This window comes from Mustela nivalis (genome assembly GCF_964662115.1).
Source record: "Mustela nivalis genome assembly, chromosome: 14".
NCBI lineage: Eukaryota > Metazoa > Chordata > Mammalia > Carnivora > Mustelidae > Mustela > Mustela nivalis.
In genome coordinates, this window is record NC_139033.1 from 15565754 (window position 1) to 16142469 (window position 576716).

The 576716-nt window shown below is 46.9% G+C and overlaps 1 long non-coding RNA gene and 1 pseudogene across 3 annotated transcripts; both read left to right on the top strand.

Moving 5' to 3' along the window:
- Window positions 1-202937: 202937 nt before the first annotated feature.
- LOC309848145 lies at window positions 202938-208931 on the top strand. 2 transcript variants are annotated; one of them, XR_014302855.1, is made up of 3 exons: window positions 202938-202991; window positions 203413-203545; window positions 208665-208931. It is a non-coding gene; the product is annotated as an uncharacterized lncRNA (long non-coding RNA). The 2 variants fall into 2 exon arrangements; XR_014302856.1 differs by lacking the exon at window positions 208665-208931 and adding an exon at window positions 203803-204006.
- Window positions 208932-335526: 126595 nt separating this feature from the next.
- LOC309847627 (transmembrane protein 132B-like) lies at window positions 335527-340244 on the top strand (annotated as a pseudogene). The gene is made up of 4 exons: window positions 335527-335536; window positions 335693-335934; window positions 337990-338201; window positions 339096-340244. The product of its transcript is annotated as a transmembrane protein 132B-like (transcript).
- The last annotated feature ends 236472 nt before the right edge of the window (window positions 340245-576716 follow it).

Here is a 576716-nt window from a genome sequence, read left to right on the forward strand (position 1 = left end):
GTCCTAGCAGGAAACATACGTATTTCTAGCAGGTGCTCCGAGGTCAAGCCCCGAGGCCGCGCGTCATGGAGCTACCGAACCACGCTCAGTCAGAATAGATCGGGGCTCGCTGGAGAATTCCAGTCCATCGCTAGCCAGGCCTCCTGGTTTCCCTCGTGGGGGACCTCACGGGGTGCTAAACTGCAGAACCATTCGACAGGGAACCTGGGGACCGGCAGGTGCTAAACTTCTCTTTGGGGCTTTATTTTTTTTTCGCCTGTTGGCCATCTCGTGACGTCTGCTCTATTGACCTTCATTTACTTTATTTCCTCCAGACTTTACTTCCTCGTGGTAGTTTTAGGGTCACGGCAACCTTGGAGGAAGGACCAGAGATTTCCGCTCTGGTCCCTGTCCCCACACAGGCACGGGGTCCCCTGTGGTCAGCGACCCCACCCACCCCCTGAGATGGATCGTTTGTTACAGCTGTTGAACCCACGGTGACTCGCCATCAGCCTGGACTCTGTAAGTTGACATTAGGGTTCACTCCTGGTGTTACCCCTTCGGTGGGTTTGGGCGAATGTATCATGACATGAATCCATCATTGTAGAGTGAGTCAGAGTGGTTTTACTTCCCTAAAAATCCCGTTTTTTTTTCTATTTGTTCCCTCTTTCCTAACCCCTGGCAACCACCCATCCTTCATGGTGTCCACAGCTCTGCCTTTTCTGGAATGTCATAGACCTAGAACTCTACAGTATTTAACCTCCTCAGATTGGCTTCTTGCACTTAGTAACATACATTTAAGGTTCCCCTGTGTCTTTTTGTGAACAAATAGCTACTATCCTTTTAGTGCTGAATAATATTCTATTGTCTGGTGAGACCCTATTCACCTACGAAAGGAAATCTGGTTTGTTTCCAAATTTTGACAGTTACAAATAGTTACTGTACACATCCCTACGTCCAAGTTCTTGCGTCGATATACGTTGTCAGTGCCTCTGCATAAATATTGAGAGACACAATGGATGGATTGTTCTATAAGAGTATATTCAGTTTTGGAAGAAACCACCAAACTGTCTTGCAAAGTGGCCCTGCCCTTCCGCATTCCCACCAGCAACAATGAGAGCTCCTGTCTCCATTCTGACTGGCACTGGGTGTGGTCGGTGTTCTGGATTTTGGCGACTCCGATAGGTGTGTGTGTAGAGGTGGTTTTAATTTGCATCTCCCTGATGACGTACGATGGAGCACATTCTCGTATGCTAATTTCCCATGAGTATCTCTTCTTTGGGGAGGTGTCCATTGAGATCTTTGAGCCTTTTTTTCTTTTTTTAAATCAGGCTCTTTTTTTTATTGTTGAATTTGAGTTCTTTGTATAGCTCAATAACGGAGCTTTACCAGGTATGGCTTCTGCAAATATTTTCTCCCAATTTGTAGCTTGTCCTCTCATTTTCTTGATGCTGTCTTTTGATGGAGTCAAAATTACCAGTTATTTCTTTCACGGGTCGTGACTTTGGGATTGTATCTAAATCATCTAGATTTTTCTCTGATCCTTATTTTCTGGATGTTTTACAGTTTTGTGTCTTGCAGGCAGGTCTATGATGCATTTGAGCTCATCATCGTGAAGGATGTATGGTCTGTGTCTAGATTTCTTGTTTTGTATGTGGATGCCCAGTTGTTCCAGCAATATTTGAAGAGGCTATCTTTATTCCTGTGCCTTGCCTCTGCTTTTCTTCTCGAAGAACACTTGATTGGATTCACATGGGTCTCTTTCTGGGCTCTCTGTCCTGTTTCACTCATCTGTTTATCTCTGCTTTTGCTAATACCTCATACTCTCAATTGCAGTAGCTTTGTATTAAGTCCTGAATTCCTCTAGCATCAGTCTTCCAAATTCGTGCTTCTCCTCCAATATTGCTTTGGCTCTTCTGGGTCTTTTCCCTCTCTATATGAACTTTAGAATTAGTATGTGAACATGCACAGAAATAACTTGCTGGAATTTTGATCAGGATTGCACCGAACCCATAGATCAGGTTGGCAACACTTGACATCTTGACAATATGAAGTCTTTCCATCCATGAACCAGAAATATCTCTATGTGTATTTAGTGTCTCCTTTATTTCATTTGTCAGAGTTGTATAATTTTCTGCATGTAGATCTTTTTTATATATTATTATGGTTATACCTGAGTATTTCACTTTTGGGTCTGCTAATGTAAATTGTGTTTTGTTTTTAATTTCAGATTCTTCTTGTTCATTGCCAATAGGTGAGAAAGTGATTGACTTTTTTGTATTAACCTTGTGTCCTGCAACTTTGCTGTGATTCATTTATTTTTCATGGTAATCCTCAAACTGGAATTTGTTCTTAGGGTGATAAAGCAATTACCTATTTGGAATTAATCTTTGTGTTTCAGTAAATGAACTCATGTGGGCCAGAAAAAAAAATAAAAATAAACAGTGCTGGTTGAAAGAAAGTGTGAAAAGCTTTTGTTTGTTTGTTTGTTTTACCCCAGCTATCCAGGTGGATGTAATGTCTAATTGATTCTCTTCCACTGTAGCAGAAGCCCCAGGTCCTTGCATGCAGCTGAGGGCTGGGCTGTCACTGAACCAGTGTGCCCCACTTCCATCCGGCTTGATGGTTAATTCTATGTAGAGATTTGACTCATAACAGGATATTCAGCCCAGACATTTGGTTGAACTTCATACACTAGACATTTGGTATATCTGAGGCAGTGCTTCTGAGTGAGATTAACATATGAATCATAACTAAAGCAGATTGCTCTCCCAGGGGTGGTGAGCCTTGCCCAATCAGCTGAAGGCCTAAGTAGAACCAAAAGGTTGACCCTTCCCTAAATAAGACAGAGTCCTCCCTGCTTTATAACTGGGACCTAAGCTTTTATTCTTTCCTTAATATTCTAACTGCAACATTGGCTAATTCTTTATCCTATTGATTTCATTACTCCAGAAACCCTGACTAATACTACAGGACTCCTTTTCACTCACAGAGCCTGGGTTCCATCTAGGCTTGGGACCACAGGACCATAGATTCTCATGTGGTATTCACCAGCAACCAAAGAAGTGTAAAGGAAAGGAGAACATCTCAGGCCAACATTGGTGAGATAGAACGAAATAGGGGCTCTTATCAACCATGCCTGGGAGGAGGGGGTGAGTACTCCTCCCTAGGACAAATGTTTAATATAGCTCAAAACTCTTTTTTTTAAAAGACTTTATTTAGTTATTTGAGAGACACACAGAGAGCATGAGTAGAGGAGAGGGGAGAGAGGCAGAGGGAGAGGAAGAAGCAGACTCCCAGCTGAGCAGGGAACCTGACCCGGGGCTCAGTCCCAGGACCCCAAGGTCATGTCCTGAGCCGAAGTCAGATACTTAGGCAACAAAGCCATCCAAGTGCCCTGAGCTTGAAACTCTTAAAGTGCTTGCAAAAACTAGTTTTTTAAAATTCTAGTCTAAGCAATCATTTACAAAAATAATTGGGTAAATATTCAAAGATGCCAGTGGATGTTTATTTCAGTGATGGATGCATTGGCATCTATCTATATGGAAGAATATAATTGAAAGCATTAAAGTGATGTTGTAGGAAAACTACCTAATTAGATGAGATATTTCGGATCTCCTGGAGATTTCTAGAGGCCACGGATAGTTTCCCTTAGAAGTATATATTTTTATAAATACTGCAGAGACATACATAAAAATATAATGTGATGGAGAAGGGACTGGTAGGATTTTACATGTTTCATTTTATCCTATTGTATATCAGTTTTTACAATGGATATGATGCTGTTGTATTCAGAAAAAAAATACATGACTTTTTTTTTCGAAGAAAATATTGGAAAACTGTAAGTATGATGTCTAAATTATCTAGATCAGCATCATTACTCAAGCCTCTTTGCAATTTGAGAAGCTAACATTTCTCCAATTTCTGTAACAAAGCCTCCTTCCCAAGCTAATTTACTTGAGATTAATCATCATAATTCATTGATTATATTCTTACTTTATTGTTGCTATGGGTAAAAATAATTTCACTGTAGCCAATATTTGACTAAAAATATAAGTACCGTTAGATTGGTTTATCATCGTAGCTATGTCAAAACAGAAATGCTTTGAGCATAAAAGTTTCTGACTACCAGGAGAAAAATAGAAATTTGGTGATGGATTGAAGCACTCTCTAAAATATTTTATGTTGGTCTGTCACTGAAATCAGGTATGAAAACTGGGTGCCTTGTGACTTTACCAGCCCATTTTATCCCGATGAGTCACAAGGAACGTTTGCCAACAGAGCAAACAAAAAATCAACATTTGAACGTCAGTCTTCACCAATGGAAAGTATATATTAGACTGTCTGTTATGTTGTACTCTCCAGTGGAAGATATTTAAAACTAATTACTTTAGGGCACCTGGGTGGCTCAGTGGGTTAAGCCACTGCCTTTGGCTCAGGTCATGATCTCAGGGTCCTGGGATCGAGTCCCGCATCGGGCTCTCTGCTCAGCAGGGAGCCTGCTTCCTCCTCTCTCTCTGCCTGCCTCTCTGCCTACTTGTGATCTCTGTCTGTCAAATAAATAAATAAAATCTTTAAAAAAAAACAACTAATTACTTTCGTGACAGAGTAAGACTAGTTAGTGCAATGGATTTATCAACATCCCTCTTCAGAAACCTTGTGCTGTTTGCTGTCAGGACTGCTTGCCCAGTAAGGAAACCAAGCATCATCTACTGTGTTGGGAAGATGCCTTCGCACCTGTGTGCTCTCAGAAGCAGGATGGTCTACAGCAGGAGAGAGGAGGAGGGAGAGAGGAGACGGGTCTCAATGACCCCGATGGGACATCGACACCTTTAGTCCCAGGCAGAAGTGGGTTGAAACTCATTCAACCCTACTTAAAATGGGTCCATTTTACTGTATGTAAATGACACTCCCTAGAGTTGATTAGAAAACAGGAAAAAAGAAAAAGACATCAAGATACTTTTCTTGGCAAGCAGTGACATTAAATGAGCTCCAGGTTACACAAAACTACGCAGGGCCATGCTGTTTGCTGGAAATTCCCAAGTTTCCCCAGAAACCTAGAGCTGTGGGGGAGCTTGGGTGGCTCATTTGGCTGAGCATATGACTCCTGATTTCAGCTCAGGTCATGACCGCAGGGTCAAGGCACTGAGCCCGGCAGCAGGGTCTGTGCTCTGCTGGGTGTCTGCTTGAGATTCTCTCCCTCCCTCTGCCTCTCCTCACTCAAAATAAATAAATAAAATTTGAAAAACAAAAACCTAGAACTGTAGAGTCTGTTGCCCACATGTATTTAATACATTTAGGACTCAATGACCACATTCCCTTTTCCTTGGAGACGCACATTCCTTCCTTCATCTCAAGCGTGGCGGGGTCAAAGAAAAACAAGACCATCTCTTCTTACGTCTCTTGCAGCAAAGAGAAGGAGGAAGGAAAATCAATACGTGCGATCATCATTCTTTTCGACCCCGCGTAAATGGGCAGGGGTGGGTCATTATTCATCTCAGCTGTGAAAATTGGATTATAAGTATTGGAGGAGAAGAAAGCGAATTTTGAGAACAAAATACGTCCCTGACTTCATGGCTGGATGGCCCATTGAGGGATTTTTTAACTGTGTCATACAGTTTCAAGATGAGGCTGCGCCTGTGGTTTCTAAGTTTTTAACCTTATTTTTCTTAAATCAATTATTAAAATTACAGGATGGGGCACCTGGCTGGCTCAGTTGGAAAAGCATGGACTCTTGGTCTCAGGGTTGTGAGTTCAAGACCCACGTTGGGTGAAAACTTAGTAAAATAAATAAATAAATAAATAAACTGAGTTAAAAAAATTAGAAAAACGACAACACAGCATTTTTCACTCACATAAGTGTCTTCAGGAGGAATATTGAAGAAAAAGTTGGAATTTTTTGGAAAGACCTATTTCCTATTGTAGCTTTACCACCAGTTAAAAAATGAAAAGAGGTTATAAGCATGTGTTGTTTCTATTCTGTACTGTGGTTGTGTTTTGTTTGTTTGTTTTAGATCAAGGGTCAGCAGACTTCTTTTGTAAATGGACAATAGTTAACGTCTTGGGCTTTCTGGCAGAATCAGAATATTATATAAGATTTTATACATCTATTTAAAATAGAAAGAACAGGGGAGCCTGGGTGACTCAGTGAGTTAAAGCCTCTGGCTTTGGCTCAGGTCTTGATCCCAGGGTCCTGAGATCGAGCCCCACATCAGGATCTTTGCTCAGCAGGGAGCCTGCTTCCTCCTCTCTCTCTGCCTGCCTCTCTGCCTACTTGTGATCTCTCTCTGTCAGATAAATAAATAAATAAAATCTTTTAAAAAAATACTATTTAATAAAATAGAAAGAACAAGAGCACCTGGGTGGCTCAGTTGGCTGAGGCTCTGACTCCTGCTTTTGGCTCAGGTCATGATCTCAGGGTCATGAGATCGAGTCCCAGGTCAGGCTCCGTGCTCCGTATGGAGTCTGCTTGGGATTCTCTCTCTCTCTCTCCTTCTCTGTCTGCCCCCCCCCCCCACCTCCCCAGGCACATGCTCTCTCTCTCTTTCTCTCTCTCACTCAAATCAACGGATGCATTTTTCAAAAACAAAATAAAACAGAAAGCACATTTTTGGCACGTGGGCTTCACCAAAGCAGAGGCAGCCCCAGGTCAGCCTCTGGCCTGCAGGAGCCCTGAGCCTGGGAACCTGCATAACTTGTTCAAAGCCGCTCACAGGTAATTGGAGGAAAATGGACCAATCCATCTCCCTGCGACTTTCCCAGCTTGTCTACGGTATTAGTCTTCCTGCGCTGTTGTAACAAACTTCCACCTATAGGAGCTTCTGGTGGCCAGAATCAACGCGTTTGCAAGCCCGTTTTCTTCCCTGAGGCTCCCCAGGGAAAATCTGCCATTTTGCCTTTTCCAGCTTGTCCAGGCTGCTCACATTCCTTCCTCCGTCTCCAAACCCCAAACAAGAGCGTCTTCACCTCTTTCTGCGACACTGACCCCTCTTCTGTTCCCTCTTTCAATTATAAGATCTTTATGGTTAGTACATGGAGCCCACCCTGATCATCCAGAATAATCTTCCACCATCAACCAGTTATCCACCTTAAATTCCTTGTCATGTGGTCTAACACAGCCACAGTTTCCAGGGATTAGGACAGGGAAGTATTAGGTGGGCAGGGACCCTTAGTCGGCCTCCGATACCTTGCTGTAATTGGTTTTTCTGATGAAAACCAAATGTTCTAGCAGGTATGTTTCGACCCCCATGGATATATAACCAACCTACCAATAAGCTACTTTTATAGATGTAGATTGAGTTACTGGAGTGTTCTGTTTTATTTTTATTATTATTATTTCATTTTTTAAGTAGACTCCACACCCAGCATGGGGCCCAACTCGGGGCTTGAACTCACGACTCTGAGATCAAGACCTCAGCTGAGATCAACAGTCAGACGCTCAACCGACCGAGCCACTCCTGTGCCCCTGACAGTTCTGTGGATAAAGATGATACCCATAACCACATTCTTCTTCTAACCCATCCACTCCCCCAAACATACACATGTGCACGTGCCCCTTTTTATCTCGCGTGATTTAAATCATACATAATACATAATGAAATGCATAACTAAGGAATCTTTTTTTCAAACATGCTGCATGTTTAAATCATAGTGATACACAGGCAGGAGGCATTTTCTGTTTCCCTCTCCCCTGGACTACAGAACTGACTCTTAAATGCAGTGTTAGAAGAAGCTACAATGTTGCATCTCATCCACTCAGAGCCAAGAGCAAAGACAAGTTGCTGCTAAAAAGAAAACATGAACTCATAAAAATAAAATCCCGAAAGGTTTAAATCAGGATCAGGGTGGAGTTTTCGCACGCTCCCCTACTGCTGGAATAGAACCCATCCCATGCTTGGTCAGGATGATCGGCACAAGTATTACTATTTTGTGTAAAAATGTCTGGGCTGCAGAAACAGCCAGAGAGACACAGCTGCCAGTTATCTCCTGACCATTCCCAGTGGAAATCCAGCCCAGAACTGCCCTCTGGGATGGTGCCGCTATTTTTATGTTCTTATAGCATGAAATCCACTGCCTTTTCATTTTGGAATAAGTCATAGCTCTTCACGAGAGGTGGAATCTCTGGTTTCGGGGAGTCTGACCATGGGGTTGTTCACGACCATGGCAACTGAGAGCTGCCCTCATACTCTGTGCAAGACGAGACTGCCTTCTGGGCAGAGAGGGGCGTCCGCCCTGGAGAAGGGGCATGACAGGTCTTAACAACCAAGGCCAGCCAGGAAAGCAAGACCACAGGGCTGGCATCTGTGCACCTGCCAGCTTCACATCCAGTGTCCTCAAAGTCGTGGTCCTATGAGGTATGACACGAACACCAGTGATTGATGCCCGAGATTCCCCCTTTCCAGGGGAAAGAAGAAATGAGAGGCTTCTGGAGTTCTATCGGTGCAGGATGTTTGCACATTAATCAGAGTAATACTAGTCAGGAACCTGGAGGATCAGCCCACAGCACACAATGGGATGAATGGAGGCTTCCTGGCCACCTGCTCCCCCTGGAAGGGTATGCCAGTGGCCTCTCAGATTTTTCCCTCCAGTTAGCAGGTCTAGTCCTCTAACCAAAATGTTTCAAAAGGCTCCATAAAGCTGTTGACCTCCAAGCCTCTCGTAAAAATCTCCAACAGTGTTGGTGACCATGTTACTATCTGAGACCTTGGTGATCCCAAAGGTATTGGGTTGAATTAGACTGAGAACCATCTCCAAAGGAAAATGACCCTTTTGTAGTTAGGCACCCTTTCTAACCGTAGCTCATTTTTGCCCACTCTTATTTGCTCTGGTCCTGAGTGGGAAGCAGTGCTCAATGGCAGCCAAGTCGCCTGTAGGAAGTCAGCGTGCACGGATTTGGAGGAGGGTCGGGGAAATGTTCATGTGTGGAATGCAGGTATTCCGGGTGACATAGGAGACTTAGGGAAACCTAGGAAGCTGACTCTGTGTCTTCATCATTTCCCCAGAACTTAGATCTCAAGCTACCTTGCCAGCCACCAACAACCATTTCAACTCTCTCCCTGGCTTATTCTTAAAGTTGCTGCTCTGTTTTAAGTGCCCTTATTTGGGAATCAAAAAACAAATGTTTCCCTATTTTTAACTCCCACTCCTGGAAAAATCCACTAAGGGAATCCCAACAGAACTGCCCTGTGCTGAGGCTTGTGCCACGGAAGTGTTCGGCATAAGGTGAACCGGGCTTGGACCCCATCTGCAGATCCTTCATTCCTCCAACATGGAACCTATTATGAGCTTTATTCCGTGATTGTCCCTAGAGCCATGGGGACACTTGTGGCAGTTGTAAGGACCTTGCACATTTTGATGCAGAAATTCAGAGAATGAAACAGGGAAACCAATAACCCAGTAGTTCTCTGGCTATGATAACTATGGTAGAGATCATTATGATGCCAGCAGACAGGGACGGTCTCAGAAACAGAAGACAGCTTGGGTGGATACAGCACAGTGATTATTTACTGCCTTGCTAAATATCACAGAGGATGACCAGCAAAACAATCTGGGAGACAGTTGAATTCCCCAGCAGCCAAAGCATGCCTTCCGACTATGAAGATGCACGAGGTTTGCTCTCCGTTCTTCTCCAGCAAACTTCATCTGGATTACCGCGGGAATACGTGAACGTTCTCCTAAACTCCCTGGGTGGCATAAAAATCTATCGCCTCGGCAGCTTAGCCTCCTCCGCCTCCAGTCGTTTTTCTGCCGAGAATGACCTGAATGCGGACCATTCACTCTCTGACAGTCACAACAGAGCTGGGGTCAGTTTAGGAGCGGTATGAGCCACAGACGATTTGATACGAAATTGTTCGTCTGTTAGCATCCAAGGTAATCCGATGAAAATGAAGCCTGGCGTGACCCAGGACGGTCTATAAATTAAGAACTGATTACCAACTGTGTTCCTTCCCTGGTGGTTGTCTTGCTCACCTTTGTTATTGTTCAGGATTATTTTCATTCTTGCAAATGCTGCTTTCGGGTCTTCCATGGAAATGCCTTCTTTTTTTTTTTTTTTTTTTAACTAAGCTGCTAACGTATTCAGCTTTTAAGCCTTGCTAAGCCTGGTCTGTCTGGACAATTGAGCTACATAGCTTGTGTTTTACAACAAAACAAACCCTGTCAGAGAAGGGAGCCGTGGAAACTAAGTTGCAGATACACCCAGTAATAGGATTTATTTTACAGTGGAGACAAAGTGGAACGAAAGGCTGGCATGCTTCTCTACAACAGAAATTAAATGCAGCCATGATACAGCCGTGGTTGGAAAACAACCTTTGATAATTGGAAGGATTTGAAGGTTTCCTGGAGAGCTGATGATAATAAAGAATTGTTCATTACCTTAAGGTGTCAAAATAATATTTTGATTATTTAAAAATAGTTCTTTGGGAGGTAGACATTGCATTTTCGTGGATGCTACTGACAACAACAGATAAATCAGCATGGGTTTTCAAGGCCTGCAAAAACCCGGCCATATTTTCCCTTCAGGGTTTTTCCTTCTTCGGGTTAGAATGAGGCCTAGTTATTCTGATGTTGGAGCTCAGATGCTAGGTCAGTGTTACGAGTATAGAGCTACTTTGATGGGTTTTAAAGTTTTGACCATTCCTTCCTTGGGAGCAAGCCAATATTCAGTTCAGAACTTTGTGTTTGCAGGGACTATGGACATCACCTCACAGTTTGGTTGAAATCTCTGGAATGGGCTTCTTTGGCCCCAGTAGAACTTCCTTAAAGAAGCATTTTCTGCAGGGACTAATAGAAGAGACAAAATGGCAAGGTACTGGGTCATGAGACACATTAACCCCCCTGACAGACTGATGGACATGCATTTATGGTGGAGTTACTCATTATGGTCTGCTTCTAACCCCCAATCCTGAGCTCAGCTCTTCTGTTTCTCTGATAGAAGTTTCTCTGAGAGATCAACAGCCCTAAAAAGAGAGAGATGCTTGGGAGTGTGGATCAGCGGTGAGAGTGGGGCTTTGCCGAAAGTCCTGAGGGCACAGTGGATGTGTGCGGGGCTGTGGTACGGGGGGCATTGTGACATGGCATCCAGGAGGCAGGAAGTGTAGACCGTAGCGGTAAACCCCGCTTTGGATTCTGTGGCTGAGAGGGCAGAGCTTTTCAGAATCAGTGAAGCGAAATCGTCCCCAGTGGGCATAGCGACAAGAGCGCAAGAAGGAGACCTCAACCATGGTAGCCTCCATGCAAATGGCACGAAGAAGGCTCTGCCCGTGAATTGGTTTTCGATTCACTGTATTCAGAATCGTGGGATTTCATACTCTTCTCTACCAAGTTAAAATGTTAGATCCTTCGTGTTGCTTCTTTTTCTTTTTTTTTTTTTTCTTTTTTTTTTTTTTAACGTCTTTATTTAGGTAAGTACTCTTTCCACCCAACATGGGGCTTGGACTCATGACCCAGAGATGGAGGGTCCCTCGCTCTTCCAACTAAACCAGCCACGTGTCCCTGGTTATCTTTCTTCAAATTGTCTCTGACTCCTCTTTTGCTCTGAGTGGCATCTCCCAAAGAGCAGGGAAGACTTGTCTCCCCCACTGCCCTGGAGTGCAGGGATGAAGCCCGCTCTCCACGCCACACACACACACACACACGCACGCACACACGCACGTATGCACACACCCTGCGCCTGTGGGAGGGCAAAGAATGTGTTCCACAGGGAAGATGTCAGGATGCTGATCTCCGTTGCCTCTTTTCCTCGAGGGACCCATGTTAATACGGGAAATGTCTGTGGCATCTCGGTTTGCAGGATCCTCGGCTCTGTGACTTGACTGGGCTACTGGTGACCTCCATGACCTTGAACTCAAAGAGCTGCACTTTCTGGGTCAAGCATTCAGAAACCCCTTTATCCCTTATACAACCGCATTTATCTACCCAACATTAACAGCCATGAAGATGATGTCTTTGATACGAATCTGACTTAAAAAAAAAAAAGTTCGATTAGTTTCAAGCTTCAATAATTCACCAAGGACTAACGGTCTTAGAATAAAAGTTGGATGGCTCAGCTGGTTAAGAAGCTTGTGCTTCGTGTAGACCTCGGGAGTCCAGGCCTCTGTCGGCTGCTCAGTTGTGGGCGTGTGGCCTCTCTGGCCACGGTCACCTCACAGTGGCACTGTCAGCTCCAGGAGTCACCTCTGAGGTGTAGCATAGGAAGGGACAGGAAAGGAAGTGAGGTAATGTCCTGGGCCAGCTTCGTCCGAGGAGCGCCCCATGACGCGTTCCCTACATGGCATGTCTGTATCCAGGTCCCCAGGCTGGAGGAGGCCAGGTGATAAACCCTTTGTGTTGACGTCGTGCATCTATAGTTGCCGAGTTAGGATCAGAAGTTCTGGGGGACAGCCAATGTTGGAGATAGCCCAGTGTCCCAGAGGAGCCTCGGTTCCCTGGGAGAGAGAAAGACCTGTCCCCAGGTCCAGGCCAGTGTCTCACATGTCCCTGCCACACCCAGCCCAGTGCCGGTGCATGATGGGAAACTCCCCCATCCCAGAGACGCAGGGCACCATGGGCCCGGGGAGAGGAAAGGGTGCATGACTAGGAGCAGACATTGTGGGGGCTTGAGCCTGATGCCCTGCCCTGAGCCTGATCCTTTGTCTCTGGAAATGGTGAGTCTGTATACACGGAAGGGATTTTTCCTGTTTGCCCAAATGCAAGGGCTGTTGGGAGGTCCCACAAAATAACACACAGAAAGTACGTAACATGCTTTCGAATTCAGAAGAGTATGCTTTCTTATTTCTTGCCATAACAGTAGACCCGTCTTCATGGACCTGCTGTGGGGATTTCATAAAGGGACAGGCATGAAGTGAGACCCTCAGGCACAGAGTCCGTGTTTGAGATAAAATTAGACCATTTCACTCCTTCGTTAAATGCCCTCTTAGGAAAATGCTGGGAGGCAGAAAAAATGTCTTCTTCAAAGAATCAATCGGATAGGTCATGGGATCCAGGGCTACATAGAGGGATAACTCTAAGGTCATTTTGTCGGTCTTCCCATCCCCCACGCCTCTGCCTCCCCCCGCACACCTGCCAGCTCACTGGGCTGTCCCAATTCCCCCTTGTCTGCCAGCCTGGCTGATGCCCCAACAAGTTCATTGCATGCACCTTGTGCCCCACGGTCTGGGGCGGGAACCACCCGAGACGAGCATCTTTGTTTACAATTCACCCCTCACGAGCCCTTCTTTAAGTCACGGTAAGTGCTGGAATTTTTATGGCCGGGGTCATTCGCTTTCCTCCCTCCGTCTTGTCCAAGACTTGCCTTGTTCGCGAACATTCATTTCTCTGAAGGCTCATTTTTTAAAAAAAATGGGACCCCATTCTCTCCATCACAAAACCTGTTCGGGTGACAAAGAACCACGGTGGTCTTTGCAGAAAAAGGAAATAAGGAACCATTATAACAACAACAACAACAACAACAACAACAGGGAAAGAGCCAAGTGTGTTTTCTGTGCTAAATCGAGCACATTTGATGCCGGGGTTCTTCTCTGGGCAAAGTTCAAGGAATAATGTATAGAGAAAAATTGTGTCTTAGCTTTTTTTTTTTTTTCCTGTACTCTGGGTGGCCTTTTCTCTCTTGGGTTTAAATATATCATAATAGCCCCTGCTTCCACGTGTTGTATTGAGAGGAATAATGAAATACCATTAAAGTGGCACTGAGCCCAGTGCCCGACACCCAGTAATTGTCAGATAATGCCCTTGGTGGCTTCAGGAAATGCCACAGTGTCATGATGTTTCCCGAATGCTGGTCTGTGAATGGGGGTCAGCTTGGATCAAAGTTCACATGGCCCCAATGCATCTTTTCTAGATATATTCCTCACTGCCCTGTGTTGCACTGTGTGGGACGCTCCCAGAAGGGTCAGGGTCTACCTGGACAGCTGGCTGGAGCAGCTTGAACACCGTAGTGAGAGGCAGCAGAGACCTCTGAAACCAGCCACCCCGTTTCCTCGGTCAGGTGGCAGAAACAGAGGCATGAAACAGGCCAGGTGAGGGCTTTGGCCTGGGGGAGCCCCGCCTCCCCAGCTAAGGTGTGCGGTCACACTCTGTGCAGAAATGCTTGTGCCAAAGGCAACATAGAACCAGTATTTCCAAAATGTCCACGGTTTTCATAACCTTCAGAAAGGCAGATGCTGGGGAACCTGAGTGGCTCAGTAGGTTAAAAGTCTCTGCCTTTGGCTCAGGTCATGATCTCAGGGTCCTGGGATCGAGTCCTGCATCCGGCTTTCTGCTCAGCAGGGAGCCTGCTTCCCTCCCCCCTCTGTGATCTCTGTCTGTCAAATAAATAAATAAAATCTTAAAAGAAAAAAAAAAAAGAAATGCGATGCTTCTGTCCCATTTCCAAAACTACGCATTAGAAACAAGTAAAGGAATTTGTTGGAACATTATTTGTATAAATAGCACATATTTGCAGCCTGCACTTAGCCCGGGCTTGTAGGCGGGGGGCGCTCTGGTTTGCGACGTTGTCTAACAGAATGAAGCGTACTTTATCCAGCTTTTCCCTTCCAATCGGATTAGAATATTTGACGTTGAGAGAAATAATATGGAGAGTTGAAGCTTCCCTTGTTGTTCACAGAGCTGTAGGTGAACTTGTGTCCACAATTAAAAACGCACTTCACAACAAGTCTCAGCATAGGTATTGTAGGGCTAAGTGTGAAGGTTTGTAGCAGGAAGAGCCTCTCCCACTGAAAATTCCAGATGTCATTTTCTAAAACTCAGGTTTTTGCTTGTTTGTTTGATTCTGTGTTTCCATGCGTACGCCATTCTTGAAATGACAACAGTAGGGGCGCCTGGGTGGCTCAGTGGGTTAAGCCGCTGCCTTCGGCTCAGGTCATGATCTCAGGGTCCTGGGATCGAGTCCCGCATCGGGCTCTCTGCTCAGCAGGGAGCCTGCTTCCCTTCCTCTCTCTCTCTGCCTGCCTCTCTCCTTACTTGTGATCTCTCTCTGTCAAATGAATAAATAAAATCTAAAAAAAAAAAAAAAAAGAAAGAAATGACTACAGTAGAGGGATGGGGAACAGATTAGTGGTTGCTGGGGACGGTGGGCGCAGAAGTAAGCCACGCGAGGGCTCTTTGAGGTGATAGGGCTCTAGCCATGGCTACGGTTTAACCACGATCTCACCCATACGACTGTATCTCCGTCTGCTCGTCCTGCCGGGTTTCTCGTCATTCTATCTGATACATGATCTGCTTTTAAAGTATTTTTCACCCTCGTTTGATTGATGTGCACCCAGCTGGAACCTCTTCCCTTCTCATCAAGGCTCACCGAGGTCTTGGCAACGGTCTCCTTCGCTTCGGGAGAATTGTGGGGTCGGAACCCAGTCTGGTTCAAAGTGGTTAAAAACGGTTGTGTCTACAACGGGCTCACAGAATCCATGGAAATCAGCTCTTGCAAGTGGGACGCATCTGCTTTTAGTGTTTTACCTTTACCTGCTGCCTTTATGTTGAGGTATGGGGAAGGCTTGGGTAGAAAAATAGCTATGAAATCTTTGGATTACCTCCATTAATTTGTAAAGGGGTTTGCATAATCCCCTTCTATCATGTGTGTATCATCGCTGCTTCTGCCTGGATCAGCATTGTCTCGGTAAAAGAAAGTTAGACACTGCCTACTAGTTATTCATTCATAAGCACGGATTAGTTGAGGCACAGAAAAGGCTCTTCTAATGGTTCTTTGAAAGTATCAGTGGGTGATCGGAGGACTCTGAAAATGACTTTGAACAGAGTTCTCGGAGTGAGTGGTGATTAATGAAAAGCAAATTGTGTAATAAATTCCAGCACTGACGCTGTGATTGGAAAAATCACTAGCCTGAGAAGTTCTCATTTCAGATTTTGGAAACAGAAAACTGCTTTTTTTCTGAAGCCAGATTTTCTCAGATCAAATCCCAGATACGCTATTTACTTGCTGTGCGACATGAGGCACAATTGCTATTAATGTGCCTTAGTTTTCTATATAATGGGTATGATACCAACAGTTCCCAAGCACTTTCAGCAGCATGGCATAAAGTATGCAATTGGTAAGTGCCGGCAGTAATTATCATTATCCTTCAAAGGTATTGGTCCAGGAGCCTCCAAGGCACTTTCCATCACACTCAAATGGGTCATCCATAAAATCGTGATGTACGTGATCTCCCTAGCCAGGTGCAGACAGGATGAAGGGTGAGGTCGTACGGTGGTCTAGCTCTTTTCTGCGTGCTGGGAACACAGTAGGGAGCAAGATAAAACCTCACCGTCCACTGAGCTATTGAGTTCAGAACATAGACAACAGACACAGAGACCCCTTCCCCCCACACCACCACATGGGGTGGGTGCCAAGGGGTGGAGAAGTAGCTGCAAATTTCTTCAGAGCGTTTCAAGGGTCTTCCCCCCAAAAGTGATAGGTCTGTAGGGAACAAAGGAAAGCAAGACAGATGGGCATTTTGAGGGGAAAATTGTTTCAGATCAGGTCAGACCCTCGTCAATACCCAGTCCTTTCAAGTACTACCTGCATAACTTTGGCTAAGTGGCAGTCTCTCTGAAACTCAATTTTCATATCAGTCAGTCAGGGATTAAAAATATACGTCTCTTCTAAAACGACTGCCAAGACTAAATAACACCTTACGTGTAAAATCTCTCAATAATGTTAGTACAATGCATCCACTCAATGAGCTCTGTGCATCTTACCAAGGCTCAGAGACTAAACATCTTTGTCTTTTGCACATAATGGAATTACAATATAAATTCAGAGCACCAGCCTGGCTCAGTTGGAAGATCATAATATTCTTGATCTCATGGTCACAAATTCAAGCCCCGTGGTGGACATAGAGATCACTTAAATAAATAAACAAAAAATTTTTAAAAAAGAATCACAGTCAATTCTATGATTATTCCCCCAAAGTGCCATGTCGTAGGAGATCGTATGTTGTGACATTTTCATTGCAATTGTATTTTATGTGTTTCCAGAATTCCACATTTGGATGAAATCTGAATAAAACGGACTATTATAAATGTCCTGCTAGCACATTCTGGAAGTTCATACAAAAAAAAAAAAAAGTGAAAACATATTTATATCTACTTACTTGTATCATCTGAAAACCCCCTTCTTTCTAAAAATTTACTCAAATCTGTGAAATGAATAAAAGGCATTGGTAATCATGGTTCTTCTGATATTCTCCTACCTTTTTTTGGTGAGGTTTATAAGAACGAATACTCCTTCCACAAGCCCTCATGTTGTTTTATGTCTTTCTTTGTTGATACAAATGCAAGTCGTTTCAACCTGTGTGAAAATGGCTTTGTTGTACGTATGGGTCGCCTTGCTTAAAATCGAATACCGATTGTTCTCTTTTGAAGGATTTCAGAATGTGTTAATGGCAAAGAACTTAAAGCAATTACAGTCTTCCTTCGATGTATCATTTAGTTCCATGTAACAACAGAAAATGATCTCAGCATGAATGATTCCTGTATATGCTTCTCGGTATGGCAAAATGCTATAGCCTGACCACATAAGTACATATTTGCATAACATGGGCAATCAAATAAGATACATAGGAGAATCTTCTGACCAATATAAGTAGTCTGTGATTCATTGTTTCTTTATTTAAAAAAAACAAACACCTGTTGATTATTGGGATTGACTTCATTGGTGTAAAGTTATTTGATGCTGTATGAATTGATTAACCTTCTGAATAAATAAAAATGCCAATAATCATTTTGTCTATGAAAGTGGATATGTTTCTTACACACACACACACACACACGGCTTCACCAATGAAGGCATCTGGACCATGATTTGACTCTGAAAGTAGTAATTCTCCTTTTTTTCTCTAAGGACATTGAAGATGTTCCTAATAATGAGCTATGGGAAACTAAGGACCAGGGGACATTGATGATAAAAGGGTATTTGGGAAAATAATGAGTGAACACCGAACAGTCAACCGTTCAACTCTTTGTAGTGACTTTCGTCCAGAATGACTAAACATCTCTCCCCTAATGTGGTATATTTTACTCCACTGTAAAAGGGCTAAGGAGTCTCACCAAACGAACATGCCCAAATCCTCCCCCTACTATGATACTGTGACTTCTCCACTATAACAGCTGATTGGTATGGAACATTATTTTCTCTCTTCATCAAGTATTTATTGAATACCTGAGATGGGTCAGGAATTATAAAAATAAAGCCCCAATAATTCTTTCCTCAAAAACATAAATTGAACATTGGAAAACTGAGTCTAAGCTAGAGTAAGGCATGGGTTAAAAAGTCAGGGATGGCGGATTGCACATACAGAGGCTAAAGGCAGCTAAGACACATGTCTGGCTCTGGTCAAACTTATCTCAAATCCCAAACTAGTCACCTTTGAGGAGAGGGACTTCAGTTACTTTCAGAGAAAGGGGTGTTCAACTCTTCGTCAAGTGTTTTAATGCTCAAATTTTCTTCTAGTTCTGCTAAATTTTGCTCTATGTATTTTAAGGCTATGTTATTAGGTTCATACAATTTTGGAATGGGTATAACTTTCTGGAGGATTCATTTTTCCCTCTTTCTTATTCAGTTCCATTAATTTTTGCTATCTTAAAATCTATACTACTAGCTCATGCAAATGTAGAATAGTTCTACTTTCCTGGGGATTAACTTTTTCTGATTGTGAATGGTCATTTTCTAACTCTATTATTTCTCAGCTTAAATTCTACCAGATCAGATATTAATATAGCTATAGATTTAATTGTGCATTATATCTTTTTCCATCTGTTGACATTAAATTGTTCTGTGTACTAATTTTACATGTGTATCTCCTGTAAGTAATTAATAGGTTTTAAAACCCATCTGACATCTTTGGCTTAATCCTTTACATTTAATGTACTTGAACCCTTGTGCGTTCAGCACTTTGGGGCACACATCTTATATAGCAATATAAAGTTTACTATTTTTTTAAATTTTATTTATTTATTTGACAGAGAGAGGTCACAAGTAGGCAGAGAGGCAGGCAGAGAGAGAGAGAGAAGGAAGCAGGCTCCCCGCTGAGCAGAGAGCCCGATGCGGGACTCGATCCCAGGACCCTGAGACCATGACCCGAGCCGAAGGCAGCAGCTTAACCCACTGAGCTACCCAGGCGCCCCTAAAGTTTACTTTTAATAAAGAATTTTCATGTACCTATTTTTCATAGTTGTTAAGAAGATCAAATGACAAAAAATATGTAGAATTTCTAACATAGACTATGTAATTAGAATTTTTTAATTCTGTCCCTGAACGTTAAGAGGTAGAAAACTGAAAAATTTTGATGAACCCAGTTGAAAAAGAAGGGCATGAAAAACGTGGGTAAGTCTTGCACTTTGCGTGTACGTTTAATTTGCTATCCTTTTGGCTATGAACCACACAGTTCATTAGTTCTTATGGTATTTACATTATATTCTTTAAAAATATGCTACAAAAAATCATTGTCAACGCATTAAGAAGTGTCCAAATGAAGGTGTCAGTGGGACGATCAGACTTGTCAACTTTAGATCATCTGAATCAGTATCAGAATTTTATAACGTATGTCAGCATTTACTGCCCCGGATAGTCCATCTCAGTCATTTAAAATTAGGATTGGGGGGCACGTGAGTGGCTCAGTGGGTTATTTGATTTCGGCTCAGGGAATGATCTCAAGGCTGTGAGATCAAGCCCCATGTTAGCCTCTGCACTGAGTGTGGAGCCTGCTGGAGATTCTCTCTCTCTTCCCCCCTTCCCTTCACCCCTCCTTCCTCCCCTCCCCCCTCACCATGCTCTCTCTCTTTCTCACACACAATAAATCATAAAGAAATAAGTAATGAAATCAAATAAAATTAGGATTTAAAAATCCCTAATTTTAAAAAAATAGGGATAAAGCACCCATCTCCCAGGATCATTTTCAAGATTTAATAAAATAATTCATGTGACTATTTTGGCACAAAATAAACCTTCAACACGTTTTAACCACTCATGCTGCTACATTTCCATTATGCTTAAAATTAAGGGAAGTAGGACACCAGCTCCTGCTTAACTACTGCTATGCAGATTGGAAACCTTTGAAACACTTTTAAAAGCACATCGGTTTTAATTTTTTTAGACACTGAAAGCAATCGACCATAGAGTTTCACCTTGGGCAGATTTATAATATTTTAAAATCTTTAAACTGTGTTTATAGCAACATATTTATGAGAAGATTGTGTGTGTGTGTATGTGTGTGTGCATGTTTAATTTTACTGTGTCACCATAGAAATTCTTCTGAAAAATTAAGCAATAGATGAGGCTTCCATTTTGCCCCCAGGTTGTTAGGGGAGACCACGGACATGGGGAGGTGACTGACAGAGAATGTTCTTTAATATGCCTGCAGCCACTGCCATGCACAGCCAGCTAATGAAAGAAAAGAACAGTGGAAGCATGCTCAAAGCCTTCCGCCCTGCTTTTCTGCCTCTCCAAACTTTTACTGCACATGTGCATTTGTATGTGTGAGTATACACATACACATGTACACGCACATACGTGTGTACATCTACTTGCACACACAGATTTGTCACTTGTAGTGCAGAAAACACTCACGTTCCACAGAAACATCAATGAGATGCGTAGCGATGGAAGGATAATTTTTACCGCATGTTCCAAGGCAGAACGCACACGGAGGATGCGATCGTGGGTTTAAGTGGAGAGAGAACACTTCAGCTCTGGGGACTTTGCAAGAAGCACGTAGGTATCATAGAGCTCAAAGTACATTTGAATGTGGCATCAAAGGGAATGCTGGGCAGGAGCAGAAGGGCTGTTGGGCACTTAGGTTGGTGGAAGAAGAGCTCTTGAACCTGCCATGTTCAAATCTGGGATGATTAATTTTCCAACCAGCGTGTCGAAGTCCAGTGTGTCGAGGCAAAATGGCGGCCTCTACAGATCCCAGGACACACGCAAGTGACATCTGCGTGGGCATTTTAGCAAAAAAAATAGAGACAACTGCAATATTTGCCTGCTTTGTGTCTTTTCGGGCAAGTCTTGATAGAAATGGACTATTTCCTCCCTTCCTCCCTCTGTTTCTTTCTTTCTTTCTTTTTCTTTCTTTCTTTCTTTTCCTCCCTCTCTTTCTCTTCCACCCTTCTGTCTGTCCATCCATCCTTCCTTCCTTCCTTTCTCCCTATCCTCCCACTGTGAAAACATGAACTCTGGCTATCAGGGAAGAGCCTAGAGATTCAGTCCCTAAAATACGATATTTTCACTCTTAGCTAGAACAACTTAAGTCTCTTCTTTTTGCCTCATTACCCTCTTCCTCAGACTCCATGAAAATGCTCATGCATTATATGGTTCCTGTGTTCCAGGAAGACCCTCGGTTAAAAAAGAGTGGAAATCTGAGCCTATTGAAATTCAGCACGAGGAAGTGGAGCAGAATGTGACAATGTTAATAATGCAATTTGCTTCTGAAGCTCCTTGTGAAATTTCTCTTCTCCCCTCCTGGGCACGGCTCAGGTGCTATATGGGAAGCAGTCATTGTCAGAGACCCTGAATTTCAAATACATTTTAAGTGGAGTGCCAAATGCTGCCAAGTAGGGAGTGCTAAATTAACTTGCCCCCGAATGTCTCCACTTCTGCTCAGGATAGGTCAGGAGTCTCTGGAGGGACCAGACATCACATCTGACAGCAAGCTAGGGGCAGGCAGAGGGATTTTCTAACTGGGTGGGTTCACCTTGCTGCACAGCAGTTTCTTTTTACATAAACTGAGAGGTACCAATGGTCCCATTCAGTGCCAAAACAGCAGTATTATGTTTTAAAGTCTGAAAGGTAAATTTTCTTATGTAACTGAAAAATCCAGGTATAAAACAGGCTTTAGGCAAAGTTGGATCAAGGGGGTGGTGGGTGGAGGGCTGCACTAAAAACCTTATCATTGGATCTGCCTTCTTCTCTCTGGTGGCTTCAAATTTAGGAGCTTCCTTCAAACTGGTAGCAGAGATGTCTGCGGGGAATTCTAAACTTCATCTTTATAGCTTAGGATCCAAAAGGAGAAAAGTGCACTAAAAACCTTATCATCTTAAACTCAGAAAGTCCCGCCTAGTTGGTTACATACCGTCATTACTGACATCTTCATAGCTTACGATCCCAAAGGAAAATGACAATTTATTGCTTAGAGGAACTATAAACATGGTAAGAGAGTAATATCTCATGCTTGGGGATCAGAATACTCGATACTGTTGAGACAACAATTTCCTCCAAATTGATCTGTAGAGTCAATGACATTCCGCCACCATCCGACCAAGCTGAATGTGGGGGCAGATTTTAAGGCACCCCTCCAGGGTTCTGTGCCTCTGTGCAGTCTTCTCCCCTTGAGTGGAGACTGAGTCTGTGACTTGATTCTAACGTAGAGAACACGACACAATGATGGAGTATCACTCCTGGAATTACATGAAAGATAAAATTGCCGTGCTAGTGGGTTTGCTCTAAAGTCTTTCTCTGCCTCTGCCTGTTCTACGTCTCTCTCATTTGCTGGCTTGAAATAGGCAGTTTCTGTGAATCCCTACAGCCGCAAGGGAGTGAATTCTGCAAGCAAAACCAAGTGGTTTTGGAAATGAATTCTTTCCTGGTCAGGCCTTCAGATGAGGACCCAGCCCTGGCAGCAGCTGCCTGCCATGACTGTGGTCGTAGCACGGGAAAGCTGGCTGCAGATTCCTGACCCCTAGAATCAGTCAAACAGTAAAGGTGTTGTTTTAAGCAGAATGTTTCTGCTAACAGACCATTATAACCATGAATAAATAATACATTGGGTCTAAAATTCGTAGAGAAATGCAAAGGCCTTAGAATGACCATGTAGGGCCAGGAAAATTTCTTTGGTTTGTCTAATAATTAAATTAAGATAATAGATTAACAGAAGAAAACCCAATTTCCTCCATATAGGAATCCCTTAAAAATACGAGACTCACCGGCATCAGGAAATCGAGGTTTGTAAGCCATCCTGAGCTAAGGAAAAGGGACCAGGTGCCCGGGGCTTCAAAGGGAAGGAAGATCATTCACAGGAAGATGGGAAGAGCCGGTGTTTTGTAAACCAATGTTTGCCATGCCACGCAGAGACCACCAAGTCTTTCTGGTGTAAAAAATTAACCTGGCTGGCTCAGTCAATAGACCATGAGATTCTTGATCTCGGGGTTGTGAGTTCGAACCCCATGTTGGGTGTAGGAGATTAGTTTAAAAAAAAAAAAAAAAAAAGAAGTTCCCTCTGTTAATAGCTCTTTTCTTGTTCCTACCTAAATTCTTTTAAGCACTTTAGGAAGAGGTTAAAAGCTTTTCCAGAATCTGCACAGCCCAGATGATCTTCCGTTTGCAGTAATCCTCCTTCCAAACTGGCACATTTTGGGGTGATGTATTCTACTCCCCGTCAATCAAAACAATTTCATAAAGTGGAACACTGTTGGAAAGCCTCCATTATTTCTTTTCACAACCTGATATAGAGCTGCTACCTCCACGACAGTCCGGCATCGGCACATGGATTGACATGCAGATCGTTGGAACAGATCGGAGTCTCAAAACAGGGTCACGCATACATACTCTATTGATCGCTGACAGTGTTGCTCTGGTAATTCAATGGCCACTTTTCAACAGGGTGTTAAAAACAATTAGGTGGCCTTATGCGTTAAAAAAAAAAAAAAAAGAAGAAGAAGAAAAGAACCCGGATCCTTAGCGCACTGCATTTCCTAAAATTAATTCACACCAAACCATAAATTAAATTAGAGAGTTGGGATGGTGTCTCTTCTAGAGGAAAATGGAGGAGAGAATGTAAATGATCTTCCACTGGGCTAAGGTTTTTCGAATAGGACAAAAAGAGCCTTCACTATCCAAAATGTTCATTGTGACAAATTCAAAATTAAAAACTGCTTCTCTTCCAAAGATATTTTAAGAAACTATGGATGCATTGGATGGATTAGGAGAAAATATTTCAATTATACCTATTTAATAAAAGACTTTTACCCAGGGGTGCCTGGGTGGCTCAGTGGGTTAAGCCTCTGTCTTTGGCTCAGGCCATGATCTCAGGGTCCTGGGATCGAGCCCCACATTGGGCTTTCTGCTTAGCGGGGAGCCTGTTTCCCCCTCTCTCTCTGCCTGCCTCTCTGTCTGTTTGTGATCTCTGTCTGTCAAATAAACAAATAAAATCTTTTTTTTTTCAAAAGAGTTTTACGCAGAAGGCAGAAAGGTCACTTACAAGTCAAGCTAAGCATACTGACATCCCAGTGGAAAGAAACAATTGCAAATGATGTTAGTAGACACTTGGAGAAAGATATATAAATGGTAACTAAGCTCAAGAAAAGATACTCAACAGCATTAACACTTTGGTAGATACAAATTCGATTCACAGTAAGACATTACTCCACGTTCACCAAAATCCCTAAAACCAAAGACTGAAATCACCAAAAGCTGGGGAGTCAGTCTATTTCTGGCGGGGATGCAGTGTTACAGCCACTTTGGAGACGTGTGACGGTTCCTTAGAAGAGTTACGCAAACACTTACCATATGTCCCAGCGATTCCACTCCTGGTGTTTACGCAACGAGCAATGAAAACTTGAGTTTGCACTGAGATTCTAATGTACAAAATGGCTTTGTTTAAAATAGCCCCAGACTGAAAAGAACCCAAACACCCATCTGCGGTAGAAGGATAAAGAAACTGTGATGTATCCAGACAATGGGACGCCACTCAGTAATTGAGAAGATGGAATCACCCTTACCCAGAAACGTCTATGTGGATCTCCAAGCCGTGCGCCAAGGGAATGAGTGCAAATCCCAAAGGCAACACAATGGATGTCCCATGTACATGGGACTCTGTAGAAGCTCACATGTAGGGATAGAAAATCAGTGGTTGTGGGGCACCTGGGTGGCTCAGTGGGTTAAGCCTCTGCCTTTGGCTCAGGTCATGATCTCAGGGTCTTGGGATCGAGCCCTGTATCGGGCTTTCTGCTCAGCAGGGAGCCTGCTTTCTCCCCTCTCTCTCTGCCTACCTCTCTGCCTACTTGTGATCCCTCTTTCTGTCCAGTAAATAAATAAAATCTTAAAAAAAAAAAGAAAAGAAAAGAAAATCAGCGGTTGTGCTGGGGGTTGGACAGTCACCTCAGAGGCATGGGGGTGGGGGACATTCCGGTTGTTGACAACATTCTGTGTGGCGGCTCGTATCTGGCTGATTACATGGGTCAAAACTTACAGAATTACGCACTTGTAACTTGAATTGTACCGAATGTAAAACGTACCTCAAGAAAGGTGATCGGACCTATGTTAACAATATAAAATGCAAGAAGACACCATGAGAATATAAAGGTGAGTAAAACATGATCCGCGTCACCAAGAACTTGCAGCCTGAAAGAAGAGACAGACGTGTGTCACGAGGACTAACCCACAGCAAACTGTGATGAATCATATGACCGCCTATGAATCGAGTTTGCATTTTTCTTGGTAATAGGGATTCACCACAGTGATTCGATCAGAAGAGGTTCCATGTAGAAAAATCTAGTCGATGATGTTAATTCAGGAGCTCAATTAAGTCAAGGCAGATGTCTTTGCAATATTTCTGGCTTATTCCTCATGGTTGCAAAAATCCTGCTGCCTCTCCAGCCATCACGACTTTATTCCAGGCCAAAAAGGATAGCATGAAAGGAAACTATCTTCCAGGTTTCCCACGTATCAGTGTAGCAAAAACTTCCCAAGAACCTCCCCCTCCACTAGAGACAATGCTAAGCTCTTATTAGTCAGAATTGGGTCAAACTATCACCCACAGCCGTGTGTAAAGTGGAGAAAAAAAAAAGACTCCTGCTTTGAACAAAAGAGGAGTTGCTGAGGTTAACAGGGGAAAGCAGAATGCCACAGAATAGGAGGCTAAAAAGAGAATATCGTGTAGCAATCAAAGTTAGTGCCGTAAAGGCATTGTAAGAGAGGAAGAAATGAATCTGATCTGAGCAAAAGCACGGAACCAGAATTTCATACTCTGAATTGCAAAGTCTCTTTTACTGTATCTGGGATTTCAGTGTTTTACTCTGGCTTGTGGGGGCTGCAGTGTTGGAGCCGTGTGAGAGGGGGGAGGGTGCCGGGATCCTCCATCACCCAGAGCCACTGATGCCGAATACAATTGTGCTTCTGGACACAACAGAAATGGCTCCTGAGTTTCCACACAGCCGAAACCCGAGACACCGGAGGTCATCCTGAGTCCCTGCCTCCCAGCAGTAAGGAGAACTTTCTCCGTCTCTCAAAACACCAGCATTTCAAAGGAGCCTCACTGGAACTAAACCCGGTTTTTGAAAATCAAAGTTACCTTGAGTGTCAAGGTAGGTCATCGGCTTGACACGGGATCTGTCACAGAACGGTGTCTAAGGTGAGTTCAAGCAGTGAGGGAGCTGTAGCCTTCATCAGTTACTCCTTACTCATTAGTCATTCGGATGTTACAGGTTGCTGCTGGCGTGCCAGTCAGTGAGTGTGCTAGACCGTGGGGACAGACTTTCCCTCCCGGGGCAGGGACCCGGGTCCTGAAGAATCACACGGCCGGACGTCAGTTTGTCCGAGAGGTCGGGGAGTTCTCCCACGGGCACCCGCCTGTTGGTTTCCTCCTCGGCAGATGAATGAGGAGGAGAGGAGAAGACACGGGGGAGCAAGATCCAGGAGTCCTGGGAGGAGGGGTCAGCCGGCAGCCAAGCCCGCCCCGGGGCAGGAGGGACCCGGACAGATACGGGGAGCTCAGTGAAGGTCTCCAGTGGCTGGTGCTAGAAAACGAGATAGATGTGAGCCAGGAGGGGGGTGAGGAGGAAGAGAAGGAGGAAGAAGTGGGAGCCCGAGGACGCTGTTAGTTGGAGGAGGACAGGGACGTTCTTGAACAGGGAGGCAGCACCGCCGGGTGGGTGGTGAAACACGACCTTGGCTGCAGTTGGGAGACCAGGTTTGGGGGAGACAGGGATAGGGGGTGTCCTGCCGTGCACGCAGCTGCTGAATGAACAGCACGAGGACGTCTCGGGATGCCAAGCCCCGTGCTAAGTGCGTGGGCTGCTGTCCCTCATTGACTTGTCAGCACAATTAGAGGGCGGGAGGAATAGGAACATCTCCCTGGTGCACAGGACGAAACAGAGGCTCAGAGGAACGCAGGGGTTTGGGGCATTAGGGCTGGGAGGCGAATCCAGGTGTCTGACTTCTCGGGCGGGGGGAGCTCCTCACCACAGAGAGCAGTTGCTGGAACAGGTACGAGTGGCCGCAGGTGATGTTTTGCAGGAGGTGGTGTGCACAACGTCGCGGACGGTGCAGTGGGCTCCAATAAGACACCAAGGTACACCTCTGGGAGGCACACTCAGAATGAAGGATTGCGAACATACACGCTTGTGGGGACCCGACGGGTAAATAAATGCATGTTGCCCACACCAAAAAACAGGGGGCGGTAGGGTTTCGGGAACGGTGGACTCCCCAGCAAGCGGGGGCAGACGTTGTCCCTTTCTGCCTCGGGCTTGCCGCTCTGCAGGCGTGGACGCTCAGAGGTGCCCGAGAGGACGGCTTCTCCGGGAGCTGTCAGAGCCGGAACGGAACGGGTAAAGTCTCCCAAGCGCCACATTCAGGTAATCAACTCTATTTTTGTCTTGAGCATCGTGCCGGTTAACCCCAAGCTGGCAAAGCAGATGAGAAACTGGCCCTCAGAGAAATCATCGCCTGCAGAGATCTGTTTAAAACCTCAAGATTCGATTTCTGGTTTGGGATTTGAGCGGCACTGAATTGTTTCAGACGACTGGTCCGGACGCCGTGAGCACAGCCTCGTGGGCCCAGTGGCTGCTGCTTCTGAGTGATTCCAGCCGTCCTCGTGACTCGAGGCTGTGGGGACCAGCTCCCGCTACTTAAGACACCGGCTTCATGTCTGAGCCCAGAGGCACGGAAGAATGAACTTGCGTAATCGATCACAGGGCACGGTGCCCAAGGCCTCCTGGCATCTGGAGGGCGTTATCACTCCAAATTACTGGATGTTTTCCACCGTGCATGGGTCTCTGCCCTGCAAGGAATTTAAACCACTGCTTTGAATCACAAATTTAATAAGAAAACCAATAATGGAGGAAAAGTAAGTTGAAGTAAGCGTACAACTTTCTCCTGAGTCAGAGGCCGCCCTCTCTTGCTGATGGCTGGGCACGGTTCCCATTAACTAATTAGATTTGCATATGCAAATGAGGCCGGGGAGTCTAATGCTTCACCTTCCAATAGAAGCACGAACACACGCTTAGCATCACAATGAAAATAAAACCAAGTTTGAATGGGAAAATCCATTGCTTTTTTTTTTCGTAGGGGCACACACAAAAAATAATAACTTAGTGCTTTTTGAGCTCAAGCAACTATTAGTCTTTGCCAGTTCTGATTAAATGTCTGAGGAAGCAGTGATTCTGTATGTTAGTGAAAGATTGAGCCAAATTGAAGGTCGAGGTCTTTTTAGTACATAAAACCCATCAATAACATGAGGGGGAAAAAGTGCGTCTTTTTTTTTTTTTTTTAAATTCGAAGTAAACTCCGTGTTTTTTCTTTGATGTAGAAACTTTGTGTAGTTATTGTTGTTATATTTAGGTTTTGTTTTGCCTTTTGTTGTTTTGTTTTGTTTTTAAGGTAGGTTCCCTTGGGTGTAGAGCCCAGCGTGAGGTCAAAGGACCTTGAGATCATGACCTGAGCCAGGATCAAGAGCTGAACGCTTATCTACTGAGCCACCTGGGTGCCCCTCTATTTTACTTTTTAAACAAATCAAACCACTAGGCTTTCCATCCCACAAGGGGAGGTACCAAAACCCTTGGGGACCCCCACATCCGATGTGAGTTGCTTCAGAAGAGGCTAGGAACTCCAGAGGGTCTCCAGACACACGTGCTATCGCCGCTGGCGGACACCTCATTTGTATTGTAGGGAGCAAGAGCCAGAGACACCCCAATTGTCTCGGCATTCTTCACAGATGGTGGTCTATGTGGGTGGCTTGTGGATCTGGAGAGACCAGAAATCTAGAAAATAGAGAAATGAGGGATATGTTCTCTTCCTCTGCCCAAGTCTTGGCTGAATCTCCCCCAGCTTTGTTTCCTTCCCTTTTGTTGGATCAGATCGGTGTGTCTCAGCACCGAGGTGGGTGTCAGTTTCCAAAGGGAAAGCACGTAGAGCCTGTCTGTGGTTACTGCGGTCCACCTCCTAACCCTCTGATTGTTAAGAATACTGATAAATACGGATAAACTCCACCCCCTTTCTTCCCAATTCAGCGAGGAAACACTCTGACAACTTTCTTCTGATAATCCGTTTTTGAAGCCAAAGGGTTCCCTGCCTTAATAAAAAAGATAAACATGGCTTTTTGTTCCTAAACTGTAGAATCACTCTAAAATGACTACCCTCCCAATCAGAAATCAATCTATCACTGAGCATCTAAACCAGCGGCCCTCGACTAGGGCCAGATGAGTCCTCCCGGGGGAAACTTGACAGCGTGAAGACATTTTGGGTGTGATTCTGCAGGTGCTGGAGACCGGGTGTTGCTATGGCAACCGGCTCGCAGAGGGATGCTGATCAGCGTGTCTCGCTTCACAGGACAGCCCACCCCAGAGAATGCCGGGCTCTATGTCAACACCGCTCAGGTTGGAAAACCCTGGTTGAAACCAAATGGTCTACAATTTAGAAAGATTTCTCACTTGAGGGAGAAGGGATTATGTCAGAGGCGAGAAGCAATTCTGTTCTAATGAGGGGCAAACTCTTTTTACAACATGCTCGCGTCTGTGGTCATCACTGCTTCGAGACCCGCACGGACTCGATTCCTTGCAGACATAGATCAGATCCTGTTTATCGGCAGAGAGAACGCTGGGGTGCTCCTCTGCAGAGGGTTCCAATTCCCGGCACCTTCCTGGTGGTAGGGAGTGGAGGGGAGTGGCCGGACCTGCGCTGAGTTGGAAAATGAAGTTCCATATTACAGTGCAGTAGGGGTGCAGAATGGATTTTAAAGATTAGTCTGGGTCATAGTAAAGTTTCAACAATTGATGGCTTTCACTAATAGCTCTAAATTGCAAATCAATGTTCTTTGTTCTCTGCTTCCATAAATTAATGTATTAAGGAGGGGGGAAAAGTCCATATGTGACCTTTGAAAAATTTGGCAAAAATCTAATTTGGCTCTTAAGAAACAAAACCATGGGGGCACCTGGGTGGCTCAGTTGTTAAGCATCTGTCAGTAGCTCGGGTCACGATGCTGGGGTCCTGGGATCAAGCCCAGCATTGGGCTCCTTGCTCAGCGGGGAGCTTGCTTCTCCCTCTGCCACTCTCCCTCACTGTGACTCTCTCTGTCAAATAAATAAATAAGATCTTTTTAAAAAAAGGAAATAAAACCATGGTGCCATTAATATCCGATATTTTCAGGAAATGAGGAACTACACATCATTAGCTATTATAAGGAAATCTGTATGCTCCTGCCCAAATGTTAGTATTTGTTTTCAACCATGAGGTAAATTTTGTGGAAAAATGTCAGTGCACAGAAGTGATAAACAGCTCTTCAGCATATGGGTACATATATATATATATATTTCCTGTGAATTTTCTAATTAGATTTAAAACATGAAAGAAAAACTCTGACTCTTCTCTGTCATAATTTAATTTGACATTTGCAAATCCTTTGGCAATGTTTTCATTTTTTTTAAAAGCTTTTATTTATTTGAGAGAGAGAGTGCACTGAGCAGTGGTGGGGGTGGTGTAGAGGCCGAGGGAGAAGCAGGGTCCCCGCTGAGCAGAGAGCCCATTGTGGGGCTCAATCCCAGGACCCTGAGGTCATGACCTGAGCCGAAGGCAGACGTTTAACTGGCTGAGCCACCCAGGCACCCTTGGCTATCTTTTCGAATAGGTGTCCTATAGGGGAACAGCCCCACCACGGTGAGTACCCATGGACGAATCCAGAGAGGCCACTGAAGCAAAAGCTGAATGACATGTCATGGGAGCTCAGAAGGATCCCTGGTAATTCTCCTAGAGCACAACAGGGTGGAGGCCTGCGGAAGCTGAGACCCTCTCCCTGGAAGGCTATCATAAAGACTGGCCTCCTGGGCTCTGAGGAAGTAGGAGGCTTTTTCCTCCAGTCCCTTGCATGGTTCATAGAGAGTAAAAGCGCGTAGCTGCAGTCTGGGACTGACTCAGACGCACGGTGGCAGTCGCTTTGTGGTGTCTTTTGGCCCCTTTCAGTGTCATCCCTTCTGGTGTGGGACAAGGACGATCATGAGCTAACCCTGTTCTCCGTCCACATAAGCAATGAACTGCATCTAAAAGGGGTTTACTGTGTCTCCTTTGGTGGAATCAGTCTGGTCTTCACCTTAAACTTGTCTGGGCATCTCATGTCTATGATGAGGAAGAGCCCATACGGAACATGGATCAGGGTGTGGGAGCCAAGTAGAGAAAGCAGATAGGATGCTGACTTGAGATAACTCATACTTTTGGGAACTCAAATGCCTCTAGGTTCCAGGGAAGACAACACAACAGAGGGAAATGGAATTATTGTACATAAATACGGAACAATGGAAAGTAGGGAGAACCCAAGAATCAGGCTCCTTCTACGAGGGGGCTGGGCCAAGCTCCAGGCAACGGTTGCCATGGAGAAATGTGAGCTTGGATCGACTGTTCCTTCCTGATAATTCCATCAGTGCATAACTTCCCTTTGAGTCCATTACAGTTGCCATTTATACAAGAGACCCCCTCTGATTTCACTGGCACAACAACATTCTCGTCCTAGTTCTGCTACTTCCAGACTTGGTTGTATTAAGCAATTGATTTTTTTTTTCTATTAAGGAGAAAATAATATCAACTTCCATTAGTTTGGGAGATTTCAAATACACACAAAAAAATTGCGATAACAGAAACCTGACTCCAGACTACCCTAGAAGACAGGGAACTTGCTCATTGTGTACACTAGACAACGGTGTGCATAGCTAGTTGGTTCGGAGACTCCGTGGTGTTATAAGAACATATTCTTTCTGTCGGAGGTAAAGGAAATCTCCCCAACACTCTTCTTCACACTCTGCACCCAAAGAAGCAATGACTGAGATTCACGGGGACACGGAGCCTGAGAGCAAGGGCAGGAGCATCATCTCCTAAGAAAAACATCCTTCTAGATTGGAACAGGAAGGAACCCTCCCAGCTCGTCCTGTGAGGCTCAAGACTGTACAGATACCACACCCTGCAACACCTCACCTGGGAAGAAAACTATAGATTAATCTCTCTTATCAGTATAGACACAAAAATCCTCGAGAGAAGAGTAGTAACTAATAAAGCAACATGAAGAAACTACGACCACATGGGATTTATCTCAGCTGTCTTAAGGACACCTGACTGGCTCAGTAGGTAGAAAGTGTGGCTCTTGATCTCAAGATCATGAGTTCTAGCCCACTTTGGGTGTAGAGATTACTTAAAAATAAAATCTTTACGGGCACCTGGGTGGCTCAGTGGGTTAAAGCCTCTGCCTTCGGCTCAGGTCATGATCCCAGGGTCCGGAGATCAAGCCCCTCATTTGACTCTCTGCTCAGCAGGGAGCCTGCTCCTTCCTCTCTCTCTCTGCCTACCTATCTGCCTACTTGTGATCTCTGTCAAAAAAATAAATAAAATCTTTTAAAAAAAAACCAAAATCTAAAAAAAAAAAAGTTGTTTTAGATCTGGAAATCAATTTATGCTGGACACCGTATCAATGAACGAAAATACAATGACCACATGATCATCTCGATAGAGTCAGAAAATGGTTTGTAAAATTCAAAATCCTATCATACTGAAAAGCTTAAAAAAAGTAAGAACATAGGAGAATTTCTTTGCCTTAAAAAAATATCACTCACAAACATCCCACACGTCATGACAAATGTAATGGCAAAACACTGTTTCTTTCCAAAGTCATGGAAGACACAGATGTCAACTTTTGCAACTTCCTTTCAACATTGTACTGGAGATTTCTGCCAAGGCAATTAGGCAAGAAAATGAAATGTAATGCATCCAGGTTGAAAAGGAAAGAGTGAAGCTGTGCTGTTTACAAATGTCATGATCTCGTATTCAGAAAATGCTTAGAAATTCATTTACAAATGTTTTAAACTAATAAAACAATTCAGTAATGCAGCAAGCTTGTAGGAGATAAAATGAATGACAAAAAAAACCCCACAATTGTATCTTCTATATGCTAGGAATGAGTAACACAAAAATTAAATTAAGCAAACAATTCAATTTGTAACAGCACCAAAAAGACTAAAATACTGAAGAAAAATGTAACCAAAGAAATAAAAAACTGGTATTTTAAAAACTATAGGACAGTGTTGAAAGAAATTAATATTTCTTAAATTTAATTTTATTTTATTTACCTTCAATCAATTAATGTATAGTATATTATTAGCTTCAGAGGTAAAACTTAATTTTCTGGCAAAGACAATTTGTCAAGAAAATGAGATAAAAGATGTCAGGATTGGAAAGGAAAAAATAAAATATGTGCATGCAGATGTTATAGTCTTTTATATAGAACAACCTTTGGAATCTTCATAAAAACTACCAGGAGTAGCAAATGAATTCACTGAGATTTCAGAATCAAAGATTAATACACAAAAATCAGTTGCATTTCTTAGGGTACCTGGCTGGCTCAGTCGGGAGAACACGTGACCCTGATCTCAGTTCAAGTCTCCAGTTGGGTGTAGAGCTTACAAAAAAAGAAATAAACTGAAAAAATTATATTTCTAGGCAGTGTTGATGAGCAAACCATGAATGAAATTAAGAAACTACATTTATAACAGCAGTAGAAAATTTAAGAATGTATTTTAAAAAGAAGTGCCAATTGTATATACACTGAAATCCAAAAACATTGTTGAAAGAAACTTTAATAAAGAGACCTAAGTAAATGGAAAGAGATTCCATGTACTCCAGGGCTGAAAGACTTAATGATGTTAAGACAATGCTTTCTAATGCATCTGAAGGTTACATGCGATCCTGGTCCGAAGCCTCGCTGACTTGCGGGCTGACTGGGAGAGCCACATGGGAATGAAAGGATACAGAGCACCCGAGCCATCTTGGAAAAGGGAAGACAGCGTTGGGGGGCTCACATGTCTCAGTCCCGGTGCTGAGTACAAAGCAACAGGACCAAAGCAGGTGTGATGTCAGTGTGGGGAAAAGTGAGAGACCAATGGACTGCACCAATGAGGCCTTTGGTGAGGAGACGGTGAAGTTCGACACTCCTTCCCCACGGGTAGGAATGTCACCTTTGGGAGGGAGCTTGGCAGTTCTTCCAAACAGGAAGAATAGAGTCACAAGGTGACCTAGCAATTCCCCTTTAAGGCACACGCCCAGGACAATTGAAAACATACATCAACACAAAGACTTGTCCAGTTGGGAATGCTTATAACAGCACTACTGATGATAACCCCAAACACAAACAATTCAAGTGTCCTTCTGTGATGCCTGGGTAATGAAAACACGCATTATCCATACAACAGAATAACACAATTAGCCATTTAAAGGAAGCCAAATGTGGGGCACCTGGGTGGCTCAGTGGGTTAAGCCTCTGACTTTGGCTCAGGTCATGATCCCAGGGTCCTGGGATAGAGCCCCACATCGGGCTCTCTGCCTCTCTGCCTACTTGTGATCTCTGTCAAATAAATAAATAAAAACTTTAAAAAAAAAGAAGCAGATGTGACACCATGCATTAAGTTTAAAATACTATGCTGGATAAAAGAAGCTATTCATGAAAGCTGGCATACTGTATGATCCCAGTCCCGTGAAATGTCCACACTGGGTGAACCTATAGAGCCTAGAGCTGGTGGGGCTCAGTGGTCACGGGGACTGGCCACTAGGGGATGTGGGTGTAGAGATTACAAAAAAAGAAACTGAAAAAAAAATTATATTTCTAGACCATGTCGATGAGCAAGCCATGAATGAAATTAAGAAACTACATTTATAACAACAGTAAAAAATTTAAGAAAGTATTTTAAAAAGAAGTGATGATGATGATGATGATGATGATGATGATTTTATTTTTGGCTTAACGAAAATATTTGCAAATTGATTGCAATGATGGTTGTGAATATCCTGAAAATTACTGATTTTTTAGACCTTGAAGGGATGATTTGGTGGACAACATCTCGCCTGAAAAGTAAGTTAATACAAAGTGTCATTGCACCTGGCCACACTATTACAATGTTTAAAAATTATCGAATAATGATTCAGAAGGCATTTTATTAAACTCCAACTACATATCCAATGTATGTCGATGCTTTCCTTGTGTTTGGGGAACAAATTAGAATGTCTAAAAAATAGTGCAGGGTCTCCTTCTGGGCTTTCTGTCCTGGAGTGCCCTCTGTGTTCACCACCACCCAGAGCTGCCTGACTATCAGCGAGGAAACACTGATGTTTTCCAGAAAGAAAAAAAAAAAAATGATACGCCAAGGGACTTTTTCAAATAGGTAATGAGAAGGTGGTATATTTATTCTGTCTTCACAGATTCAATTCATTGGGTGAAACCTGGAGCAAAACTCATTTTAATGAAATGCTTTGCAAACTGAAACTGAGGGGGAAAAAAAAAAAAAGAGGAGCATCACTGTTCAGCAGTGTTGAACTGACTAAACCGTGATTACTTTTCTGAAAATAAAAATCGTTACATGAATACAAAAAGTCATGGTAATTAGGACTGAGAAGACCAGGAAGGACTGAATTAAAAATGCTCATCTTTTATTGATCACATATATTTTTCATAAGGAGCCTATTTTTTTACTAGCTCAGGCTAATAAAAACAAAAAACCATTATTGCACAAAATTGTGGAAATGATTGGCCCATGACAGTGTGAAGCTGTTTTCCAAAACTCTCATTTACAGGGGCTTAGAGAAGTCAAGTTCAGGTGGGTGCCTTCTCAGTTTCTGAATCCGGGACTGTCTGCAAGGTGGTTGCCACCAGCCTGCAGGTCACATACAGCAATGGCGGGGTGGGGAGGGTGTTCACCAGCTGCCATCTCATCATCCCCAATTTCCACCAGGATGCCCCGAGAAGGAAAGGAACACAGGACCGCAGCACTGGGCTCTGACCACCGGGCTTCCCTGGAGAATGTGTCCCCAGACGGGTAAGCTCCAACCTTCGGAGCTAACTCCCACGAAGCCAAGCTTCCCTCACATGGACCCTTGAAACTCAGCAGGGCGAGACCAATACTCAGTGGTCTGAGCTACTTTACTGATCCTCGATAGACCCCGCTAAACGTGTCAGGGCCACGATTCCCCCTCTGCTCACCAGACTCTGAAACTCATTTTCTTTCCAGTACGCACCGCTGCCTCTGTGTGTACAGAGAGGAAATGGAATTTTCTTGTGGCTGTGGGGAAGGATCAGAAGAAAGGTGTGGGGTTAAGCAACCCTTTATGGAGACGACGGAGAGAATTAAACCAAAGGCTTTCAAAGGCGGAGAGGAGATGGGTCCTGGAAGCTTTTGTCTTCATCTCCATCTCCAAGTAACATAAATTCCCCACAGGGTATAAATCTATAAAGGGGTTATGTTTTCCCATGACAAGATCTGGATTTGGGCCATATGTGGATGATGTGAGGACTCGTGTCACCACTGAGAGCTTGGTCCCATCTCTCTTCTGTCTCCTGCATTCAGCAGGTAACGCCCATCACCAGGTCAAAAAATGACGCTCCCCCTCTGTGCTTATGTCTGTGTTCCAAGGAGGAATACAGACCCTTCAAAGAGGGGAGTGCCGATAGACTTCTTCTCATAAGTCTTTGCTTTTTATTTGGATAGGTTTGCCTTCTCTAAAAAATGTCACCGATGTGACATTGGCTCCAACTGGGTCCCATGATGCTTAATTGCAAGGAAATCCAGAAAGTATTTTTGCTTTCCAGTCCCTGGAGTAAAAGAAGACGGGGACAAGGGTTGATTTGGGGGGTGGGGGTGTGGCTAACTCGAAGTATTTACCACAGGGAACTAAATTCTTCAACAAAATGAGACGTGTTTCCAGGACACCAAAAGAGTGAACAAACACTGCGAGTTGGCACGTCCAGTGAATTTGACTTCATCTCCTCTTCGAAATGATCATGAACTCTGATTAAACACGATTTTCGCGGTTTCCTTTACAAATGTTCCATCAACAAAAAGCAACATCCTTGTTTGGGGAGACACACATCCACTATGATGGGGGAGGGGACGGTCGGTGGACGGAGCTGAAGGACCAAGGTTCGATGCGACTTTGATGCCCAAGGAGAAATAAAAAACCAGAACGGTTCGCATTAATTATCAGGTCATACCTCAACTACACTCAAAAATCAGTGAAGAACCTGTGGGTGGTGAATACAGCTAAGCAGGGGCCCCCTCATTGCCATCTGATGGAAACCTGAGGAGCATCATGGCTTGGGAGAGGCTGCCACGCCCACGATGTGCTTGGATGTCTCTTTACTATGATCTCCACTCATTTTGCAGGTGGGCGTCCTTAGATGACTCTGTTTGGCCTCTGAAGGGCATCAGTCTGTTTTCATTTTGTGGGTGTATTTTTGTGCTCCACAGAATGGCTAAAAAGGTGGATAATGAAGATGGGGTCAAATGCATGGGGAGATTCTGGAATAGCATGTGTGACACAGTCGCTCTTCCAAAAGAAGACGTTTTACTCAGATTGGCAGCAAACCAGGGTCCCGGGGCAGGAGCGCAAAGCAGCAGGTTTTCCACGCCCATGGATCAAGCCCTCTTGAAGGTCCTTTGACTTCTCTCTCCGTTGCCTTAATCTTTCTTGGTCAAGAAGGGAAGGAGGTTTTCCCTGGAAGGAAAATGCAAGCGTGGGGCATGTTAAGATTAGAGGAGTGGATGGGAAACAGAAAGCCAAGGGAGCGCTCTCTTTCTCCTTCTTAGAATGTTCCACTTGGTCTTCAGAGATGGTCTCCTTCTTCCTTTCAGATCTCTGTCTGTGTGTCACCTCCTCATGGAGGCCTTCCTCTCTAGCACAGCGCCATTGCGGTGTGACCAGATCCCACAACGTATGTCTTCATAACGGTTATCATAGTGTTCCTAGTTTATCCGTGTGCCTGTTCATCTGTTCGGTGATTGCGGCTCTCCTTAGCTTTCCAATTACTTGGCAGCAGAGACAATGTTCATTTATCTATTTGAAACTATGCATTCAGAGCATCTGAGCAGCTCAGTCGGTTAGGCTTCTGCCTTCAGCTGAGGTCATGATCTCAGGGTCCTGGGATCGAATCCCACATCGGGCTCCCTGCTTGGCGGGGAGCCTGCTTCTCCCTCTGCCTGCCACTCCTCCTGCTTGTGCTCTCTCTCAAATAACTAAACACAATCTTCAAAAAAATAAAATAAAGCTATGCCTTGATCTTGGGCCTCCCCCCCCAGGTTCTGCTCCCTGATGAAGCAGAGTTCCACTGTGTCCTCTTCACCAGGCTCTGTTCAACCCCATGGAGAACCATTGAGCCTAGTCATGGCTTCCCACTATCTGCAAGGGAAGCAGAAGGACCACTTTTTTGGCTTCTCCCTTGGGGACCAGAAGGGCTCAAGAAGCGGGAAATTACCCAGGTGTCAGCACAGGGTTCAGCTCTGTTGGGGGGCCCTGGTATAAGAATGTGTGCTGTACACAGTTGGCTGGGTTGGAGGGCCCCTGGGGCGGGGGACGCATCCGTTATAACCTAAATTTGTAATCCATTGTTCTGTATTAGTACTCTGGGCAATCATCAGTCCTGAGGGGCTTTGATGATGTTTTGAGAACCTGCTGCTGTGTGCACACCCCCATGCTTGGTGGTTTTCAGGTTCCCCTTCCTCTGTCGTTCCTGGGGACATCAGTCCGAGCTCAGTTCCCCACCTCACTGCATGATGGCGGACATTCCCAGGACGAGAACTCCCACACTCTGTGGCCATGTCTTTCCTTGCGACTGGGCAGCAAGCTTGCTTCTGGTTTTATTAGTGCCCAAGATAAGGAGAATTGATAATATACTTTCACATTCTTTAAACATGCTATGCTGTAAATTAATCATAGACACCAATTTACAGGCAAGCTCTGGACAGGGTTTGCTTCTAAATGAGCTTCAATCTTAGACTCCTGCTGTCAGTTTAAGCTCTTACTGGGATAGTGAGAGCTCATACCCGGGTGAGTAGCCAGGGCTGGGAGACCCTGGGGACAGCGGCGGGACCCGATGTCCTGTGGGGAGGGCAGATTGTTACCAAGTTGGAACTCAGGCTGAGAGCAAGCAAACCTAGTAAGAGGAGGAGGCAGAAATACTGACACTTCTCTGTAATCTTGCTATTTAAAAAATAAAGATGAAATGTAAATACAGCACCTTTAAGGGGAAAGCACTATAAGGCTCTTTGTTTGGAAATCATCCATTTTCTATCTTGAAGCTGATATAATGATTCCAACAACCTTTGCACTCAACTTTTAAACATGTTGGTATGGCTAGAAATAACAGGTATAGGGCGATGTGCCACTGACACCAGAAACCACACTTGGTGTCTAGAATACTCAGGCAGCCCGCTGGGAGAAATCGGAGCTCCAGTAGGTACTGTGTAAAAGAATGATGCACGGTTTCAAATCTGTTCTGCTCCTCAGCTGATAAAAATTGTAAGATGCTATTTTGCCATCATGGTTATAATCAGGTCGGGTGTGAAGGGCTTTCTGGAAAGCTGCCTCTAAAATTACTGATTCTGCATATTTAATTCCAATATTACAAACAGTGAGATGTTTTTTAAGAGTTTTCATCTAAATGAAGCTGACTTAAAGCAGAAGAATTGGAACATGGTCATGCTTCCCCCAGATAGGAGTTACCCGTCAGCATCTGATGAGTCTAATTCCACAACAGGCATCCCCATTGATTGTGAGCACAGAGGCTTTTTTATTACAGTGTCTGCAATTAAGGATGGCTGAATAATCTTTACCAGCACAAATAGGCTTGCAAGTCACGGCTTTAGGATTTTCGTGCATTCTTGTTTTCAGTGGAAAATCTTACCCTCCTGGTATCGTTCCTTATTTTCTAGACGTTGAATCATGAGTAGAAGTAACAGGTAAGGACATATTTCAGAAAGTGATTCTTTCTGCCATAAAATATTGCAAAACAAGGTGCCTGGATGTTAAGTTCTGAGCTCATTACTTTCTATTTAAACCTCAATTTCTGGGACCGCTGGGTGGCTCCGTGGGTTAAAGCCTCTGCCTGCGGTTCAGGTCATGGTCTCAGGGTCCTGGGATCGAGCCCCACATTGGGCTCTCTGCTGGGCAGGGAGCCTGCTTCCCTCTCTCTCTCTGCCTGCCTCTCTGCCTCCTTGTGATCTCTGTCTGTCAAATAAATAAATAAAATCTTTAAAAAATAATAAATAAAAAATTAAATAAAAAAAATAAATAAACCTCAATTTCCCCTGGTGGAATAAAAAGTTTTCATGAACAGGGATTGCCATTTCCAGCTCCATTTTGGGTTGACTGAGAAAACACCACTGAGATTTTGAATGAGCATGGGGGGCCCTTCAGGGCTACGAAGCGCCTCAGCAGCCCGGGTCAGAGACTCCCAAAGAACGTGGAGCTCACAGTGGATCCTGCACCGAGGAGAGCTGCCACTCTCAGCATCCACATAAGGGGGGAGCAAGCTTGCTTCTGAGTCTGGGGTGTGGGAAGGGCAGAGAGGAGCCGTGGCGGTCCCGGAGCTACCCCAGTGAGGAAGCAGGGAAGTTGGGAATGTTTGCACATTGATGATCATTCCACTTGTTACTCCTTCCTAGCAAACTGTAGAATTTTTGAGGCAGCTTCTGGGAACATTCAGTACATTCTCAACATGCGCTTATTTTGTGAGTGAGTGGGTGGTCCAGACAGGTACCAATAACATGCATGGACGCTGGAGTGAGACACAGCCCCAGCCCAGGACACTGACATCTGCTCGCCACTCCGGTCGGGACTAAGCGCATGGTCCTCGGGTTCTGACATCCTTGTCTGGGTCAGACGGGACGACTCCCACACGGAGATGCTGGGATTTGGGCCCCAGCCTCAGTGCGAGTTGTGACGCATGAACGTGGGCACGCTGAGATAGAGGACCCCTCTCTCCTCCCCGCTCAGGGGCACCCCTGTCTGGGCACAGGTCAAGTACCCCAAATGTGCTTTCTTTCACAAGCCAATTAAAGACTCCAGGGACGGCTCAGGCCACTGCGGGCAGCTGTCTGTGCGGGGAGAGAGCGCTGTCCTCATTAGTGGGTCTCCAGAAACGCGCCAAGTGAACATCCAGTCATCAATTTTAGTACAATCTGAAAAAGCAAAGCACCCAGAAGATACATCCAGGCTTGGAAAATGCAGTCCAGTAGACACTCTTCTTCTCTTTTCTCTCTCTTTGCATACAATATTGATCGTTTATTTGGGAGAGAAGAACAGATCAAGGCCCTTCCCCGATGCTCATCCGGGATGTCCTCCTCTCCCTCCATACGAGAAGGTTCTACCGGTTTGGGGAGCTTCTGCGGAGGAGCCGGCAAAAGCATCCTCAGAACATCTTCTCTGGATTATCACAACACTCAGCCAGTAAACAGCATTACCAGTGCCCCTGCACCACAGTGTTACGCACAAGGACTATGTTGGACAGCAGATGCCTAGAATGTATTCATCTTAGAGAAATATAACTTCATAAAACCAGAACTATATAGAATATACCTGTAACTTTATGCAGCTTGGAACAAACACCCTTTCCCCTCCCCCACAGCCCCTTCCCCTAGTTTAACTCTTGCATATACCTGCTGACCGTTTGTATATCTCTTTTGAAGGAATGTCCTTCAGTTCAGGTCTTTCACCCACTTTCAAATGAAGTTATTTTTTTTTTAAGATTTTTATTTGTTTATTTGACAGAGAGAGAGATCACAAGTAGGCAGAGAGGCAGGCAGAGAGGAAGGGAAGCAGGCTCCCCGCTGAGCAGAGAGCCCGATGCGGGGCTCGATCCCAGGACCCCGGGATCACGACCTGAGCCGAAGGCAGAGGCTTTAACCCACTGAGCCACCCAGGCACGCCATGAAGTTATGTTTTACTGTGTAGTTTTTCTATTATGGAGTTGTAGGGGGTTTTTAGAAGAAGCAGCTTTATCAGGTAACATGTAAATAGGTTGTATTTGTAAATGTTGGCACGCCATATGCTGTATAGACACACAGATGTGGCAGATAACCCTGCCTGGGTGCAGGTGCCTACAGGGAGATGGTCAGGAAGGTCACCTGTGGGAGAAGCCGTCTGCGTTGGTCTTGGAGAATGACCAACCATCATCCCAGTCAAAAGGACCTGGGGCACACATGGGAGACTCAATCGCTTTTTTGTTATCCGTTGACTTCAAAATAATTAAAGGAAATAAAAGCCCCCTAGAGGGTTATTTGCAGAAGGGATGGAGAGGCATAGAAACACAAAATGTTTATCTGAAAAAGACAATCAAACGCATGCATTTCAAGAGTGAAAAGATATCTAGCCTTTTCTGATGTTTCCCTTTCTCCTCCTGATGAAGGTGAATTATTTAACGCCGTCAATACATTTCCAGTTTTCAATTTAATGAGCCCCACATTTGGCATATTATATTCCATTAGGCTTTCAACTAAACCCCAGAGATAAAAGGTATTGTACTTCAAAGAAATGGGACTTTTTTTTTAAATCGAGTATATTCAACTGGCATCAATTCAGACACACCATATCAGACCTCAGTGAAATCCACATAAGAAGTTTCCCTGTTTGTTTTCAAAGTTCTTCTAAATTGCTCTCTTCCCGGCTATAATTGGCCTTTGTGGATAAAAAAGGGAGTGATGTTTGGGTGTGCAGATAAACACATCTGCAGAAATCTACACATTTAGGGCCTGTGCTATGAAAGCAGATCTAGAAAATATAAGAGAACAGCTCAGAGAATTAACTAAATATTAGAGAATATAATTGAATTTTTTAAAATGGGAAGTCATGTTTGTCCAGATTTGGAACCTTTGGACTTTTGCTTTGCAGATTCCATTTCCAGCCCATGGCAGGCAGTAGGACCCAGTCCGGGGCACTGACCCGCTGGCCTCCCCAATCCTTCTGGAGCTGCGTAGATCTGAGTTGTCTGGGCTGGAAGACGTGGTGAAGTTTCTCTTCCCTGAATTTGCTGACATCCCATGTGCCTGTTGGACCCTCCACCTGCTCTCGATCAAAGCCTGGAAGTCAGACAACAGAGCTTCCCGCCGTCCTGCTCCCCGGATCACATGGATGGAGTCTGATTATAAACACCATCTTTGGTCTGGAGCGGTCAGGATCCACATGTGACCTTGGCGAGCACAGTTTAGCATCTTTGATGAAGGCGTTTTCCTATTCCAGCCCCCAAGTTTCTTGTTGACAAACACAGCTGCAAGAGTTGCTTCTTCCCAGTCCCGCTGTGAGGAAGGACTGGGGTCCAGTGTGCCCAGAGGTCAGCTCGAGGCCAGACACGTACCAAGGGCGCACGTGGTTGTTTCGTGGAATGACAAGAACCAGCCCTGGTAATGAAGGTCGGCTTTGGGAGGACTGTTGGCAAGCACTGGGTCCTTTCATCTCTGTGCCCCCTGGAACACGTTTGCAGACAAGCGCCGCTGAGTTCAGAAATAAATGACCTTCTCAAACCCCAAGGCCAGCAGTCAAGGCAGGACACCTTGCATCTATCCTTCCATCGCCAAGTCCATGATCTTCCCTTCCTGTCATGTTTTCTCTTCAGTAGATGCAGATCCTGGGCATCCTGCCCAAGCAGCTCACACTTGAACAATTACAGAACGAGGTGGACGAAGCGGATGGTCTTATTCGAGGGGCTTAGAGAGGACATCTTCCTTATGCTCAGGGATGAGTCTGGGGTCCTCTTGCTCCTCCAGCCATCGGCCCCCGAAGAAGGACCTCCTCCAGGGGCCATGAAATGGTGGGTGCTGCCCACACTGAGATGGTAGCGTATTTTGTTTGATCCCCAAAATATTAAAAACAAAACATACTTTGTACTATGTAATTTGCAACCATAAGCCAAAGTAGAGGGAGGAATGTGACATTCCGCAAATACGCATCATCCATTTTCAATAATTTATCGCCTGGCAGAGGGGCGTTGGGTCCCCTGCCACAGAGCGAGGACCTGTGAGTTTGGGATCTTTTTAAAGTGCTGATTCAGATAAAAAAGATGCAAGAAGTGGTTTCTGACCTCAACAACCATCCAAATGAGATGCAAATGAATAGAAGTCCGTCTGCAACCGAGTACTAACCTACGGGGTACACCACAACTCCTTCCCACGTGCTGGCTGGGCCCGGTGGTTTCCTGGAGGAGGTGATACCCTCTGGGCCTTGGAGGAAGTTCAGCTTTGAGGAGACAGAATAGGGGTGGGGGTGGGGAGTGGCGGATTTTCAGAGCCACAGAGTGAAAGCTCTGCTCTGACCACTATAGTTAGGTCCGAACTCACCACTCATTTCCAATCCCACAGGGATCCCCGAGATGAGGATCTCTGGATGCCCTTCTGGGACCAGCATCGAGGCCCTCTTCTTTTCTTCCCACCGGACACAGTCACCCCAAATTCTAAGCCTCCGATCATGGAGGCTGGCAAGAGTGTCAGCAGGACGGACCTTTCCGGGGAGGCTCTTGGGACGTGGACCAGGAGGTTCGGGGGGAGGAACGGGTGGAGGAGGGGGTTTCCTATAGCTGGGGAGCAAACAAGCTTTTAGAAGCAGAGAGCAGTGGTTGCCTGAGGCTCCAACCCTCTCTGCAGCCTATGGTGGAATCTTTGTAAATTATAATAGTAAGAATTGTAGCAATTACAGTAACAATAATGGTAACAGTTACTGATGCCACATTGCACGGGCGGCCCTGAGCTAGCTTTTCACTTGCAGTATCAAATTGAGCCAAAGCTGCCTGCAAACGAGATAGTTTGTATCGATATTCCCATTTTATAGAAGAGAACACCCAGGCAGGTGCAAGCCGACCCAGTCCAGCAAGGTGGTTGGGTTCCTAACTGGCCGGCTGGCGACTGGGGTCAGTCCCCTAACACTGATCAGACACATCCCCGCCTTCTGCTGGGTGGCAGGGACCAGAGGATTTGAAAATCTGTTAAAACCACAGCACAATTTCTTTTGGCCCTTGATAAACTGCGGGGAAACTTCTCAACCTGGAGGCCCAGCAGAGACCAGAAATCAGACCTCGCCTCCTCAATCCCAGCTGCACTCGCTTCTCTCCCCAGACTGCAGCCGGTCTTCCCAAACCCTGCAGTCGAAGCACAAACAGGTGAAATATTGCTGCAGAGTGTTCTCTCTGGCAAAGGCTGAGCTGCAAATTATTCCTGCAGAGAGGGAAACAGAGCCGTCAGAAGTGGCCGGGAAGGAAGCGAATGTTACTGTGAATTTGTCAAACCTTTGCTAACGGGAAGAACCAAGGACCTGCGGAGAATCGAGTCCAAAATTAATTTCATTTTTGGTTTTTTTCAGTAGGTGATTTGGACAGGGATTTTTTAAATGGCTTTAGCTGGGTCAAAGTGAGGTCTTTGACATTTCACAGTTCAATTTAGCTGGATAAGGTAAAATATTAAAAGTCAAAGATACCTACGGTGACTTCTCTTAATAGGTATATGTTATTTTAGAGACATCTGGGTAATTGGTGGTGTAAAAAAAAAATCATCAAGGATTTGGTTTGAAATCCTACAGGATGCTGTTCTCAGTTTACTGGGAGAAATGTGTACATACTATGTATTCTCTTCCACGATAGAACAGCTTAAGTATGTCTGGGGACCCTCTCACCATCATTCTGGGAGCTCCTTTTGTCTTCTCCTGTGCTAGGTCTCCTTCTCAGACCCCAGGGGTTTTCTTACTTGGTTGGTTTATTCCCTTATTTTGGGAAAGCACGGTATCCTGTAGCATCCTGAAATTATAGTAGATCATTTTTTGAGGTCTTACATATCTGGAAGATGTCTTTATTCTACCCTATTCTTGGTCCCTGCGTCTCACCTTTGAATATACAAATCAATTTCTTTCAAAGTTTGGAAGGTGCTGTCTCACCGGCAGATAATGGAAGAAAGCAGGATTCGATCCTTTAGGGACATGAAATACATAACTGATTCTTCTACACAAAGAGGAGTTAGACACCGGGCAGAGAGTTTGGGATGAAATTAATGATTGTGATCAAGTATACAGAAAACCACACACTTACCCACACAGAGACAGTTCTTAATTCAAGAGAGAAACATTAAATATTGGAAAGCAAAATATTCAGAGGATACCACAAGTCTCAGTTTGAAAATCTTTATCATACTTTTGAACAAAACGAGGCTCAGTATACAAACAGACGACAGCCAGACCATAAGTGACCTTAGAACCTGGACCCAAATCCCAGCCTCTGCAACCCGTCCAGAAGCCGGATCGGAACGGCCGAAGCAACTGGCCCAGAGAGGTCAGCACTGGGTCAGCGACTTCCAGTTTCCCTCTTTCGGATCCTCATCTCCAAGTCAAGACCAACCAGTTCCCTGAACTCTCCTGTAGGACAACCCCCTGCTAGTTAGCCAGCTTTCAGCTCCTCCTTGTGCCCACCGCATCTCGTCCGAGCACCGCAGCCCAGCCCTGCCTGTCTCTGTCTCTGCAGAACACGAGTGAATGTCACGGACGCCCTCGCTAGGGCGAACTCCGAGTGATGGCCCCGTGGATGCCCACGGTGGTGGGATTCATCGGTTTCCACCATAAACTATGGATCTGGGGAGGGTCGTGCTCTGACTCTGCTGGGAGAATAAAGACAGGGAAGGACGCGTGTGTGACGGGATGGAGAAGGGAGAGGGGTTCAGGCATGTCCTCCAGGGGGTAGGGATCATGAACACCCGCAGACGAGCCCAAGAGTAAGATGCCAACCTAAGTAGGTTAGAGTTTGGGAGGTAATCCCAAAGGAATCAGCTATAACTGCTTGACTTTAGTGAAGACAACTGGGCAAGGATCGCTGTGGTAGTGACAAGCCTTTCAGAATTCTCTGACTCCGTGGGAAAAAATGACCTCAGTAAAATGAAAACAAAACAAAACGTCCATTTTGAGAAGAACTGCATTTATTTCAATGAAACACACACACACACACCGCAGAAAGAGCACTGCATGCTTTGGAAGGCTACAACCCCCGAAGGAGATTTGTCACCACATGTGGGTGGGCAGGGTAGGAGGTGGAAGTAGGACTCTGGCTGAATAAAAAAAATGAAATAAAGCAGGAGGGGCACCTTGCACAGACCAAGGTCAAGGACCAAGCACACCGTGAGGAGCGTGAGAAAGCCCATGCGCTCTGAGCAGGAGGTCAGGACGAGAAATGAGATGGAGAGACATGGAGGTGAGGAGGGCAGGTTTGATGAACTGAAAAGAAATAAAGACATTGAAACGTCCTTGCAGAGAACTCTGATGCTCTAGACAGTGACCGGGGTTCTCCCCGCAGTTCTGGGATTCACACGGGAACTTACAAACTGGTAGCGAGTTACCAGGGTCCAAATCTTGCCCCACCACCTGCTTTCCAGGTGACCTTGAGCTTCCATTCCCTTACCTGTGATGGGGAATAATAATACCTACCACTTAGCATTGGTGACAATTAAATGAGATGATATATGGAAATCTCCCACCACAGGGCTTGACAGATAATTAGGTGTTAGTGAATGTTTGGAACGATCATTATGCGACGTTCCATGTTTATTTGGATTTTTAATGGAATTTCCAAAATTACGTCTTATGAGAAAAACAGATGTGTTTTAATCGCCTTTCTGCCTCTCCCCAATCTGCAGCTCTCAAAAAAAACACATTTGCATGTTTAATTGTAAATGAGTGAGAAGAACACATTTTGGTGAGAAAGAGGAAGACAACCAAAGCCAGGGCAAGGAGACCTCTGAACCCCAGCTCGGGGCTGGAGCCATGGGGTTGCAGGTGGAAAGAACGCCTGACCCAAGCGGGTATTAGCAAGTTCTTAGATCAAAACGATGCAGGCAGGTAGGTCTGAGGGCCCCGGGGGGTCCCCGCAGGACCAGCCTAGCCGGTCCCTGGCTTTGCAAAGGAAGGGAATCAAACGTGAGCCAGCAGGAGATGGGAGCAGAGTTTATTGAAAGCAGAGAAAGAGCAGATATAGACTGAGTAAGTGTCTGGGAGACTCAGGAAGGAAAGGAGGGAGCCCCATCTTTGTTGGGGTCTAAGGTTTTTATTGAGGACCTCGGTCCTGAGGACCTCGTGTCCCCTGAGGCATCCAGGAGCCCATTGCAACAAAGACGAGGGCCCAGGTGTAATTCCTTGGAGCCTGGAGACCTGGGCGTCAAGATGACCAGCCCTGGTGGTCGAGAATACACGTGATGGAGTCATCCCGACGGCCTCACCAAGCCCTTCCTTAGATGCTGTCATTTGTAGGGAAGTCATTAACCCCGTGTCCCCGGCAAGAAGGACACACACTATCTGCACAACAAGATGTGTGTCGAGCGGGGGGTAGGTCCCAGCAGAAATAGAAGCCAGAAAAGAAGCAAAGAGAAACAAAAAAACAAAACAAAACAGCTTTTTCTCTTATGGGTGGGCTGTTCCCTTCAGGTTCCTTGTCTCATAATTTTGAGAAATCAAATGGCACAGGAGTGGCTTTTCGCCCCTCTCAGGCACCCTTTCTCATCCCACTTTAGTAAAGACATGGGTCAGAGACATGTTTTTCTTTTGACTCTGAGGGAAATGACAGCCCAAGGAGGAGGAGAAACAGCATCGGACGTCGGCTCCAGTGCGATGGAGGAACAGAGCGTGGCAGGGATTCTGGGAATGAGACGATTCGGATGGAAAGAGGCGGCAGATCTCAGCAGATGCTGAGTGGGAAGCAGGCCCAGCGCGGGCAGGTCCGGGATCCATCCTCCCGTGAAACAAGAGAAAGGCAGATTGTGAACTCGCCTAACGGTAAAAGGTTGCCGTGAACTATTACAAAAATCCTCGTCAAACCTAACAAAATGTTATGTGTCCCCAGACCAGATGCGGTCCATAATTGGACAAGTTTCGAGAATTTTCTTAAATTCACAGGAGATGATCCTGTGTCCTTTTGTCACAGATTGGAACACTGGAGCCTGAAGCGGGGTCAGGCATGTGAAGTCATTTGTGAACGCGGGGACGGGCTGAACCAGGAGCTCACGTCCTCCACGGTCCTGTCCGGGACTCGGGAACGGAGAGAGGACAGCACCCGAGCTGGTCCTCGCCACGGAGGGAACCAGGCCCTCAGCTCCAGGTCAGGATGCGGGGGTGTGGGGGGCGGTTGGGGGAGGCTCTGTGGGCTTGTTAAATATGCAGCTTGAGTTTAGGTCATTAAGAGCAGGCATAGGTCGCATTTTACTGACTTTATCAGGAAGCATGAATTATTAAGATGCAAACACCTAAATCATCATTTGGGTCTTGTGTTCTGATATGCCTGCATTTCTTGACATCCCAGAGACCTCAAAAGTGAAGGTGGTGCGGTCTGGCTGGACCTAACCGGTTTCCCTTTCCCGATCTGGAAAACGTGGGTGAACCGCAGCTTTCCGAGGGTGCCCCTAACGAGAGAACGTGTTGCCTGCTCTCAACAGTCCCATCTTCTGCTTTTCCTAAACCAGAATGACCATTTACACATTAAAAAACCAACAATGTGTACTTCTGCAAAAAGAGATGAATTTTCCTCTGGTAGCAGGAGCTAAGGAATAATATATTGCTTCCAAATTGTTTTAAATTAGTTGAGGCATCTTATCCATAAAAGACACACTCATAACTACGTGCTTTTGTCTTTAATATAAGCAAGTGCAACTGTGGGTCATTGGTAGAAACACAGGTGATCCTGTTTCAGACAAGTTTCAGAAAATGTGTTTCCTGGGGGGGGTCTGGGTGGCTCAGTTAAGCGTCTGCCTTCAGCTCAGGTCATGATCCTGGGATCCTGGGATCGAGTCCCGCATCTGGTTCCCCGCTCAGTGGGGAGCCTGCTTCTCCCTCTCCGTCTCCCCTCCACTTGTGCACACACTCTCTCAAATAAATAAATAGAATCTTTAAATTTAAAAAAAAAAAAGAAAATGTCCTTCCTGTATCTTCAGATGACTTAAACGAATCTTCTACAGCTTGTCCTACTTTTGTATTCTTAGCCACAGACAAAAGTGTGCCTCTCGGTCATAAGGCGACACACTTCGAGGACTCAGGGTTCGGTCACGTTGTCTTTCTCTGGGCTTATTTCTGGCTGAACTCCTCTTCCATTCATAATCTCAATGAAAAAAAAAAGAGGTATGAGGAACATTGCTTTAGCGATGGAATATATATTCCTCCTGGAATATTAAATTCTGCAAGGGAAGTCATTATGGATAGAAGTGTGTTCTTCCCAGAGGGGAGCCGTCAGAGTTTTCTGAGCTGACCTCAGTGGCTAAAGACCCTGCATGTCAGACGGATGGAAAGCGAGCCTCTGGTCCCATCCAGGACCAGTGGTATCACCTGCGTCCCACCACTGGCCCCCAGTGCTTTGGGAACACAAAATATTACATGACGATGGTCCTCCAGTGATTCTAGACTCGTTCTGGTTTTAAGCACACCTGCACGCCCTGGGGACTTCACAGATGAGCACGAACAATGTGGGTAGATCTCAAAATCTGTGTGCAAGAAAGCATTTTAGAAGCAGGACAGAAGTCAGAACATTGTTATTTCCATGAAAAACACCAAAAAATGGCCGCATATTTTCTATGTGGTTTTTAGGACCATTTCTAACATCTTGGTGCTTCTGGACAGAGCAGGAATGGAAGCAGAGATATGGAGGAAAAGGGAAAAAAATAGCCTAAGATTAAAAAAAAAAAACCCAGGATCTTCATGTGAGCCAATAGGAATAATATGGTACTCATGTCCGTACTTGGGGCCGTGGCGGACAAGCCGTCTGAACACGGTAGCCAAGTTTCAAGCACATTTCTCGGTCTCGGGGGCCCCTGTGGGCGAGGATCTCAGTCCACCAGTAACCAGCGTTGTGGTTCTCCCGCCTGCTAACTGCCTTCAGCAATGGTCGTCCGGAGACCTTGGGGGGAAAACAAGGTTCATCACGTGTGAGTCCAGGGAGTGCCAGGGCACGCGGGGGCCACCCAGCAAGGTGCCCGGTGGAGGGAAGGGAGGGCAGGGACCTGAGGTTCTCCTTTTATCGGGGTGCGAGATGCGGGCTCTAGGGTTTCATGGGCTCGCTATTCGTTGGTGAAGTTACAACATAAAAGTGGCCATTTAAATGTCTTCCTCGCTTCTCTTCCTCTCCACCTTCTCCCTCCTCCCTCCTCCTCCTAATTCCTCCTCCTCCCTTGTCCTCATTCTGCTCGTCCTCCTCCTCCGTCACCTCCAGTGGCTCCTTCTCCTCCAGCATTTCTTCCTCCGCGGCCCCCTCTTCCTCTCAATTACGTCTCCTGTATTGTGGCGACGAGCAGATCCCCAGCTGGAAGGAGGAACAAGGCCAGGAAGGGGCACCTGAGGTGATTTTTGGCTTTCTCTGGGACTCACTTTGACAGATCTGGCTGGGGCTGCCTGGTATTGATCTCTCACGGGACTGACCGTGAGGTCCTGAACCCGAGGAGGCTTTGTTTTCTCTCTCTGATCAAGAAACATCCTCGGGCAATGCTTCTACTTATTCGTTGCCATGGATGATGTTTAACCCAATTTCAAAGCTCAAAGTCCCCTAGGGCAAAGGTAAAGTTTAAAAATAAAACTCCTACATAAGACCCTACCTGGGCCCCTCTAGGTTTATCATTTTATACTTTTGTGTACACACGTTTAGCCTGTCCTTTAGAAAGAATTCAGACTCCTATACTCAGAGGGAAACCGCCCTCTAATGCACACAAGATTGGCTTATATTTTTCCAAATGCCAGAAATCAAGCATTCATCTTACATGCAATTTAGGTGACCAATTGTCACTCAGATCAAAGAGAAAACAATCAGAAAACCATAAATCTAGAGGTGCCTGGGTGGCTCAGTCAGTTAAGCTTCTGACTCTTGAGCTCAGCTCAGGTTTTGATCTCAGGGTTGTGAGTTCGAGCCCCACGTTGGGTTCCATGCTGAGCATGGAGCCTCCTTAAAAAGTAAATAAATTAATTGATTTAAAAAAGAGAAAACCAAAAATCTATATTAACTTTAATTTGAAGTCAGATTTCCCACCAGTAGGCAGATACCTAATTCTCATTTGTTTGATATGTGTCATCTCTGAAAATGAAAACATGTTGAAATTTAAGAAAAAAACATGGAAATCATGACCAATGACAGGCTGGTTCTAGATAGTTCGCAGAGAGGGCCACGTGTCATTCACCTTAATGTTTTTGGCATAAGAGCATAGACATCAGACTTAATGTTCATTGAATGACATAATTAATCAGATCAAGTGATAAATAAGCAGGATGCGAATGAGAAGCAGATTTTACTGGAAAAGCATGGGGGAGATGGACTATCTCAGGACCTGTCACTTATTTGTGGGCCTTGGATAACATGAATTGATATATCTGGGCTGTGGTTTAATCCTCTCTGCAGCAGGGGACTGACCTGTGTGTCCCATGGGTCCTGGCTGTCATCTTTAGTACTCTTCAGGTCAGAGACAGGCATGGGGATTGGTGTGTAAGGTCATGGCTGCTGGCTCTAAGTGGACCAAAGGGACAGGTCAAGGCTCACCTCCAAATGATTCACAAGAGCTTGCATCTCTTTGATTTGGAACAGCAAATGGAACAGATGGGTTTTCCAAGCGGGGCGGGGAGGGGCTCCAACTCACAAAGACACATTAGCCACATGCTTATCATGCATTTTTCAAGAAGTAGAGTCACCTGGAAACACTTCCCCCACCCCATTCTCTCAGCCCTGGATATGTTTCTGCTTCCATTTTCAGGTTTTTTCTTAGTTTTTAGCATGTGGAAATTTCCACGTCTTCCTCCTAACATTTACTAGGCATTCATGCCAAAATAATCTTCCATCTATCCCTCTAGATGGTGACGAATGGGAGGGCGTTGGGTTGTTCTACGTTCCCACGCTGCCCTTGGCAAACCGTATTTTCCAGAATGGCCACCGTGCTCTCTCCCATCCCATGTGCTCTTCTTCAAAGCAGTGTTGATTGATACTGCTCCCGGTGAGCTGTGTGGTCTACGTACCCACCCCTTGAATCTGGGCGTGCCTGTCATTACGGCCGAAGTCACGCTACGTGATGTCCAGGGCTAGGTCATAAAAAGCTTCCTCCCAATTCTTTAGGAACACCTGCTCTTGGAACTTGGCCATCATGCTCTGAGGAAGCCCGAGCAGTGAGACAAGGCTGAGAGGCCCAGAGAGGGCCCCATCTCACAGTCCTAGCTGAGCTTCTCATTGACAGCCACCTGAGGAAGCCCTGTTCAAAGTGGGTCCTTAGGCCCCCATTGAGTTACCCTGCTGATGCCCTGGGCGGAGCAGGGATGAGCTACTTCAGTCAGGCGTCAGCCAGTTTGCAGATTTGTAAACAAAATAAATCACGATTTTTCAGCCTGTATGTTTAAGGGTGACCTTGATATGCTGCCACAGATAACCCGAGCTTTTCTTTTCTTTTCTGCCCCAAGGAAAACACTTATCAGTGTTCAATAAGACAAAGTAAAAAGATGAAGAATAGATACATTTTTTTCCCCTCAGCTGACTTCTAATCGACTTGATGTTTCCTTCCAGATTTAGAAGTTAGAGGGCCCACCATTTCTGTGGGGGTGTTGGATATTTTTATTTGTTTCTTTTCTTTCACTTTTTTCATAAACATTCTAGAACTTCAACATTACTGCCAGTGGTAGAAGAAATTGACCCAATTTTTTGACAATATCTGGTTAATTTGAAGACACATATTCCACATGATATAACAAATCCACTTCTAATCATTGATCCTGGAAAAATATATATGTATGTGCCTCAGTTCATATACTAAAATATTCATAGCTGCTCTCGGCAGAGAGTAAAAAGAAAATTTGAAAAATTAGAAGGAATTAGGAGACATTTACCGCAGGGGCAGCAAGCAGACACCTCGAGAAACCAGAAATCTCTAATGAGCTGCTGATGAAAAGCAGATTGAGCTAACGGCTGTGACACAGACACTAGTCACACTAATCCCAGGTTTGCTGTATTCAAATTCTGGCTAGGATGCATCCTAGCGGTATAACCTCGAACGGATACCGTAACCTCTTTCCCTTATCTGCAAAATGAGGTTACCAGCGGCACCTACTTCACAGAAGTCTGATGATCAAGGATGTCAACGCAGGCATGGCCTACGGAGAGGGACTAGTGTTTGCAAAGATGGATGGCAGGTGCAAAGCCTAACATCACAAAGACAGTGAGCTGGAGACCATTGACATGGGTGCTAGCTCCCTTCTTGCATTGCTGCATGCTGGGAGATAAATTATCTCAAATATTATATGGGAAAAACAAACAAAAAAGACATTTGAAAAAGCTGGAGAAGAACCAAGGTAGAAAGGAATGCAGAGAGCTGGAGGACATGGTCAAGGGTCAAAACTGTCACGCACAAAGAGGCACCCATGACATAATGGTTATTTATATCCTCATGGGTAAATAAAGGCCAAGAAGGCAGAATTGAAGACCAATACTATTTCATTCATACAGGACGCCGTGCAACAAGGAAGGACGGCCCAGATTGCCAGGACAGAAAACCTGGCATTCTTTTCTCCTTCAGTCTGCCCCCAATTTCTCCCATTCCACTAATCACTCCAGACATTCTCTGTGACCTTCCTGGGAGGGACGGCTTTTCTTCCTCAGGAAGACTGACTTTGAAATACAACTTTAATATGCATTTGAAAATCCGTCAACCCATTTTTTTTTTTTAAAGAGATCAAATACACCTTTGAAAACGAGGGGTCCTCGTATTTGTTCAGAAGAACAAGAAGACATGTCACTTTGAAGATCCATAAAGGACTCGTGATGGTCGTTTGAAGGACAGAAATGTCAAGAATATTTTTATTAATTGGGTCTTTAAGCAAATGAATGTCAGGAAGTTCTTTTGGTGTGTTGGATGCTGGGGTAGGTATCAGCATCCCCAGGGGCTGGTCCTTGATAAGTTCCCACTGTAGGTTGGTTAAATAAATAACAACTGAGATCATCAAAGCCCAGGGCATTTGTACGCACACCATCTATGACCCGTGATGCTGCTCTTACTACCAGTTCCTGGATGAGCGTTAAGAAGCTAAGTAACTTGCCCAAAGGCACCTGCTGGGAAAGAGTAGATCCAGGATTTGAACCCAGGAAGCCTGACCTGAATCAGAACCCTCAACCTTTCAGAGAACTCTCTAGGAGGGTAGAGAGGAAGGAGGAATATAAAGCAGGAGCAGAAAAAGTTGAAAATGGAAACTGATGGGAGCATCCAGTTTGGAAACCATCAATGATCAGAGGACCTTGTCCAGGGACCCACCAGGCTGGGAGGAGAAGGCTGAGTTTGCCTCGCCATCTTGCAGAAAGCAAGATCTACGTTTCCTTCTCCAGGAGCCTCAGAAGGATGACTAAATGTGTCGGGATGTGCCTGTTTAGTCAAGAAAAAGAAAAAAAAGATCGTTGCAAGATTATTTTGGAATTGTTCAAGTTTCGAATTATGTCATTTCTTCAGGAATGACTCATGTGAAGTATATTCTCCCTCCATGTGCATATATTTTTGAATATTTAATTTTATATCGATGAGATCACAGGAACTGCTGTATATTTTACTGCTCTGAGCCTGGGTTAAATTGTCTGCAAAATAAGGATCAAAATAGTGTCCACATCACGAAGATAACGTGACGATGAACGGAGATCCTGTTTTTTAAAAAGACTCCTGTATAATGTCCCCCTCTCTTTGATTCAGATCCCAAGTCCCGATGTCAGGGTGAATGATCTGAAAATCACCAGTATTTTTATTTTCCTGGCTAAATGAGTGTCATAATGGAGCAATATCGTTAACTAAGTTTACAATCTATTCCACCAACCAGCTGTGAAATAATGCGGTGCTTGATTGTTTATTGCTGATTTGGATGGTATCTATTATTTCCAATTATTCAAATACAGTAATATTGAAATATCCTTTCATATCACACGACAGTTCAGCTGACATGCCTCGAGTTGGAATAAAATGGAACTTCACTATGGATTCTCAGAACTGCAATTTTATTTTGTTTACTCAGGCCTTTTCTGGGCAATCATCTTGGTAAGTCCCCTTGGGCTGCAGGCTCTCCGTGGGCCTCACTAGCTCCAAGTTTTCAGGAAGGGAGAAATGGGCTCGGTGGTAGGGGCGGTCCTGGGCATGGGACCATGTTCTAGCAGGACCCCAGGTCTCCACCCACTAGATGCCAATGGCCTTCCCTTCCCAGTCACGGTAACCAAAAATGTCTCCAGACCTCGCCAAATGTATCTAGGGCAGGTGGGAACCAGCGAGCCAAGCCTTTGAGATTCTTGCTGGGATTGGACACTATAGAAACTGAAGAAGGGGCTCAGGCTGGTCTCTGGATTAAAGGAAAAGGAAAACGTGGAGAGAAATGTACAGAGGTGCCCTGGAGGAAGAGGGGCGCCCCGGTATTTGCAGACACGGTGTGTGTGTGTGTGTGTGTGTGTGTGTGTGTGTTGGGGGTGAGGGGGTAGTCCCAGGTCCCGGCAGAAGGCTGCCCTGTTCATACGTGGGTGGAATGCATACAACTCTGGGGTCATAGTTCATATTCACAGTCATCTTAGATTTTTATAATCCTCAAGACAATATTCTGGTGGGCAGCACCAAATTTTATTGAAAAAGATGCCTTTTATTTGGTTGATGGATTATTTTTTTTCCCTCCCTAATTCACCTTTTGAAAGTACCATTCTGGTGAGCTACAGAGCTGAACGGGGAAAAGCCAATTGTATTTATGTAAATATTTAAGGGAAGGGAGGTTTTAGAGCAAATGTTTGGGTGGGGGGGTATTCATGTGAGGGAGATTTGGGGAAAAATGTGTGAGAAATTGTTAACAGTGCTTCCACCTGGACTACGGGCCCAGCGACCGATGAGCTTAGAGTGACTTTCTCCTTACACATTCATGAATAAATGGTGTATGACTTTTGTAATTAAAAAAAAGCAAAGTAAGTTAAAAATGCAATAGATTTGTAATATTCCTTTATAATTAAAATTGCACGAAGTATCTATGTGTTTCCAAGAAAGGACAGCTCGCGGAGACCTTGTGTGGTAAAAATAAATTCCTAGCATCAGGATATTCCTTCAGGGGTTTCTGCTGTAGGACAATCTGGGACCTTCCCAGAGCCTGTTACGGGCTCGCCATGACTCGTGTCTGCAAAGCCTAATGGAAACTTCTCTATATAATAATTCACTCACGACTTTCTTCTGGTTCATGTGCACCAAGGAGATGTTGCCCTTTCTTGCCTCGTCTTGATTTCCAAGTGATGAATGTGTGAGGTTGAATCCCATTAGTTTGCAATTTTATTTAGGGATATGCAGTAGATTACGTGGAAGGGTATTGGAGAATGATGACACATTTTTCACATCTACGGACTCTCTGGATATGGCTTTTATTAGATGCCAGAAGTGAGACCATAGTATATCAAGTTCATGCTCAGATTTCCCATTAGCCTCTAACAAGTTAAGATCCAACTAAATGATACAGGGTGCAGGAACGTGGTTGCCAAATATTGCAATTTTCTCCCCAGACCCATAAAAAACCTTCCCTAAGACAAAAAGAATGGAAATTAATTGTCATACCTTCAACTCAATAATGCAGTGAGGGCTGGCCTGCCTTCCTCATGCCTCAGTGGATACAGCTCAGAAACACATTGTTCAGGGGTTGAAAATTGTTTACCAGGTTTGCAAATGCCTTTTCGAAGGAACTGCTTATTTAAATTCTTTACCTTTTAAAGCAGACTCCAAAGTTAAAGAGGGAGCACAGCAGGATAGGAAGAACGTTCCTGATTCCAGGGACTAAGTAGGCTTTGAAAAATGGCTTGTTCTATTTTTATTCCTCTTTGATGCATAAACTTTGAGCTTCTGTCTTGCACAACTCACCGGTAAACAGAAGCCACTATAGAAATCTTTTCTTAAAAAAAAAAAAAAAAAAGGTATATGTTTTAGGAAAACTCTACCAAACAGGAGGAAAGGGTTATTGGCAACATTGTTTCCTTTTCAAAAGATACTTCTGTAAAAGAACCAACTTTGTTCAATGTTTCCACTGGCTTCCAAGATAGCTGTTGAACTCTGTTGACTAAATCCAACCCAGTCAGCTGAGAGTGAGGCCAACATTATCAAAACGGGACCATAATGCAGAAGTTTCATTTAATTTTGCGTCCAGGAAGGGGGAGAATGGAATGTGCTATCCTGATAATAAATGCACAGAACAAATCCATTGCACACATGAGCTCTGGGGAAGGAGGTAGGGTACGTGGGAAGCAAGACAAGTAGGACTTGGGAGAAGGCAAAGCTCAAGGCATTGCCTGGAAAAACAATCCATCTGAGTATGCCTAGAGATGGGTCTTGTAATATAGGCAGGAGGGAGACCCACTGACCATCAATTCTTTTTTTGTTGTTGTTTTTGTTTTTGTTTTTAAAGTAAGGTCTATGTCCAATAAGGGGCTTGAACTCACGACCTGGATCAAGAACCCAATACTCCACCAACTCAGTCACCCACCCAACCATTCTAATTTTTTTTTTTTTTTTAGATTTTGTTTATTTATTTGGCAGAAAGAGAGAGTGGGAGAGAGGGAACAAAAGCAGAGGCAGAGAGAGAGGGAGAAGCAGGCTTCCCTTCGATCAGGGAGCCCGATGCAGGGCTCGATCCCAGGACTCTGGGACCTGAGTCATGAGTCCCAGGACTCATGACCTGAGTCGAAGACAGATGCCTAACGACTGAGCCAATCAGGCGTCCACCATCCATTCTTAAAACATAATTATATTTTTGCTCAGAGGTCACTTGAAACAAACCCATTCATTCATTCTCTAAGTATCTTTTGGGTGTCTAATATCATCCCTTGGTTTAGATTTTCTCATTTACAAGCTACTGAGGGAAAAGATGAATGTGGTCGTGGTGCTATTAGACAAAGAGCACTCCATTAGAACCTTGAACCTGGTGTCTTGGGGGTCCGTCGGAATGTAACATGGCAAATCCTCAGGAAATTTCCAAAAGAATCCTTGGATGTCTATCTGCACTTTACTTACTTTTTTAAAATTTCTAAATAACTTTTAAAAGATTTTCTTTATTTATTTGAGAGAGAAAAAGTGTGCACAAGTGGGAAGGGGCAGAGCGAAAGGGGGAAGCAGGCTCCCGGCTGAGCAGGGAGCTCAAGGCAGGGCTTGAACCCAGGACCCTGAGATCATAACCCAACCTGAAGGCAGATGCCCTACTGACGGAGCCACTCAGGAGCCCTGGCACTTTGCCTCTTTATTTCATCCCTCCAGAGGAATACAGGAAGGTAATAGATCATGAGAGATACGCTACACTCGTTCCTATAAAATATCTATGTTGCCACACTTGAGGAGCATCGGTGAAGTTCATTTACTCAGTCTGTTTGATGTGTTCAAGTTCTTATGATGGAAAGGCGGGCCCGAATAAATCAGAAAGGGACATGTCCCTTTGTGCCTGAAATGATGCACAGGAAACTTGGATTTTATGGATACAGGAAATAATCAGATCAGGCTTGGAAGGAGGATGTTAACCCATCTGTAGGGTCCACAGCTTTCTGCCCTGGAGAAATTACGAGGGTAAGAAATTCCCTTCCTCCTCACCAGGGCAGAGACCCCTCATCATATCTGGGAGCAGGTGGCAGTGACTTCTCTGTCTCCCACCCCACCTGTGAGCAGGAAGAGATCGTTCAGCTACTTAGGACGATCTGATAACTGGAATCTCCTGCTTTCGTGGAGAGGTGGGCAGTCGGGGTCCTGTGTTTGATGGTAAGTGTGTGGCGGCCCAGCCTGTGCAAGCAAATCCTGTCTCCAGATTGTCCTGAATCCTCTCTCTTATTGGAGTGAAGCAAATCACATTATTCAGCTTGGAGGAGAGACACGTTCTTAACGCTGGCATTTCCTTAAACATGGGAAGCATTTAGGAAGCCTGAGGGGAGCATTGCTGAGGAAGGGTGCCTCTGGGACGAATACAGGACCATTCCAGGAGAGCAGCGGATCGGGATGTGTGCGGACAGGGGCAGGTACTCCCAGTGGATGGAGAGGGAAATGCTAATTCCTCAAAGATGGAGGTCGCTGAGCTCAGGGTCTGCAGAGATTTCCAGGTGGCCAGAGGCAGGGGTCCAAAAGAAATGTTGTGAATCATGAGCCAGGATGGCAAAGAATGGCCAGACCATCAGAGACCTAGAAACAGGACTTGGGACTCGGTCTGGCAGTCCCAAGGAGACTGAAGAGATGGTGAGAACACAGATTGCCATGGTCAGAGCTCAACTCGGAACCATCGCTCTGGACTCTGCGCAAAGAGTGAATGAGCTGAACCCATGTAAGGGGCTGGGAGTGGAGTGGGCGGCGAGTCAGGAGAGAGGCCGTGGTCATCCCGAGCAGTGTGGTGGGGGGAATAGAGAAACTGGAGAGACCCCAGGGGTCTTAAAGATAAAGGTGTTGTGTTTATTGGGGCCTGAACAGGATTTCTATCGCTTGCAACAGAAAGGATCTTGAGCTCCGTGGTACTGTGATTGTTTCTGTGTGTGTTCCTCTCTTTAGAGCTGTGAGCTCCTCAAGACCATGCGTCCTCTCGTGGACCGTCCCATGTCTGTGTTGGCCAAGTTTGTGCGCGGCAGTAGTGCTCAGCTGATGACAGCCGAAGGAATGACCGACACGTGTTAACTGCCTCTCTCCTTCCTTCCATCCCAATATCGTCCTTCCAGGAGAACAACGGTCTGGTGACGGGGATTGGGCTGATATTTAAGTCTGGTCTACCCTTTTGGGGTAGAATCCTCAGAGACAGTAGGGTACTCTCCTCACTCCCTTTTAACCCAAATAACTATCAAAACTCTTAAATTTCAATCATTGCCGAAGACAGTGGTATTGTCCCCCAGGGGCTCTGGACCCGTGCCATCAGCAAGAGAAGAAGGTGTCTGTACCCGAATGCACATCTCAAACAGGTACAAAACTCGAACAAGCCTGAGCATCTGTCTCAAGTATGGAAAACAAAGCAAAATGCCACTGCACTTTGCGTAGTGAATTGCACCACTAACCCAGTCCCCAGACACCAGCCTCGCCCAGCACATCATGGTCAGCTTTAGACCCAACTCTCGGGGCTTGGCTCCCCCCACCCCACAGTCTCCGTACTCATGTGTGTGAGGGACCCCTCCCCGATTCGGAACAGCATCTGTAAAAATACCCCTCAAACATCCTATTGTGAAGAACACAGTGTGTGTTGCAGAGAAAATACTTATTTTCTACTCCATGTCTATGATACGTGAGAGTCAAGAGTTTCCCATTAAGCGTTCTCAGCTTTTGCCCATGATGCAGAGCATGGTACACCCTGGGGGCAGGCCGAGGGGGACACACACAACACACGGAGACCCCAATGGGCCACCATGTGCTTCACACTGGGGCTTCAGAGGTGCCCCAGCTACCCCAGGTACTCAGAAGCGTTCAATGAGATGTTTTCAGACTCTTCATGCAGTTGAAGTTGGGAGCTGGAACGTATCGGAGGGGCTTGGGCTGACTGGGGAGTGGTATAAGACGGAGACAGATGGAGGATCCTTTCTCCACAAGGTCTCGGCATGAGCACGGACGTCCTGCTTAGAAGGAAGACTAGAAGACCATAAGCCCTTGGAAGCATTCTGACTCCACACGTGAAGCATCTTCAGACCTGAAACATGGGCCTGGCAGAAGGCACAAGGTTTGAGCCTTTTTGCTCTGGGCTAGTTGGTTCCTCAGGAATAGGGTTGCCCTGGATCTAAAGAGACTTTTCATTTCTGGACGCTCGTGTCTTTGTGGGGGGAGGGACTCTAGTTGAGAACCTGCTTGAGAAGACTCATCTTTTGTCTATCAGCCAGGACTCGTCTCCCTTCCCTGGGAGCGCTCACAGAAGTGACTGCAGGCAAGGCTGCAGAAAGTCAATGCACTTGGGCACACGTGGAGAGACACGTCAAGGATAGATATCACACACTATGCATGTTGGTCATTTATACTCTTAGTTTAGATTTCTGCAAAAGCGGATAGCCTCCATCTCAGTTCCCTCAAGATCCTGTACCTTTCATGACATCCTCATCAATGTCACAGATGTTAATTTTTTGTTGTCATCTGACGCAGCCCATTGAGTTAACATCTATTTGAGCAAGAGAGCTTTCTGGAGCTGGCTCCGTCAAAGGGCGAATTATCTTTTGAACCTGAATGAAGAGGTGTTTAACAAAAGAGAAGAACCTGAAGGGAAATCTGATATAATGATTAAATATTTTCTGTTTGTGATCAAATTCCCTTGTCGTTTTTGGACCAACATGATCAGGGCCCAGTAGACTGGAAATGTAACTGGACCCATTAAAAGATGCCATGTAAAAAGGGAACTGGGTCATGGTCTTTATTATTTTTTTTAAAGATTTTATTTTTTAAGTAATCTCTGCACCCAACATGGGGTTCCAACTTACGACCTTGAGATCAAGAGTCACACACTCTACTAAATGAGCCATTTAGGTGCACCTGACCTAAAAAGGATTTTTAATAGATATATTTTCCCCTTTCACTTTAGCTACCAAAGATCTTGGAACTGGAAATACGGCCATCCATAGAGAGTCCTTGAAGCAAGCCTGTTCACAGAGAAAAGCAGCAATATTTTTAATACCAGCTTTATTTTTATTTTAATATATGTATTTTAGTAATCAATATTTTAATTTAATAATTAATGCCTATGAATAAATCAATACTTATTTTACTTTTATTTTTATTACCAGCTTTTCCCTTAATTCAGAGTGGGCTCCCTTACAAGCGATGGTGATTGGGTATAAATTCGCAAAATACACACGCTAATAAATTTCTACTAGACACTCTGGAAAACTTCTTTCCTCGTGCTCAGGAATGAAAGCTGATTGCAACAGCATCTGGAATTACTAGAAGCTATTACCTCGTCAGGCACTTAAAGGAATTATGCAATTGTTGAAATGGAGAGGATTATCCCCACAGCCCTGGTCACAGCCTAGCGGAAAATGCATTCTCTTTAATGCTTTATTCTTCACGCTGATGAGGACGGATCCCCCTGAGCAAGGACATGAAGGGAAGGTGTGTATTAGTAAGTTGAAGGTGACAGGTGGCACGGTTTCAAAACAGAGAGGAAATGTGGCTTTTTTTCATTTTTCAGACTTTCAAGCCATGATTGTCTTTCACGTACGGTGTTGCTTTAGTCCCAGCCTTAATGACATGGGCTGAACAATAAGGCAATGATATCACCCAACACGGGATGAGGAATCCTGTAAACCGCTCATTGAAGGGGTCTATAGAAACTCATTGCATGGGGTTTTCCAAAGCTGAACGGAGTCTGCTCATTTTGGACGGCCGAAGCAAATATCTTCCCTGTTTTCCCGGTAGATGAATGTCACACGTGCATCCCTCGGATAGACATCTGTCCTATTTCCTGGGGACTTCCAAGGACACAGAGAAGCTGGCAGCCACCCCAAGGTCACACTTCGTGAGAACACAGGGCAACGACTAGAAGATGGGACAGGTTCACGGGACAAAGAAAGCCATCAAGAACCTGTGTCTGTCCATAAAAGAGAATCCACAGGGTAACTGAGGGTCAAAATAACACTGGCTATAGTCATCAGCCAGGTCAACCGGCAGAGAGGTCCGGAAAGGGGTGAACTATGGTCCCTGCTATCCTCAGCCTCCTCGAGAAACCGAGAGCACAAAATTACTCTTAGAAAAGTCTTTCGCCAAAAGATGGTGGAGAGAGATTACCCAGAGTCTGGATTCAACAGGTGGGCTAAAATATTTTGAAATAAATAAGAACTGAGAGTCTAGGGGCGCCTGGGTGGCTCAGTGGGTTAAGCCTCTGCCTTCGGCTCAGGTCATGATCTCAGGGTCCTGGGATCGAGCCCCGCATTGGGCTCTCTGCTCAGCGGGGAGTCTGCTTCCTCCTCTCTCTCTGCCTACTTGTGATCTCTGTCGAATAAATCAATAAAATCTTAAGAAAAAAAAGAAAAAAATCTAGAGTCTAGATTCTATTGAATCACAGGATATCTCTGAGTCTGCGTTCTCAAATGACAATTGGCCAGGAGAGGGTCTTAATCCTCTCTCCCATTTGATGGGGCTGCTTCGGACTTGATACGCTAATCACCAATCCATTCCCTGGCTTAGAGGATGGGTCTAGAACCCCCAGCACTTGAGTCTGAGAAGTGCCAAAGCGAAAGCGGATGCATGAAATGTCCTGTTACTGATGTTTGGTCCTTCAGACTGGAGGAGCTCCTGTCACTCAAAGCCCATGTTTTTTTGTTTTTGTTTGTTTTTTTGTTTTTTGTTTTTTTGTTTTCTTTTTTTCCAGACCCAGAACGTGGCAAAGGGCGGAGGGTGGGGGACTTCAGGTGAAGAGATGGCTTCTCTGGAAGGTGACGATCATGACTACCTTCCATGGGCTTCTTGTTGACTATCAGAACGATGCTTTTTGGGGGGGCACCTCTAGAATTTTATCATGTTTCTTAATAATCATCTCCGTTCTGCTCCCTGAGTGAACCTAATACAATTTCCCAACACACCCGTCAGGTTAATCCATTTACTGTCAACTTGTATTGGGAGACAAAACAAATACGTACACTAAATCTCTAAGTTATAGCATGAATTTCTTTAAATCATGGGGGACTAAAAGACAGGCTTTATTTTTATCCCGAGATGCCTTCTGTGAGTACCACTTAATATCACATTTGCTCGGTGGGTTGAATAAATCTCGCTGCCCTGGTTTGCTGCTTGGGTTATTAAATAAACCCAGTCTTTTAATCTTGCTAGTGCTTCCCCAACTTTCGCTGGAAAAAAAATTCTCCACTGTCGAAAAGAAATACATAGGTCACTTCCTAAAGTCCTCTTTGCCCAGGAAAAAATTAATTACAGAATTTTCTTTTATGCTATTAAGCGATTAGGTACCTTTTTCTACTTAAGAGTTCTGCCCCACAATCGCATAAAGGCTGGAGAACAGGAATTATAATTATTGCTATTAAAGCTGTAGGTATCACATCATGAGACATGTCCTCCCCCAGATGTGAGCCACTTCAGGAGCAAGTGGCTTTTTTAAAATAAAGAATTGAATCCAAAGTGCAGAGGGGTCTGGGATCTGTGAATTTCCCGAGGTGGGGGAGGCTGCTTCGAAGCAGGTCCCTATTATCACCTAGGAGAATGGCTGCGCCCTTCTGAAGAACCTAGAGGTCACCCTGGGGGTGCAGTGGGACTCTATGGTCTCCTGAAGGTATTTTGTTGGCAGAGACATAGCAGAGACTATGAGACCTAGGTACAGACAGCTGCGTGTCCACCCCCCCCCCCAGTCTCTGGGACATGGATCAGAGCCCATTAGCTGGTGCATGCAGTATCCAATGCTTCCCCTTTCTGAGAAAGTGTACAACAGTGTATGCTGCATTGCTTGGTCTGTTCCCATAAGGGACAATTTCTGATCTGATGGCGCATCAAACAGCACGGAATCCTTTCTTTTAGTATTACTCGTCTGACAATGGGCGAGGACATCTGCCACACACAGCGGTGGTTCGGTCCCCGGGAGGAGACCCAGCCTTCTCCTCCGACTCTCGCTGGTGTGTGGGCTCCGCTCGGCCACACAGGAGAATATTTGGTCCCTCCTTTTGGTTGGGAAACAAGAGGGGTCTGGGCGTTTCCCCGGCTCCCCTGCTTGGGCCACGAGCACTGCTCAGCAATGCCACAGGGGAACTCCACATGGGACTGGCAAACGGATGTGCTGGTTCGCTCTCTGTTAGGTACAAACGATTAGGGCAATTCGTTGCCCAAGCACCGTCGACCGAGGACACGTCCTCTCCTTGCTTGTTGTGTCCTAGGCTTTCTCTGACCTATCCCCAAGCACAGGACATCTTTATCCAGGAGGACAGGAGAAGCTCATTGTGACCATCACATTTTCATCTCTGCCTGTCATTTAGAGCAAAACCTAAAATCTTGAACTGGAGAGAGCAAGATTCTTAGAAAGCCACCCCCATTCTCCTCTCCCACCCTCTGGAAACTTTTGGCTTCTATCTCGATCTTGAAATCTCTATTACGCATCTCCAAATCCGCCCGCAGAATTGCTTGATTTTTCTTTACCTTTCTTCTGTGAGTGTTGTCGTTGGGGCAGGAAGCCAGAAACACCCTTGGCTTCCTTCCTGAAGGACAGGGAAGGTGGGAAGATGCCTACCCTGTTTGATAGCTCCTATCCCCCGACACAGAAGCTGTGTCCTACAGGAGGATCGCACACGTCAGGAAGGCTCCCAGCTCCAACCACAACGGCTCCTATCCCCTGATGAAAGCTCTGGTCTCTGTAGGGTTGGGCTGACTTATTGATTCTTCCCCAGGGCAGGAGATGCCGTGCTTGCTGGGAGAATCAGCCTGTGTGGGGGGAAACCAGGAGCGCGCCCGGAGAGGCGACAGACGAAATTAAACATGCCTCTTCCTTCCCTGGTGTACGTCGCATTCATTTAAATATTTACTCAGAGCAAATACATTTTAATGAATTTTCTGTTAAAGTTGAATCAACTCATTAAGCCACGTTTAAGAGATCAGACATGTACCATCAACGCTAGGAGCGACTTGCTCCTCTGAGTTTGACTGACTTGAACCCCGGGGAGAAAGGGCACGGGGGAACCTGACGTTCTCTTCCTCGGGACCCGTAGCCCTTGACAGTGTCCACAACCTCTTCACATCTGTAACTGAGTGGTGAGCAAAGCTGGGGTAAGTGTCCCCACGATTTAGGCAGGGACCGGGGGCCGGGGTGGCAAGAAGCTAAAATCGTGGGCTGCCCCTCCCCCACTTGCCTCCCGTGAAGAGTGGGGTCTATTTCCTGGCCCTTCTGTTTGTGGACCTTGACCTTCTAGCTTCCAGCTGGATTTGCTGATGGGAAGTACTACCCTGACCCTGGAGAGCAGGAGGAGAGAAAATTGGGCTGTTTCTTCCCTGCCCCGTCTCTGAGTGGGTACCAGGACTCTGACAATAGTTAACACCTCTCTGGGATCCCAGTTTCTAGAAAACTAGTTGCCCCTCCTGCAGAGTTCCAGCCCTGAGCTCTGGCGACATTGGTCCCTTCCCCCCAACCCTTTGAAAAATAAATGAAACCTGTTGTATGACAGATGCTAATAATAAAATTGATTACAATAAGAAGCTAAAGAAGTGTAAAAAATAACAATGCAGCCTGTGTTCCATGCAACCTAAGAGTATTTATCTAACTGTGATGAGGAAGACAGTATCACCGCCTATACACGGAATTTCAAAGACACGCCCCATGTGTAAGGATAAAAATAATGTATCTTGATTTGCCTGCTCTGAACCCAGCAAGACATAATTCTGCCGGATTGATAAAGTGCCTCGAACTTATTTTAAGAGCTGTAACATAGACTAGGATGTAACCCCCCCCCCCATTAGTGCACCTGTTATAATAATTATTATTATTATTGGCATGGGTATAATTTTTTAGCCAGATCCTAAGGAACAAAGACACATGGGAGTCCAAGCGCCACCCCCGCATTGCTGTCCCCACCCACGAAAGCCGCACACTATGGAGCCCCCCACGAGAGCGATGAAGATGCAGCAGCACGTGTCCCAGTTTCTGCCCAGCGATGCCCTCTAGGGACGCCATGCACAGGCTTCATTATTTAAGTCTCCTCTGCCTGCCAGGGACCCAAATTCCCAACAGCCGTAAGGAAAGTCGGTGTTCAGCAGAAACCATGTCGTCTGCTACAGATAACGTGGGCATAGCAGCCCCTCTCTAGAAATACTGACCCTGAAAGCCACACACACCAGTCCCGGGCCAAGCAGCCGGCGGCTGTCCCATCCCCAGGATGCGGCTCTCAGACCCGCTCTGTGGATTTCCCTCCACACCCCATGGACCGAGAGCCCACGGTGCATGAGCATCTGAGGCATGTCACTACCTTGAATCCATGAACACCTGTAGAACAGGAAGCTTTACTCACGGGGGACCCAAGGCCCATGGGAGTAGAGCACCGTAACCAAAATCACACAACGGTAAGAGGCAGGGGTGGGACTGAGACAGAGGGGGCTTCACTCCCAGAATCTGTGCCCCGCCGGAGAGCCGGTGGAAGAGGCAGTCTCCAGGCTTCCCTTGCTTCTTAGCTGGCTCTCATGGCCAACCCCTCGTCATTACCTTTGACTTCTCCCACAATGGAGATGCAAGGTTTCCTTCCAGCTGCATGACCACAGACCAGCTCCTTGGCCCCCAAGGCTCTCCTCTGCTGGGGGTGGGGCGTCACATGGAGCTGACCGATGTTGGGCTCCCCGATTTGATGGTGGTCTTCTGAGGACCCAACGCCGTACGCCATAAGGGCGTTCTCTTCACGTCTCAGCAGCAGTGGAGTGGAAGGTGGGCACAGGGGCGGGAGGTGGGGGCTTTCCTCTGCATGCAGGGGTGAAGCCCAGTTCCCTCGGAGCACTTGTAACTGAGGACTTAGCACCCAAGCCTCCTCCCCTCCGAGGCCGACTTCCCGGGCAACCACGTTTAATCCCACTCAGATCCGCACAACGTTGCTTAACGATCTTGCTCACCTGCTTTGGTTTTTAATCATAAACGTTCCGATGTTTTTCTCTTACACCATTTATGTTTATTGCACCTATTACAGTGTGTGCTCGATATGCTGATTTTCCTTCGTGAGCGTAAAAAAAGGCAGAAATCAGGCCATTCCCATTTTTTGTGTTTTATTGTTCTCACTCTTCGCTGAAGAACCGAAACTGCGCTGACATTTTGCGTGCAGAACAGGAATAGAGGAGCCGCCGTAGATAAAATTTAGGTTATAGCGGGTGTTTGTGGCCCAGAAGAAGTGCAACCCAGGTAGAAAGCCTCTCCAGGTAATTATAAGGGTGTGAGGCTAATACAACCTGAGGCATTTGAGATTGAGTCCACAGTAATCACCTTAAAGTGGTTGTAAATACATTAATTTATGGCTAAGTACACACAGTCCCCTGTGTTGCTTCCAGCGGACAGAGCCAAATCCAATTCTGGAAATCCTTCGGAGAAGAAAAGCATTGTTGGAGAAGCGAAAAGTTGAGGAATCGGTGCATGTAAAAATACACACGCTGCGATCATTTAAGTCAAAATGGGTTATGGGGAGAGGTGGTGGTGGGGAGCCCCTTCCAACTCCGTAATCCGGAGACGAAAGACTCGTCCAGGCAAGCTTACACGGCACCTGCTGATGGTGAGCCCCTCCTTCCCTGTGTGCTGGAGCACAGTTTGGTCCAAGTCTTTGGGCAAAACTAGGAAAAAGATCCTTGAATAATATTTTTAGGTATTAAAATGTATAAGGCACGTCTTCCCAAATTGATACACGTTTTATATTCCAGTGCGCCTGGCAGAAAAGCGACCTTGACGCCTAGGTATCAATATCACATTCATTTGCTCGGTTCTGATGCCTCCCCGTGATTCATCACCGGGACCGTCAACTCTTTTTCCTACCCTACAACAAAATAAACAAAGGGGCTTGCTGTCTTTTACTCAAGCTGGAAATAACAAGGCAAAACCTACGGCATTTTCCAAGACTAACCTTAGGAACGATGTGTGGGTCACCAGGGATCGGCAGAGATGGAGGAGGAGGAAGAAGAGGAGGAAGAGGAGGAGACGGAGGTAGGGAGGGAGGTGCGTGGCCTTCTTTGGAATACAACAAAAAAAATCGTCATTTGGCTTATCTCCACGCGTCCTTCGAATCAGAAGCTCTCTTTCAGGACAAGTCGGAATGGACAACTCATTCAATTTTTGGGTTGCTTGTTACGCGGGTCGGGGCTACACGGGGGGCGAAAGTCATGAGTTCACTGGAAACACAGTTCATTCATTCTGTCCGTGCTGCTTCTAGTTTTCGGGAGGCCGGTGTGGACACGGGCCCGGACGCCGGGTGAGAGGTGAGGTAGCCAAGCTTCCTCACGCTGTTCACGCTGGTGGTCGTGCTGGCTCCCACGCTATCCCCTCACTGCATTTATGCCTTGTCCAATGACCGTGACTTCCACGGGGGTGGTGAGGGCAAGCTTCCGCGGCATGCATGGACACTCCGGTGAGTCAGAGGTCAAGAACCCGCTTTATTCATGGGCACAGTGATACCCACGCTCCTCTCCGCATAGAACATTTTTGGGGCTAGTGCTAAGTCTCAATGGCTAAAGACAGTTGCTTGTATCTGGTGGCCATGTGCTTGGGCCACGGACAGATGGGCAGGCAAGCTCTTTCTCGAACCTTCTCCTGTCTGCATGAACAGGGAGCCCCGGCCAGCCCCAGGCCCAGGGTCAGACACACGCATGATAACCACAGCTTCGCATGAAACACGGCAGATCTCTGGAGGGCTCCTGTGAGAAGTCAGGATGACGCCAGGCCCGCCGGCCTCGTCTGCCCGGTACATGACATCTGGGAAAGATGTGGGTACTGTGTTTCATGCCTTTTCTCTTGAGAAAGTACCGGGCATTCTCTGGGATTTTTTGCTGGTGGGAGAGAATCTCCGAGAATGTCAAGGACAGGGAATTCAGAGGTGGAAGGCAACAAGGGAGCCACAGTTCTGGGGTGGATACGGTTCTTAGCAGGTTCTGACTTTGCAAACCTTGTCCCAGCACCAGGGCCGGCCAGAAGCCATGCAGGGGAGGACTCTTTGGAAAAAATTAAACATGTCACCGAGAGAGTACGGATCCCCATTGTCGAAGAACTGTCATTTCTGAATTTATAACTGTTTTAAGGGCGCCTGGCTGGCTCCGTCGGGAGAGCATGTGACTCTCGATCTCAGGGTGGGGGGTCCAAGCCCTGTGTTGGGGGGTAGAGATGATTAAAAATAAAATCTTTAAAAATCAGTAGATAGGGGCACCTGGGTGGCTCTGTGGGTTGAGCGTCCGACTCTTGGTTTTGGCTCAGGTTGTGATCTTGGGGTCCTGAGATCGAGCCCGAGCCCTACCTCGGGCTCCTTGCTCAACAGGGAATCCGCCTGAGGATTCTCTCTTTCCCCCTCCCTCTCTGCTCCTCTCCCTTCCCACTCTCTCTCAGATAAATAAATAGATCTTGAAAAAAATAAATAAAATTGTTGTTTCCAATAAAGGAGAAAATATGAGTACCCATAGCCCCACCTCCCACAGATAAGCGGTGCTAACTTCCAGTATTATTTCTGTATGCATATTTATGAGGAGACCATAATCATAACTTGTATTTTTTTCCCCACTTAGTAGAGCACCATAAACATTTGTGTGACCATTAAAATGTCTTTGAAGACAGGATTTTTGTTTCCCAAGTTTTTTTTACAAGCAGGATGTAATCACTGTACAAGAAAAATCCGTAAACTATAGGTAAGCAACTGGGACAGGTCTTCTCTCCTCTCCCACAGGAAGCTCATTTACCCCCACAGTCTTCCCGTGAACACATCTGGGAAAGAGGTGGGCGATATTTTTGCAACAGAAACTCAAGCATCAGAAGCCAGGAGAGATGCGCGTGACCCAGCAAGGTCCAGTTGGAGAATCACTGTGCAAAGACACCGTCCCACGCAGCCCAGGAGCAGAGACGAGCCCATGGGCCATGTGCACGGACGCAGGGAACCAGCGGCCCCAACACCTGGGGCCCCCACCTGCCTAAACCCCAGACACCTGAAAAATTCTCCAGACGGTGGGATAGAGTCTTCTGCTCTCAAAATCAAAAAGGTATTTTTTTTCCTGGAGGAATTTCAATAGCAAAAATGATTTTATTTTATAGATTTTATATATTATTTGGCAGAGAGAGAGAGACAGCGAGAGAGGGAACACAAGCAAGGGAAGAAGGAGAGGGAGAAGCAGGCTTCCCTCGGAGCAGGGAGCCCAATGCGGGGCTCCATCCCAGGACCCTGGGATCATGACCTGAGCCGAAGGCAGACACTTAACCAACTGAGCCACCCAGGCGCCCCAGCAAAAATGATTTTAATATGTGTAAACCCTTACTATTTTTGGATGAAATTAATATTTGATCCCAATTTGGTGAAAGGTATTTTGCAGTAAGAATTAACTTATTTCTTGCCATCCGAGCCCTGATGGAATAATTTTATGAATGTCCATTTATCTAGCCCCCATGATAACAGAGTGTTGTCACTGATCCAAGTGGGCCGTTGAGACAACAGAGGCACAGAGGGGTTAAGTAATCTGTCCGAGTTCACATCGTCTGAGTGCAGAAAGTCTGAACTCAAGCCCAGGGACACCATGGTGCAGGATGCCGGCTGAGGTTTGGTTCCCATTGGCTGGATTTTTTCCCAGAGAGGGCGAGTTGCCATTCTGGGAAGTGGCAGAAATGGGGAGAGGGTGGATATCGGCAGCGGTCCCCTTGTAGGGGATGGATCTCGGAGCTTTCCCCATGCACACCTGGCATGCTGAGATGGTAGAACATCCAATGGGGTAAGCTCCCAACCTTCCTAGGAGACCGAGCATTGGGACCCTCTGTAGACTCTCTGGCCCTTGTGTGGACAGAAGGGCAGGAGCTGGCCATCTTCAAGGGGACCCTGTGGACCTTGGGACCCTCAGGGTAGAAGCCAGGAGGAACTGGGGACCAGAGGCTTCCTTGATTCTTCAAGATTGTGCAAATCTCTGTGTTGCTGAGAACCACAGACAGTGAGGGAAATTTTCCAGCATAATTATGGGGTTGCCTTTCCAGCCACTGCTGATGGTGGATGCTTAATCGGGCTAAATCTCACGTAGAACATGAGAGATGGGCTTTGTTTGACCTCCAGAGCTTTGAGCACTCCAGATTTTAATGTGTGCCTCCATGGATTTGCGTAGATGGGAGTTACAGAGCCCTACCACTAGTTGCAGATAAGGGGAAGGACAGGAGAGGGACAAGCCATCCCCCAAGAGTGTCTGGTTAACAAGGATGCATTCTTTCTCACGATGTTTAAACACAGAGATCAGAAGGTGGCCTGACCTCTGAGAGCTTTCAAAATGGCGGACGGGTGCTGAGCAACGCATCGGGAAGGTCACGTCGGTCATCGGCCTCTTTCATTCTGTGTTGAGATTTTTGAAGGAGACTGGAGCAGAAATCTATGAATTTGGGTCAAAAGTTGTGAAGTCAAGGGAAGGAAAATACATATTTCATAGGGTTTGTCTGGGTTTGGTTAAAATTTGGCAAATCCCAGAGGTGTTCTCATGGGGCTCAACCATCTCCGGGAGGTATTTCTTAGAAAAAGCAATTTCATTTTTAGTTTTTACATTATGAGTTAAAAAAAGAATCAATCTACATATTTAAATAACATGGCAATGCATTCCTAAATGATTTACTGAAAATTAGATGGAAATATTGAAAATCATTATTTTTCAATAGTAATCGGAATCTGAGTTCTTTTCTATCTATATGCAAATGTTGGATTCCTGAGTTTCCTTTTTTTTTCCTTTTACAATATTGTAATATCACCTATTTCATAAAGTTAAAATTAATGGAGTTCTGTTGTGATAGGGAGGTTTTTTGATGGCGGGGTTGGAAGCTTCATACCTGGATGTGAATGTCACTATCTTCCCATTCTGTTTGGAGGCTATGTTTTACATTCTGATTTTTGAGTATAATGAATTATTTTAAGATGTTCCCATCAAAATCATGATTTATGGATTCTGTACAAAAATCGGGCTTACATTGTAGAATAAACGTCGGCTTCTTAGAAATAAAGCCAAGCAGCAGAACGTCCAACTTGGTCACTCTCCAGAAACTGCTCTCTGCCCACAACCTTTTAGCTCTATTTTCTCTTGGCTCTTGGCTATTTCCCTGTTTTTACTGGACGTTAAGTCTTTGTTGGGGAGAGCAGCTTATCATTAAAATTGGTCTTTATCGTGTGTCTTAATTATTTCCCTGCTGTTGAATGAGAAATTAGAAGACGATTTGGTACATGTGGGGAGAGACAAGACCAGAGAGCAGTTGCAGAGGAGGGGGGCTCTCTCTGTGTTCAACCCCAGTGACGCAGAGCAAAGCCCGAGTCAGGACAGCCCACCTGCAGAGCTCAGGGAGATGGAAGGGGGCGGGAGGGCTTGGTGCCCTTGGCCTTTGAATTGGCCGCTCACTGACATTCAGATTCAGAAAAAGGAGAGCCCATTGGAGACTCTGTGGGACCCCAGGCAGCCACAACACTTCAGGATTCTACTGACCCTCCACCTGGGACACCCGGGGGCATTTAGGATCATTGCATACACTCTGCCTTTATTTCTTGTTTATGCCACTTAATTTCCCCCTCCTAGGTCCCATCCCTCATTAACCTGGGTCCTTCCTACACAATGATCAATGAGAGGTGAATCCTATCAGCATGAACACTATCAAGGCTTTGCGTGTTTAATGGCTTGCTTGAAAACTCCTTGCTTGTATCAGCAATGCATTTGTTATAGTCCTCATTTGAATTTAGTCTAATCAACACAAGACAATTACCTTGTTGCAAAAATAAATAAAGAAGCCAATACATAAATGAGAGAGAGAGAAAGAGGTAGTAGGTGAGAGATACATTGTGTCTGTGGTCCTCAAAGTTCAAGAGTCCCCAGTCCCCTCGGGTAGAGTTTGTAGCAACTTTTGTAAAGAAATCACAAGGCAGACTTGCATTCTGTTACACTGTCTTCCAATGTCATTAATTTTAACTCTTTAATACCGTAGCTGTCTGTATCATGACAGAAATTTTGAGTGGATCCCTCTGGCCAAAATGTGAATTTTCCTCCGTCGTTACATCCACCACCATAATTTTCAGGGATTCTCTGGGGCCCAAACCTGTATACATGGTTCAGGGTTTTAGCTGTGGTGAAGCAAGGAAGGTGGTAAGCCTTGGCTGAACGTTTTCGTATTAGTTACTCAAAGAATGTATGACAGCAAACGGAGATGAGAACAGGACACTACAAACCATAGAGGGAAGTATCAGAGTGTGGGCAGAACAGCTCAACCTATAACATGGCTGAAATTATTATTGCGTGGCTGAAAGTGACCTAAATAGGGTTCTGTGCTCCATAGGACCACGTCCTGCAAATCTCACTTGGTATCATTGTGAGCACTCGTCAGGGAGAAAATCTTCTCTCTTGGCAGGGACACCTATCCCCAAGAGGTTCTGTGGTCAAGGCGATGCAGGGACAAGGCCACTTTGTTGTGGATGTTAGGTCCTAACTTTTGATTACCTGTCCAGTTTTTGGAGTCAACTGACCTCTGAATTCTGACCCCTGGTTTTTGTGACCATGTCAACTTGAGCATGGACCTTATATTTTTTAAGTTTGGGTTTTTGGCTTGTTTTCTATATAGGTAGCAATAGCCTCTTCATAGTAGGTGGGAGTATTATGATAACTCAATGAACCACGGTATCTAGGGTACGGGGAGTAATATTAGCATAAAAAATTCTACAAAAATATTTGTGCATATATGTATAATCTTGATAGAGAAAGCTTTTTAAATTGTAATTAAGATCAAAAAGTATTTTTAATAGTGATAATTACTCTATTCTAAGTAGAAATTAGTCTTTGGGGAAGGCTTTTTTTTTTTTTTTTTTTTGTCCAAGAAATCCAATTTCTCCAATTAAAAAAAAAAGAGCATTAAGCCAATAATCACACTACGTGTTATATGAACAAAGGAGCAGGGTTTGCTAAAAAGAATGAGGCTCCACGAGGAGGAGAAATATGGAATAGAATGTAAGCTGTGTAACACCGTTAGCTAGAGATGAAATGAAGAAGAGAAAGAGAATCTGGGCCACACCAAGAAATGCTAAAGTTGCATTGCTGAGTACAGAAGCCCAGAATCTGCGGCGGAGACCTGCACATCATCAGCCAAAAGGAAGTGGGAAAATCAGAACAGTAGGGAACCCACAAAGTAGGTGGAGTGGAGTGTTCCCCGAAGGAGCAGGGAGGTTGGAACCCATGCTTTGGAAATGCACCTCTCTGATGGAGGAAGAGAGCGGGCATGAAGGATGGAGAAGAGATGCCGGCATGGGTGGCGAAGGAAGGGTGGGATCAGATTTGCCAAGTCAGGCGGTGTAGACAGGTGGCTTAAGTAATCGTCTGGAGCAGCCTTGCTTTGAAGGGGAAGTGAGATGAAGGGTAGACAGAAAGGGCAATAGGCGTTGAGAAAACCTTGTTTTGCTTGTTGGTTTGTTTGAGGAGAGAGACCCACGTGCCTTCAGATGGAAGAACACGGTGGAAAGGCGGTGATGAGGGGGGCAAGAGACGGATCCCAGCTTAAGGCTGCAGAGAGGCTGTCTGGGATGGGAGCCAGTCCGGAGGCAAAGGGATCGACTTTAGGAAGAAGGACGGTCCCTTTGTCTTAACAGGAAGGATGAAAGTTGGGGACATTTATAAGGAGAACTCTGCGTTCCGTCAAAGGAAACTGGAGAACATGTTCCCAGGCTTTAATTAGTTATGTGAAATAAAAGACGCACTCCCCTGCTGGGAACAAGATGGTCGGTGAGGACAGAAGACAATGGGCTTTGACACAGTGTTTCCAGCCAACAAGCGAGCCAGCGAGTGAGAGTAAGCAGGAAATGCAACAGGCTTTCTCCGCCTTGCAGAGGACTTGTTAACTCAGTACGACACCATTCTAGATGCACATTTGCAAGGCACAGGCTTAATGGTGTTTAGGGAAGAATCACTTAGCCATCCCTCTTGGTTATTAATGTAGGGGTCTATTCCTAAAACACACTTATGGGGCGCCTGGGTGGCTCAGTGGGTTAAAGCCTCTGCCTTCGGCTCAGGTCATGATCCCAGGCTCCTGGGACCGAGCCCCGCATTGGGCTCCCTGCTCAGTGGGGAGCCTGCTTCCCTTCCTCTCTCTGCCTGCCTCTCTGCCTACTTGTGATCTCTGTCTGTCAAATAAATAAAATAAAAATCCTTAAAATAACCCCACACTTACACCAAAGCCAAAGGTCTGGCTTCTCTCCTCCATTTATTTCTTCAAAAGATCGGGCTTCTGCTGTAGTCAGCCAAGGGGCTAGGGAAGTTTGTACCCACCAGGGGCTCAGCCAACGCTGTCAGCTTCTTGGTACACACGATTAATTCTGGAAAGTACCAGGGCTCAAGGGTCCTACAGAATGCAGGACTTATTGATGGGGTAGGGGTCGATACCCCAATTCCTGGATCCTGAGGGACATCTACCCGAAATAAAATCACCTCTTTTGGAAAGAGCCCATCGAGTCTAGCCACCTGGCTCAGCCAAAGGTCAGGACAAGCCGAGAGGGCTGACTTCCAAACAACATATGGTTGATTCCGGGAGTATTTGTCGAAGTGAGGTAGAGATCTGCAGGAAATGGATCAAAGTGTCCATGAACTACAAAGAACAGACACTCCGCACTCAATTCCATCCAAACAGATGTGGTCAAGTTTGGGTTGCTGATCTGCACGGAACTGCTCCTCAACACTGACACCGTGTGGCCCTGAGGGGCAATGACAATGGGTCCTTTCCTCCTCAATGCAGAGAGGACGGCCGATGGCTCTTGAACCATAGGTGAATTGAACACCTGGGCTCCTGAAGGTTTTACTATGCAGGAGCGGTCCTACTAATTTCTAATTTCATTCAGAAACCAGTGGGACAGCCATTGGCCCCCGGGAGTAGATCTCTACGAAGCCACATAAGTGAATTGTCCCTGCTCGACCACCGTGGAAACTCCGTCCCAGGTACATGTGCTTTGGTCTTGCAATGAATATATTCGCAATTTGCTGAGGCTGCTTGCAAAGATCTCCCGGAAAGAGAGCACGCTGAGGAAAAGGTCCTGCGTGTACTTGCCCTGCCTCGTCCTGCTTCAGACGTTCTCACGCAAGGACATGATGAGTGCCGGCTTTGTCCTCTTCGGAGGAAATATTCCCAAAGGTGCCGCTTTGTTCTTACTGCAAGAAAGCATTCTAGCAAAAGAGAAGATGAAAAAAAGTGCACACTAAAAACAAAACAGGTTCCCTTGCTACAGGTTTGGGGGGCGTCATGAGCTTCTGCTCGCTGAGTCTCATCTCAGATGGAATTAGATGGTTCGTTATGAAACATGTTGTTTAATATTTGCCTCTTGACTGGATAGCAAATCCCACCAGGGGCCGGGACCCAGTCTCTTGCACATCCCCAAACACACAATAGAGGGTCTGACGTGAGAGTGGATTTTCCAAGCTACCGGTCAGGTAAAAGCTGGGTGGCTCAAGAAATAGTATTTCACACTCTCGGGAAACACTGAACCCTGTTACCAAATTCCAGCGCCGGCCCCATTTCAACTCAAGGGCACCTTCCGAGTGCACAGGCTGGGGAGGCTACTTCTTAGAGTTGAAATGATTCCTCCAAACTTCTGATGTATGAGAAACAAATACCCAATCCCGGCTCTAAGCAATCGCTCACACTTGATTGATTGTGTGTCTTCCGAGGTAAGAGGTTCAAATGGGCTCGAAAAGAAAAAGTCACCAAGGAGCAATTGATTTGCTGTGAGTGTCCCGGGGGCATGGCGGGCTCGCGAGGTGGGCAGCACAGGGCCGCTTACCATCTCTTCCAGAGGCTGAAAGCCAGAGTCATAAATTCCAGCGCTAGTATTTTTGACTGAGATTCTGTGACTATTTTGTACTGACACGGACAGCATTTTTTCAATCGTGGATGGCGTATCCTGAGCCACGTTGGATCCCGCCACATATGGCATGTGTCCAGAGACCGTTTGTCGGGGATGAGCAGATCTGGACATGTTGAGACCCTCAGGGTGGGGTGTCTTCAGAGACAGGGGTTGGTTTGACTACATTCCCTAAAAGCAAGCCCTCCTCAGGGCTTCTAGGACCTCTTTGGGGAAGGGAAAGGAAAAGAGCGTGTTTTTAGCATTGCATGGGTTATGAACTTACCTATTTATACTAATCTTCAGAGACACATTTTATTTTCCCTGTTTTCTAAACGACAAAAGAAAGACATTCACCTGGATGGTAAGGGACAGGTGTTTGACCGTAGGACTGCTGTACTGCCAGGTCCAAACCCTTTTCATGAGGAAAGATGACACTTTAGTGCATTTATCAAATCCAGAAGAACGGTCTCACTGCCCAGAGCTGTGCTGATGGTTTTCTGAAGGTGCAGCTAGGCAGAGAAGGGAAGATTCCAGATTGTCCGATAGAGTCCTCTGCGGAGGAGGAGGACGGGGTGACTGTGGCGTATTGGCTATTCCCATCCTAAGCCATAATTAATTTCCAAGTGAGCCAACGCCACTCATGTTTGTTCCATTATTCTAGATTTAAGCTTTAAATGAAACCTTTTTTTTGCCCATTTACTAGTTTTAGGAGAATCTTTTTAATCACTCAGTGACCCAATAAATAAATAAATAAATAAAGTAATTATATTACAGGAAACACCCTCATTCTTTCCTGGAAGGGAAAGCAGACCTCACATTAGGGCATCTGGTTCCTGTTGCCCTGGACCTTGAGGGAGGGGGACTGATCCGACAGGAGGAAGCAACGTCCCTTTTGTGCTATTGTTGGAAAGGAAAACTGTTTTAACAGGGCTTGGACCGAGACAATGTAGCACTCTCAGGGTGAATCTTGAGCCGTGTGAAGCCTGACAAGGGTGTCCGTGAGGAGAAGAGAAGCGCCAGGAGGTGGTGAGCGTGTCCTGGGACCACGGATTGCAGCCCCAGCCCCGCCTGCGCACAATCGTGCCAGACGGTCACACCCACAAGCTCCCGCTTGCACCTACATTCACTATGTTGACTTAGACTTTCCGTGTCACTCCAATGACCACCCTGAAGAACTTGCAGCCACGGAGGGACTCTCATTGTAATCAGGATGTGGACCCCTTTGATCCTGTCTTCTAAGGTTGAATAAGTGTGCATTTAAGCCATTTCACTCCTTTGCTCATTGATTCCCCAAACATGTACCAAGTGTACGTCTGGTGGTTTGTCGTTCTCAAGTCAGACTTATGCTGGCTGACCCCATCTTCCTCTGACCCCCTTCCCTGAACAGGGGCCCCTCCTGGACTTTTCAGTGTCCGGTCAATAAAAATGCCATGCACAGGTATGAAATCCAGCCTGTCAAATGATCCCCTCCTCGGGGACACGTGATGGGAGCTTTGACGCTCACTGCTGTGTCTGTTTGGGATACTCCTTTCCACGACCCTAAGGGACCCTGGCACCCCACTAGCTGCCTTCAGCTTGCAGATAACCCTGGGTCTGTCTCACGGACACTGTATGTCTTCTTGGACATCTGCTCACAGTAACCCTTCCCCATGAACCCTCCTGGTGTCCAGCGCAGGCACTGCTCATTTATTATCAGCCTAAATGAGACACAGGGCTTTACTGGCGCACGCAAGCTCTGTGATGTTCGGTCCCCAGTCATGTGCTTTCCTCCTGGGGATCTGAACGACATGCTGCAGCCCAGCCCACGTTCTTCAACAGCTTCAATCTGAAGCCTGGCTGCGTGCCCCGAACTGATGAAGGTGCTAATCATTCCACCACAGACTTTCCCCAGAGTCAATGGACCACGCCACATGGGCCCTGCTTATTTCTTGTTCTTCTGACTATGAAATTAAGTGGCTTATTTTGGAAGTTTCACCATATCCATTGAGGTCGCTTCAACACAGAAGGAGCTACGAGGCGAATGGTCTGAATGGAGCACATCTATTTCCCCATCTGAATGGTTGGGAATTTATTTTGTTTTATTGCTTTTATCCACCTGGTGCTGAGCCACTCAATCAAATCTTTTTCCTTGTAGCGGATTGGTAGGGTCAACCAACGTCCTGTAGAACAGGTATGCTCAAGGGCACCTGGGGCTCTCAACCATTACCGAGCCTGTCCTCCTCCACCCAAGTGTGTGTGCTCCTCCGACATGTTCCCTCACCCCGTGCAGCACCCGCAACACCCTGTTCCACCATTACTGAGCCTGGACAGCGACACTTCTTCCAGCTCCGCCCCTCCCCCACTGCCATCAGGCTCCATCTTTCCATTGACCTTGAGGACACACTTTGGTGCAGTGAAAACACCTGTGCCTTCCTGTCCAGTGAGCTCACATTCAATATCAACCCCATCACCTTCCAGTTAGGGGATCTTGGAAAACATGTATCATTTATTCAAACCCCCTGAGCTTCATGCAGTGGTAGAGAATGCAGTTGGCAGAGCTAGGCTGCCCGGGGTTCAAGCTCAGCCCTGCCACTCACCAGCAAGGTGACCTTGAGCGGCTTACTTCATTCAACATTCCACAAATATAATGTCTTTCTTTGGACTTTCCACTGTATTATGAGCACTTTCCTGGGTGCTGAAGATACACCAGGGGACAGAGATAGAGGAAAAATTGCCACCCTCAGAGAGCTTACATTTAATAAAGGAAAAAGAACAAAAATTAAGCTTCATCAGCAAACAAGTTGTATTAAATACTGAAAGGTCCCAGGCACAAGGGGGGATACGGTGAGCAGACAAAGGAGATCAGGACTCCCTGTGGTGGGGGCAGGTGTCAATTCCGAAGTCAATTGAGATGACTTTGCCTTAAAGTCAAGGTCACTTGGCTTTTTGCATATTGAGTGACAGAGCTCAGAAGGAAGCTACGAGAAGTCATGGCAAGTCATCGCAATTCCCTTCTTCTTATAGAACATGTTCCCTCTTTGTTATTTTTAAAAAATTGCTTTATTTTAAACAAGCTCTAGGCCCAATGTGGGGCTTGAACTCATGGCCCTGAGATCAAGAGTCACATATCCTAGTGACTGAGCCAGCCCAGGCGCCCCACAGGGTCTCACTTTAAATTGTCACACGTTGAAGGAGTACATTCAGGAACGCGGGCGTGCACTTCAAAAGAAGACGGTGAAGGAATCTATTAGTCTTCATGAATTCCAGCCTTTGCCTTTGCAATTCGTCCCATTTTATTAAAATAAAAGTTCTGATCATATCATTCCTTCTACCCCGAAACCCACAACGCAGGCACTTGACGGTGCGAGCCCACACAGGATCACCTCCCCTGGTACCCTTCCACGTGGCACTGGTGGATTCTGAAACATGGCCACGAATTTCCAGCTCTCACCGTTTCCCTGTGAGTCTCCCGGGCTTACACAGAGGGTTTGCTTACCCCGCTTCGAGAGCCCCGAACATTGCAATCTCTCAAAACATGTATTGTTTTATCCGTCCCGTGGTTTGTTCTTAGGAGACGACCTTGCTCCCCAGCTCCTGACCTTCAACCTGAAGTTAATAAGGTACCTGGTGGGGTCTAGGCTTCAACTCACATCCTGTTCCCTTACACTCTTCCAAAGGAGTTCTGCAGGACGCTGCCTGGGCCTCCTTTGGCTACAGGGAGAAGTTTGGCTGTGTCTTTGGGGCCTCCCCAACCCCAACCCTGCAGGTGGGGCTTCTGGGTATGAGCCACACTTCTGGGGGTCCTGTGGGCGTGGGGCTATCTTTCAGCTGGTGTTCCGAAAGAAGAGGCAGGTAGTTAGGTGCGGGGAACAAGGGCGGTGATGAATTGGTTCATGTAAGAACCCCAAGGGTACAACAACCCATTTTGTGCCTTCAAGACCCTAAGCATCCTGGCCTTGGGACTCCCAGGACCCTGGGGCTGACAGCATGCTCTCTCCCCTTCCACCTCTGCCCTCGGGGAACCCCCAGACTCATTCTATTCCCTCTCACCCCACCTCCATGAGGGAGAGCTGCCTTGAGGGTTCTGGGACAAACCTCCAAGGCTCAGAAACTCCCCCTCCCCCTCCCAAGCTGTGGGAAGAGTCCCCCTAGTGATGGGAGGCAACCTCCTTGCCTTGGCCATGACCCAAGACTCCTGTAGCCTCAGGACGCTTGTCGCCTCTGCCCGCTCACCCAAGGGAAGACATTCTGTTCAATCTCTTTTATCATAGCCGATAGACTAAAGTGAGAGTCAACATAGTTGTTGGGTTTAAATCTACCTCCATTAAAGAACCTGGTTTCCAACTTCCCAGTGAACAAAGTTCCAAGTGTGGCCTCCTATCACAAACATTCAGAGTCTCAACAGTACAGCCAACATTTTGAAACCATTATAATAAACCTTTCAAGATAATGGAGAATCTCCTTTCCCTTTTCAGTAGAGAAAAACTGAAAGTTATAATGCCAAAACACAGAACAATATGCCATAAATTTCATGGGAACGGGAAATGTGCATAACTTACTAACCTCTCCTCCTCCCTAGGTAAACAACAGCTAATTTGTCCCCTCCCCATGAATAGCATTCTATTTTTTCCTCTTTAAAGATTTCATTGATTTCCTTATTTATTTATTTATTTATTCTAGAGAAAGATTTAGAGATTTTATTCTTAAGCAATCTCTACACCTGACACGGGGGCTCAAACTCACGACTCCCAAGATCAAGAGTTGCAGGCTCCCCTGCCTGAGACAGCCAGGTGCCCGGCGTGAATAGCATTCTTGAAAACATTTGGTCAATGAGTTCCCAACATTGCTCTTGAGGTTGCTGCTCACCAAACAGGGAAAGAAAAAAAAAAAAAAAAAAAAAAAGAAAGAAAGAAAAAAAAAAGGAACCTCTGGTATTATTTTTAATGTTTAACCGAGGTTGAATCAAATAAATTTGGGCTAGTTGGTATCAATTTATTGCACTCCACACTTACCCTTTGCTTCTGATCACTTTTTTGAATGGAGTGTAGCCATCGCTCACTTTGTAAAGGGCTACCATATTTGCAGGCAAGCGAAACTCATCTTTACCCCCAAAGCAGCATCTTGACCTCTTGTCCAGGGCACCAAGGTCATCGGAGGAAAGCCCGGCTGTGAAGGAGGAGATTGACAGACCACGGCAACCCCCTTCCCTCCTAGGGGCAAAAAACGGAAATACAAAGGCCGTGGAAAAGACTGGACCTTCTCATCCAGGATGCTTTCTCAGCATCCGTACCAAGGCATTACCAAGCACATAATCACAGGTAGTTGAGTGCCGGTTGTTTCCTTATTAGATTACAATTTCTTACCGCCACAAGCCCCGGCTCAGCGAGGAAGGGAATTTCCAGGAAGTTCTGGGAAGTAGAGTGGAAGCTAGTTTGCATCAGAATTCCGTTTTCCCCTAGGCACGTGTTTGTGCGGGAATGGCCAAGCAAATATTGGCTTTTACTGCGTGCATGAGAATGACCTTGGGGTTTCTTCACCTGCAGGTTTTATTCTATGTTTTGTACTGATTTATATAGAAATACTGGTTTGTAAACATGCACTCTAGCAACCTGTATGGGAATTCAGTCGAATTTATGCTTTCTGGTTGCTTAATTTCTTTGCTTGCAAATAGAGACATTTGTTCTTATTTCATTTAATTTTATATTGTGACTTGCTTTTTCGTCACCAGTATTTCCTGAATCTGTGGAGCTACCATTTGCTTTTATAATACCACAAATAAGGAATAAAAATCCATTTACCAGTACTTTTTGTGACATTTCTTCTCCTGTTGTGTACCAATATTCACTTAAGCCAACATATTTCTTTTATTTATGTGATTTTATACATTTTTTTCAGAGCTAATGGACTATAATTTTATAGTCCAATCAGTTTCCCACTACATTTCAATATAGACTATGATGTATTTACATGAGCAGAATAATATATTTTTTCTACAAACCTTCTTAATATCAATTTCAGAGAATTCGCTATAAAAATATCTCAGATCTTCCTACAAATACTCCACATTAAATAAGAATGTTTTATCCTCTGATATGTCTAAAATGCTGGAAAATTCCTCGTTCATAATAAGGGGCCCTGAGTGAGCAAATGGAACCAGCACTTGCTGAGCACTGATGCCCGTCTGCATGAAATATTTTGTTTACCTTCCCAAACCAACGAGGTTAGGTTGGAGCCCAGAAACTTGGAGTGGGAGTTCTCCAGAGAGGAGACCCAGGCCTCAGAGGAAGGACCGCGGCCAGCTGCTGGTGCCACCTCATGAAGAGGGTCCCCGGGGAGATGAGACCCAGGCTTCTGAGGGTGCAGCCTGCCCAGTGGAGGCTGGTGTCCAAAGTCTGTGACTGGGCGGGTTCTGGGAATGTGAAAAAAGGCTGGAAATTAGAATCAATTACTCTTGATGGAGTGAGGGGCCCTGGGGGACAGCAAGGAGTGTAGGAGCAAGCAAGTCTTCCTTTTCTTTCTGTTGTCAGTAACCCGCTTTGGGCAGAGCCAAAGAGAGAGATTGGCCAAGCAGAGATGCAGTTTGCAGAACCCCTGTCCCAGCATCACAGAGAGGCAGAGATGGGGTTTGCAGAACCCCAGTCCATCAGAGGGTAGCAGAGATGAGGTTTGCAGAGCCCCAGCACCTGCATCAGAAGAAGGGGAGATGGGGTTTGCAGAGCTCCAGTCCCAGCATCACAGAGAGGTAGAGATGCGGTTTGCAGACCCTTAGTCCCTGCATCACAGAGTATGGAGTGATGGTTCTGGAACCGAGGCTTAGTAACTGGCAGGGCTATTTCCTACAAAAATTTCCTCCTGCAGTAGTTTCATCTCAGCCATGTCTTAGAGACCAGTAAGCAAAACACCTTGGACCGTTCTGAAATTGACTGTGAGAACAGACCCAGCATCTCCTGAGCGTCGGTCATTGTTTGCATCATGTCACCCTCACGGGGCTGGGAGACACGTGTGTTGTTATCTTTTTCCTCCCAGTGGAGAAGCTGAGCTGGAGGCAGGGGCATGGCTGGCCAGCCCAGAGCCCCCTGATGGCCAGCCTTGGGCTGCTTCTTCCCAGGTCCTGAGGAACAGCTTGCTCCCTGAACTCAATGCTGCAGAACCCAGAACCAGACCCTTCCAACTGGGTCTTGTTCTACTTTGGCATTTTTGTACCATTTGGGGTCCTGTGGTGGGGGAATGTGCTCAGGTGTCCATGGTATGAAGAAATGCAGGACCCCGAAAGCAGTCCCTTGAACGAGAGCTCGGAAGGCAGCAACCTGGGCTGGAATCCCGGCCCCGCCACCTCTCACCCCTGTGACCCTGAGCAAGTGACTGAACTTACCTAAAAGTTTCTTTCCGTGCCTATGAAAGGGATAGGAGGAGAGTACCGACTTCTAGGGTTTTCGTAAAGCTTGAAATGAGTCAATTCAAGCCTTATGCTTAGAAGAGCATACACCTCAGTGCTCAAAAATACTATTGTCACTGCAAGCTGAATTGCTTTTTATTTTATATTCCTGAATCTCAGTTTCTTCCTGGGTAAAATGGACTAATACAATACCACTTTACAGAATTAATCCACCCAACAAACGGTCAGGAGTCACACGCCATGGCAGGCACGACTCAAGGAGCTGGGAGCCGTCTTGGATCAAGTCATTGGGTGAGGTGGGGCGGGGGTGTGGGCAGGGTGACCTTGGGGGCAGAGAATAAGCAAATAACAAACAGGAACAACATAATGAAGCCTTGAAAGACCCATAAGGAGCGCTCAGTAAATCGTAGTTATCTTACTGGATGGGGCATAGGATAAAATATATCTTTACCCAGAAAGAAAAATAGGCAGACACAGCAGGCGTGAGGATCTGGAGGGAGGGAAGACGGACAGGGCGCCTCTGCAGCTCACCCCTCACGCCTGCTGCTAGGCACACAGGGATGCCTTGTCTTGTGTTCTCGGTGCTGTTCTGGAACCGGACATGCATTTGCTCTGCAGCTCGCAGAGTGGGCTATTGGGGCCTAAGACAAAGAGATGATAGGGGTGTCCAAAGGGCAGATCGTTACAGACCCAGGGAAAAGTAAGCAAGTCCAACTCATCAGCCAGGAATGATAGGTTCCCGGGTGAGCTCAGCATTTGGTGTGTTTCTGTGTGTGTGTGTGTGTGTGAGCTGGAGAAAGGGGCAGAGAGAAGGGGGGGGTGAAGAGGAGGAGGAGGAGAAGGAGGAGGAAGCCCCTGCTGCTTTGGGAGGACCAGAGAGTCCCCCTCTGACCCGCCTCTAGCTGTACTTCCTTCTGAGGTTGTATCTAGGTTAGGTGAATAAAAGGAATCTTGGAAAATGATCAACAATAGCACGTTGTTAAAACAACTCTCTGCTCTCCAGTGCTATCTGAACCCACACTTGGCTGCTATCCCCAGGGGGCTGGGGAGGTGTGCTCTCTCCTGCCTTCTACCAGGGGCAAGTTCAACCTGGGAAACAAGGGAGCTGCCTTCAACCCCAACCTGCTTGGGACTTCTCCAAGCTGCCATCCTGGGCTACCCGCTCTCTTGCCAAGTGGCTTCTTCAGCCCGACCCCAACATCTCTTAGGGCTGTTGCAGGGGACCTCCACGTGCTTGAGACTGGGGACAACCACAGATTTCCAATTGCTCAGAATTTCTCTCTTTTATTTGCAGTCACCAGATTTTACATTTTCTTCTCTTTTGAAAGGCCTTCCCTGCTCAGGAGGGCCTCGGTTGCTCCGGGAACATGGGAGACAGAGGACGCAGGCGGCTTCCCTCTGAGACTGGACTGGCCTCCGCGGGAGGGAGCAGCGCGGTCTGAGCCCAGGCCTAGGAGAGCGGACCCAGAAGGCTCACAAGCTTACTGCGCTGTGGAGAGGGGTGGTAGGGGGCGCCCAGTGCTGGTGGGCAGTTAGGGGGGCGATCGGCGCTCTGGCTCCCGTCCCCCAGAGTCCACGGGAACAGAAGGGACCTGGCCACAGTGCGGCTGAGCAACCTCTGGGCGACGAGGCTGGGCGGGCAAGTCTGGCTGGAGGTGGGGGAGGCGGGAGGTGCCGCTTGCTTCTGCCCCACTGGGGTGCGGCGTGGGGGTGGGGGAGAGGTTCCTGCGCGCAGGATTCTGCGGGACAGGGGCTCAGTTACCACAGCGCGCTGCGTTAGAGGCTCCAAACAAGGGAGCTAGTGAACAATCTCCCTTCCTGCCGTTGCCAGTTTCTGGTGGGGGTTCGCGCCTCTCTTTTGAATCATTTCAGGGTCACAGCTGACCGACAAGTGTGCGTCCCCCTGTCTGAATGTAGATCCCTGTTCACGCCTTGTGCTTCTCGCTTTTTTCCCCCTGCGTCTGTCGCAGACGGTCCTGAGTCAAACCAAAGGGAGTTTGAATGCTTGAAGTGAAGAGACCCCAAGACCGCAGAGAGATTGATAAGTGCAGAGCGCGGACTGACCGCCTGCCTGGAGGAGGCGCCCGAAAGCCGGGGGTGGGGCGGGTCTGAGCGCAGTTTCCACCAGCAGGGGCGGGGTCAGGCGGCGGAGCGACAGCCGCCCGCGGCCCCGCATCTCCGAGTTGGAGGGGTGCTGGGCACTAGCGGCGCGCGGTCCGGGCGGGGACCGTGCGGGTGGCCCGCCTGAGGGGTGCCAACGGTCCCGGTGCTCCCGCGGGAGGGACTCGACGGCGGGACCGAGTCGGGTTGCCGGGTCTCCAGCAGCGGCTGGAAGTGGAGCGGCGCGGCGGCGAGGACAGCGTGGGGGCCCTGGGCTCCTTCTTCGCGGGTCACCTGTTGCTGGCGCGCCCCGGGGAAGGTGAGGCAGGGCGGGGTCTGTTCTTCCGCTCGCCGGGAGGTCCCCCCCCCGCCAGGCTTCCGGGAGCAACGTCCCGGCAGAGTAAGCGTGAAGCTGGGGTCGGGCTGGAGGATCTGATAAGGGCGCTGGTTCCAGCCTCTGCGGGGGCGCCGCATCCCTGGACCAGAGGGCCCGCTGGGCTCCGCGTCTCCGGTGTCCCCTACCTGAGGCCACCCCGAGGCCGAGTGCCGATCCTTGGGCGATGAGAGGACCAGGAGGAGGGGTGGTGCGCACAGTCGGCCCGCCCCCTACTTCTGGGACTCAGCGTGGGGAGTCCGGGTTTTGCTCTCCCTTTTCCCACCCTGTGGGACCCCACCTGTGTGTCCCCGCAGTTCGGTCACACTGGCACTGGGAATCGAAGGGGTGAGCCGGTCTCTACCACGCCTTTCTCCGCCCTGAGAACGCGGGCGCCGACGTTGGCCCGCGGAGGACGCGCGCCCCCGGGGTGGGTCCGACTTGGCTTCGAGGCTGCTCTTGGGGTTGCGGGACGCAGGGGCGCTGGCGGCTGCGGGCAGTGCTTGCGAGGGCCGCGATCAGAAGCGGGGTTCCTATCCTCGCGGCTTTCGTGGTGCTCACCTGCCAGCGGTGACCGACGGACGGTGGCCACTCCCGAGGCGGCGACACCGGCCTGGGGACGGCCGGGCTGGCGAGGGTCTCATCTGCGCCCAACATGGTAGCCGCTCCGGGGTCCTGGGACGCGAGGTGGGGGTGGTGAGGGTGAGGGGAGAAGTTCTCTCTCCAGCTGCTGGTGCCGGGGGCGGGGCGGGGCAGATGAGGGTCTTCAGGTGCCGCCCCCAGCGCGGTGAGACCCGCAGGTTGAACTCCCTCTCCGCGCAGCGCAGGCCACTCGCATCTCAGCCCCAAAGACCGGTTCTCAGGGCACTTTCTTTCTCTCGGTCTCCCGTGGCTTTGGTCTAAAGCCCTTTCTGCTCAGCCGGTAACTTCTTAGGAGGGACACGTGCCAGTTCAGGCTTAACATTGGCTTTCCAACAGTCAGGCACAGGCGGAAATTGTCGCAAGATGCGGATTCCCGCAAGAGTCTTAATTTTTAAGACGGTTTTCTAAAATGATACTGTTTTCTTTCAAAGGTTCCCTGTGGCAAGGGATGGCTGTGGGGTAGGGGACACCTTCTCTCTCTTTCTCTCTCTCTCTCTCTCTCTCTCTCTTAAGATATTGTTTATTTATTTGACACAGAGAGAGCACAAGCAGGGGGAGCAGCAGAGGGAGAAGCAGGCTCTCTGCTGAACAGGGAGCTGCTCGCAGCGCTCCATTCCAGGACCCTGAGATCATGGTAGACGCTTAAAGGACACTTTTGTTTGAAGGACAAGCCAGATGGCCAGAATAAGGGTTCGGGATAAACAAAGGTGGGGCGATGGTAACCCTGACCTGGCTATTGGGGGTGAGGGGGGCAGGGAGGTGCTCTCCCCGAAAGTCATTTTTGGAGCAGACACCTGAGCAAGCCAGGTGGGTATCTGGGCAGGAGCTGGCCAGGCAGAGGGAACAGCGTGTACGATGGCCCCGAGGCTGCATAGGCTTAGCGTGTTGGCAGAACAGCAAGAAGGCAGAGTGGCTGGAGCACGCGAGGATAGGACAGGATGTGGGTGGGGCGGCTCCGGGACGTGGGCTTGGTCATGTGTGTGCAGGGCGGACTTGTCCCCACGCTCCTTCCTCTCCTCTCTTCCTCCAGAACAGAACTCCTGATGGTTAGCTGGGCATTCAGCCAACCAGAAAGACCACCGGGGTATTTTCCAGGCTTCTGCAATAGGTGTGGCCGTGTCACTGGGTCCCGAGTTCTGCTGTGATAAAAAGGGGGTGGTGCCTGCAACTCAGAGGGAGTTACTTTCAATGAAGAAAGGGGCCCTTTCTTGTCTCTCTTCACGGTGGAGACATGCGCCTACCATGGGGGCTCCAGCAGCCTTTTTGGACCCTGAGGTACTCTTGAGAATAGGAGCTCTGGGAGCTTCGCACAGTGGAACACTCCAGCCCCGGGGAACGTCTCTGTCCCCAGTATCTCTGGAGCAAGAGGAGGGAACCTGGGTCTCTCATTAGCCCTAGAGCCCCACCCTAGGCCCGAGCAGAGGGCTTTTGGACTATATGAATCCAGGAGAAATGGACTTGTATTTTTTCCCTGTGACTCACAGTTGAACCCAATCTGCAAAGTCCCTCCCCGTCCCTCTTACCTCCTGCCAATAAGGGCTTTTCTGGTTCTTGCACTGCCTCGCAGAGAGCTTGTAAAATATCAGATGTTTACTTGAGAGAACACTAAATGTGCCTCAGCTTATGTTTTCATGAGAACACTTTGACACTTTTGAGAAAAGGAAGTGGTGAAATGTAAAACTTGTCATGCAGCTTTCTTCACATTCTCATTAAAGTTGGGTCCTCGCCATTTTCGATGTTTACAAATAATCTTAAAACAAGGACTGTCCTTTTAAATGAGAGGATGCTGCCTCCCTCAGAATGTGGCATTTCTGTACATCTGAATTGAAGATAAAGCACCAAGGGAAGGGGCAGCTTCGTTGGGGGCTCAGTCAGTTAAGCATCTGATTCCTGATTTTGGTTCAGGTCATGATCTCAGGGTCATGAGATCAAACCCTGTGCTGGGCTCCATGCTGGGCTTGGAGCCTGCTTAAGGTTCTCTCTCTCTCCCTCTCCCTCTGGCCCTCCCTGCTCCTGCATTATTCTCTCTCTTTCTCTTAAAAAAAAAAAAAAAGTCTGGGAAAAACTTCTTTGTCAGCAAGAACTGTTGTCTGTAAGCTAAATATGTAGAAACAAAAACATTTCAAATTACAAGTGAATGATGGTCTTTTAAATACCTTTCTACATGACCACATTTTATATATATAAATAAATACAAATATATAATAAGTATCATATATATTTATAAATAAATATAAATATATAAATAAATATAAATAAATACTGTACATTTATATGTAAATAAATATAAATATATTAAAATATGAAATTAAATATAAATATTATATAATATGTATTATTATTATTATCATTGTATATTATATATATTATTATATCTCCACTAAATGATTACAGAGAATTAGTCCTGGTCCTTGGAACACTTAGCTGGACTGAGATGCCCCTGCTGAGACTTGGCTTTGCAGAGGGCTGGAGAAATTTATCCTTGGAAGACTCAGGCACGTTGAGAATGTTCTTGCTCAGGTTTATAGGATCAAGCCCAACTTTTCCTCATGGGATAAGGCCTTCCCCAAACTGCTTCTCCAGTTTCCTTATCCTATTGCTCACCTTATTACTTGATCCACTTGGCTCAAAGAATACCTTCCAGAACCAAGAACCAGACCGTCTCCCAGAACATTCATGCAGAGGTGGATTGGATTATCACTCCTAATTCTTTACTCTCTTTCTGCCTTAGAACACATGCTCTTTGTCGTAAGAATTTTCAATTTCTCCCACTGAGTGTTCAAGGTATTGATGTTGACCTGGCCATGTGGCATGTTTCCATCAGTGGAATGTGGACGGAAGGGTCCTGAAAGCATTCTTAGCGTGTTGCTGTCCTGGGAAAGTCGAGACAATACTTCTGGCTATGTAGGTAGACAAAGGAGGAGGACAGCTCCATGAGGAGTGTCATCTGTTCAAGACGGACAGATAATTCTGGCAGATTCCTGACTTATTCTGGATGTTTCATGTTATTCTCTGGCTGACCTTCACCATGGTAGCATGAAGTTCTGGAGACAGAAAGGGTGAGGGCTGCACCCTCATGAGAAGGGTGAGTTATTCCCACGTGCATGTCAGTGTGACTTTCTTAGATGTGATCTCACCTGTGGACAGTCTCTTAGCTCTTAGCCATCCTCTGCCCCTGGCTTTCTCGACTTTCATCCTTGAACGGTTGTAGTCCAGGTGGTCAACGCCCCTGTCCCTTGCCACCTCCCACTACCATACCCCTAAAGCCAGATTCTCATCTTACCAAACTTCCTTTTATCATGGGGTGGCCGTGAGACTCAGTTCTAGCCACTGAGCTCCTAGAGAATCTTTGGGGGAGGTTGCTGAAAAGCCTGTGCTTCCCTGACAAAAGGACATACGTAATGGGAGTGTCCTTCTTCTTTCCCATGGAAGGGTTGTGATGGCCGGAACTGCAGCAACCATTTTGTGAACATGAGTTGCTGAGCACAAAAGTGAGACATCACCAATGAAGAGCACTGGAGATGAATTTTGGAGAGACCCTATTTCCTTGGTTTCATTGCTGAGGCACTGCAATGTCCTCCTCGCAGATTTTCTGTGCTACGACATAGTTGATTTCATTGTGGAAGTCCTTGTTTTAGGATTTTCTTTTCCATGCAGCTAGACATGTCAAAACTGTTATAATCCCTAATATTTGTCAGGTTCTTCACTAGGCCTCTGAGAAGTTCAAGTGAGGGAAATATGGTACCTGGGACTTAAATCGTCAGCCAAGAAGTGAGACACACAGGAGAGAAACAGGACACATAAAGGAGAACCCACCATGATCACATCTCTCCAGCTCAGCCATTTGGCGCTATCCATCATTTATCCCTGAATTTTTGGATGATTGCAAAAAACTGAAATTGGCAACCTTAAGCTTACTTGAAACTTCTAAACTTTCCCCATATTTCAGGTTGGGGAAGTTACTCAAATTCCCTAGTTATCCGTTTCCCAAAGTCCCACAGGAGGTAAGGGTTGGAGCTGGGTTTCTAACCAAAGTTTTCTCAACCACAGGGTGGGGACTTCTGATTGCCACACAGCCCAGTGCCATTGCCCAGTGCTGTCAACTCACCCAACTTGATATTTAAGCATCAAAGATAGTGCATATCTTGGCTTTTTCAAAAAATAAGACTGGAGTATTTTTTCAAGTATATAGTATATCACTGTCAGCCATAGTCACCATGCTATACGTTAGATCTACAGAAATTGTTTATAACTAGAGCTTTGTGCCTTTTGACCAACATCTCCCTGTTTCCCCCACCCCCAGCTCCTGGTAACCACCATTTACTGTCTTCCTCTGAGTTCAGTTGTTGAGAATCCCTATGTACGTGAGATCATACAGTATTTGTCTCTCTTTGTCTGATTTATTTCACTCAGTATGATGCCCTCAGTGTTCCTCCAAATTGTAGCAAAAAATAAATGGTAACTATGGGACAGGATGGAGAGGTTAGCTAATGTTATGGTGAGAAACATTTTGCAATATGTAAATCTATCAAATCAACACAAGGTAGCATGGTAAGAAACAGGACTTATTGGTCTGTGTTACTCATAAGTTCAGAGATGTGCTAGCTTCAAGTGTGTCTGGATTCAGCTGCTTAAACATTTTCATCAGACCTGCTTCTTCTCTGCCTCTCAGCTCTGCTTTCCCCTGTGTTGGCTTCCCTTTCCGGCTGATCCTCCTCAAGTGGCAAACCCTGACAGATCCACACTCCGCTCCTCAAAAAGTAGAAGATTTCTTTTCCTGCTCTTCATAGAAGTTTCAGAGAAAGCCCTGGGCCTGGATTTTTTGGTCAAATTGTCTTATACCCATCCCTGAATTGGTCACTCTGGCCAGCAGGTAGAATGTTCTGATTGACCAACCCTGAGTTGGGCCACCCCTGTGGGGCTGTGGTAAGGACTGGCTCCAGACACACCAGGAGAAACAAGAGAGTAGTAAGTATGATTGGCATGGCAGGATGCCAGGTGGACCAAGTGGTGGGCTTCACTGTATCAAGGTAGATGCCTGCATAGAGATCATGATTTGGCATTCTTCAGGGAGCTATCCACAGCAGAAGCCCCTGTCGTCACACCAGGCACACAGTAGGTGCTTAGAAACTGTCTGCTGAATGCAAACTCTCTAGCAGGGAGGACTGTGCCAGTACTGATGTGGAAAGTCTTTATATGAGTCAGAGAGAATGCCTTGGAAAGCAAACTCGTTAACTATGCTGGTCATTGGAAGATGGTTTTGAACTTTAGAAATGCATTTCCGATGATGAGTTTGCAAACTTTCAACTTGTTTTCCTAGTGTGGTTAGAGAGAAAATTTAATCCCGGGACACATTTTAAAAAGGGCAAGCCAGAACTGCCCTTAATTCAGAACTGTTTCTATGGAGGGGAGACTGATGTGGTATCAAAGATTCTAAAACCACCTATTGCAAGGAGGAGTGGAGGTTTTAGCCAATGAGCAGAGTGAGAGGACTCATGCGTGGACAGCTAGGCAACAAGGGTGGGGGTTAGGGATGGGAATCTTGCTGAACTGCCCTAGAAGAAGATTCTTGCTAAAGCTGGCCAAAACCTTAGTGTCAAAAATAGGAGAGGAGGGATTAGATCAGGCATGGCTATAGACTGAGTATCTGTGTCTCTCCGAAAACTCATATGTTGAAATCCTAACCGGTATGTGCTGGTGTTAGGAGGTGGGTCCTCTGGAGATTATCAGATCATAAGGGCAGAACACTCATGAATAGGATTGGTGTCCTTAGGATAGAGACCCCAGAAAGGCCCCTCATTTCTTTGCACTATGTGAGGACACGGTGAGACAATGGCCTTCCATGAACCAGGAAGGAGGCTCTCCCCAGACACAGAATCTGCTGTGACCTTGACCTTGAACTTTGAGCCTCCCGAACTATGTGAAATAAGTGTCATTTGCATTACTCAGTCCCTTTGTAGTACTTACGTTCTAGTCAGCCTGCACTAAGAAGTCAAGGTGGGGAGATCCTTGATAAACTCGTTCAGTAGGGCTGGGGCACACAAGTCCAAGGCTGTGGCATCATGAAGAAGAGGCATAGAGACTCCTTTGGGTGGAGTCTGACTTACATGTGGTCAAGGAGGGAGCCTTGGCCAGAATTAAAATGGAAAAGTGATAGGGGACTTTAACACTCCCCTCACTGAAATGGACAGATCATTCAAGCAAAAGATCAACAAGGAAATAAAGGCCTTAAATGACACACTGGACCAGATGGACATCACAGATATATTCAGAACATTTCATCCCAAAGCAACATAATACACATTCTTCTCTAGTGCACATGGAACATTTTCCAGAATAGATAACATCCTGGGTCATAGATCAGGTATCAAGATTGGGATCATTCCCTGTGTATTTTCAGAACACAATGCTCTGAAGCTAGAACTCAATCACAACAGGAAATTTGGAAAGAACACAAATACATGGAGACTAAACAGCATCCTTCTAAAGAATGAATGGGTCAACCAGGAATTTAAAGAAGTATTGAAAAAATTCATGGAAACCAATGATAATGAAAACACAACAGTTCAAAATCTGTGGGACACAGCAAAGGCAGTCCTGAAAGAAAATTATATAGCAGTACAAGCCTTTCTCAAGAAACAAGAAAGGTCCCAGATACACAACCTAAACCTACACCTAAAGGAGCTGGATAAAGAACAAGAAAGAAAGCCTAAACCCAGAAGGAGCAGAGAAATAATAAATATCAGAGCAGAAATCAATGAAATAGAAACCAAAAAACAATAGAACAAATCAACGAAACTAGGAGCTGGTTCTTTGAAAGAAAAGATAAGATTGATAAACCCCTGGCCAGACTTATCAAAAAGAAAAGAGAAAGGACCCAAATAAATAAAATCATGAATGAAAGAGGAGAGGTCACAACTAACACCAAAGAAATACAAACAATTATAAGAACATACTATGAGCAACTCTACGCCAACAAATTTGACACTCTAGAAGAAATGGATGCATTCCTAGGGACATATAAACTACCACAACTGAACCAGGAAGAAATAGAAAACATGAACAGACCCATAACCAGTAAGGAGATTGAAACAGTCATCAAAAATCTCCAAACAAACAAAAGCCCAGGGCAGACGGCTTCCCAGGGGAATTCTACCGAACATTTAAAGAAGAACTAATTCCTATTCTCCTGAAACTGTTCCAAAAAATAGAAATGGAAGGAAAACTTCCAAACTCATTTTATGAGATCAGCATCACCTTGATCCCAAAACCAGACAAGGATCCCATCAAAAAAGAGAATTACAGACCAAAATCTTGATGAACACAGATGCAAAAATTCTCACCAAAATACTAGCCAATAGGATTCAACAGTACATTAAAAGGATTATTCACCACAACCAAGTGGGATTTATTCCAGGGCTGTAAGATTGGTTCAACAGCTGCAAATCAATCAGTGTGATACAACACATTAATAAAAGAAAGAACAAAAACCATATGATATTCTCAATAGATACTTAAAAAGCATTTGACAAAGTACAGCATCCCTTCTTGATCAAAACCCTTCAAAGTGTAGGGATAGAGGCTACATACCTCAATATTATCAAAGCCATCTATGAAAAACCCACTGCAAATATCATTCTCAATGGAGAAAAACTGAAACCTTTTCTGCTAAGGTCAGGAACATGGCAGGGATGTCCATTATCACCACTGCTATTCAACATAGTACTAGAAGTCCTAGCCTCAGCAATCAGACAACAAAAAGAAATTAAAGGCATCCAAATCAGCAAAGAAGAAGTCAAACTATCACTCTTTGCAGATATATGATACTATATGTGGAAAACCCAAAAGACTCCACTCCCAAACTGCTAGAACTTATACAGGAATTCAGTAAAGTGTCAGGATATAAAATCAATGCACAGAAATCAGTTGCATTTCTCTCCACCAACAACAAGACAGAAGAAAGAGAAATTAAGGAGTCAATCCCATTTACAATTGCACCCAAGACTATAAGATACCTAGGAATAAACCTAACCAAAGAGGCTAAGAATCTATACTCAGAAAACTATAAAGTACTCATGAAAGAAATTGAGAAAGACCCAAAGAAATGGAAAAATGCTCCATTCTCCTGGGTTGGAAGAAAAAATATTGTGAAAATGTCTATGCTACCTAAAGCAATCTACACATTTAATGCAATCCCTATCAAAATCCCACCCATTTTTTCCCCAAAGGAATAATCCTAAAATTTGTATGGAACCAGAAAAGACCTCGAATAGCCAAAGGGATATTGAAAAAGAAAGCCAAAGTTGGTGGCATCACAATTCCGGACTTCAAGCTCTATTACAAAGCTGTCATCATCAAGACAGCATGGTACTGGCACAAAAACAGACGCATAGATCAATGGAACAGAATAGAGAGCCCAGAAATGGACCCTCAACTCTATGGTCAACTAATCTTCTACAAAACAGGAAAGAATATCCAATGGAAAAAAGATAGTCTCTTCAACAAATGGTGTTGGGAAAATTGGACAGCCACATGCAGAAAAATGAAATTGGACCATTTCCTTACACCACACATGAAAATAAACTAAAATGGATGAAAGACCTCAATGTGAGAAAGGAATCCATCAAAATCCTTGAGGAGAACACAGGCAGCAACCTCTTCAACCTCAGCCTCAATAACGTCTTCCTAGGAACATCGCCAAAGGCAAGGGAATCAAGGGCAAAAATGAACGATTGGGATTTCATCAAGATCAAAAGCTTTTGCACAGCAAAGGAAACAGTGAACAAAACCAAAAGACAACTGACAGAATGGGAGAAGATATTTGCAAATGACATATCAGATAAAGGGCTAGCATCCAAAATCTATAAAGAACTTAGCAAACTCAACATCCAAAGGACAAATAATCCAATCAAGCAATGGGCAGAAAACATGAACAGACATATCTGCAAAGAAGGCATCCAGATGGCCAACAGACACATGAAAAAGTGCTCCATATCACTCGGCATCAGGGAAATACAAATCAAAACCACAATGAGGTATCACCTCACACCAGTCAGAATGGCTAAAATCAACAAGTCAGGAAATGACAGATGTTGGTGAGGATGAGCAGAAAGGGGAACCCTCCTACACTGTTGGTGGGAATGCAAGCTGGTGCAGCTACTCTGGAAAATTGCATGGAGGTTCCTCAAAAAGTTGAAAATAGAACTACCCTATGACCCAGCAATTGCACTACTGGGAATTTACCCCAAAGATACAAACGTAGTGATCCAAAGGGACAAGTGCACCCAAATGTTTACAGCAGCAATGTCCACAATAGCCAAACTATGGAAAGAACCTAGATGTCCATCAACAGATGGATGGATAAAGAAGATGTGGTATACATATACAATGGAATACTATGCAGCCATCAAAAGAAATGAAATCTTGCCATTTACGATGACATGGATGGAATTAGAGGATATTATGCTTAGCGAAATAAGTCAATCGGAGACAGACAACTATCATATGATCTCCCTGATATGAGGAAGTAGAGATGCAACGTAGGGAGTTAAGGCGATAGGAGAAGAATAAATGAAACAAGATGGGATCAGGAGGGAGACAAACCATAAGTGACTCTTAATCTCACAAAACAAACTGAGGGTTGCTGGGGGGAGGGGGGGAGGGAGGACGGGGTGGGATTATGGACATTGGGGAGGGTATGTGCTATGGTGAGTGCTGTGAAGTGTGTAAACCTGGTGATTCACAGACCTGTACCCCTGGGGATAAAAATACATTATATGTTTATAAAAAAATAAAAAATAAATTAAAAAAATTTAAAAAAATGGAAAAGTCAGAATCCAGAATCCTTAGCAGAAATTCCTTCACTTGTTTCCCTAACTTGAGGATTTTGAGTTCCTTTTTTTTTTTAAGATTTTATTCATTTATTTGAGAGAGAGAGAGAGAGATCACAAGTAGGCAGAGAGGCAGGCAGAGAGAGAGGGGGAAGCAGGCTCCCCGCTGAGCAGAGAGCCCTATATGGGGCTTGATCCCAGGACCCTGAGATCACAACCTTAGATGAAGGGCAGAGGCTTAACCCACTGAGCCACCCAGGCACCCCAAGGATTTTAAATTTTTAAAAATGGTGTGTTTGCAGCTAGCACAGAAACAGCAATTTTCTTGCAGCATGGGAAAGTGTCTTGGGCATAAAGCTGGGACAATAATTAGAAAAACACTAACAGATGATTTAATATAAATGAGTATAGTGCAAGTTGTAGGCTTGATGTTCCTCTATTAAGCATTATTAGTCAGAAATTGCACTGCCTATGGTAACAATCCATTTTGAGATATATATAGGCACTAGATATGCTAGTATAATTAAAAGCATCCTTCTACTGAATTTTAAAGCATCCAATTTACTCGGATTGTACTTTGCGACTCCCCATGCTTGCTAATCAGTCCATCAGTCATAATAACAATTTTGGGGCTGGAAATATTTAATCCCATGTGAATGGGCTTATCAGACCATATAGGACTTCCTGGTAAATGGCCACAACTAGGCAATAATTGTGCAATATCTTGTTACTATGATTTTGGAAACCTACCAGGCTGATCTTGTGGAAGAGGAGCTCAGAAGTTACAACCGAGGGTTTTGAACATGGTGACATTAGGGGATGGGGAAGTTTTGGGAAGACACTTGTTCAAGACCTATGGTCCCTTGACCGTAGGGTCTAGGTCTGAAACCTCTGAGTCTATTTGTACTACGAAAGCATTAAGTTTAACATCTGACTTGGGGGACATGGAAACGTTTACCTGCGGTCCCCGAAGTCCTGGGAAGGGTGATGTGGTTAGGTTTTTGGTGCCCTGACGTGTTTGCTAACCCTGGAGACTCACACCTTCTAGCTGTTTGGGGACTGGGTTCCCTATTTCTGCATGAGCAGGGTAGAATTAAGTCACCTTCATCACGACTCACCAAGAGGTCATATATTGTCTTTCTGCCAAAGTCCACGTGACTTGGTTTTCCCCTTCCGACTTATCAAGAAGCCATCTGTTACAAAAATCCTTTTGAACAGCAGGAGAAAGCCCAGAGCACCTGATCTGTTGAAAGCTACGAAATCAAAAGAAATCAAACTTACTTTGTCCTGAGCTTGGGAAATGCGGATCCAAATTACACTGTGACTCAGAACCCTGTTGCAGATAAACTGGGTAAGCTTTTGAGTTAGATTTTAATCGTCTGGTTGTCGGGGCGGGGGAGTCAGCCAGGATGTTATAGGCTCTTTAGGGAGATTGGAATATGAAAGCTAATCTTCAGAATCTGAGTCCCCATGTTTTGTTTGAATCGGGAGAGCCAAAGTGAGCCTAGAACTGGAGAAAACTGGAGAAACGGAGAGACCTGAAATATTATTCTGTCCTCAGGAAGAAAGAGCAATGACTTTGACAGTGGAGACCAAAGATAGAAATTGGTTTCATCCATTTTTGCTGGGTAGAGGTGCCATGTTGGATGGTTCAATCAATGGGGAGATGTTTAGATTACTTAGTGATGGCTGCCTTCTTCCCTTCTTCCTCTTCTCCTTTCTCTCCCTCCTCTCTTTCTTCCCTCTCTTCCTCCTCCCCCCTCCTCCTCCTCCTCCTCCCCCTCCCACTCCTCCTCCCCCCCCTTCTTCTTCTTACTTCTTTTTCCTGCTATCATGCAGTCATGTTAAGCCCTTATCTGGTGGGTATACAAACCTCCCTAATTGGGGGCACTTTGGAGTATTTGGGCTGAGCAGATTCAAAGGCCATTGAGACATTGTGTCTCTCTTTTCCTCCAAGCAAGTTTGTCAGTGATTTTTTTTTTTTTTTGGATTTTTTTTTTTTAGATTTTTTAGGTTAGAATTTGGGCATAGGGGTGTAGCAGGCTTTCAATGCTGGATCCTGGTGGTGCAAGTGAGAGGGGACGTTGGAAAGCTGCTCAGGCTGAGGGTCACAATGCTTGTTTGGGCCCAGGGTAGGTCCTCAACCATGGGCATGGTCACAATGGACATGCAGCTAGCTGTCTGGGCTCTGCAGGGAAGAAAGCTAGGATGGATTAGTGCTGTGGACCTTTGCTGCAGGAGGAGGAAATGGTGCTTTTGGCATCACATATCTGTCGTGCTGTTTCTGCTTCCTGCTCTGGGGTCAGCTCCGTCCCCTGTCCCTTCTCCCTTTTCAGTGAGAACTAACATCCAGAGACTCCAAGGGTACAACCAGCGACCATCCTCAACGAGAAGGGAGTTTTTGTAGCATGACCGGATTCTGGTTATTAAACAAGAAATAGGCTCTTGAAATTTATTTCTGTTTATCCCTCACTCCATAAGGCCATCAAGACACTGTGTCTCTCTTTTCCCCAAAGCAAGTTTGTCAGTGATTTTTTTTTTTTTTTTTTGAGACCATAGACCATGTATCACCTAGTGGTCTGTCTCCTATTTGTCTGTGGGCTTCCTGAATCAGCTTTGGGCAGATGGCATTTTTATGTTCTCTTACAAACCAGAATGAGTGAGGTGTTCTGCAAACAGCTGTTATCTGAGTTATCGAAAAGTGGTTTCACAGTTGAAAGGAGCAATTGTGAAATGTCAAGGAGAAGGTATGCCCAATGGGGACACTGCAAATGACCAGAAATACCCATCTCTGCCTGGCCAGATGAAGCACTGGCCAGGCGGTTCTTTTTATGGGAACATTCTTTTATATCATGGCTGAAGACTGGGTGGCCGCAGTTCAAATTTGGAATTCAACTGCCCATCGCTAAGGAGTGCTACAGGGCACCGACCCGAGTGATTATATTCAGAACGCCAATGTCCCCATAATGGAGTTCAGGTACTTTGTCCTTTCCTAGCGCACAACCAAATAGGAAAACAAGAACAATCACAACCACAACAACAAAGATTTCTCCTGGAGAATGGAATGGATTCCACGAAGCGGAAGAGACGCCAGACAGAAACCACGAAGATGGCAGCCATGGGGTGCTGCCTGCATTTAGACAGAGCTCTGCTGACATATTCCCCAGGTGGAAGAAGGAGACCAAACGGCGGCGAAAAGACCGTTCAGGGAAGAGAGGGGTGTCCGTCTCGGTCAGTAATAGATTCTGCATGTTTCTTTGGCAGAAATGTGACATGACACACTTTTCAAGGGTCTCTCCGTATCGTTAATATTTATGATATATCTAAAAAAAAAAAAAAAAAACAGCCACCGGTGGCATCGCCTTATAAATATTTGTTTTGGGAAATGAAGTCTCTGGGAACCTAGCCCTCGTGCATGTATCTCTGTTTGTCTGTGACCATTTTTCATGACAGCTGCGGTGCTGAGACGGGCTGGGACCAGAGACCACAAGGGCACCCGTCTAAAACACATCCTATCTGGCTCTTCCCAAGGTGTGCTGACCTCTGGTACCCTATGTCCCGCTCCCTGGGTTTAGAACCATCTCTCCATTTGCCAGCTCTGTGGCCTTCAGGAAGCCTTTTGGCTCTGAAGGCTGTACTTTTTGAAAGGGGTAAAATAATTCCTACGAGAATGCCTCAGTGGGGTACCCGGAGGCCTGAATGCAGCCGCACGGACACAGCTCTTAGCGCGATGCTCAGCATGTAGCCAGAACACGGGGCATCTCAGAGATTACTTCTATCCTTAATTCTTCTTGCTTATAAAAGGGGCGAGTTTCCAAACATGGATCGGCAATGATGTCAGAGCAGCCGCCAGTCAGAAGGAGCTCGAGCTCCAAGCCTGTAGGACACGGATGCCCGTGGCTGCTGCAGGCGCCTTGGCCAGCCCAGGGGCAGACGCACGGAAAGGCTGGAAAGCGGCTCCTTCCCGAGCCTCCTGAGTGAGCAAACTTGGCTTCATGGCCTTACAATTTTTAGAACATATTTAGTTGAGAGTGAAAAAGAGTGTGGGGAGAGCAGAGGGAGAGGGAGGAGCAGACTCCCCGCTGAGCACGGTGTCCAACGTGGGGCTCCATCTCAGGACCCGGAGATCATGACCCGAGCCGAAATCAAGACTCAGCTGCTCAACCCTTGAGGCACCCAGGCTCCCCTATGGGGTCTTAATTTTACCAGCTGTCAAGAGGACCGTTCGGGTTGTGGCTGCTTTGTCTTTTGTCACTTGCCGTTGGTCACTAGATACTTCTGCAGAGATCGGGTGTGGCCACGTGTGCAGGTGCTTTCACTTCCGCTCCCTCCTCAGGTTCATGGACGCACCTGGCTGGTGCTTCTCCCCAGCGGCCTGCTGGATGGCGATGCCTTTGCTCTCTTGCTCCCAGGTTGCCCTTCTCTCTCGGTCTCCCACTGTGTGTGCACAAATGAAGCCTCGGTCCCCTTGCTCCCAGTGCAGAGCCCAAAGCAGGGGGGCCCAGGCCTCCATGGGCGGCTGGTCATTTCTAGCCTATGCTGGGTGGAGGCTTATGTATTTTTAATTGGCATCATTAGCACTTTTATTAAAATAATTATCATTACTAAAAAAAAACCACAAAACTTGGAATAACATAGAAAGGGTAGAGGAAAATGTCCCTCGAATTACAGCCCTTAAAAGAACCATTAGCAGTGTTAAAGGACCATCACACAGTCATTCAAATACATATCCCATGAGTACACCGAGGCAAGGTCATAATATATTCTTCTTCTTATTATTATTATAGGTCATAATATATTCTTATTCTTATTCTTATTCTTATTATTTTACTCATTTATTTAGGGAGAGAGAGAGCACATAGGCAGGGAGAACAGCAGGCAGAGGGAGAGAGAGAAGCAGGCTCTCCGTTGAGCAGGGAGCCTGATGCCGGACTTGATCCCAGGACCCTGGGATCATGACCTTGAGCCCATGGCAGACACTTCACCGACGGAGCCCCCTAGCCGTCCGTAATATGTTATTTTTAAAAATGTTATTCGTGTTTTTAATAAAATGTGCTACATTCACTGCTGTGAGTATCAGTCAGAAGACGGAAGATTCCCCAGGGATCATCGTTGGCTGCACATGGATCCTGGGTGATACCCAAGATACTGGTGTTTGAAACATTCTGGAAAGTCCAAGGGGGGGGAAGCTTATGGTAAAATTACTGTTTGGAGTCATCACTCAGGGTATTATCCTTGTGCTTAAGTATTTGAGTTAATTTTAGCTCGTATTAAAGACTGAGTCACACCTTCAGAATAATATTTAATAATTAAATAATTATTATTATTATTATTATTACTGTTGTTGGCATTATTATCATTTTAAGTAGGTTCCACATCTAGCACAGAGACGGATACGGAGCTTGAACTTACGACCCTGAGATCAACACCCGAGCTACGGTTGAGTCAGACGCTCTCCTGATTGAGCCCCCCAGGGGACCCACGATTACTAATTACTGTTAGTCCATAAGGCCGGCACCCTGCGGTGAATTTCCAATCCTCACATTCACTGAATCCTAGTTTGCACGTGACGATGACCCTCTTTGCTCTGTCCTCAGCCGTGGCTTCACCTGCTTTTCATCCTCCAGAGGCATGTTCAGGGTGTTTTTTATCCGCTATGGTGCCTCACCAGGTCCTGAAGATGGTCTCAGGGGCAAAAAGGACGTCAAACCACGTTAGCATGGATAAGGGAATGAGGGGCATTGACAAGGAAAACATGAAAACAAAACAAAACAACCCAAAACAGGCAGAAACGCAAGCTTCGCTGTGGACCTTGGAGCTGATTTGCCAATCTCTCAATTTCCCCTGAAATATTTCTCCCTCTAAAAAAAAAATACCTTTGGCTTATGAGGTGCCCATTTGTAGACAATGAGGTTGCTCGAGCCCTGCTCTCTGTCCAGGGGAGGGGAGTGTGGTGAGGGGGCCGCGGAAACTCAGCACAGACAGCCGCTGGGCTGTGGGATGCCTAATGGACCAGAACACAGTCTAATTCCTAGGAGATCTGTAGCCGCCCTGGGGGTTTACAGCCACATCGGACTTCTGACCACATCTGTGGTCAAAATTTCCAGTTGAGAGGCAATCTTCTAAAATCAGGCTGGCTTCTTTTGGGGAGGGAGCAGGGTCTGGGAAGCCAAGACTGACCCTGTTTTCTGTTTGTTTGCCAGCTGTCTGTGTGGGACGTGGGACAGGATGAGCGAATAGGGGATCAGAACATGGTCCATCCGGCTCCATGTTGCTGATGGGCACCCATCTTTGTTACAAGGTGATGCCTGACTGCTACACAACCTTATGAAGGACCACAGCCAAAATGGCTCATCTCTGAAGAAGAATGACATCGATCTACATGTTTACAGTGTGAAGGAATGGGAAAGCCCAAATGTCATGTTTACTCCAATAAAGCTCCCAGGCTAGGCAGTGGCACTGAGGACCTGTGAGTCAGAGTCTGAAAGGAGCCTTTCTTCAGCCAGCCAGGCTTGCCATGGCCATGAATGTGGCCGGTGGGCAGAAGAGAAGAGAAGTTAGCATCCTGGCAAACCGGAGAACACAACCTTCATTTTCATGTGAGTCAGAGCCAAGCATTGTCTGATCTTCTCAGGGCTCCATCCCTATGGCCTCATCATTCCTAAAGACCCCACCTCCTGATACTACCACACTGCGGGCTATTTCATCAGATGAATTTGGGGGAGCCTAAATAGTCTGTCCACGACCCTGGCCTTTCCCACATGGATGTCATGCTGGGTTTGCCAAGCTCCATAGGAAAGCCAGCTGGAAATGTGACAGGAATCGCCCAGAATCTCTAGATCAATGTGAGAATTCTTGCTATCTCTACAATAACAGTCTACTGATCCATGAACACGTCTATCAGAGGTAGCTGAGGGGCTTTGCTCAGCCTTGCCTCCTTCTGGAAGGCTTGCTCTTTTTGGACCCATTCTTCAGCTAGAACATTGACAATGTTGGAGTGGAACGTCTGACACCTCTCCATGGTCTGGCATGGACATTTAAATGTTCTGGTTGAAACCAAATCACATTATCACTCCTCACACGGTTTGAGTCCTTTGGTCCCCCAAGACCCTGCAGTAGACTCATGTCCTAGAGTCATGGGCATCCTTAGCTGCTGATGCCTCTCCCGGCGGTCATACCCACTCTGTTCTGTCTTAGGAAGTTGTCTCCAAAAAGCCTACTATGTTGATTTCACTGCCCATTAACATTTGCAAACTGTATTGTATAAATTCTTCTCTTCTCTAAGTCAGCTTTGCTTTCAGCGAAAACCTGAATGTTAAGGAGATAATCATCTTCTGCGAGAAGGAAATACTCATGGAACTTTTCAGTGGCAGGAAAGAGCTGTTGCACATGCCCAGCACTGAAGAAAAATGCAGGGAGTGTAGGGTAGAGTCATATGAAGTTGGGTCTGATGAGTAGGCAGGAGGTCTCCAGACCACACCGAGAACGTGGATGTTCTGCTAGGAATATGGGAAGGTACCAGGGACTTTCAGCCAGAGGAGAAGCATGTTCTTGTGTGTGTGCAAGCAACATAACCAGGCGTCTAGTGGGTGTGTGGGGAATGGACTGGAGATTATAACAGCTGCCTGAGAGGTGAGTAGCTTGTCCTACGGGGAAGCGGTGAGGGACCAACCAGAGCAAACGGCCAAGATCACTTTGCAAGGGGAGCCCCTGACCGCTAGCTTAGGTTTTCCTGTGACATGAGACGGAAGTATGACAGCATCACGGGTCAGTTTTATGGTCATGGTCACGGGTATCCCCTTTAAGGTGGCCCCCAGCCCACATGAAATGGGCAGCCTCAAGGAAGTGTCCAAGAAGAGATCATTCTACGTCTCGTACGGAAAGTCACTGCAAAAGAGAGACCCCAGCAGCTGTTGTGATGTATTATTTGTCACTTTTAAACACTTTTAAAAATGCCCGCTGTGATAAGAAGCCGTCTGTTGGAACAGCTGCCAAGAAATGCTGAGGTTAATCTCTTTTATTAATGAGGACAAATGCTTCCGTGGGTGCCTGCCTCGCTGCCTCCGTGGTTCTTGAGTTCAGTCAGGTCAGGGTCTCAGAACCAGCCATACAGGACGCTGGTCTTCTCGTCAGACCCTGATGTATGGGGTGAGGATTCCTTGGTCAAGTTGCTCATTCACAGCGTCTATGTAGGAATGTCAGGGTTTCCTGCTTCTCAGAGAAGAGGAAAACGCATGCGAGCTGTGGGCTCCTTGGAAGGGCAGGCTGCAGCTTCAGAATCTTCCAGAGACACTGGCCACGCACCATCGTCATCCAGAATCCTGCAGGAGAGGCCCGAGTGATGGAGGAGACCTGACCGTGTGCCTCTCCTTGCTGGCCAGGGCTGGGACTGCCCTCCCCTCACAGCGGCCCATTTCCCATGTAAGAAGCCAAGTTTCTACCACGTTTAGCCAGGTTCGCCATTTGATGAAATAAGCCCTCTGGAACAGAGCAGAGAGCAGGCAGAGTAGGGAGAGGAGACCCATCGCTCGAATAGCAGGATGGGGGTGTGTGGGGCGAGTCTTAGAAAGGAGATCTTGGATGTTCCGGGACATTTCAGAAGCACGTACTTACAGGTCCCCAAATGGACAGCGCTGTCCCCAGAGCCACTTCCTGTTTACCCTGCTTGATCTCCACAAATGGCTCAGAAAACAAAGACAAAAACAAAAAACTGCCCAGGCCTTTGGAGAGCACCATTCTAAATGAAGAGAAGAACACCCTTCTTTGAGGTTGTTTCCGTTATCACAAGGACTTAGAAGAAGGAGCACAGCACGTCTTCTAAAAATACTTGTGCATTCAGCATGGCAGCTTCCCGGTTTGAGCAAATGGCAGGTCACGGAGGAGGCTGGTTCCAAATGCAGGTTCCAGACTGTCACCCTCTCCCTCCCCAGACAATGATTTAGGATGTCTGCCCATGTCCCCAGAATCTCTAATTGTATTAAGTACCCCCCCCCCGATAACTCTCTCTTTCTTTCTTTTTTTATTTTTATTTTTTAAAAAGATTTTATTTATTTATCTATCTGACACAGAGAGACACAGCGAGAGAGGGAACACAAGCAGAGGGAGTGGGAGAGGGAGAGGCAGGCTCCCCGCTGAGCAGAGAGCCCCATGCAGGGCTCGATCCCAGGACCCTGGGATCATGACCCGAGCCGAAGGCGGGTGCTTAACCCACTGAGCCACCCAGGTGTCACCACCCTCCCCCTCCAGACAACTCTCCTGTAGGAGTCCCAGACCATATTCTGGAAATAATAATTTTTAGACTGCTAAAAGGTAAACTGAGGCCTCGGAAACATTTCAGTCATTTATCTGGAGGACACCTCAGTCTGGGTCAGGGAACATCCAATCCAGCAGGTAGAAAGGAGCCCTGAGGAGCTGCATGAAGTGACTTTTATAGGCAGAAGGGAGCAGGAGTAAGGATTTATACAAGGTCAAAAAAAAATAATAAAGGTTGGTTATTGGGCTACTTTTCTTTAGTGGATGATGGGGACTAGGAACCAGGTTACCTAACTACTATGGATCAGTGATCCCTGATTGACTGGCTGGTTTAAAGTTACATTTCCTGAGAGAGCCAAAACTGTAATTAAGTCAAGTCTTCATTTGGTGACTTGGGGCTTAGCATAAGGGACTCCATTTTGGGACAGTTGTCTTGCTGTCAAAAAGTGGGTCAACTTGGTGTGTGGATTGGGGAGATGCCTGAAGGTCGTAGGGCTCCATTTATGGCCACTGCAGAATGCGGATATGAGTGAAGCCCTTAAGGTACAGCCTATCCCCAAAATCCGGACTCCTGAGCCTGACCAGGCACGTCTGGGTTCCGGCTCCACATCTGGCATCTGGGCTTCCTGCTCGAGGAACCCCGTGCTCGCTGCTGTTCTTGGCTCTGCTTTCCTGCTGCTCAGTCTGGCTCAGCTCCACAGAGAGGAGAGGTGCCAGGTGGAAGGCTACCCAAGATTTTGGAAGGTAGACATGCATCCTGTATCCAGCCGTCTCCTTGTGGGACAGTTAGGGTGCTTCGGAGTTATTTCTCTTGCACCAGGATGATGCATGCGGCAGCCTTGTTACTGAGCACACTGTGGCTTGTGGTGCTGTTACCACCCTTCTAGGTTTAGACCAGAGCTCGTGCATCAGTGGGCATGGCTTCCAAATTCTACTTGACACCCCCGGGTTCTCGTGCCCACAGAATGCTGCGTTCCCACGTCTCGTCCACTGTCAGCACTGCGTGTTACGGCAACTCCAAGTTTTTATAAACGGGATGATCCAAAATCAAACAACTGAACTCTGAAGCCCTTGGCAGCTCTGGCTCTCATTGGTTCATGGTGAAAAATTGAGACAGTAGAATTCCACATTAGGGTTCACTGTTTCCTGTTACAGAAAGAGCGTAGCCTTTGGAACAAGACGCAGCCCTAGATCCTTAAATAGTAGCAATTAGCAGTTTGTCTGTTGCCTTTGGCCCTTGAAGGACAGAGAGTTTGAAGCATTTTGCTTTTTTATCTGAATGAAAGAAGAAGTGGCAAAGAAACGTGAGAAGCTTAGAGACGCAGAGCAGATCAGCGGCATTTTCATGAAGAGGAGCTTATTAATGGATGCATGAGCAGTAGACCACGTGCCTTGACCATGCTGTGTATCTGAAGGTTTGATACAGGGGTGCTGGGCACATGTTTGCCTTGGTTATTTGCACTCTTGGCAGGACCCTCTCTCGAGGTCCAGCAGGACTGGTTTTCTTCATTGTGATCTTGATTCAAAGCTAGCCTCCCAGAGAGGCCATTCCTGACCATCCACCAAACCTCCCTTGGCCAACGATCATTTCCTACGACTTGCCTCTTCTTTCCCACCAACCCCCACCATATTTACTACTATCTGATGGCTCCAATGGCCTCAAGTCATAGATACTAGTTCCAACTAATGGTCTAATTCTTCCAAAGTACACAGGAAGGAACAAGAGAAATTGAAACACTTACACTTGCCTGAGTTTATAGGTCATTGAATACTATAATTCCTGATATAGATAAGGAAGCATAGATCATGGGAAAATTACTCCCCGCCACTGAGGCAAATGAGCATCCTCCTGAATACCCCATGAATCAGTCATGAACTCAAATCTTAGTTAATAACAATTGATATAATTTTTCTCTGTTGGTTGGGAATATTCCTTTGGGTGGGGGGGAAGCCAGTATTTATAGTGTTCTGTGCCCTAATATCTAGCATGATGCTTCTGCTTACAGCTTATTAGTCTGGATACTTTTGGTTGCACGTGACAGAAAATTCAACTCAAACTGACTTAAACAAACCAGCTCACACAGTTGACATTCCAGGCAGACCGAGCTTCAGATACAGCTTGATCTAGCCTCCTAGACACTGTTTGCAAGACTATGACTCTGTCCACCTCCTGAATATATTCTGAATTCAGGCAGACATTTACCTTGAAAGGCTCCCAGTGTTGCCCAACCTGTTATCTTTATAGGTTAGAAAGCCTAGTGGAAAGAAATTGCTTATTTATTTTTTCTCCAAAACCCTTCCGGCCAAAGTGCTGGGATTTAATCTTACTAATCTAACTTGGATCACATGATCACATCTGAACCCATCAGGTGGTCAGGAGAATAGAACACCCTGATTCTTCAGGCCACATGCACAGTCGGAACGTGGCCGGATACCCTGGGTCGGGTCATACAGGGGCTGCACACATGGGCGGTGGGAGAAGGTAGCCTCTAAGGAAAAGCCACCACGCTGCCATGAAAAGCTAAGGGATAAAGTCTTCACGGGCACAAGCAACTGCTGCTACTAAGTACTGAATTTATAAAAAACTAAACTAAGTTTATAATTACAGGTGGTCGAAATACTATGCAGAGAAAATCTGGGTGCCATGAGAGAGAATAATTTTGGGGGTGATCTGGAAAAAAAAGGGATGACTGGACACTGGTAGCATGTTTAAATGCCCTGATTTGACGATTTGGGGAATGTCTCTGAGTGGGGAAGGGGTGTGGGACCCTGCTGTGGGGAATTCTCCCGCAGAGAGGGGACTCGCAGGACCATACGGGCTGGAGGTGTGGGGAGGGAAATGAAGCAGATCGGAAACTGATGAAGGACCATGCCCCGGGCAGGGGAGGCGGGAACAGATCGAGCGTCGCCCACGTGCCTGACGATCCCAGTGTTGGGTGGAATGTGCTCTGACGGCTCAGACATGTCTGCTTGCCGTGCTTCAGCAAGTCCATCCACACATAGTATTTTAAAAGTATCAAGGTAGAAAAAAAAATAAAAACAAAGTATCAAGGTATCAATGAATGTCAGTAAAGCAGCTGCATTAATAATCCTTCTTAAGATTTTCATGTCTGCTCTCATGCACCTGGTTCTATTCTTTTTCCGACACAGAAGCTTTGAACACTGCTGTTCTCACAAGAAAGGCTGCTTTGGTTCCTCTGAATGTCGTGGCCATCGGAGCACATCCTTCTGACCTCAGTGTCAACCTCTGTCATCCACGACATTGTCTATACTCGTCCTGATGGCTTCCTTTGTCCATGTGGCATTTAAACAGTTCTCCAGTCTGTTCTTACAGCGCAGCCCGTCCCCTGAGGGGCTGCCGACCAGGATGACCATGCTGGGGTGGGAAGCGCTGTTGGCGTCAGGAGGAGACTCTGGCAAGGACCTGGGGGGGGGGCTGCCTCCCGGTCCCTGGAATGGGGGACCCCTTGCCCTTCACCTCCAGTGGAAGTAACTGTCTATGCTCATCACCTACACAAGAATCCTTTCGAAGCTGTGTTTAAACACCCCATGCACAATGCCCACCACTTCCATGTACCCCTCTGCCTTCTTACCCTCTTTTTTTTTTTTTAAGATTTTATTTATTTATTTGACAGAGATCACAAGTAGGCAGAGAGACAGGCAGAGAGAGAGGAGGAAGCAAGCTCCACACTGAGTGAAGAGCCTGATGCGGTTCTCAATCCCAGGACCCTGAGCCCATGACCTAAGCTGAAGGCAGAGGCTTCAACCCACTGAGCTACCCAGGCGCCCCACCCCGTCTTCTTACATTCTTGATAGTTGTCTTTAAGTAAAGGGATTTTAATTTAATAGCCGGCCATAGTCTAATTCCTAGTTGATAAGACCCACGACACATGAGAGCCATGCGCCTTTGTTTTCTTTATATATGTAGAGATAAATGACTATGAAAAGGAAATGTTTATGCCTCTGTCCCCTGACATTATTTGAATGTCGGTGCATTTGGATCCTGCTGGAAAAACAACTCTTCTCTTTCCTCGCTCAAGTTAGCCTGGTTTGGGTCTCTAGATTCAGCTGGGATCTGGTCTGGGGTTCTGTGCCGTTCTCAGCAAGGGTCTGTTTAACCACAGTGTTTTGTGCTCCTGCCAGTTTTTTCAAACACTGTGTTTTTCCCTTTTGTAACAGAGACCTAAGAGGTTAGCTCTGAGAGCACAGACCTGCGCCTTCCCTTCTGCTCATGGAGCTCCTAGGGTTCAGCCTGTTGGTTTGCCTTGGAAATTCATCTCTAGAAAAATATTAACAACGCCGAGTTCTGTTGTCTTGGGTTTCCACGGCTCCTACACAGAGGCTGAATCTAAATTGGTCCCAGTCTTCAGAACTTTGAGGTAGACAGAAGAGCCGTCAAATGTTCTCCTCCATGGTAAAAGATTTGGAGAGAAGGAGAATGTCCTCTAGTGGTCTAAAATCAGGGCTGGACCCTGGGAAAGGAAACTGCCCTTTGGTGCATAGATAGTTTTGGTGTAGGTAGCATGGTGTTTCATGATAAACACTTCATGCTTTCTTTCCCCGTAGGAGTCCCCAGTTGAGCATCATGTGTTTCTTGCTTGTTAAAACAGCTTTTTCATGAGGGGGAAAAAAAAAAAAAGATGAATTATCTTAATAGCTGCCCCAAGTCTCCGTGCAATTTGTGTATCCTGTGAGCTTTAAATAAAGCAAGCCAACAGAAGAAAGGCTTTGGAAGCAAACCAAGATTTGGAAAGATCCGAACCAGATCAAGACGGGCTCATCTGCAGAGGAATACGGCTGCTTCCAAACCAGGACAATTTCTTGTTCTTGGAGGTGATGGACCACTGCTATAATCCTTACCGCTTCTAGAAGGGAGGCAAGGGTCATGAGACCTGGGACTGGCCTCTACCTGGACGAGTCACAAAGCAAACTCACCTTGGGCATTCACCAGCCTCTTTGACCCTCCTGTAGAAAGTCTGGCATGCAGCCTTCCAAGGTGGGGTCCTCACGCTGATACCCTGAGAGAGGCAGCCAGTCCCATGGGGGTCTTTGTCTTGACTGGCTTCTGGAAGGGGGTCCCTTAGTGCATCATGTCAAGGGGCCTGGATGTTTGGCTAACTGCTGTGCTGGGGTCTGTCAGTGAGGGCGATCCCAGGTAAGATTACCCTCCGAGTCTGCAGACTGTGAATCACAGAGGGTCCTCCCCACAGGGCTGGGCTGGGTGGCTAAGGGCTGTAGGGGAAAATCACAGAGCAGGCAGCCATGGGAAGTAGGAGTGTTTGCCCTGTAAGAGGAAAGGACCCAGCTGGGGAAGGTGTGGTGTGTCCCACGGGCATGGGATGATATGATCGTGCGAGATGGGACACATTTGCTGTTTATAACTATTACAACGGAAGCCCGATGGGAAGAACTTTTCATTCCCTGGGACCTGGACTGCTAGTCCTAGAAGCTCAAAACGCCCCGGAGAAACTTTTCTTATTTTCCTTGGCCTTTCAGCTGTGGCCAGATTGCCCAGGGACAATATAGATCACTGCCTACTTTTCAAGGAGTTTGGGAGGACTGGAGTAAATCAGAGCTCTCTCTTTTTTGTTCCCAAACCCATGTGTCTGAGCTGCCATTTTTGTTAGACGTGCACATGACATGATGGATGGTAGAGTTTAGAAAGATGAAATAAGGCAGGTGGCTATACAAGGAGTCGCAGAGGACGGAAGACGTCCGTACCCACTCACATGCAAGCAGGGACGTCTGCTGACACCCAGGTGGGTGGACACCTGCTGACTGTCTCTTCCTGACAGGTCCCCATGTAGTGCCCACGCAGTCCCCCAGGTGTGGGAGCCCCCAGTGGTGGTTCCGGTGTCCCTGCAGCAGTGGACCAATGCTCCAGGCTGCGTGGGAACCGCTGGTGGACAGAGGCCACTTGGTGACAGGCACAGAACCCACTCATACCTTGTGTTCTTCTCCGGGACCAAGCAAACAGCCATCTGCCACTATGCAAGGGCAAGAAAGCCACTCACACCACATCCTCCAACCCCCGGCTACATATGGAACCACAGCCACTCCTACAGCAGACTTGGCTCGCTGCTTGGAAATGCACTAGGGACTCGGTCCTAAAATGCTTTCAGCAATAGCAATTCACTTTTACAATAGTGTTTCCGTACCTATGATTTCCGAGCATCTATTCAAGAGACGCCTGTTATAAGGGAAAATTACGTTAAAGGGGAACAAAGAGAACGTTCTCAAACCCTTTAAAGAAATGGATGATTACTGGTGTGTGTGTGTGGGGGGGGTCTTTAGAAATAGTGACTGACTCAAGAACACTGTGGTGAGGGGCTGGACATGGGACTGGTCTCACCCGTGTCTGCTCCTCTCATCTATAGGACCTGTTACCAGCGACAGAAGCAGGGACTGCGGCCCCGAGATGCCGGTGTCCCAGCTCCCAGAACCTGAACAACGTTACTTTACATGGCAAGGGGGAGCTCAGGTTGCTAATCAGCTGATGTTAAAATAAAGGCACCTGATTGGTTTAGTCATTAAGAGTCTACCTTTGACTCTGATCATGATCCCAGGGTCCTGGGATCGAGCCCCACATTGGGCTGCCTGCTCAGTGCGGAGCCTGCTTCTCCCTCTCCCTCTGCCTGCCATTCCCCCTGCTTGTAGGCTCTCTCTCTCTGTCAAATAAAAAGTAGAATCTTTAAAAAAGATAAAATAAGGAGATTATCCTAGGCTATCCAGGTAAGGCCAGTACAGTCACAGGGGTCCTTAAAGTGGGGGCCAGGCGGAGGGAGAGATGCAGTGTTGGATTCTCCTAGAGGGACATTAACTCTGGCTGGCTTGGCCCATGGAGGGGGGGGTGCATAAGCCAAGGAACGTGAGCACTTCCGGAAGCTGGAACAAGGAAAGAAAGAAATTGTTCCTTGAGCCACCATACATGGACAGAGCCCAGTGGACCCCTTGATTTTAGTCCACAGAGACCCCCGTCGGATTTCCAACTTCCAGAACTCTATGAAGATAGACTTGTGTGGATTTAAGTCACTGGGTTTTTGCAGGTTTGTTATGCAGCAAGGGAAGATGGGAGAGGGGTCCTGGGGTCTTGAACCTCTGCAGGCAGGGAAATCCTTTGTTTGAGAAAGAGACACAGCTTCTGAATTGTCGCCGTCATGTCATAAACCATTTGTTGCACAGAAAATGTGGACTGTAACGTGTGGACACATTTCATCAGGCTGGAAAATGTGACAGGATCCACTGGCTTTCATCGAAAGAGGACAATTTCAGTAACACAACTTATAAAATGGTTGTGGGCACCACTGGCCAAGGTCAGGTTTGGACCCGGAAGATGTGGGAATCGGAGACGATCCAAGACCACGTATCAGGCGCCCTCTCCCAGCCTCTGTGAGACTTTCATGATCCCTGACGTGAGAGGAGTGACACCAGCCAGCTGCACGCTGTGGCTGTGACCTCCTTTTGTAGGAAAACCTAACTTAAAACACAAATGGAAATAATATTCCCCTTCCACGAGGCCTCTCTATTTTCTGTACATTTCTAACAGAGGATAGGGAACCTATGACCTTTCACTGTCTGACCTTGACCTGAACCACAGAATTGAAAACTGGTGGGTAAAATCATTCTGAAAATTTAGGATTCCATTTTTTTGCACAAACTAAAAATTTTTTAACAGAGCCTTGTGTTCTACGTTTCCTTGTATTGCTACCAGAAATGTTTTGTGGCTAATATTGACAATATTTTGGAGGCTGAACAATGGATAGTCCTAATAAAACTCTAAAATGTTACTGTAAAACAATCTACAATTTGTTTGCTAACATCCATTTTAGCCCAAGCTGGTTTCTAGATGTTGCATTCTTCTTCCGAACTCATTTGTAACAGATGTTTAATTGAAAGGACTGATGTCTTCGGGTCATTAAGATTCTCCGTCCCACCGTGGTGCTCCGGAATGTCATCAGGGTCTGCCCATTATCATCCCATAAATATCTAAGCTGAACAAGATAGAAATGAAACAGGAGGGATGGCTAATCACCGTCCTTTAAACAGATTTATTACACTTGTAACTTTCTCTGACACTACATATTCATTTTTAATGTTCTGATTCATGCACTTGGAACATATCACCAAGAGGTGTATTTTTGAAATTGCAAATGACTGTCACAAAATTAGCCCAAGCCTTTTATAAAGAATACATAGATATTAGAGTTCAAATCACAAACCAAAAAACGTAGTAGGGTTGTTCTTTTCAGAAATGCTTTCATTAGCAGGTGAAATCAAACAATCGTGAAGCACTTCGACACACCCTATCAGCCAGCGTCTTCTTTTGGCAGTAATTAGGAAGATATTGTTGCTATAAACATCAGTTACAAAGTTATAAGTGGTTGTGGAAAAGTTGCAACGAGCAGGAAGTGGCTGTCTCTCCCCTGCACCTCCTCCAAAGCCATGGGCATGCTTTTCTGGGGTCGCTTTCATGTTCTTCCTGAAGAGCTGTGATTCCCAGAGATCCTGGGGCCCCTGGTCAGTGGGATAACTTGTCCTTCTCAATTTTCATCCCGCATGACGATCAGCATAGAGCTCTTACTGCTCAGCCTGGTGATTCTCGATGCTTCCTCCTCCCTCGCGCATTTCTCCCCGTCTCCGAGAGCAGCTTTCCATGACATGGATAACGATTCCTCTCCTTCTCTTTTGATACGCCCGTCACAGGTCTGTGTGCAAAATTTACTTTGCAGCAGGCTTTCCTGTTCTGCGGACAGCCCGCTGTGTAGACCATGACAGCAGAATTATATTTCTCCACTTTTCCCAAAGCAGGCACTTTTTCACACTTGGAAATTCCATTTCAGCCACTTTAAGTAGGTACCAAATTGCTGTCTAGTTACTATAATTATTGCCAGCCCTAAAACTCTCCCATGTCTTTATACTTTAGTAAATCATTTTTAAATCCTTTAGCAAATCATTTTAAAAAGGAGCATGGTGACCTTTGAGCCTGATGGGGTTGGAATGCGTCTTTGCCCGCGTGCCCCAAGCGGGCACTGCGTCCCCCTATCTGCACTGGCTTTCTCATTTATTACGGCTTAAATGATTCTGTCTTGACTGGTGGTCTGCTAAGTTGCACTTGAAAATGACTGGGATGCCTTGTTTAATCTTTCAAAATTGTTTAAGAAAGGTCAAAGCAAAATTCAGTTGTACAACATGGAATAAATTAATATGTACCCTAACGCCCTTATTCAAATGTATTATGTGTTCTTCGTATCAGTAGGAGATGTCATTACTCCTGACCGCCCAAAGCATGCTCAGGACTATGTATACCGAGAGAGAACAGGAGCTTATTTTTCTATTTCTGTATATGTGATAACTTTTACAGCAATTAACTTTGATGCATCTATCACGGCCAGTGTGAAGGGCATTGACTGTAGGTTCTTCGGTTTTCTCCTTGGATTTTTTTCAGTGACAGTTCAGTGACACATTTAGACATTTACAAGCCTGAGGATTTTTCAATTACTGTCTCAGGTTGTGAACTCAAAGTCCCCTTGTTTTCCGCAGGATAGCAGGGCTGAGCTGCCTCAGAGCCTAGCATAACTCTTCAGAGGACACCAGGCTTGTGAATTGCTTAGGTCACAAAGTAGGAGACTGAGATGCTCCCATAAGTCCCCCGAACAAAGAATATATAGGACGGTGAGAGTAGAGAACCCATGGTCCATATACGCTGTGTTAGAGACCAGAAAGCAGGCACAGCATGCATTAACCAGGTGAAACAAATGAATTTGAATGGAGGGTCCACTGCCCTCGAGGGAAAACAAAAGGGAAACAGAGGCACCCCTCAAGTTCTCTGCAGGAAAGAACTGTTCCCTGTAGCCCATCCTGGAAAAGACAGAGTTTACTGAGGAAAAGGCAAACGGTGTCATTAACACTTCTAAGGTGCACACAAGGCAGGTTATTCTAAGACTATGGATTTTTCAAATCAAGACAGAATGCTAAGAAAATAGAGAATACCTACACAGGTAGAAAGATTTTTTTTTTTTAAAGTAAGCTCTACACCCAACAGGAGGCTTGAAGTCACGACCTCAAGGTCAAGCAGCGCAGGCTCGACCAGCTGAGCCAGCCAGGAGCCCCGAAAGATGGATTTGGGGTCTTGCTGTTGTATCTTTAGATTTTGCCCATTTTTTGACAAATCTCAGCCCGGGTGATCTGAAAACCCAGGCATTGCAGGATTTTCATCAGAACTCCTATTTGACAGCTTTAAAGGGTTATTTTCCCATTTTTATGTGCAGAACTTGGGGATTGCAGGATGAGCTGTAGCTGTTCTGTTCGGAAAATTGCACAGAGCGTGCGTGTGCGCCCGCACACACACGGCAGTCAGTGAAGCAGCGTTTTCTCCATATTCGCCCCTTTGATAACAGCCTCACGTCCCCCCGCACCCCACCCCCAACCTCTGTGCTGACCCAGGGTAAATGCTTTGTAAACGGAGCAACCAGTTCCTTGAGCAGAAGAGTAAATGGATGGCGGCCAAGTTAGGGCGGCCTGAGGCTTATGGAAACTCTGCGTACACAGTGCATACCACAGGCTGGAACTGCGCCAGGTGGTCCTCTTGGAAGAATTGCATTTTTATAGTAAATCGGACAAAGCTCGAGGTTTCCCTGTTTTGACATCCCACCCTGCGCTTCTTCAACTGACGGGAGAGAGAAGCCTGGTGTGAAGACAACACAGAAGACCCTGAGTTGGGGAGTCCTGTCTGGGAAGGCTGAGACCCTGTGTCACCCTGGCGTCAGGGCGGCCAATGGAAAAGTGACTTCCTTTTCCAGTAGAGGTGTTTATTTTCCCAACCACAGGGGATTCCTCGTTTTTAATGGGAAAATAAGCATTTTTAGTCACTCTTCCATTGAACTCCACCCAGATGTGCTTTCACGCTCAGTTTCAGCCTTTTGCCAGAGCAGCACCACAGGGAGGGGAGGGGCTCCGCTTGCCCCAGCACCCCCTACATGCAAGCTTGGGACGCCATGCTGGGGGACAGGGCTGCACCCAGGACTCCAGATCCGCAAGAGCAGATCCTTTTGCCCTGGGTGCTGGTTCCCACGTGCAACGTTATACATCCCTCCAGATGTTGGTGCAACACGTGGAGGTTCCAGTCCCCTGAATATTCCCCAAGGTCTGGGAATAAGGAGAGGCCTTCCCTCAGCCAGACTCCCAGAGGTCCCTAAGCTGGGCTTTTGGTGATCAATTTCCAGCTGCTTCCAATGAGGAAGGTAAGATAGCTGTGTGATTTGAGTTTAGTCTTATACACATGCGTGTCTTTTCTTCCAGAGGGTTGACTACCCTGGCCACAGAACTTTAAGTATTAAGTGCAATATTTAAAAGAAGAAAATCCTGAAAAGGCAGAAAGAAATTGTGCCTCCAAGAATTACAAGTTTCTTGCCAGCCTGGGTAAGAAATTTTCTGGATGTCCCAAAGCAGTGGTGAGAGGAAGAAGGGAAATATTTCTCATTTCCTCATCCGAGGACCAAACTGCTGAAGACTCAGAGTGCTAGCAGGTCAGCTGGGGCTCCCCTTTTGCTCCCATTTTGAATTAGCAGCTTGATGACATCTACCGTGGGAGGAGGGGCGGCAGGACCTCCTGTGGGGCTGAGAAGGGCAAGCTGCTTGTGGCTTGGGCATGCAGAACTCTGGGCACCTGAGGACAATGGAAGACAACTGGGGTCTGCTCTCAGATCCCTGAAGAACCCTGCGCTGTTCCAACTGGGAGACTGTGCTGCGTTCTCCTCCAAACTCTTCGCGGACTGTCTTGTGACCACGCATCTGCGTCATGCACCTCAGCATCCTCTCCACCCCGTTGCCCAGTGCCAACCTGCGCCTTCAGTACGGAAAGGGAAATCTCTTCCGCAATCCAGAGCTGGAATAGCTTTCTCTGTCTTAGTTACCATTGCTTACCAAGCTGGCTTTTTCGCCAACCACGTCCACTCCCAGACATGCCGTAATGACAATCTTGCCACTTACAGATTCTTTGTGACGTGCATCTTTGAAGCGGCATGCTTCCTCCTTCTAAAAAGCTGGCAGGAAAATGCACTAACAGGTTCTCCCAAGTTTGTAAATGCATTTCCTCTCCCCACCCACCCCGCTACACAGCACTCTATTTTATTTTTTATAGATACTCATTTTTTTTTTTTTACCTTTAATCCAAGTATATTTAGCAGACAATGTGAACTTAGTTGCAGGGGTACAATATCAGGATTCAACAATTCTCTACCTTTCTCAGTGTTCGTCACGATGCAAGTGTCCCACCATAGTTGGATGGATAAAGAAGTGGTATAGAGGGGCGCCTGGGTGGCTCAGTGGGTCAAAGCCTCTGCCTTCGGCTCAGGTCATGATCCCAGGGTCCTGGGATCGAGTCCCGCATCAGGCTCTCTGCTCAGCAGGGAGCCTGCTTCCTCCTCTCTCTCTGCCTGTCTCTCTGCCTCCTTGTGATCTCTGTCTGTCAAATAAATAAATAAAATCTTAAAAAAAAAAAAAAAAGAAGTGGTATAGATACAAAGGAGCATTACTCAGCCGGAAAGGAGAAGAGGATGGAATTTTGCAGCTACACGGATGCACCTAGAAAGGACAGTGCTGAGCACTTTAGGTCACTGTCCCACTAACTACTTTATCCTGTTCTTCTCCTGGGAGGAGGGGGACCCGACCCCAGCACAGTCTCCCCAGATCTCACCATGCGTGAATGCGGTATCATAAATGCAGTTTCAAAACGAGAGGGTGGAAAATGCAATTTTTGAAAAGGACATTCAGGAAAGAATGAACATCTTTTATGTTGAGGGTTTTTTTTTTTGCAAAGCATTTAAAAATCTACATTTTAGATTTTTTTTGTATTCAAATTGGAAGTACCCATCAATGCTCTCCTTATGAATTTATAAAATCTATTTGAGTTTTGCTGGTATATTTACTGTTTGCTTTTTAGATTTTTTTTTCTTCAGGAGAGGAGAAAGTTTGCATTATAATATGTTGTGGGCTTCAGCAGTTTTATGCGGTACTGATTCAAGATGGTCAGGTCACTACTACTTTCCAAAAGGGAGGCAATGATTCAAGGCTTTTACTGTCCACTGGGGAAATTATCCTTCCAGTCCAAGAAAGAAACAGCATTCTCAATTCACAATCCTGGACTTTCTTCATGCTCTTTGAGATGCCTTCAAAAGGTCATTGCTACATTAGGTCAAATGTTCAGATGAAATATACACGTGTATTAGGTATCGTTACATACATATATATCATGCATATCATATATCACTTTACATATCATTAAAGATATATAGAAATATAGATTAATACACTCATTTTATTTCAAAATGTGAGCTGTCCCTTTAGGGTCTATGGAGATGAACAGAAAAGAAAAACTTTTTATAAATTTGCATTGCCGGTAGGAATAAAGCCCTTGGCAAAGAGTGACATGTTTTTGAGCCTTAATTTGTCACCCATGTGGTTTTGATTTTTTTGCTTCATTAGATGGTTTAAATCACTTTTTTACATGATATGTTCCCTTTGTATTTTGGGGTGTTTGTTTGTTTTTTGTTTTTGTTTTTGCACTCAAATGTGAAAGTAGAGGGAGGAGGTAACTTGCGGCTCTGTGGGGCTTTTTATTGTTAATGTTGGAATTGGAATGACTCTCTGCTTCATTTTGAGAGAGATTCCTAAGTCTGAGTGTTAAAATTGCAAGAACAGAGCTCCTAAAAGCAAACGGAAGAGAAAATCATTGCTAACCTTGGGTTTCTTAATCAGGACTCCCAACTGCTAACTGTAAAATAAAATAATTGACTTTTAAAAAATTTAAAACTTCTGTTGAGTAGAGATATAATCATGACCATGAATAGGCAAGGCTCAGTTCGGGAGAAAATCTTGGCAATCCCTCTGCCAGGTTTTATACAGATTATATGAGATGCTCCTACAACTCAATAGTAAATGAAAACTTAATTTAAAAGTGAACAGGCACGTTACATAAACAGCCCAGAAGCACAAGAAAAAATATTTAATATCATTAGTTACCAAGGGGATTCATCTTAAAACCACACTTAAGACATCTCTACAAATCTTCCAGAAGAGCTAAAATTTAGAAGTCTGACAACAACAAATGTTAGTGAAAATGTGAATCAGCTAGAACTCTCTTTGGCTGCTGGTGGAAATTATTTGGCCATTTCTCTCAAAGTCAGTTTTGTACTGTGGGGCTTCAACACCGTCAGCCTTCAGTGCAAAGTCATCTCCAGATCCTTGTACCTGAAACACCCTTGTCCTTTACTGTGCTCCTTGAAATCGAGGATTCTATTTTATTCACAGGTGTAACTCCCATGCCCGAAACAGTGTTTGGAACATAGCGGTTTCTAAACAAAGACTCAAGGGATAGACGAGTGAGCATAATCTCATCCTGGCACCCCCGAGGAGATGCCAAGCTTATTCCCATTCAACCACTGAGACGACAAACGCAGAGCAATGGTTCACTTGTCCGTGATCCCACAGTCAGCACGCGTTAGAGCTGGAGTCTGGGCCAGGTATTTTCATCAGTCGAACCCTCAGAAGTCAGCCTGGACATTTAAGTGACTTCCTTCTAGTTCTTGGAGGGACAGCCCTGACCCTGAGATCAACCTGCTCTCTCTTCTGTCTTCGGCACATTTTTTTTTTTTTGCACGTGTTTCCCCAGGTGGTGCTGCCTCAAAACAGCCTTCTCGCTCCTTCCTCATGGGAGCTAGAGTTTCTTTAGTGGGCGTCCAAGGGTTTCGAGAGTGACCTGCAAAAGGGAACAGAAGTCCCAGGAAGAAAGAAATAAATTCTGAGTCGGGGCCTGTTTGGGAAGCAGGAATAGAAGAGAATCGCTCTCCTACGCCGTGTGTGAGTCGGGTGTACGGGTGGAGATATGTACGTGCTCAGTAGTAAATGCTTCTTGAACACCTGCTCTGTGACAGCCTTTGCTAAGGGGCAGGGGTTATAAAGAAAACAGAGCAGACAAGACGCCTGGTCTCTGGGAACTTGGATTCTTGCAGAGAGAAGAACATAACATAAATTCACAAGTGAAAGTATATGGCAGGGCAGAGACCAGCACATGCTTTTGAGACGATCATCCAAGAAAGCGGCACCTGAAAAGCTGGTGGCCGGGAAGGGAGTATTTTTCCAAAGTTCTAGTTAACAGACCCCCTTTGAGGTGCTGTTGTTTGAGCAAAGTCCCAAAGAAGGGTGAGCCATGTGTCTCTCTGGAGAAAAAAAAATATCCTTTCAGCACCGATAGTAAAAGTTAGAATTGTCCTTGGGCACCTTTAAGGATACTCCAAAGTCCAGAAATGCAAGGCAAGGGAAACTTGGCGTCCACCTGTGGGCCCAGGTTCCCGTGGGCTGTGGGAAGGGCCTGCTGTGTCTCCAGCTGAGCCCCGATCGCAGCGGTCGGCTGACACCCCAGGGCCATGTCATGAGGGTAAATGACAGTCACATGGAGGAGAAGGACACGCTCAGACTGGATTGCTGCCTCCCCCGGGGCTCAGTTGCAGCGTTGGCTCGCGGGGTCGTGGGGGGCCTTGTCGGGACCATCTCTCTGTTCACTCTTTCCTCTCGGTCCCTTCTTTGTCTGTTTTTGTGGTTTCCCTTCTCTCTCTCTCTCTCTCCCTCTCTCTCCCCTGTACACCTGTGAGGGAATTCATGCCTTCCGAGATAGCTGTAGGACTCACAGCTGATGAAGGAAGGCGCAGGTGAATGTTTGTAAAAGGCATGGGACAAGTAGGAGCAGAAGAGCTTCTTCCTTAGCGAGAGCTGCCCAAGCTGGGTGGGCTGCCCGGCGGACACGAGAGGGTGAGCCACCCCCGTTAGGTGCCGGCCAGAGTCCTAGGCTGCCCACGCAGCAGTGACTTAAACCAACAATGAATGTTTTGAAATCCCTCTGGGGCTGCCAGATTCCACAAGAAGACCAGAGACATGGCAGGTCGTGTGTCTTGGGAAAGCAGCAAGTACCTATGGTGGCTCCAGGCCGGGCAGACATTGTCACCAAGGAGGCCTGTGGCAGTGACCTAGCGACGGGTGCTGCCCTCACTGGCCACGCATGCTCCACCATGTATTTATGTCTCTGCATCCAGACGGAAATGTCAGGACTGGGCTTTCAATGCATCAACTCCGGGTCTCCCTCCTATGCCTGACCTGACACAGAGCAGGAAGATAATTTCTGGTCTCTTTGGACTTTAAAAAGAAAAAGTGGAGACCTGCCCTTAGCCAGACTCGTACCTGCAGCTTACCCACCAAAGAAAGTCTGATCAGATGCAAAGTGGTCTTGTCCCCCACTGCCCCAACCTGCCCCCCCCCAAAAAAAACCTGGTCAAATATCCCTGAAGGTAGACACATTATTGAGAGGACTTCTGAATTGGGTGATTTAAAGAACTAAATAAATGTCAAGATGTCTTCTTTTTTCAAGGTTTTACAAGAAAAAAGTGAAGAGTCAACAGGAGGAACGTGTTCAGCTGTGCAGTTTTCAGAGGAAAGCCAATTTTGCAGACCGATGGCAAAATTATCCTGGTTCTGGTTTTATTTTAGTTACCTGGGTTTATCTGGTTCTAGCCACTGCACTAGCCCAGGATGCATGAGGCGTTTCGGTTAGCCTTCTCGAGTGGCGCGTAAAGGGGATACTCTTGAGTGAGCTAGCCTCCGTAGGAGGATGTATTATAAGAAGCAGATGTCCCGGGGTATACAGCGACAAAGTCCAAGGGCAGCCCAGCAGCAGAGGACTGGGGAGCTCACGGGAACCCCAGGATTTACTGGTCTCTGCCCCCCACCTCTTTTGTGCACTCTCCTGATACTGCAGGGACACAGAAGACACCTTCTTTGATTTTCACATTCAAATGTCACAGCCACACCAGGTCTGGGCTCTCTTTGCAGAGTTGCCTTAGTTTCCACTGATTCTGTGTGGATAGTATCGGCCACAGAATGGGCTTTGCGGGGCTCGCAGCAAACACAGCCTTTGCCACCAGGTGGGGGGGCTGGTGCTCAGGTGATTTGTCCAGGACACGGTGCCTCCCAGGACATGCACCTTCACTTTTAAGCCACCATCAAATACGACATCGAATTACAGTCATTACTGGTGACAAACACAATTTTACAATAACTAGTGTATTAAATTACCACTAACAAATCTGGTTAAGTAACATAAATTTCACCCCATTTCACATGACTTTGACTTACCGAGGACACACACACCGTACCACATGGGGGATCCTTCTAAATTCGTTTTCCTCTTTCTAGCAGTAGGTTTTTCTCCTGTGAGGAAGGAAACGGTGTCTTCTCATACATGGGATGCTTTTGTTTGAAAAGAAGAGAACCTCTATCTTTTTCCAGCTTTACAGAGGTGTGATGCACAAAGAAACATTTTTTGTTTTTAAAGTACAACTTGGTCTTTCAAAATATATGCCCGTTGTGAAGGAACCACCATAATCAAGCTAATTAAAATATCCATCAGCTCTCATACTTACTACTTTTCTTTGCGTATGTGTGATGAGACCCCTTAAGATCTAATCTCTTAACCACTTTCAAGGATACGGCGCAGTGTTGCTAATTGTATTCTCCATGCTGTCCTTTAGGGCCCCAGAACTTATCCATCTTATTCATAACTGAAACTTTGTATTCTCAACCAGCATCTCCCCATTTCCTCCAGCCCCACCCCCAGCAACCACCACCCTATTCTGTGCTTCTGTGAGTTTTACTCTCTTTGATTCCACGTATAAGTGAGATCACACAGTCATTGAAATGAACCCTCTTTACTGTCTCCATATTTTACTGGGTCTGTTAGTTCCCTGGACAATAGAAATGTCTAGTTGCCTCTCTAGCCATCTCTCTGTCTATCATCTACTGTCTCTCTCTACCTTAGCTCTACAGGAATGATTTTAGGATTTTAGGGAAATAAAAAAATCTTGGCCTTGGGCAGCCATTACTCTAAAGGAAGATCCTTCATTGCAATGAAATAATCCCTTATCTGTGTTGAATAATCTCTCCAGAGAATAATAACATGAAACTATTTGGAATCAAACATATCAGAAAGGAAGGAAGGAAGGAAGAAAGAGAGAAAGGGAAGGGGGGAGAGGTAGATTCTTGCTCCCTATGGCTTCCTGACCCTACAGGAAGTGGCTTATATACAAAGTTTCTGAACCAGTGACCCAGTGTAAAACAACCGTGGCAATCAAGACAACATAATAGTAACAAATAGTAACAAATACTGATGAGCCTCCTCTCTTCTTACAAGTAGTCTTACACAGATTCCCACACCCGCTTCCGCTAAGGGCTGGAAGAGTATTCATCAGGCCACACGCCAGGCTCAGTGGTGAGCCCCCCACTCCATCAGCGCTTCTCAACCGAGGCTGATTTCGTCCCCAAGAAGATATCTGGCTCCATCTGGAGACAACTGGAGAGGTGTTATGGCATCTGGTGGGTGGAGCCCAGAAATCCTGTTAAATATGCTACAGTAGAGGCACGTGGGTGGCTCATTTGGTTAAGCATCTGCCTTCAGCTCAGGTCGTGATTCCAGGGTCCCGGGATCGAGCCTCACATGGGGCTCCCTGCTTCTCCCTCTCTCTCCCGCTCTGCCTGCCTCTCTGCCTACTTGTGTCCTCACATCCTTTCTCTCTCTCCCTGTCAAATAAATAAATAAAACCTTTATTAAAAAGTATGCTACAATAGCAGCCCTCCTCTTGGCAAAGAATCATCTGCTCCAAATATCAACAGGGCTGTGGTTACAAAACCTTGACCTCCACCCTCCCCTAGATCCTTCTCAACCACCCCGTGGGGCAGCTGATATTATCTGTGGCATGCACTGGCTTCAAGGTTAACACACTATTTCACTTTTCCTCTTGGAGCCTGCCTACAGAATATTTTTGTATCAGTCACAAGACTGATTTCTGGCCACCGGAACATGGACAGAGGTGATGTCATTTTCATTTTGGATTTATAAAACGTCCTGGTCAGCTCATGAAGTTCTTTCTTCCCCCATTTATTGGCTGGCTACAGACGGTTAAGTGGGGGACTCAGAGTAACCTGCAGGAGACGGAGGGGACCCCGACATGGGAGGAGCCCGGGGCCCTAAACGATTGTAGAGAAAAGCCCCTCACCGACTCACATCGGACTGTCAGCAAGAAATAAATCTTTCTGGTATAAATCCATTGAGGTTTTGTGGTTATTTACTGCATTAATCAGCCAATTTTGACTGATGTAATTATAGCCACTTTCCGAATGAGAAAAAGTGAAGGTTGCCAAGGGGATGTTTGATCAGAGGTCTGGTTCCATTGCTCTGGAATTCCCTCCAGTTGAACTAAATGTCCCTAGCTCTGCACAGATCACACCCCTTTCCTCCTTGTTCCTGATTCATTCAAAGCCCCTTGAACCTTGTTGTTACACATGTCCATCCCCCAGCACAGGGAAGAGTCTGTTCTAGCCGACGGACCCTGTTTAGGTAGTTTAGTTTGCTTGCCCGCCCTTGGGCTGGTCTCTATGGCCAGGATGATGCATGGCACGGAGGATATTGGGTTGTCCGCCTTCACCAGTCACAGAGACCAGGTGACCAAGCAATTGTGATGACTCAGGCTCTGAGCATGGCATCAGGGCTGAACTCAACCCCTTCGAAACTCCTGGTGAACGTTATGTCTGCTGTCAGGCTCCCCTCTCCTGGGACACGACGTGGATTGAAATATGCCTTCAGGTTCTCAGTCCAGAAAGAGCTGTTGAAAGGGTCACTTGGTCCCTGCAGCAATACGGACATGATTTCCCCAAAGTCTCCCACAACTCAGCAAGCATGGGGTGTGTAATGGATGCTTATACTCGGAGATGTGATTCCCAGATGGCACATGCCACATACAACAAGAGAGTCTCTATCCATGGCTCTGCCCGTCCTGCCGATGGTCATCCGAAGGCACCCATCCTAATGCAATCTCACAATACCCAACTCAGAAAGCTAACTCATCTCCTTGCTTGGTCAAAGGGCATCAGCTTCCATTGCAGTGAACAGAGAACATTAGGGGAAAAAAAAAAGTCTATAAAACCCAGCAATTCTGAGTGAGGCAGTGGAGACTCAGACTCGCCCCGGTCCCCCCGGAGAAACACACACATGTGTCCCGGATCTGATGGTTATGGCTGCATATATATTCCTGAACTATTCAACAGCTCTCACACATTTCCCAGCAAATAGTTTCATGTAAGTGGGGTTTTCTCATTACTTTAACCTGACTGAAAGTCAACACTGACCTTAACCCACTGGGAAGATGGGGTGGGCGGCCAGCCGGCAACCGGGACTTGATTATTTCATCCAGTTGCTTAGATCCCTGACATGATATCCTGGGACACAGAGAGTGTTGTGTGTGTGTGAATCTATTTAGATAGTAACAAGTGTCTCTCGACCTTGCCACACTAGGGATTGGAAAATTGTCATTTCTGTCTCTCTTTGCCCATCATACAGGGAGAACTCTCTTGCAAGGAATAAATATTTTGAGAAGGATATGAGAAGTTCACTCCTGGGATGCTCATGGGTAAGCTGGCCATGGACTACTGGTCAAATTACTTAAAAAAAAAAAGGTACCCAGGGGAAGGAGCGGGGGGTGGGGTGCCATTTATCTGTCATGCCCAGTGTTAGAGTGAGGACAGTCACAAATTCTCTACCACTCCCCCCATAGAGAAGTGGGGTCCGTGGTGCATCACCTTGAATGTGGGCCAGCCCTGTGGTTAGTTGACAAAGGTCACAGAGTAGGCCCACATAGCAGAGCCCCAAATCACACCCAAGCCACTGGTATCCAGAACTTGGCTATTAATCACTTGTCTGTTCAAGCTGGCAGTCAGCTGAAACCATCCCCAAATACCACCTCTCCTCACCTTCACCATGAATGTAAACAGATCAAGGAATCAATCTTTAGGAATATTTAGAGCTAGTGGTTTTTATACTTAAGAGGTCCCCATTCTAGAAAAGGTCATTATCATGGGCTTAGGTAATATTTAACACTGTTACATCTCCCTGTGACATTTCCTCAAGTGCATGGAAAGGTGGAGAGTGATCGGTAACTAAGGAACAATGGAACAATTAAACCAGAAATGCCAATCACTAGGAAAGGTCAGTTATCAAAATATCCCAAGAGCCTTTTGTGGCCCTGAAGGAGAGAAACATTTTGGAGTTCACACCTACTTCATCTGTAAGACAATCAAACCATTGACAGCTCATATGGATTTGCAGTTAACATGTTAGAGCCAATGGTATCTTAGATATCTGTTTATGATTCTTCTTAGTTTAACACGACAAGTAAATGACCCATAAAGAAACAAAAGAAATATTCGTTTTAAAACAAAAATGTTATAAATATGCAAAGAACATAATATCTAGTAAAGCATGTAAAGAAAAGTGTTCACGACATTTTCTTAATAGAAATTTTACAAAGCCCTTACAAGCAGTTGAGTTACTGAGAATGAGGAGTGTTTTGTTCTCTTGTATTAGGTAATGGGCATTCTGATGATTCTCACTCCCCCAGTGTTAATGTTACTGTAAATCTAACAGGGTTTATGGCAAAGGCTGAGCCCCAACGACTGCATGCAATTCTGCTGATTGAACTTGAGGGGTGATGGAAATGATCTTTCCAGTGATGTCATAATTTATCCTAATTCTTTGGAGGTCGAGGCTTTAATTGTGTATTACTACGTTTCACCATTGTACTCTGGATTAAATGAAACAAGTTAGCAGCAGTAACAGGCAAATTCATACTCCGTCAACTCAAGGAAGTGTGTTTAGACTCAAATTAGCTGCTGGACGATTAGGGGATCTGCTCCACACTGTCACTTGGGCTCAAATTAGCTGCTGGACGATTAGGGGATCTGCTCCACACCGTCACTTGTCCCTCTTCTGGGATCTCAAAGGCATTGGCTGGCTTCCCTGCCCTTGACCAGTGAGTGAAGAAAGAGTAGGATTACATGGGAAGATACTGGAAAACACAGAGGAATTCTGCTCACATTTCATTAACCAGGCTCCGTCTTGCACTCCCCTTACCAAAGAAAAGGCTGGGAGACAGTCTAGCTGTGTGTCCAGGAAGAAAAAAAAAAAAAAAACCAGAAATTGTGGACATAGGGGACATACATTCATTTCACATTGTGATGAATCTCTTCATGGCAAATCCAGCTTCTCAACACAGAATGAAAACACTACAGAAGCTCTATTTCCTTTTTTTTTTTTTTTTAAGATTTTTATTTATTTGTGTGTGAGACAGAGAGCACAAGCAGGGGGACCAATAGGCAGAGAGGGAAGCAGTGAGAGATTTTGATATGGGAGCTACATTAGGATGGACAAGAGTGACAAAGGACATCCACGTTATACAGTGGTAGCAAAGGGGCAGCACGTTTCTTGGGTCGATGATGGTTGGTAGTGGCTTTCCCGGTGTTGTAGACATTATAGTTCCCTCTCCCTCATGGCTCCTCCCACCAGGGGCTCCTCCCACATCATGCCCCGCCCATCACAGCCCCTCCCATCCCATGGTCCTGCCCATGGTCCTGCCCATCCCTCTCTTTCATGGCTCCTCCCACCAGGGGCTCCTCCCACATCATGGCTCCCCCTCCTTATCACAGCCCCTCCCATCCCATGGTCCTGTCCATGGTCCTGCCCATCTCACTGCTCTGCCCATCTTCATTCTTCCTTGGCCACCCTGGCTCTCTGGAGTGTGGCCCAAACCTGTAACGAAACAAGAACTTCCTCTACTCTTGCTTGGAACCTTGAGCTTCTTAGTATTCCTCACTAAATCCTTTCCTGATGAAATGTAGCAAAGTCAATCTTCTTTGCAACTAATGATGCTTAAATATACTTTGTTTGAGGGGGGAAAAAAACAAGGACATATGTTTTAGTACTGAGCTTTCACTCTGTCTTTGACCAGAAGAGCTTTCTTTTTAAGCCATACAATATATTATTGCCATCATTTAAAAATTATATGATTTCATCTCTAAGCCCTGATTTCTGACTTTGCCTTAAAAATAGAAGAACTTGACATATGTGAGAATATGTATAGGAGAAGCTATATTCATTAATTCAGCAAAATGTTTATTTAAGGCCGGCAATTTACCAAACCTCGATAAAGGAAACCAAATTTCAGGGCATTTTTCTGTGGTCACATTGTAGCTGCAGATTTAAGTTATCTCCTGAGATAGCCAGTAATGTCTCAAAGAACCTATTTCCATTTTATTTAAAGGGAATGTGTCTGAGTTAATAGATTCCTGATCCTTCCTGCCCGGACAGGCTTCCAAATGAGAGGCTGTTTTAAAGGTACAGGGACACACATTTCCACAGTGGTGTGGGTCACCGTCCTTCCTGAAGCTGGGTCAGCAGTAGTCAGATCTGTTTCGTTCCTGGTCATTTCTGGACTAAATTATGGCACTCCGTGCAATGGCTTTATGGTGATTGCCTTGTTCTTGTACTTTAGGGGCAAGATCACTGGGGCAGAGAGGGGAAGGGCACTAGTTATAAAAGTTCCCACTGACACAGGACTAGTACTACTCTCTAGAAGATCTATCTCCAGGTGTTAAAAGAAGGGGTTTTTTTTGTTTGTTTGTTTTTATTTAATTATTCTAATTTATTTTATTATAACCTATTTATTATAATCTAAAATAATTTATTTTATTCTAATTTAATTTATTTATTTTCAGCATAACAGTATTCATTATTTTTGCACCACACCCAGTGCTCCATGCAATCCGTGCCCTCTATAATACTCACCACCTGGTACCCTGACCTCCCACCCCCCCCTCAAAACCCTCAGATTGTTTTTCAGAGTCCATAGTCTCTCATGGTTCACCTCCCCTGTTTGACATGAATCACAGAAACATAACTTTTCAGAGGACACAGGCTTGAGTCCTGGTTTTCTGATATAAAACAGGATTTCTTAACCTTGACGTTTTGGGTGGGGTAAGTTTGGGTTGGAAGGGGGTCAGTCCTGTGCATTGTGGGAAGTTTACAATATCCTTGACCTCTACCCATGAGAAGCCAGGAACACGCTCCATCCAGTTGTCCTAAAGGTCTGCAGACATTACCAAATTCTTCTGGCAGAAACATCACCCCCTCGTGGACAATCACAGGTTTCAGGACTAAGATTTTTGTGGGGAGGGTTGTCTATAGAACCTAGATTTGAAATGACAGATCCCTCAATTCTTGGGAGGCATTTTGCCTCTGCAGAAAAATTCTTTATTTTTTGAGTACTTCCACATCTTTGCAAAATCAGTTAGGATAGCCATCCAGTTTCAGTAAAAATTCAGACATAACCCGTAATCTGCTTTGAACTCCACACTTCACTACTTTTAGTATGCATTATCTTGTTGGCTGAAACAGTATCGGTGATGTCCCCTTCCCACATTTGTCCCTTATGCTAATATAACACCCTATTTGATACAAGAAGCATTTTCACATTGACACTACTTTCATTTGATCATGACCTGGTTGAGCAAGTAAGGAAGCTACCGCTGTCTCTGTATTAGAGACAAGGAAACCGAGGCTCAGAAGGGTCATGTGATCCAGATCGTAGTCCCGGGACAAGAGGGGAGAACTGGACCCCAGTGAATTCTGATCAAGCTTACATGCATTCCCAGTGCTCACAGACCAGGGACATCATGGCCGTTGGGTTTTACTCTTTCTCTCTTTACTCTGCTACCTCTTGGCAAATTGTGTGGTGGGCACTGTAGGTGGAGAGGGGCAGGACAGACACAGCAAATTCTAGGAAAGATCCTGACATTTAGGGTCCTGGGCTCAAGTCCTCTCTCCTCCCCATGCAGTTGCAGGATCTCAGGTGAGACCCACGTGAGCCCCACTGTCCTCATCTGTAGAAACAGAGAGGGATGCTCGAGTCTAACTCACGGGGCTGTTTGTGAGGCTTTGAAGGCAATCATGCCAGTACACTCCATTTTTTTTTTAAATTAACTCCACAATTGAAAAACTGAATACCCATTACAAAGTGTACTGCATATACAATTCACAGAAGATGAATTGCCATGGCAAGTAAAATTAATCTTAAAAGTTAAAATTAGGGGCGCCTGGGTGGCTCAGGGGGTTAAGCATCTGCCTTTGGCTCAGGTCATGATCCTGAGGTCCTGGGATCGAGTCTCATGTGAGGCTCCCTGCTCCGCGGGGAGTCTGCTTCCCCCTCTCCCTCTACCCCCCATCCCTCCCTTGTGCGCACTCGCTCTCTCTCTCTCTCACACTGTCTCAAATAAATAACTAAATCTTAAAAAAAATATTTGATTGAAGTATGGTTGACATACAATATTCTATGAGTTTAAAGGTGTTCTTTTCAATGGGCACAATGTAATATTTTGAATTAGTTGCAAAATTTTTAAAAATCTGGAGACTTCATATAGCATATGGATTTCTAGTAATCTGTGGCAACCATGGCATTATTGGGCTCGTATATGACCAGATGTGAATGGCAGGTACCCTGAAATACACTAACTTTCTCACTCACCCCTAGGGGGTCACCCTCACACATTTCTGTTGTCTCTCTTGTCACTCTGCGACACCTGCCACAGACTGACAGTGAGTGATTACCTGATACTTCAGTTCTGCCCATGCCAGCCAGGCGAGAATTGCTCTTAGGGTAGCATAACAATGTCACGTAACCTTTTGAAAGGAGTCTGAATATGTCTCAAGTTTGGTAAATATGAATTTCCTTCAACCACTTTCCACATATGTATTTCTGAACATTGGTTCATTTGGAATCAATTGTTTGATTTTTTTTCTATTTTTAAAAGATTTTATGTATTTATTTGTTTGAGAGAGAGACTGCACAAGCAGGGGGAGGGGCAGAGGGAGAGGAAGAGGCAGAGTCCCTATTGAGCCACGGAGCGCAATATGGGGCTCGATCCCAGGATCTTGGGATCATGACCTGAACTTAACCTACTGAGTCATCCAGGTGCCCCAGCTTGATTTTTTTTTTTTTTTTCTAAAAGAAGTTTAGCTGGAATACAAGGCTAGAAGCTTTCCTTCCTTATCTCTTGTGTGGCGGAAAAAAAAAATCTAGGGCCAATGTCTATCATTTATATTAAGGTTATAAATATCTAGCACCCAGATCTGATATGAATCCACCGTTAAGCGTTCTCCTGAAGCATGCAATCTAATTCACTAGTGTTTTTAGAAACGATTTCTCTAGGGTATCAACCCAGAACAAGCTACAAAGTTTTGTATCATTCATGATCCAATTAATACTCCTTTTCTAATACTTTAAAGGTAGTGTTTCAGTTTCAGCTCTGTCAATGTAACAGACAGTGTATTTTATTTAACGGCTGGTTGTCCTCTGGGGCAGAAGAAAAAGATTTCCACGGAGATGCTCTGGCTGCCCATTTAAGCTTTCCTGGTTCTGGGATTTCAGCTAAAACCTAAATTCCATCTTCACTCTCATCCCTGACAATTTTCCTCTTCCTCATTCTTTTCCTTCTTTCCTTTCTTCTCCATACCTTTCTTCGAGGTCTTCTCCTTTCTAAGAACCATAAATAATATAAGGTCTGGACTATAGAGGATAAATAAATGATGTTTCTTTCTTTTACAAGTGAAAAAATAATGTCTCAGGCCTAGACAAAAGAAGGGAATTTATTGGCTCGCAAAATAAGCATCCAGGAAAGTTTGAGCTGCAGGTGCGGTTGTATCTAGGGGCTCAGAAGAATATGGTTTCTCTCTTATCATCTCTCATTTTTTTCTTCTGTTGTGTCCATTCCAAAAAGACAATTTCTTCTTTTTAGCAAAGGCAATATGGGCTGACTGCAGTCCCAGGATCACATTCCTCCAGTTGTATTTCCAGTAGAAAAGAAAGTTAAGTTTTTTCCCTGAGCTTCCACAGGGAAGAGTTAGCCTTGCAATCCCAAGACTGCTGTCCTTTGAAAGGCCAGTTTGTAAGGTTGGCTCTTAGATGGCATCTTGGAATTGGATTTCAGGAGGGTTCCAAGTATTCCTTGATAAGAATGGCTCACTGTGTCCCAATTATTTATGCAAACAGTACAGTTTATGCTGACATCCTGATTTCCTTCTGTGGGCCTGGGATTTGAGTAGTGCCAAGTAGAAGATGGCCATGTGACCAGCACCGTATAAAGACCTTGATGAATCCCTTGTGAACTTCCCTGGTAGATGACATGTTGACCCATGCTGCTGGAGGGATTAAGTGCTTCTCTTGTGACTGTCCTGGGAGAAGATTCTAGAAGTTGCACCTGGCTTCCTCTCGACTTCACCTCATGCACATTTTCCATTTGTTAATCTTGTTTGCATCTTTGTTGTTGTTGTTGTTGTTGTTGCCACATTCGTGAGTTGACTCTGTGCTGAGTTCCGTGAGTCCTCCTGGCCAGTTACCGCAGCTGGGGTGGGTCTGGGGACCGTGACACTGGGTTCACGCTCACTGTGAACGTGCCAGGTCTAATGGGCTCTATTCAATTTCAGTCTTCGTGTAATGGTGTACGTTGTCAGAGTAGGAATGGTACATACTTGCCAATCAGTTGGGCACTCTTGATGTCAGAATGTGCATTGCCAAGGAAGAAAAATGAGAAAGAAAAATTGGCATGGTTCATTAATTTTTTTGAAAATCAAACTCTTCCATGCATATATCCAGAAGATTTCAAACAGAAATAACCCAAACAGGCTTATTTTAAAAAAGAAAGAAAATGAAAGAAGAAAGAAAGAAAGAAAGAAAAAGAAAGAAAGAAAGAAAGAAAGAAAGAAAGAAAGAAAGAAAGAAAGAAAGAAAGAAGAAAAAGATCTCTAACCTTTTATCCATTTCCCTCAACCCAGAGGCAATCACTTTTTACTACTTTGGTATTTTATGGATTCCTGTCTACAGCTGTCTACTGCATGCCTATATTTCTATATTTTTGTGTCTTGATTCTTTGCTATTTTGGGACCCTGTCTTCCTTCTTAGTCTCCCTTTCTTCCAGGTTGTGTTATTCCAGGTCGGTTTTTGCTGAAGCACCATTCACAAGTGCTGATTTCCTCGTTTGTGATCCTCCATTCCTCAGTGGTGATCCTTGTCCATTCCCGACAGAGGGCTGGTAAGCATCTGTTGGAGTGCAGGCACCGCGTGTCCTCGGTGGACATCTCTACAGGTGATCGGCCGGTGGTTTTGTTAGGAAACCCTGAGATGGGCTCCTCTAGCTGTTTCCTCTTGGGCTGGCCAGATTCTTCAGAGCAGGAACTTCCAGGGCCCTGATTGGAGGGTCTTGGAGCAGCCGCCATCCTCTTCCCGGAGCAGAGCTGGAAGAGGGTCGGGATGGCCGCGCTCAGTGCGCCCTGGACAGTGCGCAGGGAGGGAGTGCGCTGTGCGGGAGCCTCTGATGAGCTCTCCTGGGGGAAGAGCTCCCTCCGGGGAGGGGTGCGGACAGGGGCACTGGGCTGGGGAGGGGTGAAGCGCTGTGCAGGGAAGCCCGTCGCTGTTTGGCTCCCCATCCCTCCGCTCCCTGTAGGGCTAGCCTTCTCACTGTCAGCACCTTCCACGAGTTGCTTCTACTACCCAGATCCTTGTTCCTTTGCCTCCTGGGTGTATGCCTTAAGAATAAAATCAATATTCTTATGGTAGTGGTGTTCGGGATGGGTGGAGGGGGGTATGTTAATTTTCACATTTACTCAAAGCCGATTCACTGAGGATTAAATATCTTTATCTGAATCACTTAATATCGTGTAGCCAACATGATAATGGGATGTAAAATGCCATCTTTTAATTTATTTTCTGCCCCATATGATCACTACGCATTTCTTGTTTTGTTATGATGCATTCTCAGCTTTTAGTGCCTTTTAATTGCCAATAAAACACAGAAGAATGCAACATCGAGGTTCATGTTGACAAAATCAATTTCTTTCCTAGTAGCTATAGTGTGTTTCTAAAACTAGCTTTTAAGGAAGGGGGGGAGCAAGAATACAAATGTAAAAACATATTAATTTATTTTTTTCCATCTACACTTGCCTGATGCATAATTCCTTGTGCCCTTCCATGCCCTGACCACCTCCTAAATCCATTTCAATCAAGGCACCTGCATAATTTGGCTCCCTGAAGTCCTGTGGAACAGAGGCCAAAGGTCTAAATAAATACATAATGTATTCGTAAAGAACATTTTCATTCTAAAGATTTATTTCTTGAATGGATTTTGTGCCAAAAAATGATAACTAGACCTAATCCCTAGGTCTTAACGTGTTAACACTGCACCATGATTAATGAGCTTGTTAAAAATAAGTAATATTTTCGTTTTCTCTATGCCGTCAACCCAGCAGGGAAATAAGAGAGTGCGTTTGATCTTTAGCTCACCCAGTGAGCGAAAGAATTATTGCAGCTTGTAGATTAAAATAATTATTGTATATCTCGACTCTCTGCACATTTTTCTGTTTATTACTATTTCATCCTATTAGCTGTCACTAATGTCAAAGAAAAGGATCCATTCTTGACAAGGCAAATTTTATTATGACTTGCAAGATTCATATTAAATGACCGAAAAATTAAATACTTTTTATTGATGAAATTGGAAGCAATATATTATCGGGAAGTCCTCCCTCCCCCCACCCTTCCTTCTTTCCTTCTTCCCACCTTCCCTTTCCCTGACTCTACACTCCGCAGTTTTTAATGAACAAAGAGGGAGAAGAAAGAAATGATCCAAGAGGTCAAAAAAGTATCCGATTAGCTGTAGTTAATTCAGTCTTGTACATGATACACCAGCCACTTGTGTGAATTTCATATCCAGTATTTGAAAAATCTTAGTCTTCTTTTGTTTTACGCCATGAACCTCATTTCCCCCCCTAAAGCTTTCCTTTCCTTTCCTGTCTTAGGAGTCACCATTTGTAATCTTCTGGGAAGCCAAACCTTTATTTTAATTTTGTAATGATTGCTGTATACCTCCCTAAGGAAAGAGGAGTTCGCAGAAGCTGGAGAGGCACCATGCACGAGAGATTAATTCCACAGCAAACAGTGTCTGGGGTGTGAACACCTGACGTTCGTACATGTCCTCACACAGGGGGTGGCCAGCGTGCTCTTCCTATAAATGTATAAGGGTCTCATGAACACCCTTGTCAGCTCTGCTCCTTTCTCTGGATTTCAGGAGCAGCACAAGTGATACTAGTAACCAGTAGTTCCAGTAACTTCAGCTTCCAAGTGGCATCTCTCTGACTCAGGCTCTTAACCACAATTTCCAATGGACTGGCCACGGAAAGCTCGTTTCTGCCAATGAGTCCTCCAAGGACCAGAATTGTTTTTCATCTGAAACTATGTTCCGTGAAGACCTTAGCTCCTCCCCTGTGCTCTCCCTCTCTCTGTGCTTTCTCTCCTGTTGGGAGAACCTGGGGAAGAGCCAGGCACTCACTGGTTGCTAGAGTCAAGACCTGATGACTGGCTTTGGATCCCACCCAAGAAATTGTGATTTCCTTTCTTAAAACCTATCCTTAAAATGCAGTTGAGTTCATGCATTCATTCTGCAACGAAACCCTGCTCTGGATCTTGCTTCTGCTGGCCAAGGAGCCTGCAAAGGTGTGGTGAGTCTAGCTTGGTACCCCTGACTCACCCATCAAGCCACATGGGGATGGTGGTCGTTCCCATGGAAACATAGTGCCCTTTATGTGGATGGCCCAGGAAGCTGAGGGAGCAAAACAGAGGTCAGACAGAAGCTAGGAAAACCCATGCACCCTTCATGGTTAAAAACCCATGATTCCATTATTCTCCAACAGTTCATAGACTCCTTCAGGAACCAAACGTTATTTCAACCATTTTTATGGACGTTCTTCCAACATGTGCTCTGTGTTCCTATTCTTTATGGAGAATGAGATGAATATATGATAGTGTGGACAGGTAAGTGAGTGACTGTGTTTGTGTGGAAATGTGTGTGTCACTGAGGATTGTCCCTGTAAACCCCAGGGATCAGGTTGGGTCCAAGAGTTGGAAGCACTGATATCTCAGTCTAAATGCCTTGATTCTGCTTGTTCCTTCATGACATGACCTTGGACAAGCAACCTTCTTGAATTTTTCTCTTTGGTTTTTACAGAGTTTTCCCCCTAATCTCACGACTTCGCGCTTTCACTTTTTATCGCTCTCAGGATGTTTTCCGGAAACGGGTCCCACAGGTATAAATTTGCTTCTTGCCAATGACATTTGCCTGGGAAAACCTATTTCCTAGAATATAAATTCCAAAGGGGAAGGACCTCTTCTGCCTTGCTCATCCAGTACCTGGTACATAGCGAGGTTGTACTGAGAGCCCATTAATATTCCCGGAGCAAGTAACCAATTCCATTGCAATTTTGGGTGAAGTACAAATGAATGGGTCTGAGAATCCAAATGGCTTTATTTTGCTTACAGTTCATGAGCTTAAACGCAAACCTAGTGGGTCTCTGTTGGCTTCTAAGGTGGTTTTGAAAAACCTCTTAGTTCTGATACATCATTAGGAAGTGGGTTTTCTTATCACAATTTCTCCTACTATTATATTTTTTAATTAATTAATTGATTGCTTGTTTTTGCCTAAGACATCCTTGCCCACTCCCATTTCTGGGGAAACCCCTTCCTCCTCATCTACGACGTTCTAGAAGAATCTTTCTTCATTTACCTTTCAGAGATTCCTGTTCAGGGATTTCACTTGAATTTTGCTGTGCAGCCACATGGGGGGGGGGGGCCGGGAGAGTTCTCAGGAAATATGATCCTTCACTGCCTTTGGCATATTTTTTCTACTCCACGTGACTTTAATTACCTTACCCTTCTTTAAAGTCTTCCAGTGCCTCCCCGTCTTATTCGTAGATCGTTATGCCCATTTAAATCTCTCCACATCCACAAAGCCACTTATTTCATCCTGGTTATTTACTGGCCCAGATGTTCCCGGCTGCCTGCGGTTTTCTGCAAGGTAATCCAAGGTCTGGCAGTTTCCTTGTTTTCCTCTGTGCATCTCTTCTACAGAAAACATGATAAACTCACCTTATGGGGGGAGAGTGGACAGGTTGTTTGACCAACCCCTCCTGTTTTATTGGCAATTTTCCTTTCATGTTGCTGCACCCTCGAGGAGAATTTACCCCCCAGATGGGGTGATGGACCGTAACGACAATTCCCGTTATTCAGAGGAAGCTTATCTTTCAATTTTTTTTTTTTTTTTTGGTCCGGTCCCATTATAACGATTTATTTTGTTCAGTATAATTTTTCAGTTTCAGGAATGGGCTCTTAGATTCTAGAGACTGTAAATCCCACATGCTCTGTGAAGTTATTTACCTCTTTAAAAACCTTTAGGAAGCCTCTCAATATATTTCACTTGACCCTGAGCTTTACTAACAATTGCTAAGGCTTATAAAATTCCTCCAAATACGTAAGCGTCTGTCTCATCTTATGAGACACTCTCTTCAAAAAAATGGTAAACCCAAGCGTTATCATTTTTTTTTAAGATTTTATTTATTTATTTGACAGAGAGAAATCACAAGTAGGCAGAGAGGCAGACAGAGAGAGAGAGGAGGAAGCAGGCTCCCTTCCGAGCAGAGAGCCCGATGCGGGACTCGATCCCAGGACCCCGAGATCATGACCCGAGCCGAAGGCAGCGGCTTAACCCACTGAGCCACCCAGGCGCCCCCCAAGCGTTATCATTTTTAAATATCATCTCCTAAATGATCATTTTCTAAACGACGTCTCGTTAAAGGAAGTGAATTTGTATTGAGTTAAGAATTATATGTTTGTTTTTCTTTCTTTCTTTTAATTCTTTGAGAAGAAAGGTAACAAAGGTCAGATATGGAAAGAGGTTACTTAACATATCATTCCTGTGTATTTCATTCACTCTTGGCTGATGTTTCTAAGACCCGAGGAAGGCGTAAGCTAAGATGGGAATAATTAGGCAGGACCCGTAAACATATTTTCTAGAAGAAGTGGCAGGTAGAGGCATGTGTGTCATGACGGGGTTGGGGTGGGATGATGGAGAAGTCTGCAGGGGGTGGAAATGCAGGCTTGAAATCTTTTATGACTTGGAACATCAATCAGCTCTGAGAGAGGCTGGGGAAAGGAATGATGGGTCTCTTCGAGTCAGGAGAAAAGAGAATTCTCATCTAACTCAGCTGTTTGCATTTTTTATGTGGCTTCAGTGTCTTCTTAATTGGGTCTTCCTGTTACATTGCTGCCCTGATTCTGAGACCTGACATCGTGTACGCATATTTAACGTCTATCCTGGATGTGCTAAATGTCGGGAAGAGAAAGAGCATGTGGAAGGAACATCAGATCTGAAAATCTGGGGTGTGTCTTGGTGGAGACATTCACATGCACACTTGCACACTGAGTTTGTGTGCAAATGCCAGGACCTCGCTTTTCACACCTAGGAAGGAGTTTATGATCTCCTCCTGGAATATCCACAGGAATGCAGGGATATTGTAGGAATCGAGTGGGCTGTTGGACGTGACCCAAATGTATACAGAAATCATACACACTTGATTTGAGCTGCGTGGGTCCGCTTCTATGTAGATATTTCGTTGATAAATATGGAACAGTAAATGTATTGTGTCTTGCTTATGATTTTCTTAATACCATTTCCTTTTCCCTGGCTTACTTTATCGTAAGACTACGGCATATAATACATGGAGCACACAAAATACGTGTTAATCTACTGTATATGTTAAGAGTGAGGCTACCCATCAATAGGCTGTTTGCAGCGATGTTTCACTAAAATTGAATGTCATACATGGATTTTTCAATAGGTGCAGGGGAGGTAGGTTGGTGCATGCAAGGTCACGGATGACTGTAAATGGAAGGTAGCATTTTTACTTATTCACATCCCCTCAGCTCTACATTCTGGAGCAGGACTTCTCCAAATGGGACCGTGGAAACCCTTGAGGGTCTCAGGAAACCCCAGCACGGAGGCTGTGAGATCAGAAAAAATTTTTATGCTAATACAGTGGTGTTTTCTGGAGTTGTGTGGTGACACCCCTTGGGAAGACTCAGAGGGGTGCGTCCTTGGGTATTCTAAAATGTTTGAAAGCAGACAATGTATAGCAAAATGATACACATCTTCAGAAAATAACTCAGTTGATTTCCACTATTCCCACTAGGCTTTGACCACACCTGCAAAATCTCTGCAACCTTGTTTTTGTTCAGTAAAACAATACCCTGTAAACCCTAAGTTTTCCTAGAGCCCTTGAGGACACACAGCGAGAAGCACCCAATGGTCCAGCTTGGAACTGAGGTCTTAATTCTTTTCAAAAAAAAATTATATTTAAAATTTCCCCCCTGATGTCATGATTTTGCAATCAATATCTTACTCAAAAATGTTAGAATAGTATTTAGAGTATAGTTGTTGTGTATTAAACTTGAATACTTTTGCTCCAAAATGGATATTGAAGTCTGGCCGTTTCCACGTAAAGCTCTCAGCTCTGCCTAAAAATGTTGGGAAAACTTAAAACCAATTTTACAAGAAAGTTCTCTATCTTGTGAAAGAAAAAATCTGTTAAAAAAAAAAAAGTCTAACTTGGCCTTTAAGTTAGAAATAGAAACATGACAAAATACAGTTGACTCTTGAACCAAATGGGAGTTGGAGTGCCTACCTTCCACATAGTCAAAAATCCATGGATGACTTTTGACTCCCCAAAAACTTGACTACTAGGAGCCTCTTGTTGAAGTCTTATGGATAATATAGACGGTTGATAAGGGTGTATTTTTCATCTTCTATGTACAACATACTTGATTCCTACAATAATGTAAGCTAAAAATATAGAAAATGTTATTTTTAAAAGATTTTATTTATTTGACAGAGAGAGAGAGAGCACGAGCAGGGGGAGCAGCAGAGGGAGAGCGAGAAGCAGATGCCCCAGTGAGCAGAAAGCCCCATGCGGGGCTCGATCCCAGGACCCTGAGATCATAACCTGAGCTGATGGCAGACGCTTAACTAACTAAACCACCCAGGTGCCCCTAAAATGCTATCTAAAGGGCACTTGGGTAGCTCAGTGGGTTAAGCCTCTGCCTTCGGCTCAGGTCATGATCTCAGGGTCCTGGGATCGAGCCCCGCATTGGGCTTTCTGCTTAGCAGGGAGCCTGCTTCCTCCTCTCTCTCTGCCTGCCTCTCTGCCTACTTATGATCTCTGTCAAATAAATAGATAAAATGTTTTTTAAAAATTCTATCTGAAAAAGAAAACCCCAAGAAAGAGAAGGTACATTTATAGCCCTAGATTATATTTACTGAAATATAGGTAACTGAATCCGTGAAGTTCAAACCCGTGTTGTTCAAGGGTCAGCTGTCGAATCTCTCCCTTGGCCTCCTAAGTGTTAATTTGTTGCCTTATTCGCTACAACATTTCAAATAATAACATGGTGACAAGTCGATCTTGTGATCAGTGGCTGGGAGTTCAAAGACAGAACTGAAGCTTTTTTCACGTCCATGTCACATGCTTATTAAAAGTCAAGACTTAACTGGTACCGTTTTTCAGAGCGGACAAGAGAAAGACATCAATGTGTCTTAAGGACCAGGCAACGCATTGCATTTTCTGAACAGGTGTGCCCCTCAGGTGAAAGGCTATAAACACTTAGCATCCTTGATATTGCCCGATGCCTGACTGGGAAGCAAGATCGTAAAATAAACGACAGAATTACAGCTTCTGATTCACATGTCAGCTCTTCCTCTAAACTTGGGATTTTCTCCTCCATAGAGCATTTTTCACGAACAATATTCTCAGCAATTTCCTGGCCCAGGGCTCACGTACACTGAAATTAGTATTGTCAAAACCTATAATTACAGGGAACTCGTTTTTTTCGCATCCAAGCAAAACCCGTCATTTGCCAGAATCAGATACCTGTCAGATTTTTAACCAAGGTTAATTGTGAATTACGGATTGTTTGCAAGAGTACAGCCCAAAAGTAACTGCCAGGACTCTTTCCAAAGCTGAAATGAATTTACGACGCCATTAATATTGACCGATTATTTATAAAGTCTATTAAATTTGTCGGGGCTGCTGATGAGAAAAGATTTATTAGAATAACTAATATAAAATGTGATGAAATAAATTAAGTCCCCTTATGAAATATTAAGATCCATTCGATCTGGTTTTTGTAACTCTGTGTTTGTAATCTCCCCTTTGTGGATACAAATGCTGACGGTGCTTCTAGTCCTTAGGACCCTGAGTGCCCCAGCTGCTAAATGGAAAGCTTCTGGGGGTGAAGAGTACCAAATTCTGGATTGTGGTTCTCTCACAGAGAAAGATCACAGCTCGGGGAGAGAGATCAGTAGACTCAAATTCTATGTATTTATGTATCTATATATTTATCCACATTTCTCCTCACCTCCCCCCTCCTATTTCTCTTCTCTCTATCTAGGGAGAGAGGCTAAGTTTCTATTTTATTCTGATTCTTCTACCAAACAATGGGTACTAAGGACCCCATTTTCCACAGGAAGGCAGGCAACCGTTTGTAAAGGCTATTAATAAAAACTAAGAATATATGAAAGTTTGAAGAGTTGAGAGTCAATTGTTTTTGACATTAGGGAGATAATTTTTTAGATGGTTATTTGCATATTTAAATTTTGATCTCCACCTAACCTTGGGTAGTTAGGGGAACTCTGTTCTCATGACTAACCCAGTGATCTGTTAGGTTGCATGCCCTAGAAGCAGACTCTGAAATGAGGGTGCAAGTGAAAAGAGTTTCTTTGGGAGGTATTATTAGGAAATGCTGGCAGGGGAGTGGAGGGGGTGCCCAGGAGAGAGGAAATTTACAAGTTGTAAATTTACAAGTTGTCAAGGTCATCAGCCCTATGGGCCGGCTGGAGCTTAGTCACATTGTAGGAAGGATTCGTTCTGTAAGTATGAGGAACCTAGGGTCTCGAAGGGTGGTGCCATGATTTCTGAGGACCCCCTAGGACCTGCTAGTGGAATAGTGTAGCTAAGATCTATCCCTCCAAATTATGGCTCAGAAGAACTGAGGACATTTATAAATGAGTGGACACATTGTAATTATCCAAAAATTGCTTCTCTTCACCTATGACTGGATGACAGTATGAGTATCACTGTGCCTTATTCTGTAATTTAAAAAATTGTGAAACCTGAGGAATCAGCTGAGTCCTTCTCAAATCCATAATTGGAAATGCTTTGGGAATTTTTTTTTAAAGATTTCATTTATTTATTTGAGAGATAGAGAGCACAAGGAGGGGGGAGAAGGAGAAGCAGGTTCCCCCACTGAGCTGGGAGCCTGATGCGGCGTGGACCCTGGACCCTGGGGTCATGACTAAAGGCAAATGCTTAACCAACTGAGCCACCCAGTTGCCCCATTGGTTTTGGAATTTACATTAAACCTCACGAACAGAAGGACGTGCTTTGGGAGCTCATTTTTAGGAGCCACAATCCCATGTCTATGCTCTTAACCTAAAAGTACTCCTCTCCCCCACATGAAAGCTGTATTATAAACAAAATCTACCTTCTATAGATCAGGGTACTCTTCTGCATGTTGCATAGCTCTTTAAACATTTTTGATTATTAATGTGTAGTCTCATTTGCTTTCTAAGTTATCCATCGTTATTTACCTTATTTGAGCAAAATGTGATTGGAATTCAGAAAAGGTTTTGAAGATAATATAGCATTCTTTAAATGGGAGTGGGATTACTATTTATAAAAGCATCTGTATCTAGGACACTGAATTGCCCATCAGCCAACCTCCTGTTCCTCTATTTTCAGAAATATGAACAAACACACTAAATTTGGTTAACCAAATTCACACGGCCATTGTCAGATATGTAATTCTGTTAGGCTACTCATTGCATAAAAGAAGAAGAAAGTCAGAAGTGTTTGTAGAATCTTCAGAACCCTGTTGGCAAGTTTAATATCCCCTTTTGTTTCCCCTACACAATTTGCACATAAGAATAAGTGGTAGATTATATTTATAGAATGACCTTCAGAATGATCAACTGCCATTATTCACATAAAAAGAACTATATCCTTCACTTCGTACAAATGCAAACCCTACAAAGTTTCAACTCTGGTGTCCAGTGGTTTTCGCCATGTAAGAACCACCCTTGAACACGTAGGGACGTAATACAGGTGTTAAAAGTCCAACTACCAGATCTCTATTTGTCATTCTTTTAAAAAAAAATAATAAATTCCTTTTGAAAATGTTGCACATTGAGTCGTCTTCATGGATGGATAATGCCTAATTCCCAATTGCGCTTCCGTGATGTTTCAGACAGAGGGCTGAAATGCCACAGGAGTCCCCTCACTGTTCGCTCACCTTGCACCGCTACAAGATGTGGACCACGGGTCCCCTGCAGACCTCCACGTGCTATGGGAATCCCTTGCTTCTCTTTACACCTGGTCGTGCTGTGGACGGATGGGATTCTTCCTGGGAACAGCCTCCTTTGTCAAGCCCACGCTAGAGGTCAGTGTGCAAACCGTGCCCTGCTCAAGTGTGCCCCAGCAGGGAAGACCTCACACCTCACAGGGGAGCAGGAGGCATAGTAATAAAACCAATGTGAATCAGCATACGTGACTTCCTTTGGAACATAAGAGCAATACGTCTCTATTAAGGGTAATTTGGGAAAGACACTGATGATACAGAGAAGAAAAGAACAGCCTGACTTAATCACGACACCAAGATTAAACCACTCTTGCCATTTTGATAGACTTTCTGTTAGTCACACACAGACACACAAACATACATTTTTAAAACTTTTAGAAAACATTTTATTTGTTTAATTATTTGAGGGGGGAAGGAGCAGAGGGAGTGGGACAAGTGGATCCTAGGTTGAGTGAGGAGCCCCATACGGGGTTCAGTCCCACGACCCCGAGATCATGACCTGAGCAGAAATAAGAGAGTCAAGCGCTTAACCGACTGAGCCGCCCAGGCGCCCCTAGGCATTTTCACTGGTTTGCAGCACCGTTAGGGTGGAGGCTGTCTTGTTTATTGCTGTGTTGTCTGCATGTCATACAATGCTCAGCAGAGTGTTGGATGGGGGGGGTCAACCAGGGTGAACCAAGTTTTACAAAAAAAAAAGTCCGACTCCCAGGGGTGGAAAATCTTGAGTTTTTATCCATCCAAGCTTTCATTTTCATCTTCCATCTGCTGCAGCAATTCACACGACCTCACCTAAGGACGACCGGGTCCATAGGAGCAACCCCACTATGTTCTCAGGGGAGGGAAGCCGGGATCTGTGAGCAGCAAGGTGCACTTCAGAATTCAACAAATCCTCGCCGGATGAACAAATGGATACTGAGCGGATACAGAGACTGAGTGCTGCTTTCGGATCTGACACACGTATCTAAAAACACTTGTTAATTACCTTCTCGGTGCCAGAGAATACCCTGGGCACCAGGGACTGGGCGTCAGACCACACAGTCAATCATTCAAATGGGGGAAAGAGCTATTAGACTCTCGGCTCAAAGACAGAGTTCCATCACCCACCACCTTGTATTGAACGCTGAAAGCTTCAATTCCAGGAGATGGCCTCACTCTGAAAGTGTGGAATCAATACGCAGAGCAGTAATTTTCAGCAGATGCAAACTTTTCTTTCTTTCTTTTTTAACTGGGCACAATGGTGGGTTTTTCCCGTTGATCGTTGGCAATAAGCATCTATGTGGATAGCACCTTTCAGGGTGGTGGTTTTCTGCACATCACGGTGTGATGAAACACTGTTGACACGGGCGTTGTTTTAAAGTCCCAGGACCCACTAACTCAGAAAACCCACAGGAGGCATTCGAAATGCTCTCCTGTAGAACGCAAGTGTCGTACACGCTTGCCTGAAACTGCATCCTATCTGTGCCTCACATGGAAAAGGTGCAGAATAAATATTTGTGGGGGATTCATATGCACGGCTGGCTAAGAACCTGGGATAAATGATGCATCCTACAAGGACAGAAGCAAATGCCATCGTAAGGAGTCCTGCTGAGCTGTGGGGAAGGACACAGACAAGGCTTTTCTCTGGATTCCTTCCTCCAGCCGTCCCGCGGGTAGAGAAAGGCAGGCGGTTGAGGAGATGAGTCCTTAAGAAAGGGGGGATGTCCCCGTCGTGCAGAGACAGTGTCCCAGCAGCCCACATCCCAGTTGGCAGTGGGTGCGGGAGGAGAGGGGGCTGGCAGAAACTCGACAGACCGTCTCTCTGGCTCCCTGAAATCCCGTCCACATTCCAGGGGCCGAAGTCAGTCCGTGGTGCAGCCCGATGTGGCTCGGCAGAAAGCATTCTTGTCCCCTGTGACTGGGGGAGGGGCAGCGAGGGGCAGGTGCCAGACAGCCTTGCACATGAAGGGTACCGTCTCCATCCTCACGGCCCCCATCACGCCGTGTCATGATTATTTATCACTAGCAATAATAACCGTTGCGTGCGCGGATCCACTTTGGCCTTAGAACATTCCAAGACGGTGCAAACGATACGTGGCTGTGCGTTTACACGATTGTGTGTACCTTTAGAACACGTGTGTTGTCTGTTTATGCATGAGTGTTACGTAGACAGATACGCATATGATCGATTGTACATGAGCACAGCCTGTGAACGTGAACACGTGTGCGTGCACGCATTCACGGCTGCTCAAGGGCTCCCAGCCACCGGGTGAGTGATAGACTCACCGTTGCTTTGGTGTGTCTGGGGGTTTAGCGAGATTTAGCCAGGACCGTGGCGGGGAGTCTGAGGACAAGGAAGTTCATAGGGTTGACAGCACTGATGACGACGGGGGACCAGCTGGACAATGAAATCTCTGCACGACTTCGAGGTGCAGAATGGGGTGCTACACGGTGGAGGGGACGCGTGACCCCCAGTGCTTGCAAATGGGAGCATGAGACCTTTGGCTGTCCTAACCACGTCTACAACCAGCTCTTTGCCTGGGGCATTTCGGCACATCCATAAAACCATGGCAGGAAAACAGAATGAAAAAAAAAAAAAAAAAAGGAAAATTAGTTACGAGGAAAGAGCTCTTCTCATTATTATTTGCCTTTCTCCCGTGTGACCAACTCCTCCGATTCTGTATTAACTTCTTCTGTTAGCTTCTGTGTACCTTGCCTTGGAGCTCCTGAGGGTTCCTAAATTGCATTTTTTTTTTTTTCTCTCAAGAACAGTACCTTTCATCGTAACGATGGCTCTGGATCTGACCAGCAAAAATTTTACAAGGACCAAAATGTAGAACTGTAATTTCCTCACTCAAAATTTTCAGAAGGGCTCTTCTTGGATGTGACTTTCTTTGTTAAAGTGAAAATAAAATGCATGCTCTTTGTTCACCGGGTCTCCAGCCGATGGTGGTTATTTTCCTTATTAGAACTTCTCCAAGTCGTGCAAAAAAAGACGATGGGCAGAGAACCATCGAACCATCTAAGTGCTTATCCACCGGCAGCTTCTTTGAAAAGCCATCATTAAGGAAGAGAAAGTGCAAATGAGAGAAAGGAGATCAGGGTCTAATTGACGGACGTTGCAGCCCCCGGCTGTCTTTTTTCCAAGGGAAAGGATTTCGTGTGTGCAACGAAGCACTTCCTCTGTGGGAGAGAAAAGTCCCTCGGTGGTCTCAAGTGTCTCTTAAAACCCCAGCTCTGGAGTGCCTGGGTGGCTCAGCGGGTTAAGCCTCTGCCTTTGGCTCAGGTCATGATCTCAGGGTCCTGGGATCGAGCCCCGCATCGGGCTCTCTGCTCAGCGGGGAGCCTGCTTCCTCCTCTCTCTCTGCCTCTCTGCCTAGTTATGATCTGTCTCTGCCAAATAAATAAATAAAATCTTAAAAAAAAAAAAAACCCAGCTCTGTTGCTCAGCCCGAGTGACGTCTCAACAGCACACCAGCGTCTGTGGCAGCTTCGACCCTGGGAGGAACAGCAAGACCACATCCAGCGACAGCACATTCCTTAGGCTTAAAGGATCTGGAGAATCCACTGAGTAATCGACTTTCGGGTTTTCGATAGGGAGACGTATTCCAAAGGTCATGGACTGGCTTGTGAGAACCCCAGAGGGGCTTAGAGACAGAGCCCTCTGAGTTACAGGTTTAAATCTGGGCGTGGTTTCTCTCAGGTAAGTGAGAGGAGCACACGCTGTGTAGCCTTCAGCTTAAACATATATGCACCCTGCAAAGTCAAGCCTAGAACTAAATAAGTCAGACAAAGTCCAATTGATTTCGTGTTTCCCTATATTACATTTTGCTTATGTGGTACCTTTTTTGTAAGAGTGACGTCATTTGGGAAATGCTGTTTGGATCCAAATTGGTTGGAAATTGAGGACCACATGAGGGTTCTGAAAACCATAGACGAATATTTACTGTTAGGTTTTCTGCTATGTTGGCAAGATTCTCCAATTACTCATAGATTTTTTTTTTTTTCCTTTAGGGAGGTAGGATTTTTTTCTAGGTATTCTCTGCACCCAACATGAGGCTTGAACCCAGAACCCTGGAGATCAAGAGTCATGTGCTCCACCAACTGAGCCCACCAGGCGCTCCTGGGGAGGTAGGATTTTCATAATTAAATTTTTTTTTCTAATCTTCAATGTCCATGTTTTTCTAAATTTGTTATGTATTAAACATGCTTTTAAGTTTAAAAATATTCAAAAATATATTTTCTCAAGAAGCGAGAAATGTAAATTTGGAATGGAGAAAGCGTCGATCTGTCAGCCAGAGACGAGATACTCACTCGGGGGTCTTCCTTTGTGTTGTATTTCGGCCAGATTGAGAATGATTGTTTTCGTGGCTATAATTAATCCCCAGTAATTCACAATTTACCCTTGCTGGCGCTCAGACCTCACTCATATTCATTCCTTTCAGAAAGCTAAAAAGATCGTGCTTTGCCTAGACTATGGAAAAGCTGGAAAATGCACTGCTCTCGACCTCGTGATTAACAAAAGGCACACGAAGGAACGAACACGGCTTCTGTCTGACCAACCAGTACGCTGACACAGCTGGACCGTTCTACATCCTGAAATCCATCCAGGGCCACACAGCCTCCACGGCACGGATGGCTTCCAGCATGGCGGAGCGCCAAGGAGCTGTCGAATGACAGTCCAGAACGGGGTAAAACACGTTTCCAGAGGCTGCTAACAGCAGGGCGTGGGCAGTAGGAGGTGATGGAAACTCCCGCCGTCCTGGACGTGGGGGGAATTGCGGGCACCAGAAGAGACTTGTCCGAGAACCCCCCACTTCTGCTCAGATTGAAGGCAGGAGGGAAAACGGAGAAAGTCTGTCTTGGTGGCACAGGTGAGTGACAGCAGGGACACCCTCCACCTGTCCAGCCCCGCCACGCACTCCTCTCCTTCTAGGAAGCAAAAGCCTGAGAGGCTCTCCTCTTGGCCCACACGTGATTGAGGTTTTTGTCCCTGGGGAAGACTCGGGGGCCGGGAGCGCGTGTGTGTGGCCGTCGTGGAAGGCCAAGCCAGGAAGCAGGCTGGGTAGCTCCTGAAAGAGAGAGTGGCCCTTCTAGCTCCGTAGCTTCCTGACTCCCTTAGCAGACAGTGAGGACGGGACGGTCGCTAATAGCCACTCTGATCACCGAGCTCGGGTTCGGGGTCTGAGGCTCCCCGCCTGCTCTGAACGCTCACACATCTTTGCCCTTAATAACAGTCATCACTTACTGTTGACAGCCCATGATGGCAAACTTTTTACCTAACCAAGTGTGAAAGAGAAAATCATTATGTGTCTGCTCATTGTTGTCAGACACTATTTTATTTATCAACAACACATTCTCCATGAGTGATTTAATACGAGGAGGCATAAAATATGCATATGTTTGGAAATCCAATTATTCGGCTGAAAAGCTCTCTTTTCTTACGACTTCATTTCCGTGTGGCTGCCCTGTGGTTTCCGTCTGAATGTCCAGAAGGGCCACGTTTGCACCTGACCGACGGGGAAATGCTCTTTCCGAAGGTCACACGTGTCGATGGCCGGGTCGCTCTGTGGAAATATGAGCTATTTGTTCAGGATCTGGTGGGAAATCTAACCCAAGCTTATCATAAAATCAGGCTTAAATTGTGTTTAAAGACATGGTTACAAGCTATTTAGAAGACAGCAGTGATGTGCTGAGTACATATTGTGTTCCAGGCACTGAGGGAATCCGTTGTAAACAAGATGAACAAAATGAAGCCTCCAATCAGCTCAGGTCTGGGTGAGGAATGTGTTCCGAGAACAGACTGCCGAGGGGCAGGGTCATGAACGTGCTGGTGGGAGGTACTCGAAATCCCAGGTCCGTGCAGCAGGGGCACAGATCAGACCTGAGAGCTTAGGAAAGGCTTCTTGAGAAATCCATGGCTGAACTGGAGAATAAGCAAAGGAAGTCTCCAGACAGAGAGATTGGTAGGTCCCGCCACCTGCCGCCTAGCCCAAGAGCATGCCTGTTCACTCCTCCTTCTCTCTAGCTGTTGAAAGCCGCGAGGAGATCACAGGGCAGAGGAAGTCAGGCTCCCTCTAACCCCTAACCAGAAGCCCTCAGTCAGTCAGCATTTTCCAACCCCTGTAACCTTGAGCCTGGAGTGGTCTCGCGACTTGCTGCGTCTACGTGGCCGTGTGACAACATGCCATTTCTGAGCCCAACGTGCTTCTTTCTCCTTCTAGAACATTGTGTCCAGTAGGAGAGTGAGCCTGGACCAGCCTACTTAGGACAGGACGCCACACGGGACTCAGCCAGCGTTCCCAGCTGATTCATCCAACATTTGCTCCCACCGACTGGAGGTAAAAAAATAAATAAATAACCCTCAACCCACACCGTAAACCCACTAAACTAAAACCAGTCAGGGTCAGCATAACTTCCAGGCTTATGCAGAGTCCTCTGAATAATAATAAATGGTTATTGTTTGCAGTTAATGAGTTTGGGGTTCCTTACTACACAGCATCGCCAAGGCGACAGCTAACAGAGACAAAACATGTCATGATGTTAGTCCGGTGTTTGGGAAATGAGCTCATTATACAAGGCACAGACTTTGACCATCTTTCTGCTCTCTGGATTCTCGGTACCCTCTCCCCAGCCCTTCCAACCCCTATCCAATATATTCCCGATTATCCTTTAGCCAATAGGAAAAAAAAAAATGTTTGGCATTTTATATTTGCCAACTGGTTTAAATACTAGAATAACTAACAGTGTACTTGAGATTTAAAAATACCCTGCAATTTGATTCCTGCTGATTTCAATGGTTCGCCACAAGAGTCTTCCGTATCCGTTCAGCAAGAGTCAACCTTTATCTAGGTGAGGAAAAAACCAGTCCTGTTATAAATAGTATAGGGAGTACATTGAACAAATGTAGAAGAAGGCTGCGTGGGTGTCTCAGAAAATGTAATATCCTAGTTCCGAAGACTGTCCTGTATTCGTTAAAACCAAGCATTTGTAGGCATCCTTTATGAGCAGAACGCTGAATGTGTTCACACTTCTGACTTCTTCTCTACAGGTGCTCCATACCCCAGACTTTCTCCATGCCATTGGCTCCAACAAAGCCCCTCAACCTTGAACTTCCCTAACCTTCAAATGTCTCCATCGTTCTGGTCACTCAGGGGACGGCTCAGAGTAGGGAGGGTCATGACCCATGGGACCACCTCTAGCAGCTGGGGTTTGCCGGTAGCTGAGCTCACCCCACATGTGCACCCGTGCAGGAAGGTCTGAGTCTAGACAGTGCGAAACCCCGTTGCTTATTCCACTCCGTGGCACCTTGCAAACTACCAACACCAATTAAATCAAAGTCTCTTCCTGACCTGCTATTTGGGTCTTATTTCCTCCTTCTGGTGTCTTTTCTAGATCAAAGGAGAAAGTCAGCCCCCCCCCTTGATTATAAACGATGGGTTTGCCAATTCATACCAAACATGGGGACCCTTCTGATTGATCACATGTGCCCAGGGGGCCCTGTTCGGTTTTCCATCCGTGTGATTCTGAACTATCTTCCCGACAACATCGCAGCCATACCCAGCCTCTTTCTTCTTCGGGGAAGACATGGCTGCAATGTCGTCGCCTTGGAGAGGTTGGGCGTGAGACTGGGACGTGGCCTCCATGTTCACCGCTGCTCCTCGCTGAGGGATGGAAAGCCCAGCGCCTGGAAGCCATTGGGTTTTATTTTTGATTTCTCTCCTCTTTGATGATCTGCACACATCCCAGGGTCACACAGACAGGCTGCCGGTTCTACGGGAGAGTCAAGGAGAAATAATAAGCCCTCTGCCCCTTTAATGACTCTGGTAGAAAATGAAACTATCAACTTGGATTATAGATTCCTCATCTCAGAATAAGTGTGTTTCATTCCAGGAGCACCTGGGCGGCTGCGTTGGTTAAGCATCTGCCTCCAGCTGAGACTGATATCAGGGTCCTGGGATCGAGCTCCATGTCGAGATCCCCACTTGGTGGGGAATCTGCTTGTCCCGCTCCTTCTGCCCGCCCCCCGCTACTGTGCTTGCTCTGTCTCAAATAAATAAATAAAATCTTTAAAAAATGTATTAAAAATGTTTCATTTTAAATCAGGGGTGCAGATTCCTTTCAAGAAGGTAAATCTGAGTTTGTCATTAACATCTTTTTTTTCTTTATTTGTTAGAGAGGGAGCACAAGCGGGGGTCCAGCAGGGAGAGGGAGAAGCAGGCTCCCTCCTGAGCAGAGAATATGATTAGGGACTCGATCCGAGGACCCTGGAATCATGACCTGAGCTGAAGGCAGCTGCTTACCCGACGAAGCCACCCAGGCTCCTCTCCAATTATTATTATTTTTTCTTTCAACAAACCTTTATTTCTTTCTTGTGCACAAGCCTTCTGTTGGCACTGGGATCGGGGAGGAGGAGGAATCTGGTGCAGCTCTTGCTCTCAGAGATCTATGAAGCTTGCAGTGTGCTCAATTTCTGATGGTAGCTTTCATCAGATTTTCTCAGAAGGCACCAAAAAAATCCATATTTCTTTCAGAAAAAGTGGACGATTCCTATGACACGACACTCTCTATGCACATCTAGTGCTTCTCCTTGCACAGCTGCTGTCTGTGGGAAGGTCCTCAATTCTTGCCTCCTGAACTCAGTGGTGCCTTGCTTTGGCCAGTGCCATGGGAGCCTAAGCGAGAGCCTCCACTTCCATGGAGAAGCTTTAGAAGTCAACGTGCGTCTTGCCACGCTCTCTTTTCCCACTGGCACGATAGCCAGCAACGCTCCTGGGAGGTCATCCTCCCTCAGCGGGCTCCCCACAGGAAGAACATGAGGGGAGAAGCCACAGCCCACTCCCAGCGACGATGCAGAAGAAGTTACACAACTGGATGGTAGCAGGTGCCGCTGTTTCGGCGATATTTGTGACCATGGCATTCCCGAGCTTATTCTTGCATCATAAATGACACATTAAAAGAGGACAAGTTCACCATAACCCTGCCCCCCCCCCGAAGAGATCGCAGGGTTTTACAGACCTCTAACGCTCTCGCTCACCCAGTCTCTTGCATTTCTTCTGACGTTAGGCTGATAACCACGTATTTCTATGATTATATATTTGTAGTCCTTTAATTGTAAATCACAATAAATGGGTGTGGAGGGGATGTAGCTCTACGTGGGTCACAGGTGGGTGGGCAGAGAGGTGAAAAGGTGCTCAGGGATGAGACAGGCTACACTCACTTCTGCCCCTTTGGGTAGCATGTTCACACCTCACCCCTACGACCACCAGTTAATTCTTACCGAATTTTCCTGGGCAGGGAGAGCTGCTTACGGATTCACGAGAGTCTGCTCACTCCAGGGAAAGGAAAACCGTTGTGTTCTTCCTTCCTGGCACCTGACCTGCTGACCCTGGAAACGGGCTTGGGATTTATGAATATTTATGAAAATGGACATTTTAATTAAAAGATAAATGCTCCAAGTTAAATTAATTGGGCTGGAGGAAAAAAAAAAAAAAAAGGACTCTCTTGTGTTCCAGATAGCAATTGAGGGCAGAGGTGGTCTTTTGGTGAGAGCTACAGAAAAATAATGTAAGAGTTACAGACTTTGGGAAGGGATGTACCTCGAAAGCATTTCTCACCAACAAACTTTGGAAATGCATTTGCCGTCTTGACTCGCTCACCTGAATCACCGGGGGATGGGCTGGTGTTCAAGGCCATGTCCGTTGAAGTCAGCCACCATGCTTCCAAATGCCATGGAGACCCGAGACTTGGGCCCACAGGGTGCCACTTCTGCTTTGATTGAAAGCCAGGGATGCCCAGGGGGTCTCCTGCCCAGACCCCGTTTCGCATCATTGAGCAACTCAGTGAGCAACTCAGGCCACCACCTCCTCAGCCCATGGTGGTTCACCACCCCTTCAAACACCCAGTGTTGCCGGGGAGATGGGTGGACAGCATCCAGGAGAACCACTGTTTAAGAAGACTTGGTTTCTTTGAACGTTTGTCCCTATTGTCTTTATTTCAAGTGTGTTTTCACATGCACAGGACAAATCATGTAAGGATGTGAAATGGTGGGAACAGAAGCTAGCGTGTGTCACCAAGACACAAGGACCATGGAGCTGGGGCTGCCTGGTTCATGCTTCACAGGAAAGGAAATCAGTTTCTGGTTATGGCAAACCTGGGTGGGCGACCACCCCTGGGACACGGAGCTGAGCTTCTTAAGAAGGACATTCCCTGTGTGTCGCATATTCAACGTCACCAGGCCTTGGCTTCCTCCCTGCTCTGTTTTCCATGGTTCCCAGATGCCAGCCCCTGAGATTGCACTCAAGAGTGCAGGGGTGATGGGGTAACAAGAGCCCTTCCCACTCCCTGATGGCAAGAAGCTCGGTGTCTGCATGAGGGGTGCCACTTGGTTATAAGTAAGAGGTAAATAGATATAATAAACAATTCTTAAGAAATGACCTTTGGAGCTGCTATAGAAGATACACAGGAATATTGTGGGTCTACTAAACATCTGCTCTAGAAGGCTGCTTCCAAGAGGCCTGAATGGGTTAAGCCCTAAGAGTTTCTCCATATGACATCCTGAAGGGCATCCTGATGGAGCTTTAGTCCTGGTTGCTGTGGACCCTACATCCCCAGTCCCCTGGATCTGGGAGGGGCCAATCAGCTACTCCAGGTTCTTGGAGCCCCCCCATCTATGCCTTTTCATTTCCTGATCCACCAGACGAGGTCACCTGCTTGGGGGAAGCAACAGCACTGAGTCCAGAATTAAACACTCCCGGGTTTCTCCTTGTCAACAAACCAGTCTTAGGAAGATGGGAAATGGTCTGTAAAGAACACCGTAAAAATGAACATTGTGCCTTCTCTTCCATGAAATCGTTCAAAAGCAACAAAGAGAACAAGTGACAAAAGTTCAATTTTAATTTTCTGCGAAAATGTCATATCATGTGAGGGAAGAAATGAGAACCAAAACAATGCAGACTGAGCAGGTAAGATTCAGAAAAAAAAAAAAAAAAAGGAGAAAAAAGAACAATTATGGGTCTGTTGACCTAAGAAAGAGGCAGAGAAATAAAAATGTGGAGTATCAAGTCACAGCTGGCAAACTACTTAAAGCCCTTTTTTGTTAACGACATGGACAGGGTATACTGTGGTGAGAGATATCCTGGAAATGGCTTTTTTCCAAGAAACAGAAGAGACAGCCCCAATGAAAATGTTTTTGAATAAGCCTGACTGGCAAGTGTTGCTGAAGGTCATAGAGAAGGTTGTCGACTATGCCCCCAGAGGACAGAAGGCTCCTTTAGCCATAAAGCCAGCATTATTCGCACATTTTCTTATTTGTAAAAGAAATACCATTTTTTGATGTGATTATCTGTTTTGTGTGGGTTGAGTTTGAGGAGTTCTTTGTAGATCCTGGATATCAACCTTTTGTCTGTCCTGTCATTTGCAAATATCTTCTCCCATTCCGTGGGTTGCCTCTTTGTTTTCTTGACTGTTTCCTTTGCTGTGCAGAAGCTTTTGATTTTGATGAAGTCCCAAAAGTTTATTTTCGCTTTTGTTTCCTTTGCCTTTGGAGACATATCTTGAAAGAAGTTCCTGTGGCTGATATCGAAGAGATTACTGCGTATGTTCTCCTCTAGGATTCTGATGGATTCCTGTCTCACGCTGAGGTCTTTTATCCATTTTGAGTTTATCTTTGTGTACGGTGTAAGAGAATGGTCGAGTTTCATTCTTCTACATATAGCTGTCCAGTTTTCCCAGCACCACTTATTGAAGAGACTGTCTTTATTCCCACCGTATATTTTTTCCTGTTTTGTCGAAGATTATTTGCGCATAGAGTTGAGGGTCCATATCTGGGCTCTCTACTCTGTTCCACTGGTCTCGGTGTCTGTTTTTATGCCAGTACCATGCTGTCTTGGTGATCACAGCTTTGTAGTAAAGCTGGAAATCAGGTAACGTGATGCCCCAGTTTTATTTTTGTTTTTCAACATTTCCTTAGTGATTCGGGGTCTCTTCGGATTCCATACAAATTTTTGGATTATTTGCTCCAGCTCTTTGAATAATACTGGTGGAATTTTGATCGGAATGGCATTAAAAGTATAGATTGCTCTAGGCAGTAGAGACATTTTAACAATGTTTATTCTTCCGATCCAAGAGCATGGAATGGTCTTCCAACTTTTTGTGTCTTCTTCAATTTCTTTCATGAGTGTTCTGTAGTTCCTTGAGTACAGATCCTTTACCTCTTTGGTTAGGTTTATTCCCAGGTATCTTACGGTTCTTGGTGCTATAGTAAATGGAATCGATTCTCTAATTTCCCTTTCTGTATTTTCTTTGTTAGTGTATAAGAAAGCCACTGATTTCTGCACATTGACTTTGTATCCTGCCACGTTGCTGAATTGTTGTATGAGTTCTAGTAGTTTGGAGGTAGAGTCTTTTGGGTTTTCCATATAAAGAATCATGTCATCTGCAAAGAGAGAGAGTTTGACTTCTTCATTGCCAATTTGGATACCTTTTATTTCTCTTTGTTGTCTGATTGCTGTTGCTAGGACTTCTAATACTACGTTGAACAAGAGTGGTGAGAGTGGGCATCCTTATCGTGTTCCTGATCTCAACGGGAAGGCTGCAAGCTTTTCCCCATTGAGGATGATATTTGCTGTGGGTATTTCATAGATAGATTTGATGAAGTTCAGGAATGTTCCCTCTATCCCTATAAAGCGTTTTAATCAGGAACGGATCCTCCCCCTCCTCACTGGGGCTCTGAGGAGGGTGACATGTTTGTAGGAGAATTTCCCTTTGTTTTTTTTTCCAGGGCAGCCAGTCAATTGATACTTGACCAGCTCTCCCGGAAGGGACCCCTCCTGGAGCTCAGTGAACCCTCAGGGACACTCGCTCAACTAAAGCAGAACCAGATACAAGAAGCACTTCTGTTGTTAATGACAGGACTGTCCTCCCTGTCAGAAACCAGCGTGACCCTTGAGTCTTTCCCTGCTCCCTCTAGACTTGAAAACAGAGGTTCTAACCCTGAACCTGCCCTTGAATCACCTGGCTACATTTTAAAAATACTGAAATCCTGTCACCACCCCTAGAGATACCACCATATTTGATCTAGAGTCTGAACATTGGTATTTTCTAACAGCTTTCCAGTGCTGGCAACATATACTTGGGACCGAGAACCATTGCTCCTCAAACTCAACACACACAAAACAGATAATCCTATAAAAAAAATGGGCAGAAGATATGAACAGACACTTCTCCATTGAAGACGTACAAATGGCTATCAGCACATGAAAAAATGTTCATCATCACTAGCCATCAGGGAGATTCAAATTAAAACCACATTGAGATACCACCTTATACCAGTTAGAATGGCCAAAATTAGCAAGACAGGAAACAACATGTGTTGGAGGGGATGTGAAGAAAGGGGAACCCTCTTATACGATTGGTGGGAATGCAAGTTGGTGCAGCCACTTTGGAGAACAGTGTGGAGATTCCTCAAGAAATTACAAATAGAGCTTCCCTATGGTCCTGCAATTGCACTACTGGGTATTTACCCCAAAGATACAGATGTAGTGAAAAGAAGGACCATCTGTACCCCAATGTTCATAGCAGCAATGGCCATGGTTGCCAAACTGTGGAAAGAACCAAGATGCCCTTCAATGGATGAATGGATAAGGAAGATGTGGTCCATATACACTATGGAATATTATGCCTCCATCAGAAAGGATGAATACCCAACTTTTGTAGCAACATGGATGGGACTGGAAGAGATTATGCTGAGTGAAACAAGTCAATTATCATACGGTTTCACTTATTTTTGGAGCATAACAAATAGCATGGAGGACAAGGGGTGTTAGAGAGGAGAAGGGATTTGGGGGAAATTGGAAGGGGAGGTGAACCATGAGAGACTATGGACTCTGAAAAACAATCTGAGGGGTTTGAAGCGGCGGGGGGTGGGAGGTTGGGGGAGCCAGGTGGTGGGTATTAGAGAGGGCACGGATTGCATGGAGCACTGGGTGTGGTGCAAAAACAATGAATACTGTTATGCTGAAAAAAAAAAAAAAAGAAAGAAAAAGAAAAAGAAATACCAAGAGTGGAAGAGCCAATGTGACGCCAGTAGAAAGAAAAAAACAAGAAGCATTTTCTGGTGTTTGAGTTTTGCAATTCAAGGCTCTCCTGGGGACCAGAAGGGGCTCATCTGTGACAACACAGAAGATTTTGGAGCACACAGGACATGACTCTCCCTGTACACACACACACACACACACACACACACACACACACACACACACACAATCCACCCCAAAGACAAAAGACCCTCTGGTCAAGTGGGATGGAAACAAGGCGTGCATTTAAGGGTGTGGACCTCTGAAAAATAAGATTGGTCTCTGTATTGTCCTTCTGTTGTCTGCCAGACAGAAAACACTGGGAACATTACATATGTTTGGGGTATATTAAGGCCCACCATCAGAGCTGTGCTTTCCCCGTTGGAGCCCAAGGAAATAATATAACTACAATTTAGAATATAACTTGTGATCTTGCTGGCAGCCAAGGGAGGGAGAGCTGTGCAGAGCCCTGTCTGCAGCCCTGAGGGAGGTGGGTGGTGTCAAAGGAGCCGGACTTGGAGTCTTGTGTCTGGGAGCAGATAGGGGCTCTGCGGGGACCCTGCCTGTGCCTGTCACCATGCCCTGGATGATAAGAGAAGTAGTAAAGTTAGCACAGTTGAACTGACCCCTTGGGGGGATCCCCACCGTGTCAGTTAAAGAACACTGAAGGGAAACCTTCTGAGTGGAATGAGTGGCCGAGAGAGTGATGGGGAAAACACACATTTGTATTGCCTTTTAGATATGGGTCAGTCTGAGTCCCCAGGAGATTGCCCAGAGACCCGAAGGGAGAAAGCCAAGACGTGGAAAAGACTGTCTGGGGACCCACAAGCGGAGTCAGCTCACGTATATGGTGTGAAAGTCACAGACTAAAAGTCAGCAAAGCCACAGGCTACGAGGTAACGATTGCAGGCTGACGGCAGCAGCCGCCGCCTCTCACGATGTGGTGTCCACCATAAGCGAAAAGGGCATCTGGCCATTTAAGATTCCTCATTAAATGGCAAATGAGTCCTTCTTGCCTCTGCCTCCAGCTATAATTTCGAGCCAAGCTGGAGACCACGGTTGTTCACGCGGTGAGGGAGGTTGAGCGAGGACAGAAAAGAGGTCGCTGGGTTATAAACTTGAGCCCTCCTTAAAATATAAATGGAAATGTCACTATGTTTGGCAAATACACAATCAATACAGTAGAAAGAATGGTCGTTATATGGAATTTCAGCTAGGTACTCATTCCTGAGATACGCATTCCCTTTGTTAAGCAGAGAGTCTAGGAAGTATTACAATATACGTTCAACAAATAAACCATCTGCTTCCTGCACCCAGAGGGACCAAACGGGAGCTTCTTGCCATGTAGTTGGATGTAGTTGAGTGATGGGGTTGGTGCCACCGAGAATCCCCTTGTATCCAAGCAGAAGCACATGCCCACCCCCCCCCCCAGGGGGACCCCAATGAGGTCTTAAAGCTTCATTGATCATCTAGAGGAAGTGGTTTATCTTAGATTTATCTCAGATTTATGGAACACATAACATTAAATCTCCAAACTTACGAGCTTTTGGCTGAGTTTCATCATCTTCAAAAATACCAAGACCTCTAGGAATTCTAGATCTTGGTTTCCAGAACACTCCCGTCACGAGGTGCGGCGTAGTGAGTGCCTGCTAGTTTATAAAGTAGCCATCACAGCTGCCGTTGTAACATTGAAGTCTTTATAGCTGATCTATAAAGCAACAGTAACAACCACACCGAATTCCAATGCAAAGCAAGAGCATGCAGTTCTGTTCAAACTCAGTAGAAATCCATTGGTTGCTAAGAATTGTTCTTGCTGGCATCAAATCCTGGTTGTCATTCCCTGAAAAGATCCTGGCTCTCATCTGGATTCATTCTCTCCGCCATAAAACAGCGTAAGTTCTGTTTTCTGAGTCTGTTTATCATGTCCTTGCTCTGGCCGAGGAAAGCAGTACCTTGAGTTAAAGAAACACTAAATTGTTTCCTTTCAGCTTACAGAAAAATCGATTTGTCTGTAAGTCAAACTCGACTTTCGTTTGCATGTGTCTTTCTCACTGGCTTCTCTTCACCCCGTGACCATGAGGGAGCTTAGGAGCTGGCCGGGAGGAAGGTCGCAGTGACGATTCCTCTAGCACCAGCCTTCGGTTCTTCCCAGAGCTGAGATATTGGTGGAAATCAGAAAGACATCCTCGGTCTTGGATGACCACAGTCCTTGACATTTGGGGATGTTGTGAGCACTGTGGGTGGTTATGCCCTCCCATTCTTCCAGGCCACTAGTGTCAGACATGAAGTCCACTTTGTAAATATCAAGAAAAGGTCTTGCGGTCTCGGATCATGTGGATTTCTGAACATGCTCAGAAGCAAAGCCCCGCTTCCCTCTGTGCTTAAAGAAAACAGGTGATTCACCTAGAACAATTCAGGGGACACCAATTCTGAAACCAAACCCCAAATCTAGAGATTTAAATGAATAGCTACGGGCTGTATTTACCCCCCAAATGTGTTCCTCCATCCCCTTGCTTCTTGTAGTGTGGGTCTGCCCCATGTCCCAGAAAGTGTTGACTTAAGTTCGTTGTCAGTACTTGAAATGGGAGTGGGGCAGGAATTTTGTATCAAATTATGGGTTTCTGCTTTCTCTTGGGAAACAAAAAGAGGATATATGTCTACAGTGGTACTCCACTCTGCCTGAAAACTGTTAAGAAAACAAAAGGAGCATCTCCTACCTTTGGACAGGAGTTGGGCTCCTTACAATCCCACATTCTCCACCACTTCTGAAAATCTGGCCAATTTGATTATCCTACTTAGCCCTGGCAGGATGTACGTTTCTCATAGTTAACCTTAATAAAAATAAAATAAAACGAAATACCCACATATATATTTTCATACATCTTTCTTACGTAAGTCCTTTTACTTATTCAGTTTATTTTATTTACTCTGTAGGAAGTGACCAGTGTCTTTATATTGAAAATTCCTTTAAAATTTTTTTATTTATATTTAGTGTAGTTAACATGTAGTGTATTATTAGTTTCAGGGGTTTTTAGTGATTCATCAGTTGCCTAGAACACTCAGTGCTCACTGTATCACCTGCCCTCCCTAATACTCATCACCCAGTTACCCCGTCCCTGCACCCACTTCCCGTCCGGCAGCTTCAGTTGGTTCCCTAGAGTGGAGAGTCTCTTGTGTTTTGCCTCCCTCTGTTTTCATCTTATTTTATTTTTCCTTCCCTTCCCCTATGTTCATCTCTTTTGTTTCTTAAATCCCATATATGAGTGAGGTCATATGATAATTATCTTTTTCTGACTGACTTATTTTGCTGAGCATTATACGCTCTAGTTCCATCCACATCTTTGCAAATAACAAGATTTCATTCCTTTTGATAGCTGAGTAGGATTCCACTTTCTCCATTCATCTGTTGATGGACACCTGGGCTCTTTCACCATAGTTTGGCTACTGTGGTCATTGCTGCTATAAACATCGGGGCACACTTGCCCCTTCAAATCACTGTGTTTACATCCTTTGGATAAATACCTAGCATGTGCAATTGCTGGGTCATAGGGTAGTTCTATTTTTAACTCTCCAAGGAAACTACATACTGTTTTCCAGTGTGGCTGCACCAGCTTGCGGTCCCACCAACAGTGCAAAAGTGTTCCCCTTTCTCCACATCCTCGCCAACATATGTTGTTTCCTGACTAATTAATTTTAGCCATTCTGACTCTCATCGAGGTTTTGATTTGTACTTCCCTGATGCCAAGTAATGTTGAGTATTCTTTCATGTGTCTGTTGGCCTCTATATGTCTTCTCTGGAGGAACGTCTGTGCATGTCTTTTGCCCAATTTTTAACTGGAGTTTTTTTATTTCTCAGGTGTTGAGTTTGATAAGTTCTTTATAGATTTTGGATACTAGCCCTTTATCTGATATGTCATTTGTGAATATCTTCTCCCTGAATATTCTTTTTTATGTTTTTCCTTTTTTCTGAATTTATATTGAAGGATAGCGGCCATCGCTGAACACTCTGCATGGTTAAATGTGATGCCTGTGGGCTCAGGCTGCCTGAGTTGAAACCCTGACCTTGACCGTCATCAGGTACATTGGGCAAGTTGCCGACATTCTGAGTCTCAAAGTCTTCAACTGTACCATGGAAATAATGATGGGACCTACCTCCTTGAGTCACTGGGAGGTAAATGAGAGACACAGGAGGTAAATGGGAAACACAGCACTGGACCTGGCACAGAGAAACCTCTCCATCATTGTGTGGGCATCTGCTGACGTTGTTACCACCAGAACCACCGCATTATCAGTAATTCTGTTATGAAACAAAGGTTTCAGAATGAAGAGCCCAACCAACCATTGTCCATTAGTAGCCTTCGCTTCTGCCTTCATTAAGCACAGAGACAAAGAAAGTCTGAGCTACCCACTCCCATATTTGCCACCCTGATGATCTCCCCTGTCACCTGGGGTTGTGAACCCGCTCTGCCCACACACCAGGTGAGAATAGGAGGTGAAGAACTCTTCCATAGGGACCCAAGGCAGGCCTGGTGAGAGGAGAGTTTTGACATAGCAGCATAAATGGGGCATTTTCAAGAAGTTTCCCAAGAATAAAAGCAAAGAAAAGGCTAGGAGAGTCTCTAAACATGGCCTCCTTCGATACAGTTTTCTCCTTTTTGCATCTGCTAAGAAGCACGTCTCCCTGTGTCTACTGATTAGTGTAGTAATAGCATGAATGGGATACTTTATTTGCTTGTTCATACATGCACTTTTTTTTTAAAGAACCTGCTTTCTGCCAGCCCAATTTTAAATATTTTATTTATTCTTTTTGGAGGGGAGCACAAGTGGTGGGGGACAAAAGGAGGGCGAGAGGGAGAATCTCAAGCAGACTTCCCAGTGAGTGAGGAGCCTGATGTGGGGCTCGATCTCATGACCCTGAGATCATGACCTGAGCCCAAACCATGAGTCCGACTCTTAACCAATTGAATCATCCAGGTGTCCCAACCCACACAATTTTAGACACTGGGTTCATTGAAATGCATGAGATAAACATAGTGCTAATCCTTAGAAAAATTGGTTCTAGTGGTTTGGAGACTGAAAAAGGCAACTGATACTATTATCTCAGATACTGAAAACTGTTATGACAAATATAAGTAAATGGAAATGTGGGGCCATAGTTGTAGCCACAGTTCCAGCCATGGAAAGACCTGGAAGAGCAGCCCTAAGCAAGTGGAACAAGCACGAGGGCCATGAGATTCAAACTGGGTAGGTTCACCAGTCAGGTCTATACAGAGGGTGATGAGCATGTGCTATCCGACATAATAGTTCCAGCACCTCGGTGATATAAGAGTTACTCATCCCCATTTTATGGATGGAAAAAACTGAGGCATGAATACACAGTCTTCTCAGGCACGCATGGACCATTCACCCAGATTCACCACATTCTGGGCCATCAAACACATATGAACAAGCTTTAAAGAATGGCAATTGTTACAATGTCTTCTCTGAGGCGACAATGCAATTAAGTAGAAACCAATGACAAAGATAAATGGCAAATCTCCAAATTAAAGAGATTAAACAAAATGCTTCCAAATAATACCTAGGTCAGAGAAGAAATCTCAGGAGAAATTAAAAACTATTTTGAACTTAGTGAAGATGAAAAAATTAACATGGATGGGATAGAACAAAAGCAGGAGCAGAGGGAAATTTATAGCATTGACTGTGTATATTAGGAAAGAGAAGAGATCTGAGAAAAGTAATCCAAGTTTCCTCCTTGGGAAACTGGAAAGAGAAGAGCAAATTAAATCCAAAGTGGACAAAAGAAAAAGCAATAATGAGAATTAGCACAGAAATCAATGAGATAGAAACCAGGAAACCAATAGAGAAAATCATTGAAACTGAAAGTTCTTTCTTTGCAAAGATTGATTAAAATCGACCAGCCTTGAGCCAGGCTAAGAAAAAAAAAAAGAAAGAAAAGAAAGAAAAAAAGAGGGAGAAGACACAAATTACTGATATCAGAGAAGGAGGGAACATCACTACAGACCCCATGGAAAGTAAAAGGATGAAAAAGGAATTCTGTGAATAACTAACTGTCTGCTGACGAGTTTGGTAACTGAGATGAAATGAACCAATGCCTGGAAAGACACAACGAGCCAAAACTCAAACAAGATGAAATGAACCATCTGAATAGGCTTATATTTATTAAAGAAATTGAATCAAAATTCATAGCCTTCGAAAACAGAAAGCTGCATGCCCAGAAGCAACATGAATAAACTGTGGTCCATCTAGACCTTGGGGTATTACTCAGCGTGAAAAGAAAATTAGCTATCAAGCCATGAAAAGACATGGAAAAATGGAAATGTGTATTACTAAGTGAAAGAAGTCCATTTGGAAAGGCTGTATAGGTGGGATTCAAACTCTATGGCATCCAGGAAAAGGCAAAACTGTGCAGACAGAAAAAGGTCAGGAGTTGCCAGGGTTTGAGGGAGAGAGGGATGAATGGGAAGAGCACAGAGAATTTTTACAGCAGTAAAAATAACACCATATGATACCATAAGGATGGATGCACGCCATTAAACATTTACCCAGACTCATAGAATGTGTAAACCAAGAATGAACCCTAAAGCAAACCATAGATTTGGAAAATGATGACATGTCAATATAGGCTTATCAATTGTCACAAATGTCCCATAGGGGAGGGGGAATACAGGTACAGGGCTGTATCTGCTTGGGGGGAGAGCATATATAGAAAATTTCTGTACCTTCCCCTCAATTTTGCTATGAGTGTTAAGTCCTAAAAATAATAAAGCTCTAAAAAAATAAAATCTTAATGAAGAAAGAAACTGAGGCATAGGGAGGTAACAGATTCCCCATATGCGAAGGGAGTACGAATTCTGTTTAGTTTCTGAGTCTTATTTCCAGAACCTGGGAACTCAATGACTTTGCTGAGCAGGTGGCCACCCACTGGTTTGCTTCCAGCATGTGTCCCCAGATAACTGACACATGATCTGATCAACCCCTCCCTTGTCCACCTGACTGTCTTACTCAATATTTGGCCACCCCTTGAAACTCACCAGTTATAATCGCCACTAAAATAAACTCAGAGGGCCAAGCAGAATGAAAGATTGATCCATGGTGGACACAGAATTCAAAAGACGTGTCTCATGTTTTACAGAAGAAAATTCCAAGATGGTAAGCAGGGGCTAATTCTGCTTTTCCGTTCAGTCTTTCATTATGTTCCTGCCCAACTTCCATGCGTGAAGACTGCAGAAAGCACTGAACATGAATAATGCACACCATCGATACCTACTCCTTTCTCCCCTAAATTACGGGAAGGCTTAAATGTAAAGAGAACCATTAAATCTTTTATTATTCCCACGACTTTGAAAAGGAGTTTGCACAATCCACTCCGGTGGTGCATAAATCATCCTTGTCGCTGCGTGCTTGTACTGTCTGGAGAAGAGAAAACCGGGCGCTCCCCGCTAATCGCCCATTAACAAGCTCATATTAGTTGTGATACAAAGAACTCTTCTCGTGGATTAATTGAAAGTATTGCTGGCGGATCTCAGCTAATGACTTTGGAAAAGCGCTCCGAACAATTAATGGTGATTAATGAAACTAAACAGTATAATAAAGACTCTGCTGACGTTTTGATAGGAAAAGTCAGGAGCCCCAGCAGCCCCTGTCTTCGCACAAAGGGAGGGCTTGGGGCCAGGCAAGCACGGCATCGTTGTGTACCTCTGCCACCCCCTACTACAAGAATGCAGTCTTTAGGATCCCTGCGGGAAGTGTGGGATGCGCACCCAGGACCCTGGGAAGGTTGGTCTCGAAATTCTAATCCTTGTGCCCAGGCTTGAAAGGCTGAAAACAAGTCATGTTTTCTAGGATTGTCTTCTACAGAAGAAGCCTCACCTGTCTGCTTACCTTCCCTCCTGGAGCCTGGCTGGGGGTTCATTATTAATGCCTTAGTTTACTACTGGCACTCGTGAAAGTTTCTGGTTCTGGTTTGGTCTGTTTTTAACTTAATCCCTTATTTGCTTGGTCTGCCTATTTCTAGCTGTCTTCAGTGAGGGTGTGGGCTTCCCCAGAATTACAACTACAGAGTCCCCGTTGGGTCTGAAAGCATACAGCATTCCTTGATTTCTTAAAAAGTTAGCAATTATCTATACACGTAGTAGCCATTTTATCTCATTTCTGATAAGTATATTTGTGAAAATGCTACCGAGGGGAAATTAATCAGCCCAGAGGTATTTCTAACGATTTCCATGCTTATGACAGAGGCATTGCAAATACAAACTCTTTATTTTGGTCGGGAAGGTGAGAAATAGTCGTGAAAAACACATGGGAGATTGTTTCGGAAATTCTATGAATAAGAGGATCAGCGGGCTTTCTGTCCTAAACCCCTCGCTGCCGGGTCCCCCCAGCTTCTGTCTATTTCCAAGGTAGGCGGGGCCAGCTCTTAGTAGAACAGGTATGCCTCAGCGTTGTTGGGAATTAAAATCCTTAGATCAAACACGGGAATAGAATATTCCTCCACCCTCATGTCCAATATCCCTCAAAGCATTGTCAGAAAATTTGTTTCTTAACAAAGCCACCTTCCCTTTCTTTCCCCTTCCCTTTGTGTCATGAGATACCATGAAGCCATCCCCGTGCTCAGACACCAGCTCTGATGAGACTAGAACCGAATCCTGTGCATCCCATAATAAGAGGAGCTTTGAACACGTTTCTCTTTACTGATCGGACACATGGTTTGTTGGCTTGCTTGATTTTTGTTTTCCACCTGCAGACGGGACACAACAGTATCAACCCCGCGGGGGTGTGGTTGCAAATATCACAGGTACATTTTGTTAAAGAGATTCTGGCTGGTAGTAGGTACTCAAAATGTTACTATAATTCAACTTCTAGAAGACCCCTTTGTCCTGCTTAATATATTTAATAAAAATAGTTCTGTTAGGTGAATTTGTTGTGGCTTGATAATTAGCGGATTAGAGATGTTTCCCAAAATACTATTTTTTCATGACTGCTGACGCTCTGCTCTCCGCACGTGCATACCCCTCTACATGCCGTTCCCTGCCACCAGGACACCGTTCCCTATCTTTAATTTTCAGAGCTCTGTGCATTCTTTCCCAATGTCATGGCGTTCTTACTGAATAGTCTAGCGTAACGTGGAGTCTTTCCATCCTTTGTGATGCAGGATACTTTTGTATGGGCTTATTTTGATAGCAACTCCATTACCATGTGTTATAATTATCAACGTCCTCTCTCCTGGGTAGTGAACTTTTGGAAAGATAGAGGCATGGCTTTGTATCATTGTTCACTAAGGTAAGCTTTAATGATTTACTGGCACATGATTTAAATACAGGAAAAACTGAAAAGAAACAACAGATATGTATTTTGATGTGTATGATTGCATGGAATGTATAAATTTCTAGATCGTTCCTCAGTGACCTTTCTTCTCAGGTGGCTGAACAGGTAGCCCATGGCAAAGCTCCTTACGCTGTCTGCTGAGTTACAGATACGAAATGCCATGAAAATTTCCTACTTAGAATATGCTTCCACTTTAGGAAATTACCGAGTGCGATTCAAGCCGGATATTTGCACCGCAGACCCTACCTGTGAATTCTGCTACCTATGTCCTGAGAGTGGAACTTGTTCTCTCTGGAGCTTCTGTCTATCTCTAAAACGGGCACCCGTCATTATCTTCAAGCAAGATTTAGAAATCACCAGGTACTGTCTGCACAGAGTGCTTGGTTGACTGCATCTTCCTTCTCTAAATTCATTCATTTATGTCGTTTCTTTGCTGATCATGACTCCTAGAATATCCCACAAATAATTTCGCATCTGCACCCATGACTCATGCTGCAAAGCAGAGCGGGGGGCGGGGGCGCAAAGCAGGGCTTTTGAACAGGAGACTCTCTAGCAGATGGGCCTTTCCTGGTGTCTAAGTTCCCACTCCCAGTAATTCCTCCAGGTCAAGCTGGAGGCATAAACAATGGGCAGGACGGGCAGGTGAGACCTATCTTCCTGCCATGCTTTACAGACTGAAGTAATTTCAAGCTCCATTAAATAATGATTCATCTTTGCTCACTGATGGTCCTATTATTCTGGCTAACGACATTTGTTTCCACGAGCTGATATGCCTCAGAAATCGTGTGCACTGGGGCTAGTCAAGACATTCTAGTTATCGGGAGGGTCTTCAAGCTGTTGAAAAATGTGTGGGTGGCCAAGAGTGATGTAAATCCTGATATTTTAACCCGAGGCAGGGTGCTGAGCCATTACCGTATTTAATTATTTAGCTGTTGTAAGGCCCATGTTCCCAGATCTGACAGATGAGTTGACTTGACCTTTAAACATTTATACTGTAGTTTTAGAGAGTGACACCCTACTGGAGGAGACGGGGACGCACAGCATTAAACCTGTCCCCCACTCATCTGAGCCCCTCTATTAGTATACCCAGTACATATATAAAGGGGTTTTCTTTCATTCTCCTGAGACTGAAGAAGCAAGAACCGAGGATCCTAATAGGTAGCTTCCTAAAGCCGTGAGCTCTCTTTGAGTTCACAGGTAAATATCTTTTTTTTTTTTTTTTTTTTTTTTGGTAAACCTAATTACCACTAACTGGGCATTTTCCATGGGTGAGGCACAATAGCAGGCATTTCAAGGTATCGTCCCTCTAACTTCTCAACCACCATTACAGCTAATTACAGTGGGGAGAGGATGTGCTCTGTGCCAGGTACGGCCCTATGAAATAAACATGAGCTCTTTATTTAATTCTTACAACAAGCCACCACGCGGGTAGACTCGTCTGCGTTTCCTATTGCTGCGGAAACAAATTACCACAAACAAGAAGCTTAAGACAACACAAATTTATTATCTCACAGTTCTCTACACAGATGTCACCTGACTGTAATCAAGGTGTTGGCAGGGCTGAGTTCCTTGAAGCTCTGGGGGCAAATCAGCTTTGAATCTCATTGAGGTTTGGCAGAACTAAGTGTCTTGTGGCTGTGAGGTCCCATTTCCTAGACTGTTGTCTTTGGGGGGTCTTTCTGTGCTTCTGGAGGCTGCCCCCAATTGTTGGGTCGGGGGGTGAGGGGGAAGTTCTCCCTTCTCCCTTCTGAGTTCTTGGACTGGTTTAATGATCAAATTGGCATGAGACAAATGGTTAAAAAAATTGGCATAAGACATCAATAGGAGAAAAACGTTTAATTTCATATGTATGGGAGCTCCAAAGATAGGAGGCTTAACCAAGTGATCAAAGCAGGCTGATTTTGTGCCTTTTTTGCAAAAGAAACAGTAAATTTGTAAATGGTGGACAAGACTGAGAAGTTTGAGCTTAGGGTAGTAAATTCGTGACATCACAACATTTGTTTACGCAGACTTCTGGGCCCTAAGTTCCCTGTTTCTGGTGAGGAGAATGCCTTCGACCCTCCTGGTACAGGGCAGGTGCCTGGGAGATTCATTTCGTGCTCTCAGGAGGACAGGACACGGTCAGAGTGTCCTGTTCGCACCCGCTGTTTCTTCAGTAACTTTAATTCAAAATAATTAATATGCCAAAGTTGGCATTTGGGAGGGCATGGCCCGGGCTTCCGCTATCCCCCAAAGAGCTCCAGAACTTCTCAAACTCAAAATCTCTCTCCTTCCCTTTCTGTTGCCTCTCACCTCTGGCTTCTCGCCCCGCCACCATCCCATGGCTTCTACTCAGAGAAGGGTCCCCGTTTTTAAGGGCTCATTGATCCATTGGTCAGACCCAGATCATCCAAGATGGCGCCCCCATCTCAAGACCCATAACCTTTGTTATCCTCTTTGCGATGGAAACTCACATATTCCCAGGTTCTGGGAATGAGGGCGTGGATAGCTTGGGTGGCTACGATTCTGCCCTCTGCGTCACTGGGATCCCGGTTTTCGGATGAAGAGCCCGAGCTCCAAGACATTCATTTGCCTGAGAAAGAAGTGCTCGTTGATGGTAGCACCAGGAGCCGTTCAAGCCTCTCTTCACCTCCACACCTGTACACACGCAACCTGCAGCCATGTGGCTTAATTCATGCCACCCTTCTGCAAATGTATATTCATTCGATCCCAAACATATATGCCATTTCTGAAAAAAAAAAAAAAAAGAAAGGAAAAAAGAAACCATCAGTCCCTCCACACACAGATCTCCAGGCAGCCAGGAGAATGCATTCCAGCATTTTGTAACTCAGCACAGTATTATTTTCTGACCGCTGTTTCTATCACTTTAATCTACCCGTAGACTTTCTTTTCTAATTAGTGTTGGGCACATCTGTCCAACTAAAATGCTTACTCCAGCTCACAAGAGCAGGTGCTAAGTGAGGGGGGTGCAAACATTAACCTCACCAGATGTATTTGCTTAACTCATGTGTGAAAACACGCCTCCGATTTCCGCTGTTTTCATCTTTACCCGGTGGAATCACTTTTCTGATCAAGGAAAACGCTTCCTTCCCCAAAGCCGTGGGGAGGACGGGCTGTACACATCGTGGGGAGCACGAACAGGGACCACAGCGACGCTGCCTGCATTCAAATCCAGATGCCATCGCGTACTGGGTGGGAAGGTTACCTCCTCTCCCTTGATCTGAGTTTATCCGTCCACATCATGGGCTTGGTAAATAAAGTCATTTAGAGAATTGATCTGATTTCCAAAGACAGCCCTTACAGCCATGCTGTAAGGTGAGGCGGATTATTTTTATAATATTACATTTCCCCCCAACTAGAGTTTACATACCCTCTGGATTATTACTTCACCCTCTAATCATGACTCTGTATAATAATGATAAACATTCCTTTGGATGTCATGAAGGAACATGGAGGCAAAGGTACGGTTTACTGAGGTCAGCAGATACCTGTTCTAATCGTTAGAGGCCAAAACTGATGCTTTTTTGCGTTCTCGTTTCTTCTGTGTGTGTTGGTAAATGTTTTCTGTTCTCGTTTCTATGAGCTATCACATCACCTGTATGTCCCTTACTCCTGTTTCTTAATTTTCTGTTTCTTATCTGTGTGGGTTTAGACACCAAATAACCAACTGCAAGTTAGTTCACACAAAGCAATTTCTTGGAGGCTCTGAGGGGCCCTTTCACGGTACAGACGGGAACTCTGCCCAGTTTCGTGGGGGCTTCTACCGCCTGGAGTCCTGTCTTTGCTTGTGTTCTGAACAGGGCAGGTGTTCTCACTCTGAAACTAAAGGGAGAGAGGGAATCTGGGAGAATTTCCTGCTGAATCTGCATATTAGGATCTTCCTACCCTTACAACGGGGTCACCTTCTGAAAATATCCTAAGTTGTCAGTGCATCTAGCACAACTAACCTCCTGGCAACCACAGCTTGGCCCAGCCCGCCTTCCCTGTGCTCAGGGCACTGACCTGAGCCCGGTGCTGGAGACAAAATCACCCCCCCCAAAGCTGGTTTTATAAGGAAGTGTCCGCTCTCTGGTGTCCTTTCCTGACTCCTGAACTGACAGCAACAGAGGGCTCGGCCGGGAGGGTGCAGGGGGCGTCCGGGAGCCTCATGATCACGGGGCTGATGGGAGCGGTGGCCGCTGTCCAGCAACACGGGAGAGGATGGGACCGCAGATCTTGAGCCCGGGACAAGGTCTAGATTCAAACTTCCAACTGCGGTTTCCACTGAACGCGCATGGCTTTCCCACCATTGTCCAGGGAAAAACTTGGAAGTCGAACGGTGGGAAGTCTGGACCATCTGCTGAAAACCGAACCACCACGCGACGCTCTCTGCATAGTAACGCTTCCCCCCACCCCCTCAGCGACCAATCAGGAGGCTGCCTTCCCGCGGCTCTGCGTCCCTCAAGTCCCCTGCCCTGATCCCACCCCCTGCCAAAATTTGGATAGACTTAAGCAGCATTCACCGAGCCACAGCACGTTCTGAGATCTCATTAACTTCATTGATTCCATTAAAGCGTGACGGATTTATTGACATTTGTGTGAATTAGCTAATTAGTCCGTAACCAGAGGCCAGGATCCAAAGGGAAGAGAAACTATTTCCAGATAACAGACAGCATGGACATCTGTCTCGGAGACCCCCCCCCCCCAAAACTGAAGAGCGTCAAAGATCCCGGGGCTTAACAGTCTGGGTTTATCAATCACATCCTTATCTGAACGCTTCGCAAGGGCTCTGAAATCGCAATGTTAAAGAACGTTTAATTCGATTTTTTTCAGGAATTATGTCCTCTGTTCCAAAATTTCCAGTTTATTTTTTCTCTAGGATTCCATTTCTCTGGGACTATTCTAGTCCCATTTATCAAGTACGAAAGTCACAATTCATGGGGTGCCTGTTAAGCATCTATCTGACTCTTGATCTCAGCTCAGGTCTTGCTCTTGGGGTCGTGAGTTCAAGCCCCGTGCTGGAGTCCATGCTGGGCAAGAAGTCTACTCTCTTGATTTTTTTTTTTTTTTTTTCCGCTCTTGGTCTAGTACATCTGAATTCTCAGGAGATTTTTTTTTAAATTTATTTTATTATGTGATGAGCATTTATGCAAAACAAGTTGAAATTCTAGGTAATGTCTGATTTTTTCCACAGTGGTTTATTTGAGCTCTGGCCTAGTTAGATGGGAGGCAGTTAATATTATCTACCCATGAGCTGAGATGATCTGAGGTTGTATTTTGGTCTTTTAAGGCTTTATTTCTGGTTCACTCTTAACCCTAAGTCATAGTTGACGTAGGAAAGACATTAGGGTTTGAAGCCAATGGCCAAGACAGAATTCTTGAAATGTCTTTGGTGCAAAGAGGTGGTTTTATTCAAGCACAGGGACAGGACCCGAGGGCAGAAAGAGGTGCACTGGGGTCATAAGAAGTGGCCCATCGTGTACTTCCAATTTGGGAGGGGGTTAGGAAGAGCGTAGGTCTCTTAAGAATTTTGAAGCAAGGTTTCTAGGCTCCTCAGGAGGCTCGCTGTTCTTGGGAAAAGGTCATTATTACCATCTAATAAAACCTTACTCATGAGACCCGTCAGATGTTTATCAGTGGGCCATATGCTTGGGGGGTGATTGCCAACGTGAATCTTAGGGGAGAGGTGGTTAGAGATAAAGGAAGTTTCCAAAGAGATTTTTCTTTAAATTTTTTATTTTTTATAAACATATAATATATTTTTATCTCCAGGGGTACAGGTGTGTGAATCACCAGGTTTACACACTTCACAGCACTCACCAAAGCACACGCCCTCCCCAATGTTCATAACCCCACCCCCCTCTTCCTAACCCTCTCCCCAGTACAACCCTCAGTTTGTTTTGTGAGATGAAGCATCACTTATGGTTTGTCTCCCTCCCGATCCCATCTTGTTTCATTGATTCTTCTCCTACCCCCTTAACCTCCCATGTTGCATCACCACTTCTCCAAAGGGATTTTTCTATGTTAAAGTAGACTTACAGGATCCTGGAGGGGAGGGGCGGTCAGGCGAAGATTACCTTTTGCCCTTAGCAAAATACTAACGTTGAGGCAGCTGGGCTCCTGGAGGAAAGTCGCTCTCTGCCTGTTTCAGGGACTTGTCAGTGGGCTACGGGTCCTCTATTGTCTTTGTCTCCTACATCAGTAGCCACGTGGAGCTCCCAATGGAAAACCCATGTTTTGTACAATGGCTCCACTTCTTGGTAGGTTCCAATGCTCCCTTTTTACCAGTTTCAGCTACATCAGATCTCAGCCGCTCGCCTCTTAGAGACAGCTTTCCGCCCACCACGGGGCCCCCTCAGCAGTGGAGCTGGGGGCTGTGGGAGGAGCTCTGGACCCCCGCGATCACCAGCGCCACTGTGCCATTTGGGCTGGGTACACCCGTTTTGACATGGCTCAGGGAGGAAACATGCCTCATCGAGAAAAGTGGCATGGAACGTTGAGCTTCCGTCCACGAGTCGTCTTTCTCTGCAAGATCCTGATTGAATCTGGACTATCTTGGTAGCTCTCTGACCCTTTCTAGCAGGTTTTTCAATCCAGCTTTTCTAGTTGTCTGCAAGCTTGTCCACCGCTGTGAAAAATTAGCGTTCTCTCCCCGACTTTGTCTTCCGTTCCATCCCTAGTGCACTGACCCTGAGTTTCATTCTCCTACCCCCACCCTCACATTTCTGTGGTTTGGCTAGACCGATGTTTGAGTCTCCAAGGACCTCAGAAAGGAATCCTGAGAAGGGAACTTTACAATGAGTATATCACACACAAACACACCCGCTAAGGAAAGAGATTCTGTTCTCCTTCATCTGACGGTGGTCATAGCATCTAGGCCCCTCAAGGAGTCGACGTGGAGCTAATGTTCATTGAGCATTTTTCAGGCAGTAAAACCCATCAGATAACTTTCACATCCCTAAAGGAAGGATTTTTATTCACATTTTTAAGAGAGATCTCCATGGTGTGTGAAGTGGTCCTCAAGCCAGGGCACACCCAAGAGCAGGAGAAGGGAAATGCGACCCAGAGTGATGACAGCAAGCGCTTCCCACGTGACAGCGTTCCTGGGATCTGGGGAAATGCCGGTTCCATTTTCAAAGATTTACTGACGATAAATCCTTACATAAAATGGTGCAGGAAGAAAACCCCCATTTACAATCCTGCATATTGTACTAGTCATGTCACACTACAGAATTACCCTCTCTGACCACGACTTCGTTTGTTTTATTAGATCTCTTAAAATCATAGAGGCAGTCTATTTATAAGTGTAGAAAGTATAGAACACAGATGAGAAAAAAGAAATCAGCAAAAATGTCTCATACACCTATTGCCATTGTATCTCAACCCACGAATTGTTATAGGCACGGTACCTCCTATACACGCCGTCGTCAGAGCTGTTGGCTTACTTAGGCTCCCTTCAACACTTTCCATGCCAACAAATACCACTTTCTGCAATGTCCTGCGTGTGGTCGGGGCTCAGAGGGGCAGCCTTGTTATCTGCTGACCAGGGCCAGCTGGGACTCAGTCCCGATCACAGCTCACTCCTCTGTCTGGTGGCTGGTGCGGGCGTTTCGTTGGGACTCATCGGAATGGAGCTGGACCCCTTACGTAAGGCTCCTTGGCCCCCTCTTGCTATGGTCATTGTGTGCCCAGGACCAGCACCCCAAGGGAGAGCCATATGGAAGCTGTGTGTCCTTTCCCAACCCAGCCTCAGGAGCTACATGGCGTCACATCCTCTACTTTCTACTCATTGGCGGAGTGCCACATCCAGCCTAATTTCAAGGGAAGGAGAAGGTGTGACTCCTCTTAATGGAGGAGTCACGGGCATCTGGAGAGAATGACAAACCAGAAATGCCACCACGGTGACTTTTTATAAAATGGACTCTTTCCATACACGATGATAGTTACCTTACTTTGAAAATAGACCTTATCATTTAAATCCGATTTAAAGAGAATTTTCTTTAGAAACTTGAGTTAGGTTTAAATTTCGATTCAAAGAAAAGCGGAGAGGGTGCTACAGAGCTCTGTATACCCACACTCAGCATCTCTATTCTAATTCTAATTTCCCCCTCATCTCAGGACTTCCTGATGCTCCTTTGTTTTAGGTCCACCTTTGTACCCTTTCTTTTTAAAAGGAGAAGACAAAAGATCTGAAAATAATTGTTAATCTGAATCTAAAATAGGTAATGAATGTCAGTTTGAGCTCCTGATACTTGAGGGCCTTGTATGCTATGAATTAACCCAGAAGTCCATTAGTTCAGGCTGAAATCGTCCCTAAAATTGTACCTGTGCATTAGCTCTTCTGTCCTGGCGTAGGTGTCACACTCAGACGCTCCCTGGTCAGGGAGAGGCCGGTTCCGCTTGCCCATCCCAGCACTCTGAAGTCTTATTCACCCTCCCAGAAGATGACCATGCTCCTCTCTGTCACTGGCGGAGAGATCAATGTCCACTTTCAAAAACACCTTATTAAAGTAACGGTAGATTTGAACCGGAGATGATACCCGGAGGGGACAGGAAAATCGACACGGGTTGGTTCAATGGCCAATTTACCACAACGAAACGTGATTCAAAGTTCTCATGGTCAGAACAGCCGAACTCCCCAGAACTGTGTGGATTTTCCAGGAAACACGGTTTCCACCCAGCCAGAGCCACCCGTGCCTGGAGTCGTCCCTTCTTACCAAGACTGTGGTCATCCAGTGTCCGCTCTGGAGCCAGCCCCGTCCTCCCCGGTGTGCTCTTTGCACTTGACCACAAGAGAGAAGATGTGGGTTCTCCCCCTGGATGGATTCTCAGCCTCTGCTTTGCAGGGGATAAGTCCAGATTTCTCATGTTCAAGTGAGGCCTCACCGGGCACTGCTTCCAAAGCCATAGACGAAATACACCAAGGACCCCGTCCCCAAGGGTCCCCACGCCCGTCCATTCACCTGCTGACTCACATCTCTTATGTCACACCTTGGAACTTCCTCACCCCTACTGAACGTGTGTGTGTGAGTCTCCACCGCAACTGCATCAGGAAATCAGGGAGCGGAGCAAGGGATTCGGAATCCAGGGGTTTGTGATGATTTTACACACAGTGTGGAAATGTGGAGAAGGCATAGTGCTTGAGTTGGCAAAAAAAAAAAAGAAAGCCAAAACCCAAACCCATCAAATAAACAAAAACCCCAATAGCTCCCTTTCTGTTAAAAGAAATTGTCCAGAGACTTTGCTTGCTGGTCGCAGGGAAACTAGTCTGGCAAACGTCTGAAAGGAAACATACAAAATGCCAAAATAACTTAAGGAATCTCCAGTGTTTGATCCATACAAGCATGATGTAATTGGGGGAAAAGCCTCAAAGAGTAATTACCTGCACAGGGGGTAGAATCCTGTCCTCCCAAGGTAGCGCTGCTGGCGTTCTGGCCGCCAGCCTTCTAGATGAGCAGCTCAAATGAGGGGCAGGACTCACGGCTCTAGTGGGGTGGGATCAGGCTGAACGCCGTGGAGACGTTTGCGGTCCGGCTTCCCTCTGTGCAGAAAATACTCTCCCGCTGCTTCTTTTCTTTCAGGTCTCTGCTAAAACGTGGCTTCCACTAAAAGACCTTTCCCGACACCCTAAACAGCAACCAGCCTCCCTCTGGGCTCTTCTTGTCCGTACCTTGCCTCACTCTGTGTCCCCGCCGAGCACGGTCGATCCCTCCGGCTGCACCAGGGTCCGGCGACCGCTCAGCAGAGTCCGAGCTGCTTTAGAAGGTGGGTGTGTAAGGAGTGCGTGTGCGGTGGTGCCCGTGACCCGGGGCCCAAATCCTGTTAAGAAAGCAGCGTGGGAACCGTTCTTTACGGAATGAGAACCTCGGGGCGGGAGCAGTGCAAGCCGAAAGGTGGACGTCAGGTTCACGGAGAGAAAAAACCAACAACAAAACCCAACAGAAGTGTCGGGGGTTCTGTGCTATCTCCTAGGATACTGGGATGGGGGGGATGAGTCATTGTAACAATGCAAACGTGTTGCCCGAGTCCCTTAGATTGTTAGTTTCTCTCTGTAAAAATCATATCAAAGAATGTGGGAAATTCATATTCCCAGTCACCTCTCCATGTCTGCCTCTTTGCTTCAGTCTGCTTACCCCTGCCCCATCTCTCTCTCTCCTCTCTCTCCCAAACACACACATACACACACTCACACCATCACATAACTGTGCATTTCCCTCTTGTCTGCTCTGGTGCGGTCATGAGCTTGGAGAGGGGGGTGGTGGGAACCTCACCGGCTTCCACGCCGTCCCCAAGCACCGCCCATCCGCTATCTGGGAGGTTTATAAGCGCCTACAGCTCCTCTCTCTGCCATAGGCAACAGCGCTTCTGAAAGAGCAGGGGAGGCAGATAACAGGATCATGGATCTGACAAAACTGCGTATGTTGGCTCTTCCTAGGAACAGTGAAATGGTCCCTTGGTTAGAAAATCTGGTGACGGATTTTCTGACTAGCAAATCTGGTGAGCTGGTTCAGGGAGAGTCCCTCCTCCCTCTAGAGATTTTCCCAAGACAGATCAGAGGGGGACGTTGGCGGAGAAAATCTAAGAAAATGAACAGGAACTGGAGAACTCTCGAGGTCCAGGCTCAACCAAAATATTCCCACAAATCCTCAATGGTTGGCAAACTGTGGGCTCCTCATCTGTAAACGGGGAGACTTCTGTGCATTCATGAAACGTGGAAGACTTCTGTGCCTTCATGAAATGTGGCTCGGGTTAGAACGAACAGGCGGAGGGAATTTTACCTCGAGTTTGTCTTCAGATACAGTCCCTGCAGGGGGACAGGTGGCCTGGTGCTGGGGACGGGCTCAGCGAGCTGCAGTTCAATCATCTGACGTCCCTTACCCATTCCACGACGACCACCGGGAGTCCTAACTGGCTCGTGTATTTCAGGCATTTTGGAATGAGCTGAGTCACACAGTAACAGATGCAAATTTGCCGGCCACGGGCTTGCAGGAAACTCAGGTTGTGTCCCTTCTTCCAAGTGAAAGCAATGGGCCATCCCTTGGCAGACACAGCCTTCTGTCTGCCCACTGGTGACAAACCCAGGACAGAGGCCATCTCTCCTTTTCCTAGCTATAAGAGGATGCTGATGGGGAGTGGTGGGCATGTCAATCATTTATTTATTATAAGAGCTCTTGCAACAGAAGCAGGTGCAGCATGCGTGAATCACACAGAAGGTCACGCGGTGTCCCCTCTCTGCTTCTGTGTGGCCGGGGTGTGTGCACACAGTCTGAGGCACCCCTCTGCCACAAGCCCTGCCCTCCACACTGCAAATGCCCCCTCCCAGGCATCGCTCTGGGTTGAATCCCTGCCTCTGACACCACAGGGGCTCCCATCAGAGAAACAGATGAGCTGGTTAATGAAGTAGACGGAAGTGGAGCCATAACGAGCTGCTGTATCATGACTGAGGGCAAATCACACGGTCGGTGCTATTTACAATTCCGCGTGGCACTGAGCCCGTCGTTCCATCCATGCAATTACTGTAGCCGGCGGACTGTCCAGTTAGGGTCTCTCACCATCGCCAGACCCATTCAGAAGCTTCTGCTGGGCGTGGAAGTTAGAACCTACCATAAACACGGGGGCGCGCTTGTATGCACAGGCAAAACAGTGGCTCAGAGCTCCAAGGATGAACCGATTTGGGGGGATGGGAAGCTCCCTGTTGAGAGAAGGCACATAAGGTTGTGGTCTGCCCTTGCTGGAGCAGGAGGTGCCTACTTCATTAAATGCCTGGTCTACCTGTTGGGTCAGCCTAAGCCTTCCCAGAGACAACACATCTTGCAGATAACCTTGCAGATAACCTCTGCACAATTTGCAAATCCTCTGATAGATCATGATCATATGGCAAGTTTCCCTTAAGGACACGCCAAAGTGGACTTCTGGAGGGTGTGGTCACTACGGTCCATCATAATTACTGTGTTGCATGTTTGAAAGTCGCTAAGAGAGAGGGTCTAAAATGTTCTCATCACAAGAAAACACGGAACTATTTTGGTGACAGACTCACTGTGGTGGTGGTTTCCCCAGACGGACACATACTGAATCCTGAGGTTATCTACCTGACGCTAATTTAAAGGTGTAGGTCAATGATAGCTTAATAAAAAAGTATACTTTCAAGGACTTGTGACTATCAGTGAAGGACACCTGAAAATGTCGTATTTCTCGGTCTTATCAAGTTGCTAGGGAACATTCAAAACTGCTCGAGAGTTTCATTCGGGAGAAGTGAGGACTGTGGTTTTTTCTGGGGATTTCTCCTCCCCTAAAACGAACATGTCAGGCTTTTTTATTCCAACTTGTTTCTATAAAACTCAACAAACCTTATGATTAGATTATGTTTCTCCTAACTGCTCACGGCTGCTACTCTTGCAGAATCTCATTTTCCATGGGGGTTAAGCTGGACAGCGTCACAGAACAGAGCAGCCCTTGGTTTTGTCTGGAAGCGAAGTTTGGTCACCAGCCTTATGGAAAACCAACGTACTGAGTGAAGGAAGTAAAATCGGCTTTTAGCCTCAGTAAGAGTGACTGTGAGAATTCTAACTGCCATAAGAAATGTAAGGAGAGGAGGCTTTCGCGCAGATTAACCTGCACAGAACGTTCCGGATCCAGAAGTCTTGGGTGGCCCAGGCCCAGCCCTATGGTGAAGGCCAGGTTGTAGACAGCGGCTGCCTGGCCCACCCAGGTCCCCGGCCAGCACAGATGTGAGCCCACCTGTCGGGGACCCTGCCAAGCGCCAGTCCCTGCTGTAGCTCACAAAGAGCAGGGGCTCCAGGCCTCCATCAGGGAGCAGGAGGGCCTCCTTCCTAACACAGCCTGTTAGCCCCACGTGTGTGCCCTGAGAGTTACAGCCTCTTAGAATGTCCTGTCCCCTCTTTCTTGTAGCTGGGTCTTTGTTGTGGACACAGGGGCTGGTGAGTGGGACTCACTGTGGGTCTCACAGGAAGTGTCTTTTTTTTTTTAAGATTTTATTTGTTTATTTGACAGACAGAGATCACAAGTAGGCAGAGAGGCAGGCAGAGAGAGGGGGAGGAAGCAGACTCCCTGCTGAGCAGAGAGCCCGATGCGGGCCTCGATCCCAGGACCCTGAGATCATGACCTGAGCCGAAGGCAGAGGCTTAACACACTGAGCCACCCAGGCGCCCCTGGGAGCTGTCTTTAATCAGAGACCGTGTGCACACAACCGGAAGACAGGGACCCATCCCGAGAGTGATGCCCCACAACGGAACAGAAATCTGCTCAACGGAGACACTGGGAATTAGGGGTTACAGACAGGAAGGGTTTGTGTGTGTGTGTGTGTGTGTGTGTGTGTGTGCACGTGGGCGGTATCTTCGGAGACGGGGAGAAAAGGATAATGGAATTATGAAGAATCATCAAAGGAATCATTAAACATCATCTTTGCAGGGAGAACAGCCCACTAACATCTACGTACGTCTTAAACACTCCATTTGGAAGTTTTCAATTATTTTTAGGTCATAAATTACGGTGTGTCCGACCGTGTTTCAGGCACTGCTCCGGGAACGACTGGCATCCCCATTCGACAGACGAGAACACTGAGGTGCAGAGACGCTGAGACCCTGTCAGGGTCCACGAGAGGGCAGCAGCATCTGGGCAGACTGCCCGGGCGGTCTGCCTGGATTTAGGGTCCTGCCACACTGTGCCTCACCCGCATCACCTGGAGAAGCCCCGTCTTTCCTCTGAACTTCAATTTGTTCTTACTTACAGCGGGATAGTCCTATTTAACCCGTGAGTGTCCTTGAGATAGAAAATGGGCTTACCAGCTGCCGTACCTGGGCTCTGTGGGCTCATCATGCTTTCACGTCCGGCTCAGCAGCTCCGAGGGCCGGCCTCCACCTGGACCACTGGCTGTCCCACCTACAATGTTCCCTCTGGGAATCCAGGACTGGTCCGTGCTGAACGGACACCATTCACGTCATTGTAGCCACGAGCCCCTGTGGCTTCAGCTGATACAATGTAAACTCTACAGTCATGCCCTTGAGACCCGTCTACACTGCCTACAAGCCTGTGTCTTGTCTTCCCAACCAAGCTGCACGCTCTCTAAGGGCACCAGGAGACTTTCCCAGCAGCATGGAGATTTTTCCAGCACAGAGCTAGGGTCTCAACAGGTGGCCAGTACTAGGCACTGAGCTGGGATTGACCTGACCAGACTGTGCATGGATGGCCCAGCCACCTGGACGGCTGTTCAGGATCACTGTATCCCAGCGCCAGTGTAGGTGGAATCAACATTTTCTTCTGTTACGAACTCAGTGTTAGTTTGTAAGTGTTAGTGCCCCAGCCAGAGCGCTGCGGGGAACTAAGCTTCCCGGGAATAGGTAGAGAGCTTTGGGGGCCAAACCAAACACCCACGTGGGTTCTGCATTTGCCGACTGATAACAAGTGTAGGTTTTTCTCTACGCTAAATGCAAGGTTTCCCTTCTCTGTGATTACATGCAGTCCAAAGTGACCCATGGGTGAGAAAGTACTTCCTATTTTTTTAAAGATTTTATGTATTTATCTGACAGAGAAAGATCACAAGTAGGCGGAGAGGCAGGCAGAGAGAGAGGAGGAAGCAGGCTCCCTGCTGAGCAGAGAGGCCGATGTGGGACTCGATCCCAGGACCCTGAGATCATGACTTGAGCCAAAGGCAGAGGCTTTAACCCATGGAGCCACCCAGGTGCCCCAGAGAAAGTACTTTTTAAATAAAAATTTAGGTTATTACAAAAACCACTTACAACTCAGGAATCTCAGAACATAGTATCCCAGCTCAGGATTACACCCTGTCTCTAAACACTGGCCTGTGTCCTTACTAATTCTCACGAGGGCATTCAGCCCTCACAGGGGGAATGCACTCGGCTATTAAAATAATATTAATATTTATATTTATTATTATTATTATTTTGGTTTCGACAAGACTTAGAACCCGGTTTTCACTGGTGGGGAGGGGTCCTGTTCATCCCTGCCTCCTTCCTGGTGGGGGAGAAAAGCCGTCGCTTGTACTGATGTCGCCGACTTCCTGCCTAGTCACAGTTACGAGACACAGAGGGGAAAGACGTTTTCTCACTTCAGATCACGTGGAAAACACGGAACCATGGAAGCACCCATGAAAGTTCCAACCTCCCCAGCAACGCTGAATTCCTACGGGAAATACCACAGAAGGGCGTGCCTGGGGAGCCTTAAAGGTTTTCTCCTAATGAGACGATGTTCATCAGAAGCGCGTTATCCTTTTGATGGGCGTTAACCAGGAGACCATCCACCCGGGAAATGCTATTTCATTGACTATTTTATTTACTACTTCACCAATACAAGTTTCTCTTTTTCATCTTCCCCTTCCTTTTTAAGCAGTTACTGTGAAAAATTGTCCGGCATACGAGAACCCACAAAGAATAAATGGCACAGGGGTATCCATAATTTTGCTCAAAGAGAATAAAAATTTAAAGCACAAATACGGTTAAGGCCCCCTGTACACTCTTTCCAAATTTCATCCTGCTCTTTCCCTCTCCAGAGATAAAATCTATCCCAAATTTGCTATTTCCCTATGCATTTCATTAATGATATAAAGCAAACATCAGTAAAGAATCACTTTGGAAAGACATTTCACGTGCCTGGTACAATCGATTGAGGACTTTTCCCCACGGCCTTAGCTCCCGGAGTCCTGGTCACAGGTTCCGGCTCCTCGGCTTATGAGAAACAAAGAGAAAGTGACAGCCAGTCACTTTGCAAGTGTGTCCGCCCGGAGCGCCCGAGCCGACAGCCGCCGACCAGAAAGCATTTTCCACAACCAGAAAAAGAAACTCATAAACGATGAAATCTTACCATTACCATGTCAACAGAGCAACATCCGGTGTGGTCATTCAAGTTTTAATTTTACTTTCAATTTCTGGAAAAGCACACGTAGTTCCGTCGGTTAACCCGGGGCTGACCAAAAGAGCTCTTCAAGGGTTTTTCTTTTTCTTTTGAGTGTAACAGACTGTGTAACAGACTGTGTCTCAATAACATTAGCAACAACAAAAACGAAATGGATTTACGGGCGAGCCATAAGGGCCCCCACTTACCAGAAAGGAGATGGGAGATTATAGTCCATACTGGGGCGGGTTCGAGTCTGCTTCCGCATCTCTGCATTCTCACACGCCTCCGTTCCAGGCTTGGAGTCCTGGGGCAAGAAAGCCCCATGATGGATCTTGAATAACGTGGTCTTTCCCACCAAAATTGTAGCCAACACGGGAAGAGACTCCTCTCCAAGAGAAAACCAGGTCCCTGTTAACAGAACAGACGTCAGGTCCTCCAGGAGTGTCTATGTCACTAGCTGAGTGGAAGCTGGGAATGAGGAAGCAACAATCCGTATTTTTGAAAGTCTCTTTTATGCCCGGCAGAAAGGTAGTGACATTAATCATCATGGGTGACAGTGGCTGAAAGGTACAAACTTCTGGCTACAAGGTGAGTAAGACCTGGGGTGTAATGCAGGGCGTGGTGACTGGAGGTCTTGAATATTTGGAAGTTGGTAAAGGAGCTCTTGAATGTTCTCCCCACAAAGGAAATGATGTGTATCTGCGGGAGGTCATGGATGGTAGCAAAACACTGGGGAGATCTTCGTGTGACGTATTCATAGAACCAACCGTGATGCTGTTCCCCTAAAATGGATATGGTGTTACAGGTCAACTATGCCTCCATTTAAAAATAATAATAATGAATTGCCAAAATAACATAAAATACTCAGAGAACACGCACATCCACACGAGTAACAATACTTAACAATTGTCAAGAGCTTATGTCGTGTCTTCACAAGCACTTTGTTTATTATTTGTTTATTTCGAGGGGGAGAGCAGGAACAGGAGTGGGGTGGGTGGGCGGAAGGAGAGAGGGAAGGGGCTTCGAGCAGGCTCCAAGCTCAGTGCAGAGCCGAATGTAGGGCTTGATCTCACGACCCTGATATCATGACCAGAGCCGAGATCAAGAGTCAGATGCCTAGGGGCACCTGGGTGGCTCAGTGGGTTAAGCGTCTGCCTTTGGCTCAGGTCATGATCCCGGGGTCCTGGGATGGAGCCCTGTGTCGGGCTCTCTGCTCAGCAGGGAGTCTGCTTCCCCCCTGCTCTTCCTCCTCTTGTGCTCTCTCTCTCTCTCAAATAAATAAAATCTTAAAAAAAAAAAAAAAAGAGTTGGATGCCTAACCAGCTGAGACACCCGGGCGCCTCGTTCTAAGGGCTTCGACACACAGAGACTCATTTCACTCACAACCACAGTATGTGGTAAATATCTACTTTAAACCTCCTCTTAACGGTGAGGAAAGACAGAGAAGGTACACAGCGCGTGAGTGTGGAGCCACAGTGGAGTCCAAGGGGCATCTGGCTTCAAGAGTCCGTGTTTTCCACCATTACCATGGGGGGCATTTTGAGACGTGGAGGGCTGTCAAAGAGCTCCAAAACTCTCTTAAAAAAATAAAATAAAATAGGGCGCCTGGGTGGCTCAGTGGGTTAAGCCGCTGCCTTTGGCACAGGTCATGATCTCAGGGTCCTGGGAACGAGTCCCGCATTGGGCTCTCTGCTCAGCAGGGAGCCTGCTTCCCTCTCTCTCTCTCTGCCTGCCTCTCTGCCTACTTGTGATCTCTCTCTGTCAAATAAATAAATAAATAAAATCTTAAAAAAAAAAAAAAAGATGTCCCCCTCAGGGAATAAAGGCTAAGATCACACACAGGCTGACTCAATCCTGACAATGTGGAGAATTCCTTCCCTGGCTCCTAAGAAAACATCCTTAGCCATGCGTGGGCTTGTGGCACCTAGGGGGAAAAGGAAGCTTGTTCCTTTAACATGACAGCGGCTCCTGGGGTCTACCCCCAGGGAAGCCCCACCACTCAGAATTCGTGTTCGAGGAACCTGCCTGGCCCCACCGATCAGTCCTTCAAATTAATCCCGGAGAGGTTCCCGGGGCCTCGGTGCCATGAATTACCGATCGGCCATCAAGAGTTCCAGGATAAAATATTAACGCTGGGCACGGGGGCTGTGTGATTTATTCAAGCTAACGGTCTTCTTAACCTATCGCTCCTCTGACACTGTTGTGACATTTCCTGAGGAAGGGAATTATATTTTGCTTTCATGTTTTGCTGATTTAGAGCCCTGCACATGGGGAGGGGGAAAACACAAAAATAATGGAGAGCCTGGCCACTCTTGCTTCGTGCCTGTCTTCAGGATGAACGGAGCAGCGGAGCGGGAACTGGCTGAAAATCTTCGTCCTCTGGGGGACTTGAACTTGTCAGGCCCAGAGGGAGTTTGTACCCTGGAAAAATACAGGTGATGGCATTTAGAACAACAATGGAAAAGTAAATAAATAAATACTTGAAGCTTTTGTTTTGTTTTGTTTTGTTTTTTTAAACCGGTTGGAGTAAAATTCATTCCCCCCAGTTCTGCCTTTCCTGTAGCCTCCTGGCTACTGCTTCGGGCTAACCCTTTACGCTCACTGGTGAAAACTGTGAGTGTCTCGAGGACGTGCACTGTCAGGGTCACTTTTCCATGTTCCCACTCTTGCAGGCATGTTGTGTCCTGGGACTTGGACTGTCTTGGCCACCCTGACTCAGGGCTCTCTGAACCCCGGCATCCGAGAACGCTCTGTCCAATGCTTATACTCCATATCCAGCATCTCAGCTCCTGGCCCTTGACCACTAAGCAACAAGCAAATGCTGGGCTCGCCTGACCTCACTTCCTTTCCTTTGTATGGACTCAGCCCCTCTAGGGAGAACAGGTGGCTTTGCCGTGCTTTAAACAGACATCATTTATTTGGGTATTTTATCCACTTAATTTATTTGTTCTTAGAGGGAAGGTTGGTCTGCTCTAAGCTGACCCATCATAGCTGAGAAAGGACATTTTAAAAAATCTCCCCAAATAAAAATGAGCCTCTTCGAAAATATCTCATCTCTCTTTCTCTCTGGTCTTCTTTGTAGCCAGCGTTTGGACTAGAAACAACAAATACATTTAAAGAAAATTAATTTAAACTTATTTGGGCTGAGGCCAGGGAGCTGATCGCTGAGAGGGGGAAAGGCCATATAAATGACAGTAAGAAGTGTTTTTCTCTCTCTCCCTTGCGTGGGAAAGCTTGGCCATAGCATCCTCACTGTCCCACACCTCATTCCAAAACCTATGTCCTGTTGTCCCCCAGTGTAAGGATAAACAATCCGTACCCTGAGATACTATTTAGGAAAAAAGAAACGAGCAATCAAGCCATGAAAAGAAGCGGAGGAAACTAAAAAGCCTATCACTTAGTGAAAGAAGCCTGTCTGGAAAGACCGCATACCATAGGACTCCAGGAATAGGGCATTCTGGAAAAAACAGTCATGGGGACAAGAACAAGATCTGTGGCTGTCCAAGGCTCGGGGAGGAGGACAGAGCATTTCCATGCAGAGACACTATTCTGTACGACTCTGCAATGGGTTCCCGTCATCCACCATTTGTCAAAACCCTTAAAATGGGCACAGCCAAGAGCGGCCCCCGATGGACGCCGTGGGCTTCAGTGGCTGTCCCTCTGTCCCTGTTTGCTCTGCGTTGTGACGCGCACACCCCACCGAGGAGAGATGCTGGTAACAAGGAGACCGTGCACGAGGGAGACTATGCCTGGAAACAAGGAGACCGTGCACGAGGGAGACTATGCCTAAAATGGCTCTAGAAATAGTCTATTAATTAAAAAAAAAAAAAAAACAGAAAACGATGCTGAAAACAGTAAGTACTATATTCACAGGATTGTATTTCAGCATTAGTATTACCCATATAATTAAATCTTCTCAAGCATGGCATTTTCAAAAAGCCTCCGGATTCATGCCCCAAATTCATATCCTGCCGCTCAAAGTGTTTTTCTCGTTTTCTATGACAGAGTCTGCCAAGCCAACAGAATCAAGTGTCTCCTCCTAGTTTAGGTCACGGAGCATATCTGCATGTGACCCATTTCCTGGGACTCGCACCAAATAGCTCTGGAAGGAGTGGAGGAAAGTGTTCTTTTCAGGTATCCTCCACTCCCTCAGGCTTTCCTGGACCCCGGCTCTGATGGCTGGAATTACCCGGTGCTGCTGATGGCTGGTCTTTGACATAAATACCTTACTTTGGCTCATTCTTGCTCTGAAACCGCCGCCATGGTTCACGGGGTGAGAAGCCTACTTGAAGTCATTGTTCTAGGATCTATTTCCAGTAAAGTATAATTTATCCGAAGCAGAGAGCTGACTTGATCTCTAGCAGGAAACCCTTTTGGAGAGTTGCGGGGTCGGAAATAACCAAGTGCATCAATCAGGGAAAGCAGTAAGTAGCTTCTGCTGGGAAAATGCAGTCCTTTCTTGCACAGAACAGTGGCCCTCACTCAGGCTCTGCATCAACATCGTTTTGGAGGCTTTCTTGAACTCTCCATTTCTGCTTTGGTCTGCGGAAATCTGGAAAGAGCGGACATCAACCAAGTTTGGGGCCCACTGGATGCACCACTACAGCTCTCCTTCTGCCTTTATATCTTACTGGTTGATTTGAGGTTCCAACACCAGCCAAAATACTTGCTGTGGGATTCCCTCCACCAAAACCATATTTCCCTCAGGAAACAGGAGGCATCTTACATCAGGTTTCTTGGTCTGAATTCTGAGACGCGTGCTTTTGTGTGACAATAATCAAAAATAACATTTTTTGTGGGTTTTTTCTTTTTTGGTTTCATTTTTTCAAATTATTTTTTATTGTGTTATGTTAGTCACCATAGAGTACATTATTAGTTTTTGATGTAATGTTCCATGAGTCATCATTTGCATATAATACCCAACACTCCATGCAATCCGTGCCCTCTTTAATACCCATCACTGGGCCAACCCTCCCCTCTAAGACCCTCAGTTGGTTTCTCAGAGTCCACAGTCTTTCATGGTTCATATGCCCCTCCAATTTCTTCCAATTCACTTTTTCTTTCCTTCTTCTAGTGTCCTCTGTGTTATTCCTTGTGCTCCACAAGTAAGTGAAACCATATGATAATTGACTCTCTCTGCTTGACTTATTTCACTCAGCATAGTCTCTTCCAGTCCTGTCCATGTTGATATAAAAGTTGGGTATTCAAGTGCCTGGGTGGCTCAGTTGGTTGAGCGACTGCCTTTGGCTCAGGTCATGATCCCAGACTTCCAGGATCGAGTCCCGCATCAGGCTTCCAGCTCTTTGGGGAGTCTGCTTCTCCCTCTGACCTTCTCCTCTCTCATGCTCTCTCTCACTCATTCTCTCAAATAAATAAATAAAATTTTAAAAAAAGTTTGGTATTCATCCCTTCTGATGGAGGTATAATAGTCCATAGTATATATGGACCACATGTTTATCCATTCGTCTGTTGAAGGGCATCTTGGTTCTTTCTACAGTTTGGCGACTATGGCCATTGCTGCTATGAACATTGGGGTGCAGGTGGCCCTTCTTTTCACAACATCTGTATCTTAGGGGTAAATACCCAATAGTGCAATTGCAGCGTCATAGGGAAGCTCTATTTTTAATTTTTTGGGGGAACCTCCACACTGTTTCCCAGAGTGGCTGCACCAACTTGCATTCCCACCAACAGTGGAAGAGGGTTCCCCTTTCTCCACATCCTCTCCAACACACATTTTTTCCTGTTTTGTTTATTTTTGCCATCCTAACTGGTGTAAGGTGGTATCTCAGTGTGGTTTTGATTTGAATTTCCGTGATGGCTAAAGATGATGAACATTTTTTCGTGTGTCTGCTAGCCATTTGTATGTGTTCATTGGAGAAGGGTCTGTTCATGTCTTCTGCCCATTTTTTTGACCTGATCATTTGTTTTTTGGGTGTTGCGTTTGAGAAGTTCTTTCTAGATCTTGGGTACCAGCCCTTTGTCTGTAGTGTCACAAAAATAACATTTGAAGAAAATATGTTCAACTTGAAATGACCTGAGTCCCTGCTGGGTCTGGAGGCTTCCAGGGAGGAGAGCACGTGGGCTGACCAGGAAGAGGAAGATGAGAGGCAGGAGGAGATGGGGGAGGAATGGAGGAGGGACAGAAGGGGAGAGGGAGTGAGGGCGGGAGTAGAAAGGGGGTGGAGGGAGGGAGAGACGCAGAGAGGCGCTGAGATTCTGTGGGTTATGTAGCCATGTCTGGGTCATGATGTCACTTCTTGTTTTTCTTATTTTTATTCATCTTTTTAACAGCCTTTTAGAAAGATCATTGAGAGAAAGGGACATTGCCACTGATGCCTCCCAGGTGATAAAACGTGTGTCCTCGTGTTCTACAAAAGTGTGTGTGCAGCTTGGGATGACTCGTCCAAGGGCAACTCGCCCACCCCCATTTCAAGCAATCTAGCAAAATGTGCCAATGATCGTGATCCGGAAAACCACCCTAGGCAAGGGCTCTGGACCGAGGGACTGTGACGTCACAGATAGCGATGGTGAATTTAAATCAAGCGCTTCTGGAAAGTCAAGAGTGAAAAAGACAATATTCTTCGGTGTCTTGATTTAAAATATGTACGTATGATTCCGCCGCTACTTTAAGATTTTTTTTTTTTTTTAACTTGACAGACGGAGATCACAAGTAGGCAGAGAGGCAGGCAGAGAGAGAGGAGGAAGCAGGCTCCTCACTGAGCAGAAAGTCCCCTGCGGAGCTCAATCCCAGGACCCTGGGATCATGACCTGAGCCAAAGGCAGAGGCTTTATTTAACCCACAGAACCACCCAGTGCCACCCGCGCCCCCCCACCCCGGTCGCTACTTTAAATTTGGACTTTTTCATCCACGTTTTTAAAGCTTATACCATCACAGGTTTTTTCCTTCTTCTCTTATTGTGAAAATGAAGAAGTGCTTTATATTGAGAATCATTTTATTTCGATTGTATCGTATGTAAATAAATTCATGCAGGCTTCTAGGAAGCCACAAGATGATTTTTTTTCTTTTTACTTAGGCTGAAATGTAGAGTGCAAAGACCATTTCAGGGATGCAGAGCCCAGGCAGACAGGGTCTGGTACAAATTTCTGTTTTTTTCCCCCTTCTCTCAGGATGCAGCCCACTATTTCTTGGGAACTGCAGGGCAAGTGCCTTCCCCGTAGCACCCAGCAGATTTTTAAAATTGCCTTTGGCTGTCCTGAGCAGAGTCAATGCATTTTTTTCACTTTTTTTTTCATTTTATCTTATTTTATTTCTTTTCAGTGTTCCAGAATTCATCATTTATGCACCACACCCAGTGCTCCATGCAGTCCATGCCCTCCATAACACCTACCACCGGGCTCACCCATCACTGCACCCCCCTCCCTTCCAAAACCCTCGGTTTGCATTTTTAAGTATAGAATGTTGATATGTCAATTATAGCTCACGAAGGCCATTAAAATAAATGAAAGAGAAAAACCAACTTTTCTTTACGCATCTGAATACAAGAAGGGGCTCCACCAGCAACACGTAGGAAGCTCGTTTTTGCCAGGTACAATGTGATTGTCAAGACTGAACAGTCACCCACGCATTTCTAAGACCTTTCCATGGATTCTGCTCTACTTAGTGATGGGAGCTCTAATCCAGCAGGGTGCTGGGCTTTCTGTGTGCACGGACGTAATATATTTGCTCGCCGTGTGGAATGTTCTTGAGTCATCCCACAGAACTGCGAGAGGGAGAGTTTTGGGATTTGGCTGAGGCAGACCTCTGTCATGCAGACCTTTCGCCTACGGGGAAGATCAAGGGCAGGAACAAGTCCCGTGGCAGTGGTCCAGCCTGACCCCGGTCTCACCCACTGCCTTTCATGGCAGCTTCTCAGGATTCCCATGAAATGACTTTTACCTCGAGGACACTAAAATACACCACCGTGTCTTTGTGTAACATGGCCATCAAGTCACGGCGGAAAGACCGGATGCCATTTAGAAAGATTAGGACCTCAAGTGCCAGGACTTAGGCAGGAAGCAGTCCGTGGAGAGGTCATTTGGGATAGAGCCAAGAGCCCGTGCGCGTGTTGTCACAGCTCCCGGAAACGTGTCCTGTTACGTCAGCACGTGCTTACTGAGCACTTGCTACGTGTCAGGACTTGTGCCCCAAAGTACAGGTTCATGGGAGAATAGACACCCCTTGCCTTCTTGCTGCCCACTCTGCCATACTGGGCAGAAGGGGGTAAAAAACCAGTAAGACAAAGAATAACTTTCAACAGGCTCTGGCGGAAGGAAAAAGGATAAATTAGTCTCGAAGGCCAAGAAGTTCGCTACTGGACTGGTCTGCAAATGCATTTTGGAACGTGAGCAGAAATTCTACAGGTGGCTAAGAGGGAGGGACCAAGAAAGCCTGCTGAGCTAAGAACATAAGCAAAGGTGACAAAAGCCCATCTATGCTGTTCCCCAGAGGACAATCTGGAGTGTCTCAGGACATGTTGCCCGTCAGATACCATGGGAAATTTGGGGTGCATTTCCTACTCCCAATAACCTACTCATGCGTCTTATTCCATCACTAGTAAATCAGGCATGAGAGCTCAGTGGGGTCTGTGTCTCACTCCAACTCAGATTGAATGACAAGATGATGTAAAGCTGGGGTGCCTGTGTGGCTCAGGCGGTTAAGCATCTGCCTTTGGCCCAGATAATGATCCCAGGGACCTGGGATCAAGCCCCGTGTCGGGTTCCCAGCTGAGCGGTGAGTCTGCTTGTCCCTCTGCCTGCCACTCCCCCTGCTTGTGCTCACTCTCTCTCTGACAGAAGAAAAATAAAAAATAAAAAACCCAAAATGATCTAAAGCAATTATGTCAAAATCTCTAATACACCCACTAAGGGGTTCCTCATCATTTGTCCTCCACTTCCCTACTCATGCCCAAGGGGTTAGATTTTATATTACTTTGAGCGAAAGGAACTGGAGAGTAGAACATTAACCTTTAAAATTAACCTTATAAGAGAAATCCCTATTTTGATGCAAAAAACAAAAACATTCCTGTATATATGAAGTCAAAATCATTTTGTACTTTATTTTTGCAAAATTCTCAGAAAAGTCCAAAGGGACGTTTCCAGTTTCTTCTAGACCCTGAGCCAAAGGTGAAGACATGTGACCCAGGAAAGACACATCGGGTTATATCCTCATGCAATCTCAACATTAGAATGAAGATGACCAGGCATAAATTGTGGGGAAAGTTGAGTCACAGTGATAGACGCACGATAGATAAAGGAACCATCAATTCCTGTCTCTGTTGATATTTAATGAAACTGACCACCTATGTTATAACATTCCACATTATTTTCTTTGTCCGTGACACCTACTCCTCACATTTTCCAAATCCTTAAACCCAAGGCTAGTGACTTTGTTTCTTCTGTGCATGCTTGTTCATAAAAGCAGCCCCTTGGCTGACGGCACTGTGTCCTGGGCCAGGTGCTGGATAAACCAGTGGTTTCCTCGCAGATTTTCTCCAGGAAGGAATCTAACAGATAGATGCCCAGATGGTACCTCTTGACCCTGATGAGGCTCCCATGTAGGGACGTGAGTCCCCCAGATCCAAACGCTACGCAGATAGCCTTCAGATCGTCTTCTGTTGAAAACTTTGGTGATGCCAGGGGAGTGGAAAGGTACCAGGTGGGGGCTGCATGTTTTACAGTAAATGTGCATGTTTCTCATTCATTACAACTGACCGATGCTGCATTTGGATGGGGTGGCGGGGGAGTGGGACAGCAGAGCTATACCCAGCTAAGATTGCTTTCTCGTGCCTCTGAGCCTGGCACCGACTGGCACTTGGCATGCTTTCTTTCACCTGACCATCACCTGGCCGGGGCTAGGGGATGCTACCATCCTCCTGGTTGAGGGGTGGTGGAAACAAGGTCAGACAGAGAGGGTGAGTCCCCCCGCACAGCGCTTATGTGTCGGGCTTCCTAGGAGCTCATAAATACGGGAGCTTCCTTGCTAATTAGTTGTCGATTTATAGAAAGCAAACGTGCCTAAGAAATCATTCTTGTCGGGGTCGGGAGCCCAGCGGAAGACAATGCCCCTTTTTAAGAAACCTGGCTCATGTGGAGATTTAACCTATTTTTCTCAAGCAAAAAAGCCACCGTAATTCTAAGTCGGGCGCTCTCCGGAGATTTGCGCCCATCATTCCCTCAAAGACACTTTCCTGAGTCAACAAATGAGCATCCTGGGCCGAGGAAATAGTGACACTTTGCTGATAGCATGTCCAGGATAAAGATTCCACATTTAGCAAGAATAAATAACTCTTCTCCCCTACCCAGGTTGAAAATAGGTCAGGAAACTAGGTAAAAAATTTCCAAATCCCACCCGTGTCTGTGCCTTGAATTTCACCAGCCTGAAATGGGGGTCCGCCTCTCACAACGCAGGAGGCTCTGGGGCAGGAAGCAAATTCCTGCCTCCTTTCTCCAGGTTCACTTTGCTGCGGACAGGGGACTTTTTGTATAAACCTCTCAAAGCAGCACATCCATTTCCTGGTGGAATTTTCCCTAATAGGAAAAAAAAAAAAAAAACCCGACATTGAAGCTTTGGGCAGAAAAATCGAGGTATCGTGTTCAAAGCTCTTTCTTTGCAGTCTGCTAGCAGAAGACAAGAATTGGGGGTCCTGGGGGTGTGACGTGTGATCCACTTTGCTCCATCCTTGTTATCAATGCTGCTGACCCTCGAGCCTCCAGCCTGAGAGAATCCCATTCGGACACCGTTTGCAAGGATCTTAGTTTTCAGGAAAAAAAAAAAAAAAAGTGACTTCCAGTCTCACAAAGAGCAGGAAGAAAAGCCCAAAGCCACAGAAAACATTTGATTTTCCACTGGGCAGACAATGGGCCTCAGTTGAATAACTCGAGCTGGGATGTTATAAAGCCATAAGCAGCTACAAGAAATTTCCCAGGACTCCTGAAAAGCGATATTGATAAATGTGACCCAGCCCCTGTGTTCATTAACCTCATTCCAGCAGTGAAAAAAAGATATTTTGGTTTCAAATAGCTTTCAATAGGAGGAATGCAAGATCGTGAAAAGTATAATTTACATTTTGGCTCACAGATGCAATAAATTACAATGTTCATGTTGGGCCGCGGGACCAGAATTGAGATCCTTTCTTTCTGAATGATCCACAGGGACCCAACTGGTTTCTGGACGAGGAAATGAATCCAGGTCTGAGTTTTCTGAATTTTGGGATACACCTGCATGAATTCTTTCAGAGCTTCTCGTCCAATGCTGCAGCAGTTAAATATTTGCTTTCGCAACCAGAAAATAATAGTGTATCTTATTTTTACTTAGTGACTTACTATGATGGTGGTAGGTCAGACTAACCACTTAGTCAAAGTGTGTCCAATTATTCATACACAGTGACAATAAAATAGGGATATAAGTAATACAACGTCAATATTGTTTCTTCTAAATAGGCCACCCTAATAGGGAAGGACATTTGCATAAAAGAAAATAAAAGCAAAAGCATTTCGAGCTAAAAGTTTTGCTGTGTTCTGTTTTTTTTTTTAATAAATGATGCATACAGTTTAATTGTGGTCTCAGATCAATGATCCCCAAATACTTTCTTACAAAAATAAGAGTCTTCATAGGCTTTTTTTTTTAATGACTACAAAATAAAGCTATATTCATTGTAGAAAATTGAGGGAAAAAATAACTTGGAATAACAATCATATACCCACCAAGAGTAATTATTTTTACTTTATGTTTTCACATTTTTATAAATGTATAAATCTTGTTTTTACAAATGTGTACATTTCTTTATCATGCTGTCTGTGTAAAATTATAGTCTGCCATTTCTCATTAACAAGAAATCATGAATATGTTCGATGTATGCAGTACTTTTCTACAAGTGTCTGTTTTAGTGCCTTCATCAAATTCCATCATAAATGGATTCTATTTTATGCATCTGATTTCCTAGTACAGAAACTTCAGACTGCTTCCTGTCTTCCCTATAGGGTATGTTTCTTTGATGATTACATAGTTCACAGTATCTTTGGATGAGTGTCCAAGTAAACCCCAGGATAATTTCTAGAAGTGGGATGACTGGGTTTTGTGTGCATTATTCCTCCAAATATACTGACAAGAGCATTTCTCCCCTCCACCCATTTTACCCTGGACAGGAGATGTCCACCTGAAAATGTCCCCTTGGTTTATAGATGAGCAGCACCTGGAAAACCACAGGCTTGTTGCAAACTGGAGAAACTTAACGTTTCTGTGCCAAGGAGCTCCCTCTCTTCCAGGATGGGCTCCAGATTGTTCTTTAGTTGACAGGCAGGCAGACTGGGGGCTTCTGCTGGTGGGGGTGGGGAGACACCCTGGGACACTCACTGACTAGGACATTGTTGGGAGGGACAAAGTTCCCCAGTCTCTCCCAAGCCAGCAGGTTCACGTGTGTGCACACACAATGTGGACTTCACAGATAGACCAAGAAGGCCAAAAGCAAATAAGCAAACAAACAGAAACAAAGTTTCAGCATGGAATTGAGGTCAAGTCAATTTAGCTACAGTCCCACTGTCTAGAGTGTGATGGATACTCACAAGGGATCCCAGCTCGAGAAATAGCATTTGGCCAGTGCCCAGAAGCCCACGCTCCCTTCCTGTTTGTACCCACTCAGGGATACCCACACTCCTCACTTCTAAGAGCTGCAGGTGTTTAGATGCTGGTGTTTGTATTTTATATAAATGGAATCATGGGATACACACTGTATTTTTTCTTTGACTTGTTAGCAATGGTGTGACATCTAAAATATTTGCAGCCTATATTTTGTATGTGGGTTTCTGTCTTCTTTGGCGAAACACTGTGGGACACTTAGTTACAGATAAGTTATTCTCGTTGTTAGGGAGCGGTCCTGAGTACGCTTATACCGCAACTGGGTTATCCATTCTGTCCCTAGTGCTGTGGCCAAGGAGCCTTCTAGGTTCTCAGAATGTGACGCTGAACTGGATGGAGGGAGTCCCCATTTTATGGAGGAGACAGTCATAAATCACTGATAATATTCGGGGAGAGATGGGTACTATGTGGACAAGAATACAGAGGGCTTGAAGAATAGCAAGGTAGTGGGTGGGAAAGAGGAAATGGAGGGGCTCCTGTAGATACTTCCGAAGAGGGGGTATTCGGGCTGAGTTCCAAACGGAGACCAGGGGCCCAGGTACAAGAAGGTGGAACGGCACATCCTTCCATAAAAAAAGGACCATGAGCACAGAGGTGCTGAGTTGGGAACAAGCCAGTGTGTCCGAGGTATAGAAAGAAGGTCAGTGTGCCTAGAGACAGCAGGGGAAGGAGAGGAGGGTACAGGAGGGATTTACGGGGTTGGTGGGGCCAGAAGATACAGGCTCCTGAAGGTCACAGCGGAGACCCAGGGTTTCATCCTAAGGTCAGATGGAGGCTGCCGGGTTGTGTTTGAGCAAACACGTGACCTAATCTTGCAGACTACAGAATTCGAACTCATTTTCGGCACTCTGCCCTCCTAACCACTGGGTGAAAAAAAAAAAATGACAGACTAACGAGGAACACGCGAGAATACACCAATTTGATTGGGGAACGGGATTTGCAATTTAAATAACACAAACTCATTTCAAGACTTCTCATGTCTAGCGTAGCAGGGCGACTGGACACAAATTAAATTCACCAGGGAAGTGCTAGAACGATGCACAAAGCCCTGCTTCTCTCTGGAACATTCACTTCCAAAATGGGCTGCTCCCTGTGGCTCACAGAAGGTTCCAGAAGTCTAAGGTCAAACCTGTTGTTATGATGTTCATGCCCTTGCTAAGCCTAAGCTACAAAACGCATTTCCATGAGACCAGAACAGTCTTCTGAATTTCCTTTAGTTTGGCAGGGATGGCGAAGAAGACCACGTGATTTGTTTAAAATAGAAATCATGCCTCTCAAAAGCTTTCTTTAAAGATGGGTTATAGACCCAGATCTGCTGGGGAACCATTACTCACCTGCACGCAGAGCAGATACATGTTTTCTTGTAGCTACGCTCCATGAATGCTCCTCCGGACGTCCCGTCTTGCCTCCCTCTGACCCTTCAATCCTGTCACCGGTGAGTTTCCTCCTGGACCACACCCGCCTTTGTTATTTTTCCCCCAATTTTGCACTTCTTTGTCTTTATGAACATGCCTTCCTATAACCCATTTGTTACTCTTTTTTTTTAAATTGTTGAGATTTATTCAGAACTAACTGATTTTTTTTTTGAGGCATCTGTTTTTTGAATCAATAAAGAGAGAATGCAGGAAAAGGAGGTGTCTCCCCCTCCGGATGAGTTGAAGTCACTGCCTGTGGTTGGTGATATTAAGTGGCAGGCATCTGTATTAATTCACAGTCAACGTCTTCTGGGGATGTTGAAAGCAACTCACTCAATGGAGGCCAAATGGATTGATTCACTTATAATCCATCCAGCAAACACAGTCAAGGCCTTTCACGGTGTAAACACTGACCGGGCCGATAAGGTTATCGTGATAAATGAGAGGGACCCAATTCCGGCCCTAAGGAAACTTAGAAATGAATGAAAACAAGAGAGTGGGCAATTGTTGCAGATCTTACAGGAGCTGCAGGACGGTACAAGACGTGATGTCTTAAATACACGCTTAAGTACTTCACACGACTTATTTTGCAGGGCTTGTCCTTTTAACCCCAGGGATTCAACAGGTGGAAGGAATGTTAAAATTAAAGAATGTTCAAAGGGCAGAGACAACATAATATGCCAAGAACGATTGATGAACATCCCGAGAACATTCTCTCCTGCTCGAAGGAAGGAATGTGTCTGGAGATATGAACCAGGAAACTTAAAGAATAAAGTCTGTGCGTGTGAGTCTGTGCATACGCATGTGTGTGCCCACGTGTGTACATGGGGGTTCGACAGCGAGTGGTTCTTTTCTTTCTTACAAATAACATGTACGGAGGAGTTTCCTCTGGAGGGAACAGTTTGTGTGACAAAATGATTAAAAGAGTCGAATGCAAACAGTTTAAAACACACTAGGTGTAGATGGGGCACCTGGGTGGCTAAGTCACTTAAGCAGCCCGACTCTTGGTTTCAGCTCAGGTCATGATCTCAGGGTCATGAGATCAATGACCCTGAGACGGGCTCTGCACTCAGGAGAACCTCTGCTTGAGGTTCTCTTCCTCTGCTCTGTCCCTGGTTCTCTGGTGCTCTCTACCTAACTAAATAAACAAAATCTTAAAAACACATTGTATAGATGGCATAGCAACAGTGTGTGAGCTGAAACAAACATGCCCCTGGAGAATGACACATTCCACAATGCACAAGGAGAGACTCTGCGAACTTGGTAACAAAGTGTCCCCAGCATCCAAAGCAAACAACGGTGGGAGGGGGAGGGCACCTCCTAACTCGGGCACAAAAGCAAAAACCAGAACAGAGATGATCTGTAGGAAATATAGCCCAGGGAAGGTTTACGTGAAGCTTGCAAAAGAGAGGGGTAGGAGCAAAAATATTTAAATAAATGTTGAACCACGAGCACAGAACCACAGACCCAAGCAGCTGAATTAAATCCACACAGAGGAACGACGGAGCAGACCACACAAACGAATATCATGATCAAGTTGCCCAAAACTAGCGACAAAGAAAAATACCCGAGAAAGAAAGGGGGCCAAAAGAAATGTCACTCAGAAACAAGAACCTTCAGAACTGCAACACAGTCCTTGCGAAAAACAACGCAAATGAGAAGACGGTGGGGTGCCATTTTCAAACGACGGGAAGAAAAGATGTCAGCTTACAATTTTATATCCAGAAATGTGTATTTTTTTTTAATTGAACGGGAGATAAAGACACTCTCAGGTTTACAGAAGCTTGGAAAGATTCATCATGATACCTCTCTGCGGGAAATGAGGAAACATCTGGGAGAAGATCTGATACGGGAAGGGGATAACAGCACTACGTCCAGAAATAAAGAGAACTCAGAGTGGGATCTCCGTTGGCCCATATTTGAGTTTTACTTCATTCCTTACCTCACTTCACAAGAACAGGCACCAGCCTTAATTCACACAACAAATACTTTGTAAGCATCAAGTAGGTCTTGGGCACGTCGAAAGGATCTTGGGAATACGGCAGTGCAGCTGCTGGGAAACACAAATTCAGAAAGCAATGTATACCAGCTATGCTAGATTCTAAAATAAGATGCCGTTCATGGTCTTCGCAATGGCTTGTTTTATTAGAAAGACAAATATAAACAGCCAAAGAACACACACTGAGTCAATAACAAGTACTAATTTATGATGTCTGTGCACTTAACCGCAACAAACTCAATACTCCAGTGACTTCCAAATCCTGGGAGAGATATGAATTAATGCATATTGATGGAATTAGTAAGGGCTTTTGAAACACTTCTTGGTTTAACACAATGCTGTCTCTAGACTGATTTCTCCCTGCATATGCTCAAGATCTCCGATCACTAAAAATTGCGAAGTTATTCTGGGTTACCTGCAAAAATTCTAGTAGGTGTTGATATAACCTCTGTAGTATTCAAGGAGTAGTTTCTGGGTCATTATTCTTTTCCCAAACTGTCTGGAAGATAGGTTACTTGTCTTAAAAATCCCACATCCAGCTTTCAAAGTGAATGTACCTGGATGATCTTGAAGGGAAGGGTGCCCAACAAGAAGGCAGTGTGCTCTGGGGACGAGGCGTAGGCTGTAGGATCAGGGGGAACCGTGTGTTATTTTCTTCTCTGTCACTTATTAGTTTTCTTTCTCTTAAAGATTTTATTTATTCATTTGAGAGAGAGAGAGAGAGAGAGAGCACAAGCAGAGGGAGAGGCTGAGGGAGAGGCAGAGGCAGAGGGAGAAACAGACTCTGTTGAGTATGGGAGCCCGATGAGGGACTCCATCTCACAACCCTGAAATTCTGACCTGAGCCAAAGTCATATGGTTAAATGACTGAATCACCCAGGACCTCCCTGCCACTTATTAGTTTTGTTACTGTATTAGTTCCATAAGCTGTTGTAACAAAGTTTCCAACAGCAGGAGACTTTAGACAACTCTCACCGGTCTGGAAGCTGGAAGTGAACAATCAGAATCACATTCTTTCTGAAGACTCCAAGGGAAGGTCCTGCCTTGCCTCTTGAGTTTTAGGGGGCCCTGAGGATTCTTGGACTTGTGGCCATGTTGTTGTCAGCCCATGGGCCCCACTTTCCCCACCCCCCCATGTGTCTCCATGTTATCTCCCATCTGTGAACCCCAGACGCAGGTCCAAATTCCCTCTTCTTAGAAGGACACCAGTCTACTAGAGGAAGGCCCGCCCTCATCACCTCATCTGGACTCGATTCCACCTACAAAGACTGCTTCCAAAGAAGGTCCTATGCACAGGTACCAAGGGTTAGGACTTGGACAGCTCTTTACAACCCACAGGAATGACCATGAACATGGTCCTGATCTCTCCAGGCCTCGGAATTCACATCAGCGGAATGGAGAATGGTCGGCAACAATCGTTGGGCCATTCTAAGATCTCGATGAGATGGGGAGTAAAGACCGTGGTTCTGTGTGGTGAAGCTCGGTAGTGGTAAGACTCAGGTGATGTTAGAATGTCTTTCTCCTTGCCCTTAGAGGAGGAAGAGAGGGGTGGGCAAAGTGTTGGGGGGCAGGAAAGGATGGGGGTCAGTTAGAAAAACCATTTCACTTTTTCAGGCTCTGCTGAAAATCTGTAGTGAAATAGGAATTTAAAAATTGGGAAATCTTAGCCTTTGGGTCTTGGAAGAAATTAGAAATGTGCTGGATTGGGACAGAAAATGAGAGAGCAGGGTATGAAAACAGCCTATGCAGGGTCAGTGAAAGCTTTCTGCCTACGTGATCCCTGAAAGTCTCAACAAAGAAAATCTTACCTATCTACACAGTCACAACACGAAGCAGTTACAACTAAAATCTATGTTTCTTTACCTAGATGGACATTTCTTTCACCCCTGGACCAGATTCCAGATTCTTAACTTTATTTCAGATGCATCTGCAGGCCCCCAGTGGCTTGGCTTTGGCTCAGAGAGGAAATCATCTGGCTGAGTCGCTCACCATGGGAACATTTGCTTCTCCTCTAGAACCTGCTCTGAGCTCACCTGGTTCAAGATCTCTATGTGGTAAGATCGCCATGTGTCCTCAAGTTAGACATCAGAATGGCCGCTGGTGGCTGATTTTGGCAGGATAGATTAAGAAGACTGCCTTGCTATCAACTAATGTTTTGCTCTAACTATCCATTTCCAAGTGCAAATTTGCCAGCAATCCACAGACGTCTCATGTGCGAGTAAGTTCCAGGGTACGTCGTGAACTCTGATACGCTCAGTCCCAAGATGACCATCTGTGCACCTGTTAGAATTCCATATTTTTCTGCTAGCAGCTTGAAAACGAGCACTTTAACAAGTGCCTGCCACACCGAGAGGAACGTATGCAGGAAACAACGAACGGAGAGAGAGAAATGTGAGATAGAGAGAGAGAGAGAGAGATGCCAGCAACATTCAAGTAGCTTATCCTGATCATGATGTGTACCCCTCACTCCCTGAAAAGCAGAGTCCAAGGGGTTCTCGTCCAAAGGGAAGTAATCTGCCAGGTCTGACATTAGAAAATTGACCCAGAGTGCAGGCCTGGGGCTGGGTGGTCCCCAAATACTGGGCACTGTGGACGTTTCAGGACGTTTGGCGAGAGGCGTGCGATTTTGGGGACTCATTGTGTGGACTGAGGGGCGCAGCTTTCTCTTCCGAGCCTTTCTTCCACACCGAGCTCTCTTGGGGGCTTAGAGTCTGTCCCTGAGCTTTAGTGCTACTGAACCTTGTCAATCCTATTTCCAAAACTTTGTGTGCGACCGATGGTGCAGTAGCTCTGCACAGGGCCACACCAGCAAACGGACTTCAATTTACTGACCGTCCTTTTCAGAGACTGTCCTAGGGCAGCAAGGACACCACTAGGGAACTGGGTGTTCCTCCTACCCACATTAATAGATCTTTTCTCATGAGGTTTTGTTGTGGGCCCAGTCACGGAGTCCAAATTCACGGCTCCAGAAAGTAGCTTCCAGGTCTTTCCTATTTGGAAAGCAAGCTTTGACTGACAGTCACATCTCTATCTTCGAGACGGAGAAGCATCCTGCCCGCCTTCCCACCTAGGGCCCCATCCTCACTCCTGACTCGGCTGATTCGTGTATCTCCTTGGGACTCGAGTGATGAAAGCTCTCCTCCCTCACAACAGGTCCACACTCTCCACTGCCTAAGAAGGGGTGCAGAGGCAGAGATGACAAAGGAGCACCCCCGCCTCCCCGGCTGACTTGACTTTCGGTGGTATCGCTAACCTGTCTTCCGAGGCTCTCAACTTAGTCACCAGCTCGCTGAGCTCCAGCTCACAACCCGCCCTCCACAGAGCAGCGCAGCGATCTAGGTAAAACATGCTGGGTATGCTCTCTCCCTGCGTAGAGCCCTCTACAGGTTTCCCTTTTCTGCTTACAGGAAAATTCAAACACCTCTGCCAATCTAGCAGGCCTTCTGGTGTGAACTCAGCCCTGCTCCCGCCCAGCCTCCCCCATGCCGTCCTATCCTCTCTCTCACCTCCCACCCCTACCACTCCCACCCCCCCCCCCGGCACCTCCATGGGCATCAATCGCACCGATCCACTTCGCACAAGTTACCAGGAGAACACTCTCTATGATGTCAACTCTGCTCTCTGTTACTGTGAAAGCCCTTTTGGGCACAGTAGGCACTTTTTTACTGATCCTTCCTTCCTTCCTTCCTTTGACAGAGAGAAATAGAGAGCACAAGCAGGCAGAGCGGCAGGCAGAGGGAGAGGGAGAAGCAGGCTCTCTGCTGAGCAGGGAACCCGACACAGGGCTCGATCCCAGGACCCCAGGATCATGACCTGAGCCATAACCAACTGAGCCATCCAGGTGCCCCGTGTTTTACTGACTTCTTTTCTTCCACCATGTTTTGTCCACTTACATGATGACGGGTCATTGCTTAAACAGGTATGAGTTCTCTAAGTTCGGAACACAAGTGGAAAGCTCTCTGTAGAAAACGGCTCTTGAGAGCTCTTGAAATGACTCTGAAGTATGTGGGTCACAGTTTTTACTGTGTAGGTAAGTGTTCTCCATCATGATTATGCCCATAAAGGACGAGAGTCCCCAAGACACAAAGAGAAAGAAATAGAACCAAAGACTAGGACTAGTTATGGGGACATGCAAACCACTCTTTTTTAAAGATGGTTGTCAAACCCTTCATTGTAAATGAGACCTGGTGGTGTGTCCCCCAACCTTGCAGCCTGCTTTAAGATCTACCCCCTCTCTGTCTAATGCTCAGCCTCTGTAACCTTAGCACATGTTTATAGATTTCCTTTGGGGAGGGTTATGTGAGATCAGAGGGTAACACCTCACCTTGGATTAAGAATTAATCCCAGCAAGTCGGTGCCCTTGTGATGAGGTCCTCTTGTCTAGAGAAGATGGTGAGCACGTGTCAGACAGGAAGCGTGGACCCAAAGTCACGATTTCCAAAATGAGGTAATTGACCAAAGTGCAGATTTTCAAAGAAATATCCGAAAAGGTGTTGAAGAATTCTTGAAGCCTGGCAACCATTTAAAGGTTCAAAAAGAGGCAGGAGAAGAGAGGAGCTGGGAGTGGGGGTGTCGAAGGACTTCTGGGCTGATCAAGGAGAAATGGTCTCAAGATGGCGGAGACACAGGAGAGTTTTATTTGGAGGACACTATGACAGCTTGCATTCTGGAAACATCACTGTGCACAAGATGGTCCAGAGGTCACTTCCGTCCTTCGGAGCTCTGCCCTGGAGACATGCGTTGCTTCTCCCAGGGATCACCTTGCTCTTCTCCTCTTGTTGGGTGTGTGTGTGTGTTAGGGGACAACAGGAGACTGCTTATCTCCATAGACGTCAACAAGACATCAACACAACTCAACACACATTCCTAATATAAAATGTGGGGAAAATTAAGATGGTGGATCTAGACCTCAGAAGTAAAGCTACTGATTTGTAGAATAAGAGAATCCTAGAAGGATTCCCACAGAGATTATGAAAAAGGTGAAAATGTCCACCATTTCCCTTATATTTAACCATGTTCTTGAGATAGTCTTCGGGGCAGCTAGACTAACAGAAACAAGGACATTAAAAACAGGGAATCCCCCCTTCCAAAAAAAAAAAAAAAAAACTTGTGTCCATTTGTATAGGACCAAATTATATACCCAGTGAGTCACTGATGTATAAACTCAAATTCTAGAAGGATCCAGCAAGAGAGGAGCATAAAATTAATACACAGAAATCAAAAACAGTTATATAAACATGTAATAACTATATAGAAGATAAATGAGTCCATGAACCTTATTTATAGTGGTTACAAGCTAGATACATATTTAAGGATAAACAAAAGGAGAAATGTTCCAAGCCATTATGCAAAAAACTATGAAATACCCCTAGAGGCAAAGCCGACTTGAATAGCTATGTTCTCTCTTATTCTGGCTAAGATATCACGATGCCATCAGTATTTTAATTCTCTTGTCTAATGTGATCTCAATAAAAACTTTTCTTGGAGTGAGAAACGGACATTGGATTTTATATAGAACATCAGCACACAGGATAGCCAGGGAAATCCTGATGAGTACCACTGAAGAGGAGATTAGACAGACCATGTGGTTTCTTTGTTTGTTTGTTTGCTTTTCAAAGGATCTGTGTGGGCTGGTACATGAACTGTCAGACCAACGGATGGAAAAAGAATCTCAGAATACACCTAACGCATAGCATTACCTAGTACACGGCTCCCGTCGTATTTCAAAACACGGGGGCAAAAATTCCTCTTTATACAAAAAAATGTTGTCTTCAGTGAACAGCTATTGAAAGAAAGCCATATAATTAGGTCTATTTCTCACACCACACCCAGGAAAAATTCCCAGATGGATCAGAACTAAATGCTAAATAAGCAGAAAAAGGAAAGAAAATGGAATTAGAAGTGGATGGCTCTATCAGAGTCTAGCAAGAACCTCTCCAAGTATGGCAGATGGCGGAATGCACAGAGAAAGCAGCCCTCCAGGCAAAGACTGGCTCTCGCCCCTGACTCTCCAGATAAACCTGCTTGCACCCATGACCCCAGGGGCTCCCGAGAGAGCTAAAATAGAAGCTGGCTTCCAAGGATGGCCATTATTCTCAAATGCCAGGTGAGGCACAAAACCTTTACAAGCTGACGGCGGTTAACATACCCAATGGCCCCAGTGCAGATGAAGAAGGGTTTCTTCTGCTCCTGAAACTAAGGCAGGACAGGACTAGTGAATTCCTTGCCCTGTGTTCATCCAGAGACCCACAGGGAAAAAGAGCCATTTGCTGCTGGCCTAAACATTTTCTGGATCCAGTTTTCTAATTAAAATTGAGTCTATAACAGACACGTAGCTGGCTCAGTCAGTAGAGCATGGGACTCTGGAGTTCAGGGTCATGAGTTCAAACCCCAGGTTGGGCACAGAGCTTACTTAAAGAATTTAAAAATAAGACCAAAAAAAAAAAATCAATGTATATTCATGATTTTTAAAGAGGCAATACAGGAAGCAGAAAAACCCCCAATGTTTCCCCTGTAACAAATACACTAACTATTCATTTTTAAATGTTTTTTTTTTCTTGTATACATTGTAACAGTGGGATCTTAGTCATGTGTGAATAGAGGTGGTTCAAAGCAGTTTCCCTTTTCTGAGCCCAGAGACTGGCCAGAATGTAAGAGCAAATAAAATATGAAAAATAAATATAGTTTGGGGTTTTTTGGGTTTTTTTTTCTTCCAGGGCAAACCCCAAAGCGGTAGGCGCACTGAGTCTACATTTGCAAAGTCAACCCCTGGGGGTGGGGGGGACAGTCTCAGTGTCAAAAACTGGAGTGGAGTTTCTGCTCCAGTCAGAGGCCAGAGATGGGCAGGTTCCTCTCCTCTTGGTAGGGACGAGGCAAAGTCATTGAACTTTAATCACTCAACATTTTTTTCTTCTTTTTATTTTTTAAAAGATGTTATTTATTTATTTGACAGGGAGAGAGACAGAGAGAGAACACAAGCAGGGGGAGTGGGAGAGGGAGAAGCAGCCTCCCTGCTTGGCGGGAGTTCGAGCCCCACTTCGGGGCTCGATCCCAGGACCCCGGGATCATGACCTGAGCCGAAGGCAGAGGCTTAACAACTGAGCCACCCAGGCACCCTCTTTTCCTTCTTTTTAAAAATTATTATTTGATTTTTATCTTTTTCTTTCCCCCTAGACCTTCTGATCGGACCAAACGCACTCAATGTTTTATAACGAGGAAAATCGGCAGATTTTATTTTTCGTCTCCACAAAAACCTTCGTGCTACTTAACGTGGTGTCTCGGCTAAATGGAAGACAGAGAGAAAAAAGAGAGAGTCTCCTGTCATCAGTTACCTCGCGGACCCATTTTGTCTCCGATTACCTGTATTTTGTATTCAGGTTTCAGTGGATTCCCACTGCCCTTCATGAAATGTTAATTCTACCTTTGAAGACAATCTTATTAAATCACCCTTCCATTAAGATAAAGAAATGGCCCCGGAGTCTTTCTTTCTCTCTCCTCATTTCCTCCGAAAACTGCCTTGAAAAGCCCAGGCTGCCTTTTACAGGCCACGGAGGCTCCGGTGCCAAGCAGCGCATTTCACCAATCTTCACGGGCTGACGGACTCCTCGTCTCGGGGGTTCAGAAATTCCAGACGCTGCTGGTCTTTCTCTGCGATGCCGCGACGCTAGCTTGGCCTGCAGGGGCCTTCCCATCTTGGTAATGTCAGTGAGTCAATAGTTGTTCTAAAAGGAACAAAAATGTTCCTGCCATCAATTGCCAGGAAGTGTAGGATTTAAGTTGAAGTTGAAGATCAAGCTGCGTCGTCCCCAGGTCCCAAAGGGTCGCTCTGCAAGCAAGGGAGTACGTAGGATGGGGAAGAGGGGCGTGTTGTTGAATTCTCATATAATTCCCCCATCTGCTATGGTTTTGCAGATGTTTATTCCTCCATGCTTCCTTTAACCCCAAACTCCCTTCTGGTCGAATGTAATAGTGTCGTGATGTCCGTCCGGAAGGTTCCTCTGTGCCCCTCTGCTGTGCCGAGTGCTCCTACCCTGTGTCCCCACGGGGACGCAGGCAGCCCCCCACCATGGTCCCCACCTACATACCTACCTGAATTAGTTACCGTGGCCCAGGCCCTCACCCTACAAACTCCTGGAGGAATAGGACTTTGTGTCATTTGGACAGGAGGCATAGTCAGTGTTTTGGACAGACCCTGTCACATAGCAGCCACGAACTCTATGTCTGAAAGGAGAGGAGCAGAAAGTAGCCGAAATTCTCTGCTGTTTTATGGTACTTATGGGTAAAAGGCCATTATTTCTCATTTAAGAGGTGTGAAATGTCGAGCTCTGGCTCCCGCTGTATTTACGGTTCAGCGACCATCGGTAGGAGTTTGTCATGATTTATTAAATCTGCCTCTCCCCCTTGTTCATGATTCATCGTCCCTTACCTGGGAGCTCCGTGCCCCTCAGAGCCGGCAGGAAAGCCATCCTGGAAATGGGCCAGCTGTCTCAGAGGCTGGGGTCCCTCCTTCCCTCTCCTGGACATGGGATCGGGAACCCCGTCTTCAGGGCCCACTGGCCACTGATCATCACGTGTCTCCATTGGCCAGAATGAACACCACGGTCTAGACAGTATTTGTGGCTCCTTCTCAAATTCATGTTGAAATCCTAACCCTTAAAAGGATGATTTGGGGAGATGGGCCCTTTGGGAAGCAATCAGATCATGGTAGAGGAGGGACCAAGAACCCCCCGCCAGCCACGTGAAGAGAGAGTGAGAAGACAACCATCAGTGAGGACGGGGCCCCCACCAGACGCCAGATCTGCCGGCACCTTGATCTCGGACTTTCTAACTTCCAGAACCATGAGCAGTACACTTGTCTTGTTTATTAGCTACCTATTTTATGGTATTTTGTTATAGTGGCCCAAATAGACTGCGTCAATGGGCCCATGTAAAGTCGTGGGGAAGAGGCCTTCTTGACTAGAGTGATTAAAGTCACGTGCTGCAACGCAGACATTCCAGAGTCTTCTTGGCCTCAAGTAGTGAGGTTTTAGTTCTCCTGAAAGTCCAGTGTGACCAGGCAGCTCTCTTCCACCCCACGGTCGGGTCACTGGAGCCCTGCAGGGAGAAGAAGAGGAGAAGGCATGGTCCCTGGCCACTGCCCCCTCTTCTAGGCATCCCAGGGAACTCAATGGAGGTCCCACCAACCCGCAGGTTGCGTTGGCCCTGGCTCAGCAGAAGGAGAACTTATCAGGAGTGGGAGGGACATGGAGAAGTCGTTGTTAGTCCCACCTGGTCCCGGTGCGGGGAGGGGGCGGCATCCGAATTCAGGATGCCTAGAAGCTTTGTGAAAAGTGTACACTTTTTTGTGTCTTTATGTGAGTATTCATGAATACTGGTGTCCCATTCTTAAAATGGCTTTTTTCCAACCTGAGGGTTGATGGTGAATATTCTTGGAGAAAGAACAGACGGAAACAAAAGGCGCCACTCACCGTGCTCTTTGCAGCGCTGCTGGGATGGCTAACGCTCTGAAGGTCTGGAGAGGACACTGGACTTTGGGCATGACCTCACTGTCCAGCACATCCTGACTCTGAGGTTGACTTCTGGTGGGAAAGGGGGCACCCTCGACCTGAACGTTCTGGAACTTGAGCCCACCTCCCATCACAGGAAGTTAGGAAGACCATGGCTGTGGGTCATTTGACAGCAGGAAGGCGAACCTACTCTAAATACTGGTGTCCATGGCGTAGGATTCTGCAGCATCTCACAGCACAAGGGGTGAGACATTTGGGTCCTTACAACCATGCACTATCTACAAATGTGTCTCTGGGTGCAGTAAGAGCTGGCATATTTAATTTGGCCATTATTATTAATATAAACGATGACTAATAAATGAGATTTTTGTAACTTAGTAATGATGTGGGGAACTTTTTTTTTTTTTTTTGGTACCGTGGACAATTAACCATAAAGAGAATAATTCTAGACCTCATAAGTAAAAATCAAATTAAATAATTTTATAGGCTTAGGGGAATATAAAATGTTCTACTCATTAGTTTTCATAATTAAGGACAAGAAACAAAAGTGTTCGATAATATAATGGTAAATAATTTAGTCTTTATTTTGAGTCTGCATGATGGTAAATTAGAAAGAAAATAAGGCTAAAGGAGATACTTGGAACATCAAGAATCGTTTGTGGAGGGGCGCCTAGGTGGCTCAGTTGATTAAGAAGGGTTTGCGGAGTACCTGGGTGTCCACAGGAGTCCACAGTCTACAGTAAGAGATCATTGTAGATTATTCCTGCCACAACGTCGTAGTCGAAGACCCTGGTGTCTTTGGTATCATCTAGAGCTATCTATGAGCTGAGGTCAGAAGGAAAGGAGAGAAAGAGAAAGACAGAGAGACAGAGACAGAGGGACAAAGATATAGCAAGAGAGAGACAGAGAGACAGAAACAGAGACAGAGACAGAGAGGCCCCAGTAACTCTCTTCCGATGACAGGTACAAAGAGAAAACATATTCTTTCCAAGCATTCACAGACCATTTCCCAATATAGACCACACTCTGGGGCACAGGAAAAGCTTCAAGTAATTTAAAAGAATTGAAATAATGTGAATTTTGCTCTCTGACCAAAATGGCACTGAATTAGAAATCAATAAAACCTGTGAAAGATCTATGGGAAGTTCCCAGATATTTGGAAGTTAAATAACATGATTGTAAAGAATCACCCAAACCAGAAATGAGAAGGAATTTTAAGCTGAATAGAAATGAAAAGCAGGGTATGGAAATCTGTTTGACATCAGGAAGGTCATTGATTCAGGGCAAGTTTGTTGTGATCATACCTCTATAAGGAGACAGGAAAGTTCTTAAACTAATGAGCTCAGCTTTCACCATAAGAAACAGAGACAAAATATGAGTCAGAAGGATGAAATGAAACTCAAAGCAAACAGAAGAAAGTAAATAATAAAGATTGGAGTAAGAACCCATAAAATTGTGAAGGAAAAGCAAACAGAGGAAAACAAAATCAATGAAACATAAAGCTGGCTCTTTGAGGACATAAACAAAATGGAAAGTCCTCAGAAGATAAACAAAATGGAAAGTCTTTAGTTGGATAAATGAAGACGAAAAGGAGGGAAGACATGTCTCACCAGCTTGAGTAAGTAGAGAGATTATCTTAACAGCAGTTTCCCCAAATAGTAAGAGAATCAGAAGGAAGCATTACAAAGAGCAAATCTATACATTCAACAACAACTTTATCAAGGAATAAAATCCTTGAAAGATAAACTGTCAAAGCATGGCCAGAAAGACAAAGAGACACCAAATATCCCTGTGTCTATTGAAGAAATGGGATATGCACTTAAGTTCATCCCATGATGTGAATTCCAGGCTCAGACAGCTTCACTGCAGAATTCTACCAAATATTTAAAAAAAGGAATTAACAGGGATTCTATTCAACTTCTAGAAGATTGAAGAGACTACTTCCTTTCCAACTCATGAGATGAGGGCAACTTATCCTTATACCAAGACCTGCCACACACAGTCTAAAATCAAAATAATGTATACTAAGAGATCATAAAAACAGATGGAAAGATTTAAACAAATTAGCAAATCTAATGCAACACTATGCATACATGGTAATTTATAATCACCAACTCGGTTTTTTTCCAGGAATGCAAAGTTGTCTTAACTTTTGAAAATTAGTCAATGTAATCAACTTATTAACAGAATAAAAATAAAAATAAATACTGGGGGGGTATGTCTTCCTTGTTGTGTTTGGTGGTGAGGGACAAAAACCTACTTGGTGTGGCTTAATGTATGAAGTTGTTCATCACTGATGTAATGAAACATCCATCAGCAACCAGCACAGGTTGGTTTAGTGGTCACTAAAAGATGTTATCAGGCACGTAGTCTCCTCCCATTCCTTCTTTCTAACATATTCAACTTGCTGTCTTCCTGCCTCATGCTTGCTGCCTCATGGTCCCAAAACGGTTGCCTGAGAGCCAGGCATCACATTCTCACAGACCTCACACAAAGCAGTACCGAATATAAGAGAGGTGAAAAGGATCTTCTTGGGGTACCATTTTTTTTTTTTTACATCATGTAGAGACTTCTTGTCTCTATAAGATCTAATCATGTAGAGCCCCAAGCTCACCACCAGTTCTGACTTTGTATGTCGCATTGTCCAGAAATGAGTCACGTGTGACCCAAGGCCAAACCCGCTGGGAGGGCAGCGACATTACTAACTGGATTAGATTAGTCATGATTCATCCCCTGGGCCGGGAATGTGCAGAGCCTAACTCGCCAGGTTTGGTAAACTGGGAGAAGACCAGAATGGCTGCTGGGACTTGGCCACAGGAGATAACATTTTCGAGTAATTTTAAACAGAGTTAGGCTTCTTACTAGGGGAGGAGATGAGGAAGAAAGTCTGTGTAGGAAAACTGACAATGAGAAGAGATTATTCATGAGCACCCATTAAGGTAAAAAATTACCTGCCGTCACTCTTTGCCCCCAGAGATAAACAGCACAGGTGGAGAAGGGCTGCTTTCTTAACGTAAGCCTGCATTTCACAGAAGCTCCCCTTCTGGTCATATCTCACCTAAAAAATTGAGCTCTTTGTCCACATTAAGCACGGTCACCATAAAGCCGCATTTACCCATTAGCATCTGTCTTCGTTTGTTTGGATCCTGAAACTGAAGGGCATCGACTAGTGCCTTAGAAACAACAGACATTTGGTTCTCACAATTCTGGAGGCCGGAGATCCAAGATTGGGGGGCCCACATGCTCCGTGTTGGTGGAAGCCACTTCCTGGTTCATGCGTGCTCTCCCCTTTTTGGGTCTTCATGAGGCAGGAGAGGTGGGGGGGGCTCTCTGGGCCCCCCTCTTACTGGGGCTCGAACGTGGTATGGGCTTCGCCCATGTGGAATGGAGACCAACGTGAGCTTATTAGGGTCACGGTGACAGCCAGCTGTCTGTCAGAGACACACCAGTCCCACTCATTCAGATGTTTCTGCTGCAATGGTGATCCCTCGGCAACCATTCATGCATCTGCCACCAAGAAGGGGACAGAACAAAACGCAAGGTCTGGTGAGGAACAAGCTGGTGTGAGGGGTGGAGAAGCTGGCAAGAACAAGTCATAGTGATTTCTTTCCCAAAAGAAACCTTCCCAAAGTGGTTTCTTTCCCACCAACCTCTGGTTCCGCAAGCCCCAGAAGCTAGATGCGCGACCACCTCAGTGCATGGAGACAGACTCCAATCTCTCCCTTGCAGACTGGCGACTCCTGTCCTTCCCTCAGAAACCATTTTTACTTATCTTATTTTTAAAACAGCTAATATATCAGGGGCATCTGGGGGGGGGGGGCTCAGTCAGTGAAGTGTCTGCCTTCAGCTCAGGTCATGGTCCCGGGGTCGTGGGATCGAGCCCCTCATCGGGCTCCCTGCTCCATGGGGAGCCTGCTTCTCCCTCTCCCACTGCTGTTCCCCCTGCTTATGCTCTCTCTCTCTCTCTGACAAATAAATAAATAAAATCTTTACAAATAATAAAAATTGAAAAATATCTTAAATATCAACACACATTTAGGTAGAAAAAAAATGAGAAAGTATAGATTAGGGGAGATAAAGAAAATCCCTGGCCTTCTACCAGCCAGCAAAAAGATATTTCGGTATCTGCGGTCTTTCCAATACAGTGCCCACAGATACTAAACTCAGGGTGTTTACAAACGGCATTTTGGGCATAGTATCACAAATCCGGAAAATCCAAATTTGCTTTCTGTGCGCTCCGATCCATGATGTGAGAACTGTGTGTTTTGCAGACAGACTCCCGGCTGGTGGTGGCGGGACACCTGTCGTGGGTAAGCTCCCCCGTACCCCCTGGGAGCCGTCTTCCAGCACAAGATGCCAGGAGCTCTGCCCCTCTCCATTCAGCTGCCCAAGACACGCTGTCATTAGTCACAGAGGCACCTTACCAATACGTCTCCTGGACAGAAATCAATAATCCATTAGCACAGTGGATTCTCCAGGTCCTCTACATTGGGATGATCTGTCGTTGTTTTAGATGGTCTCAGTCAGACACCTTTAGGCCCCGAAGACTGACCACAGCCAGGAGGCCACTTGCTGTGGACACAGTGACGTGGGCTGGGCCAGTTTGGAGGTGAGGAGGTCAGGGGAACCCCAGTTACAGCTCAAACGGCCACGTTTTTTCAAAGAAACGGACTCACAAAATCACCTCCTTTACAAATGGGTTAGCAGGTGGTTGCAGTTTCCCTGAGCCCGACGTTTCCACTTTTTCTCCCTTTCTGGAAGCTTCTTAACAAAACGGCTAATGCACAAATATTTAGGTCCCGCGCTTTCCCGCGCCCATTTTCTCCATTGTCTCCATCAGAGAGAGTTCTAATCAGAAACGTAAGCACTATCTACCAGAAACCCCATAAGCAAAATAACGAATGCGTTTCCTTTTTTTTTTTTTTCTTTTAAGAAAAAAAATGTATATCTAAATAGATCACTTGTGGAAAATTATGAGCCAGGACAGACTATGATTTCACATTGTGGAATGGTGCAATTTTCCCCTTCCAGGCCCCGAGCTATCATTATAATCAGAATTCTTCTTGAAAAACCGAGATGAAATTTCAAAGTTTCTAAGTGGTGCAAGATGGAGGCAGATAAGGAGCTAATGGAACAAGGTAATGGGAATTTGGTGAGTGGATAACCCTGAGTCATTACAAAAGAAGACGAGATCTGCCGTCACCGGGTTACTTCTCCTCTTGCACGGGTAGGGTGGGATCTGAGTCGGTGTTTGCAGAAATTGTTGCAAGGGTTAAATAGCTTGAACTGCTCCGTCAACGTCCCTGTACACGGCAGGAATGAGCCTCCCCAGCCCCACGAGGTAGGACATGCTTGAGCAGCTTAAATTTCCCAGGCAGGAGCATGAGCCAACACTCACGGCCACCACACTCTGCACCCCTGTCTCAGCAGATCCCCACAGTGGCCTGGCTGAGACATCCTGGTTGCACCAAGTCACCTCCCCCAAGCCACCCCAGGGCTGGGGCTGCCCGCTTTCAACTGTGGGGTATGACCCTCCTCCTCAGCCAAGAGACGCCTCCCACTGCCCACCAACAAGACTTCCTGCCTTGGCTCCCAGGTTCCAATACCCCCAAGCAACGGCTTGACCTAGAGTCACCTTCCCGTGGCCCCAGGACGAATGAGCAAGGGCATTCACATAGAATTTTCTCCTGTTCTGAAGACTGGGATGGCATTGACGCCACCCGTAGCATTGACTAGTTATAGCGGATATTCCCAGACATGCATATTTTGAGAAGTTAATGAAGGGTTTCTTCTCTTACGCTCATGGGTAACCCTAACAGCAATAGTCTCAATGTAACTGCCTTTTTGCTCATATATGAGTCTTGTTTCCAGGTAACTAATTGTTACCAGTTGTAACTAACCGTCAATCCAACTGTAAGCTGAAAATTACGTGGGGGCTCTGGGTGGCTCAGATGTTGGGGCGTTGGCTTCTTGTATTCTAGGCTCAAGTGGTGATCTCAGAGTTGTGAGATCGAGCCCCACATCGGGCTCCGAGCTCAGCAGGGGGTCTGCTTGACTTTCTCTCCCTCTGCCCCCCACCCAAAATAAATAAATAAAATCTTTTAAAAAGGAAATTATTTGATTCCTTTTAAGAAACAACTGACCCTGAAAAATTATTAGTCTGATAAGCTACAAAGACAGTTCGAGGAAGCAAAGTAGTTACTTTTTTAAAATTTTAAATACGGTTACATATGTTTATGAGAGAAGTAATTCCCATAAAGCGATTTATTTCCACACTCACAGGATGCTAAATAATCTTTAAAAATATCTTTTCATCTCATAGATATTACAGTTATAGAAATAAGCTTTAATTTGGCACACAAATTGAATTCTGCATTTGTACTCTTAAGGTTAAAAGGGCTATTACTAACTAACACACTGACATTGACAGAAATGGACTTCTTTTTTTTTCTAAGTGGGCTCCATGCCCAGTGTGGAGCCCAATGGGGACCTGAGTCCACAACCCTGAGATCAAGACCCTAACTGAAATCACGAGTCGGCCACTTAGCCGACTGAGCCACCCAGAAACCCCAGAAATGGATTTTTGGGGGGGAGGTCTCTTTTTAAGATGGGAAAATTGGTACAAGAGTCTTACATCTAAATAGAAGTTCAGGAAGCACACATCTGGCCCATTTGTTCTCTTCTGCATCATCTTCCCTGTTTAGTTTTATGCATTCTTGCAATTTCCCAGCTTGAAAAAAGCACTCCGAATCATGAGGTTCAGTAGGACTCAGCTGGCTCCCTAGATACAATTTATTCTGGGATGGCAGAGTGCTGCTGTTGCAAGTGCAGGGGAATCATGGGGAGAGGGGTTGCTCTGAAATTTTGTATCATCTTCCCTCACACTGAAGGTTTTCTGACTGCCATCAGCCGTGATCTGGAAAACCCTTCAATCTCTGCCAGCCACCGGTGAGGTTTGAAAGAAACCCTCCAGCAATCAGTGGTCTTCTTAGTATACAGAAATGGACTTCCTCTGCAGTGAAGTCCCCTTCTGCAGACATCCAACAAATGTCGCCGAGCTTCGCGGGCGGTCTGAAGAGTGCTTCCTGTCGGTTGAAGACCAGAGCGTATCTGCCAGGATCCGGTAATAACGACATTAACAAAATAATGTTCATGATGGTTTATTTCCTTCCGCGTGGATGGACCCAGCGCTCGGCGACGCCCTGGGCTCTGATGCCTCTGCGTGATGGCAGGCCAGTTGCCATCACAGACGTGCATTCATCAGCTTCTCTTTTTCACGAATAAGATCCCCAATTTGGGGCCGGCTGGGCAGAATAAACCCTGCACTTCCTGCCTCCCTTGCAATTATGTGTGGTCTTGGGATTAAATTCTGGGCTGTGGAAATGGAAAACAACGCAGGTGTCTTTGCGGTCAAAGCTTAAAAGGAGCAGACGTATCCCCTTCCCCCCAGGCTGGAATAAGATACAGACACACATCGTCACGAACCCCTGCAATAATGACGGCATCCGAGGGGTGGGTGTGCGGGAAAACAGAAAGTGCCCTCGTATGCCCATTCATTAAGGAACACCCAATGATTCCAGAAACCCAGGCAAGCATGGAATAAGCATCCGTCTACACAGCTGCGGAGCCCGGCCGTTAGACAGACACACTGAGTTAGCTCTGGAAGTCAGCTTCTCCAGCAAGGGCCCCTGACAGGGAGGTGACAGGGAGAGAGAAGAGTTTTAAAAGCTAACAAAAGCAAATGTCCTGTGAGAGCCGGTATTTCATTTTAACTGGCCAAGGATTTAATGCAGGAGGTGGCGAGACGATCCGTCAGCCCCCCAAAAAGCTTTAAATTCCCGCGTAGCGAGGATAGATCTCCCACTCAAACAATATTCCTGGTCATAAAACACCTTCCCTCCTCTTGTTCCCCCTCCAAAGGCCCCTGGTGTGGCAGGCAGAATCACAGCTCACCCCTTGCAAAGAGTGGATTGATACCTGGATGTTGGAAGAATTTGACCAAAGGTCTTATGTGAAACTAGAGAAGCAGGGAGAACCAAAGTTACTTATGTTTGCTTTGTCTGAGGACCAGGGCATGCCTTCAGAGTTCCCTGCCGTGATGTCCTTGCTCGTCCGTGGGTGGGGACCAGGTGAGGATCCATCCACAACTGACTCCCAGCCAGCCAGACGGCAGTACCAGGGTGCTACTCTGACAGAGGGGAATAAAAAATGGGTTTCCTTTCTGCAAGCTTGAAGCTGAGAAAAACCCCCATTGCCACACCTAATTAATACACGCCCGCCAGTATCTTGGCAGCTCAGGCTTTTAATTAGACTGCATGGGTGCTGAGGGTTGAATTAGACCTTCTCTTTCACCTTCTCCTCCTTCTTCTTTAAAGCGAGCAACAGAAAGATTTCTAGAATGGTTAAGATCAGCAGGTGCCCAGGTTGGTTGGTCTCGAGCATAGGCAGGGAGAGCCAAAGGGGAGATAATCCCTGCCCGCAAACAAACTCAAAACGTTCATGGGCAGGTGTTCATGCAGATAAAACGTGGCATCCTACCTTGATGTAGGTGAGATTTCTGGTAAGATCTGATTTGTTCGCCATGAGAGTTTTGTCTCCTGGTACTTTTCAGGTACTTTTCAGTTAAGAAGATGCTTCTGCTGGCCTTTTATAAAATGAAATCGGCGAACATCTAGTCCACGTCTGCCTCTAAGGGCCAAGTAAACGGCTTCACAAAATACAAACAGCAAATACTCAGAACACCACGAATTTTCCTGAAAAGAGACCTGAACTTGACACTTGGCCCCTGACTCCTGACCCTAAAATGCAAGAGTATTTTCCCAAGCAACTATTGCTAATATAATTATGGAATAATGCGTGTAATTTTACATTATGTATTTATGTTGCTAAATGTGTCTGTGTATGTGTGTTTTGACCATATAAATCCAAATTGGTAATTATCCGGTGAGTAATAATATCCTTTTCTCAGTACAATTTCAAAAGAGCTGTACTCAATTCCTACCTTCAGCATTTTGTATGGCATCCGTCCTTCAATCAATAGCTTTGTTAAGACAGAGACCAAGATTCTGGGAATTTAGATATTCTTTAATTAGGATATGAAAGAGCTAAATTAAAAATTTATTCTAAGAGAAAGCACCACTGGGGGATTTAAATAGGCATTTCTCTGAAGAGCATATACAAATAGCCAATAAGGACGTGAAAAGACGCTTAATACCGTTTGTCGTCAGGGAAACGCAAGTCAAATTCACAAGGAGATAGCACCTCCTACCCATCGGGACGGTTATGATACAAAAGATAAGCAATAAAAAGCAGCAGTGAGGATGTGGTACCATTGGTGGTAGGAGTAGAAAGTGGTATAGCCACTTTGGGAAAAGAAAAAAAAAATTGGCAGTTCTCAAAAAGTTAAACATACCTGGGGCGCCTGTGTGGCTCAGTGGGTTAAGCCTCTGCCTTCGGCTCAGGTCATGATCTCAGAGTCCCGCATTGGGCTCTCTGCTCCGTGGAGAGCCTGCTTCCTCCTCTCTCTCTGCCTGCCTCTCTGCCTGCTTGTAATCTCTGTCTGTCAAATAGATCAATAAAATCTTTTTTTTTTTTTTAAAGTTAAACAGACCGTTACCCTGTTATCCAGAAATTTTACTCCTAGGTGTTTACTTTTCCAAGATCATTAGAAATATACGTCCACCAAAAGAACGGATCAAATGTTTATGGCACATTATTCATCACTGCCAAGAGGTAGACACGACCAGTTGTTCATCAACGGATGAGTAGATCAACCAAAGATTGTATATTCCTACAATGGAATCTTAGTCCGTCATAAAAATGAATTAGTGATTTCTAGAACATGGGTGAACCTTGAAAATATCATGTGAAGTGGCGGATCCCAGTCACAGAAAGACACGTGCTGTATGGCTCTGTGTTTACGACATGAGCCGAAGAGGCAAATCCACGGAGACGGAAAGCCCCATTCGCAGTTTCCAGAAGCCTTGGGGAGGAGGGGGAGACGGCTAATGGGCGCGCGGTTTCTGTCCAGGGTCCTGAAAAGCTCTGGAATTACACGGCAATGACGGCTGCACAGCCTCAGGAATATACTAAAGACATTGAATTGTGCGCTATTTAAAAGAGTGAATGTCATAATATGTTGCTTTTTTTCCATTCGATGAAAATTATGAGAGCATCCTTTATTGGCTGTGTTCCCTTCCCAGTCCCATGCTCCTCTCTGCTACAGTTTCCTGGGAACGCTTGCTACAGAAACTACTTCTATTTCACTCATTCTCTCAGGGCTTGATTTGGAAGGAATGCAAATTCAGACAAATCCAGCTTAAGGTAAAAGGGAGGAGCAGGGATCACCATCTCCAAAGAAACCCACACTGGTCTGCAGCCTCTGGGACCCTCCCCTGTTGTGTCCTCAAGAAGGCGTAGCCCCCGCCTTCACAAGAGTGGCCTCACACCTCCCTTTGGACAACTAGGGTTCTTCATCTTCATCACTTTGGTGAAGCTTTGTAGCCTTCCCTGAGGCTTCACTGACCACGTCTCCAATTTGTATGGAAATAGGCCCAACTACGTACAATAAATAATGTAAATACGTAACATAAAATTACAGCTATATTAATTTTACATTCTTACAAATAATAATATTATTTACAAATACAAATTTTTAAAGTTATGCCGCGCCATTCCATCACAACTTTGGGAATACAGCATTATACATACGTTTGGGTTGCTTAGAAATGCCTCGTCTCTCTCCCGTTCGGAGATCTTCGTGGTCGCAAAATCGGTGCCAGTCGCTCTGAGTAGCCCCGTGGTCTGAGAGCTTGAGCATATAATTCACAGTTTGAAATCAAAGTGTCCGTAAAAGAGAAAGCTCAAATTCAGACTTACAGTGACCATCTCATGCGTTTTAATTTTTCATAAAGAAACGATTTATTTCATTATGATTTAATTCATTTGACCTAACAAACATTTCTTCACAGGCTGAGCTGACAAGCTCAGAAAGACTTCATAAATCATTCATCAATAGTCAATCTGTCTTAAATTCACTCCAGCTTTCAAAACAGGCCTAAGAGCTAATTTTGTATTGCTTCTTGCAAATGATCCATAATTCATAATTACTGTTTTCTTCAAATGTGACTGGTATATGACTCTGTAAAATGCAAAGTTTGCTGACCACACACACACACACACACACACACACACACACACATTTCCCTAAGTAAAAAAGACCAGAGACTCTCCGAAGGTGGCCACCTATTTAAAAATACTCTAGGGGAGGGGCACCTGGGTGGCTCAATGGGCTAAGCCTCTGCTTTCGGCTCAGGTCATGATCCCAGGGTCCTGAGATCGAGCCCCACATCGGGCTCTCTGCTCAGCAGGGAGCCTGCTTCCCCCCCTCTCTCTGCCTGCCTCTCTGCCTACTTGTGATCTCTGTCTGTCAAATAAATAAATAAAATCTTTAAAAAAATAAAAATAAAAATAAAATACTCTAGGGGAAATAAAAGCAATTTTTAGGGAAAACATAACAAAACACAGGAACCTGCGAGCAGAATTCCCATTGCTGATTTCAGCAAAAGGATGTTAGTTTAACTTCTATGATTGCTACTGGTGTATGACCTCGAGTAACTTTCTGTGTGTTGGAAACAGAAATTTATTTCCGATGTTCGGATAGGTAAATTGAAAGCCCTGGGAATTTTAGCACCATAAATCTCTGGTGTGGCATTGGAATAAACGGGGTATATTGACTTCATCCTTCCTTTCCGACTCAAAAAGTAATTTATTGAGCACTGGCGTGGTAAGTAGCAATACTGGGACGCGCTCCGTGGTGAGAGACGCCGTATATGTGATCCTGCTTGGAACACTTAACATCTTGCAGGTATGTGAAAAATAGCTACAAAAATATTTTTCTGCCTTGTGAACTCAAAGGAAACAACTTATTTAAGCCCCAGAGACCATAACAAGTTCTTCCTTGTTAAAAATGTGACAGTAAACGCAATACCCCTCTTTAGAGGGAGGGATGTGACCGTTAGGGTGTTTTCTCTTCAGAAACTCCGTTACACAGTAATTGAGAACCGTATAGAAAGGGCTGACAGGGGCTGTTTCCGAATCCGACAATTCCACACGTTCACGATTCTGTTCATATTCAGAGGCTGTAGGATAAACTCCCAATTCATTCTTCAGACCCTGAGAATACTATTCTCCCGAAACAAAACAAAAGCCTCCGAGTGTTACCACCGCTCGAGGATCAATGTCCAGCCTGCTCATCCTCGACCAGGCTAAAAGCTGACACTTAACAAGCCGCTGTGGTCAATTTCCTTTCATCTGAAATGGTCAGCCCTTCCCAGATAAGCACGGCTCCGTTCTAATGAAAGCAGAGCTCACAGCGTGGATTGACTTCTGGTGAGAAGCATTACAGGGATTGATGAGTAAACATGATAGGGGAACAGGATGGGGACCGGTAGCCTCTGACGAGAGCTGCCTGTACCTACGGCTTGTTTAAAAAGAAAAAAAAAAAAAAAGGTGAAATGAATACATTTGAAGATCTAACTGGCTTTATTACGGGATTCACACATCAGGCAGCATCTTGAGAAAGTCGCTCAGAGGGGCTGTACAAAATGGGAAGTTTTCGCAGCAGGTGGCGTGGTGGGAAAGGAATTCTTAGCAAAAGAAAAGAAAAAAATCCTTGTACGCAAGGTCACCTTCCCTCCTGGGGCAGTAGGAGGTTTATTAGGCAGTCTCCCTCCTCGTCCTTTGGGGGATGGAGGGGGCGACAGGTGACCTCATTGGTGCTGATCAGAGAATTCCTGATGACAGGTTAAGACTGCATTTCTGGGGAGGCTGGAACTGCAGTGAGATTAGGCATTAGCCCTGGTTTGGGGACTTGGCCTAAGTGATTCCATTTGGGGCCTGTGATTCCATTTGGGTGATTCCATTTGGGGTTTTCTTTCTCAACAGGAGAGCAGGTGGCCGTGAGCCTAACGGACACAAGGACTGGATGGCTTTCAGGCATCCTAGAATAGGTTGTCCCCGCCTCACTGTGGACCATGAGGACCACAAGGGGAGTCTGCTTCTCCTTCTCCCTCTCCCCCTGCTTATGCTCTCTTCTCTGTGTGTGTGTCAAATAAATAAATAAATTCTATAAAGAAATAGTTTAACTTTTCAAAAAAGAAATGGCAATCTCTGATTTATGAAACTAGAGGGTTTTTTTTTTTGAATCTAGAGTTTTTTGAAGAGTTTATTTATTTATTTGAGATAGAGAGCTCAAGCAGGGGGAGTGGGCTCCCTGCCGAACAGGGAGCCCAACGTGGGACTCGATCCCAAGACCCTAGGATCATGACCTGAGCCAAAGGCAGACGCTTCACCAACTGAACCCCCCAGGTGTCCTCAATGTGTTTTAAATGTACGTATTTCTGAAATTAATTCCGTTCACACATGAAGATATTTCTCTTGTTAAGTACGGTACTCGCAAGATAGCTATGGCTCTGAAAATGTGAATTCGGGGCACACGGTAGATATGTTCGTTTGGTAATGACCTGTGATTTGAGGAGACCGGACTATGCTCACCGGCCTGCACTCCCCTTCTTACTCTGCTCACGCTTGTGTAAGATCAGCCACTTGCAGAGAATGAGTGACTTAAGTCTGCGGCCTTCCCCGGAGGGTGTCCGTGCAAACGGTCCCTTCTGGGACTTGCTCAGACTCACCCCACAAAAGGACTTGTGGGAAAACATCTCCATCAGCAGTTAAAAGAACAGGTCCAAAGAAAAAGGGAAATTTCCCAGAGCTGGATCTTTCATTCTACAACCCAAACCCTGTTGTATGAAATGACGCCCAGTTTTTCCAGCTCAGACTTCCAGCTCACTGCGTCATCATTAACAGCAGCTGGATTTGAACGCTTGTTTTCCAAGCCCGTGACATCCCCCTTGTCTCCGGAGCCTGGTTCTTAGCAGAAAATATTTGAGCTGCTCATGGACATTCTGGAAGAGAGCATGATGAGGTCTTAACTCAGTTTCAAATTTTTCAAGCTGTTGCTAGTAAGAAAGCAAGAGGGTTCAGTCTCTTCGGAGGAATTTGAATCGCTGCGACTGGCCGCAAAGTAAGACAAGATAAATGTGGAAATCGTCATGAGGGGAATGCCTACTGCAGAGAAATTTTGTAAATTAGAAAAAAAAAAAAGGATCAAGCTCTGGTGATTGTATTTCTGTACAGTTTTCTGCCTTGTCCACTTATGAAACAATGCAGGAAAATATTAACTCTGTCTGGGGTTTCCCGGGGTGCTGACATTGAAGACCGGGATAGGGTTGCAGAGACAGAGAGGGGAAGATAACGTCCTAGGAGGAGAATGCAGAAAAGTCATGGTGCCCGCGATGAACACTACTGCAGTCCCAAGAAAAGATCCAAAAATGAGGAGATAATTTTTGAAGCTTCTGAAAAGCTTTAAATGCCCCCTGAGCATATGCCTTCAAGTCTTGAACTTAGAACAGAGAAAATTCCTTTGGATCCTCGGACCTGGGTCCTCTTCCTTTACACACGACTGCAGGACATCTATGAGTCATGGAAACACATTTGCAGGTTAGTTTGAGGCGCTGGGTGAGCGAGACCCAGAAGGACCGTCCTCTCCCCTCGGGAGCTTACGGTCTAGAGACCTGCAGTCTCCTGGGCACAGGTGGCTTACGAGAGACAAATTAGAAGATAGAAGGACACGGGAAAGTACGAGAGCAGGAAGAAGTGACAGCAGATGATGTGCAAGAGGGACCCCAGGAAGGTCTAAAGGGGGTCTTCCACGAGCTTGTTCTCTGGGCCGTCAGAAAAGGGGACATGCAGGCTTACACCATAGATGCAGTGATGGCGGTCACTGCATCCCACTCGGCTCACAGCTGTGAGGCAGGGTGCTTGTCACTCTGTACCCCAAGTGGCCCCCATTCTCCCTACTTTAAGATGGCAAGAGAGCAGAAGGCTTTCAGGTCGGTGGGCTTTCCCTGAAGACATGGTTGTTGGAAGTTTTAATATTTAAAACAGATTCTTTGGCTGTGAAAGAGGCTTTCAGGTTTATCCTTGCTGGATGCATGGGACTTCTTCTTCTTCTTTTTTTTTAAGATTTAATTTATTTATTAATTTGACAGAGAGGTCACAAGTAGGCAGAGAGGCAGGCAGAGAGAGAAGAGGAAGCAGGATCCCTGCTGAGCAGAGAGCCCGATGTGGGGCTCGATCCCAGGACCCTGGGATCATCCTGAGCCGAAGGCAGAGGCTTTAACCCACTGAGCTACCCAGGTGCCCCTCACGTGGGACTTCTCATCACCTTCTGATGCCACTCATGCCCTACTGATCAGCCCAGCATCCCACGGGGATCACGATTTTGCCTGGACCTCTTGGGATTCCCCAGTCCAGCTCGGCCGGTGGCTCTGGTTCACATCCAATCACATCCAGCAGACTCAGCACCCAAGGAAGGCAGGGTTGAGTAGGCAAGGACCGGACCACCAGCCCTGTCCTCGATCCCCACATTCTGAGAGACGGACATTTGCAATCTTGCTTCCGGAGGCCAGAGTGGACCCGACCCCGTGACCGGAGGAGCCTGTGGGAGAAAGTATACCCCCAATCCCCCATCCCTTGGCCAGCGTTGCACATGACAGTGACATACAACGGCATTGCAAAATGGGCTGGCACATGGAAAAGTCTAGAAACAGAGCCCGTATTTCCACGAATAGGTTTATAACTGAAGGCGGATTGAAATGTAAGCAGGTGGTGACAGCCATAATCCAAATTGGAATGAAATTTACTGAAATTATTTCTCTAAGAGCAGACTGCCTCTGAATTACAGCTTTGGGACAAGACGTCCGCCCGGGGTAAACTAAATGTCACTGGTGCTATCCAGGGACGAGTTCTGAAATGATAAGCCACACATAGATATAGGGGGTCGGGGTGGGGGGGACAGAGGGTTCCCATCGCAATACGCAAAGCACCGCTTGATTTTCTGAAACATTTATTGCGTCTGCCCTAAAACCAGAAATGTGAGCAGAGCTCGAATCTATTTCTGTAATATTTTCAACATCCATGTGAAATGCACCATTTTCAGCCCAATGTTCAAACGACAGTTCTACCCATTCCCGGTTCCAGGGGTGAGGGTGTTTAAAAGCCCAGAGGCACCGCGAACGGTATTCTGGAGGGCTGTTCGTCGCGTATTTACGGTCTAGTGGTAACGAGGTATTTTCTCTGCGTGAGGTCTCATGAGCTTCTCCAAGATCTATCGTGGTCCTTAAGCCACGTCCTTTAGGGAAGCCGACCGCAATCGTGGCATCGAAGAGGGGAAGTTCTGATTCTTCAGGCAGGGAGGAAAGGTGACTCGTGGAAAAGAAACGTCAGCTAGGCAGAGGGGGACAAGTGTGTGACCTGCTGAAATGCAGGCAGTGAGGTTGGGATGAAGGAGGCAGCGGGTGTGTGCAGCACAAGAGCCAGGCCTCCAGGGAGTGGTAGCGATCTGGGGTCTGTAGGCCCTGCCTTGTGTGTGGTCCCCAAATCCTGCATGGAAGCGTCAGGCAAGCAGGAAAGAGGAGGGAGGGAGAGAGACCGTCGTGCCTGTTACTATGTTTCGCTTTCAGTCTGTTCAGTGGAAAGTCTGTAATCCTCTGCATCACAATACTTGAGCAAACCGGGAAAGTCACACCATCTTGCAGGGAATCCTTCACCCCCTTATAAGGACCATATCATGTGTTTCGAGGATCGAGTGCACGAATCAGGCAATAGCAGTGGAATAAGGCATTTTACTAAGATGCCAAGAGAAGTAATCGTTGGGATTGTGCACGTAAAATGAGCAGCTGATTTTCCCTGGGCGACGTACGGGTTCAAGTGTGGTCTTATTTCCCTGTTACAAAGAATCTCTACAGACAAGGCAAATATTTGCCATTTCACATGAGGTCATTCATCATTCTGGGCTGTTAGCAAGTTAAGACCTTGGGACTGATTGTTACTTGGCACACAAACGTATCCGGCAAACTTAGTGTGAGGTGGAAAATGCATTGTGTGTCTATGCAAGGATCCCTTTTCTCTGTTCTGGGGAGTCCAAGGAGTGGAGTCACTGAGCATCTTGATGGAGATGAAGGAGTTTGGCAGATCGAAGGGTGCGGGGAGCACACTTGTCCAGCAGATCTAGTCCCAAAGTTAATAACCACGTGTTGCTTTAGTTCCTTGTTTGCTCTGTTCTGCCTTCTCTTCTGTTTCCTCCTTAGCCACACTTGGATTTTCCTTTATTGTTTTCTTTTTATTTATTAAAAAAATTTAGATTTTATTCATTTATTTGAGACACAGAGAGAGAGACAGAGAGCGCCCAAGCAGGGGGAGAGGCAGAGGGAGAAGCAGGCTCCCTGCTGAGCAGGGTTGGATCCCAGGACCCCGGGATCATGACCTGAGCTGAAGGCAGATGCTTCTCTGACTGAGCCACCCAGGCATCCCCCAACATTTTTAAAAACCAATGATAAGGAACTAAAATCTAGAGCATTTCCACATGATAAAAGTGAGAGGCCAGAGCTAGCTGTGACCTGAATTATGATGTTTCCAGGATGTTTCATTGGCCCCTACACCGGTGACATCCTTCAAAGAAAAATGTGAAGAATTTAAGGAACTGGAAGGTGGAGTCCCTGTACACAATGGACTGTTACGCAGCCATCAGAAAGGATCACTATCCAGCATTTGCACCGACGTGGATGGCCATGGAGGGGATCATGCTGAGTGAAACAAGTCAAGCAGAGAAAATCAATTATCACGTGGTTTCACTCGTAGGGGGACATAAGGAATAGCAGGAGGACATTACGGGAAGAGAGAGACAACCGAAGCGGGGAATCGGAGGGGGAGACGAACCATGAGAGACTGTGGACCCCGGGAAATAATCTGAGGGTTTCGGAGGGGAGGAGATTGGGCGGTTGGGGTAGCCCAGGGACGGGTAGGAAGGAGGATTCGTGTTGTCATGGCACTGGGGGTTCCATGCAAACAGTGAATCACGGCCACTATGTCAAAAACTAATGATGTCCCGTGGCTGACTAACATCACATAATAAAAGGATATTGCAAAAAAAGAAAAAAATGATTTTTCACTCTCTCCCAAAAGGAAAAGAAAAAATAAGGGAGAGGACACATTACTTTTATTTCTCTTTTAGATCCAAACAGGGAAGGAAGGACAGAGGGAGCAAAGGGAGAGGAATCTGAGGGATGCACGTTTTGGAAAATGCATCAAATGCCGAAGGTAAGGCAAGCCCAGAAGAAAACCAGCTGATCCCACGGAGCTTCTGTAGGTTTGGGAGTAAAGGAAGATCCCGGGTACCTGGGCCGCTGTGCTGAACCAGTCTCTCCGGGCCTGGCTCGCTAACCGGAGGGTCCAGCCACGGAGAGGTGAGGCAGGGAGGTCAGCCCTTAGTCCGTCCCTGGAGTGGCAGGTGGCTGTGTATCCGCAGGACCAGTTCTGTCCTCTGCTGCTCCTTCTAACCTCAGCCCCTCTTCTCCGTCCTGGGAAGAACGGTGCCCCCTTGGCCAGGATCTCATGAAATGTCCTGTATTCCCACCACTGTGTCAGATCCATTATGGTGCTCAGTGTTCACACAACTTTGTCCCCACCACGGGGCACCTTCTCTCCCCTGGCCCCCCAGATATGGCTTCTGAGCTGCCCGCTGAGGCTGTTATAGCTTCCTTAATGTGCTGGGCACTCGGCCACTGTGCCCGCCTCACCACGGGGGACACATCCAACTCCACGAGTGTCCTGGTGAAGCTGATGTCACTTCCTGCGGGTGGTGGGATGAGACTTACAGTCCAGCTTTGCCCAAATGCGCCCTTCTCTCTCCACTCCTTCACCCACACGGGCTCACTACCACGTCCAACTGACATGAGCTTTGAGAAGCTTCAAGAAGCTCTGTGAGCTTCAAGAAAAGCCACCTTGTGGATACTCCGAAATCACTGGTCATCAGTCACTGAGTTTGGAATTTCCACATGGTGGCCTTTCTTGAAGCTCACGGAGGACTCTGTTATCTTTCCTTTCTTGCTTCCTGAGCCTGAGCTTGCAATGTGCCATTCTGTTGCCGTAATTCTTAGAAAATTCCTGTTTACTACTCCACCTCTCCCAACAGGCTGGGAATTTTTGACATCAGGGACAAAGTTGTGTTCATGGCTGCTTTACCAAGTCCTAGCCCAGGGACTACTACAAGGCAAGTTCTTGGTAACCACTCATGAATTAGATCTCTGATGGACTTAAAACTGAGGGCGTAACAAGAGTGTGATGAGGAAGGGCCTGAAATGGAAGTCTGGGAAAGGCTACCACATATCATTGCACAGGTTGTGCACTGCTCAAATAAGGTCCTATTCACATACACAATCATGGAAAAGATGTTCTCTAGTGTTGATGGGATATAATGTGAAGAGTATCCTGTGGGAGCTTTGTATGGGTCAGGGGACTGCCTCTCTTAATCTCTTGCCCTTCTCAGGCTTATCTTGGCGAATCTTCTCAGGTAGAATCTGCTAATCTCAGCAACTGAAGGTCTGTTGGAACACGGATGATTCAAAGGGGAGAAAGTGAATCATAAAACTGAATCCTGAACCCAATTGGTGTGGCTCTCGTAGCTTGGACTCTATTCAAGAAGATCAATTTCAAAACGATCTCCAGTAATAAAACATCGCTGTTTCATAGCAAGATATACAATTCATGGCACGAAAACTCTAATATTGAGGCTAGATCTTGAAAGAGCTGGTAATACACACATGAAGATTATTAGGAACGAGGCCATTGTTCCTGATTCAGTGTTCTCAGGCAGCACAATCTTAAAAGAAATCTCTTTGCTAGGAATGATGAGGGATACAGGTAGACAAAGGGGAGGAATTACTGTCTTCCTCAGCGCAGGAAGGTGCAGAGAAGTCATTACCAGGAACAGTTCTACCAACAGTTTGTTTTGATGGTTTCCACATCATACATTGGATTGTATGTTTCAGAGGAAGAATCTACACAGCGATGTTTTTTTGTTTTTTTTTTTTAACTTTTGCTTTGTTTTGTTTTGTTTTTCGAAAGGGTCTGTGAAGCCCACAGTCCAGAATCGGTGTTGCGGCTGTGGACATTTCAGGATGATGGTTGTGGTGCTGGGCAGAGCCCTGGGCCGGGCACTACTGGGCCGATCGGGAGCAGAACACGCAAGAATGCATGAGATACTGAGAACATCTCTTGGAAAGCAAGGCTCCAGCACTGAACACAACAGAAACCACACACACACACACACACACACATCTTCAGGGAGCATGAAATGGGTCTGATCAGACGAGTGCTAATTCCTAAATCACACTCACGGGCAGATGAACAATTAGACTTAACAAAGTACCATCACTGTCATTTGAAGATGGAAATAGAATCCCACAAGTGGATGGGAACAAAACGGCAACATCAGATAAGCATGTGACTCCAAAGATGCAGGAATGGAGGGGAATGGAACATAGGAAAAAAGAGAGAGGGGTGCCTGGGGGCTCAGTCGGTGAAGCATCTGCCTTCGGCTTAGTTCATGATCCCGGGATCTTGGGATCGAGCCCCATGTCGGGCTCTCTGCTCTGCGGGAAACCTGCTTGTGCTCTCTCTCTCTCTCACTTTATCTGAAATAAATCAAATAAATTTTAAAGAAAAGTAGAGAGGGGTCCCTTTCTCACAAACCGTCTTCACCTCTCTCTTTCTGGTCCCTCGGAGTGATCAGTGCGGGTCCTTGCCATCCCTGTCCCGTGTGGGAGTCTGATGTTGGCAACATGACTTGATCCCTGGTGATCCTGAGGGACGTGCGTGGGGGCAGGAAACCACCTGCAGGAGTACGGTAATTTAGTATCTGTTTTGGACACCCAGTATCCGTCGCCCACCCCCCTTCAGACCACGCTTCCTGCACAGGCATAGGGGAAGCAGCCCTTGCTGATTCATGCTTCATCTATTCCCACTCGAGAAGAGCCAAGGAGGGTGCAGCTTCTCCCCGAGGCGTCTTAACGGCCGCTGTCCCTGGGTCAGGGATAAACGCGGGTCTGTAGACAGCCCCCAGAGGACGGCGTTGCCGACTTCAGAGAGAGCCCTCTGGAAACCCAAAAGCATTTACAATTTAGTGCCATGAACACAAGTGCACATCTTTCAAGGGGCAGCAGGTTGGAGTTACTGGACGAGTGGTTTCCTGCTCTAACCGCACATTGAATTGGAATAATGACATTCCGAGTGTTCAAGGTGTTGCCCTGTGAGCTCTTAGAAAGTCCTGAGTGGGAGGCTCACCAAGCTTCTCGTTTCCCCCAACCAACCCACCTGGAAATGCTGATGTAATGCCGTGTGGATTTGCAAGCGCTGACCTTGGCCAGCCTTGTGAGAAGGGAGCGCTCAAGCTCAGCTGCCCTTCTGTACCCCTCACTGAATGGCGCCATGTAACGGACACCTAGACACAGATATTACAGCTCCCCAGCAGATTGGCAACCCGTGTCCATCCCCAGTCTGTGGACAGAGGCCACCACCTCACGATCAAAGAAGGACTGACCCCTACTGGAATCAAGGTGTAAGTCATGACCTGGTGGGCGCTGCTGGAAAGGACGAAGGGGAGCTTCTCTGCCACCGGACGTGACCTTGGGGAGGGGTTACCCTGGACCGCAGACAGCCCATCGGAGATACGGCAAGAGAAACTAGGTCTGATCACTCCCTGGGGACAGCGGTGCCTCGATCCAGATGGATATTCCGGGACAATAAATGTTCTCACGTTGTGTAAGCCAGATCCATGTGTGCGTGTGTGTGTGCGCGCGCGCATGTGCTTGTGTGTGTCTTGCACAAGAAATCAGGACCACATATTTATCCTGGGCTTTTTGGCTTTTCAAATGGGAGAAACTATCGACAAGAAATGTCTAAAGAAAAAGGGAAGGGGGTTGGGAGAGAGGAAGAGCAGAAAAGAAGGCAGAAGGGTGGCGAGAGTGCTATTTAGGTTTTAATCGAACAGCCGACCTAAGACGCAGAAAGGATAGTAAATTGGCGGCCTGACTATTAGCATAAATGCCGCAGCCCGTCGCTGCCCAAGGCGGGCTTGACAACACCGTCCCGTGGGTGTTTGGCAAACTACACCCCTCCCCTAAACCCCTCATTTCAGAAAGTAATTGTGTCTGCATTGAAAATCATTTGGATCAGCGGGTTTTGATAAACAGGCTTGTTCTAAGCTGATACACCAGAAAAACCATTTCTAAAAGACAATTAAAAATGAATTGTTTTTCGTGCATCAGCGGAGGTCTGTCGGGGACCCAGGTGAGCTGGGACTCAGGTTTTTATAACCAGAGCTCTGATGTCCCCCTTCCTAAGCCTCCTATCATGACATTTCGATCCTGTGTGGCCACACAGAGCAAAATGAAATGAAGGATTCCGGGTCTGTACCGAAAACAAATCTTTTTTTTTTTCTTCTTCTTCTTTTTTTCAGACAATTAAGAATGTTGAGACATCCCTTGCTTTCAGAGAGGCAACACAGATGCAAAAAAGAGAGACTAAAGTCTGGTTTCATAAACTGGAGATTTATTTTGTACTCCCCGTTTTTAAAAAGATTTTATTTATGTATTTGCCAGAGGGAGAAAGAAACGGGGGGGGGGGGGCGGCAGACAGAGAGAAAAGCAGACTCCCCGCTGAGCAGAGAGCCCGACGTGGGACTCAATCCCAGGACCCCGGGACCATGACCTGAGCCGAAAGCAGATGCATAACCGACTGAGCCACCCAGGTGTCCTTGTGCCCCCTTTTATAAGCCGGGAAAAAGTGGGTTCCGAGATTATTGTTATGACGGCTGGTTTGGGAGCCCTGAATGCACAGTTCCAAGCGTAGAGGGGCTGGGCTGGGCAGGTGGGGGCAGGGAGGAGCCACCGACTCAGAAGAGCTGGCAGGTAGCACAGGTGAGCAGGACGGCCGGGGAAGGTGGCCCCCTGGAGAGCTCACTCACCCTACGTCAGACACTACTCCACTGCACCCGTGTTTTCTGAGAGCACGCGATTTTCTCACAAGTCTATTAATTTTCGACAGCGGGATCCCAAGTTGCCATGAACTTGGTGGGGTAAAGTCCCCGTTTGGTTCCTTCCCACTTCCATGGGTCAGAAACCTAGGGGCTCTGCTGGGTTCTCCACTGTGGGTCTCACATGGCAGAAGCCGAGGTGTTGGCACAGGGACTCTCCTTCCCGGGGCCGGCTTCCCACCTTGTCCAGAATGTTGGTAGAATTGTTCTTCTTCTCCTTTTCTAGTGAGTCCCCAATCTTCACGGCAGCAAACACACACAGTTTTTGTTTCAGATCTCCCTGACCCTCTCTTCCTTGCGTGGCCAGGAGAAAGCTCTGCTTTTAAGGGCTCAGTGATTATTTGGGGACCCCCTTGGAGAACCCAAGATCATCTCCCTACTTAATTTTTTTTTAAAGATTTTATTGATCTATTTGACAGACAGAGAACACAAGTAGGCAGAGAGGCAGGGAGAGAGAGAGGAGGAAGCAGGCTCCCCACTGAGCAGAGAGCCCGATGCGGGGCTTGATCCCAGGACCCCGGGTTCATGACCTCGGGTTCATGACCTGAGCTGAAGGCAGAGACTTTAACCCACTGAGCCACCCAGGTGCCTCTCATCTCCCTACTTTAAAAGCAACTAACTAGTAGCCTGGATCTCATCTGTGAGGTCTCTCTTGGCATATAAGGTAACAGATTCACATGGAGACAACAAGGGTAAAGGACTTAGGGACTGAAATTATGCCTACCATGATGAGATATTAGATGTCTACATTTTATATAAAATTTCTGAATTTTTCATTATTAATGACTATTCAACACTTGTTTTCATATTCTTTTGTTGTTGTTCGCCGAAGACTATACTCTTGGGTCCATCCACATGCTTTTCAAATGCAGTCTTTGTTTCAAAATATCATGGACACCAGTAGAAAACTAAATAAAAATACAAATTTGGCCGCTAAAATCAGATGCCTGTACTCAGTTCTACGGGGCTGTGTTGCCTCCAGGGACATAAGAGAGAACAGCTCTGTTTCTCAGCAGCAGGGATCATGGCTCCACAGAGTCATTCAGGGACCCAGGCACTTTTCCGTTTGGGGATCTGCTGTGTTCTTAGGAATCCTCCTCTTCGATGATCAGTCAGTGGATGAGACAGAGACAGTGTGGAGAAGTCAGACCCGCTCTTACGTGCTTCAGCCCAAAGGCATCAGACATGACCACGGCTCAGGTCCATTGGCGAGAACTAGTTCCCTGGCTTGAGTGAAGGTGGGTGGTCTGGAGAAAGGCGATCATTTCTTACAGTGTAGTCAAGGAGAGGGAAATGCAGACATTCGTGAGCCCTGGAAGAATCAGCCACAAAGATAAACGAGGCAATCTGAAATGTGCTTTCATTGCTATAAAAAATGTATGGCATCAGCATGATTAAAAATCCTCATGGAAATAATGGACTGTGGGGAAGACATCTGCGGATTTCAAAATCCAGCTTGAGAAACACTTTGGATTAAAAGATATTTGGCCAAATATTCTTACTCACAAAAGCTTTGTGCGTGTCTGTAACGTAAACTTGTTTAACACAATGATGGATTGAAACACGTCTCCTCCGAAATCTGGAAGCCCCACAGAAAAAAGTGGCTGCTGTCATAGACGGAACATTCCGGGGAAAGAGCGGAGGAAGCAGGTGCTGCCGTAGCCTGCCGGCTTTCCCCACGATTTCCCTTCTTTTCCACTTCTGCAAATGCAATTAAAGGTATTTGGTGAGACAAAAAACGTGCTCACCTAAGAGACTTCACTCCCTAGCTCTGGTGCAGCCAGGTTTGCACGTGTGGTTGAGAGCTGGCCAACGGACTCTACGTGGACTTAATATAGCGGGGTTTTGAGGAAGGCTCTGAAACTGGGTGACCCAGCCAGAGGACACACTATGGGCAGCCAAACCACAGGGAAAAGAGGGAGATTAAAACAATTTGCTGCCCATGTTGTTGTTTGTGGTGGAGGTATCTATTCTATCCATCTATCCATCTGGTATCTATCTGCTCTTCATCTGTCTATATCTATCTCCAGCCATCAGTCCATCCATCCACACGTCCATCTAGACCCATTTATCTATCATCTGTCTATATCTGTCTTCTATCCAGCCAGCCAGCCATCTACATCCGCTCTGTTTATCCATCTATGGATCTAGGATTTAACTACACATCCATTCTGAGACATTTATATTGCTTTAAAAATTTTACTGTTGTGGTTAGAAAAAAGAACTGCGAATAACCCTCCCCCCCCCCATGCATCTACACTCATGTCTGTTTTCTTAGCCTAATTCCAAAGAAAGAAAATTACTTGGTTGAAAGTTATACTCAGTTGTGAGCACACAGATTGCCCCAATTCTTTCCCGAAAGGTGCATTTCCAGCGGAGACGTCTGAAATGCACTTTTTCATTTTGTGAAGTTATCGACAATCTTATTAGCATGAAAGGATACCTAGTCATTGCTTTAATTTACATTTTATTAATTACTATTGAATTGGAACCTTAAATAATGCAGCCTTCGGGCATTTGCAGCCCATGCTTCACAAATTTCCTATTCACTGTAGCTTGTGATTTATATTTCATTTTTTTAAATTGTGGGACGCGTTTTAAATTGCAGAGTTTACTTCCTGACTGCATTCTGGGTCTGAGCATCACAATCTGCTGCTCCAGGAGAAGAAATTAGACCTCAGGATGGTTAACTGTATCATCCAAGGCTGTATGTGGAGGGTGAAGATGTGAACCTAAAATCCTAAACCCCACCGTCTTCACCAGAAGAAATGATGTTCTCCCACCACTTTTTCCTCTGCAGCGTACATCACAGAAAGGTGTGTGGTCAGCTTGTAAGAGGGAGAATGGAACGAAAAATACAACCATCCTTGGCCATGTCCTTGTGGGGTAGGGTTGGGAATTTGCACGAACACGGCACGGGGTGGGGGAGGAGCTGCTGAGGAGGGGACAGAGAGCAGTTTCCATTTCTGCTAGGCTCTGACATGAGCAAGTCACCTTGTGAGCCCTGCTTCCCGCATCAGAAACAGGGGTGATGAGATTTCTCCTGCCTAATTCACCTCAGTTACGAACAGGTAATGAAATCAGAAAGCCAGTGCAGATAACAAAACATCCAAGATAGCACTGTCTTACAGTAAGGACTCAACCCGAGAAATTAAAGATCCTTAAGGTTCTAGCAAATAAGATAGTGACTATAAACTGGTTTTGAAGGTATGAGCTCTTTATTATAAATATATGGGATTGTGATTGAATTTTTCCTCTCCTAAGGGACTCTTCTTAGTGTCAAGCTGAAAGACCCCAACACATTTGCAAATCTTAAATTTTTTTTACATCTGATTGGTTCATCTTCAGAAGCAAAGTTTCTCCAAAGATTGAGTGTCTGTGTGACCTCAAAACACTTAGGCAGTGAGATGTCTTGTTTGTGGCAGAGTCCTCTCTCACCCCAGGGGAAATCTCTCTTGAAGGCCAGAATGAGGTTCCAGAGTTTCACGGGGACTTCTGCATGACCTGGCATCTCCCACGAGGAAGACATTTGAATCCCAGAGATTTCCCAAAGGCTGGAGCACACCAACTGTCATAGAGTAATTCTACAAGGATCCATAATGTGGTCTTACAAACAAATACCCACCAGATAGAACCTACTTAGCCTACTTGGTCTTCCCCATAGCATGGTGTTCCAAGGTAAGGGGCTCTAAATGAGAAGAAGTGGGAGGAGCCAGACTCCTAAGATCCTGGGAATTAGAGCAGTTTCGTTGTTGGTAAACTCTCTTTGCCTGGCAAGCCCAGAACATGGCAACATTCAGTAGAAGGAGACTTAGACTGTACCTTTCAGGGAAAGAAATCCCAAGGAGTTTATCGTCACCTTTAACTTATCATGCAAAGAGAGGGCTATTTTTTTTTTCTTCATTTACTCCCTTAACTGTGTGCACTTATTCAGTGAACAACCTGAACAGCTGTGCATGGCAGCCTTGACCAGGAGAGTTTCCCAAATATTGCATTCTTTGCAAATTATTTCTCCCAGACCGATTAAGAATAGGAACTTCTTTCAAAACAGAGTTTACTGATTCCCCAGCTGACCCATTTTAGAGGTATTTAGTATTATCAAAATTGTTGCCTGAATGTGCGACTGTACATTTCATACATAGCAGACGCCCAGGGCCATCCAGTGAATTGTTTCAGGTAATGTCATCTGACGGCATAATGAAGTACTAGCCACTCGCCCTACCTAACCTTGCGAGGGATGACAATTCAAACTTTAGGGAAACAGTGATGGAATGTCTTTGATGATATTGTACAACAGGGACTTTTCAGGACTTGGTGAGACAGCTCAGCCATACACAGCCAGCAGCAGGAGTCAGGCACAGAGCAGACAGAAGCCTTCCTCCTGACCAGAAAGGAAAGGCCCTGGGTCCCAGCTCCTTCGTTCCAAACCCCTAGAGAAGGCCGTTCATCAGATCATTCTATACAACTTGATTTTTCCTCTTCACCTAAAATGAGAGCAAATGGCCTTGCTGCAGGTTGTATTGGATGAAATTAGTCTGAACCACTGAGCTGAGAGCATTCTAAAGTTACAGTGAATTAGGACCTTTGTATGGAAGGCCTGGGGTGACAAAGAGGGTAGAATTCATTGACTTGATTTCATGTACACTCTGTTCATCTAATCTCCGGATGTAGGATGAAATCTAGCGACAGGTTATTGCCAAATTGTATAAGAAGTTCTAGAGAGAACTTGATCCAAACTACCTAGGAAGAATGGTCCCTTCAGAGTTCCCTGCGGGCTGAGCCTCCCCAGACCCTCACCCCCTGCCCTGAGGCATCCTCCTCCTCCCTCACAGCTAGCGTCACCCTCCAAGGAAGGATGGGGGGGTGGTAGCATGGTTTAGGAGGGCTGTCCATGAGCTTATCATCAGCTGTGGCTGGTACTGCCCTTGCCCGCAAGATAAGTTAGCGTTCATGGTGCAGAGTGTGGAGTGTGGAGGCTGGGGCTTTGGCAGGATGTTGCCCTGCAGGACGAGGACCTTGAGGTGGGACAGGGCTGGGGAAAGGTCAGGGGAGCATCACGCAGGAATTGAACCTGTCCTGCCCCAGGGCCTTTTTGGTGCAGATTTCTGAACTCACAAGAACTATTAAATTCTTCTCTTAAAACAGACTGAGAAGGGAATCAAGTCTATGCTGGTAAGAGCTGTTGACCCTCGTACGTGGTCGGGGCCTTCCTCACTCACTGATGATCGATAGTCTGTCCCCAGAGAATGCTGAGCTCCAGGTAGGAGAGAAACCCAAAGGAAAGAGACATTAGAACTGGGGAAGAGCTTTGCTGGAAGAAAAGACTATATGCATGCGTTTGGGGTGGGGTTTCGTGGGGCTGGCCCTCGGGGGGAGACTGGTACATGGAAAGATCCCCCCAGGCAGGGGCTGCTGGCAGGACGGACTTTCACAGAAAGGCAAGAGCATCTGGAAGAGATGGGCGACGTGCTTCAAGATGGCATCATGAACATGGGCCACGGCCAACCCAACGGGGCTCTGACACAGGCCACCCAGGAGGACAAGTAGCCTTGCTGGGGTGGTTCTCTCCAGCCAGGTGCCATGTCTAGAGCGGGCAGCTAGTTGGGGGCTGTCATGGAGAAGCATGCAGGGAATAATCTCTTCCATCCTTAAAGAGGTCTGGGTGGTGCCTCTCCACAGCCCTTCAAGAAACGAGGCACCACTCCCCACTCCCACCTCCCCCTATGGCCAGCGTCCCCATGTTCCCCCTGCCAAGTCTGCTGCTTCATTTCTGCCCAGAGATGCCCTTCCCAGGCTCCCCCGCAGTCCAAGTTCTCTTTGCTGGGGGTGTGAGGATGTGTTGAAGCCGGGATGGGGACGACCGCACAGCAGATGGGGAGGGAACAGCTCTCCGCTCCCTCCAGGATCCCGCTGGACACCTCGGGCCGCTCTGTTTGTACATCTTAAAATACAAGGATCTAAAACTTTTCTTATAATTCTTGGATTCACTCATTATCTCAAATACCTTCTGTTTCTTATGTTTAACATTTAAAATGGATTCACCGTCTGCCGTGAAACCATCCTTGCCTTCCGCCAGAAGCGAACCTTGTGCTGTTAGGCACGGGGCAGGAGGCGGATTTTAGGGTGCTTCCCACGTGTCATCGCCATCCAGCACATGACGTTGCAAAGGCAATCGACATGAGCAAACACCAGAGATCGTCCGTGTATCCTTCCTACCAGACTCTCAATCCTAGAACAAGCTCATTCTCATCAGAGGGAAATAGAACCATTCTGTGTGTGTGTGTGTGTGTGTGCGTGCGCACATACGCACACATGTGCACGGGTACACTTTTTGGGATTTTCCCTCTGGAACCCGCTCCATGATTGGAGGAGGGCTCTGTGGTCTTGGAGGGTCAACCCAGGCCTTCCTGGGCTCATTTGGTGCAACTGTAGCCTTTTTTCAGGGTGAGGGGTGTGCAAGGAGTGATGGGGTGAAGGTGAAATTGATGGCGTCTGGAGGGGCCGTGCATGGCGGAGGAGAAGAGTGCATGGTCGCCTTTGCTCCATGATTCCACTCCCCGCCCCTGGAGAGACCCCTCCTCCATCCCCTACTCTGGGGTAAGACCCAGGGAAGGAAGGTGCACTCGGAGAAAGGCAGAACTGGAAATGTGGTGAACCAAAAGGGATAATCAGCTGCTAATAAGGACGCCGGTTCCATCCCTAACCCCAGGCCAGTGCGCCTGGCGGAGAGCAGCACAGACAGACTCGTTCTCTGCAGGATCAAAAACAAGGAAAACGTATACACACGGCGATCATCAGAAGTTCTGCAGGCCCCTGTGTGTGGGAAAGGGCCCAGATGAAGGTCTGGTATGATCCCAGATAATATACTGATGACAGGTTATGCCCGAGTCACACGCTAGATGAGGTTGGGACATATAAACTATAATTACTTACATTAGATTGCAGTGTCATTTTTATATTTTTAGAATTTTTATATTGAAACCCTTCAATCAAAATTGTGATCAATCAAAATTCTCAACTTCCAACTTCTGCACACATGTGTGGGTTACGTATATGACAAAAATTCATTTAAATAGATTTTAAAATGAAAACGATGCTCTTCTCCACCCAGGAACGGTGAACTGATCTTACAGCCTTCACCCGACAGACTGTACGGGCTGCAAATCCCCCATCGCCCAAAACCCCATCCCCCATTATCGTTCATTGTGAAGGACGACAGGATGGAACCTGGTCCCAAGCCCAAATGGTAGAGGGACACGTTTCCTCTGCAACGATTGCTGGTCATGTATCGGCTGTGAGATGCCTGTCATCCACGGACACGTGGTGGGAGATTCCCAGCCTCGCCAACAGACAGAAGATCATCCTTACCCCCAGCACGCCATCCCGGATTCCCAGAGGTCACGGTTCATTGAAGTTCCTCTGGGAAGCTCCGGTTGCCGTCCCTGGGTCAAGGTGCCTGATAAGCCTTCCCTGTCCCCATCACCCATCCCCACGAGGGCCCATCTGCTGTGTCACACACTCTCCGAGATAATGCAGCGTGCACAGTGTCTGGGAGATAGAGATCAGATGTGTGTGTACAATATGTGCATATATACACATTCCTGTATATTTTCTCTACACATGTTCCTAGATGTGTGTCTACATACAGATGTATAGTTCCAGCAACAACAACAACAACAAAAAATGTTTGCTCCTCTGACAGCAAGAAGGACAGCTTTCTTCCCCAATGGTACCAGTGTCTCCATTTTGTGCTCATGAGCATTTTCATTGATAATCAGCAAAAATCACGAGGACAGACCCCTCCCCACGACAGGGCTGCCAGGCTGGGTGTCTGCCTCCTTATGATCCCCAAGGATATCACCCTATAGCTCAGCCCACCAGACACACCCCAGAGTTCATGGTGTTACGGGGAAACCTGCAGAATCCCAGGACCCAGTTCATGGTTAGGTCGGAATCATGGCACTGTGGGTTCAGTGTCCCAGAGTCCTCACTCCGCCACGGTCCCTGGAAGCTCGGGGTATGATGCAGGGCAGTGACATAAACAGGATTTCCCTAATGCACTGTCCAGGGGGACCCTTAACTTCTGTGCGTGGCCACCTGCTCTGCTCTGTGCTGAGTTCTTTCTTCCAGAAATGAGCTGCAAATTTCGCTCACCCTGCGGGCTTGACAGCTGGGGCTTCAGAGGCTGAAAGGGCGAGAGCAGATGGCAGAGGATGAGGAGGGTGGGAAGAAGATTGGGAGAGTGTCAGGACGTGGCGGACAGCCCAGGAGTCAGGGGTCCGGTCCTGAGTCCCAGCTGGGTGGGCAGCCTGCAGGACAGAGCAGAGGCTGGTATCGCCGGACAAGGGAGTCCTAGCCTTGGCCTCGGCACAGGGGAAGGAAATGTCTGTGGCTAATTTTACAGAGCGGACTGTCCCTTCCCCTGGCGTCCTGAGGCTGAACAGAGACACACATGTCATCTGGCAGCACATGGGGCTTGGGACACGGTGTTCGGTGGGTCCGCGCGGATCGACGGTCTCCACAGCCCCTGGGACCCGATCCTCCCTGGATCCCGAATGGATCGTTGCTTCTCCTGATGCTCGTCGGTCTCGGAGCTCAGAGGAAAAGGCACGAGACAAGAAGCCAGCGGCCAAGCAGAGGGCGGGCTAGGTTCCCACGGGGACCGGGGCCACAGCCGGAGCTTGTCCCCGACTCCTGCCGCGCTCCTCTCGGCTTCTCCGTCCACGTTAACACTTAATTTACGGAGACAATTAATAGAGACCGATCAAGCGAGGCTGTGCACACAGTGCCATGTTCGACAGCAGATGTTTCCAAGAGCGATTATGTTAGAATAATAACAACACGGGGAGAAACGTCTGGTCATCAGGACTGGGCTGTGCCGGCGGACGAGACGGCTGGTCTCGCCGGAGCACCGCGGGCGAAGGAGCTCGGTGGCCGGAGTGTGACGGCCCACCAGCGCATCCGGCATGGGGTACGACCTTGACTCTCGTCCGTTCACGTTATTCGTGCTACCATTTCCGCAGAGCACGGCTGCCCTGTGATTCCCGTCCCTCTCTCACTGCGTTTGGACCCTGCGCTGGAGTTCGGCTGGTCTGTGCTTGGCCGGAGAGAAGAGCTTCCTCACCTCTCAGAAAGTCGGGTATCCCCACGGAGGCACAGGTCCGCAGGAAGGAGAACGTACTCCAAGCACGGGATACGGATTCACAAAGCCCCGGGGGTGGCTCTCGATTCAACCCTTCACTCCCCGCTGCGTGACCTTGGGCAAGTCCTTCCTGAATCCCCTGCCTCCAAGGGCCCGGGGTGTCCTGGCATGAGAGTAGGACACTCTGGTAGCTGGAGTCCCTGCCTGAAGCCCTGTGGGAGACGGAGGGGGCCAGAGGCCTCTACCAGCTGGAACTCAAGGTCAGGGCCTTTCCTGCTCACCAGGGGCCGTGCCTTGATGGGAAACGCCCAGCAATGGGGGGCTCTTAGGCGCCCATCAGCAGGAAAGCATTCCTACCCTCGCGGAGCCTCCTGAAACCGAAGACGAAGCTCACGTCTCAGCTTCTCCACTCCCGAGGTCCACGGGGACATGAGGATGTGGCTGGTCCGGAGGGAGGCCAGCACAGCCCGCCCGGCGCGGTCACCGCACCGTTCCGTGTGCAAGGGCGGAACACTCTGTCCTCACTGGGCCTCGTGTTCTGTGTCATCAAGAGAGATAATAGACGCCGCCCCATCCCAGCTGCCTGTGAGTGAATCGAAGCTGTGAACCAGGCACCACAACATCAACGAAGGTCCCTTTCCCTCCTACTGATCACGAAATAAAGATGTCCCCAGGAGGCCCAGGCCCTGCCTGATATCCGAGACTCGTTCACAGGCCCAAGACTCTAGCACCTACCCCCCGACCTTGGACCTGAGCAGGACAGGGTGGAGAAGAGCGCACAGGAGGCACCGGGAGGGGAGGGCTGGAGCACACGGCCGTGCTGACCGAGGAACCAGGCAGGAGACGCGAGGCCCCCTCTGGCTCATTCCAAGATCTCTCTGCATTACGCAGAAACAATTCCAGAAGGGCAGCTCTTAATTGGAGATGCCAGAGACAGAAAAGAACAAAAGAGCGGATTCATATGGAAATCGCAGTGGTGCTGCCGGGAAGAAAGTGCTGGGAAGGCTGCCCTGCCCATCCCCCGGCCAACAGGAAACAGCATGCCCCGTCCCCAATTAGGAAGGAACAATAAAAGTCCTAATCTCGGGCATAGAGGACCACAAAATCGGGCAATAACAGCCAAGCTGCCTGACAACTTCTTCTTAGCTGCCCGGCTCCTGGTGGTGGGCAAAGGGAAGGAAATTCAGGCCCAGAAATAGAAGAGCCGTGTTCTCTGTAGGCATTTTTGCCAGGCATTGCTGAGAGAGAAAGAAATCGCCTTAAGCCTCCTTTGGATTGCTCTCCGTCTCCTTCTACATAAAATTAGGATCCGTCTGAGAGCTTCTTGGAAGCCTGTCATAGCCCAGCCCCGACAAGGACCTTTCGCGAGAAGTCAGTGCAGAGAGCCTCGTGAACGCCTCTTCATCGACACCTGTGGGGTCCTGACCACGCCCCCCCGTCCCACCCCCATCTGCGACGCAGAAGAGTCTTCCCTTTCCTGTCCTGCTTCCCAGGGCGGGAAGGTCAGACCGGCAGCCCCAGGCCAGATGTGCTCTGCAGAGATCTTCCAAATGAAGGACTTGCCACCATGTAAAAGTCAACACTCTTACACAAACATCCGGGTCTCCAGAAACATCTGTCTTTATAACGTCTGTCTACAAAAGGAGCGAAGAAATAGAAGAACGGCTTGTCCACTTTTTGGTGTGATGAACTTGGACAGGCAGTGGACCAATGCTTACTCAAAACACACTGAGCACAATGACTCGGGTTCCTGCACCGTATGACGCGGTGACACTCGCGCCCACCATGTGGGGCCGTGTGGGTGGATCGCTGTGCTGTGTCTGAAACAAGCAGAACGGAGTCTGGCATGGTGTCAGTGGGTGTGTTAGCCTGTGCGGCTGTGACTGCCCACCCGGATAGACCCTGTGGGACATGGACCCTGCCCTCAAGCAGCAGACGTGCCACCGTGCACAAAGATGGGCTATGAGACAAGTCACTAATAGGTGTATCTACCTGGGGACCCACAGAGTGGAGGACCCATGGGGTGGATAAAGGCAGGAATGAGATGATGCATGGAGTAAAGACCTGAGCAAAAACCAGGGGACAGCAGGAGTCCACAGGTACAGGGGACAGGGGAGGGGAGCTGGGCACAGGAAACAGCATGAGCACAGGAAGATGTGCAGAAGCTCCATCCTTCCAGGAACCCACGTGGGGTCCAACGTTCTTGGCCTACTACCGAGACATGGAAATTTCCCTGCAGATCAGCCCTCCCTTTCTCCCCAACTCCTACGCCACGTGTTCCAGGTCTAACTCGTCCCGCCTCCAGCCCCAGCGGTAGGCACACGACCCAGGTGGGACCGACGCTCACATTGCATTCTTTGGTCCCACAACCGCCGGATCCCGAACAGACACTAGACCCGATTCCATTCCAACCCAGGATTCTTCTTGACAATGTTCAGGAAGAGAAGTTTCATTCTCCTGGCTTGAATAGGAAGTGGCGGAAACCTCTGAGCGGTTGGTGAAGCCATGTAGAAGAAAACTACATATTCTTGTATAGAATAAACACAAGACAGAGAGGATCACAACGAGGGGACGGAGAGAACTGCTGAGCTTCTCGTCCAGTGTGGCTTGAAGTCATCTTGGACGCTTGCCGTTGCTTGACCCAATCAATACATTTTCTTCACAGACTTAAGGCGGGAAATCTGGGTTTCCGTGACTTGCAAACAAACAAAGCACCCCAAAAATAACTCATGAGAGATTTCAAGTCATCATATCTGCCAGATCCCACTAGCTGCCCAACACCACCCATCCAAATGATGATACCCTTAGTTCAATGACAGCAGTTTGATCCTACCTCCCTAAAGCATTGATTCCAAGAAATATGCTCCCTTCTTGAATTCCCTGGGAGGTTCAAACTTGAGGAGAATGTAGCCACAGAGCCCTTTTGTAGCTGCCGACCATCAACCCTGGAAACGCAACAGATCTCTCAAAGCCGACGACTTTCTCCAGGGGTGACAACGGGACTCTATATGTTGGTCTCACCCATTGCTCAGAAGACTCTCTGCTTTCAACACTGGCAGACCAGATTGGAAAGCATGATGCTTCTCTTAGAGATGGGAAGTCTTTAGCATGCCCATGCCCTTTCATTAGCCCTTTGGTTTCCTGTTACTGCAAGTTCGGCGGATTCTGGAGGCTGAGAAACTGAATTACTGCAGGGGTGAGTGAGCGCGCACCAGCCCTGGGGTCAGCGTGGTTCTATCTTTATGCCTCTCCAAGGGCACAGCGGTCCTCCCCTGTTGGAGACTCATGTGGGGCTTCTGGGGTTCTGGGCACCTCAATTAATTGACCAACAACACAAGAATTAATCAAGTTAAGACCATGAGTTCACAGCAGGAGCTGACTGGCGAGACAGACGCTGAAAGAAGGGCAGCGTATAGTCAGTCCTATTTTCCAGTCCTGTGAACCCTTTCAGAGACTCTGGACGAAAACTGCAGAAGGTGTCTTCCTGGAGGGGTGATGTTTTAAGAATTTGGAAAGGGGCACAGCTAGCTGGTTTCTCCGATGCATCAAGTGTGGGAATGACCTTTTGCTGCTAATGTGTAAGAATCCCCCCCTCACTGGGGCCCCTGGGTGGCTCAGTCCGTTCAGCATCTGCCTCTTGGTTTTGGTTCAGGTCATGATCTCAGGGTCATGGGATCGAGCCCCAAGTCAGGCTCCATGATGAGCAGGAAGCCTGTTGAAGATTCTCTCCCTCTCCTTGTTCCCCTGTGTTCTCTCAAATAAATACTTTTTTTTTTTTTAAAGGAATCCCCCTAACTACATCCTGGGTTGCTACACAGGATAGAGGTTCAGTAATGCCCAGTGGTTAAACTCAGGGGCTCTAAATCCAGCCGGCCACACGGCAGGTCCTGTCCCTGCACTCACCAGCCAGGTGACCTCAAGTCGATAATTAATTACCCCCCCTGTGCCTCCGTTCTCTTGTCTGGAGAGGGTGACTGGTATTATCTAACTTGAGGGCTGGTGAGGGTCACACGGTCAACTCGGGATACACTTATTGTAAGAGGACGTGTCACAAAATTAACACCCCATACGTGGTATGAATATGCATGAACGCCCACAGGAGCTCCTCCTCAGGGAAGTGACTTCTACCATCTTGACACGTGCCACAGCTCTGCACGTTTGCCTCCCTGCTGTGTGCGCACAGTGGGTGCTTCTAGAATGACAGCCTTCCCCGTGAATGAGGGGAGACTTCCATCAGGGGATCCAAGGACTCGGGTCCAAGACTCCACCCCAGGTCTGTCCCTTTGACCCAGGTCCTTCACCACTCTTTGAGGATTGTCCCAAGAGCAAGTCCATTCTTTGGTCCCACAACCGCCGGATCCAGAATAGACACTAGACCCAATTCCATCCCAACCCAGGACTCTGGCGGGTGCCCTAAACATCTTATTCCATCTCAGAAACACTGAATCACTCACTCACTCATTCATTCATTCACATGTTCAACAAACACTCCTTGAGGACCATACGTGAACTGGGCGCAATGCTGGCTCATAGGACACCTCATGGGTAAGGGACAGAACCTGGACTTCGTGGGTCTGTCTGTCCGCTAGAGGTTCAACCATGTGACTATGAAGATGAGATGTGCGTTCGGTATAGCTAGAAACGTAACACTCACTGACGTAATGGTGGTCAAGCACGCTGTGACCCCTTTGGAGACATTACCTTACATGAACTTCCCCTCCCAGATTCCTCACTGGCCATTCTAAGTGTGTAATGATGATGCAAGTACTCACGCTCAGATTAAGTGCAGATTTCCACCCGACAGGCGATCGTCAGAAGGTACAACATGGGCAAGACTAAAATATAGAGGGGGGGCGGGAATTTAACTTATTTCCAGCTTCTCCCTGATCTTATGGATCTGAGATTCTGCTCAACACCTCCTGTAAATCCAGACCTGGACATATATTGCCACGGGAAATTTGCCCATGGCCCGAATGCAAGAAATTAAGGAGAAAACAAAAATAAAGCAAACAAACCAACTGGGTTCTTCGAGACTTCTAGAAGGTGTTCTTTAAAGGATTTTTCAAGGATTACTGGAATTATTGGTAGTTCTGCCTTCTAGTCTGGCGCTAGAACAAATTTCTGCATCGAACCTTTCCGCTGCACCAGTATCATCCTATTTAACGGATAAGAACCTGAGCTCAGAGAGGGGAAGTGATTTGTCCAAGGTCCAACAGCGAGGGAGGCGGAGTCAGGGTTTGAGTCCGTGTTGACCTTCGGAAATCTAAACCAAAAGGATTCGCTAAACTTATACATTCTCTTTCTTTATAGTGAGCTAGAGCAGCTCCCTTTTAATTTCCACTCTGGGGATTTAAGTAGCTGAATCTACTATCTCCCGCACGATGGCCCCTGGAGGCTTACAGAGAGCTGTCCTGTCTCCCCCTCTTCATCTCGCCCCTGGGACGTTTCTTCTCATCACCAGGCTGCACCTCACACGTCCTGAACCTCACACGTCTCTGTGACCGATGTCAAGGACCTTCTGCCCTCCGGACGCCCGTGAGCAGAAGACACTCCAATTTCCAGGGTTGCTCCCGTGCCTAGAAAGACACAGAATCCTCCATCGGGGTGACTGAGAGCTGTCATTTGTTGCTGATTTTTAACAGAAGCCAAGGTATAAAACATGCCTCTCTTGATTCTGAAATCTACTATCAGAAAACCATCAGCAGCAGTGCAACGAGAAGGGACAGATGCCCCACAAGCCTCCAAGGGGGAGCGAGAGGGAGTGGTGGGGAGTACAGAGCTGGCCTCTGTCCTTGGCTTTGACCCACCAGTCCCAGAGGATTCAGACAGGCAGAAGGATGACCCAGGGTGGCCTAAACCCGTAGTTTTTCCAGAACAGCTAGAAATCCAGGTTATAAGGTGAAACTGATGATTTTTTACTTGGTGGTCGCTGATTCAATTTTTTAAATGCAGAATACACGCACATCCCCCTCTGGGTTAGACCTGGCCTCTGCCTGCATGTGACCTCTGTTCTGGGAGCCCGCACCAACTAACGCCGGCAGAGATCACGTCAACCTCACGGCAGCCTCTCCGACAGCTGACCCCTTGGATCTCACCGCTCTCAAAAACGACAAAGCTTTTTCACATAGATGTGGTTATTCAGCTGCGTCTCCCAAAATCTGTGCTATGGAAGACTTTTTTTTTTTCTTCTTTTAACACAAAAGTAGGACTGTCCTGACCTTGTTGCATTAGGTTCAGTGTCCAGTCTTTGAAAATCCTTGAATTCTTTCAGATTCTGGATTCTTAGTGATTCCCCACAATGACCCTCCGCCCCCAACGTGCTCCCCGTCCCGAGATCAAAAGCCAATTGTGTTTTTCTGGTTTCACAACTTGCCTTTTCCCAAATGAACGCTTTCTCCCTTGGCTACACCTCCACGCACGAAGTTTCCCCCATATGCGCTCTCCCTCGGCAGAACTTCCAGGAGATCCTAGCGATCCTCACCAGACTCTCCCTGGGAACTGGCCAGCCTTCTCTGCACTTGCGTGAGACTAAGAATCCCACGGACCAGGGGCTTCTCTGCCTGGTGCGGATGCGCATCTACTGTTGGACGGTCCCCGGAATCTCCCGCCTTGACCGAAGCCGCTCCCGACTCTGCAGACGGGGCCCGTCCTCTAGGACCCGTGGTGAAGTGTTCCACGGCGAGGACAGGTCTGATAGCAACAAGAACCACACTACAGCTAATTCATTAAACCCTCTGCATCTTCACAGGCCCAGAGGTTTGGAGCAGAACCTGGCACGGCCCAGATCAGTGGTCGAGCCGCTAGGTTTGGTGCCCGGCAGACTCAGCCTATTCCTATGAAGATCTGGACTTTTCTGGAAAGAAAGCCCACCTTCACACAAGGACAGGGATAACCAGGAAGCACGTAGCTACTGTTTTCCAAAGTGGTTTGTCAGGGGCGCCTGGGTGGCTCAGTTGGTTCCGTGTCTGCCTTCGGCTCAGGTCAGGATCCCAGCGTCCTGGGATAGAGCCGCAGGTCAGGCTCCTTGCTCAGCGGGGAGTCTGCTTCTCCCTCTGCCTGCTGCTCCCCCTGCTTGTACTCACTCCCCTTTTTCCTCTAATGAATAAATAAATAATTTTTTTAAAGTGATTTGTCTATCAAGCCGGCACAGAGCTACGTTCAGTCCACGTCTCTGAGTGTAGGACAGGACTGGAATCCAGCCCTTCAAGGGCCTGACCCAGAGTGCAGTCGTCCGGGGCAGGAGAGCGGGGACCCCACCCCTGGGGGCTCTCGGGAGGGAATACAGGTTTGAGAACCTGCACCAGTGGGCCACCGGTTCAGACCCCAGCGGCCTGAGCGCACAGACCCAGCCTCTCTCCAAACACGGCTATTCTTGTCGCCTTTCAGTGACAGTGACACAGGAGACATCAGTCACGTGCGCTGTCCAAGGCGACGAGGAAATGAATCATCAGCCCTTTGCTGTTGTTCTCGACGGTCAGCAATGACGTGGTGCAGATTTCTCTAACTCGGAATATCCAAGACCTCGGGCTGGTTCCCTCCCACACCTGCCCAGAGGACCAGGCCTGCCGCAGCCCCCAGCTTTTAAGCAACATCAACTTCCGTCTCGAGGGAGAATTCACCGTCCGAGACCAGGCATGGGCTGTGCCTGATTTGGGTTTCCTAAGGATTCTTCTTGTTTTTTAAATATGCCTCCTAGAAATCTCGTGGCTTCTTTACCAAACGTATCTCCGGCTCGAGGCTGGAGGCAGGGGAATGTCAGGACAGACAGCGCCCGCTCACTGTTCTGGGTTTTTGTTTTTGTTTTTGTTTTTGTTTTCCCCCTAAAACGAATGAATGGATGGGCCCCCCGGGGACTCCCTTTAACAACCTGAGGGAGAAAGGAAGCTTTAAGTCCGTTCTCCATGGGGCCAACCAGTGCGTCAAGAAAACAGTACATGTTTATGCAACGAACATGAAGTAAGCCGTGGGCCGTGGGCTCATTCCTGGTCAAATGTGCAGCTCATCAGAACAAAGAAACCGGCAGAAATGCCCCAGGCCCAGACTTCCCAAACTGTGAGCTGGATCCCACTGTAAGATCCCCCCACCCCATAGGTGGCCCTTCCATAAACATGTTGTCAACAGTCATTGAAGACAAAGAAGCAGATTTCTTAAAAAATGAAAAAAACCAAAGGACATCAAGTTCATGATTTTCTCCTCACGGAGTTTAAAAAGTTTAAAGGTAAAGTTTAAAAAGCGCATCCTTTAAGGAAAGTATGGTAAGAAATGCTGTGTGACCTGGGGCGCCGGCCAAAGTAGCGAAGATGGTTATTTGGAAAAAGAGACAGAGAACTATTTCTGCTTAAATCGTGAGAAGTCCCCACCCTGGGGAAGGAAACAGGCGTCCTCCAGAGGGGTCAGTCCCCCTCTCCTCAGTGTGGTCACCCTGGCTCCAGCCCCAGGAGACCCTGGGACAGAGGGATGGGCCCCCAGAGGACCGAACCCCTGGCAGGCCCGTGGCAAGGCCCCTTGTACCTTCACGACGTCTTCATCCGCGGACCTGCACTCCACAGCCTCCAGCACATCCACCACGGAGCCGTCCTCCTGAACGCCCACGACCTTGACGGGAACCGAGACAGCCTTCCCGGTGAGGACGGCCGTGTTCAGCACCTCCGTGTCCTGCACAGGAGAGCAGAGGATGCAGGTCACTCACAGGGAAGCCCAGGAGCAGGCAAGGGCCCGCCAGCCAGACGAATTCCACTGTAGCTCACGCCCCGCCACTAAAACTCCGTCCGTGAAGACCAACTCCCCAAGCCCCGAAACACGGAAATTCCGGAGTCAGGAGCATTCCATCCCAGACCGACCCTAGGAAGCCTGACCGCTAGACTTCCTTCTCCACCCCCGGGGCAGGGGCCTTGTCATGTCCCTCTAGGACCCTTCCCACCACCCCGCACCCCACAGCCTACAGCAGGGCTCACACTCCGGCCAGAGTGCTTTCCAACATTCGCCAAATCTCGACGCAAGGCTCACTTGGTAAGTGACTGCCTATGCGCAGAGCTTATTAACACAGTGAACATGACCTCCGTGTCGCTTCAGATGAGAAAGACATAACGGGGCACCTGGGTGGCTCAGTCGGATAAGCTTCCAATTGCGGATTTCCGCTCAGGTCATGATCTCAAGGTCATGGATGGAGCCCTGCGTGGGCTCCACACTCAGCACAGAGTCGGCTTGTCCCCTTGCTCGGCTCCCCACACCCAACCCCCACCCCCGCTCACTTGCTCTCTCAAATAAATAAATAAATAGTTTTTAAAAGAAGAGGACAAACAACAGCACAGGTAACAGAAGAGAACTAGTCCTACAGAGGAATGGGGTTTTGCTGCCCTCCACGGTGTGAATGAGCACCATCTAGTCTGCCCTGCATGGGAAGAACCACTAATGCTCCCTTATGTTTCTCTCATGTTCATGTTTCCATCTCTAATGACTCATTAGACTGTAAACTCCCCAAGGGTCTCAGCCACCTTTGCTCTGACCTGCCTTGCCTCTGCAGAAGCAGGGACGGGCTCTGGTGTGTGAGAAGCAGTGCAGAAGAGAAGTCACAGGCACGGGCTCTGGAACTAGACTGTCTGGTTTTGAAACTGGCTCAGCCTCTGTTTCAGTGACGCCATGAGGTCAGGGCTGCTTTTCTGCCATTCTGTTGGCCAGTTCCTCAAGGGAGCAAGATGGCGCCCATCACACCAGCCATCTGTCCGCTGTCTCAGCAGGGAAAAGTTGGGAGGGGGAGAGAGTGCACCTGCTGCATCTGCCCCTTTTCATCAGGAAGTCCAAAGCTTGTCATATGGCCAGGCACCTGCAGAAAAGCCTGGGAGAGCAGGTGTCTGTAGTGGACCTGGCAGGACATAGGGGTGGGTAAATGTCTTTTTATCGTCCATCACCAGGTCTGCCACAAGTTACTTACTCTCCCTGTCCCTGAGTTCCCTGATCTGGAATATGGGGGTAATAAAACTACGTGCTGTGTGGTGACCTCATGAAGATTTAATGACACTATCTGTGTACAAAGCTTAGAACAGAATTCCCATGTAATGAGCCAGAAGAGCTCAGTAAATATGGGTATTGCCATAGACACTACGAGAGATTGGCTCCATGAGTGAGTTAAAGAACTACTGGGTAGGTTCACAAAGGGAATCTGGTGAAGTTGCTCCTTCTGTTCTTGTCCAAGGAGAAAGTCAGTTGGAGAAGCCGGTGGGAAACTGGGCGATGGGGCTCAGCAGTGAGATCCCCCAAATGTTCAACAGTCGGCTTCACCAGAATCAACCCAACGCATGATTGCTTTGGTGATCCCCTGCCTGCCCGGAGTCTGTTCTCGGCACAGGCACAGAGTGGGTCCCCCGTCGGCTTTCTCCATCTGTCTTCACCACCTCCAGACACAGAAGGGGGAAGAGAACGTCCCACAGCAGGCGCAGACAGAGGGTGGACGCCCACCAGCCAGCCGCTGGCCAAGCACCTTCTGGGCTGCCCTTCTCAGTAAGACTACAGATGACTTTACCATTACTAGACCCACTTTACAAATGATCTATTTTTCGCTGACGATAAACTTACAAACAAAAGCGACCGGTCCACAAAATACAGTCTGGGAGTGAATATTGGGAAGACATTCTTCGTTAAAGCTGGAAAAGATAAATAACGAACGTTTTCAAAACGAAGCGTTCTCTCCTTCAGGTGTGTTCCTGATTGGCTCATGTGTTCATTCACTCATTCATTCCTGCATCGTGACCTTGAGAAAGGACATTTTCAGTCTTCCCTGTGTGGGGGTCCTGCTCATAGGCTCCCAGGAAAGCCGTATGTTAACCCCCACCAAGGCCCAGAGGACTCCTTGAAGCCTCAAAGCCGGGGCTGTATTTCTACCCTGAGCTCATATTGTGAATCTGCTACATTTAAAAAAGAAGAAGAAAAAGAGGAAGAAGAGGAAGAAGCAGCATTCCAAATATAAAGATGAGATACTAGTCCTATAGCCAGGCACATACTCAAAACACAACACAAGATAAGGCCTCTAACTTTCTGCGATGTCCCTGGGCATGATGATTGCTAACTCTATGTAAGAACCACCTGTCACTCTGCCAGATGTTCCTTGACCGCTCTCTTTTGGGGAAGACGGTATATCCCGGGCAGCTGTCCTAACTCGAGCTTGACTAAAACTCCTTTCCTTCTCTTTAAAACTAAAGAAAGAAAAAAAAAAAAAAGGTTTATTCCTTTCGCATCGACCCCCTGAATGGACTTTTGGAGAAAGACTCAGTGGTATATACGACGTAGCCATGTGCCCAAGAATTCTGTTCTTCCCAGGGACAAGAAGGCCACTCTTTCCAGCACGTAGAAAAATCACTGTGGGAATCGACATCTGAACTTACCAAAGGCAGGCTATCCGTGTGGACGTAGGAATATTCCCATCATCTACAGAGAACAAGAGGCCGCCTTGCTTCTATAACAAAGTGTCAAATTCAACTTGTTTGCTGACTCAGGAGCTCCGGGGGGGACATCTGAAGCCGGCTGCTCCCAGAGGGCACAGAGAGACGGAGGAAGGAGGCAGAACCCTCCGGACGGGCCGGCAGCAGGTCTCGCAAACAGGGGAATGCCGTTCCAGGCTGGAATCTCGGGGCTCACAGAGAGGCCTCGGCGGGGTCCATGCACCGTCCACACGGTCTCAGAGGCTGCAGCCAAGTGGGAACAGTGGGCAGAGTCTGATCCCAAGGGCGGGAGGATGGTGGCCCCTCAAGGGCCAGCTTCAGGTCAGCCAAGGTCATGTTCTCTCCGTGACCTCCTCCGCGGCTACCCCAGCATTCAATGGTGAGCACTGCTTGCTTGTTTCCTGTGCGCCCGGGATAATGGTTAGACCCCCCTGCTCAGCGTTATCTCCCTGCAGGACTAGGCACACCCTGCCTCTCTCCTCCTCCTCCTTCTGGTAGCAGCCTGATGGTTTCCATCCGGGGCCGCCCACTCCCACTGCAGCTGTCATGCACCCGGGGTGAGGGGTGTTGATCCTTTCTGCCCATGTGGGCCCGTGACCCAAACCTGGCTTGTTCCTTCCCTGGAGTGACTGATTTAGGTGGAACTGAAGAACGACGGGGCCAGATTCCTGGTTCCAGCCATACCTGAAGCCTGTCATCCCTGGACATTCCAGCTGTTTACTCAGTGTGAATTTGCTCTTGATTTCTGCATGTTTCGTTTTGTTCTGATTTGACGTTTGGAGCGGAAAGCACTGTTACTAATAAAGAATGCGCCCAGGCCCCCTCCGGCACCAGAGGAACAGAGAAGTCTAACCCCGGTCTCCACTCACCAGACAAGACGCTCGCTGCCTTCTGAGATCACCTGCAGTGATTTTCTCAGACACTGTTTCAAAGAGAAGTGATACTTTACAAGCAAAAACAAAAAACCAAAAAAAAACCAAAACCCACAGTGCTTTTCTTACAAATGCCTTTGCAATTGTGTTCACCTCTTTCTACTTTCTCACAGGGGACTCCGATGTTTACACCTATTTTTCCAAATGTGCACAAACAGCCTGACCGGGACCCCACCAGGGAACCCCTGCCTACCTGTGTTCTGGTACTACAGTGCTTCCCTGTGTAAGTAGTTCACTTAAGCCGTCCTATAGTGCCAAAGACTTCCACCCAAAGACAAGTCTTTGACTCTGTTCTTATTTGTGCGAACTCTGAGGTTTATGCCTTGGAAGCAAATGTCCTTCATGGGGATCAGTTTCCATGCAGATCACATGACATTCTGAACAGAAGGACCGTAGACCTCTTGCCACTTCGTACAGTGGAGGCGCGTGTGCGGGAGCGGTGGGAAGGCCTGTCAGTACCTCCGTGTCAGTACCGAGTCTGCCTGTGCAGGCTGTTGTGAGCCCTGTGCCAAGGAGAAGGCACTGCCCGTGGCAGAAACCGCAGGGAGCAGCTCTGGCATAGGACACCTTCAACAACGTCTCTCATCACCTGACATTCTTCCAGAGGGGGAAGGATATCGGCCCCGGGTCCCAAGAAGATTGTAAACTCAGCTCTCAGGGCGAAAACAACCCCTCCTTCTCTCTTTGTGGTGTTCAGATGGTCCCATTCTCCTAAACAACACTATTGTCTCATCCAAGAAGACAACTGAATCCGAGAGGGAGCTCAGAGCTGGGCAGGACTGCCAGAACGTGTTGGCTCGCGACACCTGCTTCAGGAAGGGAAGGGAGTCATGGCTTCTTCTCGTGTGTGTGGAAAACGACACTCCCGTGGGTTCACTGAACGACCCAGAGCCGACACAGAAGTCAAGGAGAGCACAAGCACAAGCACAAGCTGTGTCTCCGAGCCACATACCGGCACCACACACTTGAGAGGGGAAAACAAAATAAAACCCCACGGCTCTGACGTGTTGAGCATCTGGTGTTTACCAGGTCGTTATAGTGACGTTCCATCCCGAATAACCGCCAATAACACATGCTCGGTGTGGCTTCTGTTCCCATCTTCATTTTACACGCAACTCGGGATGGGCTGGAAGCTCGGAATGGTAAAGAAAACGGATGGACTGCCCGGGACCTCAGCTCCGGGGAATTCACCTGGGGAAAAACTGTCGGACCCAAAGCCCGTTAAGGATGTTCTCTGGGGCGCTGGTTCTAACAGGGAAAAGTTAGAATGTCCCTGAGTGAGGGAACTGCCCGGTGACCTGGGGCGTGACGGTGACGGTGGCTGCCGGAGCTGCTGGAGCCACCCCCAGGGGGTGGCCGGTGCAGAGCACAGTCCCAGCTGGTCCGTGTGGGACCGGACTAGAGAGCAAGAATGAGCTTCTGACGCTCCAGCTGGTAAATGCTGGGGATCCCAGGTAACATGTGTACACACGACTCTGACTCTGTAATAGCAGGCTAAAGATAAAAATGAAGGTAAAATCTGGAACAAATTAGTAGAATTAGTAGGGTTTTTTCACAGAAAAGAACAAGCAATTCCCAAACTGTTTTTTGGTTTTTTTTTTTAATGTGTTCCAGAGTCGAAGGAGTCGGTGGACACAGAGCCCCGGATGAGAATGGAGTTTCTCACCGATGGAGAAGCAGGTGCAAGGCGGACCAGACCGGACAGCTGGGAGCCCAGGCCCCCCCAGTGCTGGGGGCGGAGCTGGATGGAGAGAGACAGACAGACATCAAGACGCAGACAGACAGAAGAAAACACACTCTCTCTTTGTTTGCATTGTTCACTTTTATTTTTTTACAGCTTTATTGGGGTATAACTGTTACACGTGTGTTTGGACCAAGTCAGACAGACGGACAAAGACACCCACGGAGGAGGCCAGAAAGACAGAATAGTGGAGCCTGGGGGGCGCGTAGACAAATGGAGGGGAACACAGTCAGGGAGACAAGGGGAAGGATGTCAGAGAGTATGTACGGCGGCAAGTTTGGGGCTGCGACCCCTGCATTCTGGTGTTTTTTGTGCCCCCTCCAAGGTGGCGGGGTCCATGTGTTCCCACCCCCGCTCGGACCGCAGGGATCCCCTCCGATTCCTCTCTCACGCCTCTCATGGTTACACGCCGGCAAAGCTCTGCCTAATTACAACCGCTACTCGTGTGCGTGAAAAAGATCTCCTTGTACATCTTGGGCTACATTAAGATTTAATCAAACTTCAGATGGCCGCAGAACCGGGGAGCCTGTGACAGCTGCTGGGTGAAAACCCAAACCCGATTAGAGGTACCATTGAGGGACGATCTCCCGAGGAAAGGCGTGGGGCTATTGAGACTCTAGTCCAGGGTGACGACTGTATTTAAATATGAATACAGGGACGCCTGGGTGGCTCAGTTGGTTAAGCAGCTGCCTTCGGCTCAGGTCATGATCCCAGCGTCCTGGGATCGAGTCCCACATCGGGCTCCTTGCTCAGCGGGGAGCCTGCTTCTCCCTCTGCCTCTGTCTGCCATTCTGTCTGCCTGTGCTCGCTCTCTCCCCCTCTCTCTCTCTGATAAATAAATAAAATCTTTAAAAAAAATAATAAATAAATATGAATACAGCCTTCTGGGTAGTTTTCTCACGGACTGGCTGGAGCCTCGGTGGGTGTGACTGCCCCGGGCAGGGGGGCCTGGGCTGCGGCTCGGGCTGATCCCAGTACCGGCACCCACGGAGGGACAGAATGTGGAAGACAAGGACAGAAAACCACAGGGAGGGAGAGAGAGAGAGAGACCAGGAGTGCAGGGGAGGGGGCGGAAGAAAGGATGTCTGTGGAGAGAGATAGAAGCCACGCAGGCTTACAGAAGGCGGAAAGGGACAGAGACGGGCAGAGAGGAAGCCTCGGCGGCACACCCAGGGAACACATCCAGGGCATCCGGGTGGACGCACCAAGTGAGAAGCAAGCTGAGCCAGGCCAGCAGCTCACGGGTCCGCGGCCGGAAGCAGGCAGAGCCAGAGCGGCGGACAGAGAGATCTACAGAGGCAGCCAGCAAGACAGAACAAAGGAACCTCCCGAGTCAAGGGCTCTCTGCTCTGAACAGAGTGGACGGCCTTGCCGGTGGCTCCATGGCGAGAATGTGGTGTCGTCAGGGTCACGGACCCCCGGGCTCCTGGGCCGTCCGTCGAGGCTGTGTGAGCTCCGGCCAGTGGCTTCTATGGAAGGCCAAAGCCAGGAGGCCGGGGAGAGCGTCCCCCAGAGGGTCAGGGACCGTCCACGCGGTCTTATCCACCTGGGCTCTGTGGTGGCCACAGGCACCGGCGGGAACAGCTGCTGGAGGCCCCTGGAAGGGCAAGAGCGAGGACTAGAGGGCGCGGCGGGTGCTTGGGACAGGCAGGCTCTGTTCCCACTTGGCGTAGCTTATGGGCTGCCCGCTGCACATTAGTCCCCGACATTACGAACGGAGAGAGGCAGAGAGACAGCCTGCCCGAGGTCACGTCAGGAGATGCTGGACCTGGTTCTCAAACCCAGGAGATCAGGCTCCTAAACTCTACACTGTTTGGCTTATCAATAAAATAGGGGCGCCTGGGTGGCTCAGTGGGTTAAGCCTCTGCCTTCAGCTCAGGTCATGATCTCAGGGTCCTGGGATCGAGCCCCGCATCGGGCTCTCTGCTCAGCAGTCTGCTTCCTCCTCTCTCTCTCTGCCTGCTTCTCTGCCTACTTGTGATCTCTGTCAAATAAATAAATTAAAATAAAATAATTTGCTAGCAATGCCTAAAACCCATTTAATACTTGTTCTGTGGGGCCACTGAGCCAAGCGCTTTCCACGGACCATCTCATGAGTCTGCAGAGAAAGAGCCCTTCCTTGACTCCTTGCTTCTCTCCTTTATCTTTACACGTGACTTGTGCCATATTTTGTACACTCACGGCCATCTCAAAATTATTTATTCAGTTCCTTGTTCACGATCTGTCTCACCCATTAAATGAATCCTCTGCTTTCTGCTTCCCCAGGAAGCTGATCCCAAGAGGGGTTCCCTGCACCCAGATTTTCCCTGTCCCCCGTTGATAGAAAACAGACGAAATATCCGACTTACCTGTACTCACATAGAGCAGCGGGGGTAGGCACAAGACCGAGGTCATGGAGAGAAAGGGACAGCACAAAGGGAGCCCTACAGTCACTGCAGCTGAGCGTCTGAAGGCAGTTGGCGAGCGGCACCCGGGGAAGAAGAAACCGCACAGGACCCAGGAGTCAGGCTGAGCCGAGAGACAGAGAGGAAAGGTGGAAGCAGTTAAGGTAACGGGACTGGAAGAAAGAGGCCTGGGGAGAGTTCCAAACACCTGCAGAGAGGTCCCCTTTCTTCTCTGGCTCCGTGCTGTCTGTGCGTGCATGGGCTGCCGTTCCCAAGACCAAGAAAAGCATCACCAAACGCCGGAAGCTGGACTGCTTCCCTGACTCACAGGAGGCTGGGTACAGTCCCCATGGAGGGACTGTATCACACTGCGTGCACTGGGTAGAGTCGTCCTTCACAATAGGACCAAATCAGCCCTACGACAGAGGCCGCTCTGCGCCTGCCTTCGTGAAACTTAAAAACAAGTTTCCAAAGAAGAAATGATCTGGAAGTCATTCAACATCAATCTGGGAAAAAAGACCAACACCAATAAAAAAAAAAAATTTTTTTTTAAATGCAGTGGGATCTGTGTCTCAACAGTGTAGAATTCACAAGGTCCAGGAGCCCATAAAAAAATCATCAAGCCTGAAAAAAAAAAAAAAGCATAAAAATATGAACCATGGCCAGAAGAGAAAATCAATCAATAGAAACAGATCCAAAGATGAGCGAGATAATCAAATTAGCGAACAAGAACCTTATAATAGTTAAAATAGTTACTGTTAACGTCAACTGTATGTTGCGGAATGTAAAGGAAAATAAAGAAATGCATGGATATGATGAGGTGAGAAATTAAAGGTATAATAAAAGACTCCAACAGAAATTCAAGAGATGGAAAACACAGTATTTGCATTGAAAAATGCACCAGATGGGATTAACAGCAGATTACACACTTCAAGGGAAAATAATTTGACGACACAGCAGTAGAAAAATATTCAGAGTAAATATTCCAATCTGCCGTGGAAGCTCAGAAACAGGTTTTGTGTTAATACACAAACAAACAGGCATGGGTAGGTTCCAATAAAACTTTATTTACAAAACCGAGCCGTGGGCCAGATTTAGCCCAACGTCTCCTTTCACGCTCCTCAAAACCGCTTCTCCGCACAGCTTCCCAGCCTCAATCAGTTGCAACCCCAGCCTTTCTGTTTTCTAAGACAAAAATCTTAGTATCATCCTTCTCTTGTACCCAACATGAAAGTCACAACACATCTTCCAGACTGCGACCACTCTGTACCAACTCCACCAGAAGGGCTAGCCCCTTGGATGAAGCCATCACCAGGTCTTGGCTCTCTGACCACAACCCACCCCTAAGTCTTCCTGGCTTCTGCTCTAATGCAGGCATCGCTCCACAGAGCGGTCACGGCGAGCCCACCGAAATGCCTGTCAGATCTGGCTCTTCTCAAAGCCCATCTCACTTACCCACAATATATGATTCTGGAAGGACTTATCAAAAGGCAAGAGCCTCCAGTATGACTCACGATGTCCGACGTAATCTTTCCCCACTATCTTACTCATTCCCGGCATCTCCCCATTTCTCCTTATCCTCACTGGCCTTCAACGTGTGGTTAGGTCATTGATGTTCTCCGTTTACCCCTTCAACACTTGTCTCCTGGGCACTGACTCAGGGTACCGTCCCATGCTCACTCAGAGAATTCTACAGTGAAAGCTCCTTCCCACACACTCTGTGTCCAAGACCCCGATATGTCTTGCCAGGGGAGGTTAACCTTGCGCCTTGACACCCACTGACCAACCCAAAATGCAGCTGTCACAGGAAAGAAGGGAGGGCACTAAACATAAACAAGAGAGGAAAAGTGGGGGAAGGCAGAGGGGAAAGGAGTGCATGAGGCAGAAGGGACGTTCCTCAGAAGCCTGTATGCCTTTGGAAAGCCAAACGCCGGGACTTGGTTTACCCTGTCCCTCTTTCTGCTCTACTTCTTCAACAACTATTGCCTGATTGTCCGCCAGACGCCGAGCGGGCTCCTGGGCGGTGAGGGTGCATCGGAAGCATCGTGACAAACATGAACTTCTATCCTGGACCTAACACACATTCCTGCGAGGAGGGAGAGCGTTCGCCGACAGATAAGTGTAAGAAGACAGCTGTAAGAAGACGGCTGTCGCGCGTGCAAAGGACAGGCGTGACCAGGCAGATGGGGAGACCCCCGCAGCGAGCGCCACCCCCCCCCCCCGCAAGAGATGACGTGGTTGGCTCAGGTGTTGGCGATGTCGAGGGAAGGCAGTGGTTGGATTCTGGACACATTCTGGAGGTCAGAGGCGCTACGGCTTTCCAGACGGATGTGGTTAGAACGGTAGAAGCAGCGAGAAGGACTCCTGGATTCGTTTTCCGAGCTGAGGCAGGGAAGGGTCTGTCTGCCAACACGAAGAATGGAGCTGGAGGAACCTTCTGAACCCTGGAGTTACCAAAAGCTTAGCTCAGCGGACCCTTGACAAATTAGATTTCCAAAACCCCATGTTGCTGGAAGCGGTGATTAACAGGAATCCCACTGTATTGGAGGCTTGTTCTCAGAGTTACAAATGATGCCCTTTGAACTGGAGCTCGCACTGGAATCACCGCGTAATCACTGCGGACTGGGAATGCAACACTTTGTTAATTGGCCACGGAAGAAAGGGCGTCTGGAGCAGCGCAGACAGCCTCTTTCCAAATGACTGTTGGGTGGATCATTACTCGAGAGGCACTTGCTGGTCTGATGCGACTGAAGGTCTGTGTGGCCCCCTGGGGGGTGGTGACATCCAAGAGCCACATCCCTAAAAGCAGTGGAGGAGACCTAATGGAGGCCATGGCCGTCTTCATAGTGGGGTCAAGTTGTTCCTCATCACAGGAGAGAGCTGGGACTCAGGCGAGCTGGGGATCTGACCAGCGCAGCCCCTACCTGGCCAGGTGTCCTCCATGCATTCTCTCTGAATCTGGAGAGCCAAAACATGACCTGGAAAACGTGTCACCCCCCCCACCTCCATGCCTCAGTTTCCCTCAGGGGTGGAGTTTGACTGGTTGATCTCCCGTGTTGCCGTCCAAATCAAGTATCGTCTGCGAACTCTGTGCTAGCGATATGCACTGCACTGAGACAGGGACACACAGCCCAGCGTCGCCAAGAGGCAAGAGGGTAAGTGAGTGACGCGGGTGGAGGGGCAGGTGCAGATAGAGCGGGAACCAGACAACGGGGGCAGCGGCTGCGGAGTCTGGGGCCAGCTGCCTCTGGGGAGCATCGCCATCCCCATTTGGCAGATGGGGACCATTTCAGGGGTGTCCAGAGTCTTGTCCCCGCTCACATTCCTGGAGCCAACACAGAAGCTGTTGTCGCCCCAGAGGGCTTGGAGGACCCTAGGGCAACACTGAGTCCCTCAAGGTCCTCGGGAAGGCCGTCCGGAGCAGTAGAAATGGCGCCTGGCAGGTCTGAGTCAGGTCATGCTTCTGCCTCCCGAGTCTTAGGAAGACTTAGGAAAGTCTGGTGCGTGGTGTGTTGGTTTGTTTCGCTTTTACGGAATAATTTTCATATGTGTCCTTATGGCTTTTTAAAAAAATGTAAACGCTTCTTTTGAAAATGACATAGAAGAAGGAAAAATGAAAGAAACCATGCTCAAAGAACACCCAAAAATGTCATGATCGTGGGCTTTTCTTAAGCTTCCTAAAGACAGACCACGTGTCCCTTACGATCACATATCGATGGACGCGAGCCCTGACATCGGTATCCGCAGGTTCCTCACTTCCACGTGGAGTGTTACGTTCATGTTGGTACCGTCCGCCCAGCAATGTGGAGGCAGACGAGGCAGCTCTCCTTCCTCAGCCTTCCTTCACGGCACTCAGGGCAGCCCCTTTTGGGATCTAGAGAGCTGGGCTAAGGAGTTAAAAACATGAACTGTTTAATTTAGGGCCGAATGGTTCTCCGATAGCATTGGTTCCGAAAAGCATGTTCTGTCCATGCTTTCCCTGGAGGACGGTGGGCCGGGGGGTAGGAGGAGAAGGAGCCGTAGCAGGCATCGTAGAAACTCTGGCCGGAGGTCACGACCTTCCTCGGGAGATTCCGGCAGAACGTAGCTGGCCTGCCCCGTGCTAAACCGCAGGGACAGGCAAAAGTCGGTCTCCATCCAGGAGGGTGCACTGGAAGGACTCGATGGCCTGCCCAGTGTCCCCTGGCCCCGTGCACTGTCTGCTGCTCTACACGGGCTTAGAGAGCACAGCTGAGCTCCAGCCGTCCATGCCAAGTACTCATCTCCAGGCAGGACGCCATCGAGCTATGTTTCCCAGGTGCAAAGGGGGCCAAGGGAACCAAGCAGGCTGGCCCGCGGGTGCTGGCTGGGGGCGGTGGGGTGGGCGTGTTCTTGCTGTCCCTCTGATCACAAGCCGCCTGGGAACGGGACCCCACACCCTGTTTATAAAACTCCCCTGGTGCCGGCAGTGGCACTGTGGACACCACGGAATGAGGGTCAAATTTCTCCAGCAACCAGCCTTGGACCGGGATCAGCAAAGGATGGGGTAGGAGAGAAGTGGGTGATGGAGGCCTGTGCCCTGGGCTCATTCCCACCTGAAGGGGGCACCACTGGGCTCTGCCTCATGGGAGCATCCCAGCCCAGGATTGCTCAACGTCCCATGGGGTTCACGACACGCCCTACATTTTAAGATAAAATATTCCCCCTGGTTTTCAATTGTCATCTCAAACCTTTAAAAGGAAGCAACAGCAAGGCCAACGGGCACCATCTCCCACCCTGTTTCTGGCTGCCGGCGACTCCTAGTGCTACTTCCCCACCTCCGGGCTCGCCTGCAGGGAGGGTGGGAATGCATGACTGTCACCAGCCAAGGTAACATTTTCCAGGGTCAAAGGTGGTCCTGGGAAAAAGACCGAGGTGGCAGACCCCACCCCACCCCCAGACCCACGGCGCCCCTCCCTGGGTCTTTTCTAAAGGCCCAACTTCTTCTCAGGAAAGAACCAGCAGCTTCTTCAGCTGGGTCTCGATAAAGAAATGAAGGCACGACTACTCCACTCAAGGATGGGAGTGGTTTCGTCTGGTCTCTAATGGTGGGACAGAATACTTCCTCCGCCACCAAAGAAATCTCCCCCCAAAAGGCAGGAGACTCTGTCTCGGGTGGAATGCCCCTGCTGCCCTCACTGATGCCGAGAAATGAGGTTCCCTCATGCGTCCCGGCTCCCACCCCGGAGCCTGGCCCACGGGCCCTCGGTCAGGTGTGTGGAAAGAATGTCGGGCCGCCTGTCCCCGCGATCGGAACAGCCTTCCACAGTTCACCAAGCATTCCGGGACTTCGGTCCAACGCAGCGGCTGACCACTTGGTTTATCTCACTGGTCCCCAGGGGACCTCATTAAAATGACACTAAAGGAATGAAAAAGTAGACTTTCGCAACAGAAAGGGGCCTTTGGTGATCAAAGATCAGACTCGTCCTTTCTGGAACCGCGGTGGGGACGGATGAAGTGAGCGGGTGCGTAACGGAGGGACGGATGAGCATCAAAGTGGGACGTCGGGTTCTGTAACGGAACACAAACGGGGTACAATTCAGAAGTGCGCAAATATATGTAGAACTAATCACTGTCTAAGCGGAGGAAAGTGGGAAGAAGTCCAAGGGTGCCGCTCACGCACCTGTCGAAGAAGAGGGTCGGTGTCAGCACCGTCTTCAGGCATAGAACATCCCGTATCTGCGCTAATGAAGTCACACTGGCCACACACGGCTACTGGGCACCCTAAACGTGGCCAGTGCAACTGGAGAACTGAATTTTAATGGGACTTAACGTTAGATCAGTTTTCGTATAAATGACCACATGCCACCAACAGCCGCCCTATTGGGTGGCTCCGACGCTGTGGTCTCTCGGGCGGCACCTGCACCCGCGTGTTCACGGCAGCGTCACTCACAGGTGAGGAGACAACCTACAGGCAGACGGAGGAGGGGATAAAAGATGGGACACACGGGAACACATGTGCACGGAAGTTGTTCATCCCTAAGGAAAGGAGACCCCAACCCCTGTGTCGGCGTGGAAGGACCTGGAGGGCGTCCGCTCCGCGAAATGAGCCAGACACGGAAGGACAAGCGCCGCGTGCTCTCATGCACATGCGGAACCGAAATCGGTCGAACGCACAGACGCAGAGAGTACACGCGGTCGCTGGGGGCTGGAGGCTGCAGGCAGTGGGAGAGGCTGGTCCAGGGACGAAGCTGCAGGTACGAATAAGACGGATCCGTCCTGGGGCGCTAACGGACAGCGTGGCCAGGACGGTCAGCAACGCTGTGCCGCACCCCGGACAGCGGCTTAGAGAACAGACCTGACGTGTGCCCGCCACACGCACCCGCGTAACGGGACCTCCGCGAGGTGATGTTAACTAGTTTACCCACAGCTCTGCGTGTCCCACAGCCCGATAAATCTGAACACAGTATTTTTGCACAAATCCATGCATAAAGACCTAAAATGAGAAGAAAACCTGCTGCGCGGGAACCAAAAGCTGGCCTCTCCACGCGCGGGAACAAGGCTGGGGGGGCCTGCGGTGAGAGTAAGACAGAAAGAAGAGGCCCCGGCCTGACTTGTTTCCTCGAAACTCCCCCGTCCCCGTGTTTCGTGATCAGCATCTCTTGCGGTGACTGGTTTCCGAAGCCCAGAAATTCCACGTCAGATTCTTTGTCTTCGGTGAAATACAAGTAAAAAGGGGAACGTGGCGCTTCGTAAGCTGGCAGCACGGTTCGACCTCGTTGCTGTAAAGCGGGGCGTCCCCTGCTGTCCACGTCTCCGGGCACGACCCCCGTCGGAGCATGACCGCGGACGTGGCTGTGTCCAGTAACCGACCTATAATCTCACCCACGGCCCTGGGGGGGTCCGCGTTCTGACCTTTCCGTAGGTCGTTCAGAAGTCTAGCATGAGCGCGCGTCCTTTCCCATAAAAACAATGAGGCTTTTTTCCAGAAAAAAAGCCGCCCATGGGAGTCCTTCCAGCAGCAGCGGAGGGAGGCGACCCCTTTCCAGGCTGGGACAGGTGGGGCTAGGGGTCCCACGGCAGGGGCAGCGCGGGGTGGGGTGGGGCTGCCCCCGCAGGGCACCTTCGTTCCTCACACCTGGGGAAACCGGGTCTCCCCGGGGAGCGAAGGGCTTGAGAAGGCAGGTAAGCAGGTGCACAGGCAGGGGCAGGTGCACAGGGACCTTCCAGGGGAGGGGAGCGCGGGGCAGGGGTGGCCGCAAGCTGGTGTGCGCGCGCCATCTAGTGGGCGCCCCGGGGACCGCCGCCCTGGGGCCCTCCGCATCAGAAGTGCGGTTGGTTGGTCAAGTGAAGCCGCTTAGGAAAAGGCCTCCTGGACTCTGCACTAACCTATGCAAAAAAAATGGTGCCTTATCATACGTCCTGCCGCGTCCCCCCGGGGGGCAGAGGGCACAATGCTTTACCAGCTGCATCTAATCCTACTGGTCGGTGACCTCACCCTGGGTTATGAAGTATTTCCGCTCTCACCACGACTCTCAAGCGTGTCCCCTTGGAGCACGCTGGCATGCAGGGGAGGAGGAGCTGTTAACCTTTACCGGGCCCACGTCGTGGGACAAGCACTGGGCAATGTCGTTGTCTCACTGTTGATCCTCCAAGGAGCCCAGGTCATTGTAGGGAAAGCAGCTTTCCCTCTACAGAGAAAGAAACTGAGGCTCCTCTGGTCCAAGAATGCCTCCTAGACCATGGCGCTCCAGGAGCAGGGCAGAAAGGGAGGATCTTAGCCCGTGTCCCCCGGTGCTGGGAAGGGCTCACGAGCACCCGGAAAGCCCGGCGCAGACTTTAAGCAGAAGCCCAGAATTAAAGGAGACGGAGGTGGGATTTCAGAGCAGGTAGGGGTCGGTCTGTGCTCACGAACCCCTGCACGGTCAGGACTCCGCTTTGAGATAAATAATCTAGTCCACCTGGTACAAATAAAGGTGACTTTTCCTTTTCAACAAGAAAATTACGTTCTCGGAGTGCAGCCTCTCTACGATTTTACCACCTTTAAGGGTGTGTGTAAAACAGAAGCAAATAAAAGCCTTCATGTAATGACTCTCCGTTTTGCCATTCAGGGCTCATCAGCCAGCGAAAACAATTCCCGAGCAGCAGTCATTGATGGATGTGTCCGTGAGATAGGTCATAAATATTAATGGTATTGACAGAGCCCTAAAAATGTGTCCCGTCACATTCCGGCGGCAACAGAAACACTCAAAATATTGCACTGTTTTGTTTCCATGACTGACAGTCAACAGTTTCTTTCATTGACTTGCGTAGTGGTGTCTATGCTTTCCTTTCGTCTTCAGAAATGATCCATCGGTAAAGGTTTTCCCGAGTAGACTCGGGTCAACTGAACTGAATGGAACGTCTCCGTGGGTTTTCCTACCCCTTCTCTACCCACTTGCCCTCCGCATTTTCCCTGTGCGGCAGGAAATGGCGTCACCTCAAAACGCCAAGAGAACCTTTACGGTACCGAGTTGGCCCAACGTCTTCGCGGGTGTTCCCGTGCTGGGTTACTGGCTTTGAGTGGCTGGTTGGCCACAAAGATGGTTATCGCTGGTCACTTGCACTGCACGTTGACTGGGTGGCCTGGGGCCGAGGAGGGAACTGAAGGAGCAGGTGTCAGTCAGTATGGCTGCGGAAGACCTACCACGTGTTTGTAGATGAAAGAAACCACACAGTGGTGCTTTGCAAAACTACACGGCCCCGCCTACAGGCTGTCCTCCATGCTTTACTCAGGACTTCTCCTTGAGTGCTGTCTGGGTTTTCTCGATTCTTCGGGGGGAGGGAGCATGTGACACTGCATTTTTGTCCTGTGAAGGGGCACGCTTGCAGAGGGGCGATAGGAATTGTATATGCTTTTAACTGCCCGCCGCTAGAGCCGGCGAGGCTGCTGGTCCAGTGGCGTTGTGTGCTGCAGTGCCTCTCTTGCTCACGGAAAAATGTGCTCGGAAATGACGACCATCAGTGGGAGCCCCGGGATGGAGTGAGAGCAGCGTGGACAGTCTCTCTTTTGAATGCGTTCAGTTTTTAGGTGGCCAGGTGGCAGTCTCTAAACCCTCTCCCCTGCCGAAAGGTGGTCTTTCTGGAACACTCTGCCTCCTGCTCTTAGAGTTCAGTAGCTCTCTACACTTATTTTATTTTTTGCACATATGCTTTTTATTTTGAACTAATTTAGGCTTGTGGGACGTTGCAAAAACAGGACAAAGAATCTCACGTATGCGCCCCCAGTGGTGGCATCTTCTGTGGCTGAAATACATTAAAACCAAGGAATTAATGGCTGTACATGACAACTCCGCTACAGCCCTTACTCGGTCCGTTTTTGACTTTTTTTTTTTTTTTTGCCCCAAATTCATGTGTGTGGGGTTCTATACAGTTTAATCCCATACATAGATTCGTGTAAGCACTAGGAAACCAGATGCAGAAATCCCCCGCAGGTAGGAAAGATCATCCCGGTAGCCACATCCACCAGACACACCCGCTTCTGCCCCTTCCCCTCCCCCCACTGATCTGAGCTCCGTCTCTGTGGTTCTCTCATTGCAAAAATGGAATCTGAATGGAATCTTAGAGGATGCAACCTTTTCAGGTCAGTATGGATTTTTCAGTAAGCACACTGCCCTTCGTGCCCCGCCAGGCAGTTCCCTGCCTCCGACCATTCCTTTGTATCGCTGAATGGTACTCCGCGGCATGGCGGTACCCGCGTCCGCTCACCCATCCACCTGCTGAAGGACGCGTGGAAGGTTTCCAATAGTTTGCCAGTACCCATAAAGCTCCTCTAAGCATTGATATTCCGGCTTTTGTGGGAACACGTCTTTCCCTTTCTCTGGGGTACACGTCAAAGAGTGTGATGATTACCGGGTTGTAGGGTGAAGGAAGGTGGAGTTTCAGAAGAAACTTTGCAAAGTGTTAACGGAGAAGAGTGATACCATTTACTTTCCCTTTAGCAGCGTGAGGGAGATCCAGTTTCTCTCCGTCCTGACCAGCCTTTGGCGATGTCCCCATTTTAAATTTTACGCATTCCAACAGGTGTACAGTTGTATCTCATTGTGGTTTGGGTTGACATTTCCTTGATGGCTAAGGATGCTGGACATCTTTTCACGTGCTTGTCATCCATGTATCCTCCTTGACGAAATATCTGTTCACCCGCGTTTTCTTGTAGGATTGACTGTTGTTGTTGCTGCTGTTTTCTGTTGAGTTTTGTGAGTTCCTTATCTATAAGGTCTCTTGCCCTAGAATGCTCCTCTTGGCTGATTTTTTTTGGGGGGGGGTGTCTTTTTGCCGTAAAGAATGACTTTTAGAGAGGCCTGATCTGCTTACCCTGCCTCAGTTGGTCCCTTCCTTGCTGGTCTCACTCACTTCTTTTGGTATGGTTTTGGTTTGGTTTTGTGTCTAGTTTCTTCCGTCCAACACCACTACAGTACTCACTAGAAATACTGTTGGGTTCATTTGTTCATCTTATGCTTAGACTTGTGATTATTAGTCCTTTCTCAGTGTATTGACATTTTTCCGGCATCCACAAGTGAAGACAATTCGAGAAGATGCAGAATTGTCACTCCTCATCCCACGTGCCACGCCCTCAGCCCCAGCCACTACAGGGAAATAGCGTCCATGTCAGCTGCCTTATTGGTCCTTGTTGTCTTTCATGGCACGAAATCCAGTATTCATTTCATAGTGGAATAATCTCAGGGCAAACCAGAAGAAATAAAACCACATCAATATTACCACGTAAGCAGGGGCTTGTATGAGGATGCTCTGGTCTTCAAGGAAGAGAATATAAAATGTGGCATTCAAACAATAAAGAATGATACTATGTTTCGTGGCAAGAAGACTAGAGATCAGAGGACTCAAATAGGGCATATGTGCATGAAACAAAGACACAGAACAGGAGAAGAACAAAATAGTAATAGTAGTTCTTTGTAGTTTATGCTTTCCAAGTTGTCAACAAGGACCTTGTATTTCTTTTCTAAGTTTTATTTATTTATTTTTTTAGTTTTGCAGTTATCATGGGTTGACCTGCAGGTGTAGGAAATACGGCAGAGCGACCTCAAATACCATTCACCAAGCTCCCGCCAATGGTACCATCTTGTATAAATATTGCACAATATCACAACCAGGATGTGGTCATTATTAATATTATTATTATTTATTATTAATTAATATTAATAATTATTATTACCTGCTGACATTATTCAAATTTGGGTAGTTTCACATACATTCACATGTGTGTCTTTGTGTATTTCGTTCTACATAATTTTTTCACCTGCTCACACGTGTCTCATTGCCACCGCATGGAAGAACAACCCATCCTTCCAACGGTCCCCCTGCCCTCCAGGTCCCTAAATCCTGGCCACCACCAACGTCTTCTCTTTCTCTGTGATTTTGTCCCTTCAAAATGTTATATAAAGGGAATTATATAGAATGAGATATTTTGGGATCCCCTTTGGGATTTGGGATGTGCCACTGATTATTCAACTCTTTCCCACTGAAGACATTTGAGTCATTTCCAGTTTTCGCGTTACAAATAAAGTCACTGTGAATATTCATAGGCAGGTTTTTGTATGCATGCTTGCATTTCCCTGGAAGAAATGACCAAAAAGGTGCCATGTTGGATCCCATGGTGACTTGCATTACTTTTTGAACTGCACAACTAAAGTTAAAAAAAAAAAATTCCTAATGCAAAGCAGACATAGAAGTGGGACTGGGATCTGTGGATCTAGTTGATCCAGATCCCAAGATTTTAGATGCAAATGAGGCTAATAACCGAACTTCATCTGTAAGGGAAATTGTCAGGAGGATTCATACAGAAGGAATGATATTTCCCCCAAACCAGCAAACACCATAAATAGAGGAAAGTTTTCTCAACTCGTGAAAAGACAATTCAGCACATTTCCACAGGGGAAGAACGCTTTTCATGAACCCTTCACTTCCTCATGCAGCTCAATTTCACGGCATTCGGCTGTCGTCTCCGTTGCCTGAAGACTCCCAGGAAAACAAACAGAGTCACCACGGCCGTTATTACCAGGTTATAGATATTGCTCTGGCAGTTTCCGTGGTATATTTAGCCTCAGTGGTATCTGTTCAAAACGAAGACGTGACCACCTTAGCAGTAAATGTGCTTCAACTGCACGTGTTTAATTATAAGTTGTCTCCATTTCCATTTAAAATAACTTCACTTCTGATCTTAAGAAAGAACTGTTACCCAGAAAACAGAGAAAAATATCCCCAGTGATGGTCCTTACTCAGCTCGCTGAAAGGCTCTAAAAGCAGAGGATCCAGGTGGGTCTTCCCAGCAGGGGCCCCACCGCTGCCACTCAGCCATCTTTCAGGGAAGACAAGAGTCACAGCCGAGTCCCATCAGTGTCCCCGCCCCGTCCTCATGAAGCTGTCTGGCTCCGTGGCGTCCGCAGAGGGAGACGACACCTCCAGCCCCTGCCAGCTCCAAATCAAGGACGTTTACAACCACAGCGCCTCGGGAATGTTTCTGTCACAGACTCGGACCTCACAACCAGCCCCTTCTCCCCACCGGTGGGACGGCGGTGGGCTCTTCTCGAAGCTCGGGCTCCAGCCTTCACTGCGCACCCGGGTCTCCTGCTGTGGATGAGGAAATGGAAAACCAGCAGAGGCCCCCCCTCTACCCTGATGAAGGAACATAATGGAAGGAAGTCGGGAGGCTTCAGCCGAGGCAGACACAGCCCCCCCCCCGTTCAGACTCTAGTTCCCTACATGACTTCTCACTCAAGCAAGAAAGGCCCCCTGTGGTGTGAGGTGCTGATCCGTGTGACAGAGACTCACCATCCTAAGTGAAAATCTGCTTGTACCCCAGGACACGGGAAGCCAGAGTGTGACACCCTCCATGTGGCCTTTAGGGTGAGGCAAACTGCAAAATGTAAACTCAACAATCAAGGTTAGGGGGCCCATAACCCTTTACAGGACCACCCTCACTTCTGACACCAACGGAGCATTCAGAGGGTTGTCCCAGTCACCCTCCAACTCAACAGTTTGCTCAAAGGATTTGCAGAATTCACGGATGCTCTTGCACTCACAGGGATAGCTCTATGACAGAGAAAGTGTACAGATCAAAATTAAGCCAAGGAGAGATACTTAGGACAGAGCCTGGGCAGGTTCCAAAAAAACTCCATTGTCCTTTACACGGAAGTCTTGTTGACATGGAATTTTGGAATTCCGTGTAAATTCCATATTGGAATATTGAAATATATCCCAATATTAGAATATTCTTTGTGACAAAGAAATGTGCTTTCACACTTACCTTAAAACTCTTCCCCTTTGCTTTTGATACACATGTGGATGATGAAAATACTTAGCCAATACTTACTGGTCACTTTCTCAGACACTATTGCAAGCGCTTCAGAGGAATAAACCAACTTCAGCCCCACAATGCCCCCACCGGGTGATGTGATGATGGCTAGCAATGGTCCCCAAAGCCATGTCCATAGCTAACTCTAATAAGTCACAAATGTGACCTTCTTTGGAATTAGAGTCCTTGCAAGGGTAATCAGGCTGAAGATCTCGAGATGAGATCACGCTCGACTCTCTGGATGGGTCCTGTAGTGGGCTGAGTGGCGGCTTTTCCAAAAGATAAGTCCATTTGGACCCTATCCATGTGATTTTGGAAAGACTCTTTGCAGGAGTGACGAAGTGAGTGATCTTGAGAGGTACTCATCCTGGATTAGCCAGGAGGGCCCTAAATCCCTCAACAAGTGTCCTTGTCAGAAGAAGTGAAAACATAGAGAAGAGGCCAAGACCATATGGAGACACGGGCAGAGACCGAACAGAGTCTTCTACAGCCAAGGAACGCCAGGAGCCACCTTCTTCAAAGGCGTGTGTCTTCCGTCTTCCCGTGGTCTTCCCTCTTCTTCTAAAATCATCAGTCATATGGGATTAGGGCCAAGCCCCATGCTTCATTTTACCTTAATTACTCCTTTGAAGCCCCTATGTCCAAACACAGACACACTCTCTGGTCCTGGAGGTTAGGACCTCAACATGGGAATTTAAAAGGATGGACGTCATCCCATAACTGTCAGCTTTGCAATTGCTTAAACCCTCTGGGAGACCCTGCGTGCTCTTGAAAACAATGACTTTTCTCTAAGCTTTGTACTTTTTAGTCCTCCTGTGAACTGGGAAATAACAGTGTGCTGTCAGGAGTCACTCAGAGTCAAAGTACACCAAATCCCTCAACACTGTTTTTGTTTTTTTTTTCCCCAAATGATTAAATATTACTTTCTTTCAGTTTATAGCATAATCTAAGTGACAGCCTATCCATCAGCTTATCTGCTGATGTTTAACTACAACATTTTGCATTCATTATTCCCTACTTATATCATTCTTTTAAGAAGAGGAATAACTTAATTCTGCCTCTGACAGCAGGGAAATTAAATGGTGAGCCATAAAGATGAGTGTTTCTCTGGAAAACAAAACACCAACTGCAGATCTAGAAAACCACGCCAGAAGTATGTCACCCCAAAATGAGATAAATAAAGACAAGCTTCTGGAAAATCCTCTCATACCAGAAAGTAAAGAAACTTTCAGACCTCAAACACAACCTGCCAACGGGTACAATCATTTTGGGGAGGAATCTGGTAACTTGGAAAGTAAGATACGTATCCCCAGGAACAGAGGGATTCTACTACTATGTATAGACTTTAAATGTTTGGCATCAGATTTTTGACCACAGCCCACACTATTAATTCGATTTTGCGGGGCAACTCAGAACACACACATGTGTACATATCCGTGCTCACACGCAAATCTTCGCAAGCTTGCAGATGAACGGTGTTGGGGAGGAAGAATTTTCTCTGCCCTTCAAGGTCCTTCCAGATGGGTTAAGAATCACATGGACATGAGACAGACGAACAAGAGAAAATGAAATTTAGTTTTATTCCTGTGGGTAGCCAGAGACTTGAAACTCCAAAGAAGCAACAGGAGTCTAACGTGAGCCAAAGAAGAGGGGGAGGGGTCGGAGGATACAAAGGAAGACAAACTATTTGCAGGAAGACAGAGGAGATATTTGGGAAACAACGTTTGCCTTACCATGCAGATAAGTTTCTTGTAAAGAGGAATCTCTATTAACAGCTCTTTTCCTGGTGCAGGTGGGCATTTGAGGGGGAGATACATGAGCTTTCACTTTGATCTGCTTAGGTTTCATTGCTTTCAACTCAAAATAGGCTTTCTGTCAAAGCGGTCCATCTTGGGGCTGCTTGTTCTTATCCCCTACAACAATATTAACTTACTGTGTGGTCTCAGAACTGGACCAACTCCTCCTCATAGTGGAAGTGTAATTCACTGACATCTGGCCTACCGGGACATAGTGCCTGAGATCACCCTGATGTACTACATCAGTAACACGGTGCTGGTTGGACAGAACAAGTAAAAGATGCCTAGTCAGTGGAGGTCTTGGAAAGACCCATGTGCTCCTGAGGACAGGAAGCTTTGGGCACCTGCACTCTAGTGGGCACAGGTGGACGGGACAGCCTCTGGAAAGTGAAAGGCAGACCATGGAAGGGTTCATTTCCATCTCGGTCACTGTGATGAAGTTCTAGAACATAGGTGAGGTTCGGTGGGGTGAGGTCCGGAACCGATGATCAAGAAAGAATTCTTGAGTCATCTTTGGTGCAAAATGGTGGTTTATGAAAGCACAGGGACAGGACCCCTGGTCAGGAAGAGCTGCTGCCCCGGGAATGTGAGGAGTGGTCTATTAAATACTTGTAAGTTGGGGAGGGGGTTAGGGATGGTGTAGGTCTCTAAGGAATTTTGGAAGCAAGGTTTCTAGGACCTTGAGGGGCTAACTATTGTCTGGAGAAAACGTTATTCATTACCAGTAATAAAACCTTTTCGTGAGACCCTTTAGATGTATATCAGTGGGGCATAGGCTTGGGAATGATTGTTGACACTATCTTGGAGGCTTAGAGATAAAGTTTCCAAAGGAATTATTAAAATAGACTTAGAGGATCCTGCCTGGGGGTAGGGGGTCGGTCAGGGTAGGATTGTCCTTTGCCCTTAGCAAAGCCTTAAGGTGGGGGTAGTTGAGTCCCTAGAGGAGAGTCACTCTGCCTGTTTTAAGGGCTTGTCCTTAGGTAAGGAAATTTAATAATTTTTCCTCTGCCTCTGTTTCCCACATCAACTGGGCATCTGGGCCGAATTTTCTAGGGCTGCGAGGCAGTGTGGGAGGAAAGGAGTTGGCCCCGAGAATCCCACACGGGATCCCTTAGGAGGTGCTGCGCCCTCCCCTCCTGGTCTTCCTCCTGCACCGCCAGCGATGCTGGAAGGGCGCTCCCCCCTGCCAGTTCTCCCCGCTCCCAGAGCTCCCCACCCAACTGGGTGGCTGAGTGCGTCCTGGGCGCCAGGTCCAGGACGTTGGCAAAGGGAAGAGGGCCAATTGGGGAGGGGCGGTTCTGGATAGGAAAGGGCACCTAAGGAGTGGGGTGTTGTCCTGAGATGGGGGCGGGGCGAGGAGCAGCTGGTGGGGTGGGCCTGGGCCGAGGGCGGGGCCGGGCGCCTAACTCAGGTGGGCTGGGTGGGACTGGAGCCGGGCGAGGCCCTGGGGACTGAAGCTGCGGTGTTCATCCTAGAGGGGCGCAAGCCAAGGTTGCTCCTGAGCCACGTCTGTGAGGACCACCAGCGACTGGGCGTGGACACTGGGGACGGAGTGTACTCTCCTAGCGCGTCGCCGGGTCGAGGTGAGCCAGGCGCGGGTGGCTTGCGCTCAGGCTCTTGGGCTCGGGAAATTGTCCCGGATCTCAGGGTGTTTCCAGGAGCAGGGAGCCTACGGGCGAGAGGGCTGGTGGCCCTGGGAGTGCTGGGGCTCTCGGAGCAAGCTTGGCTGGGCGGGAGTCTCCCAGGTGCTGACCCAGAGTTGGGAAGGGGGCGGGACCAAGGGGAAAGTTCCATTGATTGTCCCCCAGCTTTCTACCCCAGCTCCTGCTTAGGTACTGCTGACGGGAGCTCCAGCCCTAAACGTGAGGTCCCTGCCCTGTCCCCAGCTCCGTCCCTCCGTGAGGACAGAGGATGGAGAGAAGCCTCCACAACTGGGGGCTGGCGGTGCAGGACCAGGAAACCCCGGTTTTTGCGCTCTCTTCTCCCCAACCAAGGGGTCCCAAGAGCTGATCTTGGCCCACGGAGCAAGTCACCCCCACAGCACTTGTTTCTTGCCGGAAATCTAGGCTCTCCCCCGCCGGCAGCTTCCGTGGTGCTGGTGGAGATGGTGGGGTTCAGAGGAGATGGCGTCTGGGGGAGGTGGGTGCAAATCTGCTGAGCGGACCTGGGCTTCCCCCTCCACAGCAGAAATGCGCAGACTCTCTGAGTGGAGGGACTTTAATCGGCCCATAACACAGCTCCTAGAACATTCTAGAGGAGATCGGCTGGTATTGCCGGGCTGTTTTCTTCTGCGCACATTTTATGGGGTGGCCACAGGGATTTGGCTAAGGCAGGGCTGGCGGTGGGGAGGATGGAGGGTAGGTCCAGCCTCTGGGTCCTGGGAGCTGTCAGCATAGAGACCCCTTCCTGAGGGACACAGGCCCTGAGGAATGTCAGGGTCGGGTCAAGGGTAAGGGAAAATGCTGCCCACACTGAGCTGAAGGATCTGCAGGTTGCAGGTCTGAGCCCTGGGACCCTGGTGGCTATAATCCGCAGGTGTGCAGTGTCTGCTCCTCCTGCCCTGTCCCTGGGGGCTGCAGGTTTCTCTGTCCCTGGATGGGCTGACTTCTGAAAGCCAAGAGCACATCGTGAAAATCACTTCTTGGGGCATCTGGATGACTCAGTGCGTTAAGCCACGGAGTCTTGATTTCGGCTTCAGGTCAAGATCTCAGGGTTGTGAGATCGAATCCCAGTCCGGCTCCCTGCTCCTTGGCAGTCTGCTTCTCTCCCTCTCCCCCTACCAGTATGTGCTCTCCCTCCCCCTCTCTCTCAAATAAATAAATAGATCTTTAAAAAATATAAGAGTCACTTCTCTCTGCCAGAAACCTTTCTCCCTAAAGCTGGCCTATACACAGTGGAAGGGACATTGCTAAGTGACATTTAAATGTGGGCTTGGCTTACCCGAAGTCACTAAGCGTAGCTGGAAATTCCCTGGGAATCCCCCTTCTTTGAAGCTGAAGGTTCTCAGACAGACCAACTACCCCCTGTTTTCCCTGCAAATACTCCTCTACTGTTTAAAAATAGTTCTCCTCTCTTCCTGGAGCTCCAGGTACTCGGGAGTGGGATGGTGGCGTGGGTGAAGGCATTTTTCTTTTCTGTTGGCTTGAAAAGGAAATAGATCTCCAGGGTCCATGCCGAAGGAAGCTGGATGCATGAATAAGGAAGGGCCTTGGGCTATTATGGGTGGAGTCGTCCTGAAGGTCCTTGAGGACACTGACCTTGGAATAGGGATAGGAATGAGGAAAAAGAATGGGTACTGGAGGACCCTCCCAGCCAGAAATCAAAATTTCTTTGATGTGTTTTTAATGGAAGGTGGTGTGCCTTCCTGTTGTCTGGTGGCTGGGACATGGGTCTAATGGCTGGAGCCCCAGCCTCTATCTTGGACCATGATGTGGCCTCAGGAATGGAGGCTTCACACAGTGGAACACAGAGAGAGCAGTATCTGGGTCTCTGATGCTAGCCCTGGATAATAGCCTCTAGATTTCACTGTTGTGAGGGAGAAATAAATTTCTTTGTGATTAAGGCTCTGCACCATGGGGTCCTTCTGTGATTCACCACTGAACCTAATCTTGTTGGGTAAACCCGGGAAAAAAACTTTCAAATTTTATTCTAACCTAGAGGAAGTGTTTAGAGGGTTTGAAGCCAAGGAATGACCTGACTTATTTCATTCTTTCTAAGGCTCGCTCTGGCTGCTAGCAGGTTCCAAGATGAGAAGTAGGGCAGTTGGTGGAGGGCTCTATGGCTGTCCAACAGAACACAGTGGTTGCATTAATTGATGCAAAAGTGCCATAGGTAATGATGGATGGTCATGCTTGGGATGGATTTATGTGCTGTGTACTTTGGCTTATCAAATGTTTGGATTTTTTAAAATTTGCTTTTTGGAGGAATAATTTAGATGCAGTAAAGCATACCCATATTCAATGTATAGTTTGAGTCATTTAGACAAACATACATACCTATGGAACTAGCATCAGAATCAAGATCTAGAACATTCCAAAAAAAGATCTAGGATAGTCCATCACCCCCAGAAGTTCCCTCTTATTCCTTCATAGTCAGTACATGCAGGAACTCTAGTTTTCTTTTGTCACTACAAACTCCTTTCTTGAACCTCACATCAGCATTTTCATGCAGTGTGATGTGTCCGGCTTCTTTGAGTCTGTAAATGCATATAAGATTCATGCACGTTGCTATGTGACCCTAGTTTACTGCTTTTTATGGCTGAATAGTATTTTATTGCTGGTGATAGATACACCTCCACTTGTTGAACCTCTCACATGTTGATGGACACTGGGATTGCTTGCATGCTTTGACTATTTAAACCAAGCCACTACCAACATTCATGTGCAAATCTCTTTGCTAGGAGCAGAATTGCTGGGTCTTGAATTAGTGTGGCTTAAGCTTTAAAGGAGCTACCAAGCTTTTCCCCAAGGGGTCGTACTGCTTTTTACATTACTGCTAATGAATATTGAGAGGTAAGATTGCCCCTCATCTTTACCCAACCCTTTGTATTGTCTGTCTTTTCAATTTTATTCCTTGCTTATGGACACCTGATTGTTTTCTCCCTGCTGATGTGCCTAGCTGAAAAGCCACATTTGCCAGGAGAGAGGGTGGCCCTGTGGCAAGGTCTGAGATGTGAGGAGGGGTTCTTGGGCAGGACTTCTGGGGAAACCTTTATGCTGGGATGGTCTTCTCACTCCAAGATGGCAGCACAGAAGAGTTTCCCCTGGGAGAGTCATCCTCTCCACTACACACCCTGTGAGCAGCCCCCAGATCTGGGATGGGGTTCCCAACATCCTGTAGTTTGAGACCTTCTGTAGACATCTCAGGTGGGTCCTGAGTTCTTGGTCCTCTCGGCTTTGTGGTTCATTTTCAGAGCACGTTCTCAGTTTTTGAAGCTCTGCATGAGAGTCTGGGAATTAATTCCTCTGGAGAAGGTAGCCAATCTTTTTGAAAGCTACTTTGTAGTTGGGTGCTGGTAGATCGGCATCCACAGCCTAGGGCCGAGAGGCCCATGTCAGGCCTAGATTCAGATTCCTTGGCCTGATTTCTCCAACCATGGGGACAAAGACATGAAAACATAAACGTACCATGTGAGCCCTGAGTCATAGCTGCTCAGAAAACACAAAGTCTGAGTGGGAGAGGAGGAAAGAAAAGTCCGTGTAAATACACCACAAATTATCATCAAGCAAATAACACCTTAAACTCATTTGTGACTTGCCAACTTTCCACAGAGATAATTACATATGGATCTTATACAGTAATTTGTTGGCAGTTCCCAGAAGGAATGTGACATTTCAAACGAAATGAAGTTCAGAATTTAAACATCTCATTTGTAAACTGCTTGTTGACCTAACTCGGTTTCTAAGCCTTCCATGAAAGATTTTGTCTTTGTCTTTTTCTTCCTTTCCTCTTTTTTTTTTCTTTTTTTTTTTTTTTTAAGTAGGCTCTACTCCCAATGTGGGGCTCAAACTCATGGCCCTGAATTCAAGAGTCACATGGTCCACCAACTGAGCCCCTCTTCCTCCTCTGCTTTAATAGAGAACCAAAGGGTCACCATTGATAGAGACTTTCCTCACCACAACCGTATCTTCCTGAGAACCTTCGTGTAAAACATGCAGAAACCTCCTTTTCCTTAGACCAGGTGTCATGAAACTACAGGCATTGTCCAAATCTGGCCCGTCTTCTGTTTTGCAAATGACATTTTATTGAAACACAGTCCCCCCATTTTCATTTCGCATCTTCTATGGCTGCTTTCCTGCTGCGTTGTTGTGACAGCGTTGTCAAGTTCTCTACTTCTTCTTCAAACCTTAAAGGATTAGGATTCTATAGTGGGAAGCACAGAGTAGGTGCTGGAAATTACTTGTTTAATGAGAGAGTTAGCAAGTGTGAGTGCAGGAGACATCGGTGGGGTACGTCCGTGGAATTGTGCCACGAAGGCTCTGCTCTGTTCTTGCCGACACCAGCAAATCTCATTTGGGACTGTCTTCTGTCTGCTTTAGAAGATCTCTTCCCGGAGTAAGTGACTGAGGTCGAGTGGACAAAACTAAGTAGATAGACATTGGTCGAGATATTCAAGAATCTGGGTGACTGCAAACTCAACATTCTCATTCTCAGACCCAACACTCCATCACATGCTCTGAGACAGGCTGCAGCCCAGACCCCTTCTGGTTTGCTGGGGGTGTTGGTCAGGTAAGCTTGGTCTGGCGGCTGCAGTTCGGTCCCGCACCAGTGAAGCCCAGGAAGAAAAAGATCTTGGGCTCCTTGTGCCAACGGAGACACACAGGGAGCTGCTACCAGGGACATCTGGATCCATCTGTCCAGTGGCATCTTTAGTGACCTGTCTGTCCCCTGTCTTTCCTCTGGTTGGTGGCATCTCCTGTAGGATCTTCCTTTCTGGTGGCAGGTCGGCCACCGCAGCTCCTAGTGTCCATCCTGCAGGTGTGGTCTCTTTGAGGTTTAGGGAGGACTGTACCCTTCCCTCTCAGGTCTTGGCCCAGCATGGATCATGGACCCGCCAGAACCAGTCACTCTGGCCAGCCCACCTGAACGACATGGGCTAAGAGGATGAGTGAAGTTCTCGGGGATGGCTGCTAGGGATGGGGCAGACAGAAACGAGAGGGGCCAAGCTGTCACCATAGTCTTTCCTACCCAGATATTGTGCCTGAGAAGTCCGCATGGGATTTTCCACTCTACGCCCTCTGGAAAGACTGTCTGGGTACAAAATTGTAATATCTGTGGATTTTGTACAGGGCATATCTTTTCTTAAACTATTTGATCAGTAGTGATGTTTCCAAACCCAAAGAACAACACAGATGGTGTTTACCACATTTGTGGGAATAAATTTTGCATTCTGTTTTAGAAGAGATTGGAAAGATTGCGTTAGAAAAAGGCATTATGCAACCAAAGTTACATCATGAGGAGAAGTTCTCAGGTGTCCTACTTCCTTCTCCTTTTCTCCCTTCCTACCCTTTTCCTCTTTGTCTTGCTGGCAGTGCTAGAAATGCAGAAATGTTTGCTTTGGGATGACAGTGTATGCCTATCTAATACCCCTGTAAAATCCATTCCACAATATTAATAAATACTGCTTCTTTTATCCCTTTTGTCGAATTATGCTATCAAATGAGATGTTAAATGCAGGCTCATGGGATGTGTTCAATGGCTGACAAAGTGAATATATGAATATATTCCTAAAAAAAACATCCTGCAGAAGCTGTAATCTCTGAATTGTGACAACCTTGGGTAGAATCGTGGAAACACACAAACTGCCTGAAAAACTGTGATAAGAATTTTAGGAGCTGGTAAATGCAAAGACCCAATGCACTAGGTTAGAAAGGCAGAAAAAGTCTTAACTTAAAATATTTTAATGAACACTCACGGTGAGGAAATGTGAGTCAATGAAGATGAAAACTGCATGATTATAAAGGACAGAAGACTTTAGAAAAATAAGCAAATCTGAGAACTGTTCTTTTTTTAAGAGTTTATTTATTGGTGGGAGACAGTGCACAAGAGAAAGAGAGAACCTGAGGAGGGAAGAGGGGCAGAGAGAGAGGGAGAAGCAGACTCCCCACTGAGCAGAGAGCCCCCCAACCCATGGCAGAATTGATTCTACGACCCTTGGGATATGAAAGTGTTCTAACAGCTAATGCCAAGCCAAGAGAAATGGAGGTCAGCCAACAGATTCCTTGCATGGGAGCTACATACATCCAGATAGCTTGGAAATGGAGTTTTTCCTTAAGTGAACATTGTTGAACCTGTTTCCTGTGTGTTTGGGTAGACCTAGGGGTGCATGTCTGGATCTAAATGTGTGTGCGTTTCCAGGTGATCCATGGGTACCTAGACCTACAGGCTCAAGAGCTGCTCTAACAGATGCACAGATCCACAAGTGTTACAAGAGGAACTCCTTATGTATGCCACCTGCTGGGGCAATTTGTTATTCAGCAAGAGCTAACTGACACACCTGCCGAGATCCCTACCTTCTCAGTTGTTTGACCTTATCACTATAAATGCAAGACGTTCTAGAAACTGTTCACATGTTACCTCATTGCATTCTCTAGCTTCATTGGTCTATGATTTAAAGTCCTCATCCCTAATGACTTGGAAGATACAAAGTCTCAAATTTCTAAGAATGAAAGCTATAATGATCTGGATGAAAAATACACCGGATGGCTTTAGTGGCAAATAGATACTAGTAAATTTGAAAACATGGAGATAGCAAGTATCAATATTAAAACAGAAAGGATGTATATGCATAAAATGTTTATATATATATATATATATATATATATATATATATATTTATCTTTTATATACATATTTTATCCACACACACTTTTTCTGTTTTATTTTGAAGATCTGTGTATATATATTTAAATGTCCTATATATAAATGAAATCATACAACTCTGGAGAACTTCCTGAATATGATTACCACCACGACGGTCCTGCTTTCTTTTTTTGCATGAAAGGCATGAATAATGACTTCACCGTCCACAGCTTGTGTCACTCAAACTGGGTGTCCCGTGGTGGTTGTGATGTTTCATGGAGCTGTCTGTGTGTTCTTGTCCAAGACCCAGTGCTTCTTGTTCTTTTTAACTAACTAGTCAAGGTTAGGAGTAGAATTTATGTTTTAGAATTGGGACTTTCCTCTCTAACGCTAATTCCCCTCCCCCCACACCGTGTTGATTGAAATTTTAAACCTGGATCTCAGGAGTGTTGTGCTCCTCCTGCCTTAAAGATAATAGGAATTTAGCCTTTCCGTATTGAGCGTGGCAAAAAGTAACTGGATTAAAGAAAGCGTTCATTTGATTGTTCTTCCAAACCTACGCTGACCCAAAATGTTCAACTCAACATCTCACTTGGGTAACAGGTAGGTTTCCATCAGTGGAAGAATACCTTTGAAATATTCATAATCTGCCAATATTCATGACATTTGTAGTCCGAGTTGTCATGTCCGCTCATCGATATTACCATCGTAAGAAGAGACGGGAGGAAGATGTATTTCTAACATGATGAGCATCTCAGAACTCTGTCTCCCCTCACGTTTTAAAAGGCTAGCACTGGCCTCGCTGTTTGTTTATCCATGGCCCTTTCTTCCATGTGAGTATGTTTCACATTTCTGATAATCAATCTTCTCTTTATGGAGTTGGGATTATCTAGTCTGGGAGGAACCCATAACTGTGCTTTCGTAGGGTCACTAATAGGATAAACAACCCGTTGAGATCTCAATTATTCCTCATTGGAAAGAAAAATTCTAGTCACAGCCTACCTAAAACTTCTGGAGGGATGTAATTAGCAGGGATAGTGAACGCAGAGCTGTTTGTCTCTTTCCCCTTGGGTCACAGATAAACGCTTGTAATACCCGTTCATGGAAATGTCTCAATGTTAATGGTAGCTTATATTAACCAGAAAGACAGTGAACTCCTTCTGCCCCCAGAGATCATCTCTACTGGGACGTGAGACATCAGAAAATCGTGGACAGAAGAGAGACCAGAGCTGGTAGTATCAGCTTTGCTTCTAAAATTTTCTTTGACTGGTCCAGCAGGCCAACTGTCTTCTAGATCCTTGGTCAGGTCACCTGCATCTATTTTTTTAAAATGTATGTATTTATTTTTGAAGATTCTATGTATTTATTTGACAGAGAGAGACACAGCAAGAAAGGGAGCACAAGCAGGAGGAGTGGGAGAGGGAGAAGCAGGCTTACTGCTGAGCAGGGAGTCTGACTTGGGACTCGATCCCAGGACCCTGGGTTCATGACCTGAGCCAGAGGCAGACTCTTAATGACTGAGGCGCCCCGCATCTTTTTTTTTTTTTTAATAAATAAAAAAATGTATATATTTAAGTTGTACAACACAATTATATATATACATATATATATTATGTATATATACATATACACACACACACATTTTATATGTAGTGAAATATTACAGTCAAGCTAACGGACACATGCCCAGATCTGATGATCAGTTCGGGGTGTATGCTGAGACCGTCTGTGATCTACCATCTTAGAAAACATCCTGCATTCAATGCCATATTACCACTTGCATTCATCCTGCTACACGTTAAATCTCCAGGCTTACTCCTCTTTGAGGTACTGGTTGGGTAAGCAGCTAGATTTGACTTCCCTTGTGTGTGCTGTGTGTGCTTTAGATATTGGAGTCCAGGGGCACCTAGGTGGCTCAGTAGGTTAAAGCCTCTGCCTTCAGCTCAGGTCATGATACCAGGGTCCTGGGATCGAGCCCCGCAATGGGCTCTCTGCTAGGCAGGGAGCCTGCTTTCTCCCCTCTCTCTCTGACTGCCTCTCTGCCTACTTGTGATCTCTGTCTGTCAAATAAATAAATACATATATTGGAGTCCAGGGGTGCCTGGGTGGCTCAGTGGGTTGAGCCTCTGCCTTCAGCTCAGGTCATGATCCCAGGGTCCTGGGATTGAGCCCTTCATCAGGCTCTCTGCTCAGCGGGGAGCCTGCTTCCCCCTCTCTCTCTGCCTGCCTCTCTGTCTGCTTGTGATCTTTCTCTGTCAAACAAATGAATAAAATCTTTAAAAAAAATAAATATCGGTGTCCAATGATCTTTGAGGCTCAGATACCATATTTTGTGACACTAATGCATCTTTGAGATGTGGGCTCTTCGTAATACCCTCATGCAGTGAACTCTGGCCTGTTGGATCCATGTCACCTGGACGGCTGATGTTCCTCTCGGGCTGGGATGTCTGTGTTCAGTCGGTCCCTGTGGAGTTAAAAAGCACTGTGCCTTTCCTAATCTGGAAAGCTAGAGAATACGTCAGATGTCAGTTTGCTGTGTGTTGCTGGGGCACTGCCCTGTTCTTGCAGGAGGCAGTCAGTTGCTCTGAGCACGGTCCTGGACATGAGACGATCAAATTCAGTTGCAGGCAAGATCACGAGAGTATTCGCTCACTGCGCCCAATTAGCGAGACGTCTCAAGGGCATAGCGTAATTACTTATTTTCCTAAATAACCCAGACACGCTCGGACTTAATTACAATAGTTTCACTGGGAAATAGAATCATGGTAATTTCCAAGTTCGTATATCTCATTAATGAGATTTGCTAACTCTTATTGGCATTTCTGTGAGATGACTTTATGTTTCAAATCATTTCCTAAATTGGTCATGTCACCTATGGAAGCAAAACATGTCCAGATTTTCTTCTGGAGGGGAAGTCTGTGTGTGGCGGGGACATTTCAGGGCTGAGCCGTCCAAGTGACGTAGCTTGTGTGAGCGAACAAAAGAAACCAGGAAATAAATATGGCCTTTCCCATGAGTGTGTCTAGACAACAACAGCATTCAGCTTGTTAACCACCCTTTAAACATCCGTATAGTAGGACTTTTTTCACCAGGAGTCTGAAAAGCAGAACCAACCAGCAGCCAAGGGTCTTACATTTGAGACCAGGCTCTGCCCCTGGGAATCTCCATGACCTCGCCTTAGAGGAGTTATTTCATTTTGCATTTCTCCATCTTGTTCACTTGTAAAAGTAAGTGGGCCATTCATTTATTGAGTAGCGACCAGGGGCTGAGCACGGTGCTCACTATTAGGAAAACAGTGGCTCATGTGGGTAGATGAGGTTTCTAAGTTCCTTTATATTTGAGCAGAAAAGGCAACACACACATAGATGAATAAATGAACGAGTAACGAATCTCATTTTTTTTTTTGCATAATTTGATGATGCCATACGGTCAGGCAAATGTAATCGAAGTCGACTCTAGGAAGGTGAGGGGGTGGCTTTGGGAGGAAGGTGAGGGAAAGCGTCTCGGAGAAAGGTAGCATTTCAGTAGCAGTTTGAAGAACAAGCAGTCAGCTATAGAAATTTTGGAGTAAGAACATGGCAGGGCGACAGAAGGGCAGAATTCCTTGAGGTGGAAACTTACTGATTTCTTAAAATATCTTCAGCCATAAATTTCAATGTTCTCTGCTCTTTCCACTTCCACACAGTGACCCACATGTGGCCCCGAGCTTCTTTATTGTCACTGGCTGGATTTTATTTAATTGAGCTTTACCTTTCCTTCAAGGTGTCTTGTCCTTCGCTGAATGTGTCTAACTAATTCACCGTGTCTCCGATCCCTCCCCGGATTCTTGGAATTCATTTCCACCATCCTCATCTGGCATATCCCTTCCCTTTCCTCGCTAGCTTCCTGGTGTGACCAGCCAGTTGATGGGAAAGCACAGAGGGACAGACCTCATGGACGCCTGTCCGTAGAGACACTCCAGGTCACCAGCACGTGTCTAGAAAACATCCAGTTGAAATGTGGCCATTCATCTAGTATTTGCAGCAAGCTATGACTGTGAGTTGCCCCTGCATTTCTAGAGAGTGTTGATAAGATCGACCTTGATGGGGGCGCCTGGGTGGCTCAGCGGGTTAAAGCCTCTGCCTTCGGCTCAGGTCATGATCTCAGGGTCCTGGGATCGAGTCCTGCATCGGGCTCTCTGCTCAGCAGGGATCCTGCTTTCTCCTCTCTCTCTCTGTCTGCCTCTCTGCCTACTTGTGATCTGTCTGTCAAATACATACATAAATAAATAAAAATATTTAAAAAAAAAAAAAAAAAAAAAAAAGATCGACCTTGATGAAGATGAGAACAAGGCAGATGATGCCTGTCTCACAGGCTGATCCGGGGAAGCCTTGCCCCCAGTGGAATGCCGGAAGTGATAGTGGGTCTACCTGGGATCTAGAAATACATCCATTGGTGATTATGCCCTTTTCAACTCCATGCACCATCAACGAGAAAGCCGTAGTGTCCGGTTGTCATCGCGCCATACCTGCTGGCAAAAGATGAGTTCCTTCTCTTTGGTCCACGATTCAAAATCCTTCAGTGGCAACACAGCAGCCAGGTACCAGGTACCTTGAAAAAAGTAATTCAACTTTGTATTCCCTTTAACATAGGAGTTAGTAGCAGAATCTGCTCTCAGGGTTGTAAGAGGCGAGGCATGCCAAGTGCTGACCACAGCCCCAACCGAGGACACCCGTGGTCATCACCCTGTCATTGTCTTTGTCTTGTCACCATCATTCCCAGTCGTCCCCTCAACTGGAGCCTTTTCAGTAAAGCATTCTGTGACACCCCCCCCCCATTTAAAGTAACAAACCTTGTCTTTCCTCTTTATGTGACTTCTTCCCATTTGTTACCAATGACATGTTATGTATTTATTTGATCAGCTGTCTGTTTCTTTCTTTAAAAAAAAAAAAAAAAAGATCATAAGCTCCATGGTCTTAGGGACCCCATTTTCCTCTCTGTGGGGTCGTCAGTGTTCCGATAAGCGCTTGGCATATTGTTGGTGCTCAGGAAATGCTTGCTGATTAAGCAAAGCAATATTATCCCAGGGTACTATGCCCTCTTGTGGTGTGCCTATGGTTGAGCTGGGGACTGGCCATGGGTTGGGTCAATAATACAGAGAATTTTTAGCTCTTCTCAGCATGTCCCCCGTTGCAGAATGAGCTGAAAAGGAATTAGGATCGCTATTGTAGGCTGCCATCTCATGGACACGCCAGCTTCAGCTCTCTAAAGACAACGTCTTTCTGATATGCTAAGCACTCTGTAGAGAGATGGGATTATGCTACTATAGGACGAGATGTGGAGGGCTATTCTGTGAGGTCAGGACCCTCCCACCTCCTGGTTCTCTGCTGAGCTCAGATGAAAGAAAACCCCAGTCAACACAGGCAGGAGAGACGCAGCCTTGGGGAGACGATGAACCTCGTCTTCTCCACGAGGAGGGAGATGTTAGGAAACATGCAGGATCTTTTATTCTGCTCAAGGGCTGATAAATCAACATTGAAAGTGGGAAAAAGAACAGGCAAATGATGAATTGAGGCAGCATTCAGGTGTTTTGGAAGTGTGGGTATGTGGATCACTAATCTGTGTCCTAAAGAGGGTGATTAATCAAAATCCAAAACAATTAAAAATAATAATACATTTCTGGATTTAATTTAATAATAATTTGCTGGATTTTGCCTGACCATAGATTCTAATTTGGAAGCCTTTTGTTTTTCTTATTTCAATCTGTGAAATCTCCTGTCTTCTTCAGACTGAGTTTATTTTCTTAATAAATGGATTTATTAAGATGCAACAAAAATTAAATAAACCTAATTAATTTAACTTTTAAAAAAGTAATATTTTTAGGGAACAACTGAAGATAACTGAATTATCTCACACATTCACACTAATTTATTTCTGTTTTGTGCATTGGGAAGTATTAAGTGACTAGGTTAACGTCCCTTCAGTGGATTAATACTTGTGTTCTAATGGAAAACGGAGTTAATCAGAAAACCCCCTCTAGAAGCACGGGATGAGTAGGTCCCAGGAGATTGTCTTTGTAGATTATTAAAGTTTGGGTTTAGATTTTTTTCCCACAAATATCTGATTGGATCATTTTTAGTTTCCAGTAAATAATGAGAGTATTTGGCAAGTGGATTCCCCCTTTTTTTCCCCCCATCCCCTTTGCATGGGGGTCTCAGGGGCTTGTGGTTTTCTTAGGCTACCTGAGGAAGCTAGCAAGAATGATACTAGTAACTATATAGAAGCCTTATGGTGTTCCCTACGTGTCAGGAAATTCACACTGATACATTGCTAATGCTTATGTACTTTGATACATTGTTAATATTTAAAAATCAGACCTCATTCCACTTTTTCCTAATGCCCCAATCATGTGAACGTTTGTGAACATGTCACATCATGGAACATTTATGGTAGATTGGACACTGTGTGATTGTGCCGGCCTTTCAGAACCCATTCAATGGATGAGTAAACTGAGGCACTGAAAGATGGAGTTACGTAGGCTGAGAGCAAGGAAGTGACTGAGCTATGATTCATATTCCAAATGACAAACCATAGTAAACATTTCCTGCTAAGTATGTGGGTAGGGACCCTAGGGCCAGAGAGAGAATGGCTCTTTGATAAAGCCGCAAGCAGCAAAATTCAGACTCCCTGACTGAAAGAAAAGAACACCTTCTTTCTTTCCAAGTGACTGCTCTGGGGTTCCAGGGAGAAGCTGGAGTTCGTGTCTTGTGGTCTTTGGAGCTGCTCGGAGACATGCAAGTGAAGGATGGTATCTCCAGCAGGAGCTCGGCCGCCTCACAGATGTTGGAGGGAAAATAAATGAGTGATTTCTTTACAGCTCTACTCTCTGTGGTGCCATGCATGGGGCGCTTCCCAGTGTGCTAGCAGACGCGGCCATCAGCATGTGACGGTTACCTTCTACAGCACAGTAATCCCAGGAGAAAGAGAAGGTTCAGGGGCGCCTGGGGGGCTCAGCTGGTTAAGCGTCGGCCTTCGGCTCAGGTCTTGATCTCAGGGTCCTGGGATCGAGCTCCGCATCGGGCTCCCTGTTGAGCAGGAAACCTACCTCTCCCTCTCCCTCTGCCGCTCCTCCCCCTGCTCATGCTCTCTCTTGCAGGCTCTCTCTTTCTCTCTCCAATAAATAAATAAAATGTTAAAAAAAAAACAACAACAACAAAGAGAAGGTTCAGATGGTTCCTGTTAACAGCCCATAATGCCATAATGTAGGGTTTGACCCTTCACTGTAAGCACATGATTGGGAGATTTGGGAAAAGTGGAATGAGGTTTGTTTTTTCAATATTAACAATGTATCAAAATGCATTAATGTTAGCAATGTATCAGTGTGAATTTCCTGATTATAATGGTTGTGTGGAGGGTTTGGTAGTATGGTTCTTGCTATAGGAGATACACAAGTAACTCAAAGGGGTCAGCCATTAATTTAAATGGATTGGCTATTTGTTTTTTAATAGTTTTTTTTTTAAGATTTTATTTATTTATTTGACAGGGAGAGATCACAAGTAGACAGAGAGGCAGGCAGGGGGAGAGGAGGAAGCAGGCTCCCTGCTGAGCAGAGAGAGCCCAAGGTGGGGCTCGATCCCAGGACCCTGAGATCATGACCTGAGCCAAAGGCAGAGGCTTAACCCTCTGAGCCACCCAGGTGCCCCTGGCCATTTATTTTCATTTAGTTCAGGGGAAACATAATTCCTTATACTATACTTACAACTGTTGTATAGTTTTGTGATTATTTCAAATGAAAGAAATGTTAAAATTACTCACTTATTTTCCCTCCAACATCCATGAGGAGGTTGAGGTCCTGCCGGAGATGCTGTCCTTCACTTGTGTCCTTCCTGGTCATCCTGATGCCAGCAGGCTGGCCCGGCCATGTTCTTCCTGAGGCAATGGCAAACCTCCCAGAAGGGCAGTAAGAACACCCACAGCCTTTTTTTTTTTTTTTCCAAACGAGGCAATACAGAGTAGAAACCAGCATGGATGTCCTGAAGACTCAGGCTCAGATGTGGTTCGCCAACAGCCTGTCTCTTTGCTTTGGCCAAAGCAAGTCTCCTTGTTGAATCCCAAAACAACGGGGCCTTTTAATGGGATAAATTGGCACCGTCCCATGACGGCAGGTGTAAAAGTTGACACTAATGATGCAATCCATCATCGTGCTATAAATAGAAAAGGATGGGGTGCATGGGAATGCTGGGGACATGACCATCATGTGCGTCCAATATATCCAGAGGAAAAGCTCAGGAAATGAGCAAAGTGTGCAGAATGTCCAGCACAATATTCGAACCATACTTGGCAACTAGTATGTTACCTTTGTGATGATGAGAAGAAATTAATTTGTGTGTGTGTGTGTGCGTCTGTACCAAGCAGATGGTGGGAGTTAAAAGTCTCCAGAGCATTATGGTGTTGTTTGCATCATTAATTAAACTTTACACAATATTGCTTTCATAAATCTTGAGTAGCGAGTACCTGCAAATTGACTTAGGCCTGATTTTGAGATGCGTTTATGTATAAATGGCACGTATCTGCATATCTCCTAATCCTACCACCATGCATTGGGTTTAGATTTGGACAGAATGGGTAATAGAAATGGATAAAGGAATATGAGAGGGGCGCCTGGGTGGCTCAGTTGTTAAGCGTCTGCCTTTGGCTCAGGTGATCCCAGGGTTCTGGTATTGAGCCCCGCATCAGGCTCCCTGCTCCTCGGGAAGCCTGCTTCTCCCTCTCCCTCTGCCCCTGCTTGTGTTCCCTCTCTCGCTGTGTCTCCCTCTGTCAAGACTATTTCTTTTTAAAGAAATGACTAGTATTTGAAAATAGTTACAAAAATGGAGAGCTTAGTAATGGAGGCCAAAATGCCAGTTAACACACCTCCCTTCCCAGATCATCGGCGGTTTACAGCTGTTTCCTCACAGGGTCCCAGCTGGTAGAGAGGAATCTGAGAATTCATTCGGTCTAATTGCATGCATCGTTTTAGGACTCAGAAATGATTTGTACGGAACATAATAAAACTTAATCTTCTTCTTCACCCAAATTTATAGTTGTTGGTGGATGAGAACTTACCACATGTGGAAGGCTCGGTATATTTCAGAACACAAGAACTGCCCACTTACAATCGTGCTCAAGAAGCCGTGACTCTTCACTCCAATTTTCTGCCTGCTACCTTAATCACGTGTCTTCAGCCCCACGGACGTGCTAATTTATGGCCTGAAGCCCTCATCTCCTTATTGCCCATTGAGTTTTGAGTCAACCCTGAATTCATAGCCTGCTTTTAAAAATTATATATATGTATGTGTATATTTACATGTAAATATTAATTGTACATTATTTATATATTTCTTTTATATAACTATGTAATTTATATAAAACATATAACACAAATATTCTGATTTATGGGGTATATAATATATTATTCATAATATATAATAAATATAAATTATTTATTTAAACATATTTAAATAAATAATTTTATTACTAAATAAAACTCATTTATTTAAATATATTTTAAATAAATACATTTTATTTATTAATCAAATAAATCTATAATTTATAAAATTTTCAAATTTAAGAATATAAGTTTTAAACTTAAAAATAAATTTATAGATTTTATAGTCAAATAAAAATTATATATAATAATAATATTTATTATTATATATGACATATATTAATATATACTATATATTTATATTTTCACATAAGTATACATTGATATTATTTGTATATATTTCTTTTACCTAAATATATATAATTTGTATAGTCTTAGGTAGAATATATATATAAGTATATAGATAGATATAAACATTGCTTACAGGTGGCTGATTATTGTAAAACATTTCAAATGTAAAAAAATTATCTCCTAATTTAAACATTTTGTCAGGAGGAAACGGAGCCACCAAGGTAGTGAAATAACACAAATATTCTGATTTACGGGGTATATTGACTCTGCAACACCCAATCCAATCTCTTGCCTTCTGAGAGAGATTTCTGAAAAATTATTTAGCTAAAATAAGTTAACTCCTTGACTTCACCTGATTTATGTTTCCTAATAAAATCCCTGTATTTTCAACTAGGACCTGACTTTATTATTTCTTTTTCTAACATTTCTATTTCTATTTCTCTGAATTTACTATTTCTGTTTCTTTATTATTTATTTATTTTTATTATTTCTTTTTATTTGGGGGTCTTATATTTTCTCGGCATAAATTAATATTGATCAGCTACTGAGCATTGGACAAAAATTCAAGCCTGATCGTCCGAGCATCCTGGATTTTTGATTTGCTTCCGTGCAGCGTGAATGTGACAGTAACTTGCTCAGGGGGATTTATGTCGAATGGGGAGTCAGGACAGCACTTCTACGCTGCTGGAGATGGGGAATCGTCTGGGAAGAGTCACAAACCCTCCATCCTTGCGGGGAGCGGAGGGACAGCTGTTTCTGAGCCCACACTGGGAGGAACCACCTCGTACTGGAAGCGGACCATACGAAGGGGTACAAATGGGAAGAGAAGTCTCTTTCTGGGAAACAGAGTCTGAAGGAAGAGAGAACTCTGTCCAGGTGGCAATCCATCCAAGTCTAAAAAACAAATGAGAGTGGCACGAAGTTGCAAGACAGGGGGCGGAATCACCCTGGGGGCCAGAGGCCACGGTTGCCCACCGGGAGTTTGGTGCTCATGGTGTGGTTTACTGCAGCACCCCTCCCCCTCCCCCGCCGCTGGAGAATGGGCGCCGGGTGCTCTCCTCGGGCACATTTGTCAGAACTGTGATCTGCCAGTTCAGATGGAGAGATGGCGGCTCGGTCTTCTGTCTCCTGACATCCCCTCCAAAGGCTCCTGTTTAAACTCATATGAGCCTGTTCTTTGCTGTGCCCTCCAAGTCTTGCTTCTTGGTTCTTGGGGGCACACGAGACACCTCTGATGTTGGCAGCCTATGTGTGACTTTCTCTTTCCAAACCCACCTCCACCCTTGTGATCTGGTCCAGAGCTGCAGCTGGAGACAGAGGGGACAGGCGTCTACCTGTCTGGCTTTAGATTTGGCTGAAGCTCCCTGAGGTCTGTTCACTATTTCCAAAGGGTGTATGAAGTGCATTCCATTCAGCAGCCCGGGATGAGACCCAAGAGACCAGGGACTTGCTGGGTGCAGGTTAGGACTGGAGGGCACATCATTTGCTCAGCTGTTGTGGGGGCATTTACTGCAACAGGGCACAGAGCCGTTCCTGATGGGAGGAAGGGCCTCCTTGTCCCAGTATGCTGACTTGGTTCCTGAGGTGAGAGAGGATGAACATGACATAGCCTGTGATTATGCTCGTTTGTGTGGAATTCGCAGTCACTATGGACTGAATTGTGTTCCCCTGTCCCCAAATACGTGTGTTGAAATCCTACCCCCAGTGTGACAATATTTGTAGATGGGGTCTATAGAGAGGTGATTGAGATGCAGTCATTGGGGGAGGGCCTTAACCTGATAGAATTGGTGCCCTTATGAGAAGAGACACCAGAGCTGGCTCACTGTTGCTCTCTGTCTGTCTTTCTCTCCTCCATTACAGAACATGGGAAGAAGGCAGCCCTCTATAAGCCCAGGAACGGGTCTCACCAGGACCGAAATCTGTCAGCACCTTGATAGTGGACTTCCACTGCCAACCGTGAGAAATACATTCATGTTGTTTGGGCCGCCCAGTCTGTGCTATTTTGTTATAACACCCAGAACAGACTTGAGACATTCAGAGAAGAAATGTCTGAATGGATAGGAGGAAGCTACCTTGGTGAGAAAAGAGGTAGGCTTTTTGCAAGTCAGATTCCGTTTTCCAGGCCTTTCACACGAAAGCCACATTTCACATGGGAGGATCAGACCATTGGTTTGATCAGACCACGGGTTCATCCATCCGTCCACCCACCCACACATCCCCCCACATAGCCATCCAGCCAGCCATCCATCCATCCATCCATTCATCCATTTATTCTACAGATCACTCTTAGTCCCCAGTACCTGCTGGTCACAGAGTTACGGAGTCTACTGATGATTGCATACTACATATAGGAAAGATTCTGACTCTAATTAGTTTTAATAGATCTTCATGGTGGTCAAGAACAATAATGTGGGTGTAGTGTGGTTAGGTAGTAGGTAGTGGTTAGTTCCTGTCTATTAGAATAAGAAATAGGTTCCTCTATCCTCAAAAGTTATCTTTGATTAGCGCTTACCTGATAAGCTTTTACAGGTCTGAATTCCAAGTTTATTTGAGCCTTTCACTGCAGTATGGCTGGGGCAAATCTACCTTCATGCTTCTGCATAAACTAGAGTGAGCAGCACCCTTTGTAAGCACTGTGGCATAGGGTTCCTGCAGAGTGGGGGCCACACTGGGAGCGTGGGCCGTGCAAGCCACCTGTCCACGTCTGCTCCTTCTGATAACACGGGAACGCCAGCACATAGCTTGTGAACATACCGCAATGGTGGTCTACAACAGGGCTCATATGGGACATCATTTCTCAGCACCATTCAGGAGTAAATAAATACACAGGGATTGATCCCAGGGAGCAGACTGAAGTCAGCTAAATGCACAAGAAGAAGGAGGATAAGTAGAAAGGTTTTCGGTTCAATTGACCTGCATCTTTTCAGGAAAACCTTCACAGATGTGCTGTTTCTTAAGGTGCATGGGGAAAACAGATGCCAATAAACAAGTCAATGAGAAGAACTGCTGCTGGTCTTTAGCCAGGAATACAATTCTGGGTGTTTCTGTGCAAGAATGGGACATGACAAATTTGTAAAGATTCTGCCTCAATCTCTGGTATTTATGATCCGCTTCAAAAACAGCCACTGTGACCACACGCACTGCAGGCTGGGTAGCTGGCCTCGGTCTGCATTGTTGGTGGTGAGTGACAAGGGGACGCAGAGCACGAAGTGCTGAGTTCCTGTCTGGATGCTGTGTTCTCAGACAATGATGTTCTCCTTGAAGAAATAAGCACCTTCAATGACAGGAGGTAGACGGGTTATTCATCAGGACACGGCGTCACGACTATGACGTCCACTAAGCGAGATGTGACTCTTCCCAGAATGTTCCACCTTCCTCTCATCCAAGTCAGAGAAAACGCCCAACCTCCTCGGGCCTCCCTGCTGGTGGACACAGATGACGCACACAGCTCGGTCATCCTCTGGGGAACCACGTCTTTAGAGGCATAATGCTAATATGATACGTTCACACTCCCTGAGTTCAAATCCCAGCTCTCCGTTGATTACCAGGGTGACCTGGAAACACGTCTTTGGATCATATGACCTCAATGTCTTTATCTATAAAAGGGGAAAAAAAGTTCGACCAGAGGCATCTCATCAGAGCACGCCAAAGATGACAAGATACAATTAATAAAATGTTCAGCCTGTAGTGAGCACATGAAAATGAATAAAGCCTGTCATTTTAGGCTTATATGTTTGAAAAACAAACAGAGGGAGAGGTTTAAGAAATAATATTCAGAAGTTTAACAGGAAAAACCCACAAGCACTAAACAATCAGAGCAGACACCAGTTCTAAGCCCGTGGTCTGGCTGTGACCTTATGCCTGTGGCTACCTGGGAGGGGGAGGGGAACTGTTTGGTACACCTGTTCCCACATAGCATGCTCCTGATTTTAGCATTAAAAAAAAAAAAAAGATATACTTATTTATTTGAGAGAGAGAGAAAGCATGAGTGGGGTCAGGGGTAGAGGGGGTGGGGGAGAGAGAATCTCTAGCAGACTCCCCGCTGAGCACAGAGCCTGATGTGGGGCTTGATCTCATGACCCTGAGACCATGACCTGAGCCAGAATCAAGAGGTGGATGACTTGACCAACTGTGCCACCCGGGCATCCCTGATTTTAGCAATTTTAATGGTTTTTATTTTACCTCCTCTCACGATGACACTTTAGATCATTCATTTATTTATTTATTTATTAAAGAGTTTATTTACTTGAGAGAGAGAACAGCAAGAGAGAGATAGCACCAAAGGAGAGGGAGAAGCAAGACCCCCCCACCTCCGCTGCGCAGGGAGCCCAATGTGGGGCTTGATCCCAAGACCCTGAGATCATGACCTGAGCTGAAGGCAGCCACTTCACCAAGACACCCCTCGAGAGGACATTTTAAATTGCATTAATTTTTCCTACTGTAAGTCTCTGGCAGGTAAAGGGGGTCATCTGTATGCATATTTATATATCTACAATGCACACGTAGCTTCATTATGATGTACTCTGCACGCTGTACAATTCACCCGTGCAACATGTGCAAGTCCATTGTTTCTCATATACTCACAGTGATGGACCCATCACCACAGGCAGTTTTACAACACTGTCCTCGTCCCCAGGGAAGCCTCCAGCTAACACCTGCTCCCCGTTTCCCCAGCCTGGCTCCCCACCCAGCCATGGGGGTAGGTACAAAGCCATTTTCTGTCTCTCGTGACTTGTCTGTTCTGGACATTTCATGGGAAGGGAAACAGACACTATGCGGCCTTTTGTGGCTTCTCTCCCTTGGCATGATGTGTTCAGCAGGGTCCGCGTTGTGTGTGGCATGGAGCAGGAGTTCATTCCTGCCATTCCTTTCCACGGATGAGCAGGTCTCCGTTGTGTGGACAGAGCACACTGGTCCATCCAGTTGTTGGTCCTTGGACACTTGATGTCGTCAAGTCTGCTGGTGATTCTTCTCTTCTACCATGTTCCTCCGTGGTTCCCATTCCCCACCCTTCTGGGGTCGCCTACTTTACTCTTTCCCGCTCTTTCCGTGCCTTTTCCGGAGGAGGGACCCGTCCCTTGGCCCACCTCGTGAGTGAGCACCAGGGACAGCTCCTTGGGCTCCAGGACAGCTCCTTCCCCGAGGTCCCCGGAGACTGTGGCAAGGAGGTGTGTGTGGCAGCTTGCCGGCAAAGTGTGTGTCGGCCTCCGTTCGCAGACACCCCTTTGTGTTGTGGTGACGACTTCAGTACTTATTTTAAGAGATGCTAAGGGTAGAAAGGTCAAGCAGCTTAGACACTTGAAAAGAGGAAAATTCACCTCAAACCATAAGATCCTAAATTTTGCCTTTCCCCTCTCAGAAGGCTGTTGTTTCAGCCCTCGCCCTGTGGGGTGGCTATAAATGGATCTCCAGATGAATGGGGGTAATGTGCTCTAAAAATGCACCAGCATTCGGCTTGCCGTTTCTGTACAAATGTGCCACATTTATTCTTACATATTTAACAGGAGACAAAGGCTCCAAAGTAACATGGAAGAACTTCAAACCTCCCCTCCTTTGACAGATCAAAGAGGCCTTTTTTGATGAGGCCCCAAAGGTCACAGAATGTCCCTTCTACCAAGGCCACCTGTCTGCCCAGGATCCAGGGAAGGGGGTGGACACCTCAAGGCATCCATGTTCCAGTGAGATAATGTGGTTAGCATCGTCACAGACATTTTGGTAAATGCGATCTGCCATAGGTTTTACCCCACAATTAGGGAGCATTCTTAAAACACTAGTGGCCTTGAGGGGGGTCACCTATTTAAGATGAATCAAAGGAGGCTGTAGGGTTTTTAACTGAGAGCAGACAGGGAGCAGGAAAACCTGGAAGGACCTCAGCCGACTTGGCTCCTTTCCTGGTCTCCCCAGTACCCTCTCTGCTTCTGGAAGATATTTGCCTCTGGCCAGTGAAGCAACTCGCCCATGGCTAGGGAAGGCAAGGTTCCAATCCCTCTCCGGGAGAGGACAGCTTGCGGATGGAAGCAGTTACTCCACTCAGCAATGAGCTGCCCGGGCCGTAGGAAACCTAATGGGACAGAACACAGTCTAATTTTCTGGGAGAGCCGTGCAGCCTCCCTGCGATTTTATAGCCAATCAGGGCTGCTATCTGGGGATCCCTGCGGGCTGCTCGAAATTCCTGTTTAAGAGGCAGCTCTGAAAAAAGCAGGCTCACCTCAGCAGGGGGCAGGAAGGCCTACTGCACCCCCATAGGTAAGGCTGCCCTTGCAATCTGCTCTGCTCCGAGATCCCCGCTTTGCCCCGACTTTGCTGCCCGGCTGACTTGCCAAGGAGCAAAGGTGCAGGGGGCCCAGAATAGGGTCTCGCAAATCTGTGCACATCTCTGCTACAAGGTGATGCCTGGTTGCTGCAGAGACAGACAGAGACATTAACTACATCCAGGCTCACAGACGGACCTGCCTTGTGAGAGAACAACAATAAAAGCAGCATCTGTGTCACGAACACCCAGCTTAGGGAATGAAGCTTGGCCACTGCGGGTTGGATTTGCCTCTGGACCTGCACACTCTTTCGTTTTCATCGGTTATTGCCTTTATGGTCTGCATATATTGCCTATCAGATGGTTTGAACGTTAAAAGAAATTCCCAAGAAGGGACAATAGTATAACAGGATAAATTCTTCAAAGCAAAAACAGGTCAACAAACTCAATCACAGAACGTTACTTTCCCAAACTGCACCATGGCTAGAATGTGGTTCGAATCCGGAACCAAAGTCAGCTTTGCCTCCACTCCTTCTGTTGCATCAGTGATGAGCCCAAACGCTGGCCAGTGGCCTTCCAAGTGTCCTAGGACAGACAGCCTGCCAGTGAGATGGCCCCAGGGATTGGGCACGGTCGCCGATGGACAGAATCCTCTCTGTGGTTGGACACGGCATGTGTACATCTAGCTCAGTCCACCACCCTGAGTCTGCTCGTGAGAGAGACTGAGACAGGGACCGTGTGAAGTCCTTGCTTCGTGGAGCACTGAGTTTCTCCCCAAGGATGAGCAAACCCAGAGGTGGTCAATGCCCCCTGGGAATCTGCAGCAGGAAGACAGATGAAGATGGAAAACTGCATCCTTACAGCCCCGGGGAACATTTTAAGCCAGACTGCAACATTTAAAGTGAATGAGGTTTCTAAACATAGCACATAGATGTACCCCAACCACAGCAACCCCATCTGTAGGAGAAGCAGCAGCTTCTCCTTAACGATGCTCAAGCAGGAGCATGGCCAGGATGAGCTGCCTCGGGCTCAGACCCATTTCATCACTGGCCATTTCCAAACACTCCAGGCAGAGGGAGGCTGAGGGCAGAAGCAGCTCCTCCAGCCTGGGGGGGGTGTCCACAAACCTGCACCAGGCTGTCCTGTCCTGAACGGAGACATCTGGTCCGCTTTTTGTTTGTTCATTATCCGTCCCTGGGGCGGGGGAGTCGGAGGAGGTGGATTTGTTAGAGAAAGCGCAGGAGGAGAGACGCTGGAACAGAGGGCGTGCAGACCGTGCTCCTGGCATGGGCAGACCCAGGTTCAAATCTCTCCTCTACCACTTCCTGGCCACATCTCGGAACCTCTCTGAGCCTGTGTTTCCCCAGTTGCCAAGTGGAGGTTGGGAAAACGAAGGGAGAGCGGAGAGCAGCCCGGTCTCCGCTACAGCGAGTTAGGGCACGACGGAGAGAGACGGGGACAGTCACTGCGGTCACTCGTGCATTTGCCTCGTTCCTCGGAACGTGTCACGGCAACCTGTAGATTGGACCCATGTGGTATTTTTGCCCCGTGAGATATAAAACCAACCAATCCCAGCAGGTGCGGCACCATGCTGAGTGGGCAGCGCCCTCCAGGGGTCATCGTGATAGTCGTGTCCGCAGGGACAGGTTCTCCTGGAACCCCATCGCCTCCAGGCGGACACCGAGGCACCGAGTTTAAATAACTCGCCAAGGTCAGACAGCAAGTAAGCAGATGCCTGATCCCAGCCACTTCTCTGGGCCACCACACCCCAACCAGGCCCTCCTGCCGCTCCTTGTCGTCCAAACATTTTGCCCCCTGCCTCTCGCAGTTGCAGTTCAGAGGCTGAGAGTTCACAGACTGTCTCTGACTGGGATGGTGACCATCTAACCCGTTTTAACCTCCGGGGGTCCTGGTCATTATCTCGCTCTTTCCAGAGGTCGGAGGGGGTTTGCTGACCGTCACTCGGCCAGCCTGGAGCTAAACGGCCAGATTGACTCCTATCGCCAGAGTCCTGGCTCTTTTCCTGCAGAACATTTACCTACCGGCGGGGAGGACGGTGACCTCTATGTGGAGGACTTCACTGTGTCTAGTGCCACAGGCCATCAGTTGTCATCACGGACATGGCACGTACCCCATAGTCCGGGGCTGAGCTCGTGCTTCTCACACGAGGAATAATTAGGCGTTGTTTGGATGGAAGCCACTTGGATTTTTCTCCAGAAGGCTTATTCTCATTTTACTGCCAATTTATCCAGCTTTCTCTTCACAGGCGAGGGCTGATGGCTCTGTCACTTCCACATGAGTTCCAGATCAAAGGGCGTCGTTTGTAGCTCTGATGACTAATGTCTCACACGGCAAATGCGTGGCTGGCCAGTGGCCGCATGGACATAAACAGATCATCAGACACCTTTAGTCGTGAGAACAATGCGTTTTTAAAACCGCAAGGCGGTACCAATACGCACCATCAGAATGAATAAAGTTTGAGAAACAAAAATGTTATTTCCAGTGCTGGTGAGGATATGGAGAGACAGGAACTTTTCTTCTGGTGGGGAGTGAAGTAGCTACAGGTTTAAGAAAACGTCGAACATGTATCGTTCCTCTCATCCAGCCATTCCTCTTCTAGGCATTTGCTTAAGAGAAATGAACGTGTATGGCGTGCAAAGCCCAGTTCGTGAACGTTGACAGCAGGCTTGTCTGTACTCGTCCACACCGGGGAACCGCACGATCGCCCACCGGCAGGTGAATGGATAGTCAAGCGTCCGTATAAAGAAATACCGCTAGGCAATCAAAGGAAATTTACTGCTGATACACATTACAACATGAAAGGATCTGAAAATAATTGCGCTAGATGAGAGAAACCATACAGAAAAATGGGTGATACCATTTTTATGAAATTACAGTCAGATCCGAACAAACCCACGATGGCAGAAATCAGGGTCGGGTTGTGTGTGGATGGGGGAGGGGCACGGATGACAGAGTGACACAAGTCGACCTTTTTTTTTTTTTTTTTTTTTAAGATTTTACTTATTTATTTGACAGACGGAGATCACAAGACAAGCAGAGAGAGGAGGAAGCAGGCTCCCCGCTGAGCAGAGAGCCCGATGCGGGGCTCGATCCCAGGACCCTGAGATCATGACCTGAGCCAAAAGCAGAAGCTTTAACCCACTGAGCCACCCCGGCGCCCCATGAGTCGACCTTTTTGATCACGATTTTGATTTCGGTCGTGGTTTCCCAGTCCTATACATAGGTCGAAACTTACAAAACCTTACATATTTTAAGCATATGCATTCTATTTTATATCACATATGCTTCAAGAAAATTCTTTAAAATAGTGTTTGACTCGTGGTAGATATCTGGTACCTACACTGGGTGAGGAAGTCGCCCTAGGATTGCTTCTGTTCTGTTTCCGTTCCTCTTTTCTCCTCCTTTTGCTCTCAGAGAACGGAGTACTCCGAGAACGGGACACTTGTCAGTGGGGACCGTAAGGCTGCAGATGTCCTGCTCCGGAGAGGGGAGTAAAGGATCTGGAGCCGTTCGCTCCACTTCTGCTCTGCGGGTTTCCTCCTTCTTGAGATAAAAAGGAAGTGCTTGTGCTGCATGGGCGGCAATCCACAGGTTAAAAGAATCTGCTTTATGGAATTACAGCTCCGAAGATACGTCCTCCAAGACCAGCAGAAGGGGCCTGTATGCAAAGCACTCACGGTTGGGGGGGGGGTCTGTGCCCCCGTGAAGGTCTGGAGAGGGGGAGGGAGCCTGGATGTACGCGGAGAACACTGGGAGAAGTTGCGCAGGAGATGAGGCTGCGTGATGAGGCAGGGAGGGCCTCCCAGGACCATGGCATGAGCTTGGGTCCTTCCCGAACAGCTGGAGGTCACTGAAGGGTCTTAAGCATGAGACTGACATTATCTTACTTATTTATACTTAAAACAATTGAATCTGGAAATCTGGTTACTTCACGGCACTGGGTTGGGGACCGCAAGCTTGCAAAGGGGGAGGGAGGTTCGGAGGCTGCTGTCCTCCTCCAGGAGAGGGAAGACGGTGTGGCTTGGGCCAGCGTGGTGCAGAGGGACAGGCGAAGTTCTTTCTTGAAGAGGCAGGTGCGGGATAGTTCCTCTGTGACCTGAGCTGAGCGCACCAAAGGCTTGGTTGCTGCCAGTGATCCCATTTAAAGTCACTCTTGGCCAACAGGAAAGCTAGTCCCTAGAAAGTTTCCAAGAATAAATCATGTTCTCTAAACTATAAATAGGAAGATGGACTTGGCAGCCCTCTGTGACCCGTTGCTATCGATGTGGAGATAAATAACGCTGGTTATGACAGCACGCAGCCATTGGCCGGCTCCCACGTGGTGTCCAGGTTGACCTCCTTTATTACCAGGCACCTGTCTGACTCGCTCTGTGGCCCTCCACTGGAGGGACCCCAGAGTGTTACACACACACACACACACACACACACACATACCCCGCACCCTCTCTGGTGCTCCTCTCATACCCTGCAGAGCCGGGAATGGGTGTCACTGTGAAGCTTTCGCCCGCCCCATCACCAGCAGAAGGAGAGTGTGTGTGTGTGAGAACACACCAGCCATCCACTCGTGGGAGACGGGCCTCCGCTCTCCCTCCTCTATGGGGTATAACACACAGCCCTGTGGAATCTGAATTTCAGAGACCCTGGGTCTTCCAGCGGTCTTCACCTAAAAGACCCAGAGGATCTTGGGGGATGTGTGCTGTGATGGGAGGTCCTATGCCCCGATGCGGGAGATGCATCTTGTGTCTTGTTCAGTTGCTGACTTGCCGTGTGAAGCTGGTACCCTACTAAGTCTCTCTGTGTGGGGTACGTGTATGGGAAATTCAGATCCAACTGAGCGATGACTTGGTTCTTTCAAGTCAGAGCCCCTGCTCGTTGGCTGTAGACTTACTTATGGTTTTAGAGATTTTTATTTATTTATTTGAGAGAAAGAGAGCAAGCAAGACAGAGAGAGCACGGGCAGGAGCGGAGGGGCAGAGGGAGAAGCAGGCTCCCTGCCAAGCAAGGAGCCCGATGTGGGGCTCGATCCCAGGACCCCAGGCTCATGACCTGATCCGAAGGCAGATGCTCAACTGTCTGAGCCGCCCAGGCACCCCTTGGCTGTAGATTTATAGCATCTGGTGTCTACAGAGGACTATGAGAGTGTGGTCTATCCTGGAGACCAGTGTAGACATATGGAAGGGGCAGGATTCGCAGCCAACTATTTAATCAACTATTTAATCTACTGTTGGAGCATATTGCTAGCTTCTCTGACATCTGACATCATCTCTAACCTTCTAGTCATATTTCCTTGGCCAGAGCTCCTCACTAAATGACTGAAATATAATGTATTTAACCAATTTCTTTCTTACTGGAGGGTAACCTTTTTATATCATAAACAATGTTACAGTAAGTGTTTTCTTATGTCGTCTTTGTCTAGTCTTCCTGTTATTTCTTTAGAGTGTTTCTTAAAATAAAATTAATATGCACAAATATTTTGAAGGCTGTTGCTGTAGGTTGTCAATATGTTTTGTAGAAAAGCTGTACAAGATTGCTTTCTCATGGGTAGTGTAAAAAATGCTTATCCATCCTGATGCTGGATACTGTTTTTTCTTTTTTAATTTTTATTTATATTCTAGTTAGTTAACATACAGTGCAATATGTGTTTTAGGAGTAGAATTCCGTGAATCGTCAATTATATACACCCAGGGCTCATCATAACAGATGCCCTCCTTAACGTCTCCAAAATACTTGCTAATTTGAGAGTTGAAACCTGTTGTTTTTATTTGCTTTTCTTTGATAAATTGTGAGGAAGAACGTTTTGTGATTATGGGTTTCTGCTATTTTTTCTATTGCTAAGTGGCAAAGTGGTAAAATTGGTAAGTATTAAAAATAATCATTTTGTGCATTTTAGAAGTGGTACACATAGCAAGGCCATGTGGTTAGCAATTTTCCTATGTATGTCTCATCAATTCATTCAACAAATAGGTAGGGAGAGCCTGCCATTTATATGGCTTGCATGATTCTAGACACTGGTGACTTCAATGACTAAAACATAAAAATCTCTGCTCTCATGGGACTTAGAATCTTCTGGGGGCAGACAGATATATGTGAGTAATACATGTGGTATGTTAGATCATGAAAAGTGCTCCGAAAAAAGATATACCAGGGGTAGCATCTGTAGGGTTAAAAGAAAAGCTTGCAATTTTAGAGAGAGTTCAGGAAAATTCCCTCCAAAAAATGAAAATTCTTTCTATCTGAGTAAAGATGAAAAGCAATGTGTCAGTGGGTCATAGGGGTACCTCGGGATTCTAGGTAGAAGGATCAGCAAGTGCTAAGGTCCTGAGGCAGGAATATGCCTGGGGTGGAGTGAGGAAGTCATGGTGGATGTTCATGGCCATTAAAGGACTATGGCTTTTTCTTTGCAGAAATTAGGGAGCTATTGGAGAATTTGAGCAGAGAAGGGATATGTTTTGTTACACAATTTTATAGGCTCACACTGATTGCTCTTTTGAGGACATACCAAAGAGGAGCAAAGGCAAGACTGAAAGGGTCAGTTAGGAGGCTGTTGGAGTAATTCGGCCAGTGGATGGTAGGAGTGGCTTGGGGCAGTGGGTTGGCAGTGAGAGTGACGGGCAGGACTCCGGTGTTTGGGATCGGAAGGTAGAGCTCACAGACTGGCTGATGGATTTATACACGTGAAGGTATGCTTGGTTTGCTTTCTCTTTTTGGTCTGAGTTTCTGGAGAGATTAAAGCTCCACCAAGTGAGAGGAGCAGGGCAGAGGGGAGGCGCTCATTGCCCCAAATTATGAGGATTTACGAACTCAGTGATTTTGTTTGATTTTTCTTTAAGAATATTTATTTATTTATTTTAGATGGGGAGGGGCAGAGGGAGCAAGAGAAAGAGAACCTCAAGCAGGCTCCCTGCTCAGCGGGGAGCCCGACGCAGGGCTCGATCCCAGGACCCTGAGATCAGGAACGGAGCCAAAATCAAAGAGTCAGACCCTTAATCGACTGAGCCATCCAGGCGCCCCTGAACTAAGTGATTTTAAATAAAAACCAGGGTCAGTTTACAAAGTCCAAAGCCCACTGGCTGTGTGTGAACATGGAACGCCGAGGGGTCCTGAGCAAGCCTGTGTGAGCCTGGACGTCCCACTGGACGCTCACCCCCGCCCCCCGGCCAGTGGGTTGGTGTGCGTCCAGCCTGTGCACACATGGCCTCGTGCCTGGGCCGTCCTGGCTTGATGCATGGTGTGGGGAGTCTGTATGTATCTCAGGGGGTCAAAATATCCCCCTCTGAGTGTTCCCCCCGTGTCCTGCATTCTTGAAGAACACATAACCTTGCTTCTCTCCTGGTTTCCATCAGTCATGGTCCTTGTGACATTTTGTCACACGCCAACCTCCAAGCCCTTTCAAAACACCATCAGATAGAATGACCTTGGTGATTTTCAACTCAGATAGAGACAAGGAGAATGAATGACACCCGGAGTGGGGAGAACCGTGGGCCTGTGGCAGGCTGAGCCCGGCGGGGGGCAGGACCACGGGCTTCCCCTCCACTTGGGCTCCTGGTAGGGGGACGCGGCCTCTTCCTCTGCTGATTCAGAGTTTCAGCCTTGACCTCAGAACTTCTGGCCTCCGCAAGGCTGGCATTCCGTGCTGCATGATTCCCAGCTGCAAGAAGCTGGTCTGTGCATCGTGGGACATTTAGCAGATTCCCTGGATTCCACCTGCCCAACGCCCCACTACCAGGTCGGTCGTGACCGGCCAGGGGTCTGCAGACCCGGCCAACGTGCCCTGGATCACACAATCACAGCTCTCGTTGAGAGCTCCGATCTGGAATAAACGGTATCCCCGGGTCCCGCAGAATTCTGATCTGTGGCAGCCCAGTTGGGGAGGAAGCAAAGTCAAACTCCCGAGGGCAGTAACCAGCCATCATCTTCTCTTCCCTCCCACACCCCGCCTCCCCGCGGGGCCCCATCCCCCATGGAAAGCGCTTGTCCTGCTTCCTGATCCCTCCCCACAGTCACCATCCCTCCTTCGCAAGGTCTGCCTTGTGCCCACAGTTAAACAAGAACATAGTCTCAGGCTGGGAGTTAACTTGGTAGCTTTGCTGTTGTTTTTCTCTGGTCCTTTTTAAAAAGGCCCAGGATCAGGCATTTATCTGGGTAGTGCCAAGGTCATGGGGGATGGTCTCCACTGCAGAAAGGGTCGGGGAACTGAGGTCAGGCTGGTTGGAGCAACAACTCTTAGGTCGGCAGTGCCTACGCAGGAGGGAAACTTAGGACCGTGGGTTTCAAGCCGTCCGCTGCAAGTACAGCAGGTTCCCTCCCCCTCGATGGCCGCCGGGCCAGGGCATCTGTGGACCTACACCCAGGTGTGCCCGTCTGGGACTGTCCTTCGTGCTCTGCACAGTGCCACACCCACGGGGGTCCCGCTCACCTTAGATGGTGCGGCTCGGGATCAAGCCAGGCAATTCTGATCTGACAAGAGGTCCTGGGTTCTAGTTCTAACTCTTAGTGTTTCAGCTAAATGACACTGGGGGTGCCCGGGTGGCTCTGTCGGGTACGTTTCCAACTCTTGAATTGGGATCAGGACGTGATCTCAGGGTCGTGAGATCGACCCCTGTGTCAGGCTCAGTGCTCGGTGTGGAGTCGGCTTCAGATTCTCTCTCCGTTTCTCTCTCCCTCTGCTCCTCCCCCGGCTCATGCTCTCAGTCTTAAACAAACAAACAAACAAACAAATAAATAAGTAAATAAATAGTCTTCAGCTAAAGGGTGCTGGTTAAGCCCTTTCTCTTCCCTGGGCTGCTTCTCCTGCCTAGAATGCATCCTTTCAGTACGATTCATGGTTATTAAACGCAACAGCATTATGATTGATGGTTTTCAGTGATGTGGGTGTTGCCCGGGGCATGGTGTGCCCACGCGCGCGCACGCGTGTGTGTGCGTGTGTGTGAGCACACCACGTATATGTGTGTTTCTCTAATGAGAGTCCATCCGAAGGAAGCCGCGGGAAGCTGGCCTGTCAGACATACAGTGACGCTCGTGAGCTTGGGTCTGGGCTGGTGTTTAGAACCAGCAGAGACAGGGATGGAGTACAGTGTGGGCGGGTGGGTGACGGCCCCTGGGACGTGCCTCCTTCCGGTCCGAGGCCGAGCTCACCCGTTCCCACTGTTCCCCTGCGGGGTGAGCATGAGCCGGTGGGCAGAGCCTTCCTCGGGGTCTCAGGGCGAACCCCAAATCCTAGGGGTGGGGCCCCTCCAAGGGCAGCGTCTCCGGCTGCGAAAGTCCCCTCCTGTCGCCGCTCCAAACGTGCATCTTTTCTTTGTCCGCAAAGGCATTCATCTTAAACCACCGCACACATCGGATTTTGTGACTTCACAAAAGCAAACAGCCACATTCGGGGGCAAGGGCGACAAAAGCCGTTGGAAGTGTCGCCCAGGTCCGTCACGCCTGCAGGTTCTTCAGCTCCTCACTGTGACAGAGGTGGACGGAGGAAGTACGCCCTTCTGGTAGAAACTGTTTCTTTTGGCTTTGACAGAAAAGGCGGGGAGAGAAGCAATTAGCACCGTCCTTTGGAGAATTAAGCCGTAGAAACGTTAGGGGCTAAGAGAGCGTTGAGCAAGGGATGGGTTTGTGAATGACCGTTCAGGCCCAGAAACCCATCCAGGCTGTGTAGGGAGATAGGTCCCTGGTGGGACAGAAGGGCCATTCTCTTCCCACGCCTGCTCTGTAAAGAGGGGAAGCCACGGGAAGCTGGGTGGGGGAGGCATGAGAGGTGAGGTAGGAGGTCGCGCAGCTCGGAAGAGGAGGAGGAGTCAGAGCAATCCCTAAAACACGAGGAACCTGCTCTGAGGCTTTCTGCTCTCCAACTTGCATTTAGATCTGGGGAAGATAGAGAAGCTTATGGAAATGCAGGAAGGTGCACCATAACTCCCTCCCGATTCCCGATCTTTTCCCCCCGCCTCCCCCTCCCCCACACCCAGAGGGAGAGCTAAGGTCCCCCAGGCTTTTTATTTCTCCTTTGTTTGTTTTTCCTGCCCTGGGATTAGAAATGTTTTTGTCTGTGAGCCACAGGACAGCTGGGTCCTGCTAACTAAAAATAGAACCCAGGGGTTTGCCTGTCTCGAGGGCAGAAAGTTCTGGAAGCTTCTGTTTCGGCTCCGCGGTTCTGTGGCAGAAGGATCGAAGTCTTTGAGATTCTTCACGATGCGGAAATGTCGGGGCCCAGAGCCGATGAGCAAGAAACAATTCCTGAGACGTCTTCGGTGCAAAAAGGTGTGTTTATGAAAGCCCGGGGATAGACCCGTGGGCAGAAGGAGCTGCCCTGGGCTTGTGAGGAGTGACTCATTATATACTCTGGAGCTGGGGAAGGTAACGGCCAAGAGAAGCTTCCAGAGGACGGTCGTATGTTAGAGAAGACCCCGGGATCCCGGAGGCCCAGCTGTTGTCAAGCGAAGGTTGCTTTCCCCTCCAGCAAGGCACGGACGTTGAGATGGCTGTGGACTCCTGGAGAGGGTCCTACTCTGCCCTCCTCAAGCGTTCGTCAGTGGGATGCGGGTTGTAAGGACATTTAACTTTATCGACTTCCTCTTCTGCTTTGTTCTCCTTGTCCTTTGCAGCTTTTCCTCACACCCGTTGCCTCATGGTGCTAAGATGGCTGCGGTACCTCTCCTATGGATGGGGCGTCACCCCCCTCCCACAGAGGGAGCAGGTTTTAGGCTGTGCTCTTGAGGGCCATGTGGCGCTAAGACTGTGTGGACGGTGCAGGGACCCCGCTGAGGCCTCCCTGGGAGCCCCAAGGTGCTGGTGGGCGGGTCTAAAGCCTGTCATCTGTCACCCCAGACAAGCCCCGATGGGAGCTCCCCTGTGGCCCCACCTGCCGCCCTCCCCATCTGGGACCTTCTGCCTGCTTCTCGGCCTCTCCCTGCCCTGGGGGGGGGGTGGTGTTCCTCAGACATCACCCCGGGAGCTCGCGAGGGCTCAGATCCACGGATGACGACAGGTGTCTTCCCGATACGGGACACCACACCTCACATTAGTCTCTTCAGTGGAGGCGTGGGTTTTTTTCTTTTTTTTTTTTTTTCATTCAAACCAAATATGCAAAACCATGAACGACCCCAGGGTCCAAATGGAAGTTAGAGGGGTTAAGGTCTGGGAGCAGCAAAGGGAAGGTCTCGGCAAGGCTGGTTTGGTCTTCCGGCTCCTACCCAGACACAGATATTCCTGTTTCCGTGTCTGCGGGAGGCGGGTGGCCCCGTGCACCGATCCTTGTCACTGCTCCGTCATCTCCTGTGCGTGGCCCGGCAGGGCGACCCAGAGCCCCGTGCCAGGCCCCGCATCCCAGCCGGTGATTGGTTTTGGAGAATAGTGTGCTGTTGGCTACATTGGAGAAGAAAAGGTCAGGTCAGTTCACGGGCTCTGAGACTGAGACGTAGGCAAAGACCGGATGGGGTTGACTTGGCTCCAAGACTGGGAATCAAACCCCGTTGCGGCCGTGGCGGATGAATGGAGGCCTGTAATCAGAAGCCCCCGGGGGAGGGGCCGTCAGAATTGCCCCGGGTCACCGTAATTTAGCAAAGCATCTAATGGAGATATTAGACAGGCTCGGAAGTATACCTCCTTGTTATTTCATCTGAAGAAAAAAATAAGTGGCCCAGGCCCCTGTTTCCGTGGCGCGCAGCCAGGATGCCTCCAGCAGACCCTGTCTGAGGGCGCCTGCTTCCCACAGAGCCGGTCAGCGTGGAGGCAATTGATGGAACAGGAAATAAGGTTTTCAGAGAATTTGGCCTTTTTGCTACCTTCTTGTAACCTTTTCTGAAAGACATCAAGTTCAAAGGCTTTACGGAAAAAGACACAGTTTTCTATCAGATTGTCCGGTGATGACACACACAGACTTGTTTTTCTTTATACCTAGGTATTGACCCCAAAAATGTCTTCGCCAAAGGCTCCTGTGATCTGAGAGTTTTGCTGGTTGGTGGGATGTGCCCTGGGGAAGGGGGGGGGGGGACTAGCGCAGGATTGGGGGGTGGGCATTCAGGACCTCCCCCACCCCATATCTCTAATTCCCCAGCTCCGCTGCATTCTGCCAACCCCTCGCACACCTTGCCCTCCCCTAGTTCTCTGATACTGTTGTATCTACCAGTGTTCTCAAGGGCTCTCTGTTTCAGACCCTTACTTGGTTCTAGGCTGATATAATCGAATTATACCCATCCCTTCCCTTCAGGCTTTGTACCGTAAAGCTGAGGGACAGCTAGAGAAGAGGTGTTCCTGTATGCGAACACTCTTCCAAAAGGGAAATTGCTCATCTGGGAAGGCTTGAAAATAAAGACAGTATTGGAATGGGGTTTTGAAGGATGCGTAGAAGTTTGCCAGGAAGAATGAAGAGCTCTGAGTAATAAAATGAATAGTGGCTCTTAACTGAGCACTAACTGTGCTTTTCATCTTTTTTTTTTTTTTTCTTTTCATCTGTTTTAAATGGCTTATCCTTCTTAGCCATTCCACAATCAGAGTTAGGGAAAACTCTCATGATGCCCATTTTACAGCTGAGACAACTAAGGACATCAACTCTCCCAAGTACAAGGCAGCTCTCGGGGCAGGCAGTCTGTCCCGAGAACCTGGGTTCTCGGCCATCACACCACACCGCTGGGTGTTCAGGAAGAAAGAGAGTCGGGAAAGAAAGAGAAGCTTGCCGAAGCACGGATGGCTGAAGGAGCCTGTGTCTCATCGGCTCAAGGACTGGAAGGTGTCTGCCGGCAGCTGCCTCAGAGACCAGCTGTGTGACTTGGGGACAGATCATCGGGCCCTTCTGGACCTTCAGGATACCGGGTGGGCAAGTGGCCTCACAAGGGTTTGTGAAAATCCCCCTTTTGGGGACGTCCCGTCTCTTAGGCTTTTGTCTCCTGTGTCCTTCCCAGCATGGGTGTGCTGAGCTGTGCTGTAGGTCTGCTACCTGCAGAAGCCCCGGGAAGGTAGCTGAAATGGGGCCCGGGGGCACCTTATTTCCAGGTGTGGATGGACTCACAGAATGCCTTAGTTCCAGGTGTGGGATGAGACTCGGGGAGCTGAGCCGGAGGCGACCGGCCTCTCCTTCCGATCTCTCTCGGATCTTCTCTCTGTGTCTCTGTGCTTCACCATCTCTCGGCACTGCTGTTTTTTTCTCTTTGGGTCCTTGGCTCTCTGCCTCTGTTTTGGACTTGACAGCCTTTTTAAGCAGCCCGGCTTTCTCCTTTCTTCTCTCTCTCTCTCTCTCCTCAGTTTGCATAAATGCTCCTATACTCTGCCTTTTTCCTCCACACCAAGCACCTGCCTCTCCTCCTGCCTCTCTGTCTCTGACTGTACGGAGACGTGGACGGTCCTGTCTTTCTCCACCTTCCCCCTGACGTCTGTTGGCCTTCCTCTCCTTTCCCAGCTCCTGTCGGAGGGACTGAGAGTCTGAGAGTCAGCCAGGCTCCAGCCACGTCCCCCACCTCGCTGGCTGGACCCACCGGGGTCAGGTTGGCAGGAGCCATGCAGCTGGGTCCCTGGTTCTTCGGGAAGCCCCCCGCTGTGGGCTGGGCTTCTCGGCCTCCTCCTGGAACGTTCCTCCGCACGCTGCTGCCTTGTCAGGCTCGGCTGTTAATTCAGTGCCCGATATTTGCATGCTAGTTCTGAGGCAACGTGGTGTCCTATTAAATTTTCACGGGTCCTGCGGTGGGTAAGAGATCCCGTCAGCCCACAGAGATGGCTGTATTAGCAGGTTGAGGGTGTAATCAGGCAGAGCTTGACAGAGCAGCTGATAGACTCAGGCACCAGGAAAGAACCTCAGACAAACCCGGGTTTTTCAGGGCTGGCCCGGGGTGTGCGAACAAGCAGGACCCACCTGCCCCGCAGAGTCCCTGGCACGAAAGTCCCCGGGTGTCACGGGCCTTCTAGCCCCCCAGGCTCTGCCGTGTCCCCCACCTGCCCCTCCTCCCCTGTCCTGTTCCGTCTCTCTGCCTCATGACGGGGTAATGTCCTGTGGCCGCTGTTAACAGGTCCACAGGAGGGATGACTTAGCAGAAATGTGACCTCCCATAGTGCCGGAGGTCGGAAGTCCCAGATCAGTCGGAACACACCAAAACCAGAGTGTCTGCCGGCAGCTGCCCTCTGAAGGCCCTGGGGCCGCCCCTTCTTCCCCCCTGGCCTGGTGCTCCCCAGGTGGCCTCTGGCTTGCAGCTGACACCTCGCTGCCCCCCCCCGTGCATGCCTGCCTTTTCCTCTCTTACCTGCACCCAGCCTTCCTCTCCCCGCTCTTCGGGGACACAGGGAAGGACATTCAGGAGTCACCCGGATACTTGGGGACCATCGTCTCCTCTCGAGACCCTGACTTTCATCTCCTCTGTAAATCCCTTCTCTGCCATTAGGAAGATGCCGGCGCATTCTTGGGACTAGAGTGTGATGCCAGTCCCGAAGCAGAAACGAACTTATTTTTCTAACCCACGAGATGGACAGGACCCTACACCCCGAGCTGCGTCTCCTCCTGGTGACCCTGAAGACAGAGACCAGAGCTTCCGGCTGCCCTGCCCTTCCTCCTCCTCCAGCAGCCCCGACGGAGCCGCCGGTGACCCTCACTTCTTCCCAGCACCAGCAAAGCGATCCAGCCCCACCTGCGCCCTCTGGGACCATAGCAAGCCCTTCTCGCCACAAGGAGCAGCTCCGGGCATCCGTCCAGACCTTGCCCTTGAAGCTCCCGGTCCTGCTGTCGGGAGATGTTCCACCTGCATGCACCTGTCCCAGCTTGGGGGGCGGCCGCTAGTCATCGTTCATCATCGGTGTGCGTGGGGATAGGCAGGTGCATGGGCAGAAGCTCCGTGCCCAGGAAGACAGAGAGTGCACCAAGCCTTGAGCCTGCATCTGTTCCGTCTTTCTCTTTCTCCTCTTGGCTTCGTTTCTGTGACTCGGCGTGTGTAAAGCCCCTGTGGTCTCCATAATCCTCTGTCCGTGCAGCTGACTCGCGCTGTCTTCGTGACTCTGTTTGCCCCTGTGTGTGCTCTCCGGCCTCTCTCCATGTTCTCCGAGTGCAGGAATTCTCTGACGTTTTGTCTCCCTCCTCAGTCTCCTACCTGACCGTCTGCTGTTCCCGTTCCTACCCCTCCCGCTCACGTGGATGATGGCTCGGTTCCCAGGGGCCTCAGCTTTTTCTCCGCGGCCCAGAATGGGGAGAAGGTGCACCTCCTCCCCGCCCGGGGACGCCTGCGGAATACCTCTCTCTCACCCGATACCCTGCAGACGGAGACGGGCTCCAAGTCATAAGAGAGCATCAAGGCTTTGCTTTGCCTGTTCCTCACTATCTGTCCGATGCGGAGAGAGCCTCAGCCATGGACTGAATCCATGCGGTTTCTCGTAGGCTTGATTCTACTCAGCAACCAAACAGTGCAAACAACACGCTTCACCTCCCACCTCGGTCCCGGGACAAAGACAGCCTTTCCCCACGCGATGTCCACAGAGCTCTGAGGCAGGGCTGCGGCACACAGGCTGCGGGTCTGGCCCTTTCCGCCCCGCTCCCGGGCAGCTGCGTGACCTCAGGTCAGTGACTTCTCTCTGAGCCTCCTCTTCTGTAACATGCGTGTCCTCACAGCTCCCCAGCGGAGAGGTGCTCCGTGTCCACCTGGGCCAACCTGTCCTCTCCATCGCCGTGCCGGACTTCGGAGGCGTTTGCCTGGGAGCCCCCCCCCTTCCTTTCAGGGTCTCCGCCAAGTCTTCCTCCACTTGTCAATATCACAACTCTCTCTCCTGACCTCCCTCCTTTACTGGTCATTGTCCAATCGCCGTCCAGCCTGGGGGACTCCGATCGCATGCACGGTGACTCCCAGTTTGATAGACGAGGAAGTGGGCCAAGGCTCTTGCTGGCTGGGATCACCGGGGAAGCCGGCCACACAGCAGAGCCGAACCCACACCTGTGACTCTGAGCCTCTCGTACTGACTCACCTCACCGCCCTCGCAGCAAAGCCAGGGGTGTTCCGCTGGGAGCGTAGCAGCTGGCGTTTATCTCTGAACAGTAAATGAAAATTGTGTGCAAGTGGGAAGGCCTGACATGCTTTAGTGTTAAGTGGAAAATGGAGAGACTTTAGGCCAGTGACCACCACCCACCCCAGGGCACTCAAGGTGAAAAGTGTTGTTTGCTATCGTGACAGCGGACTGCTTCATGGACACCAAGCCCCTCCGGGTCAGGTTCCCCGACGGACCCACCAGCGCTGGCCAGGGTACGTGGGTCACGCTTCCCAGAATGGCTTCTTGGGCCCCCGCCCAGCCGCATGGATATGAGGAAGAGAGAAATCCCTAATGAGTGTTTAGAATAGCTCTGCTTCATGTGTATTTAACAAACATGGGCTGACCCCGCACTCTTCAGATGTCAGGCATGAAAGCTGGTCCTGACCCTCATTGTCGTTCCGGAAGCTTCCATTTTTCCTGCTCCCGATGCCCCCACTCTCCAAGGAAGAACATTGATCTTTATTGTTGATTTCGCAGCTTCAAAGTTACCTGTTTTATTATATTCTGTTGTGCAAGGTGCGTGGATGGACTTCAGCAAGAGAAGTTGGTAAATGATACGAAAAGCCCACTGGCCGGCCAGGCCCCTCGCCATGACCCCTGGGGGGCAGGTGGGTGGTTGGTATTATCTAGTTAGTCTTGGCGACTGATGGACAGTCTCTGCCCGCAGGAACAGTGATAATGGGACTTTGCTCCACGTCTCTCCTCTTCCCATATTAGCTATTGTGCCCTGGACACCGTAAGCATGCTTCAAGCTGCACTGAATTTTTATTGCATTTTTCTCTAAGTACTATCTTATTTGCGATGTCTTTCCTCATTTTCTTCAGGGACCAACAGGTAGCTGGATTTTGAAGGAGTATACCGCCAGGATAGCGTGTTATCAGAGGCCACAAAAATAGTTTAAATGGTGAGCCAAGGCAGACTTCTGAGTTATCTTATGTGGGCTTGGGAATTGAAAATCATGGTTTAAGGTGTTGCAAAAAAAAAAAAAAAACAAAAAAACACCCTATTTTTTCTCTGCCTGAAGTTTACAGCTGCCTTGAAGTTTTATAAATCATAACTCAAGGCGTCTGAAAACAAAAAGCAGCGGGTGTGTGTGTGTGTAATGCAGTGTGTGTAATGCAGTCGGCTTCCGAGGCCAGCGCTGGACCTCGGGGTTGGCTGTGACTCCCGAGGCTTCGTGGACGGGGGGCCCTTGAAGGGTAAAATAAACCACAAACTCAGCATTCACGAGCTCTGGGGTTCTTTGCGTATTTCTCTGCTGATAGAACTTCACAAAATGTAAAACACATTTGGTCAGCTTTCATGGTTTTTTGCTGCTTTGTTTTAAGCAAGATTTTAGGAATCCCACGTTTACGCTCAAAGGTTCCTTTTTCAGTTAGATACGGTGACACTGTACCTGCATTTATCAGAGATGGTGACTAGCAGAAGACACACCATGGTGGCTACGACTGTGGGTGTTGACCTTCAGGAGTCTGTGTTCCTGTCCTGGCTGAGTGCTCTGTTCGCCCAACAAGCCGAGGTTTGGTGGGAAACAGAGCAAGGGCCCCGGCATCTACTCTGGGAAGCACTAAGACAGAACTGGCCTGCATCACGGTGGGGCCTGGCGGGCATAAGGGGAACGCCCAGGGCAGGAATCAGGACTCGAAGCTGGAACCTTGGACAGCAGCTGAGGCTGTTGACAGAGGTGAGATGGGGCTTTCCCCGGGAAAACCTCAGCTGTGCTTCAGAAAACATCTCTCCACATCTGCACTTTTGCCCCAAAGAGAATGACATCTTTGATCCCCAGTTCCTCAGAGGTTTCCTGGTGGGCGTCGTAAATACTTCTTTATGTTTGAGCTTCCTGGCAAGGGTGGATTCTTCTGAGTGGGGAGTATGTACCATGCGATTGTTGGTTTACTTAACATCTTACTGCACAGAATAGAAATATGACAGTATATGTTCAGGTATCACTTGGTGCATGGATGGATGGATGGATGGATGGATGGGTGGATGGATGGATGGATGGATGGTTGGATGGGTGGTTGGATGGATAATTGGGTAGATGGATGGATGGATGATGGATGGATGGATGGACGGACAGATGGTTGGATGGATGGATGGATGGTTGGATGGATGGATAGTTGGATGGATGAATACAATTCTCTCTAGAGGGAAAAAGATCTACACATGTATAACGTATAAGATGCTTCACCCTCTTTAGCTCAATTACCCTGTTTTCAAACTATCGCTCCAAATGATCTGTTTGTTGACCAGTAGCCACTCATTCCAAGTTTATTAGCAATGAAAGACAAATCATCTGTGTGTAAAAGAGAAGGAAAATAGGCCTTACCACATTGGTTGTTGAAAAGGTCAAGTTAGCGGTATGAGTTCATGTGCCACGTCCTTTCACACCTGTTGCTTCTAAACCCTGTATCCTGGTATCTGTCAGGAGTGGACCAGGAAAAGATGGGGTGAGCAGGACCAGAATTTCAAGAAAGCTTGAAGATGGCTGCATCATCCTCGCTGTGTCTTCACATGGGCTTTGCTCTGTGCACACATACACAGGAGAGGTTCCTCTTCTTAGAAGGATCTTATAATGATCTGGTTCTCTCAGATTGAGGTCGTTCTAAATTCAATGGATCTTTTTTTTTTTAAAGATTTTATTTATTTATTTGACAGAGAGAGATTACAAGAAGTCAGAGAGAGAGAGGAGGAAGCAGGCTCCCTGCTGAGCAAAGAGCCCGATGTGGGACTCGATCCCAGGACCCTGAGATCATGACTTGAGCCGAAGGCAGCAGCTTAACCCACTAAGCCACCCAGGCGCCCAAAATTCAATGGATCTTAATGACCTCCCTAAAGGCCCCTCTCTCCAAACACAGTCACAGTGGGGGGTCAGGACCTCCATATATGAATTTGGGGAGACACAATTCAGTCCATAGCTCCATCCAAATCCGCAACGAGCTCCTTTATCCTTAGAACATCCCCAGAGACAGCCCTGCTATGGGAAAACTTAAAAGAGGAGTGGACTGGTGTTAGGAACATCTCTGTTGGAGAGATCTGACATGGGCTTCAGATGTGGCTAGGATCCAGTGTACTTTAGCTTCATGGAAAGATTCTGTTCCGGGCACAGTGATGTGCACAGGAACTTAAGAGTTACTACATGGGTTATGTATGTGTCCTGCCCATGGAGGCTTATAGCCAGCCTAATGGTGAGAGCAGCTGATACTTTTTGGAGCCCTCCGTGTGTGCCAGGCACTACTATACGCATGTTAGACCTGTTGACTCATTGAACCCTGACACGGTTTTGACGTAGGTAATACCAGTTATCATGTGATGCTACAGGTGTGGAGTCAGAGGTCCAGGGACAGGAAATCATTTACTCCAGGTCGCCCGGCTGGCAGATGCCCACAGGTGCTTGAAGGTTCTGGAGCTGCCCCTTACCACACTGTGCATTCCTGTATTTTCACTCTGTAAGCAGAGGTTATTCTCAGAACCTAGTAGCAGAATACTGTTTTTGTTGCTTCTCCATCAGCAGGATCTGTTAGTTGGAATGGGCTATTTTGGGTTTTCAAACCACGTCTGTGTTTAATCACATCTCCTCTAAGCCTTGTTTCGCGTTCTGTTTGTTTTTCTTTTTCCTCAGTTTCTTGGAAGGTCTTTCCAGGAAGGAAGAAAAAGGTGATTTCCAGGGCATGATTCTGTTGTAACCTTTGAAAATATATCTTTCCGACAGAAGGCTGGCCTCCTGTTTTTATGTGATTGGTAACTGTATTGTTTGCCAATGATCCTTGGCGTCCAGAATACTAGAAGCTGGTCACCTATCATCAGTTGGGTTGTGGATTGTTTTCCTCATTCTTGGAGAGAGAGAGCTAAGACCCTCTTGCTGCGCCACAAGGCAGTGCCTGCCGACTTGCTTCACAATTATAAAGTGTCCACGTTCCCAAAATCCACTGGACAGAACACTAATGAGGTGCTGAAAGACTCCCCAAAAGTTGCATTAACATTTTAAAGCCTTTCCCACTGCGGGGAAGCATCAGTGTTGTAACTACACTTACCACTGGGTAAGGTAAGGCTAATGTTTCCTGATGGATGCCCTGTCCGTGGAAATCTGCAGTTTGCTGCTGTGTGCTCAGAAATGTACAGGGAATTGGTCACTAAGTAGAATCTGATACCACCCCTCTGGAAAACATCAGCAGCCCCATTACAACAGCTGCCTTTCCTGGGTTAATGTGAACTAAATCCAAATCCAGATGAGCTGTCCTACCGAGAGCTCCTGAAATGGGTGCCTTTATAGGATGGATGACCTTGAATGTAGACCTATCTATGGGCACGCTGGAGCCTTAGGAACTGAGGTGAGGACCTTAGGGAAGACTCTGCCTGCCGGTGCCCATACCCAGGTGGGAGGCAGTGGGCACTGGTAGGTCTACCTAAGGTCTTAAATTAATTACGGTATTTGGGTTGCCTACTGTTGAAACACAGCCCAGCAGACTCAGGCGTACTCACAACGGAAGTGTCCTGGCTTAGGGAATAGAAAACATCATAATTCCTTCATGCAGAGTTGGGTCAAGGGTCTCTCTGGTTTAACCAGACTTCGTCTAGAATTTTTCATTCCTGAGACAAGACCTCTGTCCATGGAAACACCGGACCATGCTTCAGTCTCACGCCAGCTCCAGACCCTTGCTCTGTGAGGGAGCTTTTTCCTCCTGACCTCTCCCACTCCATGGCTGCCCTGCCCCGGGCTGGGATCAGCCTGTGCGTACCCTTCTCTGGGCTTCTTGGGCCTGTTTTACGAGGATGAATGTGGAAGAGGTTAGCCCTTCCCTGAGATCCCACCATCCCAAAGGCAGGGATCATGTCTTACTTAACTCTGCATTGTCTGGCTCTGTGTGACTACCACTATGACCATTATGGCTATTTTTATTACCACTAGGAGCTCCCACAAGGTCGTGCTAACACTCGACGGTGCAATTTCAATATGCACGCTGGCAAACTCACCCATGCACTAGAGTACACACGTGCCGGGAAATCCCTTTCGTATTAGCAAGCACGGGGCATCAGCGCTGGTTTTAACCTTGGCTGTGACTCTCAGCGCATGAGACCCTCTTGGCCGTACTTGCCTGCACCTCCTGCGAATTTCCTTCCCACGGCCCGTCCCCTGGAGCCGAGCATCTAAACATAAAATGTCAGGCGGTTGGGAGGTTGCTGCCGAGGTTTGTTTTTCTTTAAATCTGTAATGTACCACTCGTCGCTCCTTCCGGGCTGGAATTAACGGCATCTATTTCCTGTTGTCTGGACTGGAGAGAGCGCTTCCTTCTTAACCTTCTGCTCCTGCTGTGTAGATGGTGATTTTGGTATTAATTAGACAGATTTGTGGGTTGTCTTTTATTTTTCATTACTGTTTTGACGACTCCTGATAAGAACTGACATTCCTAATTGAAATCCTTTCATGTGGCTGTAAACTCCCCAGCTTCTCTCTGGGCGCAGGGCTTCTCCCTCTTCCTGGGAGGCAGGGACTGAGGTTCTCTGGGCTGCCTCCAGCCCCTGCACCTGTCTCCTCGGGAGAGCCGTGCTCTCCGACGCCCCCCACCCCCGGCCCTTACTGCCTTGTTCTGTTTATAGATGCATTCACTTTGTGCTCCGTCAGAGCAAAGAAGACATTCCTTTCTCTTTTGGTGCTTTTCTCGGAGTTTAAATGCCTGCCCAGTGCGGTCAATCAGCTCTCCAACCCTTCCTCCTGGTTCCTGCAGAAGGTACTGTATTAACTCAGATGCCTTCAGTTCTCAAGGGACAGAGCAGTGTTCTGGCATTGGACGGTTGGTTCCCCACCTGAAAATCGCCACCTCCCTGCCCAGTTGGCCCTTTGCTCAGTGTGGCTGAGGGACGTAGAGACTCGTAAGCTGTCTGAGCTCCTTGGCAGGTGGCCTGAGAGCCAGGGGGGCCCATTTCCACTCTTGGCGAGTTCCAGGAGCAAATCCATCCCTCCTCTGCTCTCCTTGCCTGCCTGGAGCCCAGGGGACTGTATATTTACTCTCCTGCCTTTGAACCCATCTTTTCCCTCTGAAATCAGATTGTGTAGACATCCTAAGCCTGCCCCCCACTATCTAGCTTCTGCCACGCGCCCTGGCATCTCCATTTCTTCCCTAGTTCTATGCCCCTATTTTAACCTCAACATAGAAATAAAATGCTCTATGCCTTTTCTATTTCATCTTGCCGCTGACGCATTTCAAACAGTCTTTAGAACCGTGATTATATGTGGGTTAGATACCCCGTGTAGACGTCTATACCGCACAGCTCAGAGCCTGGTCCACAAGCCATGGGTTCGAGTCCTAGTGCTGCTGATGGAGTTTTTGAATGTTGGCGAGTGAGGCCCAGAGCCGAGAGCCAAGAAAGAATTCCTGAGACATCTTTGGTGCCAAAAAGGTGGTTTTATTAAAGCACGGGGACAGGACCCGTGGGCAGAAAGAGCTGCTGACCGGTTGTGATTCTATGCCTGGGAGATGGGGGAGGTAGGGGCAAAAGGAGGTGCCCAAGGCACTTTGATAAGCTCAGAAAGACCGTCGGAGGCCGGGAGCCTGGCTGTTGCCAAGCGAAGGTCGTCTCTCTTCTAGTATAAGGCACTCACCTGAGGACAGCTGGGGGCTTTCTGGAGGAACCTCATACTCTTCCTATTTCAAGTCCTTGTCAACAGGCTGCAGGTTATAAGGAAACCTAACTTGCTTACACGCCCTTCTGCTTCTGTTTCCCACATCACTCATGGAGGGGAGGGTCATGTGAGGGCTCCAGGAGATCGAGTCTGGGGGCCTCTGGAAGTCAGGTTATTGGTGAGAATGGTTTTTCCTGCAGGACAGTGAACTCTGTTAGTCCACCATTTGTCTTTCCTTCCCTTAGCATTAGGGCGGCCGGCAGTGCCTGAGGAATGTCACACATGTCCCACCTGGGAGCGGGGGGTGTGGTGGTCGGGGGCTATTGGCCTGTGCTTTGCCCTCAGCTTTGCCTTCTGTGCCCTCGTCCGACTACACGTGACGGTGACCTCAGGCAAATTGTCCCGTCCGTCCAAGCCTCTCCTTCTTCATCTTCCCGATGTCTTCATTCTGTTCAGTTGACACATCTTATTTGCTTTTGAGTTTTTATTTACCGATTAGTTTGAGGAATGACTCTCAGGTGCCTGGTTCTTTGCCTGAGTCCTTGTCATCGGTTACATAAAGGGAGGGCTGCCACAGTCCTTCGGGATCCAAGGGATAGTGTCCTCCTTTCACAGTGACGAAGGCTCCGGGGGTAGACCTGCCCACGTCATCCGGGTACCAGACACCTAAACTGAGGTTGGCCTCCCGATTCGCCCTGCCCCAGAGTCTGAGTTTGGTCAACTGTAAGCCACCACCCAAGCTGACGGGAATCAAGAAACCCTTGGTGAACCTCAAGGACGGTTTCGTCAGGGCGTGTATCTGTGGAGGGCCCTAGGAGTCGGGATGGTACCCCAGCATCACAGGAGGTGCCGGAGGAGCGTGCCGAGACCCATCAGGGTCTTTGAGCCTCTGGGGAAGTGTTTGGAAACCCAGCGGATGCGTCCAGAGTGGGGGCATTCACACGGGGCGGGCTTCTCACTTCAGTGCGTTGCTGAAGAGGTAATGCAGAATGAGACAGAAATGAAGCCAAACCAAACCAAAATCAAATGGGAAGCAGTTAGTGGGACTTTCTCTGGAAAGACGACATCCCGTGAGACTGAATCCATACAGAGCTATCATATTGTGCATTATACACAGTTTCATTAAAAATTCAGTGGCCACACCAATCAATGAAGCTTTGGGGACCCAGGCCTGTCAACACAGAGTTCGCAAATTATGGAGAAGGAGACACCTACTCTCTGGGAAGAAGGAGTTCTTTCAAGCCCAATCAATAGCCCCACACTCACAGCCTGCTAACCCCTAGAATGTTGATAGGGCTGTTTGCAAAAGCCAGGGCTAATAAGCTTTGCGGTTCCTTGGTTTAACTTCAAAGATCGGCCTGTAACATGGACCGAAAGGGAGCAAAACCAGGAAGGAGAGGAAAGTGGTTTTCATATGCATTCCAGGGAAGACAGCGTAGGGATGAAATTGGACTATTTGAACATGGAAGCTCTCCCTTTGTAGGGCAGGTGTTTTGTGGGCTGACTTGCAGAGATAAGCAGGTAGGTCTGCCTCACTGGGTGGAGTGTGGGTGTCAGCATCGGGGCACGGCTTTCGCAAGGACTATCGGGAACCTTGTTGTAAGTGATGAGTTTGAGCTAATTCAAGGTTTCTCCATCCTGACAGGAGGTCTGAGAACTGTTGTGAGTGTCTGTCCCATGCATGGTAGGGTGTAGATCAGCTTCCCAAGCGTCCACTCACTTGGTAACAGTGCCAACCCCTTGCCTGAGTTGTGACAACGCAAAACATCTCCAGACCTTGCCCAAAATTCCTCTTCACACTAGAGGTAAAATTATCCCTGGGTGAGAACCACTAAAATCTACTTCCAAGGTAACAAAGAGGGGACTAGATCAGACCTCGTAAGCCCATATTTAGAAGTTTGGTGCATTAGGGATGATAGGAACCAGAGATAAAACTGTGGCCAGACACTTTCTGTGGGTTTTCTTGTTTCTATGCATTAATTTTACCTCTCCCAACAAGCTGCTGAATAAAATAAAGACCGTGACCAAAGTAGCTTCAGGCTCTTACCAGTGCAACTCTATGATAAGGAAAGAAAAGAATCTTTTCCAACCAAGTTCCGTCCAAAAGCTCCTGTGGAGGGCTCTGGTCTAGCTTGGCTAACACATCTTACGCAAGTGACTTCTGAACTGTCTGTGTTGGAGGGATGTTGGCTCACATCATCTCCTGTTGGGCAGGGCTTTCTTGCCAAGGAGAAAGGAGGAAACTTTCCTCATCCACCCATCCACCCATCCACCCATCCAACCACCCATCCATCCGTCCACCCACCCACCCATCAACCCATCCATCCAACCAACCATCCATCCATCCATCTATCCATCCATCCATCCACCCATCCATCCGTCCAACCATCCATCCGTCCAACCATCCAACCATCCATCCATCAGTCCATCCATCCATCCATCCATCCATCCATTCATCCATCCATCCTTCTATCCTTCCATCTTTCCAGCCAGCCAGTCAGCCAGCCAGCCGTCCATCCAGCCTTCCATCCGTCTATCCCTCCATCCATCCCTTATATACTTTGTGCCATTCCTTGTCCTGGGTGTGGAGGATGTAAAAATGAACAGCTCATTTGGGTCCCGCCTCCAATAGGTTTTCGGTGTGTTTTATTAGATGTTCAGCTAAAATTGGGACAGAGAGCTACATCATCTCGGCAGGTTTGGGAAATGGCTGAGAAGAGTCTGAAAGTAGATATAGGAGTTAGGAAGGAACAGAGGAAATTTGATGAGGAAGGCATTGAGAAATAAGGCATTCTCAGCATTGAAAAAGCATCAGCTAGTTGTCATTTTTGTTGTTTTAATGTCTGATCTGCTTGGGGGAAATTGGGAGATGCCAGTTTTCTTGAAGCACAGGTAGCAGGAGAGGTGCTGGGACGTAATGCAGAAAGACAAATGTGAAGCTGAGCACAGGACTTTGGAGTTTACCACTGGTCAGAGAGGAGTCACTGAGCATTGGTCATCGGAAGAGAGTTTTTGAAAATAAGCTCTGGAAATAATGAAATTCAGGCAGTAATGTAGATATAGATAAGAGAGAGGAAAGGTCTTTCTGAGTTTCTCTTGCAAGGATCAAAATAATCCACTGGAATCCTTAAAAGGAGACCAGTGAGAAACACTGGTGACAATTTTGTTGAAGAGTTAAGGACTCAGACTAGAAAGAGCCTTAATATCCTCAAAACCTCTCTATCCTGTATCCCGTGACCATGACTGCAAGGGCCATGAGATCTGGATCCTGTCCGCATTTCTGATCTCCCTGCCCAGCCACTACACTCCTTTACCTCCCATAGCTTCCTTTGTAGCATTTGCCACCAACAGACATTCCCCTTCAACTAGTGTATCTGCTTGGCTCCGACCATCTCCCACAACAGAACGTGATCCCTGTGAGCTCGCACGTGTCTCTTGTTTGCTCTGTCTCCACGTCTAGCACAGCATCTGGTTCCTACAGAGTGTTCAATAAATATTCACTGAGCTTGTTCATTCATCCATCCATCATGCATTTATTCAATCATGAGTCAGTCATGCATATTCCCAGTCATATGTTCAGTGCACCATTTAATGACTGCCTTCTCCAGTTGGCTCATTAAAAAGAGCATTCTTAGTTGATATGTGGGTATTGGAAAGAAATAGTGTCTAAATTGATGAACAGAACCTGATAGATATTTCAGTCAGTGGTTCTGTGCCACAGTTTAGATTCTGCAAGAGGTCCCTTATGGGTAGTGAATTCCTCCCCGGTGGAGAATTCCTCCTTTTGACAGACAACCCAAAGAAAGAAGATACTGAAATGTTTTCTTCTGGGTGGCTAGAGACGTCTGGATTGGAACCGCTTGAAATTGTGTGGAGGGTTTGTTCTCAGAATCATGGCTGTTGAAGATGTAGGAATTGGGATACCCAGACATTGCTGGTGGGAATGTTAATTGGTGCTGCTCCTTTGGAAAATGGTTTAAAAGATCCTCAAACTACTAAAGGTAGAGTTCTCAAATGACCCAGAAATTTCACTCCTAGGTATATATCCAAGAAAAATGAAAATAGAAGTCTGCACAGAAACCCGTGCATGAATGTTCATGGCAACATTACAGTATCAAAAAAAGTAGAAAGAACCCAAAAGCCCATTTTCTGATAGTTGGATAGGCCCATTTGGTCTATCCACATAAGAGACCACTCAGCGGTAGAAAGGAATGAAGCCCTGATCTATGTTACAACATGAATGAGCCTTGAAAACATTATGCCACATGAAAGAAGCCAGGCACAAAAGGGCATATATCGTATAATTCTGTTTATGTGAAATGTCCAGTATAGAAAAATCTGTCAAAGAAGAGAGTCGATGAGTGGTTTCCAGGGGTTGATGGGGGAGGGAGTGAGGATGGAAGAGTGCAGTCCAGTGAGTACATGGTTTCTTCCGAGGGTGGGGAAGATGTCCTGAAAGTGGATAGTGATTACTGTAAAACTGTGGATCTGCTAAAAACCCACTGACTTGTATACTTTACAAGGTAAGTTTTAGGATATGTGAATATATCTTAATTTTAAAATGTTTTAAAAATGTAATTTTTTTTAATTTAGAAATTTTTAAATATTTAAAAATTCTTAAATTTTTAAAAATTTTAATTTAAATCCTAATTTTAAAAAAAATCACAGCTGAGGGACGCCTGGGTGGCTCAGTTGGTTGGATGACTGCCTTCGGCTCAGATCATGGTCCCGGAGTCTCGGGATCGAGTCCCACATCGGGCTCCCAGCTCCATGGGGAGTCTGCTTCGCTCTCTGACCTTCTCCTCACCCATGCTCTCTCTCACTATCTCTCTCTCAAATAAATAAATAAAATCTTTAAAAAAAAATCACAGCTGAGGGGCACCTGGGTGGCTCAATGGGTTAAAGCCTCTGCCTTCGGCTCAGGTCATGATCCCAAGGTCCTAGAATCGAGTCCCACTTTGGGCTCTCTGCTCAGCAGGGAGCCTGCTTCCCTCTCTCTCACTGCCTGCCTCTCTGCCTACTTGTGATCTGTCTCTTTGTCAAATAAATAAATAAAAAATTTTTTTAAAAATCACAGCTGACTTCTCATGCGCATTAAGTAGTTCCCATGAGAGGACTATGGAGGATCTTAGGACACGGTCCCTTTTTGTCCATAAGGGGAGACAGTGTGCACAGATAACTATGTGGGGCAGGAGTACTAAGGATCATTACCACAAAAGAAAGAGAGTTGATTATAGGGAGAAGTATGGATACTGAATTTTTTGTTTGAAATGCTGATTATGTGATTTTTGGCTCTCATGCAGAAGACATGGAGTCATCAATCGTTGCTGTTAAGAAGCATCCTGGGAACTTTGTCTTATTAGGATTTAAGAAACTTCAGAGCTTTCTAAAGAATTTGGACTTGAATTTGTGACAAAAGTGATAGAGGTAAGACACACATGCTATAGCTCCCTAGCACCCGTCCAAGGAAGGCATCACTAACTGATCCTTGCACACCTCTCCCCCAGAATCCAGATGCCTTCTCAGGACAAGTCCCCTTCCCTTCCCTTCCATCAACACTCACCAACATGATGAAAACTTTCCCATTTCTGTTATAGTCTGCGGGAGTCAGGAAAAGTGTCTAATAGAGACTGGAACATCATATCGGTGAGGGGCACATTTGTTCTAGATGGTTTCATACCTATCTCCATTTTCTTCTCTGGGTATTGTAGTCACACTGTCAAAGAGAGCATATGCTCACGTCTGTAGAACAGCCATTCTTAAGGCAAATACAGTTCCAAGACTTGCTTTGTTTGGCCAGTGTCATGTCTTACTGTTTTCCTATTAGAGAACAGTATTGAAATCTGATAGATTTCACTCTCAACCTGGATGTCCTGCCTCTTTTGGAAAAAAAAAAAAAAAAGAGTATGCCTAAAAAGGCAGAGCCAACATTCCTCCATGGAAACAATTCATTCTAGGTGCATTGGTCACGTCCCTTGGATGAAACATGCTCATTACAGCCAACCTGGTGCTATGCTGTTGCTCTGGACCATGCAGGGCTGCATTGTGTTGTGTTGTGTTGTGTTGTGTTGGGCTGGGTTGGGTTGGGATAAGTTGTGTTGTGTTGTGTTGTGTTGGGCTGGGTTGTGTGGGTTGAGTTGGGCTGGGTTGGGCTGGGTTGGGTCGTGTTGGGTTGGGTTGGGATAGGTTGTGTTGTGTTGGGTTGGGTTGGGATAAGTTGTGTTGGGTTGGGTTGGGTTGGGATGGGTTGGGTTGGGTTGGGTTGCATTGGCTTGTTCTTACTTCACTAGTCAAAACAGTACTTCATGCCACTCTATTATTCATGAGAATTTATGGGTAAATTATCTTCCTATAAATTAAATTATACTATGGTTGTACAGATAATATGATGGTGAGTTGTTTTTTTATCACTAGCATCAATCTAGGTGTTCCATGAAGGAAGAAACCACTATAATTTCACCCTGGCCATATGGGGAGGTGGCAGGGCTCTGGGAACAGTGGCTGTGCCACACCACCTAATCAAGGGTCATGGCAACTGAGGAGCTCAGTGCTTTAGATAGAATTTTCTCAGGCAGCTCAAAAAAATGTGTCTTGTAGGCAAGGATGTCATTAGCCTCTATTCATGGCGGAGAGAACACAAGCTCCATCAGTGGTACAGCATTTTGTAATGCTGAGCTCATTGCTTCTACATCAAGAATTTTTGCAACCCATGGAATGGGAGAAGATATTTGCAAATGACAGTACAGACAAAAGGTTGATATCCAGGATCTATAAAGAACTCCTGAAACTCAACACACATAAAACAGACAATCATATCAAAAAATGGGCAGAAGATATGAATAGACACTTCTCCAATGAAGACATACAAATGGCTATCAGACACATGAAAAAATGTTCATCATCATTAGCCCTCAAGGAGATTCAAATTAAAACCACATTGAGATACCACCTTACACCAGTTAGAATGGCCAAAATTAGCAAGACAGGAAACAACATGTGTTGGAGAGGATGTGGAGAAAGGGGAATCCTCTTACACTGTTGGTGGGAATGCAAGTTGGTGCAGCCACTTTGGAGAACAGTGAGGAGATTCCTCAAGAAATTAAAAATAGAGCTTCCCTATGACCCTGCCATTGCACTACTGGGTATTTACCCTAAAGATACAGATGTAGTGAAAAGAAGGGCCATCTGTACCCCAATGTTTATAGCAGCAATGGCCACGGTCGCCAAACTGTGGAAAGAACCAAGATGCCCTTCAACCGACAAATGGATAAGGAAGATCTGGTCCATATACACTATGGAGTATTGTGCCTCCATCAGAAAGGATGAATACCCAACTTTTGTAGCAACATGGATGGGCCTGGAAGAGATTATGCTGAATGAAATAAGTCAAGCAGAGAGAGTCAATTATCATATGGTTTCACTTATTTGTGGAGCATAACAAATAGCATGGAGGACAAGGGGAGTTAGAGAGGAGAAGGGAGTTGGGGGAAGTTGGAAGGGGAGGTGAACCATGAGAGACTATGGACTCTGGAAAACAATCTGAGGGTTTTGAAGGGGCATGGGGTGGGAGGTTGGGGGAACCAGGTGGTGGGTATTGGAGAGAGCACGGATTGCATGGAGCACTGGGTGTGGTGCAAAAATAATGAATACTGTTACTCTGAAAAAATAAAAAATAATAAAAAAGCTGAAAATGAAAAATTTTTAAAAATTAAAGAAAGTCTAAAAAAAAAAGAATTTTCCCCTGAAACATAAGGATTTGGCTAGATTCTGAATTCCTGGTCCTCTTGAGGAAATAGTCAGTGAGAGTAAGAGTTTGGAGGGCCAGCCTTCCGCAGTGAGGGGCATGTCTTGTGTCTGTCGGGTCCTGTCTGCTGGGGTCTTTCAAAGTTCCTCTCCCGGTTCTCTTTGTGGACTAGGTGGTCATGAGACCACTGTTTGCACTGACTTAGGTCCTGGGACTCACAGGAATAAACTGTTTTTATGAGACCACCGATGCCTTATGCTGTTCTTAAACACTGTGTGACTCTCCGATTTCCCAAGTGCTTTTTTTGTTCTAAAAGAAATTTCCTAAGTAGCTTTAATAGAAATTGCAAAAATCCTGCAGAACTTTCTCTGATTTTCCCCCTTGAAAACCTGTTTATCCTGCCAAAATACCTTATGTGCTTTTGTGTGCATATGTGCCACTAATTTATAAGCAAACATCGAACATCTAAGCTTTGGCTTCAACATCTGTGCCAATGGTGGCTAATTACCGGTGTCTCTCTCCAGCAGGTGCCAGGAGTGCGGTTGGAGCGGGCACAGGAGGCTGGGCAGGGCCATATGCTGGGCTTTCACCAGATCAACAGCTCCTAATCCCTTCTGGGGCACCGTTTGATGAAAACGAAGGGCTTGGATCTTTTCCTAAGCTAACAAGCGTCAGTGGTGTTTTTAAAATCCCCTAAGTCAAGAGATGCGAACATGAAAACATTCTGCAGATAAGCGTAGGCTAAGGCTTTGTACTGAGCTGTAGTCTTGGCCCGGGATGCTCTGAAGTTTCTATAAGGAGTAAGTTTTGGAAGATACTTATCTAGAAATAGCAAAGCATTATCGGAAGTATTCGGGGGCAGAGATTTTTCCCCTAGAGGAAAAAGACTAACGTGTTGGGTTTCTCATGGTGAGAGCCCGTTAAATAGAATGCAGAGATGTTCTATGCCATCTAATGGAGGCAGACTGAGAGAGGTCTCAGGAGTCTTTCATGAAGATGTGTGTGTCCAAAATTAAGGTGAACAGTAGACGCTTCTTGCCAGTCTGAGGTGAAAACAGCCAGTAAATATGTTCATCTTCCAAGCCCCTATGGGAGCTTTAGGGAAATATAATTAAAAACAGTCTCTTCACACCCACTTAGAAAACCTCGCCAAAAAGAGTAGGGGAGAAAGAAAATAATCGTATTATGGAATCAGTATTAAACCAGAATGTGATGTACATCAAAGCAATTTGCTAAGAAATTGCATAGACAGAACAAAATTCTGCCATTTTCTAGAGCCAAGCCGATCTAATCCATTTCATAGGTGTTCTTCCAATAAATCAATTTCTTCTTATTTTGAAATTTTATTTGCCCATACAGAACCCTGATTAGTTCACGAATTATTGCAGACTCTGTACATTAAGTGCTTAGGAGAGAGACTGTCCAACCTGGTGACCTGGGGACACAAGAAGGCAAGGGAGAGAGAGCCTAGTAGGGGCAGGTTCCCTTGATTCAAGTCACTGCACTGAGCTGGCGATCCCGAGGCCGTCCCCTGGGGAGTTTAGCTGCAAGACCACAGAGATGGGTCATGAATTTCTCCCTGGTTGCTCATTCTTCCAGGCCCCAGCTATACAGGCTGCCTGAGAGAGAAGGGTGTATCTTCTGTCCTGTGTATTTGTGCTGAGGAAGTCACCCAAACTCCTTAAGAACCAGGTTTTGCCTCCAGGCGGCATGAGTTCACATCCTGACTCTGTCTCCTGGTAGCTCTGTACCCCTGACGAAATGGCCTCTTGGAGCTTCTCTTGGTGCATTACAAAAGAAGAAGAATACCAACTTACCTTATACAAGCACCATGAGGATTAAACGGATACAGTACGTGTTAAGCTCTGAGAACCTTACCCCGTTCCCCATAGAGTGACGATCCTTAACCCTGCTGCGATTTCAGCGGTCATTTGAATACAAGGCAAAACCAAAAATCCATCTAAGGGCGCCTTAAGCAGCAGAGACTAAACAGCATTTTTGTAAAACTATGTAAAGAATATTAAATATCCTTTAGGTTGGCATGAAAAAGGACCGTTATCTTTTTTTATAGCACTTGCCTATCTTCATATAGGTGTGTGCATTTTTCGTGCACGTGTCAGAAACAGACCATCTGATTCTGTCGCTTTTCTTCCTCGATAGGGAGCTTCACATCTGTCAGGTTGAAAGCAGTGCGTGGCCGGGTCCCTGCGATTGAAACAGACAGATGGATACAGTGGCAAACTCGAGGCGGGGTGGGAGTGGTGCATTCAGATGAAACTCCTGCTTTTCTTCTAAGTAACCTTGCGATGTTGCAAGGTGCAGATGCCAGAGGGGGTATGCAGGGGTGAGTCCCGGCTCTGCCGCTTATGGCTCTGTGACCCTGGGCTCGTAAATCATGCTGCCCAGTCCTGGCTTCTTCTTAGGCACTTGGGAATGATGATAGCCCTTCATATTCCTGTTCTATAACCCAAGGACTCTCTGTAACATAAATATGGATAATGCATGTGCAGTAAAACATTTATGTTCTATACAATAAAATATACATGAAATACACAATAACCCATAAAGCATGCCTAGAATTATACCTATGCTATAGAACATAAATATACATAATGAAGATAACATGCGTGCAATGCATATGAATATAACTTACATGTTATATAAATATAAAACATGCATGAAGTCCACAATAATTCATTAAAACCGACAAAGTATATGTCATACTATACATACATACTATATATAGTACATTACCAAATATCATTATAGGTTACATTTTATATTTATGAATATAATTACTATATATATACTACGTGGACATACTATACATACATACTATATATATAGTATGTTACTATATATAATATTTATCGTTATAGGTTACATTTTATATTTATGAATATAATTACTATATATATACTATGCGGACATACTATACATACATACTATATATGTAGTATGTTACTGTATATAATATTTATCATTATAGGTTACATTTTATATTTATGAATATAATTACTATATATATACTACGCGGACATACTATACATACATACTATATATGTAGTATGTTACTGTATATAATATTTATCATTATAGGTTACATTTTATATTTATGAATATAATTACTATATATATACTACGCGGACATACTATACATACATACTATATATATATAGTATGTTACTGTATATAATATTTATCATTATAGGTTACATTTTATATTTATGAATATAATTATATACATATATGCTACACGGACACAGAGTGCATAACCAGTACAACCCCTCTTCATGTGACAATGTGCGGTGGTAGATATTCACGTGAGACGATGAATGGCACAGACCTAGCAGTTAGGCTACTACTGACCTTACGAGGACAAGTCAGAAGAAGGATCCCTGCTGAAACTGCGGGTAAGGGGGGCAGAGGAACCGCCTGCCGCAGTTCCTAGAATCATCCTTGCCTCCAAGAAGCCAGCTCCTTGTAAGGAAGAATAATACTGGAAACTCAAAAGAGCCTGGAGACGTCAAAGGAAAGCGGTGAATGGGATTAGAAAGATGTGCAGGGAAAGGCAGGGAACCAGGGGGATCACACGCTACATGTATGAACACCCATGGAAACATCTGTCGCTGCAGGGGGCCAGGGAGGGGCAGGTGGAGAAACACGGCTGGGAAGCCATGGAGAGCAGCCCAGGATCCTGGCCCGTGGGGGATGCATCTGCCCTTGCACCTACAGGGCTCCTGGGACTCCGCAGGCCCCTGCACCCGAGGCTGTGGGGGCGGGTGTCTCATGCTGGTGCAGGAGGCTCAGGCTGGGAAGTGAGGGGGTGCCCTTGACCGTGGGAAGAAAATCCGCTTCCTGGAGGCTGAGCGTCTTCTGAGATACCAGCTTCCTGAAGACAAACTGGTCACTCCTGCTGAAACTGGGAGGGGCAGGACTTCAGAGAAACGATGACCCACTACTTGCTATTTTTCAGAATAAGGAAGTTTTTTGTTTGTTTGTTTTCTGTTTGGTTTGCTTCTGCCTTTCAGACTATCACCAGTAGGATACTTGGAAATCAACTTGGAATCCCTTCTCGGACCCTGGACTGAACCCCGGTGGCCCCAGTCTCTCTCCTTACCTGTCCTGCGCCTGCCCTGGCGCTGGGGAGGAGATTGGGACCTGCAGTGAGCCCTCCCTGCCCGCTGCACTGATCTTCGCAGGTGGTCTGAGGGTCTGCCTGAGGAAACCAGAGGCAGATGGGTTCGGGGGGGTTGGTTACAGTCACGTCACATCCTGGAGACAGTCAGGACCTGCCTAGTCTGCCAGAACATCCGGTGGGGGTGACCTTGAAGCCAAAATTCCCCCACACCTTGCTCCTACAACCGAATCTTTCCCTTAAATATGTTTCATCTGGTCTGGAAAAAATATATATATTATATATTACACTGAAAAATTTAGAGCAGTAGATCTCATGCTAAGTGTTCTTACCACCAAAGTTTTTATTATTATTATTATTACTATTTTTTTTTTTAAAGACAGGTTTCTGACGTCTGCTGACAGATTGGGAGCTCTGGCTTCTCTGGGGCTGAAGGGCCAGGGGACTCAGGTTGGGAGTGAGTGAGCCAGATTCCCAGCCCCCTATCCCTGCTGCTCCCCTTACCAGCTGTTGGCCCGTGTTCCCTTTATCCAAACATTTGATCGGGAAACGCGGTGGCCCACGTTCGAGCAGCATGCTTGCCGCTCCTTGGTTGCTAACATTGTCACAAAGCACAAAAACAGCAACATCAATTTGCTTTTATAATAGCTCTTCCGTAACAGGTGTGGTGAAGTCTATAAAGAGACACCCGCTATAAACACCCCTGGAGAGAGAAAGAAGAAGAGGAAACGTCCCCAAATATCATCATCAATAAGTGATTTTTGTGGTTGTTTTTGCCTTGACTTTAGAAACAGCTATCAGCTCAAGGAACCAAGCGTTTCGGAGGCAATGAATTCCCCAGCATGGGGGCTTAATGAGAGAGCCCATAAGTGCCTGGGGCTACAGATCTGATTTTTTTTTTTTGAGGCAGAAGAAAAGCTGAAATGAGGGGATGAAGTGCCTACCCTGTGTGTAAACAGAAAGTGGATTAGAGAGGAAAGCGTTTATGTCCTACGAAGTCTAACAGCCACTTAAGCGGCTGCGATTATTTGACAAGACAGCGTGGGCTGCTAACGGCTGCTCTGTTCCTGTCCCTCACCGCAGCTGGGCGGATTTCAATCGTAGACGAGAAGGGAGTCCTGCTCCGGGACGGAAGGTTGCTGGGCGCTCTGGGGGACCCGTGGCTGGAAACCCGGTAAATGTGCAAAGTGACAGGAGTGATGGTGGCTGCTGATGTTCCCCCAAGAGCCGATGCCACTCTGGACACTGCCTGTGACACAGTGCACTATTAAGAAATATGCATGTGGGTCTTTGTCTGTGGTTCCTGGCTCACGGGCTCCCCAAACCCTCGGGGTTTTCTAAGCGGGAGGAGCGATTTCGAGCATCTTTTGTTGTAATAGTTGTCCTCGGTGGGGAGTCATAAAGGTGGGATGGGTGTCGTGTATTCCTAAGGAGCCCCTTCCAACCACACAGGTGCAGGAACCATCCTGGCTCCCTGCCTCCCGGAGCTGAACTCCGCCAGGATCTCCCCTAGCACCTGTCCTCACCACGTTGATAACACAGTCACTCTCAAATTCTACCCCTCCTGAGCGTCAGGTGCCAACTTCAGGTCAACGGGGGCCGTGCCCTTCCTCGTCCTGCGACAGCCTCAGCAGAGGTGGGCAGCCCCGATTTCCCAGGGGAGGAGAATAAGGATCAGAGCACTCACGTCCCTAGTCTGAGTTGGGGGGGGCGGGGCGTGAGGCTAGTTTGCATGTATTTTTGAGCTCAGACTACTGGTTCCCAAACTGCTGCCCCTTGGAATCACTGGGTGCTTTGAAATATGTGGATTCCTGGCTCCAACCCTTAGACACTCTGACTACATTGCTGTGAACCAAGAGGGGACCACGGGATCACCCCAGGGCGATTCCACCATGCAGCAAACCTCCCTCCTCATCCTCTGGCTGCCTACATCTGCCACTTGAGGGAAAATACATTGAAGGCAAGAGACAACGTCTTTGATTCCTGAATTCTGGGCGGGAAGCCACAGATCTGGCACCGGGGAAACACCCCACACGCCCGATGGCTGCAGGTGTGGTCAGTGCACCTGCGGGTACACGCACTTGACCAGGCGAGGAGCTGGGTCCTGTCATTTCATGACCACAGCCCCATGGTTGCTGGAAAATTGAGGATAAAACACCCTGATGAAAAGAAGGCTCATTCTGGTTTGTGGCCACGGCCCACCAAGGGGTGCACAAGGAGAAGAGGGGCAAGGGGTGCTCCCTGCAGTACCAGCGCGCCATGGTGTGTGTCCTTACCCAGGTTGTAGCCGTGGCACCTGCGGTGAGTCAGCTGAGCTCCATGCTGGGCCCCGACTGGCAGCTGGGCACCAACGACCTCATGGCCGAGTTCATGAAGGTGGAGGAGCCCAGATTCATGCAGCTCCAGGGAGGCAGGATCCCGGATAGGAGCCGAGGATGACCACCAAGGGTGCCGCCGGTCTCATGCACCGCTTGATGCTTTCCCCAAATTCTCAGCCCACTCTTTGCTTGTGTCCAGATACGTTAGTGTGAGTCGGTTCTGTGCAAGCGGGTTGTCTGTACGTGGGAGGGAGTCGTGAGCTCAATACACAGAACTCATCAGCCTAGAGACCGCGCATTCAGAAACGCATGTCTAACCACAGAGAAGCTTCTGCAAATTAGAGATGCTCTTGAGACCGGATTCGCACCCTTTCCCCAGAGGATGCTACATCAAGACACACAACAAAAGCAACCTTACACCCTTGGTATTAGTAGCTCTCAACCCCAGGGCACTCGGCGACATCTGGCCAACACCTGGCCACGTTTTGTTTCTCGTAGCTATTTACATGCACAGAGTTCCCCAATGTCATGCTTTCTCTTTTCTTAGAGGATGATTGAAAATATTTCTTAGTTAATTTTAACAGGAGGGCTGTGAAGAGATTATAGAACAGATTATCTTTACAAAGTGTTTAAATATTCCTTGTCACGTCCCAATTTAGGACTCACCCAAATGTGATTTTTGCACAAGCTGCTCTATTGATACGACATTAGTCCAGGTCTGAATCCCTCTGGTTGCAAATTGATGTTTTATGAGCCGAAATGACTTTTAAAAGCCATTAAGATTCCTTTTTGTGCTGGATTTTCCCCAGCAAACTCAATGATGCTACAAGGATCTACAATTATTACGTTATAAACATCTACTCAAAGAGCAAAAATTAAGCAAGGGAAGAAGGCAAGACACCATTTCTCTAAATATTTTTAGTAAAAAAAAGGTTGTCAAAATATAACTACCAGTTTTGAGGAAACTGTTACATTTTCTATGCTCTAATGGGCCAGCACCAACAGGGAGATAATATTCTTTAATTTGGGGGGAATTACCACTAAATTAAATCAAGCTCTTTGAAGAAAACAAATGACTAATATTGTATAAATCAAAGGAAGCAAAATATATTAGGTGGGTCTATTTATAGTTCCTTTTTTAAAAGATTTTATTTATTTGACACAGAGAGAGAGATCATAAGTAGGCGGAGGCGGGGCAGGCTCCCCGCTGAACAGAGAGCCCCATGTGGGGCTCCATTCCAGGACCCAGAGATCATGACCTGAGCCAAAGGCAGACGCTTTAACCCACTGAGGGACCCAGCTGCCCCTATAGTTCCTTGTTTTTTAATGGAGGGTGTGTGATAAAACATTAAAAAATGCTCTTCTAAACCATCTGTTTTTCAGCCAGTTGTCCTAGTCCTAGATCATCTGTCCTAAGACCATCGGATGCAAATCTATTGTCTGACGAAAGTCAGGTTTGTCGACTTATTGCTCCTAGAGAGACCCCATGCGGAGGAAAAGAGATAGGTCTGATGGGAAGCCAGCAAAGGCTGAGGATAGGTAAGACTAGTGTGAAGCACACTGTGGGCAGCTGAGCTGCCGGCATCGGTCTAGACCGTGCTGTGGACCCAAGGTCCTGCTTGCTCGTGAGACACATAACTGACGCACATGGGGGACGTTGCGTTATCTGAAACCCTGCATCGGAGTTAGAAATCAGATCTGCTTCTCTGTGTCAAAGTGACTTAGGTCCTCAGGGTAAGAGAGGGAAGTTCATGCTGCCTGACGGCGGGATTTCAAAGAGCAAGGTTTCTGATAATCTTGGATTTAAGACAACAGTGTTTCTCGGGGGGTAAAAAGGTAGCAGTCCCCCAAATAAAAGGGTTATTATGACACTTTAGCAATAGCTTGTCCCTGGGAGGAATGTTTTCTGCTAATGTGGCAGCTGACTTCCCCTGTATCTGTCACCACAGCTAGATAAAGGGAAAGGTAGGTTCCTGGGTTTTTTTTGTTTTTTTTTTGTTTTTTTTTGGATCTGAGCTAGTTCCTACTTTCTGAAGCTTTCATTTAGCACTGAGAGCACACTTTGGGGTTTCAAGGAGGTTGGCAAACAAATGACCTGCTTACAGAGCCCCATTCCTTTTGGTAGGCATTTAACCTTTTTCTTTCCTTTTTTTCTCATTACTGATGTGTGCGACTGACCCTGGAGCTTTCTCGCTTCCTTTGAAGGCGCTCTTGCTGCTGTCCGACTCCATCCTGACCGAGAAGACGGTGATCGTGCTGGATGATGGCGTCACCATCACAGACCTGGGCGTGCAGCTGGTGGCCGGCTTGTCCCTTGCCCTGCAGCCTCACAGAGCGGACAAGAGAGCCATCGTCTCGGCGGTGTCGGCCCAGGACATTCTCCAGACTCCGCAGCAGGTGGGATTCCAGAATCCTTGAGTCCGGGTCATTCGAGATCACCTCCCTCCCTCTCACATCTGCGGAGAAGATCAATAGAGCACTCGCAGCTAGGACAGGAGACCCTTGAAACTCTGTTTTCTCTCCAGTCTGTCCGTGTCTGAGAAAAGTGCTCAGAACTATGAGGAGATTGTCCTCTTAGATATTTCACACACTAACCATGCGTCCCAATACCACTCTGCAGTGGGTTATCCGTGAGGGGGGGCTCTTGGTAGACCATGACCAAAGGTTCATGTCTTCTCCTTTCCAAAACAGGTAATAATCGGTACTTGCAAATTCTATTTCTATTACTTAAAGAAGTATGGATAATAGGCACCAGACATCTGTTGTTTTATATTAATTATGGACAACTTTAAACCTCTGCTCCATCTCTAAACTTGTAGCAAATCCATTGAATTATACCAAGGTCATTGTGTCCTTCAAGCATGCCAGTCCCCATAATACATCTTTTCTCAGATACTTCAAATGAGCATGTCTTTCTAATAAAGGATGCCTGGAGTGATATTTATCTTGAACACTAGCATGATTAGCTGCACCTGAAATCGATTCAGAAGCATCCTGTGATCTTTCAAACTCTTTGGAAAATTCAAAGTTGAATTCCGTTATATGACATTCACTAAGTTAATATACACAGGACTACGGTAAACAAATTTGCTCCTCACACCAGTGCAGTTACAACCCATTATTTATGCCAGTTAAATGTATGATAGCAACTAATCCCGATTTTAAAACACATTTATTGTTCTCCGCCTGGGTATTGGAGACATATCTCATAATAAACCACATGTGCGGTTTATAAATTTGTGTATGTGCTTATAAATTAGAAGGAAATAAATTGTAACATAAAGTTTTAATTTCATTTTTCTTAGTTGTTGGATTTTGTTCAGTGATGGTTCGGTGACACCCTTAGACATTTATGACCCCAAGGATTTTTCAGTTACTGTGTCATCATTGGATGAAATGGTGGTGTCTGTCCAGGCAAATCTTCAGTCTAGATGGCTGGAGGTGGTTGCACAGGGTGAAGGGCAAGAGCCCTTGATTAAACTAGAAATGATGATTAGTGAGCCCTGTCAGAAGACCAAGAGGAAGAGCGTTCTTGCCGTGGGTAAAGGAGATGTCAAGGTTAGATTTGAACCAAATATTGATGAGCACCAAGGAGGTACCAACGACATTGAGGGCATCAGTTGGGAATACAAAGACCACCTCAGTAATTCCATAGAGCGTGAAGGGAACCAGGAGGGAACAGATCAGGAGTGGTTCCAACATGGCACCTGTGTTGGCCATGAAGAACATAGCGACAAAAGCACAAACCCATGGTCTCCCCAGGAAGGAAAGGAAAAGAAGTCACTCAAGACTGGCGGCGCAGACGCCTTCCCAAGCTTCCCCACTCAAGGGAAATTACCAGAACCCAATAATCCTAGTAACCTGACAGTGACCTCAGGGGGGTTGACTGACTTGGAGATCGGCATGTACGCTCTGCTCTGTGTCTTCTGCCTGGCCATTTGGTCTTCTTGATCAACTGTGTGACATTTGCTTGGAAATACAGACACAAAAGATTCGCCGTGAGCGAGCAAGGCAACATCCCCCATTCCCATGACTGGGTCTGGCTTGGGAACGAGGTGGAACTTCTGGAGAACCCCGTGGACATCACCCTCCCATCAGAGGAGTGCACGACCATGATAGACAGGGGGCTACAGTTCGAGGAGAGGAACTTCTTTCTCAATGGCAGTTGCCAGAAGACGTTCCACAGCCAACTGCTCAGGCCCTCTGACTATGTCTGTGAGAAGGACCTGAAAAGTGAGCCTCTGAATCCATCGGGCCCAAAGCAGAAGTGAGTCAAGTTTACGTCCTACACCACCATCCTCCCGGAGGACGGCGACCCGTACGCCAACTCCATCCTGTTTGACAATGAGGACAACATCAAGTGGGTGTGTCAGGACACGGGGCTGGGGGGCCCCCCGGGACCTCAGAGACTACATGGAAAGGCTGCAGGACCCCATGTGAGCTCCTTTCTTACATTCGTATTCACCTCTATGCCTTCTGTTTTTGGAAAGGTGGAGCAGCGAGTTTGTTCAGCAATAGGGGGTGATTTAACAAAGCTTCGTTTCTGAGTAGGTGTCAGAGTCCCGGAGAACAATAGCAGCCGGGTTGTAAGCCAGGATGTGATTTGCCTCTAGGTCAATTACAAGGAGATATTGGGAACCTCCTGGGACAACATTTTTACCAGATTTCTTGGACCAGCTCAGTGATATGTAAGGAGCCTAGAACTCATGGATGTTACCCGTTGTTTCAGGACAACGGGCCACTGGGAGTTGGAAAGAATTTGGGAGTTGATATTTCTTGGGTCTTCATAAAGCACAGTGGACATCATTTGTGCACAGCCTGAGAGTACACATATGCAAAAGATAACTGAATGTAACCCTTATTTGCAGTGAGTACTGCTCTTGATGTATGTATGCAAAGGTGCAGCTGGGTGCCAGGGGCGTGCACTGCACAATAGTAACAGGGAATGTCTCATTAAATTCTGTGCTCTCAGCTCCTCATTCCCCTCACCCTACTCCCTGCCCTGCGTGTGTATGGAAACTAATTTCTCTGGCTTCTGGAGTCCTTTTGCAAACATTATCAAGGAAAAAAACAAACAAACAACAACAACAAAAAAACTAGTCCTGTCTTCAAGATCTGTTGATTGTTGTACAAGTTTTATAGCCCAGGCTCTGTCATGTCTTGCCGTTTACTGAGTGTCCATGCTGGATGTCAGTTTTCTCCACCTGTCGTCACTTCACTGTTCAGGGCAGTATGTAAATTCATACTCGTACTTTATCTGTCCTGGTTTTCCTTGTTGAAATGTCTTGTATCTGAATTGGACAAGAGGTTTTACTGAATATAAGAGGGTCAATAAAGGAGTGCTATTTAACAAATAAGTTGTACATGAAGTTTTCTTTTTCACATGAATTCTGGGGAAATGTTGACATCACCGACACATTTATTTTGTTTCCTCTGACCGTGGTAACTTCATGGGGGACTGATGGGGCTCACTTCTTGGGGGTTCCAATCTCTCAAACTACTTTGGGCTGTATTTATGAAAGCGCTGTATGAGCAATAATTTTTTGCACCCAATCTGAACTCTAAAAATAGTATTTATGTATACAGAAAAGGAGTTGCCAAGGAAACAGTTGCAGATGAAGCTTGCCATTTATGTGAGTAAGGGTAAAAAGAGATAAACAGACTGATAGTCCAATCTAACAGTCTGTAGAAGTCCATCCACCCGATGACCAGGAAGATATTCAAAATTGCTTTTGTGGTAGAGGGACATGAATAAGGGGGGGGCACACGTGCATGTGCGTGCACACACACACACACACACACACCACGGGTGCACACACACGCACACACACACACTCACACCACGGGCACACACACACACACACACACCACGGGTGCACACACACGCACACACACACACTCACACACACACACCACGGGCGCACACACACACACACACACACACCACGGGTGCACACACACACACACACACATCACAAAAGCAAACAGCTATTCCAAGATCACGCTATTGTTAGGAAAAACATGGTGGCTCTGGATCAGGAACGAGGAAAGAAATCTCATATTGCACGATTCTTGTATAACTTATAAAATGGTATCGGAGGAACCAGAGGAAATGGTCTGAAGTAAAAGAACTTAAGGGTAGGAAGATTAAGTACAATTTTTATTTATTAAGATGAAATAGCTTCTTATTTGGATTTGGGGCTAGACTAGCCCTTCTTAGTTGGCTAAGCCATTTATCTCCAAGAAACAAACTCCTTGGAAGGTATAATAAAAATTCTAATTTGTCTTACTCTTCATTGATGTAACAGATAACAATCTGTTCAAAAGAATAGCAACAACAACGTTGCTGCTTCCATACAAGAGAAGAGAATGGTAGCAGTGGTCCAAGGGTGGAAGACAGGAATACAGATTTTTAATTTTTTTTTTTACTTTTCAGCTGAATCTGTAGTGTTTTATTTCTTTAAAAGAGGCAGATCGTAAGCGAAAATGACAAAGCTAGCATCTTAAATTCCTGTGGCCCTTCTGGTTTGGCACCTCATTATTATTCTATGGTTTCAAATTATTTTGTCATACAAATTTCAATATGAAAGAAGGAGTTTAGGCCAGCACCCAGCAGAGAATGGCTGCTTCAGAAATGCTGCTATTATTCTGACACTGCCTTTCTGATGCAACCCTCTTATCTTAACCCAGTTCTCTCTCCCGCCTTTGCTCTCTTATCCATGGGGAGGACAGTGTCTTGTCCCATTTGCTTCCCTTGGTGGAGTCTTGCATCCTGGTTGTGCTCATAGCGAGCTCACAGGCCAGCAAGGGTAGACTTGCATATCTAAAGACCAATTCTAAGAAACGGGGTCCACAGGAGCAGGAGTGGAAAGTTGCTGCAGAGTGATCTCAGGTGGCTCTGTGACCCCAAACGGCAATGACTCAGGTGTTCCCAGTAGAGCACAACGTCCTGTCTCTACCTTCTTCCCCGGAGGGGCCGTCTACACCAGCTCCCACTGTGATCTTCCTGCATGCCTTGTCTGTAGCATGCCTGAGTGTTTATAAACGGGGACACATCACTGAGCCTGTCCCCAGGAGCTGGAGTTCTGAGTCTTCTACATGTTATTACTGGGCTTGAGAACTGAGGCTGGCAAAGCTTGGAGAATGAAGCCAGGAGCCAGCCCAGAGTCATTTGATGTAAAATTAAAAGACGCTGCACTGTGGGCACTGTGCCTCTAAGGCATTGTCTCCAGGATTGTCAAGGACATAGGTGTCTGTTGTAAACTATGTAGAAAGCATACGTATGTATAAAGAAAAAAAAATAAAATGGTCAGAAGTAACCAGTCACAAAAACAACAAAGATTATTTTAAAAGATTTACACTTGTTGGAAGAGCTTCTTTGTTAGCCTTGGGGTAATTGTGTGTCTTTTGCTGGGTTTTCTGCAAAGGAGGTGGCCCCATGGTGCGTGTGGAGAGAAGTATATGCTAATCCTAACATCATTATTCTAATGAAGTCTGCGCCTTCTCCAAGTTATCTTATCTCCATTTGGATCCTTGACATTTGGCTCCAGCGTAATGGGAATTCGCTTCCGAAATAGGAGCGTCTACACTGAAGTTACTGGATGAGTCATGCAGAGTCAGCCAGGCATGTCCCCTGGAAAGGGGACTTTGTTGGGTTGGGGAGCAGGGGTTTGCATGGTGGGTGGAGAGCCAGCGGATGTCAGCTCACAGGGGAGGATCCTGCTGCAAGCAGCCTGAACAGCGGGCTTGGCTTGGTGCAGGGCAGACTCGGAATGTGGACACGTGACAGCGCTGGCCATCGGAACTGGGAACGGAGCCACCCCTGAAAAGGACTTTGTGGAGAGAGATGATGTGCCGACGCTCAGTGAGACACAGTCGCTCCTGGGCAGTCACATCTGCTGCTTCTGCTAAAACCCGGTGACCATAAAGCCAAAAATTGGACGGGGGCTGGGATCCCCCTTTCCGAACTGCCCCTCTCTCTCCTATGTCTGTGGGGGCTGTCATATTTGCTAAGAAGCAAAAGCATAAACATTTTGGTTTGAAACCACAGGGACTCTAAATGTCCCTGAACTTTGGCATCAACACTCATCGAGTTAATACAATTTCCCTGGCATTGTATCGGCTCCGAAAGTTTCTTGCTAATTAGAAGCCATGGGTTATCTTCACTCTTGCTTCCCATCCGCATAACAGACATTGCATAACCCAGCGTGGAAAACGGACATGAATGATGACTTCTGGGATGCGCCTCTCTGGGGTCCTATGTTGTTTGCCTAAATTGAGCAGGATCTTAGTGGTAGAGATACTCGAATTGTGGGTCTGAAGAAATAATTGCATCCAAAGCGTGGTATAGATTATATGCCTTCCGGTACTCCAGGATGGTGTGGTTTGGGTTAATTCTGGTTAATTCATCTTGAGAGCAGCCCAGTGTTGGGCATTCTTGAAGGTGTAGAAGGTGCAGAGAGAGGACCACCTAGAACACTGTGCATGCAAGAGGTCTGTCCCCTTGGTCTAGATAGGGACGCTGTTTTGGAGACCAGACTATGGGGAGGGGGCTATGAGGAAGAGACAGTGGAGTTGCAATCCACAGACTAAGTTCGGGAGAGATTAAGAACAGAAGACACTTGACGTTTTCCCTGGGGGTAAACAGCACCCAGCAGCCCCCAGAAACACCATGTGTATGGAGAGAAATTGGCTGCCTCACTTTCATTTTGCAAACGGGCCAGGTCAATCCAGACTGAAACCATCCTTACGTCTCTCCAGAACACCTGGGAACCAGCATCGAGGCGAGCGGAATGATGCGTTATTGGCTTCAATGCCACTTCAGTGGCTGAGTTTTACTGTGACGTTAGGTAACGTAGAAGTCTGCTCTCTGTGTGTTTTGGGAGGAATGCTGGTTTCACTCCCTTTCACCAGCAGGTTGTGGGGGTGAGAGCGCAGGTAAGGCCGTCAGGGGCCGACCCCATCCAACAACGGGGACAGAGGGACACTGCACTGCATCTCAAAATGGTAGTGAAACTGTTTTTTTTCTCCACTCAAAAGCCTCGACCCAATTCTCTGTCCCTGTAAACGTGGCACGAGTGCATTCTGAGCTAAACGGCCACCCCCCAGTCCAAGCACTCCCTGACGAATAGCAGGCATCTGTCCATCGTCTACAAAGAATGCCAGTTGAAAAGGATGGGGAAGGGGAGTGACTCTCCCCTATTGACTTTGGAGTCGTGCTCTGGGATGAAGTCAGGGCTCAGTAGAAGATGTTGCTGGTCAGGCTCAGACCTGCGTGGAGGGAAGTAGCTGGGTTTGCTGCCTCTGCTGAAGTCCAGACCAGGTTCCTGGGAGTCCTCACGTTCCCCGCAGGGCTGTCCGCCTACCCAGGTCCCCCCGCTTCAGGGCTTCGGCAAACAGGACGGACCACATCGGATGGATGCAGGTTGTCTGAGGTCAGTAAACTGGTCCTACACGTCTGGTCATCCAGTAGTTGGCATCGAGGCAAAAATAAACATCCCTAGGATGTGACAGTGTTCCCATCTAAACAATTGGTGATTTTCTTTGTAAATCAGAAATAGTAAGCATGAACTAAAACTCTTAAAAACACTAGGAAATTTCATCTTTAGGAAGTATTTTATTTGGGGCTCTTGGGTGGCTAAGTCCATGAAATGTCTGCCTTTGGCTCAGGTCATGATTCCGGGGTCCTGGGATTGAGCCTCACGTCAGGCTTCCTGCTCCGTGGGAGCCTGCTTCTCCCTCCCTCTCTGCTGCTCCCCTGCTTGGGCCCGGGCTTTCATTCACTCTCAAATAAATAAAATCTTTAAAAAAAAAAAAAAGCACAACATTTTATTCACTCCTGCAGCCACCCAGAGAGGTTTTCGGTAGCTAGATGACCCAGGGTGCTAAGGGCAGGAAGAGGGGCGGCTGCTTTTCACATCTGTCTTGGACCAAACCAAGTTAAACCCCAGATGCAGGGGCCGTTCGGGGTCAGTGAGATGGTTCTCTCTGTTCCCCTTTTGAACTGTATTTGTGATCGTCTCGGATGCATGCGTGTACATGTATGTTCATGTATGTGTACACATGTGTGCATAGTTTGTGTACTGTGTGCTCTGCATGTGCTTGGGGGTGTTTGTGTACATGTTTGCATGTGTGCTTGTAGTTGTTCACGCGTGTGACTATGTGCATGTGGTTGCTCGTGTGTGCTGTGTGTGTGCCTGTGTTTATATGCATCTCTGCCTGTGCATGCACATGCCTCGGCGTGTGTCTGTGTCTGTGACGGGGCAGGGCGTGGGTCCAAGATCCCAGGAAGCTGATGCTGCCAGGCAGACAGAGCACTTAGAGGCATAAGAAGAACGCGAGAGAGCTGGGGATTCTGGTCAGATCTTTGAAGACGGGTCCAGCCATCCAGCTGAAAAGACGGTGGGTGCCCTTGCCAAGGTCTCTCCGCCATATGTGCCCCTTTTGAAACTGACCGTGTCACCCTGGCCACGGTCAGGATGAAAAGAGAGATCTCCCTGGGAACCCAGGGCTTGTGTCACTGGATGGGTCTTAATAAGTCCCCTCAGCCAAGCCTGCTCTTCCTCCGCGCCCCACAGGAGCCCACGTGTAAATGGGCACGGGCAGGGGAGGGTCTCTGAGGAAGAGTCTGTGAAGCCTCGTGCCTGCCCCCCTCAACAGACCTGGCAGAATATGAATCAGAACACTCCCAAACTCCCGACTCCATTCTTCCCCCAGCATTATTTCAGAACCATCAAAAATTATCTTTCACTAATTGCTTCATCCGCTTTCCATTTTTCTAATGGAAAGCAGGAGAACCGAGCTACTGGCCGCGGAGAGTTTCTCCCAGACCTCAGTGTGCAAGGATGGTGGTTAGCATAACTGCATTCCAGAATGGAAGAACATTGGCAATGAGACTCAAAAAGGAACAAGCACTTTGTTTAGAAGTTTCTGTGCAAACTCCAAATACTGCATGTGAGATTTATTTTTTTTCTGGTATTGATGTTCTTAGTACCTACGGAAGATTTCTTGCTGAACCTGTATAATTAACGTGCACTATGGTGGTAGGAGTGTTGTTTGTTTTTAGAAATCTTAAAACACAGAGAAAAGCACAGGGAAGAGTTTAATATAAACCCTTCCTTCGCTGGAGACCAGGGGGTAGGAAATAATCACCCGTGGGCTTTAAACTCCGCTGAGAAAATAAACGTTCTCCATTTAGGGAGGCTGGAATGTTATCAGTGGATAACGCCAGTCAATGTCTGTGTTTTAGGAGAAGCACAGAAATGACTCTGGTTTTAATGGTCAGTCTGGGCCATTTGTTGAGATGAAATCTGTGTATTTTATTTTAGCTGCAGATGTCTCTGTAGAGACAGCAGAGCCTAAGAGTGGAAACCGCCTTTTTGTTCCTTGGGATAAGCTGCGTCTTGTAATGAGGTGGGTGTGACTTTGAAATCCAGGCTCTGTGTGAGGCTCTCGCTGCTCTACCCATTCAAACGTGTTTTATTTGTTCAGGATGGCTTAGGTCACTCCTGACTTGCCACCGCTCCCATTATTTCTTTGGCCCAAAGTCGCATAAAAATGGGGGTCTCTCGCAATCCTGGTATTGTGTGGCAAGACTGGAATGGAACAGCCCATTCCTTTTATGAGGAAGTCTGACCAATGAGTGAATGTACCCAAAGGGCAGGTGTGGGAGCTGCTTACAAAATGACATTACCCATGCCTCTCCTGCCTCCGGACACGGGGCTTTTCTTTCCTGTTTCAGTCCTGTTTTAGAATGTCTTGTGACTCTGGGTTCCAGGGCTTCTTGACACTGGGGTGGGCGTGTCCCATCTGAGAACAGTGTGGGTGGGTCCGGGTGGACCAGAGCTGGTGGCTGTGTCCACACACCCCCCCCCCAACTACCTGGCCTTTTAGTTCTTTCTTCCGTTTTGAAGATCTTTACCTGCACATCTGTGCAATGGAGCTGGTCCTGCCCCCCACAGCAGCCCCCCAGACGCTGGGCTGGGCAAAACCGCAGCTTCCAAACGTGTGCTGAGAAAAGCCAGGGTTTGCTTGTGGAAGGACTCAGGTGCTCCTTCGTGACACAGGACACGGGACCACCACTCTATGGCCTGTGCTGGTTTCTCTCCGGTTCTCCACACCCTTTAAAAGACTCATCCTCCACGGAGAGCCTTGTCTAGGACTCCTGGAGGTATACTGCAGACCACTTCTGGAATTCCAAAAGCAAATTAAAGGTCCGCCACTCCCAGTGGGTAATGTGGCAGTTGGGGGGGGGGCGCGGCTGGAGCGGGGAGCCTTGCCACCTGCGAGGCAAGCGCACCCGCAAGACGCAGCCGGGACCGCGGTGGGAGTGGAGGACCAATTAACGCAGAAACGATCAAACCCAGGGAAAGACACTTAATATTTCATAGATGATCCAAGCTGTTGGCAGAAAAGGGACAAGTGGCACGTTCATGGAGACAGCATTTGCTTCTGTCTGTGATCACTGTTTAAACCCCACACTCTGATGCACATGCCAGCTCCGTGCTCAGCCACAGTCTCAGCGCAGTGGGTTGGTTCTGGGCGCCTAGGGCGCGTGGGGAGGGGTCCTGACGTGCAGCTCCTGCCGACCTCTCGCTGCGGAGTCCGGGACAGCACACGCCTCCCAGCTGCGACGTGGGACGACACACGCGGAGCATCGCCAACAAGGAGGTTCACCTGCGCTTTGCATCAGAGCCTGTGTGGGGGCGTCAATGCACAGGTAGGAACCACCGAACCAGGACTGTGCGCTTGAACTCAACTTCAGCCTGGCCCTCGCTGGAGGCGGGGCTGACGTCACTGGGCTCACATCCCCCAACCTCTCAGCAGCTGGTTGGTCCTTCTGGCCTGGCCCCGCCCCGCCCTTTCATCTGATTTGCATAAACTAGCAGGTGTGATCTAAGGGGCCCAGATGCACTACAAAGACAGGGTCATCCAGAGGAAATGGGAAGGATTTAGGGGGTCCCCCGCGCCCCGCGCCAGGAGCCGAGGTAAAGGACAGACCTCACTGTGGACAAAGTTAATTCTTCAGTACACAGTGGTTTATTATGTCAACCTGAAGGGAAGAGCGAATTCACGGAGGGTCAGGGGGGCGTTGTCTTCTCCGCAGAAATTTGAACGAGCCTGTGGAGATACATACTTGGGTGGCGGTCCCCTGTCACAAGCAGGGTGCATGCTTGTCCGTCACACGTGGCATCAGGGGATGGCTGGGCTCCGAATAGATACCGTGCTGTGGACAGCGTCCCCGTGAGGACATCATTACGGTGTTCTCTTCTCTCATCCATTGTGACCCCAGGGTGTCCGAGTGCCGTGCAAGGTTTGGCCTCTGTCTCCCCGGTCCCGAGGCCACCGAAGCCACAAGGCAGAGGACCTGGTCACAGGCAGACGTTGACTTCAACCTGCAGGTTATCTTGTGAGATGCTTTCCCACGGTCCCTTTGATTCTTCAAAAGCTGTGGAAACAGTTAGGTCAGCGTATCAGTATTTTGTTCTCCGGATGGGAACCCGGGCAGTTAGAAATGGCCCGCCAGCCAAGGGCTCTGGGAGAAGAACCAGAACTGAGATTCCACACTCCCTCGCTTGCCATGGCTCATTCCCCAAACCCCAAGTCATGAACTCATCCCTGCCCCTGGGACTGTGACACAGTCCGTGGGACACACTCCCCTCTGACACAGAGTGCAGGGGACCACTGGCCATCTTTCCCTGCAGCCTTCCAGAGCTCTGGCCGGAGTAAGGCTGTGGTCATCGCCACACGTGGAAAGCAAACTGTAAGTTAGTCCCTTGGGCTCTAGAAACGAGAACACTCATCATGCTTCTCACCCCACAGAGATGGAGGGTCCAGGAGAGGCGCTGGGTTTTCAGGTGAGTTGGGAGCTGGGCTGGGCTCGCAGACCCCAAGACGTGGAATGCAGCAAAGACCCAGCTCTAGTAAATATTCAACCAGCAGCACTTGCAGTGGCTGTCCATTTAGCATGATGTCGTGAGCTGGAAGACTGAACACCCAGGAGCCCGCTTGGAAAAGTTCGGAGCGAGTAATTAAGACTGCATTTGAATAATGTGATGAACATGCTTATTTATTTATTGTCGAGCTGCTTCAAGACACCCGACAATGTTCCCCCTTGCGGAGTGCTTGGCAGCATGGGACAGCTGATCATCATTTGGGGGAGGAATTAGAAATGTTATTTTTAACTCCCCATTATTAGAGGAAACACGCACATCTGGAGCCTTGTGAGGAGTGATTATTAGCCGTTCAGCTGAGAAATAGCCTGGTGTCCACAATGCATCGTTTTCTAATTATTTTGTTATTTTTCAATGCCTTAAATGCTACAGGCATATAAAATTCAGCTCATTTAATCTCTCTAAATTATAGTTTCTCCATCTGCCATGGTCTTACAGTTTAATAAAATCATTACTTTTTATAGGCCCAGTAAAATCATAGAAACTATTTAGGGGAGATAGGATTTTTTTTTAAAGGAAGAATAAACATATCTGAACTGGAAAATAATTTTCATATTTGTCTGTGAAGGGAGTTAGGGGATTTTTACATGGTCACTTATCAAGCTGACAAAAAGAAATGTACTTTTTATATTTTCCTTACAAGAAGTTCGGGAAGTGCTATTGGGTAGTGCTTTCCACTGGAAATAGAAAATAAAGCAGATTCTTTGACCCCATAATTCAGTTCTACATCCCTATGGCTTTGACTGCACTTAGCGATCTCTCTTTATTAAAACTGTCTGCCTCACACAGTCACCTCAGGACTCTGAAATGCTGAATTGAGGCATGGACGGGTCTGTATACTTTGCTGAGTTTACATCATGAAGTAAGTCAAATCTTAACATGTGCATGGACGAAGTGTTTGACATTGGTGCCAGTAAGGAGAGGGCAGTGGTGCTAAGGTCAATTTCATGATAAAGCAATAAGAAATGCACTGTCCTGTTCATGTCATCATCATCGTCTTCTTCTTCTTCTTCTTCTTCTTCTTCTTCTTCTTCTTCTTCTTCTTCTTAATAACTTCTGGAAAAGCTACATGGGAGCTCAGAATATGCTCTTTATCTATGTAAAATAGATTCACCTACATATTTCTAGAATTTCACCATCAGAATCTCAGGTTCATTGGGAATTATCCAATGCAACTTTGATTCTTTGCCCAACAACTAACACTCAAGTAGAAGGATTTACAAAACAGGGTTTTATTATTTCACGGAACAGGATGTCTAAGGCTGGTTCAGAAGCTCTCAGATGTCTTCAGATGCCCAGGACTTCTCCATCCTTCCACTCCAGTTTCTTTAGTCTATTGGCTCCTTTGTCACCTCATGCCCCAAAATGGCTGCCAGAGCTCCTAACATCACATCCTATTACGACCATGTTTAAAAGCAGGACAAACTCAGGTGTCTCTGTCATTAATGAAAAATGTCAGTATAGAAGTTATTTCAGGCTCCCCCCACCAGACTCCTGGTAATTTTGGCAAGGATTCAGTCACATGCCATTGACAAAGGAGGTCAGAAAGACTCTGCAGATAGGGAATTCTGTCACCAAAATTGGGAAGTAGAGTAGCTGGGGACAGGCAGTTGAGAGACTTCTATATGTTTTTAGATTTGATGAAAGCATCCTCTGGTCTAAATCCTTTGACCTACAGACCTCACTAATTCAAATACCCTTAATTTGAAATTCTTAGTAATTTAGACAAGTAAGAGTTACAAATTAAGAAAATATCTGGTAACCAATGAAAAGGTGCCTAAAATAGTATAAAATGACAAAAATACAGAAATATCACAACTTCTTCCAAGGGGTGAATAAACAGGCCCACATTTATTTTCTGATAAGATTGTGTCACCATGGTCTTTTCGAGTCATTAAAAAGGTCTAGAAAAAATAAAATTTGAGTTTAATGCTTTTCAGCCTTCTTTGAAATACCGTGGGTACCCTATTGACAATAATTACATTTCATCTCAAATCTAATAATTCAAATTGAAACTAATGGAATTCATGTTTCTTCAGTTCGAGTGGTGTGAAATTGCACTGTACTTGTGATTTGAATTATTTTTGTATTATTTTTTTAAAGCTTTATTTATTTATTTGACGGAGAGAGAACACCGTGAAAGAGGGAACACAAGCAGGGGGAGTGGGAGAGGGAGAAGCAGGCTTCCTGCCAAGCAGGGAGCCTGATGTGGGACTGGATCCCAGGACCCTGGGATCATGACCTGAGCCGAAGGCAGATGCTTAACAAGTGAGCCATCCAGGCATCCCACGATTTAAATCCTTAACAGAGTTTTCCTCAAAAAGGAGGGACATATAAATCCATAAAATGGGAAATTTGACTTTGTTTTCACTAGTTGGCACTTGGTCCCAGTGTGCCTAACCCAAGACTTGTCAGCTCTTCTGGAACGACAGGTTTACAGTTTTTGGCATACACCCTGAAATCCAGGAAGAGGAAGATAAATGGGAAGGTGGAGAGGGACCGGTCGGGCCAGCCCCTCCCACCTGGAAGGATGCGCACCTATGGGATGTTCTTCCCCAGGGGACAGCCTCACTGCTGCTCTCCGCATCCTGATGACCACTTCAGATACAACGAGGGATGCCGAGGATGAAGACGTTCTTCTCCACATGGGATGGATGGAGCATCTTTCTGGCAAAAACAGGATATAAACGAAGAAAAGTCCCAAGTCTTATCTTACCGACCCTCTTAGGTCTTGGGATCACTCTAATTCTCCAACCTTGCATTAAGTACCTGTAAAATATAATTATATACACGCACAAGCATCAGTCATTCAAGAGTCACATCGAGACCTTTGTCATGCCCCTCCTTCCCACACCCCCTTACACCCCCTTTCCTTTCTACGTTGTAGGGCTTCAGCTCACCCCCAGGGTTTCTGTTTTTTGTGGCTGTTGTAAGTGGGGGTTAAACAGAAAAAGGTAGAACAGATAATCAATGTGGCCCATTCTATCCATTGCCAACCAAAAGTTTTTTTTTTTCCTCTTTCTCTGCCAACCAATCCCAGTTTGGAACCGAGGGCCAGAAGTCCGACCCCCAGTCCTGAGGAAGGAAGCCGTGCACCTGGGCCAGACAGGTACCATCTCCTGCCTTACCTGTGATTGGTCTGCGCATGTGGGACCCTCCAGAGGCCAGAGAGGCACAAAGGGAAGTCAGGGGTGCAACTTCTTGGGAAGCAAATAAACGAAAGTGAAACAAAATAGATAAAACGAAAAAGGGAAGGAAAAAAAAAAAAAACTTTCCGGAAAGAAAACCAGAGCTTTTCAAAAAGAAAAGAATCTTCTTTTTTTCCTTTTCTTTTTTTCTTGACAGGTAAGCATTTCATGTGTGAAGCCCAGAAAGAAAATCAGAGCTTTTCAAAAAGAAAAGACTCTTTTTTTTTTCTTTTTTTCTTTTCTTTTTTTCTTGACAGGTAAGCATTTCATGTGTGAAGCCCAGAAAGAAAACCAGAGCTTTTCAAAAAAGAAAAGAATCTTTTCTTTTTTTCTTTTCTTTTTTTCTTGACATGTAAGCATTTCATGTGTGAAGCCCAGACACCAGGTGTCCAAGGAAGGAAAACCAGAAAGTGGGCGCAGGCTCAGACTTAGGACCCCGGAACCCGTGCTCCCCCAGACCACCTGCCGTGTGAGCTAATTGTCATCTGTTCATCCAGCTGCTCCTTGTGGCTACCCATTCCAACCGGTACACAGAGTGTCCATTTCTACTTAGATTCTGAGGCTCCCCCGGGGTGCTGGGGGTGATACTCAGTCTGCCTGAGCATTGACGAATAGGAAGACCAGAGGTGCCGGAGTCGGCAAGGACATTCCATCCTCGCGATGAGACGTTCTCAATGTAATGACAAAGACTGTTGGAAGAGAACTGAAATGAAAAACCCGATAGGAAAGAGACTTACTGCTTTCGGGCATCACCTAAATTTGCATCGCCCATCCCTTGTGGGGGCAATCCACACTTTGGAAAACACTGATCAAATGGGTATTTACCAGAATCAATACTTTTGCACGTCTAAGCCTACTTTAAAAATAGGGTATGAAGCAGATTTTTGTGGGTGGGAAATATTGAGGTTACTCACCTTGATTTTTTAAAATATTTTTTATTTGTATGCACCTGAGACGAAGAAACACTATTAAAACACTGTGTGTAGGTGAGAGCGCCGAATCCTAACCACTAGACCACCAGGGAGCGTCAAAAAGTGCTCCATATCACTCGGCATGAGGGAAATACAAATCAAAACCACAATGAGATATCACCTCACACCAGTCAGAATGGCTAAAATCAACAAGTTAGGAAATGACAGATGCTGGCGAGGATGCGGAGAAAGGGGAACCCTCCTATACTGTCAGTGGGAATGCAAGCTGGTGCAGCCACTCTGGAAAACAGCATGGAGGTTCCTCAAAATGTTGAAAATAGAACTGCCCTATGACCCAGCAATTGCACTACTGGGTATTTACCCTAAAGATACAAACGTAGTGATCCAAAGGGGCACGTGCACCCGAATGCTTATAGCAGCAATGTCCACAATAGCCAAACTATGGAAGGAACCTAGATGTCCATCAACAGATGAATGGATAAAGAAGTTGTGGTATATATACACAATGGAATACTATGCAGCCATCAAAAGAAATGAAATCTTGCCATTTGCGACAACATGGATGGAACTAGAGCATATTATGCTTAGCGAAATAAGTCAAGCAGAGAAAGACAACTATCATATGATCTCCCTGATATGAGGAAGTGGTGATGCAACATGGGGGCTTAAGTGGGTACGAGAAGAATCAATGAAACAAGATGGGATTGGGAGGGAGACAAACCATAAGTGACTCTTAATCTCACAAAACAAACTGAAGGTTGCTGGGGGGAGGGGGTTTGGGAGAAGGGGGTGGGATTATGGACATTGGGGAGGGTATGTGCTTTGGTGAGTGCTGTGAAGTGTGTAAACCTGGTGATTCACAGACCTGTACCCCTGGGGATAAAAATATATGTTTATAAAAAACAAAACAACAACAACAAAAAAAACACTGTGTGTAGGTAAGCATGGGTGTGTTATGAACACATAGGCATCCGCTCATGAATTCTGCCATTTCAGTTACAAATTTAATAAGAAATCAATAGAGTTAATGATGACTTGGACTTTCTTCGGTCTTCAGAAAGAGCGGTAATTATGGCTGCAGTTAACAAATGAATTTTGAAACAAAACATTGTTTTGATGTTTAAATCTGCAACAATGTGTGTGCTTGGAGATTTATTGTGGAGTGGTGAGGTGTTGTCAGAAGGACAAAAGAGCTGGCACGGAGCTTATATTTTTTGCATATTTTGCTTGTTTTGGAAATTAATCTAGAGGCAGGCTTCAGGTTTTCCTGATGGGTCTAATTGCACTGTAGACCTACTTCTCTCTCGAACTTACATTTTTTTTGCTGATCTTTAAACAATACCTTCCTCTTTTTAATCTGTTAGCATTCCTACAATTTTCCCTATAATTGCAATCATATTTGTACCATTACCTATGTAATATTTACCTTAAAAGCCTTATTTTACTTAAATAAATGTATTTGAAAAGGAATTTTCTTTATGAATGGAAAACCGACCCCTTGTCAAAAATAGCAGGTAACTATGGAAATAAATAAAATAAATATAAAACATGATGACCTAGATGCTGCTACCCGTATAAGGCTTTGAGCCTGAATTCTGCTTCCTTGATGTCTAAAAAGGATATTCTGGAGAATGAGGAAGGATTTTAGATATACACACCCCAAACAGACACCTTTTCCTTGATGTGACTAGAAAGACACAGAACCGTGGAAAGTGAGTCTCTGAGTCACCGTGACACCTACTGTCTCATCCAGAATGATGCCTGAGCCTCTGGAGTAGAGAAAGTTCTCCCCCTTTGCGGTGGGCCAATTTGGGGGCCCACAGCATCATCGCCTGGCCCACCCCAGAGGATGGATGCGTGACCGGCCTTATCCCGGGGAGGTACAGGACGTGTGATCCAATTTGGGCCAACCAGACATTAGGAGCTTAGTCTTCCGACATTATGTCTTTGAAGACATTAGTCTTCTGAGGACATTAGTCTTCTGAGGACTTCTGGGGACTACTTTTGATATTGATTGATATTATTGGTTATTGATAATCATTGTCCTGCAAGAAAGCTCTACTGACCTCTGCCTTCCCATCCTGTGGTAGAGTTCTGGGACAAGGATGGGAAAGGTGGCCGGGGTCCAGGATCTTGATGACAACACCAATTCTGAACTCAGCTCCAGATGTGTAAAGTAAGAAAATACAAATGCTTCTGGTTTAGGGAGCTGGGGGCTAAGTGTTTTGTGCCTTGCGCCTGGACACATTTACAGTCAATATGCTTGTCTCTTGCTCATTCCCTGTGTCTGACTTCCTTCATCCTGTGATCCCACACTCCCCACTAGCACAGTCTTCCTCTCGCTGTCCTATACAAATCTCGGCCTTTTAGCTTCAAAAAAAAAAAGGGTGTAAGGAAAACTGACACGAGTTTAAAATCTCTTGGGATGAAACTCTGATAAAACACAAATATTACAGAAAGAAGGGGGAAGGCCTCCTTGAGGATGTTGTCTCAGTGTGGCTCTTGTAGCTGCATCAGGAAAGCAGCTCCTGCAATTGTTACAAAGTAACAGGGTTTAATCCTGGAAATGGACTGTGGGCGGAGCAGGAGGAGGGAAGGTCCGGAAGCTGCTGTGGGAGGGCGGGAGGACGGGAGATGACGTCACCCATGACGTCATCCCGAGGCGATAGAAAAAGGCCCAGCTGGAGAAGTCTGACCAGATGTTTGTGCTTGTCCGGAGCACTGGGAGGCCCCAGACCTATCTGCTTCCCGGTCATCATGGTTTTGTCTCATTTTTTGTCTTGTTTGATGTGTTGTCATTGGAAGAGATCCGGAAAAGTCGTCCTTAGGATTAGAAGGGGATGGAGGTGGGGTTAAGTTGGCAAAAAATCATGTAGCAGAGATTTGCAGGTACTGAGGGAGGGGGAAAAAAACAAGTCTGGAGCCTTCTTCCTTCCTTCCTTTATTTTACTTTTTTTCCCATAACATATTGGATCATGTCTTATATTTGGGATGGTAGTTGCTATGGGCTGAGTCGTCTTCTGCCCACATTCAACCCCCAGTGCGATGGTATTTGGGAGGTCATTAGTTAGGTGAGGTCATGGGGTTAGTGCCTTTAGATGAAAGGAGCCTAGAGAGTTTGCTCCTGCTCTTTCTCCAGCCATGAAAAGACCCAGCAAGAAGTCAGCTGTCTGCAAGTCAGGAAGAGAGCCTCACCGGAAACTGAATGAACTAGAACCTCCCATTACATTTGGTAAAGACTTGCAGGGATCTTAGGTTTTCCTGGGGCACCAATTACCTAACCATTTTAGATCAGATGATAATTGTCTTTCTCTGATGGACTTATTTCACTTGGAGCTGATCAATTTTAATGAATCCTGAGATCTGAGATCCCTGCCCCACTGTTCAAAAGCCCATTTGGGACCATTCACATGCAAAATGCTATGTGATCCCAGGCTAGGCGGGGGCTTGGAAGGGGTGAGTTGTTTTTTGTTTTTTGTTTTTTTAAAGAAAAAAATAAAAGAAAAGAAACAAAACATTGTACATCCTTGTCTCTCTCTTTTTTTTTCCCCCTTCCTTGCTTTTTTCCCCCTTGAAGTTGATGAAGTCCCAGAACCTTAAGTCAGGTTCAGTGTGGTGAGGAGGTTCGGAGCCGACGACTAAAGAAAGAATTCTTAAGACGTCATTGGTACAAAATGGTGGTTTATTAAAGCACGGGGACAGAACCCGTGGGCAGGAAGAGCTGCTGCCCTGGGTTGTGAAGGTGGGCATGTTATATACCCCACGTTTGGGGGGAGGTGGTAAAGGGATGGGAGGTTTCAACAGAGTTCTCACATGTTAGGGAGGGCCTACAAGGTGCCGGGGGGAGTCCTTGCCCTGATGGCTTGATCAATGTCGTCTTTAGGTCAGGCACTAACATCAAGATAATGGGGGATTCTTGGTGGGACATTATGATCTGGCTATCATTTACATTCCATTCTACCCCAGTCTCCTCCAGTTTATGGTGGGAGGGGGACATTAGGGCTTCAGGAACCAAGAGTTATTTGCCTCTGGAAATTTGTGCTATTGATAAGGTAACCTCCCTGTTTAGGTCTCTGGGACATCTTGTAGGGCAAGGGAGATTCCTGTTCTGCAGGATTGCGATCCCTGCAAGTTAACTATTTATCGTTTTATGGCGATCAGGGGTGCCTGAGGAATGCTACACATATGGAGGGGAGCGGGTGAAGAGGGGGTGCAAGGCGCCAGCTCCTGCTGTGTCCTCAGCCAGCCTCCTGCTCCCTCATCAAAGTTAGATTTTTGTGGCATCGATTTCTATCTAGATTCTGCAAAACCCCACCAAGACATGACAGGTCTGTGGTGGTCAGCAGCAACTTTGATGTCTATGTGTGAGGGAATGTTAAGTGTGAGGGAATTTGGAGCTGTCACCTAATTCTGGATTTTTCTCTATTTTTACAGTGTCTGTTTCCCCTCGCAGTGAGCTAGCTGCACTGAGATAGCCCAGGATAGGCTTAACTGCATTAGCCAAGGGAAAATGCACACTCCTTTCAAGTAGGAGGGTGGTAATCAGACTTAGCTGCTCCTCCCGGTGCTCAGAAGAAGGAAATTGAACACGATTCTCAAGCAGGATTTCTGAGTTTGCTTCAACAATTTTACATTTTCACATGAGAGTCTCTTGCAGCAAATACCTGGCTTTAGGTTCAGAGGAAACAGAGCAGAGACACCATCAGTCCACAAATCCTGTTCTGCTGTGGAGGACACAGCCTGCTGAATCCTGGGTGCTTTGAAGTTTCTGTCTTAGCAGGTTCCTGACACCAAAGAGCTGGAGAATTGCGCATATTGGAGGAGAAACACCTCCTGAATGGGATAGCTGAGAGTAGGAGGCTCCTGTCACTTCCTGGATTCTTTCTGGAACGTTCACAGGAGCCTGTGATATTTGTCTTGCTGTTGTGTTGCGTCTGATGCAAGGAATAGGTATGGCGCAGGAGCGCTCAGCAGACATTTTTCTGATTTCTTCCATCTTTTGATAACTGCTGGTGCAGGGTGGGGGGTTGCGGATTCTGCCAGTCAGAGCTGGAAATGAACGCCACACTCCTTTGAGAAACAAAGAGAAGGACAGGAAACGGAGATCTTTGGGCCTCAGAGCAGTAACTCTGTTGTTGGAGTTCAATGTGTCTGACTTGGGCAGAGACCTCCAGCTGCAGACCTCCACCTGAAATCATCAGGGCTCCCAGCAGCAAAGGGAAGCATGTTTAGCAGCTAGGCTAGTGGAAGAGAGAGAGAGAGAGAGAGAGAGAGACTGGTAAACCAGATGTCCCAAGCTCCAGGGTCTGTGTATTTTTAGTGCCCTGGAACTATTTGTGGGTATTGACAGATTGAAATTCATAGATCTCTCCAGCTCACAGATATTGTGAAATATTTCCAAAGTCCCCAAGTTAATTTATAACCAAAGACAGAATTTCAGTCACTTATTCTATACAGTTGGAAAGGCAGCTAGAGAATCCATCTGGGCTCCTGAGGGGCATTTTGAGGACATTTGGGGAGAATTACAAATACCTCTGATACTGTTTCTCTCCACATCTATAACCATGTTAAGAGGAGGCATCTGGGATTCGGGCATCTCACATCTGTCTAACAACATTCCCTCAATGTCATGGGCCCACGGCCTTCAGACATGGTCGTGTGACTCTGAGTAGAATTTAAGGCAGTATTACACCGGAGAGAGAGATGAAGGAGAAAATGCATACAGGTCATTGACCCAAGTGACTTAGTCTGCATCACCAAGAGTAGAAATTGGAGCTGTACTTTGCAGAAAAACAGAAAACAGCCCCTAGGAACGGCATTCCTGCTGGAGAGAGCCACGTCTTCCTCTTCTTCCCCCTCCCCAGGGCAGCCCACGCCCCGCCCACCCCCGCCATTCCCCCTCCACTGTGCTCAACGGGGCTTGTCATTCGCTGATGTGTCCAGTAGTTGCCGCTAAGAAAAGAACATCGTCCCCATCCATGGAAAAGTGAGATAAGAGTATTTCCCCGGGGACCAGAGTAAATGTCGCCGCGGTCTTTCAGTGATAAATAGAAAGCTGATGTGTTCCGCGCATTCTCTCTCATTTTAGGCTGACGGCTTCTTTCTCTAGTGTCAACCCATTCCATGTGGGGGCTGGAGAGAGTGAAGGTTCTGGTAAACTTAAGAAGCAGCCAACGTATGGACATTCGTGGAAGATAAATGACTTGGAGGAGCTTGTCTTTCCTACTAAGGATACGGTTTTCATTTGATTTTTCCATTATGAAGACTCATACTCCAAATGGGAGAAAGCAGGTACCACGTGTAAGCCGACAGGGTTACGGTCGTGAGGAATGAGGTCAATACTCGTGTTGTCCCAGGGCCTTGGGGTGATGGTGATGGGTTCGGTTCTGTTCTGTCCCGTGAGGTCTTCATCTGTGCCCTGGATCCCAGCCTTGCTTCCCCACCAGAAGGCAGGGGGTCTGTAGTAAGACCACCAGAATTAACAGTCTCCTCTCTGCCCTAACCCGTTCTGTACTGGACCCGACTGCTTCTGACGGACCCCGCAGCTTAGGAAAGAATGGGGCAGGGATCTCAGATCTCAGGATTCATTAAAATCGATCAGCTCCAAGCGAAATAAGTCCATCAGAGAAAGACAATTATCATATGATCTCACTCCTGTGTGGAATTTAAGACACAAAACTGAGGATCGCAGGGGAAGAGAGGGAAAAATAAAAGAAGATGAAATCAGAGAGGGAGACAAATCCTAAGAGACTCTCAACCATAGGAAATAAATGGAGGGTTGCTGGAGGGGAGGGGGATGGGGGCTGGGGTAACTGGGTGACGGGCATTAAGCTCTTCTGTTCTGGGCTGCGTGGCCGGGGCTGATCCTGGCAGACGCTGGGTTCCAGGCTTCTGTGGGTTTAACTCACAGTCTGCCTGGGTTTAACCCGCAGAGTCAATGATGAAGGCGAGAAGCTTAGGGCAGGGAAGCAGCCAACGCATTTCTCTTGGCACCCACTCTCCAATTTGGGGTCTTTGCAGTGTTGGATCTGCCCTCTCATGTCCATTTCCCCCCACCTCTCCGAAGTCCCGACACCAGCTGGGAGATCCGCCACACTGGCTGTGGCTCTGGGTGTGACCTGTCTTTCAGGGTCCCAGACCCCGGCTTGGTCCCACCAGCCCTGACGGTTTTCTGACACTGTTGATCTCCAGTTTGCCTCACTTTCCTGTCAACTGAGCTCTTAGGGCACCTCTGTGATTAGCTCCCATATAAAATGATCTCTGTTGAATGATGTGGACAGGTTCCCTTCTCCTGATGGGACCCCACGAACACATCCCTGGCTGGGACGAGACGTTCTTTGTGAACAGTGGCAGCAATTATATATAAAAAAATATATATATGGAATGGCTCATTTGATTTTTCATCCAATGTTCATGCCTTGGCCATGCACTTGGGGTCAGCCATGGGAGACAGAGGTGAGTGAGACTCTGGTCCAGGCTGGAGACACTCTTAGTCACATGAAAATGCAGTCGGGAACCTAAGCAAGTCATAAAACATGTCGATGGCCAGTGACCAGTGCTAGAAACCAAACCCAGCCTGTCCTCACTGGCCCAGGGTCTGAAGGTGTTTATGAACAAAAGAGAAGTCACGCTAGATACCCGCCTCACTTATTAGTGACCCCCAGGACATCCATTCATGACCATTCATTCCTGAGCAAGGAAGGAGGAGGCCCTGGACACATGGGATTATGCCCCATCTCTCCTGCCCACCCCGGGTGGCAAGGACACGTGGACACAACTCTTCTGACAGTGAACCCTTGAGGTCAGGATGTCATCTAGGCTCCGATGCCTGCCGACCGCCCCAGCCAGCCCTCCTACCCTCGTCCCTCATGGGCAATCTACCAGGGTTTGGACACCTCTGCAAACATCTTCTTGCACTATTGTCTTAAAATGGTGCAATTATATTTTTTTCTTTGAAACTTTTTGTAAGAGGATACAGAAAATCGGCACCCCTTGACTTTGATAAGTCCCGCACACCCTGAAAAAATCCAGAATGTTGCCAGGGCTCCAGAAGACCCCTCAGATCCCCTTCCTGTCACTAATTTCCTCGAAAGTCACCCATCTACCCTCCCTTCTAACACTCCTTGACCTGACAGAAGAGTGAGCCTATGGCTTGTACAGGCGCCTCATTAAGGAAGCTAAGTGGTCAGGAGACCACAAAAGGTTCTTCACTTTCCCCAAGGAACTCTGTGCGATGTCACCACACCTGCCAAGATCGCTAAAGTCCATGGAAGGAAGACACAAAGTATTGGCAAGAGTGTGCAGTAAGGATACTCCCTCCCCTGCTGATGGGATTCAGCTTGTAAGGCCCCTTGACAAATTCTTTGGAAACATCTGTCAAAGCTGCATATGGGCATACCCATGCCTCCAGGGTATATATACACCCTAGAAATACATACACAACCCCCCAAGACTCATACCCTAGGCCCAAATAGGGAAGCATCCAAATGTGCCCAGACTGCAGAACAGGTGGATACATTGTGGTCTATTCCCTAAGTGCAAAACCAGGCAACACTTACAAGGACCCCAAACTGTTGTGTGCAGTCAAGGCAAGTGCGAGGGCCTCTGAACCAAGGAAGCGGGGCCAAAGAAATCGTGATGTAGAATTGCATTTAAATGAATACGTGCTTAAAGGAAATTTTATACCTCTATCAGAAACGGAAGTAGGTATCACTAATCATACACACACACATACACACATCTTCTCCAAATAGGTAATAAATGCAAAACAACGTCACTAGATTCCGGTTTGATTGCCTGACAAAGTCTCTGGCCTGAGACCACTTTTTCCTCATTGAAAAAGTTTGTTGGTATTAGAGAGGTGTTCAGAATGTATTAGCATGGCACTGAGCATTTAATTGAATGTAATGAAAGGGATGGTTCCTTTTTAAGCCCTGCGTGGTGATGGCAGCTGCATGTAAGCCCCACTGCTGTGACGTGCAGCCCTCTGGGAATGCAGCTGGTCACCCCAACTTCCTGGGGACAGTGAGGGTCCCCAGGTCCAAGGCCCTCTGTCTCAGATAAGAATGCGTGTTCCTGACAAAAGACAAATGAGGCTATTGAAATGAGCACAAATGATTTCTAACCACCACGTAACCCTACTGTAAACCATTATTTCTGGAAGCACAAAGTAACAAGGTCTTTTCAAGGCAGTTTTAACAAAGTCCAACTATACCTTGGGTAAAGGAAATGGATGGGCTCACATTTGGTGCTGTGTGAGGCTTCTTCTTGACATTTCATTTCCCCCTAAGCTTTGTCCTAAAATGAGAAGAAGTCTCTACTTGCCGGAAGCCCATGTCCAAGAGCCACCAAGGAGCAGGCTCCAGGCAGGGGCATGGTCAGGATGATACCTGTCACCCTAACTTTTGGCTACTCTGCCTGTTGGATTCCTGCTCAGGTCTCTGCTGCTCCCATAAGATGAAAAGTCAGTAACATCCATCCGACCGTCATGTCTCTCTTCCAGTCTTCAATTTATCTTTTTCTTTTTTGTGTGTTGTTTTCCCCATGTTTGGACCCCCAGAATAAGCTTAGGGAAATCCTAAAAATTCAGTTTGAAAGCATTTCTAAAAACGAGGCATTTTAAAGTTTCCTCGGATAAAATAGCAGCGATTTCCATAACTGCTCCTTACTATTTATATACCAGTCTGGGGTGGGGTTGGGGCGGGGGAAATCTGCTCTTGGGAATGCCCTTTTCTATCTTATATGGAGATATGATAACGGGGTGAGGAATTTAAAGGTGTAATTTGCAGCTTCAGGAGCAGAGCAAAGAGAAGAGTAACCTTCATCTGAATAAAACATGCTATGAATATATGATTTCATAAAGGAAACTATAACCTGCTCAAATATCACACATCAACCCATAGACAAGCAGACCTGGGTCCACTACTTAAAAAGTAGAAATAATTCTTACATGAAAGAAAGAGCAGTGAGGATAGAAAGAATGAAGGTAGGGCACCTGGGTGGCTCAGTCGGTTAAGTGACCAACCCTTGGTTTCGGCTCAGGTCCTGGTGTCAGGGTCGCGGGATCCAGCCCCACACGGAGCTCCGAGCTTAGCTCAGAGTCTGCTGGAGAGATTCTCTCTCTTCCCTTCTCCCTCTGCTCCTCTTCCAGCTCTCACTGTCTCTCAAATAATCAAATAAATCTTCAAAGAAAAAAAAGAAAGAAAGAAAGAATGAAGGTGGTCATAGCAAGCCCCCCCCCCCGACAGGTGTGTCCTTAACTAAGAATCAAAGAAGTAAACTGTGGGGTACCGTCAGTCCCCGGCGCACAGCCAGGGCTCTGGGAGTGTGGTTCCTTATGGTTACCATCCTGATTCTGCCTTCTAGTTGCTACACTGAGTTACTCCAAAGGGGTCACCTTCTCACGGAGGAATTCCTAACTGTGTCCCAAAATTGTGTGCCCACCCTCCAACCACACCCCCCCCACTCCTCACTTTGCTCTTACCCATGACCCTTCTGTTCCTGAGATGTCGTTGCTAATACACCTGTTCGTTGTCTGGAGGCCCCATCCCAGAATATAAGTCCCCTGGCCGAGGGCGGGGGGCATTTTCCTCTGCCTTTTTTCATGTTTTATTCCCAGGCCTGAGGCGGTGCTTGACACACAGCAGAGGCTCTGGGACGAGTGATTGTCTTCTTAATTAATATAGCTAACTGTCAACTCCAGGCCGAACCATCCACAACTCTTGAGAGAGGAGGACAGTTATGATGGGACCTTGTTCCTCCTAAGCAATCCATCCTCCCTCCTGGGAAAAGTTCTCCAGTCAACAACTGGACCTCCTTGTATTGCACCCAGCAAAATGACCTCTTCACCACCCCCATCGATCACCTTGTCTGCATTTGGGGGCTAAACTTTCACCCGCCTTCCCACCCCCAGCTGGATGTCCCTGTGGGAGGTTCTCCAAGATCACCATCCGTGCACCCACGTCTGCCTGGGATGACGCATCGTTAATTTCTGGGCAGCCAATTGGTGATTCGAGTGTCCTGGAGAAGTAAAGTATGACCATTAAAGACTCAGGTAGGGAGGCTTCCCAAACAGGATGAGAAGGAGATCCAAACTGTGCCTGGTGCCCAGCTGGGAAGTGGGTAGCCCATCCGCCAGCCAGCTGATGCGGTCACAAGACGGGGTGGCAGGAGGAAGGGGAAAGGGGTGAGCCTCTTCTTTGTAACAGGCAGTTTCCGTGGGGTTCTCCTATGGGAGACCACATGTACCTTACCCTACACAAGCCTTTCTCTTGCTGGGCTTGGACCCCCTCGGATCCTGTCCCTGGAGCTGAATGCAATCTCGTCCAGCCTCTCCCTCTGCTTCTGCTTCATCTCTCCAGCTCAGTTTCCTCATTTATAAAATAGACACAATAATAGCATCTGTTATTATTAGCACCCGCTATTAAACGTCTTAGTGCCTCGTGATTGGATCTGGCTTTGATTTGTAACTAACTATCTAAGTGTAGGCTTTTTTTCTCTACGATTTATTTCCAGCTTTCCTCTCGCTGGGTCCCTTCCCCCATCTGCCCCGGTTTCTCTCCCTGCCATGGCATTGGGTCTCACATATCATCTCTGACCCCAAGTCCCCTGGATTTTGGACTTCTGCTCCCTACAGCTCGCAGCTGTGGGGGTTCCAAAGGAGAAACAATCTGCTTTTCCAATCCTGGCTTTCACCTGAACACAAAGTGAGAATCATCTTTGTGTTCAGTCATGGGTTTGGGGTAAAATGTACACATGTGAGTTGTAACTATTCCAGAAATCCAGAATTTCAGCCACCTGGGAGATCAGGTGGACGGATTGGCTCTGCATGTCCCTGGAAGGGTAGCGGGCCCCTAGAGGCTGGGTGCAGACCCCTCCGTTGCCCATGGCCATTGCACACCCCAGGGCCTGTGACCCCCATCCCACAGTGCGGAGGCCTCATCAGTGACCCGACTGCTACCAGTCTTGGAAGGGGTGACGCTCTCTCAGGCACAGGGCTGGATGAAAGGTATTGGTTACCCCGCAAATATTTGTTAAGTGAAGGAAGGTGTCAATGAGCGAATAGATGCGTGCACGACACCTACTCCAATGAAACAAGACTTGCTCAGGAATGAAAGTGGGTCAATTACAGGTGCCTCCTTTTGGCGGCCGTGGCGCTGGGCTACCTGGATCTCCATAGGTTGCCACTTAGCTGCAAGGGGTCTGGTGAGCTGACCGTCTCCGCCTGTCGCCCTCCGGATCTGCTGTGGTTTTCCCTCTTCCCAGACAATGAGCTAAGGGCTCAGCAAATCACAGCAGGGGCACAGAACTGGCCAGCTCTGCCCCGTGCCCAGGACTCTGCCAACAGGCACACTCTGGTCCCGGCCGTCCCGCTGTGTGGGCTGAAACTCTCACAGATCCGTTTCCGGAATCCTCTCTGCCCAAATCTGCTTCCTCTCCCTGAGATTTCTGAGGGCTTTGCCCTCCATGAACTGTTCATACTCCTAACTGCCTCTCAACATCCACTTCCCAGAGAACCAAATGGACAAAATGTCCTTTCCCATTGGTACCTCTGAGATTCTAAACCAGCAAGGATGTTTTGAAAAACAGAAATATTGGATAACATGTCAAGTCTGGAAGCCCAGCAGCTACGGCTTCCTGGGAGCCACATGCCCATGTCCTGTGGGCTCTGGTCATCGCGGAAAAGGAGATTGGAGGCCTGCCAGGATTTTGTTTAGTTTCTGCTCTGGAGATCGGGAAAGTTCCCACACCCTGGACACGATGAATGTTGTAGCCACCAAATCCCACCCACGTGATGAATCCAAGCTCCCTGATCTTGACCTTTGTGCATCAACTTCTCTGAGGAGCTGGGAAACTGGATACATTTGCCCAAAGACTCTTATGTATGATTAAAAATATGCCCTTAGTCCTTTGGGGAAAAAATTGGAAGACCACATGTTCAAGTAGACGTGTTCCATCTTCTCTTACATTCCCGTCTGGCAGGAAGTGCTGGGGGTAGTGAGGCAAGGTTGTCTTCTTAAAGGGCACCTTTGGGGTGCCCATGCCCCCTCTCCTCACTGTTTACCCTGTTATCCAGGGCCATGGGAATTATATTCAACACAACGTTCATACTGTGTTATTTCTAGTGGAAGCATTAAGAGGAAAGCCAGACTTATTTTGGGAGCTATGTCTTTACCCAAAGTGGGAAAATGAAAGGTAGATGAAGAGGACCAGTTATTTCTAGAGAAGTGAGAAAGCCCTTTAATGGTTTGGGGAAGAATTATATGCAGATCAGAAGTGCTCCCAGCACGCTTCACTCCTCACCATCCACCTGTATGTCATGACTTCTGGTCATCCAAATTCTCTCCATGAGGTGAACACCGACACTGTCTTCAGGCCAGTGATGAAATAGGGTCATTCTAAATTCCCTGAGCACAGTGGCCAGGCAGAGACATGGTTGGGGACACAGGTCAGGTCAAGGTTAATGCTTCCCCATGCTTGATCTGGTCACTTTTCCAACCCTGAATGGGTCAAATCAAGTCTCATTTAGGGAAATTATTTTATTTGAATGCAGTATTAGAATATTATCCCAAGATGAGCTTAGGATGGCAGCCATCTCTTTGTCTAGAGTCTAGCCAAGATGGTGTGTCCTCTGTCTCAACTTTACAGAGTTCCTCGTGTCTCAAAACTTCCAAAATTGAGTATTTGGCTGAAGGCTTTATTTCATCACATCTATTGATGAGCATTAAGGAAGAAAATTAAAGTTGGGTAAAACTGAAAACCATTCTTTTGCTAATGAGAGACATCTGTTTATTGCTTTTTTTGGTAAATGTACATTTGCTTAATAGGTCCTTTTTTTAAAAAAAAAAAAAAAAAGAAACACCAAGCAAAGGGGTGCCATGACTTTGAAAAATTTATCAGAGTCACAGCCATTTGTTGTCATTAAACATACATTTACTGGGAGGAGGAAGACAGAGGGAGGCAGGAGCAGGTTTGGGAGAGATTCAGGGCTTAGTGAGGTGCGCCTCTGTGAGAGGCAAAACAGCACCCCTGACAGATGACCATGTCCCCAGGACCTTCGGTGCCAAGTGGGACTTCGCAGAGGTGATTAAAGTTGTGGAGATGGGAAAACTATCCTGGTTTGTCCACATGGGACCAAACAGAATCACAGAGCTCCTCATAAGGGGGAGGTGGAGAAGAGGGGAAGTTCACAACAAAGGTCACAAAGAAGACAGAGCAGGAGCCCAGGAATGCAGACAGTCTCTACAACCTGCCAAAGACCCCAAGGCCAATTGTCCCCCAATGTAGCCCTACCAACACCCACATTTTAGAGCTCAGGATCTCCAAAACTATCAGATAATATATTTGTTTCCTAAAACTGCTGAGTCTATGGGGGTTTGTGTTAGCAGGGGTGAGAAGGGAATCCTATGCTTAAACACATGGCCTCCTGGATACAAGGAGAGCCCAGATTAACACAGGGCACTGGAAGAAGGACTGGGGTGCAGCCATTCCCAGCAGGCTTGAGGAACGGGATAATAGCAAGAAAGCTTGCCAATGTGTCATGTCTACCTTTGTCTTCAGTAAAAGCTTGCTCGGGTTCAAGGAACAGAGGGTATCTCCTAGGCTCTGGGGTAGCCTGAGGACACGGGCAAACATGCTACCTTCACTCTTCATCTCTTACAAGTAACTGTGGATTTGCTGGACAACATCCTTTGAGCTTTAAAAGGAAAGTAACATCCTATGAAACAGATCTTTGTTCTTGCATCAAAAGCTGATGAAGAGCCCTTTCCCTCTCTTGCTCCCCTAATTCTGGAGCAAGCGTGAGCTCTTTGGGAAATTTAAGTTTTTCTCACCATGTGTGCTATGGACCATGTGTCCTATACCAGCCCAGTTCCTCACCATCACTGACGCATCTGGGCACTGGTCAGCTGGGAATTGGGGACAGTTTCTGTCTACCTCAGGATTTAGGGACACTGGCCGGCCACCTGCTGTTTTTCCCAGAATTTTATGATATTCTATTTTACTCAGTGCAATGCAAACAATTTCTTAAAAACATTGAAATGGCACCAGGCCTGTGCCTGGCTTTGTGTTCGGTGCTCGGGACGCAACGATTCTCGTGGTTTAAGTCGAGAGAGGGAAGGCCCTCAGACTTTCAAAACCCATTCTGTTCGGTGGGGTCACCGGCTCTTCGCTGGGGGCTGAACTTTTTGGAAGTTGTTCTATATTTCTAGCAATTTATCTTTGGAGTCTCCATTGAGTAAGACTGAACGTCTAGTACATTAGCCAGCCTCAATGTGACAAGACATCCTCAAATTTACAGAAGGCTGTCCACCACCAGATTGTCATCAGCTCTCCCTGGCCATCATCCAATGCTTATAATTAATTACAGATCTTAAAACCAAGGCACCCACTAGAGAGATAATAACTAACAGGAGGCTTTCCGTTGGAGTCTCTGTTTATGTGTGTGAATTCCCTTCTTGTCCACCAGAGAGCTCCTAGACCGGGCCTTGGTATGCAAATTCTGTCATTCTTAGATCTCCTGGGCCTCTTTTCTTCCTGCACCAGGCAAAATTTTTTATTTCTTGATTACTGTGTATTATTCAGACACAAAGAGAGACAATTCGATGATCGATGGCCTTGGCCTGGATAGAACATTAATTATCATTGGGGTCAATGCCAGAATGCCTTCAGACAGCATCCAAGAAACAGTTGTTTTACTGTCAAGTTTAAAGTTTTGCATAAGAGGAAAAAGAAGAAGAAGAGGAAGAAGAAGGAGGAGGAGGAGGAGGAAGGGGAGGGGGAGGGGGAGGTTAGGAAGAGGAGGGGGAGGGGGAAGAGTAGGTCCCACTGTTCAACCCCTGGGCTGGAACAGGGCCAGCTCTAGCAAGTGGCTTTCTGAGACAGGGTGTTCTGCTAACGACTGAGGAAAGATGCTGGTGCGAATGTTCCTGCGATTTGTGCTTTTGATCTAAGGAAGGTGGTTGACTTTGAAAAGTCAGTTCTTGATGCACGAAGAAACTCACTAAGACGACTAAATAAGACACTCTTGATTTATGCGAACACAGTAAAATCTCTAGTTCTTCCTTCCTTTAGGGTGAAGTCCGAGCATGTCCCCCTCCTTCTCTGAACCTCACCAGGCCTCATCAAGACTGCAGAAGACCCAGGTCCCCCAAGGAAGGGGTGTCCCGGCCAAACCAAAGCTCTTGCACAATTATGGTGGAGAGATTTTGCACCTGTACCCCCTCTCGGGGTTTCATGAGGTGTAATAAAATAGCAATGATGCTGAAAAGTTCTGCCAAATCTTCTCTGCTGTGTCCGCTTCTTTCTCAAATACCTGCTAGTCGTGTAAAAAAGTACATGTGAACACATGCCCACAACATGGTTATTGGTCTCCGTTAAACACCTGACTTCTCGTACTGATCTGAACACAACTGTCTTAGCTTTATGATGGCCTCAGTCACCAAGGCTAAGTCTCAAAGGGCAGTCTGGCCAGCAAACGGTGGACACAGATGGAGTTGCATGGTGGGGATAGAGCCCCTAGTGACATTCTCTCGGCAGGAATTATTAAAAGGCTTTGAATTTACCAGAAGCTTAGCCACCTGAAATGAGATAGAATACCACTCTTGTTAGCAGGAGAGTACATGAGACATTTTTTCCCCTCATCACTCTCATTCATTTAAGAGAATGAAAATTTTGAAAAAAAAAAATGTTTATGTCCATAAAAAATTGTGGCCAAACCCGATACATCAGAACTCTTTTAAAAATCGTTTTTCAGGCCAAAGCTTTGGGCAAGGCTTTCAGTAGCTTTTTCCATAGTTAGGATCTGGAGGAAAAAAAAAAAAGTGTCTTCATCCCACTCTGAATTTTTAGTGGCCACATCCTTTTAAGGTGAAATCCTAATTTCAGGTAACTCCTGAATAATGGAGTATTCCGTTTTGTTTTGTTTTGTTTTGTTTTCCTTTTCTTTTTTCTTTAAAGGGGCATTTGGTTGATGTCAACATGGCATTCATTTGAATTGAATTCTCTTTTCCACTTCCTTGTGTCTTCTCTGTCACTTAGGCCTTGAGGACATACTTGTATAATACTCCTAAATCATTCCTGATTTAGGAGTACAAGTATGTACTTGTACTCCTAAATAACTTGTACTCCTAAAGGTATAAGTATATACTAAATACATAGTACATACTATTTACGATGTACTCCTGATTTAGGAGTACTAAGTATGTACTAAATCCTTCCTGATTTAGGAGTTTGGGGGATACAAAGTATTTGGACCTTGGGTTCTGTAATATTTCTTTTCTCTGTGTTATAATACCTAGAAAAGTAATATCAAACCCATCCTTAGAACCCCAGGTTCTATGGGATTCTGATTGAGTGAGCAATGACCCAACACAGCTATCATCTGCTAGGAGAAGCTTCATACCCGGCTATTGATGTTGAATTTATGTTGCTGAACATAAAGTCATAAAAAGTCCCAGTTGCCCTGTTTTATCAAAGAGGTGTTTCTTTATTGGTCTCTCATGAGTGATTAAACTTCAAATTGGCATCAATTCATGGGCTAAGTGGGAAGGGCCGCTCGGCAACTGGGACTTAATTATATCATCTGGTCCATTAAATGGCATTATCCGAAGTGATTTCCCGGATACATCTAAGGCATGTACCAAGTGGGAACTCTACTGTCAAGCATTTGGGAAACTACTTAAACTATTCAAAATGTCTCTAGATCTTGGCAATTGGGAAGTCAGTAAAGTGTGTTTAGCAGTGAAACAGCTGTTCTTCCCGTTCCAGCATTAAGAAATCGCTTGCAGAGGATGAATGTTCAATTAGAACCAGAGAGTCCCTTTTTGTGGATCTCTCCTGGCAGGGCTGCCATGGACAGCAGCTCAGGTTATTCACTGAGCAAGAATATCCGGGTGAAGGGGCAAGGAAGCACTGAGAGTTAGTGTTCATTATATACGATTGAATAAAAGTTGGTTTCAAATTCTTTCCCACTCCTATTGACAGGTGGGGTCTATGTCCCTGAATTTTAAATCTTGGCCCACTCTAGACCTTTGATCACTGGTTACAAGGGAAGTGACTCTGTTTCAGATTTTTCAGCTTCAGCATGAAGGGGAACTTTAACTGTGCCTTGCTTGAAACATCTGCCCTTGCTGCTGAGGGCTGCTCCCAAGGATGTTAATGCCCCAGCACAACCTGCTTGATCTAGAGCACGAGTCAGCATCTATTTCCTCTTAAAGGGTCACAAAGTACATGTTTTAGGCTTTAGTAGCCACTTATAATTTTTGTTGCTGTTGTTGCTTCTTGTCCTCCCAGCCCTCTTTTCCCTTTTCCGCTGTCATTATAGCTGTTCTCTGCTCCTCTCGCCCCCCTTCCTCCCACTTTCATTCTTCCCCTTTAAGCATTTAACAATGTAAAAAAAAAAAAAGGTAGATGTACGAGCAAATAAATTTGTGTGTGCATCTTCACATACATGTGCTCAAAGGCACAGAGATAGCTGATAGCCATTTATTGCCAGAACAATGACAAAAAACAGCCATTTTTAACCACTGGACCCATTACAATATGATTACTTCTGGGCCCCATGCTTTGTGTTTCTGATCGCTGAGACCATCCACCAGTCCCGTGAAGTACTGTGACCATTACCATTTTGCATGTGGGAAAACTCAGGCTGAGAGAGAGGAGGTGAGCTCTCCAAGGTCTTGGAGCATACAAGTGATGGAGCCAGGACGGATACCCATCTCCTTCAGATCCAGAGCTGGTTAAACCCAGACATCAACTGACATAAGTCCAGATGGCCCTGGTCGGCCTCCCACCATCAGACACACAGAACCAGGGAGTAGAAGCTTACGCCAGTCAGATCTAGTGGTTTCCTGGATTGTATTTGAGCCCATTTTGGAAAACATTGTTATCGACTGGATGGGCCAAGTTTTTGCAGCTTTTCGAACTCCTGTGACAATTTCTGCGTGCACGAGAGGTAGTAAGTGATTCGTATGTGGAGAACATTAACGAAAACAATTGAACTAATAGTTTCCATTGGGGAGAAGGGTCAATCATGGAGAGCCAGAGACTGTCGGAGAGAAACATTTTGGTGTTCACACATTCTGTGCTAATGCGACAGATGATTTGCTCTTTATAGCTTAACAGAGAGTAAAGTAAATTACCCATAAAAGCAAAGAAAAGATTTTCTCTAACAAGGAATGTATTAAATATGCAAATATTTGAATACATCATAGAGCAGACCATAAAATGGGTTTGCTGCATTTCCTTGATGAAGAGTTTGTAACACTGTTACAGAAATTTTGGCTGGTCGTTTCGTTTTAAGGTTTTACTCCATCAAATTCTGCAGCCTCTGCTTTTACTGATTCATACCATAATGGATGTCATGATGGATACTTAAACTTTGATGGCCAGAATTTGGGGGTTGCTGGAATTGTCTTTTTAAATAAACTATATCTGGACTTTCCTTCCTTTCTTCCTTCCCTCCCTCTCTTTCTTTTGTCTTTCTCTTTCTCTCTCTCTCTCTCTTTCATTAGAAGCAAGTGCATTAATTTGCACTTGAGACCATCTTGCTCACTTTGGTAACGACTCTCTTTCACAGCTGCCTTCCATTAATGCTATAGCTGCAATAAAGCTAAGTCTTACAACATTAGCCGTTGAAGTGAAACAGGCGTATTTTTAGCCAAGGTACAGCCTGCTTGTCTGCACGGTGGCTTGACGCTCTGCTCCACATAGTCACTCGGGGCCCCAAATTCCTCCCACTTTCTGGCTCCTGCATCGTCTGCGACGTTGGTCCCCTGTGTTGGTCAGCAGGTGGGCAGACAGAGAGAGAGAGAGAGAGAGAGAGAGCGATTGTTTGGGCCAACGCGGGGAGCGGTATACCCAACTTCTTTCCACAGTCCCCTGGGTAGACCCCATGCCCGTGATCCTGCCCAGTCCATGAGGACTGGGGAGTAGAGTCCGTGCTTATATCCATGCAGAAAGGAGTTTTGCTTATTAAGATCCGTGTATGTTTTGTGAACGCCCTACACGGAGAATCCATGTTCTCCATCTAGAATGCAGCAGGAAGCATCACAACAAACCTCTTTACCAGAATCACTGCCATGAGGGGCCCTGGGGACCCAGCGACCATGCACTTGTGTGTAAGACTAGCACAGCTGTCAGCCACCTGAGACAGCAGACAGGTGAGGTGCAAAGACTATTTTGCGTGTGTTCCCCATCAACCCCAGCATAAGATGCAGGCTGTTCCTTGATTTCCGCAAAAGCCTCCTTCACGAGGGGAATTTTGTGAGGCCGGAGACTCTCCTGAAGCCAGGAGGCAGGTGGTGAGGACGAGAAGAAAGGAAGGGTCTCTCTGTGCAAGGCCAACAGCTTCCGACTGAACATGAGGCGAGCGTGTGTGTCCACCGGCCCTTAGCATGTTTTTGTTTCTCCTCAGTTGCAGAGACACCGTCTGGCAGGGGAAAAGGAGAGGTACATTCCGGGCAGGACTTTTGCTGTCTGCTCTTAGGAGGATACACAGTTCATGATCTTATTCATTCTTAATTTTTTCTTCTTTCATAACGTCTTCGCAGTTGCCTTTTTCTTTCCTTTTTAAGATTTTATTTTATTTTTTTTTTAAGATTTTATTTATTTATTTGACAGACAGATCACAAGTAGGCAGAGAGGCAGGCAGAGAGAGAGAGAGAGAGGAGGAAGCAGGCTCCCTGCTGAGCAGAGAGCCCGATGCGGGACTCGATCCCAGGACCCCGAGATCATGACCCGAGCCGAAGGCAGCGGCTTAACCCACTGAGCCACCCAGGCACCCCTTAAGATTTTATTTTTAAGTCATCTCTACGTACACCCAACCTGGGGCTCGAACTCATGACCTTGAGCTCCACAGCCACACGCTGCCCAGAGGGAAACACCCAGGTGTCCCCAGAGTTGCCTTTTTTAACCCCCTCTTCCTTACTGGATTGGAAACTTTACCTGCCATTTATGTTACTCTTGTTGTTGGAATCTCACCTTCCTAACCCTAAGCGTTCGTCATTTTCCTAAATGTGGTTTGACTGATGATCAGTCCCAATGCCAAGGGCTTCCAAATTCCTGGGGGAACAGGAGGGACATCGAGGGGTTCCCCCCTAGATGCCAACAGCCCTGGAGAACGAGCTCTCGGCGGAGGCTCCCCCGGGCGGTCTTCCTCCCATATTTATTTTAGTTTGTTCTTGATAATAGGTCAAGGTCAGTAGGTTCGACCAGGTCACCCAGAGAGTGGGAGGCCCTCACATTCATGCAGCCTGGCTCACCGGGACGGCTCGTTGGGATGGCGCTGGTGAGCCCTACACGCCATGTTTCCCACCCAGGGGGCCTAGGGTAGGGCCTGACGATCGGTCTTTCTGATACATTCTCTGGACATCCCTGTGGCTCAGAGGACCACGCTCCGAGAACCACTGCATCAAAGAAGGCCCTTCAACACTTCGGCTCGAGATCATAAACCTTAAAGATGCTTTCGCAAAAGCCTGCTTGGACACACGTCCTTTATACGAACACTGTTCTTTAGGCTTTGAAATAAACAGAGGAAAACAAAACAGACTGTGTGTCCAGGTGCCTCTTCCCTAGGAAGCAGGCATCTTAAATCATCCTCCCTGAATCCCCCACGTGCCGAGCCCCCTGGGACCACAGACGCAGGAGGGGGCGTGAGCGGGAGTCCTGCACCTGTCAGCGTCTGGCCAGCTGTCCCCACCCCCACTCCCGTTTCTCCCTCTGTCCTTTATTTGGCCTGCCTGCTGATACCTTAAAAATAAAAATAGCTAACCACTTTTTTAGTGGCCCGGGAGGAACAGGCGAAAATCACTGTTCACGTTCAAATCGCCATCCTCCCCAAACACAGATCTCCTGATTTTTTTTTTTTTTTTTAAAGCCTGAATTAATTTAACTTCCATAGGCATCAGGATAATTTAGTGCAAAATTCAACATGTTGCTATCACTCAGTTCACTTTAGAGTGATTTCCAGGCCCCCAGAATTTATCCTCAACCTCTCGATCAGTCCCAAGTGATTTCCCACGCTTTACAGTACCTTCTACTCAATGACACAAAGATATAAAAAGTCAGCACTGTGTATTCACGATGATGAAGTCACTTTTCCTCCTAGGTTGGGCGCCACTAGAAAGAAAGCCAACATTTATGTAAAACACAATGAAAACTTTTTTTTTTTTTTTTAAAGAACAAGCAAGAAAATGATGATCTGTTACTTTCTTGGCCCAGGCTTGCTGTGGGAACGTTTCTCCTCACGTCAATAAACTTCTAAGGCCTGAGTCCCGTTTGTAATGCCGTCTCCTGTGGTCTAAGAGGGCAGGACAAAGGCTGGAGGAGGCACAAACGTGTATGTCCCTTTTGAATTTACAGTATTGGATGGGCTTCTGGGCCACCCTAACGATGATTAATCCCTGGGTCTCAACATGCTGCTTCTTAAAATGTTTGATGGTCCAGACCAGAAGATGGGTCTAATTTACACTTTGTGTACAGAGCCATCTCAGCAGGGAAATAATAGAGAACACTGGTTGTGTGGTTTGGCAAGCAAAAATCTCTTTTTAGGGCGCCTGGGTGGCTCAGTGGGTTAAGCCACTGCCTTCGGCTCAGGTCATGATCTCAGGGTCCTGGGACCGAGTCCCGCATTGGACTCTCTGCTCAGCAGGGAGCCTGCTTCCTCCTCTCTCTCTCTCTGCCTGCCTCTCCAACTACTTGTGATTTCTCTCTGTCAAATAAATAAATAAAATCTTTAAAAAAAAATCTCTTTTTACCTTGACATTTCAAATGATGACTGTATGCTATAATTCCTTTTATCATTTTTTCTCACTATTTTAATTTCCATTTACCACTATATTCCTATTAGCACTCCCCCAGTCTGTGTAAGATGACAGTGTCCTTGTAAGATGGTAGACTCTTGGTATAATTTAAAGGGTTAATGCCAAAGGAATCTCATGGAAGGAATAATGCTTTTTCACTCTCAAGAGATCAAGAACAGCATTTTAGGAAAAATTGCTCTATTGCATTTTGTAAATCTACTCTTGGCTTGTTGGCATGTTTTATAAAAAGAGTAAGAGGGAGAGATTTTTAAAATATACTCTTTGCTTGTTAGAATCTTTTTATAAAAAGATTAAGAGGGAGAGACAAAGAAAATGAACCGAAGCGGGGAATAATTATTATCAGATTGAGATCATTCATCTCTGTGAATTACGTGGTTAGGCATCTTTAATTTTATAGTCAGTGTTTGATTTTCCCAAAGTCACACATTGTTTTATTCTGTCAACTTTACCCTTTCTCTAATGTTCCAACCTTAACTTATTATTATTTTTTTTTTTTTCTAAGAACTCCCTTTTGGGGGGTACCTGGATGGCTCAGTCAGTTGAACATCCAATTCCTGATCTCAGCAGCTCAGGTCTTGATCTTAGGGTTATGGGTTCACACCCCTGTTACGCTCTACACTGTGCAGGCTACCTTAAAAAAAAAAAAAAAAGTTACCTTTCTGTACTTTACTAGAAAGACAAAGCTTTATCTTAACTGTACTATGATCGCTCATTGGAAGTTAAATGAAACGCCGCATGCTAAGAGGAGTTCATAAAATCACACGGAAAGAAGACCCATGGCCCCCAATCTGGATGACATGAGCCAAGTATGAGACGAGCCACTCTCCGCACCCAGGGGCCCGCGCATCGATCGCGTTCGTGATGTCAAACGTCCGGGTGTTTGCAAGCATCCTCACGCTGGGCTGGGTAAATTAGACCCACCATCTGGCTGTTTGGGTGAAATTTACAGTATTCATATGTACACATTTGAAGAGTGTCATGAAGACATCTCCAGCCCTGCTCACTTGTCTGGTTTTTCGAAGCAGCAAGAAAGGATACAGGAAGTGGGATGGTATTTTTAAAATGACCTCTCTCGACGCCATAGCCAGCCTGTGATTTACAATCCCAGAGCTCTTTTCTGGATCTAAGTTCTGGCATTTAACCCACCTGGGCTGCAGGGTTCTCCGCCTAAATTTCTCATGTAGTAAAGCTAGTAAATTAATAGCTTTGCTCTTGTATCTGTAGATAGTGCCTTGAAGTTCTGCATAAGGTTTCTCTGTCTTGGACTTTTACCTGAGCTCTAATTTTTCCCCCCACTGGGAATCTGGTCCTGGAGACAATTCCTTCAGTTTCTGGACAAGGTCTTCCACTTGTAGGCATGCTCCGAAATGCCATCAGATACAGAATCCCTTACTCTGGATTTCCACTAAAGGACATAGGGGAGGCAGGAACACCAAACCGTGGCTGATGGGCCTTGAGAGGAGATGGGGCTAATTGATTCCACAGCCAGAAAGGCTGGCCTTGGTTTTGCAGAATATTCTGTTTGTCTGTCGATCTGAGGTTGGAGCTTCAGGTCTTGAATCTGGCCCTTAGGACTGAAACATTGTATCCTTGTTAGCTATTCTTTTGGCTCCCAGGTTGCACCTGTTTCTATTTTTTTCAGCCAGGCTTTCGGATGCCACGGTGAGTGTATCTCAACGTCTTTGCACACCACGTCTGGGGGCCAAGCTGGATGGGGAAGAGTATCACTTCTGGGTTAAAAGCAAAGCAAAAACCAAAAACCAGCAACCCCCGCCCCAAACCACACACAAAACAAAACAAAAAATGAACAACAACAACAAAACCCCCAAACAACAACAGGCACCAAGCATTGCAGAGTACTGTGGCAACTAAGCAAAGTAAGCAAAGGGTTGCCAGATCGCATTAGAGAAGTATACAACTTCTTCACTGTGGGTCATGGGCGGTTTTAGGCATCCAACATATCTAACATTGTATTAGGTTCTCTTGGAACGTTGCAACTAATTTTAGCCCTCCCAAAATGAGTTCTGCATTTTTGGTATCTGAAACGGAGCTCAAGGGAGACATGCCCGTGTGTGTGTGTGTGTGTGTGTGTGAAATGTCATGACACAGGGAACACTGGTTATTTTATCACTTTTGTATGTGCCCAGGGTTGGTCTATGGAACTACTTTCTACACCTACTCGTTCCCTTTTTACATGAATTCCTACTGACAAGCTTTAAAAACAGTTTTGTAGTTTTTTGGTTCTTTTTTTTTTTTTTTTAAGTCTTTTTCCTGGTCATTCTTCCTGCTCTGTGCTGTCACTTTGTGCCCAGCACGCTCCCTTGGTAGATCCCTGCCTATGGCGCTGGCGTCTTGTGTAGCTCTGGCCTAGAAAACAGCTACGGTCTTATTTCAGGATGGAAGCAGACTCTCTCACTGCTATCATCCATGCCTAGCACACAGCTGTGCCATGGAAAATGCCCACTTGATATTCATTTTTTAAAAAATATTTTTATTTATTTATTTAAGAGAGAGAGAGAGAGAGCACAGCCTGGGGATGGGGGTGGGCAAAGGGAGAAGGAGAAGCAGCTCCCCGCCGAGAGGGAACCCGATACAGGGCTCGATCCCAGGACCCCGAGATCATGACCTCAAGCGAAGGCAGACGTTTCAGCAACTGAGCCACCCAGGAATCCCTTGATAGTCATTTTATATATGGATAACTAAAGTTCCTGTGATTGGTACAAAGTAGGAGGCAATCATTCCTAGAACCCAAAGGACTCCTGTTCTCCTAACGAGCACAAATACAAACGCACGGACGCCGAGGGCTGATTATGCCTTCTAAGGGGCTTTAACCTTCCTGGTGCTTGGCTGCGTCGCTTGTGAACGCAGCACCGCACACCAGAGACATCAGTTTTGTTTGCTCAGGAACTTTTACCTGTTTACTCTGGGGGACCCTCCAGCCCTCTTCTTCTACATGGGTCTTCTAGACAGATCTGTGTTGACCCCCCCACATTGGGCAATCTCCTGTCCGGCACCACCTGGGGTTTTCTGCCCAGAACAATGCCGTGAGAGCGGGCACACACTCGGTCCACACTTGGTTTCCTCCCCTTCCCAGATATTCCCGGAGCCTGCGTCAGCCCAATTTGCAACTGCATGAGTCCACTTGCATCTCCAAAGGACCAGGGGCCACCCCTTATTTTACTGGTCATTGCCCAACACAGGCGTGGACCCTTGGGGGTCAAGGGCTGGCTTCCTTCTGTACCCTGCACGTCATTTCTTGGAGAAACAAAGGACTTCCATTATGAGGAGGACCGTTGACAGGCTGGTTTGCGGATTCCTTCCCATTTGTTGGAGAATGACTCTTTCATATGAATAATTGTATTATGGAGAATAGACCCAGGTAATCCACAGCCAGATAGCCGTGCTAAGATACTTTCGGAGAGCAATTTGCATGGCCAAAAGGCAGACTCTTTTTCAAACATTTTTGCCTAATGAAATCCGGATGATTTATTTTCCTCAGTTTGATTTTTACAACCTTCAGAAATCTCCTTAAAGTTACCAAATGACCCGATGCCCACCCCACAAAGTCTTCGCCTTCGGAAATGTATAATGAGCCTCTTAATATCTTTTATTTGAAAGGGAGTTCTATCTAGTAATAAATGTTTCTGATTGCTTCATTCCTGCCAACTATGCCGACTTTATTTATACCCCATAAGATATTCTCTCGAAACATCTGAAAACATAAAATTCTTCATAGGCATATCAGGTTATTAATATTGCCTCCTTATAAATTCTAGTCTCCCAAACTGGCATTTATTAAATACTTAAAATACGATTTTACACTGGAACTGGGATTATGCATAAGGCTCATGTTTGATTTATTTTTCTTTGAGATTAAAGGTGACAGATGACAGTTATGAGCTGCTGTTATTTAAAATATCTTCTCTCTGTAGTTCATTCACTGTCAAATTGACAAGTCTAAGAACCAAGAAAAACATCAAGTCGGAAGGGGTGCTGTTGCAGATGCCAAGTGTACACACACACACACACACACACACACACACACACACGAGACACTGCTTGGAGGTGGGGGAGGGCAGCAGGAGAACCGAGAAAGGAGGCCTCCCATGTGTCCCCTGAATGACTGGAAAGGGAAATCACTGCTTTATGTAGGGTAAGGGAAAAGAGAGAAAAAAAGTTACTAGTTGTCGCCTATGTTTTTATTCCTAGGTTATTTCTGGAGCCCTGGTTTTTCCGGTTCATTTTCTGTCTGGTTCAAGACCATGCAGTCCCGGTCCTGTCCGGGCAGGCAGTGTCTACTTTGGGCTCCAGCAACAATGCTGCACAGCAGGATCGTGATCTCTGGTGTTCAGACTCTTGACTGTGTGACCGTGGGCAAGGCATAGGGCTCAGCTTGCACGCTTGGGATGAGGTCAAGGACGCCAGCCTTCAAAACCCTACAGGAAAGCCGTGGGAAACCATGAGTCGTTGAAAAACACAGAAATAGTTAATCCTCGTAATAGCTTTTTGTACAGATGGCTTAGATTATTCAAGGGTTCTCTGCATGAAAGCTGTGACCTTTCCCCAGAGCCTAGCAGACAGCCAATAAATATTAATAGATGTTCACACATTTTAGAAATTTGTAAAATTTACCTTTTATTATAATTTTAAATTAAATTAAGCTATTTAAAAATAAAAAATTATTTTTCTGAATTTATAACATTTATAAATATTTACCAAGTAAATATAAATATGTATATGCATGCACAGAGAGAGAGAGATCCACCAAATTCTTTAGTTTTATGAAATACAGAAATGTCCACTATGTGTGTATGTGTGTGTCGTGTGTATGTGTGTGTGTGTGTGTATGTGTGTTAGGAAAGACAACACTCTCTACGCTGACAGACAGACCCAGAACCACATTATGGCTCTAATATGATAAAAAATATTTCTTGCTCCTGTGAAACCCAAAGCAGTCATGCCTGACAATCAGGGGCCTCTCCTTTGGGTGGTGTGGGCTCTGCCATCTCTGATTTGTGGGGTCTCTGCTCGTTCTTGTCTCCCTAAGAGAGGACAAGCAGACCCCATCCCTATGCATGTACAGGTCCGCGGCACATCTCCCTCACTCTCACACTGCACTGCTGAGAGCAAGACACATGGCAACACTGTCCCTACTTGGTGGCTGCTTCCAGCCATGACACTGCTCTGGGGAGGGGAGCACGGTATTTGGCGGACAGCCCGCCATCTTGGCCACCCTGATGTGTGTTTCTTGAACCCTGGGTCAGGTCCAGTTCTCTGATTGAGGGCAGTCCTGTCTGTGTCCATCTGTGTATGTATGTGTGAGTGTGCGTCCAGTGCTGGGATCTCTATTTTTTCCAAAGTTAAAAATATATAGTTCACCTAGCAGTTTCCTTTCAGGATACAAATTACTTCTTTTCCTTCTCCACTGATCTATATCCAGCCTCTGAATATACAGAACATTTACACTGTGTTTCTGATTTGTTCCATTCGGAGTATTAATTTCTTTCAAAAATAAAAGCATATATATATAAACGTTTCGTGTCTCTTAAAAAATAAATAAATAAACATAAAAATAAAAGCATAGAGCCAGATCCCAGGCAACTCACTTGTACTCAAGAGTTAAACTTATTGAATTAAAATAAATACATTTTTCAGTGTGTAACATTGGTTGGGATTGTTGGTTATGTTGGGTGGACATAAGGGCTTTGCAGAGTCGGAAGGAAGTGGGTAGTCTGGATGAAACAGGTGCAGACTACCCGGGAGTCTGAAATGGCTGCCGGGAGGCTGAAAGCCTGCAGAGATGCTATTCTGGAAACTTCTAGAAAAGCAACAGACTGGTACCTGGAATGGACTGGAAGGATGTCCTTCTGCTTTGTCCCTGTCCTAAAGCAGCACCTCCCTGGTCCTGGGCACATGCACCAAACACCAGTGAGTGTTCACCCACCAAGCTCTGCTTATGATTCCATTGCTGGGTGCAGGAGAAGTCAAGGGGCTATTGAAAGAGAATTTGCCTGGAGAAGTCCCAAGGACGACAGAGTGGGACGTTGTCCAAATGTTCACCTTCCTCTGTTCTTCACTCAAAGCTGGACACTCTTCAAATAACACGACTTACCACCCTTCAGAGTCGAACATGCCGAAAGAGTCTGGCCTCTCTTTCCTGTTCTTCTGCTCAACATGGGTCCTGCTCCTCAGGGGGTCAACAAATCCCCACATCACTGTTACTTCAAAGGAGGAAAACAGCTAATCTTGCCGATACTATTGATTTTTGATCTGTTGTTATTCTTTCAGAATTAAAGCAGAAACCTCTCGGATTACAGCAATTATCAGTGAGAACCCACGGTATTGATCCCACTTATGAAAAATACGATAATTTTGAACTTGATAAAAACAAAACAAAACAAACCCCAAACCCGAGTGAAGCTTCTATTGTTCACTCTTTAAGACATTCCCGTTTTAGCCTCAAGATCTTCCACTACAAAGAAGACCCTCCAGACACGGGAGCGTTTCGGGCTGAAGCCCACCCGTGTTGCGTTGCTTCGGCACATTTAGCTGAGGCTAGGAGCTGAAACAATGTATGTTGATTATATTTTACAGGCTCTCGCGAGATAACAAGGGCAAGGGCCTGGGAACTTTTTGCATCTCCCCACGCTGGGTTAGGATCAGTTTCCCTCTGTACCCAGTTTCCTACTCAGATCAGAAGCCAAATTCCCAGTGGCTTCCTTGGGCTCACTAGGCTGTTCTTCATAGACTGGCTGTTTATTCCAAGCTCGTTGTCATTCTCCAGGGTCTGCACCGCACTTTCCGCCCTCCTCCTCCTGCGATCTAGCGGCCCAGTCTCAGGGGCGCTGTCCCTTCCTTTCCATCCACGCCAGGCATCCAGGCATCGCCCCTCCCTGGAGCTCCTCCTGGCCGTGGCCCCTGCCTCTCGTCCTGCGCTTCTGCTTCACCCACGCTCCTTCCGTCCTGCGCTCACTGCCCAGTTGATTTTCCTCCAGGTAGTAGACATATTTGGGGATTCCTACCTGTTGTTTAATTGCATAAAATAATTAGACCGTGTATAAATAAGAAAAATGGAGGTGAAGAAGACGAGATGTGGATTCTTTGAAAGCTGAGTTGAATGCACTGGAAAAACCAGATAAAAGACTCACTGCTAAAAATGTATTGTGTCAAATGAGGCATAAGAGATGAGAATGATTTCCAAAAAATCATAAAAATGTGGAAGGACTTTTCGCTCGATTGCTTCATGAAATTCTAGTACTACTTGCCACATTAGAAAACCAGAAGAGGGAATTAACTGTAGCAGGTGCGAGTGTTGACCCTTGAACAATGCAGGGGCTACAGACCCTGACCGCACCTCCCCCACACACCCCAAAATCCATGGATAACTTGGACTCCCCAGAAATTTAACTACTAATAGCTTACTATTGACAAGAAGCTTTACTGATAACACATATAGTCAATTAACACAGATTTTCTATGTTCTATGCATCACACACTATATTTTTACAAGAAACTGGAGAAAAGAAAATGTCATTAAAGAAAATCATAAGAAAGAGAATATGCATTACAGCACTGTACCATACTTACAAAATAGTTACCTGTAAGTCGATCCTCGCAATTCAAACCTGTGTTATTCCAGGGTCAACTGTATTCCATTCTGCTTTTGTGCAAAATCCATAGGTCACAGGATGTAAGCAAATGGTCACGACTCTGTTTAAATAAAACTTTATTTACAAAAACAGGCTGTGGGTAGAATTTGGCCCCTGGGCCGTAGGTTGCCAACCTGTTTATAGCAGCTCTTACCAAGCTGGGAAGACACACGATTTGGTCTTTGAGGTCAGCCACCACGAGGTGCATTCTATTTAAAGTTCCTCTTGCATCCACACACTCTCGAGAGGGTCCCAAATATTCACGAGTATTCCGATTATCCACAGATCCCGGCATATTCACAAATGAGTCCGTGACCCTCTGCAGAGTAGGAATGGCTGTGTGGATGATAGTCTGTCCTGAGAGAGCTCGTGGGAGAGGGACAGGGGCTGGGCTACACGGGGGGCTTGTTTCCTGCACCAAGACCGCACCAAGATGGCAGACGTAAGCCTGGGTGACTGGGATGGCCCAGAACCAGACCCTAGATGATGAGATACATCAAGGGTGATTCTGTTTGTAGGATCATGTGTGGTCTTCGAGTGTGACACGTGGACTTCCACACCAGGTCAGGGATGTGACATCGGTCTGCAAAGGCACTGGCTGGCCCAGGCAACAAACATTATATTATCCTTTAGAAAATTACATCACAAAAGTACTCTGGATGCTTTAACAAGACCCACATCTGACAGTCTGGCTTTTATAAATCTTTATTTTGCAGAATTGCCTTCAGATAAGAAAGAAAGAAAAACGTGCATATATTATTAACATTTTTTTTTAATTCAAAAGTAGACCCCACCTGATGATCTGTTTTAAATTGCAGGAATAACACGCATCACAGTTTGTATATATTTTCAGTACGGAATCATTACTATTGCTTTGGGCCAATGGACTCTTTGTAAAAATGTGGTATAAAGTGTGTGTGGTTTTTTTTTTTATTCAATAAACACAAATTACGAACATTCTTTAAACTGCGTCTCCATGAACAAGGCTGTGCTAGGACAGCTGCTGAGACACGGGCGCCGATATGTAAGCAATGTCACTTTGTTACAGTGTCCCGAACAGAAGGCTGATTGTATCAGCTGTGTTCTCTCATTGGCTTCCCCCAGCAAGCCAGGGAAGAAGGTAGTCTGACCCATTCACATCTTCAAATAAGGAAAAATGAGTCTCTTAAAAATTAAATTTCATGTGTAAGCCTGATGATTCACAGACCTGTACCCCTGGGGCAAATAATACATTGTATGTTAATAAAAAAAAATGAAATTTCATACCTACTAAGTCAAATTGCTGGGACAGATGTCCCGGCCTGTCTGGCCCACAGATATCCACTGAGCCACCCAGGCACCCCAATAGGACTTATTCTTATATAAATCGCAATGGTGGGATGGAAACCTTGTATCTCAAGGACAGGGCGTGTTAATGAGGCAAGAATGTCTCCACAGCATGGAGTCAATGCTTCCCTTGTATCTGGAAGCCTGGACCAGGGTGCAGGGTGGTGCACAGAGCACAGGCAGCACAGAGAGAGACAGAGAGAGCGTTTGGGACAGGGGCACCCCTTCATCTGTGCTTGGGAGAGGACAGCCTGGACCCTACAGTCCAGATCCAGCCCCCTGGCAGGCAGGAGAACATGAAACTCCTGGGATCACCAGTCGGAAGCACTTGCTAGACCCCTGCCGGTGGGCACAGCTCACCGAGACCCAGGCCCTGGACAGACATCCCCGACCCATATTTTGTACTGTCATTCTCAAGAGCCCCACTTGTACGACAGGCGTCTGTGGCCATTTCCAGATCAGCGACGGCCCACAGCTGCCTGTAGCCCGGTCCACGGAGAGATGCTTGAAAACTTCACTACGCAGCCCTGGTGCGGCTTTTGTGTTCTTAAAAAAGGGTATTATTTCCCAGGGCTGAGCATTCTGGCAAAGCCTCCGATCGTTTTCCGAACAGGAAGAGCATTTTGAAAAGTTTAGTGTTGTTTGAATCAAATATTGCCAAAATAAAACATTTCTCAGCCTCTCAATTACCGAAAAGTGGTGTTTCTGCAAACGACATATCCTAGCAGGCCGCATTCTGTTTTCTAAAGAATATTGGCTTTGGTTTCAAATGTTTTCCAAAGGAAATGCTGCAAACGTTCTCTGAGGATTAAGAGACTATTTCCCCCCCCGCCCTGAGCTGAATCTCCAGCCAAACACCGGAGAGCGAGCGGTGCTGAACTTGGAAGGAGGGCAGCGCCCCCTGGTGGGGTAACTGGGACGGCTTCCGCCGCCGCCGCCCGGGGTCCCTGAACCAACAGCATCTCTCCTGCGGGTGGCCTGAGGGAGCTCTCAGCTCATGACTTCCAAAGATGCCCAGGAAAAACCCAGAATCACCATGTGCTCAGAGTGGATACAAAATCAAGCGTTTGCCACCCAAAATCAAACTAATGATTTTTTTTTTCCCCTGAATTAAGCCATGTACATTCTATTTGCCCTTTCTGCAACCCCAGCGTGCAGGCCAGTGATTGCTCGAACCTCTGCTCATTTCCTTGTAATTTTAATTTTTTGATCTTATTAAAAGTGTTGCTGGCAATGCTCTGCCACTGCAGGACGGTGAATGAAGTTAGGATGATCAAAACCAGTAATTAGAGGCAGATGCATTTTTATGTATTTGGCAAACCTCGCCATGCGATGGAATTAAACACCTTGTCACATCTGAAATCAATGATAATTAGAAATGATGGATTATTTGCAAGAAAGCCACGCAAAAGGAGGTAGAGTAGGCCCGCTTCCAAACTTTGGAAGAAATGCATGAACAATTTAATATCAATCAATTATATATGAAGTTTGCTCAACATTTCAGCACTGCTGGGGGCATGGGATTTATTAGACTAAGTAATGTAAGGTAGGATGGAGTCGAGTAAGTCTTTTTAATGAAATAATGGAACCCATTAGGTTGGATATTATAAGTCTAAATGTGAATTATCCTCTTTATGGACAGTCTTGCTTTGAGTTGTGTGTGCCGTGTTTAAGCTCTTGCGCTGCAAATGCGGCCCTGAGCCCAGGATCAAAACACCCACCCAGAACGACAAATCAGATTTGGAAAAGTGGTCATCCGCTTCTGCAGAGAAAGGGTTTGCGGATGTGGGGAAGGGTACTCAGGTGTCTGCAGCTGCTCGGTAATATCCAATGCTGGGATGTTAATTGCTGTCTTCTGGGAGGAGAGGAGTGTTATCAGTAAGCTTCTTCCCTCTGTGAGAGAGAGTTCGTAAACACATACTAATGAAATGTCAGGGAACAGGATGCCCAGCCACTAATTCATGCGGTGACTGGCTATGTTTGGGTGACAGAGGGCCTCCAGGGTAGCAGACAGAGTGGCCAGGTAAAGTCCTGGCTCAGTCTGTGAAGCATCTGTCTTTGGTCCAGGTTATGATCCTGGGATCGAGTGCTGCATGGGGGGGTGGGGAGTCCTTGCTCTGTGGGAAATTTGCTTCTCCCTCTCCCTCTGTCTCTCTCTCTACCTCAAAATAAATTAATTATATATATAATATAAATAAATTATATATATATATATATATATATATATATATATATATTTCCCCCCCAGAAACATCTAAGTGTTCAGTCAAGACAGGTGTTTGTGTAGAGAAGAGATCAGGACACTGTTGATGAGATGCTGGCATCTGAGCATGGGGTGGGAACATCTGGGGGGATGCCAAGAATCTTCCCTAATCGGTCTCCTGCCTGTCTACCCAATCTTGGTTTCTGCTCTCAGAGTTGGAATCCTGTTCCCCGACAGTCATTTCACAGGCTGCGTTCATGAGAAGTAACGTTTATAAACAACCTGCACAAAACTCATGGGTAACGTTCATCAGATTTTGAGAAATGCACACATCCATGTGAACAAGCTCTTGTCTGGACATGTAAGCTAGTCCTCACGCCCAGGAAGCTCCCTCAGGAACTGGGGAGAAGGAGGCAGGGCATCAGGGTGAGCTGGAGACAGGGAGGTATTTGGTTTACTGGGAGTTCAGGGCACCCTGGCCACATGTGGGACCAGTGGTCTGCAGGGACAGGTGTGTCTCTGAAGAGCCTGAGGTGGCCTGGGCAGGGGAGTGTGTCAGGGCACAGCCTCATAGGAAGGTGAAATTTGGGTTGCATCAAGGAGGCTGGAAGCTGGAGAGATCCCCAGATTCCAGATTGCAAGCCAGGAACTGGCCTCTATCCCAAGCAAGATCCAAGCCAGGTTGTCAGAGAGGACCTCCGCCAGCCAGATCGGGTGCTGAGCTTGAAGGTGGGCAGGCTAATGAGGAAGAGATGGGAAGCAGCCCAGGCCAAGGGATAGGCAGAGGGTGGGAAAGCTGTGGACAGGAAGGGGATTCCGTAGTGCTTAGTGGATTTAATTGGATTTTTCTATGTAATTAGTTTAAGATCTGTGAATACTGACAGTTTTTCTTGTGTTTCCCAGTATTTATATTTTTATATTCTTTGCATGCTTGTTTTGCTTTATTTACTCAAGGCACTGGTTAGGAAAGCTTGCAAAATGTTGACTATTATTAGCAATACAGGAAATTTATATAATGCTTTTCTATGGTGCTGGTGGATATTTACCAGATTTAAGACATTTATATCATTTCTAGATATTTGAGGATATATGACTTCTATTTATGTTTGTTTGTTTGTTTGTTTTATTTTATTTTATTTGTTTGGGGGAAATGTTTTGAATTTAAGCAAATGCACCAGTATACGATTTCTTACCTTTAATCTAGTTCACATCAATAGCTCTCACTACAGTTGAGATGCTCTTGAGTCCCCAAGAGAAGTCACCTTTTGTCAGAGGGAATAACTTTTAATACAGTACATTTTCTGCAAGGATTTAACCCTTGTTACCTGTTTTATAGATAAGAAGGATCACACTCTGACCTTTTGAGAGCATTGATTTTCCACACTTTGTTGAGCACAGTTTGTAATCTCTGTTGACGCAGAAAACCCTTCAGTCTCTCCTTCTCTGAGATATCCCCCTCTCCTCATCTGCCCAGAATTCCCTCAGAGGAATCCTTCTCCCCTGGGGACATGGGTTTCTCTGAAGGCTTTAAGTGCATGGCTGGTTTATCTCTTATACTTTTGTATTCATCAGTTTGTGGATAAGGTGATGACCTGCTTGTTGCTTGGCGGCATTTCTCCTAGAACCTGGCTTTCCCCCTTTCTAAAATGCTCCAACTTTGAAGCTCTGGTCATACCACCTTGCTCCCTTCCTTGCTTCGATCCCTTGTAGACCTCCCAGTCATTCCTCCATATTTCTTGAAATTTTAGTTCTGGGCCAATTTCATGATCTTAATGTAAAGCATTCATCTCTTCAAGAAGTCTTTTGCATTGTAGTTTGTCTGTGGATTGAGGTAGGAATCTACGTACAGGAACATTTATGTATAGAAGGCCAACCTTTTTATAAACTGCTCTTATTTTCCAATTCAGTGCCATGGCCAATGCTATCAAATATCAAATTCACATTTGTGTCTAGGCAGTCAGATTACTGCATTGGTCTTTTGGGCTACCCTTGTTCCCACACCAAGATCCTAATGACAACAAAGAAATAAAGATCTTGATAATGGGCAAAAAGTTGCCATTTTATTTTTGTTTGTTTTAATGTTTGTGATTATCTCAGGTATTCTGGGTTTGACAGATTCCAGCCCCAGGCTCAGGCTTGACTCTAAGATAGCACTGCTTGGAGTTTCTTTCTGTTGAGTGCTAGGACCTATGAAAAGCACACAATGGTCACCTGGTGAGTGCCCCAGGCTGTGGGACACTCTCTGCCTCTGCCCTCACCAGCAGAAAATGCCACATCTGTGGAGTAGAGCATAATAATAGCTTCTACTACATTTGTACCTTTTGAAGAAACGTGCGTGTGAAAGCACTTAGCCCGTTGCAGAGAAGATAAGAGGAAATAGCTCATTTTACTATGATCTATGACATTCTGATGATGTTAGTAATGCCACATTGGCATATGAACCTGGATTAATAAAACTAATCTATGTAAAGACCTAGCACAAAGTAACGCCTGCCAAATATTAATTTTAGGTAATTAATACAAGTGAATTTCCTTCACTTATTTGCTTCCATAGTCACCTAGCTTCTGTTTCTTTCTCTTTGCATGTCCATGTCAAGTGAATAAGCTGGAATTTTGCGGGGGGCGGGGTGGGCAAGTATCAGAAATGAGTCTGTACTGCTTTTGGAACAACAACAATAATGTGGAAAGACTTCTTGATAGTGGGGATCTCCCTAAAACTTTACTTGGTCAAGTTCCTGAGGGTAATGTCTTTGTGAAACCTGTGGACAGGGAAAGATTGTTTTATATGGAAATTTGGGACAAGTCTGTGTGTTGTGTTATTCTAATAGAGAAGAAAACCACACAAAAACCCAGAGCTACTCTTTAGGGAAAAGTAAGTGAAGGTTGCCAATTCTCTCCATTACTATTTTCTCATTTTTCATTTTAGTAAACTTGAAAAGTTTCCTCTCCTTGAAATAGCATCTGCCAGCAAATATAACCGGTTACTCAAATCAACGTGCCTAAATTTTTTTTTAATTAAAATGCCACAAATAAGGACAGATCCATACTTTATATTTCCTCATTTCTCTTTGTAACCGATACTTTGTCTTAAAGCTTCTAAAATCTCAGGAGCGTTGAATAAAACTTTAAGAGGAAAGATAGATCAATGGGAACACCACCCTCGGCTTATTTTATAAAGAAGCTAGAGTAGCTACAAATGGGCAACGTGGCTTTGCATATGAGAACACCTTTGTCAATATCTCTGTCTTTCTAAAAACATAAAGCAGGAAGATGGAATGAGGAATGCTGGAAAGATCAATATTTTAGAGGTGCTACGCAAATGTTTGACATTCATGCACACATTCTGGTAACAGCTGCATACGACGTGCACGTGTATAATCCCGGACAGCAAGGTCACCTTGCTGAAAGAATGGACGCACCTGGTATGAAACTAATTTGGGGGAACTTAAATCTCAAGCTGAGTTCCAGATGCCAGCCCTAATAGAAGGGAATTTATTTCAGGGGCCCATATTAAAAACTGGCTCGATTGCCAGGAAAGTTAATCATGACTAAGTACGATAGTTTGCTACACAAACTGTGTATGTACTTTAAGTATTGAGCTTGGGATATTGCCAGCCATTGATAGCACGTGACCTGGTGGTTTCTAGACTTTGCTGTGACTTTGGATACTTTGTTGTAAGGATTTTTTTTTAATTGATGTAATTTTTATTAATAGTTGACTATCAATATTATTTCCCCCCTACATTTAAAGGGGTTTCTGTTTGGGGCCAAGAGGAAAGGACAAAGTTAGAATTTGCCTTTCTGGATGAGGCAACTTAAACAGGCGGAGAAGATCTGTGAAATCATCCTGCCCTAGAGGATTTCCTGGCTGTAAGGCAAAAAGGGTCCAGCAGAGCCCACCCCCGTCTCAGTTGAAGAGACCCTAGAGACCTAGCTGTCAGGACCCCCAGGCATGGGGAACCGAGAAAGGGGACCTTTAAGAATCAGCGTTTGGGGGCGCCTGGGTGGCTCAGTGGGTTAAGCTGCTGCCTTCGGCTCAGGTCATGATCTCAGGGTCCTGGGATCGAGTCCCGCATCGGGTTCTCTGCTCAGCGGAGAGCCTGCTTCCCTTCCTCTCTCTCTGCCTGCCTCTCTGCCTACTTGTGATCTCTCTCTGTCAAATAAATAAATAAAATATTTAAAAAAAAAAAAAAAGAATCAGCGTTCGTACGCACATCTGCCATCACACAGGGACGTGGACTCAGCATTAGTCACAGACCTCAGCCACTCAGGAAATTCGGGAGAAAATTCTGTAAGCTGACACGGAAGGCAAAGTGTCCTTTACTAGCACAACAAAGGATGAATAAAATCATGCATCTGATTTGAAAAGATGAAGACGTGCTGTTCAAAAGTTGCTGTTAAGACACAAATAGCCATAAATGCTCTGGATTATGCATGGCTCTGACAAAGGACTTGGGTCCACAATCAACCCCCTCTCCCCCATAATAGGAAGTCAGGTAACCTAACAAAAAATGTTTAAAATGGATGTAAAATTCAGTTGGTGAAGATGCTAAGCATCGTTATCCACAAGAAAAATGCAAATGAGACACCACTCCACTCCTATTAATATTAGAATTACCCAAGTTAAAAACAGTAAGCATGTCAAATATTGGCGAACATGCAGGAACAATGAGACCTGCACGCCTTTCTTACGGGGATGTAAACATGCACTTTCTTTGAAATACTTGGAATCAGTTTGGCAGTTTCTTTCTAAAAAGTGATATATGCACCTACTTTAGGACTCAGCTATTAGGACTCACCCCAAGGTATTTACCCAAAATAAATGAAAGCCTATGTGCATTCGACACATTTTATGTGAATGTTTATAGATGGATAAGTGGAAACATCTCAAAGGTCCCCAGACAGGTACATAGATACATTATAGCATGTTCCTTAGGATGGATACCTCTCAGCAGTAAAAAAAAGGATAAACAATTGCGCCCAGCCGCCACCAACTGGAATGGATGTCCAAACAAACGTGCCGAATGCAAGAAGGCAGAGGAAAGAGGCTGCCCGCTGTAGCATTTCATTTGCATAAAATTAAAAAAATGTCAACTATACTCTAGTAACAGAAAGCCATTCAGTGGTTGCCTGGAGCAGAGGGGAAGAATCCGGAAGGGACATGGAGAAACTTCAGAAGCAATGGACACATGATCGTGGTAACACTTTCATGGCATGAACACAGGTCAAGATGGATCTGGCCACACTTGGAAAGGTGGAATTTATTATAGATCATTTATCCATCAATAATGGTATATAAAAAGGGGCAATTCTGAACAAGGTTAAGACATCATTTAGTTGGGAGAAAATAAATTACTTGATGTAGAAGCATCTCTAACTAGGTAAGCAAATTGCTTATCTGACATGCCCAATATGATAAAACGCGTAAGGTTGAGAGCATCGCTGTCCTGGAGCAATTCATTTAGTAACCTATCAGATTCAAATTTGGGATAGTCTGTACATTGCCTCAAGAAAAACAGAGTAAGGTTTAATCAATCATGTAATTTTTAGCTTAGGGTTGAGCTGATGAGTTTAATTCACCAATTTATTTTCTGGAAACACGATTTGCATCTCTGAATACATGTTCAGTGGCATTTTTAATATTGTCTTTAGTGTTCCTTATGCAGAGGTGATGAGAGATATGTCATTCTCTTCTAGCGCGCCCTTCTGTCTCTGGATGGTAGCAGCCCTGGTGTGTGGTGCTGCTGGTGTTGTAATTATCACGCATTAGACTCCGGGCAGTGAGCATTTTATGGTAGAAGCAGAGTCTCATTATTGGCTTTATGTGTATTCTGTTAACGTGGAGGGTTTTTTTTTCTTTCTTCTTTTTTTTTTGAAATGGAAATGATTTAGCTTTCCTCCTACAATGTTGGTAAAGATGCATAATCACTCTTGTCTTAGCATGGTGTGTAATTTTGGGGCGGTAGCATGCATGGTGAGCGTACCATGCCTACCCCTCCTCTATCCACAGCAGACTTCAATAATCAGTCTCTACAATCCAACACGAAGCTCTGCTCTCTGACTTCCTCTCCCCACGTTTTCTGAGAAAAAGCCCACCTCTGGGGGGAGCGTGCATGGAAGCAGAGTCCAATTTCCCAATTCAGCTCTAGAGAATTCTGTAGGCATCAATAGCTCTGTTCATGTGCAGTTATGTGACATGTGCAACATATGTCCAATAATCAGAAGACTTATTTAAAATAATAATAGTGATGCATTTCCATTCATATAAATTCCTTTTTTGTTGTGTACATGAAATACACATTCGTTAGAGAAAGTTTGCAAGACACCAAGAATGACTAAGCAAAGCAATTATTGCACCTAATCCCACCATCCGGGTAAAAACCCTAACACTATCTTGAAGTGAAGTTTTGTAGATGTTTTAGAATTCACATATAGTGGGTGATAGTGTTATCTGAAGGAGAGTCTGCTACCTTTCTTCCAAACTCAGTGGTGACTGGGAAGGCTACTTGCACATGACTCAAGAAATCAAATTTACCTGCTGCTTCGTGGATTCCTGCCTGTGAGGGGAGAGAGGGATCCAGGGAAAAGTGCACGCTGAGCATGCAGGAACCACTGCTCACCTAGCCAGTGGGCCCGTCATCACGTTCAGCAGAGGGCAGGATAAAATGCAACAGGAGAAGTATGGGAAGGTGAGAAGGTTCTATCCTGTTATGAATGAGAGGTAATTATGACAATGCAGTACATTGGGGGAAAAAATACATGTTAAGTAAAGATACATTTGAGTAGAATATTCATCTTCTGTGATGCCAGTGGTCAACACTCACCAGCTACTTCAAGTACACTGGGCTCTTAAACACTTCATAGTCATTCTTAGCAGACACCCAGTCCCTTGAGGTCAGAGACCGCCTTGTCCATCATCATGCATCTGCATCTACAGTGTAGTGTTTGTGTCTAGCAAGATGGGTGAGGTTATGTTGAGAACAACCCTTTCCCCCGCGACAGAAGGGTTTTGCAAACTAGGGTCTGGAGGCCAATTTGAATCCACCCACTGTTTTTATAAATAGAGTTTTGTGGGAATGCAGCCATCCTCACGTTCACTATTCTCCCAGACATCTTGCCCACTGGGAGAGTAGAGGTGATCGGTGGCCACAGAGACCATCTGGCCTAAAAGTCGAGAATATTTATCTGGCGCTATAAAGATAGATCTGTTTATCGGTCTTAAGCTTAATTTGGGTCTTTCTTTCCATATCGCTGCTGACACTCACACGTCCCCTTATCTTCTTGGACATAGGGAGCACATTTATAACAGCTATTTTAGTCCCCTTCGCCTGCTCTATTCTGTAACATCTCCGTGTCTATTTCTATTGACTGGTTTTTTCCTCCTTCTGGATCATATTTTTCTTTGCATAATGAGAGACACGTGGGTATAGCCAGTTGTCAGCGGGCATGAGTGTATGCGTGAAAACAGCCCATGCCATAGGAAGCACGGACAAGCTGTCCCAGATGAACCTGGACCAAACCACCAACCTATAGAATCACGAGTCAGGTAATGATTGTGGCTTTAAGCAGCTTAGGGTCTGGTTGGTTATCAAAAGCTAATTGGAATACTGGGTAGTTATTTACAAAAATAGTGAACGAATAGCTCATGTCTTGGAAAGGAAATTGTTTAAAAGACTTGTTTATTTATTTGAGAGAGGAATTGGGCAGCGGGTCAGCAGAGGGAGGTAGAGAGAGAGCTTCTCCGGCAGGCTCCCCATTGAGCATGGAGTGTCATGCAGGGCATCATCCCACGACCCTGAGATCACGACCTGAGCTGAAATCAAGAGTCCGACCACAGCCCAGGTGCCCCAGAAAGAAAAATTTTGAATGGCACCCTTCTGTATTATTGTGTTGATCTCTACACAGGTGAAGAGGTGTTGATTTTTACTGTATGTCTCCCTGTCTGTGTCCTTCTTACCAAGACTGCCATGTGGCCTTCCTGCATTCTCTAAATATTGCCTTTGCAAATTATGAATACAGATTTGCCTTTGCAAATTATGAATACAAATTATGAATACAGAAACCTAAGGTGTCATCATCTCCAGGAACCATCATTGAGGGTTGGGATATCTGTGAGGGGTCAGAAGAGACAGGGTGACTTGCTGGAAACCACACGGTCACTTGGAGGCAAAGTCAAGGTTCCAACCAAGAGATGGAGAAACGAGGCTATTCCTGTGGATGGACCGTTGGGGGAACCCAAGGATGGAGACAGGAGGGACTGTTGGTTGGGGGGAAGGCTCCAGTGATGGGGCAGGTGGCAGTGATATCTGCATTTGTTCCAGCACTGGTTTTGATAGCAAAAAATAGTGTAAAATGGGGACACCAGGGTGGTTCAGTCAGTTAAGCATCTGCCTTTGGCACAGGTCATCATCTCAGTGTCCCGGGACGGAACCCTGCATTGGACTCCCTGCTCAGTGGGGAGTCTGCTTCTCCCTCTGCCTGCTGCTCCCCCTGCTTGTGCTCTCTCTCTCTCTCAAATAAATAAAATCTCAAAAAAAAAAAAAACACACACACACACACAAAACTATCAGGAGCAAGAGCAGGGGGATATCCCATGAAGTAGACATCTGTGCATTGCTCACGTCCACAGAAAAGCAGGGAAGGGTACCTGTGCCATTCCTTGGATGTCAAAGCAAAATTTCTATATCCCAACTCATTGCCAGGAGCTCTCCATGCATCTCTTCAAGTGAAAAAACAAGAGCAAGAAAAGAAGGAAACTTTGAGTTCCTAGAAAACAGCATCTCTCTTCAGTCTTTGGTAGACTTACTTACTTCTACATACATGTTCTGCTTTGCCTTCACCTCTGATATGACCTCTCCCTCTTTGTTTTACTTTCTTTAGGGTCTTAGATGTCATATTTCCTTTTTTTTTCCCCCTAGGGGAGAGCATTTTTGTTGTTCATAACATAAAGATGCATAGAAGAAAATCACACAGGCTTGTGGGACAAAATCAAATTTCCCCCTCCCCATAATACCCACAAATGCCGTGCATGTGACACATAAGTTCATGTTTTTGCTCATCATGTTTCTTGTAAAAAGGGCAACAGTGGTTTCATTTCTTATTCAATCTTTCCATATTGAAAGGCCGACAGAGAAAACCCAGGCAATATAAAGAATGATACATTCAGTGTTTTTGTTAAAAAGGCATTGATGAGGAAGACAACACAGGGAAGTCACACAGAAGTGCCTGATGAGTGGCAAGTGCCTGCTTCCCTATTTCCAATTCCCCAAGTGAATTAATTCTGGGGGAAACAACTCAAGTCTTAGTGTCCAGGCTTTTACCAAAATCTGCTGCAGCTCAACTGTATACGCACTGTTATGTGAACCACAGGTGGTCATCTAGAACTCACCAGAAGCGAGGGACAACGGACATCTGGCTGAACCATCTGAAATGACTGGGCACTTCTCACACAGAAGAAGGACCAGAGAATTCAAGGGAAAAGTGGGAAATGATTGACTTTAACAGAGGAGAGGTTTGTTATGGTTAAAAGATAACAGCTTGACTGTGAGAGACTCAAAATGGCTGTGGACTTCTGTGTGTAAGACACAGGTACAGCATTGAATTTGGGTCCAATACCGGTAAATAAGAAGTCCCCCAAACCCAGTATGTTCCTTCATTTTATTTTTTTCACATAAGAATTGGTTTGGAATTGTACCTTTTGTATGAGTGACATCATAGCAACAATGTTATTTGAAGCTGAAATTATGTATCAAATTAAAGTAACAGTGTCATAACTCTTCCATCCTATGCCACTCCTTATTGAGAAGTTTACATACGTTCTGGAGAGGTTTATGTGTGCTTGGGAATAGGACTCAAATATTCAAACATTCTGTTTTTGAGTAGCATAGAGACTAAGCAGTTTCACTTAGGCTTCGATTTTTATCTGTTCCACTTGTTTTTCCTAAAACGATCGCCTATGATGTGATTTGTACACAGTACATTATATTGTTCATATAAGATGATGTTACACAATGTTTTCACCATAAATATTTTGGAGAGGAGTGCATGGCTGCTGTGGAGTTGCGTTGCTCAGATCTCCCTTCTGGAAAGCCACTGCAAGGACCCCAGGTTGCTGACCACTGTCACCTACACACCTGCACAGCACAGCCTGTGAGGCTGGGTGGGCCATGTCACCCAAGAGGAGACCTGTCCCCGGGTGGTCTGTGCCCAGGAACCCTGACTGGGCTGGCTGTGCTTGGGTCTGGGGTCAACCCACCTAACCCCATCCTGCTACAGATGTCAGACCTGCCCAGATGGAAGCCTCTCCCTTCCCACTTCAGCTCCCTTTCCCTCCCCAGCAGATCTCTTCGCTGCCCTGCAATCTGTTTCCGGGAGGAATGAAGCTGATGTGTAGAAGGATGGACCACATTCATGTCAAGGCGATCCTCCGAGGCTGGTTGTCTACGTGTGCTGGGCTGTCTTACCTGCCTTCCTCTCTACCGTAACTCAGCCTGATGGAAAAAAAAAAAAACATGGACGTCATTTCAGTGCTTAGCTCACGTCCACTGAGTTCACCTCCCAGCACTCACCACTCACTCGGTCTCACACACTTGTTTCTTCCAAAGTTTGGAGAGCATGAATTACTCTCAAGCGACTCGGGAATTCCAGATGCGTTTGCAGTATAAATGGACGGACGGGGTGGTCACTTCCTCTTGACCCACACCCTGGCACCTGTGTCTTGCACACCCATGACACGCAGGTGTGGTTCTTTTAAACGTAGAGCCACGGTGGGGTGTGGACCACAGCCATGTATCAGTGAGGCCGGACAACCTGATCTGAGCCGCCCCCTGGGGACTTTGTCTTCTCTCCTCTGTGTGGGGTTCTTGTTTTGTTTTTATATTTTTGCTGCTGTTGTTAGGATTACCCATTGATCTGGAACCTAAAACGAGAAATGGCCTTATGCATCAGAGAGCTCCTGGATTTTACACCAAACACCTCTTCCTCCAACTTCCCCCATATCTCACCACCACACGCAGTTACAAATCCTGAAGTTCCAGGGCACGCTAGGGCAAAACCCACTAATCGACAGGAAAACAGAGCGGGTGCCTTAAACCACAGCATGGCCATTTCTTCAAAACAGTGGTGTATTAACACCAACATGATGGCCTCAGTGAAGCCTCCTGTTTGGGTATAATTCACTCACCTTCCTCTTCTCCAGATTGGAATGATGCTGTCTTGGGAACTGGAAAATATCAAATTTTTGTTCTGATTCTTGCGCTGTGGCTTAGCAGTGCTTTGTGGAACGGTCTGGTACTTTTCACTCTGCACCTTGAATCTTTAATGGTCTAGTGTAGTGTTAATTGTCTGTACCTGGGATCATTTTAATGCAGGTTTAGATGTCTCTTACACTACCGATACAGTCTAATTAATTTTATAATAACTTGGTACAGACATCACATTTTCTACTTTTGCTTCACGCTCAGTGATTTGTTATCTATAACAAAATCTCCCAGACAGCTCTGAGAAATTAGAATGCATTTCCAGCACAATATACAATCCTAATGTATTTCCAGAACATCTAAAAAAGCTGATAGGATTTAATGAACAATTGCATTAAATAAGAATTCATTTTTGAACCCTAAGTATTTCATATAAAATAACCATTGACTAGCATCATGACTGTGTGTTGAAATTATGAGAAAAAATATAGAACATAAACTGATGGTCACACTTGGAAAACATTTCAGATGATTTTTAAATTCTCTGTGAAGTCACGGCCTTTCTAGTTGGAGTACATCATTTCTTCATCGCGGAATGTAACAACTATGACGAAAATATGCACACACACATCTAAACATATAGTCACATATGAATATATCTGCATATGTTTGCATAATACATACTTGTTATGTACATTTCTGTTCACCCTTGTGTGTGTATCCATACACACGGTTCATTTATATGCATTTATATCACACATCTACACATATATTTAAATGTGAATTTTTCCTCCTTAAACAAAATTTATTACTACACCATCACTTATCAAACATCCCCCAGAATACAATTGGAAAACTCGGATCTCTAATTTGCTTTTTATATGCATCTCTCAATTATACAAACATCGCTCTGCTAGACAATAAATCCTATGAGAGCAGAATTAAAAAAATTATTTATACAAATAGGAATGAATGAAACAAACTGTCTCATTTAGCAGAGTATATAGTCACTTACGTAGAAAATCCCAAGGAATCTTAAAAAAAAAAAAATGAAATGAGTTCAGCAAGTTTGCAGGATACAAGATCGATGTACAAACATTAATCAGATTTTTACGAATTCGCAATAAATGGCTGGGAGCTGAGATTAGAAACACACTACCATTTGCAATCACTTTACAGAAATGGGATACAGGCTGATACTCGCCAAAATGCATGGAGTATTTGTACACTGAAAATAATACGATGCCAATGAGAGAAATCAAATAAGACCCAAATAATAGATCGAACTACCGCATTCACAGATTGGAAGATACAACATAAGGGAGAGGTCGACGTTCCCAAAATTAATTGTAGATTGAATGCTACCCTTATCAAGTTCACACCAAGGTCTTCTAACAATAGACAAACTTAATCTAAAATTTGTGTGGAATGAGACATGTCCTAAAACAGAAAAAAAAAAGAAGAAGAGGAAAAAGAAAGAGGGAACCACCACTGTCCCCACTATTAAGGCTGTGGAGCTTCAGTATTGGAGAATGTGGAGTCGGCAGAAGGATAAATACACTGGTCAATAGAACTGAACAGGAAGGAACAAAACAAAACCCCTCAAATTTGACTCACAAAAATACACTTAATTGGGTTTTGTCAAGGTGCGAAAGCAATCCGGTTATGGAAGAATACGGTTTTGAGTAAACAGAGTTGTAGCATTTACCAAGAAACAAAAAATCTTGACCCAAACCCTTCACCTGCAAAAAATTGGTTTTAAACAGGTCATAGACTTGAATGTAGAGGGCAAAACTATTAAAAGGTTAGATAAAAATTATAGATGGAAGTATTCAGCCTCTAGGGTTAGAGAAGAAATTCCTGACTTGACATCAAAAGTTGGACAAAGGAAAGGAAAAAAAAAAAACGTTAAATTTGATCTACTCAAAATCACAAACATTTGCTCCATAGTAATTCCTATGAAGGGGATAAATGAAAAGCCACAGACTCGGAGAAAGTATTTGCAAAATATATTTGTGATAGAAGCTCAGTATTCTGAATGTCTCTCAAAACCCTAAAGAAAAATTAAACAAATAATCCAATTTATAGAGATTTTATTTACTTATTGGACAGAGAGAGATTACAAATAGGCAGAGTGGCAGGCAGAGAGAGGGGGAAGCAGGCTCCCCATCAAGCAGAGAGCCCAATGTGGGGCTCAATCCCAGGACCCTGAGATGATGACCCGAGCCGAAGGCAGAGGCTTAGCCCACTGAGCCACCCAGGCGCCCCAATAATCCAATTTAAAAACAGGCCTAATGCATGAGCAGGCATGCCACCGAAGAAGACATGCAGATGGGAATTAAGCCCATAATAAGATGCCCAGCGTCGTTAGCCATTAAGAGAGCAGTGACTAAAACTGTAGTAAGACCTTATGAGACGCCCACCAGAACGGCTAAAACAAAACAGTTCGAGTCTGAACACTGCATGCTGGCAAGGGTACAGATACCGGCCCTCCTACATTGCTGGGGGGCAAGGAAAAATGGTAGTCACTGTGAAAATAGATTCTTCTACAACAAAGCAGACAACAAACGCCCAAGCCAACAACTATCGGCAGATCATTCATCCTGAAAAACGAAAACTATGTTGACATGAACACCCGCACAGGAAGGTTCCTAGCAGCTTTTTTAGGGTAATAGTCCCCCAGCTGGAATCAGCCTAGATGCCCTTGAGTGAGGGAAGGGTTAAACCAAGGGGTGAGGGGGTACATACACCCAGGCCACAGGGAGAATTCTCAGCAGCAAAACTCAACAAATTGCTGATACACTCAATGATTTGCGTTAGGCTGAGTGGAAGTAGCTAATCCCAAAGGGCGACACAGCGTATGATTTCATTTGCAGAGCATGTCACAATGGCAGAATTGGAGCAATGAAGGACAGACCAATGCTTGTCAGGGGTGAGCGACAGATGGCAAGGGGAGAGGGGATGCGAATGGGTAAACAGGTATCGGGAGGAATCCTGATGTGGTGGAAACATCCTCACCATGGTGGTGGGTACATGAAGCTATACACGTGATAAAACCACACATGCACACGCACACACACAGAGACTTGGAAAAAGCAGGAAATCTGAATGAGATTGGTGGACTGTACGGATGTACGGAATTTTGATGTGATCATTGCTTTAGTTTTGCCAAACATTACCACTAAGACAAATTGGATCTGATGCATATGGTATTTTCCATATTATTTCTTACACCTTTATATAAATGATGATTAGACTTAACGGAATTCATGAAGTTTAGCAAGTTTGCAGGATACAAGATCAATGCACAAACATTAATCATATTTTTATATATTAGCAATCCATGAGTGGGAACTGAGATGAAAAACACACTACCATTTACAATTGCTCTAAAGAAATGGGATACAGGTTTATACTGTTTGCTACTTTGTCTAAGTAGCAAACGTATCCATTGATGAGGAAGAACTGAAGAAAGGGCACGAATCCACAAGATTTGAAACACAGTTCTGTAAGTTCCTTCACAGATCCAAAAGGGGGTCGTCCTTTTCCACAAAGATACAATCACCCCGGTCTCTGCAGGTGCCTTCCCTGATGCCCACCGGTCTCCCTGGGTCTCTCCCCCAGGGCTTCTGTTTCCTTAGCTTATGGTTCTTCCGTCTCTGACTGACTCATGGGTGAAGACTGATGAGACCACACAGCCCTTCTCTCCCTTTGCAGCAGGGCTCCCGGGATGGAGCCCAGACCAGATGGCCTGGGGCTCGCGATTCTCCCTGTGGCTATCGGTCTGTCCTCTTCCTGGGCCCTGCTGACCTCACGCCACTCTCATCGTTAATCGACCATAATATAGAACTGAAACAATGTTATTTATCATAACTGAATAGTTTCCTATTTCTTTTTTTTTAAGATTTTATTTATTTATTTGACAGACAGAGATCACAAGTAGACAGAGAGGCAGGCAGAGAGAGAGAGGGGGAAGCAGGCTCCCTGCTGAGCAGAGAGCCCGATGCGGGACTCGATCCCAGGACCCTGGGATCATGACCTGAGCCGAAGGCAGCGGCTTAACTCACTGAGCCACCCAGGCACCCTAGTTTCCTATTTCCTATCCTTAAATATGTTCACAGAAAATTTTGTATGTCTCTAAGTCTATGCTAAATTATTATTGTTTTATTTACGAGACCTATCATTTTCTTTTCTCATAGGGAATAATCCTAGAAAAAGAGGAAAAACATAGATTTTGAATGCCATCACTAAGCATTTCATCCACCAGACACTTCCTTGCAAAAAAAAAAAAAAATCACAATTACCATTATCGCTAACCATGTATATATAACAAGAGGTGCCAAGTTAAACAAGATGGCTCTGGGAAGTACGTACCCAGTTCTGGAGACAGACTTCCTTGGCTCTCCCAAATCAGACACAGAGTGTGTTTTGTCAAATATTTACTTAATTTTAGATCAGCAAATGCAATTTGGCTTCCCTGAATGACTTACTTGAGGAAAATGTCACTGCTCCAAGCTGAACTTTTCCAGTGAAATTTGCAAGCGATTATGTAATGATGCAAATTATCATCAAGCAATTCTGTCAAAAGTGGTAATAGGACTCCAAAAATTAGCTGTGGTGAAAAACAAAACTGCTATTTTTAAAAAATAATTTCAGTAATTTGGAAAAACGAATACAGATTCCTTCTTTGGTTCTAGATATGGGGAAAGTTATACCACAAAATGAGTCTCAAGTACTTAAGCTTCCATTAAAAGCTGTCCTCCCCATGATTACCCTAAACTTCTAGCCCAGCTTTCCTTGACACAGTCTTTAAAACACTAGAGATGTGAACTCGTGGGTCAAGAACGTGCGCATACCGACGGCAGCCTGTCGCCTGTTTGAAACGGGAAGGGGCTGGAGTCCTGCGGTCAGCAGGCTGTCCATGGACAGATGGCTCGGGTGGGGAGTGACACCAGGACGAGTGTCTGGATATCCGTGTGTCTGTGGGCAATCATTTAAGCCCCCAGTCTCCATTTCTGAATCTGTAAAATGGGACTATTTAATAGGTATGTCCTCTGGGGGAATATCATAAAGATTAAGTGACATGACATGAGCTACGTCCGTAACATAATGTCTGGCTCAGAAGAAAGAAATGTTTTGTAATATAAATGCTGTCATTGTTATTTAAGCAGAGGATAGTAAATAAGCCAATGTTCATTCGTAATAAAACTGTAATGTCCATGATAAAAATAAATTAAATAGTATGAAAGCGCATACAGGGTGAAATTAACATTTTTAAATTTTCTCACACCTTATCTTATAGCTTCTGGGGACACTATCTTGTCCCCACAGGTAGTCCTTATTAAATTGTGTGTGCATATGCACCCTTCTAGAATTTTCCAATGCATATCCAAGGATTTATTACCCTTAAAGAATACATACAGAGCACATCTTACCCTTAGTTCTGACCCTCACTTTTTCTTGCTCAACTAATAAATCTTAAAGACTGTCAGTACACGGAGACCTACTTTCACTTGTTTCCCCTACTTTTTCTGAGTCTTGCTCGTCATTTTTTACTTCAGAGAAAGGGAAAGCTACTTTTAAAAATCCTCATAATATCGTTCTGTGTGCACACCACCGGTCTCCTCATTCTACAAGGAGGGGGTCGAAGAAATATGTTTCTTAACTCATCCAAGGTCAACCGGCAGTAAGATTGAAATTCAGTTCCACCTCATTCCAGAATTGTCATGTTTCCTATAAGTTAACAGTGTCTCCAGCGGGGGTGGATGGGGGCAAACTTCTTGGAAGTCGCTCTGTTGAACTGCTCTGAAAGCCCTTGCCCACCCATGGGGCTGGGCTGGGACAAGTACAGAGCTGCATTTTGGGGCAGAAAATTTCAATTTCTAAAAAAGAAGAGCACTGATGGTCTAACGCAAGGGCAAGACCCACTGTAATTTTTAAAGTGAATGAAGTGAAAGTTCACATTTAGAATACGCGTCATTCCCAAGATCACTGGCAACAAATTGGCATAAAAGGAACTAGGGAGAAAAGGACTGTTTCCATTCCGACGGCACTGCCAGAACAAAGAGCTAGATTGGTCCCCAGGACCTAGTTTTATCTCTGCTTTGTGGTTAACACATGCAAACCCCCCAAATTCCAAGGACTTGGTTTGTTCCTTTGTAAATGAATGTTCTTGTTGAACCCACTTCTTGATATTAGAAGGAAAGAAGGTCTGAAGATAAGAGATATGAATGCACTCATTGGTTGAGAAAACAAACATAGCTGGGTAGTAAAATCCACGTCCACGATTTGCTATCCCCTCCTCTGCATTCAGACCACCCCCCTATGCAGAGAAGGGGGATAGAAAGTGGAACAAATTTTGGAGTCCGGCAAGGATTTAAGTCCGAGCTCTGGTGTGGCGCGCACCGGCTTGCCCAGGCGACCTGAGGACCTGGTGTCTTAGCGTCGCGTCTCACTCCAATCCTAGACAGAGTAGAGCAGGGAGGGTGACCTTCGAGGGGCTGAGGGGGAGTTCCTGCCGTCCTCGGTGGGTGGAGCTTCTAAGAGAAACTGAATGAAGATGTAGAACACACAATAAATTCTCCTAAATCCCAAGTTTGTCCATGAGATCTGACCTGCTCTACGGGTGAGGTCTTGAACCAGCATCTGAGATCCTGGTAGGTTTTGAGGATCCTGGTTTTCTTCAGCAGCAGAAGGTCTTCTTCATTGCTCTACTGTTAGCACTGTGAGCTCTAGAACAAACGAGCAAGGTGATTATCTGTTATCGGGCAACAAATCAGGGCTGTTGACAATAGAAAGAATCCTTCCTTTCATGGCTCCTTTCTTTGTGTCTGCTGGGCCATTTGGTTGGAACCCTGCTGGTGGCCTCAGCCCTCCCCCACCCACCCCCGTCCCCAACACCTCTTTGTAGAGCGCCCTCCCAAGTAAGGGTCATAGGCAGCCAATTGTACTGTGGTTTCATTATGACGATGGTTATTGCCTCCACTAAAGCCAGCCAGAGTGCCCTGTTTGTTATAATGATGGCATTGTAATAAAAGAGCATCTTCAGAGAACAAAGCTGTCACCCGTCTCTGCTCAGATGGGATTTTATGTCAGGAATTAGCAATGACCAGCATTTCTTTCTACTCAGGCGCTTGGAAAGCCTAGCATTTAAAGACCAGATCGAGGCATTCATCATTGTGGATTTCTTTGTTCTCTTTCTGAAGACGTATTTATCACTGCCATCCCCCCACCCCCGCCCCACGATAGGCTTCCTCTGGATCCTCACACTGTCATTAACATCGGGCTCTCAAAAGTGATGGCTGGCAAGACCCTAGTGGCCAGACTTGGTGTCTCTAGAGGGATCAGCGTTTTGGGGACATTTCCATTGTTTCTGGACACGTTCCCTTACACCTTCCCACACCAGCATCCTAAGGACGGGAGCTTGGAAAAATGGCTGTGTCTGTGAACTTAAGGAGCCCAGACTAAGGTTATGGTTCCCTAACTCTAAACTACCCATATGTTCATGTTCATTTAGAAACACCTTTCCAGGAATAAACCAACATGTTACCAGGAGAAAGGATAGTAACATTTTATATAGCAGAACTTCAGTATACTTAGTATTCAGTCTTCTTAATCAGTGATGTGTTTACTTCCCATTACTTTCTCTGCCTGAGAATCCTGGGAATGGTCTGATCCCGGCATCTGTGCTGAACCAGACACAGGCGAGTGTGTCCATCACCCCAACGGCCCCTGGAGATGGCATTTTACCTGCATTTTATAGACACTCCTTAAGAGGATAAGAGGTGTTGGCTTTTCCAGAACCAAATATCTAGACAACAGGGGCTCCCAGAGGGCCCCACAGGCTCCACTTTGAGTACAGGCTGATCTTATCCGATGCCTGCTTCCGTGTGTCCGGAGAGAGCCACGTCGGCGACAGAGCCAGCCCGTCCTGCGGTTCTGCTACTCCTTCCTCGATCTGCTGTCCTAGGATGTGATGCACTTCCGTGTTCCATCCACAAACCAGCTTCTTTTCTATCACTCACCATTTACCTAATTATGGAAAATGTATCAGTATTCCTAGAGGCCCTGAGAAAAGTAAACAAGCCATAAATAATGGATTTATTAGTTTAATTAGTTTATGCTCCCTCATGTTTAATGGGGGACTAGGAAGCCAAGTGAAGCGGACGTAAACAGGAGGCTCACAAGTAAAAGGCTTACTTAGACGGTCAGTTAATTAAAAGGCGACGAGGACACGCAGGGCTGAGCATTCCATTTGTCCTGGACGAGGAGGGGGAGGCGGCCCGGGGTACGGCAGCCCCACGTGCAGCAGGACCCAGGCCCCTGCTGGGGAGCTCCGTTCTTGGGCAAACTCTCTTCCTCGTTTCTGTCTGCTCGTGGGAATCGCCGCCCCACTTCTGACCCTGTGGTCACCAAGCGCGTGGGGTTTTTCTCCGCATCAAGCAAATCTGTGACCCCCTGAGCAGCTGGTTCACCGAACTCGGGAAACGAGTTCAGTTACTGGACGACCGGTTTCTGATGACAAGACGCAGCTCAGGAGGGGGATGGAGGTGATGCACGGGGCAGGATGGGGGGCAGGGGGCGTGGAGCCTCCATGCTTCTGGGCACACCCCTCTGCCCGCATCTCCCTCTGCTCACCAACCCAGAAGCTCTCGGAACCCCTCCTTTTGGGGTTTTAGGGAGGCTTCATGATGTATGAGTGATTGATTTAGTCACTGGTTATTGGTGTGGAATTCTCTCTAGCCCTCTCCTCTCCTCAGAGGCAGACGTGGGGCTGAAACTTCCAACTCTCTAATCACAGGGACAGTTCCTCTGACAACCGGCCCCCCACATCTTGGGACATGTAGGATCTTTCCGAAACTGAGGTCATTAACATAAACTCAGGTGTGGTTGAACCGGGTTTGTCATGATGATGGAAGGCTTTCCTTTCGTCTTTTCTGCTCTGATGCTGTCTCAGGAACCAAGGACAAAACCCAAATATTCTAAACAAGATGCCCTGATTGCTCTCATCGAGTAGGGAACTGGATGGTGTTGGGGAGCTCTGTGCCAGCCACGAGGGTATGAAGATCAACTATTTCTTACTAGAAATCACAATATCACTATCCATCATGGGAACTTCTGTGAGTTTCTCCGAGGAACACACCATAAACTGTGAACTGACGAGCGCGGCAGGATCTCAAGTCTCATAAAGTCAGAAAACATCACATTTATTGGGCTTCTGCTATGTGTCAAGTACAAAGAGAAATGACACTGGACGCTTGTTAAAAGTGGTAAGACGGGTTGTGTTCAGACTATCCTGCAGCAGGGGAGCCAGGTTTCAGCGTCAACCGAGCTCAACTCCCCCGAAGCAAAGGCAGGCAACCTTTTAATGCTTGGTGAGCTCCAGTGCGAGGGGACGAGGGGACGGGGCCACCTGTGTTTGCTAAATAGCTCTGGAACGGGGGCTCCTCCCCTCCCACAGGGGCTGGGCCACTGGAACCCTGTCCTTCTAGATGCCTACGTTTCCAAAGGGTCACTCTTAGATCCTTGAGAAAGACGTTAGGTCCAGGCTATAAAACTGGCAGGAGGTGGGAATTCTGCATCTCAGAGGGGCAGAGAAAGCATTCACAACCGCAGACCTTCTAAGGAAAAGCTCTGAGAAAGGGGAGATCCAGCCCTATGCCAGGATGGACAAAACCGTCTGAGCCCTGACCCTCTGTCCTTCCCCGCGGGTCTGACTGAGCTCAGGCAACTGCAAGGCTGGGGTACGGTTCCCCATACTTTGGGATGCTGCCAGTCGAGGACAAAGAAGGAAGCTTACAGGCTGGATGGAAGATGACTGTGCTGAGTCCTCCCTGTGTCCCGCACGTCTTCACGGCTGTTGGTCAGCAACGTAGCAGACCGCTAACGGAACCTGTATTCTCCACTTGGGTGAATTCCATCTGCGTGAAGACGTCCCCCAGACGTGACTGGCCGTGGTGTCCCTGCCTGTTGTCCCCCAGCTGGTGGGAGCTCGGTTCAGCGCCAGGCGCCAGTGTGCAATTTTTCCCACGTCGTCCTGGAGAAACTGTAAAATGCCTTCTTCTTTCTCTGTTTATGTTGAAGAGGCTGGATTAGTCAGAAGGGCTCTCCATTCACACAACCGATTTCTTTTTCCAAAGAGCCATCAGGATTCTGAGCCTTGGGGACCAGAGTGAATCCCAGCCCACGGCGTTCCAACGTCCTCCCTCTGTTAATCAAAGCCCACCATCCAACCAGCGGGCGTCTCCCCTTAGCAGCGCATCGTAAAAAGGCGGAAATAATATAACTTTGTTATAAGATGTTTCAATAATCCAGGTTGACCCTGCTCTGTTGCCCTCAATTCATCTCTTAATCACGAAACCTCTCTGACTCTCAGTGACTAATGGGCCCTTCCTCCTGGTGTTTCTAAGAGGATTGTGCACCGATTCAGAACGGGGGAAGCCAACAGCCCACTTGTGTGTTATTTGTCACCAGCTGGAATAAATCCCATGCCTGGAACTCACCCGTAAACAGGGTTGGGAGTATCCCCGGGAGGAAAGCTTAACCCACCCTGAGCATCCGTGGTTCCGTCAGTGCCCTCCACGGCCCCTCTCAAACTCGTGACATCAGAGAAGACCGGGATTCCCTCCGAACGAATGCTTAGGTCTCTCCGCCCTTTGGTTTCACCCAGATCAAAGGAACGCCAGCCTCCCTGGGTGTTTAGCAACAGGATGGCTAACTCACACGAGATGCTCCGTCCTATCTAATCAGCTGTCCCAAAGTTGTTCTGCTTGGGGTTTTCCGCGGAGCCCCAGAGCCATGTCTTTGAGGACCCAGAAGGAAGAGAAGCGTTACTTCAAAGTAGTGCTTTAGGAAGGCAAGACAGGGCAAACTTGATATCATCCCTTGTTCCATGCTGGGGGTGGGGAAGATCAGTTGACGGAGACTGTCTGATTTCCCTGTGATTCCTTCTCTCTCTGATGCTCTGTTCCGCTCCTTCCCTCCCTCCTTTCCTTTCTTCTCTTCTTCCTTTTTATTTCATTCTTTTTTTCCCCACAGTTGCTTGCATCTATCCCTTGGTGAGCTCTCTGCTGGGTGCTGGGGTCGAGGCCATCGATCAGGCACACCCCTGTGCCCCTAAGGATCTATGGCTTGGGTAATGCGTAGTGCACTCTTTCTGATATGAACTTAAATCACCTTCTCTCTTAATATGTAAACAATCCGTGCATATTTAAGATAAACCAGATAATTTGTATTTCAAAGATTCGTCCATGTCCCGTGTCACGTCTTGCATGGCCCCTCCCTGTGGGACCATCCCACACCCTCACCTTCTCAGACTCAGGGGTCTGTGTGCTCTTGCCAATGACGTGTGTTGCTTAAGTGGAGATGGAGTGTGCTCTGCCGTGTCCTCTTTTCTCTCTGCCACAGGGACAAGCAGTGTCCCAGCTCGGGGATGCTCTGTCATCCTGGGTTCTAGAAAGACAAGAACGGGAGCTGACGTTGTAAGCTGCCTCACAGTGGAAGTGTAGTAATGCGAACCATTAAAATTCAGAGAATGTCTGTGTGCAGCCAAACCGAGCTTATCCTGACTAACGGAATGGGTGGATACCCCGAAGAATGGCTAGTTACAATTCTGCCAGAGCCCCTACTCTCTCTGGTGTACTCCCTGAACTCCTCTATTCCTGTCCCACCTCCACAACCATACACACATATAACATATATATATGCACATAATATATGTATGCACGCACATACAAACATATGTATATGCATTGCATATGTGTGTGTTGGTGTATAAGTCCAAGACATATACATGTTGAAGGAGAGGTCACACTACGGGCATAAAGGTAGGTATTAGCTGGGCTACAAGTAGATGCGTAGATTCATACAGAGGTCTACAGGTCGATCAGGATGCCTCGCTAGTCTCTACTCTCAGATCCATCCACACTCACGCCCATTGGCCCTCAGTGCATTCTTCCTGAACAAACACGGGAGCGCTGGACTCCTGGGTACCGAGAGCTGCTTATGCATTCATGCGCGTGTACTGGCTCCCGGCAAGGAAAATGCCCGCGTCTTCCTTTCCTGGCACCTGGCCTGCTGACCCTGGCAACTTATTTATGTTGGATGAATATTTATGAAAACTGCCACGTTAATTAAAATATTAAAGCCTCAAGCTAAATTAATTGGACTCGGGGAAAAAAAAAAAAAAAAGGAAAGCAAACCACAACCCACTTGCATTCTAGAAGATAACAAATGAGAACCAACGGGCTTTGAAAGCACATTTGGCATCTTGACTCTGGCCTGAATCACCAGTGGATGGAACTGGGTTTAGACGAATGTCCTTGCAGGCGATGCTGCCAAACGCGGAAGGGCCACATCCCATGGGCCACACCCCATGGGCTCAGACGGTATCAGCTCTGCTTTTGTTCCACCCGCTGGAACCCAGAGGATCCACCTGCAGCCTGTGGGGTTGGGAGCCCTGACCCCAAAGAATTAAATCATTTTCATCTCAGTGTCAACTACGATATATACCACCACTTCCCTCTCTATACATTGTTGGGAATCTACGCATTTACACAGGATTTGGGGGGAGTTCTGTTTTTCTCCCACCCCTGTGGTTGTTATGTTGATTTTCCTAAATGCTATGTCCTTGCTGGGGTTTCTGACTTAATCTCCCTCCATAAAGAAGCACAAATTCCCCTATGTTCTAGGTGTTGAGATCGGGGCACCTGCCGCTTGGAGCCTCCTGGACTTTTTCCCTCATGGATCACAGCTCTGAGAAAGCCAATATGACCGTGGAGTCCCCTGTATTCCCAGTCCAAATTTACATGTTGAGAGGGTGGGTTGAGTAGTCTGCACCTTGCTGATCTGGAGGAAGAATTCCAACCCCTTTCCAACCACCCCCTCATGGGCTGTGCTACACCTGTGCCCCCTTCCTGCGGTTCTCAGCCCTTGAGGGTGCTGGGGAGGGAGTGGGAACACGCCCAGGGCACCCACAGCTTTTGTTCTCGGGGACAGCACCACAGCCCTGCTGGAGATGTCTCATCTCTCATTTCAGTGAAGACGAGCCTCATATTTCGTGGCTCAATTATTCATCTTTATTGAATTTGAGGCTTCGTGTACATGGAAAATTCACCCCTTTGTTGCAGCGTTTGAGGATAATTAGAAGGCACTAAACCAAATGAATGAATCATCACAATATTTTTAATTAAATATTACCATGTGGAGACACTTGAGAGGATTTTCATTATTTAGAGACACAAACGGGCAGAGATTTCAATTATGTCTAACAATATCTCCTACTTTCGACATTAAAAAGTGCCATTGAGATAAAAATGCAATTCACCCCATTGATGTGATTTTGAGAACAATTCGTTCGCTTTTCATTCACTTTATTGTAATCCGTGGAAATTCATTGTCGGCAGTCAATTAAAAGTATTAAAAGACTAAAATTTCAGGTAAGAAAAACCTAACCACGGTGGCCAAATACAACCATTCCAATCCTCAGAGGAGAAAAAGTTGCTTTAAATTTGAATGACAAGATCAACGAACATCTACAGCCGCCCGAAAACTGCCCACAGATGTTCACCGCATCCCTTCCAAGAGCCAAAAAGTGAAAACAACTCAAACGTCCATCGAGGGATGACTGGGTAAACAAAATGGCGCATGTCCACGCAGCGGACAGAGCTTGGCACTAAAAAGGAACACGGACGGCTGTGACACCCTACACCCCGGGACCTACAGCCTGGAGGGATCTCAGAAACATCGTGCTCAGTGAAAGACGCCGGTCACAAAAGACCACATGGGCTGCGTGATCTGACTTATATGCACAATGTCCACATGAGGCCAATCCCTGGGAGTCAGAAAGTAGACTAGAGGTGGCTGGGGAAATGGGGTCAGAAGGGATTCAGGAGTGACCACTCGTGGTTGTGAGTGTGAGTCCAGTGGTTTTCTCCCAGGGTGATGGATAGAGTCTAACATCAGATTGTGGTCTCGGTGGCACAACTTGGTAGACTGACAAAAAAAAAGAAAGAAAGAAAGAAAGAAAGAAAGAAAGAAAGGAAGGAAGGAAGGAAGGAAGGAAGGAAGGAAGGAAGGAAGGAAGAAAGAAAGAAAGAAAGAAAGAAAGAAAGAAAGAAAGAAAGAAAGAAAGAAAGAAAGAAAGAAAAGGAGAAAGAAAGAAACCACGGACTTGTGTTTTCATTGGGTGAATTGTATGGTACATGCCGGCCTCAAGAAAGCCATTTAAAATTGTGTAGCAGACAGTGTCATTACGGTTACCCCAAATGCCCCATTTAACTTTAGAAAAACTCATTACCTTACTTATCTTTTTTAGTAAAGAAACAAATCCAACCATACCTCTTTCTTCACATTCAAAATTAAATAAAGCCATCCTGGTGTATTTGGTATCTCTCCTCTCTCGCTCTCTCTCTCTCAGTCTTTTTCTATGTCTCTCTGTCTCTGTCACTCTCTAAATCCATTTCTATATGGATATAGATATTTTTCATTTCTCCTCTTGGCAAGGATTCCCTTGATGAAAACACTATCAGTAGTTACATTTCAGGGGGGTCTTTGTGGCTCAACAGACAGAAGGGTAATACTTCTTGCCTATTGTGTTTCTTCTACGGCTTTGATAGGAGCATCACAACAGGCATGACCTTCATGGACCAAAAATAGGGACTGTGGATCTCTATAGGGGCTAACTCCAGAGTGCTAGGGTTGAAGCCTCCCTGCACTGTTTCTAGGTTCTCCTGAAAATAACCCAGCCATGAGAACTCTCCGAGGGTTAGGAGCAACTTGATTCTGAACTTTACAGCAAAATTACAGTAACTTATTAATAATAGCCTATACTCATAAAATAGTTATAAAGCACAGGCTGTTGAATAAATACTCATTTAATTTCCAAAATAACTCTATTATCTTTATTCTATTATTAAGCCTCTTTAAGTGAAGATAATTTGGTTTAAATTAATTCTTGAAAATTAAAAGTATTCCGTGTGGTTGCCCTATTAACTTGATGGAAAGATTTTTACCAGACAAATCGTTGCTTTTAACACTGCTTCTTGACTCGGCTAAATTTGGGATTATATTAGTGGGCTTCTTTACAGCAAATTTTCTTTTAGGGCACAGCTAAAAAATATAGGTTTTAGAGCATAGATGTTGATTTTCTATCATTTAAAACAAAATAGCTCTTTCTACTTCAATCCAATAAGAATTTGTGTTTGCAATTTTGAGTGGGGATTGTCCATACTACTCTTCTCTCTGAAGACGACTCATCTGCCCTGTATATATATTGCATATTGTGTATCCATATTGCATATTGAGTATACATATTGAGTATTGTGTATACATATTGTATATTGTGTATACATTCTGCACATTGTGTATACATACTGCATATTGTGTATACATATTGCATATTGCATATACATATCATATATTGTGTATACATATTGTGTGTACATATTGCATATTGTGTATACATATTATATATTGTGTATACATACTGCATATGTTTATACATATTGTATATACATATTGTGTATATATATTGCATATTGTGTATACATATTGCACATTGTGTATACATACTGCAAATGTGTATACATATTGCATATTGTGTATGCATATTGCATGTTGTGTATTCATATTGCGTATTGTGTATACATATTGTATATTGCACACATATATTGTATATAGGGGGTCTGACCTCAGAAGTCTTTAAAGTAGCAAACACATATTTGTCCCATGACAGTACGTGCCTTCTGTACCCAAAGATCCTTGAAAAGAATCAGTCACATGTCCCCCTCTAACCCCAAAGACCGGTTGCAATCTTAATTCCTGCCAGAGCGGGTGGGGGGTAGGAAATACTTAGTGGACACAATTGGCAACGATCGCAAAGTAAGACACAGTTGAGGAATGTGCAACCAGGAAACTGTCTTTATACAACCAGCGAGTCAGGTCTAAAGGGCCAGTTGCAGAGTTGCTGTCAGGGAGGAAAAGAAACCATGATTGATGAAGCCACTCCCCCTTGGGGAACTCATGCTGGGGATCTGAGTGTGTCTGGATGACAAGGGCAGGGATCAGCTTCCACCTTCCCATTCTGCTGCCTGGGGCTTTATCTGTAAAATCTCTTTCCCCAAAAGAAAAGTCTTTGCTCCAGGTTGTCCACATGCTCTAATTTCTGGTCCATGGTTCAAAACATTCACAGGTGTGAGGAGTGTTGGGTTCTCAGAGACTCACAGAAGTAAGGATGCTGCGGGAAAGCTCTAGGTCACGGCTCATTTTTGTTGTCAGGAGGAAATGGAAGACCCCAGGCCCATCTGGCCAGTCAGGCTTCATGAGGTCAAATAATAGAATTGCATTTTTTCTCATAAATGCACATTTGCATTCCAACATTAAACTGTGAGTATGAGCAGAAAATGGGTGATGCACAAACATGACCGTCCTCGCCACATTTCCCCGGTGATACACTTCATGGCCACATTTCTTGGAGAGGGCTAAGATATTCCCAGAGAAGGGCAGAGATATTAATAAAATCAGACAAATCTTTTAGATAAATATTGCCAATTTTCAAAATACGTGGTGTATATATGTGTATAGTTTGTGCCCAGGGCGCTGACCTGTTTGAGCTCCTGGGAAGGCTCCGCACTCACCTTCTGGTTTCCCATCAGAGTCTATTTGCGGGAACATCTGCAGGATCCAGGTAAGAGGAGAGGACCCTGGAGCATCTCAGCCCCCATCCTGTGGCTGCAGTACTGCGATGCCTGAGAAATATATGGATGCTCAGCTAGATGACTACAATCTATCTTTCTGTCGTGCTGGGTCTTCGCCCCTGTTCCTGGCTCCCAGCTCCCAGACCCCTTGGACCACAAGAGCAACGGGGTCTTTGCTAGAGGATTCAGTCCCCTGTCTTCAGTTCCTGACATCGTTGCAGAGCTGGGAGGTGAAGCAGGAGTCTTGTTCCTCAAATCCAGCCCCTGCTCCACAGCCGTGTTTGCATTAAGGGGGTGAGCCCTGGACTCCCCTGAAGATGGGTGCAGACTGGTTGCCAGGGGGGCCTACCAGAGCAGAGCGTTGGAACGTCCCATCCCACCCCTGCTTTCCAGGAGGGCAGAGAGGCTGGAGGTTGAGTCGGTCACGAATGACCAGATACTTCATTGACTGTGCCCATGTAATGGAGGCCCCATAAGAACCCCATAGGATGGGGACTGGACAGCTTCCAGGTTGGGGAACCAGAATGCTTCCATGGCCACCGTGGGCTGCCCTAAGCTCCATGGGGACAGAGGCTCTTTCTTCGGGGGACTCACCCCAGGTCTCTTCCCATTTGGCCATTGCTTCCCATCCTTTAACGTCCTTTGTGATGGATCGGTAACCTAGTAAGTAAACACATGGGGTTTCTGAGCTCTGTGAGCTGCTCTGGTGAATTAATCAATCCCAAGGTTTGTAGCAGGTGTCCGGCCATCTGGACCTGGGACAGGCACCTCCAGCAAGGAGTGGTGAAGCATCTTGTGGGATCGAGTACCTCCCTCACTGGTGGGATCGGATGCCACCTGCAGGGGCACAGGATCAGGTAGAGTTGAACTGTAGGCCACCAGCTGGTGTCAAAACGTTGCTTGGATATGTGGGGACCCTCTCCTTTGGAATTTGTGGTCAAATCCCCGTTAAGTCTGTCCACAACCCTCCTGTCCCCTCCTGCACCCAACCCCGCAGCCCCCAGTCCTGCGAGGCTCATGGTTTCTCTAAACTCTGTGGACACCTTATAAATCATCTCCATATTGTATTGTCTTCAGATTTTCCTCATGTATCCATGAGATTTCCTGTTCTTGCTGGAAAAATCATCATCATCTTGGGTCTTCAGTGTTCTGCTCCCCAAACTTGACCGCAGGAGAGATGTAAATGTCCGTAGCTGTTTACCAACCCCATGACATTCCGCTTTCCTGTTCACATGGTCTCGAAAAAGCCGAGCGCAGATTCTGATTTTCAGCCTGTAGTAAGGGTTCGAAGTCCTTCTTTGCGTATCAACCACATCAGCGTTATAGAGACATGAAATGCCATCTGAATCTGTTCAAAAATTCTGCATCCAAACAATTTTATAACCATTTAAGATAACTTTAAAGTTGGAAAAGATGTTCTTTGTAAGAGACGAAATTACGTTCAAACTATAAATGATTTCTCTGTATATTATCAAAACAAAGATTCCTACTGCCACCGAGTGAGATCGAAGTGCGTTCTATCTGCAGAACTGGAGGGTGTTTCTAGGATGGGGTGGCCGGTCCGGCCCGGGGCTCTCTGGAGACCGTATTGCAATCCCAACCTTTTCCAACGGGCCGTCCATCTGTCATTGAGAATCTGGCTTTTCAGTTAGCTCAATCAGGCTGTGATTCAAATACGAATCCTTCCCCTAAGTATTATGTGATCTGCAAATGAGTCATTTGTATTTTTTTTAAGTTTTTGCCCCAAATTCTTTTTTTATAAAACAAGTTTCAGAAATGGGGTTTAGTGATTCATCGCGGGTAGATAACCCCCAGTGTTCACTGCATCAACACCCTCCTTAATGTCCATCGCCCGTGGAAAGGATTGTGGACACTCTCTTGATCTTCTGTCTGCCACAGAAACCTGTCCTTGTCCTGCAGATTGGATTTTGGTCTTCTCCATCTTTTTCTCTGTGCCCTCTGCTGCCCTCACCCTTTCCCTAGTCGGTTTCGTCTTGCTTTGGTGTTATTTTCTTGCACTTTCTGGGAATCTTTCCTGATGTGCATCCTTTTCCTTCTGGAGCAGGAGGATGGAGGGTACCATGGAGACAGTTAGGAAAGCCTGGACCACCGCCCTGTCCCCGGGATCAGTTGCTGATTTGCTGGGAGGCTTAGCTTCTGTGTGCGTGAAATGGGGCACGAGGTACTCTACAGGGTTTTTACGAAGATTAAGTGACTCAGACTCCAGCTGAACATGAAAGGCTTAACATACACATGTATGTTCACTCCCTCACAAGGGAAAGGGAGAAGTTGACAGAGGGCGGACATACCGACACAGAGCTGTCCGAGGAGGGGGGCCAACTAGAGCTGGGCTTTTGGTCTAAGAAGGAAAGCCTGTGCCTTGCAGACAGGGAGGCCTCAGGAGCTGTTCTGCCCCAGTGTTTTGGAAAGTTCCAGAAGGAGAGATGCTGGGTAACTTTGTAGGTGGTGCAGAGACAGAGCTGACCAGGGTGATGGGTTTTAAAATCCAGATAAGGACAGGTGGAACCCCTCTCCCTCTTCTCTGCTTGGGAATCTGCCGTTCATCCCTGACAGTGGTGGGAGGCAGCGTGGGAGGGTGACTTGGACGGATCTGTAGCCAGACGGGCTCAGGGCACTGGGAAGAGACAAGAGTCAGATTGAGCTCAATGCAGAAAAGGGGGTGAATACGTGAAAGTCAACATTTTCACAGGTGGTGTAGCCCATTATTCACTCGGCTCAACACTGGAAACCAGATCGATGCCTTTCAAAGTGACCTTGCAGTGGAGACAAATCACCCAGTGCTGAGACAGAACGTACCTACAGTGACGTGTTGGGTTCCAGTTACCAACACCACCTCGCCCAATCTGCAGTCACCCTGCAGCCACCCGTGTGACCACAGTCCGGCGACAGGCACTTCAGGAAGCCCTGAACTGCGTTACTTTCGAATACGAATGGATCTTCAGAACGTACCAGACACTTCTAACCCTGAAGCACAGACTAGACCAATAAACAGAACAAAATAAATCCAGAGAAGACAAGAGAACACACAGGGAAAAAAAAAAAAGATCCAATAATTCACTTACTATCAGACAGTGATCGATATCAAGAGACAAGTGTGGCTTCACGAAAGAGAAATAGGATGCTATCAAAATAAAAGGAACATTTAGAATACGACAGAGCTCATAGCTGTTCCAATCTGAAGATGGAAAAATGAAGCCAGAAGCCTCATCCTCTTCCTATGGAAATCATCCAAACATGCAGAAAAAGAAAAATACGAGGCAAGGAGCCAAACTTCATTGCCTTTCAGGTTAGAAAACAGGCAAAGCTCCAGACCCTAAGAGGAAGGTGTCCTGAACCCTGACCATGGGGGTGGGGGAGGGGGGAGGGGAGCAGAAACGAGCAGAAGATACCGTGAAGGTAGATTTGGGGCAAAGCCCGGAGGAAAGAGGCTTCTTAGAGGTCATGTCACTCCCTGATGTGCTCTTCCGCAATCCTTTGTTTGGATAATGGGGAACGGGGCACACTTAGGGGTGGCAGCGGGTTCCCCCAAATCCACCCAGCCTCAAGGTGCCCCTGGGACCTTCTCACTAAATAGAAAGCCACAGCCCAGGGTGGGCTTTGGTGCAAACCACACACCCCCTGGGCCACTTTCTGGAGAGAAGCCCGACTGGGTCGCAGCATCCACATGGAACAGTCTGGTTCTCTCTTTACTTTGAACTCCCCGGGCATGTTTTCCTGCCTTAATTAGGATCTATTGAACAGGAAATAGCAGAAGAGCTACACAGAGTTATTCCAGGGAGAGAGGGAGGGAGACAATGAAGAATTCTCCCCAAAAGGATTCAAAGAGCTCACCTTGCATTTAAAGAAGGTGGTCGGCTCAACAGGATCTAATTTGAGGTGATTGCACACAGGCCACCTTGCGACGCCTCCCCGCAGAGCAGCGGACACAATGCAGAGATAAAAAGAAGTGCCTGGACCTAGGAAAGAGATACAAAAGGAAACAATAAATACCAATTTCGCCCAAAGCTTTGCACTCCTCACTGACATGACATAAGCCTTTGTTCTGCTTTCCTTGAAAGCTTCCCAAATGTGGGCCTTCCGGCGCAGGAGCCGCGTTTCTGCCTCTCGAGGGCTGTGTCCTCTCCAGCTGCTCAGGAGGCCATGTCTCCATCCCAGGCTATGAGGGGCTCCCCGTCCTGAGACAGATCTTGGGTCTAAGAGACACAAGGCATGGATTCTCCGGCAGATAGCTCAGACTGATCCATCTGGAGAGCAGGGTCCGGAGAGCTAGGGCAGAGGACAGCTGCCTCTCTGTCACATCCCTGGGGCTCATTTGCCTGCAAAAGAACAGTCCAGAAGGGCCTGGGGGCTCCCGCTGTCATGCACACAGAGATGTACCCTTAGGAGAGCAGGTAGCTAGGGGAGAGTCCTAGCCCCACCACTCACCAATGTTTCAGCCTTGGACAGGTGTCTCAGTTTGCTCCCCTGCAAGGTGGGGGTGATGGGCACAACACCATGTTTAGGGTTTGGGCAAGGTCCTGTGCTCCAGAACTAACGTGAGTGGCTCGAGTTGTGCATGGGGCATACATGGGGTGTGCGTTTCTCTCCTCCCTCGTGTGAGCAGTGTTGGTGCCATGTGCAGTGGCTGATACCCATACACCACTGAACCCTTACACAGAGTTTCTGGACAGTTTGCACAAAAAGAAAGTGAAGCCCAGAGATGACAAGTAGCCAAGGTCACAGGATGGAAAGAGCAGAGCTGAGTCCAGAGCCAGGATGATCTGGTCCCAGAAGTTCTCTGGAGAAGAAGGGATGGGGACGTTCCTCCATCACTGCACAGGGGTGAGGCGTGAGGGTGACAGGGACACCAGAAAACCCTGCCCGGGACCCCTTGCAAGCCTCATCCCTTTTCTGTGACCGCTGTGACAAGTGTCCACGAACATGGTGGCTTAACAATGCAATGTTGTCATGTTTCTGGGGGTCTGTGTCAGGCTGGGGGGAGTCTCTGCTCTGGGTGTCAGATGCCTGAGATCACGTTTTGGGCCACCTGGGTCCTGCTCTCTGCTTTTCAGGTTTGGGGCCCATCCAGATAGACCGGGACACTCTCCCTTTCCATCTCAAGGTCGTAAAACTAATCACACCGGCAGAGTTCCTTTGGCCCTGGGAAGATAACACGTGTGCGGGTGTTGGGATTCGAATGCACAGCTCATCCTTGTTATTCTGCCTGCCGTGCGTAGTATGGGTTCACTACACATGAGGCATGACGGTGGCTACTGCTATTACCCGTAATGCAACAGCTCATGTGATACTCAAGTCTCGTTGAAGACATTACTCTAAAGGGACTGCTTGTTATAACCTGGTCCCTTTCTCCAAGAGGATATTTCCCCAGAGAGCTGATTCACGACCTGCTTTGTCCTGTTATTTGATGGGGTAAGACAAGGCAGGTATTCAGTCTTGTAGGTAGACACAATTGCTTATGTAATGGAAAGTTGAATCTTTTTATATAGGAAAGGTCAAGCTTTGGGGGTCCTCCTGGCCTTTCCCCACCCGCTTGCAACCCGCTGGCTATTTCAGAAACAGCCCATGGCTCACCATGCTCCAGAGGGAAAGAAGGAAGCCCGAGGCATTGTGATCTTTTGGGTTTGATAAGTCATATTCTGGACATCATGGGGGTCTGGCACCTCCCACACTACAGAGGAAGAAAAGAGGGTTTCCTTTTATGGTTTTATTTATTTTTTGGAGGGTGAGGAAGGCTACTTTCCCTAGGGGGTCTAAAGTTAGTTTCTGATCTGGATTCTGCCATTAATTTGGTCGTTGCTGGAAGGTTCGCAGATGGGTAGTGTAGGGGAGGTTCCACCTGTCTTGCCGTACCCACAGGCCAAGGGGGGAGCTGCAGGAGACAAGAGAGGAGCCACTGTCCCTTGGGTTGTGGAGAGTGAGGGAGCGTCCCTGCTCCAGGTCAAGGGACAGGCTGGGGTGCGGGTCTGGATTCTTTGTAGTCACGCAACCACTGGGGAGTCATTTAAAGGGCTCTGAGCCTCGTTTTCTTGTTTGCTGAAGGACGCAATGATGATGCCACGTGCACAGGACTGTGCAGAGGGGGCCTGAGGGTTAGTGCTGCTGAACAGAGCTGGGGACAGAGTAAGGTTGCAGAATGTTGGTGAAAAAAAAATCAGTTTTTCTTTTAAACGTTTTCCAGGGGATACATGCATACACACACACATCAGTATCTGTTGCTATTGATACATGGTTGTTTACTTGATAACCAAGAAGAAGGAAGGAGGGAAGGAGGAAGGGAAACATTTATCGATTTCAATGGAAACAATACTACAATTACTAAATTGTAATTGTACTTAGTAATTACTTAGTACTTAGTATTAAGTACTTAAGCACTTAGTACTTAGTATTAAGTGCTTAAGTACTTAGTACTTAGTATTAAGTGCTTAAGTAATTAGTACTAAATGCTAATTACTTTTAAGAAATTACTAATAATAGGGCGCCTGGGTGGCTCAGTGGGTTAAGCCGCTGCCTTCGGCTCAGGTCATGATCTCGGAGTCCTGGGATCGAGTCCCGCATCGGGCTCTCTGCTCAGCGGAGAGCCTGCTTCCCTCTCTCTCTCTCTGCCTTCCTCTCCATCTACTTGTGATTTCTCTCTGTCAAATAAATAAATAAAAATCTTTAAAAAAAAAAGAAATTACTAATAATACAATTTAGTTTCAATTTAGTTTCATCTTCTCCCACTCTGTATTGTGAGAGCCTCCTTTGGCTTATTACCTTCCCTCGACATTTTCAATTCAGAACAGCTAAGCATCGTCTGCAGACTCACACATTCCAAAAAAAAAAAAAAAAAAAAAAAAAACCTCTCCTCCTCCAGACCTTTTATCCTTTTATTGTAAAATATTAAATAACACTAAACTAGAGACACGTCTGTTTGCAATCCATTATCCGCAAGTATCCCCTTTGCTTTCTGCTAAAAAGTGAATGATTTCCTGCTGACAAAATGTTGTTCCTGATCCCAAGATTCTTAATGAATTAGGTATGTTTGGGTGTCAATCATTGTCAGAGGGTTTTTGAGTAAAAGCTACATTAATTGGCTACGCTCCCTCTATATTTTCTACATGCTTTTTTTTTTTTTCTGGAATGAATGAACAGTTTGCTTATGATATTTAATGAAAGCAAATGTCACTCTGTTCAGTGGTGCCATCTGTCCTATCAATCAACGGAACACGCAGGGGCAGCTGGATGGATGGTTCTGGGACTTTCCTGGCTTGGGGTGGTCGCTAGCCTGGAGATTCAGCCACCACAAGATTCACTTGATGAAGGATGTCTCGCGAGTGATTGAATGTGTTTGGACGACACGTCTTTGCTTGGCTGTACTTTCCGCCTGCTTTCCCCGACGGCCGTAAGTCGTAAGTCATTCCGAGCTCAGGTTCATCTGGTTACAGGAACGGAGCACTGACTCTGCGAAAGGTATCCTGAGCGAAACGCTACACTCTCTCCTGGCGATGCAGGCGTTCAAAGCTTCGAGTCTTGGAGGAAGCTTGGCACTGGGGCTAGAACTCACATCTGGCCGACGATGAAGTCCCTACCTTCTCTCCATGTCCCTGTCACCACCCACTTCCTGCAGAACTTCTGGGTCTCAGTGGTGCCACGAAACATCCTAAGACATTTTCCTTGGTTCGTGCGCTTTTGGGCTCTTTCCACATCTTGGCCGTTGGCGTGTACAAACAATAGAATGTCCTCCAGCCTGCAGAAGGAAGTCCCACCATTCGTGACAACACGGGTGGACCTGGAAGACGTTATAGGGCGTGACATGAGCTTTGCTTTGTTTTGTTTTTCTAAACGAATGCCTTTGACAAAATAAGATTTTAATTTGAAAGTCACTGAGCAAGGGAGCTGACTGAAGGCTCAGGGGATGTTGATTCCAAACTCATAGTCTTTGTTGTGTCAGAAAGTTGCTTTCTTTGGCAATTCTTACTTTTAGCTTCCTGGAGAAGGGATCTTTTCCTGTAAGTCATCTCCCTCTCTTTCTCCTCCCTCTGCCCCTTCCTTCCGTCTTTCCTTCCCTCCTTTCTCTCTCTCTCTCTCTCTTTTTTTTGGTGGGGGAGCATTATTTCCAGGAAATGGTGTATTAGTTGGAAATGGGTCTCTCTCCCTCTTTCTTTAACCTGTTAAGGTTTACATTTAAAAACATTTAAGTTTTTTTTAAGTAAACTCTACCCCCAATGTGTGGGCTTGAACTCATGACTCCAAGATCAAGGATCACATGCTGTGCTCACTGAGCCAGCCATGCACCCCAGAGATGCTTCTCTTAAAAAAAAAAAAAAATCAAAATAGATGGAATATGTTCAACAAAGTATGTGGGGGGATAGTCAGCCAGAGGTAAAGAGGAAAGTTCTCTCCTATTTGTCCATAGCTCGTGGCAACCAGCAATCCGCACGTGGAAATGGCTTCCAGGAACATGGTCTCCCGGAGACAGAGAGCCAGAGACAGAGACAGAGAGACAAAGGGAGAGAGTCAGGAACGAGGTGGTTAGACATGGAGCAACCAGCACCTCTAACACACCACACAAAGCCTCCCCGGCAACATTTGGCCAAATGTGGGTTGATTATTCATTCACTCGGGAAACACAGTTGCTTCCCTGCTGGAGAGAAACAAAGAAACTACAGCGGCCCCTAGAGGAAGGGGAGCTTTCTCTGGGAGAAAATCTACCGTCCTGCGATCAGAGCCCCTTTGTGGCTGTTCTTTAAAACTGCGGAGTCAGCCTTGTGCTGGCTCTGCCCCGAGCACGCGGGAGAACATCAGCTCGGTCGGGCGCCTGCACCCGTGCGGGCCCCAGCTCAGCTGCCACACCCGGTCGGCCCCCTGAAGGGGAGGGTCTGGTGTTCGGAGCCCAGCAGCCCTTAGCTGACCTTTTCTGTAATTCTGGGAGGGGCACAAGCCGTGGTGTAGGCTTGCTTTATGGAATTATCAGTGTTTTTGGTAATAATAGGGTCAGCGGCTCTGAAACGGGAGTCTTGCCTACAAACCGGATGTACCTAACTCTGACTGTGTGTGTGTGTGTGTGTGTGTGTGTGTGTGTTTGCTTTCTCTTGATTTGGTCTCTTCAGTGTTTCACCACCGTGGCTCAAGTTCAGGAGTTTTTTAGAAACCCTGAAACCCAGACGCCTCCCCTGCTCCCCCAGAAACCGGGACCCACAATGTCTGGAATGAGACCAAGACGTATAGCTTATTCAAGCAACACTAGCTCACAAACTCTTCTTGGACGATTCCCGTGTGCAGCTCGGGACGAACATTACAGCCTGACTGTAGGAATATGTGCCACACAAAATCCTTTGTTTGGAGGAGCCTCTGTCAGGGTAGCCTCGTGCCTCTGCAAGGTACTGAGACTTGCTCCCATGAAGAGCGCTGATGATGACAGAAATATTTGGGAGGAAAGTAAGCAAACAAGCCTCGAGGTGCATTGTGCTGGGGCCATTTGTCGCAGCAGCAGGCAACGTCCCACCTGTGTGTGCTCAGTGGCTTTCTTGGGCCAGTTCTCATTGCCGTCACGGTTGGGAGCTCCAGGGTTACGCTGCTGCTGATTCTAAGACATCGAAGACACCTAAGACACTTAAGGCTGGTTCTAAGACACCTGCAGGCACAGGAGCATTAGCTATGGTTCTGGGCTAAGTTTAACTATGGAAACCACAAGGACCATGAGAAGCTTAGAAGGAAGGCCTGCCATCCCCAGTGTGCAGATAGATGTTTGCCTTTTGTCCTCTGACCTTGCACGGGGGTGAGGTACAGAAACACAGGCTGTTGTCATGATCGGTGAGAAAAATCAATGAGTTGTAGATTTTTAAATATCAATTTAATGATGTCAATGAGTTGTCAAGTCTGTGGATGCCTGGAACTCATGAATTTGGCTTCACGGGAGTAGGATGCCAAAACTCAAGAATTCATCTTTCTTGCCCACGGTTGGTTTACCGTGAGTGGCCAACAGTCCACAAGCCCAGCCTTCCAGACTTAAAAAAGGGGTAGGTGGTGGACCAGAGAGGAGACTAACCCAGAGGAGATATAGGGTCATGAAGACGGGAGACGGCAAGTGGGTGGAGTTCAAAAGTGTTTAGGTTCAGAGCATATATTTTAGAAAAGATACAGTAGAATTTGCTCACGGATTACATTTGAAATGGGAGAGAAAGAGAAAGATCAAGGAAGAATCTATGTGTTTTTTTTTTTTTTCCCTGAGTCACAAGATAAATGAAGTGAACCCATCGTGACATGGGGAACATCCGTGTTGGGGTGGTTTAGGGTGGAAACCTGGAACTCAGGTTTGGATATTAAGTGGGAGCTGTCTGCTTGCACCCAAGATAAGAGAGATGTCCAATCAACGGCTGGACGTAGAGTTTGGAATATGTCGTGAACACACTACCTGGGAATGATTTTATCCACCACCAGCCAGAAAAGGTTACTAGAAGCACTGAGACTAGAAGGGACCCACCAGGGCGTGAACGTAGGTAAAGACGGGGCCCAAGGATGGAGATCGGGTGCTTTCCAATATAGAACACAGCAGCAGATGTGGAAGAAGAACAGGGCCCTGAGACATGAGCAGTGGGTTAGGATAAGAACCAGAAGTGACTGATGTCTAGAGACTGATAATAGACATTTCTCAAGAAGGAGTTGAGTTCTTGCTGTTGAAAGGTCAAGTAAGACGCCATATTGATTCCTTCAGCCATGTGGCTACCCAAGCAGCCGCCATGCCCACGGGCACATGCAGCAAGAGTGACGTCCGTGAAGCACTTGATGGGGGAGAGCACCCCGACTTTGCAACAGTTGGCCAGGCCCTTGGTGTAGAACCAGCCTCCCAGAAGCTTGACGCCAGCAGCCATGTCTAACTAAAACAGTTATTTGCCTCCAGAAACAGGTTTGTAAAAACAAGGAGCTGAGCAGAGCCTCCCAACCCGAGAGGCACTCTGGACCAGACTGGCAACCCAAATTAGGAACGATCAATGTTTGTCTCTTGCTCCTGCTAACAGTCCCTGGTTTACCAAATCCATTTCGGTCGTGTTTGTGATGCTGATGTATTGGGTAATATCACCGGTTCCAGCAAAGTACCAACATACTGCTCTTGTTTCCGGAAATGAAGAAAAATGGCAGCACCTGGCAGGCAAATTGGGCGTCTGGCACCAGCTCAGCCTCAGAACATACTCAGACTCCCAGAGGCTACCATTTGTCAGCAAAACTGTGACCAAACGGATTTTATAATATGGACCATATGATTCTTTTTAACCATAGGAGATGAGTCCCAAACACAGGAGCGACTGAGTCAGTTCTGGGCTGCAGGGGCTGGGTCTCCCAGGGAGATGCCCACCACACGCGGCCTGCAGGGGGCTTTTCTCTTGCCATGGGGTTGCTTCTAAAGATGTGTCCCAAAAGGCTGTAGGTATTCCACGCAAATACACAAGAATTATATAAAGTGTTGCTTAGTAAACAAAACACACACATCATCCCTGTTTGCATCATCATCATCATCATCAAAAATGGCATCAACAGAGACACTGAGGATATCTCACAGACACTCGATCTGTCCAGCAGGAATATAGGACAATCCAACATCAGGACTCTCCGGGAGGCAGGCGACTGATGTGAATTTGACAAGGAGTTAGTTAGTCAATTGTACAATTAGCCTGGTCTCCTCACCCTTCCTGGGTACTCCGAACTGCACGGGACACCCTGGGGGACACCATGAAGTCAAGGAGCCCCAGCCTGTGTCCTCGGAGAGGGGTAAGTCATGGGTCCAGGTAGAGCTGGAGGAGCGCGGCGGCCACCGGACCGCGGAGCAGGGGAGAAGCATCTTTCCAGGAAGGATCTCTGCCAGTCCTTGGAATGAGGCTGGGTGGGGGAAGATAGAAGGGAAGTTCAGAGATACGGAGAGTTGAAAGAACCGGGTCATGCCAGAGGGGACGAGGAAACTCACTTACAGTATTTGCATGCCCTGGTGGAGAGCAGTGAGCCAGAGGATGCAACGGTAGTGAGAGCGTACGTTTCAAAGATACTGATACGTGCGTTATTTCTTGCGGTCCTTTTCGGAATCATCTAGGGTAGATAAGTGGCATCGCTTATAGACACATTAAACTTCCACAGATGTTAGTATGTTTTCTTGGAGAGAGAAAGACAGATCCCCCCATTTTTCCCCGCCCCCCCCACCCCCGCCAGCCCATATCCTCAGCTCCAAGGAGGAAAGGGAGAACACAGCTTTGTGTCCCGTGTTGCACTTGACTTGATCTTGATGACAGCAGGACCGCGAGGTGGTCTCCAAGAGTGATGATTACGATGCCTGATTGGTGCCTTGCCAGGGAATTCAGAATATAATCATCAGAATCCGGGGCAACACCACTGTCCTCTATATACGTTTAATTCATAGAATTAAAAAAAAAAAAACCAAAAAAACAAGGGAAGATTTCATTTCTTAGCGGGGAAATTCTAGCTAAGGATGCAGAAAAAGATACGAGAAAGTAGAAATCAGCATTGTGAGCCTTATTGGAAATGTAGATCTAGGGCAGAACGTCAGCCTGGGCTGAGGCCGGCTGGGGGAGGGCAGTTTCAGTTGGCACCAGGCACGAGATGCCAACCTCACCCTGAAATACCTACGCATGTTTCAGAAATGCCTGAATCTGGAATTCCTCTACTCAGCCACGAGCGACTCAGCCATTTCGAGCCGCTCAGCCCCTCATGAACAGAGGACCCAGGAACGAAAACAAAAATACACACATAACCAGACACACGCAAACCCCGAAACCCAACAGTAAAAGAAGGCAAAAACCTTAATAGCCGGGCCAGTCCAGTTTCTCCTAAAACAAAATTAATAAGTTCATAACATTCACCACTATTGCCTCTTTTTAAATGCATTTGAAGGTCAAGCCTGTCCAGCAAACTTTCATAAAAAATCTACATTTTCACCGTGGGAGAAATGAAACAAAAGACATGAAGGAATGCCTCATGTTGAGGCATGAGGGGAGCCACCCAAAGGAGCACCAGGGTCCATTGGCATGGGCACTGAGGCAGAGTGCCATTCTCCATCCCAAGGAGCTGGGTATGGGCAAATGGAGGGGTAGCCAGCGAGTCCTGGGGCCCATCTTCTCTCACCAGACGTCACAGGATGCCTTTCTGGAGAGCAGGCTTCCAGGTGAGAAAGCACAGTGAGCACTGTTGTCCCTGGTCACCTTCAAAGTCAGGGCCCCTCTGCCCTCCCCTGCATGCAGGAGCTCATTCTGTCTTCCTGGGAAATGCACCTCATTGATATATTTTCCATTGTGTCACCTCAGTCCTGCAGGAACCCGTGGAGATCAATTAAAATCTATGTTTCACATTTTGGAGGAGAAGGTAGTCGTATTTGTATTAAAATTAATGAGGGCCCAAGCCTCGGGTTTCCATCCCTGCCCAGTGGCTCCAGTGTCCCGTCCAAGACACCAAAGGAAGAAAGGGCTCTTGGAGTCCATGACAGTGTTTTAAACTTTAATAACGTTTTGCTGGAAAATGAATAATACAGGTCTTCTACCACTTAGATCTTTAGATGACATTACTTTTCTTTCATTTTGAAGATTATTATCTTATAATAGGTACTCTGGCACATCACTCACTATTTGCCAAGCACTGTCCTAAGAGTTTTACAAATGCCTACGTTTTTCATTCTCTGAAATGCCCTAGGGGCAGGCGCTCCGGGGTCCCTCCTTATCCAGACGCAGAAACCTCTGAGGCACCAGAGGTTAAGTAGCCTGCTGAGTCGCATACGGTTGATAAGGGGCACATCCAGGACCCCGCCCCAAAACAGGTGAGCTCCCGTATCTCTTCTAACTCTGCCACTGGCCCTCGGGGGGCCGGTAACACGTTAGAGCCACCTGGACACTCTTTAAAAGCACTCATGGCCAGGCTAAGCTCTGAACAATTTGTAGAGAAAATCTGCCCCGGGGAACAGATGGTGTAGTGGGAGGACTTGAGGTCATGCTGAATCACCCTGCAACTGGGGTGAGGCAGGAGCATCAGGTGAGTCATGTAATTTCTATAACCTCAGTCGGCCTCATCTGTGAAATGGGACACAACTGGTCCCACCCGGTGAGGTGGTTGTGAGCTTTAAATGCAGAGTGACATCTGTCCCGGTTAATTCAGACTGAGCGGGCTCCCGGGAAGGGAGGGCGATGTCAGTGCCCACGCCAAACAGGAGGGGACAGACTAGGTCTTCTTGTTCCCTGTCTAAATGAGCAGATGCTACCGTGTCTACATGTGTTTTCCCAGGCATGGCGAAGCCTGCAGCAGGCAGTCCTCATTAAAGGGCTCTACACATCCATTCTGCCCCAGAGCCACCCTACATCCCAGGGATTGTCAAGGCAGGGATGAGCAGGCACATTTGAAGGTCAGAGGAAGGCTGGACCACATAAAGCAATAATTTGCTATAGTCAATCTCAGGGGTAAGAAAAGTAATAAAGAGCCAGAGCAGAATATACAAGGATGAGGATTCAATCTGGTCCCATTGAGCGAACCTCAGAAGCTGAAGCTTTCAGATGGGAAGAGGGCCAGAGGGGGTCAAAGCCATCACCACCAAGTAGCCAAAGCAGACGTCCAGGGTCGGTCCCAGCAATGGCACTACTCTGCAGGAAATGGGTTCTGGGCACGGTGCTTGGCACACGTGGGATGCTCAGCGGACAGTCCTGATGAACTGGCTGATGGCAGCTCTGTCGAACTTGAATGATCATGGCCAGGCAAGAGTGTTGCAAAGTCAAGGTCACTACTGGAAGGCAGAGGTGGGAGTGCCTGGTGTTCAGCTTTTTCTCATCTGTAATACACGATTAGCACATCTTCAGCTGGTATCGGTGGTGGGACCACGACATTTCTCGAGAATGGTGGGTCTGTTACCCATTTCTTCAATGTCCCGTGGGTTGAAATCCCTGTGGCTCAAGACCAAAGCCCAAGAAACTGCTTGCCTTTTGCTCATGACTTTTGTTTTGTTTCAGAACATTGAAATTCAGACAAAAAGCTAACTTCTCCTGAGTTGGAAAAGTACATGTGTGGGGGGAAGGAGGACTCTCTGAAGTGGCCACATGTCCCATCGCTCCCAGAGAGCATTGCCTTGTGCACACCAACCCTCTTGCACTGGTCCCTGCTACAGAGACCCGGCAGGGGATGCAAGCAAGCAACAGGGTGGGTAGGGACCCAGAAAAGCAAGAGTGCAGGTAGGACCACAAAAGGCCAGCGACACCCTGCTCATTGTAAAGCCATGCAAGGGAGAGACTGCTATTCCAGTGTGTGTAACTCACATCTTCTCAGATTGAAAGCCAGTATTTTACGAAGGCCCCTAGAGGCACCACACCCTCATCAGTCCTCAGACCTTTCCTATCCACTTTATGTTCCTGCTGCTTCTCCCTATGCCTCTGAGCTGTGGTTTGTAGCTACCAGACACATCCAGCCTCAGGACCTTTGCACAAGATTCTTCTGCCCTCTCCATCCTGGATGGACACAGAGCTTAATCCCTTGCCTACCTGAGGTCTTTATTCCTGCATCAGCTTCTAAGTGAGTTTTTCTGTGTTCACATCCTCACTGCTTTTTTTTTTTTATTTTTCTCTTTTTCTTCTTAGCACATGCCATCACCTGATATATTACATACTTAATTATGTATTATTTGCCGACTGTCTCTCCCATTCAAAAATATCAGCTGCCTAAGGGCAGGAATTTTTAATCTTTTCTAAAAAAAAGAATCTTTTTTTTTTTTTTCTAAAAAGAAGATTTCCAAGTCTCTCTTTCCAGGAGACAAAATAAAACCAAGGAAAGCCCTCATTGGTTTTACAATCAGGGACCAAAGAGAGGCATCCAACAAAAATGTCAGTCATGTCATGAGTTGATTCTTTAACTTTGTGTTAAGTTCGGCGGAGAGCACTTTCAACAAACATCTACGTATTAAGGACGTGGAATCTGTTCTGGGAGGGGGGTGGGGTGGGGAAATGAGCAACAGAAAATGTGTCTTTTGGTGGTCGAGAAATAGCCAGCATCATGCCATTTGATTCCTAGCTGTACACAAGAAAATGAAGAAAGCATATGCAAACTGGGTCATGTCTTATGCTTATAATTAAGTCACTTATGCACACAAGTATAACAACAGCTTTTGACACGATGACATATGTCTACACAGAAATCCCCAAACAGGCAGGAGGTCCCGGTCACATTCTTTCATGCCTTCCTTCACAGTTGCCCCCAATACCCCAGTGGTGATGCCACCTCTCAGTATGAGTCATTTCAGCTACACAGAGGTCATGTCGCCCCTTGCAAACAGACCATAGTGTCAGACTAATCCTGGAGTGTCTTCATCTTCATCTGGAAAACAGAGTGCCCATTGCACACAGCTCCTGCAAATGTCCCATTTAGGGTTGCTTCACTAATAAGTCAGAAGGAGCCTAGGTTCCCTCTTCTTTACAAGCCACAAGGGTGAATGGGAATACTTGTCTACACAGCTATCACTTTACCCTGCACATCTTTCTGTCATGCAACATGGCGTATGCATTTCAGGAATGACCCTGGAATCAATTAACAGTGAATTATTTATATCAGCAACTGCTGCAATGTGTTACCCAGATGCTGTTGCATGAAAGACATCTTGTGCTTTCCAAATTGTGCCCCAGGCATGTATGTAAGTGACCGAATTCATCATCAGAATGAAAGGGATTTTCTTCTCCTTTTCCAAACATAAAGACACACTTTACCCATGGGATCCTTCAGCCCACACTTGGAAAGCTGGGCTATCAATCACTGCTGTATAATTTTAGCTGTAGATTCACTTAGTGGAACTCCCCTCGCCCTTGATTGGACCCTGTTAAATGCAGAAGCACGCGAGGCAGGTTCTTTTCTATCACCAAATACAGACATTTTGAGAGTCCATCGGGATTAGAACTCACCACTTCCCTCATGAGAAGGGTCCTTTCCTTTCATTCTAAAGTGCTGCTTAGAAACATAACCCACCTCTCCCGTAACCAAAGCAAAAGGCCACCAGCAAGGCAAAATCCTAGGTAATCTTCCAAAGAAATCAGTGGAGAGTACCTGGAAATTCTTCTCTCCTGTTTTCCCCATCAAAACATCCATTCACTGTCCCTTTTCCTTCCTGAAGGTCTTCCTCTCCCATGGAAGGTAATAGATACATTAATTTGAGAAAATGCATTCAGCAAATTCTAACATGCTGATGAAATCCAGAAGACAGATTTTTGGTTTTTTGGGGCGTCTTCTGGGAACTTAGGGAGGGATTGTGATAGGAGAATTTCCTCTCCTCTCTTCTCCGGGAAGACACCTGGAGTTGATACCTGCATGGCATTTAACTTGTTGACAATTTCAGAAGAGGCTGATTTGGGGATCTTTGGGGAGAATTATGCTGCCTCTGTTTCACGCAACAAGGCATTCCAACGTCACGTTCAAATGTTGGGCTCCAGGCAGCTTCTGGTCCCCAGGGCAGAACTTGGCGGCCATTTTGCTTCCTTGACCATCAGCTTAATTTACTCATTCCTTAATTCTTGTCCTCAGCCAAACAAGACGGCTTAGAAATGCATGATCAGAAACCCAAAGAATGCTGATTTCACTTGTTTGATTTTTTTAGTCCTAAAATGGGAAAAGAAAATGGGCTGAGAATAAGAGGAAATGAATTCATCCCAGACTTGGCATATATTTACCACGCGGGGTGTGTCAATGATAGTAACGTAGGAGTAATTGTAATAATAGTAATTGACTTAAGGTCTTCCGTGTGCCGGACAAGACACTAAGACATTGGCAGTCAGTATCATTTCAACAGCCTTGAGGAATGCTCTATTGTCATCCTATGTTACAGATGGGGAAACCGAGGCTCAGACCTGAGCGACAGTGCGCCGAGAGTCATGCACCATGGAGCAGAGCGCAGAGCTCAAGTTCAGGTAGGCTCTCTGCTTCCCACCACTCAGCCGTCATCTGGCTGGCCCATGCTTGCAACGTCTCCTGTGTTGACCCCAGTTAAAGCCATTAGAAATATTCTACGTGCCACATTCCTTGCGGGGGTCCAACAGAACTCCTTATTCATTCTTCTTTAGCATAGCACAGCCTTCACCCAAATTCTGGTTCTCTGTTCCAATTCTTTCAGCCTCAGAGAAATAACTACGAAGCTCAGACACCCCCAGCTTCGTTACCGTCTGGGCGTGAAGCCAAATAACGTCCTTGGGGCTGAGAGAGAAGGAAAGCCTTGTTTCTGTGTTTATTTCTAAAAGAAGGTTGTGCCCAGTTTTCGAAGGAATATGTGCACCCCAGGGAAAGAAAGGGAAGGAGGATATAAGAAAGAGAGAAAGATACGGGGGTGTGGGAAGGGGTTGGGAAGGAGGGGAGAACGGGGGTCCGGGTGGCTCCAGGCAGGGATCAGCAGGTATGAAGGCTGGTGTGGCTGCCACTGGTGGCGCGGGGCAGAGCAGTGGGGGAGGAGCTCGGAGAGGCAGAGGCGCCTGACTCCGAGGGTCCTAGGCTACCCAAAGGACAGCAGATTTGATTGCAAGTGCACGGAGAAGCCCTTGTCGGATTCTGTGCCAAAAGGCAACGTCCCCTGAGTTGCATTCTTTAAAATGGTCTTGCTCTCTGTTGAGAAGAGATGGAAGACAAAACTGAGCTGTAGGGGGTCATTGTGGGGGCTGGTGGCAGGAACCCCGAGAGGGAGGTGCTGCCCACACCAGGGTCCTGCGGCCGAGACTGAGTCTTTTCCAGAGTCTGGATGGGGTCTGAAGGTTGAGCTGACCACGGTTGAACGGGGTTGTGATTTCCCAAGATGGGAGTACCTGGGAAATCCCTTGTAGGAGAAGAAAATCTTGATGACCTTGGGTTTGGTGATGACTTTCTGTCTTTTATTATTTTTATTTTTGAAAATATTTTATTTATTGGACTGAGAGAGAGAGAGAGAGCGAGCACAGCAGGGAGAGGAGAAGAGAGAGAGGGAGAAGCTCGTTCTCTGATGAGCAGGAAGCCCAACGCGGGACTTGATCCCAGGATCCCGGGACCACAACCTGAGCTGAAAGAAGATGATTAACTGGCTGAGCCACCCAGGTGCCCCAGCGATGACTTTTTAGATAACAACCCAAAGGCGCAAATCCAGGAAGAAAGAATTGGTAAGTTGGACTTCATTAAAGTTAAAAAAAAAAATGTTCTGCAAAAGACAGCATCAAGAGAATGAGAAGAAAATCCACAAAGGAGAAAATGTTGGCAAAAGACAGATGTGATAAAGCACTGTGACCCCAAATATCCAAAGAACTCTTAAAAATCAGCAATAAGAAAACAAACAACCCAGTGAAAAATTCGGACAAAGGTACTGAGAGACATCTCGCCAAAGAAGATACGCCGGTGGCCAATGAGCCCCATGAAAGCAGGCTCCACGTCACATGTCCCCGGGGAAGTGCACATTAAACCCAGGAGATGCCACTACACACCTGTGAAAATGTCCCAGATCTGGGACACTGGCCACACCAAATGCTGGCGAGAGCATGATGATCAGAGCTCTCCTTCACCGCTGGGGGCTCGCAAGGTGGTAAAGCTGCGTTGGAAAGATGTTCTCTTATCACACGATCCAGCAAGCACCCTCCTCCGTATTTACCCAAAGAAGGTGAAAACTGACGTCCACAGAAAACCCTGTGCCGTTGTTCGTGGCAGTTTTATTCTGAATTGCCAAAACGCGGAAGCAACCTAGACGTCCTCCAGTGGGCGGAGGGCTCAACTGTGGTCCATCCAGGTTATACAATATTACTCTGCTCTGAATGCAAATGAGCGATCACGCCAGGAAAAGACAGGGAGCAGTCTTTAATAATGCATATTCCTTAGTGAGAGAAGCCAGTCTGGAAAGGCTGCGAATTGCATGATTCCAACTATAGAACATTCTGGAAAAGGCACGATCGTGGAGACAGATAAGAGATCAGTCATTGCCAGATGTTGTGAGGACGGAGGGGTGAACAGGCAGAGGACAGTGAACAGGCATCGTGGTCTCTGTCTGACACACGGCATTGTGTCTGTGTCCACGCCCACAACCTACACCACACCAAGAGGGACCCTAATGTCAACTGTGGACACATGATGATGACGTGTCAATGTAGGTTCGTGATTGTAACAAAGGTCCCCCCTGTTGTGGGATTGATAGTGGGGGGCAGGGCACCGCGCATGTGGGGCACGAAGGAACATGGAAAATCTCTGTACCTTCCTCCCAATTTTGTTGTGAACCTAAAACCTCTCTATAAACTAGTCTTAAAAAAGAATCCCAAGTGCGGTCGTGAGGCCCCGGCTCCCCTCCCACATGCAGGGGTGCCCCACGCACCCCCCCACTGTGCACTGACACCAGGGTTGTTTATGGGATGCAAGGCCATGTTCTGCCTCTGAGAAAGGGGGTCTTGTTTCTAGACGCCCCCAGGGAATGAGGTCTGAGGTCCCATCAGAGCACGCAGACGGGGTGGACGCTGCTGGGGGACTTGGAGAAGAAAACCCAGTCGGGGGAGGAGGTGGTTTGGGGCCGACTCGGGAAGCCGCAGGGGAGTCCCAGGTGGGAAGAGGCGGCAGCTGGGGGCGCCCGGGCACGGGGAGCCCGGGACCTGGGGTGTTCCTAAGCCGCTCGTCCGTGGTGGCCGCGAGCGAGGCCTGGGTGCTGCGGGAGCAGGAAGCACCCGGAGATCGAGGAGAGTCTGGGCTCGGCCTGGCCTTGTCTGCCCTGCAGACCCCTGGGCGGGAGCACCTGCCCCCGTGGGTGGGAGCTGGTGGTCCTGCTTCCAAAAGCGGAAGGAACTCACTCTGTGCACCTCTCCCCTCCTCCCTCCAGCCGTGATACAGAACCCAGCACGCAGTGGAATAAAGGCCAGTCTCCATGGGCAGGAAGCAAGACAGAAGCTTTCTGAATGCCATCATCTGGGAAGGAAGCATGGCATCCTGGAGCTCCGTGATAAACCCTCAGCACGGGGGCCCAGGAGCTGAGAGGACCCTTGCCAGGGGCTCCCACGACTGGCCAGTGCCCAGGAGCAGCACCCACGTTCTGCCCATCCTGGGCGCTGGGGCTGGCAGCCAGGACAGGACCCAGATGAGGTAGCAATGCCTGGTCCATAGGGCTGCCTCCTCCTGCCTTCTGCCAAGACCAACAGCACTCAGCTCGTCTGAGACCAAGTCCTCAGTCACACCCCATGCACCTGCCTCCGGGCGTCGGGCTTGGCTGCTCTCCACCCAGAAGCCTGGCTCACTCCTCTCCTTCCCTTAGATCTTGTTTTCAAAGATCAGCTTCTCAGAGTCTCCAGCAGGGACTTCTGTGGGACTAGAACACCCACCACCACCCGCAGCTCCGCTAATAGTCTTATTTTGCTATATGTGTTTTCTGGGCACTGAGGTGTTTTTTTTTGTTTGTTTGTTTTTTTTTTAATAATATTAGCTTCCCCCGGGACAGGGACACATTAGGTTAGCGGTTTCTTGCTCAGCTAGCTCCCACTTCGAAAGTGCCCGCCCTGGACCGCACTAGGGCTATACTCTTGAGGAGAATCACAGTCAAAGAAAAATCTGATGATTCAACTCCACGAGACAAGATTTCTTTCTTAATTTCGTATTTCTTTGTAAATCTATGTCTTCTTTCTCCCTTCTCCCCAGCCTGCCCTCTCCACTGCTGCTGAAATTCAGAGCAAGAAAAATGAACGTGTCTGATCAGAAATTGAGACAACAGGTAGAAACAGATAGGAGAGCAAGAGCGAAATCCTCTATTTCTGCAATATTGAAACGAGCTCCATCGTGAATTATTCTAAACCAGGTCTTATTCCGATGGAACTTGCAAACTTCCGTTTCCTCTTCTGGTTTGAAGGGTCACGTGGCTTCTAGAACAGAAGGTTGGGGCGGAGCGAGGCCATGGGCGGAAACTCCCTGGCTGGGTTTCAGGTCTGGACAGCGGGCTCTGCCAGACTGGGCTGCACGGTGGGTGTGCGAACAGGTGGAGTGTGAGGACGAGTGTGCTGACTGCTCCTCAGACAGAGCTTCCAGCTGTGGTGGACCCACAGGCGGGACAAGCTGTGCGTATTTGTCCTCTCTTTTTTATTTTAATAATTTTTTATTATGTTATGTTAGTCACCACACAGTACATCATTAGTTTTTGATGTAGGGTCCCTGATTCATTGTTTGCATATGACACCCAGTGTTCATTGCAACACGCGCCTCCCTCATACCCACCACTGGGCCAACCCAACCGCCACCCCCTCCCCTCTAAAACCCTCAGTTTGTTTCTCAGAGTCCACAGTCTCTCATGGTTCGTCTGATTTCCCCCATCTCCCTTCTCCTCTCCATCTCCCCATATCCTTCATGTTATTCCTTATGCTCCACAAGTGAGTGAAACCATGTGCTAATTGACTCTCTCTGGTTGACCTATTTCACTCAGCTTAATCTCCTCCAGTCCTGTCCATGTTGCTACAAAAGTTGGGTATTCGTCCTTCCTGATGGAGGCATAATACTCCATAATGTATATGGACCACATTTTCCTTATCCATGCGTCCATTGAAGGGCATCTCGGCTCTTTCCACAGTTTGGCAACTGTGGCCATTGCTGCTATGAACATTGGGGTACAGATGGCCCTTCTTTTCACTACATCTGTATCTTTGGGGTAAATACCCAGGAGTGCAATTGCAGGGTCATAGGGAAGCTCTATTTGTAATTTCTTGAGGAATCTCCACACTGTTCTCCAAAGAGGCTGCACCAACTTGCATTCCCACCAACAGTGCAAGAGGGTTCCCCTTTCTCCACATCCTCTCCAACACACGTTGTTTACTGTCTTCTTAATTTTGGCCAATCTAACTGGTGTATGGTGGTATCTCGTGTGGTTTTGATTTGAATCTCCCTGATGGCTAATGAGAGGTACTTATTTGTTCTCGTAACAGAATTCCAGGACCCCCGGATCCTCTGAGACAGAGCAGAGACTTACTTGTCCTTCCTGAGGTCTGTTGTCTCACCACATGTGAAAAGTAGGCTTTCTCACACTGAAGACTGGGCATGGTTAGCTTTTGTTCAAGCAAAATTCTCCCTGTAACAGGAGTTCTCAACATTGGCACTATCGATATCTGGGGAGGGGAAGTTCTGTGCTCTCTGGGGCCATCCCCTGCTTGGTGGGTTTTGGGCAGCATTCTTGAACTCAAACCTCGAGAGGCTAGTAACAGTCCTTACTCCTCTATGATAGCAAAGAGTCATCTTGGGACATTGGAGACATTGCCAAATGTCCCTTTGAGGACAAAATCGTTCCCCCGGTCTGAAAATCATATCATTCTAAAACATCTTCTTGAGAGGAGAGAAACAAATTGGGATCAAGTTATGAGTTCAGCGATTCACATCCCATCCGTGTTTTAATGAGCTGTCCCTCCTAACGCATCCTCCGTTGTGATGGTAGTGATGGATTACTGTCCCGTATTAGTTTACCTCAAGTTTCTTTGGGGTTTGCAAAAGTTAAAATGAGACGCACCACCTAGCATTTCTAACATTCCAAATAGAAATAAAAGCAAGCAAAGAAGAGATAAAAACTCATAGTGATGAGCAACAAAGCCTGGAATCCCTAGCAACTCCAGGCTATGCTACACAACCCGTGTTTAAGAATGGGTGTTTACAAAGCTACAAAGTATCCTTGGCAGACACCTTAAATATTCATATCAATATCAAAATGATCAATAAACTTTTAAAAAATTTTTTATTTATTTTTTAAACTTTCTTTTCAGTGTTCCAGAATTCATTGTTTATGCACCACCTTTTAAATATTAATATCCTTAGGTTACCTTGCAAAATAGCTCTTTGGAGTAAGGACGCATTCTCCACAAATGGGTCTATGTCCCTTCTCACCACTGCAAAACACCAAGGTTTTTGATAATAGCTTACAGGAGTGGGTGTTTATGTACAGAGTACCTCTCTTATATATTCATCTATTTAATTCTCAACTTTTTAAAAAAGATTTTATTTATTTATTTGACAGACAGAGATCACAAGTGGACAGAGAGGCAGGCAGAGGGACAGGGGAAGCAGGTTCCCCGCTGAGCAGAGAGCCCGATGTGGGGCTCGATCCCCGGACCCTGAGATCATGATCTGAGCCAAGGGCAGAGGCTTAACCCACTGAGCCCCTCAGGTATCCCTAATTCTCAATGTTTTAAGACAGGGGTGCCCACTTCATGCTATATTAAAATCAGACAAGTAAGCAAACACGAAAAAACAACAGTGACTCGGCTTCCTTCGTGACTCCTTTGTGTCGATGCTTTTCCAAGAGTCACCTGGGAGACTTCTCAATTCCCATCTCTCTCGTCCACATTCCCCCTCCTCCGTAAAGATCGGAGTTACGTAATTCTTCTGAAGTCTTCCAACTAGTCAGTGCCAGAGCTGAAATCTGGGTCTGTCTTTTAAGTAGGCAAGCAATATGTGATTGAAATCTAGCTGTGAAAAATGAACACACACACACAACCACACAGACACACAGAAAGCTTCTTTAACCTCCTGTTGCCCTATAATTATTCTCCGTCAATCATCACTGTTATCCATTTGGCATGTAGCCTTCCAAAATGTAGAGGCATGTAAATTTATATTCAAAGAGTAAACATGCCTATAGTATACATAAATAGATACACCAAAAGAGAGGATTATGGCTTGCGGTCTTTACCATCATAAGTTATGCTAATCTATGGGTTTGGGGAAAATGCATGCCTTTGTCACTTAACACAAGATGACTCTATAACAGACCTGCTTCATTGTCTGGAATTTCTGGGAGCGTTGTTATGGAACACCTATACCATAAGGTTATTCATTCATTGAATTGGTGGATATCTGATTGTTCCTAAAACTTCACTCTTCACTTTTTTAAAAGATTTTATTTATTCATTTGAAAGAGAGAGTGAGAAAGAGAGGGAGGGTATGCACAAGGGGAGCAGCAGAGAGAGAGGGAAGCAGGCTCCCCACTGAGCAGAGAGCCCGATGCAGGGCTCGATCCCAGGACCCCGAGACCATGACCTGAGCCGAAGGCAGATGCTCACCTTTAGGATGACTGAGCCACCCAGGCGCCCCAGTGGACAACTTTTCATGGAAAGGCTTTGTGCGTGTTTCCTTAGACACTGTTTCCTGAGCATGTATGATGTACCAGGGCAGGTGTATTTCTGCATACACATATAACTTAATTTTCAAACCACTGTATGACGGCGTGGAGAAGCTGGATTCACATCCTGGTCATGGTTTCAGAGAGGGGATGTCACACGCCCTCACCCCACGTCGGGACGTCCCTATTTATAAGTGAGAGGCTCCGTGGGGTCACATTTCCTTTTATAATTGCTTGTTTTTTTTTTTTTCCAAACTTCATAACACGTTATTTTGTATCTATACAATCCCCCCCACACGCTTACATGTAGATGCCTGCATGCATGCCTGTGTGTGTGTGTGTGTGTGTGTGTGTGTGTGTGTGCGCGCGCAAGATCCTCTGAATCCGCCCTGGCCCCCAGGAGTGGGGGAAACCACATTCAGAAGACACAAAGCAGTAGAGCCCGAAAGCCTTTCTCTAATTCCTAAAGCTCACGCCCTCCACAACGGCTTTACTCAACACGGAGGTGCTTGCAAAACCCACACCCGCTTATCCCCCAGGCAAGAACATCGGAAAAGACACCCTCCACGATTCTTGAGACTTTTCTTCGCTTGCTTGCCTCTTTCTCGGTTCCTACCGTCGCCCTCTGATTGGAGAGACGAATTTGAAGGCCCCATAACATGGTCTCTAGATGCCGGCTCGCTCTTCTGTGAAGCGTGCATCTAAAGGAGAGATGACCCTGACCCGTCATTTGTTAATAAATGTATTCATAATTCTAAATGCAGATTTTCTTGTTCCTCGGGGGAATATGTCAGCGGCTAAACTCTATGCCTTCCCCAGAGCAAATATGAACATTGCCTTTTTGACGCAACTGGGACACATACTTCGATTTATTTTCTTCCGAGATCCTGTTTACCAGCAGCACATCCCTCCAGAGAAACTCAGACTCCAGTTGGGTTCTTTTTTATCTCCAAATGGAGCGGGCAGTCCATCCCCATGTCCCCGGATGCCTTCTCCTGGACTGCCCCACTCTCCCGTGTGTGAGGTTGAACAGAGCGTCTCCCCCCTGGCCGGGAATACAGGTGGGACTTCTCTCATCGGCAGCCCCTGCCTGTGTCTGGGCAGGGGAAGTGTCCGTCCCGTAGGTCTGTCTGTCTCTCATTCCGTTTACAGAGAATGTCAAGCCTGGTTGCTTGAGCTAAACTTGGTGAGCCCTGTATTTGTGTACAACTCTAAGTACAACTCTAAGATTCGCCTTTCTAGAATGAGGGCACTTTGCCTCTTAGGTATATAGGTGAGTCTCTCCATAAAGTGTCCTTTTTGCTTGTCCATTAGGTAGCACTTGGCAGGAGAGACCGTGATGTGTCTCAAAGGGCAAGAAAATGTGGCGACCTTTGGAATATCACCCTCGTCTCCATACTCAGTTACAGAAACATCAAGGTCGTCCGATGCTTCTTTCCCCAGCTGGACCCAGCAACCACTAATTTACACACCCCAGGACGTGCCATTCGAGGTGGGACGGGGGTTTTGTTTTCCGAACCCATTAATCAGCTTCTATCTCTCTAATTAGTTAAAGATTCTCCAAAGCGTCCGAATATCATCCCTTGAGGTGAGGAAGATGCATTTTCAATTTCCTCCTGCAAATTAGACTGGGGCATGGTTCTCTGGAAATATCAGATAAGGGAAAGGTGCGGAAGCCTGGCGCTGAATTTTTCCCCTTTGCCACCTGGGAGATGCGAAAGGAAGAGTAACTGAAAGACAAAACCTCCGTGAGTTTTGTGAAACTTGAAAAGGAGAAGTAAAGCCATATCGTGGAGCTGCAATGAGTAGGAGGGTGAGGTCTTGTAGAATAAAGGTCAGATCGCTCCACCTGGAGACAGGTTTGGGGTTCAGACAGGCTTCTCCCACTTGTAGCTCAATGAAGTCCATCAACAGGTCAGGACGGTGACCTGCCCTCGCCCAGCACACGCAGACATCACAGAGGCCACGAGAAACCTACGCGGTGCTACATTGCCCTCCAGGAGCTCACAGTCAAATCGGGGAAATGAGAGTCTAGGGTACCTTGCATGTCATAGCCAGGCTGCCAAGGAGAGCCAACAAACAAATAGAGACACGTTGGGGCTTTGAGGCTCTGGATGTCTGGAGATGGCTGCCCTGTGCCCCATCACCCTTGTGTCTCCATCCATCAACCCTGCAGACCTTCACTCTGGACAGTGTTGTCCTTGACCGCCGCTGCCCTTCAGAATCCTGGGAGAAACTCTAAAATACAGATGTCCAGGTTCACCCCAGCCTAATCAGATCAGGATACTTGGGGGTGGGGAGAAGGAGTAAATATTTTTAAATGTGTAGAGGTGATATGAGAGCCGTTTGGGACTTAAGGAAGAATTGAGGGAAAAGTACAGAGGGTTCCGGTGCATCTATGTCCCCCCCTCCACAAGTCTCCCTGTTATTAACATCTTGCCTTAGTGCGATACATTTGTTGCAATCAATGAAATGATCCGGACACAATGTTACCAACTAGAACCCAGGGGTTTTGACAGATGCATGATATCTTGTATCTACCAGGACAGTATCATGTGGAAATCACCTGTGTTCCACCTGTTCATCCTTCCCCCGACCACCTGAGGCCCCAGAAACCCCTGATCTCTTTGCAATTTCCATAGTTTTGATTTTCCCCAAATGTTGCATAGCCAGAAATGTGCTGTATGCAGCAGCAGCTGGAGTCTGATCTTCAGAGGGTCACCAGGAAATCGCCACATAGCCTAACGCTGAAAGTCACCAGACTGTTGTGTGGGGTAACCCTGCCCTAACTTATCCAAAAGGATTTTCAAGATAATCCGATGGAATCCTTGCACTTCACAGGTGAGCAATATGTCCCGAGAGGGGATAAGCGGACCAAGACCATGAGACAAGGTGGAGACTCCCAGGTCAGGAACCTTCTAAGCCTGTCACATCCTCTTTTGGAGATAAACTGCCTGGTGTGACAAAGTGTTATCTGTAGCGAGGTCGCCGGCATTCTGAAGTTCATGACTGTGACAGATGTTTTCTGAGGATCAATTCTGGGCCAGCCGCATTCCTGGAGCTGCTGACCCCAGAGGCACCAGTTTGGGCAGGGGGCGTGGGGAAGGGAGAGCACAGTCACGCGAACAAAATGCATAATGGGGGTGAGACCGGGGACCGCCAGTATCCTCACACTTACCACCACTTTGCAGTATAAGCCCATCTCATTCTCACACAAGCCCCTGGAGGGAGGTGGCATCATCAGCCCGTTGCTCATATGAACTGAGTGCAGATTGCTAAAGAGGTTTCCAGAAGGTGGCTTACAAAATAGGGGCCCCAGCCAAGACTGGAGCCCACGGGAGACCGCTCCATGCATTAAGTCGCTTACTGCTAATGCATAAGCCACTCCTTCCCTGTTCTGCAGGGTTTGACACTTTTATCCATGTGGGCACAGGGCTCCGAATGGCCACTTCCTCGTGGACCAGCCCCATGATGGCTTGATTCTGGGGATTCTTGGGGAAGCAGAACACATGCCACAAAGCATTTTATCTGAAAGTGGGTGGCTCTCAGTGGGCAAGTATTTAAATACCCAGAAAATCTGCTTCCTTGGAACAAAAAGCCTTGAATACCTCCACGCCCACTCGTCTCTGCAGTTACCGGCTCCGATGGCCACGGTCTCAGACTCAGTAACTTCAGGACAATCTCATCGTTGGAGCCTATCGGCCGCTGTATTTGTATGTTCCGAGTCTTAAATCTGAAGCCCAGCCCTACGGTTAATGCATGACAGGCCGAACTTCCAACAGCAGGGACTTAATGAAAAGTGTATTTTCTCATCGAATCTGATAAATAATGTAAAATGTTTGGTGAAAACAATCTTAAGCAGGAGCAATCGATTTGCCGATTACCCATAAAAAGTAAATCAGAGCAGGGGTAATTAGGAGGCAGAGTCTGTGGGTTCTCTTGGGATTAGACGGTTAATACACAGACACGGGTGTATTAAAGAACTCTTGGGCAGGACTCGAGAGAGATGCGGGCACCTCATCTACTCCTGATTCTCCACTCGCGCTCTCTAAGTGGTATACGCTCCAGATCGGTTTGGTAACTCAGGCAAAATCCCAGGATTGAGGCTCACCGGCCCATCTTGGGTTATGTGGCTATTTGGGGACCAATCAGTAAGGGCAGGGGAATGGAACGCATTGCCTAGCAGGACTCTGGGGCCCTTGCCAGATGGCCAAGGCTCCGTCCTAACCCCAAAGACTCAGAGCAGAGAAGAGGTGTTTTCCCAAGAAATCAGTACTCCATTCCCAGGATGAGGGGTAGAGACGGTGGTCGAACAAAAGCAACACGGGACGCTCTACCTTCCACAGCTGGCTAACCTTTTGATGACCCTGGGTCACCAGCCTGGAAGCTGAGCTCACATCTGAGGAGCTTCTCTGAGCTGTTCATTTGACTTGACTCCCTAGAAGAGCCGTGATAGGAGCTTGGTGCTGTTGGTGTGGTCAGTCCTTCTTATTACGGGTCCTTTCTGGGTGATGATGTTGATGAGGCAATGATGTCATTTACGGAGTGCTGCTTAGGGTCCGGGCATGGTGGAGCCCGCTTCGCCCTGACCACTCCACTCAGTTGTGACAATGACCCACTGAGATGCGCAGTTACGTCTCTGTGTTCCCAACCAGCACACCCCCTCTCTCGACATCACGCTTCTGTCTGTGCCAGTCAACCCCAACCTCCGACTGTGCCTGACCCTGATTTAATTCATGGAAGCAGATGTTGTTACATGGAAGAAATGACCACTAGAGGCTGAATCTTGAGGGCTGAGGGATAAACCATTTCCTGACATGTGGGAACCTGATTCAGGGACAGAGTCTTGGTAAGCTCCCAGAGGTTGAGGGAAGGAAAAATGCAGATCTTTCAAAGCCAAAAAAAAGAAAGAAAGAAACAAACAAACAAACAAACAAAGAACTATGTCTCACCACAGAGAAGCAAAGTCTCTGACTGGGGTTGCTTGGCGGCCATAGCTGTAGTTCACCTTCATGTGAACCCCGGATGGGACGGAAGAAGTCTTCTGCATTAAGGCTCCCTGCATCTAGATGTGGCCTCTGGCTTCTTTGGGACATGCCTACATCCTGTCTGCCCACGTGCCTGAAGGTCAGACGTCATAAGCAGCGAAAAACATTCACGGAGTATATTTGATTCTCTCTAGTTCAATGCCCGGTTGATCTGGAGAATGATCAAGAACGTTGTAAAAGTGACTCTTAATCTCACAAAACAAACTGAGGGTTGCTGGGGGGAGGGGGGTTGGGAGAAGGGGGGTGGGATTATGGACATTGGGGAGGGTATGTGCTTTGGTGAGTGCTGTGAAGTGTGTCAACCTGGCGATTCACAGACCTGTACCCCTGGGGATAAAAATATATGTTTATAAAAAATAAAAAATTAAAAAAAAGAACGTTGTAAAATATGTGTTTGGCATTATTTTCTTCTCTTCACGGGTGAGAAGTTCTTCTGGACAACTTCTTGCTCTCCTGAAGTCTCCAGTCGCTCAGGGTCACGTGACGGGTAAAAACACAGGTTCTTGGTTTCAGCCTGGAAAGATATACTTCTCTTTAACCCTAGAACAATGTGAATTGATCATTTAAAAGTGCCACCTCAGGGTCTGGGCTTCTAGACCGTGTCCCTCCAGACAGCATGTGGTTTGCCCCGCAGCTTCGCTGCTGGCGGACAGGGTTAGAAATGCTGTGTTTCCCTCGTGACTCTGGGGCCCTGGGAAGCTTAATTTATTAATTAATAATAGGACCTGCTCCTGCAGAGTATTCCCTCCTTCCAAGCCCTTAGCCACAAACATTTCCAGCGGGGCACCTGTTCCAAATAAGCAAGCGTTCAGCATCAATGCTGCGGCAAGGCTTATCCTTCCCTGAAATGTCAGAGCGGAATAGAGTGGGACCTCCCATGAAGCTTGGAGGCTGCAGTGGGGCTCTGCTCAGATCGGGGGCGGGCGGTGATGATTCCAAGCTTATGAGTTCTCTTGACAAACGAGTGCGCACTGCCACAGGGAGGCTTTCTATTCCAGTCCCCAGGCAGGGTATTCCAAGCCCTTTAAATTTCAGTTTTCTCATATATAAAACAGGGGTGATGATGTGAGAGTTGCTTGCGGCAATTAAAGAAGAAGAAATGGGAAGTGCCGAGTACAGAGTGTGCCGTAGACGGTAAATGCTGGCTCACGCTCGTATACGCCCATTTATCAAAGACCTGCGTGCCAAGCCTGCAGGAGGGTGCTGGGCACCTGCCCTCAGGCCCTAATAAGAGTCTGAAAGTACACACCTCCCGGAGCCAATGCCCCTTCTCCCGTCTGCTCCTCCCAAGCTCTTCTACGCCGAGTCATTCGGTGAGTCAGGCTAAAACCCTTCGCTTCTTCCTCTATTCCTCCCACTAACTTACAAGCTGCATCGAGTCCCATCAGAAAAGACCATGGCTTTGCCTTCTAAATGCATCCAGAAATGAATGAGCTACATCTTCAGGTAGTCTCCTTATCTAAGACAACCTCCTCCCCCTTCCAGTATTTTTGCCGTAGCTTCTCGCTGACCTCCCTTCCGGAGGTGGGTGTCCTTGTCCCTCCCTGTCCCCACCCCTGCCGCCATCAGGATCCACCGGAGGGCAAGGCCTGGGTGGATCTGGCTCAGGGGCAGCACCTGTGCTGGGAACCATGCTGTCACTTACTAGATGCCCCTGAGACTGGCCGGATGAGGGAATTCACCTTTTGCACAGCATGCCATTTTATAATGTTTCTTCTAAAGATTCTGGTGAGGAAGCCTATCTTCCTTTAGCTTTCTGATTTAGCTTTTTAGATCCCGCCATGAAAATCCAAGACCCTTTGCGTGTCATAGGGTCCTCAGCCTGTCCCGTTGTATCAATCTGCCCAGGTCCCAGGCCCCAGATACAATAGGGTCACCCTGCTGGTGAGGTATGAATCCTGGGGAAGTCAGGTTCCTATTCGTGTGGCATTTTTATAACATGAACCTTGTCCAGAAACACCAATAGACCAAAATCAGAGATTCCTCTAGAAAAACTCTCAGCAGCTAGAAGAAAGCGCAGTGAAAGGTACACTTTTTTCAAGCTTATCAAACATCACGTAACAGCACGTGAGGACACAGGGGCCACCTTGTATACGTCCTTCTTTTAATCTCTGGGTTTCTATCAAGTGAAAGAACAAGTAAATGACACGCCGCGTCCATCCAGGACAAGATACCCCTGCTCTACTGTCTCGAACATGTTCTAGGCATCGGTTTATGGGACTTGTCATATCTCAACCCCACCCTACCTGCCTTTTTCCTTCCATGCTTCCCTCTCCTCGGTCGGCATTTGCTCTTTTGGAGATGAGGATGGTATGGCTTATGGAGCAAGCATGTGGAAGCCACAAGTGAGAGGGGTACATGCCGCTTGGAGGGGACGACTTTGCTTGACCCGACGATCCAGTCTCAGGACTGGCTTCCGGCAGGCACGGGGACATGCCAGGGGCGGACATTTCCTGGGCACATCCGCAGGCTCTCCAACGTGTGGAAAGTCAAAAAGAAAGGGTCAAGGCTGGTCACTCGTGACTGTCGCGTGGACTCAGCCCTCGTCACCTCGGATGGACCTCCGAGCCCCCCATGACTCAGCGGCTAAGGGTTCGCGTCACGTCATGCCTGAGCTGTAAAGAGCCGTACGGTTTCCTTCAGGCCCAAGATTATGAAACAGGCAATGGATTGGTGCTTTTGTTGCTATGGTAATTTATATTTCCGCTGTTTTAATAACCTCATCAGATGCAGGCAATCAGAAGCACGGTGGCATCTCTCCATAATTTAACTCGAAACCATTCCTAACAACTTGCGGTGCCGTTTGAAACATTGCACAAGGAAATTAAAAGCAAATAGCTATAAGTCATCTCAAGCCTGAGAACCATAAATATTTCAGGTGGGAGCACAAACACTTTCAGAAAGATCTTTGATGATAGGAACAGATATTTCTAACAAATGGTGCAGAAAAATGATACTGTATTATAAAAGAGATACCTTTGGGGCATTGTTTTTTTTTTTTTTTTCCCTCATCAAAAGAAAAAGAAAAGGAAATGCTGCTGTCTAGTTATTAGGATATATCACATGAAGGGGTTTTTCGCAAACTTCCAGGACTATGTTTATAATACTTAATGTTTAGACTGTGAATATTAGCTCTCACATGGAGATTGATACTAAAAAGGTATGTACTCTGCAGACTGAACTGGCTTCCAAAATCTGGCTTCCAAAATTCCACAATGGGTTAAACTGCAAAGTGTTACAGTTCTTAACATACGATTGAGTCATGTGTATCCTTACACACACACACACACACACACACACACTTATACACACCATCAATTCAAATGCATATTGAGAAATGACATCAGTTTCGTTTGTTTCTGGTTTATTATCATTGTGGGTTTTTTTTTTTTAAAGATTTTATTTATTTATTTGACAGAGATCACAAGCAGGCAGAGAGGCAGACAGAGAGAGGAGGAAGCAGGCTCCCCACTGAGCAGAGAGCCCGATGCGGGGCTTGATCCCAGGACTCTGGGATCATGAGCTGAGCCAAAGGCAAGAGGCTTAACCCAGTGAGCCACCCAGGCGCCCCATCATTGTGGGCTTAATGGAGGATGTCGTGCTTACCTTTAATCAGAGAATAATTCCCACTGCTCTTGGTGCTCCTTTGGGTCAGGGGAAGCTGTATTTACGTGACCACAGGGAGTCTGACCCCACTAGAATACGGTCTGAGGTGGTTATGTGGGGCTGGGATGGATCATTCTGGAAACGCATCCTTCTTCCGTTCCAGACAATGAGCAATGAGAACTGGAACAGGACCCCAGCACTGGGTGTGTTTTCGGCAAGGCCAGGCACGTGCCCACTTTCCACCCCGTCAGGCACCAGCAATGTGTTTTCCTCCAGCTGGACGGGACAGCACGATCTCTTCCTAGTTAACCCTCAGGTGCATGTGAATTTGCAGACCAGCACCTCAGGGTCCTGAGCAATAGGCTACACATCAAGCAGCTTGGAATGGGAGGAATGGACACGGAAGAGAAACAGGCTGCTAAGAAGTAAGAGGAGAAGGTGAGTTAATTCACTCATCGTCTACCTGCTGCACCTCCTCTGGGTGTCAGGTACCGCACCAGGTGTGGGGTGTGTAGTGGACACTGTCAAGTGCCTGCCTCCACCTCAGAGACCCTTTTCTTTCTTAGTAGAGCCCTCATATTGTTAAGGGGCCTCCTCCTCTTCCACACAGAGTTTAGAGGAAGCTGACTTCATCTCCAGCCCCAGGTTTACTTCCTTAGCTCCATAAGACTTCTCATTCCCATGGCAACTGACATTGGTCCAAGTTGGAGCACATCACCTAAGTCAATCTGAACAGAGAGAAGCCAAGATGCACGGTTGAGGGAATGTGTGGAGCTTCTCTGCCTGTCCACATGTGTGTGTCAGATGCCGGTATAAATCCCACGGCAAGAAAGCTCCTTCACACGCAAGAAAGAAAGAGAAGTGGGAAATGGTGTCTACCTGATACCTACTCTCTGTTTCTTCTTTAAAGTAATAATAAAAAAAAACAATCTTATTCAGATCCACTGTGCCCAACATCTCTTACAATCAAGTGTACCCTGTTATTCTGTGATGAATAAAGGAAATGTTATGTGAGAGTTCTGGAAAGGCTCCCTAAATGGAGCAGATGAAGTTGCGAGGTGTAACCCATTCGTTTCTCCTGCCTCCAACCTTTTCTTGCCACCTGGAGTGTGGATGTAATGACTGGAGCATCAGCAGCCATTTTGGGTGACCTCGACTTTGAGTCATACCAGAAAGACAGAAATCAGGAAGGCACACTGCTATTCCTTTCCATTGTTTTGTATTTCTCCTCCTCCTCCTCCTCCTCCTCCTCCTCCTCCTCCTCCTCCTCCTTCTCCTCCTCCTCCTCCTCTTTTTTCTTCTTCTTCCTTCTTCTGGTCCACTGAAACATTGTTTCTAACCAAAAAGCTATTAGGAAAAGAACTTTATTTACTTTTGAAATTCCTTGATTTACCATTTTAGTAGGGAAAATACAACCTCAAAGATGTGTCCTAAGGAAGTTGGGGAAACTAAACTATTTTTGCAAGCAGTGGAGGTAAGGACCCTGGCAGTGGGAAGAATCGTAAGAAAGGACAGGAAGATTAAAAAGGAGCTGGAAGAAGAAAGTCTAAGCAACGGGCAAAAATGATGTCTGATGAAGAGTCTATGGTGGGGTCATGAAGGTCACTAAGTAAATCTAATATTCATGTTTGGGGTAATTTTTTCATTCAGTAATTCAACAGATACTTGTTTACGGCTCTTTTGTGCCTGGTGCTTACTGGGGGCTGGAGCTGGGGAAATGGACAGGACGGAGTCTGATCCTGGCGCCCAGGATATTATCCAAGGTGGATAACATAGTGGTGGGGGCCAAAGATGAACATTAGGAAGTGTGCTGGGGAGGCCAAACACCGGGACCTGGGTGAGAGCACAGGGGTGCAGGGGGCTCGGGGCAACTCTGCTCCAAGCAGACAGAGTCCTCTCTAAAGACCCTGGGGGAAGCTGAGACAAGAAGACAAGAAGGATGAGGAGGAGGGGGTGATGGGGAGCACAGGGCATGATTCTGGAAGGTGGCAGAGAAGACACGACCGACTGTCTGGGGACAAGGTTGTTCCTGCTGCAAATGGAACCCACACGTTCACGGTGCTTTTTAAATTGCTTTTATTTGCTTTGTGCTGGAGAGACGAAACAATCAAATTTATATCCAAATAGCTTAATTTATTTTCTAGGCTTAGGAAATCAAAATGGTAATAGCACTTCTCCCAGGGAAAGTGAACCCCGTGTGCACTGCCCCGCAGCCCGGCTGCCCCGGGGCAAGGGGCGTCTGCAGAGGAGGGGACCCTGGAGCCACAGTGGGACAGGGTCTGGAGGTCGTGGACCGACTTGGACTGTGACCCCATTATTTCTGGACTTCACCAGGCACGTGAGACCAGAGAACTGAGAAGAAATGACCTTTTCTTTGTCTGAGTCTCGTGTCATTGAGACCAAATATCTGAAGCCAGCAGCCCGCAGGCAAATTGTCCTCTTCCTTAATCACTTCTCAGGAACCTCTGTGGCCAAGGCCCCAGACAGCCACCTGTCCCCACGGCCCGGCGGCTTCCATCCTGTCCTGTGTCCTCCTGCAGGGAAGGTGTGGGAAGAGCAGACAGAGCCCCAGCAGAAAGGCAGGGGACTTCCAACCCTGCTCCCCTTTTGGCAAATGACCTCACTTTCCCCCTTAAGCAGCCAACCCACAAGGGGAAGATGAGGGTGAGTGGGAGGACCGCATCCGAGGTGGTGGGCGCTGCGGATGAGAAAGACAGAAAGAGCAGAGACTCAGCAAGTCACCAATTCTGAGCAAGTGCAGGGGGGCTCTCTAGCCCTGCCCCATGGGTGTCAGCAAGCCCCTGGTGGAGTGGACCTCCTCATCTCGGGTTTGCTTCCCTTTGGACCTCATTCACATGGAGCTGGGTCGTCTAAAAGGATAATGGAAGGGGGGGGTCCTCCTCCCTTGGCTGGACCGCAGCCCCCGCCCCCACAGAACTGCATGGGATTCTCATGCTGACAGACAACATCCCACGTGTTCAGGGGTTTTGTTGTAAGACACCTGCTCCTTCTGCCAGCCCCCCAGCCCCCCAGCTGAAGAAAAGAAAAACAATAGGCTGTTTCACCTCTGGGAAAAACAAACTCCCAAAGTTGAATTTTCTGGTGGTAAGTATGATTACATCCAATGTTTGGCTGTTGTTCTAACTTCAAAGGCAACTCCCCACAAGAAAGGATTTCCAGAAGAAAGCATGCCTCTCTAGGGCCTCTGGACCACCTCACCACACCCTCCGTGCCCCCTAGAAATAACTCTGGGGGCTTCAGCCCTCTCTTCTTCCTCCTGACCTCCATACCTGTGTCTCTTGACCAGTGATGCCATTCGACCTCCCACTCTTGGGCCCCAACCTTGAGGCCACTGTTACCTTTAGGGACACAGAGACACCACCACTGGGGACCCAGAAGTTGTGCAGGGCTGAGAAAGTTGTGTCCCCAGCCCCACTAGACAATGAGTCTGAGGAGGCTTGAAGATGTCATTCTCCTCTGACACATGCGGGCACCTGTTTCTCTAATGTCTCTCCTATGGGCCCTGTCGCCTGCTGGCCACGGCTGTCTAAGATAGCTTGCTGTCCTTGCCTGAGGATGGGAACCCCCTGTCTTTGCCTCTGCCCATACCCGAGATTCCAGGGAACATCCACCCATTCCCTACACCCGCCATGATGGAGGAGAACAGCCAGCCTTCCCTTCCGTGTGCCCAGATGTGCCTATCCTAACTCCAGTCCCCCGTTCCCATGCCTGAGCATCTCCTCAGGATGCTTGGCATGGATTAACTCCCCTGCTGGCCTTGAGGTGCCCACATCTACCATCACACCTTCTGCACTTGACACCGGTCTGTTCATTGACCGAATACGTGAGCGTGGGAGGAAGTCCTGTTCGAACAGAGGTCTCTGAGGCTAGCCATTCTGGAGGGGCTTGCAGACTCATTTGGTTTGTGTTTTCTTGTTCACTCTTTTGTGTTGGTCCACGTCGTGATTTTTTTTTTTTTAATTGACTGTGTTGCTAATGATTGAGAGCTCCCATCAGTCGTGACAGGTGCAATGTCCTTGCTGGGCCAAGTCTGCCCACCTGGAGTCCTGGGCAGTTGGGGACAGCAGAGTATTCAGTTCTGCCCCCCTGTATGGCTGGGCCCCTGGCAGAGGTTCAGAGGAATCATTAAATAGTTTTCATGGGATCCAAGCTTCCACGCTTGTCCTGAGAACTCCCTGACATGACCAAGGCCATCAGAACACACTGCTAGCCATGTCTGGCCCTGGGATAGCCAGCTGGCCACCTGCTCTGGTGTGACCTCCTGCTGCTCCACACAAGGACCTTCAGTAACACATCTTGCTCATATTCTTACTTAAATGAAGCAGAAGGCTTTATTGTCACCATCATCTGTGTCATAATCACCACCATCACCATCAACAACACCATCATCACCATCACCACCATCACCACCATCATCACCATCATCACCATCAATACCACCATCATCACCACCATCACCATGATCACCACCATCATCACCATCACCGTCATCACCACCATCATCATCATCATCATCACCATCAATACCACCATCACCACCACCATCACTACCACCACCACCATCTCCATTACCACCATCACCATCACCATCTTCACCACCACCACCACCATCTTCACCACTTGACCACCATCATCATCACGATTTTTTCCATCATAGTTTTATTAAGGCTTCTCCACTAATTCTGTTCTGATGACCGAAGAGTCGAATAATAAAATTTAAGATTTGTAATCCTCAGCTCATCTAGTGCAGCCCTTTTCTGATACATAAAAATGCCATTAGTATGCCTAACAACCAGCATGCTATCACTGCTGAAAGCTTTTCTGAAATGGGGAATGCTTTACATCATAAAGAAGCCCTTATAGTTTTTACATCTCTGATCATTGGCTTGAAATAAATATCAAAGAGTGAAGTTGGGGTCAAATAGGAAGTTCCATTATAAGACTTTGATTCCATATCACAAAATTGTTCTTTAAAACGTTTCTACTATGGAAGTGCCCATTTCAATATGCTCTACCAACAGAAGAGGTTATGTTTAAAAGTCCTTTGCTAGACCGGTCAGTGAGACATAACATCTTGCTTATTTTTGCTCTCTTTTTATTAATGATGAAGTTGAATTTTCGTTATTAATAGATTTTCCCAAATACGTATTTTCTCAAATATATATTTCCCATATCTTCTTATTTTCATTTCTGATTTGCTTCTTCATATCCTTTATCCAGTTTTTATTAAAGTGTTTGCATTTATATTGGTTGATTTATAAATGCTCTTTATATATTAAGGATGCAAATGCCTTGTCTTCTCTATTATAAGTATTTCCCCAGTTTTCTTTTGCCTTTTAGTGTATTTATAATGCATTTTAATAAATGGAAGTTTGAAAATGTCATATAGTCACATACGTAGGTTCTCCTTTATGGCTTATTAGTTTTCTCTTAGGAGAGAAAACACTATTAGATCAAAGTGCACTCTCTCTTTTTTTTTTTTTTTAATGTTTATTAAAATGGGATTACACAGTGATGTAGTCATTTATTTCTGTTTGTTCCTGGTAATTTATTTTCCTAGCCCATCACATAGTTTTCTCTCATTTAAGCCAGGACAGGAGGCACTCGCTTCCCGGGGAGAAGTAAAAATGGGAAAATAATAGATTACAGAGAAACTGCTCTGTGTGTTCCTGAAAAAAGCCTGCCCATTGCTCCCTGTCTCCCCCCACTGCCCTCCTCACTGGCTCTGAGCACTCAGGAGAGGAAGTGGGACATGCTCGAAATTTCAGATAGCTTGGGAGTCCAGGAGTAAAGGGGCTCCTGTGCTCTGTGACCGGAGACGTGGGTGGAGGGCTCAGCGGCGCCCATGCCGCATAGCAAAGGGCAGCGGAGTGCAGATGCCTGAGCGACTCACTGGGGGGCGCTCCGGAGGCGACTGGCGGACTCCTCTGATCTGTGCAGAGCCTCCGCCCATCTTCTGCGCGCCCCGGTGCCTGTGGACCTGGTCCTGGCTGCATCTGCAGAGCAGCGGTGCCTGGAGATTTCGGGAACTGGATGAGGGCACCAGGGACCTGCTCCCAGCTCCGTGCAGGCCACGCCCTGTAGGCCGGAGCGTGATCTCGGACCCGGGGCTGGCTGACAAGACCCTCCCTTGAGTTAGACAAGGTCTCTGCCCTTTTCTGAATAAAGGTTACAAATAAAATGAGCCGATATATACAAAAAGAAAAGTGGCCTTTTTAAAAATGTACATTCACTTCCTCATTTTAGGGTTTTCTTTTCCAGTTTAATTCCACGAAATTGACAAAAAGGATGTATATTAAAGGTGTACGACTTAATGTTTTGATACACGTACACGTTGTGGTGGAAATGACTCAGTCAAGCTCATGGACACAGCCATCAACCTTACATACTTGACATTCTCTTTTTCCTTTTTTAAAATTTTTTAATGGTGAGAAAACTGAAGATTTGCCCTCTTAGAAACTTTCAAGCACACAAAACATGATTATTAAGTATAATCTCTTTGAGATATATATAGATTTTTTGCCTGAAAAAACTCTATGTTAATAATATTAATCTATTAGTATGTTCATCGTATGAATAGACATACTACATTTTGTTTGCTCATTCACCAGTCGATGGACATTTTGGGTGGCCTCTACCTTCTGGCTTAGGTTAATAGTGCTGTTATGAATATTTGGGTACCAATTTTTGTTTGAATACGCAGTACAAAAGCATGGTTCTTATGCAAACATTACTCAAAAAAAGATCATATGCTGCATGAGTCCATTTAATTTTTTTAAAGATTTTATTTATTTATTTGACAGAGAGAGATCACAAGTAGGCAGAGAGGCAGGCAGAGAGAGAGAGAGAGAGGAGGAAGCAGACTCCCTGCTGAACAGAGAGCCCGATGTGGGACTCGATCCCAGGACTCTGAGATCATGACCTGAACCGAAGGCAGCGGCTTTAACCCACTGAGCCACCCAGGAGCTCCTGCTTGATTCCATTTATATGAAATATCCAGAGGACGGAAGTTTATAGACAGAAAGGAGAGGAGTTGGCGGGAGGGGTTGGGTGGTGGGTGGGACAGGGAATGATTGCTGAATGGGTTAGGGGTTGCCTGGGAATGATTAAAATGTCTGGGAACCAGACAGAGGTGGTGGTTACACGGCGTTGTGTATATACCAAAACCCACTGGACTGTTCACCTGAACGTTGTAGTTCTGTTTATGTCACGTGAATTTTACTTTAACACCTGCCGGCACGTACATACACACACGGCTTCAGAAAAGGGACAGTGCAGGACCGAGTGTCATTTACCACTAAATCCCTTATCCGTGTCTCTGGAACACTGAAGCCACTCAATAAATGTTTAAACTAAATTACAGAAATTAGAATTAGGTCATGTATGAAACCGATTTGGGGTCTAATATGTCATATTATCTATATCTAATATGTCATATTATCTAATGTGTCATCTGTAGATGACAAAGAAGAACCCATTATCCCTAATTTAAGATGTGCGAAATGTCGGGCTGCCGGGACCGCCTTAATTCATGGCACAGCCACCTTTGCTAAAAGTTCTTCGTGATTTATTAAACCTGCTTATCTTAGGTGCGCGGGACCCAGCACAGCCAGCCCAGGGAGCACTGTTTCTCCTGCGGCTCGGAGGAATGGTGCTTGGAAGGTACGCAGACTTGGAGTTCAGAACCGGAGCTTTCTTTACCAGACAGCGCCCTTTGGCTTAAGAGTGGAGTCTCTGTTCCTGGGTTGTGCTGTCTCATTAATGGCTTGTCTACGCGGGCTCCTGGGTTTGGAGAGAGGCAGTGGGAAGAAGTGTTCAGCGTTAGCCAGGAGGAGAATGCCCACTTTCTCGGCACCAACCCCACGTCTCGATGGCTCGACACAATGAAGACGTATTTCTCAACTAGGTCTGATGTGAGTTGGGCAGCTCTTTCCCATCTTGTAGCTCCTACGGTAACCAACATCCCAATTCACCTAGTTTTGTCCCTGTTTTAGTGCTCAAAATACCACAATCCAAAATCTCCTTCCCCAAGACACAAGAAGTCCCAGTTTTGGGTGACCAGTGTGGAAAGTGGGGAAGGTACAAAGCCAAAAGGATACCCTGAAAACAGGGGCCGACAGCGGCATCATCCTTAGCGTGCAGTGCACAGGGTGTGCATTGCCTCCTGCAGCGGCTGCAGCTGCTCCGGCCCTTACCACTGCGGTCGGCACCAGTGATTCCTGGTTCAGGCATCCCTTGCCGCATCCCTCCAGGATCTGGGACCCAAGCGCGATGCTAGCACATTGCCATGTGGTCATCCCCGGTCCATCTCTGATGTCTGTGCTTTGTGCCAAGATGGCACTACTTCCATTTTTAATATTTAACACTGGGACTACAGTGACCTTGCGTTACGCGTTCAAATAATCAAAAGGAGAGGGAGGTCAGTTTCAACACCAGCACGACCCCGACGTCACTGAAGAGGAAGGCTGCAGGGCTGGGTTGTCTCAGGGGGAACAGATGCTTGGTAGTTAATAGTACTAATAATAAACCCTACTGTACAATATGCGGGAAGTCATTTGGCCATGGTAGGGAAATGTATATGAACCCATACATTGAGAATAAATTACACAAATCTAGAAATACGTCTAATGTCACAAAAGTACCCTTGTTTCTCAGACAGGCACTGATGCTCACTTGGAAACAGGGACCTCTGAATCAGGTTGGCACAGGATTCACTCACACACACACACACACACACACACACATACACAACATACCATTCCTTGACTGCTCTAGGAAACTAAACAAGGCTACATCTTCTATTTTAGAAACTGTAACTAAAATGTCCTATAGGCAAACAAACAGGGAAACCTTGGTAACAGCTTCCCTTACCCATAGCGCTGATTCAAGCTCCTTTCTATACTATCAAGTGATGTGTGCAGCAATAAAAATTTGTTCCCTCCGGTTCTTATGAAGTTTGCTTTGGAGGGGGTGGGGAGAGAGACTTTTAAAATGTTTTGATTGCCACGATTCCATGAGGAATTTAATAAAACCCCCTACGTTATAAAGCAAAAGATTTTTTTTTTCATCTCATCTAACTACAAACTAGATTTTGTTCAACTATTATCAGATTCAGCCAATGGGAACGTGTACATTTTGACAGATTCTGTTCAGCTTATAAGTTCTCACCAAAGGAAAGAGTCGTTATCTGCCGAAACTCCTATACGCTTTGTGCACAACGCTGCTGGAGAGGAGTGTGACTTGTTTACCTGTGACACTGAGGGTTGCTTGCCGAATGTTCGGGTCACTTTGGGGGTCCTTCGGCATGGGCAGAAGCACGTAAAAAGAACGTTTTACTTTGTAGAAATGGAAGCAGATGGCTTTTTAAGACAGGTGTGTACAAATACCCTAAAATTAAAGTGTGGCACAGGAAGACTGTCTTTCTCTAATTTGGGTATAGGTTGAGGACGAAGGCAGAGAAAAAGAAACCCATCTGTTTTCCTCATACTGTTTGACAATCCTTGAAGCGACCACGGGAACGTGAGAAAGAGAGACTGCTGAATGGGTTGGTCAATGTTCTGCATGGGCTGTGACCACAGCTCTTACGGGGGAAAAAAGACTCTCTCCAGCAAACACTTCTCTCGGGAGGATGGATGGGTAGGATGTCACCTGGGGCCGAGAATCCTGGTCATGTGGATTTGAGAAGAACAGAGCAGTGGTCCAAGAGAGTTTGATAACAGGCTGCACTGGGCACTGCCCCTTTGTCCCAAGGTCACAGGCACCTGTGGAAGCAGCCCTGGGGCAGTGAGTCACGCCCTCCACTCCCACCTGTAAAATGATCCTGTCTTCCCAGCTGCGACCTCTGAGGACCACTGCGCAGGAGACCACTACGGATGCCCTCATTAGACTCAAGGTCATTGTAACTCTGTGTCCCAACTGAGACGAGGATACTGAAATGAACTTAGGAGGCTGTCTTTCTCTGTCTGTCATTGTCAGACCAGCTGCATCGCCTGCCGGTGTCACTTACCCATGACGAGCATGTCCTGCCACTCAGTCCAGGAGAGGCGTGCCCAGGGTCGGCTCTGGGCGAGCACGCGCTGCTGGAGGAGACCGAGTGTGGTTCTCGGTGGAGCATGCTCTGCCCGCCGTCTTCCTCCGGGGACAAGCCGGGATTGCGCTCTTGGGTGCTTACTTGAAATGGGTGTGTACACGGGACTGGTTTTAGCCAACGAAGTGAGTGCAGAAGGGACCCTCGCATTCTTCCCTATGTTCTGTCTCCCAGTCAGGATGAATGGGACAACCTAGGCGGGACAGCCTGGGCCCCAGAGTGGGGCCAGCGGGGCCCACAGCCCCCTCACCGCTGCCCGATGGGGACGTGGCATCAGAGAGGAATGAGACTCTGCAGTGAGGCATCTGGAGGTAGAGAGATGCCAGAGCACAAACAGCCCATTCTGACCACAACAGGGAAGCTGATAACGGACATGGAAACGCGACGATGTGGAGACAGACCTTCTCAACCGGAAACCCTCCGGCCATGCGGCTGTGGAATGTGGAGCTGGTGCTCACATCACAAATATTCACACAGGGACTCCCTGCAGCGGCACGTGGATCACGAACCACCAAGCACAGAATCATCCAAACGCCCCCCATGGCCACCGACACCTGCATCTCGCGTCCTTTCCATCACCCCGATATCTGTGCAGCCCACGGCCGGCCACACGCTCTCTCTTCCACAATTATATGTGGGCATATCTAGACCCACTTTGCACACGAGACAATGGAAACCTAGGAAGGTTGAAAGATTGAGCCACAGACCATAGAAATTTTGATGCAAGTAAATGAACACTCCGGGGCAGAAAGGGGACAGCTTATGTGTTTACTCTCCTTCCTTTCAGAAGCAGTCACTGCAATGAAGCTGTTGATTTTCAGGAACTTGGGGAAAATCTTGGAAGGAAAGGATTTTTTTTTTTTTTCATTCTAATTGCATGACAGATAATATGTGCTGGGTGAATGTTTTTATAATCAGTCTGCCTTTGCTGCTGGAGTTGGGCAGGTAAGCCCGCAGAGAAGACGGATCTGGAAAGAAGGCCAGACCCAGAGGAGGAGCAGAGACCTGGAGCCCATGCCGCGCCCCAAGGGCCAGCAGGCACTCAGCTCCCGCAGCAGGCAGGAGATCAGACCTCCAGATGGACAGATCCTCTAAAGAAGGTTTCAACAGAAGCCAGAAATACCGAATTCTGTATACAGCATTTCCTGCGTCGAAAACATTTCAATGAACAATAAAAATAACACATTTTCTAGGTCTGCAAGCACACCTGTATCCTCCCCAGGGGCCACCATCCTACAGTGTTGGCAGGGGACCTGTTCCTAACCTCTCTGTCTTTTGACTTCAAATCTCCAATGTCTTTTTATTTCTGTCTTTCCCTGCACTTGAGCAGATCTTAAAATATCAGTGACGTTGCTGTTGGGCTTGACAGAACTGGGTGCTTTTCCATCTGGCCCAAGGTAGAGTTAGGGGACCAGAGCATGGCTGTTTTTGGTGGGGGGTGAGGAGCCCACGCCGTTCTCCGGGATTGAGGAGGGAGCAGACACCCGTCCCGACACTCCTCCTGGGTGAGTGGCTCATCCGTGGACCACCTGGGCATTTTGTAGCTAAATGGCCCGCTGGTAGATTTGACCTTTGCCTTTAGCTGGGAAAGTCACGGATTGGGTAGGGTGTTATACACATTTTCAGCTTGACATCTCACTGGCTCAGCAGCTACTTTGGGTGCGCTCATCTCAAAACGCCGGCAGACGGTGCACACCCTTCTCAGGGGCATCAAGTACGTCCAGCTGTGCTGATGGCAGCACCCCCAAAGTTGGCATTGTTGTGACGAGAGTGATGATGACCGCTCTTCACCATCCATGCAGATGGTTTCTTCCCGGGGCGCCTGGGGGGCTCAGTGGGCTAAAGCCTCTGCCCTCGGCTCAGGCCATCATCCCAGAGTCCTGGGATCGAGCCCCACATCGGGTTTTCTGCTCAGAGGGAGCCTGCTTCCCCCCTCTCTCTCTCTCTGCCTGCTTCTCTGCCTACTTGTGATCTCTGTCAAATAAATAAATAAAATCTAAAAAAAAAAAATGTTTTCTTCCCCTGGGCTTCTGAAAGACCCTCGCTCTGCACCCAAGAACCAGACACCACGTCTCCACTGGATGCAAGTCGCAAGAGGTGATTTATCGTTTACACAGGCGCCTGTGGATGCATCAGCCTCCTGTGGACTGAGCGCGCCGGGCTAAGTTGGGGAGCAGATTATATAGGGCAGGGTTGGGGTGGCGGGAAGCAAGCTTACAGAAGCAGATGCATGGTTACAGGGATCTGATTGGTTAATTTAAATCAAGCATAGTCAGGCGTTGGGTTCAAGGCAAGGACTCAGCCGTTTGTTCTGGTGGGCCTTGCCTCAGCACTCTGGAAAGTCCCAGGTTCACTCTGTTCCTCAATTGTCTTCCCTTTTGACAGGCCGGTTGACCACAGACATCCGGGTATGTGTTGCCATCCGGCTATGGGGACAATAGGTTACTTAATCAAGCCTTCAGCAAGGGGAGAGGGGGTGCTGTGAGGACATCAGGTTACTTAAACGAGCCTTTAGCAAGGGGGAGAGGGGTCTTTCACTTCGCCTTTCCAAAATTCAAGGGAGGCTGCTATGGATAAAAAAGTAATTCTTCCTGGGTGAATTTGGGGGAATCACAAAATCTATCCTTCTTCTGAGTTTCTTATCTGAAAAAAAAAAAAAAGAAGTGCGCGGGTAGTCCAGAGCAGGCGTAAACTCAGCTCACCTCATTCCACTCCAGGGACCTCTGCCCACTATCCCTGGAAGGCAAGAAGGTTCTAAGTGGAAACAGTTAAGGACCAGATCGTGTTACTTTAGCGACCCTCCCCAGCGGTCACCCATGGCCTGGTTGGTCTCCCTTGAAGGCCGTCCACCTGGGCTTTCTCCTGTTCTCTCATACTGTCATAGAAGGGCATTGTTGAGTTCTGGATTGTTTGGGATCCGTTACTCACCATTCGAAAGGAAGAAGATGGACAAATACATTTTCCTAATTATGTGGAAGAAACCTCTGGGATGTGGGACCAGATGGCTGGTTTGGGGCTCTGCCTTCACCATCCACCTGCCATGTGACCTTGGAACGTCTGATTTCTTTTTTTTTTTTTAAACTTGGAAACAACCAGGATGTCCTACAGAGTGCAGAGACAGAGATCACAAGTAGGCAGAGAGGCAGGCAGAGAGAGAGGGGGAAGCAGGCTCCCCGCTGAGCAGAGAACCTGATGCGGGGCTCCGATCCCAGGACCCTGAGATCATGACCTGAGCCAAAGGCAGAGGCTTAGCCCACTGAGCCACCCAGGTGCCCATTGCATGTCTGATTTCTATCTCCTGTTAACACCTATGGATGCAGGTGCATGAAGTGTATTCAAGCTAACAAGGGACTCCTGTGATGTTTCATGGGCTTTTCCATGCCTATTATGTATTTATACAATGCTATCATTTAGTGGTTGTACAAAGAGGCATGCATTTTTCTACCTGCTCGGAGGTACAATGGTAAATTCTTATTTAAATAGCAAATTTTGTGGGACAAATGTTTCCAGGTGACCCTGTATTCATCATCTCAAAACAGCCCTCCAGAATAGCTTATCAGTGGTCACTAGCCACTCCCTTTGCTGGGAAAATAGAAAAACAATATAGAACAAATTTTCTTTTTCCTTTTCTGTGTACTTGATTTATTGTGCCTCTATTTTTAGGTTTTCTTTTTTTTTTATTTTTTTATTTTTTTATTTTTTATTTATTTATTTTTTTATTTTTAGGTTTTCATATATTGTATTCTTTTTGGAATTATGTTTTAGAGTGATACTTAGACCCAAGTCATATCTAAGGACTTAAAGTTACATAGACTTAAATGATGAAATTTTCTGAAAGATTGCAAGCTGATCTGACTGCTTAGAGAGCATGGACAGATACTTTTGAGTTTTCATCTTGCTTGTATGCTGTCTTTTTCTAATTGCCTAAGACAAATAATTTATATTTCTGAGCAACAGTTTCCTTCTCTGTAAGATTAGGATGGGATGGGCACCTGGGTGGCTCAGTCAGTTAAGCAACCGCCTTTAAGCTCAGGTCATAATCCCAGGGTTCTGGGATCAAGCCCTGAGTCCAGGTCTCTGCTCAGCAGAGAGTTTCTTGAAACTTAATGAATTGACTATAAGAGGAAATTTTTTCTAATTTTTTTTTTCTATAGATCACAGGATGTTGAAAAGATAGTCAAGGACGCTTCACCCAGTTTTTCCCAAGGGTTCTACTTTACATAATTGTGGTACACTATTAGAAGCAAGACATCAACAGTGGTAACATCGGTGTATATAGTTCTCCATCATATTATAAATGAAATCATGCAAATGGCATATATTGGGATGGACTTTTTTTTTTTTTTAACTCAGCAAGATGTCTTTGAGATTCATCTAAGTTGTGTATATTGACAGTGTGTTCTTTTTTACTGCTGAGTAGTAGTCCATGGTCTGCCTGCACCATAGCATGTTCAACCATCCACCTGCTGAAAGAGACAACTTTATGCCTTTTACAAAAAATGTTATAAACCATGGTGTGCAGGTTTTTGTGGGAACACTTTTCTCTGTGGGAAAAAAAAAAAATGTTCTGGAGAGCGATGGCTGGTTTGTAATATGTGGGAAATGAAGTGGGGAACTATTAGGAAGTTCAAAGGAGCTCTCCATGATGTTTTTAAGTTTGTATCACAGAAATGTTAGTCACAAGCCCCCACCACTTTGCTTAAAGTCAAAGGAGATGAGATCTGGAGATTGGATCCTGTATCAGCTTCAGAAAGTCCACACAGAGAAATATAGTAAACACAAAATGTCTGGAGTTCTTTTGTTTTATTTTGTCTTTTTCTCCAGCTAACAGCCTCTGAGTGACCTGATTGTCTTGACACAGGAAATTCACAAACAAATGCCGTACATCTAAATATTTTCAAAAATATCCCGTCACTGATGAGAGAGAAGATCCCGCACAGGAACCATATTGAGGATCCTTGTCGAAGACCCTGTTTCAAGAACAGGTATGGGGAGAAAAGCTCAGTTTCAGACCAAGATCAGAAGATGGGGTTAGAGCATCATTTGGAAGACATCGGCATAATGGGGGTCCAGGAGCTGACCTCAGAGCTCCTGAGAAGCCTCCGACCTGATTCCCCCAGATGCTGACGTGCCGGAAGCCTCCTGTTCTCTGAAGGAGATGCCAGGACGTGAGAGGACAGGAAGAGAATGGAGACAGACAGAAAGGAGGTGAGGATGGGGACTTCCACTTTCCATAGAAGAAGAGCAGACTTTGAACAAAGTTCCACCGCAAGGAAGACATAAATTTTAGACAGCATCCGCTCTGGGCCCACAAATAAGGCTGGCCTACCGTGCCGACAGGAGAGAGCTGTAATTCTTGTCACCAAGGCAGCTGTCCAGATTAGCTGTAAATACTGCTTCTGGCCGCCCTCAATTTTAACAACCAAAGGCTGTTGGGTGGAGAACTCTGGAGCGAATGGAGCGTGCAGGTGGCAAGCTTGGGGACCGGCCCTCATGTCTCTTGCCCAGGTGCTAATGATGCAGCCAGAGGGGACAGATGGAAGACTCTGAGTGTGTCTGAGCCCCACATCTTCTCCACTCCCTCCCGCCACCCTGTCTCCCTGCAGACGGATGCAGGGGTGCAGTGCTGCTGGGCCTGGTGACCTAGAAATACACATAGTATCAATAAAGTTTTATTTAGTTCAATTAGGTCCCAGATACTTCATGGGCCTTGCTTACATGGAATATATATATATGCATACTATATATGTTTTTAATATGCATACCATATAGTATGTATACTAAATTCATATATATATAATAGAACATACAATATAAATTATAATATATAACATGTAATACACAATATTTATTAAATCAGTTTAATAACATATAATGTAAATTATAATATAAATTTATAATATACATATGTAATCCATAATATTTATTAAATTAATTTAATAACACATAATGTAAATTATAATGTATAATGTGAATTTTATAAATTATGTTATGTTATTACATATTATATATAGAAATTTAATATTCAGGGACACCTGGGTGGCTCAGTGGGTTAAGCCTCTGCCTTTGGCTCAGGTCTTGATCCCAGGGTCCTGGGATCGAGCCCCACATTGGGCTCTCTGCTCAGCTGGGAGTCTGCTTCTCCCTCTCTCTCTCTGCCTGCCTCTCTGCCTACTTGTGATCTCTGTCAAATACATAAATAAAATATTTTTTAAAAAGAAATTTAGTATACATACTATATAGTATGCACATTAAATTTAACATAATTAATAAATCAAACTATTAGTATGATAATATATTAATTATTAATATTGATAATATAGTTATATTAATATAGCAAATGTAATGATTTTATTATATATTATGATATAACAAATATAATAATTAAGTAGTAATTGTAATAAAATCTCATAGTACATAGTTTTAAGTTTACATATGCTGTTTAGTAGATATTTATATATTATGTATAATTATATATAATTTTATATATACTTGTGTATAATTTACATATGTATTTATATAGAATGATTACATATATTTCATGTAAGTAGGGCCTATGAAATATCTGGGACCCACGTATACTGAAATTCTATCTGCTGTTTATGTGAAATCCACATTCAGCTGTGCGTCCTGCACTTAGAGGTTGGGAGCTCCAATAGGGGATGGGTGGTGTGTGGGGCTCAGGGTCCCAGGAGGGATTGTTCACCAACTGGAAGACTAAGGAAGACACGTTTGGGAGAAAATTACCGTGCAGATGTTCAGAATTGCCGCGGCGATCCTCCGGGTATAGGAACCGGCCCCGGGAAAAGCTTGCATGGGCAGAGTGGGAGTGCGGGGCCGTCCCCACTCTCGTGAATTGTGCTGCTCATTCCAGGGAAAGCACTCTCCTGTGGGGGTGAAATTTCTCTTTGGGGGAATGAAGGCCAAAGGAATATCTCTCCCACAGCTCTGGGCCTTAGCATCCCATGCCAGTAGCAAATAAAGATTGATATATGAATATTGCCCCAAATATTTAGGGCTATGCATCTGGTCACCTGTGAGGACCCCTCAGCGAATGCCCATGGCTCTTCTAAGCTGACCCTGAGCGTTTCCCCTGGAGATGCTTTATTTTGCCATCATTGGGAGAATTAAACAGGCCTTTGAAATGAGCTGCAAAGTGAGATCGCCATATAAATACTTCACAGGGAGATGAACGGATTGCAGACGCTGGTCTGCGTTCCGGGCCAGCTGCTCCCAGGGTGGCGTGGGTGTCCATTCTCCCGAATTCTCTCAAGCACCTGCCACAAAGCTCCCCAATCAAAGACCCTCTTCCTTGTATATTAAACCTTAAAAATATATCTTGCTTTGACGGCTTTGATGCTCGATTCATTTTGAGGCAAACCACCCCCACAGGACCGGTAATCTAGAAAGGGCCTCCCTCCAGCTCCTCACAGCTCCTCTGTGTGAGCACAGAGGGCTGGTGCCGTCACCGGCGGCGGGGACAGCCTCTCCCTCACCTGTGCCGGTGGCCCCCTTGGGCCACCTGCCCCCACAACCCTTCCATCCTTGCCTCCGGGACACCACCATTTCCCAGCTCACTTCCAACCTGCTTTTGTTTTTATCTCATGACTGGAAATGGAAAAATCTAAACAGAGTAAAACACTTAAAAATCAGTTTAAAACTCAAGTACAAGTCACCATCTTGCAAGGCCTTGGGTATCCAGGTTGTGTCTTATTTGTCCCCAGAGCTCTGAGGAGGCAGCCTGGAATCCGGGCACAAGTCACCTGCCAGAGGCTGGTACCACCTCCATGGTGAGGAGGGCACTCATCCCAATACTGGACCAGCACAAGAAGAAGAGGGGAAGACTCAGTGAAGCACATAACTATATCTGCAACCCAGGGGCACGGGGTTGGGGAGAAGGGGGGCCACATCTTCACCTCCAGAGAGGGCCACGTGCAGCATCCCAGCCTCACCCCTCCCTGGGTACCTGTCAGTGCCTAGGACATATGGCACCAAGAAGACACAAGAGGGAAAGTGGCTTCTGTATGGTCCTTCTTCACACCATGCTCTGGTTCTTCCCCTTCACACCATGCTGCCTCTTGGCCCATACGAGAAAGATTTTCAAAGTGCACCGTAAAATTTAAAAAAAAAAAATCTTCTGCTTTTTTTTTTTTCACTTTTTCTACTATCCAACAATCTCATTGGCTTTACCATTTAGAACATTTCTATCCAGACTCCTTATTTAAGACATCATAGAAGCAAATGCATATAGAAAAGTACATGATGCATTGACTCCAGTAGCTTCACAAATAAGAACGTATTCCATCATTACAACAACGTATGTGGTAAGGGCTATTACCGTCTCACCTCTAGAGATGAAAACCCTGGGGCACAGAGAGGCCAAGTGGCTTGACCAGTACCACACAGCTAGTACAGGTCAAAGCCATGTAATTTGCCTCCCAATACGTATACTATAAAGAATTCTTCATTTCCTTTAAAAATCAAGTTCAGTGCCTAATGAGATTTTAAAAAATAAAAGGAAAGAAAGGGGAAAAAACCGTATTTCAGAAAATCCATATACTCAAGACAAAGTAATAAAATCTAATAGACAATAAGTTTACCCAAGCAAATGATTGGAAAAAGAAAATTAAAAAGATGAATTGAAATCGGCACAGCCGCTTCATAAAATTGTTCAGTACTATCTACCAAAGCTAGTGTTTGCCAATGCTAAGCATATGTGCACTCCATCACCCAGAAATCCCACACCTAAATATATGCCTGATAGAATTTTATGCCTCTTTTTGCAACGTCCAAATGCTCAAACAGCAGTATCTGTAATGACCAGAAACTGGAAACCAAGCAAATGCCCAATTAGTAAGTTAAGCTAATATATTTATATAATAAATATTTGATATATTTATATAATAAATATTTGTATATAATACGTAGTATACAATATTGTTATAATAAATGATATATAATATACAATATATAATATATGTATATATGCAATATACAATATGACTGTACAATAATGCAATATAATATATAATATGCTCTATACACTATGTATATGTACATATATGTATCTACATGTAGTATATATTATGTAACATATATATAGTATATATTATGTATACACATAGTATATACTATACACAATATGTATATGCACAAGTATGTATATTATATAATAATATATGCCCAACATGTAGTAGATTACACTGTATATTACATAAGACAGTAGATACTTCATGTGATATGGAAACAAACTATCCAATAATGAAAAGGGACAATCCAAAACAACATGTAAGAATATGGATATTGGGATGCCTGGGTGGCTCAGTTGGTTAAGCCGCTGCCTTTGGCTCAGGTCATGATCCCAGGGTCCTGGGATCGAGTTCGGCATCGGGCTCCTTGCTCAGCAGGGAGCCTGCTTCTCTCGTTGCCTCTGCCTGCCTCTCTGCCTGCTTGTGTGTACTCTCTCTGTCTCTGGCAAATAAATAAAAAATCTTAAAAAAAAAAGAATATGGATATTAAGATACACAGTATTAAGTCAAAGAAGCCAGAACCACAGGAATGCACGTATTCTGCGTGGGTCCATTTATAAACAGACCCAGGTAAAGCTAGTCTGTGTTAGAGTGGCCGCCCTGGTGAGGGAAGCAGATGTAGTTAGAAGGATGCACAAGGAAGGGGTTCTGCGTACAGCTTGTGTCTTGTTCCTTGATACAGGTGCAAGTTATATAGTTAGGTTCACTCGTGAAAATTTGTTCAGTGTGCACCAGTGATACCAGTACACTTCTATGGGGGGGCAGGTTACACTTTAACTGCAGTGTTTTTAGGGAGTTAAATTATTGGACCTTTCTTCACTGTTACCTGCCCTTTTTCAACTTTGCCTGCATTATTTCTTTTTGCCCTCCTGGTAAACCCGTGATATCTCAAAATGTCTAATTTTTTTTTTTGAAAGTTCTTCCTTAAAAAGACATTGTCTAGCTGTGATAAAGAAATTAGCCTCTAGGGATTACCATTCCCCCTTCATTAAATGAACTCGGGTAGAATGGAAGACCATGAGAATTTTTTTTCCTGTTGTTCAGGTCACCTGGTGGGCTGCATGTCACAGGGACAGTCTCCTGTCTCTAGTCTGTGAGGAGTTCCAGCCCCTTATCTGCAGCTGAGGACTGACTTTGGAGCACTGCTTAGGGTTCTCCTCAGACACTTGGGTTGGCCATTATCTGGGATTGCAACATGTAGGGTTGCAAATGTCGATAAGCTGCAACCAAGCAGGCAGCTAGGAACAAAATGAAGCTTCTGTCCTAGGGCAGCACCTAGGAGAAGTAGGTTACGGATTCAAACAAGACCAGCATCCTTGAGCGGAATGATCAAAAGCCCTTAAAGTTTGTGCAAAATCGTCAACTCAGAAATTCCACTTGTAAGTATCTCTTCTAGAAAATCCTAGAAAACTAAGCAAGGGCTCATGCCATATGAATTATATTTCTGTTTTAGTAGTGCTGGGGATAAATAGGATTTTAATTTAACCAACATGTGGCGAGGTAAGATGTGTGTGGCCAAGTAAGTTAGGGCAATTGAACGTGGTAGTTGTAGATCACCGCAAAAAATGAGGACCGTCAGAGACCTATAATTCTCCGGCTGACAGGTGAGGCTAAAGTCATTTTCTGATGGAATTTTGGAGATGAGATTTCTGAAGACAAGTGTTCATGTTTATCCTGGAATGCAGAGACCACTGTGGGTTTATTGTACCTCCCAGGAGGCGACTTACCCCCAAGGGCTCGCGCAGAGAAATGCGTCTTAATTCTGCTCATGCAACTGGCCTTCGGTGCTTTATTTTCTCCACAAATGAAAAATAAATTTGTCGTAGTTTATTATGTCCCATGCTCCCTAATGGAAATTCTTTGAAACATTTTTTTTCCTTTTTTCTTTTTTTGCTAGGAAAAAAAAAAAGAGGATAATTAGGTCAGCAGTTTGATCACTTCTACCAATAAATCTTTTTTTTTCTCTTTTAATCCCCAGGCCTCTCTGTAGCTTGCTGAGATGTCATAAGATGCAAACTACAGCTATTACATCAAGACTTGGGGCTCCCTCTGTCAGGCCCCTGGAAGAATCAAGGGTCATTTACTACCTTTGGGATTTCTTCCAGCCAGGCAGGAAGAAATCCCAAAGGTCCTGATCTCCAAGGTCCTTGCTTTTCTGAAATCGGGGACCTCTTCAAAAGGCGCATGTGTGGAGGCCTCTAGGCCATCGGCAAACTGGTTGGCCATTTTGACAGCACGGCAGGTGGAAAATAAATTAATATATCACAGCTGAAATCCTGCCCTACAGAGTCAAAAGAAAGAAAAAACCTTGAACATCATGAGTATAGCGTATTATGCTGTTATAGGCCCCGAGCTCAATGGCTGTCTTTTTTCCCATTGTAGAAAGGAAGTAGATAATTACACGAAAATCTCAGCTGTCTTGAGGGCTCTGTTCAATGGGTGCCATCAGAGGAGGGGTTTACAGTTACTAAGGGATGACAAGGCCAAGAGAGGAAGACTGAGGAAGGCCAAGAGAGGAAGACGTGGCTGCCACGGACAGATTGTTACCAAGAGCAAGAGCCTTCATTGTGGTTTCTGTAGGGAGGAGGAATAGGCAAGGCCAGGTTCGCAAGGTTAAAATGGGCTAGTTTGAATGCTCTCAGCGGGCTCTGGTTCTAGGGGCTGTCCTCAGGGTCTGGTACCTGGCCCTCCGGTGTTTAGAGCCAGGGACTGGTGACCTTGACTCAATCAAAGAGGAGGTAAGGGAATGTGGTTCTGGATTTCTCAGTTTACATAGGGAAGGTGGGAAGCCCTTTGCCATCTCTAGGAATTAGCTACCCTCAGAGGGGCAGTTCCTCCCCAATAAGCAGGACCCAGGAGGCCAAGCCATCAGCAAACAGACGTTAAAAAGCGCACGCTAATACAAAGGGTCATGTCACCCAATCAACGAGGGGTGGCGGGAGGTGATGATTCTGTCCGTCCTACACATCTTTTCACATCCTTGAAACTCAGGGCAGAGTTTTGTGGGACGAGAAGATGTTACCCTCTAACGGGCATCTGAATTTCTTCACCTGCTGATCTGGCCTATTCCGTGACCCAGAGAGGGCAAGATGGTTGTTTGTACACGCTGAATGTTAAGTCTTGGCTGATCACCAGGTCAACAAATGTGTTGTTTTTCTCTGCCCAGCAGACTCACTGGTGGAGTCAGGAGGAAGTCTTTGAGGAAATTAGGGTCCTAAATTCCTAGGCTGCTGGGATAGGAATTCACCAGACTTTTCTTTTCTTTCTTTCTTTTCTTTTTTTCTTTCTTTTCTTTAACTTTATTTTATTTTTTCAGTGTTCCAGGATTCACTATCTATGCACCACACCCAGTGCTCCATGTAGTACACGCCCTCCTTAGTACCCACCACCAGGCTTACCCAACCCCCTACCACCCTCCCCTCCAAAACCCTCAGTTTGTTTCTCAGACTTTTCTTTTTTCTTTTTTAAAAGATTTTATTTATTTGATAGAGATCAGAAGTAGGCAGAGAGGCAGGCAGAGAGAGGAAGAAGCAGGTTCCCTGCTGAGCAGAGAGCCCAATGCGGGGCTCGATCCCAAGACCTGGGATCATGACCTGAGCTGAAGGCAGAGGCTTTAACCCACTGAGCCACCCAGGGGCCCCTCTCAGACTTTTCTTAAACAGGATACAGGTGGCAAGACTTTCTTCCCTCCCTGCCTGACCCAAATGCCATCCTTTCTGACTCACATTCCTGCTGCCAAGATCCACAGGGACGCTTACTACCTGTATGAGGTCGACATGCCACCTCCCCCTTCAAGCCTCACTTTCTTCATCTGTGAAATGGGGATGATAATTAGATCTCCCTGATACGACCATCGTGATGGAGAAATTACATATTACTGTTAAAACATGGAGCCCGTGTGCTTACCTGGTAGGTTTGAACTCTGACGACCACGGCCATCATTAATAAGGAGATTGTGTTTATTACAAATAGTCAGGACACGCTTTTCCGAAATTTAGGGTTTTTTTCCCCTCTTTCTTTCCAACTGAGCAGGCTTACTTCCTAGGCTTCAACTGGCCTGACTGACAGCTGGTCCGGGTGGAGACAAGCTTTCTTCCTTCTAACTCAGATGGAATGAATGTCCTTGGGGAAAGGAAATCTTATAGCTTTAAGTCACTCAGTTTGGAGTTCTGTTGTTGTTTTACACAGCAGCGAAATAATTTTAAAATAGAAAGTCTGTAATACGTAAGGATACGTATACAGGACTCTGATCAGCCTTCAGTATTGTCCAAATCTTAACTATCCTCCTTTTCCAAAACTTAGAGAAGTTAAAAAATGAAAGGTAATCAGTTTTTACCAATATGTGAAATTATGCATAATACATATTACCGTACAAAGTACTATTTATCTGCCTAATAATATGCTGAAGGTGGAATTTCCTATTTGTTCTAATTTCTGTGCATGTCTGTGTATACATGTATTTGTATATATATAAGGATATATGAATATGTGTATACACATATGTTTGCATGTGTGTACATAGAAACTTTACACATAGAAAATTATGTCCCTATTTCAGGTTTGTCCATCTATACATTTGTTCTATCATCAGGACACACATACCAAACACTTAGGTTCTAAATTGTATTAAGCTGTGCCTGATATTAATTCAACGGCTCAATAGCAGCAATTTATTCTTTTTTTTTTTTTAAAGATTTTATTTACTTATTTGACAGAGAGAGAGGGATCACAAGCAGGCAGAGAGGCAGGCAGAGGGAATGGGGAAAGCAGACTCCCTGCTGATCAGAAGACCCTATACGGGGCTCGATCCCAGGACCCTGGGATCATGACCTGAGCAAAAGGCAGAAGCTTAACCCACTGAGCCATCCAAGCACCCCATCAATTTATTCTCACAAACAAAAAAAATATACAATCCTTCAGGGTCCACAGACTCAAAGGGAGTCCCAGAGTAGATTCAGAAAAGAAAGTTGTAATCACAATGTACTTGTTACCAGTCTGTTTTAAAAATGCTTCTTTTAATAAACTCTCACATATCCTGTCAAATGATTTAAAAAAAAATGCCCATTTTACAAAGAGCAAAGACTGGGGCTAATAACACATTATATGCTTATAAAAAATTAAAAAATTATTTAAAAAAAAAGAAATTAAAAAGAACAAAGACTTCCATAGGCAGGAGGAATTCTGAATTCACTTCGAAAGGACTGTCCTTGGCTGCTCTCTGCTGCCTCTCATCTTTGCCGGCTAAATGGGCAATCGAATATTGTTCAAAATGAACCAGGGGAGAGTGAAAGATCGTCTTCATTATTAACTCAGAACCAACGTATCTTTCTGGGGAGCCGTCGAACCCACGGAATATGTGCCTTTTAATGTCTTACTTCTCAGAAAGTAATATTGCCTTCTCTTCCATTCCTGAAATGATCTTTTATACACTTTCCACTTTAATCAACTTATGGATGCTTGCTCCCCAGTATCCATTATGGAAACTCGGCTAGATAGAATTAATTCAGCACTTTCGACTACCGGGTACATAAAGTAGAAATACCTTCCTTAAAGCTGGCTTTCTTCCTTCTAATATGTCTGTATCAAGAGGGAGTTAGACCAGCCGATCTCTACAGCTCAAGTTTTTTTTTTCTTTTTAAAGATTTTATTTATTTATTTGACAGAGAGAGATCACAAGTAGGCAGAGAGGCAGGCAGAGAGAGAGAGAGAGAGAGGAGGAAGCAGGCTCCCTGCTGAGCAGAGAGCCCGATGCGGGACTCGATCCCAGGACCCCGAGATCATGACCTGAGCCGAAGGCAGCGGCTTAACCCACTGAGCCACCCAGGCGCCCTACAGCTCAAGTTTTATACCGTGCAAGAGGACACTATCTTCTGGTCCAACGAGGAAGGAGAAAGCTCAGAACAAAGATTTCCGTTCACCAAGCCTTGGCACAGACTGCATGTTTCAGAGCAGGTGGTTCTCTAAGTTCTTTGTAAGCACTCATGGACGGTATTCAGGTTCTCCAGGAATCAGCCTGGGAGCCAACAGCCTAGCTCAAAGTCCCTGTTGGCTAAGATGCCCATCGTGGGAGACCCTCACTTGTTCACATGCTGACCAGTGACTTGAAGCATTTATCTTCCAACTATTTGTCATGGAGTAAAGCCTCCAATTAACCCTGATACAACCCCTTCAACATAGCACTACCTGAGTGCTTTATTTCATGTGCAAACTAAAAACAAAATCCCGGGGGGCAGAGGTGTGGGGTTTGGGCAACGCCAGGCAGGGATTCCATGGGTTACCTCCGCTCCCCGTGTGGGTCCTTACACCGACAGCTCAGAGCTCAGGAGATCCCCGCTCTCCGCCGCCCTGGTGTCTCGGAGTCACGGCTGCTCACAGTCCGCTCCCTCCTGAGGCATCCGTTCCCTACGCTCCGAAGGTGACTGGGGTTATCTGCAGCATCTCTGTCATCTCTGTTTCTTGCACAGGCTGCAGAATGCACTCGTGCTTCTCTCATCCCGGTCCCTCCTCGTCTTCCACGCCTGTCCTCGTACAAGCCCGTGTCACTTACCTGCACTGGGACTCAGACTCATTGCCAGTCCTGAACCCCCAAGTCTCACTCGCAGACACTGATGGCCCCACGACAGATGTCTCTATGTGTGTGGGCACGTTCTCAACGAGCACAGGAGGCAAAAAACACAAAGGAAAGAACTCAGACATGTAGATAAAGATATCACAAGTCTACGGATCACACTCCAGTTACCTGAAGGGGGTCGGTTTTGTGCGTGTAGTCCCTTGTAATGCTGTTTCTTACTGGCTGTCCCTTCAGTTGTCCATAATCTCTGGCCACATAAACACTTATTCTTGGCACTTGGCTCACTGGTGTTCCCCTTGGGACATACAGAATTCCTGGTTCTCTTATTGCAATGCTCTGGTCTGTCCGTGTTTTGCTGGAGGTCCGTCAACTACCATGAATCATGGTAAACATTGCAAAGTCATTAAATTCTTGATTTTTTTTCCTGGTCCATCTCTACAGCTTCTTCTTGGTGAGTGAGAGTACGGTTTGCTGAAAATGAGGTTGTGCTGCATTGTTGCTATGTCTTAATCATTCAACGAGATCGTCAGCATCAGTGAATGTTCTGTCCACTTTCCAGCACGCTTTCCAGACAGCTGTGTTAATGGAGTCTCAGAGTCTGTGCATACAGAGACCTACAGCCCTGAGGGAAACAGTTCTAGGTGTGTGGGGATTTCCCCAAAGAAAAAGAACCAGAATGTGTCAATGTTAAAATATGCTATATGTAATGTGAGAAATATTATTTTTCTCATTCTCATTTTTCCTCCCCAATTTATTTAATACATCACATGTATTTTTGACATGAACAACTTTACGTCTAAGAAAGCCCGTGTCATTCACCTGTCTAATGCCATTTTCCGGGGTACATCTCATAAGTTGCTTGAAATGGAGCACATTAGGAATGTGTATTTGATGTTTTGACTGGAAATGTCACCCCAAGACTCCCGTGTCCATTTGCTTAACCTCTGGACACAAACGTTGAACCCTCTCTCACTGGGTTTACCAGATCCCCACCCAATAACTTCAACATTGCCTCATCAAGGAGTTGTTTAGAAGGCTTATTTACAACAGTATCTGAGGCTAACATCTTTGGAGTCAGATGCAAGATACAGCCATGAAGTTTTCCTTAAAAGTCTTCTGGTTGTTTCCTTCCTTTCTCCTCTTCCTCCTCCTCTTCCTCCTCCTCCTCCTCTTCCTCCTCCTCCTCCTCCTCCTCCTCCTGTTCTCCTGGGCCATTTTGCCTTCTATGCAATCATTTTCTATCTATGCAATCTTTTTCCCTCTACCATCTTCTTTATTCTTCCTTAGAGAATGATGTCAGAAGATCTTTCAAGGATTTACAGCGATCCCTAGTTGAGGGGATTGACAGTACTATGTTTTCTCCGAATACCATGTGTAGATCGTGCCAAGTCTGAAGTTAGGTCAAGGCTGGAGCATGCCCTCTAACACGAAGGGAGTAAGTCTCACTTTGCCAGGAGTTCTGGACTCTGTCTGTCACTAGGGACTTGAGCCTATGTGACCATGTTCACATGTCAAGAGAACTTTGGGACAAAATCATCAGGTATAATTGCCTGGTCAGTGAACTCATTGTTGCCAATCGAGTGGCTCCCACTCTGACTGTCCCCGTTATCTGGGGAACTGTTGGATGTACAGATTCTTGGATCCTCAAGTCTAACGGATCTGAATCACATGTACTTTGAATGTGCTCCTCCTACAATTTTGGTGTCTAGCCATAGTGGCGAACCCCGGGTCAAGATGGTAACAGGCTGTCTTCTCCATGTAGAAGTCGGAATTCTTCTTCCCCTGCGTATCTTGGTATTTGTGAAACATGAGCCTTCTAAAAATCTTTCCTGCTGATCTTAAAATCTACTTTCTGCTCCATCAAGCAAGAGATCACTGGAAATAAAGCATAGTACAGTTTTTCTGAACAGGTATCTCACTGTATTCATTATTTATTGTGGTGTAACAAAATATCCCCCCAAAACAACAGCCACTTGTTATCTTGCATTGTCTGTGATTCAGGAGTCTGGCAGAGTCTTATTGGTGGTGGTTCTGCCTAAGGAACCGTAGGAGGTTGTAATCAACCTACAGACAGGGTTGTAGAGACCTTAAACTCAACTCCCAAGCTTCCTCCCTTGACTGTTGACGTGTCTGCGTTCTCTGCCACTTACACTCCCCCACAGGGCTGCCTCAAGACACCCAGTTTCCTCCAGATGGGGTCAGAAGGCACACCCCAAGTGAAAGCAATGATCTTCTTGTGTCCCAATCTCAGAAGAGATAGTTCATCACTTTGGCCATACTCTTCACTGGGAAGAGTTCCTCAAGCCAGCCCATTCCAAAAGGGAGAAGATCACACATGGTTGTGGATACCAGAGGGCAGGGTCCTTGGGGCCATATTCGCAGCTGCCATGTTCACCACGTGCAGACAAAATAGCCAAGATATTTGCAACAAAAATGGATAATTGCTACCTCTCAGTAATTCCAAGAATCGAAGCTGGGATCAGATAAATGTGCATGCAACTGGGTAAACCTTACATTTTCACCAGAATAATCAGCATCCGAGGTGAGAGGTGAGTGCTTCTGCATGTATGCGAGAGTCACAAGGGTGTTTAAAATATGCAAATGTGCTCCATTAACAAAGTTATAGGAAGGAAATTAAGTTGCCTGTAGAAACATTTTCATTTCAGTTTTCCTAGTAAATTTTATTTGTAATTGCCAGTGGTGCTGTCAATTATGTTTAGACTAATTCCATGGTGTGCCATGGTAGATGTGGCTCTTACTGTTGTTGGCATCTGCTTCTGCACCGGGGATCAGAGAGCACTAAATCAAATATGATTGTTTCGGATTAGCCTTTCTTCATGCGTGTGGGCTATTGTTGTCTCCCACGCGGGAAAGAAAATACTCTGAGAATAAGGAATGCATCTTACCTATTTTTCATCACCTCCTCCCTTTTTCAGTTGTTCCATGGGCCCAAACCCAAAATTTAAAAAAATAGTAATCATTTTAAATGAAATGAATTTGATGTATATTGGTTAAAAAAAAAAAGTGGACCCAAGAGAAAAAAAAAAAAAAACAGTAAACAGTGAAATGCCTTTAAGACAATTGATCTCAAAACCCTAACCCTAGGAGGCCAACTCTTTTTAGGGAACCCCAGCCCCAATAGCTCCACTCCCACTGAGATGAGTCAGCTTACCGAATACCAACTCTTCCACTGAGAACACTCAGGGACCTACGTAATATCCACAATAAACAGCCCATGTTTACAGATATCAAAGAGCTGCCCCCGAGTCCGGGATTCAAGAGTAGAGGAGCGTGAAGGGAAGACCCCAGTTAGGGGCACAGCCCTCTGGCTGCTTTTCTTCTCAAGCCACCTGCTGACTTACCAGTGACCTGTCGCTCCGTCCCACCCACTCCCCTTGAGACAGGATTGCTTAGAATAGCATCAATCATTTATTTTGTTCACGAACTCTCACCCTGGGCTCCGCTGAGAGGGCTCGTCGCTGACCGTCCTGAGACAGGAGGACGGGGGTGCAAGGTCAAGACGACACATCCCAAGGGGGTCACTTCATAAGGGCTGTCGTCTGAGCTGTGACTACATGCGGGAGGCCTCTCTTCTCCACGAGATCTCACTGTGGGCTGTCTAGGCTTCTTCATAGCATGGTCACCGCTTCCAAGAGCAGGTGATGATTCATCTGAGGCTTCCAGACCTGGCTCAGCTCTGCTCCATCCTCACAGTCCACAGCGAGAAGCCGGTCTGCTCCACTGTCAAGAGTCCTTTCCTTGCCCCAAGGAGCAGTGAAGGCAATGCCTGCCCCCCTAGGAAACGCTGGGGTGCACCCTTCCACCAGTGATCTTCCAGGAGTCTTACATGGTGGGCAGTGACAGCCAAAGTACTGGGCACAGCTAGGAGGAAAGGCTGGTAAGTAACTCAGACTTCAGTCTGGGATCTCTGAAGGACCCAGGGGTGAAGAAAGGTACACCAGAAATGCCCCAGCCTCTGACATTCTCAGTTATAAACAGAAAAAAATTAATGCATCCCTACCCTCACCACCTTCCAGGAGCTGAAGCAGCCACCACGCAAAGGGCAGGGGCCAAAGAACTAGGTCGTATAGACCCCAAGAGGACACAGATGTGGAAGATACTAGATGCAGAACGTGTTCAACAGGGACACACGTCTTCAATCCAATGGATGACAATGTGAGGTGCTCCCACCAGAGATGGAGGAATTTTAAACGGTCATCAAATACAAATTCTAGAACTGAAAATTAAATTAAGAGCAAAGATATTGGACAGAGCTAAGCAAAGGGCGAATGACATGGGAGCTGTGTCCGTTGCAGATCTAGAAACTGAAGCATGGAGAGAAAAGAAAGGAAGGGAAGAGACAAAGCAGACTAGTTATACAGAAGGTGGGAAAAGTGTTCAAAAAACGCGTCTTCAGCTGCCGGAAGGGACAGGAGAGGAAAACAAGACAGAAGTATTTGAAGTGAGGATGCTTGGTAATCGTCAGACATTGACTGGCCTTGAGACCCAGATTGGAAAAATCTCTATAAGCCCGAGTAGGATAAATACCACGAACACCATATGTAGGTACATAACAGTAAGGCCACGAAGACCCAAAGACCAAGAGCAAAGGAATAATTACAGTAATGGAAAGGGTTGAATCTGAATAAAAAATATGGAAGTCATAAGACAATGGAAGCGCATATTTAAATTGCTGAAAGAAAGTGACTGTTCGCCTGAAATTCTATTCTCAGCAAAAATAGCTTATGGAGAAGAAGCAGAATAAATTTACTGAGGGGCGCCTGGGTGGCTCAGTCATTGAGCGTCTGCCTTCGGCTCAGGTCATGATCCCGAGGTCCTAAGATCGAGCCCCGCATTGGGCTTTCTGCTTGGGGAAGCCTACTTCTTCCTCTCCCACGCCCCTGCTTATGTACCCTCTCTGATTGTCTGTCAAATAATAAGTAAAATATTTTAAAAAAAGAATAAATTTACTGGGAAACAAAAAGGGATATAATAAATTGCTAACAGACCCATACTGAACTAAAAACTGGGGAGTGTATTCATTTGATTACAGGACACAGGAGGAATGAAACAAGGAATAAGGAACACAAAACAGACTGAGTATGTGGGTAAATCTAGGAAATTTCAGAGATAAACCAGTCATAGTAACAAGGTCTTGTTGGTTTCAAAAATATGTCAGATTAAAATACATGATCACACACACACAAAAAATGATTATGATAAACTTATCCTAGGGATAAGTCCCTTTGGATGTAATACTTCAGCAAAGAGGGAAATTAACTACAAACAACTTTTTTTTTAAAGATTTTATTTATTTATTTGACAGCGATCACAAGTAGTCAGAGGCAGGCAGAGAGAGAGGGGGAAGCAGGCTCCCTGCTGAGCAGAGATCCCGATGCGGGGCTCGATCCCAGGACCCTGGGATCATGACCTAAGCTGAAGGCAGAGGCTTAACCCACTGAGCCACCCAGGTGCCCCTACAGACAAATTTTTAAAAATTTATTTGACAGAGAGAGAGAGAGAGAGAGAGATCACAAGTAGGCAGAGAGGCAAGCAGAGGCCGATGTAGAAGCAGGCTCCCCGCTAAGCGGACAGCCCAATGTGGGGCTCAATCCCAGGACCCTGAGATCATGACCTGAGCCAAAGACAGAGGCTTGACCCACTGGGCCACCCAGGTGCCCCAACCACAAACAACTTGATTAATTCTTCAACTCCAGGAAAATGCATATATCCTAGTGGATAGAGTAAGCTCGTAAGTGAGAACTGAATTACTGTGCTTTTCTTCCTTTCCATCAATACCTAACTTTCTCCTTCCTACCCACTGCCTCCTGAACCCCATGCCCAGGCAACTGTGCAAATAATGCAGGCCACATACCTGAGAACAGGCTGAGGCTGTTCGTCCAGAGCTCGGTATCAGAAGGGAGTCGGCCACCACCACCTGAATTTAGCAGAGACTCCAAAGCAGGCAGATAAGCAGAAGAGTTCGAGGTCACAGAGGGAAGGTTTCAGGTGAGCCCTGAATGGGGACTGTTGGCCTGGGGGAAGCCTCAGGCAGCTTCAGTAGAGGAAGGGCACTCACTTTGACTGGTTAAGAGAGTATATCTAACTTTTACCAGTTGAGCTGAGTAGGAAGTGGGGGCAGAGCTTTGGGAAGCCGACAGTTAATCAAGTCCAGGATATTGAAGGTCACTGTCCACACGGTTGCTGCTTGGCTTTCTCAATGGAGTTGCCATGGAAACCATGGTCTGGGAGTCTCCCCAAAGGAGGACCCCATCCTCAAAGAGAAAGGGTCTAGGGGCTCCAGGCAGAGGACAGGGAAGGGCAGAGGCTGGAGCAGGAATGGGCTGGGCTTGTTCCAGAAACAGATGTGGACAGGGTGGCCGGAGCCTGACCATGCTTCCCTGGGATGGTTTCTCAGGCAGCGTCGAAGCCCTTCAATTCCAAAACAGTCACAGGGTATGGAGAACGTTGGAAAATGTTCTTGCATTTTTTTTTTTTTTTTTTACTAATGGGCTTTCATTTGGATCAGAAGGTCGGAAAGTTTACAGAAGCCACAGGTGGACCAGGCGGGATCCCAGAAGCAATGAAGGAGTTCCTGCCTCTTTTGTCTGATAGTTGCTTCTGAAGACAACTAAAACCATCCTAATGGGGATGTGTCTATTCTGTTTAAGATCCATGGTTTCATCCACTAGGCAGTAGAAAGACCTAAAGGAGGTCCACGTGGTCCTGAACTTACTTCTGGGTGAGAGGAGGCTGACCTCCACTTTCTTGTCCCAGTGGGCGTGTCCCACCTCTGCCACTGGAGCTGGAAGCTCCATGCGCACGTCCCTTATGGAAATGCTGATTCTGTGGGTTTTCGGCAGTCCAACGCTGGAACTTTCCGTGAGGCTGGTAACATCATTCTTCTTTTCAAACCAAGCTAAGCTTCATTTTATCTCAATAATCCAGCTTAGCTGGACCCTTACAGAAAACCAAGCTCCCCCGTCAAGAGGGAAGGAGCAGCCACGGAAAGCACACAAAGATGAAGGTAATTACGGGACTTGCTATGGTTGGCGGAAGGTGAGGTGTTGAAAAGCTGCCATGCTCATCTACGGAAAGAAAAACATCACATCTACGTGTGACATCTTAGAGGCTAAAGAATAGGCTCAGATTTGGGGGAATTTGAACACTGACCACGTAGCTGACGATATTAATGTCTTACTTTTTATTGTATTTCAGGATGATAATGGTATCATAGTCAGGTTTTCAAAAAGAGAGATCCTGGGGCCCCTGGGTGACTCAGTGGGTTAAATCCGCTGCCTTGGGCTCAGGTCATGATCTCAGGGTCCCAGGATCAAGTCCCACACCGGGCTCTCTGCTCAGCGGGGAACCTGCTTCCTCCTCTCTCTTCCTGCCTCTCTGCCTGCTTGTGATCTCTGTCTGCCAAATAAATAAATAAAATCTTTAAAAAGAGAGAGAGAGAGACACCAACCCGATGTTCCTATTACACATAAGGGAATCTTTGCAAATGAAACAAAACAACTCTGGAGAGACTTTTGAACCCTTGCAAAAATTCCTCATCCCATTTTCTTTGCAAATTTTGTTCAGTTGGTTTGTGTCTTCTTGGCAGGAGTATGCTGACCTGACCACCACCGTGACGTCTGGAATTCGACTACAGTAACTCACAGCCACAGAGTGAGATCAGAGCCATCGTGCTTTCCCTCCAAACCTTGAACACCTCCTTCAGGAATTCGCCCACTTTTAGAAGCTTGACCCAGAGTTTCCTTCTGAGTCTTCGACAGACCTTTTATAGCCCATTTTGAATCCCGTTTAACAACAGAAGCTTCCAAATGGACTGGTTGGCCACAATGAGAAATCTTGATTGAAAGAAGACCTCTGGCTTTAATAATAAAAGAACTCAGCGCAAGGCTGTGTAGTATCCAGGCTACCTGGGCTCCATCCGGTTATAACGTGGCCTCTCCAAGCCTCAGAACTTTGTACAAAAGAGACAATAATACAATAATACACCTCCCCACACATACGCACACACACACACACACACACACACACCAGGCTCTTGGGAGGGCCTCATCAATACACCTTAGCATCACCACCCAGACCTAGTGAACTTCTTAGTAAATGACGCCTGTTCCCACTGTTCAAGGGGAGCAGTTGAAACCCCTTGTCTGGCTAAAGAAAATATCCTTTGTCTAACTGAGACTGGAATTGTGAGCCAAACTGCTTTGGATCGCAAATCAAGGCGGGTTTATTGCTCCAAAAGGTGTGCCGCGTCCGAGTCCGGGGTCCCGGTTTTTAGGTGTGCCTGATGGGTGTCGCCTTGTGACTCCCTGGAAGGGATGCCCGTGTCTTGTGGGGTTTAGGCGATACTTACTTGGAAGCTCAAACCACATAGCCCTTTAGAGTTTCAGGGCTGGTGGGGACGGGCTCCTTTAGGAAAATACATGGTAAGAGAGGCCCCTTCTGTTCTGCTTCCCTGACTCTATAGCCTTGGGTCCATTACCTGCTTTCCTGTCCATGGCGCTCATTGGAACAAAGGTGTTGGCCACACGGGGAGGAAAACGTGTTGGAGGGGATCAGAGCGGGGCTCAGCCTCACCCAAACCTCCCCGTTGTCTTGATAACATCTCCTCCTTCTCCTCTGTAGGTGCTTACTCCAGGAATCATTTTGATGGACCCTCCTCTAAAACTCTTCCATAGGTGTCATTACAGAAGCCATAGTCTCCCGCCTGGGAAAGGGTGTCGATATTTTGTCCCGGGCTCTCCCAGGAAAGAGCTCCCGCTGTTACTCCCCCATCATAACTGGCTGCCTTGTCATCCAGCCTGGAATGTTGGCAGACAGCTTATCCGGAGCTGGTTAACTGATGGTTCCCTCCCTCACCCCACCCCTGGGGGAAGAACGTCTTCTCAGAGGGGGGCATTTTTTTCCCAGGAAGGGTAATGGGTTGGCAGTTGAAATGTAAGAGGGCATGTCTTTTTCAAAGTAGGAAACCCTTTGGCTATTACAAAATAAATCTTAGCATGGAAAAACTTAAAGATGCAGTGAAAGTAGAAGGTAGGAGAAAGTACTCAACTGAGTGTGCGCGCCGTGAATAAAGTAGTCCATGTCCTTGAGCGCCTGGGTGGCTCAGTGGGTTAAAGTAGTCCATGTCCTTAATTTTCTCTGTGCCTTTTAACCACATGGTGCTCTTACAGATTTGTTTTGGAGGCTGTCCCCCCACTCAGTACCAAATACAAACGTTTTCTATATGACGACAAGTTCTTCACCAACCTATTATTGATGCTGAGAAACACTTTCTCTAGAATTTTGACATAATGAAGGAGTTTCCCACTTGGGGGTCTTTGGCTCGGTTTTGATAATTCGGTATTATACGTACCCAGAAAAACAAGCCACATCCTCAGACGCTCACCTGTGTCTGGGATTGTATTTAGTGGTTCATGTATCTTATCCCACGGGGTCTGGGGGAGCTCCGTTCTGGTTCCTCAGCCGTCATGCTATGGTCATCTTTGGGGAGACCGTGGCGCGGAGCTCAGAGGACCACCCACACTCAGCTTTACAAGACCCGGCACCTGTTCCCCCATCAGGAGGCTCTGTGTGCAGCGATGCTGATGAAAACCCAACATCGTGGCCCCAGAGCTGGTCTGCTCCCCAGAACTCTGCCCTTCAAACCATTGGTCATGGAGTATTACTGATCTCAACTAAGTTGAACGGGTTGTCATCGACTTTCAGGAGTTAGAATAGACCAGGGCACAATAGAACAGAATACCATATGAGGTAAGAAACGTCAGAGCCTTTGCAGGTGGTGAGGGTGTGGACTGTCTGCTTCAGCGTGAATGTGTATAATCCTGGACCGCATCAGGGTATAAAATGTGTGTCTTAGTCTGGGTCTTGGTAAAACACGTTTCAACGCTCACCTTTCCAGGGCTGATACCATGAACTTGCTGGTGTTCATTCTTAAAAGCAGAGGACAGTCACATCTGGGTGACAGGGAGGATGGTTTTCTTTTGTTTGTTTGATTTTTTAAAATTTAAATTCATCATCAATATATTATCAGTTTCAAAGGTAGAGTCAGTGATTCACGAATTGCATATAGAACAGCCAGTGCTCGATCCATCACGTGCCCTCTTAATGCCCGTCCCCCAGTGACCCCATCCCCCTACCCATCTCCTCTCCAGCAACCCTCAGTTTGTTTCCTATGATTAAGAGTCTCTTATGGTTTGTCTCCCTCTCTGGATGATGTTTTTTTAAAAAACAAACACAGATCCTTGGTATTTGGCATTAAAATATTTTCTAGTTGTAGCACACACGCACCCCACGTCTAATAAGCTAAGCCATGTTCCGAGCGCTTTCCTCATGAATGTATGACTCATGAGCTCATTCTGTCCTCACCAAGCCCATGGAGCAGGTACCACACTTGTCTTCACTTTGCAGAGGATGGAACTGAACCACCGGAAGGGAAAGCGATTATCTGAAATTCTAGTAGTTAGGAAGCGGTGGAGCTAGACATCCAACAAAGGCAGAGAGCCTATGTTTTTCACCTGGTCACTCGGGTCCCCTCGGCCAAGCTTCATGACTGACCCTGTAAATATGGAGAAAGAAGATGGAGGAGACTAGGCTGAATAACCTTGTCATCATCCTGTCAGTTTGTTTCTAAAGTGATAGGCACCAGGTCTTGGGGAAAGGATGGGGAAAGGGTGATGGTGTCATATTTACACTGAACAGCCTCTCCAAGGCCTCACCAGCACCAGTGAGAAGAACCCAGGTGTGCCCCGTGACCTTGGTGGGAGTGTGCGCATAGCGATTAGTAATGTCTGCCACAGGCGCAGGATGAGAGCATGGGGACACGGAAGTCACCGGCGATGTGCCCTTTATTCTTTCATTAAAGCCCGGCCTGCTGAAGGCCTGGACTGTGACTGGTGCTGTTCCAGGTCTGGACGAGGTAGCAGTGAGCAAGGAAGGTAAAGAAGCTTCCCTTTGAAAGGCAGAGATTAAAGATGGATCATGGAATGGACACTGAAACACATCGTCAAGTTTCAGGGGCCGGGACGGAAGTAAAGCTGTGCACGAGAGAGCGGGCCCAGAGCTGGACCGCCGACGTGGAAGGTTCCAGAGCTGATAAAGAGATAATTTCACAGGCCAGGATAAAGGAGGAAGCTAGCCAGCAGCCACCTGTTGGACAAGCATTCCAGGTGGGAGGAACAGCAGAAGGAAAAGCCAAAACCCGCCCCACGCCTTCCAGCCGTCGGTTGGTAGGTTCAAGGTGCATAAGGAGTTCGGAGGAGGGCACAGCGCGGTGGGAGCGTGGACCTCGGGAGAGAAGGGCATGGTGGAGGAAGAGAGTCTTTCCCTCTCTCCTTGGTCCACTCAAAGTGGCCTCAAGATCACTCATGAGAGGCATGTACTGCTTTTTTTAAAGGATTAAAAGGCTTTATACGTAGTATACGTGCCGTCTCAATGAAGAACACACACCAAGGCAAGAGTTTTGAGTTCCTTCTAAGTATCCCTAGAGCGCTGGCCAAGCTGAGATGGGCTAGGTTCCCGTGGTTACAGATGAAGCTCAGAAGGAGGTCCTGGCAAGCATGAAAGGATGTCAGATCATAGGAAACCCCATCCTCTTGGGTCATGGGCTTCCTTGGGGCAGTGCTTCCCAAGTAGGAGTGATAGCTCCCTCCCACCCCCCACCCCCCGTCTCCGGGAGACAGTCGGGAATGTATGGGATGATGTAGGATGCCACAGTTTGAAGGTGCTACTGGCCTCTCATGGGAAAGGCCAGGGATGCTGTGAACATCCTGCATTGCACGAGGCAGCCCTACAACAAAGAATCATCGGTCAATAGAGCCAAGATTAAGAAACCCTGAGCTAGGCAAAGGCGTCATCAACAAATGGACACTGAGCGCCTTTGCTCTGCTCTGATCGTCAGATGCTGTTGCTACGGAGACCAGGTGAGGCATGCATGCAAATTCAGGGGCTGTGCAGACATTTCAAGGTCAGGGTGAGGAGAAAGGACTCCGAGGGAATGAAGCTGCAGAGACACAACTAACAAGCAGGAATCCGCAAGTGCTGACTGCCTCATCTATCACACTTGAAGAATGCGCCCGAGAGCCCCCCTCCACGCAGAGAGGGGAGCCCCCCCCGAGAGGGGAACGCCTGATGTGTCAGCTTCCATGTCCACCTGAGAACCGCGGTGGGGAAGGCTGCCTTGCTCTCCACACTCAGGGGGGACCCTGGGTCTAAGAACCCTTCAGAGAGTTCAGTCATCACTATCTGAGATATCTCAAAACACGGATGGAAAGGTGGTTCGGGAATGCAGAAGGAGCTAGAGAGGTTGCTAATTGGATAACATATCTATTGTGACATTTCTTCTTGCTGTAAATTTCATATTGAGGCAATCACCTTGAGTGTTGTTCCTTTCTGGCTTCAATTCTCTGTTGTTTGACTTTGTCCTTACCTTTGAGAAGGCATTAAAAACAGCAACAGCAACATCTGATGTTGATCATTCTACCAAAGACACCGGAAAAGCATGGCCGTCTTCCGGGCGCATTATTCCTTCTGGATGGGACAATCAAGGCGCTTCTGTTCGTGACCCAGCAGTTGATCTACAGTAGTGTATGATGGAGTTACCAAAGCTAACTCCAGTTAAGGTATTGTGTCTGCCTTCTATCCGTCAGGATTTACTGGTTATGAGCTTGATGACGAGTGAGGCTGAGAAGCCCCACAGAAATCTCAGCACAAAACACAAGCCAGAGAGCGATTTCAACAGTATCATGAGGGCAAGGAGACAAAAATTGGAGTTCGTGACCATCAAGGCAGCTAGAATCTTGAAGGCTAGATTCAAAAAGAGAAGGGGAAACAGAGAAATGAGACTGGCGCTCGGAAGCTCCTCTTAAGACGTTTGCAAGAGCTTTATCTACAGACTGAAAAGGCATGGAGATAAGCATTAAGAAAACTACCTCGAGGCACAGACGGATCCAACTTCTCCAACCCAGTGATAAAGAAGAAATCTTAAAAGCAGCTAGAGAAAAAAAGCCACATGATGTCGAGTAGAAGAAAAATAAGCATGAGGACAGATTTCTTGTCGGAGACAAGCCAAGCAGGAAAATGGTGAAATCACATCCTTAAAAGCCTGAAAGAAAAAAAAAAATGAAAAAAGTCAGCCTAGGGCTGAAGAAGAGATAACGGTCCCCAAATAGAGTCACTTGTTGCTACGCCCACATCACCAAACGAAGATTTAACCCCTAACCTGACGGCAGTTTTCAGCCTCTGCCAGGAATGTAATTTTAACCAGGCAGTCTGGAGTTTCTTGGTCAGCACTAATGAGGTGATCTGCCTGAGAGACCCTTGTCATCCCCCAAAGGAAGGTGACCTTCCAGTCTTTCCTAACAGCGTCCTCGTCTTACCGCCTTCTGCCTCTAAAACTCTTGCCTTTCGTACAGCAATCCAGAGCTCTCCCTGCCGGCCAGAGGGGAGGCTGCTGAACATGAGCCATTGAATGTAGCCAATAAGATCTCTAAAATCGACGCAGTGATTTTTGTTTCTTTTAACGCTAGAATTCTACCCCCAGAAAAATATTGTAAACGCAAACGTGAGGTAAAGACTTCTTTAGACTTAAAACTGCTTAAAGAATCTGTTGCTTTCAGACCTAGATTATGAAGAATGTTAGAGGAAGTTCCTCAGGCAGAAAGAAAGTGATTCCAGAAGGACATATGGTTGCTTACAACAGGGTAGAGGGCATAGAAATGGTGACTTCATGGGCAACTATGTTACAGATTTTTTTTTTAAGTAGTCTTTAAATCTCTTTTAAAAATAATCAACCATTGAAACAAATATAAGGACATCATAGCCTGGGGTTTAGAACATAGGCAAAAGTAAAAATGTATGAAAATAATTGCAAGAAGTTTGGAAGGGAGAAATGGAAGTACACGGGTTTAGGTTTTTATATTGAACATGAAAGTTTATAGCTGCTTGAAAGGACCAGTGTACCTTCACTTTGCTGTACTTCGCAGATACGGTGTCTTTAAAATGGACAGTTGGTGGCAATCTGATGTCAGGCACGTCTGTCAGGACAATTTTTCCATCTCATGTCTCTGTGTCACATTCTAGTCTAACACTATTTCGAAGTTTTTAATGATTATTTTATCTGTGATGGTGAGCCGTGACCAGTGACTATGTGTCACTCACTCCACTTAAAAGTCAGATATGTTTACATTGGATATTAAAGCAAAGCTACCGATGCGAAACGGGTTTAATATTTAAGACAATAGGTTAAAATGCTGAAGAAATTTTAAAAATTCTGCTAACACCAAAAAAATAAAACCAGAGTAGGTATAGGAATCATTGACAAAGTATATTTTAGAGCAGAGGCTATGACCATGGATAGAGAAATTTATTTTATAACGATCAAGGAGTTAATACATGAATAGGACATAATAACCCTCAGTATTATGCATCTGATATCAGAATTTCAAAATACATAAAGACCAGGAAGAGAATTGGACAAATTCACAGTTATAATCAGAGATTACAGTCCCTCTTTCAAGAACTGATTGAACAAGCTGACCGAAAATCAGCAAAATGGTAGGCTCGAACAACACCAGTGATCGACTTGACCCTAATGACACAGAACGGTCCGTTCAAAAACCAGAATACACATTCTAGTGCACACTGAATATTTACCAAATTAGTTCATACCTAAGGACATAAAACAAGTTTTGATGAGTATAAAATCATTAACAAAATGCAAAGGAGGATGTTGTGAACCAAATGGAATTGAATTTGTAAGCAATAACAGAAAGACTTTGGAAAATTCCCGAATATTTAGTAATAAAATAACCCCTCTCAATAATCCAAGGGTCAAAGGGAAAACAACCAAATCCATAATAAACAAATTGATAAAACTGTGCCTCATTAAAAGGATAAGCTTCTGCTTTTTATTAGACACTATTAAAAAAAGGAACACACAAGCCACAGACGCGGTGAAAGCATTTACACATTGTGAATCTGGCCAAGGATCTATATCTGGAATATAAAGAACTCTCAAGACTCAATAAGAAAATAAACAACCCGATCAAAAAATGGGGAAAGGGTTGGAACAGATACTTTGCCAACCAAGATACATGGATAAAAAGAACATGAAAAGATATTCAGCATCATTAGTCATTAGGAAGATGAAAATGAGAAGCACAAATAGGACTAGACGCCTCTTCAAATGGCTAAAATGAAAATCCTGACCATACTGATGTGAGGAGGCAGAGGAACTGCAGGCGATGTGTCAAATACTACGACCAGCCCGAAACACGCTTGGGAGTTTCTTACAAAGTTAAACACACATTTACCGTGATCCAAATTTTAGGCATTTACCCCAAATAAGTGAGAATATATCCAGACACAGCCGCCTGCCCACAAACATGTATTGCAACTTTATTTGAGATAAATTGGGAACAACCCAAACGTTCGCCAACAGGTTCATGGAAAAACAGTCTGAGCTGTATCTGTATGATGGATACAGAGTAGCAATAAAGTGAGTGAAATGTTGCTATATGGGACAACATAGGTGGATACAAAATAAATGGGCACGTGAAATAATCCAGAGCAAAGTTGGGGGGGGGAGCACATACTGACTTATTCCTTTAGGTGATTTTTGAGGAAAATGTAGGCTAATCCAGAGTGCAAAAGGCAGACAGGGGTTGCCGGGGGAAGGGTTATAAAGGGACCTGAAGCATCTTTGGCAGGTGTTGGGTATTTTTGCTGAGAGGATGCTGTCGCGGGGGCATGTGGATTTGGGGTGCCTGGCTGGCTCGGCTGGAGGAGCATGTGACTCTTAATCTCGGGGTCATGAATTTGAGCTCCATGCTGGGTGTAGAGATTACTAAAAATAATAACAACAATAATAATGAACTTTTTAAAAAGGGTGCTTTTTATTTTTTATTTTTTTTTTTTATTTATTTGAGAGAGAGAGAGGATGAGAAGGGAGAAGGTCAGAGGGAGCAGCAGACTCCCCGTGGAGCTGGAAGCCTGATGCGGGACTCGATCTTGGGACTCCGGGATCATGACCTGAGCCGAAGGCAGTTGCCTAACCAACTGAGCCACCCAGGTGCCCAAAAGGGTGCTTTAAAAAAAAAAAAAAATCAAATTGCATACTTTCAATGTACCTGGCTTGTTGTATGTTAATGATACCTGAATAAAACTGTTTCAAACAAAGCCCACAATTTCTTTACCATTTCTATTTGAAAAAATAATAAAATAAAAAGTGGGGCAGAGAGGGGGTGGAGAGATGGGAGAAATCAAACATGTCTGCAAATAGGGTTGAGTCACAAATATCCAGGCTTCCCCAGCCTGAAGGTGTGCTTCATGCCCGAGCCCCGGGGTTGAACCCCGTGCATCCCTGTGGGACTCGTGTGGCCATGGCATTGGTACCAGTTCCTCTGAAACCACAGTATTTTGTGCTCATTATATACACTCGAGCACTTGTTAAAATAAATCCCTAGTTTCGCATAGCCCTGTGTCCTCAGCACCGTGTTTCTCATCGGCAGTTTGATGCACACCCGGGAGCAGAATGTCCCATTCACTTCAAAGGGCTCCTTCCCCAGGGCACTTTAATCTTATGGCCTTTCCACACGCCTAGAGGTCCTGGAGAGGGGTGCTCCTGGCGTGGGATCGGGAGATGTCTGGATGATGGATCAGGCACCCGTGCGGTTTGAGCATCTCTGTGCACAGCCTTGGAGAGCGGGTACCATTCCAGATAGCCTGAGGGTGCCCAGCCCCCAGGGAGACACCTCTGGCAGGTGTGGTGAGATTCCTGCCTTCTCTGTCTGGTTTGGCTTCCTTTTCGAATCACCTGTTATACTTTCTCTGAATACGTCGGCAATTTAAAAAACCGGTGGATTGGCACCTTAATTTCCATATTTGAAATACTCTGGTAGGAGAGCGCACCTGACAGCTAAGTGTTAGTATTATCTCTGCGCCCCTAGAAACATTGTCTGGGACTGTCTAGACTCCCTTGAAGGAACAGAGTTCTAACTGGCATCTGCCGGTGAGAGGCTCTTGCTCAGATCTAGAAGGCAGTGAGGAAGGGAAAGGCAACGTTGTGTGTTGAGTCCTGGGGTGTTACTCAGAGGTCCTTTATCTAGGGGGCTTGGGGACAGGACCCTTGGAATGGAAGCCTCATAACCGAAACTAGGGTTTCGGGCAACAGGTGCAGAAAAGTCCATGGGCCCTGGGGGACGGTAAGCATGAAGTTCAACATCTGTTTCTCGGTTCCCTCCTGAGAAGCAGCCACTAGAGTGCTGCGGACCCCTAACATCGGACATCGCCCACCCAGTTCTTTCCATCGCTGAGATGATTCCTCCTGAGTCACTAGATGCTTCAAATTTACTGACGGAGCCAGTTTTTTGTTCACCGTGAGCCACTACATTCTCTTTTTAGTCATGGTAAAATACTCAGAACATTCACCGTCTTCGCGATTTCTAACTGTGCAGTTGGGTCACGTTGGATACATTCAAACCGTTGTGCAACCAACCTCCGGAAAGGCTCTTGTCTTGTGAATCTCGAAACTCCATCCGCATTAAACACCAGCTCCCCCATCTGCACTCCCCTGGCCCCTGGCGACCCCCATTCCTCTTTCTGTCCCTATAAACATTACTTCTTGAGGCACCTCCCAGAAGTGGAATCATACAGCGTTTTGGGTTTTTTTGTTTTGTTTTTTGTTTTTGTGCCTGGTTTACCTCCCTGGGCACAATGTCTGAAGCAATTGTTTTTCAATGTATTATGTTAATCTATAGATTCTTGCCCTATGGAATCACGCAGATGTTTGGACTTGATAACATAAAGCATAATCCTCCCCTAGAATCCGACTCTCACCATGCATGAAAAGATCTCACACGCTTCCTTTATTTCTTATATTGTAGTTAAGTATGAGAGCACATCTCCCAGATTGATCATAGGTGAGGTGAATAAGGCAGAGAGCTTCCACGGGCCTGCCCCAGAGACCTTTCTTCTCTGAATCAGACATGCTCTCACCCATGCTGAGTGTGATCGCGACATCATTTCTCTTCAAATCCTGTTCCTGGCCTTTGGCTGTGGACAAGTCGGTTAATCCCCATCCACGTCAATAACTCAGTCACACAATAATTGGATCAATGGATTTAATTAGGTCTCCATGTATGGTAGAATTTGGCAATGATCGCACTCGCAGTGAGGCGGTTCGATGAATCATTGGATGTCGGAGATGAAATATGCTGGTTTGTGAAGAATTTGGCCCCAGCTCCGTGCCCGGAGCAAGGAAGGTCAACGGTGGGTTTCTGTGGTCCGCAGCATGGCCCGTTATCGTGGGCGACCCTAAGAAGATGACAGCCCGAAAGTTTCTATCCCCTGGAGGCCCCACGTCAGATGCCCCAGTGGTCTGCACTGGGTGCCCAGGCTTTGGAGAGTCTTTCTGTCTTTTAGGAGTGTAGCAAACCCATGGTCCCTCACCTGTCCGGAACATTGGAAAAAAAAAAAAATCTCTGAAGTCAAAACACCTCGTGCACACTCTAAAACTCATGCACCGAGATAGGAATTTATTTTAAGCAGAACATTCTGGGTTCGGTTATTTGGTTTATCAGCCTGAAGCAGATCCAAAACAGGAGTTTAGGGAATGAAACAGAACAATGGGCAGATGGAAAGAAAGCAGTGAATGGAGACCCCAGAAAAAAACAGACATGAAAAGCAGGTGCAGAAATGTGCAAAATCATAGCGGTGTGGGCTGTTGAGAGTAGCAGCAAGAGCTTCTACGGACTTCCCAAGGTACAATGCTTGTCTCCACACTTCCCCACGATGTCAAGGAGGATGTTCGGAATTGCAATGTTCAGACAATGACTGCTGACCCGCTGAGTCTCTTGAAGGAGTTAGGAAATGGTCATATGCTTAAGGATGAACTCATCCCACGCGTGTGAACAGACTCTCCCCATGCATCAGACATTATTTGTGAGTCTGTAACTGAGCCCAGTTTCAGAGGGGGCGGCTGAGACCCAGAGACATGGACCAAGTTCCTTCAATATCACAGAGCCATCAGGAGATGGAGCACGGAGTTCTTACCTTGTTCTTCACCCCGACGGTCCACACGACTGGCCCACGACACGTTCCCGGGAGCCAAAGAAGCTTCACTCTACTACCGACACCTTCCACCGCCATGCAGAATGAAATTCCTGGAAACATGGGTGTATCTTCCAAAAGGAAATGAAAAGAAGGAAGTGCTTTGGCGCTCCATGGAGGTTGTGCTCTCCCCAACACATGTTAACATTCATGAGCTGATTCCAAGGTTTCTGAAATGAACAGGTGTGGAAAACCCACGTGAGAAAGCAAACTTTAGAGAGAAGCCGAGGTCATAAGATGACATCATCCTTCTACAAAACACGAGCGCCTCTGTTGGGGTCTGTCCCTGGATCTCTCATCCTCGGGGACAATGGTCTTGCTGGCAACTCAGACCTCTTCAGGAGAGAATACGCATATGCGTTTGCCCAGACAAGCGCCGACGGCCCATTGCAGACGACTGGGAAAGACGCGGTATGGAAAATGGGCTGTCAAGTACATAGATCTAGATCTGATGCTGGACCCTGCTGTTTTTAGGTCATTCCTTGGATCTTGTGAATGTTTACGGCTTACAACCTTCTTTTCTTTATCTGCAAACCGGGAACATAATAGTTTTGACCTTGCCGAATTACAGGGAGGTTTAAATGAATTAATCTTCATGTAGCTCTTTAGTCTGGGGCCAGATCAGTGGTCAGCCAACGCTTTTCTATAAAGGGCCAGGTATCAAAATAGTTTCAGCTCTGTGGGCCACAGGGACAGAGGTGCCACCACTGAACTCATGCCTTTTAGGCAGGAAAACAGCCACAGAGAATAGGTAAATCGATGAGCATGCTTATGTTCCGATAAAACTTTATTGGCAAAATGGGCAGCAAGCCAGCTGGACCCCAGGGGTATAGTTTGCCGACTGCCGCTGCTCTAGATAAACCTTAGCTATTATTAGCAATCCATGTTGATGACAGGTAAGTGACAGGGACTGTATGAAGTGCCTGGAACGTGGAAGCTATGATTATAAGGCAGGTGTTTTTATATGGAACCTGTAAAGGTTCCCTATGACTCTGTGAAGACAGATCATTGGACCCTCTGTCGTTGTTTTGTTTTTTAACCTTCTCTATAAGCAGCTCTGTGCTGGAAACAGATGAAGACGGTGAAGGAACTCTGTTTCAGATCCTAGATTCATAGTTGGAGACGGACTACAAGGAGAGAGAGGTCTTCGCCTTAGGAGGTCTTCCCTGATCTTGTGACACCCAGAAAGCTGCCGATCCTCTCTCCTCTAGGAAACACTAAACATGACTGCTAACGTCAGCACTCGGCGCATTCGTGGAGGTGCTGGGGGCTGGCAGAGGGGGGCGGGAACAACGGCCCAACTTGTCCCCTTCGCCAATGGGCATCGCTCTATAGAAATCCATCACGTGAAGGATGTCAAGTAGACTGGTATTTCAGACGGGGAAATATTTGCCTCGCAGCACCAAAATAATTGAGCCCCGTAATGGCTCAGCACCTTGCTTCCCTATAATATGAGGATTTGCATTACTCTTCGCCATGGGTGCATTTCCGCCTGGCATTTAACAACTCACGTCCCTTCTGCAGTGACCAGAATGTCTTGTCCAGCTCGTTATGCAACAGTCCTTGACGCAGGCTGGGTCCTGGGAACAGAGGCACTTAGCCAGAGAGGGAGGCACATCTACCAGCAAGGAAGAGACTTTATTTAATAGAGCTTGAAATTAGCTCAATCTGTAAAGCATAGAGAAGAAAAGAAGCTTCGCCTTCCTACCCCGTGGTGTTGACTTTCGACGGGGAGATCTGGGAGCACTCTGAGCCCCGCAGCCTGGGACCAGGCTAGATTCTCCTCCAGAACGCCTCTCAGACTCTCTGACCTCGTCCCTGGTGCAGATCCCAGGGGAGTCCCAGAGCTTCCTGCGTAATTACTTTGTTCAGAGAGCGACAGTCTCAAATTCCAAAGCCACCAGAGAAGTGACAGAGATGAATGGAGTCACTTGGGGCCTCTAATGAACCAAAGGGCTCACGCCACAGGAAAGGGATCAGCTGGGACTCACCTCCCGCCCCCTCCTTCCATGCCAGGACGACCCACTATTTATCGGCTTTCCACATTTTCAAGGGCAACAGGAAAGATTATTTTTAATGTGTGTTTAAGCGTAGTTTGGGATTTACAGAGTGCCTTTGAAAGATAGTAAAGGTGTTCCTACGTACCACATTCCCTGTCCCCTATTATTTTTTTGGTTAAGATTTTATTTATTTATTGGACAGACAGAGCTCATGCAGGGAGAGGAGCAGAGGTAGAGGGAGAAGCAGACTCTTGCTGAGCAGGGAGCCCAGTACCAGGCTCGACCCCAAGATGCTGGGATCATGACCTGAGCTGAAGGCAGACGTTTAACCGATGGAGCCATCCAGGCTCAGGGAATCTTCCCGAACAGACCCGATGACAGGGGCAGCCCCGTCCACCAAGGACTCTGGAAGGGGCAGTGGAGTCATCATTCACGAAGATGAGCAGTTCCCCATGAGGAGACCACATGCTTAACCGACGGAGCCATCCGGGCTCAGCCTTCCCGTTCCCTACTATTGATCTCTCACATTTATATGGTTCATTTATCACGATGGATGAACCAATATTATTACCTTTAATAAACAAAGTCCGTACTTTAATCAGGAGACATGGTTTATAAGGCAAATGTGCTAGTATTTACCTGTTGATCATCGCAGGAAGCAGAATAATTGCCCCCAAAGATGTCACGTGCTGACCCCCCGACCTGTGACTGTGTCACCATATATGGACAAAGGGACTTGGCAGAAGTGATTCAGTTGAGGCTCTTGAGATGAGCAGACTGTCTCGGATTATCTAGGGGACCCAGTGTCACCATAAGGGTCCTTATGGGGGGCGGCGGGCAAGAAATCAGGGTCAGAGATGAAGCTGGGGTTGATGCAGAGGTTAAGAGTGGTGCGGCCAAGACCCACCGGCTGCCGGCAGCTTCTAGAAGCTGAGAAAGACAAGGAAACAGATTCTCCCCTAGGGCCTCCCTAAGAAACATGGCTCTGATGACACTGATTCTAGCCTGGTGAGATCCATTTTAGACTCCTGAGTTGCAAAACCAAAAGACAGAGAAAGGAAGGAAGGAAGGAAGGAAGAGAGAGAGAGAAATTGTGTCGCTTTAAAATTAAATATGTGGTCATTTGCTCCAACTGCAGAAGGAACGAGCACAATCACGAATTCAGCCGGAAGGCATAAACTCTGCCGTGCAACACAGGTTCATCCCCCGGGCCGCCACGCTGGGGAGGACCACGGTCTGCCTGAATGTTATCTCCCTGGACCCGGGACACGAGACTCGACCCCCAGCCCTGCCTCGCAAGACCCGGCTCCTCACCTGCAGCCCAGAAGATGATCAGCATCTGTGTGTCAAGTGCCTGCGTTGGGCAGATCGAGACCCACTGGATAAATTATTAATATCTTCGGGCAAGGCACGATATCCATTCTCTCTCCTCCTGGGGCGGACAGCGTGAAAAATATCAACTCCATTTATCTCTGGCCGCTCCGGGCTCCTGAAGGTCCTATCTCTATTCGAAGCTGACTGAAGCACGTCTTTGATTTCTTATCATTATACGACACGAGTCACACACTTGTGGTTTGCAGATGGAGTGTCGTTACCGATGGGGTAACTACGCCTCTGGAAACTATATGAGTGGAGAAAGAGCCACTTCAGAGCTCATTGTCAGTGTTTCCAGTTGGAAGGATCCAGAGGGAAAGAGCTCGTTGGCCTACTTGAGTGTCTCTTTGCTCAGACTTTAACTGGGAAGCTTTTCTTTGGTTGAATTTGGTTGGGTTAGGACGAGGACCTCAGGAATTCAAATCTGCACAAAGATACAGTGGGACTAACAAGAGACTCATCAACATCATTATCCTCTAATCCGCAGCAAAGCCCAGGGCTTTACTGCCATTAGACCTTCTGTAACCCTTGGAAAGAGAGAGCAGTTCCGTGAGAGGAGACCACACGCACGCAGAACACAGAAACGGGGGTCTGACTATTGCTACGGGAACTTTGCTTTCCCACAGATGCTGATGGAAGAAAGCTCTTTTCTGGACTTCTTTTCTGCATGTCTCCACCTCCGCCTTCCTCCTGTTGACATCCCCGTACCTGCTTTCTCTTCCTGGACGATGACTCCACTGCCCCTTCCAGAGTCCTTGGTGGACGGAGCTGCCCTGTCCCATCGGGGCTGTTCTGGAACATTCCATGATGTTGGCTGACATGGGATCGCCTCCTGTGTGCATCACCGGATCTTGTGTCCTTACCTCACTCCATCGTTCACGTCACTGCTGTGGTCTCACGGTGGACTTAACGTTTCTGAGGATCTCACTCTTCCCACGTGTTCCAGAAGAATCTCCAGCAGTGACAGTCAACGGGAGAGACCGAGTCACCGACGTGCCTTCTCTCTGTTCCTCCTTCAGGAAAAGCTTGTTCTGCCAGTGCTTGGCGGTGGCCATGCTTTGCCTTGAACCTCCATTCCTTCGTCTGTGTAAGGGGGTGATCTCATCCACCTGTCAGAGCTGAGAGTTGATGATTCACCCAAACTGCTGAGCGTTCATGGCTCCCAGGAAATGGCAAAGATAATTACCAATCATTCAGTCACCCTTCCACTAATCAAGCCTGCATTTGGCAATGGTCTTCTGATACAGGACCCGAGAGCACAAGCTTTGGGTCTGACGGCTCTGGGTTCAAACTGCAGCTCTGCCGTGACCCACCTGGGTGGGCAGGACCAACTTATGCATCCTTTAACATTTTGCCTCAGTGTTGTCCCCTGAAAAGTAAGCACGGCCGTGGGGTTGGCGTCAAAGGATTACGTCAGGGGGAAATTGAGCATATCTATGTGCTGTGACTTACTCATAGTTGACTCTTAACAACACTTAAATAATAATGCCGATACATTGATACTATAGTAAGGCTCAGTCAGTCTGACCCCAGAGCCTAGGTATTAACAACTGTGCAAAACTGCTTATGTAATTGTTTTTAGTGATAACAAAGTATCTTTATTTCCATTATTCATGGAGGACGCACCTCTGGTGCTGTTAGACTCCATTCTGTCCCTGCTGGAAGTCTGAGTACACTATCTACACTATTATGTCCTGGGGTCACCCTTGGGAGAGCTGGCCACAAGGAGAGGAGCTTCAGGGACTGGTCATAGAGTCAGTCACAGCTCTCCTAGGGACTTCTCCCTGCTGCCTTGAAGCCCCAAGGGAAGCCCAGAACCAAAGTCCACGAGTAAATCCTGACACCTGCTGGCCATCCTGCTCTTGGTCGGTTCACTGCGTGTTGAGATCCAGCTGGTGGCCACCCGTGCCTGCATGAGGCTCTAGGTTGGGTTTAATTAGGTTCTCAGGATAATTCAGGTCTAGAGCTTGTAAGTCCAGAAGTTTCCATGCAAGCCAAATGGGAAAAACCAAGAAACTGAAACACAGAGAATTCATGGCAGAACGGTGCAGTGGCTATGAGCCTGGGTTTTGGAGTCTCATAAACCCGTGTTCGGCTCCCCAAGGCCTGACTGTATTTCAGTTTGTGTCTCCGGATCCTTGTCTGCAAGATGGGCTCTTAAGGGATGTAAGGTATTAAGTCCTCCACAATATTAGAACAACTCCTTGTGCATAATGATCCCTTGATGCGCAAACACCATTATTAACTCAAAAAGTGTGAGCACACGTGATCCAAAGAAAAGCTACTTAATTCATCTGACTTCCTGCCCGATATAATAACTATCTCACAAAATTCCTAACTCGTGATGGAGCCCACAGCACTGTGGGCAGCTGCGGATAACTCCGAGAAATAATAAATGTGCGATATATATATCAACCGCTTTTATCCCCTGCTTTGAATCTAGAAGACGTGAAGGCTTGGGTGTAAATATGGCTGTGAAGTCTTTTATTGTTCCCATTAACGTGAAAATGAGCTTGCGTCAGGCACTGGGATTGTGTCTAAATCATCCCCGTCCTGCCTGGTCTCGCTCTGTCTGGGAGAGTGAGCGCGGGGCCCACGGCAGGGATCCCACGCTCCCGAGCGTCCAGGCTCGCTGGGGCACAAGGTGCTCTCTGGCTGGTGGACTCACGGCAGGTCTCACTGTGTGAGCGGGAGGATCGCCGCTTGAGACCCCGAGCTCACGCGCTCACTGCCCAGGGTGGCTGAGGGTAACGAACGCGGTGGTGCATCTCCGGGTCCATATCTGGGTAAGAAGCGCCGCCAGCCTGAGCCTTCTCATGTGAGAACCTGGGAGCAGCCTGGTTGGGCCACACAGCAGATCCTAGAACCTGGAGGTTAAGTGCTTAGAAGGTTGAAGAGCCGTGGGACCTTCAGGAAGTGAAGCTACCCTCACTGCCTTAGGTCCCGTGTCGGCAGGATGAGAATGATGAGGATAGTGCCTAGCTCTGAGGCCGTTGTGAGGACGAAGCGGGTCCGCTGGTGAGAATGCACCCAGGACAGGCATGGTGTGGAAAGAATAGAAGGGAAGAGTGAGCTGTTCCCATTAGAGTATAGATGTGACGACTAGGGCGCTAGGTAAGGTCCTCCTAGAGCGTGCATGGCATACTCAGAGTGGGGCAGGGCTTAATAAAAGCATTTTAATAAAAGTGGACTGGTGGGATTAAGTCAACAGGGAATGTCCCTGTGGCATCTATTAGCAACAGTGGGAAGCCATCACCCAGCCACCCCCTTCCCCACTCCAACCAAATGGCTGAGAGGAGGGAGTAGCTACCAGCCCCAGAAAGCCATGGCTAAGAGGACGCCTCTCTCACCTGGACCCCCAGGTTAGAAAATCTAACCAATGCGACGCCTGGGTGGCTCAGTCGGTTAAGAGTCTGCCTTCAGCTCAGGTCATGATCCCAGGGTCCTGGGATGGAGTCCTGCCTCAGGCTCCCTGCTCCGTGGGGAGTCTGCTCCTCCCTCTGCCTCTGCTGCCTCTCTCCCTGCTTGTGCTCCCTCTTTCTCCCTCTCTCTCTCTCTCTCTGATAAATAAATAAAAGCCAAAAGAAAGAAAGAGAGAGAGAGAGAGAAAGAGAAAATCTAATCAGAAACCAGAGAGTAAGGATGCCCAGTTGATTCACTATGAAGAGATTGGAAATCATCCAGCACCCAGGAACAATGGCTTTATCTCTATCATGCAGGCAAATGGTATGGATTAAACTGAGCAAATATTACGAGTTTAGCCACAAACCCCACTGCCAAGAAATGCTAAAGACACAGATATAACTGACATAATGTCTCCTCTCTTTCCAACCTGGGGGAATTACTTGGTGCCTTTTCATTCTATTTCTGGGTCAGAGTCGGGGAAGACAGATAATCCTAGCGAAAGCAGTCTGAACAAAAATAGGAATGTCAGGGGATGGCATGTCTCTAACACTTAACTGTTTCAAATTGCCTTCGTATATTTAATCACATCCGAGCCTTGTAGTGAACTTGTTGTAGGATGAATATTGATTCCCGTTTCAACAAGGAGGAACAAGAAGGAAGTGGAAGGGTTTATTTGGCTAGGATCAAACCCCACGTGTTATTCTGGCTTCGGTTTCTTAGAGAATATATGGAGAAATGTTGGTGATATAGATGTGGGCTTAAATGTACAAGATGTGGAATTCATTTATGCACTTGTCCCGTCCAACTAATAAGTTGTGGGGAACTGTGGCCCTGTTCCAAACCCTGCATCTGGTAGCAGCCGAAATGAAGCTCTGTCTGGCCCTGAGTTGTGGTTGTTCTTGGAAGGAGTTTGAAGTCCTTGAAAAGTTCTAAGAGTAAAGGAATGACTCAGCAATCACAGGCAAAGTGAGAGCACAAGTCCCCACAGAAACTTCCACGCGAGACCGTTAGAATCAATGATGCAGTCATATTGCAGGATACCAAACCAATATACAAAACCCGGCTGTGCTTCTCTACACTAACTACCTTTTCCACCCGAAAGGGATATTTAGAAAGAAATCCTGTTTGCAATATCATCAGAAAGAATAAAATATTAACAAACTTAACCAAGAAGGGAAAAAAATTGTGCATTCTGGTAGTCAGCCAAGCTGGCAAAATAAATTAAAGGCAACACAAGTAAGCAAAAAGACACCCTGTTTTCACGGACTAGGAGATTTCGTATTGTTAAGCTGCCGATATTACCCAAAGCCATCTACAGATTCAGTGCTATCCATATCAAAAGCCCAAGGGTAATTTTTACAGAAATAGAAAAAAAAATTCTAAAATTCTTATGGAGCCACAAAAGACTCAGTCTAGCCACGTGATCCTGAGAAAGAAGAAGCTAGAGGAATCATACTTCATGATTTTAAAACATATCACAAAATGAGAGTAATTAAAACAGAGTGGAATTGGCATAAAGACAAGGGATAAATCAGTAGGCTAGAACAGAGAGCCCAGAAATAAACCCAGGTATAGACTCTTTGACACAGGCACCAAGAACACGCAATGGGAAAATTGTCATCTCTTCAATAAAAGATTTTGGGGAAACTTGATATTCAGAGGAAGGAAAGATGGTAGGTAAGAAGGAAGGAGTGAAGGAAAGAAGAGAAAGAAGGAACAAAAGAACTGACACGAAACATTTGGAAACACTTGGAAACATTTGGAAACATTTGGAAACCTCGTACACTGTTAATAGAAATGTAAAATGGTATAGAAGCTATGCAAATAGTATGGAGAATCGTCAAAAAATAAAAAAATGGAATCCCAGTCTTAGGCATATAGCCAAAAGAGTTGAAATCAGGATTTTAAGAGCTGTCTGCATTCTCATGTTCATAGCAGGAACATCTACAATAACCAAAATATAGAAACAACCCCACGTATCCATTTACAGATGAAAGAATAAAGAAAATGTGTCTATTCATACAATCGAGTATTATTCAGCTTTTTTTTTTTTAAGATTTTTATTTATTTATTTATTTGACCGAGAGAAATCACAAGTAGATGGAGAGGCAGGCAGAGAGAGAGAGAGAGAGAGGGAAGCAAGCTCCCTGCCAAGCAGAGAGCCCGATGCGGAACTCGATCCCAGGACCCTGAGATCATGACCTGAGCCGAAGGCAGCGGCTTAACCCACTGAGCCACCCAGGAGCCCCTATTATTCAGCTTTTAAAATGAAGGAAATTCTGCCATTTGGGACAATAAAGATACACGTTGAAGACAGGATATCAATGAAATAAACTAAACATAGGACAAATACGGCACCAGTCCAGTTAGAACAGTTATCTAAAATTAAGTCAAATTCCTAGAAGCAGAGAGAACAGTAGTCATGGTCAGGGGCTGGTGCAGAGGGACTGGGAGGAGTTCTCCAGCGGGTATAAAACTCAATGAGTATAGACAGATGTATTCTAGAAAGCTGTCATACTACACAATGTCTCTCGTTGACAATATGATGCCGTGTACTCCTAGAGAGGGTGATCTCATGATAAGTGTTTATACAAAAAAATAGGAACCCACAGATATTCTGGGAGAAACTGGATGTTTATTACATTGATTATAATGATCTAGGGGGCTACATATTTCCAGACTTATAAAATGGTATGCATTAAATATGCACAGTTCTTAGTATCTGTTATACCTGTGTGTGGTGGCCAACGACAATAGTAGACTTGGACATGAATGTTCATAGCAGAATTACTCATGGTAGACCTGAAGTGGAAACCACCCAAGTGTCCATCAACTGACAGAGAAGTAAAACGTGTTATATCCATACAACATCAGGTAATTTGACAACCAAAAGAATTGAAGCACTGATACTTGTTATGGGAATCTACTTTAAAAACATTAATCCAAGTAGAAGAAGCCAATGACAAAAAATGATATATTACATGATTCCCATGTTTATGAAAAGTCCAGAATAGGCAGAGACACAGAAACATGGAACCATGATTGCTTAGGGTTGGGGGTGACTAGTAGATAGGGGAGATTGAGGGGTGACAACAAGGGGTGTGGGGATTTTGAGGGAATGAAGATGTTTTTAAATTTATTATGGGAATGGAGACACAACTATGTGGCTATACTAAGCACGATTGCACTTATACACTTTAAATGGGTGAATCGTATGTTATGTGAAATATACAGCAATAAGACTATCTAAAAATGTTTCATCAAAATCTGTACTAAGAGTTTCCTCTAATGAGATAATAAACTTGTGACCTGTGCTGAATGTCCTATATTGTATTTTCCATAGAATTATATAACTGAGTTAGAAGTTTTAGAAGATCCACCATCTTGGATGTCCTGCTGGTTATTTTGGTTTTGGTTGACTCTTTCTGGAAGCACTTATGGGAAGAGCAAATACATATATTCACATGCACATGCACACACACTCACACTTATCTCTAGACCTAATTCTTCCACTAAAGTAAAGTTACATTTTTTTTTTTTACTTTTTTAGAATGGATAGAATGAATTATGATTTATGGAGAACCTATCCATGTTCCTTCTGATGTTCTCATCCAGTTCCTCTCCAAAGAAAAGTGAATATCCTTTGTGTGTGCTTCCTACTTTCCTTTATATTATTAGCTGATGTTAGGAATTGATGTCTATCCAACTTGGGTGTCAACAGTTTTGTAGATTCTATCTCTTGCCTTGCTTACAGGTACCTCAGCCAGACATCTCTTACCTTGGGAGAACCTGTCAGTCCTGCCTGCTCCCCAAAGCTAAGTTCTTCTGACCACAACTACCTTTCTCAGTCCTCCCACTGTCCTTGAAAATGATACAAGGCAGGCCACCATGTCCCCTAACCGTAGCATTTACATCCTACACTCTTCAGATAGCCTCTTGGGTCTTCTTCTTTTGGAGTTTTGGGATAAGAATGCAAGAAAACTTTCTCTCTTTAGAAGGAACAAAATAGAAATAACAGTAGTTTTGCCTTCAAAGATAACCCATCTCAGATAATCTTTCTTCCTCTCTTCTCAAACCCTTTAAACTCTTGAATCTCACTCCATTTAAATGACGCCTAGAAAAACATTCAAAATACTCAATGATGACTTTCAATGAAATGTAAGTATTATTTAAGAAGAATACCTTCTTTGATTTCTCTGAATCCCGGTTCTTTGTATTAATCATGACAATGAGGTGGTTTGGAAGGTCCTCTGTCTGTGGAGAGTTTAGAAACTCCAGCATGAACTCTGTTCTGGTTCCAGATACTAACGAGTGCATTCTTGTATTGAATGATTGATCACAATTTCTGGGAAGATGGCCAGAGGACATAGTAAGGATAGGAAGAAAGTCATCCATGGACAGCAGTCTTTCTGTCCCCTCTTCCTCTGTAAATCGATTCACAGGCAATCTATCTGAAGGGAAACAGAGACAAAAGAATAATTATGGTGCAAGTCCATCGAATTGCACCTGGAGAAGCTCTTTGTTTGCAAGGGGAAGCCAATGTCTGATCTCATCTCCTCATCCAACTTCCTGCCTTATGAGAGAGATTTCTTTTGGTGGGGTCACTGGGAGACAGCGACATCTTCACCAAGGGCTCATGTTGATCAAGGGGCTTGGTTACAGTGTGGCTACTAAGACTCCAGCCTCTGAAGTCGAAGTGGGTCTGGGTTTAAACCCTGGCTCCTCCGCCTATGATTAACCTAAATTCAGACAATTCATGTTACCTCCCCGTTACACCAATTCCCCATCTGTAAAAGAAGCATGGAACATATCTCATGGTGTAATTCAACGATTTTATAAAATGATGCACGTAAATAGGAGGGCACAAAGAGCGAGCTCAGGAAATGTAAGCTTTATTATTTTATTGGTCTCTGTTATTCATAAAAAAATAAGATAAAATAAGCTTTTGGCTATCATTTGACTGTGTCTGATTGGGAAACACTTGAGGCCTTTTAAAGTTATTTATTGCTGATTTCAGGAAGTGGAGTCATCAGCAGTAAGATTTTCCTAGGGGCAGGCAGATCTACAGTGTTTCTTAAACCTCTACATGCTGTATTTGTAGTATCATATTTCTTACAAATGTTTATTTTTCACATTTTCTCTTGTTATACTTCTGAAAAAGTCAAATAAGAGATAAAGACATTTATATGCTGGTATGTTGGCTGGGAATTGTGGCCTAAATTGGGAGGATACTGAGAGCAACTACAGTTGAATACACACATTTGATGCTCTCCACTGCTAAATAGTCACAGAAAGGATCATTCAAGCACTTTCAAGACATCTTTATGGGTCACTCTGAAAAGCCCACTCTTACACATCTGCTCCTCCCTATAACTGTTTGACACTTGAAGAATGGAAAACAACCTATGTATGGAATGATCCAAATGAAAGAGTTAGCTATGGAAGGAATGTTTTACCTGATGTGCTCAGAAGCATAACTCATGCAATCTCCAGGACACAATCATGGGCTTAAGTTGGAAAGACATACCTTGGACTTGGTGGTTTGTCATTGAGCACAGAGCTGTTACCGAGATGACACTTCTCCATCACTGGGAGTTCTGAGAACAGGCGGGGAAGCGTCAGTCCCATGGGAAGAGGAGCCTTGGAATGGACCATGTTTAACTCTGGAATAATTCATTTTCCAACCAGAAATTCCAGGCACCAGTGGCAACATGGTAGCTTTCTCAGATACCTGGGGGCTGAGGGGAAAGGAGTTCATTTGCATATAAATTAAATCTGCATAAATATTTTAGGAAAAATAAATGGAACCAATCACAGCCTTTGCCTGGGTTGTTCCTCTTTGACAGATGTTAATAGAAATGGCGCATGTTATGGTGAGCTCTCCAGCTGGACGCTGGCAAGGACAGGGAATAATGCCTGTTCTCCTGAAACCTACTCCATGAACAAATGAGGTGAGATGCTTCCCTTTTTCTACTTATTCAAACTGCTACTGAGGATGGCGCCATATATTTCCTGGACTGTCTCAGATCTCTAGAAAGACCCTCATTTGGAAGTGAGTGAAATCTGGATCTAATGAAAGGCGAGACATGGCGAGGTGGAGGCAGGCTATGACAAGAATCCATAATCCGTGTGTGATTGAAGCCATTTGCAGAATGCTTGCTTCCTGCTCTTGTCCTGGAACACTGAGGTCACTCTCAGTACCTGATGGCAAAAGGACAGAAGCAACCAGAAGCAGCAGAGGGAAAACTGGTCTTAGGCTTAGGATATTTGGTAAAGCACTAGACAGAAACTGAAGAAGTCCGAGGCAGGGCTTAGCTCCCAGAGCCCACCCTCAAGCCAATGGGTCCTGGTATGTCCAGCCCAAGGATGCAAACTCAGGGCCTTTGGGTGTGTGCAGATGACAGAAGAAGGGCCAGGAGCCATGCTGTCATCTCTAGAAGTCCATTCAATGGAGTTCCATACAAAGGAAGCCCTCTGGAAGCGTATGAGGGGGACATGAGCTCCTTTGGAAACTGGACGTGGACTGCATCATGTGTCTTTGTCTGGAGCTAGTGGTGTGAGTCAAATGACTTCTTCAGCCTTCCTTCGGCCTTCTTTCCCACGTGTTTACTAGATTCCTCCCAGGTTCCTCCATAACACGATCCTTCCTTTCAAAGACTTCCTCCAACAGAGCAGAGGCATGTTTGCCCTTCATGTCTGTTCACTTTAAAATGTGTTACTCAAATTTGTGACTTTTACCAAAACACCCATGATGGGGAATGGGTGTCGCAAAGAGCTGTGGATTTAATGGGGGGGGGGGCTGTCCGCGGGCCTGGGTTTTTCAAATTTTCATGTGGAGGAAATGACTTCTCATGCCTTTCTGTATGTTTCCATTTTCAAATGGAGATGCCTGGCCTCTAGAGAGAAGTCCATACAATGTTGTTGAGTAAATATTGTGGGAAAAGCTTCAGAGTCCCCCGGAAGGGAGCTGAATTTCCCTGAAATAATCCCTGCTTTAGTTTCAATCCCTGCTTTATCTATTGAAAAAATGTAAAATAGCCTTCAGCTCTTCATTGCATCTCTCACACACACAGACATTCTGAGAGACAAAATGTTAGCCTTAGGACTCTCTGACATATGAAGTAAGAGAATGCTTCCTCATTTCTCTAGTGGTCTCATAGAATATGTGCTCAGATATTCTGGAATTCTCATGGAGTGCGTACTTCACTCATTACTCTTATCTCCCGTAAAATGTTGTGGTTATAAACGCAGAATCCACTGCCTCCTTACTCATTCCTGGATGAGTCCTGATACTTTCCAGGTCACAGCTTTGGGTAGTCCCTTTGGGGGGACTGGGTCAAGAGTAAATATGTGACTCTACTCTGTTACTCTGATATATGTGGAAATTTGACCAAGGCTTCCGGGGGGGGGGGGGAGGTGCTTTCCTAAAGAAAAGTTTGGGAAGATATGTCCTATTTTCTTTATGAGATTTTCATGTTGGTTTGCGGCAACTGGAGTTCCTGGCGCCATCTTGCTCCCAGCCTAAGGATGGCCAAGCAGACAGATGAAAGGAAGCTGGGACAGACCGACATCACTGAGCTGTTGAATTTGCCAACTCTGGACCCCCATGCCCCACTGCTGGAGCTTTGGGCTTTGTAAGAGAGAGATAATAAGAGACAGGTCAAAATTTTTGGTTTCAGTGGATGCAACACCTTTGTAAGTGGCTGAGCGCTTGCTACCCTCTGCTACATCTCTATTACAACAAACTTGTTGTGTTAGAGAAATTCATCTTCTCCCCCAGGAAGGCTGTGAGGATCTTGAGGGCAGAGACTGGATTCTTTTTTGGTTTATTTTGTTAGGTTTTATTTATTCTTTGATGCTCAGAACCACGCACAGTGAGTGCTTATGAATATTTTTAAAATTAAATTTTGTATTCAATTAACACTTTCAGTATTCAGATGACTATCTATCTCTTCAAGCGCACTAAGGCAGCTCTTTCTTCTTTGCACTTAGAAGGATATAGAAGTGAGTAAGACTTGGGACTGTCTCCAAGATCTTTAAATCTAGTAGAAGAGACAGATGCATGTATAACAAAGTATAATCCCCTACAAAGTGAAGACCATGGTGATATCTTCTCCCAAACAGAGTTTATCTGCAAGTAACAGTTAAACTAATCAGAGTGGCTTTAAAATTAGGGATTCGTTTTTCTCACATAATGAAGTGTCTAGAGGTTGTTGGGATCAGTTGAGCAGTTAAAAGAAATCAAGGGGAAAGATTTTGCAACCCCTGGGCTTTTTCTTCATCGTTGCAAGGCGACTGCTGCATCTCCAGCCATCACGTCCTAATCAGAGCAAAAAGATGTGGAAGAGGGGTTGCCAGTCCCGTATCTCCTTTTATCCCAAAGCAAAAGGGGGCAAAGAAATGCCCCACTGAGATCCAGCCTTGGTTTTTATTGGCCTGAGTTGGGCCAAATGGCCATTTCCATCTTCAAAGGAAGCTGAGTCAAAAGGGAATAGGGCTGGCCATCACAGTGGGTTGGTGTGGGGGATCTAGGTGCTGCATGTCCAAGCTTCCATGTCACCGCAGAACTTCAACTATATGATCTTATTGACCTCCCCCAGCAGCCCTAGTCGGTAGGTAACTTTATTCTTCTGCTTTGCAGATGAAGAAACTGTGAATTAGCAGAGTCCAGGAAGGGGACTCATCTAATCAAATAAATGTCACCTAGGGGCTCAGGTAGGACCTGGCCCTGAGAAGACCTGTTTGCCTCTGCCTGACTCATCAGATTCCCCTCCCCCTCTCCCCCTCCCCCCACCTTAGCCCCTGGCTTCTCTTTCTTTTTTTTTTTGAGCACTTTAGAAAACATGCAGTTGAAAATTCTGTCTTTGCTCCTTTGAGATGCAAATCTGTTTAAAAGCCTCCTTTCAGTTTTGGGGCCAGGAATGTCTTTCCTAAGGGCCTGGGAGCCAACCCTCTGCAAAGTGATCTTCAAGGAAGACTTCACCTCCCCCACCCCAGCCATCTTCAGTGGGAGTCCTGTTCCCAGCTCTAAAACTTCCTTCTCTCCTGAAAGATGCTGAAGGGTCACAGGTCACGTGTTCTTGCTTCCGAAGAGTCAATTAACAAAGGCAGATGACCAAAGACAGCCTCCCCCCACCCCTTACAAACACTTATTTTGCAGTGGAGTTGAGTGCTGATGGAGTTCTGGTCTCTCTACCTTGCTGCAATCAACTTGAATAAAGTATTCCTTGCTTTGTTTTGTTTTTAATTTCAGCAGCTGAAAGCCCTGTATTGTGAGATGGGTTAGAATCGATTCTGAGACCTCTGATTCATGCATGGACCAGGTAGGAAGGTAAATTTAGCCAGAAATAAGACCAAAAGGAATAGAGATGATTATGAGACCTCGGAGAATCCTCGTCCCATCGCAGTGGGTTGAAAAGCATTCTCCCAAAAGATATGCCCAACTTCTCACCCTGGTACCTGTGAAGTTTATGTGGAAATAGGGTCTCCTTCGGTATAATCACGTCAAGGATCTCAGCATGAGAACATTCCAGAGTTAGGGAGGTCCGTCCTTACCTGCAACAATTTGTGTCCATACAATTGGAGAGAGGATGTGAGACACAGAGACACAGGGCAGGCCCAGTATGTGGATACTGGCCCAGTATGTGGATACTGGCCCAGATACTGGAGGGACTTGGCTACAAGCCAAGGGACACGTTAGGGCTACCAAGAGCTGAAAGATGGGACTCAGGAGTCCCTCCTAGAGCCTCTGGAAGGAGCTTCATCCTGCAGGCTCCTTGGTTTCAGACTTTGAGCTCCTCAACTTTGAGAGAAGCCATTTCTGCTCTTTGAAATCTCCAAGGTTTAGATAAGTTGTTGCAGCCTCCAGAGGAAACAAACACACTTGTCTGAAATTCCCAGGGTTGTTACCTACCCTGATGAAACATGGTTCCAAAACTCCCAGACCTGCCAAGAGGTACCCCAATTTGGTGCCAAGTATCCTCATTTTTAAATGTGGCCAGCAGCTCATTTTTTCCTAGTATTTTGCAGGTCAGCACTGCCTAAAGCAAAGTTGATAAAGAACAGGTCTCCGGGGCAAATTCAATCTCCAGGTCCAGATTAAGACCTCTAGATTTGGGGGTTGGTTTTGAATTTGATGTGCAGTGAGTTGTTCTAGATGAGTTCACTTTACACAGCCGAGTTCTGCCTGATAGGGCTGGTGATTGTTGGTTCTGAATATTATTTTACAATCAGGTCCACAGGGACCACCTTTTGCTACTCAGGACATGGACTCGTGCCGGCGTCCAGACACATGGAAGGATGCACTTGGATAGTTGACCAGAAGGCAGAACCCACAAAGGATCCCCGCCCATTACCCAGTATCTACGAAATAGAGCTATTTCCAACCTCTACCAATGTCTTGGTTTTGCAAGGTTGAAACCTCAGCTTTGATTTCTGAATTCAAGAAGGAAAAAAAATCATCGAAAAACATCGTTGTTTCGTCCTAACCAGAGGCCAGGCTCCTGGGCATCGTTCCCATTAAGTTAATGAGAGTTTCAGTACAAATAGAGTCTCAGTTTCCACGCTGAATGTTCACAGTCTGGCTACATTTTAATATTTCATGTGCTGTCTCAAAACGCTAGTTACACTCTCAGAAATGTGTTTTGCAATGTAACAAAATGATAATCAAGTCTGACTTAAAGATACATTGTTTTTTGTTGTTGTTGTTGTTTTTACCTCTGCGTATTGCTGTTCTCCACCAGTTCCATTAGATGCTATCATCCATAGAGAAGAGAAATGATGTGTTTTCATGATGAAGGGACTGAGTCCAGTTGACAGATAAGGTCTCTTTAATGGGTGAGACCTGTGTGAGTCCACCCCTAGACTCATTCTCAATAATTATGGACTGTCAACTGTGTTTGAAGTAAATCACAGGCGTTTTCTTTACATTGGGATTGATTTGGTTTTGTTTTCTAACAAATGGGCCATTCGGTTGGCCACAGGACGAGGGTGGAGGGCTGGGCTCACAGCTCAGATCCTCATGGTGTCGTGTGATCTATGAGCAAAGGACTTCACAGGTTTTCCACATCCTGGAGTTGATAAAGGGGAAGAGTTGCACCAGCATGCTCACGATCTTGGAGATGGGTGACACGTGTCAGTGCTTCCTTTGCCAGAAATCGGAGACAAACCACAGACCCGACATGGGCTGCATTTTTCATCCGCCGATGAAACTGTCGGACATAATCAGCAGGGCCAAGAAGGCTGGAATGAAAGGGGATTTCAGGTGATAGCAGTTGTAACATTATGGGGATTTATTCCCCATTAGCAACCTCCTTGAGGCTTCTTGTGACACGGAGGGGTAGTCCTTTCAGTGACCACATCTTTTTCAACATTTTCTAATCCCCCGTGTGACAAACGGAGCCCGATCCATGCTCAGAACTCGGGCAGTATGACAATATACGTGGAATTCTATAGATCTGTTCATCTTTATGGTGTGTCTTCTTATGGAAACAAGGGGCAATATTTCCATGTAGGATTCAATAAAAGGTCCCTTTTTAAATAAAGAAATGTAAGTACAATAAGATATCCGCTAATTGACAAATACTCAGAAATAGAGTAAGTAGACTCAGGCATGGAGGTATCTGCAGATGCTGTGTAAGACACTCATGTTCGGAGAACTCTGTATGCTGGCCCCTGCGGCCCCTCTGGTCTCAAACTCCTATCCCTCTGTCTAATAACTACTCATCCTTCTTTCCTTACTAAAAGTGTCCGAACTTTTTAGAAGTGGGGAGAGGTGTGTCTACAGAAACACACACACACACACACAAAATCTAAGTGTAGGTGCACATGCCTCGCAGGTAGACATTGCCGTATAACTCAGTTTGGGCCAATAAGCTGGAAATAAACGTGAAGTTGTTAGCGGTGATTTTTCAAGGAAAAGGAAGGCAAAGAGCTGACTCAAAGGGCAGACATTCTCTTGCTTTTCTCACCTTCTCCCCTGTCCTGCCTGGAACAAGGAAGCAATGGCTGGTGTTACAGAAGCTGTTTTGTGATATTGAGGTAGTCTGGCTACTACAAGCCAGGCACTGCAGGAAGCAGGAAAGAGAGAGGACAGGATGTGTGTGGTTGTTGGTGGCAGTGAGGCTCTGCTGCACCTACCCTACCACATACCTCCTGTCTTCATGATACGTGAGCGAAAAAGAAACCCTTGATTTGGAGAAGACCTATGTTGACTACAATTGAACAGAATTTCTAATTGGCAAACCATCTGTGCCCCCAAGCTTCCTTAGTTTCTACATGTAAATCATGCATAACCCTTACACTGTTAGCTGTTCCCTTCGCTCCATCAGCCTTCCAAATCCTCATCTTCGTGGAGCAATAAAGAATAACTTTTATTTCTCTATCTTTGTTCCACATTTCAGCAGACAATATTCTTTACAACAAAAAAAATCTCTGATTGTTCCCCTCGGTGGATCCCAGTTCCTAACCCACAGGCACTCGTGGTTTATAAAGGACCAGCTCCTCTATGAGTTCTGTCCCGCCTCCCCATAGGAACCAGAGGACATCCTCCTCTCTCACAGAAACATCTCTACTTGCTACCACCCAATGGAGAACCCACGCCGGGGCTTTCTGGGTCTCTCAGCACCTAGTAATGGCAAGAGACGTTTTCTCCTGAAAGGAATGTGACTGTGTTAAAATTAAAGGACACCAATCCTTAACTAAAATGACAACCATTTTTTAATCCATGTGTGTGAATCAGGTCCTTGAGGAAGCCTAAGAGATCACAGAAATTGGAAGTTTCCTCCTACCTAAGCCCATTTTAAAATCCCAGCTTTTTTGAAGGGTGGCAGTTAGTGGCCAGTGATGCAATGTTCAGCGGCTCTTAATTGAAAGCTCCCCATTACATTCTAGCGCGGAGACACAGGTGGATTTTAAAGCCTGCATCTGGTTACAAGCAGAACTGGGTAGGTATCAGCCTTCTCTAATGGCTTTTGAAATGGAACATCAGTTCTATTTTTTTTTTTTCACTGCTTTCATAAATATATTAAGGAGAAAAAATTTCACACCCTACCCTTAAAAAGCTTTTAGCTTAATCAAAGTCAGCCATTAAAAAACAGACCTTCACAGCACCGGTAACGAATCTTTTCAGAATAGTAAAACGATGAAAAAATGGTAAGATCATCATTTTGATCCCATTCCGATATTATTTCTCCAACTTGGAGCTAACTCTCAGGATAAATGTCGATTAAAAAATGATAAACCAATGTAAATTAAGCTTTCCCCTCTTAAACATATATTTCTTCCTTATTTGTCCTCAGAGTGTTAAAAAGTTAAGTGAAATTTCTCACTTATTTCTTCATGAAATATTGAATTGGCCAGTCACCGGTGTTTTGTCCTGTTTGATAAATACCTGTGTGCCTAAAGGAGAACATTAGTATGCAAGATATTTAGGGGTGAAAATCTTCCAAAGAAGGGAACAAACAGGACACACATTTAAAATGACTTACACACCTGTGTGGCTTAGCTGGTTAAACGTCCAGCCCTTGGTTTCAACTAAGGTCATGATCTTAGGATGGGGAGATTGAGCCCCATTGTGGGCTCTGTGCTCAGGACAGAGACTGCTTAAGACACTCATTCTCTCTCCTTCTGCACCAACCTCCCCCCCCCCACCACCGCCCTTGGCTGTCTCTAAAATAAATAAATACATCTTTAAAATAAAATAAAACAACTTAGCCAAGTCATAAACAAAAGCGCCATCAGGTGCCAAGTAAAGCAATGTGAACGCACGGTAGGCACTGGTAAGGCAATAGGGAATGATGGGGACTGCGGTCATCAGTACGGAGCTCACGCCCTGGCTAAAACGGAGCACCTGGGGCGGGACTCCATTGGGGAAATCTTCAATCATCAGAGAAGAATGACAAATTCCGTGGTTTTAGAATACTCATGTGCATAAAGCAAAAACCCCCACTTCTGTGACCCATGTCCTGGCCACGTGTCTGCATGAGACTTAGCGACCTCAGTCCCTCGGGAGCAGTGAATATTCAGAAATTCAGGAATAATTTCTCCTACTTTCCCGCCCTTCCCTCCATCAATAAATATGAATCCAAAACAACAAAGGCCAATGCCCACTGCCTAGCTCTGCTACCCATGTTGCCCAAGTCTCTGAAATTAGGTTTTACTCTGTAAATAAATAACCACAGTCTGCAAGTTTGGGTGATTCCCAAGGACGCTGGTGCCCTAAGCTGGCTGGCAGTCCTGAGTAAGAAGGCTTCAGGTTAATTGTTCCAGCAGCTCAATTTTTCTCAAAAGGTCCGGAGTACTTTCTGTCTGTCTGGTCTCCATTCTTGGGGACGCCTCTGTCCCCGACCTGCCACTGACGGCTGTAACTGTCTCATGGTCGCACTCGGACCTAACGTCACCATTCCCGGCTTTATTTCTATCCCTGAAAGCCTGTTTTTTTGTTTTGTTTTGGTTTTTGAACATTTTCTGTCATTCTCCAAACTGAATCCTTGGCAAAGTTAATGAATTGACAAATAGAAAACAGAGTTTTATACGCATTGATTAGCATCTCCCCATTTCCCCGTCCCTCAGCCCCGGCAACAATCATTCTATTCTGTGCTTCTGTGAGTTTTAGCTTTCTTTTTCTTTTTCTTTTCTTTTTTTTTTCTTTTAAGTAGGCTTCACAAGGAGCCAAACATGGGGCTTGAATTCATGACCCTGAGATCATGACCTGAGATCAAGCGTCAGATGCTCAACTAACTGAGCCAGCAGGTGCCGCAAATTTGGCTCTTGAAGATTCCTCAGGTAAGAGGGATCAGGCCATATTTGTCCTTCTGCAATGGGCTTTTTCCCTGAACATGTGTCCTCCAGGCTCATGCGTCTTGTCACATACACATAACCCTGAACTTCCTGTGTCGTTAAGGCTGAATAATAATTCATTGAATGGATATAACACCCGTAGCTGTTCATCCATCTGTGGACATTTACTGTTTCCACGTCTTGGTTGCACCAACAGCACCGTGACCAGCCGGACCGTGCTTGCCTCCCTGCAAGACCTGGAATCAGTCACACAGCACAAAGACGTCCTCACGCTTTGCTGTGCAACATTGCACTTCCCGATAACCACACTGTGCATGCACAAACCCGTGAAGAGCGAGAATCTCGGGCTAGTGTTCTTACCACAGTAAAAGGGAAAAAAGAAAATGCTGATTTTTAAGCAACTATAACAAAATAGTCACATTTAATCTATTTTCGGTTGTCAGAAAGCAGCCCCGCTCTTTCTTCTTACTCCCCGCATGAGTGTTTGGGAAGCCTGTGTCCTTCAGCTCACCTGGTTGGTCAAACCAGCTCAAATGTCTTCTGGGAGCTCCGAGGGTCTCACCGCTCTTGCCACCATCAGTCGAGTGTCTTACACACAACTGGGTGCCGGCTGCTCCCCCTTCTCGCCCACCCTGCCAGGCACCTAGAAGACGATCATCTTACAGATGAGAAATTAGAGCATTTAAGATGCCTGGGGGTGCTCCAGGCCCACACAGTACATGGCAAGGTCAGGGTGAGGATGGGGGTTTCTGCTGCGTGTATATATTATCATCCTAAAACCGAAATTAATCTGCATCATTTATAGGTGTCCTAGACACTAGAAGGTTTGTTTTCACAGCGGCAAGACCACGGCCTCATCGCGTGGAGACAACGGAGGTGCGCCGGGAGGCGATGTTTGGGAAGAGGACTGATGTGAGAAATGATGTCTGAAGTTCAGGGGCGAGCTGCTCAGGTCAGGAGACTCCAGCACCTCCCACCTTTAATCAGTGACCCGCCGTGAAGCAACAGAATTCATTGTCTCCCTTGACAATGGACAATCAGGCTCTCTCGGTCTCAAAAAAGCAAAACAATGTGTTTCCCCACTAATCCTCTTTACAGAGAGAAGACAATGCAGCCTTATACCTGCACCTTCTCTTTCCACACCGCCTCCCCGCTGGGAGCTTGTGGTCACAGGGATACCATCACAGAAGGAAGAAAGCCTCCAAACTTGAACCATGGCCAGAGTGTTCAACAGCAACGGCTTTGGGTGGCCTTTCGCACCGAGCATCCTACCAGAATTCCAAAGCCAGAGGAAGCCTGTGGGTGAGATTTACCGCAGATGATTTTTTAACCAGAGGGAAATTGAATAGCCTATCACTCCGGCTTTGTGCACGCAGAGTGGGTTGTAGGATACCAAAGATAACGCATCTGCGTCCACACGGGCTTTAATTCTTTCAATGATCCCTCTGTGACACGCTCGCACTGCCCTGTGGCTCAGGCAGCTTCCCAGGTGCTCCTTCCCAGGGGGTCACCTGGAAAAGCAGGTGCGGGTGGGTGTTTAAGTGCATGGCATCTGGCCAAGTGACCACAGCGTTCAAAAGACTCTCACAAAAGGATTCTTCAGATGTGATGTATATATATATATATATATATATACACATTACATACATATATACCGTGGAATACTATGCAGCCATCAAAAGAAATGAAATTTTGCCATTTGCAACAACGTGGATGGAACTAGAGAGTATTATGCTGAGCGAAATAAGTCAATCAGAGAAAGATAATTATCATATGATCCCCCTGATACAAGGAAGTGGAGATGCAACATGGGGGACTTGGGGGGCAGGAAAAGAACAAATGAAACAAGATGGGATCGGGAGGGAGACAAACCGTAAGTGACTCTTAATCTCACAAAACAAACTGAGGGTTGCTGGGGGAAGGAGGGTAGGGGGAGGGTGGTGGGGTTATGGACACTGGGGAAGGTGTGTGCTATAGTGAGTGCTATGAAATGTGTAAACCTGGTGATTCAGAGATCTGTACCCCTGGGGCTAATAGTACATTATATGTTAATTTAGGAAAAAAAAAAAAAAAGGATTCTTCAGAAGCCATTTTCTCTCACCCAAGCTATTTCTGGGACTCCGAGGGTTTCATTAGTTGTGTGTGTGTGTGTGTGTGTCAGTAAAACCCAGGAAGTTTAAAGAGCTATTTGAAAAGAACTGTGTGTTCAGGCTGAGTTTGCCCAGAGGTGGTTTCTGCCACCGTGTCATCCTGACCCCCATTTCCTCAACCCCAAGGGACTGTGATGTTTTTCAGAGACAGCGATTGATAATATGTAAAGAGAGTCTTTTAAACTCTGTGATAAGCAGGTGGCATATTGTGCTGTTTGCCAAAGATTCGATTCAGTGGGTGAACCCCGGTGAAAAACTCATTTTAATGAAATGCTTTTTGAAAATCAAAACTGGAGGAAAAAAAAAAAAAGACGTGATCAGCATTGCTGTTCAACAACTGTCCAGGAGTGTGCTAAAACTGTAATTACGTTTTTTAGACTCAAATTTAAAAAGCTTTGTGTGAGCAAAATAAATAAAAATGGTTCCGATTCAGATGGACCAGGACAGCTGAATTAGAAATGCTCATCTTTTATTAATCAATACATTCTGCATAAGAAGTTTATTTTACTAGCTTGAGCCAACGTAACTCAATTATTTTACATAATCATGGGAACAACTGGGCTTTGACAACTTGATGCTATTTTGCAAAACCATAATTTTGCAGAGGCTCAGATGAGCCAAATTCACTTGACTGGTCTCTTTGTCATCACAGACTGTCTCTGCGACCAGTGTCCACATGCCAGTGGTTCACCTACAGCTGAGTGTTACTCGCCCCCGCTTAATACTCCCACTCATCCCCCCTTTCTGCTAGGATGTCATGAGGGTAAGGAGAAGGACCAATGGATGGCAGCCAGAGCATACCTGGGAATGGGTCCTCTACTTGTAAGTTCTCCTCATCTAAGCTGAGTCACATAGCACAAAGCTTTTCTTACCTGGGCTCCTGAAGACAAGATCATACAATTTGGGGTGAGGATCTTTAATGATTCTTGATCTCCATAATGAATGTGATGCCACAGACACAAACCAAAAGAGAAATAAAGTAACCAAGGCAAGGGTGATGGTTGTTGCAAAGAAATCACGGATAAGACACTCTGTTTCAACTAAAAGTGGATGAGCCAGCAGTCAGCCTACATCCGACTCTAAAACTCACCACCCCTGTAGGATACACCACTACCTCTTTTTATAGATAGGGAGCGGAGTCCTTCTGTGAAAAATAGAAAGGTTTGTAGGTAAAAATGTGAATTTTAGGAGTTCCTTTCTGGAAAATTAAGCCCAAAGGGGTCATGTGTTCATGTTTAAGGGAGGACAAGATATCATCAGGTTTGTGTTTAGCCAGAAAGAACCCTAGTCTCTACTACAGTGGCATAAATACGTGAAAGGATTCTGTGTTCATATAGACACAGGCAGTTTATGGCTGTTGTGTTGACTCAGCCAAGAGTATCAGCATGTGATATTTGTCTTCATGGTCACAGGATGGCTGTTGGACTTCCAGGCATCACAGCTATATTGCAAGAAAGAAAAGGAGAGACTTGTAAAGTTCTCTTGCTTTTGTGTGTGTGTGGGGGGGGGGGGATTAAGTAGGGTAGAATATCTGTTCTAAGGACTTCTACTTTCCCGTCATCAGGTTCTCAGGTCAAAGGGGACCCCATAATGATTCAGCATTACAAGGAAACCTGGGAGATATTTTTTGTTTTCAAAAGACAAATGAGAAGGTAGTGGAGAATGACTTTGGAGCCACTCACCTGGATATCTAGCATGTGTATTGAATTCTATCGTGAAATGAAGGATGCTTCCAGTCCCTCAAGAGAATGAACACACGCATTTTCAAGTTTTGTTTGGGTTGAATTTGATTTTAACTAAGTTTGGAACCTATCTGAAGTACTGATTTTAACAAGCGAATTTTTCTACCGCTTTGATCAGCAGTCATAAAAGAAAGACATGGAATTATTTTTGAAGACAGAGATCTGGTAAAATGATTCTGGTATGGTCAGAAGGCAGAGTTGGAGAAATGGTGGTAAATATCAGTTTGCTACCCAAAAATGACAAAGCCTCAAGCCAAAACCAAAACAAAAAACAAAAAACAAAACCCAAAACTAAAATCCATTGAAGGACACTGAGCATCAGAAGTGAAAACTGATTCTTGGTAGACAAGAAACAACCAACCACGCTCCTCTACTTGCTGCCTTGGGAGTGTTTATGGTCTACGGCATAAAGGGGGAAACTGAGGGCGGCAGGGCCCGGCCGAGTCCCTGAGCAGAGGAGACAGAGGGGATAGCCCAGGGAAACCAGGGAAGCTAGAAGCCATAAGGAAGAGTAGCCAAGAGAAGCCAGAGCTGCATACAGGGAACCCTGTTGAGCAGCATGGCGGGTTGGGGAGGCTGGTGATGGGCAGGAAATACCGAGTCAGGTGCTGACCAGTGCAGGTGTGTAAGGAACTTTCCAGCCTGAGGCCATAACTATCCAAAAGATTTAGAGAGAAGCTGCGTGGTGAGAATGTCCAAGAGAGAACAGGGCCCCTTCCTGCCCTCCAGACTGAAGGACTCCATCCTTGACAGGCACTGGAGGGAGGGGGTGGCACTCAGGTGGGCTTTGCCTGGGCAGTGAGGGACAGATAGCTGCGGACCCAGCACGCCTCCCTCCGTGCCACCCAATAGAGCACAAAAGCAGACCCTAAAGGGTCCAGCTATTGTTGCGTGACTTAATCGCACAGGATTCCCAGGCAGGGAAAGAGGCAGAAAAACACAGCCCTTCAACACCCCTGAATGGGACGGACACTGAAGTTAGAATTAGTGCAGGAGCAGGAGAGCAGCCATCACGAGCCCGAGCGCCCAGAAGTTAAGTACAAATGTCGAGATCTTTACAATGACCCACACTGAATTTCTGAAGTTGACGTCAGTTTTGGGATGAAAAATACCCCAGAAGGGATTCACGTGATTAGACAAGAGAAACCATTTTTGAGCATTCATGCATAGCCGGAGAAAACACCCCTCCCCTTCCCCCAAAACACAGAGAGGGAAGCAACTGCCAAAAATGGAGAGAGCATCTGTCAACGTTGGGACAACATCAAGCAGTTGAATGCTTGGGAGAGAGGTGAAAAAGGAAAAAAAAAAAAAAAAGCTTGAAGAAATAATGGCCAACTATTGTCCAAACTTAATGAAAACTATAAAACCCACAAATCCAAGAAGCTCCACCGACCCCTCTGTGACCGTATTTCATTTTTATCTGTCGCAGTGGGAAACCTGGCAGACAGCCAATCAACTCCTGTCGAGCGGAATTACATTGTTTCAAATGATAAATACACAGTCATCTCCGTTTACAGTGCCTCATTCGGAAAGAGCTGCCTTTTTTTTTTTTTTTAATCTGCTTTTATTTATAAAATTTGCCCCACGTCCTAGTCTCTGATAGTGCAATATAAGCAGACACTCACCAGTGAGTCACCGGGGTTGGAAAAATCCCCGAGGGGTTTGCTTTCTCCCTTGCTGGGGGACAGAAGGGGCTGCTCATGGGCTGGTCCTCGTGGACACTGCTCCCAAGGGCACAGATGATGAGAACTGCAGGAGATCTCGACTCCACGGTGACTTCATTCACACATCGAGGTGCCACGATTCCACTCATACGCATCCACGTTCCCTTATGATTCCAGAGAGAGTGAGTTTCAGGCCACGTGGTGGAGGGGCCATGGACAGCTGTTGAAATTCGGGCTCCGAGGGCAGCTGTGTGTCCCCCGGCCAGCCCTTTAATCTCCGTGCCTCAGCTTCCTGGTCTACAAACAGGTGCTGAATATATTAAGTACTTTGAGAAGAGATGTACATTTTCTGAAATAGTAAGATGCCTGGAAAGTGGTATTTTTAAGAGAGCCTGTCTGGTGTGTGTCTGCCACGACATGCCTTGGTTCAGTGTTCAGCCAACTAAGGTTACGCATAGCATTTCTCCCTTTTACACCTGACACTTTAGAAGCCAGAAGTGCTCTGCCTTTTTCCTGTTCCCAGTGAGACATTGGCCGGTAAAAGTCTTTGGCTGAGCCTGTAAGCTTGCTCGTTTAAAAAGAAGACATTTGTTTAAATACTGGGTACTGTGCAATGGAATACTATGCAGCCATCAAAAGCCCCCAAATCTTGCCATTTGCAACGACATGGATGGAACTAGAAGGTATTATGCTGAGCGAAATAAATCAATCAGAGAAAGACAAGTATCATAGGATCTCCCTGATATGAGGAATTTGAGAAACAACACAGAGGGTCACAGGGGAAGGAAGGGGAAAATGAAACAAAATGCAACCAGAAAGGGAGACAAAGCAAAAGAGACTTAATCTCAGGAAACAAACTGAGGACTTCTGGATGGGAGGGCGCAGGGGAGGGACAGGGTGGCTGGGTGATGGGCATTGGGGAGGGTATGTGCTACGGTGAGTGCTGTGCATTGTGTAAGACGGACAAATCACAGACCTGTACCCCTGAAACAAATAATACATTATACCTTGATAAAAATTTTTTAAAAAATTAAAATAAAAGTTGGGTACTGCACCTGTGGCTCCCTACACCATCCTCACACTGACTCAAAGCCACTTCTTGAGTGGGGAGGTCTTTGGCTATCCTGCCTAATGCATTTCCTGGACACTCCACTCTGTATGGCCCTGCCTTGCTCCATGTTTCTCTGTAGCTCCTGTAACCCTCTGAGAGAGCATCTGTCAATATTGGGACAACATCAAGCAGTTTTTTGTTTTGTTTTGTTTTGTTTTTGTGGTGCTCCCTCTACTAATATCTCAGCCATTCAAAAAAATTGATGGTCTCCCTTTTGCTACAGTATAACTTACCCTTTATAATGGTATTTCTGAGTTTTGAAGGATGCACAGTTGTATAATCACCACCCCACTCAAAACGCAGAAGCATCCCATAATCCTAAGAATCACTGCCTCTGTACACGGCTTGTGGGGAGCCCTTTGTTCCCCAGAGCCCAGCCCCTGGAAACCACTCAGCTCTCCCACTTCCTGTATTTTTACCTCCTCTGGAACGAATGATAGTGAAATCCTAGGTCACATAGTCTTTTGAGTCTGACTTCCTTTACTCCGTGCAATGCATTTAATTTCATTCATGCTTTTGCTTGGATCAGCCACTCATTCCCCTGGCGTATGGGACAGATGGCAGAGGAACACCTGAAATTGTGCTCAACACCATTACCGATTACAGCAATGCCAGTGAAGACCACAATGAGACACCACTACCTACCCCTCAGCAGGGACAGTCTGAAAGTTTCTGATCACGTGAAGCGTACACTTACCATTTAACCCATCAGTCCCAATTCTGAGCATTCACTCAAATGCAATGAAAATCTATGTTCATCTATGTTCATACTTAGGAGTGTGAACATTCATATGGATTCATTTATCTTCATCCTAAACTGTAAATAACCAAAATGTCCTTCAACTGGTGAATGACAAACAAGCCGTGGCATATGTAGGGCTTGGCTACTACTCAGCAGTAAAAATGACCTACTCTGTATTTCAACTGTGCATGAATTTATAGTCTCCCCCCACACCCCCTACCCCTGTGTGAGAATTTACATTCTCTACAGGGGGTAGAACTTTTGTATCCAGTGCTGTTGACTATTTTATCCAGGAGAGTGTCCAGCCTGTGATTGGCCCTGTGTAAAAAGATGTTGGAAACATCTAAATGAATTTACTCAAGAGTCTGTAGAAGAACAGAAGTGCCCAGAAAGCAGGAAGGCCCACCACCGAAACAAGCATGTTAAAACGATGTTTCGTGTCTGGACCAAACTCTGGTCAGGCTCCTCTGAACCTCTTCTCCATGATGCCTGACCCTTGGCCTGTAAAGCCTCGGACAAACACTAACAAAGTTGCTAACAGCTCAAGGTCACCCCCCTAGACTGACCCATTAAAGTATCGACCCGAGAAAATTCGAATCTTCTGAAAGAATTTAGGGTTTATGTAGGCCAGCAGCCACCTAACTTTGATAAGCACCATTCATGAGCTTATAAGACCAGCTGAGTTGCATGTGGGCCAACCCTTACCTTGCTCCTCAGTCCCCACTTCCCTGACCTTTCTGTCCTCCTTCTCTCTTTGAAAGGCTGGGTCACTTCTGTACAAATCCAAGGTGAGCTTGTTCAGGTTGGACTCATCAACCACTGCAAGAATGATGACCTTTTAAGATCTGTCCTTACAGTTTAACATGTGACGTGCTTCTCGTGGACCAAATGTCTGTGTTCTCCCCAAGAGCCATACGCTCACGTTGTATCCCCCAGTGTGATGGTATCAGGAGGTGGACACCTGGGGGCCATTAGGGTCCCATGAAGATGTGAGGGCAGAGCCTCCATGCATGGGACATCTCCCCCGCCCCCACCCCGCGTTCTCTGCCCTGTGAAGATGCACCAAGAAGCCAGCTGTTTGCAATCCAGAAAAGACCACCTGCCAGGAACTGGAGCAGGCTGGCCCCTGATCTCAGTCTTCCAGTCTCCAGGAGGAACATTTGGTGCAATCCACGGACTGACACCGACACATCACGGCCACTCACAGCCCATGATATCTCCCTTTTGGCCTTGTGCCCCCATGGGCTTGGACTAATGTGCAACGTTACATGTCTCACAGAATCATGTCACTGCCTCCCCTTTCTGAGTTTATTGTGTCGTTAGAGTGGACAAACCTGCCCCCCACCTCCGCCAAAGCTGTTACATTTCCAGCTCTCTGTGGCTAGATTTAGAGTCATGGGGAAAATCCAATTTTGCATTAGAAATCTCACTTTCCTTGAGAAAATTAAAGCCTCCAGTGTGAGAAATCTGAGTGAAAACAGGGTGTTTTCACTGAGTATTTAAATTTCTCGCTCCCCAAATACTAAGCTGCGGAGTGTAGCTCGGGTTTACAGGAACGGACTTGGCTGAAGCATTGTCCCCGAAATTACTTATAATTTCCCCTTTTCTTCTATTATTACAAGACCCGTCAGGATTGGAAGATTCAGACGGAAGTGAAGCCCGCGTCTAGCGGAAGGCGGGGGAAAGATAAACATTCTTCCCCTAGAACGTCCTTGCTGGAAAGCTCCCTGAACCCGACGAAATCTAATTAGGCCTCCCTTTCTCCGCTGGGTGTGATTCAACATCCCTTTCACACAAGACACACTTCAGGGTGGTTGTAAAATACCGGCGGTTGCAAATAGGTTTACAAGTCGTGGTTTCGAGATGTTTGCTGCAGGAAAAGAGGAAATCCTTTTTCTTTTTTCAGATCTGCCGTGGAATCCCTCGGTTCTTCAAAGTGGAAATGATTATTGAGAAGAACAAGCGGGAGGCGACCTCCGAGAGTCTGGTGGTGAAGTGTGATGAGAACAGAGTTTGCGGTGAGAAACCTTAACTTCTTCCCGTTAAATGAAAAACAGGTGGGTTTCCTGCACCGGCCTCATTATTTCTGACTTTCTTTTTCCCCTTCGAAGTGACTGGTGAGGTTGTAATGAATTTTTTAAACGCTGTTAGGACCTTTCTGGCGGCAACAGTGGAAATAACCATGATTTTGTCACAGGCCCCCTGCAAAAGTGCGGGCAGATGCTGTGCTCAGAGTGGGTCCTCCGTGGTGGTCCCCCGCGGGGTTCCTCCCTGGCTGGCCCAGCCTCATCACGGAACGGACTCAGAACGGGCCTGGCCAGAAGGTTCCAGACTCCAGCATTGCCTGAGAGAGGCAGCAGCACCCGAAAGGTTGAAAAAAAAAAAAAAAACGGATCGCTGTCTGAGCTCAACTTCAGAATAACAAAGCTGCCAAGCTGTCTTACGTGCTTAAGCCATCTTTGGATTCCTTATAACCGGGATTAAGTACCATCCAATAGCTTTGCTCTTTCATGCCATAAAAGGACGGGCAATGGGAATAATTAGCTTTGTCTAAAATTCTCCCAAGTTTAATTAATTTAGAACTCGTATAAGAGCTCCTTTGTTCCTTAAAACACATATTTCTAAGAGAGTACATCTTCCTAAATTAATTATGCATAAGTACAATAAGCTTGTGAAATATATATTTCCATGAGTGTTAACGTTAAATATTAAAAACACACCCTCCTTTTCTTTCCCCTTCCTGCCTCTCTCCCTTCTTTCCTTCCTTCCTTTCCTTCTTCTTTTTTTTTTTTTTTTAAGATTTTATTTATTTATTTGACACAGAGAAAGTGAGAGAGACAGAGGGAGAGAGGGCACAAGCCGGGGGAGCAGCAGGCAGGGGAGAAGCAGGCTTCCTGCTGAGCAAGGAGCCCCACGCAGGGCTCCACCCCAGGACCCCGAGATCATGACCTGAGCCGAACACAGACTCTCAACCATGGGAGCCCCCCAGGTGCTCCGCTTTTCTTTTTCTTTTTGACCATGAGCCAGAAAGCTGCATCGACCGGTACTGGGAAGCAGCCGTCATACTCTCCCCGGACCAGCCTCCCTTCCGTGAGATGAATGACCAAGCAAAGAGTGGAACCTCCGTCCAAATCCATCCATCCACACTCCCACCGTACGCCGGTGATAACCGATGCTCGGGCATTGCCAGCGCGAGTCAGGGAGACAAATCTCTCCACGTATCCACGCACACACCCTACCAAGTGCCCGTCTGCTGCACACCGTGGTTCACAGGCTACTCCGTAATGTGCTCTAGGGCTACAGTGTATGTTCTAGGAGGTTCGTTGGTTTGTGGGTTTGTTTCTCCGTCGGTCTTTGAAGCTTTTCTGCTACTCTATATTTCCTCCCAGTATTCCACGAAGATGTAGGAGTTTATCAGAACCCCCTCCTGTCCCTGTTGGACACGTAGGCTATTTTCAGCTTTTCTCCCCAACACAAAATGCCACAGTGGGCGCTCTTGATAGTCTGAGGATATGTGACTGTTTCTTGAGCTATTACAACGAGTGCAATTGTTGGGGGGGGAGGGCTCACAGGCCGCCCTCCCCATGCCAACTCAGCCTTCACCCGTGACTCTGCCCTGCGTCTCACAGCTGGCCAAAAGCTGCAGTTATCCGATTCCCCCACACGCATGATCTTAGTTGGCTTTATGTGGAGTTTTGGCCATTTCTTAAAATCATATTTGTGTGTTTATTGGCTCTCTGCCTTTCTCTTTTGGTTCTCCCTATGTGATTTTTGCCCCGACAGTCTTCAAAGGGATGGACCAGTTCTCCTAGGGTCCCAGGCTGGCTAACAGCCTTGCGCCGAGATATCACCCAGCTGGGGGTCTTTGTGGGAGGTCCGAGAAGATGCAGGAAGCCCCTCAAGGAGAACATTCACAAGCGCTCACTACGTGTGAGGCATTTGGGAAAGTACTTTGCAGATGTGTGTGTTTTAGACCCAACAGCAGCCCAAGGTGAGACAGGCCATTGTCTTCTTAATGCAGGGAACACACAAAACGGAACCCCGAGAAGTAAAATGACATGTCCAGGGTCACAGACTTGGGGACAGCAGAAGCAGGATTAAAACCAGAGCTCTGCCATCAGCCAGCTGCCCCTAGCGTCCTCAGCCTCCTGGTTCAGACCAAGAGATGGGGAGCACGCTGGCGGCCAGGCACCCAGACGTTCCACAGAACTGTGGGCTTACGAGGCTGACACGCTTCCGACAGGCTGCCCAAAGTGACCCGCCCCTCGAGTGTCATGCCTCACTTCACAGTCCGCACACATTCCCAACCGGTAACGGGCTGGTAGAGGTTCAGATAGTTTGAATGCTCTGACACCGGATGACCTTGAGCACCTTACCTGTCCTCTTGGGCCTGTTTGTGCGTGGGTCACATGAAAATAATATGTAAACTTACTGATTCTGGGTATTGGTGCAGATTTCCAAAAACAAAAAGACAACCATCCCTCGAAGCAGTTTACACAGCCTAACCAGCACCCACATACTCGGTGCTCATAAAACAGAGCACGGTGATTCCGCGTGGCCACGGCAGCAGCCGGGACGTTTACGGAGCCCACGGGGCCGTGGGCAGAAGGTCGGGTCTGACTCTTGAGTGAAGCAAGGATGTAGGTTAGAAAGAAATGATCCAAACACTCAGATGTCACAAGAAAGAATGTGTCATTTCTGATCCATTTCAGCCCGAGCACCAAAATGTCATAAAATGTGAAGGCTCATTTTTATTCTTGGCCTCCACTAACCTCACTTCGGCTTCTCCTTAACACACCAGACAGGCTCCCCCATAAAAGGCAATCTTCTCGAAGTCAGTCGTGCTTGTCGCTCCGCAGACCCAGCCTGTCTCCTTCCCAGAAAACCCCGCACCCTCCTTCTCCAAAGCCCCGGAGATGGGTTCCTGGTCAATTCTGTGGTTTCCCACCCTCCCTCCCACAGCAGAACTCACAGATCACTTCCCACTCCTTCGTCTCCTTTAGGGAAGGAGGGTTTGAAAGAAGCCATTGGCGAAGGAGCAAACACTGATTCCTCCATGGGCAGGGCTCCCCCCTCCTCCTGGCTCCCGGCTCCCTTGGGGTGGGGGGTCTCTGCCTTTGTCTGGCTCTCTCATGAGCGTGTCTGTGCACGTGTGTTTGTCAAGACACAGAAAATGTTCTGGGCAAGTCCAGGAAATCTTCTGCAGAGTAAAATTTGGGGGCAACACAACAGACAGGTTGGTAAAAAAGTACTTTAAATGCTTATTTACTTTACGGATTTCTAGAGTTTTCTTTTACAAAACTTGACTCCTTGCTTCATCGAAAGGGAAAAAAATCGTTTTTGAAAACAGTAATTGTGTGTCCTGTGTGAGTACCCCGGATGTCTCTGAGCCATTGTTAACACCATGAGCTCAGAAAGACAGACGCTAAAGTCAGCATTTACTGGCAGGATTAGGTTTGGAACGGTGAGCATTACAGCACCATAATATCACTGAAACATTTTCCCCACAAAGAGGAGGCTCCTCACAGCCCATACCTCCTATGTATTTTGTATATTCTGTGCTTTTCTATTTTTATAAATACTGTAATGCCCATAGAGCAAAAGGACTCATTTTGACAAGTGAAATCAACACGCGTGTGTCCCACACCAACCCTGCCCAATTTTTAGCACCGCGCCCTTCGGCACGCAGATCGTCAGCCTGGCGGTTATGAGCAGGTGCGCGTGCGGATACCCCTGCATCGTGGGACGCCTCTGCACATCGTTCTTACAGAAAGTGGCGTTTCTGAAACCGGCGGGAAGCTTCCCCAGGTCCAGGAACCGGCTCTCCGGGTTCCTCATCTGCAGCCTCCACCCGAGTCTGCCCTGCCGGAGAATCTAGATTCTACCCCCAAGAAAGAGAAGCAGAGGCACCAGCAGAGAAGACCAGTGCCCTCGACACAGAAGGCCGGCATGATGGTGTCTCTGCCCCGTTGGGTCAGCAGCTCACCCAAGAACCACTTCCAGGAAATCAGAGCTCCTTCCTTACAGGAAATCCAGAAGCCCTTCAGGAAAGGCATAAGCACGATCATTATCTGAACAAGAACATTAAGGGTGTGCATTTCAAACACGAAATGGTGCAAAGCCTTCTCTGATTCTTTTCTCTTGGCTCTGGAGGGAGGTGATATGACGTCGTCAATAAGATCACCTCCACTCACCCCCCGTTCTACCAGTTCCTCGTTTGGTTCTTTTTGTCCTGTTTATTTCAACTAAGCTCCAAAGATAAAAGGTATTTTAGTTCAAAGGGATATGCAGTCTTTCTTTTAGTAAGTGGTGCGTCCGAATGGCCTGTTCTCAGACACATGCTATGGGAGTGCACAGACACCCTCTCAGGCATCCCTTGTTTCTTTTCAAATCTCCATAAATCACCCTCTTTGGTTCCATTAGCCTTTGTGATCAGATCAAGTGACTTTTGCATGTATGGGGAAACCCAGTGCCCAGGTATACAGATGCAGAGCCTGCCTGTGGGCATACTGGGAACTGATACATCGACGTTGAATCAGCCAGAGCGTTACGTCTGACAGGTCCAGTCCGAAACATGGGTTTTGTCCCGGTGTGTTTCCTAGGTGCTGTTTGAGGCCCCCCTGCACCCCCGCCCAGCTCTGTATACAGCCAACATGACGCATTGGCCTCCCCAGCAATCCGACGGGATGGAAACCTGAAGACCACACTTGCTGGGCTGGGAGACGCAGGAGATGTCTTTTCTCTGCACTTTGCTGAACTGGGACGTGAGTCTTGGAGGCTGAGTCTGCCTGGGGGCTCACAGTTTGGTTTACAATGAAATGATCGTGTACCCTGGGGTCAGTCCCCACACACCCCTACAAGAGCAAGGAGAAAGTGGGCTTCGGTGAGGGACAGCCTGGAATTCTATTCTGGCCTTGGCCTCTGGGCTCCGGGAGCTCACCCCACTGATTCCCTGATCTCTTACTGATATTTCTATGGTAACAGCTTCCCTGTGCTAGTGCTAGTGCACATTAAATGGGGGTCAGGTCTGCAGTCCTCAGCCCCAGACCCATCCCTTACATGCCCCAGCAACGGCACCTGTTTTCTGGCTGTGTCTGTAGGCTCATCATGACATTGGCACAGCTGAGCCCTTTATGAGGCATATTTGAAAAATCTCATGACATTACGGCCACCTGTAAGCCCCCATCTCACAGCCAAGCCATCCTGGGGTCCAAGCCCTTGATGTGTGAACAGCAGTGACATGTGCAGAGCTCCTGCCCAGCTTTCCTGCTCTAAAGACCACATATACCCACTACCCGGGCCGCCTGGCAGATAGATGAAAGCCAGTCTGCCCGGCCCACGGCACGCACGTATGCATGACGTGTTCAGAAGGAGGAACAGGGGAGGGGTGATGGGGAGAAGACTAGAAATAAATAGACCTCCTCAAGCCTTCACGTGGGCCTGGGGCCATCTTGCTTCCACTCCTCTTCTCTTAGATCTCACGCAGAGGCCACTTGCACGAGCCACAGAACGGTGACCCGTGGCCTCCAGGGGGGACGTGTATCCTTTGGTGCAAGCGACACAGCTCCACTTTTCGTCAAAGAAGATCTCATTTAGACTCTGATGAGAGAAGACAGTACAGTAATTTTTTATCATTTATTGTTCATAATTATCATCTGCAAACCAATGTCCTACTAGCATTTCTTAAAACACGTAATTGATGGACGTTTCATTTAGAAACAAAGCAACGTTCACAATCGCTGGCTGGATCCAATTTATGTTCCCCGCGTGGTTTATCCGAGGCTTGTCCTCAAAGTCCGGCCGTGCTATTGCAAATTGAATTTCTGAGCTTCAGATGTTTTCCAGTGCTCTGGAGACCTAAGAGAGGATTCCTAGCCTTGTGAAGCCTATTACTTCCAGCCTCCAGACATGTAGGAGAAAAGAAAACAGGCCAGAGCGGGGCCGGCCCCTGTGTGTCCTGCATTCCAGGAGAGAGTGTGGTCACACTGCCATGGGGACACCCAATGGACACGGCATGAGTAGGGGAGGCTGATGACTGGTCGCGGAGAAGCAGAGTTGTGCAGACCCAGGAAGAAGGAGAAGCAGTGGCTCTCGGGGGAGGGGGCCAAGGCTGCAGTTAGCAGATAGAGCCCAGGGGACTGGAAGCACACACATGTCCTGTTCCAACACGGCCAGTCTTGAGTAAGGGGTCCCTTGCCAAACACACAGGATTGCTCAGGAAGGGCAGCCCAGAGCCCTTGTGCAGCGGCCACAAGCAGAGGGTACCTCCAATTACGAGTTTTTAACAGGTCTCCATCTTCTGGAATGTTTTCCCCCTGAAATAATCCAGTTCACGGGGTCAAGTCTGCTCCAGGATGATTAGATCGGCAGAGACCACACTTGGTTATTGACCCCGCCAGAGGCAGGCACGCTTCCGTTAGGACGAGGTATGGGATGTCCTGTGAAGGACCAAATGGGTCTCTGTCTTCGGACTCTGGACCTTCTTCACCTCCAGGAAGGATATGGTGTGACTCGCGGGGACGTGAGTGACGGCAGCCGCCCCCGCCCAACCCCGTGACTTGGGTCACTCATCCTGCATGGCTATAAATTTTCCATTACCCCGGAGCAAAAGTAGGCAGGCCCTCACCATTCTTTTCCAATAAAAATGTTAGTTTGGTTGTTGGAAAAGAGAAAAAGAAAGATGACATTAATAGGAAGGACTGCTCAGTGTAAGAACGCAGTGTTTTTTTACGAGACGTTCGTTTCTTCCAGTAGAAGGGACTTCCTTCCATTAGCCCTCAGAAGGGCGCACTATCGGAGATGTCGAAGAACGTTATGCCCTGTTGGGCTCTTAAGGACTAATTTCTGCTAACGCTGAACAGTATACAGAATAGTAAACGCAGAATATGCAAATAATTGCGGACGATAAATCTAGGTGGTTATTTTTTACAAACTGTGAAAAATCATCATAAAAATGTCAAACTGGGGTTGGAAACAGCGTCTGAGACGTAGAGGGAAGGCATTCACACTTGCTTGTTGCTTAAGGGACTTTCTGTGCATGCATTCCTATTCTGATTCATTTCCCTGGGCTGCAAGTTATTTCTGGGCTAAACTCTGCTTATTAATGTCTAACGGGGTTTGTCCTTCTCGGTTTCGTTAACCAGATGCGCTTACCCTGAAGGAGCCTCGGTCAGACACAGCAGGAATTCCTCTGCACCCTTCAGCACCCACAGAAAGCCCTACCTCCTCCGGAAAACTCATCCTCACGCTGCCACCCCTGCCGAGAGCATCCTTGTGACTGTGGTACCCAGGCTGCTCCTGCGGGCTTTGTCCATGCGGTGTGGACGAGGGCAGATGCCCCAGACTGAGAAGGCACTGGCTGTCTCCATCCCAACACGATGTTGATGACGCCGAAGATGCTGAAATGGTATGAGATATTATTAGTCATCTAGGAAACCCAATATGCTTGCTGAAGCAAAAGTCTTCTGTGACCTGAGTGCCCAAGCTGGATTCTGTGCGGAGAAGGTGGAAGAGAAGGATGATGGGACACGGCTGTCACCCATCGGCAGGCAGACACGAACAAGGAGCATTCAAACCAATGGTCAGAAAGGATATAAAAGTGTCACATTCAGGGCTCCCGGGAACCCACGCTTGGGGGTCTCCTGCCCTGCCGGGGGGCAGTCGGTCAGGTTTGGCTCTCCTGGGGAGCAGGTTAGGGGGATCGGGTGAATTAGTGAGAACGCAGAGATCTGCACTTTCCGTCTGCTGTCCCGTTGATGCTCTGTACCCAGAGTCACTGTTCCCTTGTCTAGAGCAAAATGTGAGTAAGAAAACTGTCCCATGGGGCACCTGGGTGGCTCAGTGGGGTAAGCCTCTGCCTTCAGCTCAAGTCATGATCCCAGGGTCCTGGGATCGAGTCCCGCATCGGGCTCTCTGCTCAGGAGGGAGCCTGCTTCCTCCTCTCTCTCTGCCTGCCTCTCTGCCTAGTTGTGATCTAAATGAATAAATAAATAAATAATATCTGAAATAAATAAATAAAAATCTTTAAAATGGGCTTTGAATCGTAATCCCATCATACGTTGTTGGGGGATCTTGGCCACATGTCTGAGCCTCAGTTTCCGCGCCAGGACCACTGCTCTAGGGTCCTGCCCTGATGAAGCCCCTAGAGCAGTCAGACGCTAAGACTCCTCTTTCTACTGAAAGACAGGAAGCAGGCAAACAGTGACGTACAGCGAGAAAGAGAAAGGGGGCAGGGAGGGCTGCGGAAGGGAAGATGCCCCAGGCTCCGGGCTGCGGACCCCAGGAAGGAAGGCGGGCCAGCGTGCCAGCACTCACCGCCTCCAAGAGGCCAAAGAAGTCTGCGGGTTTATGTGAAAGCTTCCATACAAAAATGCGGGCTTGAGCGTGGCTAAAACACTCATAGACTCAAACAAAACAGGGCACACTTGGCACGAAGAGACGTAGCCTCTTCCCTAGGGACACGGATAAGAAATCGTGTATTCAGCATCTCCGATGTTCACAGTGGACCGCAAGTCCAGAGATGGGAGAGGCTTACCCAGAGGCCGCTCACGATAAGCGTATACACAACCTCGTGTCTTCATTCAGGGACTCGCCTGAAGAGGAAGGACCGGTCCGGGGACACAACGGGCTCATTCCTGCACAGTGTGTAGACTGCCTTCACACGGACCAAATGCCCCCCTGGTTACACTTCGGAAGTTAAACAAACACACACACATACCTTGGATTTGTTTTGTTGATAGCACAATAATAATATCACGATGTGTTTTATGGGGTTAAAACAGTATTTACAATGCCTTACCCCTGGTTGCTATTCTATTTGGGATTTATCTGTTTTAAACAAGAACTCTTCACCACAGATGTGTTGTGGGTCTCTCTTGATCTAGGACCAAAGAATGTACCTTGGGCGCTTTTGTTTTTTTGTCTGTACAATGGGGACGGTGAAAAGTGAACGTGTGACGTGTTACTGTCAAACCCGCCACGTTCCCCAAGAGAAAATTCCTATTCCACACATTAAAAAAAAAAAAAAAAAAAAAAAAAAAAAAAATTGATCATGTGCTCTCATCCAAAAAGAGAAAAACGGAAAATTGTTTTTTCTCCCACAGGGTGGGCTAATGCGTACTTCACTCTCCTTGGTTTCTTCTCGTAGGGGAATCATAGCCATAAAAAGGAAGTCATAATTCAATCCTATATGCTTAAAAGAATTAACTTCAATTGCTCATAATTGGTTTAAATGTTAATGTCTGCATAATGCATGATTTCTTTATTAAAAGGCCACGGTAGAACACACATTATCCCATTTCCAAAGAAGCCTCAGGAAATATCTTTCCTGTAGCCTCGGATGATTTAAAATTGATCTCCTGTAGCTTGCCCTACTTTTATATTCTTAACAGCAGACAAAATAGTTCCTTTCAATTTTAAGTCAAACTGTTTTGAGGACACGGGGTTGAGTTATGTGCTATTTCCAGAGGGTACTCACGGGTTTATTTTATCTTGCTCCGGTAATCCTACTAGAGAGCGGATAAAAGGAAGCACCGTGCTTATTTCAGATTCATTTATGTGCTGGAAGACTTCGTTTTTCCAGGGACCACACTTGTGTGTTTGCCGTGGTGCTCGCTTGTGCCTATCTACCTGGAGCTCATTGCACCATAGAAAGGAACTCACGGTCATGAGGGAGACCAGGCAGATCTGTGGGGGGAGGGTTCCTGGAATCATCGCATCGGTCAGAAGAAAGTGCTTTTGCTTGCCCAGTACGTTCTCTCCGAGCATCCACTGTCCATCCCTGTGCCAAAAACAGCGCGGAAATCAGAAAATAGCTAGAATACAGCCCTGCCCTCCCGGTGCTCGTCATCGGAGAGGAAGGACGTGTGTGGGAAGGAATAAGCATCATCTGAGGCAGACACAGGGCACGGGGATGTGCGAGGGAAGAGTGGGCGGACACTCACCCGCTGGGGGAGCCTCAGCTGTCCCGTGGAAAACACACAACTGGAGATTTGGAGAGGATGTGTTTTGAGTTGGGTCTTAAAGGATGTTCTTCTCAAGAAGGAAATGAAGTTCTGTTTTGGTGGATGGGAAACAGGGATGAGATGCTCCTTCAGTCCGATGCTTGATGGACAGGGAAGCATCCTTCACCAGGCACAGGAGGGGTCTTCGGGGGGGACTCTGTGGCCAGAGCAGCCTGGGGAGAGGGTGGCGGGAAAGGAAGGACCCAGTCCCACCACCTTGGGACCAGAGGTTACTGCCTGTGGTTCATCCTGAGTCAGGGAGTATCTTATGATGATGGACTTTGAGAAGTTCAGAACTTTTGCTTAGGTTCAAGTACACTCAAAAACCCCCAAATCCAAATATCTGAGAGCTCTGAGCAGGGAGTACACCTGATAGATCCTGATGGGGGGACCTGGGAGGGGCGTTACAGGAGCCATTGCCTGGACCGCAGTCACAGAGGTGGCCAGTCACTTTCAAACGGTTGTAAGAATAGTTTTTTAAAAAGGTGAGTTTGTCTGTTTGTTTGTTTGTTTGTTTTTGGCCAACTTAAATGTGTACAATTTTAGAGATAGAAATAGAAGAATCAATGTATGCATGTAATTGATTAACGATCATGTGTATTTTAATAGTTTTTATTTTAAGGACATTATTTATTTGAGAGAGAGAGAGAATACACACGAGCAGGGGGAGTAGCAGAGGGAGAGGGAGAGAAGCAGACTCTCCCGGCTGAGTGGGGGGCCTGACACAGGGCTCCATCCCAGGACCCCAAGATCACGACCTGAGCCAAAGTCAGACGCTTCACCGACGGAGCCACCCAGGCGTCCCAGCATCATATAGATTTTAAGAGCCACGTATCTACCAATATTGAGTACTTTCACTCATGTTTCATGCATCTATTTAACCTACACTCCCTCCAATTATCTTTGAAGTCAGTATCGTTTCTATTACTTTTGGGCTCATCTAGATTGGATATTCAGAATAAATCACTCCTCCACTTGGGTAATTTGTGGAAAAGCCCTCTGTGTACATCGGTTTGGGAAAGATCATTCACAGACCCAGATAACCATCTTCATTACATTTTATCTTACCTTGAATGATTGTTCTTTTGAGGTCAAACTCCCAAGAATAATCACAAAATCCATTTGAATGAGTCTGGTTTTTTTTGTTTTGTTTTGTTTTGTTTTGTTTTTTTAACTGATAGAGTCAGGAGACCCACATAAGCTTCTTAAAAACACCCCTGAGTGAGGTCATTTTCGATTTATGCGTCTCCTCAACCACCATAAGAAATGCGTTCTCAGGGGCACCTTGGGGGAAACTGACCTTGTGTTTTTCTTCATACAAGATGATCCCAAGACCGTCAGTCAGGTCGCAGCAGATGCTGACACAGGAGCGTGTTCCCCGATGGCAACCAAGAGGCTCAGATCTAAGCAGCAAGCCAATTTCATCTCCGAGATCCCACAGCCAAAATGTGGATGTGGAACGTTTACAGATGGGGGGTCTCCGTGAGCAGAGTGCTGTCTTCCAGTCTCCGTGAAGGCTGCACACTGGCAACCCAAGAGCCCTGGGGAGTTCTGGAACTCACGCTCATTTTCCCTCCTCCCCCTAGGCTTCGATGCCCGTGGCCAACCTCGAACCCCCGAGGGCTCATCTAACTCTTGCTTTGCACAAATGGGAAGAAGGGCTCCCTCCCACGGCCAGCACAATGGTTCCGTGATATATCCTCAGTCGGAATGCTGACATTTGCGCTTTGTGCTTCAAAGGGTTGGCACTTAAGGGCGGAGCTGGAAATGAGGCAGGGGCCACCATGAATTCACTCTTCCCTCCCTGCAGCCCCGGAGCCTCAGCCTCCTTACAGGGAATCCCCAGCGGCAAGGTATCCACAGCTTTTAGGGACATTTCTCCATTCTAGGGAGCCATAAACTCCTGTCCCAGCCACCAAGCCCTACTCAAACCCTAATCAACCAGGTAAGCCTGCAGCATGAATCCCGGAAAGGGTTCTACAGACAGAAATCTGACTCCGACACCAGGGACCAAGGATAATGAGGGAGACTTTCCTTGTGCTCAAATAAAAGTGACATCATGTTATTATTAATTAATGAAGGGAGAGCTGAAAACCCGCTCTGTCATCAAGTTAAAGTGTCCTTAGAGCTTAAAATAGAGCGTCACCGCATTAACTCCACAGGTCAATGCCAACAATAGCATTATCATAAAGGTAAATTTTTTTTTTTTTGGTAGAATGTAGCTGCCCTCTGATTCAAGTGTGAGCGTAAGACAACACAATTTGAATTTTGGTGGATAATTGTACTCAGAATAGCCTTTTTTTTTTTTAAGTCTTATTTTCTTGTGGGTATAAGCAGATTCTTACTTGGAAGCAGGAGCAAGGTGGGAATTGTGAAGTCTGAAATGATGTCCAGGTTCTTATTGATTTAAACCCAGGATAGGTGGCTGGTGGCTGCTTCGTTGGCATTGATCTTGGAGATGTTGTACAAACAGGTCCTGCAGTATAAAACAACTTTATCTTCACTGTCCACTTTGGAGAGAACAGTCGTATAAATTTCCCATTCATGAATGGCCATATATAATACTTAATTCATTTTCAAAACACAGAGGTCGCCCGATCAAAGACAAAGTTAAAATATTGCCTCCCTGTACATGTAAAAATTCTGGGAGTAGGAAATTTTCTCATAATTCATTCATGAGACCAACTTGGTATATATCATAACTTGCTATTGTATCCAGACATTCCAACTGTGGTTGAGGAGAATTCAACCTCTGTATTTTGAAGAAAACTCAAGTCGTGTGTTCAAGGACATATTTTATATTTATTTTGTATTTTTCTAAACGCTAGGATTTTGTATTTTCTAAACCTCTGTATTTTGAAGAAAACTCAAGTTGTGTGTTCCAGGACATATTTTATATTTATTTTGTATTTTTCTAAACGCTAGGATTCATTCATTTAAATAAAATGTGTTTTGGAGTGTATGTCGGTCATTCAGTCCGAAGAAGAATCGGAAGCCAAGAAACGTAGATGAGGTTCCGATTGACTTTGAACCAGCTTTCATATAGGTTCTGATATGTTCTAAGTGGTGTGTAGCAACTTTGCAAGTGGCAGAATTGAAATAAATACACGAAGGAAACAATGTTAAATGGAAGCTCAGCCGTTCAAGAAGACAGTAGAGTCTGCATTTTAATTGCCTGGGTCTGTTTCTAGCACAAAGCACAGATGTCATGCTTATTGTTGATTGAATGAATGAATGATGGATCCCAAGTTATATGGGTAAAAACAGCTGAAATGGGAACAAAATTTGGGCACAGATGCCAAGACAGCCCGTGGTGGGTGAATATCGAGGACACAGCCTCCATCCCTGTTTCTGCCATTAACTGATCACATGGTGTTCGCAAATGTCATAGTCTGAGCCTCAGTTGAACCCTCTGTAAAACAGGGGAGGAGTCCGCAGGCAGCGTGAGGCCCTGGGTTATCATTCATGCTCTGAGGCTCCCGGGCAGTGATGGACGCGTAAATACACAGAGAAGGATCTGGGTTGACACTCTGAGTCAGGAGCCTTTTTTTAGCACAATAATAATAATTCTTCTTCTTCTTCTTCTAACCAAAAGTTGGAACAAAGAGGGAGTAGGCTGCTCAACTAGTTTTTGAGATTCCCACTGCTCATGGGATGGATAAGGAAGCATCGATGGAGCACCATTGGTATACAGTAGACAACGGACACAGTCCCAGGGTTCAAGGGCAATATGGTGGTTGATGCTCATTGTTCAGGCTGAAGGTCGTATGAATGACCCTGGTTTCATGGAGGTAAGATTCGTGGTGATCAAGACCCATCCTTTCCTTTGCTCACCTATCGAACAAGAGATCTTTCCCACTTTGCCTGGCATTGTGCTGGGCACTGGAGGGAAAGAAGGAAGGGAGGCGGGAGGTAGGATCTAGGGGAGAAGAGGGAGAGTAAAGAGTAATTTCTGGTACCGATAGCAAGAATTACTAGAGTGGGGAGCAGAAACAGTGACAGGAATGTGAGCACAGCAGGCGCCCAACTCGCCTTGGCAAGGTGGGGGCATGAGGACCATCACGAAACCGTCCTCAGATCCCGAGGACCAAAAAGAACTCGGATCTGGTTTTAGGCCGACGAAATCATAAAATGATTTTGCAGGAAAACTATCAGCACAAAGAGACCCACACATGGTAAAAATGATGGCATTTTCATTAAGAGCATTAGAACAACTTTAAATATCCTCAACATACTCAAAGATGTAAAGAAAAATATGAATGCAATGAGAAGGAAAAAAATGAAAAATGAAAATGAATAAAATGAAAGATATATGCCAAATTGCTTTGTATTGCCCCAAAGTTGTGGCAGCTCTGTTTTTGCTGTTTTTGTTGTAGTTTGTCAGTTAAAAATATTTAGGCATTTTCTCTCTGGGCTCCATTTTTTTTTTTTTTTCCAAATCTTTCTCTTTGGGTCATGGGCGTCATTTTTTTATTGCTACTGAAAAATAACCCTCTGCCACAGTTTCTACACAGTTGCTAATGTCCTCCATTGAAATATTTGGTTAGGTATTATATACTTCATTTCCAAATGTGACTGGAGCCCAGAAAGAAGTGTACAGAGATGAGGATCCAAAAATAAATTGGAAACATAATAGCCGAAAATTTTCCAAATAGTATAAAAACTAGAAGGCACAGATCCCAAATGACAAGTAAGTCCAAAGCAGAAGAAACAAAAAGAAAACTTACACTGGCCCTGGTTGTTATAAAAGTTCTAGAAACAACTGACAAAGAATGAACCTTAAAAGTAGCAACAACAGCAAACAACAAAACAAAATAAAACAAAAATAAAACCCCACAACACATTGTGTCGTGTGGAAGAAACTGAAGAAACATTTTTCATCTGAAATCACATAGCCCAGAAGACTATAGAATAATGCCTTAAAAGTGCTGATCACTTTTTTAAAGAAAAAAAAAATCTATTAACCTAGAATTGTATGTACAGTGAAATTTTTTTTTGTTTTTGTTTTTTTTCCAAAAAATAAAGGCAAAACTGTGACTTTTCAGGCAAGCAAAGGCTGAGATCATCCGTGAGCAGCAGATGGGAACTATTCTAAAGGCAGTTTCTTTAGGCAGGAAGATCTACATAAAAGAATGAAATGTCCTAGAACAAGCAATTATGTGAGTAAATATAAGAGAAATATTTTTCTCATTCTTCAGTTAGAGTGTAAATAAGATTCATGTATTGTGAGGTTTCAGATCTGTGTAGAGATAAAATGCCTGGGAAAAACACCACCAAGGATGAGACAGGAGAAGCAGAGACATTCTCTAGGTCTGATGGCTTGAAGGTAGGCGGAGACAAGTAACAATGATCATTATAAATCTCGCAACATTTTCTTTTTTCAACATCGTTTTTGTGCCTTTTATCTTCAGGCAGACAAGGAGCATCACAGGTCAGGCTAACTCGTTACTGGGTTAATCGAGTCTCCCAGGAAGCAGGCGTGAAGATGGGGGTAGGCAGGGCGAGAGGTGAGCTTGGAGAGGAAAATTCCTATAAAGAACAGAGAGATACAAGTGGACCTAGACAGAGAGATGCTTCCTACCATGATACAGGTTTAATTCCTGGTACAGGTGTGAGGAAGGAGGGAGTGTCTTCGAGGAAGAGCTCCCACCTGCAAAATAACTCTAAGACATGTTCTCCTAGGTCTGTGGTGGCCTCAAGATGAAATGTCCTGTGACGGAATCGTGGGGCAGGAGGGGAAAGTCATCCAGCACTAGAATCCTCACCATGCTTATATATGGCTGGGGGAAACGTGTCCCCAGTGCGATGCGGGATCAGGCAGGCCAGCTTCTGGAGGGGAGAGCTAAACAGTGCATTTTGATGTCTTCCTCGAGCATGTACTACAGGATTGCGTTTGCGGGAAGCATCAGAGAAGGAAGGTTAATCTTCAGTGAAAGAAGAGGTTCTGTTTAGCTTTAGCATTCACCCCAGGGTAGCTGGAGCACATGATCCATGCCAAAATGACCACGAGGAAGTGAGATCTCAGGAATGTGGAGGCCCTGTGCCAGGGGCTGTGGACAGACACGGGTCCTAAGACTGGCTGGGGACCACCCTGACAGTTGGGCAGGTTGTGCACTGCAAAACTCCAGGGGGTGTCATTCACGCTCATGGTCATCCTAGAATTCTCCACTTGTCATGGCAACTTTCCTGCAGATTACAGTGAAGTGCCTTAAGGAAGCAGTGGCTTTGTCTGATTCATACCTAAATGCACATGCTGGAAATGGGAAATCAAGTGAGATACACATTTGATAATAAAAATTATCAAAAATTCTATATATTTTAAAATCAATACCTTAAGGACAGAAAGTTTTGTTGTACCAAGTGGAGAAGGGAAGAATATCTTGTAAATGACTAGCGGTGTCCCCCTGGCCCCCTGCAACCACCCTGCAAGTGGACTTTGGAGGGGCTGGTCATTGGCAATTCTCATTTTATACACTTACGCATGAGGTATATATTACCTTTACAATGACAAAGTTAAAATATCTGTACACTTCACAAATACTTAACTGGGTTTTGTATTTGAAATGCACACTGTAGGCTAGAGCGTTTCAAAGACAAGAAGGCATCGTGTAAGTGAATTCATAAAATCAAGTGAGGTTTTCGGGTTCTGCTGCTGTGTACCTTGTGAGGATCTCCAAATCCGGAGCAGATTTACTGCGACTTGCCTCTGCAAAGCCAAGCTAGGTGTTCCCTACTTAATGGGGACAAACCTCCTTGTCCACGTGCCCCAAGGGGACGATGCCATATTTTCTCCCGCTTCTCATTTCCAGGCGATGACTGTTTCCACCATGAATCCCGTTCCTTTGCAATTTTACATAAAGATATGCAGCTGTTCAGTGGAAGGGCGTCTAATGGGGAACATTGCACCCTTCCACACCCAGATCCTCTCCGGACCTGGCTTTTACCAGCTGCGAAAAAGGAAACCTGTCGTAAATCAAACGTGTGCTCAGATTTCCTATTACTAACTAACAAGTGAAATTCAGTTAAATGATATGTCACCAGGGTTCCTGCAAGGAAAAGTTTATGCTGCCTCTTGAAATTCATTCCGCAGCCCCTTCCAGAACCCACCTTAAAAGCAAGATAATGGAAACAAATGGTTTCAAGTCCAACTTCAGAAATGTGATTAAGGACAGCCTTGGGCAGCTGTGGCTTTCTGTGCGTGGCTCCAAGCACATTCAAACAAGGTTTGGACTTGCTTGCCAAATCCGTGAAACCTTTTTTTTTCCCCACCAAAAGAGCTGTTTGTTTAAACTCTTTGCCTTTTCAAAAAGGTTCCGAGTTAACTAGAGAGGAAGGAAACATGGATTTAGCTTTTACTATATGTGGGACTTTTTGTGCTTTCAAGAAATGATTTTATTCTGTTGGTGCATGTACCACGAACACCTGCTTCTTACCTCTCACAAATAAACAGGAACCGAAATAGAAATCTTTCTTCCAATAAGGAGATGGAGGATTTAAAAAAAAAAAAAATGCTTGAAATTGGGAAGAAAAAGCTATTGGCTACATTTTTTTTTTCTTCCACAGGAGAAATACAGAGAAAAAAATGTCTTCATTAAATATCTTGAATAGTTCTTGAAGGTAGCTGTTGGACATCTTGCACAATGTCAGTCCGGCCAGGTGTGGCTGTGATCCTACCTTATCAAACCCGTGCCACGCAGCTGAGTTTGTGATTAATTGCCTTCTGCCAAGTGATGGGCACTGACTCTGTTATTCAGGCATTAAACACAGAGAACAGATTAATTACCGCGTTCCTGGCTTTGCACTGGACCCGAAGGCAGCTCTGGGTGAGGGACACGGGGAAAGGGGGGCACTGATCCTCGGGCTTTGAAAGCACAGAATGTTTGAGGGTCACTTGGGAAGCAATGTACATCCGAGAGTTGCGCGATGGTGACCTCTGGGCCTAGGGAGCTGGAAGACCCCCCTGCCCCCGTCTTGAGTTCTGCAAATAAAACAAGGCAGACTCATTCATTCAATGAGCGTTTATGTAGAGCCAAGGCCGAGGATGAATTTTCTGGTTCATCAACTATGGGAGAATAAAGACGATGCTAGGCATGGTCACAACACGTGAAACGCTCTGCTGTGATCTGAGTGGGGAGCACGGGAGCTCAAGGGAGCATGGCAGACCGCCAGGGACCTCCTCATTGTATCCCGGTCAGCTTTAGACTCGAGGACGGTGCTCTGGACAACGCAAGGCCCGTCGGGACCTGCTCTGGGTCTGAGCAAGGGACGGGGGTCTGGCGCAGAGGATGGTGGTGGTGGGGAGAAGCCAGCAGCATTGCACTGGCACTAAGGACCCCACTGCATTCCTTTCGGCTTCCAGAACAACATAAAAGAGAATGTCAAAGATGTTGCATGCTCAGGGAAAAAGTACAACTGGGGAAACACGCAGTGCCCCCTCCATCTGTCCTGCACGAGAAGGGACTGGCCAGCTCTCTTTGGTCGCTTCGCCCCGACGAGGAGCACATCAGCACGAGGCGCGTCTGCATTTGCGAATGATTCCTTCCCGTTCCAGTTCCGGGAGGATCTCTTCTGCGGCTCATTGGATCCGGCCCCACGGAATCGGGGGTGATCAGGGCGTGAGCTTCTCTCCCGAGCTCCGCCCATCTTGTGGCTCCATCCCTGATTAGCAGCCACTTCCCGTCCAGGTGCCTCTTCGGGTAAGAAGTCCCCCTAGACGGTGGCCGTCCCCCCTCCCAGCAGCCGGAACTGGCTGAGGCCCCGCAGCGTCCACCTGAAGCCTCGCTGGGTTGGCAGAGCCCCCGCTGCCTGGTTCGCTCACCTCCCTCCGGGCAGTGCCCCCCGGAGAAGCACGCTGCGGACTTTCTCCGTCTTTTGTCACTTTTCTCCAGGTCTCGGGGAAATCCCTGAACTAGCATGTTCTGCCTCTGTCCGTGAGGCCTCATGGCGGCTCCCCGCCCATGGCCACGGCCTGCCTCCGTCCCGTGCTTCTCCTTCAAGAACAACTACGCCACGCAGCGCCCCTGCTTCCTCCTCGCCGCCTGTTCATCCACCACGTCTTTCTTCCTGGTCCCAAAGAGGAGCTCCGGGGGAGACGCCGTCCTCTTCCTCTGAGATCTTCCCATCGAGCAAAACGATGCCCCCCACTGAAAATTCTCACCAGGTGACCCTGTGCTTTTCCCTTTTCTAAGCTGAGATATTCCAGGTACGCTCATTTTCCTACTTTGCCCCTTTTCTGAATCTGCATCAGGACCAAACGGGGATTAAGAGCTCACGGACTCGGATGAAAAGCTCTGGTCAGCTCTCCCCCCCCCCCCAAGCTGGAAACTGAGGCACAGAGATGCCCCCGTGAGCGGCCCACGGTCACACTGTGACCTAGCGGCAGAGCGAGGACTGGAGTCGGGTCCATGGACTGCGGACTGTGCGGATGGGGACAAGCCACCACCTTGTTTGCTGGGGGCCACGGCTGTCCCAGGAGCTAGATGTTCCCTTACCTGGATCGGGATGGGGTTGGTTTGGTCACCCTCGTTCTGCACAAGCCTGGGGGACGTCACCTTGTTGCTGCCTCTGAGCCCAGGACGGTGAGCTTCCTGCCGGACCCCACCGCCCTATCGAGTGGACGACCCCAGAACAGTCGCATCGCACGCCCTGCTAAGGTCAAGGCTACAGCTTCTCTCTGCTCGGGCTAAGAGCCTGCCCACCATGTCCCACACTATCTGAGACACTGTCGTCACAACAGCGGTGTGCCTGGGGTGCGGACGGCCCTCCCACGTTAGCACCCACTCCCCTCCTGGGATATCCTCTCAATGACCTTCAAGGAAATACCTCATCCCAGCCTTTGGCTTAGGAGGTCTGGCTCCAGCTGCCCCCCACCATAGACCAGGGACGAGTCCATCAGAATATCCCGTCTCTCTGGCTGTTGTGGTTGGCTCGGGCCTGGGGCACAGGCGAAGCCAAGCTGGGCTTTGTGACCCTTGGTGTTCAAGTCCCTGAGACAAGGAGCTGTCTCTCTCCTGGCGAGACTATGTGTAGGACACGGGCAGTTGGGGGCCTCTGGGGTCCCCAGTGGTGAACTTTTGCTTGAAAGCGAGGCCAATGCAGATGGAAACGGGTAAGTAGGAGTCGAGGAGTTCGCAGCTTGGTGGTATCTTTTGAGCCAGTTTCTGAAGCCCCAGGAGTTCTCAATCATAGGAATCAGTCGATCTCTGTTTCCATATCCGATGGCTCATCCGTGGACCCGTCCGACTGCCCTCCCACACCCAGCCCTGAGCCTGGGACGCGGTGGGGGATGCGCGTTCAGCTCGCACTGCAGAAGGAACCCACACCACGCGCTGGCCGCCCACTCTCGGTTCTCATGAGCTCAAGCCTGTCGTCTCTGAGGAATTAGGATCCCATGAATTTCAGGGGCTAACCTCAAAGTCCAAGCTAGGCTCTTTGGGATAAGACTCTTGGAAAGCAGGGATGGTTGCCCCATTCTGCTCTGACCTGAATCCCATTCCCCAAATCGGGGGTAATCTCAGTCGCTGGAAAAGATTTAGGATCCTCCACTTGGGGTCTACCCCTGCCCCCCGGCAATCAAGAAATGACAAGTGAACTGGCCCCATGCATTTGTCCTAAACAAAATGACGGTTGATCTCTGGTCAACGTCCATCATGGGGTACAGCCCAGAACCCCCGAGGAAACCAGGTGGGCTTCGGACAGGGACCGCGGGGTTTAGTTTCCGTCGGTTGATTTTTCTTTCCCGGCTTCACGCATCGGCAGGGTGATGGGACAGCCCCACCTAGACAGCCACACCCCCAAAACATACTCTTACGCACAGCCGATGTGGTGCAGAGAAAATAAATGTATTACATATCGTTTTGTAGCGACGTTCTAGGCTTTGAACCTATAATGCGTACATTTGAAGGTTTTTAATTCCAGTACACAACGTCGTGATTTCATGCTTACATTTATACCTTCCTAGAGATGGCGTGAAGCCTGTCAGCTTCCACGGCAGCCGCTGCCCCGAGACAGAGAGCTCTGTCTCCACATGGGGTGGCTGCCATGGCAACGGGTCCTTTCCCTATCCTCCAAGTCCTCCAGCACGGAAGGTCTGACGAGCCTCCGCCCATTACATTATGCCTTCTTCCAAAAGAAGCCCACGGACCTGTGCTGGGGACACCTCCCACTGGCAGATGGGGAAACTGAGGCTGCAGGGTGAAGACATCTAGCACGAGGTCATAGGGCTGGAAATAAAAGACAGGAGGCGTGTTACCAGGTCATGTCATAGCAGCTCAGCCCTCAGTGGAACCCCTCCTTTCTTACTGTCAAGCGGACCCCCGAAGAAGGTGGTGCAGAATCCTCCCCAACAGGTGCATTGTTTCCCTTACAGCAATCACTGTTGGAAAAACAAAACCAAGACGCATGTGGGGTGTGAGTGATCTACATCCCAGGATTTCACCAGTAAATCTTCCGTTTCCACCATTAACTAAATCTAATGGAGTCCTTTCAGAAAGTTCTGGTTTAAGACGCTGATGTTCCCACTCACATTATGGAGAAGAGGGTCAGGAGAGGCCGTGCTGGTCAGCCACCCTGTGACATGGATTCTGAAAGAAGCCATCCGTGGTTGTAAAAATTTCCCTCCATCTGGTTAGCGGGAGGGGAAAATCATTATTGTCTTCCGTGGTGGGTCTCTGTTATCAGAAATTTGAGAGGTGAAATGCAGTTGTTATTATGGTTTTAATTATGGTTCTCAACTCCCAAGAGAACAATTCAGAATCAACAAAATGTGAAAAGCTGAGAAGGACTTATTTGTAAATCATGTCACGTTTGCAGGGAAATTAACATTTAGATTTTGGAAAAAAAAAAAAGAAGCCTCAGATGCTTGGTATTGGGAGGCAATGTTCATAGTTCTTGAGACCAAAGTGTATTTATTACAATTCTCTTGATTTCAAAGGGAAGATGCAACTTTAATAAAATGCAACTCAGAAAATGCTAAGGTAAGGGGGGGAAAGCAGGTGGCAGAGCTTAATGGGTATGTGCACAGCTGACCCTTCCTCCTGCCTGAAATGCAGCCCTGGGAAGCCACGTAAGTACATGACTTTTCTACTTTGATTATCCGAGAAATGGGGATGTCAGGGACCTCCGTGCAGGATGCCGTGAGTGTGATAGGAGGAGTAAGGAGTGTGTCCCGGGAGAGAGGGCACGGGTGCTGGGGGACCTGTGCTTTCGGCTTATTTGCCAGGAAATTATAAGACGTGGGGGATGGGGGAACGCCAGTGGGGAACACCTGTTCGCACCCTCGTACCCGATCCTGTTGTAAGCGCGCTACAAACGTGCGCACGTGTCCGTCCCACGGGTCTGGGTAGGGTGGCTTCTACGGAGCAGCCTGTCTCGGTGGGTCCAGAAGAGAAGGCTGCCCTGAGCAAAATGAGGGACAGAATACAATACAAGAGACAGGAATGGGAATAAATCCTAGAGGGCAGAGACAGGGACGTACGTGTCCATTTTTTGCATCAATTAGGATGGAGACCACTCTTAGCCCCCTCGGCCACCACCAGGAGGAGCCAGTGCCTGAAACACCCCGTCACAGCTCCCAAGAGACTCAAACACACGTGAAGGAATCTGTTTTAAGTGTTTACCTCAGTGGTGAAGGTGTTAGGGGTCCAAGAGCCCTGAGAAATGGGCTGGAACAAGCCTCGAACAAGAGCGCACACACACACCCCATCCCCTTCCACAGCCAGGCTCTTGGGCCACACTGTCAGAACCCAGGCTCTGTCCTTGTCATCTCCTGGTGTCACATTTGCGGATGTGACTTCAGCTCCTGGAAACCCACCCCCGCTTCCATTGCCCAGAGCCAATCCTGGGAAATTGTTTGTGTTCCTGGATGCTCACGTCTGGTTGTGAGAGCTTTGGTCAAGAACCTGCTTGAGAAGACTCGTTATTCCAGAGTAGTCAGCTCTGGCTGATTGCCTGGGAATGCTCCAGGAAGCGGGGACAGATGCAGGGAAAAGTGTGCTTGGATATACACGGAAACTCAAGGGCATAAGTCGTGCAATGCACAAGTCAGTTACGACGTTTTAGCATCAATGTTTGCGAAGTGAATATTACACATTTTCTCCATCACTTTGAGCACAGCCCAGAGCCTGGGGCTTTCTTGTTTCCCTGTGGCTTTCGTCTTGGCCAAGTTGTTAGCACGGACTGTTCTTGTCGCCGGACACCGGTCTTGGTGATGATGGATTCGTGCAAGACAATGTTGAGTTGACTTCCTGAAGAGGCCAAGCATTTTATCAAGTTTGAATTGAAAAGCGTTCATGGAAAATGGAGAAACATTTCTTCTCTTGGTGGCCAAACTGCTATGTGGTTTGACCGAGCCTGAGTCTCCTAGAGAGGGAAATGTCACGCTGACAGTGAACCTATGTCCCTATCAGTTTGGGAAGTTAAATGACCCTTGGGTGATATTGGGACTCCGCCAGACCACACACAGGTGGGGTGGGCGAGGGTCTGGGCACCATGCACCTGCCTCACCCATCTGCTCTGAGCAGATCTGCTCCTACACCCATCTGCACCTGAGGACACAGGAGATGAGCTGGTGTGGATTTGCAGAGGCTCAGGGAGGTCTTCTTGTGTGGAGTCGTGTGTTGTGGGGGAGCTGGGATCAGAATGCCCAGTTCAAAGGCAGTTGAAGCTTACGTTCTGCACTTGGACGTCCTTGCTGGGAAGACACAGACGATGATCATACTAACCTTCCTGGGTGAAGGGAAATTATCTGAGCAGGTCCATGTCAAGAATTCGAAAACAGCATGTAAGAAATTCTAGTCCTCATGATAATACTCTTTCCACATTGTAATTCACTCCTCTGAAGCTTTAACTCCACAGTGGTCTTGATCACATGGGTATAGACTTGCAGGGTTGAGGAGGTTCTTGGCCCCAAGTTCCTTTTTCCTTCTGCAGATGACCCATTTTGTTCTCCACACACCCGCTGATCCTTGCCATCGGCAGCGCCATTGTTGGGTGGTCGTTGGTACGGCATTTTCTAAGAATGTCTGTAGCCTCAGACCTCAGGAGGGCGTTTGATCTCTTTGGGCACTGCCTTCCTTCCCTGGGGCGGCCGCAACCCAGGACCACAATGTGGGGGGCTTGAAACATCTGTCGTCTCCCAGTTCTGGAGGCCGGAGCTCCAAGTGGGGGTGTCGCCGGTGCTTCCCCCAGAGAGCTCTGGGAGAATCTGTTCCCTGCTCCTCTTCCCGCTGGGCTGTGGCCAACCATGCTTGGTGCTCCGTGCCTCAGGTCCACGCCATTCCCACTTCCGCCTGTTTCCACCTGGCCTTCTCCTGAGGGTCCTCCCTTCTTATTCGGACCACAGCAGCTCATCTCAAGTAAGCACAGCAGCGAAGACCCCGCTTCCAACTGAGGTCACATTCAGAGGGTCCGAGGAGACCTGGGTTGGGGGAAAGGGAAACTCTCAACCTGGTAGGGCACCAGGGTCTTCACATGGCCATGGAGCATGGACATTTTAGGGACAGGAAGCAATGTTTCTGTCATTGCCCAAGCAGCTTCCCTCGTGATTAACAACCACCCTTGCAAGTGATGGAGGTCGAAGGATGCAAAGCCACGGACAAGAAAAACTAGTCGACGAACCTCAGCACGGCTCTTCTCTCCCACGGGTTGCAAACTGGAAGCTGATTGTCGTGTCCCCTGTAACCCCCAGAGCTCATTACATAGCCAGGGGCTGGTGGCACTGAAGGAAATCATGCAGATGCCAGCGCTGGTCTCTCCTGGGGTCCCTCCACGTGGTCCCAGGCTGAGCACGATCGAAAACACATCTTAAACGAGAGCCCCGCTACATCGCGCCGCTGGCAGGTGAGGGAAGGAGCGCAGAGCTTAAAAGCGACGGTCAGAGTGTCTTTGGAGCTGGTTTCCTCCTGACCCACCATCCTCGCAAAGGGGCCACGCCGCGTCTGTTTCAGCCCCTTGCCTCCCGGGCCTGGAACTTCCCTGGGCCACCCGCGGGCCTGGAATTTCCCTGGGCCACCCCGGTTCCCTTCTGGGAGGTGTTTCTTCCCTGACGCTTGGAACCCTGTTTGCTAAGGCTCTTCAGCTGCCAGCACCTTCCTCCAAAGCGGCCGCTGCCGCCGAGAGCGGCCTTTCCCGCGGTCATGCCTGCCCCGGGCAAATGCCCAGCCATCTCTGCCTCACCAGATGCTCTTCTGAGCCATCTCATTCCATGCCTTGCCAGTGGGTCAGGCAAGGAGTCCTCCTTCCTGACTTTCCCCAGAGGACAGTCCCAAGGGCAGGCTTAATAAACATCCTCTACGCTAAAGGCCACAGGAGAGCCTTTTCCCGGGGGTTGACCTGTCATTGTCATTGTGGCTGATGGGACCCCACATTAAGCTTCGACTGTGGCCAGACGTGGTGCTAAGCCTGAGCCCAGCAGCCCCTCGCCTCACAGCAAATCCGTGCATATGTGCTCCCGACGGCACCGAGACACAAGGACGCGGAGCCTTACGGGATCCAAGTGGATTCTTGGCAGCCTTTCGTGGTTGAGCTGGGACTCCAAACCCCGCTCTGATGGCCTAAAGCCCCCACCGTCTGGAAATAACACACGTTTCTGCTTGCTGACATATGCAACACCGGGCACGTTCACGGGCACGGCCACATGTAATGTTAGACTTACGGGCCGTGTGTGCCTGTGGGGCACGACAGGACGGCAGTTGGGTATTCCTGTCCGTTCCAGACCTACTTGAACGACCTCAGCCTTAAACGGAAGGAAGCCATTCGGAGCAGGTTCCATACTGTGTGATTCCAGCTCTAGGACGTTCTGGGAAAGGCACAACTAAGGAAACTTTTATAAAAAGGTCAGTAGTTGCCAGGGGCAGGGGAGGAGAGGGATGAGCAATGGAACAAGTGGGGGATTTTTAGGGCAAACTACTCTGTGATGCCATAATGACCACAACGGGGAAACACACGTCATGATACATTTGTGCAAACCCACACCATGTCCAACACCAAGAATGTCCAACCCGAATGTGAACTACAGACTCCGGGTGAGGACGACGTGTCAGAGTGGGGTCACCGTTGTAACAAATGTCCCCCCGGGGTGGGGGGGACATTGACGGTGCTGAGCCTGTGCACCTGTGAGTCTCCGGGGACCACAGGAAATCTCCGTAGCTTCTTCCCATCGTTGCCGCAAACCTAAAACTGCTCTGAAGAAATAAAGTTTTAATAAACTATCAGTTGGCTACATAGAGTTGTTAAAGAAGGATACTGTACATTTTACAGTTATTTACAAATTATGTGCTATACGGTCTTTATGTCCGTATAGTTTATAGTAAACTCTGGAGAGTCTGTTGTTGAATTGTTTATAGTTCACAACAAGTGAAGGTGTTATTTTGGGCATTTATAATCCAAATACCCGTATTCAGGTTTATTTTAAAAATCTTGGTAGACGGGTGCCTGGGTGGCTCAGTGGGTTAAGCCTCTTTCTGCCTTCGGCTCAGGTCATGGTCTCAGGGTCCTGGGATCGAGCCCCATATCGGGCTCTCTGCTTGGCGGGGAGCCTGCTTCCTCCTCTCTCTCTCTGCCTGCCTCTCTGCCTGCTTGTGATCTCTGTCTGTCAAATAAATAAATAAAATCTTTAAAAAAAAATAAATTAAAAAAACAAAAATCTTGGTAGAGCAAAAGCACTAGCCCTCAATTCGTATGTGTTCCCAACAAATATTTGAGGAATGAATTTATAAGTAAAGGAAAAGCTAAGTCATGGTGCGTTTGATCAGCCTGGGCACCTGAACCCTCTCAGCCACACGGCTCCCAGCTACGCGTCCTCGCTGTCCGCAAGGCAAAGTCACAGTTTCAGCCTGACGAGCCAGGTGGACAAAGAAATCAGTAGAGACTCGTAGACTAAAGCCTCCTCTTCTGTGATAGAATTCTCTGGAATGCTTTGACGCATCCCTGGTCCTTTCATGACTTAAGCCCAGATGGCTTTTATGTAAATGGTCCCCGTTCTTCTGAAAGGAAATACTCCCCAGTGCCTCACACAAAAAGGTGCGGCTTCGTCCCCACGGGTCTGCGGTGCGTCCTAGCCCAGGGCGTCCGGCGTCGGAAGGGACTGGGTATCACTGAGTCCAGCCCGACCCAGGGGATGGAGGCAGATGCAGGTCACACTCGGATGTGACGTGAGCCCCGTGATGGAGGCTGTCGCCTTTATAGTTATTCTAATCTTCTGGACCACACTCGGGGTGGCTCGCAGCCTGGAATGGTCACGTCCTGACCACCTTGCTCCACCTCCCGGGAGCCTCCCTGCTCACGGAGGGCAGCTTCCAGCTTTGAGCCTTTCCCCAAGAGAGGGGTTGAGGTATGTCCGGGAGGTCGCCTCGACCGGCCGTGGCTCGTGGCAGAGGTGATGGCTCCCCTCCACGTGGCTCGTCTCACACCACCCTCTTCTTCAAAGCCCAGGGTCTCTCCTGCTCTTGACCCTGGGAGCCCCCAGCCAGCCTCAGCCATGTCGTTACCTCCCAGTTCCTGAGCTGTTCCTGGGTCTTGCTGCCCCACGGTGCTGGCATCTGTACCTTTGGAAACGTGCTTCCTTCTGATTCCCCTGACTGGAGAATTCTGGTAGAGACCCACGCTACGGCCGCTGGGTATCACTTTAGGCTTGGTTTCCCCTTCCTTTGACCCTGTTAACAAACCTGGTATTTGTTCCCAAAGTTATTGGAGGAGACTTTCCTTATTTCAAGGAGAAATGCTTAGTTGACTCACTGCAGTAACTTTTGCTCTGAAAATTGAATTACGGGGACTGCTCACCACGTACGCTGTTTGGGAACTATAGTCCAGTTACCCTGTAATTGTTGCTTTGTCTGCCAAACGATGCCATGAAGCAGCATTATTATACAATATTATACAATTATATATATTGTATAATATTGTATAATATTATACAATTATATAATATAAAATGATGGGGAAAGACTGATATGTATACCACTATAGGAATTATAATAACTCCTCTCTCTATTTTCGTAGCAATATATATTGTACAGTGATATATAATAAATTATATATAAGACTAATCTATAAGATAGTTGTGGTATCTCTGTAATATTTATATTATATTTCATACTAATATAAAGGATGGTAGCGATATCATACGTGTGATATTTATAAACGCACGTATGCATTAGCAAGCTCGCCCCTACCAGGTGCAACCTTAGCATTGAATGTCCATGCTAGAGAAAGCCACATCCAGCCCAGGGACCGTGGGGAGAGAGCCTGCCCCCGGAATCACTGTGCTGAGGCTCAGAAACGCAGCAAGACTGATTACATCCAGCCCGAGTGCCTGCCCCGCAAGGGTACACCGGCTGCCAACTGTTCCAGGCTGGATATGGAAGGCAGGTGACAGGCAGGGCAGCCTGAAGGAGACCCAGGCAGTGGCAGCCCAGCATCCTGGAGGTGGGGAGTCTGCCACCACGGCTCGCTGCTCGGCGTGTCCTCCCCCTGCACGTGTTCTGTGCTGGTTAAAGGTCCCATGAAGGGCAAAGGGAATGCTTGTGAAGGTGGCGGGGACAGGGGATGGGGGGCTCTTTGTCATGAAAAGCCCCTTAAACACTGGTATAAAAAAGGACCAGTTCTTACGGTGGGAAGGCGTGACGGGGACGAGGAATACGGCTTCTGCACACGGCTGTATCACGTGAGGAAGTGGTATCAGGAGATCGTGATCTGTTCGGAGATCCCTCCCCCTCCCCATTCTGAGCTCTTTACGACAAAATTTTTTTTTTAAGATTTTATTTATTTATTTGACTGAGAGAGATCACAAGTAGGCAGAGAGGCAGGCAGAGAGAGAGGAGGAAGCAGGCTCCCTGCTGAGCAGAGAGCCCGATGCGGGACTCGATCCCAGGACCCTGAGATCATGACCTGAGCCGAAGGCAGCGGCTTAACCCACTGAGCGCAGAAATTATTTTGGGGTTTGGGTCTAATCTTGTCTTTGCGATAAAGGGGACTCTTTCAATAATCATAAGAAAAAAGCAAGCCCATGTATGCTCATGTGTTTATACACCTAATGAAAAATCTACTCAAAAAGGAGTGATTTCATGAAGCAATTGTTCTTTCGATAAAAAGCTGACTTCAACATCTGAATTACAGCAGCAGGGCTTACACTATTAGAATCAGGAATGTTTTGCTCCCTGGGAAAGAGGGGTCTAAGGGCTGTGAATTTTCCCCATTGGGGGCATGACTTCTAGCCAGCTGACTTCGGTACAGTTCGAGTTCTCCAGGTGATGCCCCTGTCCCTGGCACTCTCCTGGGGTCCTGGCTGTCTGTAGCTCATTCTCCAGGTGACAGCAGAGATGTTGGGACGGAAGGGACTGGAGGGTCCCAGGGAGGACAGAGGGCCCTGGGAAGCTCACCAGACTGTGTTCAGGGGCCCCAGCCTCCTGCAACTCTGTCCCCTGTCAGGTGGAAGAAGGAAGCAGCAGGGGACTCTCCCTGTGTTAGCGACTCCCACCCCGTTCCCTCCCTCCCTGTGTTAGCGACTCCCACCCTGTCCTTCCTTCCTATCAGGAGGGACTTCCTAGTGATTAGAAAAGAAACCGCAAATCCATGCCCCACAAGGGCTCCGCGTCAAGCAGCGGTCATTAAGGATGGCTCGGGTTTCCACTGGTGCCACAAATGGTGGAGAATGGCTCCCAAAGCAATTTGCAGTCTTACTACTCTGGCACCCACAGATGGGGCAGGGACCCTGACCCGCGGTGTGTGCGGGTCCTGGGATCTTCGAATGAGATCAAGAGTTCTTATCACATGGAAATAGGGGCTGAAGGCAGGGGAAGCTGTAGATACTGCGTTACCGCTAGACTGGAGGAGAGCACAGAGGGTTGGTGAATCCATGGACCCCCAGCGAGGTGTCTTCCATGAAGGTCGGTCTGATTCACAGGCAGAGTTGTTTCCTCAGAGGAGCGTGGCCCTCTCTCACTTTGGAGGCAAGATCTGCATCGTGGGGGCTCACCCTGGAGAGAAGTTAGAACTGTCGGCGTCTCAAAATGGAAGGCGTTCCTGTAGGATGGTGGTCTTATCCAACACACGTTCCTTGATGGCTTGAACAAACAGGGGAATGGAAGATGCAGAATTAATTGCTAAAGTTAACGAGGGGAGAGCCACTGTCCTTCGTTCGGCTTCAGACTTCTGTTCAGGAAAGAGAGCAATCCCCTTTTAAAAATGGAATATTAAATCTAGTCTACAGACAGATCAGAAAATGAAGAAATCCCGTGTGTCTCCTGGTAACTATCGCCACGGCCCTGTGTTCATCAGATACCAATAAAAAGCACGGGTCCAGGAAATAGTTCCATCTAGAATCACAACTACCCAGAAATGTGACCAATCTCCTTTGGAACTGGATGATTCCGGGGATTTTCACACCAACTATTTGGCAATTTTCAATAGGAAAGCTGTATCAGGTCCCAGATCGATCAAATCAGATTGGAATCCTACATCCTGGGAAGTCCCTATCTCCTAGCTCCCACCAGACATATTATGTGGCATAGAATAAGCATCTGGCAGATCTCTATTTTATTTTAAAGATTTTATTTATTTATTTGGCAGACAAAGATCACAAGTAGGCAGAGAGGCAGGCAGAGAGAGATGGGGGAAGCAGGCTCCCTGCTGAGCAGAGAGCCCGATGTGGGGCTCCATCCCAGGACCCTAGGATCATGACCTGAGCCAAAGACAGAGGTTTAACCCACTGAGCCACCCAGGCACCCCAGATCTCTATCTATTTTGCAGAGAGACAACTGTGTTCTTAGATGAAATCATTCAAATACAAATTTGAATTTGTTCATTTGTTTAACTTCTTGTTTTGTTTTTTAAGTCAAGTGTCAAGAGGTCTAGGTCACTGCACACTTTCACATCCTCCTCGACTGAGGGGACCACCCCAGCTCTCTATCTTGAAGCCCTTTCCCTCATTATAACTCCCAGCCCCATCACCTCCTCCCCACCTGAGGCCCCTTTCTTTTTTCAGGAATACCTTCCACTGTCTACTTGGAGAGAATGCAGTGAGGTTCTTTGGGTAGTGTTCACCCCGCGTCATGTTGTGATTCCATTTTCATACTCAGGACTCTGTTCTGAAGAGCCCCCCAGACTCCTATCACCAACTTGAATTCATTTCTTTTGCCTGTTTCAACTGATGAGTCCTGGCCCACCAAACGTGTCCCTACCCAAACAACACAAAATGCCTGGTTTTTTGTTAATGGTTCAGGACGCTGAGTTTCTGATGCTATAAAGGTTTCCTCTGTGCAGAGGGAAGACTATGCATAGCTACTTGTTTTATTTTTGTTCTTTTTAATATTCTACTTATTAAAGTAAACACGGCAAAAACTGTATTTTTGCAAAACCCTTGAAGTTCAACTGAAAATTTTTAATATCCTATTTATAAATCTCTAGTATCTTATAACATTTTAAGAGGAAGTTTTAATAAGTTAGTAAATTAAATTCCTTTAAATATTTCAAAATATGTTCATAAATTTAAGGTAGTTGGCTTCTTTTTAAGCAATGTATATGCTTCATTAATATGGAAAGCTCTCTTAAATACTTAAACAGCCCCAGTAAATCTAATAAATAAACTTACAGAGAAAGCTCAAGTTCTCTTAGACAGTCCAATCTTGTCTGTGCTTAGGTAAATTATCTTATACTTTTCAACTTAAAATTGCAATTCTAAAATGAATTTCCAAACTCCTTGTTTTAGTTGAGATCACAAGGCTAACCTCTTATGTAATGTGACAAGTTATCTTAAATATCGTAAGCACTTTGCATACAAAATAATTCTCATTAATATTTACCCTGAACACAAAAGTATTAGTAAATAGGCCCAATTTCCGTTATCATCACTATTTTTAATTATTAACCTTTATAGATTTTACCCTCTCCTGCAAATTGAGGTTACAGTCCCAAACAAATGAAGTTTTATCATCTCATAATTATTAGGATTTTCTTCCCAGTGGGCCAAAATTGCTTGTTGACAAATATTTTGGCTGGCACAGTAGGTGTGGAGCCCCCAAAACACCAGGCTGATTGCTCTGACCACCCAGATGACTTGTCCAGAATTTGTCTAGAATATCCATGAGAGTGAGGGTCTCCACGTCTGCCCTCCCCCCAAATGGAGGTCTTCTCTTATTCCATATGAGTCTGAGCACTCCGTCCAGGTTGATTCATGATGCTGATTGAATTCAACTGATGTATTTATTCTTCCAACCTGTTCTGAATTCTTGCCTTATTCTTCCTGCCTGGCAGGGTCAATACTCTCCAATATTGGGTTGCTTTCCCCTTGGATTCTGCTGCTTCTCCCATTCCTCTTTGTTTCACTTCTCCTTAAATGTCAGAGGCAATCCCAAAGACATGTGTGCTTGAAGCTTCTTCCACCCATGCCTACCTCCCTGGGGACCAAGATGTTCTTATGCAATGTCCCCCTTTATAAACCATATTTGTTATTCCTCAACGTAGGTGCCACCTCTGGATGGGAAGGGTTTCCAAAGATTTGTGGACTCAGCTTCCACTGGCCCAGTTGTGATCATCTCCAGCACTGCAGAGGTTCAGAATGAGTGGACTCAAGATGGGCCACTTTGGCATGTAGATTATTTGGAACTGAAAACAATCAAGGCCCAAAGACTCAGGAAGAAACCTTTCCCTCTCACCACCCAAAAGAATTTAGAGAGAGAACCTGCTCCAGAAAAAGAGCTAGTACCAGTATATTTGATGTAGAATATAAACCAGGGAGGAACTTAGCAAAGTCTGTTAAAATTCCTCTATCTCATTATCTCTGAATGGCAAGCAAATGTTTATTTACCGAGCATGTAATCTTTCTCATCTTCCTGCAAATTGTTTTCCTTTCTTTTCCTTTGAAAACCCAGGCCTGTACTCTCTTCTCCTTAGTTTAGGATGACACATGTACCTCCTTTTGCCTGACTGTTTTTGGAACCTCTCATGTATATGGGATTCCTGTAAGTATGTATTTAAATTTGATTTTTCCTCTTAACCTGTCTCCTGTCAATTTAATCCTTAGACTAGGCAAAAGAAACTTGAAGGGTAGAGGAAATTTTTTCTTCCCTGGCAGTCCCAATGGTTTCATCTGCCATAACTCTAGTACCACTTCAAACCAGAAAGTGACAGAAGTCTAACAGGTGTACCTCATTGCAGTCCATTTCTGGGTTAAATTTTCTGTCCTCAAAACATAGTCTATACTGAGAACTAACAGAGGAAGATACTCTCTGTTGCTCATTCTAATCCCCTGCTCCCTGGAATTCCCACCCACGCCAAGCCTATCTCTCCCTTCACCTGAATCTGTCTGAGCACAGCTGTACCCAGCTGAAGATGGGCCCCCTCCTTTGCATTTCCATGGCACCTTGAGCATATTTTATCCTGTCTTCACACACTGTGCAATCACTACGTCCCTGTGTCTCTGTAATGTCATGTATGGTGATATAATATTAGAGGAATGCGCGGGCATGGGTTGGCTCCTATTCACCTCTGAGCCCTTATCTTCTACCTGACATAACTATGTAGCATATAATAAGCATCTGGAAGATCTCTATCTATTTTGCAGAGAGACAGCTGGGGTCTTAGATGAAATCATTCAAATCATAATATCCCCCTTAATAGGCTTTGAAGGAACAGCATCCTTAACTAGATATAGAGCTTGGGGAAAAAGGCTGTGTTCTTAAATAAAATCTCCCACAAATAGCTAGCCTTTCAGCAACTGGCGTGTTTAGGTCAAAGGGACCAAGAAAAAGAATACATGATTTTACATTTGCCAAAAACCAAAGGGGGGGGGTGTTTCACATACCATGGCAATAAGCGTTTAGGATTCAGAACTGATTCAGAAGACTACACTAGGCTCTCTTTTCAGACATGATTAGTTATTCATCCCAAGTGATATTTATTCTCTAGCTGCCTAGACATTTAGAATGATATTATTGACAAGTAGAAAAATATGTTCCATCTTTCCTTCCAAATAGGCAAAATATCAACTTGAAAGAAATTATTTGTTTCTACGACCCAAGGGGAACAGAAAACAGGAATGAGAAGGCTGTGAAGACAGAAACTCCATCTGGCTCTGCCAAGTTACCTGCCTCTCTGTGGCTTAAACAAAGAAAAGGAGAAAGAAGAAGAGCCTGTTGGAAGGAAAGAAGGAAGGAAGCAGGGGGGGAAGGGGGAAAAGAGGAAGCTAAAGAAGAAAAATTCTTTGGTTGATCTATTAAGGGAATATTTTAGTGCCTTTAGCAGAGAGTAAAGATGAAAGCAACCGACGACTCTCTCCTGGGTATAGCAATTATATGGAACTCATTGTCTTTAATCGATGCCACTAAAATTAGAAATAGACCAGGAGGGGTCTAGATAAATATGTGGATAATAGCCAGGAAATTTAAATTATTTTAAATTAAATCACAGGTATTTCATGGGAGCTTCTTTAATACTTTCAAGTTCAAGGGTGTTGAAGACCCTTGAAGACACCCTACAAGAGCCTCTTGGTGGGGCCAGGGCTGTGACCCTGCATTATGTCATCGGTGTGCTGAGCGGAGCGGGGCTCCCCCAACATTCACGCCTCTGGGGATGTCAGAATGGGAGCCTGCTGGGAAACAGGGTCTTTGCTGATGCAAGGAATGAACCTGAGGTCATACTGGGTTCCGTGGGGGTCTAGATCCAGTGCTGGGGTCCTTGTAAGAAAGAGAGAGGACGCACAGGTGCAGACCTAGAGGGAGGATGGGCGTGTGATGGTGGAGGCAGAGGCTGGAAGGATGTGGCCACCAACCAGAGAATGATGGGGCCACAAGAGGCTGGAAAAGAAGGATTCTTCCCTAGACCCGTCAGAGAGAGCGTGGCCTACCAGCATCTTGATTCGGGACTTTTGGCCTCCAGAACCAGGAGAGAGCACAGTTCTGCCGCTTTCAACCCCCCAGTTTGTGGTGGCCCCAGGAAGCTAACACAGGTGGATCAAGAGGTTTGCTAGAACATCTGAAGTGGGGCCATCATATTTAAATATCAATTAATATCCAACAGTCATGCCATCAGACACTGACTAGAAGGAGAGAAGTTCTTTCTCCTCCAAGAACACAGAAGGAGTTGCTCTCGTTTTGTCTCAAAAAGCATCGGTCCCCGAGGGCCCCCGGGTTCTCAGCATCATTAGCTTCTTTGCTCTGGCTCTGCCTGCATTCTCGGAGAAGTTGGGTGGGACATGGGAGAAGCTGTTAGGGACCCAGGTTTTCCTTCTCCTCACCCCTGACCACCTTTCCAGCCACAGAAGCCCAGAGCCCAGAGATCCCCAGCCCCGGGGAGGAGCAGTTCCTCCTCAGCCAGCCAGGAGCCTGGTGGCAGTGAAGCCACCATAGCTCACTCCTCCCAGGTCTGCGGGCCCATATTTACAGGACGGCTCAAGGTGTGCACCGACCAGGTAGACATGGGGTGGTCAGGGGGACCACCAAAGCCCAGACATGAGTGAGTCTCTCATTGAAAGCCATAACAGAAAACAGAAGAGAAGAGGAAGGAGAAGGTGCTGGGTGAGGTCCTAGGGTGGCAGTGACAAAGATGGTCTGAAAAACAGACACCTATTCTCTCTCCTGTGCGAAAACCCAGAAGTAAAGCCTCAAGGCTTCCTGGAGGCGGAGGAAGGAGAAGTCCCAGACCGCCCTGCTGGCTTCTAGGAATTCACTTGCTAGTGACAGCTGAATCCCATCTTCCCACAGGGCCCTCCTGGGGATGCACCTGTCCGTGCGACCCAACTCCCCTTCTTACAAGGACACCCGACATCCTGGGTAAGGCCCACCCTAATGACTCCATCTCAACTTGACCATCTACAGTCACTCTCTTCCCAAATCAGGTCACTCACTTTCAGAGGCAATGGTGATGAGGACTTCAACACCTTTTTCTGGGGCGGGGTGGGGTGGGGTGGGGAGGGACACAACTCAACCCCTTAGGCATAGATCTCTTCTCTGCAAAGTTTTTTTCTCTAGGCAATCTTGAACATAGAGCTTCAGGGCATTAAGTTCAGTTACTTAAATAAGGGATTATGCTAATTAAAATTTTGGAATTTAGGAACACTCCGAAAAGTCTGAATATGCAGCATGAGAGATCTGATTGGGTTGAGTTGTTTCAGACCTTGGCTGCGCTACTTAAGATGCATGTGGCCTCGGGCACCTCAATCAACCTCAACCTCCCTTCCCTGGCTTGCAAAATGGAGATAAGGGGGCCATTTCGGGCAGTTGCGAAGATTAAAAGGAATAATATGTTTAAGAACATCCGTGACATGGAAAACTTCCACAAGGCACCCCTACCGGTTGCAAGAGATTAATAAAATATTCCTAATAGTTTTGATATTCCTCATAAGAATGGAACTAATACCAGGGAGGGCTGATCCTTCAAGCTCTGTGATGAAGGCATTGATCGCCACCTGGTGGCAGCGTACTGTACCATGGATGTTGGCTCTCCCAGGGAAACCAGCTTCATCATTGCTTCATCCCCAATTATGAACTGAGGAGAGAGAGAGAGAGTCAGTTAATCGTCCTAGCACTCCACAATGAAAGTATTTATTTCATGGAAGGAAGATTTGGATTCTCGGGCTAAGTGCCCAAGTTCAGAAGACCTCAGGAAGGGACTTTGACTTCTTCTTCCCTAAACCATCCCTCCAGATGCCTATGGGAGGCGAAACCTGGGGCAAGGTAGCCTCAGTCTACCTCCTCTTCCTTACAGGGCTTGGGAATACGGTGAATGTTTAATAAACGATTGTTGAGTGAAATCGTAAAGGGTTTCCTATTAATAATAAAAGGCCTTATATTTCCCCTATCTGTTCTAAGTGGGTTAGGTGTCTCTGTGGGTTCACTCAGCTGTCACAGGAACTGTGGCACATCACGACGAGGGCTGCTGCTCAGACTATTTGTAGAAGCGTAGGAGCAACGAGTCAGGACTGAAGAGTCGGCAGTGGGGTCACCATGGGCCCTGCTGGCTTCCTTAGACGTCTAATTACCGCGTTGAGAAGGGGACTCCTCTTAAACAGGGGTAGCTGGTGAGAATGGCAAAAAATTCATAAACACAATTCGGGAGCGGAGCTTATCAAGCACATAAGACATTTACATTCTGGGTGAATTAGAGATACTGTAACCTGTGGCCTCAAGAATGAAATCCCCAGGGACACCTGGGTGGCTCCCTGGGTTAAAGCCTCTACCTTCAGCTCAGGTCATGATCTCAGGGTCCTGGGATCGAGTCCCGCATCGGGCTCTCTGCTCAGCAGGGAGCCTGCTTCCTCCTCTCTCTCTCTCTGCCTGCCTCTCTGCTGCTTGTGATCTCTCTCTGTCAAATAAATAAATAAAATCTTTTAAAAAAATGAAATCTCCAGATTCTACATCTCCAAGCTAACCACGATCTTGCCCCAACTGCCTCCTCCACCCTTCTCTTCTGCTGCTCTGACTTTCTGGTGTTGATGGCCTGGAATTTCTTCCAAACGTTGAGCTCCCCTTAGGGACACCTTGCCACTGGTCTGTTTCCCGTCTGACTCTCCCTCCATACTCTAGCCTTCACGAAGAGCCCAAGAATCCTTCAACATCGAGGGCTCCCATCAACGTCTATGAAACTGCCCGTCTCTGGACTTGTTCTCTCTCGAGCCCCAGCTAATCCCTGTTGCCTTGGCGTGCCGTCCCCTCCCTGAAAGACATGATATTGTTTCTTGCAATTCTGTTAGCAAAAATACATCTTGTCTTGCATATATATTCCTTGAGATTTGGAGATAATATAGGCCCGTCCTGAAACCCATGACTAATGACAGTTGGGAAGATACCCTGTGCAGGAACTTCAAGAAAGCCTCCCAAGTCCTGGAGGAAGAAGGGACCGGACTTGTCTCCCATCACCCAGGAAGCAGATCAGGCTTTGGACTGATCTGGGAATGTGTGAGACCTTCAGAACGTGGTTTCCTTGTGCAGAATAAAAGTGTGTGTGTGTGTGTGTGTGTGTGTGTGTGTGTCCCACTTTGCCTCCCAGCCCGCTTCCTTCTATTCTTGGCACTGGAAGGTTCTGGTGGGTTTGTCCCGCTTGGAGACCCCAAAAGCACCCATACATCACTGTCCTGTTGGGCTTCCTTGCTTCGATCGGCATCTAAAGCACCAGAGCATTTAGCACGTCGTGTGGCTTCTGTGGAGCCAGAGAGCTTGTCGCTAGCATGAACGAAGCCCCCTCCTCACCCCTGCCAATGAGCTTTGCTCAAAGAGACAGCACAAGGAGGGAACATGTCTGTGAACGGAAAATGCGGCAGGGCAGAGGGAAGAAAAGAGAAGAACAGACGAAAGGAGCTGCTATTTTTAAGTAGAACATTCTTTTCTCCTTAGAAACCACGTGTTGAATTGGGACAGAGGCAAACGCGTGCTGAAAATGGATTTTTATTGACAGTAAAGTACTTGTAAATGGGAATCTATTTTTGACTAGAGCTAAAAACAAAGTCCTGCTTTGGGGAAATAAGCCATGATTGGCACCGCGCTTTGTTTATCTGCTGCCATTGTCTCCGGCAGAACAAGAAGCATGTTGGTTTTGTTTATTTAATCAGGCAATTCTCTCCCTCCTTCCCTTTACAGGATTCGAGATGCAAACTTCAGCAGCACCCTCTGAATGATGATGGGAAGGAGACGCAGTCCCCGCTCTCAGAGCTCTGGGGTGGGTTCATCCGGCAGGTCCGCCTTTCGGGACAGGGTCTGGAAGGTCATTGTTCACTATTACAAGTCACAGTTGAGCTCTTGGCTGTCGCAGGACACAGTGGGATGGTCCAGACCAGATGGGGTGAATCGATTTGGTTACATGGAGGGACTTAGGACTTAGGACTCCCCAAGAGGGATTAAGGTTGCTGAAGAGCTGACTTGACCGTACGGAGATCATCCTGGCTCCCCTCAGCGGTGGACATGGGTCCACCAGTACCCTCACGCGGAAAAGAGAGACAAGAGATGGGCTAGCAGGGAGGTGTGCCTGCGGGAGAAAGGCACAGAGGTGGGCAAATGCTCGCTTTGAGAGGGAGGAAGGGGCCACGAGGAATGGGAGCTACACTTGGCAGATGGAGCAGGGACCCCGGGATCGAGAGCACGTCCCCGCCCCGTGTCCCCAGCGCCACCTTCCCCGAAGCAGGTGCAGGACTTCAAGCCCCACTGGGAGGCGCATCGCTGACAATCCACTAAAGAGACATAAAGGCAGGAAATCTCTCCCTTTTAGGGAGTCAGGCAGATACGAGACATCACACATATGGTGACTGCCTTTATCCGAAGGAAATGTACAGCCACGGGGATTTTTGCAGGATGCCCCCTCCCCCGTGAAATCTCCCACCTATGGGGGTGGGGGACAGAGAGGCCACAACCAACCTCCCTGACATTCACATTCCCAAGGGAGGACTCCTACAAGGACATTCCCGGGAGGAAGACCTAGCAAGAGACCTGTTGAGAAGATTTACTTCCAAATCTTTTTAAAAGGTTTATGCAAGTCTCGGGAAGACGGCGAAAGGGTGACAAATCCAAGCTTTCTGAAGGAAATATACAAAGGGGGTGTGTCCTTTCCCTTCCGGCATCAGGGGAAAGTTTGTTACTATTTTGTGTGTATTTACCCCGTCGGCAACGACGACGGCGTGCCAGGAGCTGCTGGCGGAAAGGGATTCGGCAAAGAGTCACGCACCGTGGGAGCCCTTAGCAAAGAGGAGCCAGCCATCCTCCCTCCTCCCCGGCTCCTGTGCTGGACAAGCTCTGTGTGGTCCCAGAAGGTGGGGACTCAGGGTCCCTCCAACCACCCCCCCACCACCACCACCAAACAGCCCTCCCTGACAGAGGAGTCCGCCAAGGAGAGAGGGGGCATCTGTCTAAAAACCCATGGTTCCACCAAAGGGAGGCTCATTAAAAATAATAATAATTTAGTAAACTTGGGAGTCTTCCCAGAGTCACCTATGCAGCATTTGGGGCGAGGTGTCCGGAGCTGGAGGAGACGCGATCAGAAGCAGAAGGCTCTCCTGCGCCTGCGGGTATGCGCAGGGCACAGAGGATGGGGTCCACACCGGGGCAGGGGAACCTGGACCAAGGGAGGGTGAAGGCGGTGGCCAGGACAGGCTGGCGGGGTCCGCTGTAGCCTCCCTCCTGCCTGCTCCGTGCACAGCAGCCCTGCGGGAGGTCTGACCACGCGTCTAGTGCTCAGACTCCCTCCCTTGGCAGACCAAGGTTTCCTTCACAGCTAAGCTGGTCACGGGACCTAAGGGGACGGACTGCAAATTCTGCCAGGTGGCTTTGGGGAGCAACCCCGACCACAGGAAAGTCTATGTTTTTCTTCTTCTCACTTCTCTGTCTTGTTTGTGACACACTTGTGGGGACGTGGTGGGCGGGGACCCACATGCATCAGCCCCGAGAATGAGGAACCAACACATGAAACACAAGAGAGTGGCCAAAAGCGAGAAGAACTGGAAGGGATAATACCCGTAGAGTTTCCTCCTCTGTTTCAACCGAATAACTCATGCTTGTTGCCAAACCACTGAAAAACACAAAAACAAAGGGAGAATAAAACAATTCGTCACGTGCAACCTGGGGACAGGATGTTTTGTTTGCTTTGCTCTTGAACCTTCCGACTTGGCTTCTAACTTCCTTTCCTAGGGCAGAGCCCCAGAGGGCCTGAGTTTTGGGGGTCTCTCTCCCCCAACCCCTCCAGGCCTCCCAGCCCCAATTTAGAGAAATCAAACACTCGCAGTGACCTCAGATGCTTAACATCCCAAGTGACCTTCGGGGAGCTTGGCAGATCACGTGGTGCTGTGTTCCTGGGGGTCCTGGGCTGTGAGCTCCAGCCGCTGCGGGCGTGATGAGCCCTCAGGTGCCTCGGGATGGAGCTGTGGTCAGAAGCCCTGCGTGCCCGCTTCCCTAACACTTATAAAGCCACTCGCTTGTTTACTGCCTGAGTTCCCAGCACAGCCTCTCTGGAGGGTGGGCAGGCTGCGGCGACACCGGTTTAACGCTGAGATAATCCAGCCACAGTGACAAGCAAACCCTCGGCCGGACAGAAGTGATTGTGCGCGCGGAGCGTGGGTTCTGAATGCTGCTGACGCCCCGGCAGGAGCCTTTTCAGGGACCCTCCCCGCCGCACAAAGAAAGCAGCCTCCGTGCTGATAAGGGAGACTTTCCAGTCCGTGCGGCTGGTAATTAAGTGGCCTTGTTGGAAGGTTTCCATGTTTACTGATGCAGTGGGAAGATTTGACTGAGGCAAATAAATGCGGAGAGCAAGAGAATATGAAGAATTGCCTTTCAAACTCCTTTGATGTCAACAAACTTAAAAACACACAGCTAAAGTAGGGCCCCGCTCCTTCACTGAAAGCGGCATTATACAAATGTGGCTGAGCCTGACGAAAGCCTGAAGGCTACTTTTGTGAGCGTTCCAATGCTTCTGTGTGTGCATTGTTGAATTTTTAGGTATGTAAATCTGGGCTTAGCCAGGAGGGAGGCTGCAAATTTAGCAAACGCACAGACAGAGCTCTGATGCCCTCCGAATGCAGAGATCCTGGTCTGGCCAGGATGCTTCGAGGTCCCTAGCCAAAGCTCTCTGCCAGGAGTAGGCTGGCCACTGATGGATGAGCAGAGTGGGCGCCCACCCATCACCCTCGCCCACACAATAAAGTTAGGGGCAGTGCAGCGGCGAGGAGCTGAGATTTCAGCGCAGAACCACCTGGGTTCCGAGCCTAGCTAGCTGGGCAGCTCCTAACTTCACAAATAGGGACACCTGTATTCCCCTGCCTCTGTTCTATCTGCCCCCCAACCGGGGATGACGAGTGAGAGGCAGAACTTAAAAACAGACAACCGTGAGACCGCAGATGCCGACAGAGCTCTGACCCGGCCTCCCTGCAAGGACCAGACGAGGACCCCGAACCCCGCAGGTGCAGCCATCAGCCTGGGACCATCAGGACGGGGCCATGAGGATCAGCCTCTCTCTTTTTCAATCCCTACATTCTGGGTGGCACTTTCAGGATACAGAGGACGCCCCACTTCGCCCAGCAAACAGCGTCCCCTCCAATCTGATCACCCCAGGGTCTCCCTTTTCTCCACAACAAAGCGTCCCACTGGCCAGCCTGCCTTTGAGTCTCTAGCATATGTGAAGGGCAGCCACCGACACCCTTGGTAGAGAAAGCTCCTGGTTTATAGGCTGTCCCACCTGAAGGGGTCTCATGTACCCTCACATAATGATAGTACGTAATCATCAGGCTGGTGTGCGGATCTGGAGAGTCATAAAGGCAGGAGAGCTGTGCCCACATGCTCCATGGCAAGGCTCAGAGCCTCTAACAGGATCCAGCAAGAATTAGTCAGCCCGGGTTCCTCTCTGCCTCACGCTGTCCGAGGCAATGAACGGAGGACTGTCTCGGCTTGAAACGGGAGCAGGTAAAGAGAAAACAGAGCACATGGAAACATCACAGGACTGTTTCCATCACTCACAGCAAAGCCGCCTGAGGACGTGTCCACCCTCTGTGCACACACATCACCAAACAGCTTTTTTAGTTATGGAAACAGGAACACATTCCTGTTGGGAGTGTGTGTGGAGGGAGTGGGCAGCCTGGGGCACCCTTTCACTGTGGTCCAGCGACCTTCCTCTCCAATCAGCCAGGCTCAGGAGCCAGTCTGCGTGCACAGTAAGAAATTTCCCCAAAGGGATTTTTTGGCCCAAGAGTTGATACCTTGTATTGCTCCCCTCCGTGCAAAATCAGAAGTTGAAACAGATGAAGCAATTCTTAAGAAAAGTCCCTGCAAATGAGTCCAGATGTCTTGAGGTGTGTCTAGGGGCTCTTGTGTGGCGGGGCGGGGAGGGGAGATGTGTCCTCAGTTCTTACAACAGAAGCAATGCTGGGCTTTGTATGTCTACGGGGTTGGAGCAGACATGGGGCGCTTCTTCCTAATACCCTCCTGATCACCTAATCCTGCCTTTTTAACTCATCGGCGAGCCCTTTGATTACAGTCTATCTTGCAACTGCAGTGAGACGTGATTAATCAAGCTCCTTCCACAGATGCCCTAACAGTAAGAGAAGGAAGACCTCTTCCTTAGGGAACACATCAAAAATTATTCTCAAAGGGTTGATGAGACGTTCCTGGACAATGTAGGTGCCCGATCACTTTTTGATGAGAATCCTGTCGAAATGCCAGGGTCAGACATGGACAGAAGAGCCCCGCGAGGTAGCTCCCACTCACACCAACACTGTTCAATCTGTTCGCAGGGTCCGTAGCTGACGCAGACCAAGGTCTCCAGTGGTCGTGGTGTCCCTTAAAGATGTGGAACCAGGGGCACCTGGGTGGTTCAGTGGGTTAAGCCTCTGCCTTCGGCTCGGGTCATGATCTCAGGGTCCTGAGATCGAGCCCCGCATCAGACTCTCTGCTCGGCGGGGAGCCTGCTTCCCCCTCTCTCTTTGCCTACTTGTGATCTCTCTCTGTCAAGTGAATAAATAAAATCTTAAAAAAAAAAAAAAGATGTGGAACCACCTCTTTCTCTGGTTACTTGTTTCTCAGAATTGGTAGAAAGTGGGAACAAGTGATTGATGTGCTAGGTAAAAAACAAAAACAAACAAACAAACAAACAAACAAAACCAGTCAGCGCCTGCTCTCAAGGACCCTTCAACGCTGAGGACAAGGCTTGGTTGCCATTGTCTGCGCTTGGGGTCTTTCTAAAATCTAAGGCAGAATTTGACACTGTAGCCCACACCCCCGACTTGTATACACAACAGGTACACAGTAGTACCTATGTGTACGAAACACAATACACAGGGACCCCTATTGTTTTGAGAATTATGAGCCCGGTCACGCCCCAGACCCCAGGCCACTCTGTCCACATCACTCGGGCTGCGAGCAGCTCTTCCAGCTAGAAAGCAGGTGCCTCTTGCTTTTCTGGGGGAAACGGCTGATCAGCTCAGGGACAGGAGGAGCTTCTGTCCCGTCCCTGTTGTGCACGTTGGTTCCAACGTGGCTGTGGATGACCATGGGGAGGTCACCCTGCTGGGCTGGACTGGGGCCCAGTTCTACCCTCCCAGGGTCGGGAGCCTCCTGCCGGCCACAGCTACATCCAGCCTCAACCCGAGGCGGAAGGACGGGCTCCTGCAGTGAGCGGTCGGCAGTCCCTCGGGGGACGGGTGTGATCAGACAGCAGCCAGGCAAACAGGGGGGCACAGAGCATGTGGCCACACGGACACGGACTGACTGAGGGACCAGGCTTCGCTGGTGACAAACGTCACTTCCGCGGTTTCTTTCTGAATTAAAGGAACCCATGTGCCCGATTGATCACCGGGCAGAGATGTGACGCCAGGTTCTGGGGCTCCGTCTAGTCTGGTCCACTGGACACAACCAGGGACACTATCTAGGACGCATTTCCCGAGTCTGAGCTTTCTTTCCCCAGACTTGAGTCTGTAATTATTCTATTAATGAGTTTCCTTACTTTTGAATTGAGAAATTGTAATCTATTTAGAAACTCAAATGCACCTCATACGGTAAATTTCCCCACCTTGTAATTGTCAGAGGTCACAGGCACGAGGACCACAGGTGTGTGTGGGGGGGTGCTGCATGTGACAGGGAAGAAGCAGACCTGGAGCTCCTGGGGGCCAAGACCGTCCCAAAGGGGAATCTCAGGCTGGCGGGGGCCCTGCAGGGAAGTGGTCCCGAGAGGTCTGGTCCCCTGTCTTGAGGGACAGGGCTGTACTATTGGGGCGCCCTCCCTGCATCCCTCCTGTCTGCCCAACAAGGTCCTGGGCTTCAGGAGCCACCAACAAGGCCTGCCTGCACTGACACTGGGGCTTACCGGGGTGCACAGTCATGGTGGCTCACCAGGGCTATTCCCAGCCCTTCTCCTCACTTCCAAGTCCTTCTTCCTCCTTGCACAGAGGCTGAACATGCCAGATGCACAACACTGCAGCTTCTTTTGGAGCTGGGACTCAGAAGCACCTCCACTTCTGGTGGGTGAGAGAGGGAGGAAGCCTCTGGGGAGCTCCTGGGAGTTACTGTCGTCCCCAGAAGAGAGAGACAGAAATGTGTGGCAGAGGTCCTCTCGCTTAGTTCTGCTCTGCATGATGCTGCTTGAAGACTAGATGGCTGGAGCTGTGGCAGCCCTCTTGGCACCATGAAAAAAGCCCTAGACCATCCCAGAATCGCCCATCCAGAGCTCTGAGATCACGAGTCACCAAACCGACCCCGGAACCAAGTGCTTCCAGCTGGGTAAGAACAGTTGCCTCCTTTAGCTGGCCATTCTGTGGTCTGAAAACAAACGCTGGGTTTTGAGCCATTACGCAGACTCTTCCGTGTGCCGCTGTCTGACCTTCTAATCAGTTTGGGAGACTCCTCTGAGCTACCACTTCTGCAGGCTTGAAGCCATCCCTCCTCCCCAGTGTCTGGGGCACCACAGGAAACCATCGCCCTTTGCTCAGAGTCCCAGAAAGACTCACATTCTCTGACGTTCTGAATGCACGGCTTGGAATCTCTGGGGCCATGGCCTGTGTGTCGACATCCTCAAGATCCTTCCAGAAGCCAGTGTGCAGAGAGCCATCCCTGGGGGAGGGGGAGGGCCAGCTGAGCATGGGTGGAGGGTCCGCCTTCCTGCTCGCGGCGATGCGGGGGAGGGGGGACGCGCACGGTGACTCAGGCCGAAGCCAGCTTCTCAGACTAATTACCGTGTGTCCATAAATGTCAAGGTTCTTTAAAATCTCAGTCCAAGGGCGTATGTCAAAGACGGATTACTTGACATTCTGAACTTGCTTGTCCACGCGGGAGGCTGTGGGAACGTCTCTCAGAGGCTCTTAATCAGGGCAGGCATTTAGGCAGTGAAAGTGAGGGCCGGGGGATGCAGGCCTCGGCCGTTGGACTGGGTGGCATCCGAGCGCACCGACCCCCTGAGTAAAACACCGCAGGGCACCTGGCCGGCCTCACTGAGTGGGATTATTCTGTGCGGTTCCCTGCAGGACCCCTCAGCTCAGCGTCTAGTCTCCTCTTTCTTCTGGGCCCCAAGGGCTCTCAGAGACGCACCAGGTCCCCAACCTGCTCAGCAGCTGAAGCGCAGGGGGGTTGCCTGCATGGGGGGCTGGGGACGCTCCCCGTTCGGCCAGGAGGCTGCCCTGCAAACCCTTTCTGGGTGGCGCCCTCAGCCTCACCTGGGCCTGGACACGGAGACCAGAGCCCCCGGTTCTTGGTCCCCATGGAGTCAGCTCCAGTCCTGCACCAGGAGCCAGCGGCGACACTGCCTGGCCCGGGGGCAGCAGGAGCAAGGGGCTCGGCGTCCAAGCCCTCAGAGGACACCCGTTTCAGGGCATTATGCTCTGTGGTTTAGCAGCCCCGGGCCAGGCTGAGTGTCGGTTTGCTGGGGTGGGCCGCTGCTGTTCACCCACTTCCCAGTTCCCCACATCCTAATGCTCGCATCTCCCGCCCCGTTTGCTCTGTCCTTGGGATTGGGGTCCCCGTCCCCACCCCCCTCTAGTCATCCCTGTAGGGTCCTCATTTGGGGGGACGGCAGGAAGGAGTAAGGTAGTCACGTGTGCACACCTGACTTAACCTCACTTCTGGGTTACGTTGAGGGAGCTCACGGTAACAGGGGCTTTTCTCCCCAAATCTGGGCTCGACAGCCGCTCAGAGGGCAGCACCGTGAGCAGTTGGGGCCTCATCTCCAGAAACAGGACGTCTAGTCAGAGCCTCCCTGCCCCCGCCCTGGCTGTGGGACGCTGGGTGCATTTCTGACCCTCTCTGTGCCTGCGTGTCTCAGCTCTAAGAGGCAGGATGACGGAATCACTTGCTCACAGATCTTTCTGAGAATTAGAGCGTGAAGGCGGGACACGGACACACGAGCCTCCTATTGTCCTTGGCCTCCAGGTGAGAGGACGCGTCCTTGCCCGCAGTTCGAAAGGTGCCTCTCCCTTGTCCATGAGCAGCAGCAAGCAGGTGGCAGACGTCTCGGAAGACCCAGCTGGCTTTCTGCTTTCCTCCTTTTTCCTTCTTTTCTCAGCCACGGAGCCCTGCCCTCCAGCCACAGGAGGTAGGGGTGCGGCATCCTTATGTTTGTGGGCTGGTCTCCCTGCGGTGCTGTCCCGCTCTGACAGCCAATGTGCATCCTGGCCTTGGGAACTCCACCCCGCGGACCTCGAACACCCCTGTGGATGGATGAGCAGACGGACCAGGTGAGCAGCCCCTTCCCAGCTGCTCCTGAGGAAGAGGACAGGAGCCCCTGACATCAGACTAAAGGGCCACGAGCATCTCCTTTCTTTTAGAGATAGGTCAGCTGCTCTGCTCCCCATGTGGGCATTTCGGGAGTGACATCACTTCCTGTCCTGCTGGCTTGTCTGAAACCCCACCGGGGAGTGACCAGGGAGGGCCCCTCAGCGGCTCCAAGGATGAAGCCTTCCCGGGACTTTTGAGAGGCTCTGGGATTCTCCCTGTGGCGAGCCTGCTGCTGGGACCTGGGGTCGGAAGCTCAGATGTTTGCTGAAATTCAAGCCAACTGGTTAAAGTTCAGAAAGTGTTCTGAGGAGACAGGATGGATCGTTCTCTCACACCCTCTGTGCAGCCTCCCTGAGTCCTCTCTCCCTCCACCGCTTCTGTCCCTGTTACTCGAGTCTGGACGGTCGCCTCCTCTTTCTGGGACGCACCCTCTGACTGTGTGTTCAGCTGCGGCTGCGGCCGTGAACCAGACCCGGTCCCGTCTGCAGGAGCTCGGTGCGTGCAGGGCTGGGAGCGCAGAGGACGGCCCTCCTGCAGGGAAGCCGGGTGGAGATGGGTGTAACGGGTGCAAACGGGCAGCCGGAGGTGTGAACCCCAAGAGGAAGTCAGGACGTCCATTCAGGAGGGTCAGGGACCCCACTCTGCGGCGTGAGGCAGGAGGAGAGGGGGTGCCCGCCCAGGAGGAGCAGGGAACTCGGGGGGAAGGTGAGGTGATGGGGAAACGCGGCTGCGGTGCCCACGGGTGGGTCCCAGGATGACGGGGCGGGGATGGAGGGAAGCCCTGCTGGAGGGGTGGGTCCCAACGACAGGCAGCCCCGGGGGCAGCTCAGAGCCTCGGGGGCAGCAGGGCTACGCCTGTGCGGGTTGACACTAGAGACCGAGGCTCACGGCTGTCTGTCCGTCCCGTGTGAAGCTGGACACCGAGGTGGCAAAGCAAACACATCCCGTGGGCCACTAGCTCATGGCTGCTTGGCAAGTTCCCCTAGAGACGCAGCGGAGCCGGAGGAACAAGACCCGGGGCCTCCCACATTCATGCTCTTGGGCTCCTTCTGTGTCCGGGACCAACACTGCGGCCCTGAAATGTGCGTCTGAACTTGACGTCCTACCAGACAATCACTGGGCGTCTCCACAGGCCTGATCTCTTCCGCAGTCGGGGTCCAGCAGCAACCTCCTGTCCCCTCCTGTCTCCTCCTGTCCCTGGACACTGTGTCACTGTTGGGAAAATAACCTAGTCCCCCTTCACTGTCGGGCGCAGGGTCGTCAGAATAAGGCCGTCGGCCCAGGATGCCCAAGTCCTAACCCCAGGAGTGGTCAGTGTGCTCTTAGGAGGCCGGAGGGGGTCCGCAGGTGTGAGTAATCGAGGGAGCGGCCATGGAGTGTTCTGGATGATGCAGGTGCAGCCACTGTAATCACTAGCGTCCTCAGAAGAGGGAGGGGGGCCACTCGGGTCTAGGAGGAGCTGAGGGCCGGTGCTGGGAAGCCAAGAACCCAGCAGTCTGGGCGCCTCTAGCAGCCGGAGGAGGTCAGGAAACAGCCTCTCCCGGGAAGCCAGAGGGACGCGGGCGTTGATTTTAACCTCCAAGACTTTCAGCTTTCTGAATTTCAGAGCCTTAAGGTAAAAACTTGGGTTATTTGAAGCCGGGAAGTCCAGGGAGCTCCCAGCAGCCCCAGCGCCCTTGCCGGGGGACCGGGGTGGGCAGTGTCACCCCCGGGAGCTAAGGGCCCGCTCCTCCCGGAGAAGGAGCCGTGTGTCCCGCGTCAGGCCGCTGCTCCCCCAGTGCTGGAGAGATGACAGTTCGGCTTCAGAGCTTCTAGAAAACGTGACTCTGGAAGGGGAGCGTGATGCTGACCCGACCCCTACATGGTGCCCACGCCGCTGTCCTGGCTGGTGGCCGCAGGGGACGGACACGGGCTGGGAGGACTCCGGCTGTGACGAGGGGACCTGCGTCTGGGTCCAGAGGCGGGAGAGGGAGTCACCGCGGGCGGGTGAGGGGCTGGCGGGAGGGGAGGCCCTGCCCGAAGGGACCCGCGACATGTCCCGGGGGTCGTTCCTGCTGCTTCGTCTGCACGTCTCTGCTGCGTGGCCTGGAGCCCCCAACGCCCACAGAGCTCCGTGTTTTGGAGAAGCTGCGGTTCTGGGGACAACTGCGGATTTCCACTGGCCTGGCAGCCAGGGCTAGAGGCCGGGGTGGGTCCTGAACGGGCTCTGGGGGTGGAATGCCTCATGTCCGCCACGAGGGTGACCCGGGCGTGTCCCCTAAACTGGGGCACAGACCCTTCTCCCCCGAGGGGAGTGGTCCGGTCCTGCCTGTCAGCGTCTCCGGGCTCGCCGGGGGCTCCCGTGACGGGGAACGTGCTGGGCGGGTGCGGGGTCGAGCGAGGGCTGAGCAGGTTGGCTCACGCCTGCCTGGGGCACCCGCTGGCCTCTGTGGGACTTGGGGCTCGATTCCCGAGGGTTCCTCTGGGTTCCCACCTGTGACGTGTGCAGCAGCTGGGGGCGCGGGTGCTGACTGAGCGCGGGCAGAGCGGCGAGAGGGCGCGGGGCAGGGCCTGGGGGACACTGCAGGAGGCACCGTCGTGTTAGCAGCACCGTCTGCAGACTTGGGGTTGGGGGAGCTGCTGTCGGGCTCCCTGAATGCTGACAGCTCTTACGTGTCCCAGAGACACGCCTGAGGGAGAGGGAGACGCGAACTGGGTAGTGGGTGACGCTGGGTCCCAGCTGGACCCGTGTGGTGCCCTCGTGTCCTCCTGTGGGACTCGGGGCAAGTTACTCGAATTCTCTGTGCCTCCACGTTCTGGGAAATGGGGACCCTAGGAGTCACTGCAGCTGCCGCCGTGGAGACGACCCCAGGGGCTCTCAGAAAGCCCTCACATATGAGGAGAATAACGTGGTCCTCCTTGCTGTGGGCGAAGCCCGAGGTGCCGTGTGTGGGCTCCAAAGCCAGACAGTCTGGCTTCCCATCCCTGCCCTAAACCAGGCTTGCTGTGTGGACCCAGGCATCTGCAGAAGGAAGGACGGCCGTCCTGTCTCCCTGTCGTCCTCCGTTCCTCCTTCGTGACCTGCCCCACGCTTGGGGGCTCAGACAGCCCTGTTGTCCCCAGTTCTGGGGGTGGGAGTCTTGGTGAGTGCGTGGCAGCAGGTCTGTGCAGCAGGTCCCAGGGGGGCAGGGATCAAGGGTGCGGCTGCTGGATGTGCCCCCACTGGGGACGGAGGATGAACTGACTTCAGAGGACACGGCTCTCATCCTGCACTTGCAGACCCGAGCCCTGTCCCCCCACTAGTATCAGCCTGGGGCTCCCCCTGCTTCCAGAGGCCCCTGCAATTAGCTGGCTGGTGGCTGCCTTGGACGCGGGCCCTGGGAGGGGCGGTCCCTCTGATGTCTAATCTGTGGGTCTCCTGGTAACTACGAATTCTCCAGAAGTTATTCACCGAACCTCACACTCAGGGTCTCCGAGGACACCGCTGTGCAGCCATGCCCAGCTTAGTGCTGGAACATTCTTTCTATAACGACCCCGGAGCCCCCTGACGGGACTCCAGGGCTCACCTGTGTCACCTCGTGGCTTATGTTCCTTACTGAGGAAGGACTTCATGGGCAAGTCCCTTCCCAGTGGTCTAGGAGTCCTGGAATAATCAGGTGATGGGAGGGGGTCCGTATTGGGCCTCACCTGCCCCATAGGCACTGGGACCCTAACCGAGCTGGCGCACGGAGGACACGCAGAACCGGTGTCGTGCAGACTGCCCCGGTGCTGGCAGGCAATGTGCTGGGGAGAGGAGCCCCCGAGCCCCACACGGCGCTGAGCAGTGGACGCCCCCTCATCTCTAACAGCCCAACCAGGTGGGGTCCTAGAGCTCATCCTACATCCTACAGAGCTCATCCACCCCGAGACCCACGTGTCCACGAGGCAAACTTCACCTGCTTTGTCTTTGGCCTAATGCCCTCTAATTAGGACCCATCACGGGAGCCTGTTAGCAGAGCACGAGCCCTCCCTGTCCTCAGCGGCTTGCACCTGCTGTGTGACTTCCTACAGCCCTTGTGGGCGGGTAGCACGCGGGGGTTAGGTTACCTGTGTCTGTAGCTCTCCCTCCAGAACAAGGGCTGGCAAACAGACAGCCACACTCCACGGACTGTAGTTTTTCAAGCTTCCTAAAGAACGTCCCTGCACTTTTAAACAGGATTGAGACGCAGCTACAGGTGTGACCTGCTCAAAGCCTCAAGTATTTACGGTGCGACC